Source organism: Narcine bancroftii, chromosome 10 (assembly GCF_036971445.1).
Source record: "Narcine bancroftii isolate sNarBan1 chromosome 10, sNarBan1.hap1, whole genome shotgun sequence".
In the NCBI taxonomy this organism is placed as follows: domain Eukaryota; kingdom Metazoa; phylum Chordata; class Chondrichthyes; order Torpediniformes; family Narcinidae; genus Narcine; species Narcine bancroftii.
Window position 1 is genome coordinate 63489351 of NC_091478.1, and position 576716 is coordinate 64066066.

At 40.2% G+C, this 576716-nt stretch overlaps 7 protein-coding genes and 3 long non-coding RNA genes across 38 annotated transcripts in view; 6 read left to right on the top strand and 4 right to left on the bottom strand.

Moving 5' to 3' along the window:
• amfra (autocrine motility factor receptor a) overlaps window positions 1-23632 on the top strand; it is a 92253-nt gene extending 68621 nt beyond the window's left edge. For 2 of the 3 annotated variants that reach the window (XM_069901053.1, XM_069901054.1), the window contains 4 exons: window positions 3063-3197; window positions 5076-5159; window positions 9162-9349; window positions 21470-23632. In XM_069901053.1, coding sequence (XP_069757154.1) covers window positions 3063-3197; window positions 5076-5159; window positions 9162-9349; window positions 21470-21674 — 612 coding nt within the window. In that variant the 3' untranslated portion in view covers window positions 21675-23632. Of the gene's footprint in view, window positions 1-3062; window positions 3198-5075; window positions 5160-8225; window positions 8481-9161; window positions 9350-21469 lie in introns of those variants that run through there. The other variant, XM_069901055.1, reaches the window with a different exon arrangement.
• A 5010-nt stretch (window positions 23633-28642) lies between these two features.
• bbs2 (Bardet-Biedl syndrome 2) lies at window positions 28643-153011 on the top strand. 4 transcript variants are annotated; one of them, XR_011345660.1, is made up of 22 exons: window positions 28643-28751; window positions 31562-31687; window positions 32675-32902; window positions 35827-35952; window positions 51263-51325; window positions 51643-51720; window positions 52716-52820; window positions 55770-55856; window positions 67372-67507; window positions 72601-72740; window positions 73505-73649; window positions 85682-85853; window positions 87709-87838; window positions 99341-99472; window positions 109405-109542; window positions 112655-112767; window positions 113223-113371; window positions 114575-114692; window positions 142659-142763; window positions 148311-148378; window positions 152509-152689; window positions 152765-153011. XR_011345660.1 is itself a non-coding variant. In XM_069901057.1 (19 exons), the coding sequence occupies exons 2-18, from the start codon at window positions 31571-31573 to the stop codon at window positions 114679-114681; spliced, it is 2166 nt and encodes a 721-aa protein (XP_069757158.1). In that variant the 5' UTR covers window positions 28643-28751; window positions 31562-31570; the 3' UTR covers window positions 114682-114692; window positions 142659-142962. The 4 variants fall into 4 exon arrangements, 3 of the variants coding, with proteins under 3 accessions (XP_069757158.1, XP_069757159.1, XP_069757157.1); XM_069901057.1 differs by lacking the exons at window positions 148311-148378; window positions 152509-152689; window positions 152765-153011 and having other exon boundaries at window positions 142659-142962; XM_069901058.1 differs by lacking the exons at window positions 142659-142763; window positions 148311-148378; window positions 152509-152689; window positions 152765-153011 and adding an exon at window positions 128710-129003.
• Window positions 118942-302689, bottom strand: ndrg4 (NDRG family member 4). Of its 11 annotated transcripts, none has more exons than XM_069901066.1 (18): window positions 302388-302689; window positions 278004-278215; window positions 277204-277277; window positions 273480-273568; window positions 234981-235025; window positions 190121-190226; window positions 165835-165955; window positions 165308-165370; window positions 156521-156581; window positions 152583-152669; window positions 150417-150473; window positions 147226-147329; window positions 145110-145166; window positions 143982-144033; window positions 142855-142902; window positions 136859-136894; window positions 136400-136451; window positions 118942-119857 (listed from the first exon to the last, which is right to left on the bottom strand). In XM_069901066.1, exons 4-18 carry the CDS (start codon window positions 273543-273545, stop codon window positions 119691-119693), a joined length of 1122 nt encoding a protein of 373 aa, XP_069757167.1. In that variant the 5' UTR covers window positions 273546-273568; window positions 277204-277277; window positions 278004-278215; window positions 302388-302689; the 3' UTR covers window positions 118942-119690. The 11 variants fall into 11 exon arrangements, with proteins under 11 accessions (XP_069757167.1, XP_069757164.1, XP_069757168.1 ...); XM_069901063.1 differs by having other exon boundaries at window positions 302365-302689; XM_069901067.1 differs by lacking the exon at window positions 277204-277277 and having other exon boundaries at window positions 302365-302689.
• On the top strand, window positions 176109-282790 carry LOC138744629 (uncharacterized). The gene is made up of 4 exons (XR_011345664.1): window positions 176109-176170; window positions 188086-188195; window positions 276586-276683; window positions 282724-282790. It is a non-coding gene; the product is annotated as an uncharacterized lncRNA (long non-coding RNA).
• Window positions 302363-309384, top strand: LOC138744628 (uncharacterized). The gene is made up of 3 exons (XR_011345663.1): window positions 302363-302717; window positions 306911-306981; window positions 309271-309384. It is a non-coding gene; the product is annotated as an uncharacterized lncRNA (long non-coding RNA).
• A 30832-nt stretch (window positions 309385-340216) lies between these two features.
• On the bottom strand, window positions 340217-352798 carry gins3 (GINS complex subunit 3). Its single transcript, XM_069901084.1, has 3 exons — window positions 352506-352798; window positions 346519-346752; window positions 340217-343098 (listed from the first exon to the last, which is right to left on the bottom strand). Exons 1-3 carry the CDS (start codon window positions 352674-352676, stop codon window positions 342868-342870), a joined length of 636 nt encoding a protein of 211 aa, XP_069757185.1. The 5' UTR covers window positions 352677-352798; the 3' UTR covers window positions 340217-342867.
• A 199-nt stretch (window positions 352799-352997) lies between these two features.
• Window positions 352998-485676, top strand: LOC138744630 (diacylglycerol O-acyltransferase 1-like). 5 transcript variants are annotated; one of them, XM_069901078.1, is made up of 17 exons: window positions 352998-353296; window positions 382340-382427; window positions 384361-384401; window positions 386425-386510; window positions 389746-389798; window positions 391823-391928; window positions 417802-417930; window positions 418022-418117; window positions 422180-422283; window positions 440503-440541; window positions 448842-448883; window positions 448969-449013; window positions 467116-467228; window positions 470925-470990; window positions 472872-472959; window positions 478331-478393; window positions 485503-485676. In XM_069901078.1, exons 1-17 carry the CDS (start codon window positions 353139-353141, stop codon window positions 485650-485652), a joined length of 1467 nt encoding a protein of 488 aa, XP_069757179.1. In that variant the 5' UTR covers window positions 352998-353138; the 3' UTR covers window positions 485653-485676. The 5 variants fall into 5 exon arrangements, with proteins under 5 accessions (XP_069757179.1, XP_069757180.1, XP_069757181.1 ...); XM_069901083.1 differs by lacking the exon at window positions 352998-353296 and adding an exon at window positions 383922-383950 and having other exon boundaries at window positions 382374-382427; XM_069901081.1 differs by lacking the exon at window positions 352998-353296 and adding an exon at window positions 383555-383583 and having other exon boundaries at window positions 382381-382427.
• LOC138744632 (uncharacterized) lies at window positions 472835-488748 on the bottom strand. 2 transcript variants are annotated; one of them, XR_011345665.1, is made up of 4 exons: window positions 488278-488748; window positions 476015-476066; window positions 473933-474047; window positions 472835-473138 (listed from the first exon to the last, which is right to left on the bottom strand). It is a non-coding gene; the product is annotated as an uncharacterized lncRNA (long non-coding RNA). The 2 variants fall into 2 exon arrangements; XR_011345666.1 differs by lacking the exon at window positions 476015-476066 and having other exon boundaries at window positions 488278-488746.
• Window positions 488749-491232: 2484 nt separating this feature from the next.
• csnk2a2b (casein kinase 2, alpha prime polypeptide b) overlaps window positions 491233-576716 on the bottom strand; it is a 97111-nt gene continuing 11627 nt past the window's right edge. The window contains exons 2-14 of one of the 9 annotated variants that reach the window (XR_011345667.1): window positions 533276-533354; window positions 509581-509692; window positions 501281-501382; window positions 499451-499501; window positions 499234-499293; window positions 499011-499139; window positions 498371-498454; window positions 497889-497999; window positions 496708-496809; window positions 495490-495590; window positions 494708-494856; window positions 493045-493245; window positions 491233-491673 (exon numbers count right to left, since the gene is read on the bottom strand). Coding sequence is in view for 8 of the 9 variants with exons in the window: in XM_069901089.1 (XP_069757190.1) it covers window positions 493172-493245; window positions 494708-494856; window positions 495490-495590; window positions 496708-496809; window positions 497889-497999; window positions 498371-498454; window positions 499011-499139; window positions 499234-499293; window positions 499451-499501; window positions 501281-501382; window positions 509581-509692; window positions 524375-524478 (1179 nt within the window). In the remaining variant the exon portion in view is untranslated. Of the gene's footprint in view, window positions 493246-494707; window positions 494857-495489; window positions 495591-496707; window positions 496810-497888; window positions 498000-498370; window positions 498455-499010; window positions 499140-499233; window positions 499294-499450; window positions 499502-501280; window positions 501383-509580; window positions 509693-524374; window positions 524981-533275; window positions 533355-576716 lie in introns of those variants that run through there. The other 8 variants (XM_069901088.1, XM_069901087.1, XM_069901089.1 and 5 more) reach the window with 8 other exon arrangements.
• The window catches only part of cfap263 (cilia and flagella associated protein 263), a 42531-nt gene continuing 6431 nt past the window's right edge, over window positions 540617-576716 (top strand). The window contains exons 1-8 of the mRNA XM_069901086.1: window positions 540617-540837; window positions 547642-547765; window positions 549197-549361; window positions 550208-550360; window positions 554873-554953; window positions 557217-557372; window positions 569873-569980; window positions 572955-573110. Coding sequence (XP_069757187.1) covers window positions 540632-540837; window positions 547642-547765; window positions 549197-549361; window positions 550208-550360; window positions 554873-554953; window positions 557217-557372; window positions 569873-569980; window positions 572955-573110 — 1149 coding nt within the window. The 5' untranslated portion in view covers window positions 540617-540631. The remainder of the gene's footprint in view (window positions 540838-547641; window positions 547766-549196; window positions 549362-550207; window positions 550361-554872; window positions 554954-557216; window positions 557373-569872; window positions 569981-572954; window positions 573111-576716) is intronic.

Sequence of the window (576716 nt, forward strand, 5' to 3'; positions counted from 1 at the left end):
AAAACGTGCTGATCCATTTTACCACATTATCATCCAGATCATTAACATATATGACAAACAACAATGGTCCGAGTTTGAGAAGCAATCATCCATCACTTGTCTCTGGCTTCTCCCATATAGCCAATGCGAATTCAGTTTTCTTCCTGACCATGAATACTGAGTGTCTGAACCTTCCTAACTAACCTCCCATGTGGGATCTTGTGGTTAAAAACAACCAAACATGCACAAAGCCATTGTTGACTATCTAATCAGCCCCTGGCTATCCACATTATTGTATATCCAATCTCTTAGAATACCTTCCAATACTATTGGCAGGCGCACTGGTCTATAATTTCCAGGGTTACTTTTGGAGGCTTTTTTAAAACAATAGAACTATTCTTTAATTCTTTAATCCTCCCAACACCATACCTGTGGCTAAGGGCACTTTAAATATTTCTGTCAGAACTCCTGCAATTTCTACACTAACCTCCCTCAAGGTCCAAATGAGTATCTTGTCAGGCCCTGGGGATTTATTTCCCCCCCCCACCCTTATTTGCTTCAAGACAGCAAGCACCCCCTCCTCTTTAATATGTATAGGTTCCATGAACGCATTGCTTGCTTTCCTTATTTCCATAGACTCTGCCAGTTTTCAGAGTAAATACTGATGCAAAAACCCATTTAAGATCTCCGATCTCTTTTGGCTCTATACATAGCTGAGCACTCTGATCTTCAAGGGGACCAATTGTATCCCTTACTATCATTTTTGTCTTTATATTGTTTTCAGTGGGGGGGGCATTATCTACCTGGGAAATGTCACAGCAGACAGGTATCTGGAATGGAAGTAGTAGTGTGACAGAGCATTTAGAGGTGGTTTGGAAGGAATTGTTAGAGCAGCTTGCACAAACACATTTTAAAACACAGAATAGTTGCAGGACATTTGCAGAATGCTTTTTGCAGGAGGCAACAAAGTATCAACAGCAGCTTGCCTGGGAGAGCATGTGATCTTTCCAGGCAGAAGAGAACAGTTTTGCTCTCCGAGAGGGAGGGTGTGAAACAGAGAGAAGACAGAAAGACAAGCTGGCAAACTTTGGAAGGCTGCCTGGTTAAAGGAGGAGATTGGCGGCCTGAAATGTGACCTGAAAGAAAGAGGATCATCTGGAGAACCCTTAAGGGGGCAAGTTTCGTCAGCAAGACTGATTGAGAAGGAATCAGTTGTGGATGTCCTGGAAAAGGAATCTATCACTGAAAACCAGCAAAAATCCTCCTGAGTGGTAACCATTTGCCTGTTAAGCACCAAAGACTGGTGAACTTTGTTAATTCTAACTTCTGTGCACAGAACAAGAATTGCCTGCAAACAGTGGGATTGGACTGTGATCCAAAGAACTTTTCTAATCTTAAATATACATTACACACACCTGCACTTAGTATTAGAGAGGGGATTAAGTAGTTAGGTAGGTTAAGTAATAAGTTGAAGTTTAATTCTCTTTTCTTGTTCAAATACAATTAAAAATTACTTTTGTTTAAGTAACCCTGTGTTGTGGTGCATATCGCTTCTGGTTTTTGGGATGCTCTGGACTCCGTAACGGTCGTAATAAGGGAAGGATAGAGAAGAGTACAATAGGGGGATTCATTAGTTAGTGGAACAGACAGGAGATTCTGTAGAAGGTATTAAAACTTTCAGATGGTATGTTGTCTCCCAGGTGCCAGGGGACAGAGATGTCTCTGATTCTTGAGAGGTAGGGTAAGCAGCAGCCAGATCTCATAGTACATGTTTGTACCAATAACCTAGATAGGAAAAGGTATGAAGTCCTGAAGGGTGAATATAGGGAGTTAAGGAACTGGAAGAGCAGGACCTCCAGGGTCACCATCTTTGGATTGCTTCCTGTGCCAGCGAGGGCAGAATAAGAAATTATGGTAGATGAATGCATGGTTCAGAAGTTGGTGCAGGGATCATTGGGATCTTTTCTAAGGAAGGTATGACTGGTACGTTAGGGACAGGTTGCCCTTAAGCTTGAAGGGAACCAATATCCTTGAGGGCAGGTTTGATAGAACTGTTGGGGAGGGTTTTAATTTGCTAGGCGGGGGTTGGGAACCAGAGTGTTAGTCAAGAGATGTGTAGTAGGTGAAAAAGTATGTAATGTGTAGTAAAACTATGATGGAAATGACCTTAATGTAGATTGTTGGATGGGTTGAAATACGTATACTTAAAATGCAAGAGGTAGTAAAGGAGATGAATTTAGTAATTCTGCGTACTGATCCATGCTCTATGTTGAGGCCATTATAAGGACAGGATTGGCTAGTGCAAGTTCCAATATTTTGATCAGGGGTGGCCAAACAACGGCCCGTGGGCCAACTGCATCCTGTTGACCATTTTTAAGTGGACTGTTAGAACATAGAGTGCAAATTATTGTTAGAGACTACGTATGTTGCCTTTCAGAAAGCCAGCTAGCAGATGACCAGTCTTTGACTGCCCTCCATGTTAGTTGAAATTTTTTTTTCATTTGCTGTCCCTTCAACTTCTGCATTGTACTACATAAACTGTTGGATTTTGAATTATTTTATGATATTGAAGACACATTGAATTGGCCTGTTATTTTAAATATGCAAGTACCTTGACACATAAATGTGCTTTTCAGTTTTTTTCTGTATTAAGGTTTAGTTCTATCTGCAACTTGAACATAGAAAATGTGTAATGTGTGTAGATCATCAAATCAAAATTCTTAAATATTTAACTTTCAACTGGTTGTCTGTTTGCTATGGTTATGTTGTTACTGAATTGCAGGATGAGCTTTTGCCAGCACAATCTTGAATCAATTTATAGTGATGGATATGGATGAATCAACACAGATTATCCTATTTAGACTTGAACAGTTACATGAAAACCTACTTGGTTTTGTCTTTATAAACTGGTTTTGCATTTTTCTTGTTGACACTCCGAATTGAAAATTCAAGCTACAATTTTGTACTGTTCAACTTTAAATTACAGGTGGATTTATTTGGAGCAGTAAATGTTGAGAGGTTTACACAAACAAGTTCATCAAGTTCAACATCTTTATATAATTTGGCTTTATTACTACTTGTAGGCTCATCAAATCCAAGAGATGTTTCCCCAAGTTCCATATCATCTCGTCCTCCAGGACCTACAATTAACACGTTCGATGGAAATCACCACTGATAACATATTGGAAGGAAGAATTCAGGTTCCCTTTCCCCAGCAGGTTAGTGTTCTTTTCCAAAGGTTGGGTAAGTTGTGTTGTGGAAGATGGTGAGGAAAGTTGTCTAAAGCCACAGCTGGATTATAAATCAGAGAACATTTGGATATGGCATACAAGTGTGAGGCAAGGTATTTTGGGAAGTTAAATAGGGGTAGGACATTTAAAAAAAATAGTGGGGCATTAAGGAATGTTCCTCTGTTGATGAACAGAGGAGCTTTGAGGTTCAAATTCATAGTTCTCTGGAAGTGGCAGTACCAGCGTACTGATGAAGGCATGTAGTAAGCTTAGAGTATAAAAATTCAAATGTTGATTGTAGTTTTACAAAACACTGATTAGACCACGCTTGTAATATTGTGCGCTGTTCTGGATGGATGTGGTGTAGAGGAGATTGCAAGCTTGTAGCCTGAATTAGAGGACTTCAGTTATGGGAAGAGCTTGGAGAAGTTTTGTTTTCCCTTGAGCCGAGGGAGTGACTATAATGGTACATAACATTATGGGAGGCATCGAGGGGGTAAATAGTAAGAATCTTCTTCCATGATGAGGGCATCTTTAAAAGCGAGTGCCTGCAGCGGTAGCTACGGAGAGGGAGTGAAAGAATGAGACCAGACACTGAGTCAGTTTCACTTCCAACCGTTTAATTTGTAAATCCCCGCGTTGCACCTTAAGGCGGCCAGCAAGTCCTGCCTCTGCGTTGATGCTGACGTAACGATGCAGCTGAGGGAAGCAAAACCCGGCAGCGCCATCTTAATGTGGCTGCTCTGCTGCTGCGGCTGTGACAAAAATGGAGCCAGTTTGCTTGCATCGTGATGTGCTCCACCACAGTGCATTGATTTATGGTGTTAGGAAAGAATTTTAAATGGAATTTAAGGAGAATTCTTTTTTGTAGATAATCTGGCACTCACAGATTAAAATTGGTGGTAGAGTCCAACTCAATGACTACATTTCAGAAGTGTTTAGACAGTCCTTGAATAGGTAAAATCTTGAAGGACATGTACTTAACTATACTAATCATATTTGATGAATTGGGTAAAATGGTTGGTACAAATATGTGGGTCAAATAACCCATTTTTCAGATTTCAGATAATTGTCAGAGTGTATACATGACATCACATGCAACCCTGAGATTCTTTTTCCTGAAGACAAGGCAGAATTATCACTTATTAGCAGTGCAAAAAAAACTGAACACAAGTAAACAAATAAAGAAATGCAAACAAACTGTGCAATACAGAGAGGAAAAAAAGTCAAAGTGCAAATGTAAAAATCCTTAAATGAATTCCTGATTGTTAATTGTTGAGGAGTCTGAAGGTGGAGGGGTGGCAGCTGTTCCTGAACCTGGTGGTGCGAGTCTTGTGGCACCTTGACCTCTTTCCTCATGGTAGCAGTGAGAACAGAGGGTGTGCTGTGTGGCGTGGATCCTTGATGATTCCTGCTGCTCTCTGACAGCAGTGTTCCCTGTAGATGTGGGTGCTGTACATCTGACTTTGACTCTATACAAAGGCAGGAGGAGTCTGAATTATGTAGATATTGAAGACTGTCACTTTGGCAGAAGGGGCTGAGGACAAGAGGTCACAGGTATAAGATAGAAGGGGAAGTGAATTAAGAATGAAGAAAATGTTTTATGCAGCACATGTTAGGATATGGAAAGTTCTGTCTGCAGATGTGGTCAAGCCAAGTTCTATTGTGGCCTTAAAGCAAAAACTTCTATAAATATACAGAGAATTTGTAGTCTTTGAGGTGTTAGGATTGAAACCAGAGTCGATCTGTGAAAGGACTGGCGTGGGAGTAATGAAATGAGCGGCTTTCTCTGCTGTAACCATTCTGTTTCTAAGATTAATTAAAACTCCTCTAGCTTGTTATTCATCCCTTTGCTTCCTTCTACAGCGACAAGATAGTAGACCGGCATTAAATGGTGCAGTTATGGAAGAGGGCAATGGTAATCCAGATGAATCTAGCAGTGAACAACAGGTAATTCACGTTCCACAATCGAATGCAACTATCCAAATTGTGCCATATTGCTCTAATACAGATTGAATCTACACTTGATTAGCAACATTGGTAGCATCCTATTCAGTTATTTTAAAAAGCTGTCATTTTTATAAGTGAGAACTTGTTCATTGCCTTTGATAGATTCTCTATTGACATTTCAAATGTGTCACTCTGCACTCTTTTCATCCTCGCCATGCATAAAATTCTTAGTTCAATGTTACAAACTTCCAATACTGTTTAAATAGCCTTTCCACCCCAGAGAGAGTTATTATTGTGGAGCTGGTCTTTCATCTTCGTGTTCCAAATAATCTTTGTAATTGGACGATTCCAGCTGACTGTAACTCAAGTTTAAGTTTTGACTGAATCCATTGAGTTATTTAAAAATGTCAGATTATCTGGTCATTATCCTACTTTTTTGGGGTAATTGACATTCACAAAATTCGCCAGCTTTACTTGGAGTAGGATCTGTCATCCATGTATTCTGTTGGAGATATTTATACCTGCCAGGAAAAACAAGTTTACTTTTCCAACTTTAATTTTAAAATTTACCACCAACTAAATTCATATTGACAATATAAATCTTTTTAAAAATAGTTCTGAATGTCGGATGTACAGACCTCCCCCACAACTTTATCTGACAAAGTTGTCAACATTTTCGCTTACTGTCCAATCTTGGGCAGCAAGATAACTTTTCTCGATACAGACCAGGTATGTGTGTCATGTCAATGTCATGGGTCTCACTCAGCAAATAACAACTTAATGACCATTCTCAAATTATTTTCTGTTACCTCTGAATATTCAAAGTAGATTCCAAATAGAAGGCTGCTTTTCATCAATCTCTATCCTTCGCTCCACAGAGAAAAATCAACCTTGCTTCATAATATGTTCTCTAATCCAGGCAACATCCTGAAAAATCTCCTCTGAATCCTCGCTGAAGCTTCCCCATCCATCCTGTAATGAGGAGACCAGAAATGAAAACAGCACTCTGAATAAGTGTGGTCAACCAAAGTTTTGTAGAGCAGCAACATTACCTCATGGCTCTTGAATTCAATCCCCCAACTCATGAAGGCCAGCAAACCATACACCTTCTTCACCACTTGATCAACTTGTGCAGCAACCTTGAGGGATCTGTAGACTTATTAAGAATCCTGCCATTAACCACATTCTCTGCCTTCCAAAATGCATCACTTCATGCTTCTCCAGATTGAACTCCATCTGTCATGATTTTGGAAAAAAATAGTGATTAAAAGGGTTGAAGAATATTTGAGGTTTGGACACAGCCACACTTTAAACATAGCAATAAATTTCAAGGCTTTTAAAAGTAGGAAAACTTAACAGTGGGCTAGATTTTGGCTGGATGGTTATGTATTGTGTGAAAGTTTCTCTGCGTGATTTAAGAGTTGTGAAAACTGGCACAGTCTGAAATTCTTAGTGTTCCTTTACAAATGCAGAAGACTTGGGTGGTCTATTGAAGATCTTTTCAAGAGTTTGACAAGCTAAATGCTGAAATACTTCTTGCAAGCCAGATTATAAATGTTACAATGATGAGTTTGTCACACTCATACATAAAATTTTCACTAGTTGCAGCCAAACGAGTCCTTTTATAAATAAAACCAATTATAATGGTATATAGTAAATTATCCCAGTACTGAGAGTATGAAAGATGAATTATATTCACAATTATGTTTAGTGAAGGGAAAAATTCACTGAATAAAATAGTGAAATAAAATTATCAATAGTAGATTCAATTTGTATACGATTGCTACGATTAGGAATTGTTGAAATGAATAAGGTGCTTTTAGGAAAAGTTAATTAAGTACAAGCAACTAAGGTTGGTTAGACCAGCCATTCTCAACAGGAGCCATATGCACCCACGCTGGTCTGGTGGCCACAGCACATTTAAGAGGACCAGGATGAGGTGTCCAAGAGGAGGAAGAAGACTTAAAGTGGAAGAAGTGGTCATCAATCGGGGGGAGGGGGTGGGTGGAGAATCATGGTGGAAGAAGTGCACAAAACCTTTGAGGCGGGAATGAAGGCAAGTCCTCTACTTAAAACAGAGCTTTTAGTCTCGGAGAGGAAGGTCGGAGGGAATGAAAGACACAACTTCCTCTCCACCTTCTGCAGGAACCACTCCCTTGTTCACTCATCTCTTGCACAGATAGTGCTACATTTATGCCCACACCTCCTCCCACACAACCACTTGGGGCTCCAAATAGTCCTTCCAAATGAAGCAACATTTCACTTGCGAATCTGCAGGGATAATCTACTGTATCAGGTCCTCCCGTTGTGGCCTTTACATCGGAGAGACTGTACACTCTCTGGGAGATGGTTTTGTGAGTACCCTCGCTCTATCCATGGCAATGATGGGGATCTCAAGTGGCCTATTATTTCAATTCCGCTCCTCAACTACTGCACCAATTTGTCTGTCCATGGCCTCCTGCATTGCCAAACTGCGGCCACCCGTAAATTGTAGGAGCAACTCCTAATATTTCGTTTGTTAATGCCACCTGGTTGGAGAATGCACATCAATTTCTTTGGTTTCCATTAGGTCCCTGTCTTTCCTTCCCCAATCAATCTGTCTCCTTTCCTCCAACTCTCCACCCTCCTTCCCCTTCCATGCAGAGAGTTATCCCCTTCCACCAACCCCCCCCCCCACACCCATCACTTCACAATGTTTTTCTCATGCTCTCCCACCCATATCCACCTATGAGCTCTTGCATGTGATCCTTTGCCCCTCTCCACATTTTATTCAGGTGCCTGCCTGCTTTTTGCTCACACCTTGATGAAGGACTCGAGCCTGAAATGCTGGTTATATATCTTTACATTTGCAATATAGGGAACGCTGCATGACTTGCAGAGTTGTCCAGCATTTTTGTTTCAAATGCAGCATGGGCCTGCCTGGATAGAAGAGGTTTCTGTACTGTTGCTGCTTTGTATTTCATTGTGACCTGATGTGTATAACGTCAGATCTTTTAAATAGTTAGTTTAACTGAAAATAAGTTATCATTCCAATGAACAATTGATTATTTTGACTTCTTCCCACAGGCAGTGAGAATGCTGAACGACCAAAGGAACTGCTCGCACTAATCATCTGAGACTCTCATATTCACGAAACAGTGTCTATATTTATTTATGTGTATATATAAATACTTGCCCTGCATATGTATTGTTTGTCTGTATGTGTGTTATGTCTAGTTGTGTGTACATGTTTGCAGAGGACTGGAGAACGATGTTTTGTCATGTTGTAATTGTGCAATCAGATGACAATAAACTTGACTTGATTTGTTTTATAATTATAAATGTTGCTTATTTCTTGTATTTAATTTTTTAATTAAAAAATGTTTATTTACAGCACAGTAGAAGCTGATTCCAGCCATTTATACCTGTGCTGCCTAAGTACCCCGAAATTAACCTACAACCCTGTGTGTTTTGGAGGGTGGGAGGAAACTGGTGCACCTGGGGAAAACCCACACACACTGGCAGAATGTGCTAGGTACTACTCTAACCATGTCGCCCAAATTGGAAAGAACAAGTCATGATATACAAGTTGTTAACCTAAACCTGGATATACAAGCGCTCTGTCTGAAAAATAATTTGATATTTTTCTATTGCAGGGGTAACTACTGAATTTCATTCCCTAGTTTTAATTGTTTTCTTTTTGTGGTTGCTTTTTGTGAAATTCTCTAAATTGATGCACTCCAGATCATTCATGTTTTTTTTCATTTTTTCCTTCATTGCTTAATGGAAGTACCTTCAGTTTTGCATTTTACACAAACATTTCAAATTTGGGAGATGATGCAAGAAAGATTGATACTTGTTATGGTGATTGAAGTTGGAATGAATAAATTAAAACTTGTAGCTTTTGGATATTGATGAATATTGAGCTTCCGAGAAGGCAATGTTCATTAACTTGCCTCTGTGTGACTCATTGTTCTACTGAGTCTGGATAAATATTAATGGAATATAACTTTGTGTCATTAGACTGAGCATCCAGCCCTTGAACCTGGTCAAAACATTGAAGAAACATTTGGAACTAGAACTGAGCTTTCACAAGCTGATGTTCCAGTTGAGGACTTTGAGGCAAGGGGAAGTCGCTTCTCAAAGTCGACAGATGAGAGACAACAAATGTTAGTGCAGCGCAAAGAGGAACTACTGCTTCAAGCACGGAGGTACGGAGAGGGTTGGAAAGGATTTGGGGAAAATTTTCATTAACCAATAGGAGATGAAGTGACTGGACTGGAGATTCTGATGAAAGACCAACTCAAAATGTTAATTCTGTTTCCCTCCATGTAGGTGTGGCCTGTGCTAGTGAATATTTGCAGGCATTTGATATTTTGTTTCAGATTTCCAGAATCTATTATTTATTTTTGAATGCTTATATTTGCCTAGAGCTTTGAAATTGATTGTCAAGTAATTTAAAAGATCTTATTAAGAAATGTTAATTTTGGTTATTATTTAGCAGAATTATTTGCATATATTTCAGTAAAAGTTAGCTATAGAAAAGAATATCAGCATTTCAAAATCAACATTTCCATTGTCTGGGGGTGGGGGGGGGAAATTAAAGTGTAAAGTCAGGTTCATTGAAAGTATCAGAAAATGAAAGAGGAAATGGCAGACATATTGAATAATTTCCCAGGTTTCAAAAAGTTGCAAGCCTGACATCTGAAGGGAATACTGAACTAGGAAGGTGCTTAAATTATTATGAGCAAAATAACAGCAAAGGAGAAAATAAACTCTAAAAAGTAATGACAAATCTCTAGAACATGGGATAATTTAAAAAAAAATTAAATTGAAATTTAAAAAAAAATATCAGTCCAAACTTGAAGTAACTGAGAATATTGAGCAAAATTCACATCAGGAAGTTGGGCCAACAATTAATATTGTAATTGAAGGCTTTGACATTTTTCAGGTATTCGGAGGAAAGTAAGAGGAGCAAGGATGTAGATGGTTGCTCCAACTTCTCTCATTAAATCTCTTAGAGTAGCACTCTTGTGGCGGCGCACATCCTCATGACGAACAGGCCCCGCTTGTATCGCCACGTGGCGGGGCAGCCATGGGGAAATGGCATTGTCAGAGATTTCTCTCGGACTCCAACATCCCTTCCAGCGCATGCCCTGGGCAGCAATTGAGGTCACAATGTACCAGGTGACTGAGCTCATGCTGCCCTTAAAGGGGCATGCTGAATTTGAGTAAAAACAATCGTTAATGACCCTCAACGTGGTGGTTATGTCTCTCTCACTGCTCACACCACCACCGTGGTGACCCTGATGAGCCCAGATGAATTTCTGGACTTCTGAGCACCATGGATTCGGCAGAGCTTAATGCTGTCTCCATCAAGCTTCCCTCCTTTTGAACCCACCGACGAGAATGTGGTTCGGGCAGGCGGAAGCACAATTTCAACTCTGCAGACACCACGATGTTTTACCACGTCGAGCACTCTGGACCAAGATACAGCGGCGAGGGTGGATGACACTATCCACCACCCCCCAGCTGTGGGCAAGTACACCGCCCTTAAAAATTGCTGCTGGGAACTTTTGGGCTCACCCCATTCCCAGCAACAGGCTTCCAGGCTCCTACACCTGGATGGACTTGGAGACCATAGTCTTTCGGCGCTGCTGGACAAGAAGCTGGCCCTGGTAGAAGACCACAAGCCACGTTTTCTTATCCGCCAAATAGTCCTGGAGTAAATTCTGGAGGACATTCGGCTGCATCTTACGGACGAGGATGTCTCAGACCTCAGAAAGGCAGCGGCCCATGTGGATGCCCTCTGGCTCACGAAGAGGAAGAACGAGGCAGCCCTCAACTGGGTGGCACGACCGGGAACTAGCAGCCCGCCGCCCGCCCCCAAGACCAAACTAGAGGAGGGCCAGTCACCCTGGTACTTCTACCACTAGTGCTGGGGAGTGCAAGCCCGTAAGTGATGCCAAACCTGTGGGTTTCAGGGAAACGACCAGGCCAGCCGCCGTTAATGGCTGCAACGGCTGGCCGCAGACAGTCTCCATGTGATGGACAGGTTCACTGGCCGCCAATTCCTGGTGGACACTGGCCGAGCTGAGCGCCCCCCACCCCCCCCCCCCCCTGCATTAGAGAGTCTCACCCGATCTCATGGTCCAACCCTCTGGGCAGCCAACGGCTCCACCATCAAGACCTACGGCACCCACAGGGCACAGATCCAGATAGGAAGGGAGAAGTTCCACCGGCCCCGATTGTATCGCCATGTGGCGAGGCAGCCATGGGGAAATGACGTCGTCAAAGCGCACCCTGGGCAGCGATTATGATGTTACAATGCACCAGGTGACTGAACTCCTGCTGCCCTTAAAGGGTCGTGCTGAATTTGAATAAAAGTAGTCGTTAACGACCCTCAACATGGTGGTTTTGTCTCTCTCACTGCTCACAGCGCTACATTAATATAATTACAAGTGCTGCTTTTTAAATCTGAGATAAATAGAAATCTATTGCAGATGCTGGTGAATCTCTACCTGAAAGGTTGTACAGATACTTAAAGTGGAGATGAATGTTTAAAAGATCAAAGAATTAAGGTTTCTGGGCAACTTGCACAGGAGAGATAAGGCCTAGAGCAGATTGCCATGATTGTATCTAACATTTTCTTCTTGTACTTTTCTTCTTGTGATGTGCATTGTTTGCGTTTATGGCATTGTTCTTGTATGTCTCCAATTACTTTTTTAATTGGCCTTCCAGCATTGTGCATTTAAATGTAGGTTAGCATAATATTCCACTTTTTCTTATCCTTTCCCTTTGTATATAAACCCTGTCAATTGTTTTTTGTTGTGGCTTGTACAACTTTGTGTATTATGTGTTTTATACACAGATACTTTTGTTTCATTCCACCTGGACCTCTCCCAACTTTTCCCTTCAAAACCTACCTCCTCTAACTTATAATTTGCTAATTGAAAAGTAGATGTTGTATATTTGAAAAGAGAACAGAAACTATTGAAGGTGCTCAAGAGGTCAGGCAGTATCTGTGGGGAGAGAAAGTTAAAATTTTTCATTTGTGATCCTTTTGAAATGCTGAGAGTTTTTTCAATTTTTAAAATTCCATTTGCAAATTTGGCATTCAGTTTTTGTAGTTCCTTGTAATTTGTTGCAATATTTGTTTCCACATCCTCCACTGATAACTTTTATAAAATTTGCAGACATTACCATTGTTAAAGTTTTATTCTTAAAAGGTAGGTTGTAAGCAACAATGGTCCCAGACCTAAACCTTATAAAATACAACTATCCATCTTCACGCTAACTTTTAATCCCCTTCCTGATTTCTGCCTTGAAGGCAACTTGCAATTCATTCTGATACTTGGTTCCTAACTTCGTTCTCTAATCTTGTCAGTCATTTGGGTTAGATTATCAAATACTTCTGAAATATCTTTCTAAATTACATCTACTCTATTACTGTTACCTCAGGAATTCAGTTTAGTCAAGCATGTTTTCCCTCTTTGAAATCCTTGCTGACTTATTCATTTCATTTACTTTTTGTTTCTAAATGTTCTTCTCACATTTTGTAGGGATTCTTTTTGTCCTCTAACAATTATTGTTAAGATGACTGGCCTATAATACTGTATACCATTAAGAGTATTTAAAATTATGTGACCCAGCCTTGGATAGATCATCATCTGTAGTACTGTGACCCCATCGAGTCAAAAGATCTTGCCAAAGATGTATGGAGCAAAGCAAGGGAATCCATTGTGCCTTAAATATAATTAAAACTGAACCAATTAAATTGCCAAGTGTAGAAAGCAGGGATTCAGTCCTTACTTTAAAACTCAAGTTGGATTGGAGAATAGTCCTGGTTGGGCTATTCAGAACTTGATTTTGGATATGATTGGCTAATAGAGACTGTAATGAGAAATTTATTTTCTGGGTTGTGAATCTTTGGAATTCTCTGCTGTAGACGTAGTCATTAAATACAGACTGAGGAAGACATTTCATGGACTATGACAGAAGTGAGAGGATGGGCAGAAAGGTAGAGTTGAGGTCATAATCTTGATTAACAGCAGGGCTGAAGGGCAAATGTTGTTCTTTATGTTTTTGAACATTAGCCACCTTGTTTCCTTAATATTTGTAATGCTGATTAAGGAGTTCGGGAAGAGGCGAGTAGCCTTAAAATCGGCATCAGGGCTTGTAAAAGTGGAATAACAATTTATTGGAGGTACTCAAGTAGCATGAATGGGATAAAAAGAATAGTCAGTTTTTGGGAAAGAACCCGTCATCAGGCTGTTTGCTGTATATTTTAACACTTGGGTGAAATTGCTTTAAATTCATTATTATAATTTTCGTAAACTTGCTAGAAAATAAAAACATTTAAATTTTGCTTAGAGTGCAACTGTATTTGATATGCCATTATCACTATCTTTAAAGAGAATCTATTCCTTATTTTCTTGCACCAGATATTAACAAATGGTAATCAATTAATTTCAACCTTTTGCATTGGTTCTGAAGCTCAATAACCCACTCACTGAGCTTAGCAGAACTGTTAAAGCTCTATACTCCATTATTATGATCAATCAGATTTCCTGCATGTACTTCTTATGTTGAAAATCAGCTGAGTGCATGGTGTTGTTAGGAGAGCTGTGTCGCCTGCTGAAGAGGTAATAATGAAAGTTTAACCTCTGGGCGGTTAATGACTAGGCATGTTCTTTGGTTTCTGTACCCACATCCCTTCATTCCCTTTTGATTCTAGAACACTGGCAAACTCTTGAATATTCAAAAGTCTTGTAATCTAAAGGAAAACAGAAAATGCTGAAATTGTAGAGCAGCATCTGCAGCAAGAAGAATAGAGTTTTCGGTTACTGACCTTTCTGATCAGGAAATGTTGCAGGTAAAAAAAGGTTTAAAAATTTGCAATATTAAAGAAGGAATGGGCCAAAGAACAAAATGGTGATAGAGCATAAACTACTGGAGGAACTCAGCAGGTTGGACAGCATCTGTGGAAGGAAAGGGATGGTTGTCATTTTGCATCAAGACTGTATCAAGAATGAGGGGAGTCACGTGATGGAGTAGTGGCCGGTAGGGGAACTCCAGCCCTCTCCAGAAAAGTTTAAAAAAAAAAGATAGAGAAAAAACAAAGGCACAAACATAAAAACCATAACCAAGTGAAAGTAAAAGTGTGGAGAAGATGGCAGTGAAGAAAGAAAAACCAAAAACAACAGGAAGAAAAGAAGAAGGAAAGACGTCGGAAGAAGAAGGCGAAGGCCTTACCTGTACGAGGAGGCCCACCATGGAGAGAGATCCCGCTCCCTGAGGTCAGTCGAAGCCCCGAACTCGGGACTACAAAAATGGTTCACAGAGCCAAACAAAAGTGCGCAACCGCACATGCGCGAATCCTCGCGCGTGCGCAACCGCACATGCGCAAGACAAAAATAACACTGACGGGAGGGGGGACCAGCTGAGGAGTAGATCTCCACAGCTGAAACAGGCAACTACAGCACAACAGCAAGAGGAAAACAGAAAATAATGAGAACAAGAAGGAAGAGAATAAAAATAAGAAATCAAAGAAACAACAGATGACCAACCCAGAGGAAGAAGACCAACACCAAGACACTTCTAATAAAAATAGGAAGACCAAAAATACCCAACAAAATAAAACAAACAACCAAACAAGAAAATCAGGTAAAGGACACAGATCCTGGAGTGGACTCAGAAGAAGAGGAGGAAGAACACACAGAAATGGAAGATGAAGGGAAGGGCAAGTACATGGATATATTTTTTAAAGAATATATGGAAACAGTAAAAGAATGGTAGTCACAAGAATTTAGTGAAATAAAAAAAGAATAAAAAGTACAGAAGAAAAAGTGAATAGATTAGAGATGATCATGACAGACATAGGAAAAAGAGTAGACAAGGTGGAAGAACGAGAAACAGCCATAGAAATGGAAGTAGATGACTTAAAAAAGAAATTAGAAGAATCTGATTAAAAAAGTTAAAGAAGCACAGGAGCTGTTAGCTCAGAAGATAGATATAATGGACAATTATAATGGAAGAAACAATATAAAGATAGTGGGCCTTAAGGAAGATGAAGAAGGCAAAAATATGAAAGAATTTTTAAAAGAATGGGTCCCCAGGGTCCTAGGAAGACCAGAATTACAGGAAGAAATGGAAATAGGAAGAGCACACAGAACATTAGCCCCTAAACTACAACCACAACAAAAACCAAGATCCATTCTAGTAAAATTCCTAAGATATACAACAAGAGAAAATATATTGTAGAAGGCAATGAAAAAAATAAGAGAAGACAAAAAACCACTGGAATACAAGGGTCAAAAAATTTTTTTCTATCCAGATATAAGTTTTGAACTCCTGAAGAAGAGGAAGGAGTTCAATGCAGCAAAAATGATCCGATGGAAAAAAAGGTTATAAATTTATGTTAAAATACCCAGCGGTACTTAAAATAGTTATTCCGGGGCAGAAAAACAAACTATTCTTGGATCCGGAAGAAGCACGAAAATTTGCAGAACAACTACAAAACAGACAGAGATGAAGAGATGTAACAAGAACAAAAATGACAACAAACTATATGTATGTGTGTATGTAGATATATGTGTAGATATAAAAAATAGAGTATAGGTAAGAACTAAGAAGGGAAAGAAAGGGAAGAAAGGAAGTAAGGAGGGAATTAAGAGATTGACCTTTGTTATATATGAAGATTAAAATCTTTCTGGGGGGGCTGGGTGGGGAAGAATTACAGTCACTGCGAAATCAGTTGACGCTTGCGAGTGGATTCGCAAATCCAAATGGAGAGGGGAGATGTGGTTGCCCGACAAGGGATAAAGGGCAACTCAGAAAGGGGAGGGACTATTGGGGTTAAAGGAATTTTAGATATGAGAACAGTGGAAATATTTTATGTTTTAGAAATGTCGTCTTATAATGTGTTCAAAAAAAGAAAGCAGAAATGGATAAGAAGGGAAGGTGGTGATGAGGAAACGAAAAGGAAAGATAAACAAGTATGAAATGGCTATGTTGAACTATATGACTTTAAATATTAATGGAATACATAACCAAATCAAAAGGAAGAAACTTAAATTTACTGAAAAAAGAAAAAAATTGATATAGCATTCGTGCAAGAAACACATCTAACTGAAGTGAAACACAAGAAATTAAAGAGAGTTTGGATAGGACATGTAAGAGCAGCATCATATAATTCAAAAGCCAAAGGAGTAGCTATATTAATCAATAAAAATGTACCAATCAAAATAGAAGAGGAAATAATAGATCCAGCAGGGAGATATGTAATGATAAAATGTCAGATATATTCAGAATTTTGGAATTTACTCAATGTATATTCACCTAATGAAGAAGATCAAAAATTTATGCAAGATATCTTTTTGAAGATAGCAGATACGCAAGGGAACATACTAATAGGAGGGGATTTTAACCTTAATTTGGATTCAAACATGGATAAAACTGGAAAAAAAACTAATAGAAAGAACAAAGTAACCAAATTTATAATTAAATCGATGCAAGAAATGCAACTTTTGGATATATGGAGAAACAACACCCAAAGGAAAAGGAATATTCATACTATTCGAGTAGACATAAAACATACTCAAGGATAGATCTATTCCTGTTATCAGCCCACATTCAAGGGAGAGTTAGGAAAACGGAATATAAAGTTAGACTATTATCGGACCATTCACCCCTGTAATTGGCAATAGAGCTAGAGGACATCCCACCAAGAATGTATAGATGGAGATTAAACTCCATGCTACTTAAAAGAAAGGATTTTCGAGAATTAATTGAACGACAAATTAAAATGTACTTTGAAATAAATACGGAATCAGTGAAAGATAAGTTTATACTATGGGACGCAATGAAAGCGTTCATCAGAGGGCAAATAATAAGTTATGTAACTAAGATGAAGAAGAACTACAATTGGGAAACAGAACAGTTGGAAAGGGAAGTAACAAATATAGAAAAATAATTAACAATAAAGGAAGATACAACTAAAAGAAGAGAATTGGCAGACAAAAAAATAAAATATGAAACACTACAAACATGTAAGGTGGAGAAGAACATAATGAAGACAAAACAGAAATATTATGAGCTAGGAGAAAAAAATGCACAAAATTCTAGCATGGCAGCTTAAGACAGAACAAACTAAAAGAATGGTATTGGCATTAAGGAAAAAGGACAAAAAAAATACATATAATCCAACGGATATCAATGAAAACTTCAGGGAATTCTACGATCAATTATATCAAACTGAAAACGAAGGAAAAGAAGACAAAATCGATGAATTTCTAACTAAAATTGAACTACCGAAATTACAAACAGAGGAGCAAAATAAATTAATAAAACCATTTGAAATAGAAGAATTACAGGAGATATTAAAAAACTCTTTGCTTGGCTTCGCGGACGAAGATTTATGGAGGGGGTAAAAAGTCCACGTCAGCTGCAGGCTCGTTTGTGGCTGACAAGTCCGATGCGGGACAGGCAGACACGATTGCAGCGGTTGCAAGGGAAAATTGGTTGGTTGGGGTTGGGTGTTGGGTTTTTCCTCCTTTGCCTTTTGTCAGTGAGGTGGGCTCTGCGGTCTTCTTCAAAGGAGGTTGCTGCCCGCCAAACTGTGAGGCGCCAAGATGCACGGTTTGAGGCGTTATCAGCCCACTGGCGGTGGTCAATGTGGCAGGCACCAAGAGATTTCTTTAGGCAGTCCTTGTACCTTTTCTTTGGTGCACCTCTGTCACGGTGGCCAGTGGAGAGCTCGCCATATAACACGATCTTGGGAAGGCGATGGTCCTCCATTCTGGAGACGTGACCCATCCAGTGCAGCTGGATCTTCAGCAGCGTGGACTCGATGCCTTCGACCTCTGCCATCTCGAGTACTTCGACGTTAGGGGTGTAAGCGCTCCAATGGATGTTGAGGATGGAGCGGAGACAACGCTGGTGGAAGCGTTCTAGGAGCCGTAGGTGGTGCCGGTAGAGGACCCATGATTCGGAGCCGAACAGGAGTGTGGGTATGACAACGGCTCTATATACGCTTATCTTTGTGAGGTTTTTCAGTTGGTTGTTTTTCCAGACTCTTTTGTGTAGTCTTCCAAAGGCGCTATTTGCCTTGGCGAGTCTGTTGTCTATCTCATTGTCGATCCTTGCATCTGATGAAATGGTGCCGAACTACCGAACAATAAAACACCAGAAGAGGATGGATTCCCAATAGAATTCTATAAAACATTTAAAGACTTATTAATTCCTCCCCTCCTGGAAGTAATCAACCAGATTGATAAAACACAAAACATACCAGATTCATGCAATACTGCAATAATTACAGTAATACCAAAGACAGGGAAAGATCCACTTGCACCAGCGTCATATAGACCAATATCTTTACTTAACACAGATTATAAGATAATAGCTAAACTATTAGCAAACAGATTGGCCGACTATGTACCAAAAATAGTAAATCTAGACCAAACTGGATTTATTAAAAAAAGACGAACAACAGACAATATCTGTAAATTTATTAACGTAATTCATGCAGTAGAAGAAAATAAAACTCCAACAGTAGCAGTTGCTTTAGACGCAGAGAAGGCCTTTGACAGTAGAATGGAATTATTTATTCAAAGTACTACAAAAATTCAGCCTACCAGAGAAATATATTAATTGGATTAAATCATTATATAAGGGGCCATTGGCGAAAGTGACAGTAAATGGATATATATCAAAACAATTTAACTTGTGCAGATCAACAAGGTAGGGATGTCCACTATCTCCCTCACTGTTCGCGTTAGCTATAGAACCACTAGCAGAACTGATAAGAACAGAAAATAAAATAAGAGGGATAAAAATAAAAGAGAAGGAATATAAAATCAGTCTATTTGCAGATGGCGCTATAATATACTTAACAGAATCAGAAATATCAATAAAAGAATTACATAGGAAATTGAAGGAATATGGAGAAGTATCGGGGTACAAGATCAACGCAAATAAAAGTGAAGGAATGCCAATGAATAATGCGGATTTCACAAAGTTTAAGAAAGAATCGCCATTTAGATGGCAAACACAAGCAATGCGATACCTAGGTGTACAACAAAATAAAAACCTCGGCCATCTATATAAACTCAATTACTATCCATTAATGAAAAAATTACAAGGCGACTTAGAGCATTGGAAAGACTTACCACTAACACTGATAGGAAGGATAAACTGTATTAAAATGAATATTTTCCCAAGGATACAACACCTATTTCAGTCATTACCAATACACCTAACAGAGAAATTCTTCAAGGAGTTAAAGAAAATAATAAGGAAATTCTTATGGAAAGGGCGGAAACCAAGGATAGCACTAGATAAATTAACAGAAAGGTAGAAACGAGGCTTACAACTACCAAACTTTAAGAATTATTATAGAGCCGCACAATTAAGATAGCTATCAGATTTTTATCAAACAAGGGAAAAACCAGATTGGACCAGATTAGAACTAGATAAAATAGGGGAGAAGATACCTGAACATATACTATATAAATGGGATGAAAAATTGGTGCAACGTAGGAATTCACCGGTATTGCATCATCTGCTCAACATTTGGAAGAAGATTCACGTAGAAAGGAATAAAACAAATTACCAACTACCAAAACTAATATTGACGCAAAATCAGTTGATCCCTTTCACGATAGATAACTTTTCCTTCAGAGAATGGAAGAGAAAAGGGATCAAAAGAATAGAAAATTGTTGTTCGGGAAATAAATTATTATCCTTTGAACAAATGAAGGATAAATATAACTCACGATACAATGTTTGCATACTACCAACTGAAAACCTACTTGAAGGACAAATTGGGAAACAGTCTGAGGTTACCAGAAGGAAGCAATTTTGAATATGTGATTACAGACACAATGATAATTAAAAAGTTTGTAACAAATATGTACATCAAACTGCAAGAAAAGGAGAACGAGGAAACAAACGGTAAACCTAAACAAAAATGGGAACAAGATCTAAACATAAAGATAAAGAATCAAACATGGGAAAAGCTATGCTCCGGAATTATGAGAAATACAATAAACACGAGGTTAAGCATGATACAATATAACTGCATACACAGGCTATACATCACACCTCAAAAGTTAAATAAATGGGACCCAACAGTATCAGACATATGTTTTCGCTGTAAAAAGGAAATGGGAACAACAATTCATGCAATTTGGACATGTGAAAAAGTGGAAAAATTTTGGGAAGATCTAAACCAGATATTAAATAAAATCACAAAAAGCAATATACCAAAAAACCCAGAGATCTTCCTCCTAAGTAATATAAGAAACAAAGAATTTGGACTTGATTTGGATGGGGAACAAAAAAGATTTGTTATGATAGCCCTAGCTGTAGCAAAAAAATGTATTATGTCAACCTGGAAATTAGAAGACAACTTTGGAATACAACAATGGTATATAGAAATGGTATATAGCATTCCATTAGAAAAAATAACATATAATTTAAGAAATAACATTACAATATTCGAACAAATATGGGACCCATACATGAAACACAATAGAGAAATCCTACCTTGGACTTCCACCATCTAAAATGACAGAAGGAGAAGATAACGAAAAGAACTGACTCAGTAAAATTTCTTGTTTATTTTTATTAAGTGACAACATTGTTTAACGGGTTTAATGTATCTTATAGATTGAACTTTAAATAAATGGGGAAAGGAGGGGGGAAAAGGGGGAGAAAATGACACTATATATTTAAGAAGAAAAATGTCTGTATGTATCTTGTTCAATATGGTTTATAGTGTGAAAAATAAAAAATTTTAAAAAAAGACTGTATCAAGAATGAAAGCGTACATGGGAAATGGCAAGCATAAACAGGTGATGGGGAAGGATGAAGCAGAAGCTGATAGGTGGATATAGGAGGTGAAGTGTTAAAGGGCCGATGGAGGACCAGAGGGAAAGGTAAAGGTTGGTTCTGTGGAGGACATTGGTTTCACCTTTCTACCCAGAACAAGGTTTTCCAGAAATGTAAGAAATGGAATACATATAGCTGAGTGTCCTATCAATTTAACCCAAGAAAGATCACTTCAAGTAAACTGGCAGCAGGATTTTCATCTCTCTGTAAATTCAAGCCATTTATCCCCTCTCCCTGGCTAAATAATTGGGAAAAGCCAAATTTTCTGATACTATTTTGAAATATAATTGCACAATTTAACTATATTTTAGAGCCTAGAGTTTAGAAATCTGGACAAATGTAGGAAAGAATGTGACTTTTTAAAATGACTTACATGCAGAAGGGTGAGGAGAAAACATAAAACATCCTTTAACAATGAATATTTTACTTCCCAACAGACGGTACGCAAATAGAAGACCGAATGAAGCAGGGCGTTTATCTAATGCTGACACATCCTCTGGATCATCATCAGACAGTATCTCTCTCTCTTTACGGCGTCATGCCTTGGCAGTTGCAGCTGAAAGAAGACGTCTCCAGCAGCAGCAGCAGGACTCTACTTTTGACGATGCAAGACTGAGACCCCAAAATCTTGACACTTCCTGAATTGTATGTTTAGCTCTGCTTTTGCTTGCAGCAGTAAGGAAGAGAGGAGGAGCAGAATCCCAAACCACTCTGCAAAGTCATGCCTTTGAGCTGGGACATTGTACTGCAGCTGCACTAATGGAGCCAGAGCTAACAGTATTTGGGGTGGGAAGTGGCATGAATTTTTTTTATATATATACAGCTTTTGTGGAAACAGTAAACGGCTTTATACCTGCAAAAGAAATACTGTACTTAATAGCTGCAAATTGTCTGGAAGCTACTTTTAAACTCAAAGGAATATATGCAGTATGGAAGTTTGCTGTTTTGGACTGTGAAAGGCTGCCTAGTTCTGTGAACTTGTTGGGCAGTGCAACATAATTTCTTGGGGCCTAATCAGCAAAGCTGTTGTGTCGTGGTGTTTGACTTTAATGTTGATCATCTCTTTTTCATCATGCGAAAAACACAACAATTTTATGCATATGTTTCACAACCCCCCCCCCCCCAATTCCTCTACTTCTCTACACATATTAATGCCTTTACTACTGCAAAGGCTTCCCTGTCTATAAGAGTTTTAATATGTTTGGTTTTGTTTGAATTCTTGACTGTCTTGTTTTAAATTGCCCCATGTAACCTGAACTGCAATGCCATTATTTGTTGAGTCCAAACAGTTCATGTTGGGTGTACTTGCTGTAAAATCTGGTAGTTTCATCTGGCATTGGATTAGTTTGATGTTTGGTTGCTACTTTTTTTGGGGGGAAATTTTGTGTGGAGATTTGAAACGGGAGTGATGGAAAGTTACAATGTGATATTCCATATTCCCATAAAACTTGAGCCAAAATTGTTTAATAAGCTTGAACAAATGATCATGTTTTTGTTGAACTTGTTATCTTAAAAACTTGCACCACACTTCCCTCTGTAAACACAGTTTCTCATCTGTTATATCAATTAAGAGAATCTAATATAAGTAACATAGAAAAACTGAAAGCCTGTGTTCAGCCCTTTCAGGATGCATCTGGTGTTCAAAAGGTTCAGATACCTATTCATCAGAAATTTCCTTCAGAATTTATGGTCAGATAATGCTGGGTATTATACATGATTTATATTCCTGATCATAAAATAACTTGAACATTAACATGTTGCATGTTCACTATTGCATCTCTAATTGGCCATGTGTAAATTGCAGATTTGATTAATTTTTCCCCACTTTTGTTTTGAACGTGTTGATTTTCACACTTGTACGCAACATTACTAGTAATTGGCACTGACCTAAATTTTACCGAGTGCTTCTCTGTAGGCAGTTGCATTACGTGGTAGGTTCTGTACACTGAAAAATATGAAAGAATACTTGGTTCCTGCTTTGACTAATGTTTGGATTTTTGCCACAATCACAGCTGCAACTAAAAATGAGTTTTGCAACAGTACTTTGTTTCCACGGTAATTTTTTTGGGAAGGGAAAATAAATCCTAGTGTTCTGTTTCTCTTGTTTGTAATTGAAAAAACTTTCTAGAAAATTAGTCTGGAAATCAAAATACATAGAATTTGCAATTGATGATTTTTTTTCTCCATGAACATTCAAAGAAACAGTTCTGATTTTCAGATTTTGCACATAACAGTGGTTGGGCATGAGCACTGGTGATTATGGTTTCGCACGAGGTTTGTATGTAAGTTTTGGGAGAAATGAGATCTTGAAATAACAGTACAACATGAGCACATTGTCAGGTGAATTATGTAAATACCAAATTAACAAATTGTGGTAGAAACACTTGAATGTGCATTTCTAAAGGGAGAGTCTCTTAGAACCTTATTGTGCCAACCTCTGAGGAATGGGTGAATGTGTAGGACTTTGCAAAATGCCTTGTTGTGATGCTTTCCTTTGCAAGGACTTCAACTATAGTTTGTTTTGCATATATTAAGCACTGTTATCACATTTTCATTTCGTAAAGTTGAATAAAATGCATTTTTTGTTTGTTTGTCTAAAAGGAATTTACGGTATTTCTTTTTGCCTTTAGTATGGTTCTCAGGCTATCACAGACAAACTTGCAGCAGGTTTTTATTGATTTTATACAATCTCTCAAAATCTATTCAGCTATAATGCAATTCAACACCAATTGTAGATTTTTGATTGGAAAGTTCACATTTCCAGATTTCCTCATCAGAATTTGTTCTGAACCCTGCAAAGGCTTGCCATGATCTTAGTCCTGAAGTGGAGGGTATTAGTCATAAGGAATGTCAAAAAGGAGGAATCTGTTTAAACCAATATGTTCAAGATTCTTTTATAAGGCTGACAAAGATTCGCCATCAGCAGAAATTGCCCGGTGCCCCCTTATAGTCAGAGAAAGAGAAGCAAAAGAGAGTCCCCCACCCCTGGCAGAGTCACTGAGTGTCCATGGATCTGCCTCCAGCACTCCCACAGCCACACCGTCTTCAGTCCAAACTATTAGCAAACAACTCCAGATCCAATCCTCCAACATGGTCAGGAAGTCTTCAGCACCCTCTTGCATCTCAGTTCCGATACTTTCTACTCCTTCAGCTAGTCTTGAACTGGTCTCCAACAGCCCACAGCCTGGTGTAAGCCCCTTGACCACAGACGTGAGTATCCCACACCTGTATGGGTTCCTCACCTTGACTCACCAAAAGCCCGCTGTCGGCATGTTCTTCAGCCACAGAACTGGTCCACCCTGTGGTCACCATCCTGTAGGGTCATCTCTGCTTTTCCTTCTCAACAAAGGGAGGTGGTTTCTCCCCATTACTGACGTCCTGTCCCAGTCCTCTGCTTCCCTGGAGTTTGCAACCCTTTGAGCTGCTGCCGAACATGGGCACTGCCATCTTGGGCCCTGTGGTCGCAGGATTTTAAAATAAACCAGCACTTCCATTGCAGCAACTCTGGCAGCACCGCCAATTGTGAGCACTGTAGCAGCACTGAATTGTGTGCTACAGCTGGATTTTGAGAGCCTCTGTTACAAGTCGTCATTGAATTCCTTTAGGAAGTTATGTTGGAAATGCATTGATAAACTGAATGTTAAATTGGACTTGGCTGCGTTGACAGTTTCCTAGTTTCCTAGGAATCATTACTGGTGTCATTGAAGAATGTTGAAATGCTCTTTTCGTATACTTTGTAGAGAGAAATATCCAACATTGGCCATCAACATACTTTTATGCTTGAAAACCTGCAAATTAGAAGATATTGATAAGCTTTTAAAGTGGCATAAATGAATATTGGAGGAAATTTGCAAATTAAATTAGTAGAGATAAAAAGCAACCTCACCCATGCTGAGCAAACTAACTTTTCCACACACTAATGAAATGAAATGGTCAATGAATGTTGAATTGGGGAATGAAAAGTCTCTATAACTTGGCTTTCTGAACATTAAAAAACTTATTCTAGCCATGACTCTATAATCGCAACCCAACTACCATTCTACTATCATTCCCATTTAGTTTCTCCCTTCCTCAATTTGAACTTGCTCTCTTGCCTTCCTAATTTATAAATTCAATTCAAAAGAGCTTTATTCATGCATTTTGTCATTGTTTTCTTATATAGCTATGAGATTAATTGTAAGATTGTGATATTTCAGTTCATCATATTATGCAACCTGAAGCACTCTCTAATCCAAAATGTGCTTTTGGATTGTATGAGGAGTTTCTTCATAGCAGTGCCATGTATTTTCTCTTTCTCCATACTATTTTGTTTGCAGAAAATTGCCAGGATGAAAAGAGCTTCAGTAAACAAACAGCTGGAGAGACTTAGTGGGTCAGCCAGCATTCACAAATACAAATGATCAGTCAACATTTTGGATTCACTGAGAGATGATCTTTCAAATTGTAAGCTAGTATACTTTAAATTAATGATAAGAATCTTGGGGATAAGGTTCACTGACATTTGCAAAAGCATTGGTTTATTAGGAATAATGTCTGTGTGGGGTAGGTGTCTTGAACTTGGAGCTTTACGAGGAAATGTTGATGATTGATGAGTGAATGGATGTTGTCTACATGAACTCTAGTAAAACACATTTGTTATGGCCTCTCGTGGAGGGCTGATCCTGAAGATTAAGGTACGTGCAATCCATGGAGACATGGTTGATTGCATTCAAAGTTGGCTTGACTAACAAAGGCAGGTTTGTGGTGGAGGGGTATATCTCTTACCAGTGTGACCAGTAATGTTTTATGATTATTCAGAAAAGATCTGGAGAAAACTATTGGAGGGTTGATTAGTAAGTCTGCAGATGACAAAAGTTTGTGGATTGTGAAGAAGGTTGTTGAAGGATGCAGCAGATTAGAGATCATTTGGTGATGTGGGCAGAGAAATGGCAGATAGATTTTAATGTAGACAACGTATAAAGTGTTACACATTGGGGGAGGGTCAAATGTAAGAAATTGTACAGAAAATGGCAAGTTCTTGGAAACATTGTTCAGAGGGATTTTGCAGTGCAAATGCATATGTCTCTGAAAGTGACAACAATAAATAAGATGGGGGAATAAGGTTTGTTTTGTTTAACTTCATTGATCACAGAATTGAGTGTAAAAGTCAAGATGTCAGCTGTACAGAAATTTGGTTAGATGACATTTGGAGTTTTGTGTTCAGTTCTGGTTGCCTTATTACAAGAAACTGGAGGCTTTTGGAGAAATTGCAGAAGAGGTTCACCAGGATGTTGCCTGGATTAGAGAATATCATCTATGATGAGTGTTTGGACAAATTTTGGCCTTTTCCTAGGAGTGTTGGATGCTGAAGGGGAAAACTTGATCGAAGTTTCTATATAAAAAAAAATTAAAATTTGGGAGACAAAAATGGGGTAAATAGCCTTATTCTCAGTGACAATGTAAAATATTAGAGCGTAGCTTTAAGGTTAAAAGATATGCAAGGCTAAATTTTGATGTGTCAGGTGCCTGGTATGCTCTGCTGGGTGTTGATGGAAGCAAAATATTGGCATTCAAGAGGCATTTAGATAAGGACATGAACATGGAGGGATATGGATCATGTCCAGGCAGATGAGATTAATCATGATTGATGTAGACATTCTGGGCTGAAGGAATTGTTCCTGAGCTGTTTACTCCTATTTAACAATCTGTGCTGATGGTCATTATTGAGGGTATGTTATGAGCCCAGAGGACCCCAAAACCCAGCAGCAAAAGATATTCACCAAGACAAATGGTTACTTAAACAAAAATTACTTTTAATTATCTTCAAACATAAAAAACTGAATCACACTTCAACTTATCACTATTACCCCCTTCTAATGTGTATACAAGTTCAGAAAGGTTCTTTGATTCACAGTCCAATCTCCTTTCTCATTCCTCAAAGTTTACTGGGTTGCAGGCAATTCTTATACTGTGCACAGAATTTAACATTTATTAATTTCATCAGGCTTTGGTATTTGAAAGGTACATGATTACCACTCAGGAAGGTTCTCGTCGGTTTTCAAAGAGATTTGTTGTTTATTGGACACCCACAACTGATTCCTTGTAACCAGCCACTTCAGTGCCTTGCTGAAGAAACTTGCCCCATCAGGGTTTTCCAGATGATAATCTTTCTTTCAGGTTACCACAGAGGTCCTTTTTGTTTCTCTTATTTCAAGTGAAACATTTGGCAGCCAGTCCTCTCCTCTTGCGTGAAACACAAGTGCTTTGACCAGGCTGAACTAAGCACTCACAACCTATCTTTCAAATGGAGGGTTTTCCACATGCTTATCAGCTTGTCCTGGTCCAGTCCCAGCTTATTTTTTTCTTTATTGTAAACCACAATCCATTAGTGACATCTCTTGTATGTGACCTACGCTAAAAAAAACATGCCTCAATTTATCTCCCCAAAACATGTCTATATACAATACAAACACAGCATAGTCTGTCATAGGGACTGCATTGACCCTCATTGATGTGATCTACTGGGATTTTTGTCTGAAGAGGGTGCACAAAATTATTGAGGTCCTCATCCACGCTGCACACGACATCTTTCGCCTGCTCCTGTTGGAAAGAGATGAAGGAGTACCAGGGCCAACACCACCAGGCTGAGGATCAGCTTCCCATGGGCAGTGAGAATGCTGAATAACCAAAGCATCTGCTCATACTAACCATCTGAAACTCTCATATACAAAAAAACATTTATTTGCTTGTCCTGCATATGTATTGTTTGTACGTATGTAATGTTATACTTGTTCAATCAGGTGATGATAAACTTGTAGCTAAGTTTGAATGGAAAAATAGATTTGATAGGAGCAGAAGCCAAGATATGGTTAACCATGATCTATGAGGTTGTGTATGCCCCACTGCTATTTAGTTTATTTGTAACTAGATTTTAAAATCACAAATTCCAGAAATTGAGATCTGCTTTTAATTGCAGAACATTTATCAGCATTCACTTGAAAAGTTACGTCCAACAAGAACGATTGTGTGTGTGTGTGTGTGTGAAACTGAAGGGCAAAATAAGGATAATTGCTCTTGGAAGACTGGGAATAAAATTTGACACTTATTAAATATGACCAGTTTAGGTGCTCTGTGATTAGTGAGGGATGACGTAAAATGGTATGTGAGTGGGGTGGGGGGTGGGGGGTGGGGGGGAGAGGGAAGTTTGAAAACCATTGGGCTAAACTATGCTCCAGTTAAACCATTTAATTCTTGTTCATCTATTGAAGGGCAAATTCTAAAAAGTAACTTTTCTAGCACATTTGTGTATTGCACTCAACCCCAGCAGCTGCGGCTTTTCTTCTTTAATCCCTGTTTAATAAAGTAACGAGGATTTGTTTTGTTCAATTATTTTCATAACGATGAAAACTTTATCCCTGTTCAAGATTGCTGAGTTTATAGTTTTCAAAGATCTGGCTTTTCCCCTCTCAGTGCCACAAAGTAATCAGCCAGATGTCAGCTCTCAAGGTTTTGATGAAACGAAAAGAGCGGGGGAGAAGCACAGGGAAAAGAGGAGACCCATCCAACGCAACGGGGATGACGTCTCGCCTTCGTCACCACGCATGGCGTCCGGTGCATGTCATCGGCTAGCAACGGATAGACGTTGCGAAGGGGCGGCGCGAAGGCCGGGCACGGGGGAGGGGGGCGGCCCGCCGGACGAGCCGAGGCAGCGGTCACCGACGAGAAGGCCGTGAGGCCGAGGTGAGCAGGCTGTGATGAAGGTCGGACCCGCGAAGCAACGCGTAGCCACTGGTGTATTCCGTGGGCGTGTCCGCTCCGGGCAGGGACGTGGGGGGAATGTGGGAGGAGATGAAATGGGACACGGTCGCCACCATCCACCCACCTGGGGGTTTGGGCTTAAGCAATAATAGGATTTCAAGACGAGTTTCAAGCTTGAAAGCTGCGTGCTGGACGTCTATTTCCATGAGTCTTGTTGACTGTGGATCTTTTCCCTTTCCATGACCATTCTTCAGCACAGATCTCTGTTCCTAAATCTGCTGAGGGTTTTATGTAAATTATACAGTGGTTCATTAAATGAATGTAATTTCGTCCCAGAGTGGAGATTTTCATCTTAATTTGCTGCCCAGATTCATTATTACCCTAATTTAACCGGATTGAACCTACCAACCCTCATTTATCTGGATTGAATCTACAAAACCCCAATTTATTGCCTAAGTGTCCTCAGTGCGGTGCAATCAAATCAGATTTTGTGGGCAACTACTGCCCAGAAAAGTTGGAAAATTATTTTGACGCTGTCAATCCATACCTACAGCTTTGTGGTCTGTCCAAGATCTCCTGTGTTCGGAATGTGTAATGTCTTTGATAGTTAAAATATAATGATTCTAAGGAAAGGTCAGTTCTGTTTTTCTCTCTCTGCAGATTTTAGCACAGAAAGAGGCCACTTTGGCCCCTCAAGGCTATGCCAATCCATTCTATCTTGCTTAGTCCCACTGACCTGCACTCAGTCAGTGCACTGCACCCAGAGAGCCCTCCATTACCTCTCCCATCCATATACCTGTCAAAATTTCCCTTGCATGTTAATGCCGAATTTCATGATTTGTTCATGACAATAAATTCCAATTCTGAGTCGAGCCTGCATCTACCACTTCTGCTGAAAGCTCGTTCCACACTCTGAGTGAAAATGTTCCCCCTAAACTTTTCCCCTTTCACCCTTAATCTATGTCCTCTTGTTTGAATCTCACCCACCTTTAATGGAAAAATCTTATCTACATTTACTCTGTCTATCCCCCTCATAATTTTAAATACCTCTATCAAATCATCCCTCATTCTTCTATCCTCCAGGGAATAAAGTTCTAATCTGTTTAACCTTTCCCTGTAACTCAGTCCATGAAGTCCAAGCAACATCCTAGTAAATCTCTGCACTCTTTATCATATTGATAGGTGACCAAAACTGCACACAATACTCCAAAAATTGGCCTCACCAATGCCTTATACAACTTTAACATAACATCCCAACTTCTCTACTCAATACTTTGAGCCAAAAGCTCTCTTTACAACCCTATCCACATTTTATGCTACTTTCAGGGAATTATGTATCTGTTTTTTTAAAATCTCTTTCTTATGGGCCCAGAGGACCCCAAAATCCAGCAGCAATAAAAATTCACCAAGTCAACTGGTTACTTAAACAAAAGTTGCTTTTGATTACCTTAAATATGAAAACAGGATCAAACTTTCTCTCATCACTCTTAACGTATCTTAACCTAACTTAACCCCCTTCTAATTCTAAGCACATGTGTATGTAATATGTGTGTAAGTTCAGAAAAGCTCTTTGATTCACAGTCCAAGATCACCTCTCACTCCTCCAAGTTCACTGGTATCAGGCATTTCTTATACTGTGCACAGAGTTGAACATTTATGAAGTTCACCAGACTTTTGTGCTTGAAAGGAAGGTTCTTGTCACTTTTCAGAGAGAGATTTGTTGCTCATTGGACACCCACAACTGATTCCTTCTGATTCACTACTTCAGTGTTTTGCAGAAGAAACTGCCCCATCAGGGTTTTCCAGATGATAACTTTTTTTTCAGGTCACCATAGAGTTCCTTTTTTTTGCTTCCCTTATTTCGAGGGCAACATTATGCAGGCAGTTCTCTCCTGTATGGACCACAAGGGGTTTGACCAGGCTGAACTAAGAACTCACAACCCATCTTCAAAATAGGGTTTTTCCACAAGCTTGCCAGCTTGTCATGGTCCAGTCCCAGCTGTTGCTGTTGAACATGATCCTTAGAACAGCCAAATGCACTCCGACTGACTGTGGCTTTGGACCTTATCTTCTGAGTTCCTCATCTGTTGCTTTCCAATTCAATAATCCATTGCTCCACAGCATGTCCAATTAACATCTACTTGTGAAGTCTTTATCGGCATTTATTCAAAGTTTGTGCAAAGGCACTCGGAGCCTGAACTGTCTGGCTTGAGCAGAGCTCCAGCATTTTAAATTAGATCTGTTTTAAAGTGTTTGTATCTGTATGTGACCTAAAAAAAACCTGTACAATTTATCTCCTTTAAAACATACAATATAAAATAACATAATCTGTCACACTTTGTTATGCAATACCTTTACCTTCAAATTCACTTTATAATGTTTCTGTGTTCTGTTTTAAGATGAAACAGTTGTTATTTTGTTTTTTATATAACTGATGTCAGTATACACACAACATATATCAAGAGTCTATTGATATACTTGTTCAGTGTATACATCCAGTCTAATAAGTTCCATTTTGTTGCCAATGAAACTCTTGTAGCATATGATCGTTAAAACCCCTGAAAATAGATGATTGTATTTTAAATGCCATTAGTTTCAAAACTATCATGATTATGCTTCTATCTGGTCTGGATACATTATTATTTGAATACAATTCTTATTTTTCATTCATAACTTGTGGTTTACACTTTCTGAAGATATCCCTTGCCTCTCTCCATGAATTTTTATTTCCCCTCATGTCTTTTGAGTAGGTTCTTTGGAATTATCATTTTTTCCACCTTTGGTACCTCTAGGTGAGAACCATGCTTGTTCCAGTGTTCAGCCTCAAACTGAACCACAGGATTAACCCTCGAATGGTGACTGTGGGAAAATATGATGGGATACACCCCTGTCTGACTGCGGCAACACAGGCTGGAAAGGTTCTGCTTCTTAAACTATTGTTGCTCAATGAGGGAGTATAATAATCCAATGGGGTACTGAATTAAGGGTCTGTGTTTACATTCTGAACTAGGGCCGTAACTATTTTAAGAGATGAAGTAAGGAGGCAATAGTGCAGGACAAAATCCTAGGAAGAGGGTTGGAATCCTACCAATGCAGATGGTGATAAAAATGTTTTGGCTTTAAAATGTTTAAGGATGACCATGAAAACTATAGTCATTTTTTGTAAAAATCCACATGGTTCACAAATAACCTGTAGGGGAGGGATTGCAAGAAAAATGCTGTTATATAATAAAAATATGATCAACCAGTGGAAAATAAAGGTCCAATTAGAGACCAAAATAGTGGCGTGAGTATGGAGTAGAATGGAGGTGTATAGTCCTATCAAAATACTTTGCCAATGTTTTCCCAGATTGGTGAGATGATATGATCAGTTATGTTAAGAAATCTGAGGGTTCGGATCCATAGCTTAATGAAATTGGCCATACAAGTAGATAGGGTGATAAAGAACCTTGGCCTTATTAGGGAAGTAAGAACATCATGTTGCAGCTATACAAAACTTTGGCTAAGCTGCATTTGAAATATTAAATTGGGTCACACTTTTACAGGAATGAGGTGGAGGCTTTGGATACAGAAGAAGTTTACCAGGATGTTTCCTGGTTTAGTGAGTATGAGTAATGGGAAGAGATTGGACAAACTTGAATTGTTTCCTTTGGAGTGTAGGAAGTGGAGGGAAAATCTGATAGAAGTGCTTAACATGTGAGAGGTGTTGATAGGGTGGACAGTCAGAACTTTTGGCCCAGGGCATGTGTTTAAGGCGATTTGGTGGGGGGTGAATAGGTGAGAATATAAGGATTATGGGCAGGGAAGGAGATGCTAATAGTCCTGTATTTCATGAGAGGATTAATTTCTTTTGCCTTAAGTATTTGATTCGCTGTAATTAATAACTGTTGTTCTGTTTTCTTCAGGTCTTTATTCACAACCCTCATATTCGTAGCCAACCTGTTGTTGCCAACCATTCATTGCAAGGTGGCCTGGATTCTGACACTTACCTCTTGAATATAAACCAGAAAGTCAGCTGTCTAACTGCAGGAATACTTAATCCCACACTTGGCTATGACACATTGCTTGTAGGCACACAGACGAACCTACTGGCCTATGATGTACATAACAACTCTGATGTTTTCTATAAGGAGGTGAGACTTCACTTGAATTTTGAGGGCGCTAGATGATAAGAGCTTTGAATCTTCCCAAAATATTCTGCAGCCAGTTGTTTTTGATGCTGTAATGTATGGGATACCACAGCCATTTTCTATACAGCAAGTTCCATGCGTACCAACCTGATAATGACTACTGTATATGCAGTTGTATAGGACGACTCTGTATAGAACGACTCCTTGAATTTCCAACTGAAATGTTGGTTTTGAGCGATACCCTTTGTATAAGATGACCCCCAAAAATCTGGCATTTACTGTTGACCAGTGGGTGCTGTTAAAAGCAAATCACAATATTTTAATAACAAATTACCATGTAAAAGTTTAAATTTTATTTGTATATTTTAAAATAAACCAATGTTGGCTCCTGTAACTGGCCGTTTAAAGCCTGTACAGAGCTGACGGTAGTTGGACTCGGTGGATGGATCCTGCAGCAATCGCTGAGACTTTACTTTGGGATAACTAACAGGGCATGCACAAGATTGCATTAGAACTGGCGGGAAGATGATAGCCTGATTTTAAGATGAACATTTTGTTTTGGATCATCCTATATGGCAGCATATATGGTCTATAATTTGTTTACATTAGCAATTTTGATGGCTAAATTTGTGTATTTATAAAAAAATTTCTGTTGTATCATAGCATTGGCTGAATAGAAGCAGTGTTCCTTATTGAAAATCCATGCATTTTTGGCACAAATTATTTGAAAAATTTTGTGTTTCTCAATGACAGTGTTGCACAGTGAGAAGGTACATCAACGCTACTACTTTCTAACATGTCGAAAGAAATTTGGCAAGTCGTCGAATTCTCTCAAACTTCCACAGGTATGCTGTGGAAAGTATACACTCTGGTGGTAATTTGAGGATTTAGGAACTCAGAAGGCTGCAAGCAAACATTGCCAAATCCATCATGGGTTCTGTCCTCCCATCCATTAAAGTCCTCTATTGTATGTGAAGTACTGCCTCAGGAAGGCAGCCAGTATCATAAAGGAATCCCATCACTGTGGTCACAACTTTTTCTTGTTGCTATCTTCTTCTAGAAGAAGGTGCAGAAGTCTGAAGTCCAGCTCCTCTAGGTTCAAGAACTGTTTTGATCAAATGCTATTAAGTCCTTAAATCTCCTCTTACTATCCTAACAATAAACTACTTCAGGACCACCAGAAGACTGCCTGCACTGTTGAAAACACTTTATTTTTTACTTGAAATGAATGAACTGTGAATATTTATTGAATACACAAAAGTGCTAGAAAAACTCAGCAGTACCCCCAGTCTCCATAGAAGGCAAAGATATACAGTACTCTGGTATCTGAAGTTCAAGCAAAAAAGAACAAAATAAATTTTAATAAATAAGAATAAAATAATAGATTAAAATATGTAAGTTTAAAATTGTAATAGTAAATGTTCTCTGAATTAACAGACTTTTGGTGAAGATGGGAGCAAATATTCAGCCAGTCGAGTGCCTTAGTTGTGTTTTACTCATAGCAACTGTTTGAACAAAGTTTAAACAACGTTGAGTTTGAATAAAATGGCATTGCCCAGGATGAAGAGCTGGTTGATGCCACCCCCTATTGGGGTAACTCTCTTAAAGTGTCACTTTATCTCTGCTTAGTAAGGATTTTACTGTATAACAATGTTATATAGATATGAACAAAAAGCAGGCAAGAGCCTGAATGAAAAGGTACTGGAGGGAAGAAGTGCAGGGGGAGGAGCATAACCCAACAGCCTATAAATGGATGGATAGGAGGGCAGAAGAAAAAAGCTAAGAATTGATATAGGGGTGGTAGAGAGGAGTCAGGGATGTGGAAAGAGACAGACAAGGGGAGGGAGCTGAAGGAAAGGGGACATGGGAATTTACTACAGACATAGCTTCTGGAGACTTTCTTGTTTCACTGCGAATATTTATTTTTCTGTCTATTCTTCATATTTATTATCTCTGTACTGGGAAATTTAATGTAAACAATTGTAATTAGTGTCCTTTTTGCATCTATGAATTTTGGTGCATGAGTACACTGTACTTGTGTCTGACAATAAACTTGCCATCGCTATCAAAGTGAACAGGATAGAAACTGTTGCTACCTGATCTGCCATTCCAAGTTTCTTATTTTTACCATTGTGAATTTTGTGTTTATTTCTTTTCATATATTATGATTAAATGTCCTTTTCATTTTGCTCCAAATATTTGCAATCTCTTTTTCAAAGATGAGGTCAGGATTTCCATCTTACTTTGAAATTAAGATCTGTCTTTTAAAAGTGTTCCTTTCTCCTCAAATCTGACCTCTTTCAAAATTCAAGCTTATCACCATACACACAGTATTCATTTACCTTTTCTTCTTTTCAAACTGAACTAAACTACCACTTGGGACTTAAATATATTGGGTTATGGCTGCTGGTAGATGCGCCAACCAAAGGGAAGAGGATTTCATACCTTCTACATTAGATTGGAATCCATTGTATATTGATGAAACAAGAAAACACTTAAATCTTCTGCAATAAAAATCTTTCTCCATTGTTGCGTATACACCAGATTCATGTAAGATGACTTCCACTTTCTATGCATAATGATCCACATGTAGAAAATTCTGTAGAGGCAAAATTATTAGTACTTTTACGTTAAAACTTCAGGTATTCTAATTTTGGAACTTTTGGTGAATAAATAAAGAAGTTAATTTGATTGACTTTTGAATTGACAGCATTCACCTCTCAATGCTTGGGAAGGTGTATCTGCAAGCTGCTCATTATTTTTGTCTCATCTGGAAACTGCTAATATGTGGAGATGTGCTTTGAAAAATTGATTTTTTTTCCCCCTGATGCGAGATTGTGAAGCCTGATCTGGCGATAATAGGTATCAGGAATTGTTGAAATTAATTTCTTGAAAGAAATTCTGATTTGCTGTTTCTGCTTTTGTAGGTGTCAGATGGAGCCAATGCAGTAGTGCTGGGACAGCTGGGTGACATCCCCTCTCCATTGGCAATAATTGGAGGGAACTGCACCCTCCAAGGCTTCGATCAAGAAGGAAATGATGTTTTCTGGACGGTATGGAAATACAAAAGTGTGCCAGGTTTTGTTTGGATGTTACTATGTGGTGTAAAACGTGGAACCTATACTAAATTGAACAAATATTTAATATTTCTTTTCCATCTATAATGAGTGGGAAGCACTTGTAAAGCAAGTTCCTCTTTGTAATTGGTAGAGAAACAGGATAAATAAAAGTATTTTGGCCCTTATTTTGCATATTACTCTGTGGTATGTTGGGAAAGAGGCAAAATTAAACAGGAAATTACCTGGGTATGTCAAGCATAAGTTATGGAAAAACTTTTGTAGAAGTCTGACAACCTCCACAAAGATAGAAAAGTATCTCTAGATGTTTTTTTTTTAAATTTTTTATTTTTCACACTATAAACCATATTGACCAAGATACATACAGACATTTTTTTTCTTGAATATATAGTGTCATTTTCTCCCCCTTTTTCCCCCCTCCCTTCCCTCCCTCCCTCACCCCCTTTCCCATTTATTTGAAGTTCAATCTATAAGATACATTAAACCCGTTAAACAATGTTGTCACTTAATAAAAATAAACAAGAAATTTTACTGAGTCAGTTCTTTTCGTTATCTTCTCCTTCTGTCATTTTAGATGGTGGAAGTCCAAGGTAGGATTTCTCTATTGTGTTTCATGTATGGGTCCCATATTTGTTTGAATATTGTAATGTTATTTCTTAAATTATATGTTATTTTTTCTAATGGAATACATTTATTCATTTCTATGTACCATTGTTGTATTCTCAAGTTGTCTTCTAATTTCCAGGTTGACATAATACATTTTTTTGCTACAGCTAGGACTATCATAACAAATCTTTTTTGTGCTCCATCCAAATCGAGTCCAAATTTTTTATTTCTTATATTACCTAGGAGGAAGATCTCTGGGTTTTTTGGTATATTGCTTTTTGTGATTTTATTTAATATCTGGTTTAGATCTTCCCAAAATTTTTTCACTTTCTCACATGTCCAAATTGCAAGAATTGTTGTTCCCGTTTCCTTTTTACAGCGAAAACATCTGTCTGATACTGTTGGGTCCCATTTATTTAACTTTTGAGGTGTGATGTATAGCCTGTGTATCCAGTTATATTGTATCATGCGTAACCTCGTGTTTATTGTATTTCTCATAGTTCCGGAGCATAGCTTTTCCCATGTTTGATTCTTTATCTTTATGTTTAGATCTTGTTCCCATTTTTGTTTAGGTTTACCGTTTGTTTCCTCGTTCTCCTTTTCTTGCATTTTGATGTACATGTTTGTTACAAATTTTTAAATTATCATTGTATCTGTAATCACATATTCAAAATTGCTTCCTTCTGGTAACCTCAGACTGTTTCCCAATTTGTCCTTCAAGTAGGTTTTAAGTTGGTGGTATGCAAACATTGTATTGTGAGTTATATTATATTTATCCTTCATTTGTTCAAAGGATAATAATTTATTTCCCGAAAAACAATTTTCTATTCTTTTGATCCCTTTTCTCTCCTATTCTCTGAAGGAAAGGTTATCTATTGTGAAAGGGATTAGTTGATTTTGCGTCAATATTAGTTTTGGTAGTTGGTAATTTGTCTTATTCCTTTTTACGTGAATCTTCTTCCAAATGTTGAGCAGATGATGCAATACCGGTGAATTCCTACGTTGCACCAATTTTTCATCCCATTTATATAGTATATGTTCAGGTATCTTCTCCCCTATTTTATCTAGTTCTAATCTGGTCCAATCTGGTTTTTCCCTTGTTTGATAAAAATCTGATAGGTGCGGCTCTATAATAATTCTTAAAGTTTGGTAGTTGTAAGCCTCCTTATTTGTATCATTCTGTTAATTTATCCTCTTTCTGTTGTGCTGTAGTTGCCTGTTTCAGCTGTGGAGATCTACTCCTCATCTGGTCCCCCCTCCTGTCAGCGTTATTTTTGTCTTGCGCATCGCGCATGCGCGAGGATTCGCGCTTGTGCGGATGCGCACTTTTGTTTGGCTCCATGAGCCATTTTTGTAGTCCCAAGTTTGGGGCTTCGACTGACCTCAGGGAGCGGTCTTCTCTCTCCATGGCGGGCCTCCTCGTACAGGTAAGGCCTTCACCTTCTTCTTCCGACGTCTTTCCTTCTTCTTTTCTTCCCGTTGCTTTTGGTTTTTCTTTCTTCACTGCCATTTTCTCCACACTTTTATTTTCACTTTGTTATGGGTTTTATGTTTGTGCCTTTGTTTTTTCTCTATCTTTTTTTAACTTTTCTGGAGAGGGCTGGAGTTCCCCTACCGGCCACTACTCCATCACGTGAATCCCCTTGCATAAACTTTTGATCCTCTTCATTAGGTGCATATATATTGAGAAATTTTCAAAATTCTGAGTATATCTGACACTTTATCATTACATACCTCCCTGCTGGATCTGTTATTTCCTCCTCTATCCTGATTGGTACATTTTTGTTAACTAATATGGCTACACCTCTAGCTTTTGAATTATATGATGCTACCGCTACGTGTTCTACCTAGTCTCTCTTCAATTTGTTATGTTCCTCTTCGGTTAGGCGCGTTTCCTGCACAAATGCTATATCTATTTTTTCTTTTTTCAGTAAATTTAGTAGCCTCTTCCTTTTAATTTGGTTATGTATTCCATTAATGTTTATAGTCATATAGTTCAACGTGGCCATCTTATATCTTGTTTACACCTCTTTTCCGCCTCCTCGCCACCTCCATCCCCTTTTTTTTCCCATTGTTGTCTTTAAAGTTTCCCTTTCTAAACTCAATGTATGACAACACATTTAAAACAAAATACTCCAACAATCCCCAATAACACCTTAACCCCAAATGAACCCCCTTCCCTGAGTTGCCCCTTATCCCTTGCTGAGCAACCACAACTCCCCTTTCCATTTGGTTTGTGATCTTGCTCGCAAGCATCAACTAATTTCACAGTGATGGTTATTGTCTCCCCCCCCACCCCCCCAGAAAACATTTTTTTATATAGATAACAAAGCTCTCTCTTTTTTCCCCCTTTCTTCCTTCCTTCCCTTTTCCATCTTTAGTTCTTTACATTTTCATTATTTTTACTTTATATTATTACATCTTAACATATACTTTATTGCCAGTGTTCTTTCTTGTTACATCTCTTCATCTCTTCTTCTATCCTGCAAATGCTCTGCGAATTCTTGTGCTTTCTCCGGATCCAAGAACAGCCTGTTTTGTTCCCCAGGTATAAATATTTTAAGTACGGCTGGATGTCTTAACATGAATTTATAACCATTTTTCCATAAAATTGTTTTCATCGTATTAAATTCCTTCCTCTTCTTTAAGAGTTCAAAACTTAAGTCCAGGTAAAAAAAATATTTTTTGTCCCTTATATTCCAACAGCTTTTTTATCTTCTCTAACTTTATTCCTTGCCCGCTCCAGTATATTTTCTCTTGTATATCTTAAAAATTTTACTAAGATGGATTTCGGTTTTTGATGTTACTGCGGTTTCGGTGCCCTTTCTATTTCCATTTCTTCATGCAATTCTGTTGTTCCCCAAATCTTCGGGATCCATCCTTTTATAAATTCCTTCATATCTGAGCCTTCTTCATCCTCCTTCAGGCCCACTATTTTTATATTGTTTCGCCACTATAGTTTTCCAACGTATCAATTTTCTGAGATAACAACTCTTGTGTCCCTTTAATTTTTTTGTCACTTTCTTCCAATTCCACAGCCGTTTCCCGCTCCTCCACATTTTCTACTCTTTTCCCTATTTCTGTCATGACCAGTTCTAAACTTTGCATTTTATCTTCTGCTCTTTTCATTTTTCTTTTAATTGCACTAAATTCTAATGATAGCCATTTTTTAAATGTTCTCATTTGTTCTTCAAAAAAGGCTTTATCTATATTCTGTCCATCTGTTTTATCTTCTATTTCCCTGTGAAGATCTTGGTCTTCTTCTTCCTCTTCTCTGTGTCTGTACCTGTGTTTGTGTCTTCTTCTTTGTATCTGTGTCTCTTCTGCTTTTTCTGATTTGTCGGGCCTCCTTTTGCTGGGCCTCTTGCTGTTGGGCTTCCAGTCACAGTCTGTCTGTCTGTCTGTCTGTCGGGCCTCCTGCTGTTGATCATCTTGTCATTGGTCACCCTGCTGCCATTCTCCCTCTTCCATCCAGCTCCACGATCCTTTCCTCACTGTTATTTTGTTCCTCCAGCTGAGCACCCCGATGCTGGGCGTCCCTCAGCTGGTCATGTTGTAGCTGCCCGCTCCTTGGCTGAGCCCGCCTCCCATCGGTGTTCACTTTATCCTTTGATTCCGCACTGCGCATGCACAACTCCTCACGCATGCGTAGTTGCGCACTTTTGCGCCAGACAAAAAAAAAACACCGATGGGAGGGGGGACCAGCTGAGGAGTAAATCTCCACAGCTGAAACAGACAAGTACAACACAACAGCAAGACTCTCAACAGGAAAACATAGAAAATAACGAGAACAAGAAGAGAATAAAAATAAGAAATCAAAGAAACAACAGATGACCAACCCAGAGGAAGAAGACCAGCACCAAGACACTTCTAATAAAAATAAGAAGACCAAAAATACCCAACAAAATAAAACAAACAACCCAAGAAGAAAACCAGAAGAGACAGAGGTAAAGGACACAGATCCTGGAGTGGACTCAGAAGAAGAGGAGGAAGAACACAGAGAAATGGAAGATGAAGGGAAGGGCAAGTACATGGATATATTTTTTTTTAAAGAATATATGGAAACAGTAAAAGAATGGCAGTCACAAGAATTCAGTGAAATAAAAAGAAGAATAAAAAGTACAGAAGAAAAAGTGAATAGATTAGAGAAGATCATGACAGATATAGGAAAAAGAGTAGACAAGGTGGAAGAACAAGAAACAGCCATAAAAATGGAAGTAGATGACTTAAAAAAGAAATTAAAAGAATCTGATAAAAAAGTTAAAGAGGCACAGGAGCTGTTAGCTCAGAAGATAGATATAATGGAAAATTATAATAGAAGAAACAATATAAAGATAGTGGGCTTTAAGGAAGATGAAGAAGGCAAAAATATTAAAGAATTTATAAAAGAATGGATCCCCAGGGTCCTAGGAAGACCAGAATTACAGGAAGAAATGGAAATAGAAAGGGCACACAGAACATTAGCCCCTAAACCACAACCACAACAAAAACCAAGATCCATTCTAGTAAAATTCCTAAGATATACAACAAGAGAAAATATATTGGAGAAGGCAATGAATAAAATAAGAGAAGACAAAAAACCACTGGAATACAAGGGTCAAAAAATTTTTTTCTATCCAGATATAAGTTTTGAACTCCTGAAGAAGAGGAAGGAGTTCAATGGAGCAAGAACGACCCTATGGAAAAAAGGTTATAAATTTACGTTAAAATACTCAGCGGTACTTAAAATAGTTATTCCAGGGCAGCAAAACAAACTATTCTCGGATCCGGAAGAAGCACGAAAATTTGCAGAACAACTACAAAACAGACAGAGAGATGAAGAGATGTAACAAGAACAAAAATGACAACAAACTATAAGTATGTGTGTATGTATATATATATGTGTATATATAAAAAATAGAACACAGCCTTGCTTCACGCCATTGTTAATGGAGAAGGGTACAGAGAGCTCATTGCTGTATCTGACCCGAACCCTTCTCCATTAACAATGGCGTGAAGCAAGGGTGTGTTCTCGCACCAACCCTCTTTTCAATCTTCCTCAGCATGATGCTGAACCAAGCCATGAAAGACCCCAACAATGAAGACGCTGTTTACATCCGGTACCGCACGGATGGCAGTCTCTTCAATCTGAGGCGCCTGCACGCTCACACTAAGACACAAGAGAAACTTGTCTGTGAACTACTCTTTGCAGACGATGCCGCTTTAGTTGCCCATTCAGAGCCAGCTCTTCAGCGCTTGACGTCCTGCTTTGCGGAAACTGCCAAAATGTTTGGCCTGGAAGTCAGCCTGAAGAAAACTGAGGTCCTCCATCAGCCAGCTCCCCACCATGACTACCAGCCCCCCCACATCTCCATCGCGCACACAAAACTCAAAACGGTCAACCAGTTTACCTATCTCGGCTGCACCATTTCATCAGATGCAAGGATCGACAATGAGATAGACAACAGACTCGCCAAGGCAAATAGCGCCTTTGGAAGACTACACAAAAGAGTCTGGAAAAACAACCAACTGAAAAACCTCACAAAGATAAGCGTATACAGAGCCGTTGTCATACCCACACTCCTGTTCGGCTCCGAATCATGGGTCCTCTACCGGCATCACCTACGGCTCCTAGAACGCTTCCACCAGCGTTGTCTCCGCTCCATCCTCAACATCCATTGGAGCACTTTCATCCCTAACGTCGAAGTACTCGAGATGGCAGAGGTCGACAGCATCGAGTCCACGCTGCTGAAGATCCAGCTGCGCTGGGTGGGTCACGTCTCCAGAATGGAGGACCATCGCCTTCCCAAGATCGTGTTATATGGCGAGCTCTCCACTGGCCACCGTGACAGAGGTGCACCGAAGAAGAGGTACAAGGACTGCCTAAAGAAATCTCTTGGTGCCTGCCACATTGACCACCGCCAGTGGGCTGATATCGCCTCAAACCGTGCATCTGGGCGCCTCACAGTTTGGCGGGCAGCAAACTCCTTTGAAGAAGACCGCAGAGCCCACCTCACTGACAAAAGGCAAAGGAGGAAAAACCCAACACCCAACCCCAACCAACCAATTTTCCCCTGCAGCCGCTGCAACCGTGTCTGCCTGTCCCGCATCGGACTTGTCAGCCACAAACGAGCCTGCAGCTGACGTGGACTTTTACCCCCTCCATAAATCTTCGTCCGCGAAGCCAAGCCAAAGATAAAGAATAAAAAATAGAGTATAGGTAAGAACTAAGAAGGGGAAGAAAGGAAGTAAGGAGGGAATTAAGAGAGTGACCTTTGTTATATATCAAGATTAAAATCTTTTCTGGGGGGACTGGGTGGGGAAGAATAACAGTCACTGCGAAATCAGTTGACACTTGCGAGCGGATTCGCAAATCCAAATGGAGAGGGGAGATGTGGTTGCCCGACAAGGGACAAAGGGCAACTCAGAAAGAGGAGGGACTATTGGGGTTAAATAAATTTTAGATATGAGAATAGTGGAAATATTTTATGTTTTAGAAATGTTGTCTTGTAATGTGTTCAAAAAAAGAAAGCAGAAATGGATACGAAGGGAAGGTGGTGATGAGGAAACAGAAAGGAAAGATAAACAAGTATGAAATGGCTATGTTGAACTATATGACTTTAAATATTAATGGAATACATAACCAAATCAAAAGGAAGAAACTGTTAAATTTACTGAAAAAAGAAAAAAAATTGATATAGTATTCGTGCAAGAAACACATCTAACTGAAGTGGAACACCAGAAATTAAAGAGAGATTGGATAGGACATGTAACAGCAGCATCATATAATTCAAAAGCCAAAGGAGTAGCTATATTAATCAATAAAAATGTACCAATCAAAATAGAAGAGGAAATAATAGATCCAGCAGGGAGATATGTAATGATAAAATGTCAGATATATTCAGAATTTTGGAATTTACTCAATGTATATTCACCTAATGAAGAAGATCAAAAATTTATGCAAGATATCTTTTTGAAGATAGCAGATACGCAAGGGAACATACTAATAGGAGGGCATTTTAACCTTAATTTGGACTCAAACATGGATAAAACTGGAAAAAAAACTAATAGAAAGAACAAAGTAACCAAATTTATAATTAAATCGATGCAAGAAATGCAACTTTTGGATATATGGAGGAAACAACAATCAAAGGAAAAGGAATATTCATACTATTCGGGTAGACATAAAACATACTCAAGGATAGACCTATTCCTGTTATCAGCTCACATTCAAGGGAGAGTTAGGAAAACGGAATATAAAGCTAGACTATTATTGGACCACTCACCCCTGTTATTGGCAATAGAGCTAGAGGACATCCCACCAAGAATGTATAGATGGAGATTAAACTCCATGCTACTTAAAAGACAGGATTTTAGAAAATTAATTGAACGACAAATTAAAATGTACTTTGAAATAAATACGGAATCAGTGAAAGATAAGTTTATACTATGGGACACAATGAAAGCGTTCATCAGAGGGCAAATAATAAGTTATGTAACTAAGATGAAGAAGGACTACAATCAGGAAAGAGAACAGTTGGAAAGGGAAATAACAAATATAGAAAAAGAATTAGCAATAAAGGAAGATACAACTAAAAGAAGAGAATTGGCAGACAAAAAAATAAAATATGAAACACTACAAACATATAAGGTGGAGAAGAACATAATGAAGACAAAACAGAAATATTATGAGCTAGGGGAAAAAACGCACAAAATTCTAGCGTGGCAGCTTAAGACAGAACAAACTAAAAGAATGGTATTGGCATTAAGGAAAAAGGACAAACAAATTACATATAATCCAACGGAGATCAATGAAAACTTCAGGGAATTCTACGATCAATTATATCAAACTGAAAACGAAGGGAAAGAAGATAAAATAGATGAATTTCTAACTAAAATTGAACTATCGAAATTACAAACAGAGGAGTAAAATAAATTAATAAAACCATTTGAAATAGAAGGAGATATTAAAAAAACTACTGAACAATAAAACACCAGGAGAGGATGGATTCCCAATAGAATTCTATAAAACATTTAAAGACTTATTAATTCCCCCCCTTCTGGAAAATCAACCAGATTGATAAAACACAAAACATACCAGATTCATGCAAGACAGCAATAATTACAGTAATACCAAAAACAGGGAAAGATCCACTTGCACCAGCGTCATATAGACCAATATCTTTACTTAACACAGATTATAAGATAATAGCTAAACTATTAGCAAACAGATTGGCCGACTATGTGCCAAAAATAGTAAATCTAGACCAAACTGGATTTATTAAAAAAAGACGAACAACAGACAATATCTGTAAACTTATTAACTTAATTCATGCAGTAGAAGGAAATAAAACTCCAACAGTAGCGGTTGCCTTAGACGCAGAGAAGGCCTTTGACAGAGTAGAATGGAATTATTTATCCAAAGTACTACAAAAATTCAGCCTACCAGAGAAATATATTAATTGGATTAAAGCATTATATAAGGGGCCATTGGCGAAAGTGACAGTAAATGGATATATATCAAAACAATTCAACTTAAGCAGATCAACAAGGCAGGGATGTCCACTATCTCCCTCACTGTTTGTGTTAGCTATAGAACCACTAGCAGAATTGATAAGAACAGAAAATAAAATAAGAGGGATAAAAATAAAAGAGAAGGAATATAAAATCAGTTTATTTGCAGATGGCGCTATAATATACTTAACAGAACCAGAAATATCAATAAAAGAATTACATAGGAAATTGAAGGAATATGGAGAAGTATCGAGGTACAAGATCAACGCAAATAAAAGTGAAGGAATGCCAATGAATAATGCGGATTTCACAAAGTTTAAGAAAGAATCGCCATTTAGATGGCAAACACAAGCAATGCGATACCAAGGTATACAACTAAATAAAAACCTCGGTCATCTATATAAACTCAATTACCAGCCATTAATGAAAAAATTACAAGACGATTTAGAGCATTGGAAAGACTTACCACTAACACTGATAGGAAGGATAAACTATTAAAATGAATATTTTCCCAAGGATACAATACCTATTTCAGTCATTACCAATATACCTAACAGAGAAATTCTTCAAGGAGTTAAAGAAAATAATAAGGAAATTCTTATGGAAAGGGGGAAAACCGAGGATAACACTAGATAAATTAACAGAATGGTACACACAAGGAGGCTTACAACTACCAAACTTTAAGAATTATTATAGAGCCGCACAATTAAGATACCTATCAGATTTTTATCAAACAAGGGAAAAACCAGATTGGACCAGATTAGAACTAGATAAAATAGGGGAGAAGATACCTGAACATGTACTATATAAATGGGATGAAAAATTGGTGCAACGTAGGAATTCACCAGTATTGCATCATCTGCTCAACATTTGGAAAAAGATTCATGTAGAAAGGAATAAAACAAATTAGCAACTACCAAAACTAATATTTATGTAAAATCAGTTAATCCCTTTCACAATAGATAACCTTTCCTTTAGAGAATGGGAGAGAAATGGGATCAAAAGAATAGAAAATTGTTTTTTGGGAAATAAATTATTATCCTTTGAACAAATGAAGGATAAATATAATATAACTCACGATACAATGTTTGCATATTACCAACTGAAAACCTACTTGAAGGACAAATTGGGAAACAGTCTGAGGTTACCAGAAGGAATCAATTTTGAATATGTGATTACAGACACAATGATAATTAAAAAGTTTGTAACAAACATGTACATCAAACTGCAAGAAAAGGAGAACGAGGAAACAAACGGTAAACCTAAACAAAAATGGGAACAAGATCTAAACATAAAGAATGAAACGTGGGAGAAGCTATGCTCCGGAACTATGAGAAATACAATAAACACGAGATTTGTTATGATAGCCCTAGCTGTAGCAAAAAAATGTATTATGTCAACCTGGAAATTAGAAGACAACTTGAGAATACAACAATGGTATATAGAAATGAATAAATGTATTCCATTAGAAAAAATAACATATAATTTACGAAATAACATTACAATTTTCGAACAAATATGGGAGCCAAACATGAAACACAATAGAGAAATCCTACCGTGGACTTCCACCACCTAAAATGACAGAAGGAGAATATAACGTAAAGAACTGATTCAGTAAAATTTCTTGTTTATTTTTATCAAGTGACAACATTGTTTAACGGGTTTAATGTATCTTATAGATTGAACTATAAATAAATAGGGAAGGGAGGGGGAAAAAGGGGGAGAAAACGACACTATATATTTAAGAAGAAAAATGTCTGTATGTATCTTGTTCAATATGGTTTATAGTGTGAAAAATTAAAAAAATTTAAAAAAAAGTTTATGCAAGATATATTTTTGAAGATTGCAGATACAGAAGGAAATATATTGATAGGAGGGGATTTTAACCTTAATTTGTATCCTTAATTTGGATAAAACTGGACAAAAGACAAGCAAAACGAATAAAGTAGCCACATTTATGGCTAAATCAATGCAGGAAATGAAACATATGGATATATGGAGGAGACAGCACCCAAGAGAGAAGGAATATTCATGTTATTCAAGTAGGCATAAAACTCAAGGATTGATATGTTTTTGTTGTCGGCTCATATTCAAGGGAGAGTCAGGAAAACTAAGTATAAAGCTAGATTACTATTTGATCATTCACCCCCGTTATTGGCAATAGAACTGGAGGACATCCCACCAAGAACATATAGATGGAGGTTAAACCTCATGCTACTTAAAAGGCAAGAATTTAGAGAGATTATTGAACACCAAATTAAAACATATTTTGAAATAAACAGAATCGGTTAAAGATAAATTTATACTATGGGATGAAATTAAAGCTTTCATTAGTTGTCAGATAATAAATTATGTAACTAAGATGAAAAACTAACACAGTCGGGAAATAGAGCAGCTGGAAAGGGAGATAGCAAGTACAGAAAAGGAATTAGTGAAAAGGGACGATATAAATAAAAAGAGAGAATAAAATAAAATCTGAAACATTACAAATGTACAAGGTGGAGAAGAACATAATAATATTACAAATTGGGAGAAAAAAAAACACATAAAATATTGGCCTGGCAACTTAAAACAGAACAAGCTAAAAGAACTGTATTGGCATCAAGGAAAAGGGACAAACAAATCACATATAACGCAACAGAGATTAATGAAAACTTTAAGGAATTTTATGAACAATTATGCCAAACTGAGAATGAGGGGAAATATGATAAAATAGAAGAGTTTTTAGCTAAAATTGAACTGCCAAAATTGCAAGAAGAGGATCAAAACAAACTGATAAAACCATTTGAAATAGAGAAAGTACTGGATATATTAAAAAAAGCTGCCGAAAAATAAAACACTGGGAGAGGATGGATTTCTAATAGAATTTTATAAAACATTTAAAGAGTTATTAATTCCTCCTCTCCTGGAAGTAATGAATCAGGTAGAAGAAACACAAAACTTACCAGACTCATCTAAGACAGCAATAATTACAGTAATACCAAATTAATCCATTAACACCAGCATCGTATAGACCAATATCCCTACTTAACTCAGATTATAAGATAATAGCAAAATTATTAGCAAACAGATTGGTCGACTGTGTACCAAAAATAGTAAAACAAGATCAAACTGGAATTGTCATGAAAAAATGAACAGCGGACCATGTCTGTAAATTTATTAGTTTAATTCATGCAGCTCAAGGAAGTAAAAAAAAACTAACGGTGGCAGTTGCCTTAGACGCAGAAAATGCCTTTGACAGGGTAGAGTGGAACTACTTATTTAAAATATTACAGAAGTTCAATCTGCCAGAAAAATATATTAACTGGATTAAAGCATTATATAATGGACTGTTGGCAAAGGTAGTAGTAAATGGATATGTATCGAACCAATTCAAATTAAGTAGATCAACTAGGCAGGGATGCCCATTGTCCCCCTCATTGTTCACCTTAGCAATAGAACCATTGGCAGAGCTGATAATAAAATAAAATAAAATAAAAGGGATAAAAATAAAGGAGAAGGAGTATAAAATCAGTTTATTTACAGATGACATCATAGTATACCTAACAGAACCAGAGATATCAATAAAAGAACTACATAAGAAATTGAAGGAATATGGATAAATATCGGGACATAAGGTCAACGCAAATAAAAGTGAAGTGATGCAAATGAGTAATGCAGATTATACAGAACTTAAAAAAGAATCACCATTTAAATGGCAACCACAAGCAATCCAATACCTAAGTATCAGGTTAGACAATAACTTAAGCCACTTGTACAAACTAAATTATCAGCCATTAATAAAGAAATTACAGGAAGACTTACAACATTGGAAAGAATTACCGCTAACATTGATAGGGTGAACTGCATTAAAACTAATGCGTTCCCAAGGATACAATACTTATTTCAAATGTTACCAATTCCCTTACAGAGAAATTCTTTGTTGAACTAAAGACAATAATAAGGAAATTCTTGTGGAAAGGGGGGAAACCGAGGGTTGTGCTAGATAAATTAACAGAGAGGTATAACCAAGGTGGTTTGCAGTTATCAAACTTCAGAAATTATTAGAGCCGCACAATTAAGGTATTTATCAGATTTTTACCAGACGAGAGAAAAACCAGACTGGACTAAGATAGAAATAGATAAAATAAGAGAGAAGGTACCGGAACATAAATGGGATGAAAAGTTGGTGCAATATAACAGCTCACCAGGATTGCATCATTTACTTAATATATGGAAGAAGATGCATGTAGAAAGGAAAAAAATGAATTACCAAATACCAATAATGTTATTGACGCAAAATCCACTAATCCCTTTTACAATAGATAACCTCTCCTTTAGAGAATGGAAGAGAAAAGGAATCAAGAGAATAGAAAATAGTTTTTTGGGAAATAATTTATTAACATTTGAACAATTGAAGGAAAATATGGAATAACTCACGGTATACCATCAATTGAAAGCTTATTTAAAGAATAAATTGGGAAACACATTGAGATTACCAGAAGGAAGCAGCTTTGAATATGTGATTACAGATACAATGATAATTAAAAGATTTATAACAAATATGTACATTAAGCTGCAAGGTAAGCAAAATGATGAAATAAGCTATAAACCCAAACAAAAGTGGGAAAAAGATTTAAACATAAAGATAAAAAATGAAACATGGGAAAAGTTATGTTCTGGAACTATGAAGAATACAATAAACACAAGCTTACGCTTGATACAGAATAATTGGTTACACAGGTTATATATCACTCCACAAAAACTAAAAGAATGGTATCCAACAATATCAGATAGGTGTTTTTGCTGTAGAAATGAAATGGGAATAACAATACATGCAATTTGGACATGTACAAAAGTGAATATGTTTTGGGAAGAACTAAATAAGATATTAAATAAAATAAACAACATACCAAAAAATCCAGAGATCTTTCTTTTAAGTAACATAAAAAGTAAAGAATTAGACCTCAAAGCGCAAAAAAGATTAATTATGATAGCCTTAACAGTAGCAAAAAAATGTATAATGTCAACTTGGAAAATGGAAGAGAGCCTAAGAATACTACAGCAATGGTACATGGAAATGAATAAATGTATTCCATTGGAAAAAATAACATAATTTAAAAAATAAAGTTACATTGTTTGAACAAATTTGGGAACCATACATGGAACATAACAGAGAGAGCTTGCCTCGGACCTCCATCCCCTAAGTGATAAGAAGACAAAACGATTAGATTTAGTATGTAAAAGTAGATAACACATTTTTCTTGTTTGTTTTTTCCTTGTGTGAAGATGTTGTTTTATGGTTTTATTGTATATGTTTAATATTTATTGGTTTTGGAGGAGGATGGGAAGGGGGAGGGAGGAAAAGGGGAAAAAAGGGAGAAAATGTCACTGTGTATATTAAATGAGAAACATTTGTACATATTTAGGTTGATATGGTTCATAGTGTGAGAAATTTAAAAAAAATTTAAAAAAGAATATAGCTGAGGCCCAGTTGTTTCAGTGGTTTTGTAGGGATGGAAATGTAAATTGTAGATTTGAAAGAATGATGCAATTTTCAGGTTTTTTAAAGGTCAGGCACTTAACCTACATTGTGGGGATCAACTGAAATGGAAAAGCACTAGGAAAAGGAAGTGTTTGTCTAAATTTCTCCATTGGTTAACTAGGCGTAAAAGGGGTGCTTAGGTGGGGTGGCCAGTGTAAGAGTGGGGCTTTGAGGCTTTGTTCGAGAGATTTCCACAAGCAGAGGCTGGAGAGGTGGTTCAGGATAATGCTATCGAGGAACAATGTGCCATGTGGTTGGAGGATTTATTTTTTTCACACACAAAAGGTAGAAGGCCTCTACTAATATTAACTCACTATTCTGACAGATGACTCAATGGAGTCTATGCAGGCATGGTCACCACATCACACGTTGTCCATGAAATTTGTCTAAGATATAATTTTTCCATTTGAAGTATATTCAAGTTTTACCTACATTGCTGTTAAAATTGTAGATACTTGTCCCTGTTAATTGTTCCTGTGCCTTAGAGCACAATATGCACATCAACTTATGTCCATGCAACCCTTGCCAAAATCACAGAAGTTATCCTTCAAAGAAATGGCCTCATGACTTGATGTATGGCTGCATACCTCTAGTACTAGTTAAATTGAACACTGGCATATATGCTTGAGGCAGCGCAGGCTAAAGTGCTTATATTTTACACAGGTCACTGGGGATAATGTACGATCACTGGCTGTCTGTGATTTTGATGGAGATGGAAAGAAGGAGGTGAGTCCACATCATCATTCAAAAATTAATTCTCAACTGAGCAGTAAGTGGAAAATTTTAAAATATTCCAAATCTTAATGATTGTTTGCTGAGTTAAAGGATGAAGAAGATGTGTGGATATTATCCACTTTATTTGTATTTGTACCTTTCATTTCCTAATGGTCATGAACTTCCCCACTTAAAACAATGTCTTAGATAAAGAACACCAGGGCCGCGAAAACTTGAGTTATTACAAGTGATTTACTTTCAAGCTCAATGAGAAATTGATTGAGAAACTTGATGCATTTCTAACAGTGTGCTTAATGTTTTCTTTGCAGCTTCTGGCTGGTTCAGAGGACTTTGACATTAGAGTTTTTAAAGATGATGAAATTATTGCAGAAATGTCAGAGACAGAGGTAAGAAGCAACTTCTCTAAAGTAGTTTAAAAAAGTTCTGAATCAATTAGTCATGAAATCTAAAAGAGTTCAGTGAATTCTGCAGCTGTGTTGATTTTTCTTCAATTAGAAGAGCATGGGTATCCCAATATTATTTTTGTACCTATTCATATCTTGACGTTATCCATCATTAGAATAAAAATGTCCAGTTGATATTGAAGGAAGATGCTTGTGGTGTGGGAGATCAATCATCCCATAATTGCTTGAGTATTTCAGGGCTGTGGGATTAGTTTAGACAAGTATGCCCTGATGAGAATATACATGGTTGGTCAAACTGACTCCATTGACTCTCATCTGAACGTAATGACTTCAATAAAATAATTGCAGAAGAAAACCAGGTTATGTTTTAAATGGTTCTTACAACAGCCAGACTGATAACCAGATCGACCTGGGGTTCATCTCAAAGGTTCCAATGTAATGGGAAAGCGGTACTCCTTGCGACCAAATAAAGCTGAGTTCAAAAACTCACTATGAAGGTGTAGACTCTGATGCATTTGATTGGCAAAACAAATAGATTTTTAAAATGTTTAAACAGTAACAATTGCACTAAAATTTCCTGTTATGTGCTATTTATGCAACTTGTTAATTTGACTATCTCTGTGAACCTTGTTCAAAATTTTGTTGCATCAGTCGAAAAGGTGGACACAGTATTAGTCAAACTAGTGCCTGACCAATGTAAATAGTTTGGTTATTTGTTGCATATAAAAACAATTTTCATGTGTTCCACAGCAGGACAGTACGTAAATTAAACCCAGTGAACAATAGTATTCTGTTGTGTCAAAAGACCTGTCACTTTATTTTAAAAGAGTGCTTCTGTTTTGGATTTCATCTATAGAGATCCTTGCCTTGATTAACTGTACAATGTGTATTTTTACCCTTCCCACGATATTGTTTTTTCTATGTGTAATAATTCATATATAGACCTGTAGTTTCAGCAAGATATTTTCCCTTTACAGGTCATCACAGCACTGTGCCATATGCATGGAAGCAGGTTTGGATATGCCCTGGCCAATGGTACTGTAGGAATGTATGACCGGGCTACACGGTACTGGAGAATTAAGGTGCATAATAAAATGAAATGGCCAAGATTGTACTGTCTGACTTTTTAAAAAAAATGCAAAATGTATTGAGGTGTCAAAGAAACTGATGTGCGGAATTATTGTACAGACATACTGAGAGACTTCATACTTTTCCAAATGTGGTCTGATCACTGATTTAGTGGATTAGATTCCCTGGGAACTAAACTGATAGACTGACTTTACCATCTCCAATCAGTCTTTAAGCAGTTATTGCCTCGATCTACATCCTGACTGCCAATTTATAACCAATTGTGCCTTGTTAATCATATTGTTCAGGAATTTAAGAATATCTGGAATGATACTAGAGAAGGCATCATATTTGTTCAGTAGTTGCTAAATCTTAAGACTTTAGGACATATTAGGGGTGATGTATTTTGCATCTGTTGATTTTGGAATGCTTATCAATTCAATACTTCATCATTAATGAGTATAACATTTGCTATAAGCAATTTATTATCTGTGTTTAAGCTGTATCTTTATGTGAATGCCAATATTTTTCAAATTTAGTACATCCCCCCATTTACCCCCCCCACCCCCCCCCCCCAACCATGGCAGACTTGAACCTTACAACACAGTAAGGTTCCATGTGATAGCCTGCTCTGTAAGGTAAGATTAGATAGTTAAAATTAAAAGATTTATTAGATAGAGAATTGACTTCATGGAAGAAAGTAGAGGGTGATGGTCGAATTTTGGACTGGTGACTTGTGAGGTGGAGTACCTGAAGAACAAGATAAAATAGACTAAAGTCAGTATGGTTTCCTTCATGAGAAATCTTGCCTGACAAACATTTTGGAATTCTTTGAGAAAGTAACGAGCAAGATTGACAAAGGAAAATGAGTGGACGTTATTTATTTGGCTTTTCAGAAGGTCTTTGGCAAGGTACTATACTAGACAAGGTAGGCGCCATGATAATACAGGAAAGGTAGTAGCATGGGCAGAAGATTGGCTGACTGGCAGAAGCCAAAGAGTGGGAATAAAGAGGGCTTTTTCTGACTGGCTGCCAGAGATCTGTGGTGTTCCTCAGGGGTTGGTGTTGGGTCCGTTACTTTTCATGAGGTACGTAAATAATTTGGGTGACAGAATTGATGGGTTTCTGGCCAAGTTTGCAGTTGATGCAAAGGTAGATGGTAGGATGGGTAGTGTTGAGGAAGCAGGGAGTCTTCAGAGGAACTTGGACAGGTTGGGAAAATAGGCAATGAAGTGGCAGATGGAATGTAGTGTAGGGAAGTATATTGTGTTGAACTTTGATGGAAGGAATAAAGAAGCATACTAGTTTCTAAATGGAGATAAATACAGAATGCGGAGGTCCAAAGGGACTTGGGATTCCTAGTGCAGGATTCCCTAAAGTGTAACTTGTGGGTTGAGTCAGTAAATGCAATATTAACATTTATTTTGAGAGGACTAGAATACAAAAGCAAAGATGTGATTCTGAGGCTTTATAGGCATTGGTCAGACCACATTTGGAGTACTGTGAGCAGTTTTGGGCCCATATCTCAGGAAGGATGTGCTGGGATTGGAGAGGGTCTAGAGCACACATGTCAAACTCTGGCCCGGATATAATTATATTTGGCCCGCAAGATCATTTCAAAAATGTATTAGAGGTGGCCCGCCCTGCAGCGAGAGCCGATACTGTTTTTTGGTAATGTCACCCCACCATCCTCCCCCTTCATTGCACATCCTTCCCCATTGTAACACGAGAAATTGTAACACGAGAAGTCTGTCGATGTCATCAGCCGGCAAGCTGGTTGGAAGGCTCCCCGCACAACCAGTCACTTCTCCCACCTGTTGAGCAGTGCGGCGGATGGGTGAGCGCCTGTGATTTCCTGTCGGCGCGACGGGCATGGCAGGCTGCGCACGGCCCCTGGGCAGCGCGAGTCCCGCGTGACTGGCACCGGACAGCCCTTCCACAGCGCGAGTGCACTTCTCCTGGTCGCCACGGCCTTCAGCGCTTGCACCCGTGTGGACCCCAGGGATGGCTGGTTTGGCCATGCACGTGAAGAGAGAGATGGTGGCTGTCCGCAAAGGCTGATCGACAGCGCGCTGGGCCTGAGTGGGTGGGTAAGCAGGGGTGGGCAGAGGGTGTAGGTGAGGAGTAATGGGCAGGGGAAGTTATGGTGGTGTGAGGGGCAGTTAGAGGGAGGGATGAGTAGAAGGAAGGGTGGATAGGGAAGAGGTAAAAGGGGAGGGGCAGGGCAAGTAGGGGAGGGGTGATTAGAGGGTGAGAGACGGGTAGAGGGAGGAACAGGTTGAGGGGAGAGGCAGTAGAGGGGCGTGTATAGGATGGGGTGGGTAGAGGCAGAGCGAGTGGAGTGAGGGGTGAGTAGAGGTTGGGTAAAGGACTGGTCAGGTAGAGGGATGGTGGGTCGAGGGTGAATAGAGGCCTAGAGCCTGAGGAGTGAGCAGGAAATGCTGAGTCCTGATGCAGGCCAAAATGGACACAGCCTGTGAATGCTGACTACATCTCCACAGGGACCAAATATGTTTCCCTCAGGTCAAGCAAAGGGTGAACTTGAGCTACCTACTCCTGACCTGTAACATTATCCTCCTAAAGCTATGTCCTAAAGTTTAACATTACATATGTTGAAAGAAGAGAAAACATGCAGATGTTGTTGAAAATTTTCAATAAATATTTAGTTCGGCCCTCGACTTAGTCCAAGTTTTTAATTTTGGCCCTCCGTGAATTTGAGTTTGACACCCCTGGTCTAGAGGTTTACAAGAGTGATTCTGAGGGTGAAAGGATTAATGTATGAGGACTGTTTGACAGGGCTGGGCCTTATTTGCTCGAGTTTAGAAGGTTAAGGGGGGAGTTTCATTGAATCATGCCAAATATTGAAAGGGCTAGATAGAGTGGATGTGAAGATGATGTTTCCAGTGGGGGAAGGTATTGGAACAGTCTTTAACGACTATTCTGTGCTTTTCATTTTTTTTCAGTCTAAGAATCACGCCATGAGTATTCATGCTTTTGACTTGAACTCGGATGGTGTGTGTGAGTTGATCACAGGCTGGTCAAACGGGAAGGTGAGTCAACAGGCAGAATGGAAAATGTCCTTGTCAGGCAGCTGTTTTTAAGATGGAATTCATGATTTTTTTTTTTGCATGTTAAATCTCTCCCCTGTCTCCTTAAACCAATGTCTTCTCGTTACATATTTCCTTGCTCTGGGAAAAGACTGTGCATTCACTTTTCATGATTTTATATACCTATAGATTTGTAGATGGTGTTTTTTCCTACCTATGAAATCACCCCTCATTTTCTCTCCTTGCTCTCCAGCTTCACAACAGTTTTCCTGCAGCACCATGACCAAAATTGAACACAATACATAAACTGGGGCCTCACCAATGTCTTAAACAATTACAACATGACTTTCCAACATCTATACTGATAACGTGCATTTTTGATCATCCTATCCACCATGACACCTCTTTCAAGGGACCTGTACTTCTAGATCCTTGTGTTCCACAGCACTCCCCAGATCCCCACCATTCACTTTGTAGGTCCTACTGCTGTTTGACCTCCCTAAATTTAACACCTCACAATACAACTAATCCTTTGCCCACCTGTCCAACTGATCAAAATCTTGCGTTAATCTTTGGCAACCATCTTCATTAAAATACTGGGCACTTTCAGTGACCTCTGCAAACTTAATAATTATGCCATATACATCTTCATCTCAAAGTTCAGTTATTGTCAGAGTGCCTACATGACAACACAAATAACTCAGAGATTCTTATCCTGTGGGCCAGGCAGAATTTCTACTTATTGGTAGAGCAAAAAAAAAACTACTCAAGAAAAGATACGTATACAAAAGAGAGAAATGTAAACAAAGGAAGAAATGTAAACTCTACAATACAGAAAACAAATATTCAGTAATAAATAATGTGCAAAGTAAGAATCTTTAAATTGTTGATTAGGAGACTGATGGTGCAGGGATAGCTACTGTTCTTGGTGTATGAGTCTTGTGAACCTACACCTCTTTCCTGATGACAGCAGCAAGAACAGAGTCATACATTGATCCTGGGTAGTTTGGATCCTTGATGATTGCTGCTGCTCCCTGATGGCAGTGTTCCGTGCAGATTTTCACGATGGTGGGGAGTGCCATGATGCAGCCAGTCAGCACACTTTCCACCACACATTTGTAAGTTTGCCAAGGTTTGCAACGTCGTACCAAACTTCCTTAAGCTCCTGAGAAGATAGAGGTGCTGATGTGCTTTATATTCATGATTATATTCGAGTGTTGAGTGCAAGGAAGATCTTCCAAGATAGTTACTCGGCAGAATTTAAATTTGTTCACCTTTTCCACTTCTGATTTCCTTCAGTGATCACTGGATCGTATACCTCTGGATTTCCCCTCCTAAAGTCCACAATCAGCTCCTTCGTTTTGTTGATATTGAATGTGAGGTTGTTGTTGGAACACCATTCAGTTAAGTTTTTAATTCCCCTCCTGTATACTCATTCATCACCCCCTTTTATGCAACCCACTACCATGGTATCTCCAGCAAATTTGTAGATGTTGTTATTGTCACACCGAGCCACACAGTCATAGGTGTAAAGTGAGTAGAACAGGAGGCGAAGAACACAGCCCTGTGGTGGACCGGTACAGATGGAGATTGTGGAGGTGTTCTTGCCAATCCTCACTGATTGTGGTCTGGAGGTGAGGAACTCCAGGATCCAATGACACAGTGGGATATTGAGGCCCAGGTCTTGGAGTTTGCTAATTAGTTTTGAGGTCATGATGGTGTTGAAAACTGAACTGAAGTCGAGAAAGAGTATTCTGATGTCTGCATCTAAATCGTTGATATTGAATATGCAGTTTTTAAAATCTGGGTGTTTATTTTTCTCATCATTGATTGTTTGCACATGATGGGGATTGTGATATTTGGCAAAACAGAGCAGTGTTTTGGAGTGCTTTGAAAGTTCTGGGCAATGATTTCAGGGCTTGGATAAAACAGGGGGCTTTGTGATAAATTGCTGCATTAATTTAGTGCCATGTAAATGTGCTATTGCAATGACGATTAGAAAATTATAAGCAATAGTTTAACATCTGTAGATTTGACGCAGGACTTGTTGCATTAATGTCTAAGCAATGTAAGTGAGTTTATCAAACTGATAAATATGATTATGATATGAAATAATTTGGGCTATCATAAGGTATTTATGAAGGTACAGTAAAACCCCCAGTGTCTGGCACCTATGGGGATTGGTTATATGCTGGATAAGTGAATTTGCCAGTTCCTTGAAATTGCTAACTGATCGCTAGGGGCATCCATTTTAAACTTTCATATTTTTTTCCTATTTATTTTCGGTGATATATTTTGCTGGTTGCTTGAATACCAGATAATGGGGATTTTACTGTGTGTATGATTGTATGAACACTGTGTGTGTGTGTGTGTGTGTGTGTGTGTGTGTGTGTGTGTGTGTGTGTGTGTGTGTGTGTGTGTGTGTGTGTGTGTGGTATATATTAACTCTTACCTCAGAATCTGATAGAAGTTTGATACATGGTGGAATCTTGTGCAAAGATAAGCAGGCCAGACAGCATCATGTGTAGAAATGGTTGATCACCGTTTCTATGAAAACACAGAACTGTTGGAGGAATTCAGCAAGTCTCACAGCGTCCAAAGGAGATAAAGGTATACTTTAACTCCTATGGGTGCTGTGAGACCTGCTGAATTCCTCCAGCAGTTCGGTGTTTATACTACAACCACAGACAGTGCCTGCAGAATTTGTGATCATCATTTGTGGTCTGGAGTGATATAACCCCTTTCCCTTTCGTCTTGATACAAATGCTAGACTCAAAACATTGACCATTTCTACCCATGGTTGCTCTCTGACCTCTTAAGTTTCTCCAGCAATTCTTAGAGTGATTTAAAAAAAACAAAGCTTTTTTTTAAAGATATCGCTATCACGCCTGTTCCTATATTCATTTAGTATGACCACTATATAAAAATCTGTGATTGATGCTGAAATTTCAAAAGATTTCTTACAAATATTCAAGAACATGTTAAAAGTGCATGGAAAGCCATAATGGATAGCTTAGATAGAATGTTATGTGATGATATTTGGAAACAAAGTGTTAGGGAAGTAATTGTTGCTCAGGTTGGCAGTGATTTAGCACAGAGGTCAGCTTATATATTCTCTAATTACCCACCTTTTTTCTGAATGTGTTGTCCATGGCAAGTGAACAGTCTAACATTGGGTTCTGCCAGACCTATAATTGCAATGCAATAGAACCATAGAACACTTCAGCACAGAAAATAGGCACTCAGCCCCTCTAGTTCGTGCCAAAATATCATTCCGCTAGTCCCATCTACCTGCATCCAGTCCATAACCTTTCAGAACTCTCCCAAACAGCACCTAATAGCCTGAATATGCCTGAGATTGACTGATTTTGGAGGCTAAGCAGGCTCAGGGCTGGTCAATACTTGAAAGGGAGACTGCCTAGGAACACCAGGTGCAGTAGGTTTCTGAGGGGCTCTGGCCAAAGTGGTGACTCTGTCTGCCTTACAGTAAACAAAAGTTAAAGAATTTCATGCATTTTACATTCTAAAAGTAGTATTATGTGATAATAATGAAACCTTTACCTATATCAATGTATCTATCCAATTTATTCTTAAAACTTGAGTGAGCCCACATTTACCACTTCAGATGGCAGCTTGTTCCACATTCCCACCACTCTCTAGCTCCTTTTCCATTGGTACCCTGTCCCAGGAATTAACTGGAAATTTACTGGGACAGGGTCCAGTGGAAAAGGAACATCATCCAAAAGCTAGCGTCAAATGACATAATTTCATGCTAGGTATTAACCACCTCTACCCCTACTCATATCCCCAGCATTTGCTGACACCGGCATGCTGTTAAAACCAATGGAAAAGCGACAGCAGAAATTCACCCATTTTCGGTTAAAGGTAGAACACTCTGATGAGTGTGTGTTCAGTGGAAGAAGGCCCAGTGGAAACGGCACAAAGGGCTTCCTATCCGGGGACACTGCACAGTCAATTAACTGAGATGCCAGTAGAGAAGGGGCTTCTGAGTGAAGAAATTCCCCTTAAACCTTTCACCCTAAAGCCACGCCCTCTCATATTTATCTGTCCTAATCTAAGTGAAAAGAGCCTACTCAGATTTACTGTGTCTATATCCCTCATAATTTTGTAAACTCTATCAAATCTCTCCTCATTCTTCTACTCTCCAAGGAATAAAGTCCAAACCTATTTAATCTTTCCCTGTAACTCATCTCGTAAAGACCCAGCAACATCCTAGTAAATTTTCTCTGCTCTCTTTCAATCTTACTGATATTCTTCCTGTAGTTAGGTGACCAAAACTGCACACAATACTCCAAATTTGGCCTCACCAATATCTTGTACAACCTCACCATAATATCCCAATTCCTGTACTCAATACTTTAATTTATGAAGGCCAAGATGCCAAAAGCTTTCTTTACAACCCTGTCTGCCTGTGACACCACTTTTAGGGAATTATGTATCTGTTTTTCCAGATCCCTTTGTTTCTCCGCACTCCTCAGTGCCCTATCATTTACTATGTATGTCCTCGCTTAGTTTGTCCTTCCAAAATGCAACACCTCACACTTATCTGCATTAAATTCCATCTGCCATGTTCTGGCCCATTTTTCTAGTTGGTCCAGATCCCTCTGCAAGCTTTGAAAGGCTTCCTCACTGTCAACAACACCTGCAATCTTAGAGACATCAGCAAACTTGCTGATTTAATTTCCCACATTATTATCCAGATCATGGATATAGACAACAAACAGCATAGATTCCTGAGGCACACTACAGGCCTCCAGTCTGAGAAGCAATCATCCACTGCCACTCTCTGACTTCTCCCATACAACCAATTTTGAATCCAATTTACAACCTCTCCATGGATATTTTAGTGTCTGAACCTTCTGAACTAACCTCCCATGTGGGACCTTGTCAAAGGCTTTACTAAAGTCCATGTGGACAACATCCACAGCCTTTCCTTCATCTACTTTCTTGGGTTGAAAGATGGCCGGTGGAGTTTAATACTGAGAAGTGTGAGGTGCTACATTTTGGTAGGAATAATCTGCAAAGATCATACACGTTAAATGGTAGACAATTGAGGAGTGCAGTAGAATAAAGTGATTTAAGAATTCTGGTACATAATTCCTTGAAAGTGGAAGTCACATGTAGTTAGGGTGGTAAAGAAACCTTTTGGTGTGTTGGCCTTAATAAATTAGAGTATTGAGTACAGGAGTTGGGATGTCATGTTGAAGTTGTATAGGGCATTGGTAAGGCCAAATTTGGAATATTGTGTGCAGTTTGGTCGCCGAATTATAGGAAGGATATCAACAAAATAGAAAGAGTGCAGAGAAGATTTACAAGTATGTTGCCTGGGTTTCAGGGTTCGAGCTACAAGAAAATGTTAAACACTAGAAAAGGTTAAACAGGCGAGGAATTTATTCCCTGGAACATGGAAGATTAAGGGGTGATTTGATAGAGGTATTTAAAATTATGAGGGGGACAGATAGAGTAAATGTGGATAGGCTTTTTCCATTGAGAGTGGGGGAGGGGGCTGGCAAGATGACATAAAGGCAAGACGTGTATTGCACCTTCTCCCAGCTGGAACATTAAACACTCGACTTTAAGTTGTTTAAAATTAGTTAAAAATAATATTTTTAATTTTTTAAACAATAGTAAATTACTATGGCAACTAATGTAAAAAAAATCTAAGGCTCAACTCCAAAAGTAATTGCTATTTAAAAGTACGGAAGAATTGATGCCTACCTGTACAGTGGAAACCTCGGAGTTGATTTCGGCAATCCAAGGCCCAGAGGACCCCAGCTTGGCTGATCTTAGCACCAGCATCGACCTTGTTCCCACAAGATGGTGCCGGCACCCTGGTGAGTTTGGCCGCTGCCGATCCGTGCACACGTGAAGTTGTGCGCGGACGACATGGTCGACTGAGGGACCCGCTGCCCCGTGATCTTGCCAGGTGGCCCGTGGACGCAAGCTCCTTGACAAGGTGTGGGCTGCGGGGAACCTCGAGCACTGGCGCCCCGAAGAGGTCGGGGTGCCAGCGTCGTGGACCAGACCCGCAGCCGCACTGTCAAGGCATCTACACCGATAGAAGAAGAGGAATTACTTACCTTTGTAGAATATGTCCATTTGGGGGAGCCAGCAACCTATGAAGGTAAATCTCAAAAAGTGGAACCAGAATTTGGAATGGATCCAGTGTTTACAGTTCTGGAAGGGATTGCCTATCAGATGGGTAATATGTCAAAACAAATATCAGATCAAATGAATCAGGGATTTATGGAGGTGAAAATGAAGATGCATACTTTATGTAAAGAAATGTCAAATATGAAGCAAGATATGAATGTAGTCAGTCAAAAGTGACATTAATGGATGTATAAAATCTGTTGATACAGTACAAGAAAATTTTAAGAAAATTGATACAGCTTTTTCTGAGTGTCAAAGTCAAGTGGAGCATAATAGAGAAAAAAATAGAAAAAGTGGAAGGATCTTAGATTGGGGAATTTAAAAAAGAGACTTATTGAAGAAGATTGATTCTTTGGAAATTCAGAGTCGGAGAAATAACGTGAAGGTAGTTGGTCTTCCAGAAGATGTTGAAGTCTCTGATCCTTTAAAATTCTTTAAATGCTGGATCACAGATGTTTTTGGTAAAGAGTTCTTTCCTGAAGGTTTGGACAACTGCCGAGAGCAGTTTTGATTCGTTGTTTAAAATATCAGGATAGAGAAATGATTTTGCGTATGGGAGTACAAAAAGCATGACAAAATCAATCTCCATTAATGGTTCAAAACACCAGAGTGTTCTTTTCTGCTGATATGAGTCAGGAAGTTATTCATAGACGGCGAGAATTTAATACAGCTAAAGATGTTCTGTGGCGAAAAGGTTAAAAATTTGCTTTTCATTACCCTGCAATTTTGAAGGTTATTAAAGAAACTTTCAATCTCAATTTTTTGAAAATGATCACAATGCCTTCGTTTTTGCGAACTCTCTGCCGGAATTGAGAAGAAATGGTCGTTCTCTGCCTTTGTCTCCTAAAAAGAGGTTAAATGGAAATGGAAATGGAAAGAATGGAAAAAATGGGAAGAAAGAAAAAAAATACAGAATCCTCTTGATATCGAAGATCCGGAGCAATCGTTGGGTGTGGAGTTATTGGGTTGAAGATATGGACTATATTTTAATGCAGCTGACATGGACATTTACCCCCTCCATAAATCTAAGTCCGCGAAGCCAAGCCAAAGAAATATGTATCCGGTGGGGGGGTGGATGACACTGAAAACTGTTAGTCATCTGCAACCATTAAGTTGTATTGCCATCTTTGACTTCCTTATACTCTTTGGATTTCTATCTAATAAAGGATCCAAAATACAATTAAAATCACCACCCACTAAAATATTCTCATTAGCCTGATTTAAAAAGAAAAAAGCTTCTGACATAATCCGCTCATCATCTATATTGGGTGCATATAATTAAACAGTGTCCAAAATTCTCCAAAAATTTTACAATTAACTCTTAAAACTCTACCAGCATTCCCTTCAGTAGATTCCAATTTAAATGGTAAGTTCTTATGAATTAAAATCGCTACTCCTTTTGCTTTAGAATTAAAAGAAGAATAAAAAAACTTGATCAGTAGATTCCAATTTAAATGGTAAGTTCTTATGAATTAAAATCGCTACTCCTTTTGCTTTAGAATTAAAAGAAGAATAAAAAAACTTGATCAACCCAATCTCCTTTCAATTTCAAATGTTCTTTCTCAGTCAAATGTTTCTTATAAGTTTTTTAGGGTAATACTACCTTTGGGTGGTTTTTTTTTCTACGTGTTTTTAAAAAAATTTTGTTTAGATTTTTTGTAAGAGGGTTTTTTTCTTTTTTTTTTAATCTTTGAAGGATTATGAAGGGGAGCATTATTTTATAGAGTTTAATTTTTTAGTGTGTGTATTTACTAATAGTTAAAATTATGTCTGGATTGAATTTCGCAACTTTTAATGTTCAGGGGTTAAATAACCCAATAAAGAGAAAGAGGGTATTGGCATATATAAAAAAGATGAAAATTGATAATGCTTTTTTATAAGAAACATTTGACTGAGAAAGAACATTTGAAATTGAAAGGAGATTGGGTTGATCAAGTTTTTTTATTCTTCTTTTAATTCTAAAGCAAAAGGAGTAGCGATTTTAATTCATAAGAACTTACCATTTAAATTGGAATCTACTGAAGGGAATGCTGGTAGAGTTTTAAGAGTTAATTGTAAAATTTTTGGAGAATTTTGGACACTGTTTAATTATATGCACCCAATATAGATGATGAGCGGATTATGTCAGAAGCTTTTTGCTTTTTAAATCAAGCTAATGAGAATATTTTAGTGGGTGGTGATTTTAATTGTATTTTGGATCCTTTATTAGATAGAAATCCAAAGAGTATAAGGAAGTCAAAGATGGCAATACAACTTAAAGCGTTAATGAAAGATTTAAATTTGGTAGATATTTGGAGAAAAGTTAATCCACCAGGGAAAGAATTTTCTTTTTATTCTTCAAGGCATGATTTGTTTTCCAGAATTGATTTATTTTTGGTATCAGCACATCTTCAGAATAGGGTACTGCAAACTGAATATAAAAGTAGAGTCATATCAGATCATTCATTATTAATCTTCTCTTGTGAAAGTTCGGAGATAGTACTTTCGACATATAGATGGAGGTTTAATGCAATATTATTGAAAAAACGAGTTTGTTACTTTTGCAAAAGAGCATATTTCTTTATTTTTGACTGAAAATGTTAATTCTGTAAAGTCATTTTATAGTATGGGGTGCTTTAAAAGCTTATTTGAGGAGACAGATCATTAGCTATTCTATGAAAGTTAAGAAACAATATACGGCAAAAAGTTTACAGTTGGAAAATCAGATTGCTGAACTAGAGAAGGACTTTCAGAAAGATATAACAGAAGATTTAAAAAAAGCCCTATCAACAAAGCTAAAATTACATTATAATACTTTACAAACTTACCAGTTTGAGTGCTTAATTAATAGATCTAAACAATGTTATTACGAGTAGGGGGAAATGGCTCACAAGGTACTTGCCTGGCAATTGAAAACTGAACAGGCATCTCGGACTATTAACGCTGTTAAGAAGAATTCAATAATAACATAAGCCTCAGGAAATTAATGACCAGTTTTATTCATTTTATCAAAAAAAATATACTTCTGAGGGGAAACAGGATAATGGTTCTATTGATTCTTATTTATCTAAATTAACATTACCGGTATTAGATGAGAAAGATATTCAGGAGTTGGAATCTCCATTTATGGATTTTGAAATCAAGGAAGCTATTCAGTTAATGCCTAATGGTAAGTCCCCAGGAAATGATGGGTTTCCTGTGGAATTTTATAAACTTTTTTATGATGAATTTTCTAATATATTTGGGGAAGTGATAATTCAAGTTACTGAAGATCAGAAGTTACCGGAAACGTGTTCGAGTGCTTTAATAACTGTTATCCCAAAGGAAAACAGAGATCCTTTACAGGTATCTTCATATAGACCTATTTCTTTATTGAATGTGGAGTATAAAATTATGGCAAAAGTATTAGCTAACAGACTTGTTAAATATTTACCTAAATTAGTACATATTGATCAAAAAAAAAGAAATGCCTCAGATAATATACTTCGATTGCTTACTTTGATCAATGTTTATCGGCGGCAACCTAATCAACCTATGGTAGTTGTATTAGATGCTGAAAAACCTTTTGATAGGGTTGAATGGGACTTTTTATTTAAGCTATTAGAGAAGTTTAAATTTGGCCCATTCTTTATTGGCTGGGTTAAGGCTTTATATATAACAATTACAACACAGAAACAGGCTAATTCAGCCCTTCTAGTCCATGCTGAACTCCTTCTCCCTCCTAGACCCATTGACCCACACCCAGCTTGTAACCTTCCATACCCCTCTCATCCATATACTTATCCAACTTTTCCTTAAATATTAAAATTGAGCCCGCATCTACCACTTTGGCCAGAAGCACATTCCACACTCCCACCAGCCTGAGTGAAGAAACTTTCCCTCATGTTTCCCCTATACTTTTTCCCCTTCAATCTCAATCCATGTTCTCATGTTTGAATCTCCCCCACTCTCTATTTTTTAAACTTTATTTAAAAGATAAGTAAAAAGTATAAGTCTAAATATTCAAACAAAATAATTTTACAAAGATTTATATGAAAAAAAACACAAGAAACATATAAATAAAAAAAACAAACAAAAAGGAACAATAAAAAAACCCTCCCACCCCCCCACCCACCCCTTCAGCTAGCCCCCTTAAGGGGAGCCAAAAATATAAATCATATATATATAAAAAATATATAAATGTTAGTAACAGTTCAAAATACATCTAATTGCATATATTTCAAAAACGTTGACCACTTATCAGCAAAAAAATAATTATCGTGTAAATTATAAGTAATTTTTTCCACAACGATACAAGCTTTCAATTCATTATGCCAGCGTATTATATTAATTTCTACATCATCTTTCCAAGTAATAGCAACATATTTACACGCTACCGATAACACCAAACGTACAAAAGCAATTTGAACTTTATCCAAACCCTTTCCCTTTAATGAATACGAATCTCCTAACAAAAAAAAACATTGGATCCAAAGGTAATTTAAAATTATACAATTTTTCCAAAACTATTTTAATTTCTTGCCAAAATGGTTGGACTTTCACACAGGTCCAAACAGCATGTAAAGGAGTACCAATATATAAACCACATCTAAAACAAGAATCTGAATTAGTAAACCCTTTTTTTAAAAACTTTTCCAGGGTCAAATACAATTGATGTAAAAAATTATAATTGACCATACCATATCTTACATTAGTCAATTTAATTACATTGTCCTGACACATGTTCGGCCTATCATCTTCAGGAAAAGTAAACAATAAATGAGTCTCCCATTTAAGTTTAGATTTTTCCCAATCTGACTTATCCATATTGTCGTCTAATAAATTATACATAACTGAAACATAACCCTTCTTTGGTATAGTAGAAGTCAAAGATTCAAATTTTGACAAAGTAGGTAAATACACCTCTCTGCCATAAGTGTGGAATTAGCCTGTTTCTGTGTTGTAATTGTTATATGGTAACCTCCTCGAAAAACTTTATAAGATTGGTTAAACACGACCTACCATGCAGCGACCATGTTTTGTCAGAAGATCTTTAAAAGTGACAGAGGTGAGTGACCTTGCAGGTTTTACTCCCTCTGCTGCCTTGACTCATTTCTGGTCTCATTTAATTTTGATCATTAACTCTATGCCATATTCTTCTTTGTAGCAGTGCTTCCCACTACTCATTGATAATTGTTTTTTTCATAACTACTTGGTTTTGCATTTTATTTATTGCAGCCCATTTACTGTTCATTTGAGTGCTTATTTCAGGGAGAAATAAATTAATCCATTGTGATACACTAAGAGTAAATGAATTAAAGTTTAAAACTTGTTATTACATTAATTCAGTGAGCTGATAATCATTACTAGAATGTATATTTAATAGATTGATGCACGAAGTGACCGCACCGGTGAAGTAATCTTTAAAGATAACTTTAGCTCCTCCGTTGCTGGAATTGTGGAGGAGGATTACAGGATGGATGGACAAATGCAGCTCATCTGCTGCTCAACAGAAGGAGAAGGTAAGTATTTATTTCTTTTTATCTCTTGTGTAAATTTGGATCAGTGACTTGTCATCATCCAAATGATACCATTGATTCTTGTAAGGGTGTAACTAACATTTTACTAATTGTTTAAAAGCCTAAGGCTGGATCTCGCTGAGATAGACAGATCATTGGGAATGCATTTAAATTCCTGTTCTGCCCTGAGTTTCTTGATTTCAAAACCCTGTTGGTTCCAAGACAACAGTGAATCAGAATCATGAATTGCATTGTAGAGATGGAGTTCCTTTCATGTAAAAGAGCAGCTGGGAATAAATTTATTTTCCAGCTCTTGGTCAAAAGTGCTGAAGGTCAAGACACATCAAATAATCATTTTGAAAGTCTTTCCAGGAAGACTTGGAATGCAGTCCTTTCATACGATGAATTTCAAATTCTTGCCATTACATGGGTGAAAACGGTTTTGAATTTCTGTCAAACCATTCTGTCAATTCTTCACCTTTAATCTTATCCCCTCTTCTGAGGGGAAAAAGGTCCTTCCTTGTTGCTCCAAATCTTTTCTATAATGTGATGATCAAACCTGCATGCAATAATCTAGATGTGGCCTCATCAAAGTTTTATACAGTTCAAATAATGCCCCTATATCTAAGGTGACAGAATGCATCTTGTAAGCCTTCTTATTCTAAGAATACATGGCATGAACTCCAAGATTCTTTGGCTTTGCACTTTTTTTAAACTTTATTTATTTGTTCAAAATACAGATAATAAGTAACATATATAATAATAAACAAAGCACGAATGTTATATTTTATATATATTAAAAAAAAGAAAGAAAAAAAAGGAAAGAAAAACCCCCCCACCCTCTTTCAGCCAACTCTCCTAAGGAGAGCCATAAAGAAAAAAGAAAAAAAATAAAGAAAAATAAAGCGTACATATTAAAATCTAGTCAATATAAATCAAAATTCTGAATATAACAACCACCTATTAATAAAAAAAACTATAGTTATCCGCGAAACGTATGTAATTTTTTCCATTATTAAACAATATTTCATCTCATTATGCCAAAAGTCTCAAATTTAATCATTTCAGGTAAAATCATATCTCTACCGAACACGTTTTACCAAAGATCGAACTTGATAAAAATACGCTTCCGCTTAATCGTACTGTTTAAACCCTGAACATTAAAAGTAGCAAACTTTAACTTTGACATATCCACTAATATTACTAAAAACTAATAATATTAATAAATAAAGACTCAGATCAACATAAATAGGCCCTTCAATAGGAGAAAAAGAAACCACAAATTAAAGTCTAAATAAAATGAAAATTAAAAAAAAGATTTAAAAAAAACCCCCAAAAAACTACCAAAAAGTGGTAATCCCTAAACAAAAGTTGGGTGTGGATCACCCAGCAGTGGCTGATGACTAGTAGAACATAGAGCAAATTTCTCCTTCCCCAGCCAAACAAAGAATAACAACAAAATATCATAATGACATAAAAAGAAAATAAAAATAAAAAAGTTCTATTCATCAAAAATTCCAGACTCGACGACCCCATTTCAAGGAAACGGACTCTTTCCATTCCCATTTCTCCCATTTCTGCCATTTCTTCCATTTCCAGAACAACCAGATTTTTCTTTAGGAGACAATGGTGGACTACGTCTTTGTCCTCTTACATCTGGCAACAAGTCAGCAAAACTCATTGCTTCACACTCATTCTCAAAAAACCGAGATTGAAAGTCTCCACAAAACACCTTCAACACTGCCGGATAGCGAAAAGTAGACTTATAACCTTTACGCCACAAAACTTCTTTAACTGGATTAAATCGACGCCGACGCTGAATAACCTCTTGACTCAAATCAGGATAGAAAAAAACTCTACTATTCTGAATCATTAATGGAGCTTGTCGTTGTCTCGCATTTTGCACTGCTAGACGAAGTATCGTTTCTCTGTCCAAATAATTCAAACATAGAATTATCACGGGTCTCGGTGGTTGACCAGGCAGAGGTCTTCTTCTTAAGGCTCTATGAGCTCTTTCCAATACCAGACCTCCAGAGAAAAATTCCTGCCCCAGTATTTGTGGAATCCATTCGGTAAAAAAACGAAGAGGATCTTGCTCTTCCATACCTACTGGCAAACCAACAATCTTCACATTATTCCTTCTACCTTGATTCTCCAAATAATCTACTTTCCTCTCTAACTCCCTCTCACGTTCTCGCAATTCTTTAACGGATTCTTCCACCTCCAACCCTTTTTCTGTATTAGAAGCCACTTGTTGACATTTCAAAAAAGCAGCCTGAAATTGTTTAAAATCCTCACAAGATGCTTCCACACATATTTTATCTGTATCCAGTTCCAAACTGAGCCTCTGAGACATTTCATTCATCATAAGCTGAATGATAAAGCTTAGCTGTTTACATTGTAATTCAGAAAAGCTCAGCCCTGCTTTCTCTTGCGTAGTGGCAGAACCAGGTAACTGCAGCTCCTGCTGCATCTCTACAACAGGCAGTTTAACAGTTTTACTGCGGGTCTGGACTCCCAGCGACGGCACCCTGACTTCTTCAGGGGGCCGACGCTGTTCTTCCCCTGCAACCCGTTGTTGCTTCAAAAACTCACAAAAAAAGACCAAAATATTCAGATTGGAGTATATCCTGGGGTATTTCAAGCAATGGAGTCGTCTTCTTGCATGCCCCCTCTGTTAAAGTCGGCAGGCTGCCAGAATCAGGATCCACATCGGGGGCACACACACCTTCCTCCCGAGAACGGGTAATTCCAGCGATGTCCTTCTGGTGAGTAGTAGTCATTTTTTGAGCTACCACAGGCAATCTCTGTGGTTTAGGCTTGAAAGAAAGCAAACCTGAAGTTGTAGCAGACTGTTTAAGCTCTAAATCTTCAACACTCCGAAAATGTAGTTTCTTCTGTACTTGAGGTTTAATCTTTTTACCATTAATAGCCATAACAATTCCTTGATACTTTAAACTAAGTTTTAAAAAATTTAAACCTGAAAACAAAGAGTTAAAAACGGGTTCTTAAAAGTCTGGCCAGAGAGGTCGAGATTACACGTCTAGACTCTACGCCATCTTTCCACGCCCCCCCCTTGCTTTGCACTTAAGTGCATCACTTGTGGGTAAACTTGCCAGCTTTCCCTTCCAAATGCATTCCTTCACGTCTCTTCAAATTGAATTCTATTGTCACATTTTTGCTGACATTACACTCCAGTAATTTTTTTCCTGCAAGCTGCATCTTTTTCCCTTGTTATCAGTAGCCTATTTCTGTATTATTAAAAAAAAATCATAACCCTACATATACACTTAAATTGATGATGAATCAAAGGAAAGAAACCAAGGAGTCCTGTACAGAATAGTGCAGAATTCAGTCGCAAAGTTCTGAACAACGGTTGATAATTCCAGTTTGCTTCCTGCCGGTGTACCAATTTTGGATTGAATATGCTATTTTCTGTTGTGTACCCAGATGCTGAGTTTCCTGTTCACTCTATGAAAAGCTTTGTCAAATGCATGTAGTTACATCAAAAATATTATCCTTGTGGATTTTCCTGCAATCTCTTTTTTATATAAAAAAAGATCAAAGTAGTTTGACATGATGCTCCCCTAACAAATCTATGGTTATTGGTCTATCTAAATGTATGGTGTCTTCAAAAATGTTTTCTACTAACTTGCCCAATGTTAGACACAATCAGCTGAGATTTTCTAGATTGTACTTTTCACCGTTTGAATCATCAGAACCATATTAATAGTGTTTTTTTTCCCATTGGCATCATTGAACTGCAAATGATGTTTTCTTCCCTTCTCTTAACCACATTTTAACCAAACGATGATTTATATACTTTTAAAGATAAGATGTAATCCAGTGACATCAGTGCTAGAGAGATGATGAACTTGCCCTAGAATAGAAGAATCAACCATAACATAAAGAAACTTAACCAACCTAATTTGAACCAACCAAACTTGGAGCAAGCTTGCTGTAGCCTAAATAATCCTCAACCTCAGATTAACTTGATTTATAAGATCCCTTAATGTTTCCTCTTTTCCCTATATCCAAGATGACAGGATGTGTATTGAATCCAAAGCTTCACTTTCACCCTTCTTGCCTGTACTGCCCAATTCTTTAATGAAAGTGTTCTCTTAGAACCATGTCGGCCTCAGCCAGAAGTTACCTGATGGGTATCTAATAAAACTCTCAAAATCTTTTTGCTGACCTATTCTTTTTGTATGTGCAAAGTATTTTTTTTAATGTTTTGTCCTGATGTTATTATCAATAATGTTCTCAACCCATGTACTTTGATTTTAAATTTGCTCCTGCATTTACTATATTCATGTAGACTTCCTGCAGTGAATCAATCTTTACTTCCTTGCTGTAATTAATCATGAGTTATAACCCTTTAGAATTTGTTCTGACTGTGCTATGTAATGATGTCTGGTAGTATCACAGTATGAATGTCAGGTGGTGTTGAAATAAATCTTACACCAGGACATGGGTCATGTCATCCCCATGGTTGATTGAGATCTGCATTTCTTTCTTCAGTGCCTTTTTTGAATATTTTATTTTTCGTTTTCCATCAATAAACAAGGAAGCAACATCACAAACTGCTTCAAAGTGTACAGATATCCCCCAACAATCTGCATACATGTTATGTTTCCTCTCCCACTCCCCTTTTAAAAGAGAAAAAACATACTAGGTGTAATGTTGGCGCTTCCAATGAACATCTGGGGAGGCTATGGAACCACCCCCTTATATGATTTCTTTTATTAATCCACCTATTGTTGATTTTTTGTCAGGATGTGGCAACAGCTGCGCTCCTTTATACGTCAGATATAGCTGCCATAGTTTAACAAAGGTGCATGTTCGTTTCTAAGATTGTATGTGATTTTTTTTCCATGGGAATACAGCTGTGCATCTCTGTAGTCCATCTACTGATAAGAAGAGGGGTGACAGACTTCCAGGTCATCATTTTTTTGCTATGGACAAAGCAATTAATACAAATTGAATTTGAAATTTGGTTAATTTATAGCTTATATCCAGAAGGCCTTTCTCAGTGCCTTGAGATGAAATGAAAGACTGGAATTGCTGATTTAAATGACTTGTCTCATGTTCTTTAGTTCGAGGCTATCTGCCTGCCAGTTGGGAGATGAAAGGAAATTTGATGGACACAAATGCAGAACAAGACCTGATCCGGGAACTGAGCCAGAGGAAACAGAACCTATTGCTTGAACTGCGTAACTATGAGGAGAATTCAAAGGTTGGTTCTCCAGAGAGCGTGATTACAAACTGAGTTACCAATCATCAATTACTTGGAAAAATATTGAATGTGGTAATTCATGAGAATCAGTCGATTGATCATGTAATTCCTCACAATGTGCAAGGAGGACAGACAGCTCATTGAGTCCTAGCTGGCTATCAATACATTCTCATACTCCACCTATTTCCCTGTAATCTCTCTCACATACCCATCAACTCCCCTCCACTCAACCACCTCCCCCTAACAGGATTCCCTGTTTTACCCCTACCATCCATCTGATCCATGTGCTCCAGGGATAATTTAGACTAATGAATTAACCTACCAACCTACATGTCTTTAAGACATGGGAGGAAACAACAGCACTTTGACCAACATATGTGGAAAGAACATACAAACTTCACATTCACAGCTCACGAGGTCAGGATTGAACTTGGGTCACTGAGAGCTGTGTGGCAACAGAGCTAACTGCCACTAAAGTGCTACTTCTTCATTTGCATTTATAATATGATTGTGGTAGAAAATTACTCTGATTTTTACTCTGTATATTTCTGATTTGCAATGCATAAAGTATTATCCAATGTTATATCTGCCAATGCTGTACAAGGTAATATTTACCTGCTCTAAACCTGTGTGTGTGCGATGGGGATTTTTAAAATCCAGATTTAGTCTGTAAATGCAAGGGCAAAAAGAGAGAAGTATGACCAGATAACTGATGAATCAAGGAATGTGGTTAAACCATGAATTAAATATTGCATTTGTATCAGGTTGCCTTAGGTGCCCTTGGAGGGGAAGGGGGTGGAAAAATGGGCATTATTCCAGTCAACACACAACTGCAGACATGCTTGTCTGTCAATATGGGAACTAACAGCCAAAAACCACATGTGGAGTTGAGCATTTCTACATTTAATGGTAAGTTTATCTTAAGATATATCAAATTACAAGAAATATATCAAAAATTTTTTTGTCAAGGCTTCTGTTTGCATTACTAATACTCCATTACTATTTTTAAAAAAATCCAATTATTACAATCCTGTTTTTAAAGTATTTTTATTTTTAAAGCTCTTGTCTTGGTTGATCAGTTAGTTCTGAACATTCATTTTTTTCATTATTTAATCCATCTATAGTTAACCTAATACTGGGGACAAAAGCAGCTATTTTATGAAAGTGACAATTAATTATGGGACTATTTTGGGGAGAAAACATGGAAGTTCTTCCAGATGACCAAATCAATGTGTAGCACTTAACCAACTTTGCTAAAACTAGATTATAGTAAAATCCCGATTATCTGACACCTACGGGGATCGCGGATGTCGGAAATGTGAATTTTCTGGTTGACTGAGATTCGCTCTTCCACTGCTTAAATATTACACCTACATTAAGAATATAAGAGTCACCCCAGTAGTGAGTGGCATCAGCTGGATCTTCATCTGAGGTACCACCGTTTTATTCAAATGCAACTTTATTGAAACTTTATTCAAATGGGGGAGGGGAGGGCTCTGCTAGCTGATTATTTGCTCCCAAGGGGTTGTGTGTTGCTTCAAAGGACATTTACAATTTTAACTTTTATTAAAACTTTATTTATTCTTTTTATTTAAAATGTATTTATTTCCTTGGAGTTTTTTTTGCCAGTAATTTGAATTTCTGGTTGATTGAGTGCTGGATAATAGAGATTTTCCTGTATTTGGTTATTATCACATCGCTTGATTGAAAGACTTTGTTACATGCACATTGGCTTCCCATTTTCTTGCCTATTGTTAGTTCTTATTTGGCTGCAGAGCACTTTGGGATATTCTGAGAAAATGAAAGGAATTATATAATTGCATTTCCTTTTTTTTTCATAAATTTCTTGTGATAGTCCCAAAATTACAACTTTGTTTTCAGTCGCACATTCAGTTTTAGACTTGCCAACCATTTTTTTAAAATAAAAACAATGATTCGAAGTCATGAATGATCTTTAATATTTGCTTTACGGGCAACTTGTATGCTACAAAGGGCATCAATAGATTCAGCTGCAACAGCATCTGTGACAGTCATTGAACCTAGCAAGCTCAAGAAGTACATCACCCTTAGCTGCAGGTGACATGTCTGTAAGTTCACTATACCCACTGGTTGTCTACTCAGTACAACGGCTTTCTGATTTGCTTCTTTTGAGTACAGAAATTGAAAGATAGGGGGGCGTGGCAAGATGGCGTAGAGGACAGACATGCGGTCCCACCCTCCCTCAGCTAGTTTTTTAAGCACCTGTTTTTAAAGTTTATATAGTTTATAAAGTTTATAAAGTTTGTGTTGATGTGAATAATGTATTTCTGGCTGGGGGGTGGGGATGGATAGCACTGAAATCTTTTATAATCATCCACCACTAGTGAGGTTTACCACACCCAGTTTTTTTAGGGTGTTACTACCTATGGGTAGTTTTATTTTGGAATAATTAATATTTCCTTTTTCTTACATTTTCTTTAAGTATCTAGGGGAGGGATAGTGATTTAAGTTATTAAAAGGGGAGTGACATTGTGTAGTGAGAGATTATATTGTTAATTTGTAAGGATGTCTAATTTGAAATTTGCAACTTTTAATGTTCAGGGGTTAAATAATCCAATTAAGCGAAAGCGAATTTTGGCTTGTATTAAGAAAATGAAAATTGACATTGCCTTTTTACAAGAAACTCATTTGACTGAAAAATAACATTTGAAATTGAAGAGAAATTGGGTTGGACATGTGTTTTCTTCATTTAATTCTAAGGCAAGAGGTGTAGCAATTTTAATTCATAAGAATTTGCCTTTTGAATTACAAAATGTGGAAGGAAATGTTGGACGGGTCTTAAAGGTGAATTGTAAAGTTTTTGCTGAACCTTGGACTTTGTTCAATGTTTACACACCTAATGTGGATGATGAGCATTTTATTTCTGATGCTTTTTTGTTGTTAAATCAAGGTAATGAAAATATCATAGTTGGGGGAGATTTTAATTGTGTTTTGGATCCTTTACTGGATAGATCTCCAAAAAGTATAAAGAAATCAAAGATGGCAACACAAATTGGGGCCCTGATGAAGGACTTAAATTTGGTGGCTATTTGGAGAAGGGTCAATCCTACGGAGAAGGATTTCTCCTTTTATTCGTTCCGACATGATTCATTTTCTAGAATAGATTTTTTTTTAGTATCGTCACATTTACAAGGAAGAGTTATTACAGGCGGAATATAAAAGTAGGGTTATATCAGATCATTCTTTATTATTTTTCTCTTGTGTAAGTTCAGAAGTGGTACATTCATCTTATAGATGGAGATTTAATACAATGTTGTTGAAAAAAACCCAGAATTTATTACTTTTGTTAAGGAACAGATTACTTTATTTTTGACTGAGAATGCTAATTCTGTAGATAGTTGCTTTGTATTATGGGATGCATTAAAAGCTTATTTAAGAGGGGAGATTATTAGTTATACTACTAAAGTTAAGAAACAGTATATGGCAGAGAGTTTGGAACTGGAGAAGCAAATTGCTGAATTGGAGAAGGAATTTCAGAAAGATGTAACAGAAGATTAAAAAAAAGTGGCTTTGGCTAATTTGAAATTACATTATAATACATTGCAAACTTATCAATTTGAGCATTTAATTAATCGATCTAAGCAACGTTATTATGAGTTGGGTGAGAGGGCACATAAGGTACTAGCGTGGCAGTTAAAGACGGAACAGGTTTCACGGACTATTAATGCTGTTAAAAAAGAATTCAACAGTTACTTATAAACCTCAGGAAATCAATGACCAGTTTTATTCATTTTACAAAAAATTGTATACTTCTGAGGGGAAACAGGATAGTGGTTCTATTGAATCTTACTTATCTAAATTAACGTTACCAGCATTGGAAGAGGAGGATGTTATGGAATTGGAAACTCCGTTTACAGAATTTGAGATTAAGGAAGCTATTTTGGAGATGCCAAATGGGAAGTCACCAGGAGACGACGATTTTCTGTGGAATTTTATAAAAATTTTTATGAAGATTTATCCTCTGTGTTTGAGGAGGTGTTACAAGTAACTGAAGAGCATGAGTTGCCGGAATCTTGTTCGAGTGCTTTAATTACTGTGATTCCGAAAAAAGATAGAGACTTGTTAAAGTGTTTTTGTATAGACCTATTACTTTACTGAATGTAGATTATAAAATCATAGCAAAAGTGTTAGCAAATCGACTTGCCAAGTATTTACCTAAATTAATACATATTGATCAAACAGGTTTTATTAAGAATAGAAATGCTTCAGATAATATTCTTCGATTAATTACTTTGGTCAATGCATATTGACAGCAGCCCAACCATCCAATGGTGGTTGTGCTTGATGCTCAAAAAGCTTTTGACAGGGTTGAATGGGATTTTTTTATTTAAGGTGTTTGAAAAGTTTAAATTTGGGCCTTTTTTAAATTGGTTGGGTTAAAGCATTATATACGAATCCGATTGCCAGAGTTTCATTACCATTTAAATTGACATGTTCGACCCGACAAGGGTGTCCATTGTCACCAGCCCTGTTTGCATTGGCTATTGAACCGTTATCTATTCATTGTCTTATTGTTTGAGCTAAGAAGGATGAGAGTTATGGAATAAGAGTATAAGATTAATCTATTTGCAGATGATGTTTTGATATATTTGACAAATCCAGAACAATCTTTGCCGCATTTGCGGGAATGTTTATTACAATATGGAACATTATCTGGATACAAGGTTAATTGGGATAAGAGTGAAATTTTGCCAGTTGGAGAAGGAGATTATTCAGAATATAAAAATATTATTAAATTGAAATGGTCCTGAAAAATTAAATATTTAGGAATAATGGTCAATGTTGATTATCAATCTTTATATCAGTTAATTTATGTTCCTTTATTAAAAAAGATTAAAGCAAATTTAATTAAGTGGAAAGATCTCCTGTTAACTTTAATTGGCCATTAATTGCATTAAGATGAATATTTTTTCCTCGAATTCATTATTTATTTCAATCAATACCGTATTCTCTTTCAAAGGAATTTTTCAGGATTTAAATAAAGCTATGAGAGAATTTTTATGGAAAGGCAAATTACCACGGGCAGCATTATATAAACTTGCTTGGAAGTATGCATTAGGTGGGCTTCAATTACCCCATTTTCAAAATTATTATGAAGCTGCCCAGTTGAAATTTATTAGTAGACTGATGGATTTAGACCAACCCCTGAGTTGGGCTAAAGTTGAGAGGGCTTGTATTTCTGAAGTTGAGGTGCATCAATTTATATTTCGATGGAATGTAAATTTGTTGTGAGAATATAATATGCCGATATTAAAAATCTATTAAAGGTATGGACTAAAAAAAATAAGATTTTAGGATCAAAATGTAAATTGTCAATTTTAACTCCACTATATAACAATCAGCTTATTCCTTTTTCAATGTTTAATAATTATTTAAAGAGTTGGGACTCTAAGGGTATAAAGATGTTATAGAATTGTTTTGTAGAAAGACACTTTCTTTCTTTTAATCAATTGAAAGAGTGTTTTGATATTGCTGAAAATTCTTTGTTTGTTTATTATCAACTTGGAGCTTTGGTGAAAGATATGTATGGCAGAGAGATGATTTTACCTGTATTGATGGAATTTGAGTCTTTGATTTCTTCTATACCAAAAAAGGGTTATATTTCTGTTATGTACCAAGTATTACAAGACACTATGGATAAACAAGAATGGGAGAAGTCTAAGCTTAAATGGGAAAATGATTTAGCCTTGCAGATACGTGTCATGATAGTGTTACTAAATTGACGAATGTGTGGTATGGAATGGTTAATTATAATTTTTACACGAGTTGCATTTAACCCCAGAGAAATTGAAAAAATATGGTTTTAGTAATTCAGACTCTTGTTTTAGATGTGGTGTATGTACTGGTACTTTTTTGTTACATGCTGTTTGGTCTTGTGTTTATGTACAACCATTTTGGAAAGAAATTAGGTTAACTTTGGAAAAACTATTTGACATTGTTATCACTAGATCCATCTATTTTTTAAATGGGTTATATGATTCCTTTAAAGGGATTAGGGTTGGATAAATTTCAAATTGCATTTGTACATTTAGCATTGTCTGTAGCTCGAAAATGTGTAGCAAGTACATGGAAAGATTACATAGTGATTAATATAATGCAATAGCAAAATGAATTGAAAGCTTGTATTGTTATGGAAAAAAATACATATAATCTGCACGATAATTATTAGTTTTTGTTAATAAGTGGTTACCATATTTGGAATATATGCATTTAGATGTATTTTGATTCAAAGATCCCCACAGGAGGTTAGGAAAAAAGGTGGAGGCATGAGGAATAAATAAGGAGGTAGTGAAATGGATTCAGCAATGGTTGGATGGGAGGTGTCAGAGAGTAGTGGTAGAAAATTGTTTGTCCAATTGGAGGCCGGTGCCTAGTGGAGTTCCTCAGGGATTGGTCCTGGGTCCACTATTGCTTGTTATATATATGTATTTTTTTAAATTTTTTTATTTTTCACACTATAAACCACATTGATCAAGATACATACATTTTTCTTTTCAAATATATACAGTGTCGTTTTCTCCCCCCTCCCTCTTCCCATCCCACCCTCCCTACCTCCCCTCCCATTCATTTAAAGTACAGAATCTAAGATACATTAAACCTGTCAAACAATGTTGTCACTCAATAAAAATAAACAAGAAATTCCACTGAGTCAATTCTTTTCATTTCCTTCTCCTTCTGTCATTTTAGGTGGTAGATGTCCCCGGTAGGTTTTCTCTATTATGTTTCATGTATGGCTCCCATATTTGTTCAAATATTGTAATATTATTTCTTAAATTATGTTATTTCATTTCTATATACCATTGTTGTATTCTTAAGTTATCTTCTAATTTCCAGGCTGACATAATACATTTTTTTGCTACGGCTAGGGCTATCTTAACAAATCTTTTTTGTGCACCATCCAAATAACGATCTGGAAGTAGGGGTGGAGAATTGGATAAGCAAGTTTGCGGATGATACAAAGATTGGTGGTGTTGTGGACAGTGAGGAAGATTACCGTAGATTAAAAGGTGATTTAGGAAGGCTGGAGGTGTGGGCTGAGAAATGGCTGATGAAATTTAATACAGTTAAGTGTGAGGTGTTATATTTTGGAAAGGCAAATATAAATAGATCATATGCATTAAATGGTAGGCTATTGAGATGTGCAGAGCAACAAAGGGATTTAGGAGTTATGGTAAATAGTACCCTCAAGGCTGATACTCAGGTAGACGGTGTGGTGAAGAAGGCATTTGGAATGTTGGCCTTCATAAATCGGAGTATTGAATTCAAGAGTAGGGAGGTTATGATGAAATTGTACAAGGCATTGGTGAGGCCAAATTTGGAGTACTGTGTACAGTTTTGGTCACCAAATTATAGGAAAGATATAAACAAAATAGAGAGAGTGCAGAGAAGGTTCACGAGAATGATTTCAAGGTTTGAGTTACAGGGAAAGGTTGTGCAGACTGGGGCTTTTTTCTCTGGAGCGTAGAAGATTGAGGGGGGACTTGATAGAGGAGTTTAAGATTTTAAAAGGGACAGACAGAGTAAATGTGGATAGGCTTTTTCAATTAAGAGTAGGGGAGATTCAAACTAGAGGGCATGGTTTACGATCGAAGGGAGAAAATTATAAGGAGAACATGAGGGGAAATTTCTTTACGCAAAGAGTGGTAGGGATGTGGAATGAGCTTCCGGCAGATGTGGTTGAGGTGAGATCATTGGTTACATTTAAGGAAAGACTGGATAGTTACATGGAGAGGAGAGGACTGGAGGGGTATGGACCGGGTGCTGGTCAGTGGGACTAGGAGGTTGGGGATTTGTTACAGCATGGACTAGTAGGGCCGAACTGTTTTGTGCTGTAAGTGGTTATATGGTTAGTTTTTGTTTATATATTTTTGGCTCTCCTTAAGAGAGCTGGCTGATGGAGTGGGAGGGTGGGTGGTGACTTTTTTCTGCTTTTTTAATTGTTTATATATACATATAAAATTGTCTTTATGGAATATATGCTGTAATATTTCAAATAAATAAAGTTTAAAGAAAAGAAATTGAAAGATATGGAAATGGAACAGGGTGTAGCTCCATCTACTAGATCAAAAACCAACAAGGTCGGGTCAGATACAGCAATGAACTCTCTGAACCTTTCTCCATTAACAACGGCGTGAAGCAAGGCTGCATTCTCGCACCAACCCTCTTTTCAATCTTCTTCAGCATGATGCTGAAACAAGCCATGAAAGACCTCAACAATGAAGACGCTGTTTACATCCGGTACCGCACGGATGGCAGTTCTTCAATCTGAGGCACCTGCAAGCTCACATCAAGACACAAGAGCAACTTGTCCGTGAACTACTCTTTGCAGACGATGCCGCTTTAGTTGCCCATTCAGAGCCAGCTCTTCAGCGCTTGACGTCCTGTTATGCGGAAGTCAGCCTGAAGAAAACTGAGGTCCTCCATCAGCCAGCTCCCCACCATGACTACCAGCCCCCCAAATCTCCATCGGGCACACAAAACTCAAAACGGTCAACCAGTTTACCTGTCTCGGCTGCACCATTTCATCGGATGCAAGGATCGACAACGAGATAGACAACAGACTCGCCAAGGCAAATAGCGCCTTTGGAAGTCTACACAAAAGAGTCTGGAAAAACAACCAACTGAAAAACCTCACAAAGATGAGCATATACAGAGCCGTTGTCATGCCCACACTCCTGTTCGGCTCCGAATCGTGGGTCCTCTACCAGCATCACCTACGGCTCCTAGAACGCTTCCACCAGCGTTGTCTCCGCTCCATCCTCAACATTCATTGGAGTGACTTCATCTCCAACATTGAAGTACTCGAGATGGCAGAGGCTGACAGCATCGAATCCACGCTGTTGAAGATCCAACTGCGCTGGGTAGGTCACGTCTCCAGAATGGAGGACCATCGCCTTCCCAAGATCGTGTTATATGGCGAGCTCTCCACTGGCCACCCAGACAGAGGTGCACCAAAGAAGAGGTACAAGGACTGCCTAAAGAAATCTCTTGGTGCCTGCCACATTGACCACCGCCAGTGGGCTGATATCACCTCAAACCGTGCATCTTGGCACCTCACAGTTCGGCAGACAGCAACCTCCTTTGAAGAAGACCGCAGAGCCCACCTCATTGACAAAAGACAAAGGAGGAAAAACCCAACACCCAACCTCAACCAACCAATTTTCCCCTGCAACCGTGTCTGCCTGTCCCGCATCGGACTTGTCAGCCACAAACGAGCCTGCAGCTGACGTGGACATTACCCCTCCATAAATTTTCGTCCGTGAAGCCAAGCCAAAGAAAGAAAACTTGGATATTGAATTGAATGGGTGGGGTGAGAAAAGTTGCCCATAAAGGTTTCCTGTGGCATTGAATCATCTGTACAGTATTATTCTTTTCTACTTTTTTTTTAACTTACTGAGAGAGTAAATTAAAATATTAATTATGGATTCATTATTTGCCAGGATTTCTTGAGAAAGGACAATTTCATTTGTTTTAAAAATGTAATATTTAAGCATAATATTTGATACATTTATTGAAATATTGAACACATTTCTACATCTCCATAGTATTATTCTGAAAGCATTGTTTTACATTTATTTCAATGCTTTAAAGATCATCAGTACTAATCATAAACTAGTGTTCCAAGGAAGGAATCTTTTGTATCAATGGATGAGCTGTTTAAAGTATAAGTATTGTAAACACTTAGATCTAAAGATGAATTTGAACACAGAATTCTTCTCTAAATAATTAATGAATATGTGTTGAAGATATTAACTGTTTGGGATTAGGATTTTTGCACCAATGGCTTGTCATACGTACACTGTAATGAGATGCAGCATACCATTGTTGACCTCAGGGGTCACGATATGATAATAAAGGCTTGTCAGGGTTACACCACACGAAACATAATGTCAGAAATGAAAGCTGAGCAAAAGAGTGGATTTTTTCCATGTTTTGAAAATGTTATCACGACTTTAAGACAGCCAGTGCTTGAGATAAGGACGAGGAACAATTTCTCAGTGGAAGGAGAGTTTTGTAAGTTTGAAATTGTGCATTTTGATGACAAAAGTGACCTGGATGTGAAGTACAAACAAGGAAAGCTCATGTACATAGCAGACTTGTTAATGAGGTCAGCTCTATCACTGAAGAAAGCAGAAGATGGCACAGATGATGAGATCTTAGCCATGAGTCAGCACAGCAAACCGATGAGAGAAATCGAGGAAATAAACCCAGCTTTGATGCTCAAGCTGACAAGGGACTTCAGCAAATGAAAGAAATGACTGAAAGAGATGAAACACTACAAGTACTCAAAGATGTGGTGATGAGAGGTTGGCCAGATACAGTCAACAACACATCAGTTGCCATATGTGTGTTTTAGGCATACAGGGATGAGATAACAACCCATGATGGCACAGCAGGGTTAGCGTATGATAGTCCCTAAACAGACGAGGAGAGAGATGGTGCAACATGTCCATGCAAGCCACCATGCAATCGAGTCAAGTCTGAGGAAGGGTAGAGATGTTGTATTCTGGTCCAAATTAATCATGAGATAAAATAAATATCAGGCAGTGTAGTACTTGTAACGAGTGTCAAGCCCAGCAAGCAAAGGAGCCCCTCCAGACTCATGAAATCCCAGCCAGACCTTGGATGAAAGTAGGAGCAGACCTATTCATACTGTATGGAAAAGACCATTTCATCACAGTTGATTACTCAGACTTCTGGGAAGTAGATGAGATGGAATCAACTACAAATACAGATGTGATTGCATGTCTCAAATCACATTTCAGCCACTGTGGTATCCTGTGGTGAGTTTCAGTGCTTCATGAATGAGTGTAAAATACAACACACAACATCATCTTCTCATCATCTGCAATCCGAAAACAAGGCAGAGACATCTGTGAAGATTGCCAAAACAATGATGAAGAAATGTGGTCAGTCAGGAACATATGAGCACAAGGCAATCCTCAAATGGAGAAATACTACTCCAGAAGGAATACACAGCAATCCAGTGCAGAGATTAATGTTATGCTGTTCATGGACAAGATTAATAACAGCAAAACAACTCCTGAAGCCAAAAGATGTGAAGGGAGTGCAGCGGAAGAAGGGAAAGGAAAAGTAGAAAGACAAAATCGCAGTACAACAGTCAACAAAGCAATTCCAAGGACTGAAAGTGGGAGAAGCTGTCAGAGAGCAGGTCTTCAAAGCTCATGGGAAAGGACAACGTACGTGGCAGCTTGGGGTATGTATGAAAAAGTGTCATCTCAGTTGTATTTGGAAAGGTTTTGGGCAAGTATATAGCTGAAATTGAAAGCACATCAGATCAACATATGAAGCAGCCCCAAAGGGCCTAGACAGAACAGATAGCCATGTTGATGGAGATGTGCATGCACAGGCAACCCCAACAACATCAGGTGCAACATCAACAATGATGCTTACAATATGCTCATTGTCATCGTAACTCAACGTGATCAGCAACCACAGCAGCAACGTGTTCAACAGCAACTACAGGATGCAACAAGGGACCAGCAAGCATCACACCACCATGACCAGTTGCAACACCCACGAGAATCATCAAATCACTAGTGTGATACAGGTACACAATCCTTTATCTGGACATCTAAAATCCAGAAAGCTCAAAAAAATGGCATTTTTTTTCCTGGTACAGCAGAGAGAGAGAGAGAGACAGCAGCACAACTAGGTTGGGCTGAGGGCTGGGGGGGAGAGAGACGGCAGCGCCACTTGGGCGGGTGGGGGAGAGAGAAAGACAGCAGCACAACTTGGGCGGGTGAGGGGGAAGAGAGAGAGCAGCGCGACTAGGGCGGGCGGGGGGAGGAGAGACGGCAGTGTGACTCGGGCGGGTGGGGAGAGAGATGGTAGCGTGACTCGGGCGGGTGGTGGGGAGAGAGACAGCAGCGTGACTCGAGCGGGTGGGCTGAGGAGAGAGAAACGGAAGTGTGACTCGGGTGGGTGAGGGGGAGAGAGGTGCCAGCGCTACTGGAAGGGGGTGGATACAGCAGCACAATTTGGGTGGGCTTAAGTCTGGGGTAGCTGGCTTTTGATCTGAAATCTGGAAAAATCCGAAATTCAGAACATATTGTCCCCCAAGAGTTCCGGATAAAAGATTGTGTACCTGTACAATGATTTTGTAAAATACTGAGAATTGACATTTTTTTCAACAAAAATTCAATGTAAGACATTCAACTCAAAAGAGGAATAACAACTAAACTGAAATTATTAGTTTTTTTGTGGAATCTGGAGATTTAATGACTTGAAAAAATAATTATAACATGTTGATATTCATATCTCTATGTATAACTGGAAAAATGCAAGGCAATTAGCAAATTGCTTTTGGTTTTGTAAAGAAATGAAAGGGGGAATGTTTGGGATTAGGCTTTTTGCACCATACACTGTAATGAGATGCAGCATACCAATGTTGACCTCAGGGGTCATGATATGATAATAAAGGCTTGTCATGGTTACACCACACAAAACATTAACAACCAGTTTATCCGTATGATAGAGACTTCAGTATACCATTGGTTGAGGGCATTAATGCCTCTGGCACTAAAAACATAAACATGAATATGGACCTTTTGTCTATTAATTTATGGTTAGGACTTGTAGCTCCATGGTTGATATTTACAAGTTGTATAATTTGTGTTATACTTCATTACCTCTATATCTGAAGGACATTCTCATGAAACTGTTCAGTCCCCATATTCAAAGAGGAATATGGGTGAGATTGATTAATTGCATCATAATGAGGCTGATCAAAGATACTTGGACTCAATTTGATGGATGTAATCAATTGTTTATATGAACTAATTTGTATGCTTTGCAAACTTTGTTTAAGTATAGAAAAAGTATTTCATTTTATGTACAGTTCTGTCATATTTCTGTCATGAGTGTATGTTTTCATATAGACACCATCATTCGGGCTGTGCTCATCTTTGCTGAGGGTATTTTTAATGGAGAGTCTCATGTAGTTCATCCCAGTGCACACAAGCTCTCTGGACAGATTAGAGTTCCCATCATTCCACCCAAAGATGTTCCAGTGGATTTGCACATCAAGGCTTTTGTGGGCTATAGAAACAGGTGAGCAATGGGAGACAAGCCCTGTGAGACTGATCAAAATATAACTCATAAATGTTCTTCTTTTTAATTATTGCTTAAAGACATTTGAACCAGAGTCAAGTTACAATGAAAGGCATGAACTTGAAATGTCAACTTTGCATCTATCTCCACAGATGCTGCCTAACCTACATCACATTTCTACCATTCTCTGTTTAATTCTAAAATGGTCTAAGGAGCATCTCTGATTCGTGCAGCTGAACTTAAGATATGAAATGTATTCTACATCAGAGTGGCACATTCAGTCGATGCAGTGGTTTGAGCACAGATCCCTGTTCTCGTGTATTCAGCTTTTGTGACAAATATTTTGTATTTAGTCTGTAAGGTCACAAGATGATCTAGTCTACTTACATCTGATATTTGAAGCATAGCAGTCCATGCTCAAGGGGGAAGGTTGCACTCATTCTATATTGTCAGGAGGCCAAGGTTTTTCTTGCTGTGGTAAGAAGGCTGCCTTCCTTGTAAATTGTGAGCAAAAAGTAAATAGATGTTCACTGAGGACATGAGAATGTCCTACTTGTACTGAGCCAGGAAGCTATTGTTTGAAGCTCCAGCTGGAGGGTTTGAACATGTATTCCACAATTATTTTCCAGTGCACAGACAGAAATTTCTCTAAAGGAGATTCCACCTTTTGAACAAAACATGAAACAGTCCTCATATTTTGGTGCATATTCAAGAATATATAATGAGGCTGAAGGTATCAATTTACTATATCAAAAATAAATTCCTATTAGAAAAAGAACATTTGAGTGTGAAGGTCTTAAAGAACACATGGCAAGGATGATGATTTGGGATTAAAAGATGGAGATGCTATAGTTCACAAAATAGTAGATAATGAGTTTGAATGTTTTATGCATTCCTATGTTCACATTAAACATACTTTTTATGGGACCAAATGTTCAAAATTTGCTGTAGTACTTGCTCACAGAGCAGTTGGGGCCTTCAGTGTTCTCTGTTTAAATGTGCTTGTATAGTGTATGTTACATTAAAGAATTACTTGCTTTTTTCTGTTTGAAATAACATGCAACTAGCAGTCCAAGCAAAACTATGGGCACTGTAAATTGGAGGAGCAACATCTAATATTTCAGCTTCTCCGGTTTCTGCGAGACCACTCTCTGTTCACACTCTCTTCCCTGTCCCTCTATATTCTTTCCTCCAACTCTCCACCCCTTTCCCTCTCTATTCATAGAGCTATTCCTCCCCCCCCCACCCACCCCTGCTTGCTGTTATGCCTCCCCCCCTTTACCCACATGACCTCGCCTGTGGGGCTGTGCTCCTCCCCCACCACTCTCTCCCCACCACGTTTTTTCAGGTCCCTGCTAATATTTTGTTCATACCTTGATGAAGGCCTCAGGCCCAAAGCATTGGTTATGTAGCTTTGCTATATAAAGTGTGCTATTTGACTTGCTGAGTTTCTTCAGCATTGTGTTTTTATTTCAATCAGGGCATCTGCAAACTTTCATGTTTTTGTCCATGCATCTAACACTGTTATAAAGTCAATTATCTCATCCAATATGTGACAGTTGATTCTATGCAAATGCAAAATTGCTCCATCCCTATGAAAAAGTACAAAGCTTAAGATACATCAATGCACCGAAAATCCCCCAAAAGTGCATCAAGAAAATCACCTTGAGAGATCTCAATTAAATATAAAAATGGAATTGTGAGAGAGTCCAAATAAATAAAAGATAAATAAAGTGTTGAAAAACTCCACTTGTGTATTAGTAGCTCCATAACATCTCAAATTGTAGAAATAATTCATATGGTAGACAGTGTTGTTCAATGAAAGTGTGAAATAACTCTCTGATACTTTCCTCAGCATCCAATTCCACGTGTTTGAATTGACAAGACAGCTGCCACGATTCTCAATGTATGCTCTCTGCACTCCAGGAATTGTTTCTGATCCTCCAAGTTATGTCACCTTCACGATCAGTGATCGCGTGCAAAGAGTAAGTTGGACCACTGCTGGATTGTGACATGGTAATATTGAATGATAAAATAGTAAGTCATGTCTGTGATTCTGAATGATAGAGAAGGAAAGACTGAATCAGATAAGGTATCAAAGTTTTCAGGTCTTTACAAAGAATGAACTTAAAACATTAGTATTATGAGAACAATGAAGTAAAAGGCAATGTTGTAAGATACAGTCGTAAGTTGGAATTTGTAGACAGCGCAAACCATCAGCAGGATTATAATTGATTCAAGGAAATTTATCAGGTTGGCTGATTGGCAAATGAAATGCTATGTTACATTTTGGTAAAAAGAATGAGAAAAGGCGAGAGGACATTCTAAAAGTACAAAGACCGAGAACTCTGGGGGTTTATCTGTTTCAATTATTGTGAATGTCACGGCAGATGAAGAAAGTACATAGTGTAGTGAGTGGCACAGTGAATAAAGCAACAGAAGTTGTGAGCTGAACCAACAGAACTGTTTAATGGAATCTTCGCAGAAGTTTAAATAATTACAGTTGGTGCGCTATCACAATCACCCGACCTCTGAAGTCATGAACTTCACAGAATTTTTTGTGCCTCCTGGCTGCCGGGAACTCCTGATCTTGCGGGGGCCCACAACTACGGACAACAGATTTGATAATGGAGTGGTGCAGTTCGCCACATAACCCCCTCCCCACCACCGCCCAAAAGAACTGGAGTTTGTAAGTGACACCGCAGTCTCACTATACGCCTGGAACAGGCTGGTGGTCGCCCTCTGCGCCGGGGCATGACACCTGTACCAGCTGATCTAGATCCACGTGTGCCGGCCTAAGGCAATCTATCAAAACCATTTCTTATCTGCCACCAATGTCTAACAAACGTGGAGCCATCATTCCGAACCACCTTGAAAGGACCTTCATATGGCCATTGCAACGGCTTCTTGTGTACATCCCTGGGCAGGAATACATAAAGGAAATCCTTAAGTTCAGGCGGAATGTATGAAGTCATAGACCCATGCTGGGTGGCCACAATAGATGCCAGTGTACCAACCTTCTCCCTTAAGTGTGTGAGTATTGAAGTGGGAGATTCCTGCTGCCCTCATGCTGCTAGAATGAAATCCTCTGGGACCATTAGGGGGTCTCTGTAAACCAATTCTCCAGATGACGTATCTAGATTTTCCTTTGGTGCGGTACAGATACCTAAAAGTTCCAAAGGCAGTTCATCTATCCAATCTGGTCCCTTAAGACATGCCATGAGAACCATTTTCATATGATGGTGAAAACGTTCCACTAAGCCATTGGACTGGGAATGATAGGCCATCAACCAATGTAGTTGCGTGCCCAGCAATTGTGTGATTGTGGACCATAACACGGACGTAAACTGAGGTCCTCTGTCAGAGGAGGTATGCATGGGTAGTCCGAAACACGCTATTCAATTGGCGATGAGGGCCCTCACGCAAATTGAGGCGGAGGTGTCTCCTATTGTGAAGAAGTAAGTAGCATCCTTGGACAGTGGCAACTGGTCGATGATATCCATGAGGACATAGTCAAACCTGCACTTAGTGTGTGAAAAAACCTGCATTGGGGTTTTGGTGTAGTGCTAAACTATTGAGGTCTGACACTGGATGCATGTCCATGCGCCGACTTGCTTGCGCAGGCTGTGACACATGAATTTGCCCACCAGGAGCCTTGTTGATGTCCTAATTGAAGGGTGAGCCAAACTGTGTATGATGTCAAACACCTGACATTGCCACACAACAGGTACAATGGGCCTTTGTTGGCCAGGGGATATATCACGAAGTAGGGAGGCATTTTCTGGACCAAAACATGTCCTCCAATTTCAGTCCCGATATGGCAGTGCGATATGGGGCCATCTCTTCATCTTCTTGATGAGCTGCTGCCAAAGCTGTGTAGACTATACCAGGAGCAGGCGAATGGAGGGAAGCGAGGGTGGTGCAGGATAGCATGTCAGCGACTAGATTGTTTTTTCAGGCAATGTGTTTTATCCTATTCGTAAACTCTGAAATGTAGGAGAATTGTCATTGTCTTGCTGATCACAGATCTGACATCTTGGCAAAGGCAAAAGTTAATGGCTTGTGATCCGTGTAGACCATGAACCCTCTGTCCTCCAGGAAATAGGGAAAATGGCGTATGGCCAAGTAGAGGGCAAGAAGCTCTCTGTCAATAGCACTGATGACTAAAGAAAGCTAGGGGTTTCCAGATGCTGTTGATGAGCTGCTCCAGGACCCTGTCTACTGCAGTGCCTGATGCATCCACCATCAATCAGAGCTGTCAACACTCAGGTGCACGAGCATAATGGCTATCACTAGCACTCCTTTGGCAGTCTCCAATGTGGCCATGGCCTTGTCATTGCATTTCAGTTTCTTGGGATGTCCAGACAAGAGTTTGAAAAGTGGCTGCATAACTTTGGCTGCATCTGGCACAAAATGATGGTAAAAGTTAATCATGCCCACAAACTTCTGGAGGCCTTTAATGGTAGAGCAGTGGTTCTCAACCTTTTTCTTTCCACTCACATTACCACTTTAAGTATTCCCTATGCCATAGGTGCTCTGAGATTAGTAAGGGATTGCTTAAGGTGGTATGTGAGTGGAAAGAAAAAGGATGAAAACCACTGTTTTAATTGTACCTAACTGACTCGTTATGTGCATGGTTTCATAACTCCCAAGGAAATGGGCCAATGACAATTTTTCTCAAGCAAAATATTTCAATAACAATTGGGTCAAGAGTAGTGGTTCTCAACCTTCCCTTCCCACTCACATACCACCTTAAGCAATCCCTTACTAATCATAGAGTACTGATGGCACAGGGATTACTTAAAGTGGTATGTGAGTGGAATCATGGGTCCTCTACGGCTCCTAGAACGCTTCCACCAGCATTGTCTCCGCTCCATCCTCAACATTCATTGGAGCGACTTCATCTCCAACGTCGAAGTACTCAAGATGGCAGAGGCCGACAGCATCGAATCCACGCTGCTGAAGATCCAACTGCGCTGGGTAGGTCATGTCTCCAGAATGGAGGACCATCGCCTTCCCAAGATCGTGTTATATGGCGAGCTCTCCACTGGCCACCCAGACAGAGGTGCACCAAAGAAGTGGTACAAGGACAGCCTAAAGAAATCTCTTGGTGCCTGTCACATTGCCCACCGCCAGTGGGCTGATATCGCCTCAAACTGTGCATCTTGGCGCCTCACAGTTCGGCAGGCAGCAATCTCCTTTGAAGATGACCGCAGAGCCCACCTCACTGACAAAAGACAACCAACCAATTTTCCCTTGCAACCGCTGCAACCGTGTCTGCCTGTCCCGCATCGGACTTGTCAGCCACAAACGAGCCTGCAGCTGACGTGGTCATTACCCCTCCATAAATCTTCGTCTGCGAAGCCAAGCCAAAGAAGAAGAAGAATGAGAGTGGAAAGAAAAAGGTTGATAACCACTGTGGTAGAGGGTCATGGAAATTTGCAAATGGCCTCAACCTTGGAAGGTAGTGGAACCACTTCACACTGACTGATGTGGTGGCTGAGAAAATCGATTGATGGGAGGCCAAACTGGCTTTTGGCGAGGTTGACCGGTAACCCGTGGTCATCTAGCTGCGGACATAATTGACAGAGATGTGCCAGGTGCTGCTGCACCGAATGGCTGTCAAAAAGGATGTTGTCCAAATAAATGAATACAAAATTCGGACCCTGGATCACTGTGTCCATTAGGTGTTGAAATGTGTGGGCTGCACTTTTTAAGTTGAAGGCATACAGAGGAATTCAAATAGCCCAAACAGGGTAATCAAGGCAGTCTTAGGAATGTCAACCAGGTGAACTGGGATCTGTTGGTACGTGCACACCAGGTCGATTTTGGAGGAAATCTTAGCCCTGTGAAGGATTGCAGAGAAATCCTGTATATGAGGAACCAGGTAGTAATCTGCCACAGTGACGTCATTCAGACACCGATAGTCCCCACAAGATCTCCACTTTCCAGATGCTTTAGGTACCATATGCAGCGGTGATGCCCAAGAGCTGTCAGAGCAGCGATCAATCCCCATTTCCTCCGTGTGTCAGAATTTGTCTTTAGCCAATCGCAATTTATCCAGAGGTAGCATGTGCACTCGAGCATGAAGGGGACATCCATGAGTCGGAGTATGGTGCTGTACTCCATGTTTCAGTTGGGCCATCGAGAACTGCGGAGTAATAACGCTGGGAATTCTGCTAGGACTCTGGTGTATTCATTGTCCGAGAGTGATGTTGAGGCGAGGTGAAGCGTGTAAGGTGAGGACTCAAAAGTCTTCTAATTAATTAGGCGACCATTTTGAGATCTACTTGAAGGGAGTGTACTCGCAAAAAATCCACTCCCAGGAGTGTCTGTGATCCATCAGCAATGGTGAAGGACCACTGAACCACGATGAGCTAAAATTGAGTGGAATTATCCATAACCCATATGTCCAGATGCTGCTGTTGTTGGCGGCCATGAGAGGAGGTCCCTTCTTTCCTGAATGTGTCTGGGCCAGAGGAGGGAAACTTGCTAACCTCCACTTCAGTGTTGACCAAGAACCCACTGCCTGAGTATCGATCCCAGAGGAAAATGAGGTTGTTCTTGTGACCGGCCATCGTGGTCACTACCCACGGCTAGCCTTGGCGTTTCCTGGATGCGTGTGGGTGGATGGCAATGGCAGTCTGTAGCTCCCCATCACCTGTAATAGCACCTGTGGTCTGCACTGAGTCGGTCGAGTCTGACACCACACCGCTCTCCGGAGTGGGCAGGGTTTATGCCCTTTGTCGAGGCACTGCTATGCGCCCAACCAAAAGTCTAGCATGCTGCTTAGTGTGCCACAACTCATCAGGATGGGCTGCTAAGCGACGGGGGTTGTTAAAGTCTTCAACTGCAAGCAGCAAACGAATGTTTTCTGGCATTTGCTCAAGAAAAAGTTGCTCAAAAAGTAGACAGGGCTTATGTCCATCCAAGAGTGACAGCATCTCATTCATTAGTTCGGAAGGAGTTGGGCCGCCCAGGCTGTCCACATGGAGAAGACATGCTGCCCTGTTGCATAGGGAAAGGCTGAAAATACGTATGAGCAGGACTTTGATGGGTTCATACCTTTTGTTGGCTGGAGGCTAGCATTAGAAATCGACAATATGCTTGCAATATCTTGGTCCAGCGATGGAACGACATAGTAGTACTTCATTGCATCAGTGGTAATCTGGTGTAGATGCAATTGGGCCTCGGCCTGCTTGAACCAGACTTATGGCTGCGAGGTTCAAAATATTGGAAGTTTGAGCACAATGGCATTCTGCACATCCATAGTGAGGTCCAATATGTCGTTTGGACCGTCAGGGTCACCAATGTAGTGAGTATGCAGTGAACAAAGCACAACAGTAGTTGTCTTGAACTGAACCAACAGAATTGTTAAATGGAAGTATCGCAGGAGTTTAAATAATTACAGTTGAAACACTATCACAATCACCCGACCTCTGAAGTCATGCGCCTCCCAGAGTTCTTTGTGCCCCCAACCGCCAGGAACTCCTGATCCTGTGGGGGCCTGCAACTAGAGAGGCCGGTTTGATAATGGAGTGGCGCAGTTCACCACAATAGAAAGTAAATAGGACGGCACAGTTGGTGTAGTGATTAGTGCCACGCCTTTACAGCAGCAGTGATTGGGACCGGGGTTCGAATCACTCACTGTTTGTAACGAGTTTGTATGTTCTCCCCATGTCTGCATGGGTTTTCCCCAGGGGAAACCTACTGGGATTGTAGGTTAATTGGGTGTAATTGGGCGGCACAGGCTCATGGGCTGAAAGGGCCTGTTACTGTGCTGTATGTCTAAATTAAATAGAATTCTGGTCTTCATACATAAAGACAAAGCATTCATAAGCACGGAAGTTGAAATGGATCATAATATAATATTGGTTGGTCCACCAGTGGAGCATTGCTGAACCTCGGGCTTTCAGGAATGAAGGATTTTAATTATGTTGATTGGAGAAGCTGGTATTATTGCACCTGGAAATGGGGGAGGATGTGAGAGAATCTCAAGTCAAGTTAACTTTATTTGTCATTCAAATCATTATCATGCATTGCACCATAAAGAATCGATAGCATTTCTCCAGGATTTACATAAAATATTAAGTCATGAACAATAAAAGTCCACTATCCACATATGTTCTGGGAATTCAGGAGCCTGATGGCTTGGGGGAGAAAACTGTTGCCCAATCTGGATGTAAGGGCCTGAGTGCATATTGTCCAGATGGCAGAAGGGAGAAACTTTTACATGAAGAGTGTGTGAAGTCCTTCACAATGTTTATTGCTTTCCGCATGCATCATGTGTTGTAGGTATCCGTCATGGTAAGAAGAGAGTCCCCAGTGATCTTTTCCACTGACTCCACTATCCTCTGCAACGCCTTACGGTTTGAGGTGGTGCAACTTCCAAACCAGGTGGTGCTGCAGTTGCTCAGAATGCTCTCAAAACATCCCCTGTAGAATGTAGTGAGGGTGGAGGGTGGGAGATGAACTTTCCTCAGCCTTAGCAGGAAGTAGAGCTGGGCTTTCTTGGCTATGGACCTGGTGTTAAGGGACCAGGTGAGATTCTCTACCAAGTGCACTCCAAGGAACTTGATACTCTTGATGACCTCAACAGTCGAGCCATCAATGGTCAGTGGAGAGTTGACAACCATCTCTTTTGTTTTATTAATGTTCAGATTCTGATAGAGGTATTGAAAAACATTAAGAACAGTAAAACCCCTGGTATCTGGCACCTATTGGGATTGACATATGTCAGATAAGTGAATTTTACAGTTGCTTGAGATTGCGCGCTGCACGATTGGTGAACTAACGCTGAGGTGCGCCAATTTTAAACCCATATTATTTATTTATTTCTGCACTTTTTTTTTGCTGGTTGCTTGAGGCTGCCGGTAGCTTGAAATCTGAATAACAGCAGTTTTACTGTATATCAATAATGTCTCACAGTTCCATTCACCTATTATCCTTTTCATTCTAGATAGAGTGTGCAGATTTGAAAAGTAATGCCAAAGAAGCCTTGGGAGGTGCTGCCGACCATTCTGGGCTGATGTGCACGGCAGTCATGTGAGCCAATGTTTTCGGCTCGATAGAGTCATTTCTTGTGTTGTTGGAGCTTCAATTATGTAGGCAAGAAGGAAGAATTCCATTGTACAAATAAGTGTGCTTCATTGATGGAAAGATATCCAACAAAGGAAATTAGTGTATTTCACACAGCTTCTGACAATATTTACATGGCTGGTTAATTAAGATTTTGATCAACAATGACATTCAAGGTTTTGATGGGGACTTGATAACATTAATGCCATTGAGTATCAAAGAGAAGTGATTTGGCCCTTGTGACAGATTATAGATATGTTTTTGGGAGATAAATTGGGGCAGGTTTTTTAGTGTAGGTCACATACAAACATTTCAAAACAGATCTCATGTAAAATACTGGTGCTCTGCTCTAGCTAGACAGGTAAGCTCCAAGAGCCTTTGCAAAAGCTTTAGAGAATGGATTGTTGTTTTGAAAAGCAACATCAAAGAACTCAGAAGAGTATGTTTGGAGCTGCTGTCTGGGAGGGCAGTTTGTTCTAAGAGGGTCAAGAGAGAGTGAGAGAGAGAGAGAGATATAGATCAGTTCTGCAGTTTTACAGTCAGCAGCAGCAGCTGGGACTGGAACGGGACAATCTGACAAGCTTGTGGTAAAACCCCATTTTGAAGACTGTGAGTGCTTAGTTCAGCCTGGTCAAGTCCTTGTGGTTCATGCAAGAGGAGAGGACTGGCTGCCTAATGCTTCACTTGAAATAAGAGAAACAAAAAGGAACTCTGTAGTGACCTGAAAGAAAAAGGTTATCATCTGGAAAACCCTGATGGGGCAAGTTTCTTCAAGATACTGAAGTGGCTGATTAAAAGGAATCAGTTGTGGGTGTCCAGCGAATCTCTCTGAAAACCAACAAGAACCTTCCTGAGCGGTAATCATTTACCTTTCAAGCATCAAAGCCTGGTGAACTTCATAAATGTTAAATTCTGTGCACAGTATAAGAATGACCTGCAATCAGTTATCCTGGAGGAATGCGAAGTGAGATTGGACAGTGAATCAAAGAACTTTTCTCAACTTACATACACATTACAAACATCTGCGTTTAAAATCAGAAGTTAAGTTAGGTTAGTTAATAGTGATAAGTTAAAGTTTGATTCTATTTTCATGTTTAAAGATAATTAAAAGCATTTGTCTTGGTGAATATCTTTTGCTGCTGGGTTTTGGAGTCCTCTGGGCTCATAACACCCTCTCATTGGAGATGCCTACTTCCTATCATTTTTTATGTAGTGAATTTTATACCATTTGCATTCCTACAACTCATTTGTCACACTAATACCCTGTTCATAACATTGTTATCAAGGATATTTTCTCTGTAGCATAACTTCCTGTAATACTCCCCCTATAACAGGTGGCACAGTTGGCTTAGAGGTTAGCGCAATGTCTTTACAGCACCAGCAATTGGGACCAGACCAGGTTTTGAATCCTGCGCTGTCTATAAGGAGTTTGTACATTCTCCTTACATTCTGCATGGGCTTTCTCCAGGGACTCCGGTTTCCTCCCACCCTTCCTTCAGGGGAGTAGGTTAATTGGTTGTAAATTGGGCAGCATGGACATGTGGGCCAAAATGACCTTAACTTGCTGCATGTCAAAGTTTTAAAAAAATAACACATTGGTCTCCAAGAATTAAATGATTATCATAGCAATGTCCATCCTTTTACTGGACCACTCTTCATGCTTCATTTTCCCTCACTAATTCCGACTTGCTGTAATATAAAGTTAATACTTATGCATTGTTATGTACTGTCATGAAACATAGCAAGTTTTTCTGAAAATTAATCCACTTTAGTTACAGCCGGTTTCTTTACATTCCAATAACAACTTGCTGCCATGGTTTCAGCACTGGTACTGAAATATAGCACCGTCGCACAGTATTAGCACTCGTTGTTAATCACTTCTTTGAAAAGAATGAAGAACATCTAATACCACTTTAAGTATTCCCTATGCCATAGGTGCTCTGTGATTAGTAAGGGATTGCTTAAGGTGGGATGTAGGTGGAAAGAAAAAGTTGGAAAACCACTGTTTGAATTAGTGGAATTAATTGACTTGTTATGTGCACGGTTTCCGAATTCCAAAGGAAATGGGCCAATGACAATTTTTCTCAAGTAAAATATTTCAGTAACAACAGTGGCTAGAAGATAGGCGCCAGAGAATCATGGTGGATAACTGTCTGTCAGGATAGAGGCCATTGACGAACAGTGTGCCTCACGGATCGGTGTTGGGTCCCTTGTTGTTCCTCATTTACATTAATGATTTGGATGATGGAGTGGTAAATTGGGTTAATAAATATGTGGACAATACAAAAATAGGGGGATTTGTGGATAGTGAAGATGGTTTTCAGGGACTGCAGAAGGATTTGGACTGCTTGGAAGAGTGGGCTGAAAGGTGGCAGATGGAGTTTAATGTAGATAAGTGTGAAGTGCTTCATTTTGGGAAGAATAATCAAAATAGGACATATGCAATGAAGGGGAGGGCATTGAGGAATGCAGAAGAGCAGAGAGATCTAGGAATAATGGTTCATCGTTCTTTGAAAGTGGATTCTCATGTAGATAGTGGTGAAGAAGGCTTTTGGTATTCTGGCTTTTATAAATCATAACATAGAATATAGGAACTGGGAGGTGATGTTGAGACCATTCAAGGCATTGGTGACGCCAAGTTTGGAATATTGTGTGCAGTTCTGGTCCCCAAATTATAGGAAGGATATCAATAGGGTAGAGAGGGTGCAGAGAAGATTTACTAAAATGTTGCCTGGATTGCAGTATCTAGGATACAAAGGAAGATTGAATAGACTAGGTCTTTATTCATTGGAGTGTAGAAGGTTGAGGGGGGATTTGATAGAGGGATATAAAATTATGAGGGAGATAGAAAGAGTAGATGTGAATAGGTTCTTCCCCTTGAGGGTAGGTGAGATTGGAACAAGGGGTCATAAGTTAAAGGTTAGGGGGCAAAACTTTAGAAGTAACATAAGAGGAAGCTTCTTTACATAGAGAGTGGTGGCTGAGTAGAATGACCTTCCGGAAGAGGTGGTTGCAACAGGGTCAAATTTGTCATTTAAGAGAAGGTTGGATGGTGGATGGATGTGAGGGGATTGGAGGTTTATGGACAGGGAGCAGGTGGAGTTCATTTAAATCCTTGTGGACTAGAGGGGCCGAGATGGCTTGTTTCCGTACTGTAATTATTATTTGGTTATAACAATTGGGTCTAGAGCAGTGGTTTTCAACCTTCCCTTCCCACTCATGTACTACTTTAAGCAATTTCTTACTAATCACAGAGGACTGATGACAAAGGGGTTAGTTAAAGTGGTATGTGAATGGAAAAAGGTTGAGAACCGCTAGGTTTCCCTTTGAACAAAGATGAAGATAGAGCAGATTGCTTCTGATAGGAAATAGATTTTCTTATCTAGCACAGGTACAGAATCTTTTATCTGGGACCAGACACTTTTCAGAATTGTTCCAATGATAGTAATAGTGGTACATTACATAATTGCGCTGAATTCAGATTTGTGCAAAACAAAGACAATCCAACTCGAAGAGTTTCTGGACAGGGTTGGGGGGGGTGGCGGGTGGTGGTGGCAGTGCTAGACTTAAGGGAGTTAGTGGCAGCTTTTGCGGCAGCGCTGGACTTGAGGGAGGGGGGGGGGAGTGCCAGCCCTTGTGGTGGCTCTGGATGAGGGTTGTGGCAGTGCTGTATAGAGGATGTTTGCAGCAGCCATCCAAGCTCCTGATGCCCTGACAGCAGAGCTTCCCAGCAGTCCGCCAACTGTAGCTCCTGATGCCCCGGCCACCCACCTACTGCTCCCGGCATCCTTTCAGAGGACTCTTGCCCCACCAGAACTCCCAACATACCTCCTTTATGAGCTCCTGATTCGGATGCTGGAAGAGGGGTATTTGCAGTGGTACCGGACAGGGGTGGGGGGGGAGTGGTTTGCGATGGCGCTGGATGTGGCATCTGGGTGTCTGATGAATCAGGCTTCCGTATACAGCAAATGTGAAACGCTGTACTCTGTTTTTCCACTGGCACCCATAGAGTAAGGATTCCCTAGGGTTCCACATGGACTGACACGAGATATTCAAACATGAGTTGGGCGTGGGTCATGTTTGGCATCAAATGCGAGCTTTGGTGTGCAGATGACATCCATGGAAAAGTCTGGTTTTCACATTTTCGGATAAAAGATTATGTACTTGTACTGGAATTATCCGATAATAACTGGGTTCATATATCCTTAATGAGGTGTTGAGAACTGTCCAATTGAAATTACTATGCTCTGCTGTGCAGTAGTCAAATTACAGTTGCTAAGTTCACAGTTCCCTATTTTGGCTATAAACCCATTGTGACATTGAGTTGTATTTAACATAAGATGTGTCTGGAACTCTTTGATTTTTGGTTTCTATGCTGATTTCCCTGTTATTTGTGGTTTCCTTCACAGGTTGTAATGTGGGTGAATCAGAATTTCCTTTTACCTAAATATATCGAGTGTCCAAATACGCCATTGGAAGTCTGTTTCATGTCCCTGAGAGATGATGGGCAGCTGAATATGAAAATGAATATTAATGGAGAGGTAATGTCGCATTAAACTGACTTTAAACATTGATTTGACAAGCAATATAAACAGAAATTTACATAGAGGGCAAATGTCTACCTTATTTGTACTCGCTGATTGCTAGAATAATCCAAATTAATTTAATACTTTTCTTTCTAACCTTGTGTTTTTCTCCACTCCAAACGTTCCTTCAGACGTTGCTCGGTTTTGAAAGTGGATTGGTCTGTAATATTCTTCCATCTGAAATTGGAAAAATGACGCACAGTTTTTAAAAATTTTTTTTATTTTTCACACTATAAACCATATTGACCAAGATCTATACAGACATTTTTTCTCTTGAATATATACAGTGTCATTTTCTCCCCCTTTTCCCCCCTCCCTTCCCTCCCTCCCTCACCCCCTTTCCCATTTATTTGAAGTTCAATCTGTAAGATACATTTAACCCGTTAAACAATGTTGTCACTTAATAAAAATAAACAAGAAATTTTACTGAGTCAGTTCTTTTCGTTATCTTCTCCTTCTGTCATTTTAGGTGGTGGAAGTCCACGGTAGGATTTCTCTATTGTATTTCATGTATGGCTCCCATATTTGTTCGAATATTGTGATGTTATTTCTTAAATTATATGTTATTTTTTCTAATGGAATACATTTATTCATTTCTATATACCATTGTTGTATTCTCAAGTTGTCTTCCAATTTCCAGGTTGACATAATACATTTTTTTACTACAGCTAGGGCTATCATAACAAATCTTTTTTGTGTTCCATCCAAATCGAGTCCAAATTCTTTATTTCTTATATTACTTAGGAGGAAGATCTCTGGGTTTTTTGGTATATTGCTTTTTGTGATTTTATTTAATATCTGGTTTAGATCTTCCCAACATTTTTTCACTTTCTCACATGTCCAAATTGCAAGAATTGTTGTTCCCGTTTCCTCTTTACAGCGAAAACATCTGTCTGATACTGTTGGGTCCCATTTATTTAACTTTTGAGGTGTGATGTATAGCCTATGTATCGAGTTATATTGTATCATGCGTAACCTCGTGTTTATTGTATTTCTCATAGTTCTGGAGCATAGCTTTTCCCATGTTTCATTCTTTATCTTTATGTTTAGATCTTGTTCCCATTTTTGTTTAGGTTTACCGTTTGTTTCCTCGTTCTCCTTTTCTTGCAGTTTGATGTACATGTTTGTTACAAATTTTTAAATTATCATTGTGTCTGTAATCACATAATCAAAATTGCTTCCCTCTGGTAACCTCAGACTGTTTCCCAATTTGTCCTTCAAGTAGGTTTTCAGTTGGTGGTATGCAAACATTGTATCGTGAGTTATATTTATACATCATTTGTTCAAAGGATAATAATTTATTTCCTGAAAAACAATTTTCTATTCTTTTGATCCCTTTTCTCTCCCATTCTCTGAAGGAAAGGTTATCTATTGTGAAAGAGATTAGTTGATTTTGCGTCAATATTAGTTTTGGTAGTTGGTAATTTGTTTTATTCCTTTCTACGTGAATCTTCTTCCAAATGTTGAGCAGATGATGCAATACCGGTGAATTCCTACGTTGCGCCAATTTTTCATCCCATTTATATAGTATGTGTTCAGGTATCTTCTCCCCTATTTTATCTAGTTCTAATCTGGTCCAATCTGGTTTTTCCCTTGTTTGGTAAAAATCTGATAGGTATCTTAATTGTGCGGCTCTATAATAATTCTTAAAGTTTGGTAGTTGTAAGCCTCCTTGTTTGTACCATTCTGTTAATTTATCTAGTGCTATCCTCGGTTTCCCCCCTTTCCATAAAAATTTCTTTATTATTTTCTTTAGCTCCTTGAAGAATTTCTCTGTTAGGTGAATTGTTAATGACTGAAATAGGTATTGTATGCTTGGGAAAATGTTCATTTTAATACAGTTTATCCTTCCTATCAGTGTTTGTGGTAAGTCTTTCCAATGCTCTAAGTTGTCTTGTAATTTTTTCATTAATGGATGATAATTTAGTTTATATGGATGGCCGAGATGCTCTCCATTGCAGGCAAAATCTTCGCTAGGATTCTCCTAAATAGAATAATACCTAGTGTCGCCGAGAATGTTCTCCCAGAATCACAGTGCGGCTTTCGCGCAAACAGAGGAACTACTGACATGGTCTTAGCCCACAGACAGCTCCAAGAAAAGTGCAGAGAAAAAAACAAAGGACTCTACATTACCTTTGTTGACCTCACCAAAGCCTTCGACACCGTGAGCACGAAAGGGCTTTGGCAAATACTAGAGCGCCTCGGATGCCCCCCAAAGTTCCTCAACGTGGTTATCCAACTGCACGAAAAACAACAAGGTCGGGTCAGATACAGCAATGAGCTCTCTGAACCCTTCTCAATTAACAATGGCGTGAAGCAAGGCTGCGTTCTCTCACCAATCCTCTTTTAAATCTTCTTCAGCATGATGCTGAAACAAGCCATGAAAGACCTCAACAATGAAGACGCTGTTTACATCCGGTACCGCACGGATGGCAGTCTCTTCAATCTGAGGTGCCTGCAAGCTAACACCAAGACACAAGAGCAACTTGTCCGTGAACTACTCTTTGCAGACGATGCCGCTTTAGTTGCCCATTCAGAGCCAGCTCTTCAGCGCTTGACGTCCTGTTTTGCGGAAGTCAGCCTGAAGAATACTGAGGTCCTCCATCAGCCAGCTCCCCACCATGACTACCAGCCCCCTCACATCTCCATCGGGCACACAAAACTCAAAACGGTCAACCAGTTTACCTATCTCGGCTGCACCATTTTATTGGATGCAAGGATCGACAATGAGATAGACAACAGACTCGCCAAGGCAAATAGCGCCTTTGGAAGACTACACAAAAGAGTCTGGAAAAACAACCAACTGAAAAACCTCACAAAGATTAGCGTATACAGAGCCGTTGTCATACCCACACTCCTGTTCGGCTCCGAATCATGGGTCCTCTACCGGCATCACCTACGGCTCCTAGAACGCTTCCACCAGCGTTGTCTCCGCTCCATCCTCAACATTCATTGGAGCGACTTCATCCCTAACATCGAAGTACTCGAGATGGCTGAGGCCGACAGCATCGAATCCACACTGCTGAAGATCCAACTGCGCTGGGTAGGTCACGTCTCCAGAATGGAGGACCATCGCCTTCCCAAGATCGTGTTATATGGCGAGCTCACCACTGGCCACCGTGACAGAGGTGCACCAAAGAAGAGGTACAAGGACTGCCCAAAGAAATCTCTTGGTGTCTGCCACATTGACCACCGCCAGTGGGCTGATATCGCCTCAAACCGTGCATCTTGGCGCCTCACAGTTCGGCGGGCAGCAACCTCCTTTGAAGAAGACCGTAGAGCCCACCTCACTGACAAAAGACAAAGGAGGAAAAACCCAACACCCATCCCCAACCAACCAATTCTCCCTTGAAAGCGCTGCATCCGTGTCTGCCTGTCCCGCATCGGACTTGTCAGCCACAAACGAGCCTGTAGCTGACGTGGACATTACCCCTCCATAAATCTTCGTCCACGAAGCCAAGCCAAAGATAGATGGCCGAGATTTTTATTTAGTTGTATACCTAGGTATCGCATTGCTTGTGTTTGCCATCTAAATGGTGATTCTTTCTTAAACTTTGTGAAATCCGCATTATTCATTGGCATTGCTTCACTTTTATTTGCGTTGATCTTGTACCCCGAAACTTCTCCATATTCCTTCAATTTCCTATGTAATTCTTTTTTTGATATTTCTGGTTCTGTTAAGTATATTATAACGTCATCTGAAAATGGACTGATTTTATATTCCTCCTCTTTTATTTTTATCCCTTTTATTTTCTTTTCTGTTCTTATCAGTTCTGCTAGTGGTTCTATAGCTAACGCGAACAGTGAGGGAGATTGTGGACATCCCTGCCTTGTTGATCTGCTTAAGTTAAATTGTTTTGATATACATTCATTTACTGTCACTTTTGCCAATGGCCCCTTATATAATGCTTTAATCCAATTAATATATTTCTCTGGTAGGCTGAATTTTTGTAGTACTTTGAAAAAATAATTCCATTCTATTCTGTCAAAGGCCTTCTCTGCATCTAAAGCAACAGCTACTGTTGGAGTTTTATTTCCTTTTACTGCATGAATTAAATTAATAAATTTACAGATATTGTCCGTTGTTCGTCTTTTTTTAATAAATCCAGTTTGGTTTAGATTTACTATTTTTGGTACATAGTCGGCCAATCTGTTTGCTAATAGTTTAGCTATTATCTTATAATCTGTGTTAAGTAGAGATATTAGTCTATATGATGCTGGTGCTAGTGGATCTTTCCCTGTCTTTGGTATTACTGTAATTAGTGCATGAATCTGGTATGTTTTGTGTTTTATCAATCTGGTTGATTACTTCCAGGAGGGGAGGAATTAATAAGTCTTTAAATGTTTTATAGAATTCTATTGGGAATCCATCCTCTCCTGGTGTTTTATTGTTCGGTAGTTTTTTTAATATCTCCTGTAATTCTTCTATTTCAAAAGGTTTTATTAATTTATTTTGCTCCTCTGTTTGTAATTTCGGTAGTTCAATTTTAGTTAGAAATTCATCTATTTTGTCTTCTTTCCCTTCGTTTTCAGTTTGATATAGTTGTTCGTAGAATTCCCTGAAGTTTTCATTGATCTCCGTTGGATTATATGTAATTTGTTTGTCCTCTTTCCTTAATGCCAATACCATTCTTTTAGTTTGTTCTGTCTTAAGCTGCCACGCTAGAATTTTGTGCATTTTTTCTCCTAGCTCATAATATTTCTGTTTTGTCTTCATTATGTTCTTCTCCACCTTATATGTTTGTAGTGTTTCATATTTTATTTTTTTGTCTGCCAATTCTCTTCTTTTAGTTGTATCTTCCTTTATTGTTAATTCTTTTTCTGTATTTGTTATTTCCCTTTCCAACTGTTCTGTTTCCCGATTGTAGTCCTTCTTCATCTGAGTTACATAACTTATTATTCGCCCTCTGATGAACGCTTTCATTGCGTCCCATAGTATAAACTTATCTTTCACTGATTCCGTATTTATTTCAAAGTACATATTAATTTGTCGTTCAATGAATTCTCTAAGATCCTGTCTTTTAAGTAGCATGGAGTTTAATCTCCATCTATACATTCTTGGTGGGATGTCCTCCAGTTCTATTGCTATTAACAGGGGTGAGTGATCAGATAACAATCTAGCTTTAAATTCCGTTTTCCTAACTCTCCCTTGGATATGGACTGACAACAGGAACAGGTCAATCCTTGAGTATGTTTTATGTCTACTCAAATAGTATGAGTATTCCTTCTCCTTTGGGTGTTGTCTCCTCCATATATCCAAAAGTTGAATTCCTGCTTTGATTTAACCATAAATTTGACTACTTGGTTCTTACTGCTAGTCTTTTGTCCAGTTTTATCCATCTTTGAATCCAAATTAAGGTTAAAGTCCCTCCTATCAATATATTCCCCTGTGTATCTACAATCTTCAAAAAAATATCTTGCATAAACTTTTGATCCTCTTCATTAGGTGCATATATATTGACCAAATTCCAGAGTTCTGAATATATCTGACATTTTATCATTACATATCTCCCTCCTGGATCTATTATTTCCTCCTCTATTTTGATTGGTACATTTTTATTGATTAATATAGCTACACTTCTGGCTTTTGAATTATATGATGTTGCCGTTACGTGCCCTACCCAGTCTCTCCTTAATTTATTGTGTTCCATTTAGTTAGATGTGTTTCCTGTATGAATGCTTTTTCTATTCTTTCTTTTTTCAGTAAATTTAATAGCCTCTTCCTTTTAATTTGGTTATGTATTCCGTTAATATTTATATGGCCTTCCCATACTCTGTTTGCATCTCATTTCCACTTCCTCACCACCACCTTTCCCCTTTTCCCCATTTTAATTTCTCAGTTTTCTTTTTTTGAATGTACTGTATGACAACACTTCTAAAACATAAAATATTTCAACCATTCCCACATCTAAAATTACCTTAACCCCAAGTGTCCCCCCTCTCTCTCTGAGTCGCCCCTTGTCTCTTGCTGGGTAACCACAACTCCCCTCTCCATTCGGACTGCAACCCCGTTCGCAAGTGTCAACTGATTTCGCAGTGACTGTTGTTCTCTCCCATCCAACTCCCTCCAGAAAAGACTTTTATCTTCACTCAACAACAAAGCTCCCATCTTTTCTTTTCATTCTATTTATTTATTTATTTTTTTAAATTTTTACCCCCCTTCTCTTTTTCCCCCACCTTCTCCCTTACTTCCCTTTTCTTCCCTCCTTTAGTTCTTACTTATACATTATTTTTACATCTTTATATGTAGTTTGTCATCGTTCTTTGTTCTTGTTACATATCTTCATCTCTCTTTCTGTCTTGCAGGCGTTCTGCAAATTCTCGTGCTTTCTCCGGATCCGAGAAGAGTCTGTTTTGCTGCCCTGCGATAACTATTTTATGCACCGTTGGATATCTTAACATAAATTTATAGCCTTTTTTCCATTGGATCGATTTTGCTGCGTTAAACTCCTTCCTCTTCTTTAGAAGCTCAAAACTTATGTCTGGGTAGAAAAACATTTTTGACCTTTGTATTCCAGTGATTTTTTTGTCTTCTCTAATTTTATTCATTGCCTTCTCCAATATATTTTCTCTTGTCGTGTATCTCAGAAATTTTACTAAAACGAATCTTGGTTTTTGTTGTGACTGTGGTTTCGGGGCTAATGTTCTGTGTGCCCTTTCTATTTCCATTCCTTCCTGGATTTTGGGCATTTCCAGGACTTTTGGGATCCATTCTTTTATAAATTCTTTCATATCTTTGCCTTCTTCATCTTCCTTTAAGGCCCATTATCTTTATATTGTTTCGCCTACTATAGTTTTCCATTATATTCATCTTCTGAGCTAACAACTCCTGTGTTTCTTTAACTTTTTTGTCACTTTCTTCCAATTTTCTTTTTAAGTCGTTCACTTCCATTTCTACCGCCATTACATGTTCTTCCACATTTTCTAATTCTTTCCCTACATCTGTTATTCTACTCACTTTTTCTTCTGTACTTTTCAATTTTCTTTTAAATTCACTAAATTCTAGTGTCAACCATTCTTTTAATGCTTTCATTTGTTCTTGAAATTTTTTGTTATCTATGTACTGTCCATTCATTTTACCTCCTATTCCTCTGTGCAGAACTTGGTGTTCTTCTTCTTCTGTGACTGCTCTTGGGTTTGTGTCTTCTATTTCTCTTCCTTTAATCTGTGTCTCTTCTGACTTTCTTGTTGAGCTGCTTGTCTCAGTTTGTTGGGTTTTTTTTAGTCCATGGTGTCTTGATGTTGGTCCTTTTCTTCTGGGCTGGTTATCTGTTGTGTCTCTTGCTTCCTTTTTTCTTTCTCACCCCTCCTGTTTCCATTGTTTTCTTTATCTTCCAGCTGGGAGCCCTGCTGTCGGGCATCTCTCAGCTGGTTCCCCCTCCCGTCGGTGTTCTCCTTGTTGTGCGCATCGCGCATGCTTGATTCCTCGCGCATGCACAGTCGCACACCTCTGTTTGGCTCAGTGAGCCATTTTTGAAGTCCTGCGGTAGGTGGGTCATGACTCTGCAGGGTTTCCACTAACCTCAGGGAGCGGGCTCCTCTTTCCATGGTCTGTCCTTACTTTTTTGTGCAGGTAAGGCCTTCACCTTTCTCTTCCAGCGTCTTTCTTTCCTCTTTTCTTCCCATTGTTTTTGGTTTTTCTTTCTTGGGGCGTTGCTTTTTCTTCACTTTTTTTCTTCTTTTCTGGAGAGGGCTGGTATTCTCCCTCCGGCCACTACTCCATCACATGACTCCTCAATGAAGAGTGGATTTTGTTTGAAGAATAGCCTTGTGAGCCAATTTGTCATTTTTCATGCACTGTCTTGCTGTTGGTTTACAACAATTTTCAAGAAGAGATTACACAGAAAATATAAATAGGAGTGGGCCACCAGACCTGCCATTCAGTGTAATCATGGCTGATCTATCTTGGTCTCTCCTCCACTTTCTGTGTCAATTCGCTATTGCCTTCAAATCTTTGATCCTTCAATTAATGATCCATCTCAGCTTTGAATATATCTAGTGATCTGGCCTCCAAATTCCAGAGACCCTCAAACTTCAGAGAAGGAATTTCCATGCACCTTAGTTTTATCCGACAAGGCCCATATTTCCTTGATCATTGACACAATTAGTCAAAACATCTCACTATCTACTTTTAAGCCATTGTTGCCAGATTCCCTCTAAACTCCATGGAATACAAGCAGACCCAGTTTGTCTTGCTTCTCTTGACAGGACAACTGTCTCAGCCCAGGAATTAGCCTGATGAGTCTGTTTTGGATTACTACCAGTGCTACTGTATCTTTTTTTTAAAGCCAGGGGATCAAATTTGTGCTATAACAAAACCACCTTTTTTAACTCTTAACCCTTCACAATAAAGGCCAATGTGCCTTTGACCTCTTAACTATTTGATGGATCTGCTTGCAAACATTTTGCAATTTCCCCTTGAACTTCACTCATCAGAACCCATATCCCTTGTTTTCTATAAAGAGAACCCCCATCAGCCTTGAACATATGAAACAACTTGTTTAAAGACCTCTGGGGAAGGGGAAATATTCACAATCCTATGACATAAATAGAACATCACGTCAGTCCCAAATTGTCAATTTCTTGATCCTGTAATGTTCTGTCTGTAGTTGAGAACCTGGAGTCAAGCAACAGTTCTGCATATATCCAGTAAATTAATCTTAGAGCATGTATATCACATTAGATGTATTTTTGCCGGCCTTCCCTTTGAGGCTGGCTCTATCCAGGGAGAAAAATCTGAACATACCTTTTTATGGAGCAGCCCTGCATTACTTTTATGAAGAGCGGTGCCTTTTAACGTCTTCTGGAGCATATGGAGGCAGGGCAAGTGGTGCAGTAGCACTGACTGTCGCCGTGAGGTCGAACATATGCACTGAGCAATGGCAGTCTTCATTATCCATAATCCCCCACGCAGCTGGAACCACTCTGGGAAATGCAGACGGGCATTGATCCTTCTTATAGTGAGATGCTGCATCAACTTTTACGTCTTCTGTTTTTCTTCATCTGCCCCCATCCCCAACATTTACCTCCATGTTTCATAAAAGGTGTCTCGGGACTATGCCAAGCGACATTTCCATGCTTCCGTAATAACAAATGGCTCCATGACATTTACACATACACGTTAATGTGATAATCACTCTTTGCGCCACCTGTTAGTAAACCCCTGTCCCCCATTTACTTAAGCATTGTTCACACTTATTTTCTTGCTGGGGAGTGTCACTGCTGCTAGTCACCACTGGGGACTCGAGCAGTTTCCTGCCCACCTCATTGACACTCTTGTTGGCCTGCTGAAGGTTCATCTCCCCCACTTCTTCCAGATCCAGCAGGTGACTCACCATGAAATTCTTTTTAGATTGTAAATTGTCCTTACTGGCTGTAATAGTGTTCTCCCTGCTACATTGACTGAGTCCTGGGTTGTGGTTGACGGCATCATTACGACGCCTTCAGCCTGTCCCTAGCCAGCTGCTTGCAGCGGCAGTACATTTTTTGATGCAAGGTGGAGTGCTCCACTCCACCACTGACACAAGCCTGAAGAGAGATTGGAGTCAGAGGATTTATGAAGGCAAGGTCTGCGACGTAAGGGCAGAGAATCTCCACCTTTATGGTCACATTTTTACTCTATAAAACGGCGTAATGCAATCATGTATTAGTTCGAAACATGTATTCAAGCTTTCCTCCTAGAAAAACCACTCAAACCAGAACCCAAGGTGTGAATCTCTACTGTACCTGCTAAGTGCATTCTGCCTTGGGTACAAAACACCACACAATACTCAAGGTATTTTTTTAAGTTCAGCTGGACTTTGCTATCGTAACACAAAACTTGTCAAAAAAGCCTCTTCCCTGGTGTTATGATTTGATCACTTGCGGGGCAATTTTTTTCCCAACAGGTCACTATTCAAACAGAAGATATTGACCTTGCTGGTGAAATCATCCAGTCTTTGGCATCATTTCTAGCAGTAGAAGACCTCCAGGTAGAAGCAGACTTTCCTGGTTACTTTGAAAAGCTGCGGCAAATACTCGTTCAGGTATGTCGTGACTTACCCATTAAGCCTCCCGTATATATGTTGTAATTATCATTGTTTGAACCATAAACCAGTTTGTTGTGCATGAAAGATTTCTATTCAAATTGGAAATTCTTGGAATGAATCAAAGAGGCAGCTTAAATCAAAGGTGTGTTGAAATCAATAAAACTTTATCTTGCTGTTGGTGGCAAAAACCTGAGCTCTAAAAATCACAACCATAGAGTGTTTGTTTATCTGAAGAGCAAGAATATAATATAAAAGAAACTTTCCACTTTTGGGATGAAAACAGACTCATGAGGTTACACTGACGTTACATCTCTTTATTCTCGACACCAACTCAAGCCTTTCTCCTTGCTGTTAAAACATTATTGTTTAAGGTTGTTGATCCAGAGGGTACGGAACAACTAGTTCTCCTATGCAGCAGAGACCAGATTAATGATGTTCTGGAGCTCAGCTTCCACCATGGAAATCCACACTGCAGCTTCACAGTTGGAATGAGTTTGGATTTGGAATGTAATCAAAGGTTCAGTAGATTACCACTAGTTCTGAATATCAGCTTCATTCCTATGAGATGTTTGTGGAAGTGAGTAGCATCATTGCAGGGCAACACCATGGCATCAGTATTCATTAAGATTGAGTCTATTACTGATCCATTAGTTGGCAATCAAGATGGAGATGACTAGCTGTTGGAAGTTGAATTTGTATCTTTCAATTATTCAACGGAACAATTTTAGATACCTAACCTTGAATTTCTGTTTCAGAACTGGCCAGTTTTGATGAAATGTCATCATTTTATTAACTCTGTTTCTTTGTTCCCACAAATGATGCCTAACCTGCTGAGTATTTTCTGAGATATTGTCCAGATATTTATTGTCTGCAGTGTTTTGTATTCATGGTTCCTGTATTGATTCATTTTTCTCTACAGTTTTAATTCATCTCCTATTTCTATCTAGTGAGATTTACAAAACGTCTTCATTATTTCTGAATGGGCACCACCTCCACATTTGCTCTCTCTTGATCTTTACCTTATTGATGACATTCCCATTGTACTTTCAACCCTTCCCCTTCTCAGCAATTTTAACACATTTCTTACTTTTCCTATCTTTAATGAAAGATCATTTTTGAAATGTTAACTCAGAATCAGAATTTATTGTCACGAACAAGTCACAAAATATGTTGTTTTGCAGCATCACAGTGCAAACCTTGATATAAACCACCATACAAAATAAATAAAAAATAGTGCACGAAAAGTCAAAGTAAAGCAGTGTCTTTGATTCATTGATTATTCAGGAATCTGATGGCAGTGGGGAAGCAGCTGACTTTGTGCTGTTGAGTGCTCGTCTTTAGGCTCCTGTACCTTTTCCCAATGGTAGCAGAGTAAAGAGGGCACAGCCTGGATGTTGGATGGCCTTGAGAGTAAAGGCTGCTTTTTTAAGACACTGCCTCTTGTGGGTATCCTCGATGGAGTGAAGTCTGGTGCCCATGATGTCACAGAGGGTAACAACCCTCTGGAGTTTTTTCTTGTCCTGATTGTTGGCACCTCCGTACCAGACAGTGATGCAACCAGCCAGGATGCTCTCTACGGTACACCTGTAGAAGTTTTCAAGAGTCTTCTGTGACTTTTGCTCCCTTCAAGGATGCTGCCTGAACTGCTGTTATATTTCCAGCATTTTTAAAAAAAGATCTCCAGCGTCTGTAATTTTTTTAAACTTTGGGTATTTGTTATTCAGTTATCTCCTATGAAAATATATATTCTTCAACAATATTTGCAGCATTATTTTAACTTAGAACAATGGTCCATATCCAATAGATTGATTGAATTCACCAACACAGAAAAAGCTTGAAATAGAGTGAGGTTACTCAAAAGAAAATCACTAACACTTCTATTTATCACTTTTTACTATATGATTTGTTTCTATTTCTAGTGAGCCACAAATGACCAAATTAGAAAGTAGTATTGGAAAGCTAATAATTGCCTGAACACTGTCTGGGCTACGTGTGTTTCAGCATAGAGTCAAAGATTGGTGTGGGAGAATAGGATCTCACTTCAAAGGGGACTGGCAAAAAAAGAAAAAAAGAAGCTGCTCCATTGCAATAGCCTTCTCTTGAATTAAGCTGTGTTATTAGTCTTCAAATGACAACAGCTTCCATTCAGGCTATAAACTAAATAAATGAGGGGTGTGCTCACATTACGGGAGATTAAGAAAGTTAATAGGAAGATTAAGATGTAGGATAGTAAAATGAGTAATGATATCGAGAGGGTGTCTAGAAGGGACGGAGTATGTAAAAGAAACAGTATGTCTCCAATTAGTCTCAGGGTAAAATCTCAAATGGGAACATATGGGGAAAATTGAAGGATCTTTAGCTTAAGGGCTGAGGCGTTTGTAATGAGATGACACAAATAAATGCCATTATGGAAATTGTTTGTTGTATTACATAGTTTTACTACAAACATACACTCTGAGTATAAAATATAAGTGGTCTGACCATGGCAAACAAGAGATTATAGATTTTATAAGATCACTCTAACCTGAAATAGTAACAATTTCTCACTCCACGAATGCTGCCTAACTTGCCGCATATTTACCAACATTTTCTGTTTTATTTTTGCATACCACTCTTTGGTAATGAATTGTTTTGTTTTCAACTGTTTGTAGTTTATATTTCTCTGTTTTAATTTAAAAAAAATCCCTCCCCCACACAATCCTGCCCATTATTCCTCAAAGGCACTGGCCTCCTCTCAGACCTGTGAGAGCATACTGATCACTTTTTAAAAACGTTTCTGTTTGTTGATTAAACAGCTTCTTCATTGCTGACTATATAATGTTTAGTCGAATAACACAGCATTTTCATTTTTTGTTCCATTTAATGCAAAGTATGATATTTTTCTAAAAACTTCAATATAAGACAGTACTAAAACATTGTAATAGCCATGCAGGCAAATATTATGGGTCATTTGAGATAGAGTGACAATATTTTTGTCAGTTTTAATTTCATTTTGATGTATTGTATGAATGTTTAAATTGGAGTCAATAAATCTCAGAATAGTGGCAAACTATTTGAATATTTGTTTGCACAAATTATGCTGATTTAAAACTTGTTTCTAACCAAACAGGTAGATAGTTATCATTCCATGCATCAAATGCTCACAGCAGCAATGGCCGACCACTCCAACCAGGTGCGCAACTTGTTGATTCGGGCAGAAGATGCGCGTCTAATGGGGGACATGTGAGTAGTAGATGCTACAATGACAGGTAAAAGGTAATCAATTCAATGATGATCAACCTAAAGCATTAACTGTGTCTTTCTCCTTCAATACCCATCCCCCCTCCCCCCCCCACCAAAAAAAAATGTTGCCTGACCTATTGAATATCTGATAAGCTGAATGAACTCAGTTGGTTAGGCAGCATCTATGGTCAGTCAACTTTTCAGGTTGGAATTCTTTAATGAGACCCAAGTAGGAAGGGGTGATATAAATTGGTATAAAATAGAGGAAAAAGCTGGGGAGTGGTGAAGAGGTGGAAAGACCATTAGCAGGGAGGGAAGATTAGAGAGAAAAGGAAGCACTGATAAAACTTAATAAAGACCTAAATTGCTGCAATGTTCAGTGCATGGCATTAATTTGAAGAGCAGGATTTCTCATCTTCTCTTTGAGTAGTGAAACTTGTGTTTTCCCCTTTTAGGACAAATATGAAGAAGGAATATATGGAGCTTTATGACTTAAATAGAGATTTAATAAATGGTTACAAGATTCGTTGTAACAACTACACGGAGCTTCTGAACTGTTTGCAAGCAGTAAATCGGGCAATCCAGAGGGCAGGCCGTCTTCGAGGTAGGTTAAAGCGACTTCTGTAGTAACTACACATGGTTATAAAGATAAATCATAAATGAACAACTTTTACTTGGATATGTGCTGGAAAAACTCAGCAGGTCATGCAGCACCCAAAGGAAGTAAAAAGGAGTCAACATTTTGGGCCTGAGCCCTTCATGTGAGAGGAGTAGATGCTAACGGGTAAGTGGATGCAGGTGGGAGGGAAAATGAGAAAGAAGCTGAGAAGTGATTGGAGAAGAGGGCAGAGGAAAGGAGGTGAGCTAGAGGAAGGGAGACAGAGTAATGAGGGAAAATGAGATTTTGGATCATCCACCAGACTATTTGGCCCCAAACAGTCCTTCCAAATGAAGCAATGCTTCACATAAATCTGTAGGGGTCACTTACTGCATCCAGTGCTCTCGATGCTGCGTCTTCTGTATCAGAGACTGGACGCAGACTGGGAGATCATTTTGATGAGCACCTTCACTGTCTGCTGCAACAGCATTGCCATACAAATATGACTTTCCATGGCCTCATGTACTGGTAATTTGAGACCCCCCACAAATTGGAGGAACAACCCCTTATGTTCCATCTCACCAGCCTCCAACTAGATGGGATAAAGATTAACCTCATCCTCCAATCTCTCTTTCTCCTCATCACTCTGACTCTCTTCCTTTAACTCCCTACCCCCCTCTCCTTCCTTCTCCTATTAAAGGGTAAAAGGTGGCCTTCAGTAAAGAAGACAGCTGTTATTTTCGTATTTAAGATGACCATCTTTCAAGATACCTCAATAGCACCCCTCAAATTCATCATCTATGCTGCCTCAAATTTTCCCCTTCACACCTCCTTTATTTGGAAAAACAATGCTGTTCTTTCAGTGTTGTTGGGTCCAATTCCTGGAACTTTCTGCCTAACAATAGTGTGTACACCTTCACCAGAACAGATCAAAAATTGGGTAACCAACACCTCAAACCAGAACAGTTCAAAAGTTGGGTATCTAGCATGTCAAGGGTAACTAAGATTAGACAAAAAATTCTAGCCTTTCCATTGTTGTCAATGTGTCATAAGTTAATAAAAAGTTTCAGACTCGCTTTTAATTAACTGAAAGCTGCCCAACCACTATCATGTGTGAAAGGATTAAACTGTCCACAATCAAATGAAAGATATCTTTTGCACATTGATGATATTTCATGTCTAACTTTTCTCTGCCCTATTTCTTTTCAGTCGGGAAGCCTAAGACTCAAGTGATCTCTGCCTGTCGCGATGCCATAAAAAATAACAACATCAATGCACTATTCAAGATCATGCGTGCTGGCAGTGCTTCGTCCTGAAAATGACAGAGGTCAGTGACCAAGTAGACAGAAGAGCTAAACTTGGTTCATAAAGAGCAGTGACACAGAGAGGTCATGCTCGTGCTATATTGAGTGTGCGTCATCTCCAAGCCATTGTGGGTGGATCCAGCTGGATGATCAGGATTGTCCTGACTCTAACCATCTATTTTTGATATTACTGGATTAATATGTGTGCAGGTTAACAGTGTTTCAAAAGAGCTCAAGGATTTAAAATTACCACTGAATGTAGATGAATGCATGTGATTTACTTTGTATATCTATCTACCCTCTCAATCACTTAGCTAACACAATCAAAAACTAATATGGGCAGTATCAGAATTTGAAAACATGCCAATATGATCTTTGCATAATAAGCTTCTGGAACAGTAGATGGCAATACCACATCATAGAGATCTCTTGAACTACGATTCTTAGCAGTACAAAATTACTCAGTTATTATTCTGGATAGAGCTGATGTTTATCTAACAGAAAATATTATTTTGTTCTTAAGCCAGCCACATATTTTATACAAACTTTAAGAGTTTTAAATTTAAGTAATTAATTGGACATGTATTTAGTATTGGCCCTCAAAATCCCCAGGTAATGTGTTTAAAAAATATATATGAAATAAATTCTCATAATATAAAACTATTTGTGTTTGTTTCTTCATGTTCACTTGCAGTTCCTAAATTCCTGCCTGTCAGATAAAACTGCCTCTAGGCCATGAATTCCATAATGCTTTTTTATTTTTCCCAGGCTGTTTTAATTTAACCTGTTGTATTATAGAACCTGCCCACCCATATTCTCCTATCCTTGTTTATATCTATCAAATTCATGAATGCCGGCATCCCCACTTAATCCTGTCCATATTCCTTTTCCTTCTCCAATAGTCCTTGCAACTGACATGACAATTCCAGTCTGCTTTATTTTTGGCCACTTTTACTATATGCGACCCACTTAACAATTTTTGGAATCCCATTATCACCATGTTACCAACTCTTTCTGCATTTACTGGCTCCTAGCTATACCAATCTGTCAGTGGTCCAGCAGCTGACTGTCCTCTGATCTGCAGATGCTGTTTGTAGTGAAAACATAGAAATACTGGAGGAACTCAGCTGGACTCACAGCGTCCCCTGGTGCCCACTCTCTATCTACTTCAACTGTTCAAGCTCCATCATCCTTTGGTCACATTGCACAGTCATTTCTAAGCTACATGTTTGGGACATCCTAAAACTACAAGTACCCATCATACAAATGCATCACTTTTGTTTTACTCTTGAAGAACAATGACTCTGTAGTTCTGATCCTTACAAAAAGGAAGGATTCACTTCCTTTAAGATGACTCATCAGGATGAAAGATAAGACAAAGTAGAATGGGCGTAACTTGTATCTGTCATTTTTTTCCAGCTTCCATATTCTAAGAGGGTTTGATGAGATGCTGAGCAGTTGAATATCCAAATACAGTAGAACCCCTGGTATCCAGAAAATTGAGGGAAATAAATTTTATAAAAACATAATAAATAGGAATGAGAATAGGGTATCCAGCCCGTCAATGGCTGATATGATGAAAGTTTCATCTCCACCTACCTGCCTTCCCCCCCCACCCCACCATATCCCTTAATTCCCATACTTTGTAAAACTTTACCCAACCTTGTCTTAAATATATTGAGGGAGCCTCCACTGCTTCAATGGGCAATGAATAACATAGATTCACCACTCACTGTAAAGCAGTTTCTCCTCATCTCTGTCCTAAATCTGCTACCCTGATATCGGGTCTATGTCCCCTCGATCTAGTTTCCCCCATCAATGGGAACAACTTGCCCACCTCTAAGATTTCCTCTCATTCTTCTAAAATAATGGGTAAAAAATACTCTGAATTAACTCATAAATCCTTGATGAAGATGACAGCAAATATTAAGCTAGCAGTGATTTTTCTCATAGCAGCTGTTTTGTATGAAAGGGCAATGGTGTTGCTTAGGATGAAGAGTTGATTGATGCCACTCACCTTTTTTTTAACTGTTCAATTTAATCAGATACACAGGGAGAGGTTTAATATTTAGTCTAATGGTGGAATAACTGGTGCCTAGAAGTGTCCCAGGCCAATGTCAAATCACTCCCAGGTCAGTAATCTGACAGGGAGCCGATTCCAGTCCTTTTGCAAAGCCATATTCTTCTCATCTCCGCTGACCTCTTGATGATCTCCATTACTGGGGTGTTGGGGTGACTCTCTTTCAATGTCTCCTTATCCTAGTAAGAGTCACCCTGGTCAGAGGCTTTGTCTGTAACTTAGGGGTGGTTATTATCTAGAATGTTGTTGTTCGTCTTTCTGGTGGCTCTGCGGATGGAGAGGAACTTGCAGATGCAGTGATGGTTAAATGTTTTCGGTTTATATTTTCATGCAAGTGAAGTTTGTTCAGTCTAAGTACAGTATATTATTTTTGACTTTATGGCGAGCTCTCCACTGGCCACCGAGACAGAGGTGCACCAAAGAAGAGGTACAAGGACTGCCTAAAGAAAGCTCTTGGTGCCTGCCACATTGACCATCGCCAGTGGGCTGATATCGCCTCAAACCGTGCATCTTGGCGCCTCACAGTTCGGCGGGCAGCAACCTCCTTTGAAGACCGCAGAGCCCACCTCACTGTCAAAAGACAAAGGAGGAAACACCCAACACCAACCAACCAATTTTCCCTTGCAACCGCTGCAACCGTGTCTGCCTGTCCCGCATCGGACTTGTCAGCCACAAACGAGCCTGCAGCTGACGTGGACATTACCCCTCCATAAATCTTCGTCTGCGAAGCCAAGCCAAAGAAAGATTAGTTAGGCATTGCAAGAGTAAGTCTTAAGCCACCGGAAAATACCCTTATCTGACATCTACCAGTTTTAATTGTACCTAATTGACTTGTTATGTGCACGGTTTCAGAACTCCAAAGAAATTGGAATTTTATCAAGCAAAATATTTCAGTATCAATTGGGTCTACAGCAGTGAGTCTTTCCACTCACATACCACCTTAAGCAATCCCTTACTAATCACAGAGCACTGATGGCATGGGGATTACTTAAAGTGGGATGTGAGTGGAAAGAAAAAGACTGAGAACCACTGATATATGAGAACTGGGCAGGAAAGTGCAATTAAGATCAAGGATTATCCAAGATCTTATAGAGGAACAGGTTAGATGGTTCTTAAAAGGACAATTTAATATGCACCTCTTTGCTGTTGTATTGTAGTTTGTACATACCAATCTCTATTAAATTCTAATTAAAAAAAGGACTTTGATGGAATGTTATGTTAGTTGAATTCAAATTTAAATGACTTTTTATCTTGGGCTGTTGATTAAATAAATTATTGTTCCTTCCATTATTTAATAATATTCTTGCAATGGAGCAAATTTATTTCTTGCTCAACTTTAAACTGATATTGAAAAGGAATTGGAGATACTGTGGCTTGTTCCCATACTGTATGCCTATTCTACAGTGCAGATAAGTCCTTGCCTGTTGTGATACTGCCACGAGTTAAATATTCTGAGCAAAAAACTCTTTAAAAATGGTACATTGCATGTAAACTTTAAATTCCAAAGTTTGGTGAGGAAGATCAAATGTATTGGTAATGGGATGGAGGATAAAGGAAACTAATTTTCGAGTTGAGGGTAGAATCAAGAAAGCCAAAGTTAGAAGATCAAGAATTTAAGGAGATGGAGGTTTCAATATGCACAGACTTATCATGCAACAGGAATTGGGAGCCAGTGTTAGATTAATAGGCAGATATCGGGAATGGAATTTTAGGCATTTGTGGAGAGTCAACTTGGAAGGCATCTGATAAAATCTGGAGTACACAAAAGTGCTGGAAGATCTCAGCAAATCATGCAGTGTCCATGGATGATTTGGTGAGATTTTCCATCACTGTTGGGAGAAAACAAAGCATCCAGAGAAAATTTACGTGGTCAAGGAAAGAATATAGAAACTCCACACAAAGAACATTGGAGGGAAGTTGAACTTGGGGTCGCTGTGTCAGTGATCATACAAGGCAAAATAATTCCTGCTGAAATATAGTTCAATGGTTAAATTGGAAATGAGCAAATGGACTAGTAGAGGATTAGTCCACATTAACTAAACCATACAAAGGTCAAAGATGAGTACATCAGTCTAAAGAAAGGAACAATGCAGCAACACAACAATGCTAACAAGAGAAAATCATGGCAGATGCAATGAAATAACAAGCTCATGACATGATCCCACTGCCATCAAAGCAACAGCCAAAGCTGGTTTTAATTCCACACAACTTTATTTTCAAACAGTTATTAGTTACATTAAGTGAATTAATTGTGGTATCCATAGCTGTGGTCAGGTATCAGATCAACAACAGGCACAACAAAGAATCAGTTATACAAAAAAAAATTCACTAACACTACATTTTTTCCACAAGGTTTTAATGAAATTCCCAGCAACTTTTCACTTCTTTTTAACCATTGCCCAAACTGCAGTTGAGGGTGGGGACAGGGAAATAAAATTATCTACAAAACAATGTTGGAACCAGATTCACTATATCTACAGTAATCAATGGCTCTTTTGAATCCTGGGTTACAGAAAGCATAAAGAACAGGCCATCTAAGATATTTAGTTATCACATTAATGCTTGGAAATGACCCCACATTTGAAACAGCGTAAAATGTTATGCTTTCCCTTTGCATAAGGTAAAATAATTGAATACAAGATTACTACTACATATATACCGTGGTACAGAATGACTGGCAAAAATAAAACAGATCTTGTGAAAGCTTGCTAACAAGTAGCTATATTTATCAAATTAAGATTCACATTGATTACAACTCATGCAAGAAAAAAAAGGCAGTAGGCAGCCTTTATTCAAGTTAGGCTAGAAAACTGCAGACTGCTACAGTGAACGAATGGAGCAATCTTTTTTTTTAAAGCAGCCCCGTACCAAAACTAGTAAGAAACAGACTTTGTTCAGAGTCGGTAGGGGTCAGCCAAGCTTATCTATCTCCCAACACCTTTTAACACGACACCTCCATGGTGTGCGGCATATTCTGAGCAACCTGGCCCACACTGTCACTGCTGTTGGTTTGTGTGCAAATGCGCGGACGTTGCCCATCTACTGAGCTGGCACTGGTCAGTGAGGCTGTGCGTGAACGAGCCAGTCGTGTCATACTAGCAGATGCCACTGTGTGAGAGAGAGAGAAAAAAGAGATACATTCACAATGTTACATCATAAACCTTTGATTTCAACCAAAATCAGCCAAAGCTATTCCAGCTGCAAGATTAGACTGAATTAGCACTCAGGATATATTTACTAATTTTCAGGTAGAGGGCAGCCACAGGGGGTTTATCAGTGGTTTATAGAAAAATAGACAATGTATCCCTTATGAGCACCATATCACATTTTACATAATCTGCCTGTAGGAAAGCATTTATGACATGCCATTGCAATGGTATTCAAAAGTCATGCACTTCTAATGGAGCTTTGCAGATCCATCATGCAGATGATTCTTTTTCACAGCTTTCACATGCAACTTCTGGCCTAGACTTTGGTCCAGGTCCAGAGCAGCACCTACATTCTGAGCAGGGTGAGGTCACAGTGTCAACATTCACGTATTAGCAAGCAAGCAGTGATACATACCTTTGGCCACAGTTACTACTGCAGCTCTCTAATTCTTTCAATTTCCCACAATGGCAGAAAAGAAACTTGACTGTTAACTGCCCTATCCCCTGTTTGTTCCTAACTCTCATCTCGACATTCAACAGGTGACATGTGATCAATTATCCTGCATCAAGTCCTCCCCTCCAGGGCCATGCTGAACCTCTAATATCTCAGACTTTCCATCTGCAGTTGGGTTTTGGATAGCAGAACATCTAATTCTTGATGGATCATGCTCAAGTTCAGATCATCTTTATTTCAGTGCTATGCCACCAGATTTGGAGGACTGTACAATTTAATAAGAATGATATCCCAATTATGTCAGATAATAAGAAATTGAAACCAAGTTCTTTCTATGGTTCCAAACTTAACATAAAAGGCAGTTTGGAAAATAGCTCTATTTTGCACTGTCTGTTCTCCAATATTTGATTTGCAAGGCCAAGATCCCACAAGTGACATTTGATTTAAGTTTGTATCTTCTGTTACTTCCAGTTAACATCTTGGTTTCATTAAATACCAGTTATTAGTTCATTAATCCTGCCATGCCTGTACCTCTTCATGGTTCAAAAGTGTAAAATGAGGTTTCCCAATATCTTCTCGTGGCTGAACTTCACTCAACCAAGTTTGCCAAAGAAATAATTCAAACTAAAATAAAAGCAAAATGCTGTAAATCTAATTTCTAATAAATATTTTAGAAAGTATGTTCTCATTCCATATAAATTAGCACATATTGTTCATAACATGCTCACAAGTAATAAAGCAGCTGGGGAGCACCTGTGCTGATTGACTGAACCACAACCATCTACTATGTACTAGGATCACTTAGGCAATTCAGATATTGCACAAGCATTTGCTTCTCAACCTTCCCAAAGAGCAGAGTCCATTGGGTTGTTTCCCTTTTGCTTATTTCTGAAGATCACAAGAAAAAGGAACAGAAGCAGACCATTTGGCCCATTGAGTCTGTTCCGTGAAACCTCTCTGAGCTAAACTGTTCTCGCATCTAGTTCCAAGTTCCAGCCTTGTCTCCATATCCTTAATTTTCCCCAAAGATCCTGCCTCCACAGCTGCATGTGGCAACAAACTCCACAAATCCACTACCCTCTGGCTAAAAATTCTCCTCATCTCTGTTGTAAATTGGTACTTTTTAATTCTAAGACTGTGCCCTCTTGCCCTGGAATCACCCAACAGGGGACACATCTTTTTTACATCGACTCTGTCCAATCCATTCATAATTTGAAATGTTTCTATGCGATCCCCCTCATTCTCCTATATTCTAATGAATAGAGTCTAAGAACTGCTCGTTTCTCATACATTATCCTTCTCATTCCTAGAATCATTCTGGTAAATCTCCTCTGTACCCTCTCCAACCTTGCTATTTGCTTTCTAAGATATGGGGCCCAAAACTGCAGTTCTTCAAATGAGGTCTCACCAGTGCCCCATAGTCTCAACACCTCTTTATTCTTGTACACTATCCCCTTTGAAACGAATGCCAACATAGCATTTGCCTTTTTTTAACAACTGATCCAACCTGGTGGTCAATTTTCAGGTTATCCTGCTTGAGGACCCCAAAGTCCCTTTGGACTTCTGAGGTTTGAATCTTCTCCCAATCCAGATAATAATCTGACTGTTTATTTCCTCAACCAAAATGTACAACTGTACATTTCTCAACATTATATTGCATCTGCCATTTCTTTGCCCATTCTCCTAAGCTGTCCAAGTTTCTCTGTAAGCTTTCAATTTCTTCTACACTTCATACTCTAACACCGATCTTTGCGAACTTTGCCACAAAACCATTTAATCCACAATCTCAATCATCAATATACATTGTAAAAAGAAGCGGCCCCAACACGGACCCTTGCAGAACATGACGAGTACAGGCAACCAACCAGAATAGAATCCCTTTATTCCCACCCTTTGCTTTCTGCCCATCAGCCATTGCTCTACCCAATATTTTTCTGGTAATTCCATGTGCTCTCATTAAGCAGCCTTTTATCTAAGGCCTTTTGAAAATCTATATACACTATATCCACAGCCTCTCCCTTGTCCACCCTACTTGAGATTTCCTCAAAAAATTTCATTAGGTTGGTCAGGCAGGATATTCCCTTCATGAACCCATGTTGGCTTGGACCTATCATGCCATGCACCTCATCCTTCAGGATCAATTTCAATATCTTTCCAACTACTGAAGTCAGACTAATTTCCTTTTTTCTGCCTCCCTCCTTTCTTAAACAGCGTAATTATATTTGCGACCTTCCAATCCTTGGGAACCATGCCTGAGTCAATTGATTTTCTGGAAAATCAATTCCAATGCCTCTACAATCTCCAAGGCCACCTCCTTCAGAACCCGTGGGTGTACCTCATCTGGTACCGGAGATGACCATTCATCTTACCATCTCTCTTGTAATCCTGACTGTACTTAATTCTATTTCTGGAGACCTCTGAATATCAGGTATATTGCCAATGTCCTCCATCGAGTAGACTGACACAAAATATCCATTTAGTTCCTCTGTCATCTCTGTCACCCATTACAATTTCGCCAGCTTCATCTTTAATCGGCCCTATATCTACCCTTGTCTCTTTTACTTTTTATATATTTGAAGAAACTCTTAGTATCCTTTTGTATGTTATTTTCCAATTTCCTTTCATAATTCATCTTTTCTTTCCTAATGACTTTCTTTGTCTAAGTTTAAAATTTTTTCCCATCCTCTGCTTTTCCAGTAATTTTTACTACCCTGTATGCCCCCCACCTTTGCTTTTTAGCTTTAACCTCTCTTGTTAGCCACATCTGTGTCATTTTACCATTCATAATTTTCCTTGGAAAAGCTTTCTGTATTTCTTGTAGAAACATCAACCAATTCTGTTCTGCTGTCCCCCCATCTAGCTTACTTTTCTAGTCAACTTAGGCCAGTTCCACTCTCATGCCACTGTAATTCCCTTTGTTCCAGTGAAATATTGTCACACATGATATAATTTTTCCCCTTTCAAATTGGAAGCTGAACTCTATCATGTTGTGATCACTACTTCCTAAGGGCTCCACGACCCCAATCACCTCAGGTTCATTGCACATCACCCAATCCAAAACCGCTGATCCTCTGGTGGGCTGATCAACTACCTGTTTCAAAATCCCATCCTTTAGGCATTCTATAAACTCTTTCTCCTGAGATCCTGTACCATCCTGACATTCCCAATCCCCTTTCCTATTAAAATCTTCTCCTTCGGACATGCTTTTTCTAATTCCAGCTGAATCTCGCAGTCCACCTCCCGGCTGGTGTTTGGGGGGGGGGCCTGTACATTACAGCGAGCAAGGTCTTTTTACCCTTGCCATTTCTTATTTCAACCCATAATGGTTCCACAATTTCTGTCCCTATGTCCATTCTTAACAGCATTGTTTACCATCAGGGCCAGGCCACCCCCTCCACCTACCTGCCTATCTTTCCTATTACAAGATGTAACCCTGTACATTCAGTTCCCAATCACATCCCTCATTCAGCCATGTTTCATTGATGGCCACAATGTCAGACCTTTCCATTTTCAATTGCACAACTACGTCATCTACCTCATTCCTAATATCTTATTCCTAATACCGGGATCTGATTTCTCTGTAGTTCCATTGTTCACCAAATTGTCTTGTCTTGACGTCCTTTTTTTGCCTATTTTGCTGCAATTTTGACATTTCCAATTTTAACTTTATCTACCATTACACCCTGGTTTCTTTCTACCATAATCACAGCACTAAGATTCAAATTACCCCCCCCCCCCAACCTGCCAAACTAGTTTAAACCCTCCCCAACAGCTCTAGCAAACCTGCCTGCTAGGATATTAGTCCCCCTCCAGTTCAGGTGCAGCCCATCTTGTTTGTAGAGGTCAGACCTTCCCCAGAAGAGATTCCAAAGATCCCAAATCTGAACCCCGAACTCTTGAGCCACACATTCATCTACCACATCCTCCTATTTCTACCCTCTCCAGCATGTGGCAGCAATACTGAGATCACCACCTTTGAGGTCTTATTTTTTAACTTACTACCTAACTCCCTGTATTCTCTTTTTAAGACCTCATCACTACTCCTCTCTGTGTCATTAGTCCCCACATGGACCACGACGTCTGTCTGCTCCCCCTCCCTGCCAGAATGATGTGAACTCGATTAGAGACGTCCTTGACTCTGGCACCCGGGAAGCAATACACCAGTCCGGAGCCTTGATCTCGTCCACAGAAACCCCTATCCACACGCCTAATCAAAGAGTTCCCAATCACTATTGCTCTTCTCTTTTTCCCTTCCGAGCCAGTGGACCAACCTCTGTTCTGGAGACATCAACATCCTGACTTGTTCATGGACACTCATCTCTGTCAACAGTATACAAAAGGGTATACCTGTGGTTGACTTGAATGGCCACAGGGGAATCCTGCATTGTCTGAGTCTTTTACTTCCCTCTCCTGACAGTCACCTATCTTCCTGCCTCCTGAAATTTAGAGGGGACTGCCTCCCCGACACTCCTGTCTGCAACTACCTCTGCCTTCCCCAAGATCTGCAGTTCGTCTTACTCCAGCTCCAGTTCCCTAACTCGGGCTGTGAGGAGCTGTAGCTGAATGCACCGCCTGTAGGTGTAATCAGGGACGTGTTATGTCCCAGATTTCCCACAAGCAGACCTCACCATTGCCCTGGCAGGCTCCATTACCTAGATGTAATTAAAGCACTTAAATCACTCTCGCCTGAGCCACTCCTTTAGCAAGCCCTCCTTTTTATTAGTCCCTGCTATTTTCTTAATTACCCAATTAATCCCTCCCACAATAATCACGAGACTCACCCGGCTGAAGGCTCCTCACCAAGTGTAAGCTGTCCTTCCCTTTTCAAATTCTACCATCCAACCAACGTCACACGCCTGCACACTAGGCCCCCACCCGACTTTCAAAACCCATCCGGAAAATTAAATAAATAGATATCAGTAAATAAATAAATAGATACTAATAAATAAATAAATATTATTATATTATCAATAACTAGTATCGAGAGTGATTTAAAATGATAGATTCCTAAAATAAATAGAGAATGTGGGCAATTGAAGTCTGAGAAGCCAGTCATCCTCTGTCTCAGCAACACTGATCATACCCTGCAAATATCCCCTGCTCCCGTGAGTGACTTTCATCAATGTATCTGAGCAAGAACAAATCAAACTGTTTTGGGTAGAAAGGATCAGTAATTACCCCAAAAAGTTAGCCTACTATTTTTTCCAAGTTGCTATGCTTTTTGTTTAATAAATGTGTTCACAATGTCCTCCATCTGACTTTACTATATTGTACCCATTGTAATGAGTATAACTTTACACATTCATTTGGTTAATTGCCCTTACTTCCAACACTGGACATAGTAAACGTCGAACATGGTATTGGATCCAGATATTTAAAGGAATGTCAGATGCATTAAGACCTTATTACAACTTGAGTATTCATGTCTCTCAGAGCTTAAGTGCATGTGAACTTCAATTACAGGTCAACATATAGTTCTCGCCAAATATTGCAAAAAATATGGATTGGCTGTGAGAACCTGTAGCAAGAAGGAGAACAGTTGTAAATGGAAAATAGAGCACAGATGGATGGATGCATGCAGTTGCAAGGGAATAGGGATTTAACGTGTAGCACAAGCAGTAGAATAGTTAATGACTTAACAGGAAATGGGTACCTGCTCCAACACTCAGTCGTCTATCCACTAAATATGCAACTGAGCGTGAAATAAGGAGGTAGGAAACGCAGCATTACAGTCTATATCGAGAGAAAAGCAGACTCACATCCAACTCATACAGGAATGGTCTCAACCATCTAGGTATAACTTTGACATGCATGGTCTTGCATCTGATGTACTGAACCAGAGATTAAAACCCCATTTAGTAATAAGGGCAATGTCATCCAAGCAGCAGGAAGTGTGATGTTTTATTCTTTACGTTTTGTCAGAGAGGAGTATTTGCCTTTCCATCAAGTATATTTCAGGCACCAAACCAGAGATTTCTGGGCCATTACTATGCTACAACACTCATTCCATTCTACAATACTGAATATAGTCCCAGATAACATATTAATGCTTGCACAGAAACTTACTTGCTGAATTACTTTACTACATTGACTCGACAATATGGATAATTTACCTTCTCTTTCTATCTGATCCAAAATGAAGGTGGATTATTATGGCTTGTTTTGTGTGTCCAAATGGCCCAGCACTTGTACCCCCATACCACATTCCTCAGGTGCCTGTCTCTCATCTCCTGAGCATCCTCAACTCATTTGCTTTAACCCCATTCCTTGTGTAAACTTTGCTCAATTTTAGATCAGGTCCATTCTTATGAAGTACTAAGGGGATATATTTTATATTAAAGGCAGCATAAATTATTGGCTTCAATCTTCCACTGAAAAAAATAGTCACATCAGCCAGTATTTACTATGCAATTGGGCCCAGGCCTGTCACTCAATTAAGGGCTCTACACTGAACTTGGAAGAGTAGGGAATTTTGAGCTCACTGGTCCCTTGGCCTTGGAGCATGCTTGGCCTTGGAGCATGCTCCTCCTTGTTGTGTGCAGACAAGCATGAACGTCTGCTGGAAAGATGCTTCCCAGTTGATCAAGGTGGCCAGGCTCAACACAAAGACTTTCTGGGCAATTGTGCCAGGTTTCATCCTCACGACAATATCCCCGTATCACAGGCTCTCTAAATGTGCCTCAATTAAATGCTTCTGGCAGATCACAACATTCAAACTCATGTAAGTGTTATTAATATAAATATCATAGTGCAATTGTACGCAAGCAATTAAATAATTTAGATTAACTGAATTAAATCGAATGAAAATTAAGTTAACTTCTGTAAATAACCTTTTCTTCCCATTCTGGAAAACCTGCCCCAATGAGCCAGGGCCAGGTTAAACAATGCAAGTGTAATAAGCTAATTAAAATCCATGAGAAGAAATAGTAGCTCAAGATCAGTGAGAACCTGTTAATTTCCTTTCAATTAATTGAACTAAACATTTTTAATTGTTGAGTGTATGTGCAGTATTTTGATTTCTCCATCTCATTTAATTTTTTTTTTTAAAAACCACTTTCATTTGGGCAGAGTGCAAGTGTTTGTTAATGGTTTTAAAACAAATTTCAGCTTTGACATTCAGGGTGAGGTCTCAGTAGATCACTCTGACTTGGTTGAGTGTCAAGCCTCCCAGAGGAAGATCGCACCTGGTGCATACCGTAGGAAAGAATATGTTCGGAGGGTGACCAGCAAAAGAACCAGCCCATCTCATAATTACAGGGAACACCATCTGGATTTAATGTCAACATTTCTGGAACTTGAGGTTACTCAGAAATAGTCAACCCAGTGAAATGTAAACCTACACCACACAGAGATCCAATTTAAGACCCCACTCAAGATTACATTGCACGATTTCACAGTGAACATATATCAAGGCACACAAAGTATTGAACATTTTAACAGCAATGCAAGGATCTATGTCAAGATCAGAAATAATAAGATCCAAATAACACTATGCAGTAAAGTACTCCTGTTACTGCAAATAGGTTCAAAAATCAAGCTTGAAACGTTCAGGCATCGTTTAAAAATTCATATCAGTTGAAGAGGAGGCAAAAGGAAGCATAAACCATAATTATTAATCAAGCTATTGTGGATTGAAAGGGCCTATTATTGTGTGCTGCATGTCTAACTTTAAAAAAGATTTCAAATTCAGGCTGGTAAACAAGCGCTGACACTGTTAGCTGATGCACATGATTCTAGAAAGCTTGAGACACATAACACAAATTCAATATTCGTTTAAGAATGCAGACATATTTTGGCTGCTTGTTATTATCATTTCTATTTCTGTAAGACTGAAAATATTAACAAACACCTGGACAAGGTTCATCCAGATTACTTGGAATTAATCATCCTGAAGCTTGATGAGACAAGTTGCTGTTAAACTTCTTGAAACATTAGAAAATGACTGTGTCAAGAAGATGTCCATAACCTTTCAGAAAGGCCAGTAACTTGTATAAATTAAAAAAAATTAGAAAAGTAATTGTGAACAAAGACCCCTAAATTAGTCTTGGATCGTAGATTCATTCAGCACGAATCAAGTCCCATAACATGATCAAACGAGTAATAATTTCACCAGTAGTGTCAATTAGAGGACCTTGCTGGTTCAGTAATAGTTGTCTCCAAGTAGTTGTAGTTGTCTCCAAGTAGTTGTAGTTGTCTCCAACTACAAAGTAGTTGTCTCCAACTACAAAGTGTAAGCACAAAGGAAGATGGGAACGTATTTCTCCCCTTCAAAAAGTATAAAATGGCCTCCTGTTGATTTGCGAAGTACAATTGTTATTCTTGATTTGAAAATATTTCATATTGATTTCTCTTGTTAGTTTGAAACCACAAAGCAATCTTCAGAAGATTCAAAGCTGAATGGATCATCAGACGTTCATGAGTATTGCATACCTGAAAGTTTGTTTCAATACTCCTTCTGGATAGAGGCATATAAATATTACTACAAATTGAAGTTCACATTTAGACAGCAAACCAGGCAGATGTAGAGATGGAAAATACATTCCACACACACGAAGGATGCAGATATCTGCTCTCAACTATTAGCAATGCAATCACTTCTGAAATATTACACTGCGAGACTGAACTATTCATTAAAGTCACAACTATTCCAATTATCATTCTATGTTTCTCGTTGCTTCCATGAAACACAACCTCAGCTGTATGTACAAGACACACTCAGCTTCACACAAAGATCACACTTTCACCCAGAATATTATTAACAGCTGATTTGAGCAGAAAACCATGTATTTGGATTGAGCTGCCAGAGGAAGCTAGAGCAGCAGAAACAAATACTATGTTCAAAATGTTGGGTGGCATTGACTTGTGGGCCAAAATGGCCTGTTACCATGCTGTATGTCTAAATTAAAAATTAAAAGGTTGGCGACCCTTAGTTTAGAGGAACATGGTCCAAATGCAGGCAAATGAGACTAGCCCAGAATGCCAACTTGTTGGTTTGGACAAGAACCATATAACTTGGGGTGGCACAGCTGGAGTAGCGGTTAGTGCAATGCCTTTATAGTACTGGTGATCGGGACTTGGGTTTGAATCCTGCGCTGGTTACACAGGTACATAAGATTAAATAGAATATTAACAAATCTTATAGAATAATTCAGTTATCCATTTATAAGAGAGATTAGAATAGAATTTAGCCAAATTAACTTTGGAATAGTGGGCCTGGGGGCTTGGCATTACTTAACTATAGATTTTATGATTGGGCAGCTAATATTAGATACATTAATTTTTGGATTCATCACAAGGAAAATTTAGGAACATTAAGTTGGATTAATTTAGAAATGAAATTCAATTTAAAAAAAATTCTCTTATTTCGATACTTGGAGCACCTTTATCTTTTTTTGGCATCCAAATTAACTGATAATTTTTTTCATTAGACATACATTGAGAATTTGATTTCAATTTAGGAAACATTTTGGGTCCCATAGATTTTTATTAATTAGTCCTATTTTAAGTAATTTGTTTATTTTAACCTTCAGTTCAAGATAGCGATGATCATGATTGGTTAAATTTAGGTATCCAATCTTTTTAAAATATTTTTACTGACCAAAATCTTGCTTCTTTTGATCAATTATCCACCAAATTTAAAATACCTAGACCTCTTTTTTTTCCTGCCATTTACTAGTTAGGAGCTTTTTAAATTCTTTAATTTTGAAGCTCCCTGAAGACCTAGAACCTAATGTTAGGGTTAATTTATAATTTCCAACCTAATTATAAAGGGGTGACATTTGCCAGAATTTACTTTTAAATTCTAGGGATAGTTCCCTGGACAGAATTTAAAAAACTATGGGAACAAAGTATTCAACAACCACTTGCTGAAATTACATGGAACTCTATTCTGAAACGAGTATATTCATCTTCTCTTTGTGCAAGACATTCATTATTACAATTTAAGGTAGTACAATTACAGCACAGAAACAGGCCCTTTGGCCCTTCTAGTATGCACCAAACTATTATTTTGCCTAGTCCCACTGGCCTGCACCCAGTCCATAGGCCTCTATACCCATCCTATCCATTTACCTATCCAAATTCTTCTTAAATGTTAAAATTGAGCCTGCATTCACCACTTCAGCTGGCATCTAGTTCCACACTCACACCACTCTCTGTGTGAAGAAGTTCCCTCTAATGTTTCCCTAAACTTTTCTCCTTTCACTCTTAACCCATGTCCTCTGGTTTGTATCTCACCTACCCTCAGTGGGACAAAGCCGACCTACATTCACTCTGACTAAACTCCTCATTTTAAATAGCTCTATCAAATAAAAAAATACTAAAACATTACAGCACTGTACAGGCCCTTCGGCCCTCTATGTTGAGCCGAACCGTATAAAAGTGCTAAACCCTCCCTACCCTATAACCCACTCCTTTCGTCCATGTGCCTATCTAATAGTCTTTTAAAGGCCCCTAATGGTTCAGCCTCGACCACCACTCCAGGCAGGCATTCCAGGCCTCAACAACTCTGTAAAAAAAACTTCCCCCTGATGTTTCCCCTATACTTCCTTCCCTTAATCTTATACATGTGTACTCTAGTGGTTGTTATTCCCACCCTAGGAAACAGATATCTATGCCTCTCAATTTTGTAGATCTCTATCAAGTCCCCTCTCATCCTTCTACATTCCAAAGAGAAAAGTCCCAGCTTTTCCATCCTTGCCTCATAAGACATGCCCTCCAATCCAGCCAACATCCTGTTAAATTTCCTATGCCCCCTTATCCTTCCTATAATGAAGCCACCAGAACTGGACACAATACTCCAAATACCAGAGACTTATAAAGCTGCAACATGACTTCTCTACTCTTATACACAATCCCCTATTAATGAAGCCCAGAATGCCATAGGCTTTTTTCATTATCCTATCAACCTGAGCAATTACCTTGAGGGATGTAAGGACATGAACCCCAAGATCCCTCTGTTCATCCACGCTCTTAATTAACTGCCCGTTAACCTTGTACTCAGCTTTTTGATTTGTCCAGCCAAAATGCATCACCTCACACTTGTCCGGATTGAACTCCATTTGCCATTTTTCTGCCCAACACTGCATCCTGTCTATGTTCTCTTTCAACCTCTGACAACCTTCAGTTTCATCTACAATTCCTCTAATCTTCGTGTCATCCGCAAACTTACTCACCCACCCTTCTGTATCATCAACCAAATCATTTATAAAAATCACGAAGAGCGAGGGACCGAGAACTGATTCCTGTGGTCCCTCCATTAGTCACTGCCCTTCAAGCAGAGAACCTCCCTTCTATCACTACTCTCTGTCTTCTTCCTGCAAGCCTATTAAATCCTTTGATTTATGAAGTCCAGAATGCTAAAGCTCTCTTTACAACCCAATCTACCTGTGATGTTACTTTCAGGGAATTATGTATCTCTATTCCCGATCCCTCTGTTCTACTGCACTCCTCAGTGCCCTACCATTTACCGTGTATGTCCTTTCAAAATGCAACACCTCACACTTGTCTGTATTAAATTCCATGTCATTTTTCCAACTGGTCTAGATTGCTCTGCAAGTTTTGAAAGCCTTCCCCTCTATCCACAGCACCTCCAATCTTTGTGACATCTGCCAACTTGCTGATCCAATTTACCTCATTATCATCCAAATCATTGATATAGATCACAAACAACAATGGTCCCAACCCTGATCCCTGAGGCACACCACTAATAACAGGCCTCTAAACAGAAAAGCAGTTATCCACTACCACTCTCTGGCTTCTCCCATAGAGCCAATATCGAATCTAGTTTACTATTTCACCATGAATACCGTGTCGGAACCTTCCTGACTAACCTCCCATGTAGCACCTTGTCAAAGGCCTTGATAAAGTCCATGTTAACAACATCTACACCCTTTCCTTCATCAACTTTCCTGTAACCTCCTCAAAAACCGAAGATTGTTTCAGAATGACCTATCATGCACAAAGCCATGTTGACTATCCCCTAATCAGTCCCTGGCTATCCAAATATCCGTTATCTTCGAACACCTTCCATTAATTTGCCCACTACTGACATCAGGCTCACTGGTCTATAATTTCCTGGGTTACTTATGGAGCCTTTTTTAAGCAACATAACAACATGGGCTTCCCTCGAATCCTCCAGCACCACATCCGTGGCAAAGGAAATTTAAAATATTTCTGCCAGAGCCCCTGCAATTTCTACACTAGCCTCTTCCAAGGCTCTGGGAAATTATCCACCCTTATTTTATGACATCAAGCACCTCCTCCTCTAATCTGTATAGATCCATGACTTCACTGCTTGATTTTCTTACTTCCCTGACTCTGTATCTGAGTAAATACTGATGCAAAAAACGTATTTATGATCATCTCTTCCAGCTCCATGCCTAGCCGACCACTCTGATCTTTAATGCCAGCTCCATGCCTAGACGACCACTCTGATCTTCAATGGCAGCTCCATGCCTAGACAACCACTCTGATCTTCAATGCCAGCTCCATGCCTAGCCGACCACTCTGATCTTCAATGCCAGCTCCATGCCGAGACGACCACTCTGATCTTCAAGGATACAAATTTTGATCCTTACTATCCTTTTTCTTAATATACCCGCAAGAAATGCTTTCGATTTTCCTTCACATTGTTTGCCAAAGCAACCTCATGTCTTCTTTAAGCCTTTCTGATTTCTTTCTTGCAATTTTTTAATACTCCTCAAGTATCTCTTTTGCTCTGTGTTGCCTATACCTGCTATACACCTCTCTCTTCCTCTGAACCAGATCCCCAATATCCCTAGAAAACCAAGTGTCTTCTGCCTGTTAATTTTGTCTTTAAACCTGACAGGAACATACAAACTCTACTCTCAAAATTCCACCTTTGAAAGTCTTCCACTTACCTCACACATCCTTGCCAGAAAACAACTTTCTAGATCCACAATTTCTAAATCCTTGGCCTTTCTCCAATTTAGAATCTCAACCCAAGGGTCAGACCTATCCTTCTCAATAATTAACTTGGCATTATTATCACTGGACCCAAAATGTTCCCCTACTTCTGTCACCTGTCCTGTCCTGTCCCCTAATAAGATATCCAGTATTGCACTCTCTCTCATTGTATCTCTATATCTTTCTTTGGCTTGGCTTCGCGGACGAAGATTTATGGAGGGGTATGTCCACGTCTGCTGCAGGCTCGTTGGTGACTGACAAGTCCGATGCGGGACAGGCAGGCACGGTTGCAGCGGTTGCAAGGGGAAAATTGGTGGGTTAGTGTTGGGTGTTGAGTTTTTCCTCCTTTGTCGTTTGTCAGTGAGGTGGGCTCTGCTGTCTTCTTCAAAGGAGGTTGATGCCCGCCGAACTGTGAGGCGTCAAAATGCATGGTTGGAGGCGATATCAGCCCACTGGCGGTGGTCAATGTGACAGGCACCAAGAGATTTCTTAGCAGTCCTTGTACCTCTTCTTTGGTGCACCTCTGTCACGGTGGCCAGTGGAGAGCTCGCCATAGAACATGATCTTGGGAAGGCGATGGTCCTCCATTCTGGAGAAGTGACCCACCCAGCACAGTTGGGTCTTCAGCAGCATGGATTCGATGCTTGCGGACTCTGCCAGCTCGAGTACTTCGATGTTGGTGACGAAGTCATTCCAATGAATGTTGAGGATGGAGCGGAGACAGCGCTGATGGAAGCTTTCTAGGAGCCGTAGGTGATGTCGGTAGAGGACCTATGATTCGGAGCCGAACAGGAGTGTGGGTATGACAATGGCTCTGTACACGCTGATTTTTGTGTGTTTCTTCAGGTGGTTGTTTTTCCAGACTCTTTTGTGTAGTCTTCCAAAGGCTCAATTTGCCTTGCCGAGTCTGTTGTCTATCTCTCTGTCGATCCTTGCATCAGATGAAATGGTGCAGCCGAGGTAGGTAAACTGGTTGACCGTTTTGAGTTCTGTGTGCCCAATGGAGATGTGGGGGGGCTGGTAGTCATGGTGGGGAGCTGGCTGATGGAGGACCTCAGTTTTCTGTTTTGCAGAAACTGCCAAAATTTATCTCTATATATTGATTTAGAAAACTTTCCTGAACACATTTGACAAACTCCAACCCATCAGGCCTTTTACAGTATGGGAGTCGCAGTCAATATGTAGAAAGTTAAAATCCCCGACTATCATAACTTTGTTTCCTGCAGCTCTCTGTCTCTCTATAGATTTGCTCCTCCAATTGTCACTGTCTATTGGGCGGTTGTAATATAACCTCATGAGTGTGGTCATACCTTTCCTGTTCCTCAGTCCACCCATAAAGTCTCAGTAGACGAGACTGCTGGTCTGTCCTGCCTGAACACCGCTGTGATATTTTCCCCGACGAGCAATGCCACTCCTTCCCCCTTTCATCCTCCCTGCTCTTATCATGTCCAAAGCAACAGAAGCTCGGAACATTGAGCTGCCAGTCCTCTCCCTCCTGCAACCAAGTTTCACTAATGGTCACAATGACATAATTCCATGTGCCAATCAACACCCTAAGCTTGTCTGCCTTTCCTACAATATTGAAATAAATGCACTCAAGGAAATTTCCACCACATGCAATCTTCACTTCATCTTTTTGTCTTCCACTCCCCTAACTGCTCTGCCACTCTGGTTCCCATCACTCTGCAAATCTAGTTTAAACCCTCTGAGCAGCACTAGCAAACCTACATGCAAGGATGTTAGTCCCCCACCAGTTCAGATGCAAATCATCCCATCGGAACAGGTCCTACCTTCCCTGGAAGAGAGCCCAATGATCCAGAAACCCGAAGCCCTCCCTCCTGCACCATCTCTTCAGCCACGTTAAGTTGCATTAGCCTCCTATTTCTAAACTCACTAGCACATGGCGTGGGTGGCAATCCTGAGATTACAACCCAGGAGGTCCTGTCCCTCAACTTAGCACCTAATCCCCTGAACTCTCTTTGCAGGACATCATCTTCCTTCCTACCCATGTTATTGGTCCCTATATGGACCAAGACATCTGGCCTCTCACCTTCTCTCCTGAGAATGCCAAGAACTCAATCTGAGATATCGGATCATGGTACCAGGGAAGCAACATACCATCTTGGATATTCAATCTCTTCCACAGAACATCTTATCTGTTCCCTAATTATGGAATCCCTTATCACTGCAGCTCACCTCTTCTCTCTTCCCTTCTTAGCCACCAGATCAGACTCCATGCCAGAGATCTGATTGGCATGGCTTGTCCCTGGTAGGTTGTTACCCCCTCAACGGTATTCAAAATGATATACTTGTTACTGAGGGGAAAGGCCACAGGGATGCCCTGCACTGAATGCCTGTTCCCTTTCCCTCTCCTGTCACCCAGCTATCCCCCTCATGCCTCCTAGTGGTGTCCCTATAACTCCTGTCTATCACCCTCCCAAATGATCCGGAGTTCATCCAACTCCAGCTCCAATTCCTTAACTTGGTTTGTAAGGAGCTGCAAATGGATGCACTTCTTCCAGTCAAAAGCCATCAGGGATACTGCTTGTTTCCCTGACAACCCACATTCTGCAAGAGGAGTATTCCCTGCTAGTTGGTCCAAAGGGCCTTATCCATGTTATTTGACTTGATGATAGTGTATCACAGTAGAAAAGTATTGCTGCATTTCTCCCAGTGAACAATTTCACTGTGACACTGCTCCCACAGCATTGCTTTAACCAAAAGTCTCTCACTCTCGAAAATAACTCGATTAAATGTCTTTCCTTGGTTACAAATCATGCCGAAGCAGTCACTGGAGAACTGTTTCACAGAGAAACAGCCACTGCCAACAGTTGATTTCACAGTGAGAACAAGTTACGGCCAACAGTCTCTGTGGGTACAGTTCATGCTGGACAGATTCAGCATGAGAATAACCCACAGCAAGCAGTCTCACAGTGAGCAAACGCTCCCACAGTCAGGATACCTCCAAGCCAGCAATCTCAACATGAGACCTCCCCTATGCAAACAGTCACCATTACGGGACAAAGCCCTCATAACAGTGTGTAGATTCTTCCTGTGAATAAAACTGAAATGAAAACAACACACATTCACAACTAGATATGCAGCTCTTCTCATACTTACTGTAGCCCATGCCCTGCAGAAAGTATTTGAAGGCCTCTGTCAGCTTTCCAGGCTGTTAGAAGAAAACGTACAAACTAAAAATATGGTATCAGCCTGAGGACATACAGCATAAAAAGAGAACAAACAGAATAAACCTGATTTTCAATGGTGGAATATCCAATACAGGCCAGGTCACTGGGAGAAATCTGCATCTGTGAAACCTTAAACACCCACCTTAACCATTAGAACTGGAACTGATAAGGTGTTCTATCCCAAATGTGGCACACCATGAACCCTCATGAAGTTCCTCAGGCACCTTCTGCCAGGCCACCCTAACTTCAAAGCAAATTCCTTGTGTTATCACTGCCAACAGTTTGAAACTTGGGTCTGCTGTTTCAAGAGGAAAGGTGCGAGCCTGAAAGAAGCTTAGGAACATAGATGTGTAAACGAGAATCAGGACACCGGGTATGAAAGACCCACCTGAGTGATCTGGGGCAAGCCACCACAGTCAGCCATCTACAAAATAAACACAGGTGAATATTACAGCTGAGGACGAGCAGGTAACAGGCATTTCCCACATGATCAATTAATTTGTAATTCACAAAGATGTTCATGTTTGACAATGTTTGGGATTGCAGAATCTCTAAAATTTAACATTCAGCCATTCCAATCCATATACTATCAAATTAATTTGCATCAGTATGAGCTAGAACTAAGCTTCAGCTGTACAACATACATTCTGTTGGGCAAATGTTCTAATATTTAGAGTCTAGTTGAATAGATGTTCCTTGAATGCGTAGGCTGTTTAGATGTGCCCCATTGTAGCCTAACCCCAACTGGTCAACATCCCATTCATTACAAAACTGACCCATAGTAGCCTGAACTTCTCTGAATATGCAAGAAATAAAAGGCTTAGTCTCTGATTGCAATTTAGATGACCGAGTAATTGTCCAATAGCAATTTGTTTTATGAGTGCCCACAAAAGGCTCACTTTGTCAGTTGGCAGACCTGTGACTTTCCTGGATGAATGCTCTATTTCAGTGTGAAAGTGTTAAGCTGTGCTCGATGAATAATTTCCAGAATTCTGCTGGACAAATTGAGCCTATCATTGTGCTGTCTGGACTGAATGAAGCCTGCGATTGTCTGCTTCTGGTGGATCAATGGATGAGGAGATCATTTTCCGGTTCTATCAGATAAATCTGATTCATACATGTCTGATTATGTCAGATTAATGCGGCCGCTGATTGCTTTGCTCTCCTTGATGAATGAGGACCAGTTCTGTCAGTCAAGTTAAACAGAAAGACTGACAATGAGCAGATAAACTCAGTTCATGGAATCAATATAAAATACTGGTATTTTTAAACGTGACAGAACTATTCTACCGAAAACATCGGGTGAACTCTGACGTGAAAAGCTTAAAAATTAGCAAAAGCTTAAAGCAAGATAATTTGGCGAAAGTTAATTTTGAGAAATTATTCCAAGCAAACGCAGGCACTCAAAATAGACAGCGTTATGAGTAAATTAATTAGCTGTTGTAATATATCTTCAGTAAAATATCTTCTATGCCTTGAAAGAGCATCCCATATACCTTCTTAATGATTTTATTTATCTGTAATTTTACCTCTGTTCCTTCACACCACTCAATATCCTGCAACTTCTTTGTTGCATTTCCCATATTTCTCCAGATTAAGTTCCATTTGTCATTTAGCCACACAAGGGACCAAACCTTGTGTACATTGCAGCCGTTAAATCCTTTAGCCACACAAGGGACCAAACCTTGTGTACATTGCAGCCATTAAATCCTTTCCCGCTTACTGCCAATCACTATCAATTTTTGTATAATCTGCAAACTGTTTTATCATGTGCCTGCCCCGCCCCCTCATTTAAATCTAAATTAGAAATATATCCATAAAAGCAAAGGAGTAAATATTGATCCCCATAAAATACCAGGTGTCAATGGTCACAAAACCATTGCATTTTGCTTCCTGCCACTGAGAAAATTTTGGATCCCTTTTGCACCTCCAGGCATGTTCTTCAACTGACCAGCCTACCTTGTGGGACATCACCAGAACCCTTGTTAAAATTCATCCAACACACAAGAACTTAAAAAAAAATTATCAGCAATAGGCCAAATGGCCCCTCACCTTCCCTGCTTCAATAGGACTGTGATTGACCTACCCCAGCTCCCAAATGCTTCTCTGTTCTCAATCCTCAGTTGTTCAAAAATGTATCTGCGTCCACTTTAAATATTTCTAATGATCCAGCCTCCACAATTCTCCAGAGATTCAGCTCCTTCCATGAGAAGAACTTTCATATACCTATACCTAAATAGGAAGTTAATGCAGCTAAATACTTGTCTAATGATATGGTGCAGGAGTGATGGCTACTTGATTCTGGATAATTGGGCTCTGTTCCAGGGAAGGTGGGACCTGTTCTGACACGATGGTTTACACCTGAACTGGAAGGTAGGTTTGCTAGTGCTGCTCTGCAAGGTTTAAAGCAGATTGGGAGGGGGGTGGGAACCAGGGTGTTAGAGCACATAGTGAGGTCGAGGATGATAAAGGTCATGTAAGGACTGCATGTATAGACAGAAATCAAAGGCTTGCACATGATATAAATATTCTCAGGTGTATTTCTTTCAATGCAAGGTGTACTGTTGGAAAGGCAGACAAGCTTAGGGTGTAGATTGGCATGTGGGATGATGACATTATTGCTATTAGTGAGACTTGATTGCAGGAGGGGCAGGACTGGCAGGCCAATATTCTAGTGTTCCATTGTTTTAGACCTGATAGAGGGGGAGGGATAAAAGGAAGAGGAGTGGCATTGCTAGTCAGGGAAAATATCACAGCGCGCTTAGACAGGACAGCTCAGAGGGCTCTAATACAGAGGCCATATGGGTTGAGCTGAGGAATGGGAAAGATGTGATCACCTTTCTGATAGGGTTGTATAAAGACTGGCCAAAAGTCAGAGAGAATTAGAGGAGCAAATCTGTAGAGAGATAGCAGACCAATGTAAGAAACAGAAAGTTGTGATAGGAGGAGATTTTTAACTTCCCACATATTGACTGGGACTCCCATACTATAAAGGGGCTGGATGGTTTGGAGTTTGTCAATGTGTTCAGGGAAGTTTTCTAAATCAGTATATGGAGGTACCAATGAGAGGGGATGCAATACTTGATCTATTAGGGAACCAGACAGGTCAGGCGACAGAAGTATGTGGAGGCAAACATTGTGGTCCAGTGACCTTAATGTCATTAGTTACAAGTTAATTTATGGATAAGGATAGGTCTGATCCTCAAGTTGAGATTCTAAACTGGAGAACGGCCAATTTTGTGGAAATGACAAAAGATCTAGGAAGAGTAAACTGGGATAAGTTATTTTATGGCAAGGATGTTTTCGATAAGTGAAAGGCCTTCAAAGGCAAAATTTTGAGAGTGGAGAGTTTGCAAGTTCCTGTTAGGATTAAAGGCAAAGTTAACAGGCAAATGGAATCTTGGTTTTCAAGGGATACTGGCAATCTGGTTAGGAAAAAGAAAGAGGTGTATCTCAGGTATAAGCAACAAGGAGCAAATGAGGCACTAGAAGAGTATAGAAAATCTAAGAAAATACTTCAGAAGGAAATCAGGAAGGCAAAAGGAAAACATGAGGTTGCTTTAGCAGATAATGTGAAGATAAACCCGAAGGGTTTCTACAAGTATGTTAAGAGTAAAAGGATAGTAAGGGACAAAATTGGTCCCCTAGAAGATCAGATGTCTATGTGTAGAGCCTCACGAGATGGGCAAGAACTTAAAACAGTTTTTTTTGCATCAATATTTACTCGGGAAACTGGCATAAGGAAGGGAAATAAGCAGTAGTGCCATGAAACAAATAGAGATTAAAGAGGAGGAGGTGCTTGCTGCCTTACACTGAATAAAGGTAGATAAATTCCCTGGACCTGACATGATATTCTCTCGGTCCTTGAGGGAGACAAATGTAGAAATTTCAGGGGTCCTGGCAGATATATTTAAAATGGCCTGAGCCACAGGTGAGATGCTGGAGGATTGGAGGGTAGCTCACGTTGTTCTGTTGTTTAAAAAAGGCTCCAAAAATAAACCAGGAAATTAGAGGCCAATGAGCCTGATGTCAGTAGTGGGTAAATTATTGGAGGGTAGTCTGAGAGATCGGATAATATGAGTATTTGGACAGCCAAGGACTAATTAAGGATAGTCAATATGGCTTTGTGTGTGGTAGCTCATGTTTAACGAATCTTAAGAGTTTTTCAAGGAGGTTACCAAGAAAGTAGATGAAGTAAAGTCTAATGATGTTGTCTACATGGACTTTAATAAGGCCTTTGACAAAGTTAGTTTAGAAGATTTAGACACTAGGTATCCATGAAGAGATTGTAAACTGGATTCAAAATTGGCTGAATGGGAGAAAACAGAGGGTTCTAGTGGATGGTTGCTTCTCAGATTGGAGGCCTGTAATTAGTGGTGTGTCTCAGGGATTGGTACTGAGACCATTGTTGTTTGTTGTCCATATCAATGATCTGGGTGATGATGTGGTAAATTAAATCAGCATGTTTGCTGATGACTAACATTGGAGGTGCTGTGGACAGCGAGGAAGACTTTCAAAGCTTACAGGAGGATCTGGACCAACTGGAAAAATCAGCCAAAAAATGGCAAATGGAATTTAAGAAAGAAAAGTGTGAGGTGTTGAATTTTGGAAGAACAAACCAAGGTAGGACATGCACAGTAAATGGTAGGGCACTGATTAGGGCACTGAGGAGTGCAGTAGAACAGAGGGATCTGGGAATACAGATGTATAATTCCCTGCAAATGTATCACAGGTAGACAAGGATGTAAAGAAAGGTTTTGGTATCTTGATCAAAGTTTTGAGTGCAGGAGTTGGGATGTTATAGTGAGGTTGTATAAGACATTGGTGAGGCCAAATTTAGAGTACTTTGTATGCAATTCTGATCAACTACAAAAAGGATATCATTAAGAAGGAAAGAGTGCAGATTTACTAGGATGTTGCCAGGTCTTCAGGAGTTTAGTTAAAGGGAAAGATTAAACAGGTTAGGACTTCATTCCTTGGAGCATAGAAATATGAGGGGAAATTTAATAGAGGCTTACAAATTTATGAGGGGTTTAGACAGAGTAAATGTGAGTAGGCTCTATCCACTTAGATTAGGAGAGATACAAAAGGACATGGCTTTAGGGTGAAAGGGGAAAGGTTTAGGGGGAACTTCTTCACTCAGAGAGTGTGGGAGTGTGGTACAAGCTGCCATCTGACATGGGCTCACTCTTAAGTTTTAAGAATAAATTGGATAGATGAATAGATGGGAGAGGTTTGGTATGGAATTGGTGCAGGTCAGTGGGACTAGTGGAATGATATTTTGGCACGGACTAGAAGGGCCAAATGGCCTGTTTTCTGTGATGTCATGTTCTATGGTTCTCCCTTGGCTTTAAATGACTGACCTCTTATCTTGAAAACATATCCCCTTATTCAAAATTGTTTAAATGGAGATGAACCACGGAACACAGCTGTGCAAGGAATCCACAAGTCTGTGTGCATAGAATGCAGGAAGTTAGTGGGCAGGTAGATCATAATGAAAACAGCACATGAAAGAATGGCTTTTTATTGCAAAGGAGATGGAGTAACAAGGTCCCCCTGCTACATATGAGCACCAGTGAGACTACATCTGAAGTATTGCTGAATGTTTTGGCCTTCTTATTAAAGACAGATCTTTGCAATGGAGGCACTTCAGAGAAAGTTCACTGGGTTATACAGATTGGGTCTGTACTCATTTGAATTTAGAAGATTGAGAGGTTAACATATTTAAATGCAAATAACGCAGAAGGTGCTTGACAGGGAAGAAGCTGAGGATCTCTTCCTTTGAATATGGTGTTGCTCAGCTACAAAAGAGAGTGGAGGTATTTCTTCTCAAAGTTTTGTGAATCTTTGGTATTCTCCCTTCTCAGAAAGCTATGGAGGTTGAATCATTGCATGTACCAGAGGCCAAGACAAAATTCGGCACTGTAGAAGAGGTGACAGTTATAGGGAATAAGTAAAACATAGAACTGTATGAGATCAGTAGATCAGATCAGCTATGTTTTTATACAAGCAGAGAAGATGCCAAGAACCATATGGCACACTGCTTCAGTAAAAATTTGGGCAAGCAAGGTGTCAATCTAAAAAAAAATCAGTAAATTCTTTAACATTCATTTGGAGACGGAATGTGTTGACCTTTCTCAGCCCACAGGTTTTGACTCTGAATATCATCATTAAAAATTTCCTTGCAGATGCACAAACAAGAAAAATCATCACTGAACCTTCCAGTGTCATTATGAAGTTCGATATCTTGGGCCTCTACATCAGGAAGTAATTCCATCCACTTCACAAGATAGGTATGAGTTGCCTAATTTAAATCAACTCTGAAGAGATTATCTGCTCCCTATAAATGACCCTCCTCTCTCGTCAGGCTAGGAGTTTTCATACCTTTAGGAAAGTTGTTTGAGTTGGGTCCAGCTTGGAATTGCATTCCACCTAGAATGACAAGTCAGTAATAGTTAAGCAAAAGAACAGTGAACAATAAATTCAACTGATGCTTATGGAGAGAATATTGTTTTGTATTTCCTTACATGAGGCACAAGTTTCATAGGACAATACATGCAGCAAATTGTCCAGGTATTGATGAAGGGTCCTTTCCATCAATATTTCCAACATTGCTACAAACGCTAGTCAAAGGAAACTGTACTCTGCTCCTATTTATGCCAACTATCAGTTGTCTTTCATTATTGTCTCCTTATTGTCAATTAGCAGCCATGCATAAATATTAATAAAATTTTGCAAGCGTCTGAGTGTCAAACTGAGATTTCTGACACTTGCCCATCGCGCTTTGTTGATAACACTTTGACTGTTAATAAACATCGCCTCCATCTCACAGTGAGAGACAGAGACATGTGCAATTACATAACAAGAATAGCACTTAACCGAGCTTCTTGAATGCCACATATTTGCCCAAACAGACTGAGGATAACTCGACTGCTACTTTGCAGCTTCAAAGTAACTTGACATTGCTGGCAAGCTCTCAGCACTATTTTAATAACAGATTTTTCTTGTTTAATAACAAATTGAATAACGTAGTTACATGCAATTCAGCGTTCAAACAAGGTGAGTGAAAGGGATTTGTAGATCGGATTGAGGAAGGGAGGGGATTAAAAACTGATGTCAGGAAAAGATGGGTGACCCCCCCTCTCCCACTGAAAGTTGCACCATTGGATCATTTCTGTACAGTTCACTTATTAACCCAGTGTTCTCAGTTCTGCTTATTTTTTTCTTGACATTAGCCTAAAACTCAAAAGTCTACAGGTACTGTGGTTGAAGTAAAAACACAATGCTGCCGAAACTCAGCAGGTCAAACAGTGTACTTTATATATCTCTTCATTGAGTTATGTAAAAATGTCAGCAGGTGCCTGAACAAAATGGTGGGGGTGGGAAACAAGGTCACAAAGCCAAGAAGTAATTAGCACAAACTTTTCTTTCTCTAAGAAGAGCAATGGAGAGATAAAGCCTCCTATTTGATCAGAACCACAGAAGGGTGCAGCATTGCAAGTCATACTCACCACTCCATCTTCTGCTGGGGAATTGTCCCCCACAACTAGCATCACTGGACACCTGAAATACACCAGACTCTCAGTTCACTTTCTCACATATGTGGGCAGCTCCCAAACAACTTGGCATTAATTCCTCCCTCCTCACTGTAAAACCATACCTCATAATGGAAAACAAAGCAAGAGTTTCAAGTAATGTATGTGGGATCCTACCCATATTTAAAACCTGCGTTGAAGATGCAATGATAAAGGGATCACGCTCACTCCAAGGACTAATCAGAACAGCTTATTTGGACACCATTAGTACACCTCTACTGAAACAGTTAGATATTTAAGGATTAGGGAGAATCTCATTCTAGCAGACAATTGCTCAAGGATTGCATGGAGCTTGAGAAAATTGAAACCATTAAAATGGAAGTCTTGCTCTCTCAAAGCTAATATCCTTCAGGAACTCTGCTAATTCAGGGCTGAGATACTTGCCCATTTGCAACTACTCCTTATCTAAGGCCCCACTGTGGCTGTTCAGTGTTCATAGGAATTTTCTCAGCTGATACAATCTTGTGCTTCCTCAAACATTCCCAGTGATGTTATACTTGATTCCAGCAATGGCTCTCTCATAAATGGGATTCAGGAAAAGAGATTTTTATCTCCGATCATTGGAGTCGGGATGGAGCCATTTGCACTGGGGCTGTGGATGGGGTCAGAGCTGCTTGCGGTGGGGTCAGAGTCTCAGGCACCAGGGATGGAGCCAGAGATGAAGCCCCTTGCTCCGGGGGCTGCAGCCAAAGCCACTTGTGCAAGGGACAGAGTCCCTCATGCTAGGGTTGGAGCTGGAGACTGAGCCACTTATGATGGGGATGGAGCCCCTCACACCAGGGACGGAGCTCCTCACAGCAGGGTCAGGGATATAACTCTGATAAATTCCTTACACTGTGACTAGTAAGGAGTATTTTCCTTCCCAAACAGGGTTCAGTGACCCGAACATTCTCCCTCAGTTAGTGTTCAGTCAGGAGGATATAGAAGCTAGACGTAAATAGAAAAGAATGCAACGTGGTAATTTCATAACAGTAAAACAGGGTACAAGAACAAGGGAGAACAGTCAGGTTGTGGTATTGTTCCAAGATGATGGTGAGGACTTACTGCAGAGTCTTGGCATTAGCTACACTTCCAGGTCTGTTCATTTCCAAATCCCTGCGACTGTGGAGAAGAAGTTGATCAGACAATTATATTTAAATAATCCTACTTTGGTCCCATTACATGTGGGCCCACCTCAATCGCATCATTTGATCATGGCTGTATGGATCGATCTGCAGCTGTAGGAGCTTTTAAATGATCTGCACTGAGGCATAAGCTTCACTGGGAAGGTCAATACTTATTACCCTCCCTAATACCAGCAAGTGATGGTGACTAGCTGATCTCTTGACCAGCTCCGTTTGCAGAGGAAAATATTCCTTGAGTTTAATTAAGTTGAGACATTCTAGTAAAGGCCATTCTTGTATTGTGCTGCTAGCCTGATGATATGCCTGGCGTAAAGACACCTTCATTGGTGTGCATCTGCAGCAGTTTTATCTGTTTGGGCTACAGTTACGATGTTGCAATCTGCACTGAGGCACACATAACAGCAATGACCACTTTCAGACATGTTCCCTTGATCCAAGGGACACTTCTCTCCCAATCTGTTTATAGGATATGGATATAACTGGCTTTCATACTCACCTCACTGACCTGAGAGAAGTGGTGATGAGCCACCATTATCTTGTCTTTTTGATGAAGGTACTTGCACGTTACTATTGTATAAGGAGTCCCAGGATTTAAACCAGCAATGATGAGGGGAAAAATAGGTATTTCCAGGTCATTGTGTTCTTCTTCTTTGGCTTGGCTTCACGGACGAAGATTTATGGAGGGGTTACGTCCACGTCAGTGGCTGACAAGTCCAATGCGGGACAGGCAAACACGGTTGCAGCGGTTGCAAGGGAAAATTGGTTGGTTGGGGTTGGGTGTTGGGTTTTTCCTCCTATGTCTTTTGACAGTGAGGTGGGTTCTGCAGTCTTCTTCAAAGGAGGTTGCTGCCCGCCGAACTGTGAGGCGCCAAGATGCACGGTTTGAGGCGATATCAGCCCACTGGCGGTGGTCAATGTGGCAGGCACCAAGAGATTTCTTTAGGCAGTCCTTGTACCTCTTCTTTGGTGCACCTCTGTCTTGGTGGCCAGTGGAGAGCTCGCCATATAACACAATCTTGGGAAGGCGATGGTCCTCCTTTCTGGAGACGTGACCTACCCAGCGCAGTTTGATCTTCAGCAGCGTGGATTCGATGCTGTCGGCCTCTGCCATCTCGAGTACTTCGATGTTGGAGATGAAGTCGCTCCAATGAATGTTGAGGATGGAGCGGAGACAACGCTGGTGGAAGCGTTCTAGGAGCTGTAGGTGATGCCGGTCATTGTGTAATTTAGAGGGAAACCTGTTGGTAATGGTCCCCCCCGTAATTACAGCTTTCCTCTTCCCGAGTGATAGGGGCTGCAGTTTGAGAAGTGCCAGCAAAGAATCTTTGGTAACTTGCTGCAGAGAATTTTGTAACTGCTTAGCACTAACAATTGGGGTGTCTTGGAAGTGGATGGGTGACAGTTCTTTGTCCTGGTCAATGTCCACCTTTTGATTTTGATCGAGCTCCACTAATCTGTGTGGCAGAGTATTTCTCTGCAAACCTGAGTTCTACATTTTGGAGATAGGAAAGGATTTGGGGAGCCAGGAGTCGAGCCATGCCTCTGGAATACTTGGCTCCTGATCGACTCATTCACCATCGTTCTTATACTGCTGCTTTAGTTAACTTCCTGGTCAAGGGGGATTTTCAAGATATGGGTGGTGGAGGTTTAATGATTGGCTAGATACTCTCTCATTGCCGACAGTCATTGATCCGTAGTATGAATATTGCTCAACCTTTATCAACCCCTGTCTTTGAGTTACTCGAGTCACTTCCATGCATACATCAACTCGTTTATCAGCTGAGAAGCTGTGAATGATAATGTATATTGTGCACTTTTTTCATTTATGACCTTAGTGAGGAGGAATGCAGGGGAACAGATTGTTCATGAAAAAATTAATGGTGGTTGAACCATGATGACCTTGTGTGACAGTGCACTGAAGCAGAGGTGGTTTGCAATGCTACAACCCAGACAGAGGTGCTTCTGTAACACTACTATCTCTTCTGAGAAGTCCATGTGATACTATGGTGAAACTAGATATCACCTGTGACATTTACCTGTTGTACATGTTCCAGAAGAGCTGAAGATTGTTCTGATTGATGTTAGCTCCGATCTGCTGTCGCAGGCTCTGCACCAGCTCCATATTGTTCATTAATTCCTCCTGGGAGGTGGATAGAAAAACATTATTAAGCATAATCCACTGGTTAAAGACTCCACCTACTGCTTTTTTTTTCCAGGGAAAGGAAATCCAATTTTCTGCACTCTTCTTAGAAGACACTGAGCTACTGTTGGGTATTAATACCTGTGAAAGCTCACCCTTGGAAGCACACTTAAGAGCTTTATCATTAGCTTTCAATGACAAACTATTTGCTCTGGGAGAGGAGTAAGAAAGGCCAGAGTTTTCATAGACAACTGTCATTCTTACTTGATCCTTCTGACTGTTACCAGTCAATTCAACAAAGAAAGCACATAAATTTAACCAGTAGTTTATCCAATCCCTCATGCACATCTCAAAATACTTCACATACCATAGATGCCTCTGCTATCTCAAGTTTGCAGAGATGTGATCTGGCATTAATCATTCTGTAGTGATGTCAGCCAATATGCACCGCTCTAAAACTCAACAAAATCAGAAGGCCCTTCAGCCCCTCAAGCCTGCACCATTCAATATGATCACGGGTGATTTATCTCAGGCCTCAAATCCTCTTCTGCACTCATTTCAGTCACTTCCGATTTTAACTCCTGTAGTGCAACATAACTGTATGTTAACATTTTTACTACCACACATATTCTAGCCACTTCACATCCTAACAAATCACACTCTAACACTTGGCACCCAGTGTGATAGGTTGCAGCGCATGCTAAACACCAAGCATACAAAACATGTTTAACCAAAGTCATTACACCGTACTTTATTGTTCACAACTCACCAGATTATGGCATTTTATCCAATTACCCAGTATGGTACTCAACCAAAATATATCCCAATTCTTACATTGCACCTGAATGATCACATTCAACTCTAAATTATAATGCTGGACCCAGTTCCCTGTCAGACAATTTCTCACGTTGAGTTTTGAAATTAATTTTAGCCTATTTTCAACCTTAACTTTTTCACACTTGGTGTTTCCTATTTTATCAGTATCCCAAGTTTAAAACAAGGTGGACTGACAGACAAAGATCTCAGGAGCAGGAATGATGTAGAAAAAGGTACATGCTGAGAATTTTACATATGTATTCATACATCAGTTTTGACTCTCAAGAAATGGACATTCCATTGCAACCAAAGCATGGTGCTTTGCAGCCACTGGCCACTTGACCTGCGAGATCTAAACACCTGAATACCCCCCACATACATTTTTAAAAATAATTTTATTTATAGATTTTTCCACATTGAATATACATACATTCTTAAACTTAAAATTGATTAATTACATTGCTCAATATGGTTATAAAAAAGAAAAGAAAAAGAAAGAAGTACCCAAAGAGAACTAAAAACAAAACAAAATAAAATGAATTAAAAGTGAGTGCTATTCAACAAGCATAATCATTCATATATATATATATATATATATATATATATATAATATATCTTGCTGTTGTTGGGGGAAGGTTGTCAAGACTGAGGCTTCAAAAGAAATATTAAAAATATAAAGATTAGGAACATAGGAAGTAGGAACAGGAGTAGGCCAAAAATGGCCCATCGAGCCTGCTCCGCAATTCAATACGATCAAGGCTGATCTAATTTATGACCTAACTTTTGCATTTATGGGCTCCATATTTTCCAAAATAAATGAAATTTATTCTTCAAACTATATGTTATCTTCTCAAGTGGTTTACAACTACGAATTTCAGCATTCCACCTTTTCATATTCAAATCATTTCCATGTTATTGCAAGACATTTTCTAGATATTGCTAAAGCAATTTTCACAAATTCCAATTGATACATAGTTAACTTCAACTTTGGTCTAATTCGTATAATATTTCCTAACAAAAACAACATTAAATCTTGAGGAAATTTTATTCCTCTAATTTGTTCTAAACAATTCCCAATACCTATCCAAAATACTCATCCCTTATATATTTAAACAAATTATTACAGTACAATTATCCGAAAACAACTTTATCAAAATTCTAAGCTATCTGAAAAAATTTGCGGTGGCAACATGACATCACAAGTTGAAATTTTTAATTTACCCACCATGGTCAAGTGGGACTCTGACACGCTGTTAGTGTCATTTTGAATCCAATGGAGCTCTAGTGTACTCAAGGTAAGAATTAAACTTCATTTAATTCTTGAAAAACCTTCCCTTGTTTGTTGTTGTTTTATGATGTTGCTACTAGGCTGGGATTGGAGCTGGAACATTGGGGTCCCGGGCAGGGTTGGCAATGGCGATGGGCAGGAGTAAGGGATCAGCGATGGAGGCAGAAGCAGGGACCTCAGGCTCCTGGGCAGGATCGTCGATGGCAGAGGGGAGGTGTCAGGGATCAGTGACAGGAGCAGGGACCTCAGACTCCTGGGCAGGATTGGCAAGGGTGGTGGGGAGGTCTCTGGGATCAGAGCGGGGATCTCAGGCTCCCAGGCAGATTCAGCGACAGCAATGGGGAGGTGTCGTGGATCGATGATGGCTTCTGGGCTGCTTAAAGCCATTTCTCAATTATCCAAAAAGCACAGTTAACCGATACACGTCCAGTTCCGAGCGTTTCGGATTATCAGAAAAGCACTGTATTCTCTTTTGCCAATGGGATCCTGTACATTATCAGTTCAGGAGAGTGAAATGCCAAAGGGAGCCTGGCTGGTTACCTCTGGAAAAGGTACAGAGATTATTCCCATCAAAACACGTTGACGACAAAGAAGAGATCCACCAGGTTCCACATGAGAAGCTGGATTTCCCATTGTTGGGAACCTCTCTTTGTCACCAACCTCCCCAGCCTCCTCTCCACTCTTCCAGCCCTGGCCAGCTGCCAGTTCCACTAGTTCAGGGCAGTAGATGAGGTCGAGAATTAAGAGTCACCCAAGGACCTTTTACCCGAAACTGAGTGCAGTTTCTACCTGCCTTCCCAGTTCAAAAATCAAAATGGATTATGTCAACATTTTTTGTTAAACTAAAATCAGCAAATCTCACTCCAGTGAACAAGAGCTGACCATTCTGAGAATAGGCTTGTTGCTTCTGGATGGTGAATGGTTTCCCATGAGTTGATGTGTAGGAAGCCAAGCCCATGGTGTTTGTGTTAATATTAGCTTACCTGGCTGCAGAGGTGTGACAGGACAGTGTCAGGGAGTGAGCTGGTCAGACCAGAGAGCTGTCAACAAACAGAAGAGCAATGAGCTTCCCTCTCCGCATTCTCCATTCTCCTCTAGGTCAACATTTCTCTACATCAATCCATTATCTAAGCTAAACCTGTAGAGGAACCATGAATATGGATTCATACAACTCTAAGCACTGAAAAAAACACCGCTTTATTTAAATTGTCAAGATAACTTTCCAAATTTACTAAAGGCATAATTAAGGCTTGAACATTTTTTTAGTTTTTACTTTTATATTTTGCATTTTTATTTCTGTTCAGCAAAATTAGATATTTCGGTAATTAACCAATACTCATGAATATCTATAAAGGGCAACTAAAATAGAACTTGTTCATTATTTCTTTGACAAAATCTTCACATTCTTCCATGTCATTATAAACACCTTGTATACTTTTGACCTCTTTGCACTCAACTTTTATTCCATTGATCATATTCACAAGATTCAATTCCCTACTTGTCATGTAATAAAACAGAACATATATTACATGAAATTAGTGTTGACTGGTACCCCTTACAGAATGAGAAAAAATGAGCAAAGAGAGTCCCTTCACAGAAACTGTATGTCTGTGGATTCGCCTCCAGCTCGCACAGCCTCTGTAGCCATAAAGACTACTGTTTGATGCATCAGGAACCCGAGCTCCAGATCCAAACCTCTGACACAATCAGGAAGCCTTCAGGCCCCTAGGCCCTTCAGGAGCCTTTCTTGTCCTCAAATCCCAGCTCCAATACCTGGTTCTCATGAGCCAGGTCCCCCAACCACAAATCACCCAAAGCCTGTGTGGGTCCTTCTGCCACTGAGCCCCTTGCTAGTCCGGTGCCGTGGTTACTGTCTGTAGGGTCATCTTGTCCTTTTCAATGTTTCTGGTACCCTGTTGCTCCCCAGAGTCTACAACCCCTCACGGCCGCTGCCGAGCACAGACACTGCCATCTTGGACACAGACCTGTAGTTGCAGGATTTTAGTTTAAGATCACCATTGGCTCCTTTAACAGGTCTTTTAATGCCTGCATGGGGCCACCAGCATTAGGACAATGGCATTTGAATCCTTCATATCAGCCCTGTGTCTGCGCTCTCGGCTCTCTTGGGTCCACACCAGTGGAAGCACTGCTATTATAACAGCGCCACCGTTTTTATTTCTCTGTGAAGTCCCTGTGCACAATGACTGCCCGCTGACACTCAACATCATAATACTGACTCGCACGTTCCACAAACAAGCAAGATTTCCTTTGTGACATAAAGGTGACTATTCAGCTAAGTCTATGCCAGTTTTAAAAACAATTCCATCATTCTCATTGTCCTGCTTATCCCCTGTAACCTATTCTCTCTCACATGCTTCTGATTGTTCTACCACAGCACTAGGGGTAGTTTATAGTGGTAGTTAATCTACTGTCTTGTTGCATCATTTGAACGCATGATGAAGTTCCTGACCATAAACCATCCCCAGGTAATAATTATTCTGCTCATCCAGCGTTTTAAAACATTTGAGAATTAAAGGGCCATTTTCAGGACAGAGTGGAAACCTACTTTAGTTGGAACACTACTGGAGAATCCGAGGTATTCACATTCATTCATGCAGCTGCTGGTGGTAACTTTACGTTGTTAATGAATGGCCCTCACCACTCTCAGAGGTCCCCTCATATTCAATCTGTTCAACATCTATCAACACTAACACTGCTTCCCTCCCACCCCACATCATTCTCTGCCTCTATACTCTCACAAACACTTCCAACCCAACCCAAGAAATCCCATCCCCAACTCACGACTTGCCTTCATGATCTTCACTCTAATCAACAGTGGGTGGCAAATCCATTTGCAGAGCCTCATGCAAATAGTTGAATATTAAAATTTCTTTTTTTTATGATCCAAGTTAAGACATGAATGGGGCCAAATTTAGGACATAGTTTGGGCATCCCATCTATAATATAAACCAATTCAGTCCCCATTTAAGTTCCAGTCCTTGACTCAGACATGTTATGACAAACATTTATATTAGTTTGAAAATATGTTCTTAACACCTCATTTCTGTTTTCTAGCCTTTCAAGTAGTCAAAGTGCAAGATGATGCTTTGTTCCATTATTTGTTGGAGTAGATAGTTGCATACACTGACCTTAGTTGCTGCCCAGTCAATCCAACCCTTTCCACAGGGATCAATGTTGACAAGGACCATACCCTCTACCAGATCTGGAAAAATCAACTGAAAGAACACATAGCCAAGTAAGTCTAGTATGTCCAGAATAAGAAAGATGAGTGCACAATACAAATGCATAAACTTGATGTTTTATTTATTAGGCTGATGCAACAGCTGAGTCGATTTAAGCTCAAGAAACAGAATATAAGTGGTCATGTCATCAACATCATGTTTACACAAGAGACTACAGATGGAGGAATCTGGAGCAACAAACAAAATGCTTGGGAAACGCAGCGGGTCGGCAGTATCCGTGGAAGGAAATGGATAGTTTTATTTTTGGGTTGAGAATCTGCATCTGGACTGAAAGAACGGAGATGGCCAGTAAAAAAAGGATTTATAGGGAAGGATCAGACAAGATCTGGCAGGTGAATCCTGAATCAGGTAGGGGAGGGAAGGGTGGAGAAAACGACAGGGGTGGTGATAAATGGAGACAACAAAAGGTTACAGATTATGACTTGCAGGTCATTTTTCGATCAGAGCAGAAACACTACTTGGTTGGGCCATGATTGGAGGAACCTTCCTCCAGACAGCTATGTGAATCTTTACGCATTTGTCTGAAATTCCTTCGTCTACAACTCAATCCATTTTAAAAAATGAAGAAATTCTAAACAAAATCATCTATTACCGATATCCCAGGTGTACAGAAAAGTAGGCAATACTCTCAAGGTACAATTCAGTAAGACGATTGCTGGGAAGCGTCAGCTGGGCTGTTAGTATCCAAGAGGTTCAGATAAGGAAGATAAAACTTCATCAGAACACTAGTCCATAACTTGGATAAACTGATTTTTCCTGCTTCATAAACTCAAAAGCTTGGATTTTCTTGGCAGTGGTGAAGGGGACACGCTTGCTACTGAGCGCAGAGTACAATGCTGAAAAGGGTTAGTGGGAAGCGAGGGTGGATCTGCCCTTTCGTTATCAGACACCAACTATATAGACCTTCAATGAACAGCAAAATCACTGAAAGGAAAATCAGTAGAAAGGATGACCAGTCAAAAAGACTGAATCATACAAAAATTAATGAACAAAAAGCTCTAGATTTTAGTAACATTTTAAATATTTTACCAAAAGTGAATTATGATTGGGATTTATTTGCTCCTTCCCCACTCTCTCCCTAACTGCCCTGTAATCCTTCACACCCATTCCCAAAACCAAGTCCCTCTGCAAGCCCCAAATGGTGGGAGCGCATGGACCACAATATGAAAGTCTTAAACTGGTGTTACTGTTGTCAGTTAAAGTGCTGAGAGTTGTTTTGGGGGGAAAAATCGAGGGTAAGAATGAGGGTTCAGGGTGAGGAACTGACATTCGCACCATAGAACACTACAGCATAGAAGCAGGCCCCTTCAGCCCTTCTCATCTGTGTCAAACCATTTTTTTTGTCTACTCCACTGACCTGCACCCAGTCCATAGCCCTCCATACTGCTCCCATCCATGTACCTGTCCAAATTATTCTTAAATGTTAAAATTGAGCCCAGATTCACCACTTCAGCTGGAAGCACATTCCAGACCCCCACCACACTCTGCGTGAAGAAGTTCCTCCAAAACTTTCCACTTTCACCCATGTCCTCTGGTTTGTCTCTCACCTACCTTCAGTGGAAAAAGCCTATTTACATTTGCTCTGACTATATTCTTCATAATTTGAAATACTTCTATTAAATCTCCCATCATTCTTCTACACCCCAGGAAATAAAAGTCCTCATCTGTTTAACCTTTCCTGGTAACTCAGTTCCTGAAGTCCGGACATCCTAGTAAATCATGTTGGAATCTTTCTAAATTTCCTGTAGTTAGATGATCAAAAATGCACATAATACTCCAATGTCTTATCCAATTTTAACATAACATCCCAACTCCTGTACTCAAAACTTTGATTTATGAAAGCTAATATGCCAAAAGCTCTCTTTATAATCCTATCCACCTGTGATGCCACTTTCAGGGAATTATGTATCTATACTCCCAGATCCCTCTGTTCTACCACACTCCTCACTTCCCTACCATTTACTGTGTATGTCCTTTCTTGGTTTGTCCTTCCAATATGCAACACCTCATATGTGTCTGCATTAAATTCCATCTGCTATTTTTCAGCCCATTTTTACAACTGGTCCAGATCCCTTTTTGAATACCTTCTTTACAGACCACAACACTTCCAATCTTAGTGTTATCTGCAAACTTGTTGATTTAATTTACTACATTATCATCCAAATCATTGATATAGATGTCAAACCACAATGGTCCCAGCGCTGAGGTCACAAGCACTAGTCACAAGCCTCCAGTCTGAGAAGCAATTATCCCCCACTACTCTCTGGCTTCTCCTGTCCAGGCATTGTCAAATCCAGTTCATACTTCACTTTCAATACTGAGTGTCTGAACCTTCCTGACCAAGCTCTAATGTGGGACCTCGTTAAAGGTCTTACTAAAGTCCACGTAAACAACATCCACAGCCTTTCTTTCGTCAACTTTCCTGGTAACCTCTTTGAAAATTTTTATAAGATTGGTTTAACATGACCAACCACACACAAAGCCATGTTGACTTTCCCTAATCAGTCCATGGTTATCCAAATAATTGTATATCCGATCTCTTTCAACATTTTCCAATACTACTACTGACATCAAGCTCACAAACCTATTATTTCCAGGGTTACCTTTGGAGCCTTTTTAAACAATGGAACAAAGTGAGCTACCCTCCAATACTCTGGCACCATATCTGTGGCTAAGGGCATTTTAAATATTTCTGCCAGAGCCCCTGCAATTTCTAAACTAGTCTCCCTCAAGTCCTAAAGGAATATCTTGTCAGGCCCTGGGGATTTATCCACCCTTATTTGCTTTTAGACAGCAAGTACTTCCTCCTCTTTAATCTGTATGGATTCCATTACTTCACTGCTTGTTTTCCTTACTTCACATGACTCTGTGCCCTTTTCTTGAATAAATACTGTTGAAATAAAAACATTTAAGACCTCTCCCATCTCCTTGGCTCCATACAAAGCTGACCACTTTGATTATCAAGTGGTCCAATTTATGTCCCTTACCATCCTTTTGCTCTTAATAATCCTAAACCCTTCACATTGTCTGCCAAAAAAACCTCATGTCTTTTAGCCTTCTGATTTTGTTTTGGTTTTTCTAGCATTTTTAAATATTCAAGTACCTCATTTGCTCCATGTTGCCTATAGCTGTTATACACCTCTATCTTCTTCTGAACCTGATCTCAAATATCCCTTGAAAACCAACATTCCCTATGTCTTCTAATCTTGCCTTTGATCCTGACAGGAACATACAAAGTCTGTATTCTCAAAATTTCACCTTTGAAGATCCCCCACTTACCTCCCACATCCTTGCAAGAAAACAGTTTATCCCAATCCATGCATTCTAGATCTTTTCTCATTTCCTAAAAATTGGCCTTTCTCCAATGTACAATCTCAAGACCCAGACCTATCCTTCTCCATAATTAACTTGCAAATAATAGTATTATGATCACTGGACCCAAAATGTTCCCCTACGCATACTTCTGTTACCTGTCCTGTCTCGTTCCCTAATAGGAGATCTAGCATTGCACACTCTCGAGTTGGTACCTCCATATATTGATTTAGAAAACTTTCCTGAACACATTTGACAAATTCCAACCCATCCAGCCCTTTTACACTATGGGAAAACCAGTCAATACGTGCAAAGTTAAAATCTCCCACTATCACAACCTTATGTTTTCTTCATCTGTCTGCTATCTTGCCTCAGATTTGCTCCTCCAATTCTCACTGACTATTGGGCGATCTATAATACAACCCATGAGACATAACATAAATTTAAGTAATTTTTTTCAAGTATACTGTTGGAGCATTGGTTGAGCTAGAAAACAATGTACAGAAACTCACAGCAAACTTGGCAAGGACGTAGGCTCCAGCCCCCACTCCAATTCCAACAATACTCTTAAACCTGGAGGAAAATACAACATATTAACATTTGAAAATAAACCACATAAAACAATTGGCCAACATAATCTGCCCTGTCTGCAAATGGCCAGGTCTGTACAATGGCTTGACAATCATGGAGATTCAACTTAGTGCACACCACAAAGACTTGCATCTTACCAGCTCTTGTTTTGTATCCAACTCTGTTCGACACATGCCTCAACATAAGTTTCAGTCTGACCAGTGCAGAAAAGTGGACTAAATATAGTATCACATAAGCCTGCAGCTACAGCTGTTCTTCCTAAGATGTATATAGACTACAGGATCTATTATCCACAAGTTCTCTCTCCAACCAAATACAAACAGCTCACTGCCCTGTCAACTAAGGGGTCAACAATATGGCTTCAAATTGCTGTCCTTCAGAGCATGTATTTAATGCTTATTGGTGATGTGGAGCATGTTGGTAAATATGACAAAGGATTTTCTTCAGACATAAGCGATCAGTTTTTAGGGGCCACATCATGACATAGAACGTAAAGCAGTGCAGCACAGGTCGTTCAACTAAATCACTCCTGTGTCTACATGATACATGTCTCCCTATTCCCTACATAGTGCCTATGACCCAGATTCAAATCCGGCACTGTATGTAAGGAGTTTGCATCTGCAATAGGCTTCCTCCTGGTACAACAGTTTCCTACCATGTTCCAAAGATATATGAGATTAGTAGGTTAATTGGTAACATGGGTGCATTTGGGCAGCATGGGCTGGAAGTGCCTGTTACCATGCTGTATCTCTAAAGTAAAAAAAATTCATGTGTCTATGTAGAATGTACAAGGAACTGAAATACTACTATTGTGTCTGCTTTCACCACTACCTCTTGCAGCCCATTCTACACATTTCCTTTCAACTTTCTTTTCTTTTTAAAATATTTTTATTGAGTTTAACATATAAACTTATTTACAAAATTTTAAGGAAAACACATGACATCATCTCATATACTTGCAGGTACCAAAAAAATGGATGGAACTACATTAATCAGTTCCTTAATCCATGAGAAACAAGTTATTGAATTAAACCATGATAACCATGTTGAAATCCATATTTGCCAAATGAAGCCAAGTAAAAGTTGATAAAAAGAAAAAAAAACAAAACAAACAAAAAAAAAAACCTAAAAACATCTAATCGACCCCCTCCATCTAGTCAAGGTAACCTTTGGAAGAGAAAATGGAAATTATGGATCAGATAGCAACCTCCAGACATAGATTCTCCAGAATATTCAAAATTCATAAATCTTCCAATCATTATAGTATTCTATGAATTGGCCCCACATCTTTACAAATTTAAACTTTCTATCTTTAATGTTGTATCTAATTCTTCTCCAAGTTTAAATAGGACATTACATCATGTAACCCCCGTGTATGGGTAGGTGAAGTCATCTTCATTTCAATAAAATTCCTCGTCTGGCTATCAGTGTGGTTAAAACTTTCTCCTGAGTTGCAGACAGAGTATATCTGGCTCACTTGAAAAACCAAAACAAAGCAATTAACAGACATGGTTCTATTTTGACCTTAAAAATCATTGATAAAGTTTGGAAAATGTCTATCCAAAATCTCTCTAAATTTGGGTTCTCCCAAAACATGGATCGGTGAAGCTTCGATTTTACACTTCTCACATAGTGGATTAATATCTACATAAAACCAATATAATTCAAATTTGGACATGTATGTTATGTACCAACTTAAATTGTAATAAGCAATGCCTTGCACAGAAGGAAGAATCATGAATCAAGAGGAGAGTACCAATCTTCATCTGAAAATGCTATGTTCAAATCTCATTCCCAATCATTCTTAATCCCAGCTACCCTCTCACCTTAAATGCATGTCCTCCAACATTTGATACATTTACCCTGAGAAAAAGATTCTGACCACTACCCTATCTATGCCTCTCATAATGTTATAAACTTCAATCAAGCCTCCCCCAACCTCTGAAGCTCCAAAGAAAACAATACAAGTTTTTCTACCGTCTCTAATCCAGGTAACAACCTGGTGAATCTCATATATACTTTGACAAGCTAGAAAAATTAGAGGGTTGACAAACAATTTCAGAAAATCTGCCAACTCAGAAATAATTTTGACAACTAAAAGCAGTTGATCTTACTCCCTCGGGTGACAATTTAACAAAAAAAGATAATCAAAAAAAAATGCTATTAAACTTCAGCAGGTCAGACAGCATCTGTGGAAAAGAAACCAATTAATATTTCAGTTCAAAGACCCTGCATTCAGAATTGAAAAAGGGAGAATGCCTGAGAAGATGGGAAGGGCAATGATGGAACAAAGGGAAAGTTCCTAATGGGGTGAAATTATGTCACCATTGAATGGACAGTAAGATTTGTTGTCTGTGTAATTTGTTGTAAACATGGGGATTCTGGACAATCTTGCACAGTTTGTCTTTCTGGGATGCGCTGAGCAGGCTAGAATATATAAATGACAAAGGAAAAAGAGGGAGAGAGGAACAGCAAACAAACACACTTACAGCAGAATGTTCTTCAAGCTTACATTGGGCTTTGTTATAATAGTGCAGGAGGACAAGAGGTCAGAGTACGAGCTGGAGAATTACCTATAATGACAGGCAACCAGAAGCTCAGGGTCATCCTTCCAGTTTGAGCATAGATGCTCTGCAAAATGATGACCTAAATTTGTGTTTGGTTTTCCCATGCAGAACAATGGATGTGATATACCAGATTGAAAAAAAGGCATGAATTGCTGTCTTACCTGGAAGGACTCTTTGGGTTCCTGGATGACAGAAGGGAAGAGTGGAAAGACATGCATCTCCTGTAGTTGTGTGGGAAAAGGGTCAGACAATGGGGAGTAGAAGGTGGGGACAGCAGAGCAGATCAGTGTCACAAATGGTACGTTCCCTTTAAAATGCTGATAAGAGAGGGGACTATGCCGACTGGAAGTGGAATCTTAGTGGAGCTGGGAAAATTAATGAAAGTTGACCCATTGAATGTGAAGACTGTTGGAAAGTGAGGTTCCAGCAGCCTCCAAAATCAATGAAGAATGGGTGAAATCAGGAAACAGATGAGAATCAATTGAGGGTTTTGCCCTCCACAGGAGAGGGGAAGTCTATTTCTTCCTCCTTCACTCTCCCAATTGCTCTCCATTCCTTTTCTCTCTCATCCCACCCAAGTGCTGATGCCTTTGGCCGAAGTATGCTTTATATGGAAGTTGTCATTCTGGAATGATTCTCAAAATGGGATAAACATGCTTCATTTACCACAGGATTACAATAGAAAGGGCACTGAATAGAGGAAGGTGTGGTCCATGCTAGATGTCCAGACTCTATGATACGCTAGATTTACTTTGGAGGTTAGGAAAAGAGATATTATAGGAAAGCATTCATTAGAAGGGTGATGGGAATGTGAATGGATATACTTGGCTCCTATGCCACATCATCTGTGAAAGATATCATGGACCTAGTGGGCATCCTACTCCAAGGACCAGCAGTGAGAGTGATATGCAGCTCCATGCCAGCAGGCAGTGACAACCAGTGATCTTGTCATTATCGGAGCTGGTTTTAGTTTCTAAGGCAACAAAGGCAGAACCTACCCAAAGTCTGTGTGAAGAAAAATCATCAGGGAGCTGGCAGTAATGGTAATAGAGCAGTTTGCATTTCATCAGAGAACAAGGCCATTGAATGCCTCATCACGACAGAATGCTAATGGCTTTGTGCACCAAAACCTGCTCTCCATGGTGCCCTCATCTGCGGTCCACAGCCAGTTAGTCTAACTTGCTGCCATTCCTTCCAAGACAATGTAAGTTCCAGTTGAGCAGTCAGGATTGAGAGCTGACTACCGACCACCTTCATGGCAAACTGCTGCCTCACCAAACCAAGACCGTAGACTTATACCAGATTCTTTGCAGCAAGAAGTAAGTAATGTGTAGACGTAGTTAACATGGGAATACTGCATTGGATATACGTATCACAGAGCCTAAGAATGACAAGAACTGCTGCAATATTTGGCAAAAAGACACTTAAAGGTTTAGCTTTAAAGCAAAGTTTCTGATAATGGAATTTATCAGTTTTGGTCCAGGAAGACAAATTCTGATTTTAGGGGATTTCAGGATGAAAGGGATGCAAGGACGAAAGCCTGCATTGTGGAGAGTATACAAATCCCAGGTACCAACAAGAAACATTGACCATCCATTTCTCTCCATGGATGCGTCTGACCTGTCTCTCCAGCTCCTTTTTGTTAGACTTCTCAGTTTATGGCAATGTTCTCAACCTTTTTCTTTCCACTCACATACCACTTTAAATATTCCCTATGCCATTGGTGCTCTGTGATTAGTAAGGGATTCCTTAAGGTGGTATGTGGGTGGAAAGAAAAAGTTTGAAAACCACTGTTTTAATTGTACCTAATTGACTCATTAGTTTCATAACTCCAAAGTTACTCCAAAGTAGTTTCATAACTCCAAAGGAAATGGGCCAATACCACCTTAAGCAATTCCTTACTAATCACAGAGCACAGATGGCATAGGGATTACCTAAAGTGGTAAGTGGAAAGAAAAAGGTTGAGAACCACTAGTTTATGGATTGATGCTCCAATGTTTTCCAATTCAGCTCTGCATATCATAGTGGTACCTCAGCATACTAATCCCAAGGTCATGTATGATCAAGGCAGACTGACCATACCGTGGTATTGTCTCCCGACTTGGGCATGGAGCTGGTAGGATGGGGTTAATAGTAGGTTTTCCAAGCTACAAGGTATGCAGTGGCAGCACATTTGGAGAGGTGTTTCTCTTTGCTGTAGTGTGGTGACATTCTTCTCCCTGATATGATACTCAGCCTGCTCCTCATCTTCATATAATTCAAATGGACCTCAGGTAAATGTTAAGCTCTCAAACTGACCAATGATAAAGTATAAGATCTTCTCTGGAGAATGTTAAAGGGCATTATTGATTAATGCAGATCTTAACATCACAACTGAGGGTTATGAATGACAATCATCACCAGACATCTAGCAGTCCAGAATGGGAAGTGCCAAGGAAGGATACAGGAGTACTGTATCAAGTTGTACCTGCTTGGGATTAAGGGCATGCTCCCTATAAAATTGCACTAGCAGTTACACATTCGGGGAGTGACAGGTTTTGCAATTTATCTACAGTTCACATAAAGAGCATGAAGCATCACTTTGATCATTCAGAAATCATGCAATCCTTACAAATGCAAATCCACATACCAATGAACTTTAAAGGAGGAGATGATGGGCTTTTCCTTGAGTAGGGAGCATTAATGATGACCATAATACATCAATGGGCAGCATTTAATGATGAATGCCTAGAATAATTATGAAGCTTACAGGAGGGAGATAGAACAGCTAGTTGAGTGGTGTCTCAACAACAACCTTTCATTCAAAACTAAGGAGATGATTGTGGACTTCAGGAGGACATGAGGAGAACACAAACCAGTCCTCTTTGAGGAGTCAGCAGTGGAGAGGATCAAGAAGTTAAAATTCCTGGGTGTCACTATCTCTGAGGATCTTTTCTGAAGCCTCTAAGTCAATGCAATCACGAAGAAGGCTCTTCAGCGGTTATACTTCATGAGGAGTTTGTGAAGATTTGGTACGTTACCAAAGACTCTCGAAAACTTCTGCAGGTATACCATGGAGACCATTCTGGCTGGTTGAATCTCTGTCTGGTTTAGATGTGCCAATGCTCAAGCCAGGAAAAAACTACAGACGGCTATTAACTCGGCCTGCGACATCATGGGCACCAGTCTTCACTCCATTGAATACAAGAGGCGGTGAATGAAGAAAGCAGCCTCTATCCTCAAGGTCCCCCACCACCCAGGCCATGCCCTCTTCACTCTGCTACTACTGGGAAAAAGGTACAGGAGCCTGTAGACGAGCACTCAGCAGCAGAAGGACAGCTTCCTTCCCCAATGCCATCAGATTTATGAATGAACCATAGACACTACCTCACTTCGTTCTTGCACTATTTTCTATATTTTGAACTGTGGTTTATGGAAATGTTTGCAATGTGATGCTACTGCAAAACAATGAATTTCCTGACATGTTCATGACAATAAATTCTGATTCTGATCATGCAGAAGGCAAATAGTTCAGGGTGATAGTGAGCACCGCCTCAATGACAGTCCATGTGCGGAGGCACAGTCCATGTGCGGAGCCACAGCTGGACCTGTCTGCAGACAATTTAAAAAATCTATAATCCCCCCCACCCTTCCTCCAAAAACATTAGTCTCCAGAAATGCAGCTGCTCAGACAATGATAGAGAGGAATGTGGTTCCCCACAGATACGTGGGGAACGGGTTCCACAAATCCTGCAAATCCTACTCCAATCATTTCCCAGGATTCTCCTACCTACAGTTCCTTTTCTCCCTACAGATCCATCACAGAAACACACGGGAAAGTAAGACATGTTCATACAGCTTACCAGAGGCAGGCCTTCTGTAGCTTAGTCTCCATGCCTGTGATACCTGGCAACCTCAAGGCTCATGTGTCACAGCTAATGCAATAGTGACTGAGTAACTTTAAATTAATGCAGCCGGTTCTCTGGAAGTAGTCCACAGCCCTTATCAACCAAATGCAATAAAGATCAATGGGAAAGGTTTTAAAAAAAAGATGCTGCACCAAGTCATACATGCTCATGCGGTGGTTTTTGCATGAGGGCATGAGAAACAAAGAAGTGTCCTGAAATTGTGTGTGTTGTGCAAAGTGCAGTTTTACCACTTTGGCACAATTCATGTACAACAGCATGCAGATTCACCCACATTACACACAAAAAAAAGTTTTACCACATGATAGAACTTCTACTTACAGTGTTCATTAGAGATCCTGGAAGCTTAGCAATGCATAAGAGTGACATTAAATACATGACACACTAAAGTATGCATGATAGATGTATATAAGACTATGAGGGGCTTACATAAGGTGGACAGCCTGGGGCGACAGTAGCAAATACAAGAGGAGATGTATTTATAGTGAGTGGAGGAAAGTTTAAGAGAGGTGTCAGAGGTTCGTTTTTTACTCAGTGGTGAATGCCTGGAATGCATTGTCAAGGGTGATGGAGGAGGCTGGTACAATGGTGACATCCAAAAGACTCTTAAGACACATAGATGTACAAAAACTAAGGAGTTGTGGATGTGAGGTAGGGAAAAATTAGATTGTTGTGGGGTGGGTTTACATAGGTTGGCACAGTTCTATGCTGTATGTTATATGATATAGTCAGTTTCCAAAATCTGGGCCTAGAAGCATAATTTCTGATGTGATGTTCAAAGCACACATGCAAAAATATTGTGCCATTAGTGTTCAAAACCAAGGATAAATGTCTATATCATCCATTTAGAGTCAAATTTATAAAGCGCAAAAATGTTGTAAATTGCACCTGTCTCTACCACATCCCCTGGCAGCTCTTTTCATATACCGATCACTCTCTCCATAGCAACTTCGATCCAATAAATAGTCGCTTGAAGGCTAAGTGATACACTTAATAGTTTTCAATTAATTTCAATACAAATTCAGATGTATTTAAATCCTTTATTCCAACACATAAATTTGAAATTATCTTCTTTAACATTGAAATGAAATATTCATAAATAACATCTGTATAAACTTCCAGTAATATTTATGATCACAGTCAACTAAATTTATGGCGATCTCACTCACCCTTATGTCACCGCCATGTTTAATAACATTATATCTAAAACTCCACATTTGTGCGCTGCCCCACTGCGCGTGCTCCAACTAGCACTACAACACCCGAACACACCACGCATGCTTCGGTGACACTCCAACCTAGAACGCACTGTGTGTGCTCCTGGAACCGCGCATATGCATAACAAAGATGGCCGCGAAAAGTAAAAACCAACTTGGGATGCCTCTGATGACCATGCTGGGACCAACGGGATGCTGACCTAACATGGTAAGACAATTCTTTACACATTTTTGGCTTTTTTGGCCCCTACACTCTCTATGGAAAAACCTGACCCTTTAAATCTTTCTCCACTCGTCTTAAACGTATACTCTCTAGTTTTAGACCAGTGGTTCTCAACCTTTTCCTTTCTACTCACATACCACTTTATAAGTATTCCCTATGCCATAGATGCTCTGTGATTAGTAAAGGATTGCTTAAGGTGGGATGTGGGTGGAAAGAAAAAGTTTAAAAAGCACTGTTTTAATCGTACTTAATTGACTCATTATGTGCACGGTTTCATAACTCCAAAGGAAATGGGGCAATGACAATTTTTTTCAAGCAAAATATTTCAGTAACAATTGGGTCTAGAGCCGTGATTCTCAACCTTCTCTTCCCACTCATATACCACCTTAAGGAATCCCTTACTAATCACAGAGCACAGATGGCATAGCAATTCCTTAAAGTGGTAAGTGAGTGGAAAGAAAACGGTTGAGAGCCCCTGTCTTAGACTGTCCTATCCTGGGAAAAGGTCTGTGACCATCCACATAATCTGTGACCTTCATGATTTTAGAAATCCGTATAAGGTAACTGCTCCACTCCACAGAAAACATTCCAGGTCTTTTCAGTCTCTCCTTGTAATCCATTTATTAGATTTTATGGAATGCTCAATGGATGTTGGTCATTAGGCGCTAAGCAACAAATAACATTCATTGAATGCAATACACAAAAGTGCTGGGGAAACACAGCAGGTTTCTTGTTTAACAATGAATTGAGAGACTAGATTCATTGGTTAATTTGAGCTACATACAAAGAGACTCACCCAAAATGCTGAACTACACTTGGCAGCATGGCAGCCAGCTGGTCCATGGTTGGGAATTGGTACCTGAAAGAATAACATGGCTGATAACAACAGTCAGTGTGCGCAAGACCCCTCGTTATATTAGGTACCTCCGGAAACAACATAGGACTGATATATCATAAAAAATTTAAGTGCTTGGAACACCAAATCATGATAAAATGGGGAAGGAAGGAGTAGAAATTCTTCAATATCAATGCATCTCAATCGCTAACTCTGCATCAGACGAGTCGCAGGTTGAAATTCAACTTCAGTGACCATAAAACTCTTAGCTGTCATTCTAGTGCTGAACTGAGATTTAAGTCACCATTAGAGGGGATGAAAACTGATACCTTACTTCATTGAGGTTGATGTACAAAAAAAACCTTATGATCCTATTTTGAAGAACAGGTGAGTTATCGCTTGTATCCTGGTCAATATTAATCTCTCAATTAATATCGCTTACTGTTGTAAGCTGTTCTCAGATGATGCAAAATGTCAGTGAGACTTACCCTGCAGGGAATTGAGAAGCATTTGTCTGCTGGCCAGGGGCATCCACATGGCACACAACAAAGTGCTTGGTGATTTCCTGCATGTCCTCAAAGTTGAAAAACGTATTGAAGCAGAGTTTATCTAGAATAAAAAAAGATGGGTCCTCCATTAAACCCTGCTGCAGCCTCAATATTGGCAGTTTCAGAGAGTATCAAAGATCAACACCAGCAACAGGTTGTAGCTGGGTCGATATACCAAGGTAATAATGGACCACAAGGAACCAGATACCAGTACACCCAGCAACTTGTCCTTGCTACACAACGGCAGATCTCCCTGTAATTCAATGTGTGGGTAAACTGCACAAATTCACCCTTCCCAACAACTGCACTTAATCCCAGTCAATTGGTAAGTATCTCTAGGTTCATCTTACTGTATCTCTCAATTTCCTTGTCCACCAAGCTTGATTTCAAGGATAAGGTGGTTTTCCTATGTACCTCCTGCCCTTTCTGACTCAATAACTGGAGGTGCAGTTGAAGAAACCTTTGTGAGATGCTACGTTGTATTCTGAGCCCAGTGAAAAATGTAAACACATAAAGCCAATTATTGTAATGGATGACTGTTGCTGGGGGACAATTAAAGAGACTGCATGGTACTGGATTTTTTTTTAATTATTAGTTTTTTTTAGGAATTGAGCTAACAAAACCAACACTTATTTCTCATCCCTAAATACTCTTGAGAAGCTGGTGGTGAGCATCAAGCTTCTTGAATGTTGTCAGAGCTGCATACAACCAGAAATGTTGCTGACTTGAGTTGAGTAGATGGAAGAAAAAACTTCACAAAATCACCCAGTTTCTCACCTAGATTTGTTGCCATATTGCCTATGGGACCAGTTAAAAATCTTTTGATCCTCAAGTGGGTTAATTAGAAATGAGACTGTAATTGATCATCAAGGCAAAGCGTTTAAGCTCTCTCAATGGAAGACATCCCTGCATCACAGTTGGATGGTGTGAATATTACTTACATTATCAGGCGAGGTTTCTTGTTGCTTGTTTTTTACTGCATCATCATCCGACAACCCTGCTTGTTTATCTTCATTAATGAAGATTCTCAATCTCCATCAGTTATGTATTCAAATGGCAATTATTTTAGCCATTGCTGTAAATTTCTCACTACAGGTGGTACAGCACACCCCAAAGGAGCTGAATTTAAATTCTGACTGCATATCCACCATCATCAGCTAATTCTACCTCCATACTGGAAGTGAGAGGGGTCTCTTTGATACTATGTGGAGAGTTGGGTAATCTACAGAGATTCTACTAAAGAGTACAGAGTGGAATTATGTACAATACTTATATGAAAAAAAAAGTATATAGGGGTAGACACCTTTGTGATCTGGGCCGAGAAGCAAGTAATGAGATTGATTTGCGTGGGTGACCGTAGAGAAGGCTAGCCTGATGAGTCAGACAAAACCCTAAATTCTTTCTAAATTCCTTTTCATCAAAGATTGATTCATTACAAAGCACAAGGACATTGGAGAATCAGAATGCATCACAGTTTGATACAAAGAGTATGGGAGAGAAATTTGATTAAGATCACTGGTGCACGGAAGGACATCAACCATTGGTTGTAGTTCATCTGAAGTCAATGGAGCTGAAATTGTGGAGGCAAATACAATCACCAGCCAGTTTGCTCAAAAGTTCTTAGTTCTGGAATCCATGAACAAATTACACTTGAATGAACAAATTTTTTCAATGAGTTTGCTTTCTGAAAAGAAACTGGGGATGATGATAATCAATTTCAAGCTGAACACAAAGATAATTTCAGATTTACTGTATCCCATAGGAAGTTGGAGAAACATTACATTAACTTTGATCGAATTTAGCAGGTTTAATCACATAATGATGCTGACTCAATGTGTTAGTTCAACTGACCTAAAAAGGTTTAGCTGCTGATTTTCGTTTGTACTCAGCCAGTGACATCACAGACACCAGCCTTCACTCCATCGAGGACATCTACATAAGGCGGTGTCTTAAAAAAGCAGCCGATACCCTCAAAGACACCCACCACCAAGGCCATGCTCTCTTCATTCTGCTACCATTGGGAAAAAGGTACAGGAGCACTCAATAGCACAAGGACAGCTTCTTCCCTGCTACCATCAGATTCCTGAATAATCAGTGAACCAAAGTCACTGACTTACTTTTCGTGCCCTGTTACTTTTATTTTTTGTAGTAATGTTGTAAGACGGTCGTAATATGAATGTTTACACAATGAAGCTGCTGCAAAACAACGAATTTCATGACTTGTTCATGACAATAAATTCTGATTCTGCTGCCTCTCGTGTCAGTGTCCGGCACCGATGGATTCCAGTTTCCCTGATACCGCTCTTCCATGGTCGCAATGTCCTGATGAAACCTTTCACCTTGTCCGTCACTGACTCCACCCAGATCAGCGGGGAAGACGTCCAAGGGCGAATGCAGAAAATGAATTTTTAATGAACATGCTGCCCTTTGTGGTTTTGTCAGCTTGAAGTAGACTTAAAATATGATAGGAAATCTCAAAAACAGGCTATATCTAAAAATGGTACGTGATAAGAAAATTTTAAGGTGATTTTAAAGTGTTCAGGAAGCAAAACCTTTGTTGTCCAGTGTTACTTGCTCCTGAAGTTTTACTATCCTGACATCCCCTTTCTAAGTGATTGAAGCTGGAGGATGCCCTGATAACAAAGATGGAATAGAGTTCCAATGCTGTCCATGTTCACCCCTCACATTAAAAGCCCTTTTATTTTCACTGAGTTGCTTCTCAGATGTTGGACGTCAGAGAACAAAGTAAGGAAAAAAGAACAAAGCTCATGGTGCTGGTAAGTAGTTTAAGAGTTTTATCAGAATATGTTCAGATTACCCTTATGACAAAGCTGATTAAAGTTGCAGTCAGTAGAGTAAATGGAATCATCAGTCACCCTCACAATTGCTTTGATCAGGACTATAATCTGTCCTTGGATACTGCAATGTGACAAAGCAGTCTGTCAGTCACTTCCCACACTGAGTGGGGATGCTCACCTGTATGGGTGTGCAAGCTGTGCCTAACTGTAAGCACCCTGTCCCCGTACAATACAAAATCTGTACTTGTTCCAATGTGTACAACCTCACTCTGTATCTATGCTGTTAAACAAACTAGTCTATTTGCCATCTGCACAGGGTCCTTAACAAGTATGAAGAATGCTCTTTGTCAGCATTTTGTTTGCCAGGCTGCCCACACCAAAAATGTACAGACCCAAGAGTGGCCCCCTATTTTTATATAAAATTGCACCCAATATACATTGGAGTGCTGGATTTTAATGAGTTGCATCCGCACTCGAGTTTTGTATTCACGGCTGCGACTGAGCACGCACTCAAGAGATTCATCTGCAGTTCTCAAGGTGACCTACATTGCACCACAAATAACATTTCAGCCACATTAAAAATTAAACACAAAGCCCATTATCTGTAGAAATGATCAATTACAGACATCTTCAAATGAGTGACTGCAACTCCCCTCAGCCCTACATCTCCATTTTCATAATCTTTCAATGTTACATTCCTTATGGTAGCAGCCAGTCAGAAGTAGCAGCAGCTGTTGGTGTTCTGCATCTTAATAACCTTCTGCACCAAAGCAGCTTCAAGCAATGTTTTCTGGCTGAATAGAAACACACGTGGCCACAAGTGTTCAGATCCGTACATATTCCAGTAGTGGGACAAATCTTGCTGGCCAACAACAGTTGATTTCCCCTCTCCTTTGGCCAAGTCAGCAGCTAATTTAGCACAAAGTACAGTACATGAGGCAACACCTCCCTTTGGCTGAAATATATTTATCTGTAACTAGTCCCACACTAACAAAATGCCCAAGCTGTCCATCCAATTGCAATTCCAATCTCACCTGCTTGCACATATCTAATTCACCTGCCATTCTTCAAACCCCCCCCCTGGATTAATTGGTCCCCAGCCCAGATAAACAACGCCAATATCCTATTAACACTTCATACTGCTGCCAGCAGAACCTCGTTCCCATTGATCACAATTAGTCCACAACCCAAAAGAGGTTCTCTGGTGTTCATCACGTCAAGGTCATAATTTCAGCATTTTCTGACTGAGAGATGACAAATTCCAATTTTTTATAAAGGACACAAAATCCTCTGTTCTGATGTCACAGGGATTTGAGGTAATTGCTTACAATACAAACACATTATATACTTATACTTCTCTCTATCCCTTCACATTTACATCCCACCTCGCAAACTGCAAAATATCCCAGGACTCAAAGGAAATATATTAAACAAAATTTGATAATTAACAACATGATATTCTGGAGTACAAGAACAGCTTGGTCAAAGGTGTAGGCCTAAAAGAAGGCAGGACACAGAGAGACAAGAAGCTCAGTAGCTCAACAGCTGAAGGCACAGCTTTAATATGCTATGGGTTGCAGGGATAGATATGACAGACAAGACAGTTCAAAACTATGCAGGATTTATAAGGAAAGACGGTAAATTAAAACTTCACTATTTGAGATCAACGTAGATCAACAAACACATGTTAACAGACGTATGGGACATTTCAGATTTATTGTTAAGAGTAAATTACATCACATACAACTCTGAGATTCTTTTACTGTGGGCGAGGCAGAATTACCACTTATTGATAGTGCAAAAAAAACTGTACACGGTGTGTACATGTAAACAAATAAAGAACTGTGAACAGATGACTAATGTAAACAAACTGACTGTGCAATGCAGAGAGAATAAAAATAATCAATAAAGTGCACAAGAGTCCTTGAGTGAGACCCTGATTGAGTTTGTTGTTGAGGAGTGTGATGGTGGAGGGGTAGCAGCTGTTCCAGAACTTGGTAGTTCGAGTCTTGTGGCACCTATACCTCTTTTCTGATGGCAGAAGCGAGAGCTGGGTGATGAACAGAGCATGTGCTAGGTGGTGTAAATCCTTGATGATTGCTGCTGTTCTCCGACGGCAGAATTTCCTGTAGTTGTTCTCGATGGAGGTGAAGGCTTTGCCTGTGATGCCCTGGGTTGTCCACTATCTTTTGGAGGGCTTTATGCTCAGGTGTCCCCATACCAGACCATGATGCAGCCAATCAGCACACTTTCCACCGCATGTGTAGAAATTTGCCAGGGTTTCTGGTGTCATACCAAACCTCCACAACATCCTGAGGAAGTGGAGGCACTATGTGGTTTCTTCACAATGTTTTTAGGAAAGATCCTCTGAGATAGTGACTCCCAAGAACTTAAATTTGCTCACCCTCTCCACCTCTGATCCTCAATGATCACTGGATTGTATACCTCTGGCTTTCCTTCCTGAAGCCAACAATCAGCTCCTTAGTTTTGGTGACATTGAGTGCAAAGTTATTATTGGTACACCACTCAGCCAAGTTTTCAATCTCCCTTCTGTATGCTGACTCATCAGCTTTCTTTATACAACCCACTGCCATGGTATCGTTGGCAAATTTGTAGATGGTATTATTGTTGTATCAAGCCACATAACCTTAGGTGTAAAGTGAGTAGATCAGGGTACTAAGAACACAGCCCTGTGATGCTCCGGTACTGATGGTGATTGTGGAGGAGATGTTCTTGCCAATCCTCACTGATTGTGACCTGGAGATGAGGAAATCCATGATCGATTTACAAAGTGGGGTGTTGAGTCCCAGGTCTTAGAGTTTGCTGATCAGTTTTGAGGGGAATGATGGTGTTAAATGCTGAACTGTAGTCAATAAAGAGCAACTAGATAAATGTATCTTTACTGTTGAGGTGTTCCAGGGCTTTGTGTGGAGCCGATCAGATGGCATCCGCCATAGACCTGTTTCTACGAAAGGTGAACTGGAATGTACTCATGTCACCTCTCAGACAGGAGCCTCAACACCAGCCTTTCAAAACACTTCATTTAATGTGTTACTGGTCAATAGTCATTAAGGCAGGTTATAGCACTCTTCTTGGGATCAGTATGATTGATGCCTGCTTGAAACAGATGGGTACTATGCCCTGCTGGAGTGAGATATTGAAGATATCTGTAAATATATTGTTAAGTTGGTCGGAAAGATTTTTAATACTTGGCCAGGTACTCTGTCTGGGCGGGATGCTTTCCTCGGATTCACTCTCCTGAAGATGTCATCCGCAGATTCGGACAGGATGGGATCATCAGGGGATATGGGGGTGCAAAGGGGTGGTTCTTTACTGTTACTGTTGTCAAATCAGGGGTAGAAGGCACTGTGTTCCTCTGGGAGCGAAGCTTTGCCACCTGCTACATCACCAGATTTGGTTTTGTAGCAGGGTATGGGATTTAGGCCCTGCCAAAAATGTTGGGTGTCCCTCGTTGTTTCCATCTCCACTTCGCCCAGGAGATAGCTTTTTTCAGGTCATTACCTGCTCCTTCTATATTGATCTGGATATCCGGACTTAAATGCCTGTGATCTGGTCTCAGAAAGTTCTGGATTTCATTGTTCATCCAAGGCTTCTGGCTGGGGAAAAGCCTGAATGATTTGGTGGGGACATACTCATCCACAGCTGTTTTGATAGCCCTGGTGTAATCATTCAGTTCCTCAGCTGAGTGCTTGAACACTGCCCAGTTCACTGACTCGAGGAAGTCCTGTAACCGTTCTTCAGCCTTCTGTGACCAAACCTTCTAGGTGTCCTGATCTTTGGAGCCTCTCTTTTCAGTCTGTCTTTATGAAGGCAGAAGGAGCACAGGTAGGTGATCGGACTTGCCAAAATGCTGTCTCAGGAAAGAACAATAGGCCTTCCTTACCTTGGTGTAGCAATGATCAAGTGTGCTGGGACCTCTGGGTCAGCATGTTATAAGGTTGTAGTAGTTGGGAGGGTATTCTTGACACAGGCCTGATTAAAGTTCCCCACAAAGATTTGTAATATATTGGGCTTGGCTGTCTCTTGTTTACTGACCACATCACATAGCTCCGCAAGTTCCCGTTTGTAATCAGAGTCGGGAGGCACATAACCTGAGAGTATTCAAAGCTGAGTTTTAGAAGAGGAAAAGTTCACAGATGCTAGAAGCAGGCAGACTTGTCAGGGATGTGATATGCCATAGACATGGACCAGTTAAGTATTATACCAATACTGGGCTTTTATTAACAGACTAAAACCACCTCTAACTGGCCAGTGGGAAAAGCATCTCCATCTGTTATACCAGTAGGGTGGAGTATCTCTACAGACAAAGCCAATAGCAAGCAGTCAGTATAATAGCTCCCCCCACTCCCACCCTCATTACATCATCACAGGATGCTTCAGAGATGAGATGTGAAAATAACAAAACAACCAAGTTGGGGCAGAGGAGGTTGAGCAATCCAAGTTTGTGGATGTGCCTCAGTGACAAAGTAGATATGCAGTTCAAAATTCAATACTGGTCACATATGATGTTAGTTGAGGAAAAAAATGGCTAAACTTGGAATAGTTGCTACAAAAATGGAACTAGTGCAGAACAAAGATAAAAGGCTTTACTCTTCCTGATTTTTGGTTGGAAGAAATCTCTGTTCACCCAGGAAATCATCAGCTGGACAATAATGAGACAATGGATGGGCAGAGTTGTGTTGGTAATATGGAAAACAGCATTAAACATAATGAGGAAGAGTACAGTAAAGCCCCTGGTATCCTGAATTCAAACACCGGCAGCCTCAAGCAACTGGCAAAAAAAATAATTTAAATTTTTTTAAATAATAAAATAATAGGTAAAATATGCAGGTTTAAAAGTGTAAATGTTCTCCGAAGTAATGCATAAACCTTTGGTGATGATGGGAAGAAATATTCGGCAAGTGGAGTGCCTTGGTCATACTTTGCTCGCAGCAGCTGTTTGAATAAAGTGTTTTTTGAATAAAATAGTGTCACCCAGGATGAAGAGCTGGTTGATGTTGCTTGTCATTGGGGGGGGCGGGGCTCTCTTAAAGTGTCTCTATCTCCCTGCGTTTTAAGTCGCTCCGTCAGAGGCTTCATCTGTAAACTTGGGGGAGGGATGGTTATTTATCTATAATGTCATTGTTGCGTCTTTTGGGCGGCTCCATGGAGGGGAGGAATCTGCAGATGCAGCGACAGTTATGTTTTCAAACAATGTGACTGAAAATAAAGTAAAATGCTTTAAAGTTTATATATTCATGAAAGTGAAGTTTGTCAGTGCAAGTACAGCATAGTAATTTTGTCTTTAAACCATTTATTCTTAATGCAGGTGTATTAGATAGCCATTATAAGAATAAGTCTCAGGCAACCAGAAAATACATCTATCCAGTATCCACCTATCCCCACCCCCCCCCCCCCCCCCCCCCGGTGGGTTTTAGAGTATTTTTATTTAAAGAGGTACAGCACGATAACATGCCCTTCTGGCCCATAAGCCCAAGCACCCAGAGAAAACCCACTCAAGTCATGGTGAGAACGTACTAAAGTTGCTGGCGCTGTAATAGTGTTGTGTTAACCACTAACTGTGCTGCACTTCTCTCATATTCTACACTGATCAGCATGTGCACTTGTCTGGATAATTGTTCATAATCACTGGCGAACTTGCTCATCAACTGACCAGAGTCAACATCAAGACACACACACACACATATATATATATATATCTCTCTACCTTAAAGAAGCTACAAGAGCCAGCTCAATTATCAGCATTATGGCTCCCTTAGATTCTCATTTCCCTATTCAAGGCTTAAACAGTACAAAATGAATTTTATATTTTCCTATCATGTGGGGGTCATGGTTATTTGCAAGTTTTCTCTTCTGTTGTCACAATCATTTGGACCTGATGGAGCCTCATAGGAGCTGGGTGAGAACTGTAATTCACAGTGTATACCCACTTCACTCACAGATCCTGGCACTTGCAGTTTTAGCAACGGGAGCTCACAGTCCTGCACATATTCTCATTCTGCCTTGCTTTGGTATATAATGCTCCACAAAAACAGGATGGAAACTGCAATTTTATTGCTGCAGATCCTTTACTCAAAAGCACAATCCATGCACCAGGTTCCTGATTGCGGGACAAACATCTTGCAAGAATTTTTCAGATTAAATAATTTTAATATTTCATGATTTTATATTATTTGAATTTGCAATTTTATTTTATAAAACCATGTTTGTTGCCCTGATTTCAAGAAATTACCTGACTGAAGAAAAATGCCAATCCACAACAAAGCAAAGAAATTAATAGAGCAATTTCACAAGATGGTTTTGTTGTACTTCTTCAGGAATGGCAACTTTGGGACGAAAGAAATTGATAGGTCATTGATTAGCTGTTGGCTGGTTACTATTTCTTTCTGCTACTTTGGTTCCTTTACATTTAAATCAGTCGGATAAATGGATATTTGAAAGCAGTATGATATTTTCCAAGTGGGCAAGTGATCCTTTGAAGGGTGCACCCTGAGGGGTATCTTTTGAAGTAAGAACCCTTAAAAGCTTTATTCTCCGTGGTGATGTAGTTGAACCTTTTAAGGTTTTAAGTGTATAAATGGCAAAGGTCATTCTGTTAATTTAATTTTAGATATACAGCATGGTAACAGGTCATTTCAGCCCATGAGTCCATGCCGCATTGACCTACACCCCTGGTACATTTTGAATGGTGGGAGGAAACCAGAGCTTTCAGGGAGAACCATGCAGACATGGGGAGAATGTACAAACTCCTTAACAGACAGTGCGGGATTTGAACCCCGGTCCAGATTGCTGGCTCTGTAAAGGTGTTTCGCTAACCGCTACGCCAACTGTGCGTTAAAGTGACATAATTAATGGAATCTGTAAATGACATGTTATGTCAGCTTTATGGATATTATGTCAATGTTATTCCAATGTAAATTCCTTCCTCAATATACAAAATAATTTCCACCTGAAATCCTGGAGCACATTATGACTTTGTGCTTGTCTGGGCAAATGTCTGGTTTAGAGGGTTGGAGCAGAGGAGTACAAAAGTTAGCAGTTAGGTTGCTGGCTTGTTATCTGTATACCATATGTCCGTGCAGTTCCTGTGCCTGCTTAACAATGGAACTGCAGATTTCACCATCATAATTTTTTTTTTAATCATCAAAAATAGACTTTATTCACAATAAATTATTTACAAAGAAAAAAACATTTCCATCCCCATACATTGTTACATTCATTTCTATTTACATCATTGCCACAGCTCTGGCCCCTTATCATTACTTCCCCCTTTGTTCATCATTTATTTTTACCAAAAATAGACTTTATTCACTATAAATTGTTTACAAAATTGGTATAATAAAGGTCTGTCTCCAAGGTAACACCTGCATATACACAATTGCAAAATGATCAAGAGCACACAGGCAAAGTGACCATTAAACTCACTCTTTGTCAACTAACTGACCTTTCCTGATAAGGTAAATACTTTCATGATTGGCTCAATAGTAACTATGTAACCTGTAACTATGGTAACAGGAACCTTCCACTTCTCAAACCACAAAAAAATAAACTTGCTCCAAAGCAGTTTCAGTTTATAAATTTCACTGCTGATGGTTCTTTAGGGTTACAACCCTTCAGGAATTAGTTATCCTGAGGACACTTATGGAGCAAACATAAGGACAGTAAATGAAAATAAAAGAACAATTTTAAAGATACAGTAGAAGTCCATAAAACTCAATGCCAGAAATCTGGACCACCCGAAAACATGGACTTTTCGAAAATGCTCAAACTTTTAAAATTTATTGGGCTTTTGTGTGCATGCATGCATGCGTTAGGACCACAGATGCACAATGGCAGCAAGCAACCATGCTTGTTGACTTTATTTTTCTTTAAAACTGCTCGTTTTGGAAAATGAAGCATTTGTATTTGCAAATAAACTATTAAAATTTACCTGTTCATCTCATCTTTGTTCCTCCTTAAATTTAAATTTTAAAAGAAACTCTAAACCTAATGTGCTCAAGAATCCAGAAAATCTAAAAATCTGGACCAACCCAATGCCCAAGCAGACCAGATTTTCAAATTTCTACTGTACCAGAATCCAAAATAAGCTGTGTCACAGAGAGCAAAAAATCAGGAGATCAGGGAATGAAGAGTATTTATTTTCCATCTGGCTGGAGAAGTGGTATTCCACGGGATTTTGAGATGAAAAGGGTGACCTAGTTAAACTGTATGGGGGTGGTTAAAACTGCCAGGAATACAATTCAACCAGTGGAGGAAAATTTAGGGGAGATGCCAGATGCAAGCTTTTTTTATACATAGAGCATGGTAGGTTCCTGATGGTGATGGAGGCTGGTATAATAGGGCCATTTAAAAGACTCTTAGATAGACACAAGGATGAAAGAAAAAAGAGATGGTATGGGTATGATGTAGGGAAGGATTAGATTACTGTGAAGGTGGCACAACATTGTGGCCTGAAGGGCCTGCACTGAACTATGTTCTAAAATTAGCAACCCTAGAAATCATACAACAAATCATTGGGAAAAATACATTGTGCAATAACATGAATTGTCTTGGTGGCAAAACTTTCATGATAAAAGGAATTTCATTGCAAGACTTCTCGATTTTAAAATGGGTCATGAAAGGTCAATCTTGCTGCAGTTCAGGCATGCTGGCACACTTTGAAATCATGATCAATGCAAAGTAGATTGTTCTGCTTAACTTATTGTCCCAAGTCAACAGACACTATGGCAGGAAAAAATTGCTCATTTGCAATGCACAAAGAAAAAGCTGGAGGAATTCAGCAGGTTAAGCAGTATCTATAGAAAGCAATAGGGGCAGGTGACGTTTTGGGATTAATTTTCAATGTGGAATTCAATCCGACATAATATTGGATCTATAGCGCATTATTGATGTACTGATCTTCCACCTCTGCAAAGCGAGGATAACTGGAGTCTCAGCTCAATATTGTGAATGTTCTGACAGGCAGTGTTCCGTGTGGATTTCAGCAATGGAGGGGGATACATTCTGGACCAGTAAGAGGTCCACACAAGTCTCAGACTTTATTCCAATTGGCTAAAGACTGGAGGTTCTCCTTGGAATTGCTATCTTCTACCAGGAAGATTTGACCCATTGTGCACTTTATGCCAGTAACATAACAAGGATTTGTATGTCTCATGTGACAGAGATACTGTGTCAAACCTAGCCAAGAGACAGAATACAAGAGTAAGAAGGTTTTGCTAGAACATTGCAATGACATTGTTAGGTCACTAAAATAAAAATGCTGGAAGAGCTCAGCTCGTTGAGCAATATTTGTGGAAAGAGAATACTGTCTGTTACATCTCAGCTGGGACTCTTCCTCAGAACAAGAAATTTAGTAAGTCTGTAAAAGAATAAATAGCCAAGCCAGGATGAACTATATTCCAAGCTGTTCAATGACTGCAATTTTCCTTTTTTTTTGAAACGGGAGTGGTGTCAAAGGATTGGAGAATTGAAAACATTGTTCTGTTGTTTAAAATGGGAGGCAGGTCAACTGATTAATTAATTACAAGGTAGTTAGCTTAACTTTAGTGCAGCTGGTGGGGAGGGGGGAAAATTATTAGAATCTGTTCTAATGAACAATACATTTTAATTTGGAAGAGCACAGAATAAATCAGGGATAGTCAGCATGGATTGTTAAGAAAAATTATATCTGATTAGGTAAAGTGTCAAGAAGTTTTAGCAAGGCATTCTACAAAATGCCAGTGGTAGAATGGTCAATAAAGTAAAAACCCACTTTTTTTTTTGAAAATTTTATTTATCATTTGTATCAATACAGACAAAAAATTCATTGAATACAATATTAATCATTTGATCATACGTAGTGATACAAAAGAAGAACTTAAAATTTTCTCCCCAACCCCCTCTCAAAGGTAAGAAAAAGAGAGAAAAGAGACACCTACTTCTTCTTTGGCTTGGCTTCGCGGACGAAGATTTATGGAGGGCTAAATGTCCACGTCAGCTGCAGGCTCGTTTGTGGCTGACAAGTCCGATGCGGGACAGGCAGACACTGTTGCAATGGTTGCAGGGGAAAATTGGTTGGTTGGGGTTGGGTGTTGGGTTTTTCCTCCTTTGCCTTTTGTCAGTGAGGTGGGCTCTGCAGTCTTCTTCAAAGGAGGTTGCTGCCCGCCGAACTGTGAGGCGCCAAGATGCACGGTTTGAGGCGATATCAGCCCACTGGCGGTGGGCAATGTGGCAGGCACCAAGAGATTTCTTTAGGCAGTCCTTGTACCTTTTCTTTGGTGCACCTCTGTCATGGTGGCCAGTGGAGAGCTCGCCATATAACACGATCTTGGGAAGGCGATGGTCCTCCATTCTGGAGACGTGACCCACCCAGCGCAGCTGGATCTTCAGCAGCGTGGACTTGACTACATATACATAGAGCATTATCACATATATAAATGTATATATATATATATATATATATATATATATGATTCGGAGCCGAACAGGAGTGTGGGTATGACAACGGCTCTGTATACGCTTATCTTTGTGAGGTTTTTCAGTTGGTTGTTTTTCCAGACTCTTTTGTGTAGTCTTCCAAAGGCGCTATTTGCCTTGGCGAGTCTGTTGTCTATCTCATTATCGATCCTTGCATCTGATGAAATGGTGCAGCCGAGATAGGTAAACTGGTTGACCGTTTTGAGTTTTGTGTGCCCGATGGAGATGTGGGGGGGCTGGTAGTCATGGTGGGGAGCTGGCTGAATGAGGACCTCAGTTTTCTTCAGGCTGACTTCCAGGCCAAACATTTTGGCAGTTTCCGCAAAGCAGGACGTCAAGCGCTGAAGAGCTGGCTCTGAATGGGCAACTAAAGCGGCATCGTCTGCAAAGAGTAGTTCACGGACAAGTTTCTCTTGTGTCTTGGTGTGAGCTTGCAGGCACCTCAGATTGAAGAGGTCCTCTACCGGCACCACCTACGGCTCCTAGAACGCTTCCACCAGCATTGTCTCCGCTCCATCCTCAACATCCATTGGAGCGTTTACATCCCTAACGTCGAAGTACTCGAGATGGCAGAGGTCGACAGCATCGAGTCCACGCTGCTGAAGATCCAGCTGCGCTGGATGGGTCACGTCTCCAGAATGGAGGACCATCGCCTTCCCAAGATCGTGTTATATGGCGAGCTCTCCACTGGCCACCGTGACAGAGGTGCACCAAAGAAAAGGTACAAGGACTGCCTAAAGAAATCTCTTGGTGCCTGTCACATTGACCACCGCCAGTGGGCTGATAACGCCTCAAACCGTGCATCTTGGCGCCTCACAGTTTGGCGGGCAGCAACCTCCTTTGAAGAAGACCGCAAAGCCCACCTCACTGACAAAAGGCAAAGGAGGAAAAACCCAACACCCAACCCCAACCAACCAATTTTCCCCTGCAACCGCTGCAATCGTGTCTGCCTGTCCCGCATCGGACTTGTCAGCCACAAACGAGCCTGCAGCTGACGTGGACTTTTTACCCCCTCCATAAATCTTCGTCCGCGAAGCCAAGCCAAAGAAGAAGAAAAAGAAAAGAAGATATATATATATATATATATATATATATATATAAATTACTATTATTAATTTCTAATTGAGAGGGGTGGATAAGCTGGAAGAGGTGGATGGAAACTTTGTCATAAAATCCAAATATGGCTTCCAAGTACTATAAAAATTTTCAACTCGATTTCTTAAACTATATGGGATTTTTTTCTAATGGTGTACAATTTTGCATATCTCTGTGCCACTTAATAATACTTCATTATTAACTTTCCATGTTATCACTATACATTTCTTTGCAACTGCAAAAATAAAGAATAATTTAAAGTAAAAGGAAAAAGTTGCTTTTGTTTTAACAACATTTTTGTAATTGATAATTTTTAATTCCTCTCTCAATATGGTTCCATTCCACATTTTGAATAAATATTTTAAAACTAATGTCTCCTTCATTCCTTTGAACAACGCACTATTCTATTTATACAGAATTTGCTCTGGGATAAATTCACCAATTTTATTAATTTCAATCTGAATCCAATCTACTTTTTCACCCCTTTGATAACAGGAGGACAAAAATCTCAATTGAGCTGCTCAATCTCAATAATCCTTAAAATTTGGTAATCTTAGTCCTCCCCGATCAAATTTTCACGTTAATTTTTCCAAACCCATTTTTAACATCTCGCCTTTCCAAATAAACTCTCGTATTATTTTATTCAAAATTTGAAAGAATAATTCGGGTACATGAATAGGTAATGATTGAAATAAATATTGTAATCTTCAAAAAATATTCATGTTAATACAATTCACTCATCCTATTAATGTTATTGGTAAATCTTTCCATCTTCTCAGATCCTCTTCCAATTTTTAAAATAATGACAAAGAATTTAACTTAAACAAATTATTAATATTTATATTAATTTTTATTCCCAAATATTTAATTGCATCATTTTGCCATTTAAATTTTGTCAATCTTTTACACTGAGAATAATCCATATCCACCATAGGCATCACCTCACTTTTGTCAACATTAACTTTATAACGCGATACTTGTCCGTATTGTTCAACTTATTTAACAATATTTCTAGTCTTGTTAAATATACTACAATGTTTTCTGTAAATAAACTAATTTTATGATTTTTATTACCTACTTCAAAACCTTTAATATCTTTATCAGTTCTAATTATTTCTGCTAATGGCACAATTGCTAATGCAAATAAAAAGGCTGATAATGGGCAACCTTGTCTAGAAGACCTTTCTAACATAAGGGGTTTTGACATTTGTTTATTTGTAATCACCTTTGCTTTTGGGTGATCATATAATACCTTTATCCAATTTAAAGTATTTGGAATCCCAAAAGCATTAAGTGTTTCAAATAGAGTCCCATTCCAATCTATCAAAGGCTTTCTCTGCATCTAATGCTACTGCCACCGCTGGGATTTTTCTATTTTGTGCTATATTTATCAAACTTAAACATTTAACAATACTGTCTGCCGCTCTTCTATTCTTAATAAAACCAGTTTGATCCATATTTATTAATTTTGGCAAAAATTCAGCTAACCTGTTAGCTAATAATTTTGATACAATTTTGTAATCTGTATTCAATAATGATATAGGTCTATATGAAGAAGGTTGTAAACAATCTTTCCCTTTCTTCAGAATCACTGTTATTAACGCTGTCTTGAATGATTCTAGTAAATCATGTACTTTTTAAATTTAGTCTCATACCTCCATTAATACAGGTATTAATGTAATACAGGTTCACGTCCTCCCCCTCCACGTCCTCCCCCTCCACGTCCTCCCCCTCAAAAGATGCTCACAAACTCAAGCTAGCATGCTGGAACATCAGAACCATGCTAGACAAGGCACACAGCCACCGACCTGAACGTCAGTCTGCCCTCATTGCACATGAACTCCTCAGACTTGACATCGACATAGCCGCTCTCAGTGAAGTCCGCCTAGCAGATGTAGGCAGCCTCCAAGAACGCAGCGTGGGCTACACACTCTACTGGTCTGGCAAGCCTTCGGATGAACGACGCCTATCTGGTGTAGGCTTCATGGTCAAGAACTTAATTGCCTCCGAACTCGAAAACCTTCCGACAGGCCACTTGGACCGAATCATGTCCATGCGACTCCCCCTTCAAAACAAGCGTTGCATCACCCTCATCAGTGTCTATGCTCCAACCCTCCAGGCGGAACCAGCAGAAAAGGACAAGTTCTACACTGACCTGCGCAACCTCATCCAACGCACCCCTACAGCCGACAAAGTTGTCATCCTTGGCGACTTCAACGCTCGCGTCGGCAAAGACTCAGAAACCTGGCCAGGAATTCTGGGCAAGCATGGCGTCGGCAAGTGCAACGACAATGGGCGCCTCCTGTTGGAGCTCTGCGCAGAACAGCGGCTTGTCATTACAAACACCCTCTTTCAGCAGAGGGACAGCCTTAAGACTACCTGGATGCATCCCCGATCCAAACACTGGCACCTCCTGGACTACATCCTGGTGCGAGAAAGTGACAAACGAGATGTGCTCCACACCAGGGTCATGCCCAGCGCGGAATGCCACACTGACCACCGGCTGGTTCGCTGCAAGCTCAACCTTCACTTCAAGCCAAAGCCCAGGAACAGTAAAGCCCCCAGAAAGAGGTTCAATGTTGGAAACCTGCAGTCAGACGAAGCGAGAGGAAACTTCCAGGCAAACCTCAAAGCAAAGCTCGACGATGCAACCCACCTCACGGACCCGTCCCCTGAAACCCTCTGGGATCAGCTGAACACTACCATACTGCAATCCACTGAAGAGGTACTGGGCTTCTCCTCCAGGAAAAACAAGGACTGGTTCGACGAAAACAGCCAGGAAATCCAGGAGCTGCTGGCAAAGAAGCGAGCTGCCCACCAGGCTCACCTTACAAAGCCGTCCTGTCCAGAGAAGAAACAAGCCTTCCGTCGCGCATGCAGCCATCTTCAGCGCAAACTCCAGGATATCCAAAATGAGTGGTGGACTAGCCTCGCCAAACGAACCCAGCTCAGCGCGGACATTGGCGACTTCAGGGGTTTCTACGAAGCTCTAAAGGCTGTGTACGGCCCCTCACCCCAAGTCCAAAGCCCGCTGCGCTGCTCAGACGGCAAAGTCCTCCTCAGCGACAAGATCTCCATCCTCAACCGATGGTCAGAACACTTCCAATCTCTTTTCAGTGCCAACCGCTCAGTCCAAGATTCCGCCCTGCTCCAGCTCCCTCAACAGCCCCTAAAGCTAGAGCTGGATGAGGTCCTCACCCAGGATGAGACATATAAGGCCATCGAACAACTGAAAAGTGGCAAAGCAGCAGGTATGGATGGGATCCCCCCAGAGGTCTGGAAGGCTGGCGGCAAAACTCTGCATGCCAAACTGCATGAGTTTTTCAAGCTTTGTTGGGACCAAGGAAAACTGCCTCAGGACCTTCGTGATGCCACCATCATCACCCTGTACAAAAACAAAGGCGAGAAATCAGACTGCTCAAACTACAGGGGAATCACGCTGCTCTCCATTGCAGGCAAAATCTTCGCTAGGATTCTACTAAATAGAATAATACCTAGTGTCGCCGAGAATATTCTCCCAGAATCACAGTGCGGCTTTCGCGCAAACAGAGGAACTACTGACATGGTCTTTGCCCTCAGGCAGCTCCAAGAAAAGTGCAGAGAACAAAACAAAGGACTCTACATCACCTTTGTTGACCTCACCAAAGCCTTCGACACCGTGAGCAGGAAAGGGCTTTGGCAAATACTAGAGCGCATCGGATGTCCCCCAAAGTTCCTCAACATGATTATCCAACTGCACGAAAACCAACAAGGTCGGGTCAGATACAGCAATGAGCTCTCTAAACCCTTCTCCATTAACAATGGCGTGAAGCAAGGCTGTGTTCTCGCACCAACCCTCTTTTCAATCTTCTTCAGCATGATGCTGAACCAAGCCATGAAAGACCTCAACAATGAAGACGCTGTTTACATCCGGTACCACACGGATGGCAGTCTCTTCAATCTGAGGCGCCTGCAAGCTCACACCAAGACACAAGAGAAACTTGTCCGTGAACTACTCTTTGCAGACGATGCCACTTTAGTTGCCCATTCAGAGCCAGCTCTTCAGCGCTTGACGTCCTGCTTTGCGGAAACTGCCAAAATGTTTGGCCTGGAAGTCAGCCTGAAGAAAACTGAGGTCCTCCATCAGCCAGCTCCCCACCATGACTACCAGCCCCCCCACATCTCCATTGGGCACACAAAACTCAAAACGGTCAACCAGTTTACCTATCTCGGCTGCACAATTTCATCAGATGCAAGGATCGACAATGAGATAGACAACAGACTCGCCAAGGCAAATAGCGCCTTTGGAAGACTACACAAAAGAGTCTGGAAAAACAACCAACTGAAAAACCTCACAAAGATAAGCGTATACAGAGCCGTTGTCATACCCTCACTCCTGTTCGGCTCCAAATCATGGGTCCTCTACCGGCATCACCTACGGCTCCTAGAACGCTTCCACCAGCATTGTCTCCGCTCCATCCTCAACATCCATTGGAGCGCTTTCATCCCTAACGTCGAAGTACTCGAGATGGCAGAGGTCGACAGCATCGAGTCCACGCTGCTGAAGATCCAGCTGCGCTGGGTGGGTCACGTCTCCAGAATGGAGGACCATCGCCTTCCCAAGATCGTGTTATATGGCGAGCTCTCCACTGGCCACCGTGACAGAGGTGCACCAAAGAAAAGGTACAAGGACTGCCTAAAGAAATCTCTTGGTGCCTGCCACATTGACCACTGCCAGTGGGCTGATATCGCCTCAAACCGTGCATCTTGGCGCTTCACAGTTTGGCGGGCAGCAACCTCCTTTGAAGAAGACCGCAGAGCCCACCTCACTGACAAAAGACAAAGGAGGAAAAACCCAACACCCAACCCCAACCAACCAATTTTCCCCTGCAGCCGCTGCAACTGTGTCTGCCTGTCCCGCATCGGACTTGTCAGCCACAAACGAGCCTGCAGCTGACGTGGACTTTTTACCCCCTCCATAAATCTTCGTCCGCGAAGCCAAGCCAAAGAAGAAGAAAGAAGAATAACTCCTTAAACTCTTTATAAAATTCTGGTGGAAAACCATCTTCACTCAGTGCCTTATTATTTTATAAAGAAATTAGGGTCTCATAAACTTCTATTTCATAAAAATCTTCAGACTACCTTAACTTTTCATTTTCTTTAATTAAAGGAAGTTCAAATAGTCTCAAATAATCTTTTATTTTTTTATTATCTTTCATAGATTCTGAATATAAAATTCCTTAGTTATCATTTATTTCCTGTGTTTTATAAGTAATCTGACCTGTAGATTTCTTAGTTGCAGTTATTGTTCTAGAAATTTATTCCATGCTAAAACTTTATGACCCCTTTCACCCAACTCATAATATTATTGTCTCTATCTCATTATATCCCTCTCCATTCTATGTCTGTATTGAATTAAATTTTAATTTTTTTGACTCTAGCAATTTTCACTTCTAATCTTTTTGCCCTTGAATTTCCTTCTCCAATTTCATTATTTCTTTATCTAACTGATCTACTTCTTTCATATAATCTTTTTACTTTAGAAGTGTAACTTATAATTTGACATCTTAAATATACCTTCATAGAGTCCCATAGTGTAAACTTACTCGAAACTGAATCTTTATTGGTTTCAAGAAATTTTTTTATCTCTTGCCTCATATAATCACAAAATTCTTTTTTCTTCAATAAAGTTGTATTTAACCTCCATCTATAACCTATCTTTTTCTCTTCTTCCAACAAAATTGCCAAAATTAAAGGTGAATGATCCGATAAAACTCGTGCTTGATATTCCACCTTTTGTACTCTATGTTGAAATTATGTAGAAATTAGAAACATATCTATTCATGAATATGTTTTATATCGAAAAGAGAAAAAGGAATAATCCCTTACATTTGTATAAAATTTTCTCCAAACATCCACTAGGTCCATATCTTTCATTAAATCTCTTACCATTTTTGCTACTTTATTTTTCATCACTTTATCTCCCGACCTATCTAATTTAGGGTCTAAAGCAAGATTAAAATCTCCCCATAATATAACTTTCCCCTTAGCATTAGATAAATGCATCAAAACATCTTGCATAAATTCACGATCATCTACATTTGGTGCATATACATTGATTAGGTCCATTGTTCTGAATTGATCTGACAATTTACCATAACATATCTTCCAGCTACATCTATACTGGTATCCATATTTTAACAGGTAGTTTTTTATTTATCAATATTGCTGTACCTCTAGCCTTAGAGTTAAATGATGATGCTTCTACAGTCCCTACCCAGTTTCTTTTTAATTTTTCATGTTCCTATACTGTCAAATATGTTTCTTGTAAAAAAGCTATGTCCATTTTAATTTTTTTTCATATAGACTAATAATTTTTCTGCTTTATTTGATTTTGTATCCCATTAATATTAATACCAATAAAATAAAATTTATCAGTCAGGTAGTCTTCCACATAATCTACTAACTATCCATCTTTCCACCTCTTCTCCTCTCATTCAAAATGCTAACAATATAATTCATAATAAAATTATTATATTTATGTGTATTAATAAAGAAAAAGAAAAGAAATACAGGAAAAATTAGAATCCCTCCCCCCCACCAAAGGCGTAGAATTATTAGTAATATGTCCTTACTTCCCTGATCTATAGGAGTTGTGATCAAAACCACACCCGCTCACATGACTCCACAGAAGCCAGGCTCATGCTCCCAACTAACTCCCCCAAAATATTATACTGTCTTTTATTGCCTCCGATCTATTCAATCTCTACCAATTACCAATTTCAGTTTTTCATAGATCTACTGGGTAAGAACTTTCCTCCCTAATACTCTCTCTCTCTCTCTCTCTCTCTCTCTCTCTCAAAACATATCTTTTCCACTTTATATTCTCAGCTGAAATCTTTCTGCATCTTCTCTCATTTCAAGCATCACCTAGTTCTCGTCTCTCTTTCCCAGGCAATGAGTCTGCAAACATTTTTGCTTCATTGGGTTCCAAAAAAAATCTATTTTTTTCCTTCAGGAACAAAAATCTTCAATACTGCCAAATACCTTAAAATAAAAGCATAACCACTTTTCCATAACACATTTTTAACAGCATTGAATTCTTTTCTTTTTTTCAACAATTCAAAACTTCTATCAGGGTAAAATAAGATCTTATTTCCATTGTAAATTAATGGTGATTGCCTCTCTTTCGCTTGTTTCGCCTCGAGTTCCAGGATCTTTTCCCCCACTTTGTAATGAAGTAACTTGACCAGTATCGAACGCGGTTTTTGATCTGGCTACAGTTTTGGTCGTAATGCTCCATGGGCTCTTTCAATCTCGATATCTTCCTGAAATTCAGATACCCCCAAAGATTGTGGGATCCAAACATTGCAAAAATCTCTTTTTGTCTTGTCCTTCATCGACTTCTTTAAGTCCAACAACTTTTATATTATTTCCTCTACTAACATTTTCTAACATATCAATTTTTTGAGTTAGTTGATCTTTTGTTGCAGCCGCTTCTGCTTGAACTTTTTAAACTTGTTCTTTAACATTTTGAATTTCAAATTGATTCCCTTTTATTTTTTCTTCTACCACTTCAAATTTTTTATCCATTTGCGACAATTTTTTTCACCTTTTTTGTATAAGCCTTATTTTCAACTATACTATCATTACATTTTTAAACTTCCATTGTCAATTGCACCAGATTGCTGAAAAGTATCCATATATTTCTTCATTTCTGTTGTAGATATGTCTTTTTTATTTTCTCTTCTTTTTTAGTCTTTGTTCTACATAGATTTACTCGGCTTCTTGAGCCTTTTTTAAAATTGCCTCCATTATTTTCTGTGCTCTTCTCCCATGGCAGGTGGCCATTGTCGGGGGAGACCTTGCACAGTGATGCCCAAGGTCTCCCCAGCTCCAGACTTATCCCCACAGGCTCCTACCTTCTGGGCAGCTCCAGGAGCCTTCTTAAAGGTAGGCCTCTTCTTTATCTGCTTCCTTTTGTTGTTCAAGTTCTTGAAAGATAGTAATTGTCTTTATCCTTCTCAGGTGGCATTCTGAGTTGTTCTGTAGGCCTTCCAACAGCTTTTCTTTCAATTTTATTTTAATCACTTTAGCCTTTTTAACTCTTTTTTTGAAACTTTTACGGAGAGAGAAGGGATTCCAAGTCTAGCCCCACATCATCACCCAAACTTTGAGTGTTATGTTCACTCAGTACAAGAAAGCAAAGAAGAAAGATTGGTGGCTGATGATTGGTAGAGTTTTAAAAATTTGTAAAATTTTAAAAAAATCTAATTTTACAAATAGTTTTACTTTTCCGTAAGCTCAATATATGGTTAACTGTTTGGTTAATTACTGGTTGCTTTAAAATTTCAGACAACTCAAAAATAGTGGTACTAAGGAAAGTTAAGTCTGTGCATTCGCTCTGTATCCTCTGAGTGGAGCATCCACAGAATATAGAGCTTAGTGGTAAGCTTGCAATGACAGAATTAAGTATATTGATTAAATCAAATAAAAGAATTGTTTTAAGACAGGCTTTCAGACAATAATGTTGCAGATGTAGTAAGTATTTGGGAGTTGTGAAAATATTAGGATCTGTGGCAACCACATCTTCAATCTGTAGCTGCAGCTTGAGAGACTGACTCAGAGTTGATGAGCTGAAGTCTGTGATTCTGACACTGGTTCACATCAAGGAATTTTTCTGGATAGTTTATTCCAGAAGGTACTAACACCGCTCAGAAGGGAGTTACTATAAGCACCATGGTTAGCGTAGCGGTTAGCACAACATTGTTACAGCACCAGTGATCAAGACTGGGGTTTGAATCCTTGCTGTCTCTAAGGAGTTTGTACATCCCCCCTGTATCTGCTGGGTTTCCTCCGGTGCTCTAATTTCCTCCCACTGTTCAAAATGCACCAGGGGTTGTAAGTCAATTGGGTGTAATTGGAAGGCTTGGGCTCGTGGGCCGAAAGGGGCTGTTACCCCCTGCTGGATGTCAAAAAAAAGCAAACGAGGTACTGGAGGAGTTTCAGATCTTGTATTTGTTGAACATGGACAAGGTTCTTTCATCCTCAATTGTACTTGTCAACACAAATAATGTAAAAAGGTCCTTGACCTGAAAATATTCTCATTCCACAGCTGATGCTTGACAGACTGAGTTGTTGCAGCATTTCCATTTTGTTTTGGATTCCAGCATCTGCAGTTTTCTTTTGTTTTCCCAGTTAGTTCAAAACTCCAATACTAAATGAAATTCCTATTACCACTTTACAGGATTTACCAGAAAATGCAAAGGAGATTTACCAAGATTATATATCAGCAGCTAGTGGCTGGGGTTAACAATTACGGGCAGTAGTAGGGTTCTGTGAGGATTCATTTCCCCCCCTCCAAAAAAAAATCTGGTCCAATTTCTCCATAAGTTAGAAACCCCCATTTCCTACAGCTACCCATATCATATTGCACACATGCACATGCCATGATTTTTCATTTCATTGGCTAATCCCTCTAACAGTACCTGTAAATAAACCAATGGAATTTGTGTTCAGTCATTAATGAATAGCATGAAATATTATTATTAGCTTGAAAAATGTTTGAAAATTTGCCTTAAGTCAGATTTCCACACATCAGGTAATTCGTAATCCTGGGAGTCTCCATACATTAAAAAACCAATCAAATAACAAATTATTTTTTCTCTTCCATCTCTAATTTTTAGTTTGAAAAGTCAATGTTACCTTGACAACTTGTCTACACCTTGTCACAGACATTCCCTCATTATGAGGAATTTAAATGTTATTAGCTCCTGATGTACATAATAATTCAGTTTATCAAATCCTTGCATCTTTAGTTCAAGATTTCAATTTCACTTTAAATGTGTTTCTTCTATGATAAACAACGTGGTACTTACGGTTCATTCCGACATCATGGTAGGTCAGGATAGCTGGGCGGCTTCCTTTTGGCGCACCACGGATAACAACATGCAACATCCCATAGGGAGTCTCAATGTCATGTTCCTGGAGAGACCAATGTTATTTATAATCAGTGACTGGAACTCTTATTTTTATTTGCCAAAACTTACAATTGTACAGACTCATACAATCTCAATAAATTAGTGATTGTCTGACCTTCTAATGTATTCCTTGTTTATTAAAAGGCAAACTCAGACATTACTTACGGATACCTATTGTATACATGAGTTTAGTCCTCTTTTCCATAATGGATCCCTTGTTTAATCAATTTGCAATCGATTCCTGAAATGTATCTCATTAAAATAGTGATTGTATAACCTTTCAACATACTGCTTTAATAAATTAATGACTATGTTGACTATACAGCCCAACCAGTTATGCCTATTAAATTATTAATGACTAGCAGGATAGCCAGTATTGCCCAGGAAATAAAACAGTCATTAAATGGTTGAAACGAAATACCCAAAAAAAAACTCATGGTAATTCTGCATAAATATATTATTTCTGTTTCTTGCTGCCTGTTCCTTGTTTGTCTGCAGGCCTGAGTACTGAGATGGGCATATCACTGCTGTTCTGTTTCCTGCTGCCTGCTCCTTGTTTGTCTGGAAGCATCAACAGTGAGGGGCAAGACTGATGTTCCTCTGCTGTCTCTTGCCTTCTCCTTTGTCTAACTCTATGGACTTATGAAGAGCTTCTGCCAATGTTGCTTCATTTTTTTGGGCCCATATTGAACTGGGTTTGGTTTCTGAATGGACTGTAACTAATTGAGGTGTTCATTTTTTTTGAATTTTTGAACTTCATATGACCTTAAAGATTAAATTCAATGTGGTCATGACATTCAGCATCAAATGTTACCATAATTATAGTAAACAGCAATGCAAGCCAGTGCTAGTAAATACTTGTATAATAAACAGTGATATAAGTCAGTGCAAGCTGGTCAAAAAACACTTGAACTTCATATGACCTTAAAGGTTAAATTCAATGTGGTCATGACATTCATGTTATCCCTACTGAACCTCCTTGGACATTTCTAGAGTGCTCCATATTGATTTGCAAGAAAAACAGACATACATGCACAAATATTTATTAGATTTTACAGCTTCATCTCAATATCTCTAATAGATTAATCAATTAGAGACCTACCACCCCTAGCCCCATGTAATACACAAGCACTGAGTAATTCCTAATTTCTAATTATGAAAACCAGTAATCATAACATCCCAAATTTTTGATGGTCAAAAGAAAAAAATCATTTTGTAATTGCACAGTAAACATTATACACATCTATGCACTAAAAATCTATGTCCCCCATTGTAAACATATGCATGCACTCACTATTTGGCAAACATGATAAAATACATACTTAAGCTATCAACAAAATTTTAAAAAAAACAGTAGAAATCCAAGTGTATCACTTGCCACACAGTGTTAACCACATTCACGCTTCATCAAGTACATCCTAATTATTATAAGTAAACATGCTTAAGCTCATTCAATCATGAACATTATAAATCAACACACTCATTTTGTGTTAAAGCATTGGTAATCATTGAGTAATCATATCATGGACAATTAGAAATTACCTCACCATAAATATACTTATTGTTGCAAACTAAATTTACTCTTTGTCTTCAACAATAATATTTACACTCTGATTTTAATAATCACACTACCCTGAATCCCAATAGCCACACTGTGATAAACAAGTATTAGCTATCATTTTGCAGGCTCAGATAAGTAACCAGCACTAATCGTTAAAACATTCGCAATGCGATAAACAGTCATATATGAACCACTTATCGAAATTCAAGAAATACATAATCCCGATCCACAGGTCTGTTCCAGTGTTAAAGTTCCATACAATTCTTTAAACTTTTCCCACAGAATGACAAGCATTCACAATGTGATGTGTGTGGCAGCTCACCCATGCAACAAGCGAACCGACTCACGGAGTTGTAGGGCAGTCCACAGCAGATTTGACTATGAGAGCTCCGGGTGTAGGGCAAGCCCACGGCTGAGCGGCTGATGTCAAAAAGGTCTCAGGAGTTGCAAGCATCATCGGGTTCCAAGGAATTTAAACGCATGCGAGAGTTCTATTAAAGTCAGTTGGTTCAACTCACTTTCGACCCTGTCGTTCTTTCTCTCGCTGTGTGCATTTGGACCCAACGATGACCAACCCAAGCAAGGAAGCAGAATACAGTTTCACTCAAACTGCTGACTTTCTGGACCTCGCAGCCAAAACAGGCTAAATTCTGGGTCAGGCAAATCGTCCTGGATGCCACAAAGTACTACTATGTGGTCAGTTCACCGAAAAACAGCCGGCTGCATCATCGACTTCCAACACCAGCCATCGGTTGTGGACAGGTATGAAACAATCAAGGCATTCCTGATCCGTACTTTTGGCCTCTATCGCCGTGAGTACGCATCATGGTTGTTCCACATGGACAACCTTGATGACTGCACACAGACGGCCTTAATGAACAAAATGCTGGCACTAGCAGATGGCCATAAGCTATGTTTACTGTTCGAACAAGTCTTTCTCGATCAGATGCCAGAAGATATCTGCCTCCTCATCACTGACAACGATTTCAGTGACCCATGCAACGTAGCGGCACGTGCAGATATTCTGTGACTCACCAAGCAGCATGGCAGGACTTCCATCGACCAAGTTGCTATGTCATGTACCTAAGGCCTGAGCCTTCCCCACGCCACCAAGAAAGTGGGTGGTACCCGCGGGGGGGAGCAACCCCAGTTCAGACCATTGGTCTTCTTACCACCAAAAGTGAGATTCAGGAGCCCACCATTACTGCCCACCCTGTCCTTTTCAGGGAAAATCCAGGGCCAGCCTTCGCTAATAGCTATGGCGGCTGGCCACTGAGATAGCCTCCTTTACCTATGGGAACCACACTTTGGGTGAAAGTTCCTCATAGAAACAATGACAGAGGTTAGCATCTTGCCCCCTCGAGCCATGGCACCCTCTCCAGAAAGTCAGGATCGGTTCTCACCACTGCCAACAATAGCAGTATTTGCACATATGGCCTATGAACCATCCACTACTGTTCGGTTCCATCCGTTTCACCTGGTCATTTACACTGGCAGCAGCGTCACAGTCTTTAATGGGTGCAGATTTCCTCTGGGTGCACTGCCTCCTAGTGGACCTCAAGGGATGGCACCTAGTGACCGCCAAGACCTTCCAGACCTTATCACTCGGCAAAGCCAAGTTACTGGCCCCACACCTGGACTCTGTGCCTTTGTAATGCAACAGATTTGCCAGAACACTAGCTCCTGTTGCATCCTTGTGCCACAGTCTGACACCTTCCTTTGTCCCCAAGGACCTCCGGGTCTGTGACTATGTCTTTGTCTGCACAGGCATGCGCCAGACTCCACTCCAGCAGCCGTACGAGACCCTGTACAAGGTGGTGCGTTAAAATGGAACCACGTGCGTCCTCACCGTGAGCGATCATGAGGAGTCCTTCACTATTGACTGCCACAAGCCGGCACACCTCGACCTGCAACACCCTGTGACTGTGCCCACTACACACCGACGAGGTCAGCGACCCAAATGGACGGTGTTGGCCATGATCTCCAAACCTCCTAACACAGTTCTTGGGAGTGGGGGGGTGGGTCATGTGGCGGCTTGCCCATGCAACCGGCAAACTGGCTCACGAAGTCGCAGGCAAGTCACAGCAGATCTGACTCTGACAACTCCGGGCAAGCCCACAGCCTAGCGGCTGATGTCATAAAGGTTCTGAGAATTGCAAGCATCATCAGGTTCCAAGTGATTTAAACGTATGTGAGAGTTCTATTCAAGTCAGTTGGTTCAACTCTTCAACTGTGTGGTTCTTTCACTCACTGCGTGTCTAGTGTGGCTGCAAATAAACACTGTGAAACACTTTCCTAGCTGGGAGTGGTGAAGACTCCTACACAATAACAAACACAATGGCTCAGAAGCGACTTTCCACAGCAAATGAATAGCATTCATCTTTATTACACTTTAAGTTGTAGGTCTTTGCATGGTAACTTACCACAAAAAGGATAATCAACAAAGCAATAGAGCAACTTGGACCTGTGTGTAACTCACTAACCAATCAGAATGAAGAATACTCCCTGAAACACAGAGAACCCGAACCTATCAATACAAGTTGAATAATGAATTCAATTCTCATGAAGGAGCACAACTAAAAGAGGGACAAAAGGAGGGGATGCCCTACTATTTACCGTGTATGTCCTTTCTTGGACCACAAAAAAAGTAAAACTTGCTCTTCAAAATATCTCTAACAATAATTAAAATCTGAAGAATCCAAATTTCACATTTCTAACAGTAAATTTTCAGATCCAAAGTTAAGGCTTAGCAATACTTAAGATTTATCATAATGTTAACAGTTGAATGTTGAGCTCTATTCTTCAGCATTTTAGGAAATAATTAATAACATTCTATAAACGTCAAGTAAAATTAGATTAAGAGTCCAGGAGAACAGCAACTCATTCATCAGATTTCTGATTTCCCCATGTAAGTGGCCATCACTACTCCTCAATAAATAACTTCAACATTATTTCTATTACAAAACCCAGCCAAAGAGATAATAGATTAAACACTGATTACACTCACAATGGGAAGAGGAGATACCAAGCATAAAAGCAAGAGCAGGAGAAGGTCCAAGAGGTAATAGGATAGAGGAAAGTGGGAGAGATGGAGACAGGAAGGGTAGGAAACCACTGGGGTCCAGTATCCTATTACCCCTTGTCCCCTATCCAGCACACCATTCTTTTACGCTTGCTCTCTCCATATCCCATTTAGATCTTGAAAAAGGGTCCCAACCCAAATGTTAGAACCTTAGAACATTACAGCACAGAAACAGGCCCCTTCAGCCCTTCTAGTCTGTCCAAAACCTTTTTTTTGCCACATCCTACTGAGCTGCACTCCATACCGCTCCCATTCATGTACCTGTCCAAATTCCTCTTAAAAATTAAAATTGAGACCGCATTCACCACTTCAGCTGGCAGCTCATTCCAAGCTCCCACCACTCTCTGTGTGAAGAAATTCTCCCTCATGTTCTCTCTAAACTTTCCCCTTTCACTCTTAATCCATGTCCTCCGGTTTGTATCTCACCTACCCTCAGTGGAAAAAGCCTGTCTACATTTACTTTGTCTATTCCCCTCATAATTTTAAATAACCAGTACCTGTATCAAATCTCCTCTCATTATTCTATGATCCAGGGAATAAAGTCCTAATCTGTTTAACCTTCCCCTGTAACTCAGTTCCTGAAGTCCAGGCAACATCCTAGTAAATCTTTTCTGCACTCTTTCTATCTTATTGATATCTTTCCTGTAGTTAGGTGACCAAAACTGCACACAATACTCCAAATTTGGACTCACCAATGTCTAGTACAATTTTACCATAACATTCCAATTCGCATACTATTCCTCTGTTCTACCACACTCCTCAGTGCCCTACTATTTACCGTGTATGTCCTTTCTTGGTTTGTCCTTTCAAAATGCAACATCTCACACTTGTCTAAATTAAATTCCATCTGCCATTTTTCCAGCTGGTCCAGATACCTCTGCAAAACCTTCTTCGCTGTCCACCAAGCTTCCAATCTTAGTGTCATCTGCAACCTTGCTGATCTAATTTACCATATTCTCATCCAGATTATTTATATAGATGACAAAAAAAACAGTGATCCCAGCACTGATCACTGAGGCACGCCACTTGTCACAGGCCTCTGGTCTGAGAGGCAATCATCCACCACCACTCTCTGGCTTCTCCTGTCCAGACATTGTCAAATCCAGTTCCTTACTTCATCATGAATAACTAGCATCTGAACCTTCCTTGTGGAACCTTGTCAAAGGCTTTACAAAAGTCCATGTAGACAACATCCACAGCCTTCCTTCATCAACTTTCCTGGTAACCTCCTTGAAAAACTGTATGAGTGGTTAAACACGACCTATCACACACAAAACTTGTTCCTAATCAGTTCCTGGCTATCCAAATAATTGTATATCCAATCTCTTAGAAGATCTTCCAACAATTTACCTACCGGCTCACCGGCCACAATTTCCAGGGATACTTTTGGAGCCTTTTTTAATCAATAGAACAATGTGAGCTACCCTCAATCCTCCAGCACCTCACCCATAGCTAACGACATTTTAAATATTTCAGCCAGAGACCCTCTAATTTCTACTCTAGCCTCTATAAAGGTCCAAGGGAATATCTTGTCAGGCCCTGGGAATTTATCCACCGTTGCTTGGTTAAGACAGCAAGAAACACCTCCTCTTTAATTTGTATAGGTTCCATAACCTTATTGCTTGTTTTCCTTACTTCCCACACCTCTGTGCACATTTCCCAAGTCAAAATGGATGAAAAAATAAATTTAAGATCTCCCCCATCTTTTTGGTTCCATGCAAAGCCAACCACTCTGATCTTCAAGAGGATTAATTTTGTCCATTACTATCCTTTTGCTCTTAATATACTTGTAGAAACCCTTAGGATTTTCCTTCACATTGTCTGCCAAAGCAACCTCATGTCTTCTATTAGCCTTCCTGATTTCTTTGAGCTTTTTCTTACATTTTTTATACCCCTCAAGTACCTCATTTGCTCCAAGGTGCCTACACCTGCTGTACACCCATCTCTTTCTCCGAATCAGATTCCCAAATATCCCTAGAAAACCCTACACTTTTATTCCTGACATGAACATACAAAGTCTGTACTCTAAAAAATTTCACCTTTGAAGGTCCTCCACTTAGCTCGCACATCCTTGCCCAAAAACAATATCCCAATCCATGCATTCTAGATCCTTTCTCATTTCCTAAAAATTGGCCTTGCTCCAATTTATAATCTCAACTCGAGGCCCAGACTTATTCTTCTCAATAATCAACTTGAAACCAATGGCATTATGATCACTGGACCTAAAATGTTCCCCTACACATACTTCCGTCACCTGTCCTGTCTCATTCTCTAATAGGAGATCCAGTATTTCATTCTGACTGTCTATATATTAATTTGGAAAACTTTCCTGAACACATTTGACAAACTCCAAGCCATCCAGCCCTTTTACAGTATGGAAGTCCCAGTCAATATGTGAAGAGTTAAAATCCCCGACTATCACAACCTTATGTTTTCTGCAGCTGTTTGCTCTCTCTCTCTCTCTCTCTCCAGATTTGCTCCTCCAATTCTCGTTGACTATTGGGTGATCTATAATACAACCCCATGAGTGTTGACCTCCTTTCTCTTAATGGATGGTGTTTGACCCACTGAGCCCATCCAGCTTACCACTGTTTGCTCAAGATTCCATTTGCATTTCTTGTGTTCTCTACCTCTATGAAAAAAAAATGCAGTTGAAATTAGCATACAACAAAATCAACAATTCCAAACCTTTAGTAGTTAACTTGAATGGTAAATTTGGAGATCACACCAAAATTGGTGGTGCAGTGGAGAGTGAAGACAGCTATCTAACAGGACCTTGGTTAGGTGGGGCAAGAAGTGACAAATGGAATGCAACTCTGTCTGACAAGTGTGAAGTTTTGATTCAGGTGATTTAGGCAGGACCTAAAGAGGCCTATTTTTTGCTCAGAGGGCAATCCATAGCTAGAAGAAACTGCAGAAGCAGGCACAGTAACAATATTCAAAGGATGTTTAGACAGATTAAGAGGGGCTTGGATGGATATAAATCATTTGCATGCATCAAAGTTCAACCAACCACAATAAAATACATGAGCAGTTATGTTAACTTGCTTTAAAGGATGTTGGTTGTGGGATCAATATTGGTCAGGACATAGGACACAGTAAGCTGTTCATCACTGAAGAAAAAGAATGCACCTTTTCCATTCATCTAAAATGGTAGCTGGAGCCTGGGTTTAAATTTCAGCCGAAAAAACAAACCTCCATACAACGTTAATCTTCTCGAGCTGCATGAGGCTGCCAGCCTGGCTAATTTTAAATTTTAAAAAATCACGAATGGAATTTGATACCATGACTTTTTGTTTCAGAGAAAAGTGTGTTACACACTCACTGATATCTGATGAATGGAGATATCTACATAAACAGCATACACATGCTTGGCTATTAACACATTGAAATATAAATGCATACATATAATGGAAATCACCCACACACATCCAAATATTGTACATACAAAGTCATTGCAACAACATAGCTTAATACTCTCTTCTGAGAGAGTCATGAGAGTTTGTCTTGCTACTAATGTTTTCCACAGTCAAGAGTGATTCAAAATATTCATTCATTTCCTCTGCTATCTCCTTTTAAAACCATTACAATTTTTCAACTGTCATTTTCTATTGGTCACTCTTTTCTTTTCTTTGGCTTGGCTTCGCGGACGAAGATTTATGGAGGGGGTAAAAAGTCCACGTCAGCTGCAGGCTCGTTTGTGGCTGACAAGTCCGATGCGGGACAGGCAGACACGATTGCAGCGGTTTTACTCTTCATATATTTTAAAAAGCTTTTGGTGTCCTCTTTGATATTATTTGTCAACCTCCTTTTATAATTCATCTTTTCTTTCTTTATCACCTTCTCAGTTGTCTTCTCCAAGTCTTTAAAAGTTTCCCAGTCCTCCATCTTCCCACTTATTTTTGCTTCATTGTCTACTCTCTCTTTAGCTTTTACCTTAGCTTTAACTTCCCTCGTCAGCCACAATTGTCTCATTTTCCCATTCACAATTTTCTTTCTTTTTGGTGTGTGCCTGTCCTGGACGTCCCTCATTTCTCACAGAAACTCCAGCCATTGCTGAGCTGCTGACCTTCCCCATTAATGTATTTTGCCCAATCGACTTTGCCTAGTTTCTCTCTCATGCGACTCTAATTTCCTTTACTTCGCTGAAATACTGACACATCGGACTCTAGCCTTTCTTTTTCAAATTTTGAAGTGAACTCAATCATATTGTGATGACTGTCTCCTAAGGGTTCCTTTACCTTAAGCTCTTCAATCACTTCTGGTTAATAACACAGCACCCAGTCCAGAACAGCCGATGATCTCCTGGTGGGCTCATCAACAAGCTGTTCCAAAAAGCCATTCCACAAACACTCTTCTGAGATCCCATACTGACCTGACTTGCCCAATCTACTTTCATGTTAAAATTCCTCATGATTATCATAATGCTGTCTTTCTGACATACCCTCTCTATTTCCAGATGTATTTTGTAATCCATATCCTGGCTGCTGTTTGGGGACCTGTAAATAACTGCCATTAGTGTCCTTTACCTTTCCTTAACTCAACCCATAGCAATTCTACCTCTTATGATCCTATATCACTTCTTTCCAATGATTTAAGCCACCCCCTCTACCTACCTGCCTATTATTGTGATACACTGTGTACCCTTGGACATTGAGCTCCCAATAATATTAATCTTTTGGCCATGACTCAGTAATAGCCACATCGTGCTCTCCAATCTGTAGCTGTACAGCAAGATCATCCACCTGGTTTCTAATGCTGCATGCATTTAAGTATATAACTTTCAGACCAGTTATTGAATGAACTGTATCTCTGTCATCCCTCTAGCTATTATTTTGTTTCATCACCTACCTGTCATTCTTACTGCACACATCTTCACTTTACTGTTATTTCACCCTTCTTCAGCCCTGGCACTCTGGTTCCCATCCCCCCCGCCAAATTATTTTAAACCATCCCTAACAGTTATATTAAACCTACCTGCCAGGATATTGTCCACTTTGGGTTCAGGTGTAACCCATCCTTTTTGCATAGGTCGGATCTTCCCCAAAAGAGATCCCAATGATCCAAGAATCTGAAGCCCTGCCCCAGCACCAGTTTCTCAACCATGCATTTATCTGCCTGATCTTGCTATTTTTTTCCCTCACTAGCATATGACACGGGCAGTAATCCTGAGATTACCACCCTGGAAGTCCTGCTTCTCAGCTTCCTCCTCAATTCCCTGTATTCTCTTTCAGGACCTCCTCACGTATCTTAACTCTGTCATTGGTACCAACATGTACCAAGACTTCTGGCTGTTCACCCTCTCCCCTCTGAATGTTCTGGACCTGATTGGAGACATCCCATACCCTGGCACCAGGGAGGCAACACACCATCCAGGTGTCTTTATTGGAATCTCCTATTGCATGTCTCTTTTCCGTCAGCTACAGAGCCATGCTCAGTGCCAGAGACCCAGTCCCTACGGTCATCCTCTGTCAGGTCATACTCCCCAATTCTATCCAGAATATTGTATTGGTTGCTGAGGGAGATGGCCACCAAGATGTTCTCAATGTACTCCCTGTGGTTCCAATCCCTCACTTCCTCACTCTCCCTAAAGAGCAGTGGGTCATCAAGCTGCAGATCCATTTCCCTAACAAGGTCTCTTAAGAGCTGCAACTCAGTGCATCTGGCACAGATGTGGGCATCGGGGAGACTTGGAGACTCCCAGGGATCTCACATCTGACACTCTACGCAGAGCACTAACCCTACAGTCTTAATGCAGAATCTATTAACATTATTAAACCATATACTCACCCACACTCTAATTTTCGCCTTTTATCTGTTTTTGACGAAGCCTGTTGAGCCACTCAGATAACAACCGCTCCTCTACACAGTTTCTCACTTTTATGGTGATGCTCCACTTGAACTCCAGGTCACCTTCAATTCCTCCACCTCATCTGCTCAAAGGATGATCCAAAATGTTCTCCTTCTTCACTAAACTCGGCTTCCCCTCTACTGCTATCAACTCAACTTCTGCTTTCCACATATCTGCCCTGGCTCCCTCCACCCTGAGACACAACAAAGATATCCTTAAAGACAGGCAAAGATGATGTCCTCACCTTTTATCCCACTAGCCTCCACATTCAATATATTATTCCCCGTAATTTCTATCGTCTACAATGTGATCCCATCACTACTCACATCTTCCCCTTCTCCTCCCCTCTCTGCAGGGATTGGTCCTTCTGGAACTGTCACGCCCACTCACTCCTTCGCACTAATCACCCCCTCGGTACCTACCCTTGGGGCCGCAAGAAATGTTACTTACGCCCACACCTTCTCTATTTGGAGCTCCAAATTGTCCTACAAAATGAAGCAACACTCCACTTGTGAATCTGCAGGGAATCATCTACTGCGTCCAGGGTACCTGTTGTGGCTTCCTCTCCATCAGAAAATCTGGTCGCACACTGGGAAATTGTTTGGATGAGAATCTTTGCTCTGTCCAATACAATAACAGGGACCTCTCAGTGGCCAACCATTTTAATTCCATGCATCATTGCCACACGATCACAACTATCCATGGCCTCATGCAATACTTAACCAAGGCTACCCACAAATTGGGTACAATTCCTAAAACTCCATTTGGGCACTCTCTACCAGATGGTATTATCATTGATTTCTCCAGTTTCCATTCAACTTCTCTCCTAAATCTTCACTTTTCCTATTCCTCTGTCTCCTTTCCTCCAGCTCCCCACCCTTTTCCCTTCCCCTCTCTGTTCAGAGAGCTACCCCTCCCCCATCATTTCTCTGCTTTTTTTCTCTTCTACCTTTCATGTCTTAACTGTTAGCCTATACGCCTAGTACTACCCATTTCTCCCCCACCTTTTTATTCAGGAGCCTGCCTGGTTTTAGCTCATTCCTTGATGAAGGGCTCAAGTCCAAAATGTTGGTGACTGTTTACTTCCTATTGCTGTTTCATGACCTGCTGAGTTACTTTTGTGTACTGAACCACAATCACAGCACCCGCAGAATTCCTTTTAATTTCATATAAACATGCACTTGCAAGCTATTCCAGAACTTCCACAAGCTCTATTTTCTAACACAGACCCATCAGATTTATATGCAATGGAGTAGGTTGATGCAAGTGGAGATTCAGTTTTGTGGACCTGCCTCATGCTGGAGATATTCTGCCACGCACATTTCCATGGAAATTGCAAGGATGAAATGCTGGTTTGCCCAGTTCTAGTCGCTATGCATTAAGAAAGATGTGAAGGCCTTGAATTTAGTTGAGTAAGAAACTGACTGAGTGCACAAAAAAACGACACAAAGTCTGTTGCAGTCAGCATTTTATTCAATGAAATTGTGACCTGGCTCTGTATTCCAGTCAAGAAATGTAACTGAGCAGTTTCTACGTGGACGTGATACATTCCAAACAAAGGTTGAAAGGACAAAAACTCTGCAGTCCTGGAGCACGCATGAATCTCTACCACATATTCATCACTCAGAGAATGATATTCCAATGCCTTGGATATATTGTATTTAACACTTGAACAGAGTGGCATGACCTAAAACATTTGTTTTGAATAGCTCGTGTTAGTTCACACCACTGTTACTCATCTTGGCTTTTGCAGCTTTCCATTCTCCATTATTGCTACAACTTTAGGTAATTTGCTTTCTATATATGATTGTATCTGAAGTGGTCATTTGTATTATCGGCTCAGATTTCCTCTCTCCACTTGCGTGATGTGATTTGCAGAGCGTTTTCTCCAACTCTGTATTTCACAGCTTTTATGTTCTTTTGTTTGTTTACTCGCTTTATCAGCCAACAGAGCCCTCAATTCAGTTTTTGTTTCCTAGAACCATAGAACATTACAGCATAGAAACAGGCCCCTTCGACCATTTTAGTCTGTGCCGAACCTTTTTTTTTGCCTAGTCTGATTGACTTTCACCCAGTCCATCGTCTCTCCCATCCATGTACCTGTCCAAATTTATCTTCAATGTTAAAATTGAGGCCGCATTCACCATTTCAGTTGGCAGCTTGTTCTACACTCCTACCACTCTCTATGTGAAGAAGTTCCCTCTCATGTTCCCCTAAACTTTTCCCCTTTCACACTTTACCCATGTCCTCTGGTTTGTATCTCATATACCCTCAGTGGAAAAAGCCTGCCTACATTTACTCTGTCTATCTCAATCATAATTTTAAATACCTCTATCAACTCTTCCCTCATTCTTTTATGCTCCAGGGAATAAGTCCTAACCTGTTTAACTTTTCCCTGTATTCAGTTCCTTAACTCCAGGCAACATCCTAGTTATTCTAGTCTGAACTCTTTCTATCTTATTGATATCTTTCCTGTAGTTAGGTGACCAAATCTGCACACAATACTCCAAATTTGGCCTCACCAATGTCTTAATATAACTTTATCATAATATCTCAGCTCCTATACTCAATACTTTGATTTATGAAGGCCAATAAGTCAAAAGCTATCTTTGCAATCCTATCTACCTGATACCACTTTCAGGTAATTATGTATCTGTATTCCCAGATCCCTCAGTTCTACCACACCCATCGGTGCCCTACCATTTACCATGCATGTCCTTTCTTGGTTTTTCCTTCCAAAATGCAACACTTCACACGTGTCTGCATTAAATTCTATCTGCCATTTTCCAGCCATTTTTCTAATCTTACTGTCATCTGCAAACTTGCTGATCCAATTTACCACTTTATCATCCAGATCACTGATATTGATGACAAACATTCTGAACTTTCCTGACTAACCTTCAACGCAGGACCTTGTCAAAGGCCTTACTAATATCCATGTAGACAACATCCAAAGCCTTCATCAACTTTCCTGGTAATCTCCATGAAAAACTCTAAGATTAGTGAAACATGACCTAGCACGCACAAAGCCATGTTGACTATTCCTCATCAGTCCATGGCTATCCAAATACTTGTTAATCCGATCTCTTAGAATATTTTCCTGCCACTTACATCAGGCTCACTGGCCTATAATTTCCAGGGTTACTTTTAGAGCCTTTTTAAACAACAAAACCTGCCAATCCTCCGGCACGACATCTGTGGCCAAGGACATTTGAAATATTTCTGCCAGAATCCCTGAAATTTCTAAACTAGCCTTCCTCAAAGTCTAAGGGAATATCTTGTCAGGCCCTGGGGAATTATCCACCATTATTTGCTTTTAGACAGCAAGAACCTCCTCCTCTTTGCTCTGTATAGATTCCATTACCTCATTGCTTGTTTTCCTTACTCTGTGCCAGTTTCCTTAGTGAATCCTTGTGCAACAAACCCATTTAAGATCTCCCCCATCTCTTTGTTACCAATACATAACCAACTACTCTGATCTTCAAGAGGACCAATTTTGTCCCTTACTATCCTTTTGCTCTTAATATACCTATAGAAACCCTTGGGATTTTCCTTCACATTATTTGCCAGAGCAACCTCATGTCTTCTTTTAACCTTCCTGATTTCTTTCTTGAGGGTTTTCTTGCATTTTTATACTCCTCATACCTCATTTGCTCCATGTTGCCTATACCTGCAATACACCTCTCTTCTTCTGAACAAGATCCCCAATATCGCTCGAAAACTAAGGTTCCCTATGCTTGCTAATGCATGTTTTTTTCCCCTAATATTCATCAACCTCTCAACTGGATAATTTAATTCACAGCTTATTAACATAGCAATGCTAGCCTCATCCTATCAAGGACATTCATTCCACCTTCTACTTCTCTGTACATTAGAATTAATTAGGTTTCTACATTTCCAGTTCTGCTGAAGGGTCTTCCATCTAAAATGTTAACTCCACCTCTTATCACAGATAGTAACAGGCCTGTATAGTATTTCCAGCATTTTCTGTTTAATTTCACATGGCTTGGCTTCTAGCATCTGCAAGTTTACTTTTGATTTCAATAAATGTTAACCTTTTAAATAATGCCCAAATCCTTAAAATGCATGAAACAAAAAGTGAGAGGTTGAGGTGGTGGGTCTTATATCCAGCCAATAAGGACTCAGCTGGCCAAATTAATCAGTTTACTACTCACAATGATATCCCTGGCTCAGTCTTTGCCCAAGTACATTCCTTTGCAGAACAAAAGCTTACAGTAGTTATTTTTCTGGGACACAGGCTCTAGCAGGAAAGCCAGCATTTATTGTCCATTCCTAACTAGTCTCAAGATGGTGGTGGTGAGCCATCTTGAACCTCTGAAGTTTTTCTGGTGAAGATGATCCCACAAAGGTGTTGGAATAGGATAAGGGTTTTGTATTGAGTGATAGAGAGGGGCTTGGGATCAACTTCCTGGTCAGGGTGGTGTGTACCTTGGAGACGAATCTATAAACACATGCACTTCCACATGCATGAAACTCTTAGTTTGTGATGGGAGAGATCAAGGACTTGGCAGTATAGCCTGGATGAGTAATGGCACTGGATTTTTATACTGTGGCCATGGTTCACTGGTGCCTTTGTCCCAAATGATAATGAGCTTCAGTTTTACTCATCCCTATAATTAGAAGAGTATTCAATCAAGCTCTTCACTTACCTTGCAAAAAATACAAAGAATCTGGGTGATATGAAACATGTCACTCATCACAGGATACCCAATTTCTGACCTGCTCTTGCAACCACTCTTTTTTTTTAGATGTATTTGGTTATAGAACCCAGGCATAATATCAAAATGATGGACAAACTTAATGGAGTCTGAAGATAACTGTGCATAGAGCCTCCAAAGTCAATTAAAAATTTCAAAACTGATTTTTGTTAGGTAAGGTTAAGAAGAATTACAGACATAAGAGATCAAATAAACTATTTCCTGCACCTATGCCCTTAATTAGGTTATAATTCTTTTCTGCCTCCACTAGAAGACAATCAGAAATTCCTCAAAAATAGAGAGACCCATGTCTGAAGGGTTTGACAGTCCAGTGCTTAATCAGCTTCCAGACATTGTTATTTATTGTACCACCATGTAAATAGACATGTACATATATGGACACAAACATATATGCGTAAAGCTCAACATAGAATATGTATATTTTTCCATGCTTCCACACTACTACATACTACGTACGCATCATACTTAGTGAAACAAGAAAGTCTGCAGATGCTGAGGTTGAGTGCAATATACAAAAGTCAATGAGTCATGTAGCATCTCAAGGAAGTTAAGGGTAACCAATGTTCAAGGTACTGAAGGGCTTAGGCCCAAAACGCTTGTTACCTTTTACTTCCTAGAGATACTGCTGATCTACTGAGTTACTTTAGCACATTTATGTCATGTGCTTGTCATATTGAAATGCATTCCTAACTCCTATTTTACACATATTGAATGCACATAACAATTTTAAGGGATAAATACACAAATACAGTAAAATCCCTGGTATCCGGCGGATGCCAGATATGTGAATTATATGGTTGCCTGAGACACACTCTTACAATGCCTAACTAATACACCAGCATTAAGAATAAATGGTTTAAAAGACAAAAGACAGTGAAAATTGTAAAGTTATTTGAAAAAAAAAACAATATTGTAGTCCTTAATTATGTAAAGTCCACTTTAATCAGGTAATTCCTGTAACTTACAAAATTTAAATTCAAACCGTGGTTGCTGGCGCTGTAACATATATTACTAATAAAGACTCTTACTAGGCAGTGAGAGTCGCCCCAGCAGTGAGTGGTATTAGTCGGCTCTTCTTCACTGCCATTTTATTCAAACACAACTTTATTCAAACAGCTACCGTGAGTGGGGCATGACCGGAGTGGGGTGGGGGGGGGGCTACGCTGGCTGAATGTTTGTTCCCATCTTCACCAAGGGGTTGCTTCAGAGAACATTCACTTTAACAATTTTAAAGTTTTATTTACAGTTTTATTGACTCTCTAACATTTATTTATTTATTTCTCCCCCCAAAAAAAATTGCCTGTTGTTGAATTCTGAATACTAGGGATTTTACTGAATATATGCTCATGAATGCTGCTGCACAACAATGCATATTCTAATATATCCACACATATACAGATCTGTTCATATGTAAACATTTATAACCAATAACCACACATAAGCACATGGTTAAGTACTGGTTATAATAACCATGTCTTCTTAGGACGCCACATGGATCAAAGATGACTAACTTCCACTCTAGCTTTTGTAGGTTGCAAGAGGCCAATATGGGAGCCCAAAGCTTTTGCCACACGAGGCTGGTGGTGCACAACAGGATGAGCGGGTGGGTCATTTGTGGGGTGATGCATTCCTTCCACCACATAAACAGAGTCTGCTTTGTTCCAATGCATGGTCGAGGTTGCCAAATGCTTTCTACTCACTTTGAACAGTTGTGACCTAGAGGTCCCTAGGAGTCAGTAGGGATGCTGCAATTATTTCAAGGAGACTTTGAGAACATCCTTGATTATTTTCCTCTGTCAGCATGCAGTCCCTTTCTGCGACAGAGCTGCTAAGCGCAAACGTGCAAGATAATTTTCTATTTTATGACACCATTAACAGGGTAATAGATTTCATGTATTTCATCAGAACAATATCAAACAAAATTTTACATTGACTCATGACAGAAAAAAATAATTAAAGAAGCAAGTTTTAAAGAGCAATTTCAAACCTGTGCTATGAGAACATATATTTTCAGATTCCTATCCAGACATATGCATATAATTATGCACCCACATTTATGCATTCAACCTTTGCAGAATTGCATATAAACACACTCAGCCATAAACATTCACATCACATGAAAAAGAACATCTGCATGAAAACATAAATCTATAGAGTTCCCCACATCAATCAGTAAATAAAGAACATATATTCTGAAACACCAATACTCATGTGACAAACCATTCACTCTCATTGGATCATACACTGCTGCAAAACACTCTCACCGCCTCAACAGACGAATGGCAAAGTCATTTATAGAATGTCCTTGCACGGTGATTGGGGCTCTGAAAGAGTGTGCAAACCTTACAGCAAACTAGCTTTCCTGAAATGGTCAAAAACCTATTCTCTCACACCCCAGTCAGCCACAAACATTGCAAATTAAACCAGTTTAGCTTTTCTCTCGCCCCTCCCATAAAGGTTAAAGGACACCTGCACATTCTGTTCTCTTTTCCATACATAATGATATGCAGCCTGCTCCAGATTTTTTCTTATTAATTCATGTAAATTGACAACATAGCAGGCTCATGGATTCAATGCAGATAACAATACCTAATTCTAACTTTGCATCTCACCCCCTTTCCCACTCACTGGCCCACCATCTATGGGAGTATACAAAGCAAGTAACAAAGGCAGCGTGCCTGCACAGCTTGACCAGTTCGCACATGCAGTTTATTTTAATAAGGATTGAAAGCATAGAGGATGAACAGAATGAGGAGAAATGGATGGATGGATAGATGGACACACACTGTGTACCCTTCTGCGCTCGCATCCTCTCCCATCTCCCTGCAACCTCTTCTCTACTTACCCCATCCCAGCACTCCGGCATCTTGAGATCGAATTAAGGGCACAGTTCCAGTTCAATAGACACAAAATCCCAAATACAATGTATGAGAAGCTCAGCCGCAGCAATCTCTATCACAGCTCTCTGCAGCCTGTCACTCAGAAGCCATACCTTTTATAGAAGCCCAGGATTCTGCAGTCAATGGGCAGTGTGCAAAGCTCATCCATTGGTGGTCATGGAAAGGATGAGAGCTCCGATTGGTTCCAAGACTGCTCATCTTGCAGTGTGTGTGTACTGTGCACTTCATCTCTCATGTTTGCCTCACAAATCCAGTCCTTTTCATTTGCAGCTTCTGCAGCTGATGTGAATTTCTATTACTTGCAGTAAAACACACATCACTGCGTTACTCGTGATTTCTTTCTGTGCAGAGGTTCTTGCTGAATTTAGCATTGCCCACATTTACTCCAAATCCTCCAGCATAGAAAACAAATATAATCAACCCCCTGATAATTTGCTCCTGCAAAATATCTAGTAATTATGAATGATGACTGTTTGCTTTTTTAATGGAAAGGATGGAATGAGTAATTGTTTCTCGCATTAAGGTATGATCTGCTATTATTGGAACTAATTCGATGCTGGATTTCCTTGATCTCACTGCAAATTTGCCCAATTTCATATGACAAAGTTCATATGAAGCATTCACAAATCCACCAGATAGAAGATTGCCAGTGGGAAATCATGGAGGCCATAGAGTTGATCGTTCCTGTGCAAGCTACAAATTGTGAACTTGGGTTTTACAAACAGGGACAGTTGGCAACAAGGTGCTTTTGGATGCCCAGCCACAATCCCCTCCACAGGCATTTCATTGCAGCGATTGGTAACAGTGATAGTGGGTCCAAAACGGAGCTGGAGAGAGGAATTCCAATCAAAGTTGCGGTCAATTAAATTTGCTTACCATCCCTGGGCACATACTCACTAACATGCCCTCACATGTATTACAAGCTCCTATTTCATTTGTTGAGAGTATCACTTTAAGGACTATTACAGGCTGCAACCATTCACAGCTGTGGAGAGGATGGATGGCAACAACTAGTTAAGGATGTACCAAATTCACTATTTTGGAGAGGACACAGGTGGTGAGAGAGTCATGTGGGTGGAACACTGAAGAAGCAATGCTTTACGATCAGCAGTCATCTCATGAACACTGGGGTGGAATTACTCTGTGTGCTGATTCTCCCTGTCAGGGAAATTATTGGACCCCACCGTGACTAATGGAAAGGCCACTTTGATTGACCAATACCTAGGTTTTGAATGTAGGAAAATTGCTGCATTGGATTGTGACCACTGTAATGGTCATTTTGATTGAACCATACCTGGGTTTTGGAAGTATCGAGGAAGTCACCAGTTTCATTTCCCCTACCCAAAGGAAAAGGGGAGTTGTAACAACCATTTGTACAAAAGGATATTTCTCTGGAAGAAACTTGACAAGGATTCGTGAGTTTTCGGCAGTCTGGTCACTCAGTCTCTCCCACCTCCTTCAAGATTACTTCTGTGCATCAGTTTAAAGGTCTGCGTTTCGACAATGGATTTCTAAGACTGAACTTTGGAATGACTTTCCAGAATTGTACCTAAGCAGTAATGGTTTGGGAATCACACATGCACATTCGCGTATAATCGGGTTTGACTAATGTGTTATATTACTAGTAGTTATCAGTAAATATAGTATTTTAAAAATAACACTATCTTGGTGAACTTTCATTATTGCAGATCTGCGATGTAACACGTGATTAAGGGGCTGATAAAGAACAACAAAATCAAAGTGCCTTCATGATCTCAGAAACCCAAAGAATTTCAAGAAATTTAGTTTTAGAAGTTTAATATAATGACTGTTGCAATGTAGAAAACACAATAAACAATTTGTGGAGATTAAACTACAAATAGCAGTATAACATAGGCCAGATTATGTTTCAATTATACTAGAAGAGGGTAAAGATTGCTTAGGGCACCCGGGAGAACTCTCTAATTCTTAAAAACAGAGCAATTAAATCTTGTACCTCTCCCAAGGAAGGAAGGAAGGTTGAATTTAATTTTATACACAGCCACTGTGTACCGGGAAATTTTCGCAAAATTCCCGCAATGCAGCCTGTGTAAAAAGTCTGGAACGGAAATGAGTGTCTCATTCCTGTTCTGAAATTTTTCCTGTGGCAGCTCTAGACAGTTTTGCGGACCACCTGCAGTTTAAACTGAACTGTAGGTGGTCCGCAAAAATGGTCTAATGAATACGATGTACGTGATGATGTGCAATGAGGTGTTCAGCTCGCGACATTGCAACGTGGGTGATTTAAATGTGAAGCAAGGTGAGATTTACTTACCAGCAGCAGTCAGCCACTATGTGGAATCACTGGAGTGATGTTGGCATTAACAGGATCTGTGAATCTAGAGCCATTTTGCTCTTCTGCCTTGGGGATTTTTTTGATGCAGGTGAATGACGTCACTGACAACATCAGCGCAGTGATGACGTTCATCACACATATGTCATACGTCACAGGCAACGTCGTCTCACGTTCAACCTACACAAGTACCGCACCTACGGTACTTTGTCTAAAAGCACAGCGATATCCGTACGCAGGTTGTTCTGTGTGAACAGCCACTCCGGAAGGTAAGTGTGAAAATTGACTACACAAAAATTATGTTCTTTATGTGTCAAGTTGCAGGGTCTCAGTAGGTCAATCAGCATCCATGGGGAGAAATAGACAGTCAATGGTTTAGATCTGCATCGTCTTGAAAAGGGTCCCAATCTGAAGTGCTGACTGTCCATTTCTCTCCATGGATGCTGCTTAACCTGCTGAGTCCCTCTACCTTTTCAATGTTTGGTCAAGGTTCCACATCAGCAGTTCTTGTATTTCTTTATTTGAATATCTCATTTGGGAAAAATGCATCACCTACTGATCCCTTCTGATCTGGGTGAATGGAGCACAGTGATTAAATTATTGGACAAGAATTTCTGAAACCTGGACCAGCAATCCCGAGATTAGAGTTCAAATACCATTCTGGCAGTTGTGGAATTTAATTCAGCTAATAAATTGGCATTTGGTAAAAGTACATCTTTGCCTTACAAGAGCAATGAAAATTATTAGTTTATTGTAAAAATTCACCTGGTTCAATAATGACCTTCAAGGAAAGTAATTTACCAGCCTGATCCAGTCTGGCCTTTATGCCCCAAGATCTACCTCAGGTGGTTGAAATGTGCTGCTAAATGATTTGTCAAGCCACTCAATGTAGGCAGCTCCCATCACTTTCTCAAGGGTTGTTCAGGATATACAATAAATATTGGCTCTGCCAATGATGCACAGATCCTAAAAACATATGAAGAAATCATCAAAAACTATTCGGTCACAGCATGCTAAAGCGAGTTCACCCATGTTCTTATGAAAATCAATTAAGCTTCCTTTTTCACTCTGCATTTCACTCAGTGCTCCAGATGGTGAGATGGAGATCTGGAAAACTACAATTCTGAATATAATTTGTTTTTACTCAACATCTGCAGTTGTTAAAAAAAATATATATATGTTCAACGTTCATTCCTGTTAAAACACAGGACTGAAACTATTTAGAAAGCCAGCATTATGTACCAAACTACTTGAGGGGAAAAAAATAATTTACTGTTATGGAATAAGTTCATAAAATTATGATAAAATATATTAAAAGGGTAAAATTGTAAAGTTTAGTTATCAAGTCACATTTCACAAACAAACATCTTATTTGCCATGCAAGAGCTATGCAAGGGTAGACTTTGTGTCTGTAGTTGGCATTGCAGAGACAATGGGAAGTGCTTGTGAGAGTTTAACAAGTAGGTGTTAATGGATAAGTATGTTTGACAGTGTCAAGGCTGAAGAACTGAGAAATCTTTTGCTGTTAGTCTGGTTGAAGTTTGTTATCCTAAGAAGGGCCACATGATTTTGCAAACAGAGAGAAAACATCCATTGTTTGGGAGAGTATTCTACAGCAGTTTGTGGTGAAGTTGCAAGTTGGCCGACATGCTGCAAGACCCCATTTCAAGACGGGTTTTGAGTTCTGAGTCCAGTCTTTTCTAAATCTCTGTAGTCAAATGCAGAGCTTGTGGCTCGTTATTATGTTTCTCCTGAAATAGGGGTAAAAGAACTCCTTGTGGTAACCTGGAAAAAGAGGTTATCTTTTGGAAAAACCCAAGAGGTGGCCTGTTTCTTCAGTAAGACACTTCAGTTGCTGATTGAAGAGAATAATTTTGGGTATCCAACAAAAAACTAATATCTTACTAAAACCAGCAACAAAGACCTTCCTGAGTGGTAACAACTTAAGTTAAAGCATCAGAGCCTGTTGAATATAATAACTATTCAATTCTGTGCACAGTATGTAAGATTGTCTGATGCCAGTGAACTTGGAGAAGTGAAAAGTGAATGACTTGACATACAGCAAGGTAAGGCCATTTTGGCCCTCGAGAAGCTGTCCCAGTGCCATTGAGTGCTCATTTTTAGGCTCCCGTACCTCCTTCCCAATGGTAGCAGAGTGAAGAAGGCACGGCCTGGGTAATGAGAGTCCTTGAGGATAGAGGCACCGCCTCATGTAGATGTCCTCAATGGAGTGAAGACTGGTGCCGAGTTAACAATCCTCTGGAGTTTATTCTTGTCCTGAGACTTGGAGCCTCCATACCAGACAGTGATGCAACCAGTCAGAATGCTCTCCACAGTACACCTGTAGAAGTTTACGAGAGTCTTTGGTGAAATACCGAACCTCCTCAGACACCTCACAAAGTATAGCTGCTGGCGGGCATACTTCTTGATTGCATCAACATGGGGGCTCCAGGACAGATCCTCATAGATGTTGACACCCAGGAATTTGATAATCAGTGAGAAGGAGACGTTGCTTCCAATTCATACTGACTGTGGCCTCCGTCTGTGTTGATAATCAGTGAGAAGGAGACGTTGCTTCCAATTCATACCGACTGTGGTCTCTGCCTGTGTTGATCATCAGTGAGAAGGAGACGTTGCTTCCAATTCATACTGACTGTGGCCTCCGTCTGTGTTGATAATCAGTGAGAAGGAGACGTTGCTTCCAATTCATACTGACTGTGGTCTCCGCCTGTGTTGATAATCTGTGAGAAGGAGATGTTGCTTCCAATTCATACCGACTGTGGTCTCTGCCTGTGTTGATAATCTGTGAGAAGGAGACGTTGCTTCCAATTCATACCGACTGTGGTCTCTGCCTGTGTTGATCATCAGTGAGAAGGAGACGTTGCTTCCAATTCATACTGACTGTGGCCTCCGTCTGTGTTGATAATCAGTGAGAAGGAGACGTTGCTTCCAATTCATACTGACTGTGGTCTCCGCCTGTGTTGATAATCTGTGAGAAGGAGATGTTGCTTCCAATTCATACCGACTGTGGTCTCTGCCTGTGTTGATCATCAGTGAGAAGGAGACATTGCTTCCAATTCATACTGACTGGTCTTCCGATTAGAAAGTCAAGGATCCAGTTGCAGAGGCCTATTATTTGTAACTTCTTCACCAGCACTGAGGGAATAATAGTATTGAAGATATCATGCTCCATCAAATATAGTTAAGTATTTGAATGGAAGAAGGAAAATCCAGTGCTTAAATTAAAAAGAGCAACAAAAGACCAAACAAGAACGTCTAATCTTTACCACATCTTCTTACTCCCCGATATCAAAAGCAATGGATTTGTCTGGTCCTGATTCAAGCTGCCAGAATCCATCTGGTTCTGAGAAATCTTATTGCTCACTGCTGTGATGAACAGTTATGCTTTTGGGTATCTAACCAATTGGAAATTTTTGCATTGATTTAGCGAGATCATTGACAGAATAACCATAGTAATTAACAGAAAGAGTCACCACATTTCATGCCTTCAGCCTGCCCCCTCCAGCCACACACAAATTAAGGGAGCTGAGAGCTGATATGTCTGATGTGAATTGCATTGAACAAATCACCCATGTTATTGCCCCCTCTTGGACTTCATTCAAACTAACTTGAGTCCTGCTAAATGATTAGCTAATCTGTTTTAATGGCCAGGTGGCACCCAAGCAACTACAGATTGAGGGAATAATGAAGTTGAGTGCTCGGCAACTCCATGTAAAAATGGTAAATTTGTTCAATGGGCTCTAATTACATTGCAATGCTAAATCAATGCCTATACTTCTAACCAAATCAAGCATACAACACTATTTGTAAAATTGCTTACATTTGAAAGCCATCTCTTCTCTGTCTACTCACCAACAACACAAACATGCTTATGGTAACCGCAATATCACGGTCATGGAGAAAATGTTTTAAACTCTATTCCTCAAACTAAAACTGGTGTTGCTGATGAACTCTGACTCTGGGAACTGCTTGATTTTCACTTCTACTGAAATCTGCAGAAAAATAACAAGGTCAGTCTGACAAAATGCTACAGTTTGGTTATTGGTTTTAAAAACAGATATCCAATCTACAGCTCCTTTTCAGACTGATGTAAATGTACTGTTGGTCTTGATCCATGATTGCATTTCAGTATGGGAGTGAAGAGAGTGCCCAGATATTTGTATTCTCATCAATATTTATCTTATTTGTCAGTTGATCTCACATAATTATGTGAGATGTACTGCGCAGAAATAGGTCACTTGGCCCACCTGGTCTGTACTGGTATTTAAATCCTTTGGTCTCCTCACATTCTGTTGACCTTGTCACAACCTTCTAAAATGCCTTGAGATTTCCTGTTCTCTTATGCATTCAACTGGTTTTCTTTTGAAGCCACCCAAATCATTTTATTCTACCTCTTCCAGTGGAATTAAGTTCTTTTTGCTACTCCTCTCTGAATCAAGAAAGATCTCCATATTTCCCTCAAAGAACTGTCTTAGTTATGCAATTGGATTTGTTATGTACACGACAGCAGCAATAAAGATTAGCCCAGACTGTGTTAGATTTTAAATAATATTTTTAATTATTAATCAACAATTATATAACACCTAATCTAATTTAACTAACTTATCTAAACTTAACTAAATTCATATACAATTATCTAACTTAATCTTTAACTATGCGTGAATATATCGGCATGTGGGTTTGAAATTGTTTCATTATGCAGGCTTTAGAATGGTTGAGACACCCTGGCCTTAGAATGGTGAGACATGCACTTAGATGGAATGAACAGTTCATGAAGTGGGTGAAAGAGACCAGAGGTAACAGAAGGTTGATTAATTCACAAAAACCATTTCTTTAGTACTTTAGACAAAAATTCTTTTTAGACGAGGGCCTTCTTCAGCAATTAGAACCCCATTTATGGGTCCATCGAAGTGGAGTGCATTATTTCTTCTGCCAATAGAGAACCCTTTTCGCAGGTCAGTTAAATAAGTAGATTGCAATCTTCTGCTAACAGAGAGACCCTGTGGGTCAGTCGAGTAGAGTGCAGCATTTTTTCTGCAACTTTAAAACCCTTTTCGGGGGTCAGTCGAAGTGGTTTCTCATCTCTCTCTATTGTAACAGGAGGAACTCTGACAGTCTGTCAATATCCACACAATGAGGCCAAATGGATTTCTCACTCCCACAAAGGAGGTCAAAGAGATGTTTCTCTTGTGCAGCCTTCTTAAAATGGCTTCTCCATGCTGTCTTCGAAGCCTGCTGCTAGTTCAGTCACTTTACAAAACCTGCAGACTTTAGCTAAATCTGTTCTCTTCAAGGGACAATCCTTCACAAATAAAATAGACTGAAAAATGGGAGAAGGTCACAGATTTAATTCAGTTTTCCTTCTGATTTAATCCAGAAATTTGATATTAAATTTACTTTTAAAATGTTTTGATATCACATCATCCAACAGTGACCTTACTAAAGTGGGTCCTATCTATCCTTGTAAAGATGCTCCCTCTTCAAACTGTATCAGCTCCCCAACATTGCCAAGTTACCAAGAGCCAGATCTGATCAAACTAACCGAGAACCCCACACCTCCAGTTTCCCTGACATCATTTCAACCTAAATTTGCCAACCTATTGCACCAACTCATTAGCCCTTTTTCCACTGGCATCCCAGTTAATTGGCCATGTAGCGTCTCAGGATAGGAAGCTATTTGTGCTGTTTCCACTGGGCCACCTTTAACTGGGACACTGACTGCTTTTCCATTGAACACAACTCATCCCCAGGGACCGGAGAATGGATGGATGTTGTCCTTTTTCCACTGGTTTAATTAGCACCCTGGCATCAGGGTTATGAGTAGGGGTAGAGACCATCAATTCCCAGCGTGATTTGATGACATTTGCGCCGGCATGCTGGTTGTTTTCCTTTTCCACTGGACCCTTAAATCCCTATTAATTCCTGGGTCCTTTTTCCCCAGGATGGAGGAATCTAAAACAAGATGAGAGGGGTAAGATTTAACAGGGACCAGAGAGGAATCTTTTTTCACACAGAGGGTAGTATGAGTAATGAGCTGCCAGAAGAGTCAGTAGATTCAGGTACAACTGCAATGTTTAACAAACATCAGGACAGGTTCATGGTTTTGAAGAATATAGAGGGATATGGGTTGAATCCAAGCACATGTGATTAGCTTGAATATGTTGGACTGCAAGTTCTGTTCCCACAGTGTAGAACTCAATGACTCCATGCTTCCAAGACCTTAAGCTTCTGGAAAAATACCACCTATGCTATTTCCTGCCTGTGCAAGGATCTACATTCATCACATGGGCCTCATCAGCAACCTCAGAACCCACAAAACCCAATCATTAAGCAAATCAACCTTGATCTAATATGGAATGTCCATGAAGAAGATAATCCTGACTCCATATGCTTATCTTTTGTCAATACTATTTACTGATATGTGCAATAGTCGAGTTTTTTGGACCAATGTTTTAGGTCAAATTTTGGGGGGGGGGGGTTTGACTTTTACACTGGTTCTGGGCATCAGGAGTTTGGATAGCTGGGAATGTGTGGTAAGTCCGTTTTCTGGGTGCCTGGAGCTCGGATGGGCAGGTGGCCAGGTCCTAGGAGAAAGTCTGTGGCCATGGCATCAGGACTCTGTTAGGCGGGCATCTGGTTAAGGATCTGTGGTCAGGTTGTTATGAGCTCCGGTGGGAGGGCAGCTGGGGTGTCAGGAGCTCAAATGGGCAGGCAGCTGAGGTGAGGGTTCGTGGTTGGAGTGTCAGGAGCTTGGATTGGCAGGTGTTCAAGGCCAAACAAAGGGGGGGCAACTTTAACACAGGTCATATGGAAAACATGCGATATTTGGGCTAAAAAAGAGTGTTAGTCGACTATTACACGTATATACGGGGTATGTTGATGCATCTCCAAAAGTGTTCAGGTGCACATTTTTCGGTTAACAGAGTAGGGAAAGTCATGTGCTTATTTGTCAATGCTTGTCTATATGTGAATGTAATTGTGGTTATCCATCCTGTGTTTTGCAACATGCCTGTGGATAAACATGTATAAATACTTGTTTCGCTATTGCCTATGATAATGGCAGAATGCATATGCATTCTGGTCATGAATGTAATTTTGCATGTTATAGCTCCTGCAGATGGGTGCACTTTGTCAGCGTACATCACAGTGTCAATAGTAACAATCAGATGTACCTTCCTAAGATGAACGTGCTGGCCATAAGAAACGCTCACCTATCAAGGAACTGAAGCAAATTAATTTTGGCAGTCTGTATATATTAAGGCACGAATTCAATTCTTCCAGTATTCCAACCAATAGAGTGCCCATAACCAACATAATGAAAATCAGATCAATTAATCATTTATCTCATAGCCATTGGTGGAAGTTGTTTGCTTCATGTGTTTACATTAAACTAAATAAATGCTTGTGAAGTGCTTCTGGATGTCCAAAAGATAAATGGCCAAAGTTCTTTATCATCACAAGGGACCAGCAGAAAAAAAAGCAAAATAAACTTAAATACTTACTGTATGCCAGCTGCCAGAAATAATTTCAGATCCTTACTTCCAGAATGGCAAGAATTTTTAATTGTTAATACAGATATACTTTTGTTAGCTGTCCCATTTTTACAGAAGCCCAACAAAGCACCGAAACAGTAAAAATGTGCTTTATGATTTTGATTAGACAAAATAGAGTTTTAAAAATATCTTAAAAGTATTTCAACTTAAACCCCAAGTAACAAAAGACACAAGACTTCAGGTACTATCCACAATTTGTATTTAAAAATAAACCTTCTATGTCCAAGGAAATTAGGATACATTTATTTAGTTCAAAGGGAGGAAAGAAATCCTAGTATTATTTATCCTTTGAAGGATCAACAGCATCTTATTTGTATATTCCAGCCTTGTATCTTTGGACCCTGAAGACCCTCTCTGCCATTCAGAAATTAGAAAAACAAAGTCCAACTATAGAGGGTTTTTTCCCCCAATATTCTAAATATATAATTTAATCTTGTGCTGGAAATTTAATTTTGTATAGAGTAAATCAAGTAACAATATGAAGAGAAAAAATCTCAGGGTAACTGCTCTGATCTTAGCCCAGACCAACAGTAAGTCTCAACATCGCACAAGTGAGTAAATGAACAACAAATAAGCACCTAAATCATTGATTGTTATCCAGGCTTTGTGCTGGGAACTTGCACAGGATGATGGGGTACACCAAAATGGAAGTCTGCTGTAAAAGTACCCAATGTTTAAATACCCATCCCACTTTCAAAAGTTTGAGTAAGCTACCAGACTATCAGTGGTTGTTAAAATATCACCACCTGCACCACATCAGTTCAGAAGTGAGGGTATTCAACCCATTATTTAAAAGGTGCATCAAAGGACAAATCTGGTTAATTTAACTTCACTGGACTTCTATTTCCCCCGATTCTTGCTTTTTTTTCCTCCTTCAACCATTTGCCTGAAGAAACCAACCATTAATCTGCATCCAGCCTATCGGGCAGAACATTTACAAATCTTAACTAATTCAAATATAAAAAAAGAGGTTTTTCTTCATTTCACCTCTGGTTTTTACCAAATAACCTTAACGTTTAGTCTTCTCATTATTGACAACCCCAGCCACAATTAACAGATTTCCTTCATTTACTGACTAATTTTCAAGTTTTTAAATGGGTATCAAATGTTCTGCTACCCTTCAATGTTGGAAGGAGAACAATGACTCCACTCTAAACCTAATTCCTGGAACCATTCCATTTACTCTCTTATGTAACCTTACCAAAGCCTTCACATCCTTTCTCAATTGTGTTGCCCAGAATTGGATACAATACTCCCGCAACAGGAAAGGGAAAAAAGCATTCAATGATGCCAAAAGGCAAAACAAAAAGTCTCAGCGCACAATTTACTGCATGAAGCTCTGTTCACATAAAATTGGCAGCTTAATCAATTTTGGTAGAGTCTGACTGCTGCAATACTTATTCATACTCCTAGTACCCCAAAGTTCATCTTTCTTTGCTAGCCAGTAACACTTCCCTTCAATTGTTTCCTTTCCTTTAATTTGACACTTGTCATTGGCACCATCCATAAATCAGAATTTTGCATTATTTTACAAATGAGCACACTGACAATAAAACAGTAAGTACACAAAAGTGCAGGAGAAACTCAGCATCCATTGAAGGCAAAGATATATAACCAACGTTTCAGGCCTGAGCCCATCAAAGAATGAGCAAAATGCAGACTGGAATGCTGGAAGAAAGAGACAGAAGGATGATGAAAGAGAGGGAGACAGACAGACAAGGGGAGAGGCGTTGGAGTAAAGGAGACGAGGAATAGGGAACAAAAGAGACTTTGCGGTACTAGGAGTATGAATAAGTGTTGCAGGAGTCAGAAACATCTCTACCAAAATTGACTTCTGCTTCCATTCTATGTGTGTACTAAGGCATTTGGTACCCAAATACTCCTCTTGGCTTCCTAAAGCATTGCATCTCTAGGTTTCATAGCATTGCCTGGTCACTAACACTTTGCTTGTAGGGGCTAATTATGCCCCAACAACTACTGCTTTTACTCCAATACCTGGACTATATATTCAAAAAGCTCCATTGGCTATAAAATGCTTCACCGTAGTTTTGTAAGTATTAGACCAACGCAAGCCATTTTGTTCTCCAAAGAACCCACTTGTTATTTTTTAAAATATTTTTTAAACCAGTGAGTCATGCAAAATAAAAGGATCTAATTAACACCTAGAAACTAGGACCAAATTAATATTGGCACCCAAGGCGGGTGTTAATTTACAAAGTGACATTCAAATGGAATTGAAATTCGAAACATGTGCTTGCTTTCCTTATTAGAAACAAGACTTTTTCTAATTCAGGGACAAACTATAAAATTACTCTCAAAGTGTCAGACTGAATTTTCATCTTATTCCTGCAAAGTCTAATAAGGTTTGGTTTGGAATGAGGTGAAAATGGATCAGTATTACTTTATTATGTAATTTATTGTGATACCCAGCAGTGACTAAAATATCAAATGCCTTAATGGATAATAATCTTCCAAAAATTTGCATACAAAAAGTCACACATGCTGAAAGAAGTTGCAAATTCTGCATGGCAAGACTTCCAAATGAGCTAACATGCACACTTGCAGTCCTAAGATCTTAAAGAACAAGGTTGCAAGAATGGAGGAAGAGGGGAAAAAAACATTACTTTCAGGAACTTATTCAGGAATTTCTCTGACCATTTTCAAAAGACAAATGTCAAGCTGAAAATGAATAGCATTAAGTCACAAAGTGAAAGGGGTTGCAGATAGCTGATGGTCATGGAAGGGTTGGGATTGAGTTATGTTGGTAAAAAATATAACTTAGAGAGCGAGTAAAACAGCTATTTCTGGACTGCAAAAAATAAGATCAATCAAATCCTAAGAGATAGGAGATGAATATCAGGGACCTACTTTTGATATTCTTGCCAAGACAATGAATACATGAAAACAACTGGAAGTTAAGAGAAAACAAATTTAAACAATATTGAAATGGTCATATGCTCTGCCTTTCCTTTAAGTGTGGCAGCAGTGACAATTAGTTATTGTTCCACAAAAGTGGAAATCTCCTTAGCACTTGATTTCTGGTATCATATTGGCAAAACTAACCTTTAAAATATATCAAAGTTCACTTAACATATATCAACGTCAGTGGAAGCCAAACAGATTCCCAAGACATTACATAGAAACATAGAAGATAGGAGCAGGAGTAGGTCATTCAACCCTTCGAGCCTGCTCCGCCATTCAACGAGATCATGGCTGATCTTAAAGTTCAGTACCCCGTCCCCGCCTTCTCTCCGTAACCTTTAATACCCTTATACTGAAGAAATATATCTAATTCCCTCTTAAATATATTTAATGAACCTGCCTCTACTGCCCTCTGTGGCAATGAATTCCACAGATTCACCACCCTCTGGGTAAAGAAATTCCTCCTCATCTCGGTCCTAAATGGTTTGCCTATTATCCTCAAACCATGGCCCCGGGTTCTGGATTTTCCCATCATTGGAAACATCCCATCTGCATCCATTCTGTCCAGTCCTGCCAGAATTTTATATGTCTCTATGAGATCCCCTCTCAATCTTCTAAACTCCAGGGAGTACAATCCCAATTTGCGCAATCTTTCCTCATAAGTCATTCCTGCCATTCCAGGTATCAGCCTGGTGAATCGCCTCTGCACTCCCTCCATTGCAAGAACATCCTTCCTTAGATAAGATGACCAAAACTGCACACAATACTCCAGGTGTGGTCTCATCAAGGCCCTGTACAGCTGCAATAAGGTATCCTTGTTCCTATACTCAAACCCTCTTGATATGAAGGCCAACATACCATTTGCCTTTTTAACCGCCTGCTGTACCTGCATGCTCGCCTTACATATGTTAGCAGCAATATAGAAACAAAGGAACAGTAGTGGCTCACTTTGTTCCTTTCTCCATTCATCCCTCTCAATGAAATCATGGCTGACCTAACCATATCCTTTAACACAATTGATTAATAAAATAATCTTGCATTTAAAATGGACAAATTATTGAGAATCAATGATTGCCATTTGCAGAAGTTTTTAAATGTCTGCCATTCTTTGTATACATAAGCTTTCTTTCCTCAAAAATTAATTTTACTCTTAATGTTTTCTTTTTATAACTAAGTGACCATGGCAAATCATATTAAGTTCCTGAGATGGAATGTGGAAGGCCTAAATCATTCAGTAAAATGAAGGAAAGTGGCTTCACATTTAAAAACAACTTAAAGCTGCGATCATATTTTTACAGAAGACGCATATGCACAGTAATGTTTCGTGACTGATGTTGTGGTGGAAAGGGCAGCAATATTATTCTTCCTTTCAAGCTAAATCTAGAGGGGTATTGATCCTTATTAATCAGAATATTCCTTTCAATATACATATTACTGTTTTGGATTCTAACGGTCATTTTGTTATTGTGTCAAGGAAATTACACAATAAAATGGTGTTTTTCACAAATGTTTATGCTCTAAATGTTAATGATGCAGGGTTTTAATTTTTTTTAACTTCTTTGCCAGATTTAAGTTTACATTCACTTATTCTAGGCAGGGATTTCAACTGCTGGCTGAACCTTATCTTCGATTGTTTATTTTCTTACCGGCTGCATTAAACAAATCTGCCTCATTAATACATTCTTTTCCATTGAATTATGGCATTTCAGATGTCTGCCCTATTTTTATTCTATTAATAGAGTACTCTTTCTTTTCCCAAGATCATCATACCTACTCATGTACTGATCTTTTTTATTGATAATCATTTAATTCCATTAACTCATTCTTATGAATACAGTATTGTAATATTTTTTCATCCCTCTATTACAATATAATTGACTCTTCGTAATTTTCCTCAAGCTAAAACACACTGGCGCTTTAATTCAGTATTATTATCAAATAAGGACTTTGTTAAATTTATGGAACAACAGATATATGTTGTATTTGACAATGTGCTTTAATAATACTGCTGTAATTAACAAGAGAAAACCTTTAATAAGAGAACATTAAAACAAGTAACTATCATAAAAAAAAACAATAAAACATCCATGCTCTGTAATAAAGACTATAATTGTCTTCACTGCCTGAACATTCATCAGCATTATTACTGTTAATGCCCAAAAACTCAGCAACAGTACTGCTGGTATCTCTGTCTTCAAATAATGCATTGTCCTCAGTGCCATCAAGGGTATTTATCCGGAACCCTTGGTGGACAGCGTGTTCTGAATTTCGAATAATTTCTGGATTTCGGAAAGCCAGATTTAAGCGCACCCAAATTGTGCTACTGTATCCACCCTCACCCCCTTCCAGTCACCCTGCCGTCTCCCCCCACCCTCCTTGCTCGCCTGACTCGCACTGCCAGTCCCTCGCCTGCCCAACTCGCACTGCCAGTCTCCCCCCCCCCCACCTCGGCTGCCCGACTCGTGCTGCTGGTCTCCCGGCTGCCCGACTCGCTCTACCAGTCTCTCGCTCGCCTGACTCGCGCTGCTGGTCTCCCCCCTCACCCGCCTGACTTGCGCTCCCGGTCTCCCCCCCTCACCCGCCCAGCTCATTCCAATGTTCCTTCATGCTATATTTAAAAGACTTGTTTATACACACATCTAAAGGCTGCAATTGGCTCTTCAGACCACCAGGAATAACAGCCATCTGGGTTTTCAATTCACATACCTTTTTTAAAAAAAACTACTTCAGTTCTGTGTGCCCTGAACTGATTCCAGATCAGAAGCACAGGGTTTTTTCTAAAAAGAGTCCACCGGGACACCTTCACCATATTTTTTGCAACCATAATTTGATTCCAGCTTTGTCCATCCAACCTTTTGGATGAACATGAACAAACACACCGCGTGGAATTTTTCTTTGGGGTGTCTTTCTTTTAAATATTACAAATGGAGGCAGTTTTGTGCCATCAGCTCTACTCTAAATTATACTCTTCTGAATATACGAATGATGGTAATTTGATGAAGAATTTTCTTAGACATTTTGAATATCCACAATATTTCTTCAGATAGTCAAATAGTCAAAGATGAATCTATCACTCAAGAGGAAATGACAGTTGTTATTTCCTCATTTCAATGTGGAAAGGCCCCGGAACCCAATGGGTTTCCTGTGGAATTTTTAAAATTATTTTCTCAATTGCTCATATCTCACTTGAATATGGTGTTTGCAGATTCATTTAAACAGGGTAAACTTCCAGACTTGCATATCTTTAATTAAGAAGAAAGGTAAAGACACAACCAAATGTTCCTCCTATAGACAGATTTCCTTAATGAATATTGATACTAAAATTTTGGCTAAAATTTTAGCCAATAAAATGGAAAGCATTTTATCTTCAGTTATTTATGAAGATCAGATGGGGTTTATTAAAAACAATATTCCTATTTTAATATACACTGCTTAATGAATATTATGTATTTTCTCTCTGAGGATACAGAAAAAGCTTTTGATTGAATAGAATGGTCATATCTGTTTACAATTCTTGAAAAATTTAACTTTGGTTCTGATTTTATAACATGGGTTAAATTATTGTACTCACAGCCATTCGCCATAATTCTTATTAATTTACAACAATCTCAGCCTTTCAATATGCACCACGGCACTCATCAAGGATAATTATAGTTAGAATGTCAAGGTTCCCTTTAACCCTACATAGTGGAATAGAAACCATTTAATGCTGTTACAGATGTTTACATTACTTTGGCAAGTCACAGTCATTGATATGTGCAACACACAAAAATGCTGGAGAAACTCAACAGGTCATGCAGCATCAACAGGATAACCAAAGTTTGGGCCTGAGCCCTTCATTAAGGCACAAGCAAAGAGAAGACTGGTGTCTATATAAAAAGGTGGGGAGAGGAGAGGAGGGAAGAAGGGGCAAGGGAGGGGCAGAGGCCAACAGGCGTGGTCATAGGTTGATATGGGAGGGAGGGCAGAAGAGAAATATAAACTAATTGGGGGGGTGTGTGATAGGTCTCAGAATGAAGAGGGAAGAGGGTGGGGAGCTTGAGAGCTTGTCAACTTTATCCACTTTACTGCTAACTTTTACTCAATCTCAAATTTTCTTGGTCTATCTCTGACCAATGGCCCCTTATATAATGCTTTAATCCAATTAATATACTTCTCTGGTAGATTGAATTTTTGCAATACTTTGAATAAATAATTCCATTCTACTCTGTCAAAGGCCTTCTCTGCGTCTAAAGCAACTGCTACTGTTGGAGCTTTACTCCCTTCTACTGCATGAATTAAGTTAATAAATTTACAAACATTGTCTGTTGTGCGTATTTTTTTAATAAATCCAGTTTGGTCTAGATTTACCATTTTAGGTACATACTCTGCTAATCTGTTTGCTAATAGTTTAGCTATTATCTTATAATCTGTGTTAAGTAATGATATTGGTCTATATGACGCTGGTGCGAGTGGATCTTTTCCTTGCTTTAGTATTACTGTAATTATTGCTGTTTTACATGAATCTGGCAAGCTTTGTGTTTTGTCAATCTGGTTGATTACTTCCAGGAGGGGAGGAATTAATAAATCTTTAAATATTTTATAGAATTCTATTGGGAATCCATCCTCTCCTGGTGTTTTATTATTCGGTAGTTTTTTTATTATCTCTTGTATTTCTACTATTTCAAATGGTTCTGTTAATTTATTTTGTTCCTCTATTTGTAAATTCGGTAGTTCAATTTTAGTTAAAAATTCATCTATTTTGTCTTCTTTCCCTTCGTTTTCAGTTTGGTATAATTGTTCATAGAATTTTCTACAGTTTTCATTAATCTCCGTTGGATTATATGTGATTTGTTTGTCTTTTTTCCTTGATGCCAATACCATTTTCTTAGCTTGTTCTGTCTTAAGCTGCCATGCTAGAATTTTGTGCGTTTTTTTCCCCTAGTTCATAATATTTCTGTTTTGTCTTCATTATGTTCTTCTCCACCTTGTATGTTTGTAGTGTTTCATATTTTATTTTTTTTATCTGCCAATTCTCTTCTTTTAGTTGTGTCTTCCTTCATTGCTAATTCTTTTTCTATATTTACTATTTCCCTTTCCAACTGCTCTGTTTCCTGATTGTAGTCCTTCTTCATCTTGGTTACATAACTTATTATTTGCCCTCTGATGAACGCTTTCATTGCGTCCCATAGTATAAAATTATCTTTCACTGATTCCGTATTTATTTCAAAGTACATTTTAATTTGTCTTTCAATTAATTCTCTAAAATCCTGCCTTTTAAGTAGCATGGAGTTTAATCTCCATCGATACATTCTTGGAGGGATGTCCTCTAACTCTATTGTCAATATCAAGGGTGAATGGTCCGATAATATTCTAGCTTTATATTCTGTTTTTCTTACTCTATCTTGCATACGAGCTGATAACAGAAATAGGTCTATTCTTGAGTATGTTTTATGTCTACCCGAATAATATGAATATTCCTTTTCCTTTGGGTGTTGTTTCCTCCATATATCCAAAAGTTGCATTTCTTGCATCGATTTAATTATAAATTTGGTTACTTTGTTCTTTCTGTTAATTTTTTTCCCAGTTTTGTCCATATTTGAATCCAAATTAAGGTTGAAATCCCCTCCTATTAATATGTTCCCTTGCGTGTCTGCTATCTTTAAAAAAATATCTTTCATAAACTTTTGACCTTCTTCGTTAGGTGAATATACATTGAGTAGATTCCAAAACTCTGAATATATCTGACATTTTATCATTACATATCTCCCTGCTGGATCTATTATTTCCTCTTCTATTTTAATTGGTACATTTTTACTGATTAATATAGCTACTCCTCTTGCTTTTGAATTATATGACACTGCTGTTACATGTCCTACCCAATCTCTTTTTAATTTCTTGTGCTCCATTTCAGTTAAATGTGTTTCTTGCACAAATGCTATATCAATTTTTTCTTTTTTCAGTAAATTTAGCAGTTTCTTCCTTTTGATTTGGTTATGTATTCCGTTAATACTTAAAGTCATATAGTTCAACGTAGCCATTTCATACTTTGTTTATCTTCCCTTTCCGTCTCCTCATCATCACCTTTCCTTCTTATCCATTTCTGCTTTCTTGTTTTGAACACTTTATAAGACAACATTTCTAAAACATCAAACATTTTCCTTATTCTCCTATTTAAAACTTCTTTAACCCCATTCTCCCCTCCCCATCCTGAGTTGCCCTTTATCCCTTGTCGGGCAACCACATCTCCCCTCTCCATTTGGATTTGCGAATTCACTCGCAAGTGTCAACTGATTTTGCAATGACCGTAACTCCTCCCCACCCTGCCCCCCCCGGAAAAGATTTCAATTTTCATATATAACAAAGGTCACTCTTTTAATTCCCTCCATATTTCCTCTTTCCCTTTCATTCCCTTATTAATTCTTATCTATACTCTATATATTTTCCTCTAAATACGGATACACTCATGTATACACATATATACATACACATCTATATATATAGATATATATATAGATATATATATATCTATATATATATATACACACACACACATACATATAGTTCGTGGTCATTTTTACTCTCATTACATGTCTTCATTTCTCTGCTTGTTTTGTAGTTGTTCTGCAAATTTTCGTGCTTCCTCTGGATCTGAGAATAGTCTGTTTTGTTGCCCTGGAATAACTATTTTAAGTACCGCTGGGTACTTTAACATAAATTTATATCCTTTTTTCCATAGGGTCGTTTTTGCTGTATTGAACTCTTTCCTCTTCTTCTGGAGTTCAAAACTTATGTCTGGATAGAAAAAATATTTTTGACCTTTGTATTCCAGTGGCTTTTTGTCTTCTCTTATTTTCTTCATTGCTTTCTCCAATATATTTTCTCTTGTTGTATATCTTAAGAATTTTACTAAAATGGATCTTGGTTTTTGCTGCGGTTGTGGTTTCGGGGCTAGTGTTCTATGTGCCCTCTCTATTTCCATTTCTTCCTGTAATTCTGGTCTTCCTAGGACCCTGGGGATCCAATCTTTTATAAATTCTCTCATATTCTTGCCTTCTTCATCTTCCTTAAGGCCCACTATCTTTATATTATTTCTTCTATTATAGTTTTCCATTATATCTATCTTCTGAGCTAACAGCTCATGTGCCTCTTTAACTTTTTTATTAGATTCTTCTAATTTCTCTTTTAAATCCTCTACTTCCATTTCTACGATTATTTCTCATTCTTCCACTTACCCACTCTTTTTCCTATCTCTGATATGACCATTTCTATTTTATTAATTTTTTCTTCTGCACTCTTAATTCTTCTTTTTATCTCATTAAATTCTTGTAATTGCCATTCTTTCACTGATTCCATATATTCTTTAAAAAAAAATATCCATTGTCCTGCCTTTCCCTTCTTCTTCCATTTCTCTATGTTCTTCTTCTTCTTCTTTTTCCTCTGGGTTGGCCATCTGTTGTTTCCTTGTTTTCTTTTTTCTCTCTTCTTTCTTGTTCTCGTTATTTACTATGTTCTCTTCCTGTTGCTGTGTTGCAGCTGTCACTCTCAGTTGTGGAGATCGACTCCTCAGCTGTTCCCCCCTCCCGTCAGTGTTTTTTTTCATGCGCATTGCGCACTTTTACTCGGCTCCGCGAGCCATTTTTGTAGTCCCGAACTCGGGACTTCCACCGACCTTAGGCAGCGGGCTTCTCTCTCCGCGGCGGGCCTCCTCGGACAGGAAAGGCCTTCACCTTCTTCCGACGTTTTCATCTTCTCTTCTTCCCGTTGCTTTCGACTTTTCTCTCTTCGCTGCCATTTTCTTCTCACCTTTACTTTTAGTTTGTTTTAATTTTTACTCTTGTACCTTCGTGTTTTGTGCATTTTTTTTTCAACTTTTCCGGAGAGGGCTGGAATTCCCTGACCGGCCACTACTCCATCACGTGACTCCCCTGAGCCACATTAATGATCTTCAGATCTCCTGAACAATGGCTGAGTCAGGAACAGGCCACCTGAAATGCAGAGGTGTTAAAGGGCTAGGCCACCACACAGGTCAAGGATGGAAATGTGGTGCGAGGACCAGAATCTGAAGCGCAGAAGACCTCCCCCTACTACTGGTAAATTTTCAGTTATTATAAAATAAAATTGTCAACCTCAGGGCAAGCCTCCTTTAGCAGAGACAGAGGAAACAAAACTCAGTTGTTTGCTGCACCGAGATCTGGCTAATAGAGAACACACTGGATGCGGTGATCCAATCAGAGGGTTTCACAATTCACAAACTGGATCAGAACTTGGATTCTACCAAACAGCACAGACGCTGGGGTTCTGTCCACCTCCTGCCTTAGAGCAAATATTGATTAACTGCAGACCCTGTCATCTACTCCAATTTCTCATCAGTGATTCTCACTAGAGCGCATGTCCCTCCTGAAGCCGATTACAAATAGGCACTCACAGAGCTGCATGATATGATTGAAAACAAGAAACTGACCATCCAGATGCACCACAAATCATAGTCAGTGAATTTAACTAGGCTTATCTTAAGAAAACCCAGCCCAATTATCACCAGCACGTAACCTACTGTACCAGAGGTCCCACCTCTCTTGATTACTGACAAAGATAAGGAAAGACTATCGATCTTTTCTGAGACTCCATTTTGGAAAGTCAGTTCACCTGATGGTGCTCCTTCTATCAGCGTACATTCAGAGCCTAAAAAGAAAGGGTCCAGAGATCAAGACAGCCAGAAGTGGTCACAGGAGGCTGGTTACAGGATTGCCTCGAGTCAATGCATTGGGTGGTGTTGAAGAACTCAGCTGAGGACCTGAATTATTACACCAGGGCCATTACAGACTTTATCAAAACAGCAGTGGATGAATGTGACCCCACCAAATGGTTCAGGGTTTTCCCCAACCAGAAGTCCAGGATGAACAATGAAATCTGGAACCTGTCAAGAACCAGATCACAGGCATTTAAGTCCAGAGATCCAGAACACTACACAGGCACATCTTTCTTCTTTCTTTGGCTTGGCTTCGCGGACAAAGATTTATGGAGGGGTAATGTCCACGTCAGCTGCAGGCTCGTTTGTGGCTGACAAGTCTGATGCGGGACAGGCAGACACGGTTGCAGCGGTTGCAAGGGAAAATTGGTTGGTTGGGGTTGGGTTTTTCCTCCTTTGTCTTTTGTCAGTGAGGTGGGCTCTGCGGTCTTCTTCAAAGGAGGTTGCTGCCTGCCGAACTGTGAGGCGCCAAGATGCACGGTTTGAGGCGATATCAGCCCACTGGCGGTGGTCAATGTGGCAGGCACGAAGAGATTTCTTTAGGCAGTCCTTGTACCTCTTCTTTGGTACACCTCTGTCTCAGTGGCCAGTGGAGAGCTCGCCATATAACACGTTCTTGGGAAGGTGATGGTCCTCCATTCTGGAGACGTGACCTACCCAGCGCAGTTGGATCTTCAGCAGCATGGATTCAATGCTGTCGGCCTCTGCCATCTCGAGTACTTCGATGTTGGTGATGAAGTCGCTCCAATGAATGTTGAGGATGGAGCGGAGACAATGCTGGTGGAAGTGTTCTAGGAGCCGTAGGTGATGCCGGTAGAGGACCCATGAGTCGGAGCCGAACAGGAGTGTGAGTATGACAACGGCTCTGTATACGCTAATCTTTGTGAAGTTTTTCAGTTGGTTGTTTTTCCAGACTCTTTTGTGTAGTCTTCCAAAGGCGCTATTTGCCTTGGCGAGTCTGTTGTCTATCTCGTTGTTGATCCTTGCATCTGATGAAATGGTGCAGCCGAGAGAGGTAAACTGGTTGACCGTTTTGAGTTTTGTGTGCCCGATGGAGATGTGGGGGGGCTGGTAGTCATGGTGGGGAGCTGGCTGATGGAGGACCTCAGTTTTCTTCAGGCTAACTTCCAGGCCAAACATTTTGGCAGTTTCCGCAAAACAGGACGTGAAGCGCTGAAGAGCTGGCTCTGAATGGGCAACTAAAGCGGCATCGTCTGCAAAGAGTAGTTCACGGACAAGTTTCTCTTGTGTCTTGGTGTGAGCTTGCAGGCGCCTCAGAATGAAGAGACTGCCATCTGTGCAGTACTGGATGTAAACAGCGTCTTCATTTTTGAGGTCTTTCATGGCTTGTTTCAGCATCATGTTGAAGAAGATTGAAACGCGGGTTGGTGCGAGAACGCAGCCTTGCTTCACGCCATTGTTAATGGAGAATGGTTCAGAGGGCTCATTGCTGTATCTGACCCGACCTTGTTGGTTTTCGTGCAGTTGGATAACAGGCACATCTATGACCCATGGAAACACATCTCCTGGGCAAAGTGGAGATTCTGGACAAGAATGGAAACAATGAAGGATACCTGACAGCTGTGGCAGGGCCTAAATGAACAAAACCTGCTACAAAACCAAATCCGGTGCAATAGAAGACAGCAAAGCTTCACTCCAAGATAAGCTCAATGTGTTCCACCCCCATTTTGAATGGAGAACAAGGAAGAACCACTGCTCACCTCAATTTGACCACCAGAACAAGGAAAAACTACTGTGCACCCCCATGTTCCCTGATGTACCTCCACTGCCAGATAACACATGGGCTGCCTTCAGGAGAGTGAATCCATGTAAAGTATCTGGTTCAGATGTAATATCTAGCTGAGTATTGAAAACCTGTGCTGACCAATTGGCCAATGTATTCATGGATATCTTTAGCATCTTACTCCAACAGGGTATGGTACCCACCTGATTCAAACAGGGTGTGGTACCCACCTGATTCCCTTAATTGTACCAGTGTCCAGGAAAAGTGTGCTAATGTGCCCAAATGACCACAAGCCAGTGCAACTCACATCCACAGTGATTAAATGTTTCGAAAGGCTAGTGCTGAAACCTATCAGCTCCTGTCTGAGCAGCGACTTGGATCATTCCAATTTGCCTACTGCAACAACAGCCATTTCACTGGCTCTACACAAAACCCTGGGAACACCTGGACAGAAAAGATGTGTACATCAGGATTCTCTTTAGTGACTACATTTTGGCCTTCAAAACCAACATGCTCTCAAAATTAATCATCGAACTACAAGGCCTGGGGTCCACTGTACAATTCAATCCTGAATTTCCTCACCTCCAGACCTCAATCAACGCGGATTGGCAAGAACATCTCCACAATCTCCATCACAACCAGAGCACCACAGGACTACATACTCAGCCCCCTGCTCTGCTTGGTTTTTGCCTATGATTGTGTGGGTCAGTACAACAGAACCATTTATAAATTTACTGACAATATCACCATAGTGTGCTGTTTAAAGAGAGGTGATGAATCGGCATACAGGAGGCAAATCAAAAACTTGGTGAAATGGTATACTAACAACAACCTCACACTCAATGTCACCAAGACAAAGGAGCTAATTGTAGACTTTAGGAAAGGACAGCCAGAGGTGTACGATCCATTGATCATTGGGAAATCAGTGGTGGAGAGGGTGAGCAAATTTAAATTTGTGGGAGTCACAATAGTGGATGACCTTTCCTGAACCCATTATTATCAGAAACCTCGGCAAACTTCTACAAAAGTATAGTGGAAAGTATGCCAAACAGCTGCGCCACACCCTGCAAAGGGGTAGTGGTCTCAGTCCAGTACATCACAGGCAAAACTCTCCCCACCATCAAAAGCATCAACATGGAACGCTACTGTTAGTGTACAGCAGCATTCATCAAGGATCCATACCATCCAGGACATGCTCTGTTCTCACTGCTGCCATCAGGAAAGAGGTATAGGGTGCCATAGGACTCGCACCCCCAGGTTCAGGAACAGCTGCTATCCCTCAACTATCAGACTCCTAAACAATAGAATCAATCAGAAACTCATTTAAATACTCTTACTTTGCTCATTATTTATGACTGATTATCTTTTCTGTCACATTTCTCTCTTTTGTATACCTATGCTTTATTCTAGAATATCGTATACAGTTACCAATAAGAATAAATTCTGACTGGCCACAGGAAATATCTTAGGGTTGTGTGAGATGTCATGTATGTACTCGGACAATAAATATGAACTTTGATGCCTCTTCCCTCACCACCATTCAAGACCCCAAATAGTGCTTTCAAGTGAATTTGCAGGGGTTATTTACTCCATATGTTGCTTGTGCTGTGGCCTCCTCTTCATTGAGGAGACAAGACGCAGACTTGGACATCGTTTTGCTGAGCACCTTCACTCTGTCTGCTGCAATGACGGGGACCTCCCGTGACCAACTATTTTAACACCCCATTCCCACAATGACATGTCCATGGCCTCGTGCACTGCCAAACCGAGGTTACCCACAAAATGGAAGAACAACATCAAATATTCCCTCTGAGTACTCTCTAACAGATTCGCTGATGACACAACCGTGTGGACCTGATCAGTAAGAATGATGAGTCAGCATATGGAGATGAAGTGCTGTCGCCAACAGCCAACAACCTGTATCTGAACGTTAAAAAATTAAGAGCGACTTCAAGAGGGCCCTGGGGGACTGTGCTCCATTGATGGATCTACTGTTGAGAACTGTCAAGAGTATCATGTTCCTTGGAGTGCACTTGGCGGAGAACCTCACATTGTCCCTTAACACAAGCTCCATAGCCAAGAAAGCCCAGCAGCGTCTCAACTTCCTGCGAAGGCTGAAGAAAGTTCATCTCCCACCCTCCATCCTCACTACATTCTACAGAGGATGTATCAAGACCATCCTGTGTAACTGTATCACCGCCTGGTTTGGAAGCTGTACCATCTCGGACTGTAAGACCCAGTATGGGGATAGTGAAATCAGCGGAAAAGATCACTGGGGGCTCTCTTCCTACCATGAAGGACATTTACAACACTCAATGCAGGCAAAAGGCAATAAACATTGTGAAAGACTCCATATGACCCTCAACTAAACTGTTCTCCCTTCTACCATCTGATAGCTCTCAGGTGCTTACTTCCAGATTGGGCAAGAGCTTTTTCCTCCATGCCATCAGACTCCTGAACTCCCAGAACATTTGGGGATAGGGTACTGTGGAATATTAATGTATAAGTCTTAATATTTTAAATGTGTTCAACTTCTATTCTAATTTATATTTATGTAAACATGCTTTGTGGTCCTGGAGAAACACTATCTTATCTCTACCGTGCAATCATGGTATGAACGATAAATAAAGGTGTCTTGACTTGAAATGTATTTAACATCTATATCAAGTTTCCATTAGAACCCCCATTTTTCTTTCTGTATCCCTCCAGATCCCCATTCCTTTCCCTCTCCCTTCAAAGAGCTATCCCTCCCCCATCACCTCAGGTTTTTTCTCTACTGACCTCCCACCCATATCCACCTCTGACCTCTTGCCTGTGGTCCTCCCCCTATCCCATCTTCCTTCCTCCCACCACCTTTTTATTCAGGTGCTTGCCTGCTTTTTGCTCATAACGATGAAGGCCTCAGGCCTGAATTGTCGGCTACCCATTGCTTCTAATAGGTGCTGTGTGACCTGCTACATTTCTCCAGCAATTTTGTGATTTGGACTACAATCAGAACGTCTGCTGATTTCCTGTTTAACTCCAGTCCCTGATATATTAGTTTCCAATACTAATGAGGATTTGGATCTTGTTCTACATATAACTTTCATTGTAAATAATCATTCAATGTGTTAGTTATTTCCTTTTTGTCATTTACAGTATTACTGTTTTGATTTGGATGCACTTGGTTCCTCACCTTTTTTTCCAATATACAGTATTAGTAAATAATAGTGTTCATGCTCACTGAAGACCACTGCAAGTTTCTTTTCATGATTGCTTTTGCTCTTTCTGCAACTTCTAGGAACATTAAATCTAGTAGCACAGAAAACACCTGGATGGAATACAATATTAAAAAAGGGTACTGTACCTGCCAGTTTGAGTCCATGGGAGGCAGAAAGACATCACAATTATCCTGTAAGGAGAGGGGAAAAAAATCACTGTGATATTATGATTTTTACAAAGGAAAAAAGTTTTTTTTTAAATCACAGCCAGAACAGAACTGTAATAAAATCAAGATGCTTTCCTTTTATTCAATGGAGATCTCCTGCAGTTGATCAACCAATCTATGTTTGGTTCCTCCAATGTAAAGAAAACTGCACTGTGAACATCAAAGGCACTGGACCCCTACAGATTCACAAGTGTGGTGAGCAAGGAAGTGTAGGCACAGGTGTAGCATTTATTGTGGTCACAGGAGTAGGTACTGAGGGAGCAATTTGTGGTCAAGGATGAGTGGATGAAGGAATCCTGGAGGGAGCGATCCCTACAGAAAGCTGTGAGGGGAAGATGACTGGTAGCGGGATCCTATGGTGAGCAACGGAAATTGTAGAGGATAATATGTTGGATGTGGAGGCTGGTGGGGACAAGGGCAATCTTGTTCTTGTTGCATCTCAGGGCCAGGGAAGATGTGCAGGAAATAGATGGCATCAGCATTAACATCGACACACCTCCCCTGTTTCTTTCCCTTTCCCTCTGTCTCCTTTCCTCCAGCTCCCCCAACTTCTCTGTCTTCTATCAAAGATCTACCCTCTCCACATCACCTTTTTTCTCTCCTATCATCTTTTTTCTATTCTACCTTCCAACTATGATATTCTACCCTCCTCGCCTTTCCCCTTCCACCCTCTTCTCCTCCTCTCACCCCATTCTGCTTTTTTATTCAGCTGCCTGCTTAATTTTTCTTGTACATGGTGAAGGGCCCAGGGCCAAAATGTTGGTTACCATCTACTTCCTATGGATGCCGTGTAACCTGCTGAGATTCTCCAGCACGTTTGTGCATCGAATCAAATGTCATGCTCACATTTTATGTTCAAAATGCTACCAATGTAAAATTAATTGCTAATGTTAGAAGGTTAAAATTGTTCCATTTCTCAGCATTTGATTTAATTATAATTCAACAATATCTGGCTTGTAGCGAGTCAGAAGTTCTTATTAGGAGGTTATACTAAAAAATTTATTTCTGCAATGTATCTTTTATTACAAGCAGGTACTATTAAAAAGGGAGTTCATAAATCTAGACAGAAATGGGAGGCAGATTTAAACATTAAAATTGACAAGAAAAGATGGGCAGATCTTTGTCAAAATTGTATGACAAATATAAATGTCAGGTATAATTTCATGTGTCATTTGAAAAACAATTTAAAATTTTCAGCTTTAAGTTTCTACATTTTCTTGCCACTGATCATCTGAAACCAGTGACTGATCTTAGCCATACCTCCAACCATCAAATGGAGAACTGTATTCTAATTGAATGCTTTAAAAAGAATCTGAGCCTTTTAAACCAAAAGCAGTCAGTCAGCGCAAAGAACATTAAACCACTGCTGATTTGTTTTCCACTTGTTTCTAGAAACACATTTAATGTAGCAACCATTCCAAACAGGTGCAAAAATTGAATAAAATGAAATTGGAATTATCAGATAAATGTTTTATATGTGATGAAGGAATAGGAACTTTTTTTTTTACATTCTAGTTGGTCATGTACTTTTAGAACCTTCTGGGTTGATTTAGAAAAGTTTTTAGAACAGATCATCAACATCCAGCTTTTTTTTTTAAGGGAACAAAGAAGGAACAAGACCAAAATTAAAATTATAATTTTATCAAGTGAAATTTATTAAAATAGCATTAGCGGTGACAAGGAAGTGAATTGCAGTGACTTGAAAATCAGAAGCACATTTAGGTATGGAAAGATGGAACACAGAAATTCAAAGTTGTTCACCTTTGGAGAAAATTACGCACAATTTAAGAAATAAATATTCTATTTTCTTACAAATTTGGAGCCTGCATATGCAAAGTTTAGGGATAAATATGTAAAAACATATTTCTGGCCTCTTTTGGCCAGTAATAACCTTCTTCTCTAAAACAGCTATATAAAATGCTCTAAGATCCCAATGTGTGAGCTGATCCTTTCCACAATCCAGAATATTATTATCTTTTTCTTTCTTTTTTTTCCTTTTTTTTCATATAACTATTATTTTGTTTTTAGTGGTGAGATGTAAGAGGGAGGGAGGGGAGAGGAAAGGGGGGGGGGGTATTAAACCATCATGTAATCATTGTAATTTTAAATTTAATCAAATTTTGCTTTTGTAAAAGTATATAATTACATGGATGGAAAATTTTTAAATAACATTTTTTTTTAAAAAGCAATATCTGAATTTACAATATTTAAAGCTAAAAATGCAGTTCTTCAGCAAATGAAACAGCCCAACTTATCCATGCTGAGTGAACTAGTTCCATTTGGCCCATACACTGCTAAACTTTCCTATCCATATTCTTGTCAAAATGGCTTTTAAACAGTACAATTATACCCACCTATACAACTTGCTCTGGCAGCTCTTTCCTCATACCTATGTGAAAAAGGTGCTGCTCAGGTCCCTTTTAAACCTTTCTCCCTCTCACCTCAAGACTCTGCCCCCTAGTTTTAAATTCCCTTTCCTAGGCTCCACACAAATTTGTAAGCTCCTTATCCACCTTATAAAAGTCCCAGCCTATCCAGCCTCTTCTATTCAAGGCTACCGTCCTGGAAACATTTTTGAGAATATTTCCTGTACCCTTTCCAGCTTAATGACATCTTTCCCATGGTGGGTGGCAAGGAAGGGAAAACCAGAAGTGTATGATCCAGTAATCATTGGAGAATCAGAGGTGGAGAAGGTGTGCAAATTTGAAGTTCTTGGGAGTCACTATCTCAGAGGATCTTTCCTGGACCTACCACACCAATGGCATCATGAAGAAAGCACTTCAGCGCCTCTACTTCTTCAAGAGATGGCAGAAGTTTGGCATGACATCAGAAACCCTGGCAAATTTCTACAGATGCATGGTAGAAAATGTGCTGACTGGCTGCATCATGGTCTGGTATGGGGACACCAATTCTTCTGAGTGTAAAGCCCTCCAAAAGGTAGTGGACACAGCCCAGGACATCTTCAGGCAAAACCTTCCCCACTAATGAGAACATCTATGGGGAACGCTGCCGTGAGAGAGCAGCAGCAATCGTCGAAGATCTGCACCACCCAGCACATTCTCTGTTTTTGCTCCTACCATCAGAAAAGAGGTAAAGGTGCCACAAGACTTGCACCATCAGATTCAGGAACAGCTGCTACCCCTCCATCATCAGACTCCTCAACAAAAAACTCAGGAACTTATTTAAGGACTCTTACTTTTACACTTGAATGATTTTTTTCCTCTCTGTATTGCAGTCAGTTTGTTTACATTTCTTTATTTCTTTACATGTGTACGCTGGATACAGTTTTTTTTCCTCGCACTACCAATAAGTGGTAATTCAATCTTGCCCACATATAAAGAATCTCAGGGTTCTATGTAATGTCATGTATGTACCCTGACAATAAATCTGAAATCTGATTCACCAAGAAAGTCCTGCCCTGGCATAACCTTCCAAAGTGCAACACCTCACACTTGTTGAAGTTAAAATTCCATCTGACATTCTTTTTGAACCATTTTCCCAGTTCATCTACACTTTATAATCTTTGATAATTCCTTCACTGCCCAATATACCAACAATTTTGGTGTCATCCACAAACTTCCTTGATTCATGTTAAACATTTGAGATTTTTTCCCTATTTTAAGAAGATCCCTTGGGATATGCCAAGAAGTCAAGGATTTGATACATTCCAGGCAGAGGAGCTGGAAGAGTTTGTGACTGACTGTAAGAACAGAGCCAACTATTAAAATTGAATCATTCTCAGCTACCACTTTAGGAAAATATTTCAATTCTAGTTGATGATTTCATACCAGATGAGAGTTTGTCCTGATTTTACTTCACAAAGAGCCATTATGAGGTTGCAGGTTCTAGCTTGGTGAATGTCTTGTCACACATTGGATGTGGAGATTTATACTTCTGGTGGGAAAAAGTGATAGAACAATGCCCAAAATCTCCAGATTCCTGCACAAGGTTTTGAAATACTTTGTGCCATTATATGGTTATATGGTTATCATACCCACTAACACCAACCCACCATTAATCCTGCTGCACTATTAGGGATGGGTATCACAAAATGGTTAGTTTTAAGGAGAACATTGCTTGTCTGGACAATGGTACCTTATTCAGGCATTGCCTTAGAAAATGGGATATCTGATTAGACAAATCCACACTTTAAATGTGACTGTTTTAGACTTGTTGGCCTATTAAACATAATATGGGACAATGCAATTCCTAAAAAAAATCCATAAAACAAATGTTCTCTCAGTTCCCCACTCAGGGTTGCCAGCTCAAGAAATAAAGAAGAAAATATTGATTCAATTGATTGATCCTTGAAATTTGGAATAGCATGTTAGACTACATTATTGCCCTATATGGGATACCCTGCACTTAACCTGGGAGTTCCTGATGCAGACAAGATTCTTCAAAAACAGAAAGCATCTCTTCATCTAGTCAGTCCAATTCAATGCAACCCATCTCATTACCACACTCACTACTTATCCAAGGCCCAAACTATTCTCCTCAAAGCTGGCAATGTAGCTCTTAAAAATTATTGCAACATGGGATTGAGACGTAGTTTAATTTCAAATCAATTACCTTCATTGATACAAAAAGAGCAATTAAAGGATTAGGTATACGATTTGCATTAAGAACTAAAGATAAGGTTTGAAAGATATCTTCCCAAAATTTGGAAAGAAAGGAACAAAACCAAAACATATGTAATAAAGAATCCTCTTCAGTCTTACGTCGAAGAAATATTGGGTTAAAATTTAGCCAATTGAACTTTAGAAAAGTAGGCTCGATGTACTACTTAAAATGTAGAAGCAAATGATGGGCACATAAAAAGGAGGAAATTACTGTGTATCAATTCCATGTGGTTTATTTTGCTTCCCTTATTGCTAGATGATCAATATTGGTGAGATGGAAAGATGCTGTCCCTCCTACTCAAACTCAATGGTATATGACATGATGGCATGTCTAACCGGAAAAAATCAAATGTTCCTCTAAACTTTTAAAGTTTATTGGATCCTCTTATTAATTTTTTTCATAATCTATAAGATCATGAATTTGTGTGTTTTTTTTTAATTGTACGTATTTACCAAATAACTTCAGAAGGGAAGGGGGTAGTAATAGTATCAATTTTTTAAAATCTTTTTCAATTAGCCATGTTATAACTGATTAAATGATGACTTGATTATTTCCTTTTTTTGTTGGATTGTTATATCTAGTTAATATCTAACAGCTTTTCTTACGTCTTTCTTTTGTATATTTCCTTTTTCATATTACCTCTTTATATTTGAATAAATATGGCTTCTACTTTTGGTATTATTATTGAAAAATTTAATAAAAAATATTGAAACGAAAAAATTACATTGCTGAGGTGCAGCAACACATTCACATTAATACTGGCTCTCTGGTTTCTAGCCATATTCCAAGAATGACAATTAACATAACCACATAACAGTTTACAGCACCGAATCAGGCCATATCAGCCCTTTGAGTCCACGCTGGTTCACTTGAACAACTCCACTAGCTCCCCCACCACCACTCTCCACCCATAACCCTCCAACCCCCTCATATCCATGTACACATCCAACCTTCTCTTAAATGACAGAAAACACCCAGCTGCAACTATCTCCTCTGGAAGATGTTCCATTCTGCCACCATTCTCTGAGTGAAGAAGCATCATCTAGCATTTCTCTTAAAGTTTTGCCCCCTGGAGGAGTCACGTGATGGAGTAGCGGCTGGTCGGGGAACTCCAGCCCTCTCCGGAAAAGTTTTTAAAAAACACAGAAAACACAAAGGCACCAACACAAAAATTAAAATAAAGTGAAAGCAAAGGTGGGAAGAAAATGGCAGCGAAGAAAGAAAAGTCGAAAGCAACGGGAAAAAGAGAAGAAGAAAAGACATCGGAAAAGAAGGTGAAGGCCTTACCTGTCCGAGGAGGCCCGCTGTGGAGAGAGAAGACCGCTCCCTCAGGTCAGTCGAAGTCCCGAGCTCGGGACTACAAAAATGGCTCGCGGAGCCAAGCAAAAGTGCACGACCGCGCAAGACAAAAAAAACACTGATGGGAGGGGGGACCAGCTGAGGACTTGATCTCCACAGCTGAGAATGACAGCCACAGCACAGCAGCAAGAAGAGAACATAGAAAACAACGAGAACAAGAAAGAAGAGAGTAAAAAGAAATCAAGGAAACAACAGATGACCAACCCAGAGGAAGAAGAAGAACACAGAGAAATGGAAGAAGAAGGGAAAGGCAAGACAATGGATGTATATTTTTTTGAAGAATATATGGAATCAGTAAAAGAATGGCAATCACAAGAATTTAGTGAAATAAAGAGAAGAATTAAAAGTTCAGAAGAAAAAATGAATAGATTAGAGATGGTCATGTCAGATATAGAAAAAGAGTGCACAAGGTGAAAGAACGAGAAACAGCCGTAAAAATGGAAGTAGAGGACTTAAAAGAAAAATTAGAAGAATCTAATAAAAAAGTTAAAGAGACACAAGAGCTGTTAGCTCAGAAGATAGATATAATGGAAAATTATAATAGAAGAAATAATATAAAGATAGTGGGCCTTAAGGAAGATGAAGAAGGCAAGAATATGAGAGAATTTATAAAAGATTGGATCCCCAGGGTCCTAGGAAGACCAGAATTACAGGAAGAAATGGAAATAGAAAGGGCACATAGAACATTAGCCCCTAAACCACAGCCACAACAAAAACCAAGATCCATTTTAGTAAAATTCCTAAGATATACAACGAGAGAAAATATATTGGAGAAAGCAATGAAGAAAATAAGAGAAGACAAAAAGCCACTGGAATACAAAGGTCTAAAAAATTTTTTTCTATCCAGACATAAGTTTTGAACTCCTGAAGAAGAGAAATGAGTTTAATACAGCAAAAGCGATCCTATGGAAAAATTGATATAAATTTATGCTCAAGTACCCAGCGGTAATTAAAATAGTTATTCCAGGGCAGCAAAACAGACTATTCTCGGATCCGAGGAGGCACGAAAATTTGAAGAACAACTACAAGACAGACAGAGAGATGAAGACATGTAACGAGAGCAAAAATGAGTACGAACTATATGTGTATGTGTGTACATGAGTGTATGCGTATTTAAAGGAAAATATATAGAGTATAGATAAGAATTAATAAGGGAAAGAAAGGGAAGAGAGGAAGTAATGAGGGAATTAAGAGAGTGACCTTTGTTGTATATGAAAATTGGAATCTTTTCTGGGGGGGGCTGGGTGGGGAGGAGTTACAGTCACTGCAAAATCAGTTGACACTTGCGAGTGAATTCGCAAATCCAAATGGAGAGGGGAGATGTGGTTGCCCGACAAGGGATAAAGGGCAACTCAAGAAGGGGAGGGGATAGTGGGGTTAAAGAAATTTTAGATAGGAGAATAAGGGAAATGTTTGATGTTTTAGAAATGTTGTCTTATAAAGTGTTCAAAACAAGAAAGCAGAAATGGATAAGAAGGAAAGGTGATGATGAGGAAACGGAAAGGAAAGATAAACAAAGTATGAAATGGCTATGTTGAACTATATGACTTTAAATATTAATGGAATACATAACCAAATCAAAAGGAAGAAACTGCTAAATTTACTGAAAAAAGAAAAAATTGATATAGCATTCGTGCAAGAAACACACTTAACTGAAATGGAGCACAAGAAATTAAAGAGAGATTGGATAGGACATGTAACAGCAACGTCATATAATTCAAAAGCAAGAGGAGTAGCTATATTAATCAGTAAAAATGTACCAATTAAAATAGAAGAGGAAATAATAGATCCAGCAGGGAGATATGTAATGATAAAATGTCAGATATATTCAGAGTTTTGGAATCTACTCAATGTATATTCACCTAACGAAGAAGATCAAAGATATATGCAAGATATTTTTTTTAAAGATAGCAGACACGCAAGGGAACATATTAATAGGAGGGGATTTCAACCTTAATTTGGATTCAAATATGAAAAAAATTAACAGAAAGAACAAAGTAACCAAATTTATAATTAAATCGATGCAAGAAATGCAATTTTTGGATATATGGAGGAAACAACACCCAAAGGAAAAGGAATATTCATATTATTCGGGTAGACATAAAACATACTCAAGAATAGACCTATTCCTGTTATCAGCTCGCATGCAAGACAGAGTTAGAAAAACAGAATATAAAGCTAGAATATTATCGGACCACTCACCCTGATATTGACAATAGAGTTAGAGGACATCCCTCCAAGAACATATATAGATGGAGATTAAACTCCATGCTACTTAAAAAGCAGGATTTTAGAGAATTCATTGAAAGACAAATTAAAATGTACTTTGAAATAAATACGGAATCAGTGAAAGATAAATTTATACTATGCAACGCAATGAAAGCGTTCATCAGAGGGCAAATAAAAAGTTATGTAACCAAGATGAAGAAGGACTACAATCAGGAAACAGAGCAGTTGGAAAGGGAAATAGCAAATATAGAAAAATAATTAGCAATGAAGGAAGACACAACTAAAAAAAAGAATTGGCAGATAAAAAAATAAAATATGAAACATTACAAACATATAAGGTGGAGAAGAACGTAATGAAGACAAAACAGAAATATTATGAACTAGGAGAAAAAACGCACAAAATTCTAGCACGGCAGCTTAAGACAGAACAAACTAAGAGAATGGTATTGGCATCAAGGAAAAAAGACAAACAAATCACATATAATCCAACGGAGATTAATGAAAACTTCAGAGAATTCTACGAACAATTATACCAAACTGAAAACGAAGGGAAAGAAGACAAAATAGATGAATTTTTAACTAAAATTGAACTACCGAAATTACAAATAGAGGAACAAAATAAATTAACAGAACCATTTGAAATAGTAGAAATACAAGAGATAATAAAAAAACTACCGAATAATAAAACACCAGGAGAGGATGGATTCCCAATAGAATTCTATAAAACATTTAAAGATTTATTAATTCCTCCCCTCCTGGAAATAATCAACCAGATTGATAAAACACAAAGCTTACCAGATTCATGCAAAACAGCAATAATTACAGTAATACCAAAGACAGGGTAATATCCACTCGCACCAGCGTCATATAGACCAATATCTTTACTTAACACAGATTATAGGATTATAGCTAAACTATTAGCAAACAGATTAGCCGACTATGTACCAAAAATAGTAAATCTAGACCAAACTGGATTTAATAAAAAAAGATGAACAACAGACAATATTTGTAAATTTATTAACTTAATTCATGCAGTAGAAGGAAATAAAACTCCAACAGTAGCGGTGGCTTAAGACGCAGAGAAGGCCTTTGACAGAGTAGAATGGAATTATTTATTCAAAGTACTACAAAAATTCAGTTTACCAGAGAAATATATTAATCGGATTAAAGCATTATATAAGGGGCCATTGGCGAAAGTGACAGTAAATGGATATATATCAAAACAATTTAAATTAAGCAGATCAACAAGGCAGGGATGCCCACTATCGCCCTTATTGTTCGCGTTAGCCATAGAACCACTAGCAGAACTGATAAGAACAGAAAATAAAATAAAAGGGATAAAAATAAAAGACAAGGAATATAAAATCAGTTTATTTGCAGATGACGTTATAGTATACTTAACAGAACCAGAAATATCAATAAAAGAATTATATAAGAAATTGAAGGAATATGGAGAAGTGTCGGGTTATAAGATTAACGCAAATAAAAGTGAAGCAATGCCAATGAATAATGCGGATTTCTCAAGATTTAAGAAAGAATCACCATTCAGATGGCAAATGCAAGCAATACGATACCTAGGTATACAAATAAATAAAAACTTCGGCCATCTATGTAAACTCAATTATTATCCACTAATGAAAAAATTACAGGACGACTTAGAGCATTGGAAAGACTTACCACTAACACTAATAGGAAGGATAAACTGTATTAAAATGAACATTTTCCCAAGGATACAATACCTATTTCAGGCATTGCCAATACACTTGACGGAGAAATTCATCAAGGAGTTAAAGAAAATAATAAGGAAATTTTTATGGAAAGGGGGGAAACCGAGGATAGCACTAGATAAATTAACAGAATGGTATAAACAAGGAGGCTTACAACTGCCAAACTTTAAAAATTATTATAGAGCCGCACAATTAAGATACCTATCAGATTTTTATCAAACAAGGAAAAAGCCAGATTGGACTAGATTAGAACTAGATAAAATAGGGGAGAAGATACCTGAACATATATTATATAAATGGGATGAAAAATTGGTACAATGTAGGAATTCTCCAGTATTACATCATCTGCTCAATATTTGGAAGAAGATTCATGTAGAAAGGAATAAAACAAATTACCAACTACCAAAACTAATACTGACGCAAAATCAACTAATCCCTTTTACAATAGATAACCTTTCCTTGAGAAAAAAGGGATCAAAAGAATAGAAAATTGCTTTTCAGGAAATAAATGATTATCCTTTGAACAAATGAAGGATAAATATAATATAACTCACGATACAGTGTTGGCACACTACCAACTGAAATCCTACTTGAAGGACAAATTGGGAAGCAGTCTGAGGTTACCAGAGGGAAGTAATTTTGAATATGTGATTACAGACACAATGACAATCAAGAAATTTATAGCAAACATGTATATTAAACTACAAGAAAAGGAGAACGAGGAAACAAATAGTAAAACTAAACAAAAATGGGAACAAGATCTAAACATAAAGATAAAGAATGAAACATGGGAGAAGTTATGCTCAGGAACTATGAGAAATACAATAAATACGAGGTTACGTATGATACAATATAACTGGATACACAGGCTATATATTACACCTCAAAAGTTAAATAAATGGCACCCAACAGTATCTGACAGATGTTTTCACTGTAAAAAGGAAATGGGAACAACAATTCATGCAATCTGGACATGTGAGAAAGTGAAAATATTTTGGGAAGATCTAAACCAGATATTAAATAAAATCACAAAAAGTAATATACCAAAAAACCCAGAGATCTTCCTCCTATGTAACATAAAAAACAAAGAATTTGGACTTGATTTGGATGGTGCACAAAAAAGATTTGTTAGGATAGCCTTAGCTGTAGCAAAAAAATGTATTATGTCAGCCTGGAAATTATTAGATAACTTGAGAATACAACAATTGTATATAGAAATGAATAAATGTATTCCATTAGAAAAAATAACATATAATTTAAGAAATAATATTACAATATTTGAACAAATATGGGAGCCATACATGAAACACAATAGAGAAAACATCTACCACCTAAAATGACAGACGGAGAAGGGAATGAAAAGAATTGACTCAGTGGAAATTCTTGTTTGTTTTTATTGAGTGACAACATTGTTTGACGGGTTTAATGCATCTTAGATTCTGAACTTTAAATGAATGGGAGGGGAGGTAGGGAGGGTGGGATGGGAAGGGGTGGGGGAGAAAACGACACTGTATATATTTGAAAAGGAAAATGTATGTATCTTGATCAATGTGGTTTATAGTGTGAAAAATAAAAAATTTTTAAAAAAAGTTTTTCCCCCTTACCCTTAACTAATGCCCTCTTGTTCCAACCTCCCCTGCCCTCAGGGGAAAGAGTCTACTCACGTCTAGTCTATTCCCTTCATAATTTTAAATACCTCTATCAAATCCCCTCTCTACCGTAAACATTCCAATAAATAACGTCCAAGTCTCCTTAATCTTTCTCTGTACTCTAGATGCTGTAAGCCAGGAAACATTTTTGTAAATTTTCTCTGCACCCTCTCCACCTTATCTATATTCATCCCATAATTTGGAGACCAGAACTGAACACAATACTCCAAACCTGGCCTCACCAATGCCTTAAACAGTCGCAGCATCACTTCCCAGCCCCTATACTCTATGCTATGATTTATGAAGGCCAGCATACCAAATGCCTTCTACATGGGAATCCACCTTCAAGGAACTCTGTACCATAATTCCAAGATCCCTCTGTTCCTCTGCATTCCTCAATGCCCTTCCCTTAACTGCATATATCCTATTTTGGTTATTTTTTTCTGAAATGCAGCACCTCGCACTTGTCTGCATTAAATTCCATCTGCCATCCTTCAGCCCACTTTTCCAAACAAACCAAATCCTTCTGTATTCCAAGAAAACCTTCCTCACTATCCACCACTCCCCCTATTTTCGTATCATCTGCATATTTGCTTACCCAGTTAATCACCCCCTCATCTAAATCATTAATATCAATGATAAACAGCAGGGGACCCAGCACCGATCCCTGAGGCACACCGCTCATCACAGGCTTCCATCCTGAAAGACAGATGTCAAGCATGACTTTCTGCTGTCTATCTTCCAGCCACCTCTGAACACATCTCACTATCTCTCTATTAATCCCTAGTAACTGAACCTTCCTTACAAACCTAACATGTGGAACCTTATCAAAAGCCTGAATAAAATCCAAACAGATCACATCAACCGCCCTACCTTCATCTACTTTTCTTGTTACCTCTTCAAAAAACTCAACAAGATTCGTCAAACATGACTTTCCCTTCACAAACCCATGCTGGGTGCCCCTGATCAATCCTTGCCTATACAGATATTTGTACATACTATCTCTAAGAATACCCTCCATAACTTTACCCACCACCAAAGTCAAACTTACTGGCTGATAATTACTTGGCCTGAAGCTTGTGCCTTTTTTAAACAACGGAACTACATTTGCAACCCTCCAATCTCTCAGAACCACACCCTCCTCCAGTGATCGTTGAAAAATCACTGTCAGAGCCCCCGCTATTTGCTCCCATCAGGAAAATCCCATCAGGACCAGGAGACTTATCCACCCTTATTGACCCTAGAAGCTCCAAAACCTCTCTTTACTCATCCCTATCCTTTCCATAACTAATCCATTCGCCTCACTTATCTCACAGAGTGCAATGTCCCTTTCTCTCATGAATACAGATGAGAAAAAAATCATTCAATATCTCCCCCATCTCATACGGTTCCTCACATAGTCCACCGTTCCTATTTTCCAGTGGACCTACTCTCTCCTTAACCCTCCTTTTATTATTCACGTATCTGTAAAAACTCTTAGGATTCACTTTCACCTCATACCTTCTTTTTGCCTTTCTAATTTCCATCTTAAGGTTCTTTCTGCAATCTAAGTAATGATCATACATCTCATCAATCTTTTGTTTCTTATATTTAGCATAGGCATCCCTCTTATCCCGAACAACTTTCTAATTTTTCTTGAACTTTTGGTCTTGCCTTTCAGCTGGACTGGAACATAAAGATCCTGTACTCTCAAAATCTCATCTTTAAATACCCCCCAATTTTCCTCGACATCCTTTCTGGAAAAAAGATCAGCTCACACAAATCTCTGCAAATCCCTTCTATTTCTTCAAATCTGGCCTTCCCCCACTGGAAGACCTTCGACTTCAGACCCAACCTATCCCTTTCCATAATTAAGCTAAAGTTAATGGACCCATGATCACTGGATTCAAAGTTTTCCCCAACGCTCACCTCCGTTACCTGCCCTATTACATTCCCTAACAACAGATCTAACACTGCTCCCCCTCTAGTGGGCATTTCCACACACTGCTGCAAAAAGCAGTCCTGAACACATTGTATAAACTCTAAGCCATCCTGCCCTATAACTGACTGTGTTTCCCAATCTATGTAGGAAAATTGAAATCTCCAACCAACACTACCCTATTCATACTGCACATCTCAGCTATTTCCTTGCACATTTGCTTTTCTAGTTCCCTCTCCCCATTTGGCAGCCTATAATATACCCCTATAATAGTAATTTCACCCTTCTCATTTTTTAGTTCTACCCACAATGCCTCCCTTGATGAGCCCTCCAGTCTACCTTGCTTCAACGACGCTGTAATATCTTCCCTGACAAGAAATGCCACACCTCCCCCTCTGACTCCTACAATTCTGTCACATCTAAAGCAGCGAAATCCTGGAATATTTAACTGTCACAACCCTCCTTCAACCACATCTCACTAATAGCCACAACGTCATAACGCCACGTGTCAATCCACACCTTTAGTTCATCCACCTTCCTTACAACACTCCTGAAATAAATGCATCTCAGAGATCTTCCGCATCCTACCTTCTGCATTGCCCAATCAATTTCCTTCCAATTAATATTTTAATATTTAAGGCTGGTGTGAACAAACTGATCCATAACAGGCAACCAGTCTGTACATACAGTAAAGTTATGCATTTTATTAGGTTATTGTTTGAATATCTTTTCACACGTTCAAGTTTATTGTCATCTGATTGTACATATACACCCCAATGAAACATTGAATGTTTGGAATTCTCTAACCAGGGAAGTAGTTGAGGCTGCCTCATTAAACATATTTAAAATTCGGTTAGATAAATTTTTACATGATAGAGGAATTAGGGGATATGGGGAGAAGGCAGGTAGGTGGAGTTAGGTCATAAATTAGATCAGCCATGATCTTACTGAATGGTGGAGCAGGCTCGATGGGCCATTTTTGGCCTACTCCTGTTCCTACTTCCTATGTTCCATCCATTGTGCCCACACACTGGCACACAGTACACCTTATACACAAATGATATATATATTCGTAATGATCCAAAATAAATATAAAAATAATTTAAGGGTTTCCAGGATCGAACAACAGTATCATCACTGGTTTACTCGCCTGACAGTCTGGTTTTTAATGCTCCTGTATCTCTTCCTTGAAGATAGCGTCTCAAAGATACTGAAGGCTGGATGGCAAGGGCCATCAATAATTCTCTGTGCCCTCTTTAAGCACTCCATGTAGATGTCATCAATAGAGGGAAGGGAGACCCCAGTGATCTTCTCAGCAGTTTTAATCTGCCTCCATACTGACTTCCGACCTGATGCTTTGCAGCCACCATACCACACTATGGTGCAGCCAGCCAGGACACTCTGTAGTGCTCCTGTAGAACATTGTTAGGATTGTTAGCCTGGACTTCTTCAACCTCCTTAAAAAGTGTAGGTGCTGCTGCGCCTTCCTGACGAATGGTTATGGGTTCATGATTGGTCGTCCTTTAAATAGATGCCAGGGAACTTTGTGTCCCAGACTCTCTATACGACAGAACTATTAATAACATTGTGAGGACTGGTCGTTCATCCTTCAATCATATCCTTTGATTTGTCCACATTGGGACTCAGGTTATTTCTCTTGTACCACTGTACAAGCCTTTCAATCTCCTCTCTGTAAGCTGACTCATCGTTGTTGGTAACGAGGCCTACTACCATTGTATCATCCGCAAACTTGATTTTGTTGGAGGTGAACCTTGCAGTAGTCATGAGTTAGCAGCGTGTACAGTAGCAGGCTGAGCACACAGCCCTGACGTGTGCCAATGTGTGATGGGGCTTGAGGATTTCCTGCCAATCTGGACAGGTTGTGGTCTTTCAGTCAAGAAGTTCAGGATTCAGTTGCAGAGAGGGGTACTGGGACCCACCAGTCTCTGAACATTGAGTTGAAGTTAAAGAACAGCCTGGTGTATGAGGCATTGTTCTCTAGGTGGGTAAAGACAGAGTGAAGGATCAGGGCTTTGATACCCACAGGTAATAGGGCCTAGTCTTTGCCACCACACCTCATCACTCATAATCACCTGATATATTTCAATAACAGATATATTGGCAGAGAGCAGTCAGTCTAGCACTGGATTGTGCTAATGGATTTGAATCTTGTTTAATACTCCATTTTCAGCATTCATCTGTAATAGAATCAAACTTACTTACATTGTCATGGAATTCTGGCACATCCCAGCAAGATTCTGTCCACTGGAATACATACATAAGCGTCGCTTACATACACAAGGAATCATCAATCCCACCATGACCTTTACTGCATTTATTCAATGGTTCAAGTGAAAATGGTTCACAAATCAATTACATTTAATTGTTCCATAAAAATTTAGCTTTGACCAAAAAATTGAATACACTGTGTTCTTTGGAAGAAATGTGGCTGAAAGAAAACATAGAACTCAACTTGGAAGCACAAATATCCCTTATCTGAGAGATCAGTAATGAAGCAGCAAAGATTTAAAACAGTTGGTGGATAGAAATGAGACAAGAGGAATTTGAGATCCAACATTTTCTGACTAATTATGGTGGTGGCGGATAGCTCACTGCATTTAAATAAGAAACTCCATAAGAAATATTTAAAGAGCTGTAAAGTGACATCTTTACATCTGGAAAGTAGGATGGAAAAAGGCAGCACATTTCAATTTGGCATGGACACAAATGGCAATACGATGTGCAATAAATGTCCATTAATCCTTGGTCCCATTTTCTGGAGATGACTTGCCTGTGCACAGGGACAACTAATTATTTTAGTTTATGGTAATTACTGGCTGTGTGTTTGTCAAGCTCCTTTTTGGTTTAGTTGAATTAAATTTATTTTGCTGCAGGTCTGTAATGCACATTGGTTGTTTTATTACAGTCATGCTTGGAGATTCTATTTAATGCTTTGTTTCTCAGTATCTGCTAGCTGCAAATCTAACCAGACTTACGAAAACTTGAGTTGACAGGAAGTTAGAGCTCCATCTCAGAATGCAAGCACCATCTGCACACAACTATTGGGTGATGTTTCTATTTGCCCCATGCAATAGCACACAACCAGTAGGAGGCTTATTGAAGATGCAGTGCAGCATGCAATTCTCCAAGTTTCTAGATGGAGGAAAAAATTGGTGGAGTAATGATACAAGCTTGCTGTCACTAATGTACATGGAGATAGGGCCTGTTGACTTTGTTAGGAAGATATTGGCTATCATGGCATCATAGAGCAGACGCAATACAAAAACAAATTTCTGCAGGCCCTACACATGTCCTCGAGTACAAGGTGAAAGGGTTTTGCAAGTTCAGCAAAGGCCACATACACTGATTGATATGACTCCTTGCATTTCACTTGGAGTTATCACAGTGAAAATAAGGCCCACCTTGCCACTAGTGTTACATCACAGACCAGCAGCAATAGAAATTTGCCAAGACAGTGTTATTTTTTAAATAATATTTTTATTATTAATTACTAATATTATAACACATTATCTAACCTTATCTAAATTTAATCCCCAACTAGGTGTGAATAGACTTATATGTGTATATGTCATACCTAAAACCATTACAGCTGAGACATAATACTGGAGTCACTCCAAAGTCAGCCTTAGATATCCAATGTTGACATGAAGACTCTTAAACTGATGCAAAGAAGTAATTATGAATGAGGCGGAAAAAACTGAGGGATCAGACTGCAGAAAACTCATTAATCCTGATTAAGTTGCTTCCAGAGCAAATGTCCTTTTAAATGAGTGGTTGCCACAACTCCCCTTTTCCTTTCGTGGGGGAATGGAACTGTGTGACTTCAATGAAGCTTCTAAAAACCCTGGCAAGGGTCAGTCAAAATGACCAGCACAATGGTCACGATCCAAAGAAGCAAGTCTTCTGCATCCTTTACCTAGATATGGGTCAAACAAAGTGTTATGGTGGTTCAACAAGTCCCCTTTAAAATGACCTTTCCTCTGATCACAGTGGGGTTCAATAATTCCCCTTCAAAATGACCTTTCCTTTAGTCATGGTGTGGTACACTAATTCCCCTTCAAAAATAACCTTTTGTTTGGCCACAGGGGGGGATCAAAAATCTCCTGACAGAGAGTAACAAACAAATTGTCCATTACCACACACAGCCACTCCAGCATAGTGTTCCTTTAGATGGCTGCTGCTCAAAATGCTGTTCATTTAAAATGGCTGCTGCTCACACAGTGTCTGTTCCTTTAAAATGGCTGCTGATCACACAGTGTCTGTTCCTTTAAGTGTGTCTCTCACTTGATTCTTTTCCACCTGGAAAAGCAACATATTACCCATCTTCTCTTCAAAAGTAGTGAAGTTGGTACATGTTTACAAGTTGTGGCCACCTCAGTTCTCACCACAGTTGTGAATGGTCACAGCTTATACTAACCCTTAGAGTGACAGTCCACTAAAATTAAATGCTTCATAATACTAGAAAGACAGAACCTCAGATTCAGATTTATTGATAAAGTACATACATGACATCACATACAACTTTGATATTCTTTTTTCTGCAGGTGAGGCAGAATTGCCACTTATTGGTAGTGCAAAAAAGAATCAGTACAGTTTACATGTAAACAAATAAAGAACTGTGAACGGATAAAGAATGTAAACAAACTGACTGTGCAATACAGATAGAACAAAAAAAAATCAATAGTCCACAAGTAAGAGGCCTCAAATGAGTCCATAATTGAGTTTGTGACCAGCATTGTGACCTGGGAAAATCTTATCAACAACTGGGAAGATAGTAAGAAGAATCCTAAAAGATGAATCACCTTCATGGGTTGTAAAATCCCATGCCAATGCTTACAAGCCTGCCCACAAGGCACCAAGAGTCTATGATCTTCGATAAGCAATTGATGGGGAGTGGATATGGTCTATGTTGGGATGCAGGTTAACAGTTGTAAAGTTAGTAGGCCAGCCATAAAGCAGTTCACGCCTACAGGTAGTAAGTTCGAGATAATAGTCAGATTGGTAAAAAATATTTACGACGCCAGATTTGACAGTAACAATGAAGAACCACCCCTCCGCAAACCCACATTCATCTGATCATCTCCAACAAAGAAAATAGGCCTACCTCTCCTTGACATTGCCATCATTCCCCCTCACCATTAACATTATGGATAGAGAGACAGGTTACCATGATCAAAAACTTAATTAGACCATTCAGATAAATGCAGTGGCTGTAACAGGAAGACAGAGAGTGGAAATCTTGCAGGAAGTGATGTCTCTCCTGACACCCAAGGCCTTTCCAGCGATGTAGGCCACAAGTCAGGAGAATGAAAGAATATGCTGATTTGCCTGAGCAAGAACTGTTCCATCAATAACTTGGATCAGAAGGTAGAGGGATACAATCAAAGAGGATTAGTGTAGGCATGGATGAGTTAGACTGAATGAGCTATTTCTGTGCTGTACAATAGTTCCAGAATTCCATACCACCCATTACAAAGCAGCCCTTGTCACTTGCACCCCTCCCATCGCTCTAACCATCATCCCCTTCACCATTGGTGTATTGGCAGCCACATGTATCACCTACAAATCGTCCTGCATTACTTGCCTTCACCGGGCAAGCTTCCAATAAGTAGAATTTTAATTTGTAATGAGTGCACAGTTCTAGATACATTTTGTTTTCCCAAAAACGAGGCAGCAGGAATACAAATGACACTGGACAACATTTTTTTTTCCAAAAGGTTTGCTTCCTGGAAAGAAATTGAAGATTATGATAGACAATTTCAAGCTGAACACAAAGATAACTTCAGAGTTGCTGTATCATGTAGGAAGTTGGAGAAACAATAACTTTAATTGAATTTAACATGTTTTATCACATAATGCTGACACAATGCGTGAGTTCAACTGACCTAAAAATATTTTGTTGTTGATTTTCCTTTGTACTCAGCATCTGATACCTCTCGTGTCAGTGTCCAACAATAGTCGGCCAGCATTGATGGATTCCAGTTGCCCTGATACCGCTTTTCCAGTTGCAATATCCTGGTGAAACCTTTCACCATGTCCGTTACTGACTGCACCAAGATCAGCAGGGAAGATGTCCAAGTGCCAATGCAGAAAATTAATTTTCAAAGACATGCTGCATTTCATGGTTTTGTATGCTTCAAGTAGACTTAAAATATCAGGAAATCATAAAAATAGGTTCACAAGATCACAAGATAAAGGAACAGAATTAGGCCACACTGTTTTCACATCTAGTTTCAAATTCCGGCCTTTTCTCCATATCCTTTGATACCCTGACTAAAAGATACCTATCAATCTCCTCCTTAAACTCCCCCAATAATCAGGCCTCCATAGCTGCATGTGGCAATGAATTCCACAAATCCATAACCCTCTGACTAAAGAAATTTCTCCTCATCTCTGTTTTAAATGGGTACCTTCTAATTTTAAGACTGTGCCCTCTTGTCCTGGATTCGCCCACCAAGGGAAACATCTTATTCACATTTACTCTGTCCAATTCTTTCAGCATTTGAAATGTTTCTATGAGATCCCATCTCATTCTTCAATGAGAAATTATACTCCAATGAATGCAATCCAAAAGCCAATAAACATTCCTCATATGTTAGCCCTTGCATTCCAGGAATCATCCTGGTAAATCTTCTCTGTACTCTCTCCAAAATCATTACATCCCTTCTAAGATAAGGGGCCCAAAACTGTACACAGTACTCCAAATGAGGTCTCACCAGTGTCCCATAGAGCCTCATCAACACCTCTTTACTCTTATACACTATTCCTCATGAAATGAATGCCAACATAGCATTTGTTTTCTTTATTGCCAATCTAATCTGGTGGTTAACCTTTAGGTTATCTTGCATGAGGACCAGGGGTGCAGTGGTCCAGAGCTCACTGGAGTGCCACTCCAGCACCTCCTTGTCACCATTTTTGGTGAGCTCCGCCACCTAAAAAAATTAGCACTGCACCCTGATGATTACCCCCGAAGTCTATTTGCACTTCCAAATTTTGACTTTTCTCCCCACCCAAATAATAATCTGCCTGTTTATTTCCTCTTCCAAAATGTACAACCATACATTTTTCTTTTTTTTTAAACTTTATTTATTCGTTCAAAAAACAAATATGACATATGCAGCAATTAAACATGAACATGAACTTTTTTTTTTTAAAAGAACCCCCCCCCCCCACTTCAGCCAACTCTCCTAAGGAGAGCCATAAAAAAGAAAAAAGAAAGATTAAAAAGTTAAATATAGACATTAATATTAAATCAATATAAATTGAAATGTAAATATTCTGTATAACAGCCACTTATTAATAAAAAAATTATAATTATCATGCAAAACATACATAATTTTTCCATTATTAAACAATATTTCATCTAATTATGCCATCTATTAATATCAATCATATTTGTATCTTTACACGTACTAGCAATACATTTTTTCACTACGGATAAAGCTAAATATACAAAAGCAAGCTGGAATTTATCTAATCCCAAACCTTTCAAAGGTTGCAAACTACCCAATAAAAATACTGTTGGATCTAAAACTATTTTAATCTTAGACAGGTATTCTGAAAACGATTTAATTTTCTTCCAAAAAGATGTCCTTTTCACTTCTTTAAAAAGATTGTAAATGTATACATAACCAAACAGCATGAAAAAAAGTTCCAACCATATCACCACATCTAAAACACAAATCTGATTAATTAAAACCATATTTTTAAAAATTTTCAGGTGCCAAATATAATTGATGTAAAAAATTGTAATTAATCATTGCATAATGTGCATTTATCAATCTAGTTACACTATCATACCAGATATCTAACCAATCATCTTCAGAAAAAATAAAACCAATATCCGCTTCCCATTTAATTTTAGATCTATCCCAACACTTTTTATTCATACCATCCTGTAATACTAGATACATAGATGAAATATAACCCTTCTCTGGTACCTTCATAAGAAAAGTCTGAAATTTAGTCATTTTAGGTAAAATTATATCTCTACCAAACACATTTTACCAAAGATCGAATTTGATAATAAAAAAATAAAGAATTCTTATCAATACCAAAATCTTCCCTCATCTGATTAAAAGATAAAAACTTACCCTCTTTAAAACAATCTCCCAAATTTTTCACACCTTTAAATCTCCAATGCAATAAACTTTGATTACGTATTGAAAAAGAAATAAGTTGATTATTATACAATGGTGTCAAAGCCAATAATTTACCCCTGGAGCCTATCATTTTTTTTACCCATAACTTCATTAAATGTTTTAGTATAGGCACATTATATTGTTGTAACAAATTTATATTCCATCTAAACAAAAAATGATGTATTTCAAATTCAGAAATACTTGCCATCAATGAACTAATAAATTTAAGTTGGGCTGCCTCATAATAATTTTGAAAATGTGGTAAACATAGTCCCCCTAACTCATATTTCCAAGTTAATTTATTCAAAGCTACTCTCAAAAATTTACCCCTCCATAAAAATTCCCTAACCATTTTATTTAAACCTCGAAAAAAAATTTTATCAAGTAAATACGGAATAGATTGAAATAGATATTGTATACGCGGAAAGATATTAATCTTAATTGTATTTATCCTACCCATTAAATTAATAGGTGAATCTTTCCATTTCATCAAATCAGTTTTAATTTTTTTCATTAATGGAGCATAATTTAATTTATATAAAGATTGATAATTAACATTCAAAATTATACCCAGATATTTAATTCAATCAGTCCACTTCAAATTAATAATATTTTAATAAACTGAATAATCTCCTTCACTTACTGGTAATATTTCACTTTTTTCCCCATTTAACTTTATATCCAGAAAGACATCCATATTGTATTAAACATTCCTTCAAATGCAAAAGTGACTGAGCTGGGTTTATTAAATACACCAATACATCATCAGCAAATAAATTAATTTTATACTCTTCATCTAAAACTGTCATACCTTGTATCTGTGTATTTTGTCTTATCAACTGTGCTAAAGGTTCAATCACTAACGCAAACAAAGCTGGTGATAAATGACAACCTTGATGAGTTGATCAATTTAACTTAAAAGATTCCAAAATCAAACCATTCGTCAATACTCTAGCTACCGGTTTACTATATAGAGCCCTAATCCAACCAATAAAAGAAGGACCAAACTTAAATTTCTCCAAAACTTTACACAAAAAATTCCATTCAACTCTATCAAATGCTTTTTCTGTATCTAAGGATATCACCATCGGGTGATCTAAAGACTGTCGAAATCTATTAATCAAACTAATCATGCGCAAAAATGTTATCTGAAGCATATCTATTCTTTATAAAACCTGTTTGATCAATATGAATCAACTTTGGTAAAAATTTAGCCAATCTATTTGTTAATATTTTAGCTAATATTTTATCTTCTCTTCTTTGGCTTGGCTTCGCGGACGAAGATTTATGGAGGGGGTAAAAAGTCCACATCAGCTGCAGGCTCGTTTGTGGCTGACAAGTCCGATGCGGGACAGGCAGACACGATTGCAGCGGTTGCAAGGGAAAATTGATTGGTTGGGGTTGGGTTTTTCCTCCTTTGCCTTTTGTCAGTGAGGTGGGCTCTGCGGTCTTCTTCAAAGGAGGTTGCTGCCCGCCAAACTGTGAGGCGCCAAGATGCACGGTTTGAGGCGTTATCAGCCCACTGGCGGTGGTCAATGTGGCAGGCACCAAGAGATTTCTTTAGGCAGTCCTTGTACCTTTTCTTTGGTGCACCTCTGTCACGGTGGCCAGTGGAGAGCTCGCCATATAACAGGATCTTGGGAAGGCGATGGTCCTCCATTCTGGAGACGTGACCCATCCAGCGCAGCTGGATCTTCAGCAGCGTGGACTCGATGCTGTCGACCTCTGCCATCTCGAGTACTTCGACGTTAGGGGTGTAAGCGCTCCAATGGATGTTGAGGATGGAGCGGAGACAACGCTGGTGGAAGCGTTCTAGGAGCCGTAGGTGGTGCCGGTAGAGGACCCATGATTCGGAGCCGAACAGGAGTGTGGGTATGACAACGGCTCTGTATACGCTAATCTTTGTGAGGTTTTTCAGTTGGTTGTTTTTCCAGACTCTTTTGTGTAGTCTTCCAAAGGCGCTATTTGCCTTGACGAGTCTGTTGTCTATCTCATTGTCGATCCTTGCATCTGATGAAATGGTGCAGCCGAGATAGGTAAACTGGTTGACCGTTTTGAGTTTTGTGTGCCCGATGGAGATGTGGGGGGGCTGGTAGTCATGGTGGGGAGCTGGCTGATGGAGGACCTCAGTTTTCTTCAGGCTGACTTCCAGGCCAAACATTTTGGCAGTTTCCGCAAAGCAGGACGTCAAGCGCTGAAGAGCTGGCTCTGAATGGGCAACTAAAGCGGCATCATCTGCAAAGAGTAGTTCACGGACAAGTTTCTCTTGTGTCTTGGTGTGAGCTTGCAGGCGCCTCAGATTGAAGAGACTGCCATCCGTGCGGTACCGGATGTAAACAGCGTGTTCATTGTTGGGGTCTTTCATGGCTTGGTTCAGCATCATGCTGAAGAAGATTGAAGAGAGGAGGTTAATATTTTAGCTAACATTTTATAATCTACATTTAACAACAAAATTGGTCTATATTAAGATACTTTCAAAGGGTCTCTATCTTTTTTAGAAATTACTGTAATTAAAGCACTAGAACAAGACTCAGGTAATTCATAATGTTCTCCAACTTGACGTAATACATCCCCAAACACTGTAGATAAATCATAAAAAATTTTATAAAATTCAACCGAAAATCCATCATCACCAGGCGATTTACCGTTCGGCATTCCAGCATAGCCATTTTAATTTCCAAATAGTTAAATGGTTCTTCTAACTCCTGTCTCTCTCCATCCTCTTCTTTGGCTTGGCTTCGCCGACGAAGATTTATGGAGGGGTAATGTCCACGTCAGCTGCAGGCTCGTTTGTGGCTGACAAGTCCGATGCGGGACAGGCAGACACGGTTGCAGGGGAAAATTGGTTGGTTGGGGTTGGGTGTTGGGTTTTTCCTCCTTTGTCTTTTGTCAGTGAGGTGGGCTCTGCGGTCTTCTTCAAAGGAGGTTGCGGCCCGCCGAACTGTGAGGCGCCAAGATGCACGGTTTGAGGCAATATCAGCCCACTGGCGGTGGTCAATGTGGCAGGCACCAAGAGATTTCTTGAGGCAGTCCTTGTACCTCTTCTTTGGTGCACCTCTGTCACGGTGGCCAGTGGAGAGCTCGCCATATAACACGATCTTGGGAAGGCGATGGTCCTCCATTCTGGAGACGTGACCTACCCAGCGCAGTTGGATCTTCAGCAGCGTGGATTCGATGCTGTCAGCCTCTGCCATCTCGAGTACTTCAATGTAAGGGATGAAGTCGCTCCAATGAATGTTGAGGATGGAGCGGAGACAATGCTGGTGGAAGTGTTCTAGGAGCCATAGGTGATGCCGGTAGAGGACCCATGATTCGGAGCCGAACAGGAGTGTGGGTATGACAACGGCTCTGTATACGCTAATCTTTGTGAGGTTTTTCAGTTGGTTGTTTTTCCAGACTCTTTTGTGTAGTCTTCCAAAGGCGCTATTTGCCTTGGCGAGTCTGTTGTCTATCTCGCTGTCGATCCTTGCATCCGATGAAATGGTGCAGCCGAGATAGGTAAACTGGTTGACCGTTTTGAGTTTTGTGTGCCCGATGGAGATGTGGGGGGTCTGGTAGTCATGGTGGGGGGCTGGTAGTCATGGTGGGGAGCTGGCTGATGGAAGACCTCAGTTTTCTTCAGGCTGACTTCCAGGCCAAACATTTTGGCAGTTTCCGCAAAACAGGACGTGAAGCGCTGAAGAGCTGGCTCTGAATGGGCAACTAAAGCGGCATCGTCTACAAAGAGTAGTTCACGGACAAGTTGCTCTTGTGTCTTGGTGTGAGCTTGCAGACGCCTCAGATTGAAGAGACTGCCATCCATGCAGTACCGGATGTAAACAGTGTCTTCATTGTTGAGGTCTCCATCCTCTAATATCAGTAAATTCAACTGTGATTAAAAAAAATCAATTGATCCAGTTTCCTGTTTTCCTTCAGATGTATATAACTTTTTATAAAATGAATAAAATTCATCATTAATCTCATGAGGTTTATGTAATAAGAGAATTCCATCTCACAGCATTAATAGTCCTCAATATCTGTTCTTTCTTTAATTGCCACGCCAATAACTTATGTGGTTTCTCTCCCCATTCGTAATACCGTTGTTTAGTCCTATTAATCACACATTCAAATTGATAAGATTGCAAAGTATATTTCAATTTCAGCCTAGATAATTCTATTTTCTGATCTTCTGTAGCATCTTTCTGAAATTACTTTTCTAACATTGATTTATTTCTCTAATTCAAGACTCTGATTTAATCTATTCATTTTTATTTTAGAAGTATAACTAATTATTTGTACTCTCAAATAGGCTTTCATAACATCGCATAATACAAACTTACTTTGAACAGAATTAGATTTTTCTTTCAAAAAAAATTAATTTGCTTTTTCAAAAAATCAATAAATTCCATATTTTTTAACAACATTGTATTAAATCTCCCACGATAAGCTATTTGAATGTTCTCAGAAGTTTCATATGTAAAATATAACAGAGAATGATCTGAAATCACCCTACTTTTATATTCCGCTTGTTGTATTTTCCCCTGTAAATGTCTCGATACTAAAAAGAAGTCAATCCTTGAAAACGATTCATGTCCTGATGAATGAAAGGAAAAATCTTTCTCTGTCGGATTAAGACGTCTCCAAATATCTTCTAAATTAAAATCTTTCATCAACGCTTGGACCTGAATTGCCATCTTGGATTTTTTTACTTTCTTTGGAGATTTATCTAATAAAGGTTCCAAACACAATTATAATCACCACCAACTAAAATATTATCATTAGCCTGACCCAAGCATAAAAATGCATCATCTGCATTTGGGGCATAAATAGTAAGTAAAGTCCAAAATTCACTAAAAATCTTACAATTCAATTTAAGAATACATCCTGCCTTTTCCTCCATTGATTGTAATTCAAAAGATAAATTTTTATGTATCAAAATTGCTACACCTTTAGCTCTAGAATGAAATGAAGAAGAATATACATGCCCAACCCAGTCCCTTTTTAATTTCATGCTTTCCTTCACCTTCAAATGTGTTTCTTGTAAAAAGGCAATATCAATTTTCATTTTCTTAATATACGCCAAGACTCGCTTAAGTTTAATCAGACTATTTAATCCTCGAACATTAAAAGTGGCAAACCTCAACTTTGACATATCTACTATTATTACTAAATACTAATAATATCTTTATATAAAAACTTAAATCAACATATATAGGCCCTCCAATAGAAAAAAATCAAATTAAAAACTAAAAACAAATTTAAAAATAAAAAAAAATTTAAAAAAAATCTCCACCCCCCCCAAAAAAAAAACTACCAAAAGGTAGTAATCCCCTAAACAAAAATTGGGTGTGGGTCACCCACCAGTGGCTGATGACTAGTAAAGAATTTAGTGCAAATCTCTCCCTCTCCAGCCAAACAGTCAATAATATCAAAATATCATAATAACAAAAGAAAAAATAGAAAAAGAAAATTCTTCTTTTCATCCAGAAGATTTCAATCTCGAAGATCCCATTTCAGAAGGAGGTAGACTCTCCATTCCCATTTTTCCAATTTCTGCCATTTCTTCCGTTTCCAGAACAACCAGATTTTTCTTTAGGAGATAATGGTGGACTACGTCTTTGTCCTCTTATATCTGGCAATGAATCAGCAAAAATCATTGCTTCACGATCAGTTCCAAATAACCGAAATTGATAGTCTCCATAAAACACCTTCAACACTGCAGGGTAACAAAAAGGAGACTTATAACCTTTACGCCACAAAACTTCTTTAACTGGATTGAATCGACATCAACGTTGAATAACCTCTTGACTCAGATCAGGATTAAAAAAAAGACTCTGCTATTCTGAATCAATAATGGGGTTTGTCGTTGTCTCGCATTTTGTACTGCAAGTCGAAGTATTGCTTCTCTATCCAAATAACTCAAACATCGAATTATTACCAGTCTCGGTGGTTGACCAGCTGAGGGTCTTCTTCTTAAAGCTCTATGGGTTCTTTCCAGTTCCAATCACTCAGAGAAAAATTCTTGCCCTAATATTTGCGGAATCCAGTCTTTAAAGAAATGAAGAGGATCTTGTCCTTCTATACCTTCTGGCAAACCAACAATTTTCACATTATTCCTTCTGCTTTGTTTCTCCAAATAATCTATTTTTCTTTCCTTCTCACGTTCTCCTAATTTTTCCACCTTCAACACTTTTTCTGTGTTAGAAGTCACTTGTTGTTTACAGTCCAAAAAAGCAGTCTAAATTTTTTTAAATTCTTCATAAGATGTGTCTTAACCATATTTAATTCTGAATTTATACCAGCATTCATTTGAGCCATTTCATTCATTTGAGATATCAACAAAGGTTTTATAACAGCTTGAATAACTTCATTTAATTGCATACACTGCGATTTAGTAAAGCTCAGCTCTGCTCTCTCTGACATAGTGGCAGAACAAGGTAACTGCAGCTCCTGCTGCAACTCAACAGAAGGCATTTTAAAAGTTTTACTGCGGGTCTGGACTCCCAGTGACGGCACTCCGACTTCTTCAGGGGGTCGCCGCTGGTCTCCCCCCGTATCTCGTTTTTTCATCAAAAAACGATTTCTTGGAAAGGAGTCACGTGATGGAGTAGTGGCCGGACGGTGAACTCCAGCCCTCTCCAGAAAAGTCGGTAAAAACAAGAGAAAACACAAAGGCACAGAAATAAAAGTTACAGAAAAGTGAGTATAAAGGTGGAAAGAAGATGGCGACAAAAAAATAAAAATCGAAAGCAACGGTAAGAAGAGAGGAAGAGAAGACAAAGGAGGAAAAAGGTGAAGGCCTTACCTGTCCGAAGAGGCCCGCTGCGGAGAGAGAAACCCGCTCCCTCAGGTCGGTAAATAATGGACTACAAAAATGGCTCGCAGAGCCGAGTAAAAGTGCGCAACCGCGCATGCGCGATACTTCGCGCATGCGCGATGCGAATGAAAAAAAACACACCGACGGGAGGGGGGACCAGCTGGGGAGTCGATCTCCACAGCCGGCAACGACAGCTGCAGAACACCTGCAGCAAGAAGAGACCACAGAACACAATAGAAACAAGAAAGAAGAGGAGGAAAGGGCAACAAAGAAACAACAGATGGTCAACCCAGAGGAAGAAGAAGAGGAAGAGTATGGTGAAATAGAAGAAGAAAAGAAAGGCAAGGTAAAGGATATACTTGCTCTTATTAAAGGTTACATGGAGTCATTTAAAGAATGGCAAACACAGGAATTTAAGGATTTAAGAAAAAGAATAAACAACACAGAAGAGAAAATAAATAAAATGGAGATGACCTTAACAGAAATGGGAAAAAAAATGGACAAGATGGAAGAGCGGGCAGTAGCAGCAGAAATGGAGGTAGAAGACTTAAAAAAGAAATTGGAGAAATCTAATAAAAAAACTAAAGAGACACAAGAACTACTAGCTCAAAAAATAGATACAATGGAAAATCATAACAGAAGAAATAACATAAAGATAGTGGGCCTTAAGGAAGATGAAGAAGGCAAGAATATGAGGGAGTTTATAAAAGAGTGGATCCCTAAGACCCTAGGATGTCCAGAACTACAGCAAGAATTGGAAATAGAAAGGGCACATAGAGTATTGGCCTCACCACAACCACAACAAAAACCAAGATCTATTGTAGTAAAATTCCTAAGATATACTACAAGAGAAAAGGTACTGGAGAAGACAATGGAAAAAGTAAGAGAGGGCAACAAACCACTGGAGTATAAAGGGCAAAAAATTTATCCAGATATAAGTTTTGAGCTCCTAAAGAAGAGAAAGGAGTTCAATACAGCAAAGGCGATTTTATGGAAGAAAGGGTATAAATTTATACTAAAGCATCCAGCGGTATTGAAAATATTTATTCCAGGACAACAAAACAGACTATTCTCGGATCCAGAAGAAGCACGAAAATTTGCAGAACAATTACAAAAATAGACTGAGGGATGAAGACGGGTAATGAGAGTAAAAATGATCACGATTGATATGTATGCGGGTAAAGAGGTATAAGAGTGAATAGAGACAATGAGCATACATGAATGTATCTGTACTTAGAGGAAAATATAGATAGTATAGACAAGAATTAATAAGGGAAGGTAATGGAATAGAGAGAATAAGGAGGGAATTAAAAGAGTGACCTTTGTGACATATGAAAAGTGAAATCTTTTCTGGGGGAGGCGGGGTGGGGGGAAATAGCGGTCACTGCAAAATCAGTTGACGCTTGCGAGTGGATTCGCAAATCCAAATGGAGAGGGGAGATGTGGTTGTCCGACAAGGGATAAAGGACAACTCAGGACGTGAAGGGGAGATTGGGGATAAATAAGATAGAAATAGGAGAATAAGGAAAATGTTGGACGTTGTAGGAATGTTGTCTTATAAAGAGTTGAAAATAAGAAAACAGAAATGGAAAAGGAGGAAAGGTAATGATGGAAAAACGGAAAGAGAAGATAAACAAAATATAAAAGGGCTACGCTGAACTATATGTCTTTAAATATTAATGGAATACATAACCAAATTAAAAAAAACGATTTCTTCAGATTGAAATGCTATCTGATGCATTTCCAATAATGGAGTCGTCTTCCTGTGTGCTCCCTCCATTGAATTCGAAAGGCTTTCCAAATTGGGGTCCACTTCTTGGAAACACGCACCTTCTTCCGGAGAACGGGTAATTCCAGCGTCATCCTTCATTTGGTGAGTAATAGGTTTTTTTTTCATCCCCCACAGGCAATCTTTGGGGTTTAGACAATGAAGAGATTAAGAGATCAAGTCGTCTAGGCCCAAATCTTCAGCACTTTGAAAATGTAACTTCTTATGAACTTGAGGTTTAGTATTTTTACCATTAATGGCCATAATAATTCCTTAATACTTTAAACTAAAATTTAAAAAACTTAAACTTGAAAACAAAGGGTTAAAAAACAGGTATTTAAAAGTCTGGCCAGAGAGGTTGAGATTGCACGTCTAGACTCTACGCCATCTTACCATGCTCTCCACAACCGTACATTTTTCAACATTGTTTCGCACCTGCCATTTCTTTGCCCACTCTTCTAAAAGTGTGTGATACAAAATACACACAAACGTGTTCAGGAAGCAAAATCTTCATTGTCCAGTGTTACTGAGTTTAAAATTAAGGAACTGAATTATGGTAGTTCGATGAAACATAAACACATCACTCTCAAATCATGGCAAATATTGGAAAATATAGCCAGGCAATGGAATCCAAAGGCACATGTCATACTATAATGTTATATGACATTTATAGTATTAAAACAAGCCCTGATGTTTATGCTCCGTGGGCACTCTCCAATCAATTTTGTTTCCATTGTAAACAAAAAAGACTGAAAATGCTGGAAAACTGGAGAAACATGCAAAATGATGGAGGAACTCAGCAGGTAAGGCAATATTCTTGGAAGGCAATAGATGTTCAACATTTCCAGAAGAGTTTTGGTCCAAATCATTGACATGTGTTGCCTTCCACGATGCTGCCTGACCCACTGATTTTTCCAACCATTTGTGCTGCTCTTTCCTTTTGTTGTTCCATTTGAATGTATTCAGCTTCCTCTTGAGCACAACACTGACACTCACCCATTCCACATTCTCCACATTTTCTGGCTTAAAAGCTTGCTCCTGACTTTATTATTTATGCTTCTCCTTGAGAAGCTACAGTTAACATCAATAAGCCACTTTTTAGGTTGTAAACATCTCAAATGGATGTTACTATATGAATGTGACCTAGCCACTGAAGTCTTTGGAACATATGATCAAAGGCTCAGTGAAGTAGAGGTTTAGTTTATAAACAAGGCCTAGGAACAGAAGGAATTAGGAAGAAAATTCAGTTGCCATGGTTCTAAATTCTTGAAAGTGTAGTTACAATGACACAATGATTATATCCAGAATATTCAGGCCAGAATTGAAGAAAAAAAAACAGGCGCAATGGAGCTTAAGAAACTAGGAGAAAGGAATGAAGTCCCCTTTAGAGTGGAAAGAGATGCAGTCAAAAACAATCATTCAATGTTGCATGAAGAACCTCAAGTCTATGGGAAGATATGGAAGCCCATTGTAAACAGCTGGATTGCACCGTCTCACAAACAAGTCACCAACCCATCCCTAGAGACCGTTCTTTAGCTGTAGTAGAGTCTGCATGTACGAGGTTGGTTTCACAGTCACCTGAACTAACAAGAGTGGAAGCACATTTAAGCAAGGCAATTTTTTTTAAAAGCTGAAATAACTGCAGGAGATAAGACTCAGATAGAGCAGCAATGGTCAAAATATGAAGAAATAATCATGCAGGAAACATCATCAATATAATCAGAAAATGAAACCAGGAGGGAGCCAGTTGGTCTGTAGTTATAACCTGGACCAATGTAAGTTCACATAGCTATAGCTTTGATTTGCAGAAAGCGAGTGAGTTTTTTTTTATATAAACTGTTCAATATGAAAACAAGTTCAGCCAAGTGAAGATGGATGATGGTAGAGAGTGACCACTCTGTTCATTGAAGCAGCAGAGATCCTTCAGGTCATTTTGATATGGGATGGAGTGAAACACAAAAGTCTGCAGCTGAATGTAGTCAAAATGTAGAAAGACTAGAGGTACTCAGCTGGTCTCGCAGCGTCCATAGGATGTTTCAGTCTGAGTGGGAAAAGACAAGTGTCTGAATTAACGGGTGGGGAAAGAAGGGGGAAAAAAGAACAGACCAACAGACAAAAGGTGAAAATTGGATATGTTAAGAGGACAGGTGAGAATTGATTTTGGCTCTGTGAAAGGAGACAAAGGGAAAAGAGAGAGAGAGAGAGAGTCAAAGCCGTCTAGGAAACCGAAAACCGGAAAAGTAGTGGAAGGCATCAGAGCGCAGGTGTAAGTGCATTCTTCTTACAATCAACTTTTTTTTAAAAAAATCACATGGTCAGACACATTTTGATCTGTGACTGCAGCAAAACAAAAACTTGTAGCAAGTGGTGTAGTGAATAAAGCACAATAGATGTTTTCTGTGAGCTGAACCAATCAAACTGTTAAATGGAATCTTCGAAGGAGTTTAAATAATTACAGTTGGCGCGCTATCACAATCACCCAACAACCCCTGAAGTCATGCACCTCCCAGAGTTCTTTATGCCCCCTGGCCAAAGGAAATTCCTGATCCTGCTGGGGTCCGCAACTATGGACACCAGGTTTGATAATGAAGTGGCATGGTTCACCACATAACCACCCCCACCCCGACCAGAACCGGCGTTTGGAAGTGACACCACAATCTCACCTATACTGTTAGAATGGGCCAGCGGACACCCCTTGTGCCAGGGGCATACCACCCATACCAGCTGATCTAGGTCCACATGTGCCAGCTTAAGGCTATCTACCAAAATTGTTTCTTGCCTGCCGCCAATATGTATAACAACATAGAGCCATCATTCTGTATCACCTTGAAAGGACCCTCATGTGGCCATTGCAATGGAGTTCAGATAGAATGTATGAAATTGTAGTCCCAAGCCAGATGGCCATGATAGGTGCCAGTATATCCATCTTCTCCCTTAAGTGTTAGTACCGAAGTGAAAGATTTCTGCTGCCCACATGCTGATGGAATGAAATCCCTTGGGACTGTTATGAATAAAGCACAACAGAAGTTGTCTGTGAGCTGAACCAAAAGAACTGTTTAATGGAATCTTTGCTGGAGTTTAAATAATTACAGTTGGCGCGCTATCACAATTACCCGACCTCTGAAGTCATGCATCTCCTAGAGTTCTTTGTGCCTCCCGGCCACCAGGAACTCCTGATCCTGTGGGGGCCTGCAACCACAAATGCCAGTTTGATAATGGAATGGCGTGGTTTGCCACAACTACAATATATGATCATCTGTCAGCTCCATGGACAAGCATGGTCACTTCAAGCTTTGCTCCTTGCTGAGAAGAATGTAAAAAATCTGATCCTGGAAAACTTTACCTCCTTCTATTCAGTAATTCAACAAACTGCCCTCTTCTTCCTCTTATGCTATTGACTGACAGGGATGGTCAAAGTTCCCATATTTGAGAGCAAGTGTTAGCCTGAAGCCTAAAATTGAATGCAATTCTTATTCCTTCCATATCTCATTATAAGCGAAATTAGGTGTTAGCCCTTTGAGCCTGAACTACAATTCAATACGATTATGGCTGATCATGCAATTTCAGTACCCTATTCAAATCATGTTGTCTCTAAAACCAGTGCTCCGTAATATTAATGACCAACAAACATCCAAATAATTAATGAATTTGTCCAATCACGAGGAAGTCTTCCTGCTGTTAAATGCCAGGTTTTCCATCGGAGTTAAAATGCAGCAGCAACTGCCATGATGAGGTTCAATTTGGCAATGTGACATCAATCTAGCATTTGGACAACCCGCATACTTACAGACGGCACAGGCATTGCATAATGCTGTACAACGCAAGATACATTTGTGCATCTCACTCAATCAACAACAAAAAATTCAGTACATATAGCACTAAAACAACAAAAGCAAGCGGTGAATTCCATACACAAGATATCCATCGTGTTGCTGCAAAGAAATCCAGTGTATGGACCAGGAGAGAAATAGAGCAGATATAGTTTTGTGGAAAATAAGCACGAGGGAAAGGAGAACAATGTTTGGACAGTGAAAGAAGTGAAAAGGACATCAAATAGAATCCAAACCAGGAATAGGAAAATATACAAGACTTAAACTAAACACAGACATTTCTAGAACTGTAGGCGGGTGAAAGCACATTAGCAGTTGGATGGGAATAAGGCAAGCTTTGAGATAGACCACAATATATAGGCCAGGTTGGGTGAGAATGTATCATTTATGGAACTGAACCCAGTATAGAAAACAACAGGTTTTGTTTTGTACATCTTCGCTGTACTTTCTGAAGTCTTTGTTAATCTTACCATCATAGTTATTTCAGATGTAATTTTATGGTTCATTTCACCTTTCTCCAGTCAATAAAAACCCAAGAATGACTTTGGGTATTGGCACCTCCACGCTGCCTTTATTATCACATGACAGAAGCCTTCACATTGCACAGTGCATGTTAGATTGCATTGGAAATCAGCTTTTTTTTAAAAAAATGGTCAGAAAATTGGCAAAGATATTTGTAGACTTAAGTTGAAGATAGACAAGAAAGTCTCATCTTGCCCCAAGATACAGTAGAAACCCTGTTATGAGGAGTTCAAGCAACAAGCAGCCTCAAGAAACTTCAAGCAAATAAAATCACAGAAAATAAATAGGTAAAGAATATGGAGTTTAAAATTAGTTTGTCAATCTTGCAACACGCAATCTCAAGAAACCGGAAAATTCACTTGTCCGGCTTCTACCAATCCCCAGACATCATCTGAATAAATAACGAGTATTTTCACAGACAAGGCTAACTGCTCACTGTTCAAACCTCTCCATCCCTCCCCCGCAATGGTCTCCCATACCCCTCTCCATCATTCCTACCTTTATTTTTCAGATTTATTGTCAGAGTACATACATGACATCACATACAACCCTGAGATTCTTTTTTCCTGCGGGTGTGCAAGAATTACAACTAATTGGTATGACAAAAATTGTACACAGCACAAGCATGTTAACAAAGAACTCTAAACAGATAACAAATGTAAACAAACTGACTGTCCAGTATCATCATTCAGGTGCCTTGCCGTTCAGCGTGGGCGATCATGTCACTCCATCTCTCACCTGTAAGCTGACCATCCAAATTGTAGTTGTTGTCTCCCCTTTTCTCCTTTGGTGAAGGCTCCATCTTTGAGCTGACACCGTAGTCGATGTTGAGTTCATGATTATACAAGGGAAAATAAATGAAGTAGTTTCCCGTTGCCTTCTTCAGTTGCAGCGTCCATACTGGACGGGTAACCCTGGTCACTGATCAGCAGATTCACCTGCCCAACATTTTTAGTTCCAATTTGTAGAATCTACTTGTAAATATCATCCACCATCTGCAATCTATGACTTCCCATGACCCTGATTGGGAGGCTAAACAGGTATTATACTTTGCCCAAGGGTGACTTGTGAGCTATCACACAGGAGTGCCTTACACCTCCTTTTGGTGAGCAATTGTACAACAATGACACCGACAGATGTCCAATATAGCATTACCTACTGACCCCTACTCACACTCTACCCCTCCCTTTTACCTGACCCATTGAGCCTTCCAGTAGTGTTTCCTTCTTATTGTTCTAATGCTTTTAAGCAAAATAGCAAAGTGAAGCAATCCCACCCCATCTAAAATAATCTTCAAATACAAAACGCACAAGAAGAATAAACTACTTTTGAAGAGGAAAATCAAAATAAACGTTGTTTGCCAAAACATTTCTCTTCAAATTTCACATACACATTTTGAGCTGACACTGTTGAACAAAGAACCTATTTTGTTGACTGCATATGACAGAATGTACTGCACTTTCATGCATCTTTGTTGATTAGTTGGGAAGCACATAGAGCTGGTGACGGGGGAGTTCAGGGGAAGTGAGAATGCAAGCATATCTTGCAAACTCCCCCACCCCGTCCTTCAGAAACTGCAATGCTTCAAAGAAACCAGCAGGAGTTAGCACAACAACTTCCTCACCCATTGGACAAGTTCCTACTGCATTCCTGGCAGAGAACACAAGAAACTCTGAGCTACGATTCTTACATAGCCAGAGAAGTAATATAGCCTTTCTGAACTTATTTTACAATGATCATATCGCAAACTTTAAACTTTAAATGTAACATCCTGGCCTCTGACTTCAGTATTCACAGCTTCCAAAGAAAATATTCTTTGCAAATGACAAGGAGCAACATTAATTGCTGTGATTAAAAAAGAACATGATATTTATATTTTAGAAAGGAATGTGTGGGAGAGGATAATGAAGATCTTAGGACCAAAGCACAAAGAACAGCTTGAGCTTGGCTGTTAAATGCTCACTGCTTCATCTGAGCCTCTCAGTAAGATTATCTGATTGGATTCAATCACATATTCTTAGTAAAATTATGACTGTTCCAGTTGAAGACTTTTGTAATTTTGTGTACCTTACTGAGAAAATGTTAAAAAGTTACCACCTAAAGCTAAATGCTTGGAAAATCTCATTAAAAGCATTTATTTCCACATTCCCTGATTAATTTTTAATTTGTTTTCACTGGACATGTTCTGTCACCCACTTTTCTCTACCAGAAAGGCGAATTTGCTATTCAATGTATTTAAATTTAATTTTTTTAATTTAGACATGCAGCGGGGTAACAGGTCATTTTGGCCACAAGTTCATGCCACCCAATTTACACCCAATTAACCTATACCCCCAGTACGTTTTGAACAGTGGGAGGAAACCAGGAAAAACTCACGCAGACACGGGGAGAGCGTACAAACTCCTTCTAGACTGCGTGAGATTTGGGGCATTGCGCCAACAGTGCCGCCCTGCTCCATAAAAAAAATCCTTTGCTATCCATCATAACCAGCCAAAAATAATCACAGCAATTTTAAAAGCAACTATTTAATCCATTGTGTCTGTGAGGGGTGCTAATTATTTTTTTTATTGTAAATATTCATAGTAATTTTCCTCCTCCTGGCTTTAATCCAGACATTTTTGAAAAGGAAAGAATTGTTGTATTTGCCATCAAGGCAGCATTGGGCTGAACAGGACACAAAGGGGGAAAGGCAAAATTAAAAAGAGAAATTGATGCAATAATTGGAGTCAAATTAGATACAAGGGAGAAAAGTGAACATGGTTCTGGAAAAGAAGTGATCAGAAGTTGGAGACATTATTGTAGTAATCCTCTATAGGATTAATGTCAACTTCTCCAGTTTCTGCTAACCTGCTCTCTGTTCTCCCTCTCTTCCCTTTCCCTTCTTTCCTTCAGCTCTCCACCTCCTTTCCTCCATTCAAAGTGCTCCTCCCCCTGTTTACTGGTGTGTCCTTCCTCCCTTATCCTCCTACTACCTCCTGCCTTTGGGACCGGGCTCCTCCCCCTACCATTTTGTTTGAGTGCCTGTCCACATTTTTCCATACGTTGATAAAGGGCTCAAGCCCGAAATGTTGGTTATGTGTCTTTATCTTTGAAATTTAAGGTACACTGTTTGACCAGCTGAGTTTCTCCAGCGTTATGTTTTTACTCCACACGTCTTTGGCCTAATCACCTTCAGCCACATCATTAATGGCTTTCCCCTGTGGTTCAGTCAAATGGCGTATTCACTGGCAAATCCAGAGAATTGGCTCCAGCCAATCTTGTCTCATAATAAAGCCGTCAGTGCCAGCACAGAAAGCGAACTAACTGGCTTGCAGATGTGTTGACAAGTGGCAGGTAATAGTTTCATGTCAGGATAGCAAGGCCAAAATTACTTCAACATTGCCCTGTAAAGTAGCAATGCTATTGAATGTTTGATAGGCAATGCCAGGGAGCAATTAAGATTCAACTATCATATAAAATGGGATTGGAGAATAGGCAGCATGGGTGAAAATATTTTAGTAAACGTTCAATTTTCACAATATCTTTACTTTCCTTTAACAAACAGAATTTACATTCTCAAGTTCACCAGTATAACAGACTGGAGCTGCATTGATGGAAACTAGGGCAAGAATAAGACATGTATTCTTAAAACAACTGGTCAGACAGATGTGGACATGCATTAATTAAATTGGATCAGGATTATAATTACAGAGCAGACAAGCTCTGTAATCCTCTGGGGAAAGGCTTTCAATATCATAATCAGTAACTGGAGATGAAAGCACTGGCAATTGTCAGAAAAACAGCTCATCTTGGGGTTATCAGCTTTTTAAAAAAATCATATCCGACAATGACTCACCATGGACATCTGCTCCCGCAGCAGAGGTTTTTCCTCTGTCATTCGGATCTCTTGTAGGCCAGCCATTTCCAATCGGTGCCAGTCAAATCCTGTAAAAAAATAAAACACTGCAACATTATCAGACAACAATTGGGATACCTACTAATTATTTAGCAAGGCATCTTTCTTTTTGAAAACCATCATAAAATTTGGATCTCTGCAAGACTAACCCTTTAAAATGTGGTGCTTGCCCATCTTCCAACTTGTATTAGGATGACAGAATCCTGAAGGGAGAAACAGGAAGCTGGGGAACAGTTCCTCCACAGCTCCAACTCCAGAGTGCCTGCCCAGTTAACCAGTAGGTGGAACCTGCAGTGTGTTACTCTGACAGGGCAGCTAGACTGATACACTGTCCATGCCTTAAAGGGGAACATCATCCCGAGTTGCAGCAAATGACATTTAAACGGATGTTCAGTCCATTTCATTTAAAAAAGAAAATCTTAAAATGATAAGTAAACCTGATATATAGTGTGCCTCCTTTACATGGCAAATTAATTCAATTTTCCAGTTTGATTTTAAGGGGAAAAAAAAATCTCCCGATTCTCCATTCCACAAATAGAAATGGATTCCTAGACTGGATTGTGCCTCAGGAAGGTCTGCACACAGAACACTGAATGTGGATTTCTGCCTTCTCGCCAACATGATTGTGTAATACCAAAGACATTTGTTTTTGAAGAGATGAAACCAGAGCCAGATGGACATTGTCTTCAGAGATTTTAGGTCAAGTCTCAACAGGGAGAGCATGTATATTTACAGGGGTTTATGGCCTTCCAGCAATGAAACAAGATTTCTGTGTAAAGTTTTTTTTTAATACTTGGTGAATGAAGGAATATTTATCTCAGTTCATAGATAAGAAGTGATACTCAGATAATGAATTCAATGTTAACAAATACCAAGCAGTTCTATTGTCAATTTATCACACTAGTCTGTGGTGGAATCAACCACAGCTGAAGTGCAATAACTAATAGACCATATCAATTAACTCCACCACCATAAGCGGTACTTTGTATGTCACTGAAATTATACGGTAACAAATTAAAGAGTTTTTTTTAAACACCTTAGCAATTACATCAATGTGCTGCTGACGAACTGAATAATGTTCAGAACTGTCACCATAGCAACAGCCAACTTTCTCTGCCCTGAAAGTAGTCTTGGAAATTGATTTGTGTTTTTACTTATTTTGTGAATATGTGTCTCAGAACTCTGGTCAATTTGACCTCACAGTTTGGAGTGTTAAAATTTTTCGGTTACCCCAACTACATCTTAGATGGACAAACACTGGAGTTTCCCACGTTTCAGAAACATTGCAGTTTGGCAAAACATTAAACCCAAACCCCATTTCCTCCCTCATGGACACCTCTTGCAGCATTAGATTGATTATGAGCATCAAAATAAACTCCACTGCTGTGGCAAATATTCGTTCCTTGCTAACACCCAAAGTGGATTACCTATATATTATTCCAATGGTATTTGTGGAACTCTACACTAAATAAATCAATTCCTACAACACTGATGGACTTCCAAACTGCATGCCCCTCCCTCAGTGTGTAATGTTCCCAGCCAGGGCTTCAGTACAAGGATTAAAACATGTTTCAAATCAAGGAGAAGAATCACCAAAAGGCTCTCCTCCATTTCCCTTTGGTTTTAGGATCCTAGCAGCAGTGCGGTCAGAAGACCAATGAACTCTGCTGTACTCTATGGTGATCTCCCTTGACCTGCTACTTCAATGAGAGGCCTTTTATCAGCTAATTAGGTAAATGTTTTGAAACAGGCATTCTACATTTCAAAATCAAATATAATTAAGGCCTACATCAGTGGTTCCCCTTTAAGTTAAGTATTCCCTATGCCATAGGTGCTCTGTGATTAGTGAGAGATTGCTTAAGGTGGGATGTGGGTGGAAAGAAAAAGGTTGAAAACCACTATTTTAATTGAACCTCATTGACTCGTTATCTGCACAGTTTCACAACTCCAAAGGAAATGGGCCAATGACAATTTGTCTTAAGCAAAATATTTTGGTAACAATTGGGTCTAGAGCAGTGCTTCTCAACCTTCCCTTCCCACTCACATCCCACCTTAAGCAATCCCTTACTAATCACAGAGCACCAATAGCATTGGGAATGAAAAGGTTGGGAACCACTCCTCTACATCTTTACAAAGCAGTTAAAATAACCAACCTTTAACCAAGTTTAACTTCCCAATATGCATTGTTATGAAGAAACAGACCAGACTGATTTTAGAGAAGAAACATCTTTGAAATTGAACAAATTACACCTATCATTATGGGCCTTTCCATTTAAACAATTTTTGCCTCTCCTCCACCACCTCATCAAATCTCGGATCTAACTGTTATATGAACTCTCTGAATTTGAAGGGTATCAATACATAGCAAAATGTCAGCTAACGCCTTTGATTCTGCAAATGGACACTTCCTCAGTGAAAGTTCTAAATGTATCCCAGAACATTTCTGCAGAAATATTATCGTTATACTCCATCCCTGCTGAAAGGACGGAGGCTGACAGAGAAAAATGGCAAGTGAACCTCATTGAATAAACTGTAAAAGTATAAAGACTTAAAGCCAAAGTTAACATATTGCACAATACTCCACGTAACAAATTACTGTTAAGATGCTAAACAAATTGTACCAAAGTGAACAACCCTTTGACTTTAACATCGCCGATCAATGTCAGTGAATATTTTTCACTGGTTGTAGAGCAACCATCCATCACTTAATATCACAAAATTCTGGCCCTTTTTTCACAATGGGCAAGTCCTACAGCACAATAACAGGCCCTTCAAACCAAATTGCATACCTGGGCTGGTCCCATTTGCCTCTAGCCAATATCCCTCCAATTACATATAAACTCCATACAGTTAAACAACATCCATGGCTCTCTCACAGCAGTATCTCTGACTTTTCAAACATCACCAAGACTGTCAAAGAAGAGGAAGAATGGGATAGTTCTGCTGGGAACCAACATGGCTGCAATGGGGTAAAATGACTGTGTTCTAGCACGAAAGTTCTGTGAAATACATTGCTTAATTTTTCTACAATTTCCTCTGCATTTAGGGTCATTTCTGGATACTTCACATCCAACGAAGTGGATATTCTTTCAGCTCAAAAGGTGTGATTTTCATAATCCAACAGCACAAGTTAAACTCTTAACAGTAAGTTTTATTTGGAGGTGAAAGATAATATGTCTCATTTCTTCCAGTTTGAATACCATATAGGTTCTCTGATCGGTAAAAGGGACAGATAAATTCTGACCCAATAAAACTTTTTGATATTACTAAAGATTTCTTTAATATTACTATAACTGAGAAATAAAGAATTATAGGGGGTTGTAATCCAAAACCAGGAGACAAAAAGATTAGACAGTCACTATGAAGTCCAATAATGGTATCTATTTAACAAAATAGGAATAAGGAACAATAATTCTTTAATCTTCTCATTTAGAAATATCAGCTTCACAGGCAAAACCAGTACTTATTGCCCATATGAAACTGCTCTTAAGGTGGTGATAATGAAAGTTCTTAAAGAGCTGCAATCTATGAAGTACTCCTATCATTGTGTATTGAAAACTGAAGTTTGACAAGAGTCCAAAATTTCAGCTGTGTGAGCTCAGTGTGGGTATACATTTTTAAAAAAGCATCTGGTCCAAGGTCGGGTTAATTTTCTTTGTGTTACCATTTGTCCACTCCTTTTGTCCAATAGCAATGCATGTGCAGCATTGCAAGTCTTTTCTGCTTTCCTACAAATTCCTGCAGATTGGTTAAGGAAAAAAAAAACACAAGTCAGACATGGGTTCACTTAGATTTTAATTCTGCATCTGTGCAAACCTCAATGTCAAATTCAGTTCCTTGCAACCAAGTCCAGCAAACCTTTAGTCATCTTCATTGCTTGCTGAAGATATATTCCCTATTCCATGATCATTTTCTATCATTTAAAAATCTTTTCTAAAAACTAAACTACAGTAAAACCCCCGGCATCCAGCACCTCTAGCGATTAGTAGATTCCGGATAAGTACATTTTCCAGTGGTTGAGATTAGGGGGCACCAATTTTAAACTTTTGTGTTTTTTACCTATTTATTTTCCATGATTTTTTTTGGCTGATTGCTTGAGGCTGACGCTTGCTTGAAATCCAGATAACGGGGGTTTTACTGTAATAAAATTAATTAAGTTTGTCACATTATACCCGGTACAGTGAGAAGGGTTGTTCTGCAAGCAGTCGGACTCTAACATCCATACAGTCATATAAAGTGGAAGAACAAGAGCACAATTTTAGTGTCTGAAGTTACCATGAATTTTTAAAAATCAATTGGTACAAAGCAAGGGCAGCATAGTGGCACCCGGCCCTTTCAAACTGCTGTGCAAAATGTGGTTAACCAGGCAATTTGTCAGTTAGTTCCCCAGTTACATGGCAGTTAGAAAGGGTCTGACCTGGTCAATCTACTGCAGAGGTAGTTAGGGAACCCAGTTAAACTTACCTAGGTCGCATCCACAGGTGATTTGAAAACAAAAATGGCCGACCCGCTCATTCCTGTAACATCAGCGCTTGCCGGGTTGGAGATTTAATGGGTAGATCCCCCTGCAATTTAAAAGGTGCTTCCAGTATCTTTGCCCCACTAATCGCACCCGAGTCCCAGGAGGGCTACTCAGATCCTGCAGTTGAAAACAGGTTCATCCAAGAGCTCAACAGCTGGAGAGGAAAAAACAATTGTTAAGCCTGGTGATGCAAATTTCACATTCTTGAGCCTTCTCCCTGATGGGTGGAGAGAGAAGAGAGGCTGCTGTGACAAAGTATTTAGAGGTGTTTTGTGAAGGATTATTAGAGCAGGTTGTACACAAACATTTTAAAACACAGAATATTTGCAGGACTTTTGCAGAGTACTTTTTGCAAAAAGAGCAACAAAGTTGCAGAATACAGCTTGCCTGGGAGAGCATATGATTTTTGCAGGCAGACAGAACAGTTTTGCTCTCAGAGAGAGAGGGTGAGAAACAGAGAGAAAGGAGAAAGAAATCAGTTCCAGAAGGACAAAGCTGGCAAACCTTTGGAAGATTGCCTGGTCAAAGGAGAAGACTGGCTGTCTGAAAGGTGACCTGAAAGAAAGAGGATTATCTGGAGAACCCTGAAGGAGGCAAGTTTCGTCAGCAAGACTGATTGGAAAGGACTTAGGTGTGGATGTCCTGGAACAAAAAGGAATCTCTCTGAAGACCAACAAGAACCCTTTCAAGTCTGAGTAGTAACCATTTGCCTGTTAAGCACCAAAGCCTAGTGAACTTTATTAATGCTAATTTCTGTGCACAGTACAAGAATTGTCTTCATCCAGTGAGAATTGACTATGATCCAAAGAACTTTTCTAAGCCGATATACACATTACACACACCTGCGCTTAGTATGGGGGGGGGGTGGTTAAGCGCAGGTGTGTGTAATGTGTATATACGCTTAGAAAAGTTCTTTGGATTATAGTCCAATTAAGTAGGTTAAGTAAGTTTATAGTAATGAGTTAAAGTCTAATTCAGTTTTCTTGCTCAAATATAATTAAAAAACACTTTTGTTTAAGTAACTCTGTGTTTTATATCTATTGCTGCTAGTTTTTAGGGTCCTCTGGACTCTGTAACAGTGCCTAAGCTGGGATGGGTCCTTCAGCATTTTGTCTGCCTTTCCTAGGCAGCAGGAGAAAAGTATGATCACACACTATGCTACCTTCTTGCCGACTTGTTTAACCTGTTTCTATCTCTTTGCAATCTGCACTCTCTCAGAAGTAAGTTCCCTAGTCATCTTTATTATCAGCATACTCAGACAGGTTACTCTCCTTCCAAGTCTGCACAAATTGGAAAACTGAGGACTGATCCACTCATCGCCCCACGAGTGATGTACGTTAACTTTAATATCACATTTATTCCTACAATTTTCTCTTCTATACCCAATTCTCTAATTATTCCGATGTTACTCTTAATTCCACAAACCCACTTGAGAATGAGAACATATGAGCATGAGGGTTTACTGATGTATATACAAGCACAATGTACCCAAGAACCAAATTCCTTACCTACTGCAGACACATGGGCACACAAGATACATCAAGAACAGCATATATTAAATTACTACCATATTCCATGAGGTAGCAAAAGAGATAATACATACAAAGGAGAGACAAGTAAATATGGCATTCCATGACAGGGTGGCCAAACCATGACTCACTAGCCACATATAATGTGCGGCTTGTGGAAACATGTTGGCTGAGACAGTGGTGTCACAATGGTGGTTTTAGTGGGCATGGCTTGCAATTGAAAATATTTGCTACGTTTAATGTATATGTGCATGTAATAGTCCATCTCATGTACAGGCCCTTTGGGTAGGAGCGATCACAATATGATCGAATTCTCACTCGACATGGAGAGTGATGAAATTAAAACCGAGACTAAGGTCCTGAATTTAAATAAAGGGAATTATGATGGTATGAGACGGGAGTTGAGTAAGATTGATTGGGTGTTGTTTATGGGGGAGTTGACTGTGGATAGACAATAGAAAGCATTCACAGATCTAATGGAGAAATTGCAAAAATAATTTATACCGGTTTGGCATAAAAATAAACCAAAAAAGATGACTCAACCGAGGATAATTAGAGACAGCATTGGGTCCAAAGAGAGCATATCAATTGGCCAAAAAAAGTACCGCAACCGAAGACTGGGAGCAGTTCAAGATGCACCAAAGGAGGACAAAGGGATTAATCAAGAGAGCAAAAATAAATTACGAAAGTAAGCTTGCGGCAAATATAAAAACCGACTGCAAAAGCTTTTATAAATATGTCAAGAGGAAAAGATTGGTGAAATCCAGAGTAGGTCCTTTGCAGTCGGAATCATGGGAATATATAATGGGGAATAAGGAAATGGCAGACCTATTAAATTCTTACTTTAGTTCTGTTTTTACAAGAGAGGATACAAATAACCTCCCAAGGATGTTGGGAAACATAGAGACTAATGCAAGGGAGGAACTGAAAGAAATCAGTATCTCTAAGGACATGGTCTTGGGGAAATTGATGGGATTGAAGGAGATAAATCCCAAAGGCCTGATAATCTACATCCTAGGGTACTCAAGGAAGTGGCCATTCAGATAGCAGATGCTTTAAGAATTATTTTCCAGAACTCGATAGACTCAAGATCAGTACCCATGGATTGGAGGGTAGCTAATGTTACCCCACTATTTAAAAAGGGGGGTAGAGAAAAAGCAGGGAATTATCAGCCTGTGAGCCTTACATCAGTAGTGGGCAAAATGATGGAATCCATTATTAGGGATGTAATAGCGGAGCATATGACTAGCAGAAAAGGGATCGGACGGAGACAACGACTGGCTTCCAAAATCAAGGCTCATGGGATTGGGGGCAAAGTATTGATGTGGATTGAGAACTGGCTGGCAGGTAGAAGACAGAGAGTTGGGATAAATGGCTCGTTTTCTGAGTGGCAGGCGGTGACCAGTGGGGAACCACAGGGATCTGTACTGGGACCCCAGCTGTTCACAATTTACATTAATGATCTGGATGAGGGGATTGGATGTAATATCTCCAAATTTGCAGATGACACTAAGCTAGGAGGGGTTGTGTGCATGGAAGAGGGGGTCAGGAAGCTCCAGTGTGATTTGGATAAATTGAGGGACTGGGCAGATACATGCCAAATGCACTACAATGTGGATAAATGTGAGGTTATCCACTTTGGTAATACAAACCGGAGGGCAGATTACTATTTGAATGGCAATAGATTAAGAGATGGGGAAATGCAGAGAGACCTAGGGGTACTTGTACATCAGTCTCTGAAGGCGAGCATGCAGGTACAGCAGGCGGTTAAAAAGGTAAATGGTATGTTGGCCTTCATATCAAGAGGGTTTGAGTATAGAAACAAGGATACCTTACTGCAGCTGTACAGGGCCTTGGTGAGACCCCACCTGGAGTATTGTGTGCAGTTTTAGTCACTTTATCTAAGGAAGGATGTTCTTGCAATGGAGGGAGTGCAGAGGCGATTCACCAGGCTGATACCTGGAATGGCAGGAATGACTTATGAGGAAAGATTGCGCAAATTGGGATTGTTCTCGCTGGAGTATAGAAGACTGAGAGGGGATCTCATAGAGACATATAAAATTCTGGCAGGACTGGACAGAATGGATGCAGATGGGATGTTTCCAATGATGGGAAAATCCAGAACCCGGGGCCATGGTTTGAGGATAATAGGCAAACCATTTAGGACCGAGATGAGGAGGATTTCTTGACCCAGAGGGTGGTGAATCTGTGGAATTCATTGCCACAGAGGGCAGTAGAGGCAGGTTCATTAAATATATTTAAGAGGGAATTAGATATATTTCTTCAGTATAAGGGTATTAAAGGTTACGGAGAGAAGGCGGGGACGGGGTACTGAACTTTAAGATCAGCCATGATCTCGTTGAATGGCGGAGCAGGCTCGAAGGGTCGAATGACCTACTCCTGCTCCTATCTTCTATGTTTCTACAACTTGACCTCCCTTAATTTTGGCCCCTGCTACCCACCCCATCCAAGATCCCAACATCCTGATCATGGACTCTTGCCTGGGCCCTGGTCACCTGTCCATACAACACCACGAATGCAGACTTACCATCTGGTCGCAGCAGCCTCCTTCCCATCAGAGCTCCTGACATCCTGAACAAGGACTTGCCACCTGGTCCTGGCCACATGCCCACCCATCCAAGTTCCCGATATCCCAAACGACACTGGTACTTAGTGTGGTCAAAAGTAGTATGCGTAAACTATTCCCTAAAATTGGTGCAAAATATTCAACTACTACACTTGTATCTGTACTTTTTGATTATTGAAATACAAATTAGCAGTTTAAAAACTATATATGTTAATAAATATTATTACATACATGTATTTATTTAACATTTTTGTAACAAAATGTGCATGTAAGAGTAAAACCATGTATGTAATTTTTTTTGCAGCTCTCAAGCATCTGACGTTTATCATATGTGGCTCTTACATTAAGCAAGGTTGGGCTACCCCTAGTTTATGAGATTCTTCAAAAGGTTCCATTAGATATATGTAATTTTGACTACTGTTATAATTATGTCAACTCTGCCTAAACATGGCAATAATTCATGTAGAATGTCATAACTACTTATTCTTGCATTTTGCTTCCAACTAATATCAGTGTTTTTTGCTCTTCTACCTTTGCTGAATACAGGTGCAAGCATATCCAATCTCCAGGGATTATACCAAAGTTCATGGAAGTTGGAGATCACCACTTAAGTTTTTTTTACACAGAAATAAAGGAAAAATTCTGCTAAAAATTTGCATACTTACCTCTGGGGTGGTCGTTTACACAGGAAACACTTTTACACTGCCTTCCTATGTTGCGGAGTTTGTTGGCGGGTGAGTGTGGGTAGACATGGTATTCATTAGCCCAGTTTCTTACGGAGTGCCTGCAGTCAATTTAGACTGCAGCCACACCATAAAAATGTGTAGAGGTCTTGGTGGAAAATTTACAGGATGGAATTTAGCAAATAAATTCCGTCACAACATTTTTACTCTGCCAGCGGAGCAGAAAATTTTGTGCAAATTTTCTGCTTCTCAGCAGCTGTGTAAATATGCCTATTCAAATAACTAATCCTATTAACAGCATGAATAGTGACTCCAGAGATGGCTGCAATATCCTTTGCCACATTTGTGCCCATGGGACAAATCTGTTGGTATTTTCCTGCAGCATGGGATTTGTTCCTTAACCAAATAGTATTTCCAGAAAAACCCTGATTAATGGCCATTATTTTTCTTAATGCTTATTGGTTCACTAATATGAGATCCCATCTGCACATGTGCAGCCAATTCATCTGTTTGACTTGCAGCACGCAGCTTGGGCACCATTTTGAGCGCCGATAAAAGTTCGAAAAAAGTCGGTAAATTGTGTTTAAGACGATCCAACCAACATATGGAGGCCGAGTGCTAACCCCAGGAAGGCTCTGCCTCAAAGGAGGCGAGCAAAAAGCGATCCAGGGGAGTCTGTGGGAGGTTTCCAGGCCCTGAGGTGAGGGAGGAGCGTAGCAAAAAGGCCCCGAGCTCACAGAGCTCCTACAGCATGATCGAAGCACCGAAGAACCAGCGGGCCTACTAGGGAGCAGTCAACCCACTGAGAAGCAGCAATGCTGACCTACCTTCGTTTGGGGTTGGGTCAGGGCAAGCTAATCTACCTCTGTTGGGGGTGGGATCAAGCGATAGCAGCCTACCCTTGTTGAGGGTGGGGCCCAAGTCTGGCTGCACTGACCTAGCTTCGCTGAAGTTGAGGTCTCACGTGTCTGGCAGTGATACAGAGATATTGCCACAAGAGGCAAGTTCAATGAGAGCATGCCTCCTCAGTTCTAGCAGCAGTGAAGAGGAGGTGCCTTCACTTAGTAAGAAAAGGCCCAGCCGCTCTACGACCCGATCTTCGGGTGTAGTTAATCCGCCCGCTCGACGGGTGAGGATGACCACCAGCCACCCTAAAAGCCTGAGAAAAGGCAGCATGTGTCTCTGATCCATGGCACCCGCTCGAACAGGGTCCCTCACAAAAGCCTGCTGGAGTGCAGAGCCTACGACCAATGAGGAGATCTTCCCAAGACTAGACAAGTTGGAAGGCATGATATCAGCAATCGTGAGTAAACCACAATCGCCTTCTGAGCAGGGGGAGGAATCTTATTTCCAATATGAATGGGACGAGGGAGAACCCGAGAAGACGTGGAAATCAAGTCCCTTAACCCCCAATGCACTACTCCCTTTGGTCGGGATGAGAGAAAAATTCCATCAATCGCAGCAAAACTTGCAGTACCAAGGGGCATTGGGCAACCCCTTGATGAAGAAATTGAGGGTCAATATCCTATCTGGTATCTAATGTCTTCGAAGAGACGGTGCTAGAGGACTTTATTAAAAAATACCCCTGCCCTGCCAATTGCCCTCTGCTGGATGTACCAAAAGTAAACCCCGCAATATGGGACAATTTGAATATCCCAATGAGAGCCAAGGCCATGAAGATGCAAAGATTACAGGGCTCTCTGGTTAAAGATATCACTGCATTTGCCCAGACACTATTGTCAGATATAACAGAGACACAACAAGATGCACTGGCATTGCTCTCCCACGCCAATTACAAACTTAATGCTTTCCGGAAGGAGCTGATAAAGCCTGATCTAAATCATTTATGTAAACCTGCTAATCCTGTCACTGAATTTCTCTTTGGTGATGATCTGAGTAAACAAGTGAAGGACCTGAATGAGCAGCAGAAGGCAGTGGCTGGAGTGGTTAGAGGCTCGAGAGCTGTAACAGGCAAGAGCAATTGCTGTGTTTCATCCCTATCGCAGGTACGCAGGGAATTTAACAGAGGATATACCTCTTAGGTGGCACCACCACGCAGACATTTTTTAGGGCAATGCCCTCTGTGGAGACAGCGGCAGCAGAATTTCCCACCCAAACCTCTTCGCAGAGGTTGAGGCAGATTACACAGCCACTCGAGTCGATAAAATGAACACTACCTATAGTCAGCTGGCTTTTGTGATGGACCCTGTTCGATTATATTGCTACTGATGCTAATGTACGGCATATAGTGTCTGGGTACCAAATTGCATTTGACCCACAGAAATTCCCTCCAATTAGGAGAAAGGGTTTATACAATTATATACGCAGTCCCCAACTCATGGAAGCTACACATAAAGAGATTATAGCTTTAGAACGCTAAAACGTTATAGAATGCTGCTGCCAGGAAGAGAATGAGTTTGTCAAACGAGGCCTAAGAGAAGCGGGGTCACGAGAGTGATCTTAGATTTATCTGACCTAAATGAGTATGTCTTATACCAACATTTTAAAATGGACGTGATTCATTCCGTTATGCCATTATTACACAAGGACTACTTTATGTCATCCGTCGATTTACAAGAAGTTTATTATTCAGTATCTATATACCCATTCTCTAAAGTACCTGAAGTTTATTTCGAAGGGCGAATTGTGGCAACATAAGGCACTACCTTATGGACTTAGATCTCTGCCCAGAATATTTACTAAATTGCTAAAACCATCTTTCTCCTGGCTCAGAAAGGAGGGACTTATGGTGATGGGTTACTTGGATGACACCATCGTGATTGGAAGGTCCATGGATAAAACACAGGGAACAATAAACACCACTACGGCGCTGCTGCAGGAACTGGGATTTATTATACACCCAGAAAAATCAGTCCTCAGCCCAACCAGAGAAATTAAATTCCTTGGGTTCTTCCTAAATATAGAATCTATGAAAATAATCCTGCCAGAAGGTGGAAATTCTACAGGTTTGTAGTGTTTTGATTGCAGAATCACGTCCCTCTATACAGAAAGTTAGCAAAAGTAATTGGGAAATTGATGGCTGCTTTCCCAGCTGTTCAGTACGGTCCGCTAAAATATAAATTCCTGGAAAGAGATAAAGTACAAGCCTTAAATGCCTCCAGGGTTCATTTTGATAGACCTATGAGCTTATCGCAAGAGGATAGAGCAGAACTTGTGTGGTGGACGACAAGTGTATCTCAGGCTTATGCCATGATAGAGATTAGAAAGTTTGATATGGAAATCTGATCAGATGCTAGTGGTGAAGAATGGGGCACCACAGACTTAACTACCTTTGCCAGTGGGAGATGGACTATTCAAGAAATTAGACTGGCATCAGCATTTGGCATTAACTTTCTAGAAATGTTGGCAGCTCAGTTGGCACTGGTCTTTCTGTGCAGAGAAAAGGGGTATACACGTGTTGATAAGGTTAGACAATACATAGCACAGCTGAATAAATTGGGAGGTTTGAAGTTCCCATCACGTAAATGGCTCGCAATAAAGACTTGGAGTTGGTACATCAAAAGGAATATTTGGATTACAGCCGCGTACTTGCCAGGGCGTTGGAACTATCAGGTGGATTTGATGTTTAGAAAGTTCAATGATAGAATGGAATGGATGTTGTGGGAGAAGAGTTTTAATATCAGAGTACAGAATTTTGGGTTGCCAGAGATTGATCTGTTTGCATCTCGTTTAAATGCCCAAGTACTCGCGATATCAGAGGAGAAGAGAGATTCTTGTTTGTATGTTAAAGGAAACTGCTTCAGCAGGCATTCTCTCGGACCCTGGCCAGATGGCTAAAGAGGGACATAAGGTTGGCTGAAGTGGATACCACTTGATTTGGAGCTCACTCAACCAGAGTAGCAGCTACGTTTACTGCTAGTAGAAAGGAAGTCCCCATTTGGGATATCATCCGTCAGGCGGGATGGTCAAATTAAAGAACATTTAACAGGTTTTACAATAAAACCTCTGTGGATGGAGGGGCAAAATTTCACTGCAGCAATCTTGCAGGCTTCCGATTGAATTGTGCCATATACGGGAGGTCTATTGATCTACCCTATGGTCTTTCAGACCATGCGAAAAAGAGACCAAGGAGCTTTGAAATCTCATATTAGCGAGCCAACGAGCATTATGAGAAATAATGGAGCATTAAACAAGAACTTACCGGTTTGAAGATTGATGATTATTATTTGAGTAATGGGAGTGGTGAGATAATATGCCCTCCTTGCCCTCCCGTAATTACTTTGAACATTCTTAATGTAGTTTCTACTGTTGCATGTATGCCTCACAATTAAATGCTCTTTAAACAGAATTGTACCAGTGGTCGTCTTTTAGGAGATTCAAAGATTGGCTGCACATGCGCAAATGAGATCTCATATTATCTCACCACACCCATTACTCAAATAATAATCACTAAACTTCAAACCTGTAAGCTTTCCTTTAATGCTCCATTAAATCAAATCCGTCATATCGGTCCACCACAAAACAAAGGTCATGGAACTGGCACTGAATTCCATCCAGTTCCATCGCAGAAACCTCTCTACTCCTATTCAGCAGTTCCTTATATTGTCACAAACTAATTGATTTAGTTTGCTGCTATTTCTTAGACAACCAAACAAATGGATTTCCAGTGGAGCATAATGTGAAGAAATGTCTAATTGTTTTTGGCAGAATGAGAAAGATTAAACTGTTTGTGACTAATAAATTAAATGCAGAGGATTTGTACCAACTCCTAGATCCCTCTGATCTACAAATCCATATTATCCACTGTGCATATCCTACCCACATTACATCTGTCAAAATTGAACTCCTCACATTTCTCTCTACCAAATTCCATCAACCATTCTTCTGCCCGAGGTTACGCATGATACAATATAATTGGTTACACAGGCTATACACCACGCTCCAAAAGTTAAATAAATGGGACCCAACAGTATCAGATAGATGTTTTCGCTGTAAGAAGGAAACAGGAACAACAGTACATGCAATTTGGTCATGTGAGAAAGTGGAAAAGTTTTGGGAAGATCTAAATCAGGAATTAAATAAAATCACAAAAAGGAACATACCAAAAAATCCAGAGATCTTTCTTCTAAGTAATATAAGAAGTAACGAACTTGGACTCGATTTGGATGGAGCACAAAAAAGATTTATTATGATAGCCTTAGTTGTAGCAAAAAAATGTATTATGTCAACCTGGAAATCAGAAGATAGCCTGAGAATACAGCAATGGTACATAGAAATGAATAAATGTATTCCATTGGAAAAAATAACATATAATTTAAGAAATAACATCACAGTATTCGAACAAATTTGGGAACCGTACGTGGAACACAACAGAGAAGTCCTACCGTGGACCTCCACCACCTAAAATGACAGAAAGAGAAGAAGACGAAACAAACTGACCCAGTATGTGAGGGTAGATGACACAATTTTCTTGTTTATTTTCATTGTGTGAGACATTGTTTAATGTATCATATATGTTGAACGTTGAATGGGTGGGGAGGGGGGGTGAAGGAGGGAGGGAAGGGAGGGGGAGGAAAGGGGAGAAAATGACACTTTGTATATTTAAGAGGGAAATGTTTGTGTGTATTTTGGTCAGTATGGTTCAAGGTGTGAAAAATAAAAAATTTTAAAAAAACATTCTTCTGCCCCACTGATCAAGATCCTGCTGCAATCCTGTCACAATCTTAGGGAACCGTCCTCACTATCTACAATACCAGGCACTTCAGTATAATCAATGAACAATTTGAAGCTTTAGTTGGCAACAAAATTAACTGTTCAGAGACTACGAGTTTTCAAATCCCATTTTAATTGGGATCCTGCTGACTACACCAATTCTGTCAACAAATGAAATTGGCTTCCACTTTTTTGGGGGAATCCTATTTTAATAGGAATCCTGTCAACTGCACCACATCTGACAATAAAACTAACTGATCAGAGACCCCAGGTATTGTCTCACTGACTTTACTATCTGTATATATTAAAGAATTTGTATTTATTTTGCTTCTCTTTTTGCAAAGCTGTCAATTTTTGACTGTTATATTTTATGTTAATTTACTTTCATAGGTATGTTCTGCTGTTGTCGATAGTGAATTCATTGTCCAATTATCAGGTTTGTTGTTCTTAATTTCAAGTTTATCTTTCAAACTAATATTTTTCTTTCCCACCCACACCCTCCCAACCCTGCTCCAAATTTCTCATCTGAAGACAAGTTTGTTAGAATTACAAAATAATCCTTAAACTATGTACTGACAACTCTAATTCTCGATCATCTTAGACAATTTGACCCTCAAAATCTGTGTACAGTAATAGCTTTATTCAATTTCAGGATTCCTCCTTTGCAAAGTTCATACAAAATACTGGACTATATTCTCAGAGATCCCCTTTGAATTAAATAATTAACTAAGACACATCAGCTATTAAATAGTTTTCCCAAGGAACTGTCCCAAACGCACCTTTCAAACTATTTTTGTCATTTTGTTTGCCTGGTTTACACAAATATTACAGTTCTTCACGACTATTATATTACCTCTACTACAGGTTCTTTTGATTTCTTAATTACTTGTCCCTCCAATGACATTGGCTGTTTTCCTGGGGGCCAGTAAATCATTACTGCTGATGCTTTATGTTCCTGGTTATTACAACCCCACCCATAGTAATTCTACTTCTTGTCTAAGTGATTAATATCATTCACCACCACATCATGGCTGCTCAATCAGTCACTCTGCACAAAGTGAAGTTCAACATATTATTGATACTGTGGTAATCAGGAACATGACATGTAACACATGGAAGAGTGAATATGAGGAAGAGGATTAGCCATGATCTTATTGAACAGTGGATCTGGTTCAAGGAGGTTCACATTCAACTGTCACTTCTATTTCTTATCTTGTATTCTTAAATTGCAAATCCACTTGTCATACATTTTCTTTTTGCCTTTTGTCAACATGCCTTTGGCTAGTATAGAAGGCAAGTGTAGAGTATTCCATCGGATTGCTTGTGGATTCTGGAAAGGCTTTGGGGAATCTTTTGCAACAAAAAACCCAGCCTTTGACCTCCTCTTACAGCTACATTTTCACAATGCTAGTTCAGTTATTATTCTGGACAATGGTGACCCAGGATGTTGATCACGAAGAAAAGTTGATTAGAGTGGCCATTGTGCGGCAGAACCATGACTTGCCTCTGATATGCCCAAGAGCTGAGAATGGAACTGAGTAATTAGTGAACTATTCCACCTCTGGACTTCGATAGAAGGAAAGCTATTGCAAGACAGCCATAAAAAAAATCTTTTGCCCAGCAATGTTGTGGACCTTGGATTATTGGCAACCCACTATCATTCTTTAGGCTAAGCATGGCATCTTTCAGTGGAGAATATCCCTCCTGAATTCCACCAACTTCAATTTTATTGGTCTATTTCATACAAAACTGGGTCCAATACTGTTTCGCTGTGAAGAGCTATTATTCTCACCTCACCTCATGAATTTACTTCATTTGCAGACGTTTGTACTATCTATAAGGCATGGACCCATTAGCTGTGGTGAAACCCAAGCTGAACGATTGGGGTGAATACCAAAGCTGCATTTAAAATGACTTTGCATAAGTATATGACAGAGATTATTTTTTTATATATACATGGCAAACTAAAGGTGTCAAATGTCTTCAAGATCTTTATGCAGAAGGAGTGTTTAGCAGCTTCACCTCTCTGTCAAATGACTTACCTGCATCACACTTACTTCGTTACTTTCAGATTCAACATTTTATTTTGAAGTCTTTCCTAAACTTCCCTCAGTTAACTGCCAAACAACCCTGGGAATATCTAATATCAGCTAACCCAGGAGTGAGAGGGACAATTTTGAAGATTTATAGTTCTATTCTGTCAATTAAAAGCCATTCACTTTCCAAAATAAAGACAGAATGGGAGCATGGAAATTGAGGAGAAACTGTGGGAAGAGACTTTTTCCTTTAAGACATACAGCACTGTTACAGGTCAACTTGGCATTACGATTTTGTGCTGCCCAATTTACACCCCATTAATTTACAGCCCAGTATGTTTATGAAGAGTGGGAGGAACCTGGAGCCCCTGGAGAAAATCCACAACGAGAATGTACAAACTCCTTACAGACAGCACGGGATTCGAACCCCGGCCCTGATTGCTGGTGCTGTAAAAGCTATGCCAACTGCGCTGCCCGCATTGAGGATAATGAGAGAATCTGTTCTACCACTTCCTATGCTCACTTGGGACTCATTCAGTTCAAGGTGCTGCACAGGATTCACTTTTCTAAATCCAAACTGATAGCCATTTATCCTGAAATAGAGGACAATTATAATAGGTGTAATGGCTCCCCTTGCCACCCAAGTCATGTGTTTTATCAGTACCCCAAATACAAGGGTTCTGGAACAGAGTCTTCAGCCACACTATCCAAAATGTTTAATAAAGTCAATTTTCAACCCTGCCCATGGCTGCAATATTTGAAATCTCCGACAACTCCTTAAATTCCCTACAGAAAGACACGTTAACATTTACATCCTTATTAACCAAGTGTCTAATTGTTTTACTCTAGAATTCTGATAGGGGTCCTTCTATTACACAATGGATTAAGGATATTAGCTTATTTATTAAAAAGGAGAAAATTGAATAGACATTAAGAGGGTCCAACGGAAAATTTGTCCACAAATGGCAACCCTTTATGTGTTTTTTTTTTCTCCAAATTACAAGTGCTTTTGGAGTAAATGACTAGCTGTGAGACTATTGTACCAGTACAATTGGTAATATTTCAATGATACTCAGCAAATGTACCAAGGTGGTCCAGGTTTTTTTTGGAGGGGGGGGGAGGAGTCTGAGGGTGGATGTGAACATTTGTGTATATGCATGTCGGTTTTTCTGTTAAAAAAAATGAAAATAGGAGCATTATGTAAATTTGTATAATATGTACAAAGTTGTTTTTGATGCTCAATAAATACATTTTGAAAAAAATATACGACAGAGAAAAGAAGTTTATGCTAATGGATGAGGAAAGGCAATGAAGGATATTTACACTTTGACCAGGTAGACGAAATCTAGAAAGTTCCATGAAATAAGGATGCCTCTATAGCCAAAATAGTATTTTCTTGGTTTATTTGCTCAAGGTCAGAAAAGGCAGCAGCCAGTTTTCCATAGCTAGATTCCACTTACAGTCATCTATCATCAACTAGATCAGCCATTCTCAAGCCAATTTCAGCTATGGACACCCCCCCCCCACCGACCCCCAGGTCTCTGCTCAAAGTTTATGAGCCCTTTTGGCTGTGAAGAAGTCAAGTTTTGGTTTCTTCTGTATGCCTCTCCTACCAAATACATTAAAAAAATTTTAAATACTCATGTTATGCGAGGTGAAAAGAAAACAAGGCTTTTACTTAAATGTGCTGTGGTTCCCCCGGAGGGGGGTCGGGGGGGGGGTTTGGCAGGGGTCCTATCATAGGGTCCTCGTTGAGAATGGGTGATCTACATAAAGGTATAGGTTACTTATTGGTTGAGGAATAAATACTGGCCATGAATAGCTACATTTTTCTTCCTGATAATTCTATGGGATCCTTTGCTTCCACCTTAGAAAGAAAATGGAACCATTATTAACGTCTCGCCTCCACAGCTTGGCACACCTTCAATACAACAGCACAAACCAAGGTTTTTCAACTCAATTCTGAAATGGGACATGAACCCACAAACTTTTGACTCATAACCAAGAGCAACAGCTAGAGATTCTATAACCACTCCATTATGCTGTTCCGAGTACGTATAAGATAAAATCACTGTGATATTGCCTTTTTTCGATTCCAGGTCAGCACAGATTTACAGTGTGCTATTCTCTACAATACATTTTCCCTCTGCATTTATGGAATGCAGTAGATACTAAGCAGAAATCCCTCTGCATGGTCAAAACTCAGAACTAGATTGAAACTTTCAATCCCACACAAATGATTCTGATGATCTCCCAGACAAATACTAACACCAGGGTTAGAAATAAAGCAATATAGTACCAGAGCAGGCCCTTTTGCACAATGAGCTCATGTCAACCATTAAACACCCACCTGTACAATAATCTTACTAATTTACTTAATTAACCCCGTATTCCCATACTCAGCTCAACTTTACCAAAGTTGTTCAGTTCAAACTCTATTTCTATCGGTTACAGCAGCCAATTAGAAGATAAACCAGACACTATTACTGCTTTGAATGTTTAGTCCCAACTTTTTAGAACCATGATAAGTTTTTGTACTGTGGATTTGTGCCCACAGTTACCAGTTTCTACCCTTTAAACCGTCATTTCTGGCATCATCCTTGCAGCCGAGAGTGAAAAGACAAACTTACTTCTCTACTTGCACTCTAGACCAAAAAGCAAATCATTACAGAATTCACGTATGAAATGGCAATACAAAAAAGCTTATTATTTTGCACCACCAAATGGGCTTAATTTGAATCCTTGATCCCACATGAAAAGGCAGCAAGTCTCAATCTATTCCCCTCAAATAATTAATGGAAAACAAATAGCAGTTCAAATTGCATTGTAGATTCCATCACAGCTACCAGTTTAACAGCAATTTTAGAGGAAGTATTCATCTTGTACCAGGGAGAAGCACAATGATAAGGCTCATCCTTTTAGTCCCAGCTGCAGTATCCCATGTATGGTCCAAAGAGTTTTTCCATCCAAGGTAGGAAAGAAAAATTACACCTGAAGTTTTCCCCTCACATGACTTTCAACTTTCAAACTGCTTAAATTGAAGGTTAATTTGTGATAAACCTGTTACACGCCTGCGTGCATGACAATGTCACTCCATTATATACTGTACTGGCGGGAAACTATCTTTAACTTGAATTAAACTATAAAAGAAGCTTCACGTCTCTGTCTACTTATGTATTGCTAAAACCATGAATGTGGTGACAAGGATGGGATCGAAACACCACTTTTCCAGACACTAGAGGGAAAATTAAAAAAGGGAAACGCCAGATTTTAAATACAGTAGACCCCACAACTTCAACCACAAAGAACATAGGACAAAAGTCTCAAATGGTGGGAAATGCAGAGGTAAAGTTTGGGGAATTCCTGGAGTCAGAAGAAAACTGGTTTAACTATGTAGAAAGATTCGACCACTACAGTCTAGCCCATAATATTGATGAAACACTACCTATAAACCGAAAGCATTCACTAATGGACAGTTAAACATTTGATCTACTCAAATCCTTGATAGCACCTGAAAATCTGGGAACAAAATTATACGCACAATTGCGTACAACAACAGCAGCACATCTGGGTCCCAAAAACACTGGTTTTGGCTGAAAGATAGAAATTTTATGAGAGAAAACAAAAGAACAGGTGAAACTATGAGTGAATACTTGGCTGTATTATGCAAACTTGCAAAACACTGTGGTTTTGATCAATTCTTACCCCAAGCGTTACGATACCGGTTAGTAATGGGTTTAGCTGACTGCAATACTAAGCATGGAAGATGTAACATTGGATGTAGCATTTAAGACAGCCTCTACTTCAGAAATGGCCAATAAAATCTACTAGTTAGGAGATGTTACCGCCAAGAAAGCTTCCTCTGCGGGAAATTCAACCACAGTCCTAATGATCTGGTACAAGAAAAACAGATGTCTTCTCTGTGATAAAGAAGGACATATCAGGGCCAAATGTCTGAGGGAAAAAAGAGTGGATAAAAGAAAAAACATAGAAATGTCCACCCCAGGTGAAAAGAGTGGAAGAAAAGGATGAAAGCCCCCAGCACTGGCAAAGAAACAAACGACTCAGAGGACGACCAAGCATCAGAGATCATGTATGTTCGCGGTTTAAATGATAAAAACTCAGCAATCTATATCCAGTTAAAAATCAACAATGAACCTCTCCAAATGGAGCTGGACATGGAGGCAGCAGTGACACTAATGCCAATGTATTTAAAACAACAACTGGTACCCCAGCTTCCCATTAATAAAACCAGTACAATTTTCAAAGACAGTCATAGGGGATAAGTTCATGGTGTTTGGAACATGGAATGTGAACGTATAATACAAAGAACGTCCATCAAGAAGACTACACCTCTATATCGTGGACATAAAAGGCACTTTCAGGTGGCCAAAATCCCCCGACATAAAGCCACATATTATGCCCATATGCGGCTATTGGGAGGCCACTTGAATGGGGAGGAGACACATGTGAGGAGAACTTTGTAACCCTCCTCTGGGAGGGATAATCGCTGGACCACTGAGGATCCCCCCCCCCCGCCCCGGCACATGAATGCAGCTGCCTGAAAGTGGCTGTCAGATCTGGCGTGGGCTGTCAGCGTGGGGACATCCCCACACTGATCCCGCTGCCCTGCTCTCTCCCCACAGCCCTCTATCAGTCCCCACACTGTGGGGCAGCCGGCACGGGTTGTCAGTGTGGGGATGTCCCGCCCACAGCCCCATATCAGTCCCCACACTGTGGGGTGGCCGGAGTGGGCTGTCCCCACACTGACAGCCTGCGCCAGCTGCCCCACAGTGTGGGGACTGATAGAGGCCTGTGGGGAGAGAGCGGGGCAGCGGGATCAGTGTGGGGACGTGCCCACGCCAGCTCTGACAGCCAGCCATCTCAACCCTGATAGCCCGAAGGGAGAGGAGCTGGAGTGAGCTCCGAGGCACCTCCCATGAAGCTGCCCCTTTCAGATGGTCAGCGCTGTGCTTTCAGCACTGCCACCTGAATGACCATTCCACAGGTCTGAATCCACTTCTGCAGGCGCATTCTTGGCAGAGAATGAACCTGAAGAAGCCTAAAGGGGCCAACACTATTTGGAAGAAACTGACTAGTACACATTCAGTTAATCTTGGTCGAGATTGTATCAATAATGAACTTAAGCCAGGAGGAGCTGGCCCCGCCAGAAATAAATAAACTCCTCATGAAGTAAAAAAAATGGTTTTCAAAAAAAGCCTAGGTAAAATCCAAGGAGTCCAGGCAAAATTGCAACTGAAATCAGGTGTGCCACCGACATTCCTCAAGCCCAGACTGGTCCCTTCACAATAAATGGAAAGAATGAATCAGAACTCAATAGATTAGAAAACGAGAGAATTCTGGAACAAATTCAATACAGTGATTAGGCAGCTCCCATCGTACCAGTGTGAAAGGCCAACAGAGAATTCAAATTTGTGGTGATTACTATTGACCAGGCTCTGCAGATACCTGAACACCATATACCCAAAGCAGAAGAATTATTACAGGTCCTGAATGGGGGAAAGAAATTCACAAAACTGGATTTATCACAGGCATACCAACAAATAGAGTTGGATGATGCCTCAAAGAAATATGTGACAATCAATACCCACTTAGGATTATTCACCTATACTCAAATGCTGTACGGAATATCAGCAGTCCTGGCAATATTTCATGGACAAATTATTACATGGCATCAAAGTAGGATGTTACCTCGATTACATCATAATTACAAGTCGGACGACTCTGAACACCTATCCAACTTAGAAAGGATCGTAACCCGTCTGCAGCAAGCACACATCCGTCTGTGACCAAAGCTGTCTGCAGACTACCATACCCAACAAACCAAGCAGATTTACAGTCATTCTTGGGTTTGGTTAACCATTACCAGAAGCATATTCCAAATATGTCAACCCACTAAATCAATTGTTAAGACCAAAAATGGTACTGGAATGGGGAGACTAATAATGCAGTGGACTGCTTGAAAAAAATATTAACCTCCAGCAACAATGTTCTAATCCACTATGACCCAGGGAAAGAAGTAACCCTTGCGGTGGATGCTTCACCTGTCAGATTAGGACCGGTTCTATCACAGGTAATTGAAAGAGGGGAACAGCCTCCCAGTCCTTGACACTTTGTGAACGTAATTATGCCCAGCTGGAAAAAGGGATCGCCATAATACTTGGTGTCAAATGGTTCCACCAATACTTATGGTAGGAAGTTTGCACAGGTGAGACAGACAACAAGACAATGAGTTTAATCCTCAGCCCTAAAAAAGGGAATACCAGTGCTAACCGCAACAAGGATTCAAAGGTAGGCCATGCTGCTAGCCACATAGGACTATGATTTGAAACATTAACCAGCAACCCAAAACAACAATGTGGACACTCTATCTCGTTTACCTCTACCAGAAACTGAGCAGGAAGTCAAGATCATTAAATGGACAACAGAGGGTAAAGCTATCAATCAAGAACAGCTTCATCGTTTACCAATTACAGCAAAGATAATCAGCAAAGCAGTACAAAAAGAAGCGATATTCTCCAGGCTCCTTTATTTCACATCAAATGGATGGCCCGAGGCTGAAATGACATCAGGAGAACTGAAATCTTATTATACAAAAGCACCATGAAATATCAATTGAGGAATGATGTTTGTTGTGGGGAACCAGAACGATCATCCCTACTAAATGGCAAACAGCCATATTATGAGAGCTCCACAACAATCACCCAGGAATGGTTCAAATGAAGGCATTGGCACATATGCATGCCTGGTGGCCCTCAATAGATATTAATATTGAACAGATGTAGCATTTGTGAAGATATGCAACCCAAAGTTCCTCAAGCTGAGGCTAACCCATGGAGATGACCATCAAAACTCTGGAATAGGATCCATGTTGATTTTGCTGGTCCTTTTATGGGAGAAAATTTCCTTATTGTTGTAGATGTGCATTCAAAATGGCCAGTAATGTTACACGTGAGAAATACAACAGACCAGACAATAACAAATGAATTGCCTATTGAACTAGTTTCTGATAATGGTCCACAGTTTGTGTTGGAGGCTGTTAAAGAATTCCTGCACAATAACAATATACGACATCTCGTCGGCACCCTACCACCAACACACAAACGGGGAAGCAGAAAGCATCACTGAAGACTAAGTTACAGAAACACACCTCACTCGACTCGCAAGAGAAAACCAGCTGAATTGACATTTGGACATAACCTGAGAACAAGACTTTCTACAGTGCAACCAAACATTGGCTGTCGAATGGAACAATCAACATCTCCCAGTAAATCTACCAGATCTCTAGAAGTGAGAGAACTGGTACTGGTACAAGACTACTGGGATAACAGAAGGTCATGGGTGAGGAGAGTTATTCTTAAGAAAATGAGTCCTTATTCTTACTCCATACTGGTGGAAACTAAAATATGGAAATGGCACATCGACCAATTGAGAGCAGTGATTCTATGACCACGGCCACCGCCCACGACCCCGATGAGATTCCAGAAGCTACCGGACAGCGAGTCTCCTTCCACGTTGACTGCTCAGCCGAGCAGTTCTCAACCAAGCAGGCCGATGGCTCCTCAGAGCAGTCTGACGCTATCTCCCACCCAACAGCACTGTCCTATTCAAAGTCCCAAAGAGGTTCGCCAAAGATCAAGCCCACAGTCCTTACCACCAACGGAGGCGTCACCCCTGTAGGCAAAGAACGCATAAAAGTCGGAAAGTACCCCAGTGGCTTCTATCTCTCTTAAGACGATCCAAGAGAGATCCTGAGCACCTGAAGGACTATATGCTGGTGACCAGCCGCGTGGTCCACTCATTCTTACATTATTCTATAATTCTCAATTTAATTAATGTAATCCTCACCATTTTTCTAGCGGCACCACATGGTTATTGTAGTTTAGTTTTAGTGTTACCCATCTGTTATCTTCACAAAGCATTTATTTTGTGTATAAAAAAAACTTAACGTCTCTGTGTACTCTCACTTGTACATGGTTAAAGGGCAAGTCAAATGATGAAGTCCTACTTTTTTCCTTCTCCTACAAAGTAAAATCTAATCCCTTTCATAAACTAATAATTCAGACCACTCCATAAAGACCAAAATAAAAATAGTGTGAGTACTAAATTAACCAGAAACTGCAAACACAACTCAGACAAATTACATATTTAAACAGCAGATACGTACTAAGAAGATTTTTCAAGCCAATGGTCAGAATTTAAATGGAAATTACACGTAATAGACCTTTACATTAAGGTTTACCACATTACCAAATGTCCTTGATCAGTCTCCAGCCAAATTTCTCCATGTCTACTGTTGATGTGTTTATAATCTTGATTCATTGATGGATTGCAGCTTTACCTAACTGACTAGTTTATATCATAGTACGGTGGAAAACTAAGTTTGACATTGACGAACTGCAATTCATTCGTTCATTAAAACATCATTCCTATTCTTCTGAACGTTGTTGTACTCTAAATTTTGGGGTATTTTTAAAAAATCTGATGAAAAACCACCCCATAACTACAGAATGTTCTTAGAAATTGCAACTTGCAAAAGGCCTATTCTCCTCAATCAGTCTTTGCTTTTATCCTCCTCATAAACAAATAACTGGAAACACATTTACTTATTCTACTCATTTTTCTTCCTTTTGCTTTTCACTCGCCTACCCAATCTAGTCTTGAATGGTGCCTAGTTTCTGTCTCAATCTCTACTGTTACAAGTAATTTTTTTTAAATTAATTTCTCTCATCCCAGGTCTCTCAATTTCTCTGGCTATTGCCACAATGCTGCTTGTGGGAAGTTGCTGTGCACAAAATAGCTAGGATGTTGTTCACAGTCTAGCACAGGGATCGGCAAACTTTTAAACCATCGACCTCTTCATGAAATCCTTGATCTCTCATCGACCCCCAAGCATGTAAAATAAATAATAAATATTATCAGTAATAAATGTATCTATAGCCTAGACATTTATCAACCCCTTGGATAGTTCCACTGACTCCCAGGGGTCAATATAGACCACTTTGCTGACCCCTCGTCCAGCAGGAGCATGCCATGCACAAATTAGCTTCCATGTTACTCACCGTATGACAATAAATCACTATTCAAAAATTACTTCAATGGCTGTAAAGCATACGGAGTTGTTCTGAACTGGAACATACAGAGCCAAGTACTGTATTTCTTTTTAAATTTTGGGTAAAAGTTATCACCAAATCCTTCTCTATTTCACCTTCCTTTCTTGTGTTCCCTGGTCAGGTTTGTTCTCGTTTCACAGCTATTCTTGCTGAACCATTTTCATTTGGTGGTTTGTTTTCTCAAGGCTGTACTTTCGACCTTCCTCTCACTGCTTTTCTCCCTTCAGCACTTGCTATCAATCTCTAAAGGAATCCCATTCTGTGCAAACTCTGTTTTGCATCTGTCAACATTGCACTCCTTCCTCTCTCCAAACTGTCATTCTTCCAACTAAAGCCTCCTCAGGCTCTACTTGACATTATGCAATTGCCTGAAGAATGTGCATCACCATGCATTCAATCTATATCAATGTAATACACCACATCTGTACATGTATATGTGAGATGCTTTTATAGCCTGTCTGCTTCTATCCTGACTTGCCCAGGCCTAACACAGTATTTGCATAGGACCTGTACTGTGCATGCCCAGCCATGCTTGGACTATCCAAACGGCTTGCTTTATGGACAATATACCAGTACACAAAATATGACAGGAGATCACAAAAATACATAATAAAACAGTTTGTGATAGGAAAATGTTAAAATTATTTTTGTGATCAGCTGCCCAAAATCCATAAAATACATTCAAAAGTGATCAGGAAGTAAAATCTTCATTGTCCAGGGATTCAGAGCACTCGTTTCTCACATTTGCGGTCATTAATGACTACACAAGGAGTTGATAACTCACAGGTATATAGGATAATGAAGGGTATGGATAGGATAGATGTAGGAAGGTTTTTTGAGCTGGCTGGGGAAACTAAAATGAGAGGACACAGTCTCAAGATTCGGGGGAGTAGATTTAGGACAGAGATGAGGAAAAATAGTTTTTCCCAGAGAGTAGTGAATGTTTGGAATTCTCTAACCAGGGAAGAGAAGAGCAGAAACCAGAAAAGTCAATGTTAATGCCATCTGGCTGGAGAGTGCCAAGACGGAACATCAGATGTTGTTCCTCCAATTTGCAGGTGGTCTTAGTGGGATAGTACATAAGGCTATGGACAGACATGTGAGTGTGGGAGTGTGACACTGAACTGAAATGGTTGGCTACTGGGAGGTCTCCGTCACTGGTCCAGATGGAGCAGAGGTTTTCAGTGAAGTAATCTCCCAATCTTCGCCCAATCTCTCCAATGTAGACAAGACCACAAAAACAGCACCAGATGCAGTAAATCAGTCCTGCAGATATACGTGAAGTGTTGCTTCACTTGAAATGCCTATTTGGAGAGAGGAGGTATGGGCGTGTGTGGCACATCCTGTGGCCACAGGGGAAGGTGCTGTGGGTGGGGGGGGATATGCGATTGGTAGGGAGGAATGAGTGCATGAGAGAGTCACGGAGAGAGGAGTCCCTACGGAAGGCAGAGGGGGAAAGATGTTTCTGGTAGTGGGATCCTGTTGTAAGTGCCAGAAATTCCAGAGTTGAATGTGCAGGATGGTGGGGTGGTAGGTGACGATAAGGGGGATTCTATGTTTGTTGTGTCTGGGGGTAGAGAGGGTCAGGGCAGATGAGTGGGAAATGGAGGAGATGTGGGTGAGGGCTTAGTTGATGGCGGTGGAGGAGAAGCCACGTTTGTGGAAGACAACAGACATTTCAGAAGATCTGGACTGGAGGAGGAAAAGCCACGTTTGTGGAAGGCAATAGACATTTCAGAAGATCTGGTCTGGAAGACCTCATCTTGGGTACAAGTGCGGTGGAGACGGAGAAATTGAGAAAAGGGGATAGAAATCCTTGCAGGGGACAGGGTGTGAGAAAGTGTAATCCAGGTAGTTGTCAGAGTTAGTGGGTTTGTAATATATAATGGGTGAAAAGCTTGTTTCCCTTTATCACTGAGAAGATGCGTGAAACCGTACAGTTCCCCCTATCTTGTTTACAGGCCTGGATTAACCATTAAACAAAATAAGCACGTGCTTAGGGGGATCCAGGGAAGTGGGACACCAGTTTTTTTTCCCCCAGTGCTTGATTTGCCATGGTGCAGCTGAGCTGGGGCCCACAATAAATGAAAACAAAACAGACCCAAGTTATATTTAATATAGTTGAATTTGGGGTCTGGCCTGGAAGAAAACTGAATTTTTAATCTATTTATTTCACATTCAGCACTTATTGAGTCTCTGATGTCTTGGCAGTGAAACAATGGAAGGGTCGAGGGGGAATCATTGCTGGGCTGTGTTTAGGGCATCAGTTGGCCTTAATCCTAATCCGGCCCTGTCCACAGGGGCAAATGTCCAACAACCTCGCACGGTGGGCCAGGCCGCAGGCATCCTCAGCTCCCATTGGACTGCAGTTATACCCCCTCCCCCGTTTACACCTGAGCAAAGCCCTTTACAATGGCATAGGCGCCGCCTTTGTCTTGATGAATTCGATGAGCTCCCAGGGAAACGGATTCAAAGAGCCATGAGCGACATTCGGTTTTCGGACCCTAACCGCCCCCCGCCCCCCGCCTCCCCAAGCTGAAGGTGGGCACCGAGTTATGGAAACGCCGCGATTTCCCGGCCTCTCGGCTCCGCGGCACCGACGGAGCAAGTGGCCGATCCCCCCGCCAACCCGTCCCCCCAACAGGACGCCCCCCAACTTACCCGCGCCGGCAACTTCTACTCACTTCGGTCCGGACTTGTCCCGGTGAACGGGTCGGGATCACGCGCCTGCGGGCGGAGGCTGTGCGCGGGAACGCGCGACTTACACTGCTCCGCGCTCCCGGGAGGGGGGAACAGGGGGCGCGCGGGTCGGTTCTCCACCCCCCGAAATGGCTGGTCACTCGCCCGAGAGGTCGACCCGCGGTGGTTGCGGACGAGCAAGGCGGCCACTCAGCCTCGCAGCATCACTGGCCGGCGATGCTGCCTTTGCCAGGCTCGGGGAGCGAGCAGAAACGCCGGCGGCCGCCACTCACTCGTTCCGAGGGAGCCAAGGTCCGACGTGGGTGGACCCATTGGTGTGTTTACAAACAACTGCCATGCTCAGAAACGAGGGGCACCGCTGCAGATCAATCAGATCCGCCTGTAAAGTAAAATCACTGATGATCCGGAGTAAGCCTAGTGTAGCATTCACTGAGGGAGAAGGCTTGATCTGGTCGGGGAATATTCATTCGCTTGGCCAAGCCACCATTTACTGCCCACCTTCAATAAGATCATGGTGGCTCGGGCTGTGGACTAAGGGCCACCTTCCCGTCTTTTCCCCATAACTTTTAGTTTCTCAATTCATCAAAATAAACTGACTCTCTTTAATACATTCAATGAGGCACCTTCTACTGCAGCTACCTTGGGTAGAGAATTCCACAGATTCAATACTCTCTGGGAGAAGCACATTCTCCTTCCCGTCTGCCTTAAATCTACTGGATCTGGGGGCTATACCTCAGATTTCAGACTTATTCCGATTTATTGTCCAAGTACCACTATGCCATCGCATGCAATCCTTTTTCCTGCGGGTGCGGTAGAATCACCCCTAATGGGCAGAGCCAAAAGTAAACTTTCCAGATGCCATGTTCAGTTTGTGACCATCACCTTGTCAGTAGCCAGGAAGAGTACAGCGGTCACGTGGAAGTCTGACTCCCAACTAAACATGACATGATAGAATACGGAAAGTCAGAGTTGTATTCCCCTGGAGAAAATCATGTACAATTTAAGGAGAAAACATGACACATTCGTTGGGGTACGGCAGCCTTATCTGCAACATATAGGTACACAGATATAGAAGGGGTGTAAATATTAGGAAGGGTTTTGCCTGTGATGTCCAGGGCTGTATCCACTAGCTTTTCGAGGGCTTTATACTCAGGGTATTGGTGTTCCTATATCAGACTGTGATGCAATCGGACAGTACACTTTCCACCATACCTATGTAGAAATTTGCCAGGGTTTCTGCCAAACCTCTGCAATCTCCAGAGGAAGTAGAGGCACTGACATGCTTTCTTCATGATGCCATTGATTTGCTGGGTCCAGGAAAGATCCTCTGAGATAATGACTCCCAGTAACTTATATTTGCTCACCCTCTCCACCTCTGATCCCCCAATGATCATTGGCTTTCCTTTTTTAAATTTTTTAAAAATTTAATATGTCTCAATATAACCAATTTCTAACAATATTTTACACAAACTTTGTATGTATATATACATAGTGATTTTTTCCATTTTCTCCCCAACCCCACTCCCTTCTAGCCCCCCTCAATAAATATAGAGAAGAAAAAACAGACCCAAAAGAGAAAAGAAATTTTTAAAAAACAAGAAAAGGGAACATATCTTTGAAATATTGTGTGATTTACCTTTTTCCTTACTATTTCTGTTAAGAGTTAAGAGCTGGAGGCCGGAGGTTGTGGTTTCAAATAAAGTTTATATATGGGTCCCAAATTTGTTCATATTGTGCATAAATTGTCTCTTAAGTTAGAAGTAATTTTCTCTAATGGAATACATTTGCTCATTTCTGTGAGCCACTGCTGTATTTTTAAGGATGTTTCCATTTTCCAAGTTATCATTATGCAATTTTTAGCTGCTGCTAATGCAATCTTGATGAATCGTTTTTGGAGTTTGTTTAAATTTAATCTTAACTCTTTGTCTTTTATATTGCTTAACAGAAAAATTTCTGAGTATTTTGGTATCTTGTTTATTGTAATTTGATATGGTATTGAATTTAAATCCTCCCAAAAGTGTTTCACTTTTGTACATATCCAAACTGAATGTACCATTGTACCAATTTCTTGTTTACAGAGAAAGCATTTATCAGATAATGTTGGGTTCCATTCTTTTAATTTTTGAGCTGCAACATATAGTCTGTGAAGCCAATTGTATTGTATCATTCGATACCGAGCATTTATTGTATTTGTCATGGTGCCCGCACATAAATCCTTCCATGTTTCATAATTTAAATCATGTTTAAATCATTTTCCCAACAACGTTTGAGTTAAAAGATATTGCCTCATCTTTTCCTTTGTCTTTAAATTTAATATACATATAAACTTTTTATTTATCAGAGTGTTCGTGATTATATATTAAAAGCTAGTGCCCTCCGTCAACCTTAGATCATTTCCCAACTTTTATTTTAAGTATGTTTTCAATTGATAGTATGAAAATATTGGACCATGCGATATTCCATATTTATCTTTTAGCTGTTCAAATGTCAGTAGGTTATTGCCCAGAAAACAATTTTTTATTCTTGTAATTCCTTTTCTTGACCATTCCTTAAAATATATGTTATTCATTGTAAAAGGTATTAATTGGGGTTTTTTGTAGCAACATATTTGGTATTTGATAGTTTATTAACTTTTGCTTTATCTGTATCTTACTCCATATTTTTAATATATGGTTTAGTATTGGTAGACTGTAAGGTTGCACTAACTTCTCATTCCACTTATAAAGTACACATTCTGAAACACTTTCCCCGAGTTTATATAGTTCCATCCTAAGTCAGGCTGGCTTTTCTCTTCTATAAAAATCTGACAAGAATCTTAATAGGGCAGCGCTATAATAGATTTTTAAATTTGGCATCTGCGATCCCCCTTGTTTTTATGTCCCTATCAGCTTTTCCAAGGATTATATTCTGTGGAAATATGTTTTTGTTGATACAGTTTACTCTCCCTATTAGAGTTATTGGCAAGTCTTTCTATTCTCTAAGTGTTCTTGTATTTTTTTCATTAACAGCTGGTAATTTAATTTAAACAAATGTTTTAAATTATTTATTCTGATGCCTAAATAACATATTGCCTGTACCTGCCATTTAAAAGGAGATTATTTTTTACATTGTGTATAGTTTGCCGTGCTCATTGGCATTACTTCACTTTCATAAGTGTTAACTTTATACCCTGAAATCACCCCATATTCTTTCAATTTGGTATGTAACTTCTTTATTGTTTCTTCGGGATGGGTTAGATATCTGCGAATAAATGAATCTTAAATTCTTCCTCTTTAATCCTTATTCCCTGTTCTTATCATTTCTGTCAATGGTTCTATTGCCAAGGCAAAAAGGGAAGTTGATAGTGGGCATCCCTGTCTTGTTGACCTACTCAATTTGAAATAATCTGAGATATAACCATTGGTTAGTACTCTTGCCTTAGGATTATTACATAGGGCTTTGATCCAATTAAAGAGAAAGCTCCATTCCAGTCTATCAAAGGCCTTCTCTGCATCTAGAGCTATGCCACTGTTGGTTCTTTATTTTCTTTTGCCTTAGATATCTGATTGATAAATTTACATACATTATCTGCTGCCCTTCTCTTAATAAATCCTGATTGATCTGATTTCACCAACTGCGATCAACAATTTGCTAATCTATTTGCTAGTAATTTATAATCAGTATTTAATAAGGAAATTGGTCTGTATGAAGATGGTGACAACAGGTCTTTATCTGTTTTTGGAATTACTGTGATTATTGCCATCTCACAAGATTCAGGTAAATTCTGAGTTTCTTCCACCTGTTTTATTACATCTAAAAAAGGGTGGAATTAATAAGTTTTTTAAATTTTGTAAAATTCTGTAGGGAATCTGTCTACACCTGTGCTTTATTATTTGGTAGATTCATTAATATGTCATAAACTTCCGTAACCATCAGGGGATTTGCTAATTTATCTTGTTCTTCCTTATGTAACTGGGGTAACTCGATATTTGTCAAAAACTTATCTATTTCTTTATTCTTCTCTAGGACCTCTGATTCGTATAATTGCTTATAAAATCTCTTGAAAAGTTCATTAATCTCTTGTGGTTTATATGAAATCTGATTATTTCCTTTCCCTGTTGCTATAATAGTTCTTTTACTTGCTATGTCTTTAATTGCCAAGCCAAGATTTTGTGAGGTTTCTCACCTAATTCGTAGTATCTTTGTTTTGTTTTCATTATGTTTTTTTTCCACTTCATATGTTTGTAACGTATCATATTACAATTTTTTTCTTTGTCAATTGTCTTTTTTCTCTTTATCTTCTCCTTTCATTAAATCTTTCTCTAAACTTACTATATCTTTTTCTAATTTTTCTATTTCTTGGTAATATTCTTTTATGATTTTAGTTGTATAATTTATTATTTGCCCTGTAATAAAGGCTTTCATTGCATCCCATAATATAAATTTATCTAGCACTGAATTTGTATTCATTGTCAAAATATATTTTAAATTGTTTTTCTAAAAATTACCTAAAATCTTGTATGTTTAGGAAGATGGGATTAAGTCTCCATCTACATCCTTTAATTGGATTATCCTCCAGAGCAATTATTAGCCGTGAGGGTGAGTGATCTGATAACAACTTGTTTTATACTTAACATCTTGGACTCTCCCTCGTATTTGGGCAGAAAGTAAAAACATATCAATCCTGGAGTAAGTCTATGTCTGTTAGAATGATATGAGTGATCTCTATCTTTCGGGTGTTGTTTTCTCCATATGTCTTTTATCTTCACACCTTGCATGGATCTTACTGTAAATTTAGCTTCTTAACTCTTTTTTGTATTTTTCCAGATTTTATCTAATAATGGATCCAAGGTAAAATTAAAATCTTCACCCAATAAAATATGTCCTTGTGTATCTGCTAATTATTTTTAAAATATCCTGCATAAATTTATGATCATCCTCATTAGGTGCATATACATTGAATAAATTCCAGCATTCCAAGTAGATCTGGCATATTATCATAACATACCTTCCACTGAGTGCCATGGATTTGCCTCCTGCACTCACATAACCTCTGTAGCTGCTCGGCCTCCTATCTGTTCCAGCGATGAACCGGAGCTCCTAGTTCCAAGCTGCTAACACCTGAGACCCTTCAGGAGCACTGCTCGTCATTGACACCCTCATGAATCCCGGTGCCAAGAACTGAGCCAGTCACCAGCAGCCTGCAGACTAGTGTGTGTCCTTCAGGCCCTGAATTCCCATTGCTCCACTACCATGGGCACCTTGCCTCTAAGGTCCTCCCCCAGGCCTCTCCCTCTTGGACCACTGAATCCCAGGGCCTCCTGGTCTGCTGTCAATCGTGCTCGCCATCTTGGGCACAGACCTCTATGGTTTTCCGATGTTAAAACAAAACACTCCTGGCCCCTTTTGCAGGCCGTTTAAACCTATACAGGGTCATTGGCATAATGTCTTGGCAATGGGACTCTTCAGAGCAGCGTGTGTTTCCAATCTCCGCTCTCCCAGGGCAATAACAGCAGCTACACCAACTCTGCCATATTTTTCTATTTTTAAGTGAGAGGTCACTACAGAGTAGGGGCAGTGTGGATTAGTCTGTTTTTAATTTGTTGACTTGGATAAGATGGACTGATTCCTGGATAGATGAAAGTTTCCATGGAAGCCAAAGATTAACAATACTTTAACAATTAACAATAACAAAGATTAACAGACTCTGGTCATTGTCATTGAGAACTAAATATTTTCATTCCTCTTTGATCTATATAGTTTCTTGATATTAAAATAGGAATAACAAACAGGTTCCTTTAAAATCAATTGCTAGGAACTGGTAACTGTATTTAACAAGACTGAGATGAGCATATTCTTGCCATTCAGTGTAAGATACTTTAGAATATGCAGATGTACTGAATATCTGACATAGATATTCCTGTAGTCTAGGCAAGATGCAGATGCAGTTTCCCAAGAGTTATACAGAGGAACATGAAGAGATCAAGCTAGTTTTGCCAATCAATTATATCATAGTTGATCTGTTATTTTTTTTCTCCTGTCTAAACTTGTCTGACCCACTCCTGTTACTTGGGTCCATGGCTGTCACCTCTGTCAACTCCAGAGCCTCTGATCTTCCTCTTGGCCACTCAGAGGGCTTGTCTCAGTCCAATATCAGACCATATATACCATGAACGTACAATGTTCATCCTCATGCGGGATTTCCCTACAGAGTTTGTGCCTGGTACATATATTAATCTAGAAATTATAACTCCTTAGATCCTGTTCTTTAGTTCCAAGATTCTGTATACTCTTGCCTTTTCTTTCCTTTTTAAAAAAAAAATTCATTTGCATCAATACATGTACAGTATTTATCCATATCATAAGATAATAAAAACTACAATGTAAGAATATATTTTTTCACATTTTCTCCCTCCCCAAAAAAAAGGATAAAAGAAAAAGAAAGAAAAAGTAAAGCCTGTCTAACGAACATATATCTTTTAATTGATTAATTGCAAATTTACATAATAATCTTAAACCATTAACTAATTAAGATGGATTGGTTTTGCAAATTGTACGTTCTTTTCTCTAATTATATATAATTTAATAATTCCATTTGCCATCTATTCAACCCACAATATCATCTGATTTCCACATTACAGCTCTACATTTTTTTTGCTATTGCTATACTTAAAAACTTATTCTGATAAATATTATTTTTTTTCCTACATTGTTCTTCCCAATTTGGAGCACAATGACAAGACTCTCCCCTTCTTCCTCTATATCTTTTCAAGCTATGTTGAAGGGGGATATAGACAGGTTCCAGACCACAATGCTGCTTGCTCCAAAGAACAATTCATACATGCAGTAGATTATTAGGAAGTAATTCTGAACTCTTGACACATGCAGATGCTGGGCAGGAATGCACAAATATGCTAGAATGTGATGTGAAGAATTCTGGAAGATGATTACAAGAGTACAACAGGTTCTACAACAATAATCAGCAGTTTCGGAGTTAATAAAGATTTGGTTCCTTCTTACATGTAAGAAATCAAACCACAAAGTGTGAATTTGTTCTTCAGATATCCCCAAGTGTAATTTTGATTTTAAAAAAAATGAAGATAGACCTCACCATGAAGTGGAATAAAAAGAATACAAGGGGATTTGCACATATTAGGAAATAATTTTAACGATGAGATAATTATAATCCCCTTTAACTGAAAGTAGCTTAAACACAACTAAAATCTGTTGGTATCAATTACAGGGATTGAATTTTTATAATTTTTTTTTCATGAAGACATAATGTGCTTCCCAGAGTTTTAGCACATAACTCAACACATACTTCTGCATCTTAGAGAATGCCAACACCAGCATTCGCTTGCAAACATCTTACACTGGAAGTTTCAAGCAGATAAAATTGCAGCTTTCAACGATTTGATGAGTTTCCAGCAGGAGTTGATGTTTGTCTCATCTACAGAATGTGTCCCTGGTAACAGCCCATGGATCAGCTGCCAGGGACAAAGCTCAACAGGGGCCAACACATTCCTTTCCAGACCTTCCTGTCAAACATACAATCCACAGTGGGGAGGGGGGGGGGTCAGGGGAGGGGTGGGTGGATGATACTCTTCTGAACTGAAGGAAGTCTACAGTGGAATTGAGACCCTTAAAGTGCATGAAGGATCTGAAAAGTAGGATCCATCTCACTGCCAGACATCTTGATGCTCTTTTGAGTCCTGGCATGAGTTATTTTGCCAGTTTGTTTTGACAGTTTGCTGGAAGAATCATCTCACAGGTTCAACCATCTCCTTATGTCCCAGGGCATCCAGGATGTTCTGCGCTAACCACTGTCTGAAAGGTGTGGTCAAAAGCATTCTTTTTGCAGAAGCTTTTCTCTGACGGACTGGATCTGGATCCAGGCCTTCATTGGAATATTGCGTGGGTGTTTTTTTAACAATACCACGTTGTATGTAGTGACATTTTGATTTTGCGTACTGACGCTCTACACTTAGCTCGATACAGCCACACACAAAGGTAGCCATCAGAAGTTTTTCTCCTTCAATATTTTTATTAGTTTAATCGAATAAATGTAACAGAGGTACAAGAGAATAAAATAGAATAGTAACCAATCTTATAGAATAATACAGATAGTATTATATCCTATATTACATTAAAAAGAAGTGGAAAAAAAACACTAAACTACCATTTTAGTTACCTAACCTCACCCTACACCCTATTTCGCTTAATACAGACAGACCACTTCTGATAACTTTTTTAAAAAGGTAATCAATGGGGTCATAAATCAGAAAATAGTTAACCTTACAAATTTTGAAAGTAATTACGAAAAGAACCCCATAAAGAAAAAAAATTAAGATTCATTTCAGTAGTGGAACATCTAATTTTTTTTCCAAAGTAGACATCCCATCATATCGGTCAACCATTATGAGGGGGAGAAACAGCATCTTTCCATCTCATCAATATAGCCCTTCTACCGATGAGAGCAACTACATGGGATTGTGATGCATTTAATATCACCACCAGGATTTTTTTAAATTTAAAATTAGAGATACAACACGGTAACAGCCCCTTGCGCCCACGAGCCTGTGCCACCCAAATACGCCAATTAAACTACATGCCATTTTCTGGAGGGTAGGAGGAAACCAGAGCACCCAGAGGAAACCTGCGCAGACACGGGAAGAATGTACAAACTCCTTACAAAGCGCACTGGGTTTGAACCTGGATCACTGGCAATGTAATAGCATTGTGCAGACTAACCATGCTACCCTTAAGGATGAGGGTGATACTGGATTTAATCATCTCCTTCCTCTGAGACTGTTACATCACAACCCAATGGAAGCAATCTATTCTGTATCTCCAGGTAAAACTGAAGATGGGTTAGGTGACTGCAGTAGTGCAGGAAAAGGGTATGGATCAGATATTTTCTATCTACCTGATGACCAGGTTCACACCAGTCTTTGAGAGGGAATTGCTGCCCCACATTCTCAACTACACTTTTTACCTGAGCTACCAGACCAGCCAATTTTGTCACATACTCTGGCTTCTTCAAAACAGATATCCAACATCTTGAGATGGTCAGGCATGATAGTGAAGCATAGTATGAACAGACCATCTTCCAAAAAAAAACATGGCTTCACTCTTGTTGCCTCTGCCCCTTTCCCTGTCCCAGAGGTTAGTTCCAACTGGTTGCAGATGGTCATTAATCTGCAAAGTGATAATGGGTTTGAGCAGAAAGCTGCAACATTGTTCAAGTGCAGAGAGGCTGTTTGGCACCAGTTGCCTCATTTTGCCTATGAGCTTTCAGATAAATTTGGCAAAAGGCTTGAAACACAACAGAGGAGACTAGGCTGTCTTGTCTGACTACAGATTTAATGAGAAAGCTTTTCATTTCCCACCTCTTAATTTGGACTATGTAATGCAGTTACATATAAGCTATTTTCTGTTTGAAACTGACCTCCTGCAAGGGGACGATTGATGGGGAGGAACACATCTTGCATACATGGTAGACCAGGAACCCTGCCCCCACCCCCACTTCTTTCCCCTGTCGCCTTTCCCCCAGCTCTATATTTCTCTCTCTCTCTTTTCCCTCTGTCTCCTTTCACAGAGCCAAAATCAATTCTCACCTCTTTATTCTGACATCTTCCTGCTCTTTGCTTAATCCTTAAAGAAGACCTTGGCAATATATCTTTACCTCCTATGGACGCTGCAAGACTGACAGAATTCCTCCAGCATTTCTATGTTTTTAATATTATTTCTAATTTCTAGTTATCCTTAAACTGAGTATCTTGCTAAGCCATTACTGAGTCACATATGGGTCAGGTCAGAAAAAAAGACATCAGATTTCATTCCCTACAAGGATTGACAATATGATCATTATTATTCCTGATTTATATTTAATGTTCCCCTATTTTCAGAATGAGACTGAAACACATCTCTGGCTCATTAGTTCCCCTGTACATCAGCCACTGTGCTACCATATCTTTGATGTAATAATATGTGATTGTTGTAGTGAACATTAGGTGAAGCAAAGCAAAAAGCATTATAACTTTCAAAAAATTTAATATTTTGAAATAATTCATCAAATATCAAGAAGCCTTTACCAGGAAAAATAAATCTGTTCTTCAAACCACTGAAGAGCAAGAAAAATTGGTTGATGACACTACAAAAGATCAATAAATTTGTTCACGGTTACAGTCTTAAGAAGCACACAATTTTCAATAATAAATCAATGACTTCATTGCAAGAAGTGACAGAATTAAAACATGATGGATATACAAAGTTTAACCTTCATGCCCAGATTCACTGGTCAAAGTCTCATTCCAGAGGTTTTAGCAAAGATCTCTGCTAACAGTCCAATTTGGTAACTGAGGGAATGATGTTCTGTTATAGGAACACCAATTCCCCCAATTCCTTACACCAGAACTCAATATCTATTCTCTCATTTGGACATAATATTTGGAAGGAAGAACAAGGAATTTATCTTATTTTCTTTTGATATTTATCTCCCATTGTTCAACCAGCAATTGAGTGGTAAGGTACATAAGATGGGGAGACATGCCCCTAACTGCCTGCATCAGATGCATGGGGGCTTGGGACGTTCAGATTGCTAATGTCCTCAGGAACTCTATACACATATGAAGCTTCCTTAGTGTCATCTGCACCTCAACGCTGAATGATAGATCGAATGGAATTCAAAGATGGGTTAATCCTGGCCTCTATTTAGCACACAAATAAGCTTCTCCAGGAAAGAATTACATGGTTACCATTCTGATGTGCGGAGGTGGAAGTGTATGCTTTTCTGCATTACAACAACTACACTACAAAGTGAGTTGCTCATTTTCACTTTGAGCAGATCCAGCTTCTTCTAGCAAATGTTACATGCTATGGGGGTGACAAAAACAAGAGAAAACAAAGTATCTCTTCATGTAATGAGATCAATTTCCACCCATGGGCAGAGGAAGTTTAAATTGAATCTATTATTTAACTAATTGGGATATATTAATGACATAAAAGGAGCTATACAAATGCAAATTTAATTTGACTTAATTTCTGTAAAACCTTCCATCCTTGATGTCTTTGCACAGGCTGATAAGCAAACGGTTCACAAATTCAAATATGGATGAAAATTTTAGACAAAGATAGCAAGCTCATTTTGAACGTAAACCTAACCAAGAATTTCAATAGGGCCTCTCATTCTTGGTCTTGGCACAAGTTTGCATGTGAACGCTATTTGATATTGGCAAACTCAATAGTTAGCATGCATTAAGAATGTAAATCAAGTCAAAAGGGTTTCTGTGTTTGGAAAAAACAATGGCAAGAAATTAATAATGGTGGAACATGAAATGTAACCTTTAAAGATGATCAGATGCAACAACTATACCACAGGAGATAACTGAGTCTGCCAATCAAACCTTGCAAGAAAGCACCACAATAGTGGTCTTGAGAATGAATGTTGTCAAGATTAGCAAAAACTAGTCCTGAATGTGAATCTGTCTCCACTGGAATATGAATACAGCAAGGGCAGAGGGCTGTGCCATTATGAATAATATTAACCAGCCAAATCTATTTAACTGAATAAATCTGAGGTCTAGTTTGCTATCAACAGGAAATCTATTTTGCCAGGCTGGTGTCCAAATGCACAATAAGCCCTGTATATGTAGCATTAGCACTAACAACACTGGAAATATCTTTTATGATCCTTTGTATTCTGACAGCAATCACATTACGATGGCTTCCCTGAGGCATATTCACCTCTGTTACAGTTAGGGCTGTTAATGACAGTGTACCAGTACATAAAACTCCAATCCATAAAAAAGGAACAGCACTGGCACAAAATAGCTAATAATTTCTTTCAACAATTCCTTTCTCCAAAAAAGTCTGTCATGAGTTTGTATGTTCTCCCTGTGTTTGCGTGGGTTCCCCTAGGGGGTTCTAGTTCCCTCCCACCATTCGAAATGTACCGGGGGTGCAGGTTAATTGGGTGTAAATTGGGTGGCCAGGACTTGTGGGCCAAAATGGCCTGTTACCATGCTGTATGTCTAAAAAACACTGTGCATTGGTGAAGATCACAGTCAAATTGAAAACTATGGGTTCCATTAACAATGAATGATCAGTTTATCAGATGGGGTTGTGTTAATTGAAGATGTTGTGCCTTTCTTTGATCAGCATGCTGGATCTTTCACAGGAGTAGATTGGGTTTTTAGATTTAAATTAGACATATTCATGGAGGCTTCATTATAATCTCCTCCCTTGAACTCATCACTCTCACTCATCTGATACCAGTCCATCCTCAAGGAGTAACCATACTCTCAAATGAAGATTGACTATTCATAATCCAAATGAATTAATTCAGATAGTGAGTTGATCTGATTTTTTTTACTCAATTTCCCATTTTTTTAATAACTAATGAATTGAAGTGTTCAAAGAGAATATCTTTCTTAGTTTTCTCCTAGTTTACTTTCAGCAGTGTCCTGGAGATTAAATCTGTAAGGTTGATAACTACATATGTCATTCTCATGTATGTGCTCAGAACATGAGACAGCTCTTAAATAGGCAGAAATGCTACCACCAGGCCGAGAGTGACTCAGCACAGCAGATACAAGTAGAGCACCCCTCATCCAAATGCAGTCGACCAGAAGTGTTTCAGATTTTGGATTTTTTTTGGATTTTGGAATAATGTGTCTAGGGTAACTAAGCAGCACAGTAACATCAGCAGAATCCCTGTATCGCTGTTAAGCATCAACAAACAACGGCAGGCTTTCAGTCTCCACCTACCATGCTGTGTTTTGATCAAAAGGTTACAGTACCCTGCATTTTATTTTTTTCAACACAATAATGTTGCTGATTTATGTTACCTTCAAACATGGCATTTTAGGTGGAGATGAATTTCAGATTTCACATGAAAATAATGTTTTGTACTTACTTCGATTCAGAACCATTTCAGCTATTTCACCATTGGCCATTTTCAACAAATACCTTTGTACCACAGAGCAGAGAATAAGCAAAAAACCCAGTAACGCACATAGGTCTGGCGGGGATGATGGTTGGTAACAAACTGGCTCCAACAGAGCATCAGAGCCCCACACGGGCAAAGTGAGGTCATGTGTGGAATTTGTGGTGCTCAAAACTTTTCGCATTTTGGAGCATTTCGGATTTCAAATAAGGGGTACTCAACCTGTAGCACAATGCTATTAGAGCACCTGGGACCCAGGTTAGAATCCGGCTCTACAATTTGTGCAATCTCGCTATGTCTGCATGAGTTTCCTCCCACCCTCCAAAAATTATGGGTTTGTAGGTTAATTTGGGCGTAATTGTGCTGCACGGCTTTAAATGGCCAGAATCGGCTTCTGCCGTGTTGTTTAAAAAAATTTAAAATTTACCTGTACTAACTTAGTGGCACAGAAGGTAGTGCTGCCAACTCAGCAACTCATTTTCAGTCCTGGCCTCTCGTGATGTCCTTGTGGACTTTTCATGTTCTCACAGCGACTTAAGTGCTTTCCCTAGTGTACTCAAATTTTCAGCTACACCCTAAAGGTATTCTGTTTGGTGAGTTAACTAAGTATCTACAATGCCAGTAGATGGTAAGAGAATCAGGGGCGTTGACTTGGTAGTGTGAGAGAGAGAATGATGTTAAGGGTAGTAGGTGAAAGAATGGAAATTAATGGGATTACTCTGAGTGCTGCCATAGCCTCTATGCTTGAGTGGCCTCTTTTTATGTCATAAACTAACGAGATATATTCAATATATTTCCTTTTGAAATTAGAAATATATAGAAAAAGGCTAAGTAACTAAGATAAAGAAAATAACTTATGCAGTTGCTAAAGCAACAATTTTTTAGCAGCCTATATTTTATCGCTATCTTGGAGAACCTTTCCCTGGACCCCTCATATTAATGACATCATGAAGAAAACACATCAGTGCCTCTTCTTCCCTAGATGTTTGCAGAGGGTTGGTGTGACATTGGAAACCTTAGCAAAATTCTATAGGTGTGTTGTGGGAAGTTGGCTGACTGGCTGCATCATGGCCTGGTATGGAGTTAACAATACGTCTGACCCACAGAAATGACACCAATATAAACCTGAATTATCAGAGATGTGTTTTAGGTGTGGTGTCAAGGCTGGTTCCTTTTTACATTCTACTTGGCTTTGCATAAAGGTGAGGCCCTTCTGGTATGACCTCTGTCGTGGAAGTCTGACTCCCATCTACTCATGGATAGGTGGTCTTCGGAGATGAATAGCTGCATTCCACTTGAAAAGGTCACATCCAATCTCAAGAGGGGATATAACACCTTCCTAAAAATCTGGCATCTAGGTACCTCACTGGCGCCAGTACAGGGTTAGGATCACTACTGGCTAGCCAGTAGAGCTCTGTAAAGATTTTAACACTGTGGTATTATCTTGAACATAATGACGATGGGATGATTTTTTTTTTTGTTTCTTTTTCTTCTTCTTTCTCTATTTAATAGGACTTATATAGAGGGGAGGGGTTCTCTTGATGTTTTATATTTGGTATGATTATTGATTGTTAAATATATTTAAAATAATAAATAAAATATTGCAAAAAACAAATACCTGAATAGAAGGGCCTGCAAAAGTTAAAGGACACAGCCCTGTACATCATTGGAAAAACTCTTCCCATCGTCAAGAAAAATCTATGTGGAACACTGCTGTCGGAGAGCAGCAGCAATTATCAAGAATCCACACCATCCAGCACATGTTCTGTTCTCACTAATGCCAAGGCTCGTACCACTTGGTTTAGGAATAGTTGTACCCCTCCACCATCAGACTCCTAAACAACACTAAATCAGAGACTTATTTAATGACTCTTACTTTGCAAATTATTTAATACTGCATTTTTCTAATGTATTTGCACAATTTCTTTATTTTATATTTTTCTTGAGTAGATTAGCCATTCTCAATCGTTTTTTGGCTGTGGCACCTCTGAACTCTGTTCAATGTTTATGGGCTTGCTTCCTTGTAGTGTGGTCAAATTTAGCTGGTTTCCTCCACGCTTCTCTGCTATTGACAACATAAAAACATTAAGCATTTCAGTCCATGGCCTTTAATTGTGCTGTTGCCCCCAGAGAGGCATTTGGGCCCCATGGTTTACACTACTTATAAAGTAGAAATTCTGCCTGATCCACAGGAAAAAGTGTCTCAGGGTTGTATGTGATGTCATTTATTTACTCTGACAATAAATTTGAACTTTGGGATTATTTCTCTTCGACTATTAGGACAAAAACAAATACAAAATCACGTTGTAAATTTGGAAGTATTTTTGGATATCTTTCACAAATAATTTATCAATGTAAAGAGAACAGTGTGGTCTTGGAATGCTTTGAGCATTGGTGCTCAAGCACAATGAACGTTGGGTGCATGGTATAACAGGGACATATTGTTGGTGTTTTCTATCCATTCTTACTGTCCAGTTTTTTTCTCACCACACTACTTTCCTATCTGAAGTCCTTCTTTGATCCCTTGGTCTCTTTGCTCCCTGATTCCCTTTCCATTCTGGTCCGGTCCCTTTTCCTTCAGTCAAGTCTTCAGCCTTCAATCAAAGAACATGACACAGGCAATGACAATCAGAGTGTATTGGGAAGCAGCAGACTGTACAAGGTTAGGAGTCCAGCAGCAAATAAATGGAAAATGAAATAACAACTACAGTTTGTTTACAATGCATGTATGTGATTGTGCAGAATGTGCCATAAATAAACTTGAACTACAGCCAGAGATAATCATGAGGAAAGATAAGGTGGTGGCAAGCACAGAAACCTGGCTCAAAAACAAATAGGACTGAGCATTAAAGTAAGGAAAGAAAGGAGGAGAGAAAGAAGCATATTGATGAAAGAATGCTGCTGAGGAGAGGATGTTGCTGAGGGGTTAAAATAACAGTCAAATCAGATTTAGGGAGAACATTACACTGCTGAGTGCCTTATGTAGATCATTAATGAGTGGGAGGTAATTGCAGAAGTGCAAAAACTAAACAGTAGTTATAATGGTGGACTTTAATGATCAGTTATCCCAATTTCAAATGACTTAATTATGTTAAGAGCTGGGAGGATGAAGCATTTCTAATAATGTGCCCAGGGTAATTTTACATAGAAACATGTTTCTAATCCAATCAGGAAGGGAGTCAAGTTCCAGTTGGGGAACATGAAGATCCCCAACGTAGTGATCATATTTTAAGGTGTAGGTAGGTTAGCTATAGAAAAGGAGAAGTAATCCAACATGATTCATTAGAGAAAGGTAAAATCAGTGAGCCACAAGTGGATCTAGTCTAGGTAAATTGGAAACAAATTTTGACAGGCATAACTGTTGCAGAACAGCCTTTAAGGAAGAGATGGATTTGGGTATAGTTGAGGTAACTTCCTGTGAGGGATGAAGGAAAGAACAAACAAACCTAGAGCTCCCTCAGTAAAAAAACAGACACAGAGGAAGATAAAGCAAACAAAGGTTGCTAACGACATGCATCTGGCTGTAGGTAACTACCGAGAACTTTACAGATTCCAAAAGAAAGGTGAGAATGAAAATAAAAAGAGGCCAAGAGATTGTACGAAAAAAGATTAATTGACAGTATAAATGAGACAGTGGAATGGGGTGCAGCTTATTAAAGATAAAAATGGAGACTTGCACTTGGATAATGAAGATGCTGTTAAGGTGCTGAATGAGTACATTGCTTCGGTCTTCAGGCCTCTCCATCAAATACCTTTCCTCTTCCTCACTTCATTACCCTGCACTTTCTTTGGTCACTGTAACAAGTCTCTGTTCTTTCACCCTCCTAGCCATCCTATCCCACTCTACTCTCCAACTACAGATCCTCTAACCTCTCTGCTCTGATACCCCCTCTGAATGCCTGTCTTCTTCATGCTCCAATTCTCTTCCTGCATTCTCCTGGATGGTTCTTATGTCATAATGGATCCTTTCAACTCTCCTTTATCCCAATTTCATTTCCATCCACTCTGCATCCCTTCTTTTTCTCCTCCAGTTCTGATTTTGCTTCCCTCTGAGCTGTTCTTCTTTCCCCTAATTTTTTTTTAGATCATGGGCCTTCCTGATTTAATCTCCTGAAAGCTACCATCTCATTAAAAATAACTGGCAACAGGGAAGAAACATTTATCAGGCAAAATAGCTCTGATTAGGCACATGTACAGCCACGAGAGTCTATCTCTGCTATTGCAAACAGGACTATATTCAGTCTCCACGTGTACTTGCACATGAGCAGAGAAGGAATCATACTTTATTTGAACAAGAAATTCTTCCAAGTAAAATTGCTTGTGGATTTACTTAACAGCAACCTTGCAAGACTAAAATTAATTCCAACCCAACCAAAAAGTAATTTTCCTGGGAAATTTAAAAAAAATCAGGGACAGAAAATCTGCAGAAGGATGATACAAAAGTACTGGCAGTAAAAAAGACATTCACTGGTGAAGCTCAGGAATTTGTTTATTCACGAATGTAATTACTTTTTTTAAAATTTTTTATTTTTCACACCATAAATCACATTAGCCATGATATACACTTTTTCTTTTTCACACATATACAGTGACTTTTTCTCCCCCCCCCTCCCTCCTCCCAAGCCACCCCCCCACCCCCCCCTCATCCATTTTAGGTATACAATCTAGGTTGCATTAAACCAGTCAGACAATGTTGTCATTCAACAAAAATACACCAGAAATTCTACAGAGTCCATTCTTTTCTTTCCTTCTCCTTCCATCAACTTAGGTAATGTTTGTCCCTGGTAGGTTTTCGCTATTGTATTTAATGTAAGGCTCCCATACTTGTTCGAATATTTCAATATTATTTCTTAAACTATATGTTATTTTTTCTAATGGAATACATTTATTCGTTTCTATATACCATTGTTGTATTTTCAAATTATCTTCCAATTTCCAGGTTGACATAATACATTTTTTTACTTGAAGCCTTTAATGTTTTTGTAATTATTTTAATTCTGTTACAAACAGTGACAATTAAAATCAATTGAAATGTATTTCAGTATATGACTGACTGCTGCAGAAATGCACTGATTTAGTTTGTCAAAATGAACAGGAAACCTGCAAGGAAATTCCAGTTAGACCAGTCTTTCTCTCAGTTCAGCACTGATTCAACGCATGTCAAAGAGAAGATCGGCATAACTGCTGGATGTCCTTCTCTAATTGATTCACCTGATCATCTAAATGCTCATCGTGGCTCTTAGTGAATAGCATCCCTTTTGTTTATCTAAGTCTGACAGAACTGAACTGGCCTCACAAATGACTGAGGAAGACAAAGATTTCAAGGGCAAGCTGGACAAATTATCATGATTGTTGTAGGAATTTACACTCAACCACATGTATGCAAATAACTGATAAGAAAGTATTTCTCTTAACTCATTCGCTCATGATATTAGGACACGTGCAATAAAAATGTCACTGCGTTGGAGAGGTCATTACATGTGTTCCCATTAGAGTATCACTTCACACAAGGTCATTGAGACACAATTGTACATGATACATTATAGGATATCACCCTAAAATATCATGGATTTGATTGTGGATTGACACGCTTTTCTGATCCACTGGTTAGATGTATGGCACCATTAGGCACAGCACCAGGAGAGGATAAAAAAATCAGATTAGAGAAGTGCAGACTCATACTGGAGCCCACACAATTTTTGAAGATGGTGATATGCTTACAGCTCCTTGTAGTGACAATGCTGCCTCTGGTGCAGACCTGGGAGGTGTGGGGGAGTTGAGATGCATTTTCCAGAGCTCCTCTGTGGGGGTCCTAAAGCCAGGTGACCTAGCTGACAGCCCTTACAGGTTAAAATGGTCTATAGAACAGGGCCACGTAAGGCTCATGGAAATCTGTATCTAAGATGGCAGCACCCATGTGTGATGTGGGCTCCAGGGGTGTAGCAGACCAGTGCAGGGCACTAGAGAGGAAGAACAACTCTCTTTCCTGCTGAGAAGGTTGTCTGGGAGAAGGTCCTACAGGGTAAGAAAACACAGCAGCGGACCAGCTTAGATCTCGGTGACCAAAGGCCTCACAGCAGGCAGCGGTTGCTGAAGATTGACATATGCAAACCAGGTATTGGGACCAGATTTATGGGGGTGCTGCTGATGAGCAAGAGGAGTGGTTCCAAAGGCCCTTAGGTGTTGAAAGCTTCTTAATCACATTTGGATTTGAACCAGAGTCTGTAGAGGGTTATTTGGATACTAACCTCTGGAACTGACAGGGGGATGTGCAGGTATGGAGGCAATAGGAGAGCAGAAGATGGCAGGATCCATGGACATTCAATGTCTTTTGGGACTCTTTTGCTTCTCTTTCTCAATTGGATTAGTGGTGTCTCTTTATGTGCCCTTTACAGGCCCAACAAAGCTGTGTATTTTATTTAAGGAATGTAAAATCAGAATTTCCAGTGATTTTGCCTGCAGAAGGTACAATATAGGAGCTACAGTATTGTTGTTGCGCTCAGTAGCAACATCAGTCGACTTTGTAATTTTCCCATTTCCTTTTGAGCCATTTTCATGGCTTCCCTGAATGAGAAGAACACAAAGCTATGTGGAAGCTTTGGTGCCATCTACTTAAAGGAATGTAACATACATGAAATTCTTTTGACTACCATGAAGCAGACAGAGAGTCGCCACTTTGTCCAGCGCCCTTCACAGAAACCTACAGCACCTGGTGTTCCTAGGCGGTCTCCCCTACAAGTACTGACCAGTCCTGAGCCTGCTTAGCTTTCGAGATCAGACAATCTCAGACTTATTCAGGCTATTATGTGCTGTATCTATCACTCCCAAATTTACTGCTAATGGTGCCTCCTACTGCCATTTGAGAGAAGAGCCTCTCATCTTGCTTCGATAAAAATTTGGATTCAAAGTGAAAGGACAGTTTTCTTTTCCAATGCATTAAATCAGGTTCTTCCTTTATTCACGTCATGCTCGTTCAAAATGCCTCAATATTGTATTACAGTGTATTTACTTAACAACTAGTATATGTCAACATCACAAGCATCAATCGTAGCTGGTCCCCATCAACTTGCTACACACAAACAAAATGCTTGAAACACCCAGCAAGTTAGACAGCATTAATTTTGTTTCTCTTTCCACAGATGCTGCCTGACCTGCTGTGTGTTCCCAACATTCTCTGATTTTGTTTTAGATTTCCACCATCTGCAGTTTTTTTGCTATGCTGTAGATATTAACTGTAAGAAGTTAGGCGATTGAGCAGAAAATAATAATTAAATTGAGCAACATATCTAATAATATTATACACTATTGAAACTAGAACAATGATATAGAATTGGGAGTTTGAAAGGGAAACTCATAATGGTCCAAATTTTGCAGTTAATTAAACAAAAATGATGCTTATCATTCAACACATATACACCAGCAATAACACCGGACAATAAAGATTTTGCTCCCTGAACATTTTGCAGTGTGTTTTATGGATTTTGAACTATTTATCAGGAAAATAACTGTAGCATTTTCCTATTTGTAGCTTTTTTTTAGATATAACCTATTTTTGTGAATTTCTGTCATATTTTAAGTCTGCTTCAAGCATACAAAACTATGAAGAGCAACATGTCATTGAAAATTCATTTTCTGCATTCGCACTTGGACTTCTTCCCCGCTGATATTGGTGCAGTCAGTGATGAACATGGTAAAAGGTTTTACCAGGACAATGTGACCATGGAAAAGCAGTATCAGGGCAACAGGATTCCATCAATACTGCCCGACTTGTTGGACATCAACACAAGAGGCATCAGATGCTGAGTACAAACGAAAATCAGTGGCAGAACTTTTTAGGCCAGTTGAACTAACGCATTGTGACAGCATCATTATGTGATTAAACATGCTAAATTCAATAAAGGTTAATTTAATTTTTCTCCAATTTCTTATGTGATACAGCAAATCTGAAATCACCTTTGTATTCATCATGAAGTTGTCTATCATAATCCTCCATTTTTTTCCAGGAAGAAAACCTGAAAAAAAATAACTGTCCAGTGTAATTATAGATGAAATAGGACAGGGAATTCGAGACCCTTAAAGATGAAAGAATCCTCCTTGAGCCATGCCAAAAACTGAATTAGGAACATTTAATTCAAAATCACAGTACACACAGAAAGAGAATAAAGGGAGAAAGATATTATTAAGTGAAAGAAATAATAAAAAGACATTTTTATTTGTTTTCATTTGCAATAATTAAAAAAAAAACAATGTGATTTTACACTTAATAATTTGGAATTATTTCAGGTTAAACAATTATTTACACATAAACTCAACAATTTCTGGTGTTTAAGAGAATCCAGTGGATATAATGCCCTTCAGGCAAGATCTGTGGAAGGAAATAGTTATTTCTGGTCTCAGTCCTTCCTTTCATATCAGATTCCATAACTTGCTGCTCACTGTTGCCTCTACTTATCACCTCCCAGCCTTTGTTAGCTCCCCATCTAACCATCTCCCTGTCAATCACACCTCACGTGGACCCATCCAGCCCCTGCCTCACGCCTCTCCCTTTCCTCTTTATACTGGTCTCATCTCCTCTGGATTTTGATTCTAGATAACGGGTCTTGACCAGAAATATCAACAGTTTATTTCCCACCACAGATGTTGCCTGACTTGTTGAGTTCCTTCAGTGATTTTTTTTAAATATCCAGATTCCAACATACATAGTCTAGTGGGCAATTTTATGCCCTTCATTTGTTTGAATGCTGTGAACCATGCTGCAATCCCAGCACAGTGTAGCTTTCAGAGATTCGGTATACGTGAGTTGCATTTTTTTGATTTGGCATTTAGTCGGACGTGTGTGGATGAGAGAAATTGTTGAAACATTTATTGTGTAATAATTACTGGGCTTAGAATACTTAGAATCATTGTTCTTCTTGCTTCAAAGTCCATTGTTAATTGATTAGTTGTATGTTGGGGCAGATTGTGACGTCGAGTTATCAGAATGCAGAGCACTGTTGTGTATCAAAAATCTTAATGGCAGGTGCTAATAAGCAGAAAGTCGGCCTTTCACCTTTTTTCTCTATATTCTTTACAACAGGAAGTCATTCCATCCGACTCTTAGAGAATTTCCATTTGTTTCACTGCAACATATTCTCTCTCAGATACCATGAACCCTGTTCTCATTCTCCTGTCACTCGACAACATTGGAGCAATTTACAGCAGCCAATTAACCTACCAAACAGCATGTCTGTAGGGTGTGGGGAAATAAAAAAAATGAGGAAACACACGCCATCAAAGGGCGAATGTGTAAACTCCACAAAGACAACAGCAGAAGTCAGGATTGAACACAACTACTAGCTGTTAAGAACATTGGCCACTTCCATTCACAGGAGGAGTCTGTTTTTTGGACTTTCTGGTGTAGAAAATGGGTGCCATTTTCCCCAAAATTATACCAGTGGCTGCAAACAAAAAGCATCCAGATTTTACTGATGACCCACCACTCGTAATGAATTCTCACATTCATCTCTCTCCTGAATTTACCTTTGTCTAATTTGGAAGACTGATCTTGCTTCCGCAGTCAAGAGGCAAAGTAATGAGTAGCAGTAGAACTTGAATCAATAAACACTAATTGATAACAACCTCCTTTAGAAGCCTCTGTCAGCCAGTAAGGTCACAGGCTTGGGTCCTAAGGAATCCAAACTTTTTCAATGATTTGAATAGTCCAAAAATTCAGAAATATTTGGAATATTATTAACAATTACATAAATCATTTAAATTATCCATTTCAAATAAAATCCAAATATATTTAAGTAATTAAAACATTAAAGAAATACATAACTAGATGTTTTAATTTATTTTCCCATTCTTATCTATGGCTCTACAATCGTGGAATCGCAGCAAAATTCTATCTAATAAATAGACTCCAAGCAACATGCAAAGTGGTGAGGAGAAAAGAGGGAATGAATCAGCACTAGTTTCCAACTGGGAAATGTTCATGGAGATTGCATAGTAATTTTGGAACTTCAACATTTGCATCAGAATATTAAGAAACGACAGCAAAATTCAGGTTGTAAAATACTTTGGGACAAACTATGACCTTGAAATATATATAAATCTTTCAGTTGCCCAGAATAGTTCCTTGTTTGCTTTATAGCCTTTTTCCATTATGGAAACCATCACCTGGTGCCTTCTCCTGAAAAATTGTTTTGTAATTCATAGCTCTTACTGCTTGACACTGAGACTAATTTGAAGCCAACCTAGAGAATTTCATCCCTCAAGATGGCAGGAACTGTTTGATTTTGCTTTAATGTTTAAAATCTAATGGAGTGTGATCAAATTTTCACATTAACGTTGAAAACTGTTACTTACTTCCCTTGGTTTAAATTGGATGAGACCAATTTATCAGACTTGTTTTCAGTCTAATGAGTCACTGTCAAAAAAGTAATCAACTGGTTTTTGAGCTTCATTATCAAAACTGAAGAAAATGAGAGAAATCAGAAGTCTGTCACTTGTCCGCAGTTGGTAATATTCCCAAGCCTGCAAAGCAACAGGATTATAATTATGTGACCTGGGAGTTCTTCCAGCTCACCTTTTGTTCTGGATCTGACTGATTCACATAATTGCACAGTTTTATGCAATGTTGATGCATGCCAATCCAAACAACTAGCATTGATTAATTATTGAAGAACAGACTGGAACCTAGATTTTTTTTCTACCCATGCAGCAAATCAGTCTTTAAAAACAGTGGAAAACATCTCATAAATTTATAAACTGCCTCTTAACTCTATTTAGAGGATAACAATCCTAACTTTACCAAATTTAGCTCATAAGTGTTTGGTAACATAAGATTAACTTTCACATGAACAAAACATCTGTCCTGAACTGTTCTCAAGAGTTCACCCAAATTCCAACCAGTTTATAAAATTCAGATATGATATTTAGTGTGCATTTCTTCTTTCATAAATTCTGGTAATTTATATATTTATTTGTCCCACTTGTTGAGTCACATTTAGGGTCTTTTGCTTGGACAATGAATGCTAATCCACACTGTGCCATTTATGGAGGGGTCTTTCCAAAGGTCTTGATGTATTCACCTTGATGAAGGGCTCAAACCAAAACATTGGTTATATATCTGTATCTTTACTATATAAAGGACGTTATTTGTCCCATTGAGTTTCTCCATCATTGTTTTTACTTTATTCACTGCATCTGAAGATTTGTTTTACTCCTCTTTACTTTTTTAAATATTTTATTTATAGATTTTCAAACTCAAACAATTTCCAGTAATCAAATAATGTATATATCCATTATATACAAAATTCGCTGTCGAGTCCAAGCCATTTTTCCCTCTGCTTCCCTTCCCCTCTTCCCTCTCCCAACACTCAACAGCCCACAATTACACACAACATTCAAGACACCCACAACAAAGGTAGGGAACACATCAAGGATTTGTCACGGCTCGACAGCCTGCACCCTAGGCTGTTACATTTTTTTTGACTATACTTGATTGAAATGGAATGGAGTCCATGCCGCTCCCTCAGTAGAAGGGAAGACGGGGAAGGCAGGGCGGTGAGATATGCAGATCCACACTATGACTGTGGTCTGATGAAATTTAAATATGGTTGCCAATTTTTAAAAAAAAAACATTTTCTCCTTAAGTTATAGATAATTTTCTCCAGGGGAACACAGCATTGTATTCCTGTATTTCAGAACACAATGCCCAAGTGAGAGTCAGGTTTCCCGGTAACCACTATGCACTTCCTGGCTGCTGCCAATGAGATCATTACAAATTGGATTTGGAATTTGGACAGCTTTGTCTTAAGCCTTATGTCCATCATATTTCCCAATAGGAACAGTTCTGGATCCTGTGGGAATTCTTCACCTATGATTTTTTTTTCCAGGGCTTGGCCAAGTTCCACTCAGAAGGGTCTCATCTTGGTACATATCCAGGTTGCATGCACAAAGGTTCCTGTCACAATGCCACATCTGAAGCTTTGGTCTGAAATTTCTGGTTTGGCCTTATTCCATTTTTGCAGTGTCAAATGCACTGGTGGAGAAAGTTATACTGCACCAGCCTACACCATGAATTAATAATCGCGGGAATGCTGCTCTGACACAAGCCTGACCAGCACCGCTCATCAATCGTTGTTCCTAAGGCCCCTTTTTTGGGCCTTCCGCTTGGAGTAAGAAATACATTGCTGAGCTGAACTTCCCTGTGTTCCCCTTTCAAATCACTGCACATTAGTAAGGTCACAGGTGGACCTAATTTGTCCCTCAAGAAAGATCTTATCTGAAGGTAGCAGAGGAACGTCTTATTTGACAAGTCATATTTATTTAGGAGTTTCTCAAATGATATTAGTTGCCCCCGCTCATAACAGTCCTCTACTTCTTTCCAAAGGTCATTACTTCACACTCTCCTTACTGAACTCTACTTTCCTTACTACTGTACCCTCATGTTAATGTCTATATCAGCCTGAGATCCTCAACCATGCATTCATTCAGTATTGGATTATATGTCGTCTTAAATCACCACTGTTCTTTTCAAAGGATTGAAAGCTTTGATGAACATTTCTGTAATCACCAAACATGTTGATCACCATTCTACCACACAACAGATTGTATCCAAGTTGCCACAAAAAAAAAGGTAGCATTGCGGTAATGACAGCACTCAGTCCTGGGAGAATGGAGACACAGCGATGCCCTAAAGGGTTCAACTGCCTGGTCCTAATGCTGGCGGCTTTATACAGGCTTTAAATGGTCAGATAAAGGAGCAAATGGTGTTTAAATGTTTTTTTTAAATTAGACAATACAGCCTGGTAACAGGCCCTTTTGACCCACAAGTCAATATAGCCCAATTGACCTACATTCTCCCAAAGCCTGTGGGAAAAACCCACACAGACATGGGGAGAACATATAAACTCCTTACAGACTGCACCGGATTCAAACCCTAGTCCCAATTGCTGTAACAGTGTTGCTCTAACTACTAGGCTAACCATGCTGCTTTGTAAGTAAAACACTTCAATTGTGAGGTCCATGGCCAAGGTGGCACTGTCTGTGCTCAACAATGGTCACATGGGATTGTAGACTCCGGGTAGCAGTGGACCATCTCAGGACACCTAAAATGGGAAGAACAATCCTCTCCTCACTGAGAAGGAAAACCAGAGTAGGTGACCCTGCAGGGAAGGTGACCATGGCAGCAAATCAGTGATGAGTTCATCGGCTGAGGGACCCAAAGGCTATGGGCAATTTCCGGTTGGGGACCTTCATGGGCTTCTGGAGACTAGCTAAAGGGAAGGAAATATTGGTGCCAGATCCGGAAGTTGGGTTCCTCATGAAGCAAACAGGAGTCTGAGCAGTTGCACAGTGACTTTGAACAAATTCTCTTTTGCTTCTTATTCTTTTACTGTAAGGGGATGCTGCACAGTAAATAACTCGAGAGGCTGAGACTTGTCAATGGACAAGGACCACAATCCTGAGCCATGACCTGGGCTTTCTGGGGAAGTGTCAAGGTTTTAGAAGCTTTATACAAGGTCAAAGGAGGGAGGGGCCATAGGTACAGTCAGAGGATGAGGCAGAGCCAGGTAATCAGGAATACAGCAGTTCACCACACGGGAGATGGACAACAACCATGGGGAATCTTTGTTGTATTATGGCATGCAGTGTGCGGGGTGGGGGGGGGCAGAAGAGAGAGGGGGGAACAGAGAGAGAGAGAGAAGGGGAAAGAGAGAGAAGGGGGACAGAGAGAGAGGGGGACAGAGAGAGAGGGAGGACAGAGAGAGAGGACAGAGAGAGAGGGAGGGAGGACAGAAAGAGAGAGGGAGGGAGGACTGAGAGAGGGGGGACAGAGAGAGAGAGGGGGGACAGAGAGAGAGAGGGGGGACAGAGAGGGAGAGAGAGAGGGAGAACAGAGAGGGAGAGAGAGAGGGAGGGAGAGAGGGACAGACAGAGAGCGGGGCCAGGGAGAGAGGGGGGGGAAGAGAGAGAGAGAGAGAGAGAGAGAGAGAGAGAGAGAGAAGGGGACAGAGAGAGGGGGGGGACAGAGGGAGAGAGAGGGAACAGAGGGAGAGAGGGGGAACAGAGGGAGAGAGGGGGAACAGGGAGAGAGGGGGAACAGAGGGAGAGAGGGGGAACAGAGGGAGAGAGGGGGGAGCAGAGGGGAAGAGAAAGTGGGGGGACAGAGACAGGGAAAAAGAGGGAGATGGAGAGATGGCAGAGAGAGACAGGGAGGGAGAGGGTGATTGAGACATAAGGTGAGAGAAAGAGACAGACAACTGATCATCACAGGATGGCATAAAAGTCCTGCTGGCCAAATTATCACAATAGTTACCTCCCGAGAATGAGAATATCTGTAAAATAAGCAAAGCTCATGATGTCACAAGCTTAGTCAAAACTATATCCAGTTCAAAAGAAATATTGATTTCATTCTGACACATACATCTACACTGCAATCATGATTACCCATGGGCATTCTGATCATGGGTGAAATCAAACTGTGTAGGATATCAGGCAACTTAATGGCACAGTCAAAGTGACCTTCCATCACTTTTGCTGATTACCAAAAATGGACTGATGGGGTGAGGTGAAAATTGGCTGGTTGGATTTGTCTTGCTTTTTTTGGACTAAACATAGGCTAGAAATTTTCCACTTCATTGGACAAATGCCATTGTTGTTGTTGTGAAGCAGTTTGGATGGAGGCACTGTTATGTCCAAAGCTCTATATGCACAATGTTTGAGGTTATTACATTTGCTATATCAAGTACATATAGATATTTCTCAATTATCTTATCGGGTGAAGTCTCGCCTCTTAATTGACAGGGACCAGAGCAAATAACCAAGATGGATAGTCTATTCACCCTTTCTGTGCAAAGATGGATGTAACTGTTCAGACTTGTCTTTGGCACTCATGTTAGATTTCATAATCAGCCTTGATGGGAAATTAATGGAGACTCTTTCACGAGCAGCTCTTGATTTTCCCATCACTATTCACAATTTAATATAGTAGGCCTGCAGAACTTTTATCCAATTCTTGTTATGAATTACTTGGTTCTGAATTACTTTGTTCCATCCATTGCAGGTATGTTGAATTATATTGTAGTTTTAACAGATTTACATCTTATTTTTAAACTACATTTGGTGTTGTCTCTGATATTTTCTTTGGCACTCCTCATTGAGCAAGGAAGAATCCTCCAACTCAATGGTAATGCCATTTAGGAATATGGAAGGTCAGAAAGTTAGATTCTATAAAATACAATCCATGTCCATTAATGACGACAATTTTCCACTCCAAAAATCACTGATCATTTCTACCTGAAGCTTGAGGCAAACACTTCTCCAAGTAATGAGTGGGGGGGAAAAATTGAGAACCACTGCTCTAGACCCTATTGTTACAGAAATATTTTGCTTGAGAAAAATTCTCATTGGCCCATTTCGTTTGGAGTTCTGAAACCGTGAACATAATGAGTCAATTAGGTATGATTAAAAGAGTGGTTTTCAAAACTTTTCTCTCTATTCACATACCACCTTAAGTAATCCCTTACTAATCTGGTCTGATCCATTGAATTAGTTGTCTCTAATCTATAATGTTATTACCACTGGGATAATAAACACTAACAGACCCATCTCCATTTTCCTTCTCTGCCATGCCCAACAACTGTTAATAAGCAACAGTAAATCATTAAAGCAACCTCATTAGAGGTAACAGATTGAAGTCAAGGCCTAAATTGGTAAGTTTTATTTACATATTAACAATGCTTTCTTTATCATTATTCATCAATTTGTTTCCCACTACAGTAACACCCCAAGTTCCTCAACATGGTTATCCAACTGCACGAAAACCAACAAGGTCGGGTCAGATACAGCAATGAGCTCTCCGAACCCTTCTCCATTGACAACGGCGTGAAGCAAGCCAACGATCTCGCACCAACCCTCTTTACTATCTTCTTCAGCATGATGCTGAAACAAGCCACCTCAACAATGAAGACGCTGTTTACATCCGGTACTGTATGGATGGCAGTCTCTTCAATCTGAGGCGCCTGCAAGCTCACACCAAGACACAAGAGCAACTTGTCCGTGAACTACTCTTTGCAGACGATGCCGCTTTAGTTGCCCATTCAGAGCCAGCTCTCCAGCACATGACGTCCTGTTTTGCAGAAACTGCCAAAATGTTTGGCCTAGAACTCAGCCTGAAGAAAACTGAGGTCCTCCATCAGCCAGCTCCCCACCATGACCACCAGCCCCCCCACATCTCCATCGGGCACACAGAACTCAAAACGGTCAACCAGTTTACCTACCTCGGCTGCACCATTTCATCTGATGCAAAGATCGACAGAGACAGACAACAGACTCGCCAAGGCAAATAGCGCCTTTGGAAGTCTGGAAAAACAACCACCTGAAGAAACACACAAAGATCAGCGTGTACAGAGCCGTTGTCATACCCACGCTCCTGTTCGGCTCTGAATCATGGGTCCTCTACCGGCATCACCTACGGCTCCTAGAATGCTTCCATCAGTGCTGTCTCCGCTCCATCCACAACATTCATTGGAATGACTTCATCACCAACATCGAAGTACTCGAGCTGGCAGAGTCCGTAAGCATCGAATCCATGCTGCTGAAGACCCAACTGCGCTGGGTGGGTCATGTCTCCAGAATGGAGGACCATCGCCTTCCCAAGATCGTGTTCTATGGCAAGCTCTCCACTGGCCACCGAGACAGAGGTGCACCAAAGAAGAGGTACAAGGACTGCTAAAAGAAATCTCTTGGTGCCTGCCCCATTGACCACCGCCAGTGGGCTGATCTTGCCTCCAACCGTGCATCTTGGCGCCTCACAGTTCGGCGGGCAGCAACCTCCTTTGAAGAAGACCGCAGAGCCCACCTCATTGACAAAAGACAAAGGAGGAAAAACCCAACACCCAACCCCAACCAACCAATTTTCCCTTGCAACCGCTGCAACTGTGCCTGCCTGTCCCGCATCGGACTTGTCAGTCACCAACGAGCCTGCAGCAGATGTGGACATACCCCTCCATAAATCTTCATCCGCGAAGCCAAGCCAAAGAAGAAGACAGTAACACCCTATTATCCTGAATTCAAGCCACCAGCAGCCTCAAGCAACATGCAAAAAATTTGCTGATACTAAATAGGGAAAAATACTAAAGTTTAAAATTGGTGTGCCTTGCCATTTCATTAATTTGCCAATCCATGCAACACACAATCTCAAGTAGCTAGAAAATTCACATTAGGACGGCACGGTGGGTGTAGTGGTTAGTGCAACACCTTTATAGCCCCGGGATCGGAATTTGAATTCTGCGCTGTCTGTAAGGAGTTTGTACATTCTCTCAGTGACTGCATGGTTTTGGGGGGGGGGGGGGGGGGGGGCTCCAGTTTCCTCTCATTGTTCAAAAACATATTGGGGATGTAGGTTAATGGGGTATAAATTGGATGGCATGGACTTGTGGGCTGAAATGGCCTGCTATTGTGCTGTATGTCTCAATTTTAAAAAAAAATCCAGCATTTACCAAATCTCATAGGTGCTGGATACCAGGGATTTTACTGTATTAGAGAAGATTCTAATTTTACTGTCTTTGGCACCTCTTCATTTCTATTATTTTCCAATTTTCCTAAATTATTTCAAACCCCTCAAAAATACTAGTTAAACTCACAGCAAAAACTCCATAGCATTGACCGGGGGTGGGGGGGGGGGGGGTTCCCCCACTCCTCAACATCAATCCTGTCTTACCATCTTGCGTGGTTTTAGAAGAAATTTTGCTTGTTATGTAATTTAAAAATGAGAAATTCCATAAAACATCATGTGATGTTTTACCCCATGCAAATGAAGTCTTTGATGTATATTCAATGCTCTCTCTGAGAACTCTGCCAAAGGGTTTTATCTGACCCAATTCAGCCTCAATTTTGCCCCAAATTGAAAAACAATTTTGTTGTTGACAGGATATCATTGAGGAATTGAAAATTAAGCTCGTCAGAAAATCAAGAATGTTGAGTATTTACATAGTCCTTGAAACAAAGTGACCTGAATTGGGAAACCAATCATGTGATTAAGGTCAATTTTCTACATTAAACCAAAGGAACATGTCAAAGCAAATTAATTTACTTTGCGTTGAAGTAAATGTTCCTGTTTCATCCATTCAAACAAAATGCATTGACTGGGATCCCTCAGGCACTTTCTGGAACATGTAAATCCCAAGCCAGAGAAAATTGTTCACAATGTCAATGTCATAGATGCAAATGAAAGTGAAATAGAGACACTGGGGGGAACTGGTACAAGAAAAATAAGGTGGGGGCAGGGTAAAAGTAACACAGTAGGACAATAGAAATAGCAGAAAGCAAACGTTGCAGAGAAGACACTGCAGAAAAAGCTCCATGAATGAGAATATATATTGAATCAAAAATGGGAAGAATGGACAGAAAGGAGAAGAGAAAAATATTAAGACAGAAGTACAGGCAAAAGTATTCCAGCGGTATTGAATAGAGCTTGTTCGTTTGCTTCATGGATGATGGAATGGTGCTCCATCAGCACAAGTTGCAGAATCCTACTCTGCCAATATTGATCATTTGGTCTCAAGTGGAAGGGGCCTATCAGTCCCCCTTCTCCAAACCAGGACCAGGACAGAGACCCCGTTCAATCCTCATAAGACTCCGGGGATAGCAAGATAGAGAACAAATCCTGTGTGTGGTGGCAATGGGTGCAAAACAAAGAGGTGGCCTGTTAGAAGTTAAGGGGGGGAGGAACAGTTATTTTTTTCTTGGATATGTGTAGAATTGGTAAAACGACAAAAGGAATTCAATGTGGCAAAAAAAAATAAAGGTACTGGGTTCACATTACTATATCCAGCGACTTTAAAAGTGTTCCTGTCTGGGTCCGGGGGGGGAAGAAAATACATTTTTCCCAGAAGCTAAATAGGCTGCGAAATTTGCTAAGAGCCTAGTCACAGCCCAGGACGATTCCCAAGGAAGATAATAGGAAGGGATCTGGCTATACATAATGTATATATAATTATACTGTTAAAAAATGTGGGAGGGGGGGAATGGTTACACTTGTTTATCACAAAGGTTGTAAGTTTAAAAAGGAAAGGTATGTAGGGAGCTTTGAGGTGATGGAGAGGTTTGATGGGTGACACGGGCATGCTCCATTGGAGGGCGAGTTGGTCCTTGTGTAGGGGATAGGAAGGGTAGGAGTGGAGTGGGGAAAAGAGGGGAAGAAGAAGGGACCATGTAGGGTTTATGTATTCTTTTGAATTATTGGTTTTGGTTTTGTCAATTCGTTTAGGTTTTGATTTGCACATGAACATTTGCGCCAGGAGTTGACACAAGAAAAATGGGATGGAAGGTAAGTATTGGAGGACAGGAAGGGAGGGAGAGAGGAAGATGGAGAGGCATTGGGGTGATGGATAAAACAATTAAGTTTATGTTTTTAAGTAAATGGGATAAATGGGGAAATTAAGAGAAAGAGTCTTAAACACTTTAAGAAGCTGCAGACAGCTGTAGTGTTCCTACAGGAAACATATCTTATGAACCAGGAACATTCCAAATTAAAAAGGGGATGGGTAGGTCAGGTGGCAATGTCTTCCTTCAATTCCAGAGCCAAGGGAGTGGCAATCTTAAAAGGAAAGAATGTTCCAGTAACGGTCCGGGAGTGGTTGCTGACTGGCAGGGAGGATGCATTGTCAAATATACTCAGAATCCTGGACACCTATGAATATATATGCCCTGAATTTCAATTATGAAAAATTTATACAAAATATATTCGGAGGGGGGGGGAGGGGGAGGGTGAAAATATACTGATTGGAGGGGATTTCAATTTCTGTCTGATTCCGGTCATGGATAAGTCAGCCAAGAAGATGATGAAGGCCAAGACAGCTAAGTCCACCCTGGCCTTCATGAAAGATTTGAATCTCATAGATACTTGGAGAAGGTGGAATCAGAAATAAAGGGATTATTCCTTTTATTCAGGGCAATACGATTCCTACACTAGAATTGATTTTTTTTTACTGCCATCAGCCCAATTGGAAAATAGGATAGTGGAGACCTAGTACATGGCTCAGCTGCTGTCAGACCATTCACCCCTGTATTTGTCCATTATAATGCCAGTTAAACAGTGCCAGCTACAGTGTATAGATGGCACCTAAATCCATTGTCGTTGGAAAGCCAGAATTTTTTAGCTTTGTCAGAACTCAGAATTGTTCTGTGAGATGAACTGTCCCTCTACTGACAACAATTTTTTTTTAAAATTTGGGACATGATGAAGGCTTAAAAGGAGCCAGATAATTGGATACATTAAAGGAATAAAAAGGGGGAATTAATAATTTGGAACAAGACATAGCTCAATTGGAAAAAGATTACAAAAGGTCAGGGTCTGAGGAAAAATATACGGATTTAGTGAATTAAAAAAAACTCAAATACAATACATTGCAGACATAGAAAACAGAGAAGCTGATCTTAAGATCGAGGCAACAGTATTATAGGGGAAATGACCCATAAAGTCCTGTCCTGGTAGGTGAGGGCAGAAGAGGCCTCAAGAACAATTAATGCGATTCAAACAGAGGAAGGCAAAAGAAATAAATGATAAATTTAGTAAGTTATACAAAGAACTATATAAATTAGAATCGGGGGGGGGGGGGGGAGACACGAGGGGAACAACAATCCTGCCAAAATAGATGATTTCTTGCTTTCATTGGATCTACCCAAATTTGGATCAGGAGGATCGAGAGGAGTTACACACTCTCTTCTCTTGAGATCAAATATATTCTGAGAATTCTGCGGCAGGTAAATAGCGGGAGAGGATGGTTTTCCTGTTGAATTTATAGAAAATTCAAAGTCCTTTTAATGCCCCTCCTTATAAAGGTGGTGGATCAAGCAGTGGAGACACATACCCTCCCAGTCTTTTTCAACAGCAATCATTACGCTGATCCTGAAAAAAAAACAGGTACCCATAACAGGTACCCATTGAAACTCTCCTCCTATAGGCCTATATCATTATTGAATGTAGATTATAAAATTATTGCAAAATCATTCGTCAATAGGTTGGCAAAACATCTGCTGAAATTAACAAACCCAGATCAAGCTGGAATTGTTCAAAAGAGGCAATCAGCAGATAACACATTATAATACACCTTGCACAGTCGGGGAGGACTTGGGAATAGCTGTATTCTTGGATGCGGAGAAGGCCTTTGATAGATTGAAGTGGGTTTTCTGTTTAAGACACTGGAGAAATTTGGACTGGGTCAAACAATTATCAATTGGGTAAGGACATTGTATTATAAACCCCAGGCTAAAATAATCTCAAATACAAAGATGTATCCAGCGTTCCCGCTGTGTAGATCTTGTAGGCAGGGCTGCCCACTGTCCCAGCTCTGTTCATACTAGCTATTGAGACACTGGCAGAAACCATTCGGTGAGATCCAGACAGAAAGGAGTTCAAGGTGGGCCAGGTGGAACACAAAAATCAACCTGTTTGCTGATGATGTGTTAGTGTATTTGTTGGAACCTGGGTGGGGTGGGGGTCGTCGTTGGCCAGACGGAGGACCATACTGGAGGATTACAGGACAGTCTCTGGGTATAAGATTAATCTGGATAAAAATGAAATCATGCCTTTGTCGAAAGATTATACACCCCATCAACAGAAAGCCAATTCATGTGGCCACAGAAAGGCATTAAATAACTTTTTATATTTTTTCTTTAACTTTAAGGTGAAAGGAGTGGTAATTCTGGTGTATATTATTTTGCTATTTTAGTTATAGAACGAAGGGAATAATGGTGAAAGTTATAAATTGAATTGTACAATTCTTAATGAGGCTTGAATTTTGTTTGTGGTTTATGCTCCATTTGTTGAAGATATAGATTTCGTTGTAGATGTGTTTTTATTATTTGGATATCTGAATTTTAACGTAATGATTGGGGATATTTAAATGTGGTATTGGAGCTTTTATTGGATAACTATTCAAGAGTAAAAGGGAAAAATGGTGGAAGTGTACTAAAATTGAATTGTACAATGCTTAATGAGGTTTGAATTTTATTTTAAGATGGTGGTTTATGTGACTAATATGATGATAGATGTGAAGTTAGTTGATATTTGGTGAAGGTTTATCTCTATAGAGAAAGTTTTTTTTTTCATCTTTTTTTTCATGCTACAATTTTTTTAAGAATTGATTATTGTTTATGAATTTTTGATGTTACTAACTTTACTAATTTTTTATATTAAGTTTGAGTTAAATATGTTTCATCTTAACTCCGTTTGTTAAATATATGCATTTAAGTTTGATTTAAATATGTTTTTTAAGTCTGATATCTTAGTATAAATTACTTTTTTTTGTTAGTATTTTAATCGGTTATGTTTTTGTTTTTTTTGTAAGTGGGTTTTTTTTCTTACATATATTATTAACTTTATTAATTCTTCACTCTTTATTTTGGGGGGAAAGGGGGGGTTGGACTAATTTGAGTTGGGTTATTAAAGTGTAATAATTATTGGGGAGGGTATAGTTTATTTAGATTACTGATATTGTATTGTAATTTTATTATTTTATTCTTAATTTTTTTAAAATGTAATCCTATTTGTTATTCATGTTATAAAATCTTAAATAAAGTTTAAAAATAAAGAAAGGCATTAAATAACTAGGGATAAGAGTGGATAAAGACCTACTCAATATATACAAATTAAATTATCTCCCTTTGCTCCAGAAGATCGAGGAGGGTCTGGCTAGATGGAAAACTCTGCCCATTACGTTGGTGGGCAGAGTTAAGTGTAAAAATGAAGGTGATGCCAAGACTACAATATCTTTTGCAAACACTGCCCATTCCATTGCCCCAATGCTTCTTTAAAATGCTCATTGGATGTGTCAGAAACTTTTTGTGGAATCGTTAGGTGTTTAGGGTCTTCATGGAAAAGTTGACATGGGAATGTAAATGGGGGGGGGGGCTTAAAAATGTCAGACTTTTAAAAATGCTACTGGGCACCCCAGGTTAGATTTATTGCCTCATTTTTTGAGGGAGGGGTGTCCCTCTTCTTGGGCACAAATTGGGTTACATTTGGTAGGAGAAAAGATAGCAGGAGAATTTAAATACAAATTGGATGCCAAATTTGTTTCGGAAAAAAAACAGATAACCCCATAGTGTGTGCCAGACATGGCAAAGAATAAACTGATGTATTGGATTGAAGGTGGGGTTATCTCTAAAAACACCCTTGACTCAGAACAATACGACTCTGGGCAATAAGATCCTGGACACTTGGTGCTGGAAGGGGATCAGGTGTATCGAGGATTATTACTATCAAGGGCAGCTCATTTCATTTGAGTAGTTGAGGACTAAATATGAGTTATTGGAATAGAACGTTTTTTTGCTTTCTGCAATTAAGAACTTTCCTAAGGGACAAACTGGACCAACAATGCCTCTACCTGACTAGAGGCATGGAGACTCTAATTCAAAAGGGGATTGTGTGTAAATTTATCTCTAGGACGTATTGCATAATTCAAAGTGAAGGCCTGAAGCCGGGTCAAGGGAAAGATGGGAGTCAGACTTGGACATAAAAATTGATGAATGATGGTGAGATGATTTGTTTGAATAGCCTGACGGGAATTGCTAATGCCAGACATATACTGGTGTAATATAATTTCTTGCATCAGCTATACCTCATACTGATAAAATTATACAAGTCAAGGCCAGAAATTTTGGAAATGTGATTTAGGTGTGGTGTGGAGGTAGAAACCTTTGTCCACTCTACCTGGCTGTATACAAGGGTGAGATCATTCTGGGAAGACCTGGGGGACACTGAAAAAAATGACAAAGGTGGATTTTCCACAGGATCCAGAGTTGTACCTTCTAAGGGACATTGGGGAAGTACAGTTTAGACTGTCCAAACACCAAATTCTGTTTGTGAAGGTCCCCTTGTCAGTATCCAGGAAATATATAGCGGTTATGTGGAAGTCCAACGCAGTTAAATATCACACAATGGAATATGGAAATACAGTGTTGCCTTCCCCTGGAGAAAATCACCAACAATTTACAGAAGAGATATGACACATTTGTTGAAGTGTGGCAACCATATCTGAGGCACAAAGGTGTAGATATAATTCACACTCTCCCCCACCTCCCCGAATAAGAGAAAATAAACAATCCAGCAAGTAAAGGATTAAGAGTATTAAATAGGGAGTGCGGCGCAGATGTGTGGTTTTGCCCCTACTTGTTTTTATTTAACATCCGAGGTCCTCCAAGCGAGTATTTAGGAGGTTTTTATATGTTTATATTTTGGTATTTGTATAATATAAGGGATAGGGAGGGGAGGGTGTAAGGAGGGGCAAATAAGGACTCTGTAAATCATATTACGCAGAAAGAGAATGTAATGTTTTCTTTATTGGATTTGCAAGGGTCTTTGGAAAATCAAAAATAAAAGAGTAAAAAAAAATTGAGCACTTGATCAGCTACAAAAAGAAATATGGAGCAGCAACTCTTCTATTGCAAGATTGGGAATGATTTGGAAATAGGAATGAAGATTAGTCCTTTGCTAGATGAAGGAGAGTGTATCTTAATTACTGCTATTACAAGAGAAAGGATAATCCAGAGGAAGAAAATAGACAAACCAAAAGCTATAAGCATGTGATTGGTACCATAGCAACATCAAGTACTTTATGTACTTGCAGCTAATTTTATAAAGTGCAGCACGTATTATAAAACAGGCTCCATACTTCTGCCTTTAATAATGTTCCGTTAACATTAAGTAACCTTTGGCTTGGTGTCTCAATGGCTTTTTAAACAAGCAGCTTTTCACACTGATCTATGCTCAAAAATGAAGTTAAAAGGGAAGGTTGAGAGAAGTATAAATAGGATACAAAAAAACCCCAATACTGTCGTGCAGCATCACATTTCTCGTCAACAAAACTCTCAGTTCAACAGATGTGACCACTTCAGTTAATACTGATCATTTAATTTGCATGAATTCCAGCCATTGCCCTATTTTTTAAAACATGAGAGACAGACAGGAAAATGATCACCTCATTTTTTAACCTGATATTATCATAAAGTAGCACTTTTAGGGAAACTTTTTTGTTTGTCAAAATTGACGAAAATATATTAGGAAATGGAGCAATTCCATTTCAAATGAGGTGGCCCAGTTTTCTGCTCCAGTTGCACTAGCATTATACAAGTAACATTATAGGTTTGAAAATACCTTTATCAAAAGTTCTGGATGACAAACAAAATTAAAAGTGGTTTCTTGACATTCAGCATTGGTACAGCAAGACAAGAGGATATTCAAAATCAGGCTCAAATTCTATGCAATCTTAAATGAAAATCACTGCAAGACCACATTAAAACTTCCACTTGCTGGGAAATATAACCTCTATAGAATGTCATGATACCCAGAAATCTAGAAGAACTTCCACAATAATCAAGACGTGTTTGGAAAAGCAGAAGATTCTGAGCATGTCTATGTAAACAATGCCAATTTGTACAATAAGTACAATTAATATTTTCTGTTCTTCTTCAATCATAGGCTTTGATCTGGTCTCCAATGAATATCATTCTGAACTATTGCAATATTCCCCTGTTCAAGATACCAGTTTTGCTGTGGCCTTTAGGCCAGATTGAAAATTAGAGGCATTTTGTTCCAAGAACATGAAATTATTAAGATGTAGCCTAAAATTGGCCAAATGCACATCTCTTTCAGCTTATGAAAGGAGAAGATTCAAGTTTTGAATCTTTTGGTAATGTCTAATGTCTAATTCCAGCAATTTGTCTCAGAGTACTTTAGTCAAAGATTAATGGTTTCAACTTGCCAAAATTCGATATGTGCAAATATGGAGAAAATGACGAGTTAAGAGAAATAGAATGTTTTAAAGAAAACCTCAATTATTATTATAATTGGGAATATACCATCCAAAGTAATAGGAATAATATTAAATTATATATTTCAAAAAAGGAAAAGAGAAAAAAACCTATTTTAGAGCCAGGAGATGGGCAAAAGCAGATGAGTGAAATTATTTGGTCCTTTGATAAAGAGCATGCATGTCTGTGAAATGTCTGGTCTCTTTTTTTTTCTTTTGCATGGTTCTATTCAGAAAAAGAAGCAATGACTGCATTAAAATCATTGTGACAATTTATATCAAACTTTCCAGATCCAACGTTAAAAGAAAAACACAGAAATAGTTTTAAAAAGGTACAAAGTCAAAGCAGAATTTCAAAAATTCGATTAAAAGATTAACAGATGGTATACTTACAGTTCTCTGGCACAACAGCCAATAAATATATTAAAACCTTGATGCATTTAGATGGTGAAGATTGCATAATCAAAGTTTTGACACCATTTTTTTTGGCAAAAGCCTACATTTACCCTTTCTAATGTCATCAGAAGCCCATGATGCCACTGGAACTCATACCCACCCTTCAACGTGAAGTTATAGTAATAAAGGACTTAAGACAGTTCATTCTAGTTTCCATTTGTGAGCAACACAAACCCAAAGGACATATATAATTAGACATCAAAATAAAAATATCTGGAAGAACAAATGATGATCTAGAATTTAAATACAATTGAGAGGTATTGGCAATATTTATCCACATTACTAGCTGCATCTCTCATGCTCTCTCTGGTAGCAGGAGAGGTACTACAAATTCTAAAGGAATATGCATCTATTTGACAAGTATCCATCCAGTAAGTTGTTTGGAATTTAAAGGCAAGTTATGGTATAGCACATCAATAGTTAAGTAGCAAGCGGTAACTGAACTACATCAACAACCAAATAAAGGCAGAAGGAAACAGAGTAACAGTGGAACCATTCCAATCACCCATCTATTCATTAAATGAAAAATTTACAAACAAGAACAATGCAAGGCACAAGAGGTGAGCATTGGTCCAATTCAAATAGTTTGTAATTTGAACATTTTTTTTTTACAGTATTTAGAAGTCAAGGCACTACTATTTTGCCCATTGGTGGAAAAAAAATGTCCCTGTAAAAGGTTGTTGTTTCAGAAAACAGTGAAACAATGATTAAAAACATTAGCAAAGCCTTCACTAAAGATCAAAACAAAAAAAAAAACATGCATTGCTCTTGTGTAATAAGTACCTCTCGGCACAGAACCCTTGTTTCTTTGGCTTCAAATAATAAACTGTAGAAAGAAAATCAAGCACTGAAAGTATTAGGAATTTTGTTTTCACCTTATACCCTTCCCTGGACAGCTCAATCAGCTGGAGGTCTCAATTCTACTTTATTACTGATAGTTTGGGGCTTTAATCTTGGATGGCAGCAAGGAGATAATAGCATAGTATCCATTAAAATGAAGACAGGCATGACAAAAGCATTCAAAACTCCAGAGTCAAAAATAATTAGTTATTGCATTGCTAGTTGGCTTCACAGGTTGCTTGTGTGTGGAAGGTGCTTTATGAATAGGTACCAGTAGAAATCATCTCATCAACAACATTCAGTCTCATTTCATTTTAGTCTCTGTGAAAATTTCAGTCATACTTTATTCAGAAGTATTTTCAGCTTAAGGAAATCCACATATATTGGAAGTATTCTTATACCATTTCCTTTATCATGTCTATGACCAGTTGAATTGAGATTTTAGGCTTCCATATCTGCAAATTTCCGTTTACCGTAGCTCTGAACTAAGTTGGAGGTGGTGATCTGGATAGCTTGCCCCTTTTCCCACTTTTGGAAGTCATTCAATCCTTTTTGACCAGCTCGGAAGAGTTCCCGTTCCAATTCATCCAGATGAGCAACCAGTTCTGAAGTGTCCTCATTGTATGAATTTTGTGAGGAATCCATGATCCGACGAAACCGATTGACAAATGTCTGCCAAGAATAGTCATAAAGAATTACAGAAAAGCTGCTTATATTAATATCAGAAACTCCATCCAGAATGGAAGTACTGAGATCATTCACACATCAATCACATCAGGAAACTGAATATTAAATGAATACATCGATTTTCATTACAACATGATCCTGCACCCAGTATATATTTTAAAACAAATGAATCTACTATAATGATGCTCTATTATAAACTTAGATCACAAGTTAAATTTTTTGTCATTTTTAAAAGCCCTAATTAGAAATTTTTGCCTGTTTGTTTGTGACATTTGTCACATAGTCAGTTGCATCTTTCCTACTCAATGTTATTCATACTTACTCCAAGTTACAAAAACAATTGAAAATAGTGATCACAAGATAAAGTAACTACTCACATATATAAATTAGTTCTATGTACACTACTATTCTAGAACTGGAGACTATAGTCCTTTCAACACGTATACTTTACTCAAGCAACAAAATGATGACATTTATATATAACATCAAAGAAAAATTGGTACAAGATAAAAACAGTTTTTGTGTGAGAAGAAAGAAAAGCTAATGCTAATTGCTTCATTATCAAAGAGGGAAGAAGAGAGAATTGAGCAGAATGGTGTGTGCATTGTGCTTTCACAAACATGATTCTTGACAAATAATATCAGGCCACTACAGGCAAAGATCCAAGCATATGTGGACACCCCTATAATGGTGCACTATCATTTTATTATTCCTATTTGTCTTTTAATAGACAATAGACAATAGGAGCTGGAGTAGGCCCTTTGGCCCGTCGAGCCAGCACCGCCATTTTACAGATCATGGCTGATCACTACCATCAGTACCCCTTTCCAGCCTTATCCCCATAACCCTTAACTCCTTTGCCCATTAGAGTCTTATCTAACTCTCTTTTGAACATAATCAGCGAATCTGCCTCTACCACCCTCTGTGGCAGAGCATTCCACAGATTCACACTTCTCTGGGTAAAAAAATGTTTTCTCATCTCCGTCCTAAAGGGCCTACCCTGTATTCTTAAACTATGCCCTCTAGTCCTCGTCTCCCCCATCATTGGGAACAAGTAATCCGACTTCACCCTGATAATTTTGTATACCTCAATCATGTCCCCCCTCATCCTTCTAAACTCCATCGGATACAAATCCAGTTTTTCTAGCCTTTCAGCATATGTCAACGCCGCCATCCCTGGAACTAACCTTGTAAATCTGCGCTGCACACCCTCTATAGCTAGAATGTCCTTCCTCAAAATTGGAGACCAGAACTGGACGCAATACTCCAGGTGGGGTCTCACCAGGGCCCTGTACAACTGCAGAAGGGCGTCTCTGTTCCTATACTCCAATCCCCTCTTTATGAAAGCCAACATGCTATTAGCCTTCTTCACAGCTTTGTTAATAGTTGTGATTTTGATAGAGTGCATAATTAAACAAGATGCAGTGAGGAAGGTCAAATATCAAGGAAGATTTGAACACAGTGTCTATTGACATTGTTCTCGTTAATAAGCTGAAAGATTGTTGTTCAAGATACATCCTAACCTCCCACAGGTTTAAAGGACAAAAACTAGGGCACGACTAGGGTAGCTCATGCTGTTCCGTTGTTTAAAAAATGCTCCAGAAAATATAAGTAAACCAGAAAATTACAGGTTGGTGAGCCTGACATCAGTGGATAAATTATTGGAGGATGTTCTAAGAGATAGGATAGGCAAGTATTTGGACACCCAAGGGCTGATTAAGGATAGTGTGGCTTTGTAGGTAGGCCACATTTAATAAACCTTATAGAGTTTTTTGAGATTACCAAGAAAGTAGATGAAGGAAAGGTTATGGATGTTGACTACATGGACTTTAGTAAGGCCTTTGACAAAGTCCCACAAGGGAGGTTAGTTCAGAAGGTTCAAACACTAGGTATCCATGGAGAGGTTTAAATAGATTTGAAATTGGCTGAATGGGAGAAGACAGAGAGTCGTAATGGTTGATTGCTTCTCAGACTGAAGACCTGTGATTAGTGGTGTGCCTCAGGGATCAGAGTTGGGACCATTGTTGTTTGTTGTCTATATCAATGACCTGGATGATAATGTTGGAAATTAGATCAGCAAGTTTGTTGATGACACTAAGTTTAGAGGCACTGTGGACAGTGAGGAAGGCTGCAGAGGGATCGGGATCAACTAGAAAAATGGGCCAGAATATGGCAGATGGAATTTAATGCAGACAAGTGTGAGATGTTGCATTTTGGAAGGACAAACTAAGGTAGGACATACACAGTAAATGGTAGGGCACTGAGGAGAGCAGTGGAACAAAGGGATCTGGGAATACAGATACGCAATTCCCTGAAAGAAGCGTCACATGTAGACAGCGTTGTAAAGGAAGCTTTTGGCATCTTGGCCTTCATAAATCAATGTATTGAATAGAGGAGTTGGGATGTTATGGTGAGGTTGTACAAGACATTAGTGAGGCCAAATTCGAAGTATTGTGTGCAGTTCTGGTCGCCAATCTACCGGAAGGATATCAGTAAGAATGAAACAGAATGTTGCCGGGTCTTCAGGAGTTGAGTTGCAGGGAAAGATTAAACAGGTTGGGACTTTATTTCCTAGAGCACAGCAGAATGATGGGAGATTTGATATAGGTTTACAAAATTATGATGGGAATAGAGAGAGTAAATGCAAGATTGGGAGAGATAAATATGAGGGGACATAGCTTTTGGGTGAAAGATTTAGGGGGAACATTAGAGGGAACTTCTTAGAGAGTGGTGGGAGTTTGGAACAAGCTGCCGTCTGACATGGTAAATGTGGGCTCACTTTTAAGCTTTAAAAATAATTGGATATATTCATGGATGGGAGTGGTCTGGAGGGTTATGAAATGGGTGTAAGTCAGAAGGACTAGCGGAATGATGTTTTGGCACAGACTAGAATGACCTGATTTCTATGGTTTCTAATTTAGCAGAGACACAGACATGGAGTTGGAGATGGGAAAGAGTAGAAATATCAAGAGGATAGGTCAAAAGGGAATGACAAAAGGGGTGGTAATGAGCCCAGTAATATTTCATCATAACCACCAGTCTTTTTATTTTGAATGGCAGATGTTGATGATTGAGTTGTTTTCATTTCGAGCTCTTCCAGCTCCATCTTTTCTTTCTATTCTTTTCCATCAGTACTCAATTTCCTTTGCACCAACAACCCTTTTTTTAAATTTAATCACTACCATCCTCCTAATAGTCAGACATTCCACTTCCTTTTCCTTCCCCCAATTCTTGCTTAATCTATGTTGCACCTCAAACGTGTCAGTGTTGAAAACAAGCATACTGAATATTTAACCCTGCTTCTCATTAAAGATGCTGAATTTTCCAGTTTTATTTACGATCAAGGAATTTTACTATTGTTTCAAATAAATAACACCCTGAAAGGCATCGAAATGGAATACGCACCTGTAGGATAGTCTGAGCAATCTCTGTATTCTCTGGATTGCTGAAATGTAGTAGCTGTGTTCCAAACCCATAATAATATGGTCCCATTTTGTGCAAGTCCACGACCTTTGCAGCAGCACTGAAAATAGTTCGCCAACCACCTTTATATACCTTTGGAGTACTGGCAGTCACAATGCGACGTCTTGGGTCGCACAAGCCTTTGGCCATCCAAAGGGGCAATTCCATCTTTGTACCCTATTAAAACAAAAAGAAATTTACCTTATAATAAGATCATTTCAAGTCAATCTAAAACCACGTGCAGCTGGTAATGCTCAGCAAAATAAAAATTTAGGGCACCCATCATTCACTAGAACAAGAAGAAAGGATGGATGCATGAAATAATTTTAATATGTTGTGGGTATTCTAAAGCACTTTACTACCAAGAAAAACTAAAAAGATTGTTAATGTTTTAACTTGGGTGAACATGGTACCAATTTGTTCCCCCAAGAAGGAAGAACATGATTATTTGATAACCCTCGTTAATGGCATTGGAATTATTGACAAATCTCACATGCTCCTATTCAATAAATGTTTAAATCCATTGTCAGGACATCATTTAATATTTAAACCAAAATATAATGCCATTGACAGCCTGCACAAAACATCAATTTTTCAATGCAAGAGGTGAGTGTTAATCAATATTTTCCATGGATTCAAGTTATATTTGTATCAAGGCAGAAAATGTAATGTATTTAATTCCAACTGTTTATTATAGAGGCATCCAGCAAGGTAGAGTCTTTTAAGCAGGGAAAACACCCGTCTGTAAAGGCGGAAGTTCTTCGCCCTTACGCCTAAAGGCGTACTTTCTGAATGCGCTGTGGCCAACTCTGAGGTGTTGATTCCAACCCTTCTCGGGAAGGATGATTGGTAGAGCGCTGCACTCTGCCGCCTGACCTGAATGTCCAGTGGGTTAATGATGCTGTCAGCCCACAGCCCGTCTCCCCACTCACCTCTCTCCCTTTATGACCCCCTTAAGGCAAGGATGGTGGGTGGGAGCTGTCAGGGCAGTAGGGGCTGGCGGAACAGTGGGAGCCAACAGCGGGGGCCAGTGGGGCAGCGGGAGCCGTCAGCGTGGGCCATAAGCGGGGGCCTTTGGGGCAGTGGGAGCTGTCAGTGGGGACTGTCAAGGCAGTGGGAGCTGTCAGGGAGTGACCGATGTGGGCTGTGACAGCCTCACCAGTACGCTTTGGTCTTTGGGGCCTTTCTCTGCTGCTCAAAACGCAAAACAGTTCAAAATGACTGTCTTCCCTACCCATAATACCCATGCAGCTGGAACCACTCTGTGATTCCCAGAACAATTCCAGCTGTGTGGGGGATTATGGGTAGAGAAGACGGCCATTGCTCTGCCACATATTTATGACGGGTGGTGCCACAGCACCAGTCACCCTGCCTCCATCGGCTCCAGAGTGCGCTACGAGATGCCCCTTGATATGATTGGGATGCAGAAGCAGCCTTTTAGGGTTGCTGTCTGAAAGGTAAGTTTTAAGTTTTAGATCCATTCTTGTAGCCGGCCTCCAAGCGGAGGCCTGACATGAAAAGGCCGATAGATTACCAAAAAAAATCAGCTTAAAAATTGAATAATACATTATCTTACTGCAAAAGGTGTTAAACGCAGCTCAGAACATCACACTAATTTCCCTCCCTTCCATGGACTCCATCTACATTTCCTGTGGCTTTTAAAAAGTAGCCAACATTCAAGTCCCCTCACTCCAGACACCCTCTCTTCTCCCTCCTCTCATTGAGAAGGCTTGAAATTGTGAAACTGAGAGCCAACAGTTAAAGATAGTTTCTTCCTTGTAGCCATCAAGCTCCCAAACCCCAACAACACTCTCATACTGCCCTTGCTTTGTACTAATTGATCTTTTCTTCCATTGTAATTCTATACTTTGTAATTGTGCTGTCATTTTCCCACCTTAAAAGGCTGTATAAGTGTTAAGATTTGGCCTACAATGTTTGTGGAAAGAGACATCAGGAATCAGGTATGATGAGATAAATAACTCAAAACCTATCTTGGGGTGCAGTCCATAGGTTTCTGACAGCAAGGATGTCACTTTTCAGCTGAATTAACTTTATTTGGGCTACATTTAGAGTATTGTGTGGAATTCTGGTTGTCACACAAGGATGTGGAAATTTGAGAGATTATAAAAGAGGTTCACCAGGATGTTGCCTGAATCTTATTGCATAGCTATAAGGAGATTGGATAAACTGGAATTATTTTTGCTGCAACTGGAGTTTTCAGAGGCTGAGCATGTGGCCTGATAGAAGTAGACAAAGTATGAAAGGCAAAGAGTAGATAGTCAGTCTTTTTCAGAGGATGAAAAAGACAAATACTAGAGGGAATTGGTTTAAGATGAGAGGGGCAAGGTTTACAGGAGAGGTGCAAGGTAAGTTTAAAAAAAATAATTTGTAGGCACCTGGAATGCACTGATAGTGGTAGAAGCAAATAGGGACATTTAAGAAGAATTTAGACAGAGACTTGAACAGACTGGAAATAGGGTGATGCAGACCACACAATGGGATTAGTTTAATTTGGCATCATGGTCAGCGGGGCTGACGGGTCTGTTCCTGTGCTGTTCTATGTTTAAAAGTTTAGGAGGTAGTATGTTTCCAGATGATAATAAAAAATTGTGATCCATACGGCAATGCTATTAACAGCATCACTGCTACTGGTGCTGCTTCCAATATCTTCCAATGCTCCCCTGCTGTGTGCTTCTGCCCAGTAATGCTGCCTGATAGCTTCGTACAGATTTAAAAAAGACTGATGGCATTTTTTCTCCTATAATAAAGTACACAGATGGCTGTGCTCAAGATGGCATCGCCCATATGTAGCAGTCCAGTTCTCAAGAATTGTGGGCTCTTGTGATGCAGCAGACTGGCTCAGGGCACCAAGGAGAAATCTGTGAGAGGATCATACAAGGTAGAGGACCACAGCAACACAGTAGCTTGGGATGGGTGCCTGAAGAATTCTCGTAAGGCTACAAGTAACAGGCTTCTGAGAACTAAGTATCATGACCAGGATTTGAGAGGGTGTTGATGATGAGCTCGGCTCCTGAAAGGCCTCGGGTGCTGACACTTTTTAATTTAATTGGGGGCTCAGAGTTAGGGCTGAGGAGAGTGACTTGGATGCCTTGAACTTGGGTTCACCATTGGAACAGATCGGAGGCCGTGAGACTGCAGAGCTTACAGGAGCACAAGAGGCAGCATGTTTATAGAGGTGGGACATTTAATGTCTATGAAGCTCTCTCTTTTGTGTCTCTATCTCATCCTGATAAGGATGCAGGACCCGGGGAACCTCTTGCGTGTTTTTATAGGGCAAGCAAAAAAAAATTATGTATTGGCAATAAAGGAATCTTGATTCTTGTTGTTGCTGTTGATAGAGGTGTAGCTTCGCAGCCATTCATAATGGGGACCATGGACTGAAATCATAAAGTTTTTGGTTTTTTTTGGTAGCTGGGAGGATGGAAGTACAGAAGAAACCAACTAGATGGTTTCACAAGGGGACCCATAAAGTTTGAGCATTAGGGTTATGACTCTAAGGAGGCCACAGTCATTAAAAGGTTGAAAATGGTTGGCTTACAGAGCACTAGTGATTAGTTGATAAATTTGGTGGAGTCATGGCAGATGTCACTTTTGCCCTAAAAACAAAGGAGACGACAGATGCTGGAATCTGAAGCCACAATCTGTTGGGGGGGGGGGGGGGGGACTCAGCAGGTCAAGCAGCATCAGCAAGGGACCATTTTGGACTGAGAATGCAGAGGGGATAATGGCCAGTGTCATATGGATAGAGTGATGATGGAGTTTTGCTATACAGGAACCAGTGGGGATTGGTTAACTAGGGTGGGTTAAAAGATGACAGGCAGTGGAAGTTGATAGGTTGGTATAATGTACAAAGAGAGAAAGGCAAAAGAAAAAAGGGTCAGGTGCAGTAAGATGAATCATATACGATGGGACAGAGAGTGGAGAAAAAGGTTTCTTGTGCAGGAATCTGAAAAAAAGGTGACAATGATGGTATAATGAGTGGCTAGGAAAGAGGTGAGGGACAGATGGGACCAGATGAATCCAAAAAGGAAGAAGGGGTAAGCATCCTGTAGGGGAAACATGGGTAGAAGAGGATGGAATGAGAGGAGAGAGCTGAGAATGGGTCAGTAGGAAAGGGGACAAGTGGGGTGGAGAATGGGGAAGAATGGAAGTAGCTCAGTAGAAGAGGGGACTTGTAAGATGAAATTTCAAAATTCAATGTTAATCCTATTGGATTGTAAGTTGGCCAGGAGGAATACAAGATGGTGTTCCTCTAATTATGCTGGACAATGAAGAAGGCCAAGGATGGACATGTTGGTGTGGGATTTGATTTGAAACTACATGCAACTAGGAGCTTGGGGTGGCTATTGCAGACAGAGAGCAGATGCTCTGTAAAAATGTCCCCAAGTCTGCGTTTGGTCTCACTGATGTCAATGAGTTCACTGAGGGAGCAATGAATGCAGTAATGAGGTTGGAGGATGTGCACATGAATCTTTGCCTCACCTGTAGCACTGTTTAGGCTCGAGACCGAGGAAGAAGATGGCACAAAAATCCACAACTGTTTAGGGAGGAGTGTTAGAGAAAGTTATGCACCTCCTGCTGTTGTAATGGAAAGTAGCAGGGGTCATACAGAGGCAGGTACAGGGATGAGTGAAGGGAGGTGTCCTGGAGGAAGAATCTCTGCAGAAAGCAGAAAGGGTGGACAGAAGGAAAGGTGTCTGGTGATAGGGTCTATTTGCAATTGGTGGAAATGACGAAGGATAGTGGGCTGAATGCAGTGGCTGGCGAGGTGAAAGGTGAAGACAATGGAAACCCCCAAGCCTGTTTTGTTTGGAGGAGGGAGAACGTGAGGAGACCAGAGCTCCAGGAAACAGAGGAAATGTGGGAGATGGCTCTATTTACCTCATGGGAGGTGAAGTCATGATCTCTGGGAAAAAAAATGGACATTTCAGGTGTCCCGAAATGAAAGGCCTAATCTTGAGTGTAGGTGCGGTGGTATTTTCACCCTCTTGTATCTCCTGCTCTTTACCAAACCATATAGTTTTGATTGTTGTTCAGTAACCGGTTTCAATTTAGTGATGGATATCACTGTTCTGATCAAGAGTCTTTGATCTGAATTGTTAGTTCTGACCTACTGCATTTTCCTGTTTTATTTCAGTTTTCCTGCATTAACATGCAGCCTTTCTCTATATCGGAGACTGGGTACAGATTAGGAGATCGCTTCGCTGAGCACTTTCACTCTGTCCGCACCAGTGACTGAGCAATCCCAGTAGTCAACCACTTCAATTCTGCGTCACACTCCCATTCTCCAATGTCCGTCCATGGCTTTATGTACTGTCCCACCAAGACCACCCACAAATTGGACAAACAACATCTGATTTTCCATCTGGGCTCTCCAGCCAGATGGCACCAACATTTGCTTTTCTGCTAACCTGCTCTCCTCTTCCTTTTCCCATTTCCAGTTCTCCTCCTTCCCTTCCCCAGCCATCCCTCCTCCCCTTGATCGCTGCTGTCCCCTTCCTTCTCCACCTATCACCTCCTGCCTTTGCGACCACCCCACTATTTTGTTTGAACGCCTGCCGACATTTTTCCATACCTTGTTGAAGCCGGAAACGTCGGTTATGTATTTTTTACACTGCTTGACCTGCTGAGTTCCTCCAACTTTGTGTTTTTTACTTCAACCACCGTGTCTGCAGATTTTCGTGTTTTTACATTAATACATTTTTATGGATATATTTACGAAAGTGTCAATGGGTAAAATAAATCAACAGGTGCCCCCTGGCGAATAGATGCAAGGATAATCCAAATATGAAGTCTAACCTGAGCAAAAGTAAAAAAGCTATTAATTCCCATTCTTTCACGCAAGAACCAGGCCTTCCCTGACCGGCCTGCGAACACAGACCTTTCAGCGGCAGGCTCCCTACTCTTACCTCGGGGATGAGATCGGCCTCATCACCCTTATCCAGGAAGCCCAGACGAGGTAGCACGATCTCAGTCCGGCAAGGGACCTTCTCTTGGGTCATTAGGATATCGTCCAGGCTGAGAAAGTTTTCCTCCAACCCTCCCGGAGGCACTACCGTGTACGATTCGCACCGCGGCATTGCGAGGCGATGCTCCCACTACCAGCTGCTCAAACGGCGCGCCCTTGGCTGTCAGGGGAAAGCAGCCGAGAACCGATACCGCGAGTGACAACAACACGCACACAGAACAATCGATTCACCTTCATTTCCTTCCCCCCCCCACATTTCCTTCAACCCCCCCCCCCCCCCCCAATTATATTCGCAAATATCTCGGGGAAAAAAAACACAACCTTCCAAATTGGCACTTTGCCACGTTGACCGTGAGGCCAAAATCAGACTATTTTTAATCTTCCCCGCACGCATTCTCACAAGGGCGGGTCTGACGTGAGCATGACGCGAGAGATGGATGACATCATGGGCCAGGGTCGAAACGTCACGAACGCACGTGCCTCCAGCTCGAGGCGCGCGGCCGGTGGGTCCGTTGAATTTTGAACGAGGAGCCCAGAGGGCTGGAGGTGCGAGGGGCAACAAGAAGGCCTGGAAATGGATGACGCGGATAGGAGATCGCCGACTCCCGGCGCATCGTCGAGACCGAGGAAGAAGATGGCACAAAAATCCACAACCGTGAAGGGCACGCCTCAAATTAAGGAGCGATCAAAGTTCTATGAGGACCTGGTGGAGGAGATGCGCAGGAAGATGTGGTAAGTGCAGGCGTAGTCAATAGCTCCAAAGACTAGAAGTTCCTTGACTGATAGGCTTCTATTACCATCAACAGAAGGCAAGCTTCATGTTGCTGACCTGAGCTTGCTCTGGGGGAGGGGTTAGGGTGTTGCCGCCTTTATTAGGGGGTTGAAGGGGGGAGGCACACGTACAATCACCAAGGGGCAGGCCAACTATACACATATACAGTAATACAGTGGTTCCACCACCTGTTTAAAAAAAAGATTGGTGGAGTGAAATGGGTTCCATGTCCATCACAAACTCAGTCTGTCCAGTGATCTTGTTTGCTGTTGTGCACACCTTAACTCTGGCTGTGGCTCAGCTGTTGACTCCTGGATGGTTTGGTTGTTGTTGGTGGGTGGGGTGTCTGGGTGGGAGCTGGGGTAGGGTGACGTGGTATGTTGTGGGGTGGTGGATGTACTGGTCAGAGATGCGAGGTCTCCCTCACGTGCGCCAGGACCCAGACGGATATGGTGTCCTTGTGCCCATATGGGTATGCCACATAGATTTATTGGGGGTTGGCATGGAGGAGGTGGACACTCCCAACCAGTGGGTCAGACTTGTGGCTTCTCACATGCTTCTGGAGCAGGACTGGCCTGGGGGACGTCAACCAGGGTGGTGGCTTGGTCCCTGACTTAGACTTTCTAGGAAAGAGAAATGGCCTTTCAAGTAAGGTGGCATTGGTGGTAGTGCACAGGAGGTGTCTGATTGCATGGAGTGCTTTGGGGAGGACCTCTTGCAAGTGGGAGACAGGCAGGCCTTTTGACCTTCTAGACAGTGGCATTCTCCGTTTCTGCCTGGCCATTTCCCTTAGGGGTTGTAGCTGATGGGCCTGCTCATGATGATACCTCTGGCCAGCAGATATTGGTGCAGGTCATCACTCATGAAGGAGGACCCCCGGTTGCTATGATATAGCAAGGGTATCAGAACAGGGTGAAGAGGTTGTGCAAGGCTTTAATGATGGTGGCAGCAGTTGTGTCCGGGCAGGGAATGGCAAAGGGGAAATGTGAGTACTCATCAATGATGTTGAAGAAGTACACGTTGCAATTCAAAGAGGGCAAGGTCCCCTTGAAATCCATGTTCAGGTGCTCAAAAGGATGGGTGTCCTTAATCAGGTGTGATGTGTCTGGCTGGTCGAAGTTTGGTTTGCATTCCACACAGACTTCGCAGTTTCTGGTCATTGTCCTGATGTTCTCAACCGAATAGGGGAGGTTGCAGGCTTTGACGAAATGGAATAACCTGATGATCCCAGGGTGGCAGAGGTTGTTGTGGAGGGCTTGTAAATGGTCTATATGTGAACTAGCACAAGTCCCTCAAGATAGGGCGTTCAAAGGCTAGTTGAGCTTTCCAGGCCAGTACAAGATATCATAGGTGTAGGTGGAGAGTTTAATTCTCCACTTCAGAAACTTATCGTTCTTGATTTTATCTCGCTGCTTGTTATTGAATATGAAAGCAACTGCATGTTGTTTAGTCAGCAGGATAAATCGTTTGCTGGCAAGATACTGTCTCTAGTGCCATAGCACTTCATCGATGGCCTGAGCTTCCTTCTCAATGGAGTAGTGCCAGATCTCAGGGCCTTGGACGGTGTGGGAGAAAAATGCTATGGGTCTGCCCGCTTGGTTAAGAGTGGCAGCAAGGCAAAATTTGCATGCATTGCTCTCCACCTGGAATCAAATGGATTCGTCCATAGCGTGTATCATGGCCTTGGCAATGTCACTTTTGATGTGGGTGAAGTCCTCACGGACTTCTACTGACAGAGGAAAGGAGGTGGATTTTACAAGGGGGTGGGTCCTATCTGCATAGTTGGGGACCCACTGGGCATAATAGGAGAAAATCCTCTGGACCATTAACAGGTTTACGTAACAGGATGCGTACCCCTCCCCGCATAACCGACATAGTAAACCAAATCACCCAATATTGAGTATTTTCCACGTTGACTACCACCAGCTCGCTATCCACCCAGAGGACCACCGCGTTCGAGGCAGATTGCCGCCTCTACCATTTTCTGAGGGTCCCCTTCAGGGTCACCAATGGAGTCTCCGTTTTCCAGTGGGAGATGGACCAAATTGCGGATGAATACAGACTGTTGGCACATGCCCCACCTCAACAATGTCACTATCTGCGGCTACGACATGCAGGACCATGACGCCAACCTCCAGAAATTCCTCCGGAGGTTAAAACAGTTGGTTGTAGACCGTGGGCGGTGGCGGTGGCGGTGGGGGGGGGGGGGGGGTGGGACCCGTCATATTCCATGGTGATGTTCTTAAATGTCACTGAAAGTCCAACTCCAGTAGTATGGGTGCGCAGAGCTGTGGCATCACAAGCAGTTTAAAATTTTTGTACTCTGCGCCACATGCTGTCAGTGTCACTATACAGTTGCCGCAGATCTCTGCTGTGTGGGACTGAGAAGCCATGAAGACTAACTCACTGGTCTCACTGCGAGGGAGTAATGCTGCATCTTGTTGGGAGTGGGTAAAGCTCTCTGCTCCCCGAACAGGCAGCTTGTCTTGCGCCTCTTTAACTCTGTGTCCATCATTGACCTGGCAAACTGGTGAGGGCTGCTTTGGTAGAGCGTGACTAAAGCCAGAGTAGCATGGCTGTCTTTTCTGTTCTGGCTCATGGTCTGGTAAGATGGCAGCATCCAAGATGGCATGGAGCGCATGTAGTGCTGTTGTTTGTCGGAAGTGACGTCATCCAAGATGGCAGCCCCCACAGGGCGCACGCGGTGCTGTTGCTGTTTGTTGATAGTGGCAGCGATTGGCTCCCACTGCCCGCATGCGATGCTCCTTGGGCTAGAAGGTTGCTTGGATTTGCATACCTTTGTGTAGTATCCTTTCTTCCTGCAGCCGGAACAGACCATGTCCTTCACTGAGCAACGTTTCCTAGGGTGCTTCTTCTGGCCACAGAAGTAGCACTTCAGATGCTCACTGGTGGCAGCAGCTGTAATCAGGTCAGAACGTGGGGTGACCTGCGATCCCGTGTCCCAAGATGACGGCAGCTGCATTCCCCACAGGGCGACCATGTTATTGGTTGAGAGAGTCCACGTTGTGGAGAGCTACATCAAGGGTTTAGCTAGTTTGATGGCTTTCTGCAGCTTCAGCTCACCTTGTTCTAGCAGTCACTGCTGAATGTAATCCGAACTGATGCCTACTACACAGGCATCTTGTTTCATCTACATGTACACTTCTGCTGATACAGCCGCAGGACCGTCCAAAATCTCACAGGACCTGAAGGTAATCATTGTTCGACTCCCCGGGTTGCTGCTTATGCGTGGCTAGGACATGTCTGGCGTAGACTCCATTCACCTGGGCCAAGTACTAGCCTTTCAGAATGTTCATTGCTTTGGTGAATGTCTTGCAGTCTTTGACCATCGGGTAAACGCGGTGCCCAACTCATGAGAACAGTAAGTGCAGCTTGTCTGCATTGGATTGGATGATTTCGGTGGAGGCCTGCAGAAACAAGTTAAAGCAGCTTAGCCATAGTTCGAACGTCGGATTGTTCTGGTGATATCGGGTCGATTTCCAGCCTCTCTGGTCTCAGCAACTTGTCCATTCCAAAATAAATTATGGTAATAAAATTGATGCGCTATCAATAACTCCAAAGCCTAGAGTTTAACTGACTGATAGGTCTTTATTACCATAAACAGAAGGCACGTCTCATGTGGCTGACCCGAAACCCAAGCTTGCTCTGGGGCAGAAGTTATGGCGATGTTGTAGCAGCAGCTACACGGAGTTAAAAGAATTCAGTTGGTATGTCTGCACTCTAGTTGCTTATTATAACTTCTTGTGCTGTGACTTATAAGGCCGCATGCGTGCCGGAAGTGATGTTGTGACAGAATATGTTATGTTTTATATTGTATATAGATATGATTTTGAGAGATAAAATGTGGTAGGCTTTTTAGTGTAGGTCACATACTAACACTTCAAAACAGTTCTCATTTAAAATACTTGAGCTCTGCTCAAGTTAGACAGGCTGGCTCCAAAGGCCTTTGCAAAAGCTTTGGGGAATGCCGAAGGGACATCACTAATGGACTGTTGTTTTGAAAAGCAACAGATGAAAGAACTCAGGATTAGATTCGGAGCCGCAATCTGTCTGAGTGGAGGTTGCTGTTCTAGGAGGATCATGTGGTTTTGCAAGCAGAGAGGGGAAATAAACAGGCTTTTCTCGGGGAGAGGAGGAGAGAGAGAAGAATTCAGTTCTGCAGTTCCAGAGTCAGCAGCAGCTGGGACTTGAGCTGGAAAGCTTGTGGAAACCCAGCCCCCCCCCCCCATTTTGAAGACGGGTTGTGAGTGCTAAGTTCAGCCTGGTCAAAGCCCTTGTGGTCCATCCAAGAGGAGAAGACTGGCTGTCTAAAGTTTCACTTGAAATAAGAGAAACAAAAAGGAGCTCTGGTGACCTGAAAGAAAGAGGTTATCATCTGGAAAACCCTAATGGAGCAAGTTTCTTTGGCAGGACACTGACATGGCTGATTAAAAGGGATCAGTTTGTGTCTGGAAATAACAAATCTCTCTTTGAAAACCGATGAAAACCTTCCTGAACGTAACCATTTACCTTTCAAACACCAAAGCCTTGTGACATTAATAAATTTTAAATTCTGTTTTCAGTATAAAAATTCCCTGTAACCAGTGCACTTGGAAGAATGAGAAATGAGATTGGACTGAGGTCGGACCTGTACAAAAGGGACAGACTCCACTTGAACTGGAGGCGGACCAATGTGCTGGCAAGCAGATTTGCTAGAGCTGTGGGGTAAGGTTTAAACTAGTTTGGCAGGGGGGTGGGGAACAGAGTGTGAGAGCAGTGTCAAGGGAGCATGACCACCTAGATAGGAATAATAACGATAATAAAGGTAGGATGGATGGAGATTAGGGTAGAAGGTAGAAAAGAGAATATATGAGGGTCATTCTCTGAAATGCATATATTTTAATGCAAGAAGCATAGTGAACAAGGTAGATGAGCTTAGAGCATGGACAGATACTTGGGGTCATGATATTGTGGCAATTAGTGAGACCTGGCTACAGGAGGGGCAGGACTGGCAACTTAATATTCCAGGATACATTTGTTTTAGATGTGATAGATCAGGGGGTAAAAAAGGGGGAGGAGTTGCTCTGCTTGTTAAGGAGGACATTACTGCCGTGAGGTGGCAGGATGGTCTGGAGGGGTCGTCCAGTGAGGCTGTTTGGGTGGAATTGAGGGGTGAAGGAGGCATGAGGGTGCTAATAGGGATGTATTACAGACCACCAAATGGGCCAAGAAAATTAGAGGAACAATTAGGGAGATAACGTATATGTGTGAGAATCATAAGGTAGTGATCATGGGAGATTTTAACTTCCCTCACATTGTTTGGGATACCCATACAGTTAGAGGGCTGAATGGGCTAGAGTTCGTTAAATGTGTTCAAGATTGTTTTCTAAATCAATTAGTAGAAGGACCGACTCGGGACGGTGTAATACTGGATCTCCTGTTAGGGAACAAGCTAGGTCAGGTATCGGACATTAATGTTGGAGAACAAATTGGGTCTAGTGATTATAACTCTGTTAGTTTTAGGGTAGTTTTAGGGAAGAGCAAGGAGGGGCCTAAAGTTGAGGTTCTGGATTGGAGAAGAGCAAATTTCGAAGGGGTTTGGGGAGTGTTGAGTGGGACAGGATATTTTCAGGTAAGGATGTAAATGAAAAAATGGAGGATATTTAAAAAAGAAATTTTGAGGGTACAGAGTAGATATGTCCCAGTGAGGATCAAAGGAAAGGCTGGTAGTCAGGGAGGCTTGGTTTTCGAGGAATATTGGAAATTTGGTTAGGAGAAAAAGGGAGGTGTACAAGAGGTATAAAGAGCAGGGAGCTGAGAATTTGAAGGAGGACTACAAGGAGTGTAGAAGGAATCTTAAGAAAGAAATTAGAAAGGCCAAAAAAAGGCACGAAGAGGCTTTGGCAGACAGAGTAAAAATAAATCCAAAGGGTTTCTATAGGTACATTAAAAATAAAAGATTAGTGAGGGATAAAATTGGACCCTTTGTAGATAGCGAGGGTAGGCTGAATGAGAAATCAGAGGAAATGGGGGAAATTTTGAATGATTTCTTTGCCTCGGTATTCACTAGAGAAAAAAATATTGAACCAGTTGAAGTAAAGATAAATAGTGGGGAGGTCATGAAGCATATAAGGATAACCGAGGAGGTAGTGATGGCTGTGTTGAAAAAGATAAAGGTGGATAAATCTCCAGGACCGGACAAAATATTCCCAAGGACACTCAGGGAGGCTTGTGGACAGATAGTGGGGCCATTAACAGAGATATTTAGGATGTCACTGGCCATGGGGGTAGTGCCAAAGGATTGGAGGGTGGCGCATGTGGTTCCGCTGTTTAAGAAGGGGTCCAAATGTAAACCTGGGAATTATAGGCCCGTGAGTCTGACGTCTGTGGTGGGCAAGTTGATGGAAAGTGTTCTGAGGGATGGTATTTACAAATATTTGGAGGTACAGGGATTGCTAGGGAGTAATCAGCATGGTTTTGTCAGGGGTAGATCATGCTTGACAAACCTGATTGAGTTTTTTGAGGGGGTTACAAAAAAAGGTTGATGAAGGGAAAGCTGTGGATGTTGTCTATTTAGACTTTAGTAAAGCTTTTGACAAAGTTCCCCACAGGAGGTTAGGAAAAAAGGTGGAGGCATTAGGTATAAATGAGGAGGTAGTGAAATGGATTCAGCAATGGTTGGATGGGAGGTGTCAGAGAGTAGTGGTAGAAAATTGTTTGTCCAATTGGAGGCCGGTGACAAGTGGAGTTCCTCAGGGATCGGTCCTGGGTCCACTATTGTTTGTTATATATATTAACGATCTGGAAGTAGGGGTGGAGAATTGGATAAGCAAGTTTGTGGATGATACAAAGATTGGTGGTGTTGTGGACAGTGAGGAAGATTACCGTAGATTAAAAGGTGATTTAGGAAGGCTGGAGGTGTGGGCTGAGAAATGGCTGATGGAATTTAATACAGATAAGTGTGAGGTGTAACATTTTGGAAAGGCAAATCTAAATAGGTCATATGCATTAAATGGTAGGCTATTGAGATGTGCAGAGTAACAAAGGGATTTAGGAGTTATGGTAAATAGTACCCTCAAGGCTGATACTCAGGTAGATGGTGTGGTGAAGAAGGCATTTGGAATGTTGGCCTTCATAAATCGGAGTATTGAATTCAAGAGTAGGGAGGTTATGATGAAATTGTACAAGGCATTGGTGAGGCCAAATTTGGAGTACTGTGTACAGTTTTGGTCACTGAATTATTCTTTCTTTGGCTTGGCTTCGCGGACGAAGATTTATGGAGGGGGTAAAAAGTCCACGTCAGCTGCAGGCTCGTTTGTGGCTGACAAGTCCGATGCGGGACAGGCAGACACGATTGCAGCGGTTGCAGGGGAAAATTGGTTGGTGGGGTTGGGTGTTGGGTTTTTCCTCCTTTGCCTTTTGTCAGTGAGGTGGGCTCTGCGGTCTTCTTCAAAGGAGGTTGCTGCCCGCCAAACTGTGAGGCGCCAAGATGCACGGTTTGAGGCGTTATCAGCCCACTGGCGGTGGTCAATGTGGCAGGCACCAAGAGATTTCTTTAGGCAATCCTTGTACCTTTTCTTTGGTGCACCTCTGTCACGGTGGCCACTGGAGAGCTCGCCATATAATACGATCTTGGGAAGGCGATGGTCCTCCATTCTGGAGACGTGACCCATCCAGCGCAGCTGGATCTTCAGCAGCGTGGACTCGATGCTGTCGACCTCTGCCATCTCGAGTACTTCGACGTTAGGGATGTAAGCGCTCCAATGGATGTTGAGGATGGAGCGGAGACAACGCTGGTGGAAGCGTTCTAGGAGCCGTAGGTGGTGCCAGTAGAGGACCCATGATTCGGAGCCGAACAGGAGTGGTAGGAAGGATATAAACAAAATAGAGAGAGTGCAGAGAAGGTTCACGAGAATGTTGACAGGATTTCAAGGTTTGAGTTACAGGGAAAGGTTGTGCAGACTGGGGCTTTTTTCTCTGGAGCGTAGAAGATTGTGGGGGGACTTGATAGAGGTGTTTAAGATTTTAAAGGGGACAGAAAGTAAATGTGGATAGGCTTTTTCAATTAAGAGTGGGGGAGATTCAAACTAGAGGGCATGGTTTAAGATTGAAGGGGGAAAATTATAAGGGGAACATGAGGGGAAATTTCTTTACGCAAAGGGTGGTAGGGATGTGGAATGAGCTTCCGGCAGACGTGGTTGAGGCGGATCATTGGTTATATTTAAGGAATGACTGGATAATTACATGGAGAGGAGGGGACTGGAGGGGTATGGACCAGGTGCTGGTCAGTGGGACTAGGAGGGTGGGGATTTGTTACGGCATGGACTAGTAGGGCCAAACTGGCCTGTTCTGTGCTGTAAGTGGTTATATGGTTATAACTTTTCTGAACTTACATACATGTGTGCTTAGAATTAGAAGGGGGGCAAGTTAGGTTAAGTAAGTTAATAGTGATAAGTTAAAGTTGATCCTGTTTTCATGTTTAAAGATAATTAAAAGCAACTTTTGTTTAAGTAACCATTTGTCTTGGTGACTATCTATTGCTAGTGGGTTTTGAAGTCCTCTGGGCTCGTAACAACGTTATGCCACAGCTCCATGCACATGCAGACCTAACCCTACTGGTGGAAAAAACGCACCCAGTGGCACCATTTTGATGCGGTAACTCTGCTGCCGTGACTGTAAAATGCAGAGCCAGTTTGCCTGCCATCATTGATGTGCATCACCACCCAACCCTGCTCCCCCCAAACCAGTGCTAGCATGGTGACCCCCGAGTCCACTGTTGGTTTGGCTTTGGAGGGACTTCCCTGGCGTTTGGCTGACTGCAGAACGACCAGACTTCAGGTGGTCATCCACCAATGTCCAGTGTAAAAGTCTTATCATTTCTGTTGAGGACTTTGAAGGGGCCCTCGTATGGCCTTTGAAGGGGGAGCAGGGTGGGCTCCATGGCAGACTAACACAAAATCAGCTTTCAGCAAGTCCAGGGGCATGGAAGTGTGTTGGAGCCTGTGGTGCCAGGGAGACCAATCTGTCTCTGGTTTTGCAGTGCCCACCCTCCTTCCATGTCTGAGCCCTTGGTGGTGTGGAGGAATTCACCCAGTAGGGTCAAAGGGATGCCATACACCGACTCTACTGAGGAGGCCTGTAGATCCTTGGATGCACTGAGGAAGCTCGTCCACCCAGTTGTGTCCATTCAGGTGGGCTATGAGTGCTGGTGGAACCGTTCAACCAAGCCATTGGACTGAGGATGGTAGGTGGTGGTGGTAGAGAGTTTCGTGCCAAGGAGTGACTCAAGTTGCATCCATAAGGCTGAGGTGAACTGAAGCCCCCCCCCCACCCCACCCCGTCCGTGGTGATATGGCCCAGTGTTCTGAAACGGGATATCCAATGAGTGAGCAGTGCCCTGGCATAGGAGTCTGTGGACGTATCCTTGAGGGGAATGGGCTCTGGCCATCTCAGTCTACCACAGTGAAGATACCGGACCTCGTGGGAGATGGGCAGTGGGCTGACGATGTCTACAGTAAGTGGCCAAATCATCAGCCCGGCAGCTCAAAGTGTTGGGTGAGGGCCTTCGCATACCTGTGGATCTTGGAGGCCTGACAATGTGTGCAAGTGCAGGCCCATTAGGTGATCTCTTTCCTCAAGCCATGCCAGGCATACTATGCTGCAACCACGCGAGCTGTAGTCTTAATGGACGGTTGAGCGAGGTTGTGAATGGCATGGAACACTCAATACCTCTAGTGTTCTGGGATGACTGGGCATGGTGAGCTGGTGGACACGTCACGCAGTAGGGTGTTGTCACAGTCTGGCAGTCTGATGCCCTGGAAACGGAAGCCTGTGATGGCTGTTCTGAAAGCCTAGGTCTCATTGTCATCCTTCTGCACTTGCACCAGCTCGGAGTAGTCCAAACCTGGAACAACGCCTGAATAGTGAGCCTGGAGAGGGCATCTGTGCCAATGTTATCCTTGCTGGAGAGGTGGTGGTGGTGAATATTCCAAGATGTATGCCAAGTGGTGCTGTTGGCGTGCTGACCAGGGATTGGAGACCTTGGAGAAGGCATAGGTGAGGGGGTTGTGGTTTGTAAATACCATGAAGAGCCTGCCCTCCAGGAAATACCAAAAATGTCTGACAGTGAGGTAGAGGGCTAGGAGCTCTCGGTCGAATGCACTATATTTAAGCTCGGGATGTGCAAATGGTGGCTGAAAAAGGCTAGCGATTTCCAGAAACCATTGAGTAACTGTTCAAGTACTTCCCCATCACTGTGGCTGATGCGTCGACTGTAAGGGCAGTGGGTACATCCATTCTGGGATGAACCAGAAGGGCATCGCAGTGAAAGCTATGTCCGCCACCTCAGTCCAAGTTAAGTCTTTTTGTTTGGCTGACATCATGGCGCATGATCTGTGCCACAGCTGGTATAAAGTGGTTGTAAAAGTTGACCATGCCAATGAACTCCTGGAGGCCCTTGATATTGGGTCTGGCAAACTGCTGTATTGTTGTGACCTTCTCCGGTAATGGCGTCGCACCATCTTCGGTTATTCTGTGGGCAAGGAATTGGATCTCTTCCTGGTCAAACTGGCACTTTGCCACGTTGACCGTGAGACCAAAATCAGACTTTGTGTGTTCCTGGTGGTTCCTGCTGGCGATGAGGATGTCTTTCAAGTATATGAACACAAAATCCAAGTTCCTGCCCACTGCAACCATTAAGCGTCGTAAGGTTTGCGCTGAATATTTAGTCTAAAAGGCATGCATAGGAATTTGAAAAGTCCGAAGGAAGTGATGATGGTTGTTTTGCTGATGTTGTCTGGGTGGACTGATGATATCTGATGATAGCTCTGCACCAAATGGTTGCACCATGTAGGTTTGCTGTGATGTTCTATATGTGTGGGACCGGGTAGCTGTTGAGCATAGTGGAGTCATTGTAGTCTCCATAGGGTCGCCAGCTGCCTGAGGCCTTGGGCACCATGTTTAATGGGGAGGCTCATGGGCTGTCTGACTTTTGGACTATTCCCAGCTCTTCCATCCATTTGAATTCCTCTTTGGTTAGCTGCAGCTTGTCTGGGGAAGCCTCCTGGCCTCAGCGTGGAGGAGTCGCCCCTGCATCAGTATGTGGTGCTGCACCCTGTGCCACGGCATGGTGGACAAGCATTAGGGCCTGAGGGTGGATAGGAAATCGGCCAAGATGCGGCTGTACCTGTCTGTGGGGGTGATGACAGCTGCCACGGTTTGGGTCTACGGATTGGCTGCTGTGAGCTGGACAGTTTGGAATGTTTGAGCGTGCACCAGGCATTTTGCTTTCAGGTCTACTAGCAGGCTGTGAGCTCGGATGAAATCTGCACGAGTGGTTTCTCCACTTTGGCGAGTGTGAAGTTCCATCGAAAGGTCTCTTCGCCAAGGTATAACTGTACGCACCGCGTGCCCAAGGCAATGTTGTTGGCCACTCAGTTGGTCCACATGGGCGTGGTCAGGTCTCCAAAGACATTGGCAGGATGATGCTGAGTTTGGCTCCTGTGTTGAGAAGGAACCGTCTGCCTGTCATTTTGTCCATGACATGCAATAGGCTGTTTGTGTGACCAGTCGCTGTAGCCATTAGCAGCCAGGACTGTTTGCATTTATGTGCTTCTGTCTCCCAGCATTGTTGGGTGCCTCAGTTGGTCTGCGGGGATGTGGCTGCTCCCTGTTCGTTTGGCCTGCTGCTCTATCTGGGGATGTGTCAGCTGATGCATGGCAGATTTATTTTCTGGTTTAGTGCACCATAGAATGTCCATTCTTGCTGCAACCTTATGAGAGTCACTGAAATCTGTGTCCGCTAACAGAAGCTGGCTGTCATCTGACCGCCTGCTCAAACATATTACAGTTTACAGTGCGGAAACAGGCTATATCGGCCCTATGAGTCTGCGCCGGTTCACTTGAACAACTTCACTAGCTCTCCCCTCCCACTCTCTGCCCATAACCCTCCAACCCCCTCATATCCATGTACACATCCAACCTTATCTTAAATGACAGAAAGGACCCTGCCGCAACTATCTCCTCTGGAAGATCATTCCATTCTGCCACTACTCTCTGAGTGAAGAAGCATCCTCTAACATTTTTTCTAAATTTTTGTCCCCTTACCCTTATGCCCTTGTTCCATCCTCCCCTGCCCTCAGGGGAAAGAGTGTACTCATGTCTAATCTATCTATTTCCTTCAAAATTTTAAATACCTTCATCAAATCCTCTCTCAACTGCCTAAGTTTCAATGAATGAAGTCCCAGTCTCCTTAATCTTTCTCGGTACTCTAGATGTTGTAAGCCAGACAGCATCCTTGTAAATCTGGTCTGCACTCTCTCAACCTTATCTATATCCTTCCTATAACTTGGAGACCAGAACTGAACACAATACATCAAACCTGGCCTCACCAATGGTTTGTGGTCTTTGGCCAGCGTGAGCATTTCATCCAAAAGGGCGGATGGTGTTCTGTCCCCCAAGCCATCCAGGTGCATAAGCCTGGCTGCTCTCTGGCATCTGGAGAGGCATAGGTGCTGATGACCAACGCCTTTAATACAGTGTATTTACCTTCCTCCAGTGCATTTTGCATGAGGTTGTCCACTCTGGCTGAGGTTTCCTGGTTCAGGGAGCTGATAACATGGTAGTACTTGGTGGAGTCTGAGGTAATTTGTTTTATCTGGAGCTGTGCTTCAGCTTGCTTGAACCAAGTGCGTGGGTGAAATGTCCAGAAAGTTGGAAGTTTGAGGGTAACTGCACTTACTGCTGCAGTGTCCTTGCTGTTGAATCATCTGGATTTGTCGAGGTCACCAAATTAGCGGCAGCTACATGGAGTTGAAAGAATGGGACCAACACTCGGTTCATCTGCACTCCAGTTGCTTATTCTAACTTCCTGCGCTGGGGCTTATAAGGCTGCCCATAAGTCCCGTCCGCGTGCCGGAGGTGACGTCATGACGCTCCTGCATGTGCATACGGACCTGACCCAACCGACGGAAAAGACATTCCTCGTGGCGCCATGTTGATGCGGCTGCTCTGCTGCTGCAGCCGTAACATGGCAGAGCCAGTTCACCTGCCGTCATCGATGTGCACTGCCACAATGTCGCCTTTATTAGGGGAATCAAGGGTGAGGAACCATGGGTACAATCAGCAAGGGGTGGGCCAGCCATACACATACAAACAGTATTAACAGTGGTTCTTTTTCTTCTTTGGCTTGGCTTCGCAGACGAAGATTTATGGAGGGGTAATGTCCACGTCAGCTGCAGGCTCGTTTGTGGCTGACAAGTTCGATGCGGGACAGGCAGACACAGTAGCAGCGGTTGCAAGGGAAAATTGGTTGGTTGGGGTTGGGTGTTGGGTTTTTCCTCCTTTGTCTTTTGTCAGTGAGGTGGGCTCTGCGGTCTTCTTCAAAGGAGGTTGCTGCCCGCCGAACTGTGAGGTGCCAAGATGTACGGTTTGAGGTGATATCAGCCCACTGGCGGTGGTCAATGTGGCAGGCACCAAGAGATTTCTTTAAGCAGTCCTTGTATCTCTTCTTTGGTGCACCTCTGTCACGGTGGCCAGTGGAGAGCTCGCCATATAACATGATCTTGGGAAGGCGATGGTCCTCCATTCTGGAGACGTGACCTACCCAGCGCAGTTGGATCTTCAGTAGCGTGGATTTGATGCTGTCGGCCTCTGCCATCTCGAGTACTTCGATGTTGGAGATGAAGTCGCTCCAATGAATGTTGAGGATGGAGCGGAGACAACGCTGGTGGAAGTGTTCTAGGAGCTGTAGGTGATGCCGGTAGAGGACCCATGATTCAGAGCCAAACAGGAGTGTGGGTATGACAACGGCTCTGTATACGCTAATCTTTGTGAGGTTTTTCAGTTGGTTGTTTTTCCAGACTCTTTTGTGTAGTCTTCCAAAGGCGCTATTTGCCTTGGCGAGTCTGTTGTCTATCTCGTTGTCGATCCTTGCATCCGATGAAATGGTGCAGCCGAGATAGTTAAACTGGTTGACCGTTTTGAGTTTTGTGTGCCCGATGGAGATGTGGGGGGGCTGGTAGTCATGGTGGGGAGCTGCTGGTGGAGGACCTTAGTTTTCTTCAGGCTGACTTCCAGGCCAAACATTTTGGCAGTTTCCGCAAAACAGGACGTCAAGCGTTGAAGAGCTGGCTCTGAATGGGCAACTAAAGCGGCATCGTCTGCAAAGAAAGACCTCAACAATGAAGACACTGTTTACATCCAGTACCGCACGGATGGCAGTCTCTTCAATCTGAGGCGCCTGCAAGCTTACACCAAGACACAAGAGCAACTTGTCCGTGAACTACTCTTTGCAGACGATGCTGCTTTAGTTGCCCATTCAACTGTGGTTCTACCACACAGTTAAAACCCTGAACGTTGCTTGTAAATTAGCTGCATCAACGCCAATCATGCTCGCAATGCTTTGGTCTTAGAGCAAGCATTCAAACAGAGAATTCGCCTTTTCAACATGAACTAGTATCAAAGTTGAAATTTATTGTCAGAGTATGTACATGACATCTGGTGGCTATTCCAAAGGAGGACATGGTGATATGTATGGTAATATATGATAACCATGTCCTCCTTTGGAACAACGCTGAGATTCTTTTTTTCCCAGGCAGAATTTCTAATTAGCACTAATTGTAAATTGTACTCAAGGTAAAAAGACAACTATACAAAATAAAGAAATGTAAACAAAGAAAGAAATGTAAATGAACTGTGCTATACAGAAAAAAAATATTCAGCTGTAAATAATATGCAAAGTAAGGTTCATATTGCAAAGTAAGATTCAATATTGCTAGTTTAGAAGTCTGATGGTGCATGATCCTGGGGGTACGAGTCTTGTGGCATCCATACCTCTTTTCTGATGATAGCAGCAAGATGGTGTGCAGATCCTTGATGATTGCTGCTGCTCTGACAGTAACATTCCATGATATTTTTCATGAGTTTGCTTGTGATGAACTCTGCGGTGTCCAGTACTTTTTGCAGGGCTTTCTGCTCAGAGGGATTGCTGCGCCATACAAGACCATCATTGAGCTAGTCAGCATATTTTCTACAACACATCTGTAGCTTTTATAATGATCCTCTGTATAGACTTCTGGTCAGATACCATTATCATACAATGAGGCAGCCAGACAAGCCACTCTCAATTGTGTTCCTGTAAAAGGATGTCAAGATTGGGGCTGGTAGCCTTGCCTTTCTCAGCCTCTGTAGAAAGTGTAGGCACTGCTCTGCCTTCTTGACTAATGATGAGGAGTTGTGAGTCCAGGAAAGATCGTCCTTTATATGCACGCCGTGGAACTTTATGCTCTCCACGACATTGTGCATTGAAGAATGGCTGACCTTCATCTTCCTAAATTCAACAGTCATATCTTTTGTCTTGTCCACACTGAGACTTGAGTTGTTGTTGCACCATTTTACGTGCATTTCACCCTTCTCTCTGAAATGTGTTTAATGATCCTGTTAGAATTGGCAGTGAAGTCGTGAGTCAGCAGTGTGAATGGTAGTGGGCTGAGAACACAGCCTTGAGGTGCGGCAGTGATTGAGCTTGAGGTTTTGCTGCCACCCTGTGGTCTTTCAGTCAGGAAGACCAGAATCTAATTTCAGAGAGGGGTATTGAGACCCGGTGAAGACAGTTTATCCACCAACTTCTGAGGTATGTTTGTGTTGAATGCTGAGTTGGTCAATGAACCAATAAACAATGAGTAACATCCTGCCTGCCAGATAAGGCAGGATTTCATGGAGGATCAAGACTATTGCATCATCTGTGGACCAGTTTAGACGGTAGGCAAACTGGAACAGGTTCAATATTGCTGGAAGGTATGATTTGATGCATTCTAGCACCAGCAGCTCAAAGCTCTTCATGATCATGACATCAGTACCATTGGATGGTTGTCATTTAGTCTGGTTACTTGGGCACTGGGATGATGGTGGCTGCCTTGAATCCTACAGGGACAGTGGACTATTGAAATGAAATTATGTGAATGACCATTACGACCTCTGTTAACTGGGTCAAATAGACCTTCAACTCCCAACCAGGTACATTATTGGACCTGCTGTTTTGTGTGGGTTCACCTGAGATAGGAAGTTTCTCACCTCAGCTGCCTCTATGCAGGGTGCTTGACCTTCAGGGAGAGGCGAGGCTTTCTTTGATGTCACCTTGTTTATTCTCATCAAATCGTGAGTAGATGATATTCAACCTGTCAGGAAATGACCCACAAGGTTGACTTGTAATCAGTTATGGTTTGAATACCTTGCCACGTGTGCTTTGTGTTTCTGGTGTCACACAGGTGTCTGTAGATTCTCCGTGCATACCCACACTTTACGTTCCTGATTGCATGAGAGAGTTAAGCCTTTGCTGATGTGAATGCTATTTTGTCTCCCTATCTAAAAGCAATGTCACAAGCTCTGAGTAATGCATAAATCTCCATGTTGAGCCATGGCTTTTGATGTGCCCTGAATGTGTAGTGTTTGCTCACTGTGACATCTTCATTGCACTTGCCTTTGAAGCTAGTCACTGTGCTTGTGTATGCATTGTTGTTGATGTGGTCATTGTAGGTGGCCACCTTCCTGAATCTACAGTTTCAAAGTAGTCCTGCAGCACTGATGTGGCTGGCTTCCTTTGGGCAGGTCCTGATCTCCTGTGGACCTAAGCAGCTATTAACAGGATGGATATGTCCTGAGTGGTGGGGGGAGGTAGGGAACAACCTTGTATGCTGCAGGAATATTTGTGCAGACCAGATCCAAGATATTCCGTCACCTCCACTGGTTGTAAAGTTGACATGTTAGAACTTTGGCATGACTGTTTTTAAGTTGATGTGATTGAAGACACCAGCAACAATTATACCTCCATCAGAGTGAGTTGGCTGGAGTTCAGAGATGGCCCCATAAAGCTCTTTCAATGTTTTCCCATCATTTGCAGAAAGAGGAGAATAAACTGCTGTGATTAGAGTGGCTGTGAATTCTCTGGGTAAGTTGAAGGGTCTGCACTTCACAATAAAGAGCTATATCTCAAGAACTAGTACTAGTTCTGTTTAAAATTATGTATGACTAATTTCCACCAGATTTTCTTTCATAACAGTTCTCTCTGCAGGAAAAGAAAATCCTACTAAATCGTTATCATGTGATCTCAAGTCAAAGATCCCTTGTTATTGGCCCAACAGTCACTGGGAATGATTTTCACATTTGTAACTTCTTAGTGTCTTGAAAATTTCCATTGTCACCTTTTCTGATCCTTTTTCAATATTTTTATTGATTTTATCAAACAAAAGTTCCATCGGTATATAAAAGTATTAACAAACCTTGTATAGCAATACAAATAGTACTGAGTCCTATGTTACATTAAAAGGAAAGATAAAAAGAAAAACACTATACTAAATATCTAATTCAATCCCCTCCCATCAAAAAGCTACTGACTAACACAATCTATTACTAATAAAAAAGGAAGGTAAACATTGAGTTCAAAAACCAAAAACTAATGAATCTTGCACATTTTGAAAGTAATTAAGAAATGACCCCATAAATTAAAAAAATTAAGATTCATTTCAGTAGTGGAATATTTAATTTTTTCCAAAGTCAGACATCCCATCATATCAGATAACCAATGATTATGAGTGGGAAGGACAGCATCTTTCCATCTCATTAAAATGGCCCTTATGATAAAGGAGACAAAGGCAATGACATAGGATTGTGAAACAGTCAGAATTAAACCAGATGGCCCACTTACTCCAAAGAGAGCAATAAAAGGATTTGGAGTTAAATTAATATTAAGAACTAAAGACATGGTACTATATACCCCTTCATAATAACTGGAAAGAGAAGAACATAACCAGAATATATGATACAGTGTACCTTCTTCAGTTATCCATTTATCACATTTATAAGAGAGATTAGAATAGAATTTAGCCAATTGAACTTTGGAATAGTGGGCCCAGTGTACTACCTTAAATTGTATTAATGAATGTCTAGCACAAAGAAAGGATGAAACCTTTTCTGATCCAAAGGAAAAATCCAATCTTTAACAAGCTCATTAAATTGAAGTTTAACATCCTTAGTTAAAGCTTGATATCAATTATACTTTTAAATGTTATTTTATCCCATAATCTGGAGTCTCGGGTGTTTTAGTACCAGGAACTTTGACGTGAACTGCGGAGCGTAAAATCCATCATACACTCTTCAACACCTATTCCCTCAGCACCCTTCTGCAACCTACATCTTTTGGCAATGTAGCAATGTAGTTCTGGTGCGAGGAAGGGACAGATGAGACGTGCTCCACATCAGGGTCATGCCCAGCGCGGAATGCCACACTGACCACCGGCTTGTTCGCTGCAAGCTCACCTTCACTTCAAGCCAAAGTTCAAGAACAGTGGACCCCCTAGAAAGAGGTTCAATGTTGGAAACTTGCAGTCAGACGAAGTGAGAGGAAACTTTCAGGCTAACCTCCAAGCAAAGCTCGAGGATGCAAACTGCCTCACGGACACATCTCCTGAAACCCTCTGGGATCAGCTGAAAACGGCCATACTGCAATCCACTGAAGAGATACTGGGCTTCTCCTCCAGGAAAAACAAGGACTGGTTTGACGAAAACAACCAGGAAATCCAGGAGCTGCAGGCAAAGAAGCGATCTGCCCACCAGGCTCACCTTGCAAAGCCTTCCTGGCCAGAGAAAAAATAAGCCTTCCATCTCGCATGCAGCCATCTTCAGCGCAAACTCCGGGAGATCCAAAATGAGTGGTGGACTAGCCTTGCCAAATGAACCCAGCTTAGTGCCGACATTGGCGACTTCAGGGATTTCTATGAGACACTAAGGGCGGTGTACAGCCCCTCACCCCAAGTCCAAAGCCCTCTGCGCAGCTCAGATGGCAAAGTCCTCCTCAGCAACAAGATCTCCATCCTCAATCGATAGTCATAACACTTCCAATCTCTTTTCAGTGCCAACCGCTCAGTCCAAGAATCTGCCCTGCTCCAGCTCCCTCAACAGCCCTTGAGTCTAGAGCTGGATGAGGTCCTTACCCGGGAAGAGACATAAAAGGCAAATGAACAACTGAAAAGTGGCAAAGCAGCAGGTATGGATGGAATCCCCCCAGAGGTCTGGAAGGCAGGTGTGGCTTTTGCGCAAACAGAGGAAATACTGACATGGTCTTTGCCCTCAGAAAGCTCCAAGAAAAGTGCAGAGAACAAAACAAAGGACTCTACATCACCTTTGTTGACCTCACCAAAGCCTTCGACACTGTGAGCAGGAAAGGGCTTTGGCAAATACTAGAACGCCTCGGATGCTCCCCCAAGTTCCTCAACTTGGTTATCCAACTGTCTTCTTCAGCATGATGCTGAAACAAGCCATGAAAGACCTCAACAATGAAGACGCTGTTTACATCCGGTACCGCAAGGATGGCAGTCTCTTCAATCTGAGGCGCCTGAAAGGTCACACCAAGACACAAGAGCAACTTGTCCGTGAACTACTCTTTGCAGATGATGCTGCTTTATTTGCCCATTCAGAGTCAGCTCTCCAGCGCTTGACGTCCTGTTTTGTGGAAACTGCCAAAATATTTGGCCTGGAAGTCAGCCTGAAGAAAACTGAGGTCCTCCATCAGCCAGCTCCTCACCATGACCACCAGACCCCCCACATCTCCATCGGGCACACAGAACTCAAAACGGTCAACCAGTTTACCTACCTCAGCTGCACCATTTCATCTGATGCAAGGATCGACAACGAAATAGACAACAGACTCGCCAAGGCGAATAGCACCTTTGGGAAGACTACACAAAAGAGTCTGGAAAAACAACCAACTGAAGAAACACGCAAAGATCAGCGTGTACAGAGCCATTGTCATACCCACGCTCCTGTTCGGCTTCGAATCATGGGTCCTCTACCGGCATCACCTATGGCTCCTAGAATGCTTCCACCAGCGTTGTCTCTGCTCCATCCTCGACATTCATTGGATCGACTTCATCTCCAACATCGAAGTACTCGAGATGGCAGAGGCCGACAGCATCGAATCCATGCTGCTGAAGATCCAACTGCGCTGGGTGGGTCATGTCTCCAGAATGGAGGACCATCGCCTTCCCAAGATCGTGTTCTATGGCAAGCTCTCCACTGGCCACCAAGACAGAGGTGCACCAAAGAAGAGGTACAAGGACTGCCTAAAGAAATCTCTTGGTGCCTGCCACATTGACCACTGGCAGTGGGATGATATCACCTCCAACCATGCATCTTGGCGCCTCACAGTTCGGTGGGCAGCAACCTCCTTTGAAGAAGACCGCAGAGCCCACCTCACTGACAAAAGACAAAGGAGGAAAAACTCAACACCCAACCCCAACCAACCAATTTTTCCTTGCAACCACTGCAACCATGCCTGCCTGTCCCGCATCGGACTTGTCAGTCACCAACGAGCCTGCAGCAGACGTGGACATACCCTCCATAAATCTTCGTCCGCGAAGCCAAGCCAAAGAAAGAGAAGAATATAAATAGATTTGAGACAGCAGAAGCATTAAACTTTATGGTAGTATTCAGGAAGTTGAGGCTAAGATCAGATCTGGTATGGTGTTCAATGGAATAATGGGGAGGGATGGTTAATTATCTATAATGTATTGTTAGTCTTTCGGGCAGTTCTGTGGAGGAGGAGTAGTAACCTGCAGATGCAGTGGTGGTTAAATGTTTTCAAAGAATATGACTGAAAATAAAGTTAAATGCTTTAAGGTTTATATATTCATCCAAGTGATGTTTGTTCAGTGTAAGGTCTGTAATGCATAAATATTGGGAGAATTTGGTATGATTAGTGGGTTACATACATCCACTGATCTTATTTGAAAGACTGAAAAATTCATATTCAGTAACATTGCAGGATCTTTGGAGACTTTTATGCACATGTCACAAGTAGGTGCTAATTGAAATGACGTCACGAAATGAATAGCCATTGTTTTGGAGGAGACAAACTGGCTGCGAGTACCTGCAAAGTGGTTACAGAAAGGTTACTCCTGGGTTTTGTTTATCTAAGACAATAGCTTGACTAAGGGGGAGAACTCCTGTCATTTGCTGAAGAAGGTGGGGTTTTTTTTGCAAGTGAGAGAGTCACATGGCCTTTTTGGCAGTTGGAGAGAGAGAGAAGACTAGTTCACAAGTTCTCTCAGCTTGTGGGTCTGACACTGAATGGAGCTGAACAGTGCAAGCCAGGAAGAGCTGATTGGAAACAAAGTTCCAGAGCAGTGGATGGCTGGAAGTGCTATCTGTCTTATATTTCTATTGGAATAAGAGGAACAGAAAGGAACTCTATGGTGGTAGCCTGAAGAAAGAGGTTACCATCTGGAAAACCCTGATGGGGCAAGTTTCATCAGCAAGACAGTGAGGTGACGAATGGTGGTACCTCAGTTGTGGACATCCTGGAACAATAAATATCTCTCTGCAAACCCAACAAAAACCTTCCTGAGCGGTAAACATTTACCTTTCGAGCTCCAAAGCCTGGTGAGCTTAATACATGTTAAATTCTGTGCACAATATAAGAATTCTCTGCATCCAGAGAACTTGGAAGAAGGAGAAGTGAGATTGAACTATGAACCAAAGAACTTTTCTTAAATTTACACACACATTACATACACGTGCACTTAGAATTAGAAGGGGGTTTGGATTAGTTAAGTATAGAGATAAGTTAAAGTTTGATTCTGTTTTCATGTTTAAAGATAATTAAAAACAACTTTTGATTAAGTAAATACTTGTCTTGGTGAATGTCTATTGCTGCTGGGTTTTGGGGTCCTTTGGGCTTGAAACATTTTAGTATAGTATTTTTGTCTTTTAAACTATTTATTCTTAATGCAGGTATATTAGGCATTGTAAGAATGAGTCTCAAGCAACCAAAAAGCTTATCTGGCATCTACCAGTCTTCATAGTTGGCAGATACCAGGGGTTTTACTATATAAATAATGAGCAAAATACAAGTCTTTAAATGAGTCTCTGAATGAATCTATTGTTCAGGAATCTGATAATTGAAGTGTAGGAATTATTCCTGAACTTGATGATATGGGTTCTCTCCGATGCCAACATTCCTTGTTAATATTGTCAATGATAGGGAGAGTTTTGCCTGTAATGTACTGAGCTGAGACCACTACCTTTTGCAGGATTTTTCACTTGGAGGTATTGGAATGTGATGCAGCCATTGTTTTGCCAAGGTATCCAATGACATAGCAAACCCTAAGCAAACTCCTAAGGAAGTAGAGGCACTGATGTGGTTTATTCTCTTTTTTTTAAATAATTTTTTATTTTTCACACTGAACCATATCAACCAAAATATGTACAAACATTTCTCATTAAATGTACACAGTGGCATTTTCTCCCTTTTCCCCCCTTTCCCTCCCCCCTCCAAAACCCATAAATATTCAACATAATCAATACAGTAAAACCATAAAACAATATCTTCACACATAGGAAAATTAACAAGAAAAATGCGTCATCTATTTGTTACACACTGAATCTAGTCATTTTGTCTTCTTTTCATTTTAGGTGATGGAAGTCCTTGGCAAGCTCTCTCTGTTATGTTCCATGTATGGTTTCCAAATTTGTTCAAACAATGTGACTTTATTTTTTAAATTATGTTATTTTTTCCAATGGAATACATTTATTCATTTCCATGTACATTGCTGTATACTCATGCTCTCTTCCATTTTCCAAGTTGACATTATACATTTTTTTGCTGCTGCTAGAGCTATCATAATGAATTTTGTTTTGCACTTTATCCAATTTGAGGCCTAATTTACTTCTTATGTTACTTAAAAGAAAGATCTCTGGATTTTTTGGTATGTTATTTTTTGTAATTTTATTTAATATCTGATTTAGTTCTTCTCAAAACTTATTCACTTTCATACATGCCCAAATTCCATGTACTGTTGTTCCCATTTCCTTCTTACAGTGAAAACATCTATCCAATAATGTTGAATCCCATTCTTTTAATTCTTGAGGAGTAATATATACCCTGTGTAACCAATTATACTGTATCATGCGTAACCTTGTGTTTATTGTATTCTTCATAGTTCCAGAACATAACTTTTCCCATACTTCATTTTTTATCTTTGTTTAAATCCTTTTCCCACTTCTATTTAGGTTTATAGTTTATTTCATAATTTTCCTTATCTTGCATCTTAATATACATATTCGTTATAAATCTTTTAATTAACATCGTGTCTGTCATCACATATTCAAAGCTGCTTCCTTCTGGTAATCTCAATCTGTTTCCCAATTTATCCTTTAAATAAGCTTTCAATTGATGATATGCAAACATTGTACCATGAGTTATTCCATATTTGTACTTCAGTTGTTCAAATGTTGATAAATTATTTCCCAAAAAACAATTTTCTATTCTTTTGATTCCTTTTCTCTCCCATTCTCTAAAGGAAAGGGTATCTATTATAAAAGGGATTAGTGGATTTTGTGTCAATAATAATTTTGGTATTTGGTCATTCATTTTTTTTCCTTTCTACATGTATCTTCTTCCATATATTAAGTAAATGATGCAATACTGGTGAGCTGTTATATTGCACCAACTTTTCGTCCCATTTATAAAGTATATGTTCCAGTACCTTCTCCCCTATTTTATCTAGTTCTATCTTAGTCCAGTCTGGTTTTTCCATTGTCTGGTAAAAATCTGATAAATACCTTAATTGTGTGGCTCTGTAATAATTTCTAAAGTTTGGTAACTGCAAACCACCTTGGTTATACCTCTCTGTTAATTTATCTAAAGCTACCCTTCATTTCTTCCCTTTCCACAAGAATTTCCTTATTATTCTCTTTAGTTCATTAAAAAAAATTCTGTTAAGGAAATTGGTAACGTTTGAAATAAGAATTGTATTCTTGGGAACATGTTCATTTTAATGCAGTTTACCCTCCCTATCAACGTTCTTTCTAATGTTCTAAGTCTTCCTGCAATTTCTTTATTAGTTGCTGATAATTTAGTTTGTACAAGTGGCGTAAGTTATTATCTAACTGATGTGCTTTCTTCTCAATGGCATTAATATGATGGTCCAGAACAGGTCCCACGAGATAGTGACACTCCCAGGAATTTAAAGTTGCTGGCCCACTCCACTTCTGATCTCCCCCACTGATGACTGGATTGTATACTTCTAGTTTATCTTTCTTAAAGCCAATAATCAGCTCCTTGATCTTGGTGACATTGAGTGCGAGGTTGTTGTTAGTACACCATTCAGCCAATTTTTCAATCTCCCTCTTGTATGCTGACTCATTGTCCTCTTTTATACAGCCCAATTGCGAAACTTGTGGTGTTGTTGTTGTACCTAACCACTCAGTTATATGTATTTGAATTGGGTTGTGTGGACACACGTTTGAAATGGTAAAATACTATTAAAATACCAGACTAGTAAACTGAAAACCTGGACAAATAATCCAAATCACAAATTCATATCCAGTATAGCATTTGGGGGATTAGGATAATTTGGAATTTTGGTGACCATGAAAATACTGAATTGTTAAAAAATTCATACTGTTCAGGAAAGGAAATTGGCTTCCCTTATTGAGTCTTGCATATATGAGTGTACGGGATGCTTTGTGTTTAACTTTGGGCTAATACTAAGTTGGCAGAATGAATACAATATATAAATGGGCCATTTGGCCTATTAAGTCCTTTCCATTTTATTTGAAAGCAGTCCACTCGCCAAACCCTGAAGTTTCTTATTTTCAGGTAATTTTCCCAACTTCTTTTTAAATCCCATTTCTACTTTGGGAAGTTTATTTTTGATCATAACTACTTCTATTAAAGTATGTTTATCTTTGTCATTTTTTAATTCTTTTGCCAATCACTTCCATTCTAATTTGTGATCCCTCTGCCATTTCAAACATTCTCTCTCCACCCACTCATCCTTGGGATTATTTTAGTAAAAATGTCCTGCACATTTTTAAAGCTTTTGTATCTTTCTTAGTGTAGCAGCAATAACTGGATATAATGCCTCAATTGTACCTAAACTAGTGTTCTCCAAAGGTTCACTGAGTTCTTTGCTCTTGGATTTTTGCCTCTGTTTATAAAATGAGCAAACCCTATGCCAGTAACCTATCATATCACTTTCAATAAAGTTTCATATTTAATTCCAGTCCTCACTTGAAGCCCATTTTGAATCGTGCCCTCTAATTTACATTATTTCTTCTTATTCTTCTGATTAAAATGAACCACTTATCATTTTAGCTACTATAAGTATAGATCGCCCTTGTACCTTTTTTAAACTTTTATTCCATCCAGAATTTTGATGACCTCTTCCTTTGCTGAGTCTGTAACAATACCTTTCCCTTTGGTGAAGACTGGTGAAGTATTGTAAAACTCCTTTAATCTGGCATGCTTCGGTGTTTTGTTGGTGCACATCCATCAGATACTCTGAACTGTTAGATATTATTTAATTAATGTTTTATCTAACTTTGGATTAGCAGTATTCTATTAATATTTTAACTTTTTTCTTTAAAAATTGCATAGCAGAATAATAAATTTTAACGCAACCTTAATTTAAAGAGGGGACAGGGAACAAAGCTGTCTTAAGTTTCAAGGGACATGGAGAACAGAACCAAGCAAGTTTAAAGGAAGCACGGAGAACAAAACCAGGTGAATATTAAGAGAATGCAGGAACTGAGCCTTAGCAGGTGGAAGAAAGCAGGAGAACAGGGACTCTAATGAGTGCAAAATTTGTGACCACCAGGATCCCAGTAAATGAAAGAGGATTGTCAAGCTGAGGTGACAGCAAGTCAGAGGGTAGTGGTTGAACCAAGTTCCTGGAGAATGAAAGAAGAGTGCTGGAACTGGAGCCTAAGTAAGGGGACACGTAGTTTAGATACGTGACCTCAGAGAGTGAAAATGGAGCTCAAGATCTGCTGCCCTGGTAAATAAAAAGGGAGCACTTGATCCAAGGCTCCACTGAGTGGTATGGGAGTGCAGCAGTGATTACCCGAGGCACCAGAGGTAATCAGTTGATGTCTTTTGAAAAACCATTACTTGCCAAACTGTTTTCTTTTGCAGAAGCCAATGGTTGAGCCTTTGGGATTTCGGAATCATCAGCAGTTTATCAGAATTTTATTATATTCAATCTATAATTTAGCTATGTCTGTTTCCTTGAATAGATTTCCTTTGATCTCTGATTGGACCCACCTCCTCTTACAACCCTTTACCTATTCATGTGTCAATACAATATTTTTGGTGTCTTTGATATTTGATATCAGTCACTTTTTTTCATTTTCTCCCTTTTTAAATTCCACACTCCAAAGCTTTCTATAATCAGTTTGGTTCTCATGTATGATAGCAATCATCATTCTGTCATGATGCTTTTTTTACTTCTCTGTTTTGTCCCCAATCACTTCCCCATCCATTACCATTTCCTCTTTCAGGAGAACCAGTTCTCACTTTGATCAGCTTTATTAACACCATTCTCTTCCCCCAAATAAAGAATGTGGCATGGGAATCCATTTAGGCCAAATCTATTCTTTCTGGGATATGAATATTTTTTGATTTGGTCCTGCTTAGATCCCCTTGGGTGTCCTCCAGGTTCCATTATGCTCCAGGACTATCATGTATACAAGATGCATTCCTCCACACCAGTTGTCCCCTTGGTATCTACTCCTGTCTCCACAGGAGATACACCACGTGCCCACAGCTTCTCCCTCGCCACCATTCTGGGCCCCAATCAGTCCATCCAAGTGAAATAATGGGTCATCTATTGTATTTGGTATTCCTGCTGTGGTCTCCTGTTCATTGGAGAGCTTGGGCACCCTCTGGGAGATTGCTTTGTTGAACACCGGTTCTCCCCACCAGAATAGCGTGGATCTCCCAGTGGCCACCCATTTCAATTCCCCACCCCATTCCCTTGCTGACATGTCTGTCCATGGTCTCATGCACTGCCAGACTGAGACCACCTGCAAATTCAAGGAACAACACCTCATCTCCATCTGGACACCCTCCAACTAGATGGCATGAGGATAGACTTCTCTGGCTTTTGTTTAAACCCCCCCCCCTTCCCCGATCACCTTTCCCCAGATCTGTCTCTCTCCCTTTTTCCTTTGTCTCATTTCACAGAGCCAAAATCAATTCTCATTTCTCCTCTTATCACATCCAATTATAACATCTTTTGTTAGTCTGGACTCCTCCCCCAGCAAGCACTGTCTTTGTTCTGAGCATTCCTGTTCTTTGCTTATTCCTTGAAAAAGGGCTCAGGCCCAAAATGTCAGCAATGTATCTTTATTTCTTATGGACACTGAAAGATTGACTGAGTTCCTTCAGCATTTCTGTGTTTTTAATGCAAGATGTATTGTCTACTGAAAGAGCTCATGCAGAGAGGACTGGATGACTGCCTCATAGACCAAGAAATTAGGCAGATATTGCAAGAGGTTTCAGAACACATCATGCTATATAACTTCTATTTCAATGGAATACTGGAGAGGGAATACACAGAGTCAATTCGGCGGGTTTGTAAATGACTCGACTGTATTAAGTGGGTGTAGAAAGGATGAGGGCTAAACTAAAAGGGATTTAAGGTTTAATTTTATTTGTTAGAAAATACCTAGTACAGTGAGTTGGGCTATTCTGGAAGCAGACTATCTCTAACATAGTAAAGAGGACAATTATAGAGATTAGAATTGTAATGAAAGATCAATTTAGCACAAAGCAAGGGCAGCATGAGACCTCTGTTATTGGGTTCATTTAGGAGCCTGATGGCTGTTGGGAAGAAACTGTATTCAAGTCTGATGCATACTTTCATACCCTTGGGTATGAAAGAAGAGTGTGTGTCTGCATGTGATGGGCCATTCAATATGTTGGCTGCCTTTTCTGGGCAATGGGAGATGAGGTGGAGATCTTGCGCCTGGCAGTTCCCATACCATGCGGTGATGTGTCCATCAAGTGTGCTTTCAATAGTGTACCTTTTGAAATTATTGAGAGACATACCAAACTTAATCTTCTAAGAAAGTAGAAGTATTGGTGCCCTTTATATTCATATCGGATGTAGGTAGATAGAAACAGAAGATCCTGCAGGTACATTATCAGGAACTAGAGAGGAAATTAAAGAGTTGAATCACAGAAGTTAGTGATTCTGGATTATTATCAATGCAACGTGCTATTGAGTATGGAAGTAGGAGAATGTTGAGAAAGAATATATGGCTGAAGAAATGGTGCAAGAGGAGAAGGTTTAGATACTTGGACATTGTGACTAAATCTTGAGGAAATGGACCTGTATCAGTGAGACAGATTACATTTCAACAGAACTGGAACCAATATTTTTCAGGAAAGTTTGTCCTCGGGTGATTTAAACTAGTTTGACAGAGTGGCTCACCATTTCTGAAGTGAGAGGGGAAAAATTGGATGGAGAAAGCAAAAAATAGATTTTTGGTGGTGCTTAATTTTTCATATTTTAACTAGGGACGATGATGAACTTTATCTAGTTCTGATGAAGGGTCATTGAACTGAAAGTTACGATAATTCTGCAGCTTTGTCTTTTGAAGATTGTAGATCCTATTGGAAATAGGAAAACAATTATGAAGGCAAATAACAAATTTAACAAGGCTGTGATAATTAGGCATTATTAATATTGGGCAATTCTACCCAAATCTGCTTCCACTGTTTCCCTCTTTTTACCTACTCTTGTATTTAATTCTCTCTCTCTCTTTCTCTCTCACACACATCCACCCACCCACACCTTTTGTCCTATATATTTAACAGCCAACCTTCATCATTAACTGTGTTCTAAAATTACCACTTCTTTCTCCATGTCACTTCTGTTTGTTAATTTCCTGAGTAAAATTGTAAATTGCTGTCAAAAGTTTTCCCCTGTAAATTTCTTTACTGTAATGTACAATTATGGCATCTGATTTACCTGATACATGATTTATTGCTATTTTTAATGTATTATGGATTGATGAAAACACCTAAAGAAATAATTATGACTATTGTTTGTTGTTCACTGATTGATGATAATAATAATTAAATACCAGTAAGTTACAGTGTACATAGTAGATTTAATAAGATAATCTGAATTAGCTTGGATTTTTCTTTTTTTTTTACACAGTTGCCACAAAATACGAGAATCTCTGTTAAGTTCCTCCAGTGGATTTCTTAACTATCGTGGGGTTTTGAATTGGGCTGTGGTTGTGCTGGTAGGTCATATTCCTAGATCTAAGAAAACAATAACAAGAACTATATTGCATGCATTTGCAATGTTTTATTTTAATGTAAATGACTGAATGTACTTGCAAATGTCATATTTGTACAAAAATGTCTTTTTGTACTTCTTTGAATTACTGACATTACTTTCATATCAACTTTTGTTTTCTTAAGACTAAAATTAAAAATTCCCTTGTTGAGTTGTTAGTGCAAATTTATTGTTTCTGAATTTTTGTAACACTTTGGAAAATATGAAAAAGAAGCATAAGTAAGCATCTAGGCTCCTCATGCCTATTTTGCCATTCAAAAAGATTACATCTCCACTTCCACCTTGGGCCCATATCCATGGATTTCCGTAATGCCTATATGAGTATGTAGTTGGCACATTTGCAAATTGGAATTATAATGCAGCCATTCTTAACAAGGGCCATATGGCTCCCTTGGGGGTGCAGGGGGTGGGGTGGCTGCAGCACATTTAAGGGGGACTATGGACTGAAATAATAAAATATTTTTGATTTTATATACTTAGGAGAGAAGTAGGGAAGAATCCAACTAAACTTGACTGCTTCACAGGGAAGGGGGCCCATAAAATTTGAGCAGAGTCCTAAGAGGGCCATAGCCAAAAAAAAAAGTTGAGAATGGCTGGTATAGTGGAAAGTGAAGAAGATTATTTTCATTTGGTTAACCTCCAGGAACATTACATTCCTAATCTTGGTCACTTGACAACCAAATCTCTATAATGGGATCTTGGATCATGCCCATTAATTTCTATTTGTGTTACTCATTCATCTATCTTATAATGAATGGTGCATGTATTCAGAAAAAAAACAGCCCTTCGTTTTATCTCTTTGCCACTTAACATCAGAAATAATCATATTTTTTCATTGATGCTTATTAAAACATGGAGGAATAAAATGCTAGATTATTGCATTTTCTGAACATAACTATCTTTAAAGCATTAACTAAGAAATTCCATTTGATCTATCATGAAAAAATATTTTAAAGTAACATAAGTGCATTTTTCTACAATTGAAATAACTATTCATATAAATTATCCAACAATTGATTTTTATATTTCATGGAAAATCTGGATATTGAATCCTTACCATTATCATTGGAGACAAGGAATATGAAGGCTTGGAAGTTATGGTAATCTTTAATAAATTAATGTGTATCTGTGAGCTTGAATATTGTGTCCAAATCTGGTTACCTTGCTGTAAGATCTAACTTAATTTAAAAATAATACTAACATTAATTTTGTTGAATAGTAATTACAATAAAATAACACCCCAAACTAAGAATAAAATAAAAACTGAAAAATTCAAGCAATAAATTGATTCCAAGATGTATATTCATAATTTACCTCTACATTTTCTCCAGCTATCTATTTTAGTGATGTCTGTTGTCATGGAACTTATCTTGTATTCATAATTCAGCAAGTTCATTTGCTAATGGGTTGCATTTAACTGATGTACAATGACTTTTAGGGAGCAAAGGCAAGAGTGACAGACATTGGGTAAGGGATAATTCATTAGATTACATTTAATATTGAAGACTGAGATTTTTTAGGGCAAATTTTCTTTTAATGCAATGGAGAAGTAATTTAACTGATCAAAGTATTTATTAATTAACTTGTAGCATTTAAGTGATTTATTCATCCAAATGAATTTACTTGTATACAAATATATCAGCTATCACACTGATTACTGGGGAAATTAAGGAGAACATATCACAATTTAAAATTATATATAAATTATAGATAGTTAACATTGAAAGAATGCAAGAATGATGTATTTCATATTTATTGGTACAAACCTTCCTATGTGCCTATGGCTAGCTTAGGGCTTTGCTCCTTGTAGTATTAGATAGATGCAGGAGATTTGCTATGAAGTGCAGCTTTCATTTTAATTATCTTATTTTTCTCAGATTTTGACTCATACACATATGGTTTTTGAAAATTTGATCACGTATGTATAATACCTACAATTATTAATATTTGTTTGATGAACAGTAAGGTGTTTGTAACTCTAGTAAGCTTACCATTTGTAAATTGATTTTCTGCAAATCTTATTACATTTCATGCCACTATGGAAGCCTTTGATTGATTTTTTTTGAGTCATTGTTTTGTACCTTGAGAGTTTCCAAATTATAGTAAACCCCTGGTATCCAGTAGCTATGGAGATTGGTAGATGCCAGGTAAGTGTATTTTTCTGGTTGCTTGAGTCTTACCTTGCAATGCCTAACTAGTACACCTGCATTAAGAATAAACAGTTTAAAAGACAAAAATACTATTTTGTACTTACACTGAACAAACTTCACTGGCATGAATATATAAACCTTAAAACATTTTACTTTATTTTCAATCACATTCATTGAAAACATTGAACCACCGTTGTATCAGCAAGTTCCTCCCCCTCCATGGAGCTGCCTAAAAGACAAATTGTAACATTACAGATAATTAATCCCCACTCCCCCAAGTTTACAGATAAAGCCCCTGACTAGGGCGACTCTTAATAGGCAGGGATAAGGAGACACTTTAAGAGAGACATCCCAATGGCGAGTGGCGTCAATCAACTCTTCATCCTGGGCGATGCCATTGCTGTTTCACACTACTTTAATCAAACAGCTACTACAAACAAAGCATGACCAAGGCATTCTTCTGGCTGAATATTTGCTCCCGTTTTCACCAAATGTGTATGTGTTACTTCAGAGAACATTTACTTTTACAATTTAAAATGTGTATTTTTTTTTTTAACTTCTTGTTTTATTCTTATTTATTAAAATGTTTACATTTATTTTCCTCAAATTTTTTTTGCCGGTAACTTGAGGCTGCCAGTTGCTTGAATTCTGGATACCATGAGTTTTACTGCAATTCATTCCTTTACAAAGACTTCAAAATAACATATTAATTTGACTATGGTTGTTTCTTTTCTATCTTAGTAAAGAGTTTCAATAACATCAGAGTCTGGGTTATCTTAACTCAGAGGTTCTCAACCTTTTTCTTTCCACTCACATCCCACTTTAAGTATTCCCTATTTTAGTGATGTCTGTGATTAGTAAAGGATTGTGTAAGGAGGTATGTGGGTGGGAAGAAAAAGTTTGAAAACCACTGTTTTAATCGTATCTATGTGGTGAAAGCACTGTTGCATGTAAATAGAATGACCTTTTATGTTTGACTCTGCTCTCACTGGCCAGCTCATGACTCCTCCCCTTTATTCCCCATAAAGGATGTCATGCCACAACCCTGCTCCCAATGAGCCCAGGTCATTGTGAGCCAGCATAACACAAGGGATGCTGTCTATCTCTAGCTAATAAAAACCATCAGTTACTGTACTTCAGTCTTTGATGAATTGATAGTGTATCAACCTAATTGACTCGTTATGTGCATGGTTTCATAACTCCAAAGGAAATGTACCAATGACAATTTTTCTCAAGCAAAATATTTCAGTAATAATTGGGTCTAGAGCAGTGATTCTCAACCTTCCCTTTCCACTCACATACCACCTTAAGCAATCCCTTACTAATCACAGAGCACTTATGGCATAGGGATTACTTAAAGTGATATGTGAGTGGAAAGAAAAAGGTTGAGAACCACTGTCTTAACTACATAAGTTTGAGAGTCATATGTTAGATAGGTGCAAACCAAACCAATCAAGCAGTATTGTTTAATTTTAAAAGATTCTAGCCTGAGCCTGGTGACATTAACAAGATTGTGTTTGGAAAAATAGGAATTGCATCTTATTTTTTAACCAAAACTGAAATATGCCTAGATTTAATAGAACAAACAGAACCAAAAATACAAATCAAAGAACCTCTCATTGTTACAGTTGGTAAAGAACCTAGGGATACTAATATTTTTCAAAGTAGAATGGATATTATCACCAAATTATATTGTATGAAATTATATTGACAGCATTTTTTTCCAACTTTATCAATATTTAGTTTGTAGGTTTGGTTGTGATATCAATGACAACTAAAGTATCTGTACAGGTATGGAATCCTTGTGGATCCAGTTCAGATTATTGCATTTGCTTTGAGTGACCCCAACACTTGGCCAAGTTCATATCTAATTATTGGTAAGTGGGCACCACTTTGATTAAAATGGAAGGTGTGATTTTTAAAAAAATATATGACAATAAGAAACTTGGGTTCGTTTTAAAACATCTAGATTTATTAACAAAGCAAACAGCACAAAGGACAGAACATACACTTGCCAGAACTCGTGAAGGCATCCCTATTGAATCTACCCAAGATGCAATATTCCCTAGATGCTACACACTCTGTCTCTGACTCCTCCTGGAGGTAGCACTCTATCACTACATCCCCTTTCCTTGAGTTGTTTAATCAAACATAACACATTAATATAATATTCTTTCAATTTAAAGTTCAACACAAACATAACATGAACATCAGCAGCACAAACTTTTAAGTGTGCATTTATTTTATTTTATAAATTCAGTCTGTCAGGTGCTTTGACAACGCGTGTGGATCTTCTTATCACAGGTGCTTGTGTCGGCTCTGCAGGTCCATTACTGTCTAGCACAGGTGGTGTTTCCTCTGTTTCTGTGCAAGCTGAATCCTCTGCATTTATCTTTTCCTGCAGTATCTCTGGTGTTTTCAGCAGGCTCCTTCGATTCCTCCTCAGTAATTAACCCTCCTCTGTTCCAACAGTGTAGGATCTTGGATTTACTTCTCCTAGAACAGTAGCCTTTTTGTCCTAAGTGTTTGAATCTCTGAGTCTCACTGTGTCATGTTGTGCCAGTGGCCCTAAGCTTCTTGCTGACTTGTCATAGTTTGCTTTTTGTCTCCCTTGCAGACGCTTTTGTTTCCGTTTGACATCTTGGTTTTTGTTTGGGTCCGCAGAGTAGGGAAGTGTGGTGCGTAGTCTACATCCCAACAGAAACTTAGCAGGTGACATGCTGTGCTCAAGCAGCGAAGCTTTGTAAATAAATAGAGTTAGATACAGATCTGAGCCACTGTCTCGTGCTTTCTTGAGCAACTGTTTAACTATGTGAACTCCTTTCTCTCCTATTTGACTGAAGTCACATGTCAGAAATCATACTCGGCTGCAATTTCTGGAATTCTCTACAACTATAGCATGGTCCATTGTCACTGTAGACAATTTGAGAATTCAGAGATCAATTTCATATATTGGATCACACAGGCAGTAGTCATGCTAGGAAGCAGCACAATCTCCAGATAGTTTGATAGATAATCAATACCAAGCAAGTAATTCTTTCCATCCATGTGGAACAGAGCAGTCCAACTTTCTGCCGTGATTCTGCTAGTACATCTTTTATTATCATGGATTCTTTTGTCTGCTTTGCATGATGTTTCAAACAGATCTCATAGCTTGAAACCATCTTGTCAATGTCAGCATTTATCCCTGGCTAATAAACAACAGTGTTCAATTCCAATGTGCCCCTCATGCATCATTTTCAGGATCTCTTGTCGCAGTGATTGAGAAATGACAATTTTGCACTGTTTGAGTAGAAGCCCATTGACAACATTTAACTCAGTTTGATGTTGTAGTATGGCTGACATTCATCTCTAGGCCATTCTTCATTCAGATTCATGCCATCTGCTTGGATTTCATGTCAGATATGAGAAGAAATTCAGTGATCAAATTTACATGGAGATTCACATCTGTCTCAATAGAACTCTCATTGTTTGCTTCACTCTGTCATTACCCTGGATAACGCATCAGCTAACACAACGTTTCCCTGGTGTGTACACCACTTCAAAGTCATAACATTGTAACTTCATCATCAGTCTTTGGATTCTTTGCTACATTTCACTGAGCTTTTTCCTGATTATTGCTATTAATAGCATGTGGTCTGTCTCTGCCATGAATGTCAGTAGACCAAACATATAACTGTGGAATGTTGGTAGACCAGACCTAGACGCTCTTTCTCGATCTGTGCACATTGAGATTCAGATGTTGTCATCATTCTTGATGCATATGCTACTGGCCTCCAATCTATAGCCTGAAGCACCTATTCTACCTTTTGAAGCATCTCTGGATATTTTCATCTTTCTGGATGCAACAAATAACATCAAAAGTATTGGTTCTGTAGTTAGAATGGTCTTCATTCATCCCCATCCTTCTCCGTGGTCTGTCCACTTGAATTCACATTTGACCTGTAACACCTTCCTTAGGTACATTGTTTTAGAAGTCAGGTTTGGTTTGAATTTACCAATGAAATTGATTATTCCCAGGACTCTCAATATGACATTGTTCTCTGTTTAACTTTAATCTGTACTTCTGGATGTGTTGTGTGTTGTAGCAATTTGATGAGCCTTTCATTGAATTGTTTTTATGTGGATCTCCTTAGGACACATGTACCCCACTTATGCCTTCTTTATTTATTAACTAAGCAAACAGCATGAAGGCTAGAACATACACATGCCAGACCTCGTGGAGTCAACCATTTTGAATCTATCCAAGATGCCACAGCATTCCCAAGATGCGACACACTCTGTCTCTACTCCTCCTAGTGGTAGCACTTTATCACAGATAGTAAATGAGATGTTATTTTAATTGGATTATTTAAAAAAAATGTTAATGATATATTAAAACTACTGATTTTTCACCAAAAGATAAGCAAAGTTTAAATCTTATTCAATTATTCTGCAAAGCTATATCTTTAATCCTTCCATTTTTGAATAGATTCTACAAATATAAATCAATTTAACCAGGAATAAAGGATTCCTGATAAAGGGTTCAGGCCTGAAATATTGATTGCTTTAACTTTTATTTCCTATGGATGCTGCATGACCAGCTATATTTCTCCAGCACTTCTGTGTGTTGACCTTGATCCCAGCATCTGCAGAGTTTCTTGTTTATTTCTGTTGTGTGTATTATTTTGTGCATGCCATAAATACTAGAGACAAATCTGCAAGATAGGAATAGGGATAAAAGAATGCAGCAATGAAAAACTTCTTCTGCAGTTTGAAGCAAGACCTGAATTATGGGAAACCTAAAGGACATTCAAAATTGTGAAATTGTTCAGAGAATAAGTATTAAAAAAATGATTTCTATTGATCACTGAAATGATTAGGTCTTTCTTGAATTGTATGTTCAAACATGTCACTGTAAAACAAGGGAACTAATAGCATTACAAGATAAAATAAAATGAAGAAGAGATTGAAAAAAATATTTTTAGTAAAAATATTTAAGATTAAATAAGTAATTTGAGTTTATCAACATCCTTAAATGTTAGTGTGAGGCACTCATTTCAATTAATTAAGTTTCATTAATATAAATATAGTATCAAATCAGAAGTGTGACCATTTTCTTTTCTTTTTCAGTGTCAAATATATTTATCATTATTGCTCTTCACATAGAAAGATCTCTGTCAGCAGTAAGTGCATCTCCACCACTAAATTTCAACTTTGTTTCATAAATATGTTTTTGGTTAGGAACATGAAACCAAATAATTTTTAGATGAAAAGCCAAATAATTTGTGATGAAGACATAAAATGGCAGGCAACTGGAAGCTCAGGATCACTCCTGCAGACTGAACATGGCTGCTCTAAGTGATCAACCAACGCATTTAGTTTCTCCAATGTAGAGGAAACCGCATTGGGAGCAACAAATGCAGTCTGCTTGAATGGAAAAAGTGATTGCTGCATCATCTGGAGAGTTTGTTCCACTCTCTGATTATAGAAGGAAGGACATGAAGGGACTGGTGCTAAATTTCCTGTTGTTGCATGGGTAAGTGCCATAAGATTGGAGGGATTGGAGGGACGAAAGAATTGACCGAGGTGCTGCAAAATGAATAATCCCTATGAAATGATAAAATGGTGAATGTTGTTGAAGCTAGCAGAAATTGATGTGGATAATCATTGAATGTGGAGGCAGGTGGGATTGAAGATGGTCTCAGGGAACTCTTGTTATTACTCTGTTTGCATAGGTTTGGCTTGACATCAGAAACCTTGGCAAATTTTGACAGATGTGTGATGGAAAGTGTGCTGACCCGATGCATCACGGTCGAGTATGGGGACACCAATACCCTGCAAATGGTAGTGGTCACGGCCCAGACATAACTCTCCCCATTATTGAGAACGTCCATAAGGAATGCTGTCAGAGAGCAGTGGCAATCATCAAGATCCACACCACCCATCACATGCTCTGTTCTCACTGCTACCATTAGGAAATAGGTATAGGTGCCACAAGACTCATACCACTAAGTCCAGAAATAGCTGCTTCCTCTCCACCATTGGATTCCTCAACAACAAACTCAATCAAGGACTCATTTAAGGACTGTTACTTTTGCACTCTATTGATTTTTTTTTCCCCTCTGTATTGCACAGATTGTTTACATTTCTTTACTTCTTTACATGTTTATGTTGTGGTTTTTTTTCCATACCAATAAGTGGTAATTCTCCCTTGTTTGTGACGTCATGTATGTACTCTGACAATAAAGCTGAAATCTGAATCCTGAAGAATGGTGAGAATGACTGAAATAGTAAAGATGTTAGTAAAGGTTGATATAATTATATTTGTTAATTTATGGCTATACATGAGAAAACCTTACATTAATATCACCAAAATGCATATGCCTCCCTTGCCCTTACCCTTACCCATAATGATTATCTTTCTTGTCAAAGATTAAGATCCATAGAATTTGTATTTTCCCCGTATGCTTGCTTCAATCTAATCATTAAGAAATCCATAGTTAAAAGTAAAATAACCTTCTTAATAAACTCATTATTCAACTACATTATAAATGTTTTGTACTTAAAAAAAAAAAAAATTAGTTGTAAATGAATGATTGTCATTTACTCGAAGAAAAATGGTTCAGCTGCAATTTTCTTAAGTAGCTGCTGTTCTTTAATTTGATGATATGGGCTTTATGCTGGTGTACAATAATAATCCAACAAATAACTTTGCAATGAGAATATAATTGAAGTTCCCAGCTAGTCAGCGATTACACAGTTTTCAAAATAACTAATTTATTTTTCCTCATAGCATTACCCTGTAAATTCAGGGTTTATAATTACTCCTTGGAAAGGGACATAGCTGTTGCATGACTTTTCTATTAGAACGTATATTGCATTGTTTTATCCATTTAGTTTTTTAAATTTATTTTTTAAAATTATAATTTAGACAGGTAGCACGAGCCCATGTCCCCAAAATACCCCAATTAACCTACCCCCCCCCCATACGTTTAGAATGGTGGGAAGAAACTGGAGCGCCCAGAGGAAACCCACACAGACTTGGGGAGAATGTGGAAATTCTTTCCAGACAGTGCTGAATTCAAACCAGAGTCTCTGGCACTGTAATAGCAATGGAGAATTTTTAAAAAAATCATTTACTTGGAAAGAAACTACAGTTATCAGTATGGAAAAGTTGAACTTAACAGGTCTTCTTTATGTATTGCAGCTTGCAATGAGTGAAAAAATGGGATATACGATCCAGATGATCAACCTTGGAGCAATTCTACTTATTCCACTGATTGTGCTTAAAGTATTGACAACATCTACTGCAGGTTAGAAATTATTTTAAAAATTTTTTTAGCCGTTCATTCTTTACACCTTAGCTTCTAAAATTTAAAATTTTTCACTATTTGCTCCATCACTCTGTGTTCTCTCTCTCTCTCTCTCTCTCTCTCTCTCTCTCTCCTCTCTCCTCTCTACTCAGTCTCTCTCCTCTCTCTCTCTCTCTATCTCTCTGTCTCTCTCTCTGTTTCTGTGTGTCCCTCTATCTCTGATTCTCTCTTTCTGACTCTCTCTCTGTTTCTGTGTGTCCCTCTATCTCTGATTCTCTCTTTCTGTCTCTCTGGCTCTCCCGCTGGCCCGCTCGCCTCTCCTGCTGGCCCGCTGGCCTCTCCCGCTGGCCCGCTGGCCTCTCCCGCTGGCCCGCTGGCCTCTCCGCTGGCCCGCTGGCCTCTCCCGCTGGCCCGCTGGCCTCTCCCGCTGGCCCGCTGGCCTCTCCCGCTGGCCCGCTGGCCTCTCCCGCTGGCCCGCTGGCCTCTCCCGCTGGCCCGCTGGCCTCTCCCGCTGGCCCGCTGGCCTCTCCCGCTGGCCCGCTGGCCTCTCCCGCTGGCCCGCTCGCCTCTCCCGCTGGCCCGCTCGCCTCTCCCGCTGGCCGCTCGCCTCTCCCGCTGGCCCGCTCGCCTCTCCGCTGGCCCGCTCGCCTCTCCCGCTGGCCCGCTCGCCTCTCCCGCTGGCCCGCTCGCCTCTCCCGCTGGCCCGCTCGCCTCTCCCGCTGGCCCGCTCGCCTCTCCCGCTGGCCCGCTCGCACTCTCCCGCTGGCCCGCTCGCCTCTCCCGCTGGCCCGCTCAGCCTCTCCCGCTGGCCCGCTCGCCTCTCCCGCTGGCCCGCTCGCCCTCTCCCGCTGGCCCGCTCGCCTCTCCCGCTGGCCCGCTCGCCTCTCCCGCTGGCCCGCTCGCCTCTCCCGCTGGCCCGCTCGCCTCTCCCGCTGGCCCGCTCGCCCTCACCCGCTGGCCCGCTCGCCCCCCCCACCCGCTGGCCCGCTCGCCCCCACCCGCTGGCCCCTCGCCCCCACCCGCTGGCCCGCTCGGCCCCCCCAGCCGCTGGCCCCTCGCCCCCCAGCCGCTGGGCCCCTCGCCCCCCAGCCGCTGGGCCCCTCGGCCCCCCAGCCGCTGGGCCCCTCGCCCCCCCAGCCGCTGGGCCCCTCGCCCCCCCAGCCGCTGGGCCCCTCGCCCCCCCAGCCGCTGGGCCCCTCGCCCCCCCAGCCGCTGGGCCCCTCGCACCCCCCAGCCGCTGGGCCCCTCGCCCCCCCAGCCGCTGGGCCCCTCGCCCCCCCAGCCGCTGGGCCCCTCGCCCCCCCAGCCGCTGGGCCCCTCGCCCCCCCAGCCGCTGGGCCCCTCGCCCCCCCAGCCGCTGGGCCCCTCGCCCCCCCAGCCGCTGGGCCCCTCGCCCCCCCAGCCGCTGGGCCCCTCGCCCCCCCAGCCGCTGGGCCCCTCGCCCCCCCAGCCGCTGGGCCCCTCGCCCCCCCCAGCCGCTGGGCCCCTCGCCCCCCCAGCCGCTGGGCCCCTCGCCCCCCCCAGCCGCTGGGCCCCTCGCCCCCCCAGCCGCTGGGCCCCTCGCCCCCCCAGCCGCTGGGCCCCTCGCCCCCCCAGCCGCTGGGCCCCTCGCCCCCCCAGCCGCTGGGCCCCTCGCCCCCCCCAGCCGCTGGGCCCCTCGCCCCCCCAGCCGCTGGGCCCCTCGCCCCCCCAGCCGCTGGGCCCCTCGCCCCCCCAGCCGCTGGGCCCCTCGCCCCCCCAGCCGCTGGGCCCCTCGCCCCCCAGCCGCTGGGCCCCTCGCCCCCCCAGCCGCTGGGCCCCTCGCCCCCCCAGCCGCTGGGCCCCTCGCCCCCCCAGCCGCTGGGCCCCTCGCCCCCCCAGCCGCTGGGCCCCTCGCCCCCCCAGCCGCTGGGCCCCTCGCCCCCCCAGCCGCTGGGCCCCTCGCCCCCCCAGCCGCTGGGCCCCTCGCCCCCCCAGCCGCTGGGCCCCTCGCCCCCCCAGCCGCTGGGGCCCCTCGCCCCCCCAGCCGCTGGGCCCCTCGCCCCCCCAGCCGCTGGGCCCCTCGCCCCCCCAGCCGCTGGGCCCCTCGCCCCCCCAGCCGCTGGGCCCCTCCGCCCCCCCAGCCGCTGGGCCCCTCGCCCCCCCAGCCGCTGGGCCCCTCGCCCCCCCAGCCGCTGGGCCCCTCGCCCCCACCAGCCGCTGGGCCCCTCGCCCCCCAGCCGCTGGGCCCCTCGCCCCCCCAGCCGCTGGGCCCCTCGCCCCCCCAGCCGCTGGGCCCCTCGCCCCCCCAGCCGCTGGGCCCCTCGCCCCCCCAGCCGCTGGGGCCCCTCGCCCCCCCAGCCGCTGGGCCCCTCGCCCCCCCAGCCGCTGGGCCCCTCGCCCCCCCAGCCGCTGGGCCCCTCGCCCCCAGCCGCTGGGCCCTCGCCCCCCAGCCGCTGGGCCCCTCGCCCCCCAGCGCCTGGCCCCTCCCCCTCGCCGGCCCCTCCCCCTCGCCCCCTCCCCCTCCCCCCTCTCGCCCCCCTCCCCCTCGCCCCCTCCCCCTCGCCCCCTCCCCCTCGCCCCCTCCCCCTCGCCCCTCCCCTCGCCCCCTCCCCCTCGCCCCCTCCCCCTCGCCCCCTCCCCCTCGCCCCCTCACTGCCCCCTCCCCTCGCCCCCTGCCCCCCTCCCCCTCGCCCCCCTCCCCCTCGCCCCCTCCCCCTCGCCCCCCCTCCCCCTCCCCCTCGCCCCCCTCCCCCTCGCCCCCCTCCCCCTCGCCCCCCTCCCCCTCGCCCCCCTCCCCCTCGCCCCCCTCGTCCCCCCTCGTCCCCCTCGCCCCCTCGCCCCCCTCGCCCCCCTCCCCCCCCTCGCCCCCTCCCCTCGCCCCCCTCCCCCTCGCCCCCTCCCCCTCGCCCCCCCTCCCCCTCGCCCCCCTCCCCCTCGCCCCCCTCCCCCTCGCCCCCCTCCCCCTCGCCCCCCTCCCCCTCGCCCCCTCGCCCTCGCCCCCTCGCCCCCCTCCCCCTCGCCCCCCTCCCCCTCGCCCCCCTCCCCCTCGCCCCCCTCCCCCTCGCCCCCCTCCCCCTCGCCCCCCCTCCCCCTCGCCCCCCTCCCCCCGCCCCCTCGCCCCCCTCCCCCTCGCCCCCCCTCCCCCTCGCCCCCCTCCCCCTCGCCCCCCTCCCCCTCGCCCCCCTCCCCCTCGCCCCCTCCCCCTCGCCCCCCTCCCCCTCGCCCCCCTCGCCCCCCTCCCCCTCGCCCCCCTCCCCCTCGCCCCCCTCCCCCCTCGCCCCCCTCCCCTCGCCCCCCTCCCCCTCGCCCCCCTCCCCTCGCCCCCCGCCCCCTCGCCCCCCCGCCCCCTCGCCCCCCTCGCCCCCGCCCCCCGCCCCCTCGTCCCTCGCCCCCCCTCCCCCTCGCCCCCTCTTTCTTTCTCTCTCTCTCTCTCTCATCTCTCTCTCTCTCTCTCTCTCTCTCTCTCATCTCTCTCTCTCAATCGATTGCGTTCTCTCTTGCTCACTCATTCTTTCTCTGTCAGATTTCAGATTTATTGTCCAAGCACATAAATAACATCACATGCCACCCTGGGATTTTTTTTTTTCCTCTCTCTTTTTTTCTTTCTCTCATTTCCTTTTTTCAGTTTAACTTTTTCTTTAATACATTTTTTAACCATTGGCTTCACTTCTGAAACTCTTGTCAAAAGGAAATGAGTATTATTAAATGTTAAATATGTACTGTCTCCAGCAAGGCAAAGGAATGGTATACTCAATCATTAAAGCAATACTAATTGATGGCAATAGAAAGTAATCCACCTCCATAAAATGTCCTAGCCCAAAATTGGATAGTCAGTGCATAATGCAGTCCTGAACCAGTTTAACTTGAGACTTCTCAGCGGTGAAGTTTTATTATGCATGATATTCAAGAAATATTATGTAGAAGTGCAGGCATTGCACATTTTGTGTGCCAAAACATCTTTCCTCTGCTAGGTTCAATGTTGTAGAGTAATCTGAGGAAATAATTCAACCTAGGATTTATGATTGGTTTCAGTCAGATTTAACATTAGAAATTCTTGATAAATCAGAGGTTGAAGATTGGTGGTTGTTTCATAGATTGGTCAGATTGCAGATTGGAGGATGGTGGCTGATCTGACAAGTTTTGGAGTTTGGTTGTCAATTGAAAAAGCTGTTGGCTCATCATAAATTACAGTACAACTGATTATTTAAAATCAGGTTCTCAGAAATCCTCATTTATCCAAAATATTTTCGGAACCGAACTGACATCACAGGTTGAAAAAAAATTCAGTCGATATGAAATTAGAATGATTGTTCTCGCTTCAGGTAACTCTCTCCCCTCTCTATTTCCATTTCTTCTTGACTTTTCTCTCCAACTCTCTCTCTCAAATTGCGTGTCACTGTCCCAGCCGCAAGTGGCCACAAGAACCCCTTGTCAAGCATCATCAAGGTGAGCAGCCTCCTGGGCAGGAGCGGGATCTCTGGCTCAGTGACGTCCCCTACCTTCCCTCCCACCTCAGTACACCTGTGGTCCCTACTACTGCACCCGCACATTGGAGTCCCTGGTGTGTGGTAGGCCTAGGGGAGGATTCGAAGTTGGGACTCTGGCATTGGAAGCTCCAGTGACCAGGGAGACAGTAGCCTGCCAACTCTCCAGTGAGTGTTCCACCAGCCTGGGAAACCTACCCAGGGATCAGTGGCAGCGGTGGGACACTTTGGGGATCAGCGGCGGTGGTTGGGAAGTCTCGATCATTTTTTTGTTGAGAATTAAACATTAAAAGCCTTCCCTTGTTTGTTGTTGTTTAAACATTGATACAAATGATTTGCTGTTGCTATTGGGCTGTTTTTAATAATGACATAGGCCTGGTCCTGAACATTTTGGATAATTGGAAATGTACTATAATTATCTTTTTGCCAATAAGGATCAGGGCTGGTGGTTGAACTAATAATCAAGAGGTCAGAAGTGATGCAGGTGTTTGAAAGTGAGGGCGAGAGAGCGCGAGCCAAACAGGCTAACTGGGATGGTAGTGTACTTGGATGGTGCATGTTGCATAGACAGGCAATGGGAAACCATTATGATCCCAGAGGACTTGCTTCGGGTGCGAGAGGTCCCGGGTTCAAATCCTGGATGAGCCCCCATAAAATTTTACAAGCCCAGAGGACCCCAAAACCCAACAGCAATAAATATTCACCAAGACAAATGGTTACTTAAACAAAGTTGATTTTAATTATCTTTCAACATGAAAACAGAATCACACTAAGTTTTTACTATTGACTTAACTAATCTATCTTAACCCCCTTCTAATTCTAAATGTATGTGTATGTAATGTGTGTGTAAGTTCAGAAAAGTTATTTGATTCACTGTCCAATCTCACTTCTCGTTCCCCCCAAGTTCACTGGTTGCAGGCAATTATACTGTTCACAGATTTAACATTTATAAAGTTTACCAGGCTTTGGTGCTTGAAAGGTAAATGATTACTGCTCAGGAAGGTTCTTGTCAATTTTCAGAGAGAGATTTGTTGTACAATGGACACTCAGCCACTTCAGTGTCTTGCTGAAGAAACTTCCCCCTCATGGTCTCCAGATGATAACCTCTTTCTTTAGGTCACCATGAGTTCCTTCATGTTTCTCTTATTTCAAGTGAAACATTAGACAGCCAGTCCACTCCTCTTCCATGAACCACAAGGGTTTTGACCAGGCTGAACTAAGAACTCACAAGCCCCAAATGGGGCTTTCCAGAAGCTTGCCAGCTTATCCTGTTCCAGTCCCAGTTGTTGCTGCTGACTGCATCACTGTAGAACTTCTCTCTCTCTCTCTCTCTCTCTCTCTCTCTCTCTCTCTCTCTCTTTTCTCTCTCTCTCTTTTCTCTCTCTCTCTTTTCTCTCTCTCTTTTCTCTCTCTCTCTTTTCTCTCTCTCTCTTTTCTCTCTCTCTCTTTTCTCTCTCTCTCTTCTCTCTCTCTCTCTCTCTTCTCTCTCTCTCTCTTTTCTCTCTCTATCTCTCTTTTTCTTCTCTCTCTCTCTCTCTCTCCCCCCCTCTCCCCCCTCTCTCTCTCTCTCACACACACACAGACACACACAGACACACACAGACACACACAGACACACACAGACACACACAGACACACACAGACACACACAGACACACACAGAGACACACACAGAGACACACACAGAGACACACACAGAGACACACACAGAGACACACACAGACACACACACACACACACACACACACAGAAAGCCTGTTTTACTCACTCTGTTTGCAAAACCATATGACCCTCTTAGAACAGCAAGTTCCACTGCAGGCAGAATGCAGCTCCGACAAGCTCTTTCATCTGTTGCCTTTTTGTAAACAACAATCCATTAGTGAAGTCTCTTGGCACTCCCCAAAGCTTTTGTAAAGGCTCTGAGGCCCCAACATGTCTAGCATTAGCAGAGCTCCAGTATTTTGAATAAGATTTGTTTAAAGTGTTTTTATGTGTCCTACACTAACAAACCCTGCTCCAATTTATATCCCTAAAACATATCTATATTCTGTCACATTTGAACAGTGATATTAAGACATGGGAGCAAAATTGGAGCATAAGAGCACACAGCCAGAAACTGATTCTTCAGACAGTGGGTCAGATAAGCCCAATTTTACATGTGTGTCATCTGCACCTTGAATAGGCTGCATAATTGAATTTTGAGATCTCAAAAACTAAATAACTACATGATCTTTGATGGCCAATTTTCTTCATTTGTCCTCTGGTGAATGTCCACCTTAAATCTATTCAGCAACTTGGCTTTTGCAGCTCTCTGTGTCAATGAATTCCACATGTTCATCACCTCTGAGTGAAGACATTTCTTCTGAGCTTCGTCTTAAATCCAGCGCTGCTGGGTCTGCTGTAACGGCAGGTGCTGGTGGTACAGTCCCAGAGGGTCCTTCTCAGCTGTGATGTTGACAGCCCCATACATTCTTTAAATGGTCCAACAGGTTTTTTTTTAACATATTTGAAACCACAGAGGTGTCCAAGATGGCAGTGTGCATACTTGACAGTGGAATGAGAGCTCCAGGATATCAGTGACCAGCGCAGGGCACGAGAACAAAAGAATACCACCCGTCTCCCCATCCCACTAAGAAAGAGAAGCCGAGGAGACACCCTGTAGAGAACTGGGATTCACTGGTAGTGTGTTGTGCTGATGGCTGGCTCCACCCCCATCTGTTCGCATACAACCCTGGTTTCCCGCTAAACCCAGAACCCTTCCGAAGACTACTGTGGAACCCTACCCATACTAATGTTAGTAAAAGCGATTGTTCTCCCTCCAGTCGTGAGAACTTTTATTCACGCTACAATTTATTCTCTTATTCCTTAAATGATGGAACCACTACTCAACCCTGATATATTGCTGTTAGACCCCTGTCACCTGACGCAGCTGAGGAGTTCACATACTGGCTAGACTGCTTCTAGGCCTATGTGAACGAGACCAGAGACATCTTCCACACTGAACTCAGGAAGTCCGCACTCATTTCGAGGGTAGGAACAAAAGGTATGCAGTCATAGGGCCATCAAGGCATTGAAAGCTAGGTACATGAAGTCGCAAAATGAGGTCCTAGCGAGGCACCGACTCTCTCTACGTCACCAACAGCTAGGAGAGACTATCGATGACTGCATATTGAATTGCTTGCCAAGAAGTGCAGGTACGAAGCGATTACGGGCCATGTTCGTGAGGAAGAACAGATCCGGGACACTCTAGTCCCAGGGGTCCGCTCAGGCTACATGAGGCAGCGACTACTCAAGTTGGATAAGAAGGACCTGGCTAGCCAAGTTGAACTGCCAAATTGTTGGAACTGGCCAAGCTTGAGAACAACGACCTTGAACTCAGTGAGCTCACTCAACCCAGGAGATCCCTTCAAGGACTGACTGCTCCCACTACCCCAATCCTAATGGCTGCTGCTTCCCATGCGAGGGAGGTCTTTTTTCTGCGGTAAGAGCCAGCATCCCCGATCTCACTTTCCTGGCAAAAGACTCTGTGTTCCAGCTGTGGCAAGAAAGGGCATTGGCAAGAGTTTGCTGCATGAGGCGAAGCCTGGGGAAATCTGTAGCCTGCACCACTCCTGGATCCGATTCCAGCCCCATCCATCTGCCCTGAATTCACCTGAGCTGAATTGCTATGCTACACACTGACGGAGGGTGGCAGTGGCAGTGAGGAAATGGTGCAAAAAGGATCGGTGGCCATTTTGCTGCGACCAAAATTCAAACTCAGCTGCCATCATCATCAGAGGAGAAGGAGGGTGGCCATCTTGCTGCAACACGAGATTAATGCCATCTTACCCATGCAGGGCAACCCAGTATGGTGGGGGGCACTCGAGTCAGGAGTATGGAGTCTCCAGGGTCCTAGCCTTGATGGTCCTTGACCAGGACAGACCTCACCAGCTCAGCAACTCCATAGTGCCTGTGAAGGTAAACATGCATTTCACTAAATGCCTAATTGACACAGGCTCTACTGAAAGCTTGATAGATGCCTGGACTGTGCAAGAGTACAACCTAAAGAACGCAGCCTTGCTTCATGGCATTGTTAATGGAGAAGGTTCAAAGAGCTCATTGCTGTATCTGACCCGACTTTGTTGGTTTTCGTGCAGTTGGATAACCATGTTGAGGAACTTTGGGGGCCATCCGAGGCGCTCTAGTATTTGCCAAAGCCCTTTCCTACTCACGGTGTCGAAGGCTTTGGTGAGGTCAACAAAGGTGATGTAGAGTCCTTTGTTTTGTTCTCTGCACTTTTCTTGGAGCTGTCTGAGGGCAAAGACCATGTCAGTAGTTCCTCTGTTTGCACGAAAGCCGCACTGTGATTCTGGGAGAACATTTTCGGCGAGACTAGGTATTATTCTATTTAGGAGAATCCTAGCGAAGATTTTGCTTGCAATGGAGAGCAACGTGATTCCCCTGTAGTTTGAGCAGTCTGATTTCTCGCCTTTGTTTTTGTACAGGGTAATGATGATGGCATCACGAAGGTCCTGAGGCAGCTTTCCTTGGTCCCAGCAGAGCTTGAAAAACTCATGCAGTTTGGCATGCAGAGTTTTGCCGCCAGCCTTCCAGACCTCTGGGGGGGATTCCATCCATACCTGCTGCTTTGCCACTTTTCAGTTGTTCAATTGCCTTATATGTCTCTTCCCGGGTGAGGACCTCATCCAGCTCTAGCCTTAAGGGCTGTTGAGGGAGCTGGAGCAGGGCGGATTCTTGGACTGAGCGGTTGGCACTGAAAAGAGATTGGAAGTGTTCTGACCATCGGTTGAGGATGGAGATCTTGTCGCTGAGGAGGATTTTGCCGTCTGAGCTGCGCAGTGGGCTTTGGACTTGGGGTGAGGGGCCGTACACAGCCTTTAGAGCCTCGTAAAAACCCCTGAAGTCGCCAATGTCCGCGCTGAGCTGGGTTCGTTTGGCAAGGCTAGTCTACCACTCAAGGTGAGCCTGGTGGGCAGCTCGCTTCTTTGCCAGCAGCTCCTGGATTTCCTGGTTGTTTTCGTTGAACCAGTCCTTGTTTTTCCTGGAGGAGAAGCCCAGTACCTCTTCAATGGATTGCAGTATGGCAGTCTTCAGCTGATCCCAGAGGGTTTCAGGGGACGAGTCCGTGAGGTGGATTGCATCCTCGAGCTTTGCTTTGAGGTTTGCCTGGAAGTTTCCTCTCACTTCGTCTGACTGCAAGTTTTCAACATTGAACCTCTTTCTAGGGGCTTTTACTGTTCCTAGACTTTGGCTTGAAGTGAAGGTTGAGCTTGCAGTGAACCAGCCGGTGGTCAGTGTGGCATTCCGTGCTGGGCATGACCCTGGTGTGGAGCACATCTCATTTATCTCTTTCTCGCACCAGGACGTAGTCCAGGAGGTGCCAGTGTTTGGATTGGGGATGCATCCATGTAATCTTCAGGCTGTCCCTCTGCTGAAAAAGGGTGTTTGTAATAACAAGCCGCTGTTCTGCGCAGAGCTCCAACAGGAGGCACCCGTTGTCGTTGCACTTGTCGACACCATGCTTGCCCAGGATTCCTGGCCAGGTTTCTGAGTCTTTGCTGACGCAAGCGTTGAAGTCGCCAAGGATGACAACCTTGTCGGATGTAGGGGTGCATTGAATGAGGTTGCGCAGGTCAAGGTCAGTGTAGAACTTGTCCTTTTCTGCTGGTTCCGCCTGGAGGGTTGGAGCATAGACGATGATGAGGATGATGCGACGCTTGTTTTGAAGGGGGAGTCGCATGGACATGATCCGGTCCGAGTGGCCTGTCGGGAGGTTTTCAAGTTTGGAGGCAATGGAGTTCTTGACCATGAAGCCTACACCAGATAGGCGTCATTCATCCATAGGCTTGCCAGACCAGTAGAGTGTGTAGCCCGCGCCGCATTCTTGGAGGCTGCCTACATCTGCAAGGCGGACTTCACTGAGAGCGGCTATGTTGATGTCAAGTGTGAGGAGTTCATGTGCGATGAGGGCAGACCGACGTTCAGGTCGGTGGCTGTCAGCCTTGTCTAGCATGGTTCTGATGTTCCAGCATGCTAGCTTGAGTTTGTGAGCATCTTTGGAGGGGGAGGACGTAGAGGGGGAGGATGTGGACATGTCCTCAGGCCTGCGCAAAGGAACTTTTAGGTGGAGTGCAGTGTGCGCAGTACTGGACCCACCCTTTACACCCATGGTTCGTGTGCCGTGACCAAGCAAGCTGGGACGTGGCAGTGAGGTCCTTGGGTCGTAGGTTTTATATCGGAGTGGCCTTCTCCTATGCAGGTTTCTTACCCGGGCTGGAGGGGCCTGCCTCCCCTCCTAGGTCTTTTTAATGTAATCAAAACAGAAATTGATAAATTTCTTGTTATAAAGTAAATCAAGAGATGTGTGATTAGCACAGGAAAGGGATGCTGAAATAAACCATTCTTCTTTCTTCTTTGGCTTGGCTTCGCGGACAAAGATTTATGGAGGGGTAATGTCCTCGTCAGCTGCAGGCTCGTTTGTGGCTGACAAGTCTGATGCAGGACAGGCAGACACAGTAGCAGCGGTTGCAAGGGAAAATTGGTGGGTTGGGGTTGGGTGTTGGGTTTATCCTCCTTTGACTTTTGTCAGTGAGCTGGGCTCTGCGGTCTTCTTCAAAGAGGTTGCTGCCCACCGAACTGTGAGGCACCAAGATGCACGGTTTGAGGCGATATCAGCCCACTGGCGGAGGTCAATGTGGCAGGCACCAAGAGATTTCTTTAAGCAGTCCTTGTACCTCTTCTTCGGTGCACCTCTGACTTGGTGGCCAGTGGAGAGCTCGCCATATAACATGATCTTAGGAAGGCGATGGTCCTCCATTCTGGAGATGTGACCTACCCAGCGCAGTTGGATCTTCAGCAGCGTGGATTCAATGCTGTCGGCCTCTGCCATCTCGAGTACTTCGATGCTGGTGGTGAAGTCGCTCCAATGAATGTTGAGGATGGAGCGGAAACAACGCTGGTGGAAGCGTTCTCGGAGCCGAAGGTGATGCCAGTAGAGGACCCATGATTCGGAGCCGAACAGGAGTGTGGGTATGACAACGGCTCTGTAAATGCTAATCTTTGTGAGGTTTTTCAGTTGGTTGTTTTTTCCAGACTCTTTTATGTAGTCTTCCAAAGGCGCTATTTGCCTTGGCGAGTCTGTTGTCTATCTCTTTGTCGATCCTTGCATCTGATGAAATGGTGCAGCCGAAATAGGTAAACTGGTTGACCGTTTTGAGTTTTGTGTGCCTGAAGGAGATGTGGGAGGGCTGGTAGTCATGGTGGGGAGCTGGCTGATGGAGGACCTCAGTTTTCTTCAGGCTGACTTCCAGACCAAACATTTTGGCAGTTTCCGCAAAACAGGACGTCAAGCGCTGAAGAGCTGGCTCTGAATGGATAAACCATTAGTCATGACAAAATAGGCAAGTCCTGCTTCTATTGCTTATGTTCTTAATCTTAAGCTGGTTCAGGAATATACTTTCTATTCCAGGTCAGACTTTAAAAAAAAAATGTATTGTTGGTTGCACAAATTACTTTTGGCCTACATTTTGGCATCACATTTGAATTAAATGTGTTAATTTAAGATGGAAAAGCATGAAATTTACTTGAACAATAGTCACTCTGGCCATTTTTGGGGGCCTTTAACATTTGAACAGATTGTGCCAGCTGCACTTTATAATGAGCATGTGCTTCCTGCCTGTTGCATTCAAGGTGGAGATTGTCCCAAAAAACAGGTGTGGTTATCCAAACCTGCAGCAAAGGCAGGATTAATTTGCACTGCAGAATTAGTGGATACAAAATTTGGATCCAGATAACTTTTGAAGGACAATGAATTCCATTTAAATTCCAAAACTACATCTGATGCATAAAAATACTTGGATGATGCATGTCTTTCCAGATGCAATATAGGTACAGTTGTTATTATCTGCACAGCTCAAGGTCACCTGAAGTACACGTTAGACGGCTGAGGACCAGTGGCTCTCACATCCATCATCACGAAGTGCTCCAAGAAACTGGTTAGACTCACATCAGCTCAAAACTCCCAGACAACCTCAAAAGGTTCACACCGTCTCCATTGCTCTTTGCCCTGGAACATCTGGATAACAAGGACACCAAGGATAAAGTACTATTCACTGCACCGACTTTAATATTACAGAGCCAAATAAGCCATCCTCTAACTACAAGATGTTGGCTTCAGCACTCCCCTCTGCAACTGCATCCACAATTTCCTGTCTTGTCATCCATGATCAGTGAGGATAGTGGTTGTGGTTCCTCCACAACCAGTCTTAACAATGATGCCCTGCAAGGCTGCATTCTTAGCCTCATACCTGTGTGGCCAAACACTTCTCCGTTTCCAACAATAAATTTGCAGATAATACCATTTTTGTAGGTTAAATCTCAAACAACTACAAGTTAGAATATAGAAGGAATAGAAAAGAAATGGAGAGACTAGAGGCTTGCTGCCAGGACAATACAGTCAGCAAGACGAAGAAGCAGTCATAGATTTCCAGAAGAAGGGTGTAGCTCACTCCCCCGTCTGTATCAATGCACTCAGGTGGAATAGAAGACAGCTTTAGTTAAACTTCTCTAATGACCTGACCTGGCTCATCCACACTAATGCAGTAAACAAAGAAAAACTCTAGCGCCTCTACTTCTTCAGAAGCCTCAGGAAATCTCATCTGTCACTAGCATCTCAGAACAATTCCTACTGATGCACCGTGGAAAGTATCTCTAGTCAAGATGCACCAATGTATGCTATGGGAACTGCTCTGTCCAAAATACCAAGTATTTGCAGAGGGTTGTGAATGAGCTCAGATCATACAACAGTCTTCCATTGATTCCATCTACATTTCCTGCTGCCTTGGAAAAGTCAATCCTACCTGGCTACACTTGTTCTCTCTCTCACCTTTTTTTAAGACACAGCATGGTAACATGCCATTTCAACCTACAAGCCCATATCACCCAATTAATCTACCCCCCCCCCCCTTACGTTGCAAACAGTGGGAGGAAACCGGAGCCCCCAGGGGAAAACTCATACAGACACAGAAGAGAATGTACGAACTTCTTACAGCCTGCTTGGGATTCAAACCCCCTGTCCCGATCACTGGCGCTGTTAAGGCATTGCACTTACCACTACACCAACTGTGCCGCCACAAAGGGCAAAGCTACGATTCTGTTGGAAGAAGGTTCAGGAGTATGAGATCATGCATCTCCAGAGTTAAATATAGCTTTTTTACTGCTGTTATTAGACTCCTGAATGAGCTTCCTACTAGTAAAATAATATTGCCTTTGCTACTAACTGATCTCTCTCTAACTCTGCACTGGAATTTTCATACAATTGTGTGGATGGGTTGACTAGCTGGATTGCATGCAAAACAAATTTTCTTACTGCACCTCAGTACACATGACAATGAATTTGTAGTGTTGCCCTTTGGAAATGAACACCTGCTAATTTTCTTTCTTAATCATGCATAGATGAATGTATGCTTAGCAGCCAAGATGACACCATTCACCCTCCTGATCCCTATCCAACTACTGAAAATAAAGGAATGAATAATTTTTAGATTGGTATATTTTGTTTTCTGCTGGTTATACATATTTGATGCTTATGGAGTTTTTGAAAGTCTGCAAACTTCAAATTCTTTAAATAATTCACTAATGTGGATCATTAAAAACAGATGATTCCTGTTCTATTCTTGTTTTTAATCTTTCCACACACACAATTATTTATTCCTATGAGTTGCAATGAATGGTGATGAATCTCCAATGAGTGAACTAGAAGTGGCTGTGGAAAATTACTTCAAGAACCTTAGACTTGAGAGAAAATGATAATTTACAGGAGGTTGAAGCCATATGATGATAAACAAGAAAGTCTGCAGATGCCATTTGGTGTTCTGGAAATCAGAAGATACATAGGTGTGAGTGATGAGGGGTACTGTCATCCTACTAGAGACAGCATACACTTCTCCAGTTGCAACATTGCCACTTGCATGAGGATGTGTATCCGTAATAGAAGAGAGCATCAATAAAGCAAATTTATGCGGGAAGGGAAGTAATAGAAAGGAAGATAGGATGCAATGTCAGCACTGAAATCCAATTTGAGGAGATTAAAGTAATGATGATGTTTTTTGGACCTTATACCTAGGCAAGTTAGAAATGATAAGGTGGTGAGGTACTGTTCATGCATTTCTGACCTCCCTTGATTTCCTTTTGAATCAGGGATCCTCTAGAGCATACATGTCAAACTCTGGCCCGTGGGCCAAATTTGGCCCGCGATATAATTATATTTGGCCCGCAAGATCATTTCAAAAATGTATTAGAGGTGGCCCGCTGGCCGCCGCGCCAGTATAGCGCATGCACAGCTAATACTATAAATCCCAGAATGCATTGGCGTCAGCCCGCTAATCGCCCCCACCTCCTCTGTTTACGTTGCAGGGTCTCACCGTGAACTCTGGTTTTGGGGCCTGGCCAGTGTCAGGGGAAGCCAAGGCCGCTTCCCAGTGCCCGGAACCGGAGGCCTCGGGCCTGACCTCGCCAGGACCGTTGCCCACTCCCCCCTCCCTGCCGCAGGCCGACCCGCGACTCACGGTGACGGGGCCGCTGATCTGCCGAGATGCCGCCCTGCAGCGAGAGCCGATGCCCCCGCACTGTCGTTGTCCAACCCGATCGCCCGCAAACCCCGCCCTCCCGCACACAGGCCTGAGTAAGTATTATGAACTTTAATCTCAGGATAAAACGATCTTCCAATAGTTTCATGTGACAATGATAAATATATTCCTGGTTAAAAATGGTCCTGCACCTGGATACAAGCTCATTAGGCATAAAACTTGAAAAGTGTGTAAATCAAAGGATATCTGTACCAATGGAAAAAGGGCATGGCAAATAACCCTGTGCCAGGAATCATGTTATTCTCCCACATTCTCAATACCCCTCAGATTTTACTATTCAACAGCACACTAGCAACATTTGACAAATCCTCTATAGAGAAATATTATTTATTGAATATTTTATTTCTCATTTGTTAATGCTTCTGGAAAGAGTTTATCCAAAACTATTATTAAACATTTATTTTAATAAGAAAAAGTTTAACATTACATATGTTGAAAGAAGAGAAAACATGCAGATGTTGTTGAAAATTTTCAATAAATATTTAGTTCGGCCCTCGACTTAGTCCAAGTTTTTAAGTTTGGCCCTCCGTGAATTTGAGTTTGACACCCCTGCTCTAGAGGACCCATTCTCAACTTTCTTTTGGGCTATGGCCCCCTTAGGACTCTGCTATAAATTTATAGGTCCCTTCCCTGTGAAGCAGTCATTTAATTGGTTTCTTCAATATTTCTCTCCAACTGACCACATAAAAAAAACATTAAACATATTTTATGATTTCAGTCTGTGGCACCCCTTAAATGTGCTCTGGCCCCCTGTTAAGAATGGTTGCTCGAGACTGTTCCTTAAGCTACTTAGTCATAAAGTTTGATACACCTCAGGTATACACTAACTATTTCACTCACATTCGGCAAAGTCCATTCATTTGTTTTTCTTTATTTCTATCCATTAATGTTTTCAATTAGTGGAGGTCTCGTGATCAGAGGTATTTGGAAACTCCATGAGATGTCAGTAGACAATCAGGAAGTCTGTGGGCAGGGACTACCTCCTGCAACCCAGTTTTTGCTTTCAGTAATCATTTTGTGGAAGGGTTGCTAAAGCAACACCAATTGGATCTTAGGAGAAATGCAGCTGAAAATGCGTAATTTGGCTGTAGAGCCAGCATGGGCAGTAATTACAAGATGCAGGGAATGGGACTCCGCATGTTCATCCAGCCCATTATCACATTCCTTACTGTTAATCTGCTTCCATTTAGAAATCCCATCTCCAAATTAACAGTTAATTAATTACACCTAATTATAATTTTGTGCCATATAACAATGTATTAAGTGTTTTTATTTTCATTTACTCTATCATGTACATTAAATATTTCTATATTCCTTTTGACCACACATAATATTTGCAATGTTCTTATTCTATTTCCTTTTATAACTTGTACTATCTATTTTCTCATAGAATATTTATGTAACTAAAGTTGGCTATTTGTCCCTTCATGTTCATGCTGGTTTTGGTGTTCTTTGTATTTTCACCATCACATGATCTATGCCATTTTTTTCTTTTCTACAATCAATATACAAGTGTCATGTTGACTGTTATTTCTTCAATATGCATAACTTGCATATAATCTTTCCCCATTAGTATTAAAACCTACAGCTCTTTATTGGGGTGGCACGGTTAGCAAAGCAGTTAATGCAATGCTATTACAGCGCCAGCAACCCAGATTTGAATCTGGCACTTTCTGTAAGGAGTTTGTACATTCTCCTTGTGTCTGTGTGGGTTTTGACTGGATGCTCCTGTTTCCTCCTTCCCTTCAAAACATACAGGGTTTGTAGGTCAATTGGCATATTTGGCCGGCACAGGCTCATGAGGCGGAAGGGCCTGTTACCATGCTGATTGTCCATAGTTAAAAATTTAATTCTTTCTTGAATACCTCCCATTAATTTAAGTGTTTAGCTATTTTACTGGAGACTATCTCCCTATATTGCACAGGAGTCAAGGATCTTCACTGAAAGCTGATATTTTATAGTCTACCACTTGTTCATACAGTATTGTTTATATCACATTTCAATACTGATCTCTCTTGGAAGGTGATGTTGGGATGACAGTATTGTGATCTACAATGATGGTAGATATTAGATCATACTTGACAAACCGGATTGAGTTTTTCGAGGGGGTTACAAAAAAGATTGATGAAGGGAAGGCTGTGGATGTTGTCTATTTAGACTTTAGTAAAGCTTTTGACAAAGTTCCCCACAGGAGGTTAGGAAAAAAGGTGGAGGCATTAGGTATAAGTAAGGAGGTAGTGAAATGGATTCAGCAATGGTTGGATGGGAGGTGTCAGAGAGTACTGGTAGAAAATTGTTTGTCAAATTTGAGGCCGGTGACTAGTGGAGTTCCTCAGGGATCGGTCCTGGGTCCACTATTGTTTGTTATATATATTAACGATCTGGAAGAAGGGGTGGTAAATTGGATAAGTAAGTTTGCAGATGATACAAAGATTGGTGGTGTTGTGGACAGTGAGGAAGATTACCGTAGCTTAAAAAGAGATATAGGAAAGCTAGAGGAGTGGGCTGAGAAATGGATGATGGAATTTAATACAGATAAGTATTAAGTGTTGCATTTTGGAAAGGCAAATCTAAATAGATCATATACATTGAATGGTAGACAATTGAGGAGTGCAGAGCAACAAAGGGATTTAGGAGTTATGGTAAATAGTACCCTCAAAGCTGAAACTCAGGTAGATAGAGTGGTGAAGAAGGCATTTGGAATGTTGGCCTTCATAAATCGGAGTATTGAATTCAAGAGTAGGGATGTTATGATGAGATTGTACAAAGCATTGGTGAGGCCAAGTTTGGAATACTGTGTGCAGTTTTGGTCACCGAATTATAGGAAGGATATAAACAAAATAGAGAGAGTGCAGAGAAGGTTCACAAGAATGTTGACAGGATGTCAGGGTTTGAGTTACAGAGAAAGGTTGAGCAGCCTGGGGCTTTTTTCTCTGGATCGTAGAAGATTGAACGAGGATTTGATGGAGGTGTTCAAGATTTTAAAAGGGACAGAGAGTGTCACCGTGGATAGCCTTTTTCAATTAAGAGTGGGAGATATTCAAACCAGAGGCCATGGTTTGAGATTGCAGGAGGAAAATATATAAGCGGAATAAGCTTCTGGCAGAGGTGGTTGAAGCAAGGACGTTATTTACATTTTTTTAATTTTTTTTATTTTTTTATTTTTCACACCATAAACCACATTGACCATGATACATACATTTTCCTTTTCAAATTTATACAGTGTCATTTTCTCCCCCCCCTCCTCCCATCCCACCCTCCCTACCTCCCTCCCCATCCATTTAAAGTACAAAATCTAAGATACACTAAACCAGTCAAACAATGTTGTCATTCAATAAAAATAAACAAGAAATTCTACTGAGTCAATTCTTTTCATTTCCTTCTCCTTTCGTTAATTTAGGTAGTGTTAGGTAAAAACATCATGAGCTGGGAATGTAGAAGGAGTCACCCAGTGCTGGGCCGTAACAAGATGCAGTTGTGACCTTGTACTCTCAAGATAAGAGTGGGGATGACAAATTGATGTGCAGGAAACTAGCAGAGAAGGATAGCAACAGTTTATTCATTGGACAATGTCATGGTATGATAATTTACTAAGTACGTATCCTAAGGTATATAAAAAACACCACTTGCTGATAACGGCAGAATGCACCTTCTCCAACTAACACTGTTAGTTGCAAGTGTTACAATCCGGCAATAAAGAACAAAGAACCTTGATTTCGACTCAGTCTGGTGTTTGACTCACTCATTCATGAACAAAGCAGACCTAACAGTAGTCAATGTCCCCGGTAGGTTTTCTCTATTGTGTTTCATGTAAGGCTCCCATATTTGTTCAAATATTTCAATATTATTTCTTAAACTATATGTTATTTTTTCTAATGAAATACATTTATTCATTTCTATATACCATTGTTGTATTTTCAAATTATCTTCCAATTTCCAGGTTGACATAATACATTTTTTTGCTATGGCTAGAGCTATCTTAACAAATCTTTTTTGTGCACCATCCAAATCAATTCCAAATTCTTTGTTTTTTATGTTAATTAGGAGGAAGATCTCTGGATTTTTTGGTATATTGTTTTCTGTAATTTTATTTAATATCTGGTTTAGATCTTCCCAAAAGTTTTCTACTTTCTCACATGTCCAGATTGCATGAATTGTTGTTCCCATTTCTTTTTTACATCGAAAACATCTGTTAGATACTGTTGGGTCCCATTTATTTAACTTTTGAGGTGTAATGTATAGCCTGTGTATCCAGTTATATTGTATCATACGTAACCTCGTATTTATTGTATTTCTCATTGTTCCAGAACATAACTTCTCCCATGTTTCCTTTTTTATCTTTATATTTAAATCTTGTTCCCATTTTTGTTTAGTTTTACCATTTGTTTCCTCATTCTCCTTTTCTTGCAGTTTAATATACATATTTGTTATAAATCTTTTGATTATCATTGTATCTGTAATCACATATTCAAAGTTACTTCCCTCTGGTAACCTCAGACTGTTTTCTAATTTGTCCTTCAAGTAGGATCTCAATTGGTAATATGCCAGCACTGTCTCTTGGGTTATATTGTATTTATCTTTCATTTGTTCAAAGGATAATAATCTATTTCCTGAAAAACAATTTTCTATTCTTTTGATCCCTTTTTTCTCCCATTCTCTAAAGGAAAGGTTATCTATTGTAAAAGGGAGTAACTGATTTTGCGTCAATATTAGTTTTGGTAATTGGTAATTAGTTTTGTTCCTTTCTACATGAATCTTCTTCCAAATATTAAATAGATGATGTAATACTGGAGAACTCCTACGTTGTACCAATTTTTCATCCCACTTATATAATATGTGTTCAGGTATCTTTTCCCCTATTTTATCTAGTTCTAATCTAGTCCAATCTGGCTTTTCCCTTGTTTGGTAAAAATCTGATAGGTATCTTAATTGTGCGGCTCTATAATAATTTTTAAAGTTTGGCAGTTGTAAGCCTCCTTGTTTATAACATTCTGTTAATTTATCTTGTGCTATCCTTGGTTTCCCCCTTTCCATAAAAATTTCCTTATTATTTTCTTTAACTCCTTGAAGAATTTCTCTGTCAAGTGTATTGGCAATGCCTGAAATAGGTATAATATCCTTGGGAAAATGTTCATTTTAATAAAGTTTATCCTTCCTATTAGTGTTAATGGTAAATCTTTCCAATGCTCTAAATCGTCCTGTAATTTTTTCATTAGTGGATAATAATTGAGTTTATATAGATGGCCGAGATTTTTATTTATTTGTATACCTAGGTATCTTATTGCCTGCATTTGCCATCTGAATGGTGATTCCTTCTTAAATTTTGAGAAATCCGCATTATTCATTGGCATTGCTTCACTTTTATTTACTTTAATCTTGTAACCCGACACTTCTCCATATTCCTTCAATTTCTTATATAATTCTTTTATTGATAGTTCTGGTTCTGTTAAGTATACTATAACATCATCCGCAAATAAACTGATTTTATATTCCTTGTCTTTTATTTTTATCCCTTTTATATTATTTTCTGTTCTTATCAATTCTGCTAGTGGTTCTATAGCTAACGCGAACAATAAGGGTGATAGTGGGCATCCCTGCTGTGTTGACCTGCTTAAGTTAAATTGCTTTGATATATATCTATTTTCTGTCACTTTCGCCAATGGCCCCTTATATAATGCTTTAATCCAATTAATATACTTCTCTGGTAAACTGAATTTTTGCAATACTTTGAATAAATAATTCCATTCTACTCTGTCAAAGGCCTTCTCTGCGTCTAAAGCAACTGCTACTGTTGGCGCTTTACTCCCTTCTACTGCATGAATTAAGTTAATAAATTTACAAATATTGTCTGTTGTGCGTCTTTTTTTAATAAATCCAGTTTGGTCTAGATTTACCATTTTAGGTACATACTCTGCTAATCTGTTTGCTAATAGTTTAGCTATTATCTTATAATCTGTGTTAAGTAATGATATTGGTCTATATGACGCTGGTGCGAGTGGATCTTTTCCTTGCTTTAGTATTACTGTAATTATTGCTGTTTTACATGAATCTGGCAAGCTTTGTGTTTTATCAATCTGGTTGATTACTTCCAGGAGGGGAGGAATTAATAAATCTTTAAATGTTTTATAGAATTCTATTGGGAATCCATCCTCTCCTGGTGTTTTATTATTTGGTAATTTTTTAATTATCTCTTGTATTTCTACTATTTCAAATGGTTCTATTAATTTATTTTGTTCCTCTATTTGTAATTTCGGTAGTTCAATTTTAGTTAAAAATTCATCTATTTTGCCTTCTTTCCCTTCGTTTTCAGTTTGGTATAATTGTTCATAGAATTCTCTAAAGTTTTCCTTGATCTCCGTTGGATTATATGTGATTTGTTTGTCTTTTTTCCTTGATGCCAATACCATTTTCTTAGCTTGTTCTGTCTTAAGCTGCCATGCTAGAATTTTATAGTTATAGTTCATAATATTTCTGTTTAGTCTTCATTATGTTCTTCTCCACCTTATATGTTTGTAGTGCTTCATATTTTATTTTTTTATCTGCCAATTCTCTTCTTTTAGTTGTATCTTCCTTCATTGCTAATTCTTTTTCTATATTTACTATTTCTCTTTCCAACTGCTCTGTTTCCTGATTATAGTCCTTCTTTAACTTGGTTACATAACTTATTCTTCTTTGGCTTGGCTTCGCGGTCGAAGATTTATGGAGGGGGTAAATGTCCACGTCAGCTGCAGCCTCGTTTGTGGCTGACAAGTCCGATGCGGGACAGGCAGACACGGTTGCAGTGGTTGCAGGGGAAAATTGGTTGGTTGGGGTTGGGTGTTGGGTTTTTCCTACTTTGTCTTTTGTCAGTGAGGTGGGCTCTGCGGTCTTCTTCAAAGGAGGTTGCTGCCCGCCGAACTGTGAGGCGCCAAGATGTACGGTTTGAGGCGATATCAACCCACTGGCGGTGGTCAATGTGGCAGGCACCAAGAGATTTCTTTAGGCAGTCCTTGTACCTCTTCTTTGGTGCACCTCTGTCACGGTGGCCAGTGGAGAGCTCGCCATATAACACGATCTTGGGAAGGCGATGGTCCTCCATTCTGGAGACGTGACCCACCCAGCGCAGCTGGATCTTCAGCAGCGTGGACTCGATGCTGTCGGCCTCTGCCAGCTCGAGAACTTCAATGTTAGGGATGAAGGCGCTCCAGTGAATGTTGAGGATGAAGCGGAGACAACGCTGGTGGAAGCGTTCTATGGAGCCGTAGGTGATGCTGGTAGAGGACCCATGATTCGAAGCCGAACAGGACTGTGGGTATGACAACGGCTCTGTATACGCTTATCTTTGTGAGGTTTTTCAGTTGGTTGTTTTTCCAGACTCTTTTGCGTAGTCTTCCAAAGGCGCTATTTGCCTTGGTGAGTCTGTTGTCTATCTCGTTGTCGATCCTTGCAGCCGAGATAGGTAAACTGGTTGACCGTTTTGAGTTTTGTGTGCCCGATGGAGATGTGGGGGGGGTCTGGTAATCATGGTGGGGAGCTGGCTGATGGAGGACCTCCGTTTTCTTCAGGCTGACTTCCAGGCCAAACATTTTGGCAGTTTCCGCAAAACAGGACGTCAAGCGCTGAATGGGCAACTAAAGCGGCATCGTCTGCAAAGAGTAGTTCATTATTTGCCCTCTAATGAACTCTTTCATTGCATCCCATAGTATAAACTTATCTTTCACTGATTCCGTATTTATTTCAAAATACATTTTAATTTGTCTTTCAATGAATTCTTTAAAATCCTGCCTTTTAAGTAGCATGGAGATTAATCTCCATCTGTACATTCTTGGAGGGATGTCCTCTAACTCTATTGTCTATATCAAGGGTGAATGGTCCGATAATATTCTAGCTTTATATTCTGTTTTTCTTACTCTATCTTGCATACGAGCTGATAACAAAAATAGGTATATTCTTGAGTATGTTTTATGTCTACCCGAATAATATGAATATTCCTTTTCCTTTGGGTGTTGTTTCCTCCATACATCCAAAAGTTGCATTTCTTCCATCAATTTAATTATAAATTTGGTTACTTTGTTCTTTCTGTTAATTTTTTTCCCAGTTTTGTCCATATTTGAATCCAAATACAGGTTGAAATCCCCTCCTATTAATATGTTCCCTTGCGTATCTGCTATCTTCAAAAAAATATCTTGCATAAACTTTTGATCTTCTTCGTTAGGTGAATATACATTGAGTAGATTCCAAAACTCCGAATATATCTGACATTTTATCATTACATTTCTCCCTGCTGGATCTATTATTTCTTCTTCTATTTTAATTGGCACATTTTTACTAATTAATATAGCTACTCCTCTTGCTGTTGAATTATACGACGCTGCTGTTACATGTCCTACCCAATCTCTCTTTAATTTCTTGTGCTCCAATTCAGTTAAATGTGTTTCTTGCACAAATGCTATATCAATTTTTTCTTTTTTCAGTAAATTTAGCAGTTTCTTCCTTTTGATTTGGTTATGTATTCCGTTAATATTTAAAGTCATATAGTTCAACGTAGCCATTTCATACTTTGTTTATCTTCCCTTTCCGTTTCTCCATCATCACCTTTCCTTCTTATCCATTTCTGCTTTCTTGTTTTGAACACTTTATAAGACAACATTTCTAAAATATCAAACATTTTCCTTATTCTCCTATTTAAAACTTCTTTAACCCCATTCTCCCCTCCCCCTCCTGAGTTGCCCTTTATCCCTTGTCAGGCAACCACATCTCCCCTCTCCATTTGGATTTGCGAATTCACTCGCAAACGTCAACTGATTTTGCAGTGACTGTAACTCCTCCCCACCCAGCCCCCCCGGAAAAGATTTCAGTTTTCATATGTAACAAAGGTCACTCTTTTAATTCCCTCCTTATTCCCTCTATTCCCTTTCCCTCCTTTATTAATTCTTATCTATACTCTATATATTTTCCTCTAAATACGGATACATTCATGTATACACACTATAAAACTATATATATATATATATATATATACATACATACACACACATATACTCCTATACACACATACATATAGTTCGTGGCCATTTTTGCTCTCGTTACGTCTTCATCTCTCTGTCTGTTTTGTAGTTGTTCTGCAAATTTTCGTGCTTCCTCCGGATACGAGAATCGTCTGTTTTGTTGCCCTGGAATAACTATTTTAAGTACCGCTGGGTACTTAAATTTATAAATTTATATCCTTTTTTCCATAAGATCGTTTTTGCTGTATTGAACTCCTTCCTCTTCTTCGGGAGTTCAAAACTTATGTCTGGATAGAAAAAAATTTTTTGACCTTTATATTCCAGTGGCTTTTTGTCTTCTCTTATTTTCTTCATTCCTTTCTCCAATATATTTTCTCTTGTTCTATATCTTAAGAATTTTACTAAAATAGATCTTGGTTTTTGCTGCGGTTGAGGTTTCGGGGCTAAAGTTCTATGTGCCCTCTCTATTTCCATTTCTTCCTGTAATTCTGGTCTTCCTCGGACCCTGGGGATCCAATCTTTTATAAATTCTCTCATATTCTTGCCTTCTTCATCTTCCTTAAGGCCCACTATCGTTATATTAATTCTTCTATTATAGTTTTCTATTATATCTATCTTCTGAGCTAACAGCTAATGTGCCTCTTTAACTTTTTTATTAGATTCTTCTAATTTCTCTTTTAAGTCTTCTACTTCCATTTCTACAATTATTTCTCGTTCTTCCATATTTTCCACTCTTTTTCCTATCTCTGACATGACCATTTCTATTTTATTCATTTTTTCTTCTGCATTCTTAATTCTTCTTTTTATCTCATTAAATTCTTGTAATTGCCATTCTTTCACTGATTCCATTTATTCTTTTTAAAAAGATACATCCATTGTCTTGCCTTTCTCTTCTTCTTCCATTTCTTTCTGTTCTTCTTCTTTTTCCTCTGGGTTGACCATCTGTTGTGTCCTTGTTTTCTTTTTACCCTCTTCTTTCTTGTTGTCGTTATTGTCTGTGTTCTGCACCTGTTGCTGTGCTGCAGGTGTCTCTCTCAGCTGTGGAGATCGACTCCGCAGCTGTTCCCCCCTCCCGTCAGTGTGTTTTTTTTCATGCGCGGTTGCGCACTTTTACTCGGCTCTGTGAGCCATTTTTGTAGACCCGAGCCCGGGACTTCCACTGACCTGAGGGAGCGGGCTTCTCTCTCCACGGCGGGCCTCTTCAGACAGGTAAGGCCTTCACCTTCTTCTTCCGACGTTCTTTCTTCCTCTTTTCTTCCTGTTGTTTTCGACTTTTCTCTCTTCGCTGCCATTTTCTTCTCACCTTTATTTTTACTTTATTGTAAATTTTAATCTTGTACCTTTGTGCTTTGTGTGTTTTTTTTTTAACTTTTCGGGAGAGGGCTGGAATTCCCTGACCGGCCACTACTCCATCACGTGACTCCTCCCGACGTTATTTACATTTAAGGAAAGACTGGATAATTACATGGAGGGGAGAGGATTGGAGGGGTATGGACCAGGTGCTGGTCAGTGGGACTAGGAGGGTGGGGATTTGTTCCGGCATGGAGTAATAGGGTCAAACTGGCCTGTTCTGTGCTGTATATGGTTATAAAGTACCTTGTACCTTTTTGAAGCTTGAGCATGATAGAAAAAAATGTTGTTAATCAGTTACTGACTCTGTCTTGGAAACTGGAATCAAACAAGGTCTCTGCTTTCTGGTATCACATTCTAGGCACAGAATAGTAAAATAACTAAACAAAATGATTTATCATATCCCTGTTTTCCTTCTCCCTTTTTGGATTATTTATGCATGCAGTTGGGTCAGCAATGGTATTAACAGTGCACAGCATCATTTTCATGAAGTTGTACTCATACCATGAGGTGAATAGGTGGCTTCGTGAAGAATGGGCGCCTTTGGGTCTCAAGTCAGCCATGAAACAACCAGGTAAATTTATATTAAATATTTTCAAGTAGTTTTACAGATTTTTCTCAGATTTTGACATCTTGTGACATTTATATACCAAATATTTTTACAGGCATTACATCATGTGTATTTGGGAATGATGAAAGCAACAGTTATTGGAACAACATTGATCAAGTTATTACTTATCCAGACAACTTGACAATAAGAGGTATAGAATTTACTTGTGTTTATTTTTTATAGATAATGGGATGTAATTATTTATTTTGTTATTATGGAAAATAGGAGGGTTGTTTTAATTCATTCATCATACCCTTATTCAATTCTTATATTTTTATTGATTGGGTTTTCTTTTCAGCTGTAAGAGTTTTAGGATAAAAGTAAAACAATCTTCCACCACTATAAAAAGAACATGGTGAAGATAGGTGCAAGAATTACCTCTTTACCTTATAACTTGAACTAGATGATAATATAGTTAAAATAGTGAGTAAAATTGTGGATGGCGCTAAATTTGATAGTGCGGTGGACAGTGCTTGAGTTACCACGAGAGGCTGGGTAACCAAGATATTTAAACGAGTCAAATGGACTCATGATGAAGGCTTTAGAGGATTACAACTGAGGAAGTCAACCAAGGAATGGCATATAAAATTTAATTCAGTCAAGTGTAAGGAGCTGCATTTGGTAAGTCAAACCAGGAGGACTTGCACAGTAAATGGCAGGGATCTGGGGAGTACTGTGGAATGGAGAGTCTTAGAAATACAGGATGGTGAAGAAAGGGGTTTTGCATGCTTGACTTCCTCAGTCAAGGCATTGAGTACAGGAGCTGGGATATCATGTTCCCACTTTACTAGATGTTCGTAAGGCCACATTCGGAGTATTGTGTGCAGTTCTGGTCCTTCAGCTATAGGAAGGATACAATTAAGATGGAAAGGTTGCAGAAAAGATTCACAATGATGGGCTTAAGTTATAAGGAGAGACTGGAAAAGCTAAGACTTCTTTCTCTGGAGTATAGGAAGCTGAGAGATAACTTTTTTGAGGTATATAAAATTCTGAGGGTCATAAATAAGATGAATACTTCTAGTCTTTTCCCTAGGGAAGGGGTCTGCAAAACTGGGTTTAAAGTGAGAGGGGAAGGTTTGAGGAACATGGAAGGGGTGGGGGGGGGGGCAACCTTTTCCATACAGAGAATGGTGGGTATATGAAATAAACTGTCAGAATTAAATACAATTGTGATTATTAAACATACTTGGATTGGAAAGTTTGCAGGGATATGGGCCAAATGCAGGCAAATGGGACTATCATAGATAAATTACTTGTTGATGTAAACAAATTGGGCTAAAGGGCATGTTTCCGTGATTCTATGGTATTAAAAAATAGCATGGACAAGAATAAGGAGAGAAAATTATCTCTTCATCCTGAGGCCTAAGCTGCACTGAATTTTCTTCTAGTACTCTTGTTAAGTTCAGCATACTGTTTATTGTGGGATCAGCTTGTCATATTTTCAAATTTTGGATAAGTAATTTTTTTTCAACTCTATTTGTGTTAAAGTTATGAAACAGTGGCTTTGGTTATTATTTTATGTTAGGATGTTGCTTTCCCTCAAAGAAGCTTGAAACGTTTCCTCTGTCCACCTAGTAATCTTTTCCTAAACTCATATTTGAGTGTTTGTATTAGAAATCTGGTCATGGGCATGTGAACCATGTAGCCTTCTATCTAGTAGAGTTAAATAAAGCGTGGCTAGGAAGAGGATTGGTCTCATTAAAGATTAACATGGCTATCCTTGTGTAGAACCACAGGAGATGGGAGAAATTTGAAAATAATATTTCTCATCATTCTTTACTGTGCGAATATTATAGAATTGAAGGAAATGATTTGTGATTTCCTGGGCCATATAAGAAATAAAATAAGTAGGAATTGGCAGCCATGGGGTGTATTAAGGTGGACAAATTCTCAGTCCCGCATAAACGACTGGCTTCCAAAATCAAGGCTCATGGGATTGGGGGCAAAGTATTGATGTGGATTGAGAACTGGCTGGCAGGTAGAAGACAGAGAGTTGGGATAAATGTCTCGTTTTCTGAGTGGCAGGCAGTGACCAGTGGGGTACCACAGGGATCTGTACTGGGACCCCAGCTGTTCACAATTTACATTAATGATCTGTATGAAGGGATTAGATGTAATATCTCCAAATTTGCAGATGACACTAAGCTAGGAGGGGTTGTGTGCACGGAAGAGGGGGTCAGGAAGCTCCAGTGTGATTTGGATAAATTGAGGGACTGGGGAGATACATGGCAAATGCACTACAATGTGGATAAATGTGAGGTTATCCACTTTGGTAATACAAACCGGAGGGCAGATTACTATTTGAATGGCAATAGATTAAGAGATAGGGAAGTGCAGAGAGACCTAGGGGTACTTGTACATCAGTTTCAGAAGGCGAGCATGCAGGTACAACAGGCGGTTAAAAAGGCAAATGGTATGTTGGCCTTCATATCAAGAGGGTTTGAGTATGGGAACAAGGATACCTTACTGCAGCTGTACAGGGCCTTGGTGAGACCCCACCTAGAGTATTGTGTGCAGTTTTGGTCACCTTATCTAAGGAAGGATGTTCTTGCAATGGAGAGAGTGCAGAGGTGATTCACCAGGCTGATACCTGGAATGGCAGGAATGACTTATGAGGAAAGATTGCGCAAATTGGGATTATACTCGCTGGAGTTTAGAAGATTGAGAGGGGATCTCATAGAGACCTATAAAATTCTGGCAGGACTGGACAGAATGGATGCAGATGGGATGTTTCCAATGATGGGAAAATCCAGAACCCGGGGCCATGGTTTGAGGATAATAGGCAAACCATTTAGGACTGAGATGAGGAGGAATTTCTTGACCCAGAGGGTGGTGAATCTGTGGAATTCATTGCCACAGAGGGCAGTAGAGGCAGGTTCATTAAATATATTTAAGAGGAAATTAGATATATTTCTTCAGTATAAGGGTATTAAAGGTTACGGAGAGAAGGCGGGGACGGGGTACTGAACTTTAAGATCAGCCATGATCTCGTTGAATGGCGGAGCAGGCTCGAAGGGTCGAATGACCTACTCCTGCTCCTCTCTTCTATGTTTCTAAGTGCATCTTTGCATGTGTGGTAAGGTTGGGATGAAAATACAAAGTTATATGGACCTGGAAATGGGAGTAGCCCAGAATGCCAATTTGGTCAGCACAAACAAGTTGGGGTGAAGGGCCAGTTCCATGCTGTTTGGCTCTAAAATTCTGTGACTATAATGTTTTCAGTGCTGGAGAAAATGGCTCGGTTTACATTGGGAACAAAATTTTGCAGGCTCATTATGAAATGCAACTCTCTACAAGGGAATCCTTGGTATTTTGAATGTTCAGGGCTTGAGGCTATGGATGCTGAGTTAGGGGAGTTTCAGGCACCTTTGCTTCCCTTATCCTGTTATTCTTTGAATTCCTCACAAACCTCAGGCTATGGGACTCCTTGCTCTTTCTGGAGCACCAAATGTTTTCTTGAAGTAAAACAAGAAAGTCTGCAGACACCATGGTTGAAGTAAAAAGACAATACTGTAGAAACTCAGCAGGTCATACAGTGTACTTTATATAACAAAGATAAAGATACATAACCAACATTTTGCCCTTGATGAAGGGCTCAAGCCCGAAATGTTGGTTATGTATCTATCTTTGCTATATAAAGTACATTGTTTGATCTGAGTTTCTCCAGCATTGTGTTTTTTAAATGTTATCTTGAATCAGCTGTGTTTTTCATGATGCAGCAATGACACTATAATCTCAATATGTACTTTTAGTTGTGGCTGAAAGTACAAAAATACTGTGATTACCTTCTTCCATTAGAAGACTGATGCCAACTTTACCCATCTGAAGAAGCTGTAAGTTTTAAGTTCATCATTCTCTTCTTCCTTGTAGAAACTTAAGATTCTTAAGATCAAAACTCATGGCATAAATTGCAGAACAATTAATATTTTTCTAGCAGGGTTGACACATTTTTTGCTCTTTTAGCTTGCACAAACATTTATTGTTTTTTGTTAATGTTAGGGTTTGAAATGAACACCTTCATAAAAACTTCAAAAAAAAACTTCTTATCACATTATTGTTCAATTCATCACAGTGGAAATGTATTCTGTAAATTTAATGTTTATTTATTTTTCATTTTGTGCCGAAGTATTCAAAGGGGAACTATGAAGGAAAATTACATCTATAATTATCACTAGTCAATGAAATGTAATTTTTTTGTGAATCTTCTTTTTAGATATTTACTATTTTTTACTTGCACCAACACTCTGTTACCAGATGAATTTCCCAAAATCTTCAAAAGTACGCATCCGTTTCCTTCTGAGACGTCTATTTGAAATGGTGAGAGACTGAATTCACTGCTCTGGAGTAACAAATGTCAACATTTTTTTCAAATTTCCGTTCATTGTGTTCCATATGTTATGAGGATGGGTGGATGACCAACGTACATGTTTTTGTATCTGATGTGCTGTAATCAGATGCAAGTTGATACAAACATAAACAATCTGTGATGGATCTACCTTTATTTCTACCTTCCCTACCACAAAGGCATATCTGACCTCACAGACAACTTTATTGCATGCCACAAAAATAAAAGCCTATTTTTCCCAAGGAACCAACCATTCTTAGTCACTTTAACAGAAATAAGGTACCTTTTACCTTGCATCATGATCTAAGCCTAGGTCTTGGTGTTTACATATATCAATGCTATTTACACTAATTTGTTGGACATTATGGGCATGTTATATAGATGATTCGCAGGAATATTTAGCATAAGTAAGTGAAAGGTGAACTTTTTTGTGTTTTATTGTTTTAGTCAATAAGTACAATAACTGCTTGAGTTATTACACCCCATGGTGTAATAATTTTATAATTCCAATTCTATAATCTTATGATTAGCATTAAAATAATGTTAACAGAAATGTGACCTGATTTTTAAAAGAAAGGAAAATAATCTCCTTGGCAAAGCGTAAGCAATTTGGTCCAGCTTTCCTCTCAACCACCTATTCCAGATTACTACAATACATGTGACAGAATTTGTCTCGAGAATAAATTCATTTACATAAGACCTGTATGGGAAATTTATTATCTCTCATTGCCAAGCATTTCATAGTTCTTTACTATACTTTCAGTACATGTCTGTGTAGTCAAACACAGCAACAATTCCATCATCATAGGCAGAATCTCTATCAACAATGAAGCAGAGTGCAGAAGAAAGATAGAGGGATTTGTGGTTTGGTGCCAGGTCAACAACTTTGCTCCCAATGTCAGCAAGACAGAGGAGTCGGTCATAGATTTCTGGAGGGGGATGCAGTCCACTCCCTAGTCCATATCAGTAGTGGTGCGGTGAAGATAGTAGACAACTTTAAGTTTCTGGGGGTTAAGCATATCCATTGACTTGACCTGGTCCACCCATGTTGATGCAGTGATACCAACCGCTCTACTTTCTCAGAAGCCTGAGGGAAAAGAAAATCACTATTTTGACTCATCCCACCCTCGCCATTGTTTTTTCACCCCTTCCTTCCCATCAGGATTCTCAAGTACAAAATCACACGCCTTCATATTTGAGGAGATTTTCTTTCTCATTCATTCACCTGACTGAACCATAAAATAGTAAAATTATGTTGCCTTTGTTCCACACCAACTGATCTCTCTCTGTAACTGTGCTTTTGTTCTATCTTGTTGTTCTATGAGATACCTGCAGTCTGCTGCTCGCGAAACAACCTCTATCACTATTTTTGATACATGTGACTTTAAACTTGGATTTGAACTTGAATGTTCAACCTGATAAACTATTATCCAATGGACAAAAGTCACCCTGAAGAAACCTATGAACCATTTCTTAGAAACTGGAGAAAGATGCCTCTGGCATACCATCTATGAAATTAACTACTTAACAGCAGTTCACTTCTGTGGATTCATTACACCCCACATGATAATTCCTTGAAATTCCATTTCCACCCCTCACCCATTGAAATAACTGCCTTGTTCTTTGATATTCATTATCTTTTGAAGCTTCTGGTTTGAACTAAATTGTAGGAAAAAAAATCCAGCAATGTCCAGTCAAAAGGTTTGTGTTAATTAAGATTTTACTTATGATCACTCCCAGTTTAAAGTGATTCCTGACTGTATGAGAACACAAGAAAGTAGTAAGGCTTGGCCACCTTGTCCCTGAAACCTGTCTTGGCGTTCAATGTGATCATGGCTGATCTATTACCCAGATCTCAACTACTATTCTGTTGCAATTCTCAATGTACCTGAATTTCTCTGATGTACGAAATCTTATCTACCTCTTCTTCCAAGCCTCAAATTATTTTGCCTCCAGAACTCTTTGGTTCAGAGAGTTCCCAGAGGTCTATTCAGTACATCTAGCACTCAATATTTCTTTGCTACCTGATAAAATGGCAACAAGAATTATTTTGACATTTTTGGATACTAGTCTAAACAGTAAAATCAGGCTCCTGCTTGCTATTTTCAACGCCTATAATTTCTCCCAACACTTTTCTCAGTCTTTCTTGTCACAATGTTTCATGTCCCTATTAAGATACTTTCTGCAGGAGAACAACTCATCTTCAGAACAAATTAAAAATTGTTCAACCCACACTATGCTTAATCTGGACACAGAACTCTTGGTCTGGCACCTGGGCTATCTATAGCAATCATTTCAAGCCACTGAAAAGAATAGCAATGGCATATTTACAGATCGTCCATACTCTACTAGATGATTAAGAACATTCACAACACTTTCACAGTCAGCACTTCTTAAACCTAACTGGTTCTGGTGAGTAGATGGTGTTATTCACATGCCCAACCCCTGACTCCTGGGCACTGTCACTAAGAGATCACCAGTTGGACAGAAGAAAAGATTCAAGGATATGCTCAAAACCTCCTTCATAAATTGGAGTATCTCCATTGACCTCAGAATCTAGGCTCGTGACTGTTGAAAGTGGTAAATCAGCTTTGGAATGATATTCAAACCTTTAGTGTATGCATTGGCATCAAAAGGAAGTCTTCTATAAACAGCTGATGGAATACACTATGTAACAAAATACCCAATTCTGATGCTAACCTCTTCATCTGCTTTGAAATCCACAAAACTGGAGTGGAAATAAGTCATCCAGGATTTCAAGGATTGACTAAAAATGTAAGAGAAAAACAAAATGGCAATGCCTTTGGAAAGAAAAGAATCAGTGAAGGTGTGTCTGTTGATTGAATCAGCATTTAGTTGCTCCTTTGGGACTGTTCTTACTCTACTGTCTTGTCAGGTGACTGAGTCTTGCAAGAGGCACTTGTTAAAGTTAACCTAATAATAAAATAAACCAAACAGCAGAACCAAAGAGCGCACAATCACTTTTTATTGTACTATGCTAGTTGGAGTGAGAAGTACAAAGAATGAGTAAACAATGAAACTCGTTCTCTGCACCTAACCTCACTCAACTCATACAACCTTTTGGTACATCTTATATAGTACTTTTGTCGGGAGTTTCACAAATTAATTGTACAGATTTATTGCAGCTGATTGTTCCAGCTTTTCATAAACATCCATCTGTGTGGATATGCAGCTTAATTAATGTTAGGTTAATTGTTGGTCATTCGATATTAATTGAGCCCTGTCTTGTAGTTTTGTTATGAAACATATCTGGCAACCTTGTTCCAATCTGTTGCCTAATTGAGATTCTTTATCTGTAAGGCTAGCAAATTTTTTTTGAATATTTTATTTATGATTTTCCAATCTTGAACTCAAAAAGTTAACAATATTATCACTGTCAACGTTAACATAATCAGCATTGACTACAATTTACAATTATCCATTTTATACAATTTCTGCAGAGTTCAAGCTCTTTTTATCTCTCTTCCTCCCAACCCCCATAATTAACACTAGATGTTTAACTAACCACATTTACACAGGACACTAAGGACATTCACAACAAAGGGATGAAACATATATCGGGATTTTGTGGGTTTGTCATGGCAAAGCGGTCAGAGTACAGACTGCTTTCTTTTCTTGACTTTACCTGGTTGGAATGAGATGGACCGCTCCACCCTCCCCCCCCAACCATTGTTGAGTAGACAGGGAAGGCAGGGTGGTGAAACATGACAGTCCACCTATAGTCGTGCTCCTATGAAATTTAAGTATGGTTGCCAAATTTTTTTGAAGGCATCTTATTTTTTTCTTAAGTTGTAAGTGATCTTCTCCAGGGGAACACAACTTTGCATTTCCCTGATCCAGCGCACAATACTCAGACAGGAGTCAGAATTCCAGGTAACTGCTATGCATTTTATGGCCATTGCCAATGCAATCATTACGAATTGAATTTGGAATTTGGACAGCTTCACTGTAGGTCTTGTGTCCATTATGTTTCCTATCAGGAATAACTCAGAGTCCTGTGGGAATTATTTGCCTATGATTTTCCCTAGGACTTGACTTAGCTCCATCCAAAAGGGCCTCACTTTGGTAGATGTCCAGGTTGTGGGCACAAAGGTTCCTGTCTCAGTGCTACATCTAAAACATTGAACTATTGATTCTGATTTAGATCTATTCAATTTTTGCGGCATCTGATACAGCTCGTGCAGAAATTTGGACTGCACCAGCCTGTACCATGCGTTGATGGTTGTAGTTGTGCTGGTCTGACCTATGTCGGACCAGCATCACTCATCAATTACTATTCCTAAGTCCAACTCCCACCTCGTCCTTGATTTGTAAAGGCCTGGTTTGGGTCCTTCTGCTTGGAGCAGGAAATACATTGTCAAGATGAATTTCCGTGTACCCCCTTTGAATCATGGTCTCTATGTCACTGCATTCTGGCAGGGCCATGGTTGGACCTAATTTGTCCTGTAGAAAAGATCTTGTCTGAAAGCAGCATTGGAATGTCTTGTTTGAGAAGCCATACTTGTGTCTGAGTTGTTCAAATGACATAAGATGCCCCTGCTTGTAACAGTCCTCGATGCACCTGACACTGTTATATCGCCAGGTGTCCAGGATCTTGTTATCTACCATTAATGGTTTTAATCTATTCGAAGGCAGGAGTGTTTTTGGGGACAGTCCCAGTTTGATGCCTAAATATTGGTAAATTTTGTTCCGGATATTGATGATTTATTTTAGTATAGGGCTACCTGCTTTTCCAGATAACAATTTGGCATCCCATTTATAAATAAAGTCCTCTACTACCTTCTCGCCCATCGTGTGCAGATCAATTTGTGCTTAGGATGGTACGTTTCCCCCTTCAAAGAGTGAGGTGATGCATCTCGAATGGGCTCCCCAATAGTATTTCTTGAAGTCTGGTATTTGGAATCTGCCCAGACTGTAATCCCAGGCTACCTTTCTGTTGCATAGAAATGTTCTTACTCGTGAGAGCAAATTTTGGAAGAATCCCCAGGGCAATGCCATGGGCAATGTCTGAAAGAGGTACTGAAGCCTCGGCAATACATTCATTTTAATATAGTTGATCTTGCCCACCAAGGTTATTGGCAGGGTCATCCATCTATTTAAGTCCTCCTTGATTCTTTCAAGCAAGGGGGTATAATTCAGTTTATATAAATTATTCAAGTTGTTCTCTCTTCTAACTCCTAGATATTTGATCCCATTTTGTGGCCACTTTAAGTAGCTGTTCTGCTGACATTGACTGTAGTCCCCCTTAGTGAGTGGCATAATTTCACTCTTGCTCCAATTAACTTTGTAGCCAGAGATCTCTTCATAGTCTTCCAGAGTAGAGCGCAGACCGGACAATGAATTTGCTAGGTCTGTCAGATATAACAGTATGCCATCTGCAAATAAGTTGATTTTATGTTCTTCATGGCCTGCCCCAAAACCTATAATGTCTGGATCCTGGCAAATGGCTTCGGCTAATGTTTCTATGACCCATATGAATAGGGCTGGAAACAGCACGCACCCTTGTCTACTTGATCTTGTCAGTGGGAAAGATGGAGAAATTTGTCCGTTGGTCTCAACTTTAGCCTTGGGCACATGATACAGCACCTTTAACCAATTTTTAAAAGTTGGTGCTAACCCAAAATTTTCCAGCACCTAGAATAGAAAATCCCATTACACCCTGTCAAATGATTTTCTGCATCCAGGGCCACAGCTAGACTTCTCTCATTTCTGGTTTATGCCAGATGTGTTATACTCAACAGTCTGTTAATGTTGTCCGTTGCCTATCTCTTTTGGACAAAGCCTGCTTTGTCTTTGTTTGTTAGTTTTGTCAAATATCACATCACCTATCCTACGTGAAAATATCTTATAATCTTTGTTTAACAGTAAGAAAGAAGGCAATAGTAGATTTTTTTTTGTATCGTCATAATGATTGCTGTCGAAAAAGATTCTGGGAGGGTATGGGTCTCCATTGCCTGGTCCACCACCTCCAAATAAAGGGCTATCAGTAAATCTTTAAATTTATTGCAAAATTCCGGTGGAAATCCATCCTCCCTGGAGACTTGTTAATCTGCAGTGAGGTCAATGCTTTCCCTATCTCTTCCTCTTTGAAGGGAAGATCTAGGCTCTCCTGTTCTTCTGGGTCTAAATTTGGAAACTCTCATTTAGGCAGGAACCTGTTGACTTTATCAGACCCCACTTTTAGCTCTAATTTGTATAGACCCTCTTAAAATTCCCTGAAGGACTCATTGATCTTCTATATGTGATCCTGCCATTCCCAGCTTGTATCGCATTGATCGTCCTTGAGGCCTGTTCTGTCCTCAACTGCCAAGAGAGGACTTTATGGGCTCTCTCCCCAGTTCATAGTATTTTTGTTTTGACCGTATTATTTTTTTTTAAACTTTATTTATTTGTTCAACAAACAAATATATACGACATATGCAGCAATTAAACATGAACATGAATTTTTTTTATATATATATAAAAAAAGAAAAGAACCCCCCCCCCCCTTTTAGCCAACTCTCTTAAGGAGAGCCATAAAAAAAAGAAAAAAGAAAGAATAGTAAAGAAAAAGTTAAATATATATTAAAATCTAATCAATATAAATTGAAATGTAAATATTCTGAGAAAACAGCCACTGATTAATAAAAAATATTATAATTATCATGTGAAACATATGTAATTTTTCCATTATTAAACAATATTTCATCTCATTATGCCATCTATTAATATCAATCATATTTGTATCTTTACACATACTAGCAATACATTTTTTCGCTACGGATAAAGCTAAATATACAAAAGCAAGCTGGAATTTATCTAATCCCAAACCTTTCAGAGGTTGCAAACTACCCAATAAAAATACTGTTGGATCTAAAACTATTTTAATTTTATACAGGTATTCTAAAAATGATTGAATTTTCTTCCAAAAAGATTGTATATGTATACATAACCAAACAGCATGAAAAAAAGTTCCAACCATATCATCACATCTAAAACACAAATCTGATTCATGAAAACCATATTTTTAAAAATTTTCAGGTGTCAAATAAAATTGATGTAAAAAATTGTAATTAATCATTGCATAATGTGCATTTATCAATCGAGTTACACTATCATAACAAATATTTAACCAATCATCTTCGGAAAAATAAAACCAGTATCCGCTTCCCATTTAATTTTAGATCTATCCCAACCCTTTTTATCCATACCATCCTGTAATATTTGATACATAGATGAAATATAACCCTTCTCTGGTACCTTCATAAGAAAAATCTCAAATTTAGTCTTTTCAGATATAATCATATGTCTACCAAATGTACATTTTTACCAAAGATCGAATTTGATAATAAAGAAATAAAGAGTTCTTATCAATACCAAAATCTTCCCTCATCTGATTAAAAGATAAAAACTTACCCTCTTTAAAACAATCTCCCAAATTTTTCACACCTTCAAATCTCCAATGCAATAAACTTTGATTATGTATTGAAAAAGAAATAAGTTGATTATTATACAACAGAGTCAAAGCCAATAATTTACCCCTAGAGCCTATCGTTTTATTTTTCTTGATCCATAATTTCATTAAATGTTTTAGTATAGGCGCATTATATTGTTGTGACAAATTTATATTCCATCTAAACAAGAATTGACGTATTTCAAATTCAGAAATACTTGCCATCTCAATTTTAGCCCAACGAGGAGGCTGTACCAAATCCATCAATGAACTAATAAATTTAAGTTGGGCTGCCTCATAATAATTTTGAAAATGTGGTAAACGTAGTCCCCCTAACTCATATTTCCAAGTTAATTTATTCAAAGCTACTCTCAAAAATTTAACCCTCCATAAAAACTCCTTAACCATTTTATTCAAATCTCAAAAAAATTTTTATCAAGCAAATATGGAATAGATTGAAACAAATATTGTATACACAGAAAGATATTCATCTTAATTGTATTTATCCTTCCCATTAAATTAATAGGTAAATCTTTCCATTTGATCAAATCAGTTTTAATTTTTTTCATTAACAGAGCATAATTTAATTTATATAAAGATTGATAGTTAACATTCAAAATTATACCCAGATATTTAATTTGATCAGTCCACTTCAAATTAATAATATTCTTATAAACGGAATAATCTCCTTCACTTACTGGTAATATTTCACTTTTTTCCCAATTAACTTTATATCCAGAAAGACATCCATATTGTATTAAACATTCCTTCAAATGCAAAAGTGACTGAGCTGGGTTTATTAAATACACAAATACATCATCAGCAAATTTTATACTCCTCATCTAAAACTTTCATACCTTGTATCTGTGTATTTTGTCTTATCAACTGTGCTAAAGGTTCAATCACTAACGCAAACAAAGCTGGTGATAAAGGACAACCTTGACGAGTTGATCGTTAACTTAAAAGATTCCGAAATCAAACCATTTGTCAATACTCTAGCTACCAGTTTACTATATAGAGCCCTAATTCAACCCATAAAAGAAGGACCAAACTTAAATTTCTCCAAAACTTTGAACAAAAAATTCCATTCAACTCTCTCAAATGCCTTTTCTGCATCTTAGGATATCACCATCGGATGATCTAAAGATTGTCGAAATCTATTAATCAAACTAATCACACGCAAAATGTTATCTGAAGTATATCTATTCTTTATAAAACCTGTTTGATCAATATTAATCAACTTTGGTAAAAATTTAGCCAATCTATTCGCTAATATTTTAGCTATTACTTTATAATCTACATTTAACAACAAAATTGGTCTATATGAAGATACTTTCAAAGGATCTCTATTTTTTTGGGGATTACTGTAATTAAAGCACTAGAACAAGACTCAGGTAATTCATAATGTTCTCCAATTTGACATAATACATCCCCAAACACTGTAGATAAAATCATCATTAAAAAAATTTATAAAATTCAACCGAAAATCCATCATCACCATGTGATTTACTCTTTGGCATTTCCAGCATAGCCATTTTAATTTCCGAATCAGTAAATGGTTCTTCTAACTTCTGCATATCTCCATCCTCTAATATCGGTAAATTCAACTGTGATTTTAAAAAAATATCAATCAATCTAGTTTCCTGTTTTCCTTCAGATGTATTTAAATTTTTATAAAATGAATAAAATTCATCATTAATCTCACCGAGGTTTATAAGTAATAAGAGAATTCCGTCTAACAGCATTAATAGTCCTCGATATCTCTTCTTTCTTTAATTGCCATGCCAATACCTTGTGTGCTTTCTCTCCCCATTCGTAATACCGTTGTTTAGTCCTATTAATCCTATTAAATTGATAAGATTGCAAAGTATTATATTTCAATTTCAGCCTAGATAATTCTATTTTCTGATCTTCTGTAGCATCTTTCTGAAATTCCTTTTCTAACTCATCGATCTGTTTCTCTAATGCAAGACTCTGATTTAATCGATTCTTTTTTATTTTTGAAGTATAACTAATTATTTTTCCTCTCAAATAGGCTTAAATAGCATCCCATAATACAAACTTACTTTGAACGGAATTAGAATTTTCTTTCATAAAAAATTAATTTGTTTTTTCAAAAAATCAATAAATTCCATATTTTTAACAACATTGTATTAAATCTACAACGATAAGCTATTTGAATTTTCTCATAAGTTTCATATGTGAAATATAACAGAGAATGATCTGAAATCACCCTACTTTTATATTCCACTTGTTGTATTTTCCCATGTAAATGTGCTGATACTAAAAAGAAGTCAATCCTTGAAAATGATTCATGTCTAGATGTATAAAAGGAAAATTCTTTCTCTGTCGGATTAAGACCTCTCCAAATATCTACTAAATTAAGATCTTTCATCAATGCTTGGACCTGAATTGCCATCTTGGATTTTTTAACTTTCTTTGGAGATTTATCTAATAAAGGTTCCAAAACACAATTAAAATCACCACCAACTAAAATATTATCATTAGCCTGACCCAAACATAAAAATGCATCTGAAATAAATATTTCATCATCTGCATTTGGGGCATAAATATTAAGTAAAGTCCAAAATTCACTAAAAATCTTACAATTCAATTTAAGAATACATCCTGCCTTTTCCTCCATTGATTATAATTCAAAAGATAAATTTGTATGTATCAAAATTGCTACATCTTTAGCTCTAGAATTAAATGAAGAAGAATATACATGCCCAACCCAGTCCCTTTTTAATTTCACGCTTTCCTTCACATTCAAATGTGTTTCTTGTAAAAAGGCAATATCAATTTTCATTTTCTTAATATACACCAAGACTCGCTTATGCTTAATTTAATCCTCGAACATTAAAAGTAGCAAACCTCAACTTTAACATATCTACTATTATTACTAAATACCAATAATATCTTTATATAAAAACTTAAATCAACGTATATAGGCCCTCCAATAGAAAAAAATCACAAATTAAAAACTTTAAAAAAAAAAAAGAAACTACCAAAAGGTAGTAATCCCCTAAACAAAAATTGGGTGTGGGTCACCCACCAGTGGCTGATGACTAGTAAAGAACTTAGTGCAAATCTCTCCCTCCCCAGCCAAACAGTCAATAACATCAAAATATCATAATAACAAAAGAAAAAAATAGAAGAAAATTCTTCTTTTCATTCAGAAGATTACAATCTCGAAGATCCCATTTCAGAAGGAGGTAGACTCTTTCCATTCCCATTTTTTCCATTTCTGCCATTTCTTCCATTTCCAGAATAACCAGATTTTACTTTAGGAGATAATGGTGGACTACGTCTTTGTCCTCTTGTATCTGGCAATGAATCAGCAAAAATCATTGGTTCACGATCAGTTTCAAAAAACCGAAAAAACATAAAACACCTTCAACACTGCAGGGTAGCGAAAAGTAGACTTATAACCTTTACGCCACAAAACTTCTTTAACTGAATTTAATCGATTTCGACGTTGAATGACCTCTTGACTCAAATCAGGATTTAAAAAAAGACTCTGCTATTCTGAATCAATAATGGGGTTTGTCGTTGTCTCGCATTTTGTAGTGTAAGTCGAAGTATTGCTTCTCTGTCCAAATAACTAAAACGTCAAATTATTACCGGTCTCAGTGGTTGACCAGCTGAGGGTGTTCTTCTTAAAGCTCTATGGGTTCTTTCCAGTTCCAATCCCCCAGAGAAAAATTCTTGCCCTAATATTTGCGGAATCCAGTCTTTAAAGAAACAAAAAGGATCTTGTCCTTCTATACCTTCTGGCAAACCAACAATTTTCACATTATTCCTTCTGCTTTGATTCTCCAAGTAATCTATTTTTCTTTCTAGCTCCTTCTCATGTTCTCCTAATTCTATGATTGATTTTTCCACCTTCAACACTTTTTCTGTGTTAGAAGTCACTTGTTGTTTACAGTCCAAAAAAGCAGTCTGAAATTTTTTTAATCCTTCATAAGATGCATCCACATGTGTCTTAACCATATTTAATTCTGAACTTATACCAGCATTCAGTTGAGCCATTTCATTCATTTGAGATGTCAACAAAGGTTTTATAACAGCTTGAATAACTTCATTTAATTGCATACAGTACGATTCAGTAAAGCTCAGCTCTGCTCTCTCTGACATAGTGGCAGAACAAGGTAACTGCAACTCCTGCTGCAACTCAACAGAAGGCATTTTAAAAGTTTCACTGCGGGTCTGGACTCCCAGTGACGGCACTCCGACTTCCTCAGGAATTCGCCGCTGGTCTCCCCCCTTAGCTCGTTTTTTCATCAATTCACAAAGAAAAATGATTTCTTCAGATTGAAATGCTACCTGATGCATTTCCAACAATGGAGTTGTCTTCCTGTGTGCTCCCTCCATTGAAATCAAAAGACTTTCCAAATCGGGGTCCACTTCTTGGGAACAGGCACCTTCTTCCGGAGAACGGGTAATTCCAGCGCCATCCTTCATTTGGTGAGTAATAGGTTTTTTTTCCAGCCCCCACAGGCAATCTTTGGGGTTTAGACAATGAAGAGATTGAGCCTAGGGCTGTATCAAGTCGTCTCGACCCCAAATCTTCAGCACTTCGAAAATGTAACTTCTTCTGAACTTGAAGTTTAATCTTTTTACCATTCATGGCCATAATTCCTTAATACTTTAAACTAAAATTTAAAAAATTTAAACTTGAAAACAAAGGGTTTAAAAACAGGTATTTAAAAGTCTGGCCAGAGAGGTCGAGATTGCACGTCTGGACTCTACGCCATCTTGCCACGCCCCCGTTTTGACCGTATTATGACATTTGAAGCATATTTTATTTCATTTTCTTATTTGCTGAGCCCTGTAGCGTCCTCTGAGTCTGATATTTGGAAATCCTTTTCTAAGTGAGTAATTTCTTGTTTCAATTCATCCACCTCATATATTCTTTCTTCACTGTCTTGGTGTATCCAATTATCTGACCTCTCAAATATGCTTTGAAGATATCCCATAGGAGGAATTTATCTGGAGTAGAGGTACAGTTGGCCTCTCAGAATATGTCTGTCTCTGTTCTTATAAAACTACAAAACTCTGGCCTCTTTAACTGCAACATATTAAGATGCCATTTGTATGCCATGTCCTGCTTATCTGGCATTTCTGTTGTTAATGTCAGAGGTGAATGATCTGAGAGAAGTCTCACCATAAATTTAGCTTCCATTATCCTATCCTCTATGTGGGCTAAAGCCAGGAAAAAAAATCAATTCTAGAATAAGAGTCATATTGTTTTGAGTAGAAGGAATAATCCCTCTTTCTCAGATGTTTCCACCTCCACACATCTATCAATTCAGCTCCTTCATATAGCCAATAGTAGCCCTCACTGCCTTTGTTTTAATTATTTTCTTTGTTGACTTATCTAAGACAGGATCCAAACAAAAATTAAAATCTCCCCCAATCAGGATGTTCTTTCCTTCTGTCAATCTTAATAAAGTGCTCTGTATGAACTTTTCATCATCAAAAAGTTGGGGCGTACACACTAGGGTCCAGGATTCTGAATATATCTGACAGTGCACCGTTACAAATCTTTCTGTTCTGTCTGTAGTCACATTCTGCACTCTCACCAGAACACACTTTCCTATCAAAATTGCCACCCCACCCCTAGTATGTGAGCTGAATGAGGATGATTTTTTTTGCTTAAGGAGGGCCACACTTATGTCTGGGTAGAAGATAATCTTTTTTCCCTCCAGTTCCATCAGTCTCCCCCTTGCTTTTGCCGTGTCTGTCACTGCCCTTAAAACTTTCTTCTCGTCCTGGTGATGCAGGAGCTTCACCAGCACCAAGTGTGGCTTTTGTCTTGGGCCTGGGCACACGAAGGAGGTCAGATGAGGCCTCTCTACTTCCACCAGTTCCCCAAATGTCTCCCTTCCCAAGACCTCTGGGAGTCTATGATGAAAAGAAGCTATGGGATCCTCCAGGAACCCCACAATCTTTATGGTGTTCCCCCGGCTATGATTCTCAAAGGAGTCGATCCTCTGCCAGAGGCATCCCATTTCCACTTCCCATGCAGCAATCTCCCTCTCTAATTTGTTTATTCTGTCCTCTTTATCTCCAGTTCTTTCTTGTAGTTCAGATACCCTTCTGGATAATCCAGCTGTGGGACTTTTCCATCTATCCATTTTGTTGTACAACTCTCTTGTTTTTTCCTTTAAGTCCCTGGGCACTCACTATTCTTTCCATGGCCTACAGGATATCTTGTAATGAGGGCTCTGTGCACCCTCCCCCTTGCCAATGCCAGCTTGCTGCCTCCATGGGTCTCAGGTCATTCCCGCGGTTCTCCCTTGATGCTGCCTCCAGTCTCCTCTTCACTGTCAGCCTCGCTAGGGTCGCTGCTGGACCCATCTCCCAATGCAGGGCCGAGGTCTACTGCGTCCCCAGGTGAGTCGCTTCCATTGCTCTTTGCACTGAACTCCTAGGCGCTCTTTGCTCATTGTCCTCGGGGTGGGGGGTGAGGGATGCCATGTCCACTACCCTATGAAGCTCAGATCCCTCTGCAGGCTCCTTGTCTCCCAATGCTTGCCAGGAGATCGTGCTGCCTCTCCTCCCCAGGTTAGTCTCACCTTCCTCTGTTGTCTTGGGCGAGCCTCGCTTGTCCTTGTGGCCGGACCTCCATCGACAGGGGCTCCAGGGCTTCAGGCCTTTACTTGACGTCACCATCTTGGCCTTTATGACGCGGGCTTGATCAGGTGCCGACTGTTCCCCCCACCTTGCTGGTTGCCTAAGAACTTTTATTTATTTGTTTTTGTCATTTTTTTTAATACTTGTTTCTGACTTTTTAAACTGTTTTTAATTCTTCTGGTCCAGGAGCTCTGGGGGTCGACGTCCTGCTACTCGCTCCTCATCATGTGACCTCCACTAGTGAATATTTATTAATCAACACACAGAGGAGGCACCTTTCCTATAATGTTTGGCATCCTCGTTTAACATAACATGTATTTCTTTGGACTGATCCTTATGTGCAGTTTCACTAATTGGCATTCTAATGTTTTGCTACTCCTGTCCTTCGCAGTTTCTGTGATCTATCATTTTTTGTCTTCCCCGGAGACATTCTGGTATTCCATTATCTTGCACTTCATATTCCCAACATGTCCAAGGCTGCGAAGTCTCTGCAACTGTGACTGCTTAGCTGCATACTATACTAAAGCATTAACTCTTTGTTAGCTTACTTACTACAGCAGAAGCCCCAAAATTCTTTACACACTTCCTTGAGAAGTGTATTACAACTTAAATAATGAATCACATCTTAGAAAGTGATGGAACTGTTTGTAATTTAGCTGCATTGTACTTTTTTAAAATTAAGCTTATACAAAGTTACTCACAGGATGTCCCAACATACTTGCATCATGAAGTTCACTGCTGGAATCAATAAGTTATAAGATTTACATTGGAAAGGCAGTTGTAGTAGAATCTGTCTACTTGCAAAAATTGGAATTCTACAAATGAGACTTTTGTAAATTGTTGCAGTGCACTAAAATGTAGTGCATGGATGGAGTGTATATTGAAGTTAGACAAAATTGCTGGAGCAACTCACCAGGTCAATTACAAATAAACATCATTTTTGGTCTGAACTCTTTACCGCCCAGTAGCACTAACTTCTACTGTGATGAAATGCTTTGAGAGGCTAGTCATGGCCAGAATTAAAACATAACTAAGAAAAGATCTCGACCCTTGCAATTCGCCTATTGTCACAATGAATCTACAGCAGATACAATATCGCTGGCTCTCCTCTCAGCTCTAGGAACACCTTGAAAACATCAACTTGTATAAGCGGCTGCTCTCTATCGACTACACCTCAGCCTTCAATACCATCATTCCCCTCAGTGCTGGTTAAGAAACTACAAACTCTGGGCCTCTGTACTGCCCCCCCCACCCCACCCCACCCCCCCCCTACAAATGGATCCTTGACTTGCTCATCAGAACATCATAGTCAGTTTTTTCCCCGCTGCCGTAATATTCCTGAATAATCAATGAACCAAAAACAGTGCCTTACTTTTGTGCCTTATTATTATTTTACTTTTTTTATAGTAATGTTGCAAGATGGTTATAATATGTATGTTTTCACGATGCTTCTGCTGCAAAACACTGTATTTCGTGACTTGTTCATGACAATAAATCGTGATTCTAATTCGCCAAGAATGTGTGGAGTAGGATGCAAGGGTTCTCCATGGTTCATCCGCAACAGCAACGTGTTAAAGGACTCTCTGATTTACGGGCTGTTCCTGGACTCACACACAGAGTCAGACATCCTGAACTGCTGGAAGACCATCAAATTGGTCAAAGATGCACTCTGGTCTACTTGAAACCTGTTGGGATCTTTCACCACATGAAGATATTGGTGCCGGAATGCTGCCGACTGCCGCATTCTTGGCTGTAGAAGTATATGCTGAGGAACGCATTGAGGCTTGGTGTAGCCAATGCAAGGACACTTTTTACAAGATCACAGTCTAGAGTCATTATGTTATGGGGCATTGATGAGCTGAAATTGAGGATAAATCCCTGAAACAATTTGGGGGGGGGGGGGTGCTGTAATGACAAGGTGCCATAGTTGTGCAATGCTGCTAAATAGAAATGAATGTAACAATGTACTATGATGGAAATTTTCAGATACAAAACTAAGGATGCGAAGAGACATTGAACAATGTTCTTTATGTAATAGTTTATTGTGAATAAAGTCTATTTTTGGTTTTAAAAAAAAAACCCTTTGACCTGTTCTTGGAGCACTAAATCGGATTGTCCAATAAATACTAAGATTAGTGGAGAACCATAGATTGTTGGAGTTCTTGAAAAAATGGACATTAACTGGCACACATGTGGAACAAGTATTATCACTTTTCATTAGAAGCCTGAACTAGACTACAGACTGCATTATTAGCTAAGGATTTAGGAATAGAATTGAATCCACTATCATCAGTGAACAATGAATTTCTGACTTTGTGGTGGAATGAAGTATTTTGATAAAGATGAAGATGCCTAGGCTTAGGACCATCAGGTGGCTGAGGCTGAGATAATTAGTCTATTCAGCTCATAGCTATCTTGCTTTGGGCTGCTATGGTTTAAGCTGCTGAAGAGTTTTCCCTTGATTATCACTGCCTTCAGTTTTACTAGGGCTGCATGATGCCAAATGCTGTAACTTTCACCTCATATCTGGAATTGCTGTTCTGTCCATGTTTTAACCAATTCTGTTGAAAAGTCTGGAATTGAACTATCTTAATGCAATACAAACTGAGCAATGATTAACAACTTTGGTGAATTAGTTTCTATTAATATCAAAACACCTTTTGTCAGTTTGCTGATAAATCAGAAAAGAACAATGGACTAAATAAGCTTGATCTTTCCTTTTTGTGGATGACACAGAAGCTGGCAATTTTCCATATTGTCAGGATGACACCAGAAGTCAGTCAGAACTCCAGATCTTGACATCAAGTGTTATCAGTGTGAAATTATTACTAACTTCCAGCGACTGCCCTGGGTTTTTCTATTTCCTTCCACATCCCAAAGTAAGTTATGGCTGGTAGAAATTACTCAACATAGGCAGATATCAAAATTAATCAAAGGAGAGTTAATGGTCATGTCACAGAGAAATAAGAATTAGGCAAATGGAACTGATGGCAGTTTGCATGGATTTGATGGGCTGAATAGTCTACTATGTTAGTAGCAGTTGTACTGGAATACTTGGCTAGAGGCACTAGTAGTTCTGGAGCATAATTCCTAAGCACTCCACCCAAGACATTGTCAAGATTTAAAGTCTTTAAGGTATCTAATGCACTTGGCCATTTCTTAATTTCATGTGGGAGTAATCAAATTGGCTGGGTTGTCTTCAATAGAAGATTGAGGTAGATCAAACAATTGACTCAACTGGCTGAAGATTAATGCAGATGTTTAATATTGATCTTCTAAATTCAAGTTCTTGGCTCTGCTATCATGGATTTTCATTGAATATCATCCTATTAACTATTTTTATTTTTAACGATGCAGCAGGGTAGAAAGCCCTTCCAACTCATGAAACCTGTGCTGCCCAACTAACTCTGTACCTTGGAAGATGGGAGGAAACCAGACTACCTGGAGAAAACCTACACAATGTACAAACTCCATACAGACAGCACAAGATGTGAACCCGAGTTGCTCATATGCTCAAATTGTTCACAATTGATGTAACATCCTTTGAAAGCTGCTGGTGCTACATAATATTCTGTTGACTCAACTCTTCTTTCAGCATATGGTGCACTGGGGATTAGGTGTTTATTATAATGAGGACTTCATAGTAAGATCTGCCACTAGCTATGAAAACCCTAAGCTTTTGAATATTCTCCCTGCCTCTCTCCTTGAAACCAATCATCACTCCATAAAACATCATTTTGAAATCATGATTGCCTGCCTTATTTTTATGCCATCTCTTAGTATCAAGATTTGTTTGATAACTCTCCTGCCATGTGTCAGAGAAAGTCCTGGCCCTCTAACAATTCTGTGAGTTGTTCTTATTGGTGGTATGGAAATAGCTAAGTCCCCTGTAGTCGTACAAGCATTACTTTTCTGAACTCAAAGTAATTGTTTCTTTGTTTTAGACAAGCAGTGATTCAGATGGCAGTATGTTTATGAAAAGCAATGTGGTGAGGTGAATGGGCATAATAGTACCAGTATCTTCAAACTGTATTTACTTTTTCCTTAAAAGTTATTGCAGTAATTTGAAAATCTTTCAAAACTTTCTCCTGTGTTCCAGATTTTTTTGATTCATCTTTTTGTTGGACTGATCCAGCAGGTAAGATAGAAATTACAAGTAGTGTACATTATATGAAGACATCTAAGCCAAAAGCATAACAATTCTCATATTTCATTTTTATTTTTCTGAATAGACAGACTCTTACACTGGTGTAATGGGGTAGACTTTCATCCTGCAACCTTGGAGCTAAACTGTCAATGCTCACTTCAGTTTTTGTGCCCAAATACTAAGTGTAAAATCTGTCCACTTGTTCTTGATGAAGTTATTTTATGTTTATCAGTAAGTTATTTTTCAGTACAAAAGAGTCTGGAACAACAAGCTTCTGAAGAAAGTGTGTACAGGGCTGTTGTTCACCCTCCTGTTCAGCTCTGAGTCATAGGGTCACCTATCATCACCACCTACAACTCCTTGAGCGCTTCCACCATTACTGTCTCCGCACAACCCTCACATCCACTGGAGTGACTTAGTCACCAACTTTGAAGTCCTCAAATGGGTGGAGGTTACCAGCATTGAGTCCATGCTGATGAAGATGCAGCTATGCTGGGCACGGTACATCTCTAGGAAGATCATTGCCTGCCCAACTTTCCATTGGCCGCTGTGACAGAGGGGGTCCGAAAAAGAGGTACAAGGCCCCTCTGAAGTAATCCTTTGGTGCCTGTCACATTGACCATTGCCAGTGGTCTGCTCTAGCCTCCGCTCGTGTGGCCTGGCGACATATCATTCATCAGTCTGTCTCCTCCTTCAAGAACACATGCAGGGTTGGCCTTGAGGTCAAAAGGAGATGGAGAAAGAACTGTGATACAGCAGCACCAAACCCAGAACAGAATTTCCCTTCCATCCGCTGCGCCTGGGCATGTGTGTCCCGCATTGACATCATCAGCCATCAGTGAGCCTGCAGCAAACGTGAACAGCCCCCTTCCTAAATCTTTGTTCATGAACTCAAGCCATGATGATGATTTTTCAAGAAAACAGTGCTTTGAGAAGTTATTTATGTTACTATATGTGCAATCATTTAGTGCTTGAACATAATGTTTAATTCTTATAATAAATGTCAGTGTAAAATTAGCTAGTAAAGAGGATGGTATAACTGACAGAATTTTGAACCACTTTATAAGCATATACATGATATCTGTCCATGGTCACCTTGTAGTGGCTCATCTGAGACTTGATCAAACTGCCTCAGGAGTTGTCATTTGGAACGTGTGGGGTTTTCCAAAGCTGCGTGTGACTGAGTAAATTACTTTTACTGAACTTCAACTTGACTACGTCTGATCATTTTCTTGTTCTTCATTTCACACTGTGACACAGTTGCTATATTAGTGACCCCAAAGGGCCCAAATGGATTTTGGGCCCAACATGGACAATGCAGTGGTTTCACTCAAACTGCCTGACTTTTGGACCACTCAACTTGAAGTTTGGTTCGGGAAGGCTGAGGCACAGTTCCACATTCGCAAGATAGAAGTGGACGCCACTAGGTACTATCATGTAATAAGTGCCTTCGACCAGAACACGGCTGGTTGAGTAGTGGATTTCCTTTGGGACCTACCAGCTCTCAGCAAGTACGAAGCCCTAAATGCCCTCCTTCTTTGGATTTACAGTCTCTCATGGTGTGAATGAGCTGCATGGCTCCTCTCTATTAATGGCCTGGGGGATTTGTGACCCTTTGGAGTTAATGAGCAACATGTTGGCACTGGTAGACGGCCATAGGCCTTGCTTGCTCTTCGAGTAGTTTTTTTTAGAGCATATGCCAGAAGACATCTGCCTCATGCTGGCTGATGAGGATTTAGATGACCCTCGAACAGTGGCCACCAGTGCAGACCTTCTATGGTGTGCAAAAAAGCAAGGTGCACAGAAGTTAGTGCTGCGTCACACCCAAAGGCCCAGGTTCCACAGGTACCGGAGATGAAGGTGCACATTCCCCTGGACAAGCATGACTCTGACCTGGTGTTTTTCCATCAACGTTGGGGTTCTGGAGCTTGCCGCTGCTGACCCCCTTGCACTTTTCTGGGAAAACACCATGACCAATTGTCACTAATGGCTACGGCGGCTGGCCACCATAACAGCCTTCTCTACGTCTGGGACAAACTCTCCCAGCACAAATTTCTAGTTGACACAGGTGTGGAGGTTAGTGTCCTTCCTCTTTCAGGCTTTGACTGCCATACCAGGAGTGTGGGTCCAGCGCTCACTGTGGTGAATAGCAGTTTGATTCGTACCCCTGAAATTCGGTGACAATCAGTTCACATGGAAGTTCATTCTTGCTGCTGTCCCGGCCGTTGCTGGATGCCAACTTCCTCAGAGCCCAGATGATGGACTTAAAAGGGTGTTGGTTGGTGAACTGAGACTCTCCGCTTTGGAAAAGCCAAACTACCTGCCCCACACCTAGATGCTGTGGAGTACTTGAACAATGAATTTGCCAAATTTCTTGTGGAGTTTCCGGATATTGTCACTCCCCTGATCTCCACTGCCACCCCCAAACATGGCGTTGTACACCACATCCTCACCCAAGGATGTCCTCTACACACCCAAGCCCGACGCCTGCCACCCGACAAGTTACGCCTTGCAAAACAAGAGTTCTGCAAAATGGAGGAACTTGGAATCATAACCTGTGGGCTTCCCCACGACATATGGTGTCCAAAGCCACAGAAGGCTGGAGACCTTGTGGGGATGGTCAATTTCTATCGCCACTTTCTACCTTCTGCAGCTCGTATTTTGAAACCCCTCTTCGACCTCATGTCCAGTGGTGACAAAGAACTCGAGTGAACAAAGGAGACAATGGTAGCAATCCAGCAGATCAAAGATGCCGTAGCGAAGGCAACATTAATGGTCCATCCACAAGTGGATGCACCAACTGCCTTGTCGATAGACATGTCTGATGAAGTAGTATGCGGGGTCTTGGAACAGTACGCCACCAATGGACAATGGAAGCCTCTTGCGTTATTTAATAGGTATCTCCACCCTCCAGAAATGAAATACAGCACATTTGAAAGAGAACTGCTAGCTCTGTACCTAGCGGTCAGACACTTACACTATTTTTTGGAAGGCAAGGACTTCACGGTTTTTACTGACCACAAACCACTTATGTTCATCTTTGCAAAGGCAGCAGATCCCTGGTCTGCGTGCCACCTATTTTACATAGCAAAGTTTTCAACAAGGATTAAACATATCTCCAGTAAGAGTAATGTGGTGGCTGATGCCCTGTCCCATTCCTCCGTTCGAGAGTATGTGCTCTCTCCCCAGGTGTAGACTACATGGCGCTCGCCAAAGCTGAGCGCCAAGATGAAAAACTCCCAGCTTATAGAACTGCTGTCACGAGCCTGCAATTCGAGGTTATAGCCTTTGAGCCACAAGGTACCACTCTCTTGTGTGATGTTTCCACAGGTCAGCCTCGCCCTATCGTTCCTGCTGCATGGAAAAATTGCATTTTCTAAGCCATGCATGGACTGCCAATCTGCAAAATGCAAAGACATGTGAAGGTGCTACTTCACCCTTTCCAGCCACTGCAGCGCAGATTCAACCACGTGCATGTTGACATTGTTGGCCCACTTCCGGTGTCACAAGGGTCCAAGTACTTGTTAACTGTTATCAACAGATTCATTAGGTGGCTTGAGGTGGTTCCTATGATGGTCTCATTGACCGATTCATGTGCCACAGCTTTTATTTCTGCCTGGGTATCTTGGTTCAGCCTACCCGCAAGCATCACCTCCAACAGAGGCCCACCGTATACCTCCTCACGCTGGATCATTTTGTCGCAACTGCTGGGAATGCAGCTCCACCATATGACAGCCTACCACCCACAGTCAAATGGCCTGGTGGAATGGTTCCATCGGCATATGAAGGCTGCACTGATGGCCCACCTGTAGGGACCTGATAAGCTGCCCTGGATCTTCCTGGGAATAGAACGACACCCAAGGAGAATCTCAATTCCTCATTGGCTGAGTTGGTTTATGGACCCCCACTCATTGTACCTGGGGAGTTTGTGGCCACAGCATGCGGACAGGAGGTGCCATAACTGAAGTCTTAGGCAGACTGAAGGAGTGGCTTGGAAAATTGGCCCTAGTTCCCATGTCAAGGCATGTAACAATAACACCCTTCACCCCAAAGAGACTCTGGGTCTGTGAGTTTGTGTTTGTGCATTGAGTTGCACAAGGGTCACCTTTTCAGAGGCCATATGAGGGCCCTTCAGAGTGCTATGAAACAATCGTACAACTTGCATACTGGACATTGGGGGACATCCAGAGACGTTTACAATTGACCGACTAAAGCCCGCTCATCTCGACCTTGATCGACCCTTGCCACGACTGCCAATGCGAAGGTGCGGATGATCGCCCAAGAACGATGGACAGTAATAGCACCAGATGCTATCTCACGTACACAGTTTGTCCAGTATTTTCTGTTTTTATTGCCCTCGAGAGTAATCTGTGGAAAACTGCTATTTATTGTATTTGACAGCATATAAGAAACACCCTCCCATCATTTCAGCAGGGAATATTAAGAAATTCTTTAGTGCATTTACACGTAAGTGTCTCTCAATTCCTCGACTCATCTGCACATGCCACTGTACAACACTTCAAAATAAAATAGTTTAATTTCACGCAACAGATCAGAATCATAATTTTCACTTTAATATCACAAGGAGCTTCTCCCAGCAGCAAACTCCGTGCTCACTCTGCACCCTTGCAGCGACCATGCTCCTTTGGTCACCCATAGCTCCTTACCTCTCTGCCGAAGTAACAGCACTTACCACCTAGTGCAGCAACTGGCTCATATGCCACCAGGCCTGGGTCAGGCTGCCTCTTCTCCCCGCCAATGTTCAATGCTCAGTGCCCACCACGCACACGGCCCGCCGGGAAATTGCGACCGGCGAACAGGAGGCTGGTTCTTCATGTAATAGCTCACCATCCTCCAGTGTGAGCAGCAGAAGCTGAATGCCCCCAAGACCCCAAATCTTTGCTAGAAGAACCTAATCAATTTCACCTGCACATTGACGCCAATATCATTCATGATATCAATTATGCTAATATCAACTTCACCTGGTGAATATTTTTGAGCCAATTTTTGAGAGAAAAAGTAGGTCTTATGTGCCATAAAATTCGGTAGTTAGCTGGAAAATGCTTCTAGTCCAATAGCTTTGTGCTTTCCACTATGCAGAATCCAGGGTGGGGGTGGTGTGTGGGTAAGAGGGAGAGAGAGAGAGAGATGTGGTCACATTTTAAAAAAAAATTTGCCGGGTCCTTTATCTCAGACCTCAGGTAAATTAATTATGACATTTGGATGTAATATATTGATATCACACACACTTCAACAGTCTGAGGTCCCTTTTACAGTTTAATACTTCGCTATGCGTATTTATGAATTGTATTTTCTCTTTGGCTTCTGGATAATAATGAATCAGATAGCATTTTACAACACTTCAGAACTTTCACGGTTATTGTTATTGATACTACTTTTAATTCCAAATTTACTTACTTGCTTGAAGGGTGGGATTGCGATTAACGTGTGTTAATTCTCTGTCAACCAAATGACAAGATTTAAGAGTTACAGCTCATTTGACAGCTTGGAGTGACACTGAAATGGACAACTTGTAAGCTGTGACTAAAATTGTATCATTCAGCTGACAGCATAATCAATATACCTATTTTCCCAATTTGACTTCATCTCTTGTTTGAAAGAAGTGACCAACATCGTGCTTATTTATGGCTAATGTTACGAGCCCAGAGGACCCCAAAACCCAGCAGCAATAGATATTCACCAAGACAAATGGTTACTTAAACAAAAGTTGATTTTAATTATATTTAAACATAAAAATAGAATCACACTTTAACTTATCAATATTAACTTACTTTACCTAACTTAACCCCCTTCTAATTCTAAGTGCACATGTGTGTAAGTTCAGAAAAGTTCTTTGGTTCACACAATCCAATCTGACTTCTCATTCCTCCAAGTTCACTGGTTGCAGGCAATTCTTATACTGCGCACAGAATTTAACATGTATAAAGTTCACTAGGTTTTGGTACTTGTAAGGTAAATGGTTACTGCTCAGGAAGGTTCTTGTTGGTTTTCAGAGAGAGAGATGTGTTGTTCCAGGACATCCACAACTGATATACTTCCACCAGTCACCTCAGTGTCTTGCTGATGAAACATAAGGGTTCTCCAGATGATAACCTCTTTCTTTCAGGTCATCACAGAGTTCCTTTTTGTTTCCCTTATTCCAAGTGAAACATTAGACAGCCAGTCCTCTCCTCTTGCATGAACCACAAGGGCTTTGACCAAGCTGTCTTCCAAAAGCATGCCAGCTTGTCCTGTTTCAGTCCCAGCAACCTCTGCTGGCTGGCATTGTCAAGTGATCTCTGCTTCTCTTCACCGTCAAGTGATCTCTGCTTCTCTCTTTCTCTCTCTCTCATGCACTGAGACTGAGAGAAAGCCTGTTTGACTCTCTCTGCTTGCAAAACCACATGACACTCTTACAACAGCAAAACTCTCCTGCAGACAATAGTGGCTCCAGCCTGCTCTTTCATCTGTTGCCTTGATCAACAACAATCCATTAGTGACATCTTTTGAGCACTCTTCAGAGCTCTTGCAAAAAGGTATGAGAAGCCACTATGTCTCCAGTATTTCAAATAAGATCTGTTTTAAAGTGTTTACATGTGACCTACTCTAACAAACCTTTCCCAATTTATCTCCCCAAATAATTTCTATATACTCTGTCACACTAACCAATGTCTTATTTAAAATAATGAAAATTCTTTAAGCTGGAAAATGAACTATTCTGTAATGTTAGATCAATTACTGTTGTACAAATGCATCAAATTTAGTATCAATATTTTAATATCCTGAATAATATGTAAAATAGCATCAGAGGCATATTAGCCTTGTTCTTTCTAAGCACCTATAAGCTTCAAAAGAAAGCAGCCAACTGGAGAGAATGACAGCCAGAAACATTTTTACTTGGAAGAGCATTTTAGGTTTCAGTTACCACTGCTGAAAAGTGTATTTGCCTTGAAATTGTTTGAAGACAGCACTGAGTTTAACATTAATATTTCTACATTACTGATGATCTGTGATTGTGCACTGTCAACATGCACAATTATAGAATGGGCATCTGCTGAACCAAGGTTTCAGAGCAATCACCGGAATGGAAGAAATTGGAGGGAGAAATTGTAATTCTAACACTCTAAACTTTTTTATTGGAATACTGTCCCTAAATGTATTTAATATATGACAATGTTGGTGCAAATTTAGTTAGACTTGGAAAAATTAGCCCCTTTCACATTGGCAAACCACTAAATTGGTGACTCAACTAACCATTTTAAAATACCGGTGAAGTCGTTTACACCAGTTCTCTGCGCTCTTTCACGTTCACCACCTGGCATCGCAGAGCAAAGGGGCACTTATCCTCCAGCAGAGACGTCCTGCATACCTCTGTCCCGTTCACACTGGGTGAAACAGTACCATCACTGATTCAAAATGAATCGGCGATGATACTACCTCCCTAGGTGGTTCATCCCTGGGGTAATTTGACCCCTGCGTGCTGGTTTACGAGCACTCGCACTGGCATGTTAACTGATAGATTGGTGGTTAATTTCTGGGTTAAAGTGTCAGTGTGAAAGGGGCTATTGATTGTACAAACTTTTTTTTTAAGCATTGATGCCTCCAGAATGATAGCCAGAAGCATTTTTACTTGGAAGAGCATTTTATCTACAATGCCCTCAATAATGTTTGGGACAAAGACACTATTTTCCTTTATTTGCCCCTGTGCTTGTGTTCCACAGTTTTAAATTTCTAATCAAACAATTCACATGTAATTAAAATGCACAATCCAGTTTTTATTCAAGCTATTTGTATACATTTCGTTTTGATCATGTAGAAATTATAGCACATATAAAACATTGTCACTCATTTCAGGGCACATAATGTTGGGACAGTTGGCTTCATAGGTGTTTGTGATTACACGGGTATGTTTAATTGCTTCATTAGTGCAGGTATAAGAGAACTAGGGTTGGTTCTAAGTTTTTGATCATCTTTGGAGTATATTTGTCATTTTTCAGCAGAGGGTTTGAATTTGTGATTAATTAGCAAATTGATAAAGCAATTAACCAATTTATTAGCAGTTTTTGATTTCTAAAGATAATATAAGGTAAGGTCATCAATGACATTATATATCAAGTAAAAGTAGAATTTTATTTGACAGATTCTGATATCATTAGGTCATTTTATGCTTAACAAAAGAAAACTATTCGGTACATGTTATATTTGTAAATTTTACATATATATTAATAATGCAGTGCTTCCTTTAGCTTTTCTAACAACAGAATAATAAAATTTCACCTCTTTTCATCTAGTGGGTTTTACCAGTGACTCGAAAATCAATGATGCCTTTTGTTGTGAGTAAGCTTTTCAAAATTAGTTTGTAGTTCTGAAATATTGATTAACTATTGATAAACTTTGTTTTATTTTAAATAATTTTAGGAAATGAAGCTGACTATAATAATTCACCAGTTGTTGCTGCTGGCAGTGAGTAACGTCATCCTTAATTGTGCTTTAATTCTGGAAAAAAAGGCAATTCTAAAGACTGGAATGTAAATAAGAAAAAATATGCTAATCAGTATAACTTTTGACACTTTAGAGTGGGCAGCTAAATATCAATAATTTTAATAATTATGCTAATCAGTTAACTTTGACATTTTATAGTGTGGCTAAATAATAATGATTTTAATTACTTCATCAACTCTGTGTGGAGCTGCAGGAGATGGGCAAGGTCCTCAACTGGTACTTCTTTGTTTTACTGTGGAGAAGGACGAGGACTGAGGAACTTGGAGCAATCAATGATGCTGTCTTGAAAACTGTCAGTATTACAGTTGAGGAAGTGTTGAAATCTTGAGACACAAGCAAGGATAGGCATATCTCCTTGTGCCTGATCGGCTGGTGAAGAAATTTCAGGTGCTCTAACTGAGATGCTTGAGTCATCATTAAATGCAGCTGAGGTGCTGGAAGGCTGGAGGAAAGGAAATGTTGTGCCTCTATTCAAGAGGGCTCGAGAGAAAAGCCTTGAATGACAGGCCAGTGAGACTAACATCTGTGATTGGAAAGTTACTAGAAAGTATTCTGAGGGAGAAGATTTACATACATTAAAATGTACTGCAGTGAACTGGAATTCACTGTCTATGTGTTGTTCAGATGGCTGGCTCCACTCAAACCTACCCCAATATAAACCTGGTTTTCCTGCCTTACCTCAGATTCACCTGAGGACTATTGTGCCTACTAGCCATTGATTGTAAGATATTAAAAGCATGTTTGTCTCATTCGTCTTTGAGTGCATTCAGTCGCGTAACAAATTTAATAGCTTTAAAATGGGATGGAAGCCCTGTTGAAGCCAGGCATGCTCCAGATTGACCCCCTGTCCCATGAGGCCCCAGAGGAATTCGCCTACTGGCTGGAGTGCTTCCAGTCCTACCTGACGGCCACTCAGATGTCTTCAACTTGGATGGACTACGGAGATCAGCACTTCTCTCTCAAGTCGGCCTCAAAGGGTGCGCTGTCATCAGAGACTGTGCCACCTATGAGTCAGCCTTAGAAGGCTTGAAGGCCCACTACATGAGGCCCCAGAATTATGTACTAGCGAGACACCGACTCTCTCAACGTTGGCAACATCCGGGTGAGTCACTGGACAACTATATTCTTGAACTGTGGGCTCTGACCAGAAAATGTCTCTACAAAGTGGCCACGGCATGGGTGAGAGAAGAGGAACAAATCTGGGACACCTTCATGGCAGGAGTGAGGTCAAGGTACGCGAGGCAGTGACTGCTGGAGTTGGGGAAGTAAGACTTGGCTAGCACCCTGGAACTGTTGAAAGCGCTCAAGCAGAACTAACTAGGAGCTGACAACCTCATGGGTGAAAGCAGCACCCTTTCACAGGACCAGGTCGTTGCAGCACCTGTGACCCCTGCATCCCCAATGCTGACCACTGCGGCCATCCGCAACCGGGGATGTTACTACTATGGACAGGCACAGCACTCCCGTGCCTGATGCCCCACGCAGGATGCAGTAAGTGAGGGCACTGGGTGAAGGTCTGCCAGGCTAAAGAGAGTGACTGCGTGTGCAACCCCGAGTCATCGCTCGACCTGTGCCTGAATCCTGAAGGATTGGCCTCTGCTTCTCCATACTGTTCACCACTATCATCTTGCTGCGCCTCGTGACAGGACCTGCAACCGGAAGTGAAGCATCACAGGAAGCCACGATGGCCATCTTGCTGCGTCTTGAGGTCAGTGTCGTCTTGTTTGCCCATGGGCCAAGAGGAGAGACTTGACATCAGTGTGGGGAGCAATGGAATTTCTGGTCATCCTGGATCAGGCAATACCTCACTAACTGAATAACTCAACAATGGAAGTGAGAGTAAATGGAAATTTGACTGATTGCTTAGTAGACCCTGGCTCCACGGAGAGCTTTATAAACTCTGATGGTTCAGCGGTACAATTTAAGAGTGTACCCGACGGATTGTCATATTTTTCTAGCTTCATACTCTCACTCTGCAACAATCCAGGAGTTTGTATAGTACATCCAACTGTAAAGGTGGGGTGGGAGGGGAATTTTGTAAGTTCCGACTGTATGTACTGAAGGATTTGTGCGCTCCTGTGTATACTTAAAAGCATGACCATGGAGTACTCTGGCCCACTCCCTCCAATCATGGTGTGGAACAGAAGGTTCCAAAAGCAGGACACCACATGTGGTCTCTCCACCCTAAATATTGATCCCCCCCCCCCCCCCCCCACTGTTTCAGAACCTGACTCCTGATTGCAAACCAATTGCTGCAAAGAGTAGGTGATATAAGGGAAGGTGGCCTTCAACCCGTATGGGAGCTCGGGAATTTATCAGAACTGAGACACCGCGGCTACTCAAAGAAAACATTATTGAACCTAGCAACAGCCCATGGTGAGCCCAGGTGGTAGTTGTGAAAGGGGAAGAAAAGTCCAGGCTAGTGACTGACTACAGCCAAACAATTAATTGTTTCACACTCCTGGACGCATACCCCCTTCCTCAAATTTTAGACATGGTAAATGAAATTGTGCAGTACCAGGTCTATTTGATCATCAACCTGAAAGCTGCATACCATCAGTTACCGATCCATTCCAACGACTGCCCCTACACAGCATTAGAGGCAGACAGACGGCTCTATTAGTTTCGGAGGGTCCCTTTTGGTATCACAAATGGGGCGTCTGTCTACCAGAGAAAGATGGAGAAAATGGTCGATGATTATGGGTCGAAGGCAACCTTCCCTTATCTCAACAACGTCACCATTTGTGGACTCTCTCAGGAAGACCATGACGCCAACCTCCAGAAGTTTCTCCACACAGCCAAGACCCTGAACCTGATGTATAACTCCAGTAAGTACATGTTCCAGACAAAATGTCTGGCAATCCTGGGCTATGTGGTGGAGAATGGCATCATTGGTCCTGACCCCGATCGAATGCGCCCCCTGTTAGACCTCCTAATCCCGAGGACCATGAAAGCCGTAAGGAGGTGCCTGGGCTTCTTCTCTTACTACACCCAGTGGGTCCCTCACTATGCAGATAAGGTCTGCCCCCTCTTAAAGTCCACCTCTTTCCCATTGTCGGCTGAAGCCCAGGTAGCTTTTAGCTATGTTTGGAGCTACATTGCAAAGACCACCATGCATGAAGCTCTGGCCGCTACCCTTAACCAAGTGGGCAGGCCGGTGGCTTTTTTCTCCCGCACCCTACAAGGCCATGAGCTTTGGAACCCATCTGTGGAGAAAGAGGCTCAAGCCATTGTAGAGGCCATCAGGCACTGGAGGCATTACCTGGCCGCCAGAAAATTTACACTACTCACTGACCAGCGATCAGGGGCATTTATGTTTAATAATGCAAAAAGGGGCAAAAGCAAAATAAACAATGATAAGATTGCTAGGTGGAGGATCAAACTCTCCACCTATAATTACGACATAGCATACAGGCCAGGTACTCTCAATGGACTCCAGATGTCCAGTCAAGAGGAAGCTGTACCTCTGCCCACACTGGCCAGTTGCAGTCACCACTTTGTCACTCAGGCATCACCTGCATGGCTCATTTCTTCAAGGCATCCAACCTGCCTACTCCATTGAGGACATCAAGGAAATGACCAGGTCCTGCTAGGTCTGCGTGAAGTACAAGTCACACTTCTACCACCAAGTCAAAGCACACCTGATAAAGGCATCCCGCCCCTTCGAATAACTAAGTGTCGATTTCAAGGGTCCCTCCCTTCCACCAGTGGAAATGTATATTTTCTCAACATTATTGACGAGTATTCACGTTTTCTGTTCACCATCCCCCGCCCAGACATGACCACCATCACGGTCATCAGGGCCTTGCACTCTATTTTCGCCCTGTTCGGTGGGGTGGGGGAAAGGGGGTTCATAGGGAGATATTTATTCAGAATCTGAGGGATAACTTTTTTTTATACAGAGGGTGGTGTATGGTACAAGCTGCCAGAGGAGGTAGTTGAACCAGGTACTATTGCAATGTTAAAGAAACATTTGGATGAATCCATGGATAGAATAGGTTTAAAGGGACAAGGTAAAAACACAAAAATACTGAAGGGACTCAGAGGTCATGTAGCATCGATGGGAGGCAAAGATATAGAATCAGGGTTTTGGACCTGGGCCTTTCTTCAAGGAATGAGCAAAGAGCAAACAAATGCCTGAATAAAAAGACTGGGAGAGGAGGGGAGGAGGACAGACCAACAGGCAAAAAGCCATAATTGGACAAGGGTAGATGGCTTATAAGCAGGCAGGTGGGACTCGTGTGGGTGGGATATTTTCAATTGGCATGGACAAATTGGGCTGAAGGGCCTGTTTCCCCATAGTATGACTGTTTGTAATATTATTGTTTCTATAATAATTTTAGCTCAATTAACTCTTTGATTATACATAATGACAATGGTCAAATATGGAAAAGCCTGAGCACTTTTAATTTTGGCTCAGATGGCCAACATTTCTCCAAAATTATGAAGGCATTTCTATTGATATGATTACCAGCAAATGAATCCTGGTATAAAAGTGAATCATAGAAGGAGAAAAAAATAATTTGGGCACAACTAGTGTATAACAACTATTTAAATTTTGATTTTTGACCTTGATCTAAACAGAAAAGTACAGGTGGCCAGCAAGAAGCTATCAAGGACAGGTAGTGTGATGCCAAAACCAAAACTTTGTCATGAGCTAGGTTAGGTAATTCGAATATGTTCCCATTTTTTCCCATTTTCCCATTATAAGCATAATCACACTCACCTTCAAATTCAAAGTAGGATTTTTTGCTGATCAGTTCAGTTGCATTCATCATTTATGCCCATGCCCAGCAGCATTTGGCCTCAGATTGTTGAATGGAAAATAATATTTGTATATGTGAGTGAATGTTTGTCATCATCAATGAGTCTGAACATAACTTGACATATTTTCATGGTATTTGCTAGAATCAATATGCTGGGGATCAACATTGACCATAATTGAACATAAGAATTGTGATTCTACAGCAAGTGACTTGATTCTTGACTCCCAATTGCCCTTCCATTTACAAGTCACTTGTAATTCATATACAATTCAGTTGTCTAATGGAGTGTAGATCCAAAAACATTCAAGCATTATACATCCATAATAATGGTTGCAATAGAGTCATCAAACCAACTGGGATAACCACCCATAGGTATTATTTAGCGCTAATCTACTTTTTCTTCTCTGTTAAGAGGCTACGAAACACATATCCCAGACCAGCAAACTCCATTTCTTGCATAAACCGCCTGGCTGCCTGTTCCTCATAGTCTATCTATGGATTTACACCATTTTCATCCATTCATCCATCCTTATTCATGAAAATGTACAAAAATACTTGCTGGGAATTTATTTTAGGTTTTATTTTACACTTGAAGATAACCATGGGTCTTAACTTCATCTCGTTGGCCATGCACGATAACACCACTGTAAACCTGGTCCTTTTGTGGCTTGTACTTCTGGTTTGCACAGTTTTCACACCTTTCTATTCCACTGTTCTATTGCCTATCATATCAAAATTCATGGGGGTTTCATCCATGTTTCCAATATTTGCCAATGCAAACTGGTGTTTCTGCCAGTTAGTATAATAAACTGGTGAAATTTTAAAACTTTATGATCAAGTTCTTTTGGTAGTTTTTTGAGCAAATTTTGTTTTTTGTTGTAATACCAGATTTTTCCTGTTCATGAAACAGTTGCACCAGTCTTCTATAACTTCAAAATCTTTACTGTGTTCTGGGTGTGACTTTGCCCACTGCATTGCTCTTATTTTATTTTGCATGACTATGTCACAATCTTACCTCTGTTCACATACCCATGCTGTGAAGTGATTTTCCAACTCTGGGCAACGAGTGATTCTTCTCATCAAACATTTCCTTTTTTGGTATTTTTCTTAAAAAGTCATTAATCTCTTACCAACTTCTCATATATTGTATATTTTGGCATATAAGTTGAATCATGAAACCCGAAAAACTCTCAAAAATGGAGAGTTGACTTGTATGCCAGATAAGCTTTTGAGACCTTAAATTCAGTTCAAAAACCACTCCATAAAGATTCAGTGTATAGGTCGACCCTTGAAAACCAATTCAGCGTATAAGTCAACCCTGGAAGCACCTCCCCACCACTGGTGCTGCCATAACTCACCCAGACATACTACAGTCATAGAGCCTAAAGTTTCCGCTCCTACTGGGAGGCTGAAGTCGCCACTCCTGCCCAGTAAACTGAGATTGCCACTCCTGATGCTCCCATTCCTGCCAGGAGAACGAGGTTGGCGCTCCTGCTTGAGAGGACGAGGTCGCTGCTTCTGCCACGTAGGCCGAGGTTCCTGCTCCTGCTGGGAGAACAAGGTCACTGCTCCTGCTCAAGAGAATGAGGTCACCACTTCTGCCACGTGGGCAGAGGCTCTCACTCTTGCTGGGAGAACAAGGTCGCCGTTTCTACCACGTAGGCTGAGGTTCCCGCTCTTGCCAGGAGAACGAGGTCGCTGCTCCTGCCTGGGAACTGACACGTAGCCATGATTCCTGGGCACACCTGGGCAGCAAGGCAACTTCTTCAATGTGGATGCCACCACACCCAATATGGAGATTGAAGTCTCCGACTCTGGCTGAAGTCTTGGATCCAGCTCCATTTGCATCTTTTCAGCCAGAAACAGGTTTTTTTAACGTTTTTTTATTTGCTTGATTAATTTACAGCTTTGTTACTTGATGATTGGGGTGTTGTAACAAAGTTTGGGTTGTTGCTCGGATCCCCAGACAGCCCTAAAATGGGGGATCGACTTGTATGCAAGATATATCATAAAAACATTAAAATGAGGCTGAAAAATGTGGGGTGGGGGGGGGGGGGGTGGCTCATCTTATCTGCCAGTTGACTTTTATGCCAAAATATAAGGTATATCAAATTTTCTTGCAGCAACATTGTTGCTGGATTTCTTGGCTATTTCTATTACTTTTAACTTAAAATTCACTTCATACCTTGTCGTTTTCCTGGAGCCTTCATAACAACCATCCTCAGTCAACGCCCAACAGCTCAGTCATCGTGATTTTTGGGGGTTGACTTATACACCATTAAAATGAGACTGAAAATGGGGTCCAAACTTATCTGCCAGTTGAAGCCGAAATATACAGTAGTTTAAATTCCCATCTTGTTGCAAAAAAAAGGTAAATGTGTCATTTGTCCTCTAAACATCAATTTTTTTGTGATTCCTACACAAGAAAGCAAAGAACCCCTTTTTCTTTCCTTATTTATATTTGAAGAATAATCTCCCTATTGATACCTCTCTCCAAAGTACACCTTTCACTTTTCAACATCAACTACATTTAACAGATTTTTCCCCACTAGCTAAATCCATCTATAACATAAGAAATAGGAGCAGCCCATCCGATCCGTTGAGCTTTCTCTTCTATCTAATGATAGACTCATCTCCACCTTCCTGACTTTTCCCCATATCCCTTAATTCCCCCATTTGTAAAACATCTATCAACCTTGTCTTAAAAATGTTTACTGAGGTAGCTTCCACTGCTTCAGTGGGCACTTAATTCCATAGATTCACCACCTTCTGGGAAAAGCAGTTCCTCCTTATCTCTGTCCTAAATCTAATACCCTGAATCTTGAGGGTACATTGCCTAGTTTTTGTCTCCCCCATCAATGGGAACAACTTGCCTTCCTCTACCTTATCTATGCCTTTCATAATTTTATACAATTCTATAAGATTCCCTCTCATTCTTCTAAATTCCAGCAAGTACAGTTCAAAGCAACTCGATCTCACCTCACAGACTAAATCCCTCATTTCTGGAATCAACCTGGTGAACCTCTTTTATCAACAAAACCTCTACTATAACTTCTCCATTTCTTTCAGTACCCTGGGGTGCATTCTATCAGGGCCAGGGAACTTGCCTATCTTTAGACACTCAGGTTTTCTCAGTGCCAGCTCTTTGGTGATAACTATTATTTCCAGATCCTCACCTCCCATCACATCCTTAACATTGGTCTTTGGCATTGTAGTCATGTCCTCCACCATGAAGACCAACACAACATAGTATTCAAAGCCTCAGTCATTTCCTCATTACTAAATTACCCCTTCTCATCCTCCAAAGGACCAACCTTCACTTTAGCCACTCTTTTCCGGTTTGTATAATTGTAATAACTTCTGCTTTTTAAAATATTTTTTATTTTTTACATATAAATCCTACATACAAATGGTTCTAATTAAACAAATAACAGGTCATATTATATGCATATCCCAAATTAATATAAATGTAAATTGAAAATTTATCTAAATTTGTTTATTTAATAATATTCCTCCCTCATCCCCTTGTAGTTTGTAGGCCTAACACACTGCTTTTAGACCAAACTATTATAACTTCCAACAGTATGATAAACTGAATCATACTGTAATCACTCTTCCTAAGACAATCCCTAACTACAAGATCACCAGTTTTACCTGTCTCATGGCACAGGACCAGATCCAAGATAACATGTTTCCTCGTAGGTTCAGTAACATGTTGTTCAACAAATCCATCACGTGTGCATTCTATGAAGTTCTCTTCAACGTTGCCTCGACCAACCTGATTTTCCTAGTTGATGTGCATTTTAAAATACTCCATGATAACTGTTGTTCCATCCTTGCATGCTTCCAATATTGCTTGTGCCACTGTGGCCTATAGACAACTCCCACCAGAGATTATTTTTTCCCTTTACTGTTCCTAATCTCTATCCAGATGGATTCAACATGTTGCTCCTTGGATCTTGTATAATTTCTCACTATTGCCCTGATCTCATCCTTAACTAAGAGCTCTATCTCACCTCCCTTGCATTCTTGCCTGTCCTATATTATCTGATATCCTTGGATATTTAATTCACAGTCCTCTCCACCCTGCAACCATGTTTCTGTAATGGCCACTAAATCATACCCCTTCGTACTGATTTGTGCCACAAGTTCACTGACCTTGTTTTGAATACTACAGACATTCAGATAAAGTGCCCTTTATACTCATTGTGCTTTTAAAATCTGGATATCTATACTATTTCAATGTTTTCATCACAGTTTTCCCATTTGTATCCTCTGCAAACCTGGAAACCTTACACTTAGCTCCCTTCTCCAGGTCATGAAGAAAATACTATATTTATCTGTGTAAAAGTCACATTTTCTACACCATTTTTAATGCTAAATTTATGGGGTTGAATATTACAATTATACTACTTTTGAGGGGCTGAAATTCACACTAGAATCCAAAATACCATACCAGTAGCAGAAGCATTTAAAAATTTTAGCACTAAATTCTTCTATAGGTGCCTAATCTTTTATCCAGGATTGTTGGGACCAGACACCTCCGGTTGTTCAAAATCTTCCAGATTTTGGAATCTTTTAAAATAGCAGTCCCTTTAACAAATGTGATGTTCAAAATTGCACAAAACAGGAGGTGCGGGGTGTTAAATGAATTTAGATAAATAAAGACCATAAAAGACTGTAATATCACTAGCATTTTTTAATTTTAAAATAAAACTGGCTCAGACCCCCATCCCCGTCCCTGCTGCCCCCGCCGTCCCTGTCCCTGTCTTCTCTTAGCTTCAGTGAAAAGGTGACTTTCGGCCCCAAGCACCCAGTGAGAGAGAAGCAGGCGGTGGCTGGAGGCTGGCTTAATGTGAGAGCAATAGCCATCTTCCTTATCCATAATCTTTGCCTGGCTTGCATGGGGCATCCCAGGTCCGAGAATTACTGGACAAGGTATGGCCTGTGGGGGAGCCCGAACATAGAGATCCCGATAAGGTCAGGGTGCTGGCGTCGGGTGTCCAGACCCGCAACCATTCATCTAAAGGATCTACAATGACTGAGGAAGAAGAGGAACTTTCCTTATTGGAATTTGTCCAGGAGGAGGAGCCTGTAGTTAAAGGAGGTAGACCTCAAAAAGTGGAGGTGGAATCTGGAATGGATTCAGTGTTTGCTGTTTTGGAAGGGATTGCTTGTCAAATACACAATAAGTTCAAAACAAATGTCAACTCTGGTGAATCAAGGATTTATGGAGATGAAAATAAAAATGAATACCCTGTATGATGAAATGTCAACTATGAAACAGGAAATGACTGTAGTTAAGAGTGACATTAATAGATGTATAAAATCAATTGATACTGTGCAAGATAATTTTAAGAAAATTGAAACAGCCTTTTCTGAGTGTCAAAATCAGGTGGAACGTTATAGAGAAAAAATGGAAAAAGTGGAAGGTTCTTTTGTAGATTGGGGGATTCAAAAAAGAGATTTATTGAAGAAGATTGATTTGTTGGAAAATCAAAGCTGAAAGAATAATGTGAAAATAGTTGGTCTTATAGAGGACATTGAAGGTTCTGATCCTATAAAAATTTTTAAGCATTGGTTCCCAGAGGTGCTGGGTAAAGAGTTTTTTCCTAAGGCTTGGAATTGGATCAGGCTCATAGAGCTCTGAGAAGAAAACCACTTCCAGGACAAACACCGAGAGCAGTCATGGTTCATTGTTTAAAATACCAAGATAGAGAAATGATTCTACGTATGGTGGTACAGAAAGCATGGCAGAATCAGTCTCCATTAATGGTTCAAAATAACAGTGTGCTTTTTTTAATGCCGATTTGAGCCAAGAGTTTATTAGAAGACAACGAGAATTTAATACGACCAAAGATGTTTTGTGGCGAAAAGGCTATAAGTTTGCTTTTCATTATCCTGCAATTTTGAAGGTTTTTTTTTTGGAAACTTTCAATCTCAATTCTTTGAAAATGATCATGATGTTTTGGTTTTTGCTAATTCTTTGCCGGAACTCCTCGATTCTCCTCTGTTTTCTCCTAAGAGGAGTGGAAATGGAAATGGACATGAGTATGGAAAGAATGGAAAGAAATAGGAGTTGACACAAAATCTTCTTGATGTTGAAGATCTGGAGTAGTCGTTGGGTTTGGAATCATTGGGTTGAATATATGGAGTATATTTGATTGTGTTTAATTAAATAATAAATATGCATATGGCTGGGGTGGGTGGATGACACTTAAAATTTTGATAGTCATCTGCCGCTAGTGGATTTACCACACCCAGATTTTTAGGGTATTACTACCTTTGGGTGGTTTTTTTTGTCTTTCTGGTTTTTTTGGAGGGGGGGGGTTTCTTTCCCTTTTTTCTTGAAGAATTATAGAGGGGAGCATTATTTTATAGTGTGTAAATATATTAGTAGTTAAAAAGATGTCTAAATTGAATTTTGCAACTTTTAATGTTCAGGGATTAAATAATCCAATTAAGAGAAGAGAATATTGGCTTATATTTTTTAAAAAAGAAAATTGACATTGCTTTTTTACAAGAAATATATCTGACTGAAAAAAAAATTGAAATTGAAAAGAGATTGGGTTGGTCATGTTTTTTCTTCTTTTAATTCTAAGGCAAGAGGAATAGCGATTTTGATTCATAAAAATTTACCATTTGAATTGGAATCTTCAGAAGGGTATACTGGCAGAGTATTAAGAGAGAACTGAAAAGTTTTTGCTGAATCTTGGACTTTGGTGAATCTTTATGACCCTAATATAGATGATGAGTGGTTTATTTCAGAAGCTTTTTTTACTGTTAACTCAAGCTAATGAAAATGTCTTAGTGGTGATTTTAATTGTGTTCTGGACTCTTTATTGGACAGAAATCCAAAAAGTATAAGGAAATCAAAGATGGTAACACAAATTAATGAAAGATTTAAATTTGGTGGATATTTGGAGAAAAGTTAATCCTACAGAGAAAGATTTCTCTTTTTATTCTTCACAACATGATTTGTTTTCTAGAATTGATTTATTTTTGGTATCAGCACATTTACAAGGTAGAGTATTACGAACTGAATATAAAAGTAGAGTTGTATCAAATCATTCATTATTACTTTTTTCTTGTGAAAGTTTGGAGGTAGTATGTCCATCGTTTTGATGGAGGTTTCATGCAATGTTATTGAAAAAAAACAGAGTTTGTTACTTTTGTTAAAGAGCATATTTCTTTATTTTTGACCAAGAATGTTAATTCCGTGGATAGTGATTTTGTAATATGGGATGCTTTAAAATCTTATTTGAGGGGCCAGATTATTAGTAATTCTACAAAAGTTAAGAAACAATATATGGCAGAAAGTTTAGAGTTAGAAAATAAAATTGCTGAGTTAGAGAAAGATTTTCAGAAAGGTGTAACAGAAGATAAAAAAGTTGCATTAGCGAGGTTGAAATTACGTTATAATACTTTACAAACTTATCAGTTTGAGCACTTAATTAATCGATCTAAACAATGTTATTATGAGTTGGGAGAAAGAACTCATAAGGTACTTGCTTGGTGATTGAAAGCTGAACAGACATCTCAGACTATTAATGCTGTTAAGAAGAATTCAAAAGTTACTTACAAACCCCAGGAAATTAATGACCAGTTTTATTCATTTTATTTGAAATTATATACTTCTGAGGGGAAACAGGATAATGGTTCTATTGATTCTTACTTATCTAAATTAAAGTTACCGGTATTAGATGGAAATAATGTTCAGGAATTGGAATCTCCATTTACGGATTTTGAAATTAAGGAAGCTATTCAGGAAATGCCCAATGGAAAGTCTCCAGGGGACGATGGATTCCCTGTGGAATTTTATGAACTTTTTTATGATGATTTTTCTAATGTATTTGGAGACGTGTTGCAACAAGTTACTGAAGATCAGAAGTTACCAGAATCATGTTCAAGTGCTTTAATAACTATCATTCCAAAAAAAGATCTTTGGCTTGGCTTCGCAGACAAAGATTAATGGAGGGGTAATGTCCACATCAGCTGCAGGCTCGTTTGTGGTTGACAAGTCCGATGCGGGACAGGCAGACATGGTTGCAGCGGTTGCCAGGGAAAATTGGTTGGTTGGGGTTGGGTGTTGGGTTTTTCCTCCTTTGTCTTTTGTCAGTGAGGTGGGCTCTGCGGTCTTCTTCAAAGGAGGTTGTTGCCCGCCGAACTGTGAGGTGCCAAGATGCACGGTTTGAGGTGAAATCAGCCCATTGGCGGTGGTCAATGTGGCAGGCACCAAGAGATTTCTTTAGGCAGTCCTTGTACCTCTTCTTTGGTGCACCTCTGTCACGGTGGCCAGTGGAGAGCTCGCCATATAACACGATCTTGGGAAGGCAATGGTCCTCCATTCTGGAGATGTGACCTACCCAGCGCAGTTGGATCTTCAGTAGCGTGGATTCGATGCTGTCAGCCTCTGCCATCTCGAGTACTTCGATGTTGGAGATGAAGTCGCTCCAATGAATGTTGAGGATGGAGCGGAGACAACGCTGGTGGAAGCGTTCTAGGAGCCATAGGTGATGCCGGTAGAGGACCCATGAGTTGGAGCTGAACAGGAGTGTGGGTATGACAACGTCTCTGTAAATGCTAATCTTTGTGAGGTTTTTCAGTTGGTTGTTTTTCCAGACTCTTTTGTGTAGTCTTCCAAAGGCGCTATTTGCCTTGGCGAGTCTGTTGTCTATCTCGTTGTCGATCCTTGCATCCGATGAAATGGTGCAGCCGAGATAGGTAAACTGGTTGACTGTTTTGAGTTTTGTGTGCCCGATGGAGATGTGGGGGGGCTGGTAGTCATGGAGGGGAGCTGGCTGATGGAGGACCTCAGTTTTCTTCAGGCTGACTTCCAGGCCAAACATTTTGGCGGTTTCCACAAAACAGGATGTCAAGCGCTGAAGAGCTGACTCTGAATGGGCAACTAAAGCGGCATCGTCTGCAAAGAGTAGTTCACGGACAAGTTGCTCTTGTGTCTTGGTGTGAGCTTGCAGGTGCCAAAAAAAGAGATCCATTAAAAGTGTCTCAATATAGATCTATTTCTTTATTAAATGTAGATTATAAAATTATAGCAAAAGTAGTAGCTAATAGACTTGCTAAATATTTACCCAAATTGGTACATATTGATCAAACAGGTTTTATTAAGAATAGAAATTCATCAGACAATATATTTCGATTTATTACTTTGGTCAACGCATATCGAAAACAACCTAACCTTGCATTTTACCTTGCATTAGATGCATAAAAAGCTTTTGATAGGATTGAGTGGGATTTTTTATTCAGAGAAATTTAAATTCTGCCCTTTTTTTATTGGTTGGGTTAAGGCTTTATATACGAACCCAATTGCTAGTGTGGTGACAAATGGACAGATTTCTTCACCATTTAAATTGACTCAATCAACTCGACAGGGCTGCCCACTGTCACCAGCCTTATTTGCATTGGTTATTGAACCATTAGCTCAGGCTATTGGACAAAATGAAGAAATTAGAGGGATGAGGGTTAAGAATGAAGAATATAAAATTAATTTATTTGCGGACAATCTGTTGGTATACTTGACGGAACCGGAATGGTCGTTGAAACAATTGCAAGAGTGTTTGTTGAAATTTGGAGAATTATTGGGATATAAAGTTAATTGGCATAAAAGTGAAATTTTACCAGTTGGATTGGGAGATTATTCTGAATTTAAAACTATTAAAAAATTAAGGTGGACAAGTAAAATTAAATATTTAGGTGTGTTTATGGATACTAATTATCAATCATTACATCAATTAAATTATGTACCTATATTAAGATGGATTAAAGCAGTTTTGATTAAGTGGAAAGATCTTTCATTAACTTTGATTGGTCAGGTTAATTGTATTAAAATGAATATTTTTCCTCAAATTCAATATTTATTTCAGTCAATAGCTTCTTTCTAAGGGCTTTTTTTCAAAATTTGAATAAAACAGTGCGAGATTTTTTATGGAAAGGTAAATTAGCTCGAGTGGCATTGCATAGACTTACATGGAAGTATGCATTGGGTGGACTACACTTACCACATTTTCAAAACTATTATTAAGCGACGCAGTTGAAGCTTGTTAGTAGATTGATGGATTTAGACCAGCCTCCTAGCTGGGCTAAAGTGGAGATGGTGTGTATTTCTAGGGTTGAGATACATTAATTTATATTTCGTTGGAATTTGATTTTGTTACAGCAATATGATATGCCAATATTAAAAGATTTGGATTAAAAAAACTGGGTGTTAGGGTCGAAAGATAAATTATCAATTTTAACTCAATTGTATAATAATCAGCTTATTCCTTTTTCAATGTTTAATAATCATTTAAAGATTTGGGATTCTAAAGGTATAAAGACAATACAAGATTGTTTTGTAGAGGTGCAATTTCTTTTAATCAATTGAGAGAAAGATTTGGTATACTTGTAAATTCTTTGTTTGTGTATTATCAACTTAGAGCTTTGATAAAAAGATAATTATGGTAGAGAGATGATTTTACCTACTTCGTCGAGATTTGAATCTTTGATTTCCTCCATACCAAAAAAAGGTTATGTTTCAGTTATGTACAATTTGTTACAAGATAGTATGGATAAGTCAGATTGGGAGAAATCGAAACTTAAATGGGAGAGTGATTTAGTATATATTTTTCCCCAAAGATGATTAGGCAAATATGTGTCAGGACAATGTAATTAAATTGACTAATGTAAGATATGGAATGGTTAATTATAATTTTTTACATCAATTATAATTGACCCCGGAAAAACTAAAAAAAAATATGGGTTTAGTAATTCGGATACTTGTTTTAGATGTGGCTCATGTATTGGAATTTTTCTACATGCTGTTTGGACTTGTGTTAAAGTTCAATCATTTTGGCAAGGAATTAAAGTAGTTATGGAAAAATTATATAATTTTATATTACCGTTAGATCCAACGGTTGGGAAATTTGTATTCGTTAAGGGGTATGGGATTGAACAAAATTCAAATTGCTTTTCTACATTTGGTGTTATCAGTAGCATGTAAATGTGTTGCCAGTACTTGGAAAGATGATACTGAGATTAATATATCACATTGGTACAATGAATTGAAAGTATGTGTTGTCATGGAAAAAAATTACTTATAATTTACATGATAATTCTTCTTTTGGTAGTAAGTGGTCTCAGTATTTGAAATATATGCATTTAATATACTTTGAAATATTATTAACATTCATAATATTTTCTTTTTTATATATAATCTATTTTTTTGTTGCTCCTCTTAAGGGAGTTGGCTGTAGGGGTGGGAGGGGTGTTAATGTAAAATCTTTTCTTGATTATTTCTATACTGTATGTTATGTTTTTTAATTATCTTTTAAATAAAGTTTGAAAAGGAAAAAATCCACATAACACAGAAAATAATTCATTTCCTCATCGAAATCTTTGTTTTAATACTTGCAACTGTTGATTTGTTATGTGAAGAATTAGGGTCAACTTTTACATGAGATGTATGGAAAATTCCAGCCTTTTTGGCCAAAATTAGTGGGTTGACTTTATTATGAGATCAACTTTTACACAAGTATCTATGGTAATTATTTATTAAGAACCAAGAACTGATTTTTGAGATACTCAACCTGAAAAAGGGCAATTTACTCCAATTTCATAAACTAGTAGACAAGTAAAAGTCTTCTCTTATCTTGATTACTGTTTGCCTCCTCACCAAAGGCGTTCACCCTTCATGCATCCTAGAAACCAACTAAAGTTCCAAAAATGAATGCGAATTAACAGAATTAGAGTTAGTTCTATTCGCTTTAGTCTGCAAGTGTTGTATCCAGGCTATTGATTCGACAGGATGGATATACCTAGATGCACAAGATATTCATCTTACTTGCAAGAGTGACTTTTATTCAGAACAAAGTTGATTAGTTAATTCTTTGTCAAAATTTTTCTTTTTATTTTATTAATTTTAATATGGCAATCCTTTCAATTATAATGCAATATAATTCTATATTTACCTACACAAAATAGAATGAACAGTTGTACTTGCAGAACAAGTGAAACATCAGTTTGTAATTTTTCACTTGATCGTGTTAAATTTTACATTGAGTTCGTTTTTTTTTAACTAAGATCTCTTCCTTAGAATGATGGTTCTGAAATCTGTATTTTCAGTTGGACACTATTTTGACTATAGGTTGCCACATTTCAGTCATTGATATCAAACAGGCGGTAGGAACCCCTGCCATAACTTATGGTACCCACAGTAAATTTCAAAGGACAACTGGTTGAGAATCATGAATTAGGACTTGAGTATGAGCATGCAGTTTTTGAGTTTCTGTTGTTTAAAACCCAATTTCTTTATTTTGAACAGGTACACCTTCCTTTAATAGGCCTTATAATAAAGGTCCTGGAGTACTGGACATAGCCAGAGATCTTGGCCCTTCCACATGTTTCACTCATTCATAGGAATACTTTACCTCACATCCCACCCGCCCCCACCCATTCAGCGGTCCAAGAATAGGAAAAAGCAGTTGTACAGGGCCCTGATGAGACCTCACCTGGAGAATTACGTCCATTTCTGGTTCCTATATTTAAGAAAGGACATTCTTGCTTTTGAGGGAATGCAGCGCAAGTTTACAAGGTTGGCATATGCGGATAGGTTAGAAAGACTTGGATTATATGTGATGGAGTTTAGAAGGATGAGCGGAGACATGATTGAGGTATTTAGGATTATCAAAGAGCTTGATGGTGAAATCAGAGCACATGTTCCTAATGATGGGTGAGACTAGGACTAGAGGGCATAGTTTAAGAATACAGGGAAGGCCATTTAACACAGAAATGAGGAGAATTTTTTTACCTAGAGAGTTGTGGGTCTGTGGAATACATTGCCACAGAGGGTAGTGGGGGAGGATTCATTGGATAGATTTAAGAAAGAGTTGAATAAGGCTCTTGTGGGCAGGGGAGTTAAGGGTTATGGGGATAAGGCTGGGATTGGTTATTGAAAGGGAAAGATCAGCCATGATCCAATAAATGGCGGAGCTGGCTCGAAGGGCCAATTGGCCTACTCCAGCATCTATTGTCTAATCAAGATCACTGTTAGCAGAGGTCACCTGCTGCTCAATGAATAGTAAATTCCTCATTTCTAATACCACAGCAAGGGAATTCTAAGCAGGTGGTTAAAAGGATGCCTTCTTAGAAGATATTCAGTCATTGAGCTCATGCGATGGCAGTTAAAACTCTGCCTACTGGTTGGTGGATCAGATATTCTGGTCTAAAATTGTCTCTACAGATTGAAAGTAACACAACTGACAGCTCAGGGTTATTAAATCATATTTTACTCCTCCTACAGATACCAAATCACTTCATGTGGCTGATATTTTTCCATGGGTTCTTTCATTCAACATTGAACTTCATTGCTGAGTTGATGCGGTTTGGAGATCGGAGGTTTTATCGAGATTGGTGGTAGGTGTCTTGATTCACAATTTGGATTTATCAACTATTGTTTGAATTGGAAATAAACAATAGCAAACTTATGGTGTTTCAGAAAATGATTAAATTCTTTTTAGATAATTTCTGAAAACATTTATTTACTTGTGATCTGATTTGGGTCTTTGCCTCAGATTGCATTTCAAGAAACAGTCCTTCAAATCTACTGTCAAATTGACTTAAAGTGAAGCTTAAAAATCATGAACTGATGCTCGTAATGGTTTAATTGTTTAAGCCATATGGATAATATCTGATCCATGGTTTGGTGTACTGCAGCTTGAAGTATTAGTAGCAATGCACTATTGGCATTGCACATCTCAGCTTTGGAAATTAATCTACATTGGATGTTCTGTTACTGACCTCTATTCTTCAATCATCTGTTCTTAAAATATGATGGTCACAAGGCGCGTTAGGTAACAATTAACCTGCCATTTGACCCATCCATTGAAACTTCTCTTGCATCTGACGAGAAGAAATGTCCATCATGAAGAGGTGCAAAACACAAAGGAACTGTATTACCATTGGAGCTCATTTTGACTTTGCAATAACGTAAAATACTTCTATTGAATTAACAACTAATTTTACATTCATTGCAGTTAAATAAATTAAACCCCAGAAATATAAAAATGGGCTGCCAGTTCATTGTCACCCATTTTCACTGTTGCATGAAGTTAAAATCTTCTTCTAAAGGGGAGAGAGAAAATGACAGGAGTAAATTATGGAAATAAATGAATGAAATATAACCACTGATGAAGAGTCAAAACTTGATTTTTAACCTTCTTACTTTTCACTTGATGAGAACTGTTGATGATCTCAACTTTGAAATATAATACAATGTACCAGAAAGCAGTTTGTCAACTAGGTAATGTTACAACTGGACAGGAGAGAGAGATACAACAAAAGTTGAAGAAGCCTGAATTGAATAAGTGGATAATTTCCTGTAAATGAGTATGTGGAATGCTGATTAACCCGTGTCCATTCATTGTGTTTCATGTAATGTGTTTCATTGGTGGTGCCTGATTGTTGCTCCTGGCAGTCAAACCTGGTTTGCTTGCTTCAGTGAGCACTACAAGAGTAGCATGAATTTCCCAAGGGGAGCTGCAATGGGGTTACACATACGATTTGCAAAATGAATTGGTAACTTTGATGATTTTAAGAATGGTCACATGAGACACCATGCACTATGAATGTTTTAAACAATTAGCTGGAGGTCTTGGTCCAAGACATGGTGAGTGGAGCCCCAGAAGGGCAGAAAAGCCTTCAGGCATGTGCCCAGGAGGCTGAGCATAAGGAGGCACAGATGTGAATGCCAGAGGTGAGAAGCAGTTGGAGAAAAAGGCTACCAGGTGATAGATGGATACAGGCATGAAGAAGGGAGAGGAAAGAAGGGAAACAAACTGAGAGTTGATAGGGGAGGAACAGGAGGCTGATAGGGATGATCTCTGATAGGAGAAAGAGAGGGAAGGGGATGGGAAGTTGAAGGAAGTGAGTAAAAGTGATGAGGGAAAGCAAGAGAAACAAGTGGTTACCAGAAATTGGAGGTCAGATTTCTTTTTTTATCAGAAAGCATCCTTCTCCATCCTCTGCCCTCTTTTCTCTTCTTTCCCCCCTCCCCCCACCTCTATCCACCTATCGCCTGCTTGCCTGTACCCTTGCCCATACCCCTCCCATCTTCTTATTAAGGTGTTTGATTTTTGGCATACTTAACGAAGGGTTCAGGCCTTCTACTGGCTTCTTGTTTACGTGTTTAATGTATTATATGTAGGACACTCACTCGCACATTTTTCCACGTTGAGGAGATAATGCTAACTGTGATGGGAATTGGCAACACTGAGGCAGCTGTTGTGGTTGTGGGGATGAATGTGGATCTTCTGCATCCGCACTTTTCCCCGTTTCTTTTGATACAAACGTTCTTCTTTTCATCATACAGTATCCGATCTTAGTCTAATTTATTTTTTTCCAACCCAACTGGAGCCTTCCCAGCTGATGGATGAAGGTAAAAAAGCATTATATCTTGATCTTATTTTAAACCAGCACAGAGATTGACATTTTATAATGCAGAACCTATTAAACACAAAGGGATGTCTTTTTTTTATCCTTTGCACTTAGTTGTTTTAGAGGTTGAGATTGTACATTAGATCTGCTGCAAAGAAGGTAAGTTGTGGGCCAAATGACAGAGAGACCTACAAGAAATCCTCCACACACAGTCAAGGATCACAGTGGAGTCTAGTGCCAACATTGGTACAGGAGTTTGAACACAAATTTGGCCCACATCCTTTAAAAGAATAGAATGTGAGGTGATTCTCAATTGCACAGCTGTGGTAAATAGCTTGGGCAAGATCTGGTAATCACTACAAAAGCTTTCATTGCAGCACAAACATCAAAGAACCAATTGGTTCAGCGGGATCTCAGATAGCTGTCATTGGGATTCTGAATAAATTTCAAAGAAAATTCCAGGCCTTCACAGCAGGCTGCCTGTGTGAACTCCAAAGAATCAGTGGAATTGCTGAAGCACTAACCATATAAATGACAATAGTGTGATGGAACGTGAAGCTTGCATCCATCCACACATTCCTGTCATTCACTAGTATCCCAGCTGTTGCCTGCCAGCCAACCAACCTGACCACTGTAGCTCAATCAATTTGAGGCTCAGGCCTTGCTGACTCCTGCAGAGTCTATTCTCCACCCCCTCACTGTTTCATCTCATCTCCCTCCAGATACTATCATCTAGCACTGCTTCCCTCATCTTCCATGTACCCAGCCACCCAACACCCCAGTCTTCCATGGTTCAATCCAATTATTTCTTACCCCTGGGACTGGAGGCCTAAGTATCTCAAACTAAGTTGCTTACCCTGATACAAAATATACTGATCAAATCCTGCTGATTGATAGTACTTAATGGAATCCCATTGTAACTAACTGGGGTAACACAGTTGATGTAGCAGTTGGCTCAATGCTGTTACAGCGCCAGAGATCAGGATCTTGGTTCAAATCCCGCACTGTCTGTCAGGAGTTTGTACGTTCTCCCTGTGTCTGTGTGGGTTTTCCTGAGGGGCTCCAGTTTCTTCCCCTATTCAAAACATACCAGGGGTGTAGGTTAATTGGATGACACAGACTCGTGGGCCAAAATGGCCTGTTACCATGGTATTTTTCAAAATTTAAAGTTTCTTTATTATCTCAAAAATATTGGGCCAATTATCCAGAAACAGATAATATGGAAAAGCAGGAGGGGTAAAAATAAGAATATCAAGCAAATGAAAATTTCATAATTTGGGTAAAAGTGTTACATTTTGTTCTTTTTTTCTGTCTTGTTCACATTTTGTTGTCCTATGTTTTGCTCCTTCTGGCCTTCTACTCAACTGTTGTTTGTAAATCATAATGAAATCCTCAGAAATGTACATGTTTTATTTGTAAAGCAGCATTGATCTTTGGAAAGTCACTTCCTGATGATTAATCTCAAATATAGTACAGTATGATGCACTTTATTGCTATAGTTAATTCATGAGTAAATAGTTATTTTATCTTGCATGTGCTGCAGTTAACCAGTTAAATAAATGATTTTCTGAAATACCATTACCTCATTGTATAACCTCTATTTCTTCCTTTATGCATAGTAACATAAACAATTCTCAAGTTTCAATAAAAATTATCAACACTTTTTATTCTGTGCAGGAACTCAGAAACTCTCACTTACTTCTGGTCAAATTCAAATATTATCTTTCACAAGTGGTGCATGAGGTAAGATTTAAAACTGAATATTTCCAGCTACAGTTATAACTCACCTGGAGGTGACTATAAGTAGGAGCTCTAATGTGTGAAATTTTGAAAGGCTGCTGAGCATTCATTTTGATTGTAAAGGATAAACTTTCATCTTATTGTCAGGTTTGTACCAAAGTTTTTACATGGCAACAAATTGCTTTTAAAGGTCAGTCACAGTACTTAATAGACAATGAAATGAACCAATTTCCATCTAGCAGGTTCCCTTCGCAGAAAATGAGTTAAACAACACATTTAGATGGAGTATTCAAAAATGAACTTGACCCAGTTTTTTAATACTAATAAATCCATCTATCCTTAAAAAAAAAAGTGGCTCTGGGGCTTGGAACAACCCTGGCAGCTATCCCTATTTCACATCTGGACTTGGAAGGACTGTTTAGGGCCCTGAATGGTGTGGGAGGAAGTGCAGGCACAAGTGTAGCACTTCTTGCAATCACAGGAGTAGGTACCAAGGGGTAAATTGGTGGGAAGGGACTTCTCCGATTTCTGTTAGCCTTTCTTTCCACCCCCCCATAAATTCTCCCTTGTCTCTTCCCATCCCCGATCCCTATGTCACAGAGTCAACCCTTTCCCGCCCAACCCCACACCCTCCCATCAATTCTCATCTTTCCTCTCCTGTCCTATTCAAGTACAATTAAGGTCTTTTATCTATTTATCCATGATCCTCCCCCTGCCATTTCTTCCTTCCTCCCCACCCTTTTTATTTAGGTACCTGACAGCCTGAAATGTTGGTTATAGATCTTTATCTCCTGTGACGCTGCATGATCTGCTGAAATCCTCCAGCATTTTTGTGTTTTTTAACTACAATCACTGGTCTGCAGACTTGCATGTTTCATTCCAAAGTATCATCAGTTTTGACTTGGTAGGCTGAAGGGCCTGTTTCCATGCTTTATATGTCTTTTATATTATAGGAAGGATCGAGAAAAGATTTTTGAGAATGACTTCTGTGATGAAAGACTACTCAATGTAGCAACAGGATAGATTACAAAGGCAGGGAATATTTTCTTTGGTGAGAGGGCGGAGGAAAGCTTTGACAGCAGTATTTAAAAATTATTCAGTGGATAATGGAAGAAGGACTGGAGGCCATTCTGAAAATTAAAAGGAACAAAAGCAAGGAGAACATTACATAGCTTGTGGTTGAAACCTGCATGGCCTCTAGATGTGGTGAAGGCAACTTTCATTGTGGGCTTAAGAATGTAACTGGATAAATATATATATATATATATATATTGAAAAGAATTTTCACCCTGCAGAAAAGGGGGGCTCTGGGTGGAACCAATAAATTAAGTAAACATGTTGGGCTGAATGATCTGCACTGTAACATTCTATGATTCTTTGATCTTCAGTGTGGATATATGGCTTTATCTTTACAGAATGCTTATTTCCTTCATGAAACCAAGGATGGAATTCCCTGAGATTTCTTTCCTATGTATCTCTTTATTTTACTCAGTTCTTCTGCTACCATTCATTTCATTCCTTTTGAGGTTAACTCATAAACAGATATCATCCAATTTTTAAGCAGTAGTTTCTGTTTGTGACTGGCACACTATGTTAAAGAATGAGGAAGATTATACTATGGAGAGGCAATAAATATTTTGAACCCCTCCTTCAGAATGTTGGAGTTTGTTGATCTTTATCCTCTAACTGCCAATTACAATTTTCAGTGTTGCTAAAGAATAAGCTTGCAATCTTACCTTTTATGGATGTAAAGGTTTATTTACAGTCTACATGAAATATGTGTTGACTACAATGTAATTATTGTAACTTTTGGGATAAGGTAGTTGGGTAGATAGCGAAATAAGACATTTACTACAACAATAAATATTCTTTATTGTTCAACAGACATGTTTATAGACCACTGGTTGAGATGGGCTATTCAAAATGGGAAGGACAAACCTTCGTATTCGTATTATCTGCATTATATCATGAGGTAAGTGAGAACAAATGCAGAGGATAGTGAAGGCCATAATGCTTGGGTCTTCTTACTTTTGATCCACTCTTGGCTTCTAACCAACTTCTCTTCTAATTTCCCATCAGTTCTGAACTTAATTTCCTCTGTGCCAACATCAGCAGTCCTGGAGAAACTTACTGACACTGTCCAAACAGCACCTAGAAAAAAGGGAAGAGTTGCATTTAGAGAGCACTTTTCATGAACTCAGCAGACATTAAGGCCTTTCAGTAATTAAGTACTTTTGAATACTCAGTTCAATATAGGAAATTTGGTAACCAGTTTATGTAAAGGAAACTCCCATAAATTACAGGGTGATGATGACCAGGCAAAGTCACCTTTATTTGTTGTTCATAGCATAACTACAATGCATGGTAAAGACAAGATAGCATTTCTCCAGGACCATGGAGCAGATTTACATAAATAGGAATAAAAATCATGATAAACTAGTCCACATATGTTCTAGGAATTGATGAGCCTGTTGGCTTGGGGGGTGAAAAAACTTCCACAATTTGGGCATGTGGGCTCGAATGCTACAGTACCTCCTTCCAGATAGCAAAAGGGAGAAAAGTTTTGTTACAAGAGAGGTGTGTGAAGTCCTTCACAGTGTTATTTGCCTTCCGCATGCATCATGAATTGTAAATGTCCATCATGGTAGGAAAAGAGACCCAATGATCTTCTCCACTAGGCCTTTTCACACCAGTGTAAAATGAAGATTCTCAGAAAATTTTCCCGGGAACCCTCCCGTGAACCTGTGGTGTGAAGAGGTCGGCCCAGGAATTTTAAATAGGTCCGCGGCCCTACTTCGCAGGTAGGGTCACGTGGCCCTGGGAAATTTTCCCAGGCCACCCTCTCCCTGCAATGTGAAGAGCCAAATGGCCAAGCAGGAGAAGCCTCATGATGTCAAACTTTGTGTGCTGCATCACAAAAGGTATTAAAATTAAAATATACCTACCTCCTGAAACAGTGGGCCGCTTCGAAATGTTACGACAGGAGCACAATATGGGATGAATGGCCATTCTCGTTAACCATAATCCCTCATGTGGCTGAATTTCCCAGAGCGGTTCCACCTGTGTGAAGAATTATGAGAAACTAAAACGGTCATTCATCCCACATTGTGCTGCTGCAACATACTGAAGAGCCTTGGCGATGGGGGGCCGGGGTGGTGGTGGGGTGGAGAGTAAGAGGGAGCTAGTGAGTAACCAGACGGGGTTGAACTCACTCCTATGAGTGTGTAATGCATCATCAGTTGCCCCCCTCCCCCCTAAATTGCTGAGGAGGGCAAATTCCCAGGAGTTTGGACCACAGTGTGAAAGGCCTGGGATGTCCTGAATTCCCAGGAATTTCATTGGGACAAAGTACCAGCCTGTGGTGTGAAAACAGCTGACTCCACTGTCCTCTTGAGCGTCTTACAGTCTAAGGTGGTACAGTTTCCAAATCAGATGGTGATGCAATTGCTCAGAATGCTCTCAATACATCCTCTGTAGAATACAGTGAGGATGGAGGGTGGGAGATGAACCACACAGGAAGGTTGGGCTTTCTTGGCTATGGAGCTGGTTTTGAGGGATCAGGTGAGATTCTCCGCCAGATAAACTTCTTTAATGAAGTTAAATAAAAACCTAGTTTTTATTTAAAGGTCTTTAATATTGACCTTGGAGCAGAACATTAACTTCTAACTCAGCTACATTGTGCCATATGAACCCCAATCCTATCTCTTCATGAAACCCAAACCACTTCTTAACAAGAAATGACACAGTTGCTATTATTCCTCAGTATGTAGTAATCAGAATTTCAGAGGACCCTTATTAAAAGTTTAGAATTTGCTTTAGATATACCCGAAGATATAGAGTTGTTTATATTTCCTGTAAATAACCTGAACATCTTGGAAGCTTACAGCTTCCACTGGCAATTTGAGATTGAGGAACCCGTGGAAGCTGTAAGCTGCTGGAGTCTGCTGTTGGGAGACTCGCGCCAGGCTGCGGACTGCTGGAAACTGGCTCAAACTGACTGGAGTCGTATCAGATATCGGAACTGGGATGCGAGGAGGTGCTGAGGGCGCTGGTGGGATCCTGACCGTGTTGGAGGTTTGAATCTTGAGCACAGATTGTCAATGATTTGGACTGGACTCTGTGTGGCTGCGGAGGCTGCAGAAGCACTGGAGGCAAATCTACGGACACTCGGTGACTGGGCGGGTCTCTCTTGCTTCACTCTCTCTCTGACTGTAAGAGATGCTTAGGCGCCAGTGGTGAATCTGTCTGCCTTGCAGCAGGCAAAACGAAATTTCATGTAATATGACACCTTTTTATTACTATGACAATAAATTGTATCTTGAAATAAAGAGAAGTAAACAAACCAGTGAATGCATTTATCTTTTCAGCCAAGATTGGTGACCTCTTCAAATAAATGGAGTCATTTATTTGAATGACAGCCATGAATGGTATAAAGCTGATAGTTGATTATGAAATACATCCAGCCCCTCAGTTTATAATGGTTATGTTTTGCTGCTGGACTCTGTCTGTCAGTGAGGAAGCAGGAAGTAAAACTTATCTGCATCTGACCTCCAGTTCTTCTCTAATTTCCATTGGATGGAATTATATTTTAGCTGTTAAGTGATGGCTCTTCATTGATATTTCATGTTACACCCACATGAATAAAAATACCCTCATTGGAATGTGTTCAAATATTTGTTGGCTCTTGATCATTAGGGAGTTAATTTTGTGACAGGGTCTGCAGATCAGTGAATACAAATTTGCCCAACAAAGACCAGACACTCCATGAAAAACTAGTGATGAAGATTCAGTAGAATAGTTTTAGTGATTGCAAAATGTCATAAATAGTACTACTTATAAGAGCAATGAGAGTGCACAAAAGTATACTCTCTGTTTATACAAATAGAGAACAAGCATCTGGTAGAAAATAATGAGCATGGTGGCTCATTTGTTCTTCACCAGCAGTTGAACATGGTTCATAACTAACAAACATAACTCTATTTTTTCTTCCCAGAAAAGATTTTGTAATTTAGAGACTCAAAACATACCAGGCAATGTGTATTTTCTGTTAAATTCAAGAAGCCAGGAGACCTTTATTTTCTAAAAAAAAAACTTGACTTCAATGTTTCAGAATGATATTTAAAGGAGCAGTAATAATAATGTGAATCATTAAAGATTTTATTCAAATTAATTACTATTATGAATAAAATAAACTATTATTATGGAATGAAACAAGAAAGTCTGTAGATGCTGTGATTGTAGTAAAAATACAAATGCTGGAGAATGTCAGCAGGTCTAACAGCATCCATAGGAGGTAAAAATATACAGTAAAACCCTCAGTATCCGGCACTTATAGGGATTGATAGATGCTACATTAGTGAATTTTCTGGTTGCTTGAGATTGCATAATGCATGATTGGTGAACTGACTGTTAGGGGGTGCAATTTTTAAACATTCAATTTTTTTAACCTATTTATTTTCCACTTTTTTTGCTGGTTGCTTGAATTCTGGATAATGGGGATTTAACTATATCGATGTTTCAGGCCTAAGTCCTTCCTCAAAGTATGAGTAAAAAACAGTAAGATGCATATATTAAAAGGCTGGTGAAAAGGGAAGAATGGGAGGGAGAGGAGAACAGACCCACAAACAAAAGGTGTTAATTGAATATGAAAAGAGGAAAGGTGAGAATTGATTGGCGGGTGCGGGATTGCGGGAGAGTTTTAGGCTCTGTGAAAGGATTCAGAGGGGAAAAAAGGAAAAGAGAGAGGGAGCAAGGACTAGAGGAAAGGAAACAGGGAATAACGGTGGAGGGTTGCTAATGGAAAATGAAGAAGTCAGTGTTAATGCCATCCAGTTGGAGGGTGCCCAGTCGGAATACGAGGTGTTGTTCCTCCAATTTGCAGGTGGTCTCATTCTGGCAGTGCTTGAGACCTTGGACAGTCGTGGCAGCAAGGGAATGGGATGGGGAATTGAAAGGGGTGGCCAAGATATTGGAGCAAACAGAGCTGAGTTGCTCAACAAAGTTTTCTCCCAGTCAGCAAACCACAACAGTAGATGGCTCATGCAGATTCACAATTGAAGTATTGCATCACTTGAAGGGACTGCTTGGAGCCCGAAAAAAACATACCAGGGTTGTAGGTTAAGGGTGTAAATTGGGCAACATAGACATGGGCTGAAATTGCCTGTACCATGATGTATGTCTAAATTTAAATGTAAATTCAATTGCCCCCTTGGCACCTACCCTATGATTGAAAGAGGTGCTCCACCTGTGCCCACGCCTCCTCCCTCACCACCATTCAGGGCCCCAAATAGTCCTTCCAAGCAACACTTCACTTGTGAATCTACAGGGGTCATCTACTGTATCCAGTACTCCCGTTGTAGTCTCCTTTACATTGGAGAGACTGGACAAAGACTGGGAGATCGCTTTGTTGAGCACCTCATCTCTGTCCGCTGGAATAGCGTGGATCTCTCAGTGGCCACCCATTTCAATATCGCATCCCATTTCCTTGAACACGTCTGTCCACGGTTTTGTGCACTGCCAGACTGAGACTACCTGCAAAGTGGAGGAACAGCACCTCATCTCTGTCCGCTGGAATAGCGTGGATCTCTCAGTGGCCACCCATTTCAATATCGCATCCCATTTCCTTGAACACGCCTGTCCACGGTTTTGTGCACTGCCAGACTGAGACTACCTGCAAAGTGGAGGAACACCACCTCATATTCCATCTGTCACTGTCACCTTCCAACCAGATGGCATTAATATCATCTTCTCCAGTTTCTGTTTCCTCCCCCCCCCCCCCCATCTTTCCCTATATGTCCTTTCCCTTGGCTCTTTGTCTCCACCATTCAATGAAATCATAGCTGATCTGATGATAGGCTCATCTCCCCTTACCTGCCTTTTTCCACATATCCCATCATTCTCCTATTATGTAATCCAGTCTTGTCTTAAATATATTTACTGAGGCCTCTTTCTCCTTTGTCTCCTTTCACAGAGCCAAAATCAACCCCCCTCCCCCAATCAAATCTCACCATTCTTGTTCTCTTATCCATTATCACCCTTAGTGTGTTGGTCTCTATTCTTCCTCCTCCCATTCTTCCCTTTTCACAAGCATTTTAATATAGGAGCCTGTCTGATCCCTTCCTCAAGGTATTAGTAAAAAACAGACTCAACGTCAGTAACACTGTATATCTCTACGTCCTATGGACACTGTGAGACCTGCTGAGTTCTTCAGCATTTCTGTGTTTTTACTACATTATTATTCTGACTAGCAAGGCCTTGGTTTAGTAACAAGCTGATTCTAAATAAATTTATTTTTCTACCTTATGCAGTAAACTAACATAACATTTACACTTTTTTTAATGTAGTATCTGCTTGCAGCACCACTTAACATGTTCCGTCTCTGGGTGTTTCTGGAGATGATGTTACAGGTAAGTGACTTTATCGCTTTTTAAATTTTTTTTTCTTTTAAAAATATTTTTATAGATAAAGAACTTATACAAACAAAAAGGGAACAATTCTATAAGATATGGACAAACTAAATAAGGCATTATGTATAAAATTATATAAATTTTAAATCATATCCATAATTCATATTCTAAAGAGTATATACCTCTTTTACAAAAAAACTCTAATAATGCAAAAAAAGAGAATGGATGAGAAAAACTCAACCCCTTACCTAACTGCTTTGCCAGATTCTATATGTAATTAGTATTAAAAGAAAAATGAAGGTTAAAAAAAATTAATATAAGGAATGTGAAAAAGATGAGTCAAACAATTCAAATACATTAGAGCAAAATTATGAAGTAAGAAAGTGACCTTCATAGTATCTGAAATCTTGTATCGGAATTATTAACTGAATAATGGATCTTTTCCATATTCAAACAAGTCATGTCATGCAACCACTGATCATGAATAGGTAGGGCAGCATCCTTCCATTTGAGTAAAATCGCTTGCCTCACCTAAAGAGAGGCAAAAGAAATAACACGACTCTGAACCAAAGATAAAGAAGATTCATTCCCTCCTGTTGTACCGAAGAAGGTCATCACAGGATTCTGTGTTAAATCTATATTAAAAATTTTTGATAGAGAATAGAAAACCACTCTCCAGTATTTTTCTAGACTAGAACAAGTTCAGAACATATGAATTAATGATGCTTCTCCGCTCTTACACCTGTCACACCAGGGAGTCATATCGGAATAAAAGTGAGACCATTTAGCCTTAGATAGATGTATGTTTTGTCATTATTTTAGTAAAATCTGTAACTTCCAGTTGTAAAATGCCCCAAATTGGATTAACACCAGGACAAGTCTACAAAACGTATTACAATCCAAACATTAAAAAGGATTTATACTGTGTTTTCATGACCTCAGTAAATCTAAAGCAATTACAGCTAATGATGTTGAAATTAAGTAATTTTGTAAATTTAGAAATGCAGTGGGCAGCATGTGTGCTGCAAATATTACACACAACATCTTAATAACCACAAATATGGTGAAGCTAAATATTGGCTAGTGCACCAAGAAAAGCTCCCTTCCTTCAAGGTAGTGTCAGGTGATCTTTTAGCCGAGGGAAAAAATGGCACTTTAGGTTAACATTTTACCAAAGAAAATGCTCTCTCTAAAGTGCAGCACTTTTTCAGTTCTCCACTGGTGCTGACATTTCTCTGCAATGGTGCTTGAATCTATTCTCTCTCTCTCATGAACTTTGCTAATTACCTGAAATACCTACCTGCTATCTGATTGGCTAGATCATATAAGGCAAAGATTTAGCATTCCTAATCATTCGTAAACTGAAAATTTGTAAATCCAAGACCTATTGGCTAATATTGGAGGGAATTTCATAAAAGTGAAAACCCATTATAAACCAATCATAATTTCTTTGAAAAAACAAATGTTCTTTAAGCGAATATTCATAAAGCAGTGTTTATGTGTAAAATGCACATCTTACAACAAACCCTGGCTGTGAATACCTCTGACGCAGGTATTTAATAACTGATAACATTTAATTATGCTTATAAAATTTTAAATATATTAAAATTTTTCATTAAAAGCAGAAAATACTCAAAACTTGTAAATACATTTTGAATTCGTAAATTAAATACAACATTAAAAAAATCTATATGACTGAAAAATCAAGTTTTTTTTTCATGTAATAATACATAAAAAAAATGTAACATACATGTGTTACTTTTTTTGCACTATCATTAAGTGGTAATTCTGCCTTACTCACAGAAATAAATAATCTCTAAGTTGTAAATGATGTCATGTATGTACTCAGGCAAAATTTAAAGTAGATTTCAGATATATTGTCAGTCATAAGGTAGACAAAGAATCACTATTAGTATTGCCTGGCACCCATAGAACAATTGCAGCACAGAAAAAGGCCACCTTGGCTGCTTTTATCTGTGCCGAATCATTTTTTTGTTGCCTAGTCCCACTGATCTGCACCCAGCCCATAGCCCTCCATACCTCTCCCATCCATGTATCTGTCCAAATTCTTCTTAAATGTTAAAATAGAACCCACATTTACCACTCCCATCACCCTCTGCATGAAGAAGTTCCTCCTCATGTTCCCCTAAACTTTTTCCCTTTTACCCTTAACCCATGTCCTCTGGTTTGTATCTCAATGGGAAAAAGCCCATCTACATTTACTCTGTCTATCCCCCACATAATTTTAAATACCTCTATCAAATCTCCCTTCATTCTTCTACACCCTAGGGAAAATGATTTAACCTTTCCCTGTAATTCGGTTCCTGAAGTCTGAGCAACATCCTAGTAAATCTTCTCTGCACTCTTTCTATCTTATTGATATATTTTCTGTAGTTAGGTGACCAAACCTGCACACAGTACTCCAAATTTAGTCTCACCAATGTCTTATACAACTTTGATAATAACATCCCAACTCTTATACTCAATACTTTGATTTATGAAGACAATATGTCAAAAGTTTTCTTTACAACCGTATCCACCTGTGATGCCATTTTGAAAGAATTATGTATCTGTATTCCCAGATCCCTTTGTTCTAATGAACTCCTTAGTGTCCCACCATTTACAGTGTACGTCCTTTCTTGGTTTATCCTTCCAAAATCCAACACCTCACACTTGTCTGGATTAAATTCTATATGCAATTTTTCAGCCCATTTTTCCAGCTGGTCCAGATCCCTTTGAAAACTTTCTTCGCTGTCTAAAACACCTCCAATCTTTGTTTCATCAGCAAACGTGCTGATCCATTTTACCACACTATCATCCAGATGATTAACATAGATGACAAACAACAATTGTCCGAGTACCGATCCCTGAGGCTTCCAGTCTGAGAAGCTACCATCCACCACTTCTCTCTGGCTTCTCCTATCCAGCCATTGTCGAATACAATTCACTACTTCACCATGAATATCTAGCATCTGAACCTTCCTGACTAACCTGTATAAGATTGGTTAAATATGACCTACCACACACAAAGCCACGTTGATATTCCATAATCAGTCCCTTGGCTATCCAAATAATTGTGTATCCAATCTCTTTGAATACCCTTAAATTTACCTACTACTGACATCAGGCTCACTGGCCTATAATTTCCAGAGTTACTTTTGGAGCTTTTTTTAAAACAATGGAACAGCACGAGCTACCCTCCATCCTCTGGCACCACATCCATGGCAAATGTCATTTTAAATATATCTGCCAGAGCCCTGCAATTTCTACACGTCTTCCTCAAGATCCAAGGGAATATATTATCAGGTCCTGGGGATTTATCCACCTTTATTTGCTTTAAGACAAAAAGCACCTACTCCTCTTTAATCAGTATAGGTTTCATGACCTCACTGCTTGTTTTCCTTACTTCTGTTAGGTCTGCTTTGTTCATGAATGAGTGAGACAAACACCAGGCTGAGTCGAAATCAGGGTTCTTTGTTCTTTATTACCGGATTGTAACACTTGCGACTAAACATGTTAGTCGGAGAATGCATTCTGCCGTTATCAGCAAAATGGTGATTTTTTATACCCTTGGATACATGCTTAGAACATCATCATATCATTACTTGTCCAATGACTAAAACTGTTGCTATCCTTTCCCTGCTAGCTTCCTGCCTCTCAATCCATCAATGTCTCTCTTATCTTGTAAGTACAAGGATGCATTTACATCTTGTTACAGCCCTGTACAGGGCAGGGTAACTCCTTACACATTCCCATCTCATGATGTTTTACCTTACACTTCCCACGACTCTTATCCTGAGTGAATATTGATGGAAAAAAAAAGATTTAAGATCTTTTTTGGCTCCATACAAAGCCATCCATGCTGATCTTCAAGGGGACTAATTTTGTCCATTATAATCCCTTTTTGCTCTTAATATAGCTATAGAAACCCTTAGGATTTTCCTTCACATTGTCTGCCAAAGCAACCTTGTGTCTTCTTTTAGCCTTCCTGATTTATTTCTTGAGGTTTATCTTGCATTTGTTATACACCTCAAATACCTCATTTTCTCCATGTTGTCTATACCTGTTATATACCTCTCTTCTTCTGAACCTGATCCCCAATATCCCTCAAAAACCAAGGTTTCCTATACCTTGCATTTGATCCTGATTGGAACATGCAAACTCTATATTCTCAAAATTGTGTGCAGTTTTGGTTGCCTTATCTGAGGAAGGATGTTCTTGCAACGGAGGGAGTGAAAAGGCGATTCACCAGGAATGGTGAATACCTGGAATGGCAGGAATAACTTACGAGGAAAGATTGCGCAATTTGGGATTGTACTCGCTGGAGTTTAGAAGATTGAGAGGGGATCTCATAGAGACATATAAAATTCTGGCAGGACTGGACAGAATGGATGTGGAAGGGATGTTTCCGATGGTGGGGGAGTCCAGAACCCGGGGCCATAGTTCGAGGATAATAGGCAAACCATTTAGAACTGAGATGAGGAGGAATTTCTTTACCCAGAGGGTGGTGAATCTGTGGAATTCATTGCCACAGAGAGCAGTAGAGGCAGGTTTATTGAATATATTTAAGAGGGAATTAGATCTATTTCTTCAATATAAGGGAATTAGGGGTTACGGAGAGAGGGCGGGGACAGGGTACTGAACTTTAAGATCAGCCATGATCTCATTGAATGGCAGAGCAGGCTCGAAGGGCCGAATGACCTACTCCTGCTCCTATCTACTATGTTTCTATGTTACCTTTGTAGGAGCTTCACTTAACTCCCACATCCTTGCCAGAAAACAACTTAACCCAATCTACACATTCTAGATCCTTTCTCATTTCCTCAAAATTGTCCTTTCTCCAATTTAGAATCTCAGCCTGAGGCCCAGACCTATCCTTCTCCATAATTAACTTGAAACTAATGGCATTATGATCACTAAACTCAAAATGTTCCCCTATACATACTTCTGTCAAGTGTCCTGTCAAATAGGAGATCCAGTATTGCACCCTCTCTAGTTGGTACCTTTATATATTGATTTAGAAAACTTTCCTGAACTCATTTGACAAACTCCAAGCCATCCAGCCCTTTTACAGTATGGGAATCCCAGTCAATATATAGAATGTTAAAATTTCCCACTATCACAACCTGATGTTTTCTGCAGCTTTCTGCTGCCTCTCTACAGATTTGTTCCTCCAATTCTTGCTGTCTATAATACAACCCCATGAGTGTTCATACCTTTCCTGTTCCTCATCTCCACCCATGTAGACGAGCCCTCTGGTCTGTCCTCCCTGAGCACAACTGTGATATTTTTCCTGATGAGCAATGCCACTCCTCTCCCTTTCATCCCCGTTCTATCGCATCTAAAGCAACGCAAGCACGGAACATTGAGCTGCCAGTCCTGTCCCCTCCTGCAACCAAGTTTAACTAATGGCCACAAGGTCATAATTCCAAGTGCCAATCCACGCTCTAAGCTCGACTGCCTTTCCTCCAAGACTCCTTGCATTGAAATAGATGCACCTGGGAACATTTCCACCACATACAACCCATTGACTTCTAATGCTGCATTTTAACATCACCTTTTCCTTCCTCCACTCCTCTCTGCTCTGGCACTTTGGTTCCCCTCCCCCTTTAAATCTAGTTTAAACCCACTGGGGCATCACTAGCAAACTTTCCCGTAAGGATATTAGTCCCCTTTCAGATCAGATGCAAACCGACCCATCGGGACAGGTCCCTCCTTCGCTGGAAGAGAGCCCAATAATTTAGAAACCTGAAGCCCTCCCTCCTACACCATGTCTTTAACCACATGTTCAGCTGCTTTATCCTCCTATTTCTAACCTCACTGGTAAGAGTAGCAATCCTGAGATCACTACCCTGAAGGTCCTGTCCTTCAGCCTACCGCCTAACTCTTTGAAATTTCCTTGCAGGACCTCCTCACCCTTCCTACCCCTTACAGTATGAGAGAAAGAGAAGCAAAAGAGCGTCTCTTCAATCTCTAGATTCATCTCCTGCGCCCTTGAAATCTCTCCAGTCACACAGTAACCCTTCAGATCCAAACCTTTGACATGAAAAGAAGCCTTTAGCACCTGAGGCCATTCGGGAACTCTTCTTACCCTCAGAATCCTGATACCTATGAGGCAGTATCCCCCACTGTATGTTGCCCACAGCCCATGGGGTCCTTCAGCAATTGAGCCCCTCATTGGTCTGCTGTCGTGGTCACCATCCTGTATGGTCCTTTAACTGCTGAACCTCTCACTAGTCTGCTGCAGCGATCACCAACCAGTAGGGTTGTCTCCCCTGCTTCTCCTTCTCAACAGGTGGTGTTTTTCCTGTTTCTGGTGGTATGCACCAGTCTGCTGTTTCCCTGGAGTCTACAATCCCTCGTGGCTGCTGCCAAGCAGATGCTGCCATCTTGGGCATAGACCTTGCAGTTGCAGGATTTTACTCACAAACACTTTTGGCTTTTTTTAAACAGGCATTTAAAGCTTGTACAGAGCCAGCTGCATTAGGACTGGGCAGTTAAACCTGCAGAGCAGCAGTGTCTCCATTCTCCGGGGTCTGCACCGGCGGCAATGCTGCCATTTCATCAGCTCCGGCAGCACTGCTGATTTTGTTATGACAAATCATTTCAGAGGATTTCTCAAAAAAATTGAGAGTGTAAAAAAAGTTTGGATGAGTGGCCAGTCTAGATCTCCCTCCAAACGTTATGCATCACTGGTGTGCATTATCTCAAATTAGGTGAATGTCATCTATTCTAGGGCCAGGTTGAAGAGAAATTATGTTTCTTTACACAGCTAGGACATCTTTGGAGCCCTCTACTGTCAACATCCCATCACTTTGTACATTCATGACTGATATAGATGGATATTTGAACACCAATGGAATCAGTGGATATGGGGATGTACTGAGATGACCTAGCCAGCAGTTATTGAATGAAAGAGGAAGCCTGTGGAGTTATTTGTTCATGTAACACTAAACTGTCAAAAACAATGATTTTTGGCTAGTGATTCTCTAGTTGTTATACTGGCTACGTTTAGTGCATTTTTTTCTATATTAATATTCTATATTATATTTCTGGCTATATTTTAATTGTCTTTCTTCCCCCACCCTCCCTCTCCCCCCCACCCCCAGGTTCCCATGGCATGGATTCTAAGCAAATACGTGCGAGGACTTTATGGAAATGCAGTTGTGTGGATTTGCATTATCTTAGGCCCTGCTTTGGTAATGCACATGTATATTCACGATTACTATGTATTTCAAGAACGCAAAGTAAATGCATAAAATGAATTATTTTTAAAAACTTAATTTTACATTTTGGAATACTTTTCTGGACAGGTTTTAGTGCATCAAAGGTGGATGCAGTTATATTTCCTGGAAAATTTTCAGTGTGATGGTTACCAAAAACACCACTTAAATGATGTGGAGATCAATCCAAACTATATAGAGAGTGTAAAATAATATAATTAACGCTGATATTTTCTAAAAGATAAAACAGTGAACCATCCAGATATGAGTGATGTATTTGAAATAAACATTTGTACAAAAGCATGTTCAGCAGAAATTGAGAAAGCAGCTTTTAATGGAAGAACTAGGGGAATCTGATAAAAGTAGCGAATGAAGCAGTCAAGGACCAAGTGCTCAGGAGCTGTTGAAAAGTTGTCATTAAAGCTGTGTTGCATATCAACAAAGCATTCATTCAATCTCTGATTAAGCAGTAAAGTGTTGATGAAATTTTTTCAATAAGAAAAAATAATGAATAATGATAATTAAGCAATCGTACTAATTTCATTGTTGAAGGTTATAATTAAAAGTTTACTTTAAATTAAAATAAGCAACACGTTGCAAAAAAAAGTACATTTACAAACTGAACTTCACAACTATCTTTTCTACAATCTCAGTTTATTTCAAATTTAATCAACTGATTGGGCAGGTTCAGTGAAAAAAAAAAATCACATTTTTGAGCATAAACATTAACAGTTCAAAATGTACCCAAGACCAGTTTCAGTGGGAACTTTGGCTTTCCAAGGCAACATTTATTCAGAAAATTTACAGTTTACAAACATTCAAAATCAATTTTTACTGTGGCGCTTGGACATTTAGATCAATTAACTGGAGATCAGGTTTATAGCAAGAATGGAAGGAGGAAGGTATGAAAATATTACAGTGGGGTATTCTGCAAGATATACCATACATTCAGTTAGTTTATAAACTTTCTGCTCACGTGGCTATTTCACACCATTTGTGGAATCATTACTTTCACTAATATGTTGCCAGGGATGGAAATGTAAATACAGGTTATTTTTTCACCTCGGTTATCCATCACTGAAAATGGCAGGTGTCAAAATATTTTTAGATGGATAATTAGATGCAATATTAGCTTAAATATAATTTTACTTTTGGAGTCAAGTGAGTCCAACCCAGATGGTGATATGAAATAAAAACAAAATACTGGTAATAGTTCAGACAGAAGCAGTGTTAATATTTAAAGTTTAATCAGATATTTTAAATCAGAACTTAAAGGTAATCAGAAATTAAATACATTTGGAGTTATAGAGAGGGGGAATGGTGGAGAAAAAGAGAGTCTGATAGATTGGCAATCAGGTTGCTGCAGGCTGGAAGAGCACAAAATGGGAAGAATTTAATTACATCTGAACAAAAACAATGCTGGAAATGAGCAAAAAGGATGGAACTGCTGATTGTCATAAATTTAGCATCAAGTCGTCAAGGCTATAATTTGTCAAGTCAGAGAATGAAATATTGCTCCCCAGGTTCAACCCTCATATTCCAGGAAGATTAGACTAAAATTTCTCATCCAGTTTAGAGCAACTTTAACATTAATTAATTAAGTATTGAAGATCATTTGGTTCAATGCTAAATGTAAGTGAAGCATGAAAGTCTGCAGAAGGGAAGGGCAGGTGGAGGAGCACAGGCCAATACACAAACGTGATAATTGGACATGGATAGGACAGGAGAGGAAAGGTGAGAATTGATTGGGGGAGGGGGTGGCTGTGTGAATGCAGAGCAGAAGGAAAAGAGACAGCGTGGAAGGGAAAAGAGAGAGATTGAGGTAGAACAAAGGAGAAATAGGGATGGGGGTTGGTGAAATTGATGTTCATGTCATCTGGTTGGACGGTGCCCAAATGGAATAAAGGTCTTGTTCCTTCAATTTGCAGATGGTCTTAGTCTGTCAGTCTGACAAATGGACAGACATGTCAGCATGGGAATGGAGCAGGGATTTAAATCGGTGGCCACTAGGAGATCCTTGCTATTGCAGTATTGAGCCAAGGTGCTGAATGAAGCCATTCCCCAGTCTGCATCCAGTCTCTCTGATGTAGAGGAGACCACAACGGGAGTGCAGGATCCAGCAAATGACCCCTACAGATTCACAAGAGTTGCTTCACTTGGAAGGACTGTTTAGGGCCACAAATGGTGGTGAGAGAAAGTGTGGTTACAGGGTAGGTACCAAGGAGGTGATTGGTAGGAAGGGAGGAATGGATGAGGAAGCAGTCCATGAAGGTGGAGAGGGAAGATGAGTCTGGTGGTAGGATCACACAGTAGGTGGCAGAAATAGTAGAAGTTGACATGTTGGATGGTTGGGTGGTAGGTGAGGATGGGTGGGAGGGAATCCCGTCGTTGTGCAGAGGCAGTTGGGGGCCAGGGCAGATGTGCGGGTAATGGAGGATATGCGGGAGAGCACAGAGTTGATGGTAATAGAGAGGAAGCTACGTTTTTTGCAGAGGGGCATCTAGGATTATCTCGCATGAAAACCCCATCCTGGGAGCAGATGTGGCAGAGACCTTGTCGGGGAGAAGGTGCAACGGAGACAGAGGAGTTGCGAGGCAGGAATCTTTACTGGGGTAGTAAATTTAAACTTAATTATCCTTAGGTAAAAAAAATTTGCATCACCTGAAGAATGGATTTCAAAGAATCGCACAAGGTGGACTAGAGCTGATGTATCAAATCATTAGACATTTTAATGCCTCTTCAGAACATAAACCAACTCAAAGATGATCCAGATCAACTTGGGTTCAGCAGTTATCAAGAGGTTGCTGATCCTTTCTGTCCGTGTTTGTACTGGAGTTACTGCCACCAGGGCAGCCGGGGATCTCCGCTGACCTCGGGATTTAAATCCAGCGATATCAGCCCCGAGCTCCGCAGTGTTGGGGAAGTGACTCGGTTAATCAGATCATTTCCCACCTCGCCCCACGACTTCAACGGAACTCGGCCAAAGACGGAGGGAAGGCAGCCTGACGTCTGCGTGCAGCCATGGAAACCGAGTATCCACCATTAGTGTCTGCCATGTGATCGCAGTTGCCAATCACAGCCATTGAGGAGTTTCCAACGTCCGGGAGTCCATCCGGGACACCCGTTACCCTGGGAGACGGACTTCTCCATGGCAACGCTATTGGCCGTTCGGAGAGAAAGCTCCGCGACCACAACGGTTTGAACATTAAAACGAGTCACAGGCAGCGAATTCGACCTATTAAAGGGGAAGCGCTGTCGGCCTGTTCTCGCGGAGCCCGTGGCAGCTCAATGCACCATGTGCTGGAGAATGCAGCTGCAGATTTTGTTCAAGGTTTCCTGTGGAAGTTTGTAAAGTCTGTAAATATGCAGAGGAAGGCGTTTGCCCCGATTTTCATAGAAATAAAATCATTGCATATTGCCAGTTTGACCACCGACTTGGTTGCTCGCTTAACAATACAAATATACTACACCCACGGATATCTTTCCTGATCCCTGGTCAGGCCCCTCGGCTGCACTCGGCTACATCAACCGGATATCAAAAAATCCAGTTCACGCACGTCTTCCACATTTCCCTCCAATCAGGCAAATACAAACCCATCCATTCTCTGCTGTTCCCACTGCACGAGTTCAAAAGACTTGGTTTTCTCCAGACCTTCTCCCTGCACGACATCTCCCGTCTTCCTTTCCATCGATCCTGAGAATTCTAATCCCATCGTTACTCATCTTCCCACTGTCATTTAAGGGAATGCATACCTGCATTAATGTGTAGAATCTCTGCAAACGTTTAGAAAAATCACTTCCACTATTAGTATTGTAGCATTTGCATTGAGGGACTGTGAGCCCATATTTCCCCAATTTTCTTGAGAAGTAAGTGCCCGTCATGACTGAAATAAATCACTGAAGTCTACAGCCACCATGGTTGAAGTAAAAACAATGCTGGGGAAACTCAGCCGGTCAAACAGAGAAAAGATAAAAATACACACAACCCATGTTTCAGGCTTGAACCCTTCATCAAGAACACTGACTGGCTCAGTTTCTCCACCATTGTTTTACCTGACACGACTGAATTGGTTTCAGAGTGATTCAATTAATTACATTTTCTTAAAAATAATTCTTACAGAAAAGGACTAGCATCGCACTCCCTATGAGGTACACGTTAGGTATGCACTACTGACATGAAATTCCAAATAGCTGAGCTATTTAACTATAATGGGCATTTAAAATATTTCAGCTCAGACTATCTGACTTTGTACAGCAAGCATCTCCAAGGCAACCAAATGAAAACCTCACAGCTAATGGAAAACTAAATAAAAATGCATTAGTGATAAAACTTTCCAACCAGAATGGGAATTAGATAACTCCATTTGCAAGCCTAAGCAACATTGATATTCATACACTTTCTCCACCTCCAGTTTCCCAAATAACTTATGGGTTTTTTTTTTAAGTCATTTTTTTTGCACAACAAGCAACACTGAAGGAAATTGCTTCTTGACCAACTATTCTCTGCGCAATCCCCATTTCATTAGCTGATGTAGGGTTTTCTCTTATGCCAGGACAGCCTCTCATGACACAGCTAGTTAAGTAAAAGGTAGACATTCTCAACCTTCTTTCATGCTGCATATAATACTGTTTCTCATCATCTGGACGTAGTCAATTCAACAGGTTTCCCCCATTTACTGCTAGATATTTGCACTTCAGAAGCCAGCAACATAACTGACCCACTGAACACACTATCAAAGCAGATGAGCTTGGAATCATGTGACCTCTCAAACCCTATATAGTAAATAATGTCAATGAAATACTGGAATTCCCACAGTACTTAAAAGCTAAATGAAACATTCATTACTACCATAAGAAATTCACGTTTTCAGAATCAAACCTTGTTCCAAAGACAAGAATGAAGACAATGTTTTAAAAGTTAAAGATTAAGGAACAGGAACTTGAAGATAACAACAGCCAACACTGCTGCTTGTAAGAGTATGGTATTAGATACAAGACTGGATTTACAGGAGGAAAGTAGGCTTTCAAAGGTATACCCTTAACTATTCTTTAAGAGACATGCGATTAACAGATTAATTGTGGATAAGTAGCACGTCTCCTTGGCTTCAGAGAAAGTGAAATGGAATACATTGATTCAGTTAATTTGCAAGTTACAAAATAAAATGGGAGTGCATAAAGGTGAATAGCAGGAATTGTTTTACTGCATGCAACATGCAAGAAAATAAAAAAAAATTAAAAGAATTAAAGATGAAACCAGGTTAATTTCAAGCATTGATCACAAAAAGGAATAGAAGACCATTCAGCCCCTCGTGCCTGTTATATTATTAACTGTGTCTTCACATGTGCTGAGTATTTTCAGTATTTTATAATTTGGAATTAAAAACTAAAAAACATTGCTATACCTGAGTTTCCTTCTTATGTTTATAAAGAATGATTTACAATGTATGAAATATGATTTATTACTGCATTATTACTTTATATATTGATGCTTCCAAAATGTTTAAACTCCAGTTTCACCAAAATTCTTAATCTTTAGAAGGTATTCTCAAACTTGGGAGGTAAAATGCAAAATTCACATGTTAAGTAGCAATTTGTGACAAAAGGAACTGTAGAATATTTATATTTGCTCATTATTTTTTTATTCTGAATTAAAAAAGGTTACAGTACTTGTATAATCCAAACACTTGTGTATAAATGTTAATGCCTCCCATGTCTTATTGATTTTGTTAGCTTTAATTTTGAGATGGCAGTTGCCATAAATTGGAACATCACATCATTGCACCAACCTCACAAACATCTCAGTCAACTAGTACACAGTTAATATGAAGCACACTTCTGCTCTACTTCCATGCACTACATTGTAGCAAATGGGATCAGATGAAAAAAAATCATTTGCTCAGACAATTTGGAAAAAACCCAAAATACTTCTGAGGGCACCACCTTTAGAGTGACAGCACGAGATTTGCAAGCAGTCAAGTTCCGTTACTGTTGAGTGATTTCCTGCAGCCTCTGTTAAAAGCAGCAAATCTATTCCAACTGGGATTGTTGTTAAATAATCTGTTAAACAAAATTTGGAAAAGTCACACACCATGCAGTTTAAGAAAATTAATTCAACGTGCAAGGGAAGGATTTTGCTTAACAGAAATCTTCCCATTCTTTGTAAATGTTAAAATTTTGTCTGCCAGGTTTAAATATGTACAGTATTGTAACTTGATTGATTGGGCTGTACATAAGCATAGACAGTGCTTTGCATTAGGTCATAGAAAATTCTCAGAACAATTTACCATGCTACTATAATCAACTGTACATTTTGCAAACATTCTCATGCTCTCATTTGGACTTCACACACATTTTCTCTATACATCTTTTCTTGCACCCGTAAACTTTAAAGTTACATTATTCCCATCCCCAGAACATACAGACCCATATTCTACAAACATTTTTATAACCACTTCTTCCTTCCACCCCAAATCTTATGTTCCTTTGCTCCACTGCGGCACATTGCATTCAATGGCTGCTTATGTTATTTCTCTATGGCATCTAACAGATTGTCTCCACAAAGTCTTTTGGAACAGGACCCTAAACTGATCTGTTTTTGTGAATTTTGTGCCTCCACGACCAGTATTTTCTCTTGGATCCCATATATTTAAAAACGTGCACTTTAATGAATGTGATACTTTTGAATCCAACAGGGAAAAATTGAATAAAAGCATTGGTCAGCGTTATTCCAGGTCACAGAGCAGCAGCAGAAACACCCTATGAGGCTAATGATTCCATTCCAATCAACCCAATCTGTGACACGGTGGTATATTTATTCACATGCTGCTGCAGCCTGCAAAGGATTTACTATGGCAGTCAACATTCCTTTGGATAACATTCTCCTTCTGTCCAAGTCTGCTTTGATTATCTGCTGATTACTCTGGCACAAGGGAAGAGTGTGGAAGGACAACTTCAAGATCAGACAGGAGCCCAAATGAGACTTCAGGGCCTTTGCTGACTAGTTTACTGCTCAAAGACACTTTCACTCTTCCAATTTTGCAGGAGATCCCAGATTGAAAAGGATCTGTTGAAAATACTTTACTTTTCGTTTCAAATCCAAAAGTCACTAAAGTCTCCAACTGCTGTGATTAGATTAGAATCTTGTGGAACTTGTTCTAGCTTTCCCTTACATATATTAACTGCATTTGGCAAATTGGATTTTATTTTGCAGAAAGATGGGAAAAAGGACAACACAAGAACATTTGGTAACAGAACACATTCTAGGTATTTTATTACAATACAAAAAATAATATATAAATATACAAAAACATTGTAATTTCAGAACCAAAAAATCTAGTAAGTTGTAATTCTGCCTGAAACATAAATGGAAATCTAAAATAAATGGATGTAGTACAGTGTTGCCACTGGGTTTAGGTAAGCCATGGTCACCTTTGTTGCTGCAGTCACAAGTTCACATTTCCAGACTGTGATAGCTCCTCTTTTGCTCAATTGTCTCTCCTGTAAATCCTGTAATTCCATAATCTTGCAGAACAAACTATGCAGACAGCAGCAGGATTCACCGCACAGCTGCAGAAACACTAGGCACGTGAGAGTTGTTGCTCCTGTCTGAATGCTCTTTCAGTATTGGATCTGTAGTAGAGGGGAAAACAACCAAGTCAAGTAACTAGTAGCTATCAACACAAGTTCCAAACTGACTACTGCATTCCTGAACTCAGCAACAAACCCAAAGATCTTGTCACCAAGATTGCAAGAGGCACAAGCATTGAATCAAAGCAATTAAAATCTGGCACATAAAAGCGATCACAATAGTAAGTCTTTGTTTCCTCCAAGTTTGACAAAATTCAAAATCTGCTGCTGCATCCTAACTTTGGAGACACCAAGTCTCTTCACCTATGACCCCATGTTCGTTGGTCAAACTGGCTTAGGTTTACGTCGTCTCTATTTTATAATTTCCAGTTTTCAAATTCTCCACATTTGCATTTAATCTCCTCCACCCCAAAATATTTGTATTAGTGGCTCTCCAATTCTGGTCTTTTCCTCTTAAAAATTTATTCACTCCATTTAGAGTTGTGCAAACACCTGGGAAAGCACTAAAGATAGAGCTTTTGTTTTGCCTTTGGTTCCTGCCCCCACAATGTGCCCAGCTTATTTTTGTTTGATAATGCTAAAGAGCTGTGGAACATTTTTGCACCATGTTTGTTGGTAAACCTATTGATATAGTTTGCAATTTAGAATTAACTTTAAATATACAAAAATAGGGCCAGATGAGTCCAAATATGATGGATGGATCTGGTCTCCAGCAGGAATAGAATAGAACCACAGCAAAGGGCCATCAGTCCAATTCTGGGGATGAGGGTTTTGTCTGAGATTAAACTAGGCTCAAATTGACTTAACTTTGGTAGATCAAGAGGGTATTCTACTGAATCATACAAAATCAAGTGGCTTAACAGGATAAATCATAAATGATATTTCACCTTGCTGGGTGGTGCATGGTCATAAAATGTCCATCCTACTAAGGACTGGGATGAAAATAATTCCCTTTCCCTCAAAAGGTGGCGATTTTTAAAAAAAATCTTTGTCCAAGAGTGTAGTGAAGGCTCAGATGTGATGTACGCTCAAGATAATTCATCCATCTTTAAATATTGGGGAAATCAAGGGACAAGGTCAATGTAGGGGTGTGGCAGAGGTCAAAGATCTAAATGAATGGGGAATGAGAATGAGGGAGCTATTAGCCCGATCTGGCAGATAGTTATATTTCCAATTCCCATTTGTACATTTCTCAGGAAGGACATTGTGTGAATTTTAATTATCCGTCCACCTGGAAAAATGAGAATCAAGGTATCTCTTAGAGACACCAGAAATCAAAGCTTTATTCACCAGGGGTGTAGAATGAGTGCCAATACTGTATTTCACACACACACACACTCTTCCCCCCCCCCCCCAATTTAGTTAAACCCTGAACTAAATGATCTATAGAAACATTACTTCCAGCAATAGCTGTGGCATACTAAGCCACAGAATAAAGTGGTTAAAGCTACGACAGTTCCCAACTTGGGGAATTTCAGTAAAGCTGGCTCTTCCTCACACGTACAGAAGTACGGATGTTCCATTCCTTCTTTAGCTGTAAGTCTCTGCTGATGATCGTAACGAAGTAGTTTATCCAACAAATCCAAGGCCTCCGGGCTAACCAGGTGCCGATTCTCACTGTGAATGAATTGCTCCCATCGTTTCCGAGAATGTCTAAGGAAGAGCAAGTGGTCGTTTAAATTTTTTTCTTTTAATTTAGACGTACAGTTCGGTAACAGGCCATTTCAGCCCACGAATCCGTGCTGCCCAACTTGTACCGTTTTCAACAGTGGGAGGAAACCAGAACCCCTAGGGAAAACCCACGCAGACACAGGGAGAAGGTACAAACTTCTCAGACGGCACAGGATTCAAACCCCAGTCCCAATCGCCAGCGCTGAAAAGGTGATGCACTAACCACTAAGCTAATCGTGCCGGCCGTTTAGAAAACCAAACATTGCACTGACTGTAATCTAACACTAGAAAGGGCTTGGAAATGGTCAAATAAGGAACTTAACGTCATAAAATTTGTGCAAAAAAGTTAATCACAAATTAAATCCATGCATATTCTATCCCCCATTGGAATGTATTAAATTTCTAATGAGAATTACTTGGAGGAAGCATATTTTTCCCCACCATCATCCATCCACTTGCTTTACCCCCTCACTTTTTTTTTCTACCCCCCCCGTCATAATCATGTTTGAAATCAACCTTGTGTTATTTCCCCCCATTCTTTGCGAGAATTATATATACACCAAGTATCTCAGATTAGATTTATTCATCTTACTCAACTCATATTATTCAACTTACTGTCCAAGAGTATCATTAAACCGAGGATCTAGTTCAATGTGGTATTTCTTGAGGTAGTCAAACAATTCATCAGTTCCCAAAACCTTGGCAATGCGAACAAGCTGGAAAAGAAAAAAGGCAAAAGCTTCTTAATGAGGACTCTGCCACAAAAAGACAAATGTGATGCATTGATTTTTCTTTACATTAAAAAAAAATCACGAAAGTACAATATGATAGCTGCCTATATTCATTGCTAGAGACTGGCTCATGGGAACCAAGTATCAGAACTGAGATTCAAGAGGGCTCTGAGGGCAAGGGCTCCTGAAGGCTTTTTGATCGTATCAAGGCTTGAATCTGGAGCTTGAGTTTGAACTGGAAATATATGCAACTGCAGAGGCTGTAGAAGTGGTTGAGGTGAATCCACTGACACACTCTCTCTGACAGGACTCTTTCTCTTGTTGTTAGGGATGCCTCTCAATACTCATGGCAACTCTGTTTGCCTTGTGGCAGACAAAAGTTGAGGTACAACCTAACCCACTGACTGCTCTTTTTGGAATTATATTTCCAGAAGTGGGACGAGTTCCCACTCCCACACATCATGTTTTATTTAAATGGAAAGATTCTAATCCATCAACTTTGACTCAATCGTTCTCTCAAATTATGTAATGTTTAAGCTTAGAGAAAGGAGTCGTACATTCGATACTTCTGTTAAGTTTGAATAATCCACATGACTGAGATGGTATTATTTTCCCTTCTGGACTATATTTAAGTTTATTTCTTTTCTCTTTGTTGGTGAAGACCAGACGATTATATTTTTTTTATTAATAAAGTTTTAGGATAGGGCTGCCCAGTCTTTTTTGTCTTAGATTTTGAAGATTTCAGTTTGAGGAGATTAGAACATATTCATTAATTGTGGTGCAAAGCAATATGTTCGATCATATGATATTTTTCCCTTTTTGATTATATACTCCTATTCTCTTCATGCATTGTTTACCTCTATGATTAATAAAAAGATTGAAAAGAAAGAAAATTTGAAGTATATTATGCACATTACATGACAATAAAAGGAACCTTTGAATATATTGACTTTTAATATCTGGATAATCTGACTTGCCTACAAACACCATTTCTCTTTGAACAGACACTATGCGATCGACCATCTCTGCGAACTACGCGATACCAACTATGCGATCGACCAAGCAGTTCCAGCATTTTCAGCTTTCATCACCAAAACCCTACCTGGTCATAGTTATCATGTCCATGGAAGAAAGGTTCCTTACGGAATACCATGCTGGCCAACATACACCCCAGACTCCACATGTCCAGGCTGTAATCATACATCTAGAAAAATATCAATCAGGAGGGTACTGGTCAGTCAGAAAAGATTTCAACAACATTTGGGATGGACCTTACACTGCAGGTGGTTGAGGAGACTTTTTAAAAATTTTACTCACAGCATGGTAGAAGCCAATTCTGGCTAGTTAAACCCAAACACCCAATTATGCCCAAATTAACCAACAACCCCCTACATGGGAGGAAATCAGAGTACCTGTAAAAAAACCCATGCGCTATTATAACACTGCACTAACTGCTACACTAACTTTCGACACTGGTAATATCCAATGATGGGCAGACTTCATATGCCAGTTTCAACCAAACTGAAATCAAGTTTAAAAAAAACGTTTTAATATCCCAATCAACATTTCCCCCTAAATCACCCACTTTACCCATAGCACAGAAAGAGAACTTTTACAACCAAGTTCTCTCTTTTCATTCCTTCATTGTCAGAAGTTTCAAGTTGAAAATTCACATCCACACATTACTAATCAGGCAATAACTCAACTTCTACCAAATACAAAATGTGATTCATTTGCATGAAAGGTGTGCATGAGAATGAAACTGTAAAATAGTTTGCATCCGAAATAACTATGTATGGCAAGTTAGGATTGGAAAGAAGCCACGGTCAAGAAAACCAAAAGGCAGGTAGGTCACTGGGACTGCCTCAAAATAATTCAGTCTTAGACAAAATTAGAGGATCTCAGTACTTGCATGGAGGGCAACAATGATTATAGACTGGGGACTAGATCAGCCATTCTCCACAGGGGCATATGGTCCCCCTGGGGTGGGGGTCACAGGATATTTAAGGGGACCAAGGACTGAAATCAATTTATTTTTATCTAGACTGTAGGAGAGAAATAGAGAAGAAACCAACTAAGCTTGACTGCTTCACAGGGAAGGGGGCCCATAAACTTTGAGCAGAGTCCCAAGGGGGCCATAGCCCAACAAAAAGTTGAGAGTGGCTGGTCCAGAAGATGAACACAAAAGCAGCCCAGGGCAGAAAGTCAGACATTGACCCCTCACTCTTCCATTTTCAGCAGAACATTTTATTGACCCATCATTCGTTCCATCTTTGCTTGTACCTGGTAATCAACTAGAAGTTCAGGACCTTTGAAATATCTGGAGGCCACCCTAACATTGTACTCCTGCTCAGGATGGTAGAACTCAGCCAGTCCCCAGTCAATTAATCGAAGCTGTAAAATAACCAAAGAGCAGTCACCCCCAAATTAGTTGATGCAGAAAATTTTTTAAAAATTGAAGCGCTTTTATCAAACTTACAAGTGACCACATGTGATGTGACCTCTGAAGTCTGCATATTTCAGTGTTCCAAGGTGCTCATTTAAAAGTTTCCTTCACTTTAATATTTTACTCTAAATTTATAAACTTTCTGACAACAGCTTAGTGTGACACATCAACTTAACACAATTTAATCAATACAAGACGTTCAGACATTCCCCAATCAATCAACGCTTCATTTAAAACTAACACCTCACAAGATTGATTTATATTCCTGCAGATTGCCCACTAACTGTTAAAATAGTCCAACCTGCAGTCACTCTCGTACCTTCCTCTGGGCATGGTCAATCATCACGTTATGCGGTTTCACGTCTCTGTGCATAATACCCATACTGTGGCAGTAATCCAAAGCCTAGGTGTACAAAAGTATTAAGCCATGAGCATATTTTTATGCTTTATTCAGTAGCATTTCTCTCCACCTATTCTGCTAAAAGGCAAGTGCTCCATTGTCCTGAGCTAGTCACCAACTGCTTTAAACACAGCAACCAACCTTCAGAATGGACTAATTGCCTCCAATTATCACAGATACATTAATGGGAAAGCAGCATTTTCTGGGACTGCTGTGACCTGTATCCCTCTTCATTATAAAATCAAATTTCCTCAAAGCTCACTTTGATTAAATCTAACCGTATTAGAGGGACCTATTACAGCTTGTTATTGGACATGTGTTGGTGTTAAATGGGAAAGGGGTCTATTCTTTTTACTATTATCAATCATATTGGCCCTAAACTTTTGCCCAGTGCATTTGCTTTCACAGCGAGAGGAAAGCACCACATTCCTGCATTGACAGAGGGCAGGGAAGAAAAGTATCTGCTCTCAGCCAGACCACCAGATGAAGCACATATTGCTTTATCCAGAAGTGAGGGGCCTGCCACCACTTGAATGTCAATCACTAGCTGGACACCCACCAAGTGATGCAAACATTGGCGTGGGAGAAGCCTGGGGCCCACACCAATCTCTGCAGAATTATTTCCTGTCAAAGAACCATCTGTGAATGGTGGTGGTGAAGGGAAGGGCACTGACACAGCAGGGATGACCTAAAAGGGAACAAAAGCAGAAAGAAGCTAAAAGACAAAATCAATATACAATATTCAATTGATTAGCTGGCAGAACTAATAGCTTCTGACTCACCTTGAGAATTTCATACATGTAGAACCGGATATCATAATCCACCAAGATCTGATACAGTTGCTAGACAAAGAGAGAAAAAAAGGGTGGCAGGAAGGGCAGTAGGGTCAGGTTGAAGGAAAATTCAGCACGAGTGAGTAAAAGGCTGTACAGAAACACTCACCAATCAGTAATGTCAGCAAATGCATTAACTGCACTAACTGCAAACCTGCAAGCTCACCTTGAAATCAGTATTATCAATATGCTCAAAAACAAGAGCGGGAGTCCTCGACTGCAGAAAGAACAAGATCACAGTGTAAGATACAGCACAAAGCCGATGCATCATAAACTGCCCAAAATCTTAAATCCATTATCTACCAAAAATAGGAAATGCTACAACCAACAAAATTTATAGTATCAGAAGCCACTGTTAACTACTGAAATGGAGAATAAAAATTTTAATGTCACATCAAGGTTATTCCCTTGCTAAGCCAATGGTCCCAACTTTAAAAAATAGATTGCACAATGAATTCTCAACGGAAGTGCTTCTGTTCTGAAACCAGCTAACACCAAAGTACAACTTTAGACTTTTTTTTGCTGTGCACAAAGCCTGTGCTCCATCTTTAGCACCGATTTCCATTACCAGTTTTCAGCCAGGGATAAAGCAGAGTTGAATGCCCTTCAGCATTGTACTTGCATTGCATACATAAAAAAGTCACATCAGCTTCTTCCAGAACATTAACTTAACAAGATATGGCAGAAATCAAATCTTAGAAGTGGGAAGATAAATTCAAGACAATATTTTGATCCTCAAGATTAACCAAGTTCTGCAAAACAATCAGGTTTGGCTGCAACAACACATATGGAAGAGTTGGATTGCTAAGATTCTTTGATCAGGGTCACAGAAGTCTTTATTGCTTCTCATTTGGACAGATTGGTCAAGGGCAGAATATGGGGGTATTGGAGGGGGTGCCTGCAGTGGAAAGGCATACCAGTGGGATTTGATTATTGATGGTTCTGGTATATTACATTTCCCCATATCTGAGGTTCTGAAAACCAAAAAGATCCCAAAACTGAACTTTTTTTGCAGCACCATCATGACATCACAAGTTGAAAAAGATCACCCGATTTGTCCATTGTTAATGAGGCAGACGGCACTGGAGGAAACATCTGAAAAAGCCATCAGGAGAATTTCTAGTGTTTGGTGCTGCATTTATCTTATTTTGTAAGCAGAGATGAAGTTTTTTTTGGTCCATATTAAACGTTACTTCATGCTCGAAAAACCTGCTGCTGTTTTTTTCGTTGTTGTTTAACTGCTGATACAAATATTCCTGCTGATGCCAGAGCTGCTTAGAGCCATTGTTCCAATAACCAAAAAACATCCAGTCCCAAGCGTTTAGGATGTGGGAAAGCGAACTGACTGTTCTATTCAGGCAAGCAGAATATTTGGGTCTGCCTTCTTTGAAAGGGCTCAGATCATGCAGAATCAAATGCAACCTGTTTCTCTGGTGATATGTTACTTGCCAGCCAATGGGGCAGGTGTATTTTGACCTATTTATTGAGGCTAGAATAGGAAGAGGTGACACACAGGGGTTTGCCAAAGATGAGCACTCATTCCATAATGTTGAAGTCAACACAATGAAGCACAAAAGACAATGGAGTCTGGGAGACTCAACAAGTTTAAATAACAATTCTGAAACCAAGGAAAAGACAAAGTAATAACATCTCATCTCCTCAAATCATTTCACTCAGGGAATTGACAGGCTTGGCAAACATCCACTTTTTAGACATAACAGCACGGCAACAGACCATTTCAGCCCACAAGTCTGTGCTGCCCAATTTACACCCAATTAACCTACACCCCTGGTAAGTATCTAACACTGGGGGGAAACCAGAGCCCCCGTGGAAAACCCACGAAGACACAGGGAGAATGGACAAATTTCTTATAGACAGGGCAGGATTTGAACCCCGGTCTTGATCGCTGGCACTGTAAAAGCATTGCGCTAACCGCTATGCCAAATGTGCTGCCCTCAGTTTACTTTTAATGTGGAGAAAAAGTCAAGTTACTCACCACAGGGTCCTTTACCACATCTAGCAGCTTGATGATATTGGGACCCCCACGGAGGTTTTCCAGTATCTTGATTTCTCGCTTTATTTTCTTCTTTTTTACAGGCTGCAAAGTTACAAGATATTTTTGAATACTACCCAATTAGAGAATAACATGCAGACTGGGTTATCACTCTGAAGGAAGCTAGTGACATTTTCTATAGAGCTTGGAACAGCTCAAACCAGGCCCTTAAGTCTTACCTCAACCAGTAATGAAGCAACAATCACAGTATTACACAAATAATGAAAACCATTTAATTTATTCTGAAAGATGCAAACTACAAAACCATGAGGCCCAAATTGGCAGCTGTAGATTGAAAATGAATTAAAAATAACAATAAATAAGCAATGACTAATACTTCAAGAATAAGATTACAAGTCATACATTCAAAAACAATTTCCTACTATATTTTTTAAACCATCACATTAAAGATTGCACAATAATATAAGGAAAACACTTGCGAGGTTACTAAAGACAGGAGTAAGCACAAAGATTGAAAGATTTCAAAATTCAGAAGATCACCAAGAAATTAATAAGGAGAAAACAGAACACAAGGGGCAGAAGCTGACAGGAAACTAAGCTTCTAAAGATACATGATCCTTAGCAGATGTTAATGCAAGTGTGGAACAAGAAAACAAGATATGTGGGTGTGCAGAAGGTCCTGGTTGTCCTTTATAAAATGTATCTGGAAAGTTAACATGTAGGTAACAACAGCAATTGGCTTTTGTTGCAAAAGGAATTAAGTAAAAGAGTAGAAACATACAGTTTTAGTGAGATCAAATCTGGAATATTGTGGGCACATCTGTTCCCTGAAGAAAAGATTGACTTGCAATAGGACTCTAGCGATAGATCAACAGATTGATTCTTGGGAGGTTTGTCCTACAGGGAGAGATTAAGGTGGCCAAGCCAACACTTAAGGGTTTAAAAATTACAAATGATCTCAATGAGATGAACAAAATTCTTACAAGAGTTGAAAGTCAGATGCAGTTAATGCTTCCCTTGGCTGAGGTGTTTTGACCAAAAAATACTCAAAATGCTAGCCAGTGAAGGCAAATGAAAAAAGGTTTGCCATACCCATAGTAATCTACCATCATTAGGGAGAAACTATTAGTTTAATTTACAGCACAGTAGCAGTCTTTCTGACTCAGGAGCTCCTGCTGCGCAAATTCACTCATGTGACCAATTAACCTACTAATGCCACAAGTCTTTAGAATAGAACCAGAATATCCAGAGGAAAACCACGCAACACACAGGGCGAATGTACAAACCCAGGTTGCTGGCACTGCAATAGTGTTATGCTAATCAAGACACTAACTGTCCTGCCATGTTAGCTGTTACTGACAGCCCCAGACTGTTATTCCTGGAATCAGATGCACAGCATATCCATTAACCAACTTCACACAGCTGTACCATTTCTTTGTGAACCAGGACTAATTCAGCTGCTTTGCATATCCCTGGAAGGCTCATATAATTAAAATTACAATATTTCAAGGAGTAATTAATAATTTTGGTTTATAGAACATACTGAGATTAGATGGCTGAAGTGGTGAATTCTTTGTGATGTTCTGGTGAAAGAATGGCACCAGCATCTCAGTACACTTTCTAAAAAGGTGCTATGGTGACAGCATTTATAAACAATCAGCTGAAGGCAAAAAGCCAGTCCCTAACATGTACAAAGTACATAGTAATTATAAAGCTGAAAACAGTCTTTATAGGGATGCCAAATCTGACTGATGCAAGCAAACCAGCTCCTTGCAGCTGTAACAATTTTATTCTATTTGTCAAACATGGCATACCTGACAAATTAACCATTTCCACACAATTAATGCCAGTAAACAGCACTCTTCCAGGTGCAAAGAGAATAGTTTAGATGGAAAACAGTGGGAGAATGAGACTGATGGGAATGCTCCAAGAAACAATAGTTGTGATCGGCCAATAGGCTTCCTTATAGATTGGAAAAAAACATGAAAAACTAAACCTTTCTACTTCAATGTGAAATGATTGGTTCAAGAACCATTCTGCCTAAAATGGTATCTGATCCTTTTAATTAAGGCAACGGTCCAGATAAACCATGTATGTCTATTTAATGTTCCAGAAGATGAACTTTTGTTTTTAAACTTAACTAACTATTCTGATCTATACCTCAACCACCTTCAGGGTGAAACATTCACATATTGATCCTACATTTTTTTTCATGTTTTGAAGTTCACATTTCAAAATATGTCCCCTTTTTCAAAGAAAACACCAAATTCTGAATTTTGCAATAGTTGGAAAATCTCCCCACAAAGATCAAGCCAATCACTTTAGAGCTGATTTCAATTTTTCCAACACTGCCTAAAATCAGGTATCAAACAAATATCCAGTCTGAAGAAATGCCAAACATTAGTGAAATTGAAAAGTTGTAACTAATACTTTAAATATTTCAGTGTTAATCAAAGATGGGCTCATATACGGTAAAGGACAAATTGAAATACCAGGTAAACAAAATCCCTTCCACTTTGGGCTGTTTACTTCCACTTTGGAAGTTGCAATCAAAGTTATTCTGTTTCAGGGCAGAAACTTGTACATCATTAAACAAATGGGCATGTGTCTGAATAACTTTCAAATACTTGAAGTGCTGGTCAATGATTTTGGTAGAAAACACTGCAAAACATCACAGCCACTTGCACACATGAAGAATAGGAGAGTTAGGAAAGGAGACCTCCCATTATCAGGATGATAACCTTATTATTGTCAGAAGTTTCTCTACAATGACCCTCGTGGTTACTACTGGGTACCAGAAATGAAGGAAGGGAGGATTCCCCCATTTGAGAAAGGCTCAGCCGCAGGTGGCTGGTTCATGGTTACCAGCTATCAGGTGCTAAGGGCAAGTATGGCTCCTGAAGGGCCTTGGGTGCTGAAAGCCTCCAGATGAAATCTGGATCTAGACCTTGGGTTACCAATGAATTGAGGCTGCAGAGACTGCGAGAGTGCTAGGGGTGAATCCACAGACACTCAGTGTCTCAGAAAGTGTCTCTCTTTTGCTTCTCTTTCTCCTATTATTATTGGAAATGCCAATGGAGACTCTTTGGCTTTTACAGCAAAGCTGAAGTATATCTGTAATGGAGAGATCATGGTCACCACATGGTGGCACTGCCAGGCTCCTATTTGGAGGACACCGCATGCCAATCGAGGACTGACCAGCCCCAAGCCATCAAGGTGACCCGTTCAAATTACCAGTACTGGGCTCCAGGCAGCCTGCCTGGACTTAGCCTTGATGTTCACCTAATTGGCCCAGGTGAATCACCTGGTCTGAGCCTGCCAAGCCCCTGCACTTGGTCATAGCAGCCAAAGGGGCCCAGCCTGCCCCCGAGTGATTGGCCTCCCAATACCTGCTGCAGGATTATAAAGGATCATGCTTTCCTTTGCTCTCTTTTGACTCCTCATGGCCCATGAGTATCACCTTCTGTATTGGATTGGGGTGAGTCCAGAAGCCAGTTAGCTAGAGCAGTGTCCGAACAGGGCAAGGGTAGGGGCACGTAACCGTGATCTGATTGTTTACTGTTTGTGCTATTCCTAGGTTTTGCCGGCTTTCCCTCATTACCCGCAGTGCACATTCATCCCCTTGTGAACGGTGTTTAAATTAATTTAGGGTTTATAGTCAGTGTTTCCTCTGCATCTCTTCAGAATAAACTTGTGCTTTGTACCTCTATCTCGGTTTGGTTCTTAACATGTGGGACCGACACGAACTTTCACTTATAACAATATCGTTTATATTACACACTTTGTATTATTACATGACAACAAAAGGAACTGTGGTCCTTGTGTTAGCTTGGTTGAAATTACACTTATTTTTGTGACTCACTTGCATTTTGTTCAAAGAGCGATGTACATTAGCAGTATTGCTTACAGCCTTGCAATTAGAAGCTGTCTAGTTATCTTAGATTTAGACGGTAGTTATTTAGAACAATTGTACTGAATCCAACCTTGCTCACTTCACACTATTTTCTAGATTTCCTAGCACTGCATTAAGGACACAACATAGCAAGCTTGACAAACTGCCAAAGGACAAAATGGTGTCAAAATGCTTCACTTTTCCTCTGCATTTTAACTAAGGTATTTCAAGAATTGATTTAGTTGGGAAAATAAACCAAATATCTCATGATACAAACTCCATTTTCCTCGCATTTCTTTGCTTACATTAGCCATCATGTTACTGATCTTTAGACCTGCTTCAATTAAATTTGGCACATGCAAGAAGTCTCAATTTTATCTCACACAGAAAAAAAACAAAATGCTTTGTAAATATAGATGAAACAAATACAACAACAGTGGATGATTTAAAATATGAATTGGTAACCTGAAACAAACAGCATTACTTTATTCTTGTATCTGTCATTAAACTGTCGACTACAATCTTTAAACGGTTTACTGCTTTCCAATTTAAAGGATTTCCTACCGAGATCTCAATTAACCTGCCACAGTGCATGCCGCGTTACCCAATGCCAGTCCACATTTGTTCTGCATCCCAGAATCATTTGAAAGAAACATTCTTCTGATGGAGTCAACTGTTCACTGTAGGAAGGCTCCATGGGTGATCAATGCTCTCTACTATTAACACCACTCAATCATGTGAACCTTCACGGTGAATGTCAACAGGCTAAACATTCCGATAAAGGATCAAACCAGAGCTTAATCCTGCACTCATTCACACTACACACAATGTAACTAAAATAATTCCATCCCTTGGCCTCTGTACTAGCTGATATCTTTGGCTTGGCTTCGCGGACGAAGATTTATGGAGGGGGTAAAAAGTCCACGTCAGCTGCAGGCTCGTTTGTGGCTGACAAGTCCGATGTGGGACAGGCAGACACGATTGCAGCGGTTGCAGGGGAAAATTGGTTGGTTGGGGTTGGGTGTTGGGTTTTTCCTCCTTTGCCTTTTGTCAGTGAGGTGGGCTCTGCGGTCTTCTTCAAAGGAGGTTGCTGCCCGCCAAAATGTGAGGCGCCAAGATGCACGGTTTGAGGCGTTATCAGCCCACTGGCGGTGGTCAATGTGGCAGGCACCAAGAGACTTCTTTAGGCAGTCCTTGTACCTTTTCTTTGGTGCACCTCTGTCACGGTGGCCAGTGGAGAGCTCGCCATATAACACGATCTTGGGAAGGCGATGGTCCTCCATTCTGGGTAGAGGACCGAATCATGGGTCCTCTACCGGCACCACCTACGGCTCCTAGAACGCTTCCACCAGCGTTGTCTCCGCTCCATCCTCAACATCCATTGGAGCGCTTACATCCCTAACGTCGAAGTACTCGAGATGGCAGAGGTCGACAGCATCGAGTCCACGCTGCTGAAGATCCAGCTGCGCTAGATGGGTCACGTCTCCAGAATGGAGGACCATCGCCTAGCTGATATACATCATGATTAAACAATACAAATTTTTTTCTTTTCCTAGCTGATATGCTAATAAAGATTTATTTTTTATGAATTTAATTTTATTCTTAAAGAAAACAAATGTAATATTTTCCAATGGAACGAGTCATTGACATCTATTCCCAAGTCCTATACAGAGCAAAATAGGTCTTCACTAAGTAATATACATGCCAAAACTGGAGATTTTGTTGGCTTCAATTATCAGTCACTCTGAGGTTTAGATGAAAATTACAACATACCCAAATTTTTGATGATACGAGAGTAGAGGTAAAGTTGACTACAAGAAGGATGAAGATTTAAACAATTTAAGCAAGTGGAAAAGTGGAAAGCAACGTGGAAAATTGAGGTTATTCCTTTTGGTTAGAATGAAGAAACTATGCTGGAAACCCAATGGAACTTTGTCTGTTAGTCCATTATTCCAGCATCCAAGATGACAAGTCGACATGCCTCAACAACTATTGGTTGGTGGCATTGAGAACTGCCATGATGAAATGCTGAGAGGTTGGTTATGTAGCAGATCAACTCTCAGAAAGGATATAGATCAATTTCAATTTGCTTTTCATCACAACAGGGCAATGATCTCACGAAGTTAGATCACCTAAACCAGCCATTTTTTGGCTACGACCAACGCGGGTACACCAAGACTGCTTGCTCAATTTACTATTCCCTGCACACGCATGACTGCATAGCCAAGTTCACCTCCAACGCAATCTACAAATTCACTGACTACATCACAATTGCTTGCTGAATAACTGGAAATAATGAGTTAGAGTGCAGAATTTGCTTGGGTGGTGCCAGGACAATCTTGCTCTCAAAGGACCAAAGAATATTGCTGGCTTTACGAAGGAGAAACCATGCACCCATCTGCTTTGATGGGATAGAGGTGGAGAGCATTAGAACTTTCAACTCACTGGGAGTACATATCTCAGAATACATATCCTCGAACTAACACAGAAGCAAGAGTGAAGACAGATTCTGAAGAGATGTGGAAAACTTGATCAAGCTTCCAAAGGTATGTGGTGGAAAGTATACCAATTGATTGCATCAATTCAAATGCACAGGAACACAGAAGGCAGCAAATCGAGCCAGGTCTATCACAGACTGACTGCCCATAAATTGCAGACATCCATGATCACAAACTTTTCTCACTGCTGCTTTCAAGCAGAAGGTACAGAAGCCTGAAGAACAGCACTTCTAGGTTCAAGAATAGTCTCCTTCCAACAGCTCCCAGGCTTCAACCTCTCGTGACGCTAATCGTGGCCTGCTCCAATGCTACAAAAATGACTGTCTGCACTTTTGCAGTGTTTTTTTTTCCCCACTAGGATAACTGATTTCACTGAACATTAATTTTTTTTCAATGTTTGCTTCCCTGAAAAAACAGGGATGATAGACAAATTCAAGATGAATACAAACATTTTCAGATTTGCTGTATCGCATAGGAAGTTGGAGAAACATTAAATTAACTTTTATTGAATTCGGCATGTTTAATTGCATAATGTACCCCTGAGCCAAGCTTAGGGTGAAAAGCCCAGGGTTTGTCTTGGTCATCAATGACACAACCGAAATAGAGTTCAGAGGCTTTCTTAATAAGTGCAGTCATGCTGCGTCTTTGAGCCTGAAGCGTATACTCGCCACAAATGTAACAGAATGTATCGCAGTTGTTGCAACATTGATGAGACATTTCTGCTGTAATGAATCTTCCTGAAGATCATAAAAGCTATTGTTAGGTACACTCACTTATGTTATTGCCTGAAGAACATGTGCATCAACACGTGTTCAATGTAATGGACAGCATCTGTAAATGTGAGCTGCTTTTATAGCCTGTCTGCATCTATCTTGACTGAGCATGCCCAGACCTAAGAATTTGCATAGCACCTGCTGTGAGTGCATGCCCAGGAATACTTTGACTGACCAAAACAGCTTGCATTGTGGGCAAAATACTGGTAGACTTAAAATTCGTCAGGAAATCACAAACTAGGTTTTATCTAAAAAAAAAGCAGTAGGCAATAGGAAAATTTTAAGGTAATTTTCATGATCAGCTGCCCAAAATCTCTAAAATGCACCCAAATGTGCTCAGGAAGCAAAATCCTCATTGTCCAATGTTACTTGTCTTTTTAATTCAAAGGGGTGTGTGTGTGTGTGTGTGTGTGCGTGTATGTAAAAAAATTAAGAATGTAATGTATTCAGCCGCAGCAAGAATTTGTGAATGTCTAATCTCAAGCTAGGTAACATTCAGTCAGAAAGACAAATGGCATCAGAACATGCAGTGTTCTCATCAAAATACCCAAAATTCTGACAATGGATACAATAGCCCATTTTCTCACTCTGTAGCATTTACAACTTGGAGATCATTACAGGAAAAGAGTCTGCCTTTTAGTCTCTTTATCTAGAGGAATACAAATCTTTGAATTGTCTGCCTTAGTGGAATCCAGCTGGTTCATTGTTGGACTTGTTCAAAATCAAGATGACTCCAGGAGAGAATCAAGGAATAGTGGATAATGTACAATATTAGTCACAATCTTATTGAACAGTAGTGTATGTGCAATGGGTTATACACCAATTTCTGGTTTTATTTCCTTTGTGACAGATTTAGGGCAAGGATATTTATCTCATTCATCCTCTCATGATTGGGTTGCAAAATTCAGTTTAAAAAAAATCACCACTACCTAGCCTCATAATCCCCAAGTTATAAATCTGTGCATTTATTACATTAGGGTAAATGCGAAGATTTAAAGAGCGACAAGTAAAAACCCAACAGAGTCAAAAAGGCCCTACCAGTGTCCAAGCACACACTCACCCAAAAATACTGGAGTGCAAAGACAGCAAAGAGAAACCAAACAATAATCTGATACTTGCCTTCAATATTTTGACAACAGTTTTCTCATTGTTTGTTATGTTAATCGCCTCAAATACTTCACTGTATTTCCCACGGCCAAGTTTTCGCACCAACTGGTAATCATCCTGGTTACTGTTGAAAAATAAAAAGATAAACAGGATTTATTCTTTGTATGCCTGCAACCTGCTGTTACTTATGCTTGATAAGTCAAATGTAACAAGGGACAGTGCTTTTTGTCTATAATTCAATACTCCTCTGCCCCACTGACCACCATTTCACCCTGCCCATCCCATTCATGCAGCAACACTTCTTACCATTCCAAATTTTTCCAACATTCTGGGCAGTCACTGGTCAGGGATTCTGACAAGTAGATACAAAATGTGTTTTTACAACTAGATAGAAATTATTCTTTGAGCTTTATGAAACTGCTTTGCAGCAAAAGATTACGAGGATTCTTCAAGTATTTTGGATTTGCATGCAAATCATGTAGTCTGCGAATCTAAATAGGCCAAGTAAAATTAAAGCTTCGAAGTTGGGGCTTCAAAGTTTGAAGAATCAATAACTCCAGTGACCTGACCTGGAACAAGCACATTGTTGTGATGTTTGACACGTCCCTCTTGCCTTCAATTTTTATGGCTGCACAATTGAAAACATACTGTTGGATGCTTCATAGCATAGTATGGGAACTGCTTGGTTCAAGATCAGAATGATACAAACTTCTCTCCCATGTATGAATGCCACCTCATCTCCCACTGCCTGGGAAAGGCAGCCGTGAATGACCCGTTACACTCTTCTCCCTCCTCCCCTTGTAAAGAAAACTTATGAGTGTGAAAACATACAACAGACTTAAAGACAGTTTCTTCCAGCAGTCATCAGGCTCCAAAATGAACACCACAACAGAGCTCTCATGCTGCCCTTATTTGGTGCTAATTAATTTTTTTTAAAATACAATCTATAACTCCAATTGTGCTGTTTACATGACTGGATGAATGCTAGAGATAACCTGTTAGCATGCTTACAGAAGAACCCTTTTCACTGTACTACATATTTATGATAAACAAGCTTGAGTATGATAAGGTGATGAAGGAACCTTTATTCGTCTGCTTAACATGCAAGCAGATTTTGAGGATTTTGCGGAGAAAGTGTTTTTTTTTAAATTTTTTATTTTTCACACCATAAATCACAATAGCCATGATATACACTTTTTCTTTTTCACACATTTACAGTGACTTTTTCTCCCTCCCCCCCCCCCCTCCTCCCAAGCCACCCCCCCACCCCTCATCCATTTTAGGTATACAATCTAGGTTGCATTAATTCAGTCAGACAATGTTGTCATTCAACAAAAATACACCAGAAATTCTACAGAGTCCATTCTTTTCTTTCCTTCTCCTTCCATCAACTTAGGTAATGTTTGTCCCCGGTAGGTTTTCGCTGTTGTATTTAATGTAAGGCTCCAATACTTGTTCGAATATTTCAATATTATTTCTTAAACTATATGTTATTTTTTCTAATGGAATACATTTATTCATTTCTATATACCATTGTTGTATTTTCAAATTATCTTCCAATTTCCAGGTTGACATAATACATTTTTTTGCTACGGCTAGGGCTATCTTAACAAATCTTTTTTGTGCATCCTCCAAATCAATTCCAAATTCTTTGTTTTTTATGTTACTTAGGAGAAAGATCTCTGGATTCTTTGGTATATTGTTTTCTGTTATTTTATTTAATATCTGATTGAGATCATCCCAAAATTTTTCTACTCTCTCACATGTCCAGATTGCATGAATTGTTGTTCCCATTTCTTTTTTTACATCGAAAACATCTATCAGATACTGTTGGGTCCCATTTATTTAACTTTTGCAGTGTAATGTATAGTCTGTGTAACCAATTATATTGTATCATACGTAGCCTCGTATTTATTGTATTTCTCATCGTTCCAGAACATAATTTCTCCCATGTTTCCTTTTTTATCTTTATATTTAAATCTTGTTCCCATTTTTGTTTAGTTTTACCATTTGTTTCCTCATTCTCCTTTTCTTGCAGTTTAATATACATATTTGTTATAAATCTTTTGATTAACATTGTATCTGTAATCACATATTCAAGGTTACTTCCCTCTGGTAAACTCAGATTGCTTCCTAATTTATCCTTCAAGTAGGATCTCAGTTGGTAATATGCCAGCGCTGTATCTCCAGTTATCTTGTACTTATCTCTCATTTGTTCAAAGGATAAGAATCTACTTCCTGAAAAACAATTTTCTATTCTTTTAATCCATTTTTTTCCCCATTCTCTAAAGGAAAGGTTGTCTATTGTAAAAGGGAGTATCTTATTTTGCGTCAATATTAGTTTTGGTAATTGATAATTTGTTTTATTTCTTTCTACATGGATCTTCTTCCAAATATTGAGGAGATGATGTAATACTGGAGAAGTTCTATGTTGTACCAATTTTTCGTCCCATTTATATAATATGTGTTCAGGTATCTTTTCCCCTATTTTATCTAATTCTAATCTCGTCCAGTCTGGTTTTTCCCTTGTTTGATAAAAATCTGATAGGTATCTTAATTGTGCGGCTCTATAATAATTTTTAAAGTTTGGCAATTGTAAGCCTCCTTGTTTATACCATTCTGTCAATTTATCTAGTGCTATCCTCGGTTTCCCCCCCTCCATAAAAATTTCCTTATTATTTTCTTTAACTCTTGGAAGAATTTTTCTGTCAGTTGTATTGGCAGTGCCTGAAATAAGTATAATATCCTTGGAAAAATGTTCATTTTAATACAGTTTATCCTTCCTATCAGTGTTAGTGGTAGATCTTTCCAATGCTCTAAATCGTCCTGTAATTTTTTCATTAGTGGATTATAATTGAGTTTATATAATTGGCCTAGATTTTTGTTTATTTGTACACCTAGGTATCTTATTGCCTGCATTTGCCATCTGAATGGAGATTCCTTCTTAAATTTTGAGAAATCCGCATTATTCATAGGCATTGCTTCACTTTTATTTACGTTGATCTTGTAACCCGACACTTCTCCATATTCCTTCAATTTCTTATGTAATTCTTTTATTGATAGTTCTGGTTCTGTTAAGTACACAATAACATCATCCGCAAATAGACTGATTTTATATTCCCTGTCTTTTATTTTTATTCCTTTTATATTATTATCTATTCTTATCAATTCTGCTAGTGGTTCTATAGCTAGGGCAAACAATAAAGGTGATAGTGGGCATCCCTGCCGCGTTGACCTGCTTATTTAAATTGCTTTGATACATGTCCATTTACTGTCACTTTCGCTAACGGTCCCTTATATAATGCTTTAATCCAATTAATATACTTCTCCGGTAAACTGAATTTTTGCAATACTTTGAACAAATAATTCCATTCTACTCTGTCGAAGGCCTTCTCTGCGTCTAAAGCAACTGCTACTGCAGGTGCTTTATTTCCTTCTACTGCATGAATTAAGTTAATAAATTTACAAATATTGTCTGTTGTACGTCTTTTTTTGATAAATGCAGTTTGGTCTAAATTTACCATTTTCGGTACCTGTTCTGCTAATCTGTTTGCTAATAGTTTAGCTATTATCTTATAGTCTGTGTTTAGCAAAGATATTGGTCTATATGATGCTGGTAAGAGTGGATCTTTCCCTTGTTTTAGTATTACTGTAATTATTGCTGTTTTACATGAATCTGGTAAGCTTTGTGTTTCATCAATCTGGTTGATTACATCCAGGAGGGGCGGTATTAATAAGTCTTTAAATGTTTTGTAGAATTCTATTGGAAATCCATCCTCTCCTGGTGTCTTATTATTTGGTAATTTTTTTATTATCTCTTGTATTTCTACTATTCCAAATGGTTCTGTTAATTTATTTTGTTCCTCTATTTGTAGTTTTGGTAGTTCAATTTTAGTCAAAAACTCCTCTATTTTCCCTTCTTTCCCTTCGTTTTCAGTTTGGTATAATTGTTCATAGAATTCTCTAAAGTTTTCCTTGATCTCCGTTGGATTATATGTGATTTGTTTGTCTTTTTTCCTTGTTGCCAATACCATTTTCTTAGCTTGTTCTGTCTTAAGCTGCCATGCTAAGATTTTGTGTGTTTTTTCACCTAGTTCATAATATTTCTGTTTTGTCTTCATTATATTCTTCTCCACCTTATATGTTTGTAATGTTTCATATTTTATTTTTTTATCCGCCAATTCTCTTCTTTTAGTTGTATCTTCCTTCATTGCTAATTTTTTTTCTATGTTTACTATTTCCCTTTCCAACTGCTCTGTTTCCTGATTGTAGTCCTTCTTCATCTTGGTTACATAACTTATTATTTGCCCTCTGATGAATGCTTTCATTGCGTCCCATAGTATAAACTTATCTTCCACTGATTCCGTATTTACTTCAAAATACATTTTTAATTGTTTTTCAATAAATTGCGGAGAAGGTGTTGATGACCTATTGTGAATGTATCTGAGGTATTTGCTGCAGTTTGTGCATGAAACATGGGCAGATGTCAATTTACCAGGTTTGATGTCTTCACCGGTCAAACATTTTCCCCATTCAAAAGTTATGCAGAGCAATTTCACAACATTTGCTGGGAGATGGGTCCACAGTATTTAGAAAGGACCACAGTTAGCATAGATGAAGCAGGTGGGTAGAGGAACTTTCTTCAGCACTTTGATAAACGTGTCAATGAATTGGAGTTCAGCTCCAAACATGCAAGCATCATCTATGTCAAACAATCTGAGCATCCTTTGTTCTGGAGTGGAGATACCATCCTGTGTTGATAAAGTGATTGAAAAGGCCTTCAAAGCACTTGATATGCAAGGAACTTGTAAGAAATTAAGAACTTCAAGCAACAAATTCATTTTTATAAGAGGACCATGATCAGAAGCCATGATCACAATCTTTTTCAAGTGGATTATTTGCTGTGACTAACAGCCACACCCTGAATAACAATGTGGATATTTTCAAAGGAGGAATGGACAGAAGAACTTTATGAAATCCAACATCTGTCAGCTGAGACAGTCTGGAGAATCCTTAAATTTGACTACTTGCACAGCATCAAATACATCTGCTACTCAAAGTCATGCAAGACATGAATCTAACTAAAAGAGTTACCAAAGATCCAAGCCTAGTGAAAAGGGGCATCAAAGAAAGCAGTCATTTTTCCAATTCTTTTCCCAATCTTTCTCAACACAATATTACCCCTCACCTTCCACTTGCTTCCTACCATTGGAGAGCTCTACCAGATAAAAGGGAAACTACTTAACACTTCCAATCCAGTAGACTAAAACGAGACAAAATCTCCTATACATTGGCTATAAAATATCTGCACTATCTTTCAGTGCAAATTCCTGAAAGTGGAGTCAAGAGATTGCAGATTCCTGAATGCATTTTTATTTTGGCTCGTGCAGAAAGTTACATTTTAAAAGTCCAAAAGACTTAAGATTTCCAAAAATTTGAAGGCAGATTCTGGCCATTTTGACTCCAGACAATTCTGACATTTTTTTTTAAAAATACACATGATTGATCTTGAAAAGCTATTTGTATTTCTAAAAGTTATTTATATACCCCCTTGCAAAATCTCAAGGCACTTCACTACCAATAATTACATTTGAAGTCCTATGGCAATATAGAAAGTATAGCAAACAATGTACACGCAGCAATGTGACAATTAACAGATAACTTGCTTTATTATATTGGTGGAAAGATATGTATTGTACATGGACCAGAGCACCTGGAAGAACATCGAAACCTTTTTTTAAATTTTGCTATATAACCTTAGACCCAAGGAAAGAGAAAAACTTTGCACTTGCACCTCAATTCTGGTTTCCTTTCCATACATTTGCTTCACTAGAATACAGTACTGATTCATGGAAATGCAAGGTTTGTCATGAGATTAATTTGGCTAGTATTCTTTTTTTCAGCTCAAAGAGTGACTTCATTGAAACATACAAAGTTCCAAAAAGTTCAACAAGATAGATAGATGGAGGTGCTTCTGCTGTCTGAAGAATCTAAAACTAGATTGGAAGGGGAAGGGGTACAATATCAAAAGAGGCAAACCATTTTGTAATGAGATAAACAGAAATCTATTCACTTATTGGTAAACTTCAGTCATTAATTTAACAGAACAGAATGAAAGATTTATGGATAATGTTGGAATAGAGGGATTATGTATATAGGCAAGAAAAATGGTGGAGGTAGATTAGCCATAATCTATCTGAAGGGCAGAACTGGCTCGAGTTTGCTGATTTAGCCAAACCACTTCCATTTCTTGTAATCTTCAGAATAATGGCAGCTCTCAGTATCAGCCAAGATTTTGAGTCAAGGAATTAAACCCTAACCTAAGGCAAGAATTTTATAAAACATGCAAATTACATCTATGAAATGTATTTTTTTTTAAATCAATTTATTGGGCAATCAAATATACATGTCACCAAGGAATTTGTTCCAACAATCGCACTGACTAACAACATTGAGAATTACATTGGCAGATTATTTTCCAGCTCAATGTCTGGCCTGCATATTCAGGCTTCCCTACATATTAGCCAATGGCTATTATCTCTCATTTGGTTTCAAATGACATTTACTGTATTGGTCATTAGTATCTGATGAGCAGACAGAGTTAGCTGTGGACTTGTAGCAGTAAAAAGAAACCAAGGGGAAAGGATTGTCTGGGTTTTAATTTATAAAAAATGTAAATCTCCTTGGAAAACATTATTAATGCTCAAATTGACAGGTTTGTGATGACAATTATGTGGCAAAGTTGTTAATTGTTATTCATTTCTGGTTTATTTTCACTACTCTCCTGTCTGTCTCACCTGAATAAAGATACATTATTTATAGTGGGTATTCTAGAGAATTTCAGAAATGTAAAATGACATGGAACTGATACAGATGATCATTTTACTCTTTAAAGCCTGGATATTTCAAGAAACTATGTATCCCTCAACTATTTTCACCATGACAACATAAACAGGAGGGACTAGTCCAACATGATCTATTCCAACCATTCATAGAGAATCCGAAGAATCACCAATGTCAGAAAACGTTGCCTTTCCTAGTGCAATGACACATTTTTGATAAGATCTCGGACAGCTGAATGAACTCCATAATTAGCATTGTGCTAAGGATGTCAAAGAGGAAAATTTCAAGACTCAAATTTGTGAATGCTACTCTGACCACTGCCCATAGATACAAGCAAACTGGAGATTATAATTTCTTCTATCAAATGATCACAAACGCCATCTATAACAAAGATAAATGATTCTTGGAATTGATACTCTGGAATTGCTAATTCCAATAACCACAACTAAATTAGGCAGGGCCTTCAGGAGAAAGCAAAAAAGTGAGAGAAAAAAATGTGGCTGTAAATGCATTGATGGTAGTGTATTAGTTTTGGTAGTAGGAAAGAGAAAGGAGAATGTCTGCATTGTTTACAGAAGATATTAAAAATAAAACACTTTTAAAAAGCTCCTTACAGATGAAATTGAAAAAAAAGTATTACAGTCACAGACATGACACTGGAAAGTACTTGTGATTGCCAGATCCTCAAAGCACACAGCCATCATAAAGCAAAGGCCAACTAATAAATTCACTCACTGCTTTGTGAATAAGTGACTGCAGACACTACTTTGCAAGCACAAAACTACACAAAGCAATGCTGCATTAATTTCAAGTCAATTAATGGAATGGCCCCCACATGATTGAAGTAACTATCCTCAATAGTCTCAATACTCCAAATTGGTTTGGTAGAACAATGCTTTTAAATTAACCATTTCATCTCAATCTCAAGACTACAAGATCTTGATCCAATATGATCAAAATTAATTCTTAGTTACTTAATTTTAACATTTAATGAGTGAAGGCAAATTTGCTTTTGTAAAGAAACCTAAACTCTGCAAATAATTCCAGGATCTTTCAAAGATTTAAAAAAAATACAAAAATTGTCATCATTCTAATATTAGGACAAATGACTGAAAACTTTGACATAGGCATGTTTTAAATAGGACCCTGAAAGTGGAAATGCTTAGGAATGAAAGTCTACAGTGCTAGGCAAAGATGCAGAGTTCTCCAATGGATGAAAGGCAAGATAAGATCATATAAAAAGAGGATATGAAGAGGCAAATGAGAATTCTAATATCATGCTGCTGGTTAATCACGAATCAAAGTTCAAATCTATTGTCACAGTACATACATGACATCACTTATAATCCTGAGGGTAGTGCAAAAAATCTGTGCTCAAGAAAGATTCATTTACAAAAGAGAGAAATGTAAATAAAGAGTAAAATGTAAAAAAGACTGCAATTCAGAAAATAAATATTTAATGATAAATAATGTGCAAAGAGTTCTTAAATAAGTCTGAGTTTGTTTTTTTTTAAAAATAGCTTATTTAAAATTTTTGACCATACATGCAGTCAATTACAAAATTAAAAAATACAAGTACAAAAGTAAATCCAATATTTACTCCATGATGATTGGACCCCATCCCCCCAGAGTTTGTTTAGGATCTGATGGTGTAGCCATAGCAACTGTTCTTGAACCTGGTGGTACGAGTCTCGTGGCACCTATACCTCTTTCCTGATAGCAGAACATGGGTGGTGTGGATCCTTGATGATCGCTGCTGTTCTCAGACAACAGTGTTTCATGTAGATTTTTCTAGATAGTGGGGAGAATTTTGGCTGCCCACTAACTTTTACAGGGCTCTCCGCTCGGAGGTATTGATGCTCTCATACCAGGCCATGATGCAGCCGGCCAGCATACTCTCCCCTACACTTTCCTGAGGTTTGCCAAGGTTTACAAAGTCATTGCAAGCATTTGCAAACTCCTGAGAAAGTAGAGGTGCTGATGTGCTTTCTTCAGGATGATATTTCTGTTGAATCCAGGAAAGGTGCTCAGAGATGGCAACTACCAGGAATTTAAATTTTCTCACCCTCCCCACCTCTCCAATGATGGCTAGATCGTACACCTTTGATTTTTCCCTCCTATCATCCACAATTGGCTCCTTGCCTTTGCAGATATTGAGTGCAAGCTTGTTGTTAGTGCACCATTCGACCTCCTGTATGTTGACTCATCGCCCTTTTCTCAACCCACCACTATGGTATCGCCACCCAATTAACCTACAACCACCTGATTATTTTTAACTGTGGGAGAAACCAGAGCCAGAAACCAGGGAAAACCCATGCAGACATGGAGAGAACGTACCAACTCCTTAAAGACAGCACGGGATTCAAACCCCAGTCCCAATTGCTAGAACAGCATTGCGCTAACCACTACATTAACCGTGCCATCCAAGTTTGTAGATGGTGTTATTGTCGAACCAAGCCACAATAGGCGTAAAGAGAGTAAAGCAGGGGGCTAAGAATGCAGCCCTGTGGTGTTCCAGTACTGATGGAGATTGTGGAGATGTTCTTACCAATCCTCAATGATTGTGGTGTGTAGGTGAGGAAATCCAGGATCCAATTACAGTCAGGGATGGAGTTTGCTGATCAGTTTTGAAGTGATAATGGTGATGAATGCCGAACTGTAATTGATAAAGAGCATCACATTGTATGTATCTTTGCTGTCCGGGTGTTCCTGGGCTTTGTGTAGTCAGTGATATGGCATCTGCCATAGACCTATTGTTGCAGGAGGCTATGGAATAGCTGTATATCGCCACTCAGACAGGAGCAGATCTGCTTCAACACCAGTTCCTCAAAAGAAAAAAACATCCCCAGTGGTTGTGAGTGCCACTGGTTAGTAGTCATTTAGGCAGGTTACCACATTTTTCTTAGGCACAGGAACGACTGGGACCTATTTGAAATAGGTAGAGAGCCCACACTGCCAGAGGGAAATGTTGAAGATATCTGTTAAATCACTGGCAAGCTGGTCAGCACAGGTTTACTAGTCTTGGCCAGGTACTCTATCCGGACTGGATGCTTTGTTTTCCTGAAGGCAGCCTGCATGTTATCCTCTAGTACTGACAGTAGAGGATCATCAATGTGGTGCAGTGGCTCTTCCTTATTCCGGTCAAATCAGGCATAGAGTTTATCTGGGAGTGAAGATTTGCTGTTTCACATTGCACCAGATTTGATTTTGTAGCAGGTTATGTCATTTAGGCCCTGCCATGCTGTCAGATATCCTTTGTCGTTTCCATTCTCATCTGGAATCTCCATTTCACCCTGGAGGTCATACCTGCTCCCTGCAAAGTGTTCTGGATCTCTGGATTTAAATGCCTGTGATCTAGCTCTCAGGAGATTTCTGGATTTCATTGTTCATCCATTTGGGAAAAACCTTGAAAGATTTGATGGAGACACAGTCATCCACAGTTGTTTTGATAAAGTCTGCAACGACCCTAGAGTACTTCAGGTCAACAAGCATCGAATGACAGGAAAGTTAGATGGTAAATGTTAAGGTAAAGATTTTGATATGCTCAAGTTTATGAGGAGCAGAAGAATCCAGTCAAAACAACCTAATACACAACCTAATTCATAACAGATTTGGATGACATACCAGAAGAACAGGAGCAAACAGCCTGCACTGGCACAGGAAAAACTGGACAAAATAGAGTTTTCAACTTATTTGACCTGAGGAATGGCAAATGAAAACGGATGAGAGGCATTACAGTTTTGACATTAACGTGTGCATCATGTTTCTTTCATCAACTTCAATATTCCAGATTTTAGGTATCCCAATAACAGGATTTTAAAATATATTATGTGGTCTCGTTTGTGTCTGCAATTGCACAACAGCAGTTTTTTTTAAAACAGCAAATAACCCACAAATAAAACCTGCATCCCCCTTCCTCCTTAGAACAGGGAAGATCAACCTTTCACTTTACACAGGAGGATATAGGACATTGGTATTGCCTAGAAATACCTCTATTATTTTGTTAAATTTACTAAACATGATATTGCTTCCAAATGTAAACTAGGGTGCCCAGTTTATCCAACAATCCAGCTGATACAAGTAATCAAGTAAAAGATAGGAAATAAATGTTACAAAAAAGTTTTTAAAATAAAGTTGCGTGGAGCCTAAATTGGCCTTTTGTCCAATAATTCATTGGTTGGCAGTAGGGTTTAAAATTTTGTCCATAGGACCTGGATAATTCTGCAATCCACAGATGTTTCTGTACTATTGAGTTTATTAATATGTTACTTCAGCATGTTTGTGTATTTATTAAAAATTTATTGTAACCTTGTTTTTCTGCAATTATTTACCATAATCATATTGCCTGTGCCAGTATTTGCTGTTCATCTACCATGAAATATCTCAATTCATTATTCCTGTTCCAGCTAGTGTCCACACCCAAGGCTTTCAATTTTAATAAATAACATTAACAATAACATCTGATTTATGGACATTCTGCCTCTAATGTCCAATTCATTTTGTTTGTATTTATTACAGACACTGTGACAATAAATGTTACTGGAGCATGAGATTGCATCACACCCTCCCTAGCTACAGCTGTTCAGCAGTTGTGGTTTTAGAAAGTAGGAACTCTATAGGGGAATTACTCTGAATACATTTTATAAATTCCCTCATGAGTGCTTTCTGTTGTTCAGGGTGCCATCTTGAGGCTTCCTTACAAACTATAGTGCCATGAGGCCACATCAAGAGTCTATGCACACCATTTAGATACACAAGAAACAAAAAAATTTAATATGTGCTACAAGGATCACTCAATTAATGTTGAGCTTGCTCTGTCATCAAGGTCATGACTGATCTTCCATCAGCGCAGCATTTTCCAGCACCGTCCCATATCCCTTGTCTTCCTTCATGACCAAAATCTACTTTGAACAAACACTTTTTAAATGATAGCAAACCATGAACCCAATTTTTTTAAAATTTCTTGCTCCACAAATGCCACTGAACTGCTGGAGATTTCCATTTAATTTCAGACTTCCCAACATTTAACATTCTTTTCAGCGTTCTGCTTTTACTGCTTTTAAGCAGAATTGGTACAAAAGACCATTTTTAAACCATATTATCAAACTTAATCCGACAAGACTGTACCCAAGTAAATAATTGAATTAGAAGAGCATTTAGTTCAATTTAGCATTAAAGTGGAACATCAGCTAATATTTTAGTATCTGTCAGTAGGAGCTCACAAACATTCAGGTACAAAGGAAATGACATGGTGAGGAATATAAACAAAGAAATGTAGATGCTGGAAATGTAAAATTGAAACGTTGCTGGAAATACTCTGGTTAAGGCTGCACTTGTGGCAAGAGAAAGAGAATTAACGTTTCAAGTTAAAGTCTGGAAAAGGGTCTTCAATCTTAAATGTTAACTCTGTTGCTCTTCCACAGCTGCAGCCTGACATGCGAGTACTCCTGTTTTATACCGAATTTCATCTTAAACCAAGATAGTTCTCATTGATAAAGATTCCCAAGCTTCTCTATTGCGGAACAACAGTTCTGGATATTTCTTGCTTGTTTTCACCTTATTCATCTTTTGGTTCCTTATGGTATATTGGAAAGCTTGGAGTTTCGCTTTGTAATTTTGAAAATACAGGAATATTGCAACAAAATGTAACCAGAAATTACGACAAACATCATCAAGTGGTGTTGATATGCAAAATTTAAAATTTACCTCTTTTCTCCAAAATTTCCCAGGATACTATGAAATCTCTCATCAGCATTTATATTTCTTGATCAGGAACCTTCCCTAAAAATTTAAAAATCTATATTTTTCCTTTCTTCATTTCTCCAACAAGTCAGAATTGTCAAAGTCAGCACAAAATGGGGTGTCTTTTGGCCCAGCTAGATCCACTAAATCTTTGACACCAGTCTAAAGTGTATTTTACAGGCTTTTAATCATGTCCCCTTATCCTATGATTACATCTTTATTTGTACTCTAGTTTAAAGTTTCTATTCCAGGGAACTCCTCAGCCACATTTTTAAAAACTGCTTCCAGCACATATTTTCCCACTATTTTCCTTGAAATTGTCTAATTATAGTCAGATTGGACATTATGCTCTGTTCCAAATTTCAGAAGGGTGATTCAGACTTTTGACATTCAATAGCCAGTGTTGAATAATACCAATGTTATCTCCAATAATAGTGTGGTTTTCAATTGATATTTTAATGCTAAAGAAGGTACCATAGAATTCTGCCAATTTCATGCTTGCTTCTCTGCATTAAATACCATGCTGGGCTAAGTCTACTATTATGACTAGATCTCCTGGCTTCTCCATTTGCTTTCATTCAATAGGCGCAGCACAACCCCAGAATAAACTATGATGCATGTTAGGCAAATTTGCATTCAGCCATTTGAGTATAGAGTGGCAAAGCAGGTAACATACCTCTCCACCGATTAGTAAATTGGCTACTGGTCACAAGAGGAGAAACGGACTTTAATTTGGTCCTCCTATCCTAAGTAGCAGGAAGCAAATCAAAGTGCAGTATAATGTGATCATACATGCTCTATGCCAAAAAGATAATTATTTTGTCTGACAGAAGTGAAGAAGCAGAGGAATTTAGGAATGTAATTTTACAACGTAATGCAGATTGCTAAAAGCATGTGAACAATGGGATGAAAGGAGATGAAATAGAGATCCTGAGTTGCAAAGAGGGAGCAAAAATAGTGGAGCAGGAAAAGGTCACGAGGGAAACACCATCAAAATTTAACTACAAGAATTAATAAGCTAAGCTTTAGAAGAATGAGGCAAAATAAGTTAACACTGGACAGATGAGGAGGACTTGGAATGTGATAACATCTAACATTTGTTCACATTCCTTGCAAATATTTTACTGATTTATGCTTTCCCATATTGTTCTTCATTAAAAAAGTGCACCTTAGAAGTTTCCCACCCTTTATATGCAGTCAGTTTGAAGAGAGATGTGTTTTCATTGGATGCAGTGACTGAAAGCAAGGTGCTCAGGCAAGTATGCCCGAGATGCAAAGATAATACAAGTGTCATTTCTACTGATGATGCAGGGAGCACCAATTTTCATTTTACTTCCACAAAAAATCTTAAATTCATAAAATGAAAGGAATAAAAATAAATAAATGTTTAACTCCTCACCTTGTACAACTCAGGAATGCCTTTACACTTTTAGATTATGCAGCCATGACTCTTCAGCTTTGCTGGAATTTCCATCTTAGTCCAAGTTTTTTTAAAAAAATCCAACAACAAGACTTGGGAAGTATTTTTAAATAAATTGACAAGATCAATTAAAATGTTAATCCTGAAGCAGATGCTCTATTGCACTTTACTTAGTCTTACATGCTACATGAAACCCCATAGAAAGAAGCCTCATCCTGGGGTTAAATCTATTTTCCCAACCCTCAGTGAGCCAACATCAAGAATACTGGTTTCAATTTCACACATTTGACACTACCACTCATCTACCTTTGTCAATATTTAGGTAAATAATAACCCAAATACTAAAAGGCAATAGGTTAACACAAATAGAGCAATCTTCTTTTTCAAGTATGAAGTTTATAAAAAGGGTGTGGTTCAAACGGCTTTAATAGCAACATAATACATGGATGTTAAAAACAAGTGCTGACATTAACAAACCTAAAGGCATTCATGATGTAGAACAATTCATAAAAGGATTAAAATCATAAGTTATGATTAAGACATAAAAAATAATCCAATTTCACCACTCAAGAGGTTTTAATAATTAAGTATTTCTATCCTAACAGTTCATTCATTCATTCAAAGTCTACACTACTTTTTTTTAAGAAAAACGAACATTTCTACCTGTTCTAAAAGTTCTACCCTGCAAGTTCTTGTTAAGTTAGTATGCAGAGCAGCTTACATCCATCCTATAGACTGCCCACTCTATAAATAGACATCGATGTGTTAAATTATATCAACTTTATACATAATTTCTCTTACCCCCACTCAGGAACGTGCAACTCGTAGTCCCAGTACTCGCGGGGCTTCAGGCTGTTTACCTCGGCATACACGCGGGCCCTGCTCCCGGTAGCCGGTCCCGGCATGGCAGAGCCAGGGCTCAGCTCAGGGATAAAGGGGTGAAATCCCCAGCGGGATACCGCGGGGGTGAGAAATAGGCCGCACCGCCACTGGACACACCGACTATCGGGAGCCAGGCCAGACCACCACACACGCACCACCTCTTGGGATAACTTCAGCAAAGGGGCCCGGGGAGCCAGCGAAAGCTTCCCCGGGGCGGGGTAGGTAGTAAAGGACAGGCAATGAGAGCGGGCCCCAGTTGGAGAAGGTAGGCAATGCGAAGTAACAGTGCGGGGTGAGCCGGACCGGAAGCCAAGGTTAAAGATGCCGAGGCACGACTCTCAGAGAAAGGCCCGCAGCGGAAGGAACTGTTCGACCGGGTACAGAAGCAGCTGCAAGAAACCGGTCACAAGCCCGGTGTGTCAGCGAGATGAGACTGTGCGCCGGGGGGCGGAGGGGGGAGGAGTGACACGCGCCGACTGCAGCGCCTCCCAGCGACGCCCAACTAAGCTGATGAAAGCTCTCCAGACACAGTACTGCCTCACACAGTCCAATGAAACGCCGACGCCAGCGGCCCCTAATGGCGTCACATTGAACCCGACATAAACCGCTGCAAACTCCGATAGGTTATCTGGGATACCTTAGGGGGTAACAGCGACGGGTGCTCAGGCTGAAGGATGGATTGGCCCCAGAATACACACCAAATCCAGCAACCCCCCCCCCCTCCTCTGGATTTACATTGAATTTGTAAATATGGATACACACATCTACTTTGGCCATTAAAGACTGATTGGAGATGGTATTGCATTTGGCAGTGTAAAGTGGAGGGCACAATTCTGACCAGGGTGTAGTAACCATGAACTGAGAACCAGCGCAGACTCAATAGATGGAATGGCCTCATTTCCTGTCATAAGGAAAATATAAAAAATGTGCGATAGTTTGTCAAAAGTGGTGGGGGGGGGGGGGGGGGGGGGAGAGTTAGGAAGGACCGGGCTTTTATAAATAAGGACAAAAGTACAGAGTAGCATTAAAAATATTACACAGGAATGAATATCTTATGCATCTCATGTCCCTTTTCATTTTTTGTGTCAAGAAATGTATTTTTCAATAACTTGATGTCCACAGACCCGACAGCCATCAGTAATTGCAAGTTCCATAGGTTTACTTCCATGCAAGTAAAAATGTTTGTCCACACCTCAATCTTAATTCTCTTGCCCTGAAATCTGAGACTGTGGTCGCATGTTCTAGAACCCCTTTATAGTGGCCTGGGCATGAAGACAGGGACCAGCCCGCAAAATGGCTGACAAATGCAGTGACCGCATAGACCAGGGGAGCGGGAGACACCGGTCATCGTCCAAGGTGACCTCTGCACGCAAAAAGATGGGGAACTCTGGTGGCCAACGCTTCGATGATGTGCTTGGGGCCCATATAAGCAAAGGTGTGAGTGCAATAAATCTGTCTTCAACTTCGACCCCTCATGTGTGTGCCTTCTTTCCACACTTCCGCATGTTACATTGGTGACCGCTACAGGTCCAACTGGTCCCAAAGATGACAGATCAAGTGGAGCCAGTGACCATCCTCGCAGTCTCTCTCAGGTTTCTGAAGTTCTGGGTGTTGCAGCCACAAGTGTGGTTCAAGCAGGCCAAGATTCAGTTCCAGCTTCACAACATCACTGCAAACAACACCTGCTACTTCTACGTCGTGAGCACCCTCAATCAGGACACAGCAACAAGGGTTGTAGATTTTCTACGGCAGCAAGGCAAATACACAGCCCTCAAATAGCTACTAACCTTAACTTTCGGGCCACCCGATTGCTGCATATCGACGGATTGAGGGACAGGGCCTTGTCTGCCCTAATGAGTGAGATACTCATGTTAACCGAGGGCCACAAGCCTTGCGTGCTCTTTGAGCAAGTCTTTCTGGAGCAGCTGTCTGAGGATATTCAGCTCTTGCATCAGACTTCAACAACCCTCAGAGGTTCGCTGCCTGGGTGGGCATGCTCTGGAGAGCAAAGAACGACACCAGCAATGTGTAGACCACATTAGCAAGCCCCACAAACGACCCCCTGCGAGATCAAGGCCAGCAGAGAGGCAAAGTGAACACCCAGAATAGCTATGCTACTACCATCACCAATGGGGTGCAGAGGCTGGTTGTGGTAGTGGCGCAACTGCTCCTGGGGGCAGACTTCCTTCAGACCCACTGCTTGCTGGTTGACCTCAAGGGATGGCATTTGGTGTATGGCAAAACCTTTCAGACTCTTCCTCTGGAGGAAGCCAAGCTACCCGCCCCCCACCTCGATAGTGGTGCCACCATTCTCCGCAGCCAAGCCAAAGCACAGGGTAAGGCACCACCTACTGTACAAGGGCCCCCTGCTCCATACCAGGGTATGCTGACCCCCTCCTGAAAAGCTCAGCCTGGGGAAGTTTAAAAAGATGGAGGAGCTGGAGATTGTGCGGTGCTCTGACAGTCCCTGAGCCTCTCCCCTCCACGTGATGCCCAAGTCAGCAAAAGGTTGGAGACCATTAAATGAGGCTACCACACCCAACAGATGCCCGTGCCCCACATCTAAGACTTTCCAGCCAACCTGCACAGAGCACAGGTGCTCTCCAAGGTGGACCTCCTCCTGGGGTAGCAACAAATCCCAGTTCACCACCAGGACATCCCCAAGACTACAATCATAATCCCCTTTGGTTTGTTTGAATTTCTCTGCATGGCATAAATTTTTCAGCGGCTAATGGACATAATGGACTGGGACCTCCCATTTGCATTAATCTATTTGGACACTATCATCTCCAGCCACAGCCGCAAAGACCACGCCACTCACCTGAGACAACTGTGCACCTGTCTGAGTGAGTTTAGGCTGACCATCAACCCCGCTAAGTGCCAGTTCACTCTGGACATTATCGATTTCCTGGGGCACAGAATTAACAGGCACAGGGCCACACCCTTCCCTGAGAAGGATGAGGTGGTCCAGCACTTTGCTAAGCCACACATGGTGAAAGGACTGCAGGAATTCGCCAGTATGATAAGCTTTTACCACAGGTTCATATCTGCTGTGGCATGCATCATACACCTCCCCTCCACTTTGTGCTGATGACCAGCAAGGCAAAAGACATTGCTTGGGATGAGGAATCCTCCAGGGCATTCCAGAATGCCAAAGATGCGCTGGCCAAAGACACTCTCCTGGTCCACCCCAATCTGGAGGTACCTACTTCTCTAACTGCCAACACCTCCAGAACAACAGTAGGGACTGTGCTAGAACAACTCATCGAGGGCCAATGGCAACTCCTGGCCTTTTTCAGCAGGCACCTCTGCGCCCCCCACCACCCTGAGCTCAAATACAGCACTTTTGACCAGGAGTTGTTATTGCTGTACTTGGCAGTAAGACATCTCCATTACTTTTTGGAAGGCCTGCAATTCAGGGTGTTCACTGATCACAAGCCTCTTGACTTTTGCCTTCCATAAGGTATTAGACCATGGTCAGCCCAACAACAGAGGCACTTGTCCTACATGTCCAAGTTTACCACAGATATTCAACATATCACAGAAAAAACAATGTGGTGGCCAATGCTCAGTCACACTCTGCAATTAGTCAATACAGACCCTGTACCAAGGGTTCTCGCCAAAGCACAGCAGCAGGACCCTGAGATCCCCACTTACAGGACAGCCGTCTCCGGCTCAGGGTGGAGGACGTCCCAGTTTACCTGACACTGCTGTGCAATATTTCTACTAGCAGTCCTCGCCCCATCATCCCGGCTACATGGAGGTGCTAGGTTTTCGAAGCCATCCACAACCTGGCGCACCCTGAAATCTGAGCCATGGTCATGATGGTGGCCAACAGGGTTGTCTAGCGTGGCTTTCGTAAATAGGTCAGCCAGTGGGCCAAGACCTGCACAAACTCTCAATCCTTCAAAGTTCAGGTTCACACAAGAGCACCCATATGAACTTTTGAGATGATGCAGCGCAGGTTCAGCCACGTACACATTGACTTAGTGGGGCTGTTACTGGTTTTCCGTGGGGTGAGATACCTCTTGACCACGGTGGACTGCTCCACAAGGTGGCCGGAGGCAGTCCCACTGGCCAATACCACCACAGAAACCTGCGCCAGGGCACTTGTTGACACATGGGTTTCCCGATTCGGGGTTCTGGAGCACCTCACCTTGGATTGGGGGGGGGGGCACAATTCACCTCCAGACTCTGGGTGGTGCTGGCTAACTTTCTGGGGATGCAGCTCCACTACACCACAGCATATCAACCTTAGGTCAATGGGTTGGTGGAGCACTTCCACAAGCAGCTCAAGGCAGCCTTGATGGCCCAACTCAAGGGTCCCAACTGAGTGGACAAACTGCCTTAGGTCCTGTTGGGAATTCATACTGCATCGAAGGAGGACTTCAAAGCCTCAGTGGCAGAGATGGTCTATGGCATGCCGTTAGTCATCCTGGGGAGTTCTTAGCCCCCAATAAATGCCAAGAAGATCCTGTGGCAACCCTTGAGAGCCTGCGGCAAAAGCTAGGATCTTTGGTTCCACGGCAACCCCCACTGTACGGCCAGCCTAAGGATAGTGTCCTGAAAGACCTAAAAACTTGCCAGTACGTGTTCATGAGGAGGAGCGCATACAGACCACCCTTACAATGACCCTACGAGGAGCCCTACAAAGTCATTAGAAACAATGGTTCCATTTTTGCCCTCGACATTTACCATCATCTGCCTGAAACTGGCATATCTGGTCTGTAATGAGCCGGTCTCCACTCCACCCCCGCAACACAGGCAGGCCACCAAAGACTATGGACAATGGCTCAGTTGCCAGTTCTTTGGGGGAGGGGGTTCATGTCGCGGCCCGCGCACAGAGACATGGACCGGCCCGCAAAATGGCTGACGAACACGCCAACTGTCCAAACCTGGGGTGTGACACCAGCTGTCGTCCCAGGTGACCTCCACACACTGGGAAGACAGGGAACTCTAGCAGGAATGCCGGCCAATCCAAGGCCAGTGTTCAGATGAGCAGAGCTCCCAGTGCAATAAATCAGTCTTTGACTCCTCATGTGTGTGTCTTCTTTCCACACTTGCTGTAGTGCATATGCTACACCCGATCTAAGGGAAACATCCTCCTCCCTGCAATCCCTTTCTAACCCTGTTAGAATTTTGTAGGAACAACACACAAAGTGCAGGATGAATTTTGTGGGTCAGACCAAAAAAAGCAATTTTTTCAGGTAGACACCCTCATCTGTAATATCAGGAACCAGGTTGACATTCAAATAAGAGGGTGGGGAAGGGGATAGATGAATCCAAGTGGGAAGGGGATGAAAATAAAGGAGCTAGGAAATGATGGGGGGTGGGGGTAGAAGGAGCAGAAACCCGAGAAAGACACTTTGGAAAAAAAAGGAAGGAAATGGGATGAGGGGATGTGTTGGTGATAGGCAGGAAAGGAATGTGGGGAGGGGAAGGAGGAGAAATAGGGCCGGAGAAATACAGGGAAGTGGGGCAGGAGGGAGGGGATGACCGAAAATTGGAGGTTAATGTTGATCCCATCTGGTAGGGGACTGGTGCTTTTCCCCCAGCTTACTGCTAGCCAGTGTTCGATCCCCTTCACACCCCACCCCCTCAAATTTTATAGGTTTCAATTAAAATCCCTCTCACTCTTTTATTATACAGGTACAAACCAATTTGAGCCAATCTCTCCTCCTGTGACAGTCACGCCAGTTCAGAAATCAGTTTGGTGAGCCTTAACAAGAATATCCTTCCTCAGATAAGGAGATTAAACTGAAACAATGATCCCGGTGTACATTCACCAAGGCTCTAGATAATTATATTGTGACATCATTAATGCCACATTAAAACACTCCTCCTTAATTACTTGCTGTTCCTTTTGATTAATAGAATTAAGGGGAAAACATCAATGATTGAAGACAAACTTTGCACAAAGGAAGATAATAGTGGGTGAGAGAAGTCAATCATCCCAGTCCCAAGACATCGCTGCAGGAGCTCCTCAATGTAGCTTTCTAAATGCAATGTCCTAGACACAACTAACTTCAGCTCTTTCATCAATAACGTTTTTTATAAATCACAAGGTCATAAGTGAGTATGCTGACTGATGATTACACAATTGTAAAATGCTATTTGCAACACCTCAATCTTTGGCTTGGCTTCGCGGACAAAGATTTATGGAGGGGGTAAAAGTCCACGTCAGCTGCAGGCTCGTTTGTGGCTGACAAGTCCGATGCGGGACAGGCAGACACGGTTGCAGCGGCTGCAGGGGAAAAATGGTTGGTTGGGGTTGGGTGTTGGGTTTTTCCTCCTTTGCCTTTTGTCAGTGAGGTGGGCTCTGCGGTCTTCTTCAAAGGAGGTTGCTGCCCGCCAAAACTGTGAGGCGCCAAGATGCACGGTTTGAGGCGATATCAGCCCACTGGTGGTGGTCAATGTGGCAGGCACCAAGAGATTTCTTTAGGCAGTCCTTGTACCTTTTCTTTGGTACACCTCTGTCACGGTGGCCAGTGGAGAGCTCGCCACATAACACGATCTTGGGAAGGCGATGGTCCTCCATTCTGGAGACGTGACCCACCCAGCGCAGCTGGATCTTCAGCAGCATGGATTCGTTGCTGTCGACCTCTGCCATCTCGAGTACTTCGACGTTAGGGATGAAAGCGCTCCAATGGATGTTGAGGATGGAGCGGAGACAACGCTGGTGGAAGCGTTCTAGGAGCCGTAGGTGATGCCGGTAGAGGACCCATGATTCGGAGCCAAACAGGAGTGTGGGTATGACAACGGCTCTGTATACGCTTATCTTTGTGAGGTTTTTCAGTTGGTTGTTTTTCCAGACTCTTTTGTGCAGTCTTCCAAAGGCGCTATTTGCCTTGGCGAGTCTGTTGTCTATCTCATTGTCGATCCTTGCATCTGATGAAATGGTGCAGCCAAGATAGGTAAACTGGTTGACCGTTTTGAGTTTTGTGTGCCCGATGGAGATGTGGGGGGGCTGGTAGTCATGGTGGGGAGCTGGCTGATGGAGGACCTCAGTTTTCTTCAGGCTGACTTCCAGGCCAAACACTTTGGCAGTTTCCGCAAAGCAGGACGTCAAGCGCTGAAGAGCTGGCTCTGAATGGGCAACTAAAGCGGCATCGTCTGCAAAGAGTAGTTCACGGACAAGTTTCTCTTGTGTCTTGGTGTGAGCTTGCAGGCGCCTCAGATTGAAGAGACTGCCATCCGTGCGGTACCGGATGTAAACAGCATCTTCATTGTTGGGGTCTTTCATGGCTTGGTTCAGCATCATGCTGAAGAAGATTGAAAAGAGGGTTGGTGCGAGAACACAGCCTTGCTTCACGCCATTGTTAATGGAGAAGGGTTCAGAGAGCTCATTGCTGTATCTGACCCGACCTTGTTGATTTTCGTGCTCTCCATTGCAGGCAAAATCTTCGCTAGGATTCTACTTACCTAGTGTCGCCGAGAATATTCTCCCAGAATCACAGTGCGGCTTTCGCGCAAACAGAGGAACTACTGACATGGTCTTTGCCCTCAGACAGCTCCAAGAAAAGTGCAGAGAACAAAATAAAGGACTCTACATCACCTTTGTTGACCTCACCAAAGCCTTCGACACCGTGAGCAGGAAAGGGCTTTGGCAAATACTAGAGCGCATCGGATGTCCCCCAAAGATCCTCAACACCTCAATAAATGAAGCAGTCTATGCCCTCATGTAACAAGACCTTGACAACATTCAGACATGGACTCTTAAATGGAGTGCAATGATCACCTTCAGCAAGGCAGAGTTTAATTATCTACCTTAGACATTAGCACAGGAGAGTTCTTTCATCATCAATGGTCAGCAACTGGGTGTTCTACAGTGAGTGATTTACACCTAACACAAAGTCTTTCCAACATCTACAAGAGAATATGACTTGTCCATTGCCTAGATGAGTGCAATTCTAACAATGTCAAGCAGCTCAACAACATTTAGTTTAAGACAGCCTACTCGATCACTCCCCATATATCACCCCACTTTCTCCTCCAGTAGAACATTGTGTTTGCTATTTAGGACATCAATGAGATACCAACATATCCCAAACCCACATAGTCCACTACCAGGAACAAGGACAGCAGGTACTTGGGAGCATTGACAACTTCAGGTTCTCCTCAAAGTTATGCACCATCCAGCTTTAAAAATAAATTGTCATCCCTTCATTGTCTTTGGTTCTAACTCTAGGAACTCCCAAGGCAAAATTATTTTGAGATTACTTTCATCAGAAAGGACTGGAGTGGTTAAATAGAAAAATAAGAATATACATATATTTTAACTCACTATTAAAGTCTTGATAAGTTATCTCTACTAGTCATAGCTTCCTTTCTTTTTTATAAAAATGTTAGATTCAGGCCCTAGTCCATATTTGAGAGTACAATCTAGGTGACATTTCAATAGACCACAAAGACAGTCTTGTATTGGTGGAGATTTTATATCGAAGATATTAAATGGAGGTGTCATTTGTCCTTCTTGATGATTTGGTTGTTATTTAATTCCTATTTCTGAAACAATAAAAGGTCTTGTATAAGTCTCTTTTAATTTACTTCCCATTTACTTTATTTGTATTAAAACAATCACTCTTATGTATATTACCATTTGTTACATTTTTATAGTAATATTTCAAATTCCAAGATCTAAAGTAGCAATAAAATATTCTCAATTTCATGATATTGTATTATCTAATATTTTGCTTATATTAATGCACATAATTTTGGAAATTTTCATCAATGCTTGCAATAACACACAATTTAACATTCAACTACCACAAACCAACAAATCTTGTATTATTTGTCTGACAAGACTTTTCAATGACTTACCCTAAACAACGCCACAACTGATTGTCAATCACATATAAGAGTCTTGCATTTAGGATACATCCACTGCTTGCCAGGTGTTCTATTTTAAAGTATTAATTTGTAACAAAAAAGGAAAGAAAAGGTGATTTTGTGCTTGCTTTTGTGACATTTACACATTTTGTAAAATATAATCCTGCAGAGAATAAATTAACTCTCTAATGACTGTAGCTATAAACTAAATTCATAATGTATCAATTGACACCAATTAAACACTACATCCTAAATGATAGGCCAGTCTATTCACAGATTCAATTTAGTGGGAAAATAATATATTTTACATTGTTTGATATAATGCATCTATCTTTACAAAATTAATCTTCCCTCAATTTAATATGTCATTACCAGATGAGTGGCAGCTCCTCTCCCAAAATCCCCTGCCAGCTGGGATTATGTTTTATCATTCATTCTATAAGTTTTCTCCATACAACTTCAAGTCTCTTTCCTCACAATTCCACAAAACTCACTTCCTGTTCCCCCAGTTCTTTCTCTAACTCTATTATACAACTACTTTTTAAAAAAATTATTGAAGTTTAAACATCTCCATAAGATGAATCTCAGATATTATACGTATATATTCATATTTGCCATGATTTTCCACATAATATTTATCTGAAGTATACACTTATAGAAAGAAGAAAGACCAAACAAGAAAAATAAGAAAACTATATACAAGTAGGGAGTGTATTTTTTACAACATAATCATTGATTTGTAGGAATAAGGTCAGGCCTATGAAGTATGAAGTTAAACCATTTTTCCCAGTGTGAATCAAATTGTTCCAATTTATGATTAACAGATGCTGTTATCTTCTCCATTTTATAAATGTCCATTATAATTTTCCTCCATGCTTTTAAAGTTGGGCTCTCCTGTGATAACCAGTTCTTGGTAAGAGTCTTTTTACCACCCACCAGCAGTATATTCATTAAATATTTATCTCTTTTCCACCATTCTTGAGGTATATACCCAAAATATACAGTCTTACTTTCTAAGGGTATTTCACATTTAAAAATGCCTTGTAGGGCACTGTGTATCCCACTTCAATCATCTTTGATAACAAGGCAGTCCCAAAAAATATGGTAATCGTTTACATTTTGATTTCCACAATTTATCCAGCCAATAGGGAGGTTACTACCATAATGGGATTTCTGAGAGAGTGTAATAAAGTATCTTATCGAGTTTTTCCACCCAACTTCTCTCTATATCTGTCAACTGGTATATTTCCTTTGATTCCTCCATATTATCCCTCCTTCCTTTTCCCATTTTGTTTTAATGTATGAAGTTGAGTGTGTTTTAAGATTTGACAGACTATTAAATACATTTGAAATGATTTTACTGCAGTCATATGAATTGCTTTTCTAAACAGTTCTATCAAACATGTACTTGCCTTGGATACATTTTTAACTCATTTATTAACATAATGTCACATTTGCAAATACCAATAAAAGTCTGGTTTTTCTAATGTGTTTATCTTTAAGCATTTCAAAACTGAATAGTCTTCCTTCTTTCATGATGTTACAAAGAATTTATTTCTTTAGCTATCCAGTCCTGAAATCTAGCATCCAATTTATTTGCCAAGAAATCGAGTCATTCACACACCATTTAAGAATTGCTCTATCTCCCTCTAGTTTATAAACTTTCATAGTAGTTTTCAAAATTTTAATAGTCCATTTTACCATGGGGTATCAATACTACTTGTATATCTTTGGAGGTTGTTATCAGCCAGAATTTCCTGTATGGGCATGGAAAGAATATTTTTCTATTGAGCACCATATGATGGGCGACACCAGCATCTCTCAATAGTCCTGCAAAATAATAATCTTTAAGAGAAAGTAGGCCCTATCCTCCATTTTCCTTGGCTAATCGCAATGTTTTGAGACAAACCCTTGAACTTTTACCTTGCCATATATATCTTGATAACATTGTAACTCATACATTGAATCAATTTTGGTTAATCTCGATTGGTAGGGTCTGAAAAAAGATATAATAGCCTGGAAAATATATTCATTTTAATGGATTCAATCCTTGAACCAAGATTTAAAAAAAAAGGAATTAAGTTTCATCTTAATATATCTTCCTTAATTTTTTTAAATATATGGGCAAATAATTGCATTCCAATAATTTAGCCAAACCCAATACCCGAAGACTTAATCGACTCTGTTTTTAGTCAACTACTTTTAATTGTTTCTATTCACACTGATATCGTAAAAATAATCTTCAAACACCTCTTTCATCTCTGGTAGCCAGCTTCAAACCTTTCTCCTTCACTCCACCAAATTAACATTTCTTTGAAAGATCCTTGATTGTGTTGTTATTCTCCACTGTTTAATGTGAATATTTCTTTTCCCTTTAAAAAGTTATTAGACTTGCTTGGTTAAATCCACTATTGTACATTTTGTCCCCTCTCCAACGTTGACACATGATATTTTTCTTGAGCATGAACCCTACATTCCAACATTAAAGGTATTGGTAGTGTTTTTGAACTAAAGATGATATCACGTTAAGAATTAAAATCACTAGAGGAGTCACATGCTGGAGTAGTGGCTGGTCAAGTAGAACCAGCTCTCTCCAGAGAAAAAAGTTTGAAAAAACAGAGCTCATTAAACATAAAATACAGGAAGAGAAAGATAAAGTTACAGAGAAGAGACAGCAGATGGCACCCAAAAGAGAGAGAGTAAGAATAACAGAGAAAAGGGAAGAAGGAAAATCACTGGAGAAGAAAGAAGGCCTTACCTGCACGTCGGAGCAGGGAGTCACCATGGAGAGGAGCGGCCAACCTCCAACGTTCGTAAATACCTGGAGGAGCGGTGTCCTCTCGACCGGTGGACTTCAAAAATGGCTCTCAGAGCCAAGAAAAGGTGCGCAACTGCGCAAGTAAAAGAAAAGGTTAATGCCGGCGGGAGCGGTCTTAGCTGCGGAGCAAACAGCTGAGAGACACCCAGCATCGAGGCGTTCAGCCAGGGGAAGTAAGCAAGAAAGAAGAGAAGAGTGGTGAGAAAGAGAATGAAGGGCTGGAAGAGGGTGACTGGCAACGGGGCGATCGGCAAGGGGTCGACCTGCGGCGGGGGGCCCAGCGACGGGTCGACCTGCGGCGGGGGGCCCAGCAAGGATACAGAAGCAGCTCAGAGAAGGATGAAGATACACAGATACAGAGAAGAGATGAAGAAGACACAGACATAGATACAGACACAGAAGAGTAGGAGGAAGAAGTCAAAGAATTTCAAAGGAAAAAAGAAGGTAAAATAGAAGGTCAAAATTTAGATAAGGCTTTTTTTGAAGAACAAATGAGGTCATTAAAAGAATGGCTATCATTAGAATTTAGTTCAATCAAAAGAAAAATGAAAAGAGCTGAAGACAGAATGTAAAGCTTAGAGTTAATTATGACTGAAATAGGGAAAAGAGTAGAAAATGTGGAGGAACGAGAAGCAGCTGTAGAAATGGAGATAAATGATTTAAGAGGGAAGTTGGAAGAGAGTGGAAAAAAATGAGAGACACAAGATTTATTGTCACAAAAAATTGACAATTTGGAAAACTACAGTAGGCGAAACAACATAAAAATAGTGGGCCTGAAAGAAGGCAAAGAAGGGTCAGATATGAAGGAATTTATAAAAGGATGGATCCCGAAGGTGTTGGGAACGACAGATTCACATGAAGAAATAGAAATCAAAAGGGCACATAGAGCACTAGTACCGAAACCGCCACCACATCAAAAACCGAGATCCATATTGGTAAAACTTCTAAGATATAGCACAAGAGAGAACATACTGGAGCAGGCAAGAAAGAAGGTTAGAGAAGACAACAAGCCATTGGAATATAAGGGACAAAAAATATTTTTTTTACCCAGACATAAGTTTCGAACTTTTAAAGAGGAAGGAATTCAACAAGGCAAAAACAATCTTATGGAAGAAAGGTTATAACTTTATACTAAGACATCCAGCAGTACTCAAAGTATTTGTCCCTGGGGAACAGAATAGACTGTTCTCGGACCCAAAGAAAGCCAAGAATTTGCTGAATGTTTGCAGGACAGGAGAAGAGAGGAGGAGGAGTGACAAGAAGGAAGTCTGGCAAGAAAATATACAAAAATATGTAACAATTTAAAGTAAAGATAATGTATATATAAAGATTTAAAGACGAATAAGAGAAGGGGAAGAAGGGGGAAAAAGAGAGCTTTGTTATATGTATAGGAAAATAGTGTTCTCTGGAGGAGCCTGGGGGTGGGAGGATAATGGTTGCTGCGAAATCGGTTGATACTTGCGAGTAAGTTCGCAAACCGAATGGAAAGGGGAGTTGTGGTAGCCGTCAAGGGACAAGGGGCAATCCAAGGAGGGTGGGTTCATTTGGGGTTAAAGGTTATTGCTTGTGGGGATTGTTGGGGTATTTCATGTCTTAAGTGCGTTGTCATATATTGAGATTAAAAAGAAAAACTTAAAGAACATTAATGGGAAAAAAATGGGATGGAGGTGGTGAAGAGGCAGAAAATAAAGATTATAAGATGGCCACGTTGAACTATATGACTATAAACATTAATGGAATACATAACCAAATTTAAGTGTATCCCATTGGGAAAAAAAATCACATATAATTTAAAAGACAAAGTTACAATGTTTGAAAAAACCTGGGAACCATATATGGAACATAACAGAAAGAGCAGGCCTTGGACCACCACCACCTAAAATGATAAGAAGATAAACACGATCAGATTTAATGTGAATAAGTAGATGATACGTCTTTTTTGTTTGTATTCCTTTTGTATAAAGATGTTGTATTATTGTATTTTATATGTTCAATATTTACTGTTTTTGGAGGGAGGTGGGAAGGGGGGAGAGGGAGGGATGGGGAAAAAAAGAGAAAATATATTTAAAGAGAAGCATCTGTAAATATTTTGGTTGATATGATTCATAGTGTGATAAATAAAGAATTACAAAAAAAAAACAAAAAAAAGTGTTGCAAAATAAGAGAGCATCTCAAAAGAAAAGAATTATAATCACTTCTTATCTCCAAGAATTTTGACATCTCAGTTTCTACTTTCAATTAATTCAAAATATTAAATACCACAAAGCCTATTTTGGAGGATTATTCACTTGCTCATCCTCCGACACTTACTAAACTATATTGGTTCCCTCATACCGATATAATTTCGTATCATAGAACACAAAACACTACAATGCAGTACAGGCCCTTCAGTGCACAACGTTGTACTAACCTATATATTCCTACCAAAAGGAAAAAAACCCCTCCCTACCTCATAACCCTCTATTTTTCTTTCATCCATGTGCCTGCCTAGGAGTCTCTTAATGCCACTAATGTTCCAACCACCAACACCACCCCTGGCAAGGCATTCCAGGCACCCACAACTCTCTGTGTAAAAAAAAAATACCACTTACATCTCCCCTAAACTTTCTTCCCTTCACTTCGTATAGATGTCCTCTGGAGTTTGCACCCTAGTAAAACATCTCTGCACCCTCTCATAGCTTTCATATCCTTCCTATAATGAGGTGACAAGAATTGAACACAATATTCTAAGTGAGGTCTCATCAGAGATTTGTTCAGCTGCAACATGACCTCGCGACTCTTGAACTCAAACCCCTAATGAAGCCCAGCATTCCATCCAGCCTTCTTAACTATCCTATCCACTTGCATGACAACCTTGAGAGATGTATGAATTTGGACCCACAGCCCTTCTGTTCTTCCACTGTTAAGTATCCAACCATTTACCCTGTACTCAGCCTTCAGGTTTGACCTTCCAAAAATGCATCGCCTCACACATCCTGATTGAACTCCATCTGCTACTTTTCTGCCCAACTCTGCATCCTGTCTCTTTTGTAATCTACAACAGCTTTCTATGCTATCCACAACTCCTCCAACCTTCATATCATCCACAAATTTACTGACATATCTTTCTACTTCTTCATCTCTGTTATTTATAAAAATCACAAAGAGCAGGGTCCCAGAATAGATCCTTGTGATATCCTCATTTTCAAATTAATCTGTATCTCACCAAAATTCCATTGGATATTGTTATACCTCTTTCTGAATGAATTCTCTCATTCTGGCTTTTTTTTTGCATCTTTAACTATTTCCACAGCATTCCTCTTGCATATTTGTAGTTAAAATTCAACCAGTACATTTCAAGAAAAGGGTTCTTCTATCATAACACAATCATTTCTGTTCTAGCCCAAAATATCCCCACCCGGTTCTCTTCCATTCCCACATTTCTAGATTGCTCAATGCTAACATTACCTCCCTTCACATGATAATGGAATAAAGCTTGAATGCCCTTTCTATATTGTCAATCTACATTTCTTTGTACATTACAATTTCAGTATTTGATATATCATCAATAATTTACAAAAAGCTGAGTAGTGAAACAATCAGGCTTTTAATAGCTAAAGTCTGGAACACTCAAACAACTATCCACCTCCTTGACTGATCAGACAAAAAGGAAAGGGGTAGCCTGCAAGGGGCTATGGGAAGATCGATCTTGGGAAGAGTGTCCAGTAACAGTGGTTTACCACAATATGATAATGGTGAGGTGACTATCTGATATCACTTAGAACAGAGGGGAATTTCTTTAGCCAGAGGGTGGTCACATGTCATGCAGTATATGCTCCAATTCGACAGAAGTGTTTTACAGTACAGTTCAATGTCTCCATACAAAACAATCACTGGTTTAACTTGACATTAAATCAACATAAAACTTGAGGATGTAAAAAACAAAGTGTCAAACCATTTGCAGATTTAATCTATCACCCAAGAACACTTGAATTAAAAAAAACGACCGCACTCTCAAGATTTCATATGCCTATTCCGAAGAACAGGCATAAGCATTGAGGGGCCCTACAAACTACCAAATCTCCATGGACCATCAAAGCACCCATAAACGTACATTCACCTCAATTCATTCTCATTTCCCTCAATGTTAATGCCCTTAAACAACATCACTTAAACTATTATTCGACTATTATGGTCAGATTGTGGTTGATAGGGCCTTCCTGCACGCTTGATGACAACATTTCCAAAGTTATTTCATGGTCTTTTTAGCACTTTAGAGCAACCTGAGTTCATAAAATATGACTGTTACCCTATATATGCGCAGCATTCTTTCCAGTCTTTTGGTAATTTTAGAAATCATCGAGATGTTCGATATTACTTCACGAAACTAGAAATTTGTTTTCTTGAATAAAAAGAGACGTAACCTGAGCTAAGTGGAACTTCGTTGGTCAAGTGACAGCAGCCCAGTCTAACATTGAAAACTCCGCGATCTTGACACCTGACGGCTAATTGGCGGGTGGACGCCTGCGCAGTCAGTGCCGGATGGACGCATGCGCAGTCAGTGCCGGATGGACGCCTGCGCAGTCAGTGCCGGATGGTTTCCCGGGCAACGGGCGAAAACATCTGCATGCCAAGTGAATATGGCTGAAGTGGTGGTCGAGGTTGACCCCACTGTGGTGACTGTAGATCACCACCAGGTCCAGGCAGTTCAGGAGATGACCGACGAAGAACTCCTGACGTTAATCGATGAAATCAGGTAGGTACGCACCGGCTTGAACCTGAATATTAAACGATTAATGCTGGTCAATCACACCGAGGCCTGCTGGCGCCTCTCTCTCAATGCAGTTAACACAGAAACGCCGGAGGAACTCCGTCGGTCTCGCAGCATTGTAGGTAAAGAGAAATTACCGACGTTTCGCGCCTAAGCCCTTCTTCAAGGTATACCAGCCGAGAGACCTGCTGAGTTCTTCCAGCTTTTCTGTGTTTTTTTTTTAACTAAATCACTGTGTCGGAAGACTTTAGTGTTTCACTTCTCTCAAAACAGGCCCATCTCAGTTACATCGTTAAATACTGTGCTGCAGATGTTTGAAATCTGAAGATGTTGGTAATGCTTGCCAGATCGGGCAGCAAGGCTTTGGGGATTCTACAGCTGTTGCCTGACATCACCCACCCAATCCCAATACTGCAAGATACCATCCAAAAATGTACTGGGAAAACTCAGTACTGCATCTAGAGCAGTGGTTTTCAACCTTTTAATTTCCACTCACAGACCACTGTGATTAATAAGGGATTACCTAAAGTGGTCTGTGAATGGGGGAAAAAATAGGTTGAAAACCACTGGTCTAGTCTAGATCCAATTATTTTACTTGAGAAAAATTGTCATTGGCCCATTTACTTTGGAATTATGAAACAGTGCCCATAACAAGTCAATTAGGTACGATTAAAACAGTGGCTTTCAAACTTTTTCTTTCCACTCACATACCACCTTACTAATCACAGAGCACCTATGGCAGGGGTGTCAAACTCAAATTCACAGAGGGCCAAAATTAAAAACTTGGACTAAGTCGTGGGCCAAACTAAATATTTATTGAAAATTTTCAACAACATCTGCATGTTTTCTCTTCTTTCAACATATGTAATTTTAAACTTTTTCTTATTAAAATAAATGTTTAATAATAGTTTTGGTTAAACTCTTTCCAGAAGAAGCATTAACAAATGAGAAATAAAATATTCAATAAATAATATTTGTCTATAGCCTTTCTTTTTTTTCTTTGGCTTGGCTTCGCGGACGAAGATTTATGGAGGGGGTAAAAAGTCCACGTCAGCTGCAGGCTCGTTTGTGGCTGACAAGTCCGATGCGGGACAGGCAGACACGGTTGCAGCGGTTGCAGGGGAAAATTGGTTGGTTGGGGTTGGGTGTTGGGTTTTTCCTCCTTTGCCTTTTGTCAGTGAGGTGGGCTCTGCGCTCTTCTTCAAAGGAGGTTGCTGCCCGCCAAACTGTGAGGCGCCAAGATGCACGGTTTGAGGCGTTATCAGCCCACTGGCGGTGGTCAATGTGGCAGGCACCAAGAGATTTCTTTAGGCAGTCCTTGTACCTTTTCTTTGGTGCACCTCTGTCACGGTGGCCAGTGGAGAGCTCGCCATATAACACGATCTTGGGAAGGCGATGGTCCTCCATTCCGGAGACGTGACCCATCCAGCGCAGCTGGATCTTCAGCAGCGTGGACTCGATGCTGTCGACCTCTGCCATCTCGAGTACTTCGACGTTAGGGATGAAAGCGCTCCAATGGATGTTGAGGATGGAGCGGAGACAGCGCTGGTCGAAGCGTTCTAGGAGCCGTAGGTGGTGCCGGTAGAGGACCCATGATTCGGAGCCGAACAGGAGTGTGGGTATGACAACGGCTCTGTATACGCTTATCTTTGTGAGGTTTTTCAGTTGGTTGTTTTTCCAGACTCTTTTGTGTAGTCTTCCAAAGGCGCTATTTGCCTTGGCGAGTCTGTTGTCTATCTCATTGTCGATCCTTGCATCTGATGAAATGGTGCAGCCGAGATAGGTAAACTGGTTGACCGTTTTGAGTTTTGTGTGCCCGATGGAGATGTGGGGGGGCTGGTAGTCATGGTGGGGAGCTGGCTGATGGAGGACCTCAGTTTTCTTCAGGCTGACTTCCAGGCCAAACATTTTGGCAGTTTCCGCAAAGCAGGACGTCAAGCGCTGAAGAGCTGGCTCTGAATGGGCAACTAAAGCGGCATCGTCTGCAAAGAGTAGTTCACGGACAAGTTTCTCTTGTGTCTTGGTGTGAGCTTGCAGGCGCCTCAGATTGAAGAGACTGCCATCCATGCGGTACCGGATGTAAACAGCGTCTTCATTGTTGGGGTCTTTCATGGCTTTAAGCTCCTTTTAAATGTATTTTTTTTTCACAAGCCAACAAGTCAAAAAAATAACAACTTGCTTCAATGAAAATCCAATCTTTCAACTATGAACAGTCCAAAGTTAACCAAAGAAAATATTAATCCAAGCTTACACTGTGATTTACTATAATGCACCTGGGTCTAAACCAGATACTTGGCATCTCTTCTTAGATGCAAGTTCATCAAACTCTGGGTTCAGACTCTGAGCTGAGGAAATCTTCAGGACTGAATGAAGGTGTAAGACGACTCCTGTGTGGTGTTTTGTTTATCTTCATCAAAGAGAAGAGTTGTTCGCAGAGATACATGCTGCCGAACATTGACAGCATTTGAGCAGCTTGTGCACGGAGTTGGGGTAATGTGTCGGGAAGGAACTGTGGGAACTGCGCAGCACCGACAGAGTCATACTTTGACTTGAGTGTGTCATTACACTGGAGCTCAATCAACTCCATTTGGAGGTTGGTTGGAGCACTTGTCACATCAACTGCAAACAGATTGCTGAGTAGTTCAAATCTGCATTTCTGGGCTTCAAAGTCAGCAAATCATCGGGAAAACTCCGCACGAAGTACGCTTAGTTTTTCAGCAAACTCTGCACTGGGCAACACGGCAGGTGAGATCTGTTCTTTCATAATCTGGCAGCACAGAAAATGAGCCATGTTTCCCTGCAGCATCTGAGTCTCCCACAAGCACAACTTGGTTCTAAAAGCCCTCACTGCATTGTACATGTCTGTAATGACGTGCCCTCGTCCCTGCAGCTGCAGGTTTAGCGCATCGAGATGGCTCACGATGTCACACAGGAATGCCAGCTCACATTGAAACTTTTTATCCATGAGCTCTGTTGTGTCTTTGCTTTTGCTCTCCATAAACAGACATATTTCTTCACGCAGCTTAAAGCATCTCTTCAGTACTTTTACTCGGCTAAGCCATCGCACCTCTGTGTGATGGGGCACGTCTCCGTATTCTGACCCTAACTCCTCCAGAAAGGACTTGAACTTTGGCTCTTATGAAGTTAACTACTCAAGTTACAGTGTTCATAATATGCTCCATTTTCAAGGCTTTGCCACACAAGGCTTCCTCGTGGATTATGCAATGGTAAACTGTAAGCTCACCTGCATGATTCTCCTGCATCTTTTCCCGAATCCTGCCCACCAGTCCACTTTTCTGACCACGCATCGCAGGCGCACAATCTGTTGTTAATCCCACAAGTTTATCCCAAGGCAGCATCATTTCATTGAGACATTTGGACACCTCCTTGAAGATTTCTTTTCCTGTGGTTGTGCCATGCATGGATTTTAATCCTAAAAGTTCCTCTGTAATGGAAAGTTTCGTGGCCACTCCACAGAAGAATATTGATAGCTGGGCAGTATCTGATGTGTCGCTGCTCTCGTCTACAGCAAGTGAGTATGCCATAAAATCTTTCCCCTTCTCCTTCAGTTATTCTTCTAGATTAGTAGCAAGCTCACAAGCACGCGTAGCCACGGTGTTTCTGCTCAGGCTCACATTTAAAAACGCTTGCTTTTTATCTGGGCAAATGACATCGGAAACTTTGAGCAGGCACTTTTTAACAAACTCTCCCTCTGTAAAGGGCCTGGCTGATTTGGCGATCTCTGCGGCCACAATAAAACTAACCTTTACAGCAGGCTCACTTTGGGATTCTGCTTTGGTGAACATAGTTTGCTGTAAAACCAGACTTCTTTTCATCTCCTCCACCTTCTGGAGCTTTTGCTTCTCGTTCAGAAAGGTCCTGTTTTCTGTCTTTAGTTTGGCCATTTTTCGTAAGGGGTTTATTACAAGTGAGTTGGGCGACAGGTCACAGATGCTAATGAAAGTAAAGAGAGGAGGTGGGGGCGATTAGCGGGCTGACGCCAATGTATTTGCAAAGCATTCTGGGATTTGTAGTATTAGTTATGCATGCGCTATACTGGCGCGGCAGCCAGCGGGCCAGCTCTAATACATATTTGATATGATCTTACGGGCCAAATATAATTATATCACGGGCCAAATTTGGCCCGCGGGCCTAAGTTTGACATGTGTGACCTATGGCATAGGAATTACTTAAGGTGGTATGTGAGTGGAAAGAAAAAGTTTGAAAACCACTGATCTAGAGGAAGCAAAGCTCAACCAACATTTCAGACCCGAGTACTTCGTCAAGGTATAAGCAATAAAAAAAAGGTGGAGGAAGGGGGCAGGGAAGGGGCACAGATTAATTGATGAATACAGGTGGAAGGGTAGAAGAGAAAAAAGATGAGAAGTGATGGGGGAGTAAGACAAAGGTGCTAATCATAGTCCAGAAGAGGGCCAGTGTCCATCAATGGTGCTGAAATGGAATCAGTCCATAGATACCTACTAATCCATCTGTGCAGTCCAACCAAAACTGCATTCTTCAATTTCTGTTAAAACACTTCCTCCATCTTTCTCTTTCCTTCTCTTCACGCTCTCCACTCCTTCACTTCTAAGCTGAGAGGTGATCGGGAGACAGGGTAGCTCTCTGAATGAAGAATGAAGGGGGTGGGAAGCTGGAGGAAAGGAGAGGGAGGGATAGGGAAAGAGAGATGGGGAGGGACCTAACAGAAACTGGAGAAGGCAATGTTAATGCCATCTGGTTCGAGAGTGCCCAGATGGTGTTCCTTCAATTTTCAGATAGCCTTGGTTTGTACTGCATGAGGACATGGACAGACATGTCAATGTGAGAATGGGGTGTGGAATTAAAATGGTCCTCGTTATTGTAGCAGACACAGCTAAGGTGCTCACTACATGATCTCCCAATCTGTATCCAATGTAGAGAATGTCACAATGAGAGTACTGGATGCAGTAGATGAGCCCTGCAGATTCACCAGTGATGCTCTCCTACCTGATCCACCTATGACCCCTTGCTGTTGGTATGTGCTCCTCTCCCTCCCCTACCTTTTTTACAGGCATCTGCCTATTTTGTGTTCACACCTTGATGAAGAGCCTAGGCCTGAAATGTTGGTTACCCTTTGTTTCCTTTAGATGCTGGCTGACCAGCTGAATTTCTCCAGCACTTTAGATTATGATACAAAATTAGGTGGAAAAATGAAACTTGGATATATTACGTGCTATTAAATAGGAAATTCTGCAGATGCTATGATCATAGTGCTACACATAAAAGTGCTGGAGAAATTCAGCAGGTCAGGTAGCATCTAAAGGAAGCAAAGGGTAACCAACATTTCAGGCCTAGGCTCTTCGTCAAGGTGTGATAGCCCCATTTCCCATTTACAGGAAGCATGTGGAGGCTTTGGAAAGGATACAGAAGAGATTTGCCACAATCTTGCCAGGATTAGAGGACATGAGCTATGGGAAAAGGTTGGGGAAACTTGGGTTGTTTTCTCTGGTGGGATACCTATGTTTATAAAAAATATGAGAGGTATTGATTGGTAGGTGGTCATTTTTTTCCCCCAGGGTAAAGTTGTGAAATACAGGGGGAAATGTGTTTACAGTAAGGGAGCAGGGAGTCATTTAAAGGAAATGTGTGGAGCAAATATTTTGCACAGAAACTGCTTGGTGGCTGCATCAGGCAGCTAGGAGCAGTGATGTTGGCAGATATGATAGTAGTTTAAGAGGCTTCTAGATAAATACATGAATATACAGAGAATAGAGAAAGGGCCTATTCCTGTACTGTATTGTTCTATGCTCTATATTTAATGATAATTTAATATTTAAAATTGAGCAGCATGGATTTGTGTGCCAAAATGGCCAGTTACTGTGCTGTATGTTTAAATTTAAACATTTTGACAATTTAATGGATGTTGGCACTGTATTTCAGTTATTAAGATATTAAGATATTCTCCTGACATTAACACTTCTAAAGTTAAATTCTTATTCTGTCAGGGAGCTAAAACAACTCATTGATAAATTAATTTCTTTGTATAACTTCAGAACAATGGCAGATCATTTTTGCCCTTGTTAATGCATGTGATTTGCCAATAAAATTAAGATGAAGAGGTGAGGTACTTTGCAGTGCGCATGTGCCAAAGGGAGTTTTACTGGTTTTGTGTGGTCTTTTATTTAGAAGAGAAATGCCACCTAGTGCTGGGCAGGTTTTGCAATTAATTTAAAATTCATGGTGTGCAACAAAAAAATGGAAATGACATGTTGAAATGATGTACAATAGGAGGAATATGATTGTGGTCATAAAGAAGGGAATAATGCAAAAATAATTACATCAATCCATGTTGCTCAGTATAGGAGCAAATGGTGTTTTTATTTCTGAAATTTCATTTGGCCCAACAAGCTCTTTTTTTTTTAAAATATCTTACTTATAGTTTTTCTACTCATACTCCAACAAATGTCAATATCATTAGGAGGGTAGGGTAGGGCGGCGAGGCACGGTGGTCCACATTACAATTGTGCCCCCATGTAGTTGGCCTAACAAGCTCTTAATATTTCAAAGTTCTAAAAGACCTAATTCCTCTAGCTCATCTGAACAACATTATCACTATTTAGGTAAAAAAAATCTTGCACCTTTGCATTTATTCTGTCAACACTATCAATTTGAAATGCATTTTTAAAATTTTCATGTTATCAACCAATTAAGTGTTCCTTTTGTACTTGTACTCCTAAAATAAGCAATTTAATAATTTTAAGAAGTTCCCCATATGTATATAACAGTGCTTTTTTTCTCCTTTTAACTCAGTGTTTCCAATGCCACCACACAGAGAGAGTCTGATATGCTTGACAAGTACTATGATCGTTTAGTTCCCAAGGAAGAAATCCAACAACTTCAAATTATGCCACAAGAACATGCACAAATGGCAAAGGTTGTACTCAAAGCTACACCATTAATACTTACTCGATTGTTCCTAGTGCTAAGATCATGAGTGATAAAGATCTTAATTATCTTTCAAGATTATGATATATGAAAATTCCATATAGAATTCCTGCATGGGATCATCATGGTACCTCCACATTGTAACCCTAGAATTGATTTCCTTTCCAACCCTAAAATTGATTTCCTTTCCTTCAACACCAGAAAGAATGACATTTCTAACAAAATAAAGGCAATGTGCAGGTTCCATGTTGGAACAGGACCAAGCAGCCAATTGGTCCAACAGAAGTCCAAAATGATATGAAGTGTGAAGAGGATTCTGAAGCTGGATTCCACTTAGATAACTTGTATTTCACTTTTTTTTTTAATTAGTGGTGGGCAGGTTTTACAAATAATTTAAAATTCATGGTGTGCAACAAAAAATGGAAATGGCATGTTGAAATGATGTACAATAGAAGGAATATGATTGTGGTCATAAAGAAGGGGATAGTGCAAAAATAATTACATCAATCTATGTTGCTCAGTGTAGGAGCTAATGGTGTTTTTATTTAATACTTAAGCAGGGTTTGAAGACTATCACTGTGCCTGAAGAGCAGATGGAGTAGTGGTAATTATTGGAAAAAATGTTGGCAGCAAGGAACCTAACTTACTATTTACAGCTAGTGGGAAGTCTGGTCTACCTGCTAGCTCTTGATAATAGGTGTCTCCTCCTGGTATGCTTTCTACCTCATGACGTTTGCAGTAATGGACGTATAACTAATACATAAAATTAGTGATTGTCACAGAAAAATCAATTTTTGAATTGACGTTTGAGTTGCCAACATTCATTGATGTGCTTGCACTATTGTTTCTGAGGCCTTGTGTCCACAATTTCATTCTAATTATGATGATTTTGCAGTGGGCAATAACAAATTAACACTAAGTATGAGTTTTTACAGTGAGAAGCAGGACACTTCAAAGTGAGCTTTATCGTGAGGCATCTAGCATCTCATTTACTGGTTTTTGAAACGCGGGGGAAGTTTTCTTAGCTGGAGGGATTCAGCAGAGGCATCTGTAGATTTTCATTCCCTCTGCCCCCTTCCACCCCCTTCCTTCTCCCATTCACAGAGCCATCCTCCACTCCCCCTGGTGTGCTCTCCCTTCTTTATTCACCTATAACTTCCTGCCTGTGGCATTGTGAACCTCCCACACCATTTTGTTTGGGCTCCTGCCTACCTTTTGTCATACCTTGATGAAGGGCTCAAGCCCAAAATGTTGGTTTTGTATCTTTATTTTGTTATATGACGTACATAGGTTGATCTGCTGAGTTTCTCCAGCATTGTGTTTTGACTTGAGGCAATTGCAGAAAAGGGATGAGAGAAATCCGTGAACACGTGTTTTATTCAGAACTCAAATTAATTTTTTTTAATGGTCAATTTTATAGGGCCGTTCAAGGCATCGATCTAAGTCTCGCAATGCAACAGTTGAGCGGCTTTTGAACTTAACAGCAGAGCAAAAGTGCACCATTGCTTATAGGGAACTGGAGGAAACAAAAGAGGCATTAGCTAAGCTGAGGCATGATTCAGCCCACACAATTTGGAATTTACAGGTAAGAAGTATCAAAAGCAGTCATTTAGTCTGTTGAAAATAGTCACTTAACTCCAACTAGATTTTGAAGGCAGTTAGTACTAATTTCATGTTTTCACATTTTTTGAATGGAAAGTAGGCTGTTGGTTTATGATTGCAACAAAAATAGATGGAATCACGGAAAGTAATTGCAAAATACTTGTAACATTTCTAGAATTCCGTATAATAGAAATTAGAATGTCCATAATCCAATGAATTTGACTGTTTGAAAGAAGGAGAAACATTCTGATTGCTGTGTCAATTATTATCATCATGCAATGACTGTGAATAATTATAGGTTAAAAGAAGGCCAAATGTCCCATTAAATCCATAGTCTTTGATATGTAGCTGTTTGTTAAGTAGCTCTTTGAAGAGCAATTCAAATTGGTACATGTGTAGGTGAGGGAGGTGCAGTGTACCGTATGTAGCAAGATTTGTCCAAAGTCTCGCTAATCCTATTGTAAATACATTACCACAATACATAGCCTCCAACACCTGTGTATTGTCTACCATCTAAAAAAACTCATTGCTTCACCCACCCAATATTTCTAAAATAACACTATCTAAAGCTGCACTGAGGCTGTCTTTTAATTACGAGTCGCCACCATCTTCTCAAGAGTAATTAGGGATAGGTAATAAATGCTGACCTTGCCAATGAAAATGAAAGAAATTTCCTTTGAACTGGCTCCACTCCTTCTCAATATCCAAATTTTTATGCCACCTTTGTTGTAAGCATAACAAGATTGAGAAAATACTTACATTAAATTTCTAGTAAAACACTATGTGACATCTCAAAAATAGAGAAATCTGTGTGTTTATTTTCCATTAGGCCACCCTTGAGGGATCTGAAAATGCACTAACTGAAGTGAAGAAAGCAGACTATGAATTTGAACGAGATATTGTAACTTTCTCACAAGGCAAGGAGAGCTCAATTGTAACTGAAACATTATTCAAATACTTTGAGGACAAGATCCATGCAAAAGTAAGTGATATTTCAAGCTAGTTTTCTCTTATGGAAAGCAAAATCAACAAATACAATCAGAAGCTGCACTTACTGGGGAGCGTAGTCGCGCTATGCAGAGTCGAAAGTGAGTTAAACCAACTGCTTTAATGATTCCAAAACTGCGGTTAAGAACTCTCTCTCAGCAGCCCCTGCAGGGCAGAAATGACGCCAGCTGCCAGGTTATGGGCTTGCTTTGCACCTGGTCCTCTCACAGTCAGATCTGCCGCGGACTTGCCCCCAAATCCATGAGCCGGTTTGTCTGCTGCATGGATGAATGTCCACATGAACCGCACTTCTTCCCCCCAAGAACTGGCATTAGAAGGTGTGGAGTCCACAACCAACACCTCTTGCCATTTGAGTAGCTGACCTCGTCGGCATGGAGGTGGCACAGTCACAGGTTGTTCCAAGTCGAGGTGCCCTCGATGGTCAATGGTGAAGATCTCCTCATGGCTGCTCACATCAAGGAAGCACGTGGTTCCATTCTGATGGACCACCTTGTAAGGCCGCTGCAGTGGAGTCCAGTGCATGCCCCTGTGGACAAAGACATAGTTGGAGTCCCGGAGGTCCTTGGGGACAAAGGAAGGTGTCAGGCCGTGGAGCAAGGTTGGGAGAGGAGCTAGTGTTCCTACCTTCTCTCTGAGTCTTGTCAGCACTGCCGCAGGTGATTCCTCTGTACCATGTGCTGCTGGCACAAACTCGCCTGGAATGGTCAGTGAGGTTCCGTATACCAACTCTGCCGAAAACGTCACTACGTCTTCTTTAGGAGCCATCAAATGCCAAGAAACACCCATGGGAGCTCATTCACCCAATCCAGGGCTCAGAAGAGCCACCTGGTAAACCTGTCAACCATGGTGAACAGGTACCTTGCTCCCCAGGAGACCGACAACAGACATGTCCACATGGACGTGCTCAAACCTCCTGTGCATCAGCTGGAGGGGTTTAAGGAGGGCCTTCACATGCCTTTGGACTTTGGAGGTCAGACAGTGGATGCATGTTCTGGCCCAGTGCCCGAACTGCTTGTGTAGGCCGTGTTAAGCAAATCTGTCTGCCACCAATTGGATAGTTGCCTGAATGGATGAGTGGGCCAAACTATGTAGTGTGTCAAAAACACGAAACCTCCAAGCAGCTGAAACATTGGGCCGGGGTTGGGCGGTGGACACGTCGCAGAGGAACTTGCTGCCTGTTGGGCCAATGGGAATGTCCTCAAATTACAGGTGGGATGGGGCTCTGCGGAGTGGTAGGCCGGCATTTCTTTGTCCAGCTGCTGTGCCTCAGTGAGCACCGCATAGTCCAACCCTGAGTATAGGGTATGCACAAAGTCGATGGAGGTGTGAGACAGTGAGTCGGCTATGATGTTGTTTTTCCAGAGATGTGATTGACGGTGGTGGTATACTCTGCAATGTATAAAAGGTGGCATTGCTGCTGTGTCGATCATGGATCCAACACTTCAGCATATGCGAAGGTTAGGTATTTGAGGTCTGTGAAAACTGAACTCCCGCTCCTCCAAGAAATACCAAAATTGCTGGATGGCAAGCTAGAGGGCTAGCAGCTTCCTGTCGAAGGTGCTATATTTTAGCTCCGGAGTTCGTAGGTGCCTGTTGAAGAACGCAAGTGGTTTCCACTTTGCGTCGGTCACTGAAATCATCATTAGTGATGAGGAGACGGATATCTTCTGTCATCTGCTCGAGAAAGACTTGTTCAAATAATAAACATGGCTTATGGCCATCTGCTAGAGCTAGCACCTCGTTCGTTAAGGTCAATGGCATGCAGTCGGCTAGGCTGTCCATGTAGAGCAACCGCGCTGCGCACTCACAGAGGCCAATATTACAGATCAGGAGCACCTTTATTGTTTCACACCTGTCCAAAACTGGTGGCTGGTGTAGGAAGTCGATGATCGGCCTTCTGTTTCCTGATCGAGTGAATCAACCACATAGTAGAAATTTGTGGCGTACATACGAGATGATTTGACTGACCTGGAATTGGGCTTTAGCCTGTTCAAACCAGACCAGTGCTGCGAGGTCCAGAAAGTCGGCAGTTTCAGTGAAACTGCATTCTGTGTGCTTGGGTTGGTCATTGTTGGGTCCAAATGCCATTTGGACTGTCAGGGTCACCAATGTAGTCATGCAGCAAGTGAAAAACCATGCAGAGTCGAAAGTGAGTTGAACCAACTGCTTTACTGATTCCAAAACTGCGCCGTTAAGAACCCTCTCCCAGCAGCCCCTGCGACCTATGGGACGGAAATGACAACAGACACCAGGCTGTGAACTTGCCCCGCACCTGGAGCTCTTGCAGTCAGATCTGCAGTGGACTTACCCTCAACTCCATGAGCCAGTTGCTTGTGTGGGCGAGCTGCCACAGGAGGCACAAAATTGGAAGAGTTCATGAATGGAGACAGTGGACTAGCTTTCTGAATGTATGGCATAAATTGGGTGACTCTCCACTCATTGGATGTGTCTGGAAATTGTAGATCAGCTGAATTTTTAAAATTCATTTAGAGAGTGCAGTCTTCATTTTTTTATATCAATAGTGAGATGTTAGTAGCAAACTTCTGGAGGACACCAATCTGAGAAGTGTGCAAACATTAAAGGTGAACTTGAGTATGAAGTGTAGAGTGATGAATTCCACAAGGAAAAACTGTTATATTGTCAATTTAAGATTAACAAAGCTGACTATGATTATATATGGAATTAAAGCAATATAACCTAAGCTTGGAGAATGGCACTCAATATCTTGGATTGATGAGTTAATAAGTATTGGGAACCATCTTCGATTCCTTCATTATTGATGTTTCCTAGAGATGTTCTTTGAAACTGTTCTTTGAAATACAGGTTCTCCCCAACGTACGTATGTGCTCCGTTCTGAATGACCAGTTGTATCTTGGAATGAACATATGTCGGAATTGTCTTACCTGTGATACTGAAGAGTAAAACGATTGATTTCCTTCCATTCTCTATCTCCAAATCCTTCTCATTCTCTCTGTTGCTATGAGCAACCTGCAGATTCTACTGGCCTCTAAAATCTGACTGACCATCAGAATATTGAGCAACAGAATCAGAAAAAATGGGACACAAGGAGTTAAAATGCAGTAAAGCATCTCAAAATGGTGGCCATCAAGGCTTTCTCTCATGAGGCTATCTCTGCCAACCTCGTGAGAGCCTGGCCACCTCTGTCAACCTCTAGTGAGAGGCATTATTTTTTAGGCCTGATTTTTTTTCATTGTAATTGCACAAGTTTTATATTTTTCTTTATTTAAAAAAAAATTCAGTCGTTTGTGTGGATGGACATTAGTAGGTCACAAGTTGGGGAGTACCTGTAATTGATTCTGGGTATTGCGCTTTCATAGATATAGATGTACATCAAAAAAGGGACAAATTAAAGTCTACCTCGTTATTTTTTCATTCAATCCATTTTAATGGCGCAGAGTTAAAGAATGATTTCCCCATATCATGAGTTTGTTTACAGTTGTTTCTGGTAATTACACGGACCATCGAAGTTATATGTAGTATTGACACCAATTAGTCCACAATTATCTCCTTTGTCATTGGCAACGTTGGTACTTAGGTTGTTGCTCTTGCATCACTGTACAAGCCTTTCAACCTCCTATCTGTTGTTGATGAGGCTATCTACCATGCTGGCATCTGCAAACTTGATGATTCTGTTGGAGCTGAACCTGGCAATATAATTGTGAGTTAGCAGCTTGAACAGCAGCAGGCGGAGCATGTAGACTCGAGGTGCGCTAGTGATCAGTGTGATGGGATGGGGCTTGAGGTTTTGCTGCCATGTTGGACAGACTGTGATTTTTCAGTCAAAAAGTGTAGGATCCAGTTGCAATGAGGGATACTGAGTCCCAATGTGGACAATTTACTAACCACATGATTGTGTTGAAAGCAATGGGATTTTTTAACATGTCAAGCAAGTTTATGGTTTATGATTAAAAAAATTGGCCTCTCTCTGGAGAAATTTGCTTTTTATGTTAATCACCTTCTGCATCTTCACTCTTCCTAATTCACCATGATTTTTACAATTTCTATCAAATCACTTCTCAACCCTCTTAATTTCAAAAATGGGTGTTTGTCCATTTTAGAGAGAGAGGAAGAGAAACACTCTCAGAGAGTTTTTGGAACTTCCTCTAAAAGGGGAATGGAAGCAGAGACTGAGTATTTTGAAGGCAGTGGGTTATAGATTCTTGATGAACAAGAAGGTGAAAGGTGACTGGGGTGGGAAAGCAGTTAGATGACCAACTCCTTCTCTAATTCATGAGTCTGCTGAGATGTATATAAAGATATTATTATATTTGTCATTTTTAATGGACTTAGAATATATTTCAGCTCCTTGTTTCTTAAATTTGGGATCACTTTTGTTACTCGGGGCATATCTTCACAAATCATCTTGTAATTAATATTCCCAGTGGGCACTTTATAAGCTTTGAATAGTGACCAGTGTTTGTTGTACATTCATCTGCGAGTAACTTGATTGGCTTTCTTTTGTCAGGAGATGCTGATCGATAAATTGGAGCTCAAGAACCATGCATGGAAAATGCTGAAAGCAAAAATGCACCAACAGCTCCGGCAGGTAGGTTGTATGTGTGTCTGGTGCATGTGTGCTCATGCCCGGGGGGGGAGTGGGGGGGAGCTGCATGGTGCTTAGCCAATCAATCCTGAAAAGATATCTTTTGGTTTACAAAATCTAGTGAATTGTTGTTTTGGAAAAGATGAAACATAGCAATGAAAAGTTAAACATCTCATTGCATCCTTCAAAGCAGTGAGTTGCTCCAATAAGCAATGACCCTTGTGCAAGGAACTGAGAAAGTTATATTATAAAAAGCATTATCCTTAACACCAACTCAGATACAAGAATCTGTAATGAAATTATTTCATATAAAATGACAGCAATTTTTGCAGCAACTTTAACGTATAAGATATCTGAATACAGGAATGTTATCAGAGCTAAGAAAACAAGGTTTTATTTATACATTCCTTTTCAAGAGCTTGGGGCATCCCATGTTATTTTATAGACTATGCCGTACTTTTTAAGGTATAATCAATATTGTATTTTAAGAAATGGGGCCAGCCAATCTGAACTCATCTGCAAACAACAATGTGATAAAGATAAGATGAGCTAATTTTAAAGATGCTGATTTTGGGCACAATATTGTGGATAACTCCTTTCTGTATTGTTTTAAACAAATCCCGTAAGATCTTTAGCATTCACTTGATACAGCTGACAGGACCATGGCTTGACATCTGATTGAAATTATGTCCCTTCTGCTACTGCAGAATTCCTTTGATAGACAACTGGAATGTCCCATTAAATTTGGTATTTTCCCCAGAGTTGGACTTGAATGCACAGAGAAAAAAAAATGAACACCAGATCACATTAAAAAAAAGATACTGAGAAGCATGTCAAAAAAGATAAGGCATCATTAAGGAGAAAGTGATGAGTGGTTTGGAGGTGAATTGCCAAAGGTACAACTCCAAAGAATATGTGGCAGAAATAAGCAAACTGGAGAGATTCAAGGATTTTAGAGGGGGGAAGGTGTCTAGGATTACAGGGAAAGGGTGGGGTGAGGCCAAGTAGGGATCTAAATACTGGAATGATCACTTTAAATGTTTTGGGTTGCAGGACTAGAAGAAGAGAGGTTATTGATGACTACTGGAATATCATAGTCTGTAAATGAAAGAAGCATGAAGGCAGATTTCAGCTAAAGATGAAGTAAGGGAAGGCTAATGTGAGATACAAGGCTGAAAGCAAACACATTTTATGGTAAACCGGACGGTGAAAATTAATTGGCAAGTTATGGATAGTATTTCTAAGGATTGTTTATTGGGACATACAACTATTAATTCAAAATGATGGATTATATGTGGCAGAAACCATGATAAGGCAGTCAGAGAGAACATAAGAGCAAAGAAAAGAAATGGAGGGAGAGATCGATGCAGAAAGAAATGATCAAGTTAAGTGAAATTGAATGGTTCAGGCATCAATCTTATATTGGAATTGAGAAGCAATTGTGTACTTGGGTAGCAAAGGAGAATAGATTTCTATTCCAATATTGCAGAGTTCATCATATTTTATTTAAGTTTCCCAATCTGCATTCAGATTGCTTGGTGGATGGGTAAATTTCAGTGCCACCGCACATCTGGGGAACTTGGTAGGATTTGCGTGGCGGGGCAGGGGGTGGAGTAGAGAGTGGTCAGAGAAGGTGGAGGTGATGGGGAGTTTGTCAGTCTGAGTTTGAAGAGTATGGGGTACAGCAAAGTCTCCAGTTGGGTAAGTTTAGAATCTCGGAAAGATAACAACATCATTGAAGGAGGAGCTCTGAAAGGTGAGTTGTCCAATATTGAGAGGGCAAGCAGGTAAACTAGATTTAATAGATAAGTAAAAATGCTGAATTCAATCATATCGGATTGCTTCAGTCTCAGGGTATATTTAAAATTATGGTTGAATCTGAGATATATTATCCCATTCAATAACAAACTAATACGTTTCTTTGTGCTATTTGATATATTTAATGGTTACTGAAATGCATTTTTACATTCCTATGGATCAACAGCATATCTCAGACAACGTTTGATTTTTCACAACTCACCTGTTGATTTGCATGTAAATCATGATGGATTGTTGCCCTGTATTTGTGGGAAGATTCAGCCAAAAAGACCAATATAAATTTCAAATCCTTTTTTTATTCAGCTCATGTTTCTTTTTTACAAATTAATTTCAAAGTAGAATTGGATAAAGATTGTGAACTGTGAAATGACATATGGTGCAAGGAATGGGAGAAAGTAACAGTACTGATCAAGATGAATTTATTTTTGGTATTTGCATCTACTTTTAGAAAGAAGAGGCAGGAGAGATGTTGCATGAGGTTGACTTTCATCATTTGAAGATTGAAAACACACAATTTTTAAGGCAAATTGAGCAATACAATCTGGACCTCCTCCAGCTCAAAGTCATGACAGGGCAATCACAAATTGTTCTCAACTCCTACAAAGTAAGTTTTTAAAAATTAATTATCAGTTTTAGTTATAGCTGACAAGCTGAGCATTTATTCCTCATCCCTGATTGCTTTGAGTATGTGTTGTCTTCTTGAATCATTGAAATCCTACTGATGAAGATACTTCATTGCTATTGACTAGAGAACGCCACACTTTAGGTCAAGCAGTAATGAAGGAATATTTCCAAGTCAGAATAGTCCTTGAGTTAGAAAGGAATCAACAGGTGGGATATTTATGTTCCTGCTATCCTTATTTTTCTGAGTCTTAAGAGTTTGTTGCTTTGGAAGGATTTGTTAGAAAAGCTTTGAATAATGGTGTATATTTTATGAACCCAAAGTATGCTGGTGGTATTGGTCTCCAAAGAAAGGCCAATCAAATAGACCATAAGTGGGCCTTCTTGCAGGAAGAGAGGAACTATACAGAGCCCCAGGACATGTCCGCTTGTGCCTGCACAGACCAACTGGCAGCTGTATTCACAGATATATTCAACCTTCAGATTACATATTTCAGATTTATTGTCAGAGTACATACATGGCATCACATTATAATCCTGAAATTTTTTCCTAGGGGTGAGGCAGAATTACTACCTATTAGTAGTGCAAAAAAAAACTACTCAATGTATACATGTAAACAAATAAAGATGTAAATAAATTAACTGTTTGTTAATTTAACTGTTTAAAAAAATTAACAGAGAAAAAAAAATTCAAAGTGCAAAAGAGTCCTTAAATGAGTCCCTGATTGAATTTGTTGTTGAAGAGTTTGATGGTGGAAAGATAGCAGTTGTTCCTGTACCTGGTGATGAGAGTCCTGTGGCACCTATACCTTTTACTTGATGATAACAGCGAGAACAGAGTGTACTGGGTGATGTCGACCTTGGATGATTGCTTCTGCTCTCTGACAGTGGCGTTCCCTGTAGACATTCTCGATGGTAGGGAGGGTTTTGCCTGTGATGTTTTGGGCTGTGTCCACTACCTTTTGGAGGACTTTATGCTCAGGGATATAGGTGTCCCCAGACCAGACCATGATGCAGCTGGTCAGCATACTTTCCACCACACACCTGTAGAAATTTGGCTGGGTTTCTGTTGTCACACCCAACCTCAGTAAACTCTTGAGGAAGTAGAGGCACTGATGTGTTTTCTTTACAATGCCATTAGTATGTTGGGACCAGGAAAGATCCTCCAAGATATTGACTCCCAAGAACTTAAATTTGCTCACTCTCTTGACTTCTGATTTCCCCCAATGATCACTGGATTGTACATCTCTGGTTTTCCCTTCCTGATGTCAACAATCAGCTCCTTGGTTTTGGTGACATTGAGTAAGAGGTTGTTGTAGGTGCATCAATCAGCTGAGTTTTAAAACTCCCTCCTGTATGCTGACTCATCACCCTTTTTATACAACCCTCTACTGTGGTAACATCAGTGAATTTGTAGATGGTGGTGGTGTTGTTGTACCGAGCCACACAGTCATAGGTGTACAATGAGTAGAGCATGGGGCTAAGAATGCAGCCCTGTGGTGCTTTCGTACTGATGGAAACTGTGGAGAAAATGATCTTACCAATCCTCATTGATTGTGGTCTGGAAATGAGGAAATCCAGGATCCAATTACACAGTCCCAGGTTTTGGAGGTTGCTGATCAATTTTGAGAGGATGATGGTATTAAATGCCGAACTGTAGTTGATAAAGAGCATCTTAATGTATGCATCTTTACTGTCCAGGTGTTCTACGGCTTTGTGTAGAATCAGTGAGATGGCATCCACTGTAGACCTGTAGCTACGGTAGACAAATTGGAACAGATTGATGTCGCTATTTAGACAGGAGCTGGTTGAATTGGGCATAGAAGGCATTGAGTTCATCTGAGAGTGAAACATTAGGATTAGGGTCTCCTACTGCACTGGATTTGGTTTTGTAGCAGGTTATGTCGTTTTGGCCCTGCACAGATGTTGGGTATCCTTCATCCAGAATGTCGTACCTGCTCCTTCTGTATCTGAATCTCCAGATTTAAATACCTGTGATCTGGCTCTCAGTATATATATATAACATAACATAACAATTACAGCACGGAAACAGGCCATTAGGCCCTTCTAGTCCGCACCGAACCAAACACCCCTCTCTAGTCCCACCTCCCACCCCTCTCTAGTCCCACCTCCCTGCACAATGCCCATAACCCTTGTAAGGTAAAAACATCATGAGATAGGACCGGAGAAGGAGTCACCCAGTACTAGGTTCCAGATTTCGTTGTTCATCCAGGGCTTCTAGTTGGGGAAAACCCTGAACGATCTGGAAGGGTCACACTCTCTCTCTCCCAACAGGTTGAAGCTTCCACCTGCTTCAAGATGGCCTCTCTTACCCAGTGCCAAAAAAGAGATTGGTCTAAATGACTATCAGCTGGTGGCTCTGACATGCACTGCCATGAAGTGTCATGAAATACTTTGAGATGTTGGTCTTGGCTCACATTAACTCCAGCCAAACAGCTACTCTTGACCCACTCCAGTTTGTATACTTCTGAAATAAGTCTACAGCAAATGTCATCTCTGTGGCTCTACAGTCAGCCATGGAACTCCAGGACAATAAGGACAACTCTGTAAGACTACTTTTTATCAACTTCAGTTCCACTTTTAACTCAATATTTCCAAATAAATTAATCCCCAAGCTATGTGATCTTGGTGTCAGCACCCCTTTCTGCAATTGGATCCACGACTTTCTACCTCATAGGTGAGGATGGTGACAGTATCTCCTTCACAATCTTCCTCAATACCAGGCCACCACAAGGCTGTGTACTCAGTCCTCTGCTATATTCCCTGTGTGTCCACAACTGCGCAGCCAAAAAAACTCCAATTCCATGTATAAACTCGTGGATGACACCACTGTCATTGGCAGGATCTCCAACAACAATGAAATGGAATACAGAAGAGAAATGCAAGGTGTGGCTTGGTGCCAGGACCACAACCTACCCCTCTATGTCAGCAAGACCAAAAAAAAATGATTGTAGACTTCTAGAGAAGGGGCAAAGCTCACTATCCAATCCATATCAATGATGCAGATGTGGAGATAGTCGACAGCTTAAGTTCCTTTGGGTAAGCATCTCCAGTGACTTGTCTGGTTCACCAGAAAGCACACCAGGTTCCAGAAGCCTGAGTAAATGTGGCATGTCACCAGTATCTCTTAACAACTTCTACAGATTCTACATTGAATGCATCCTATCAAGGTGCATCACTGTATAGTATGGGAACTGCACAAAAAAAACTACACTAGCTCAGTCCATCATACACACTCCAATGACTCCATCTGTAGCGTCTGCCTACCTTGGAGAAGCAGCCAGCATTTTAGAGGTCTCATCCCATCCTAACCACATTCTCACTGACCCCCTCCTATTAGGAAGAAGATTCACAAGTCTGAGATCACACACCATCATATTCAAGGGCGGTGTCTTTCACATGGTTATCAGATTCTTGAATGAACCCAAAGTAGTAAAATTATACTGCCTTTACACTGATCCCCCTTTATAACTTTTATGTTTTTTGTACTGTCTTATTTGTTGAACTATGTATGAGATGTCTACTAGTTTGCTTGCAAAACAACCTCTCTAACTGTGTTTTCATTACGTGACAACATTTTAATTTGACAAACTTGCATTGTACTGGAGATTATCAACATTTTAAGAGGTGTTTGAACTGTACTCATTCAGTCAAGTGGGAGTGTTGTATCACCCTCCTAATTTGTGCCTTGTGGATGGTGGAAAATCAGGAGGCGAACCACTCATTGATCACAGTATTTATGCAGCTGCCTCATTTAAATTTCCAATCAAACATGACCCTCTAGGACAGGGGTCTCAACTGCGGCCCTCGGGACAATAGTTTGTGGCCCCGCCTTAATATGAAGTTTAATGTTAGTGCGGCCCGCGAGTTTGATATGATTGGCACTTTTCAGTGTTGTGTGCGGAGTTGAAAGAACCTACCAATCACGGTGGGGTGTATTGCTCTCGGGGACGGGACATCGGCTGGACTTATTGCGAATATAAGCATATTTGTGTGCATTTTCTATTTGCCATTATATGCACGCGGCACATGCGCAATTTCCGCAGCCGCTCCCACTTCACGCACTTCGCCGTCCAGTCTGAACCCGGAAGTTGTTGCTCAGCGGGACAGAAAAAGAAGCGGAAAAGACGCATCGGCTAAACACTGAAACTTCAACGCAACTGTGACAACAAGTGGAATTATATATATTATACAGCCCCAAACATGTCTTTTTCAAAGCCTGCAGTGAAGAGAAAGGTTGGTGATGAGCACAGACAATTTCAGGAAAAGTGGGAAGTGCAATATTTCTTTGTTAAGCACAGGGGTATCCTGACGTGTCTTATTTGCACAGAGAAAGTTGCAGTGCACAAAGAATACAATTTGAAATGTCATTACACAGCTAGACATGCTGAGGAGTATGCAAAATACCAAGGAGATGAGAGAGCCAACCGGGTTGCTAATCTTAAAACATGTCTAGTGAGGCAACAAGATTTCTTTAAGAAAGCAACCAAAGGGAATGATGCAGCAGTCAAAGCTAGCTACGTGGTTAGTGAAATGATTGTTAAAGCAGGAAAGCCATTCACAGAAGGTGAATTTGTCAAAAAGTGCATATTACAGGCTGCAAGTATTGTCTGTCCAGAAAAGAAAGGTCAGTTTAGCAACATCAGCCTTTCTGCCAACACCATGGCAGAGCGCATTTCTGACCTGTCAAGTGACGTTTATGATCACCTGTGTGAGAAAGCAAAATGTTTCAGTGTATACTCAATCGCTCTTGATGAGACCACAGACATCACCGACTCTGCCCAGCTTGCAATCTATGTTCATGGTGTTGATGACAATTTTGAAGTCACAGAGGAGTTGCTCACAGTAATTCCAATGCATGGCCAGACCACCGCTCAGGAGATATTTTACCAGCTGTATGATGCCATTGAGAATGCCGGTTTGCCATGGAAGAGGTTTGTTGGAATAACAACCGATGGAGTGCCATCAATGACAGGGAGGAAAAATGGACTGGTGGCACTTGTTAAAAAAAACTGGAAGAGGAGAGTGTGGAGGAGGCCATTGCTCTGCACTGCATTATCCATCAGCAGGCTCTTTGCAGCAAATGCCTGAAGTTTGACAATGTGATGTCTGTCGTTGTGAAATGCATCAACCAAATCAGACCCAGGAGCTTAAAGCACAGACGTTTCCGTGCTTTTTTAGAGGAAATGGAGTCAGATTATGGGGATGTGCTCTACTTCACCGAGGTACATTGGCTCAGCAGGGGAAACATATCAAAGAGGTTTTTTGAGTTGAGAGTGGAAGTGAAAGCCTTCATGGAGAAAGATGGGGTTGCTGTTCCCGTGCTAAGTGATCCCAAATGGCTCATGGACTTAGCTTTTCTTGTTGATATTGCACATGAGCTTAATGTACTGAACAAGAAGTTACAAGGCCAGGGGCAACTTGACAGTGCTGCCTATGACAACGTGAGAGCATTCTCTGTGAAACTTATGTTATGGAAAGCCCAGCTTTCTCAGACAAACCTTTGCCATTTCCCAGCATGCAAGGCACTCTTGGATTCAGGCACACCATTTAGTGGTGAGAAGTATGTGGATGTCATTTTGAAGCTACAGGAGGAATTTGATCACAGATTTGCAGACTTCAAGATGCACAGAGCCACCTTTCAAATTTTTGTGGACCCCTTCTCCTTTGATGTGCAAGATGCCCCTCCTGTGCTTCAAATGGAGCTCATTGACCTGCAGTGCAACTCTGAACTCAAAACCAAGTTCAGGGAGGTGAGTGGAAAAGCAGACAAGCTTGGGCAATTTTTGAGAGAATTGCCCCCCAGCTTCCCTGAGCTTTCCCGAATGTTCAAGCGGACCCTGTGTCTTTTTGGGAGCACATACTTGTGCGAAAAGCTCTTCTCTACCTTGAACTTCAATAAGTCCAAGTACAGGTCCAGACTTACTGACGAGCATCTTCAAGCCCTACTGAGGGTCTCAACTGCCTCCTCCCTTAAGCCAAATGTGGCTCAGCTATGCGAGAGGAAGCGCTGCCAGATCTCTAGCAGTAAGAAGTAGGCAGAAGAAGACATGTTCATAACAGTTTATGTTCAATGTTCCATTCATGTTCAGAAAGTTAAAGGTTAAAGAACTGTTAATACAGACATTTGAATCTGAATAATAATAATTACATTTCTCCAGTCAGCAACTATGTGGTTTCTTCAGTCTTCTATATCTGCTGCATTTTTATTATTTTCATTATTATTATTTTCATTTTATTTATTTATTACTGATTGATTTTATTTTTTTTCTTATGAATTGTTAATTTATTTATTTTTTCATCTTATTTTGTGTTAAAAAATAAAAATAAAGACATTTGATAACATTGGAATGTTTTTGTAATAGCTTTTCTTGTGGAAAACCTGATGCGGCCCAGCCTCACCCAGACTCTACCTCCAGCGGCCCCCGGGTAAATTGAGTTTGAGACCCCTGCTCTAGGATGATGAAAGTGGAGAACTTGGTGACTTTGAATCCTGGATGGGTGGTTAGACAATCTTGTTGCAGGTAGCCTTTGCGTGTCATTTGTATCTCATGAATTTTATTTGTCACTTATCTGCACTAGGTGTGTCGGGCTGCAGATTGTCAGGGACCGTGTTAGGGAACTAGAGCTGCAGCTTGATGACCTCAGCTGGTTAGGGAAACAGAGGTAGTCATAGACAGGAGTTACAGCCAGGTGGTCACGCCAGGGCCACGGGAGGATGAAAGGTGGGTAACTGTTAGGAGAGGGACAAAAGAACGTAAGGTGCCAGAGACGAGCCCTGTGAATATAACCCTCAGCAATAAGTACGCCTCTTTGAGAACTGTTGAGGGGGACATCAAGGTTGGGGGGAGTGACAGTGGCTGTGCCTCCGGCACGAGGTCGGCCCCTGTAGCTCAGAAAGAGAGGGAAAGGAAGAAGAGGGCAATTGTGGTAGGAGACTCCATAGTTAAGAGGACGGATAGGGGATTCTGCGGACGCAGCAAGGAGAACCGGATGGTGGTTTGCCTCCCTGGTGCCAGGGTCCGAGATGTTGCTGCTCGTGTCCCAGATATCCTAAAGTGGGAGGGACAGGAGCCAGAGGTCGTGGTACATGTAGGTACCAATGACATAGGGAGAATTAGAGAAGAGGTCCTAAAAAGTGAGTACAGGCAGTTAGGTAGGGAGTTAAAAAGAAGGACCGCAAAGGGGGTAATCTCTGGATTACTCCCTGTGCCACGTGACAGTGTGAATAGAAATAGAATGAGGTGGAGGATTAACACGTGGCTGAAGGGGTGGAGTAAGGGGCAGGGTTTTAAGTTTCTGGATAACTGGGACCTTTTTTGGGGGAGATGTGACCTGTACAGTAAGGACGGGTTACACTTAAATCCCAGGGGGACCAGAATCCTGGCAGAGGTATTTGCTAGGGCTACTCAGGATCCTTTAAACTAGAATGGTTGGGGGGAGGGAACAAAATAGTACAGAGCAGTAAGGAGAAGGTTAGAATGCAAACAATGAAAGTTTGTAGTAAGTATTTGAATATGGATGGGCAGGTGATAGAGAAGGGAAATGCTCTGGAAGAAGATGAAGGGCAATTGGCAGGAAAAGTAAATAATGTTGTTCTTAAAGATGAGGGAAAACAGGGATTAAAAAATGGGAAATCCCTGAAATTCATATATTTTAATGCCAGGAGTATTGTAAAAAAGGTGGATGAGCTGAAGGTGTGGATTGATACTTGGAAGTATGATGTGGTAGCGATTAGTGAGACATGGTTGCAGGAGGGATGTGATTGGCAACTGAATATCCCTGGGTTTCGTTGTTTTAGGTGTGATAGAGTCGGAGGGGCAAGAGGAGGTGGGGTTGCATTGCTTGTCAGGGAAAATATTACAGCGGTGCCTAGGAAGGATAGATTAGAGGGCACATCCACGGAGGCTATTTGGGTGGAACTGAGGAGTAGGAAAGGAGAGGTTACACTTGTAGGGGTGTATTATAGACCACCCGGAGGGGACCGAGACCTAGAGGAGCAAATCTGTAGGGAGATAGTAGATATTTGTGATAAGCACAGGGTTGTAATTATGGGAGATTTTAATTTTCCACATATAGATTGGGAAACACATTCTGTGAAAGGAATGGATGGGTTAGAGTTTGTGAAATGTGTGCAAGATAGTTTTTTACAACAATATGTAGAGGTGCCGACCAGAGAAGGAGCAGTGTTAGATCTACTGTTGGCAAATGGGATGGGTCAAGTGACGGAGGTTAGTGTTGGCGAGCACTTCGGGTCCAGTGATCATAATGCCATCAGCTTCAATGTCATTATGGAAAGAGAGAAATCAGGGCCAAGGATTGAGGTTTTTGATTGGGGAAAAGCTAGATTTGAGGAGATGCGAAAGGACTTGCAGGGTGTGCATTGGGACAATTTGTTTTATGGGCAGGATGTAGTAGAGAGATGGAAGTCTTTTAAAGATCAGATTTTGAGAGTGCAAAAGCTTTATGTTCCTGTTAGGTTAAAAGGAGGGGCAAGAGGTTTGAGAGAGCCGTGGTTTTCAAGGAATATTGGAAACTTGGTTCGAAGAAAAAGGGAGGCGTACATTAGATATAAGAAGCATGGAGTTAAGGAGATGTTTGAAAGATACATTGAATGTAAGAGGAATCTTAAGAGAGGAATTAGGAAAGCTAAAAGAAGGTACGAGAAAACTATGGCAAGCAGGGTGAAAACTAATCCAAAAGAGTTCTACAAATATGTTAATGGTAAGAGGAAAGCTAGAGACAAAATTGGTCCCTTAGAAAATCAGAGTGGAAAACTGTGTGTGGAACCTAGAGAAATGGGGGAGATATTGAACAGTTTTTTTTTTTCTTCGGTATTCACTAAGGAGAAGGATATTGGGAGATGTGGGATTAAAAAAAAGCAAATTGGGTAAATATGGGGAATATAGAGATTACAAAAGGTGTAGTTTTAAGGCTTTTGAAGAATATAAAGGTGGATAAGTCTCCGGGACCAGACGGGATCTTCCCCAGGACATTGAGAGAAGTGAAGGAGGAAATAGCAGAGGCTCTGGCGGTAATTTTTCAAATGTCATTAGATATGGGGATAGTGCCGGAGGATTGGCGCATTGCGCATGTGGTTCCGTTATTTAAAAAGGGTTCAAGGAGGAAGCCTGGCAACTATCGGCCTGTAAGTTTTACATCTGTGGTAGGTAAATTAATGGAGAAAATTCTTAGAGATAGTACTTATAAACATCTGGATAGACAGGGTCTGATCAGGAGCACTCAACATGGATTTGTGGGAGGAAGGTCATGTTTGACCAATCTGATTGAATTTTTTGAAGAGGTGACTAGGAATGTAGATGAGGGTAGCGCAGTGGATGTTGTCTATATGGACTTCAGTAAGGCCTTTGATAAGGTACCACATGGAAGGTTAGTTAGGAAGGTGCAGTCTTTAGGTATAAATTTTGAGATAGTCAAATGGATTGAACATTGGCTGAAAGGGAGAGGCCAGAGAGTGGTAGTGGATAATTGTCTGTCAGGTTGGAGGCCGGTGACCAGTGGTGTGCCTCAAGGATCTGTATTGGGCCCATTGTTGTTCGTTATATACATTAATGATCTAGATGATGGGGTGGTGAATTGGATTAGTAAATATGCAGACGATACTAAGATAGGTGGAATAGTGGATAATGAAGAAGGTTTTCAAGGATTGCAGAGGGATTTGGGCTGCTTAGAAAAGTGGGCTGAAAAATGGCAGATGGAATTTAATGCTGATAAGTGTGAGGTGCTTCATTTTGGTAAGAAGAATCAGAATAGGACATATGTGGTAAATGGGAGAGCATTGAGGAATACAGAAGAGCAGAAAGATTTAGGAGTGACGGTACATCGTTCCCTGAAGGTAGAAACTCACGTGAATAGGGTGGTGAAGAAGGCTTTTAGTATGCTGGCCTTTATCAATCATTGCATGGAATATAGGAGTTGGGAGGTGATGTTGAGATTGTATAAGATGTTGGTGCGGCCTAATTTGGAGTTCTGTGTGCAGTTCTGGTCGCCTAATTATAGGAAGGATATAAACAGAGTGGAGAGAGTGCAGAGAAGGTTTACCAGAATGTTGCCTGGGTTTAAGCATCTGGAGTATGGGGAGAGATTGGACAGATTGGGTCTTTATTCTTTGGAGCGTAGAAGGTTGAGAGGGGATTTGATAGAAGTATTTAAGATTATGAAAGGGATAGACAGAATGGATGTGGATAGACTATTTCCGTTAAGAGGAGGAAAGTTTAAAACAAGAGGACATGAGTTAAGAATTAAGGGGCAGAGGTTTAGAGGTAACATGAGGGGGAACTTCTTTACTCAGAGAGTGGTAGCTGTGTGGAATGATCTTCCGGGAGAAATAGTGGCGGCGGAGTCAATTGTATTATTTAAGAAAAGGTTGGACAGGTATATGGATGAGAAGAAGATGGAGGGTTATGGGCATTGTGCAGGGAGGTGGGATTAGAAAGGGGTGTTTGGTTCGGTGCGGACTAGAAGGGCCTAATGGCCTGTTTCCGGGCTGTAATTGTTATGTTTTATTTTTATGTTATCAGCTCATGCCTTCTGTCCCGGTCATGCTGCTTGCAAATATTGACTGCTTTAATTTCTGAGGAGCCATGATTGCTCTTGAATATCACAGAATTATGAGGGATCATATCTATCCCTGAACTTATGATGGATGGTTATTGATGAGTCAACTGAATGAAGATAACTGATCTTAGGACATCTTTCTGATTCTGCAGCAATATCCTGAGTCTGGGATTACTGACCTCAGCATCCACAACAACTTCCTTAGTGTGAGGTTGATGTCAACCTATGGAGTTTTCACCTTGATCCTAAATCTGTAAAATGGCAATTGCTTATATCTCATCTCTGAATTTCAGCTTTTTTTTCCAAAGATCAAACAAAGGCCGCAATGGATTTGGGGTTAGTTGGATTGATGAAACCAAACAGAACACAAGAAAGCATCCTAGGTGTAAGTGCCATTTGCAGCACTGTTGCTGACACCATTCATCACTTTGATGGAGATTAATACACAGTAATTAGCTGAATTTGATTAGCCCTTTCTATAACATGGCTGCATTCCACATTGTGGATACCAGCATTGTTACTGTATTGAAAGAACTGTGAGTTAAACATGTCTTCAAGGCCCCATAATATTTCCTATATCCAATACACTCAGCCATTTTTTTTGTAAATAGGTATGAAATGTCTAGTTTCTATGCCTCCAAAATATATGGAGAAACTAAGGTGGATCACCCTTTTGTCATGTGGCTCTAGATGGATAAAAATGATTCAGGTTTATCTTTGGCACACAGATGGGCTCCTTCATCTTTGAGATTAAGTGTTTTCATCCATTCACTTCCTTTCATTAGCTGATTAAATGTCATCAACATTTATGACAGTACCAGGCTGCAGGTAATGGTTAAAGGCCCCATAAGAAGATGGCAGTGCAAGATAGCATGGTGATTTGGCCTTGGACTTCCAGAGGAGGCGTTTTGATGGTCATGGAAATGGTGCAGTGTGGCGGAGATGGAGGTGGTGTCCCAAGATGACCAGAACAGTGGAGCAGTATCTGACCCAAGTAATTCCAAAGGATGTGTTGGTTGGGATCGACCTGAGGCCTTGTGGTGGTCAGATCTTCCTGAGTTGGGGGGGGGGGGGGGGGGGGGGCTTCGAGGTGGGCTGTTGCTGAAGCTCTGGCGCCCGGAGAAACTGTGACTTGGCTGGTAGTTTCCCCTCTAAAGCTGGCAGACTGTAACATCTAAATCTTGTGGATGTCAGTAAACCAGGCCTTAGATGGCTGCATGGTTGGAGCTGCAGTGGCCTCTTCAGATCCAGCAAACTGTTATCTATACTGAGCCAGTGGACTTTTTGTAACATCTAAAATAGAATTTGTTTACACTGCTTATTCTTTGAAAACTGATGCTTGTAGTGATGCTATTTATTTATTTTCATGGGGTCAGGAGGAACGTCATCTCATTTTTACTGTGGACTAGGTTTTAAAAAATGTCCTAATTAGAAATGTCTTTGTAGAAAGATGGCCGCACTGATGTATTTGGCTGTCCATTGTTATTTAGGTAGTGATCAATTAGTTCCTAGTTGTAATCTATACAGCACTTTTGGTCAACATGAGTGGTTTTAAATAAAGGGGGAGGGTACACCTGATTTTTTTTCAGACACTTGATCCTGTCATTGAAGATTCAAAATCAGAAGATATTCAGGGTCAAATAGGAGTCAATTAATAAAGGAGACATATTTTTGAAATATTACATAGCCGTTGGATAGTTGACAGAAGGGAAAGCTAACATTCATTCGGAGATGGAATGACTGAGTGGCAGATTCGTATAGGATTATGAATGAGTATTGTAATAACATCTGAAGTGCTGGCAAATTGAAGGTATAGGGTCCAATTATAGTATTATTACAATGTCAGCCATACTTTCTAATCCTGTGATCATTTCTCCCTTTTAGAGGAAATTACAGAAAATGCTGGCAGAGACTAAGGAACTTGCCAGTGAAATTAAATCAAGGCAAGAAATGCTGCATAAGATTGAACTGGAGACCACAGAAGTGGAAGAAGTAGGTAGTATAGAGGTTTTTTTTTAAATAGAGAAACTACTAACTTTGCTTTTATGAAAATTTACCCTCTATTCTGCATGGACTGGAAGCATCTATTTCCACAGGTAAGTTATTTAACTTTCCATGTTAAAGTTCACCACCACGGTGCAGTTAGCATTTTCAGTTCTTTGGCCCATTATGTGTTCATCCTACCGATTATCTCCCCACCAATTTTCTGATTGGCCTTAACCTTCTAATCAAGTTTCTCCCTCCTATTCTCCCACTCATGTCACCTACTTAACTGACCCTCACTGCCATCATCCAGTTTTGCCGAAGCCCATTTCCAGTCCTCATTCTGTCATATCAATCAATAATCTGACCTTCTGCCTCACTGACTTAAGGTTAATACTCCCACAATTCTTTCCCCAATATTATCATGGCAAAAAAAAACTCTTGTGTTACTATGCATGGGTGCTTTTAGTTTGTACATTAGACCAGAATATTTGAACCCCTCCCTCCACCTCCAGAAATGGTCATGTTGTGTTGTTGAGAGATGCCATGTGCCAAGCATTGCTTGAGCCTCCATATTCTAGAAAGTTCAGAACACAGGTTTGGGAGTTGTAGTATGTCTTCTTTGATCCAAGCATTCATCATTTCTATTTCTGACAGCACAGACTGTGCATAAGTTGTAGCAGGCTCCAGCTTCACATATTAGTGAGAAATTGGATCTGTATTTGAAATGGCTTTGAAGCATATTTTTTCAAATTCAGGCACTGTCCACAGGCCATAGTCTTATTTATTCAGAAGACTAATAATAGATAATTTACCCACTCACATCATAAGCATATATTTTGCTTAGGGCTTCACTTCACTGAAAATATACCCATGTCTCAAAACACTAGCCCTCACCATTTAGTCATTTTGTATCTTTTATACATCCTAGGAGGTAAACGAGGTTTGAAGCTTAAGGAAAAAAATCTATAAATTAATTCCCTCAATTTGCAAATTTTCAAAGGTACATCATACTCATTTCTCAGATTATAAGTAATCTCCAAAGTAACACAGCTATGCATCTCTGCATTCCATCGCTCCATACCCAGGTGGGTATCTGATTTCCATGTTACTGCTATACATTTTCTTGCTACTGATAAGGCAATCTTTTGAAATTCTTTTTGGGCCTTATTCCTTCAATATTACATAATAAAAATAACATTGGATTTTGTGGAAATTTAATTCCTATAACTCATTCTAAATAAATCAAGTTTGACCATGTGGTGAGGGGCAACCAGGCCTCTATTCTTGTTTTCCTACTTTTCTTTATTTTTTCTATACTTTTTCTTATTTCATTTATTTTTCTTTCTTCTTGGAGTTTGTTTAGGGGAAGGGGGGGTTAAGGTTTATATCATCATGTAATGGATTTGATACTAATATTTGATAATTATCATGCCACTTTTTAAGAAAGGATGTAGGCAGAAGACTGGAAATTATCAGCCAATTAGCTTGACGTCTGTAGTTGGAAAAATGCTTGAAGCCGTCATTAAATATGAAATGGTGAAACTTTTGGAACGTAAGGGTTAGATCAGGCAGACGCAGCATGGTTTTAGAAAGGGAAGATCTTGTTTGACAAACTTGTTAGGATTCTTTGAGGATATAATGGGTGTGGTGGATAGAGGGGAACAGGTTGATGTTGTGTATTTGGATTTCCAGAAAGCGTTTGATAAGGTGCCACACAAGAGACTTATCATTAAGTTACAGGAAAGTGGAGTCCAGGGGAGTATATCGAAAATTGATTGTCTGACAGGAGGCAGAGAGTCAGGATAAGTGGGAGTTTTTCAGGTTGGCAGAGAGTGGTAAGTGGGGTGCCACAGGGGTTGGTGCTAGGCCCACAACTGTTCATCATTTACATTGATGACTTGGAGGAGGGGACAAAATGTGGTGTAGCCAAGTTTGCGGATGACACCAAATTGAGTGGAAGAGCAAATTGTAATGAGGATGTGGAGAGTCTGCAGAGGGATATAGTTAAGCTGGGTGATTGGGCAAAGATCTGGCAGATGGAGTACAATGTTAGTAAGTGTGAGGTTATCCAATTTGGCAAGAAAAATAAAAGAGCTGAATATTATTTAAAGGGTGAAAAAGTACAGCATGCTGTTGTGAAGAGGGACTTGAGAGTGCTTGTGCATGAATCATAAAAAGTTAGGTTGCAGGTGCAGCAGGTTATTAAGAAGGCAAATGGAATGTTGGCCTTCATCGCTAGAGGAATTGAGTTCAGGAGTAGGGAAGTAATGTTGCAACTGTATAAGGTACTGGTGAGACCGCACCTGGAGTACTGTGTCCAGTTCTGGTCTCCATATTTGAGGAAGGATATACTGCCTTTGGAGACGGTCCAGAGGAGGTTTACTAGGTTCATCCCTGGGATGAAGGGGTTGACTTGTGATGAAAGATTAAATCGTCTAGGATTGTATTCGCTCGAGTTCAGAAGAATGAGAGGAAATCTTATAGAAACATATAGGATTATGAAGGGTATGGATAGGATAGATGTAGGAAGGTTTTTTGAGCTGGCCGTGGAAACTAAAATGAGAGGACACAGTCTCAAGATTCGGGGAGTAGATTTAGGACAGAGATGAGGAAAAATAGTTTTTCCCAGAGAGTAGTGAATGTTTGGAATTCTCTGTCCAGGGAAGTGGTTGAGGCTGTTTCATTAGACATATTTAAAATTTGGTTAGATAAATTTTTACAATGATAGAGGAATTAGGGGATATGGGGAGAAGTCAGGGAGGTGGAGTTAGGTCATAAATTAGATCAGCCATGATCTTATTGAATGGCGGAGCAGGCTCGATGGGCCATTTTTGGCCTATTCCTGTTCCTAATTCCTATGTTCCTATGTATCTGGCTATGATTTCATGTATGGAAACAATTTTAAAAAAATACACTAGCCTTTAAAATTGGTCTGTAAGAATCAAAATTCCATGCAATATATTTCACTTTTTTTCTGCAGGACAAAGTCAAAGCAGAGGAACTAAACAAGAAGTTTCGAAATGAGATTTCCAATTACAAAGTGCCATGCATTCTTGAATATGTACAGGAAACCTGGAATCACTTTGAATTACAGAAAAAAGTAAAAACCTGGGAACGCAAAGTAGACGTTGCTGAAGTGAGCATCACTGTGTGAAGTAAATATGAATGCAAATAGTCAGCAGTGTTATTGTCTGACCCTGAGTAACAGTTGTTTGGAGTTGCAACTATTTCACAAAAGTAATTCTTCATGAGGGACGGTGCTATGTAATTGTATCTTCAATGCAGAATTATTTCTTAATTGATGGAATTTTAGGGATGCCGGTATGGCCGAATGGTTTATGGCTCCAGACGCAATGAGTAAACCCTTCCATAGGAGCATGGGGTGTTTTGATCTCCATTTGGGGTGTGGGTTGGAATCCCATCCCTGACATATTTTAGGAGTGGTAGGATAAGCGAAGCTTGGCTGATGAGAGAGTTTGTGAGGTTAGTCAAAAATAAAAAGGGAGCAGTTAAGTTCAGGAAACAAAAGGATAACTCGGGAGAGGATAGGACCACTCCAGGACAAAGGAGGGAATTTATGCTTCAAGTCAGAAGAAGTGGGTGAGGTTCTAAATGAGTTATTTGCATTGTTATTCATCAAGAAGGACTTGAAGGGAGGAAGTCACGTGATGGAGTAGTGGCCGGACGGTGAACTCCAGCCCTCACCAGAAAAGTTGAAAAGAATAAAGGAAAGCAAAGGCACAAAAACAAAAATTAAAGTAAAGTGAATATAAAGGTGGAAAGAAGATAGCGACGAAAAAAGAAAAGTCGAAACCAACGGTAAGAAGAGTGGAAGAGAAGACAACGGAAGAAGAAGGAGAAGGCCTTACCTGTTCGAAGAGGCCCGCGGTGGAGAGAGAAGCCCGCTCCCTCAGGTTGGTAGAAAGTGTACTACAAAAATGGCTCGCTGAGCCGAGTAAAAGTGCGCAACCACGCATGCACGAGGAGTCGCGCATGCAAAAAAACACCGACGGGAGGGACGACCAGCTGGGGAGTCGATCTCCACAGCCGGCAATGACAGCTACAGAACAGCAGCAGCAAGAGGAGAACATAGAAGACAACGAAAACAAGAAAGAAGAGAAGAAAAAGAAAACAAAGAAACAACAGATGGTCAACCCAGAGGAAGAAGAAGAGGAAGAGGAAGAGTACAGTGAAATGGAAGAAGAAGGGTAAGGCAAGACAATGGATATATTTTCATTTATTAAAGAATACATGGATTCATTTAAAGAATGGCAAGCACAAGAATTTAGTGATTTAAGAAGAAGAATAAACAGTACAGAAGAGAAAGTGAATAAAATAGATATGTCCATATCAGAAATAGGAAAAAGAATGGACAAGGTGGAGGAACGAGAAGCAGCAGTAGAAATGGAGGTAGAGGACTTAAAAAAGAAATTAGAAGAATCTAATAAAAAAGTTAAGGAGACACAAGAGCTGTTAGCTCAGAAAATAGATATAATGGAAAATTATAACAGAAGAAATAATATAAAGATAGTGGGCCTTAAGGAAGATGAAGAAGGCAAGAATATGAGAGAGTTTATAAAAGATTGGATCCCCAGGATCTTAGGATGTCCAGAACTACAGCAAGAAATGGAAATAGAAAGGGAACATAGAGCATTAGCCTTTAAACCACAACCACAACAAAAGCTAAGATCCATTTTAGTAAAATTCCTAAGATATACTACAAGAGAAAAGGTACTGGAGAAAACAATGGAGAAAGTAAGAGAGGACAACAAGCCACTGGAGTACAAAGGGCAAAAAATTTTTATTTATCCAGATATAAGTTTTGAACTCCTGAAGAAGAGAAAGGAGTTCAATACAGCAAAGGCGATTTTATGGAAGAAAGGGTATAAATTTATACTAAAGCATCCAGCGGTATTGAAAATATTTATTCCAGGACAGCAAAACAGACTATTCTCGGATCCAGAGGAAGCACGAAAATTTGCAGAACAATTACAAAATAGACTGAGAGATGAAGACGTGTAACGAGAGTACAAAAGACTGCGAACTAAAAAGACGTGTGTATAGGACTATATACATATATAATACATATATTACATAAGTGTATGTGCATTTAAAAGAAAATATATAGTGTATAGAGAAGAATTAATGAGGGAAAAAAAGGGGAAGAGAGGAGTAAAGAGGGAATTTAGAGAGTGACCTTTGTTGTATATAAAAATTGAAATCTTTTCTGGGGGGGCTGGGTAGGGAAAAATTACGATCACTGCAAAATCAGTTGACGCTTGCGAGTGAATTCGCAAATCCAAATGGAGAGGGGAGATGTGGTTGCCCGACAAGGGATAATGGGCAACTCAGGAAGGGGAGGGGACAATGGGGTTAAAGAAATATTAGGTATGAGAATAAGGGGAATGTTTGATGTGTTAAAATTGTTGTCTTATAAACTGTTCAAAGAAAGAAAGCAGAAATGGATGAGAAGGAAAGGTGATGATGAGGAAACAGAAGGGAAAGATAAACAAAGTATAAAATGGCTACATTAAACTATATGACCTTAAATATTAATGGAATACATAACCAAATCAAAAGGAAGAAACTGCTAAATTTACTGAAAAAAGAAAAAATTGATATTGCATTTGTGCAAGAAACACACTTAACTGAAGTGGAGCACAAGAAATTAAAGAGAGATTGGATAGGACAAGTAATGGCAGCGTCATATAACTCAAAAGCTAGAGGAGTGGCTATATTAATCAGTAAAAATGTACCAATTAAAATAGAAGAGGAAATAACAGATCCAGCAGGAAGATATGCAATGATAAAATGTCAGATATATTCGGAGTTTTGGAATTTACTTAATATATATTCGCCTAATGAAGAAGATCAAAAATTTATGCAGGATATTTTTCTGAAGATAGCAGATACGCAAGGGAATATATTAATAGGAGGGGATTTCAATCTCAATTTAGATTCAAACATAGATAAAACCGGGAAAAAAATTAACAGAAAGAATAAAGTAACCAAATTTATAATTAAATCGATGCAAGAAATGCAACTTTTGGATATATGGAGGAAACAACACCCAAAGGAAAAGGAATATTCATATTATTCGGATAGACATAAAACATATTCAAGAATAGATTTATTCCTGTTATCAGCTCGTATACAAGATAGAGTTAGGAAAACAGAATATAAAGCTAGAATATTATCGGACCATTCACCCTTGATATTGACAATAGAGTTAGAGGATATCCCTCCAAAAATGTATAGATGGAGATTAAACCCCATGCTACTTAAAAGACAGGATTTTAGAGAATTCATAGAAAGACAAATTAAAATGTATTTTGAAATAAATACGGAATCAGTGAAGGATAAGTTTATATTATGGGACGCAATGAAAGCGTTCATCAGAGGGCAAATAATAAGTTACGTAACTAAGATGAAGAAGGATTACAATCAGGAAACAGAACAGTTGGAAAAGGAAATAGCAGATATAGAGAAAGAATTAGCAAGGAAGGAAGACACTACCAAAAGAAGGGAATTGGTAGATAAAAAAATAAAATATGAAACATTTCAAACATATAAGGTGGAGAAAAATATAATGAAGACAAAGCAGAAATATTACGAACTAGGAGAAAAAACGCACAAAATTCTAGCGTGGCAGCTTAAGACAGAACAAACTAAAAGAATGGTATTGGCATCAAGGAAAAAAGACAAACAGATCACATATAATCCAACGGAAATTAATAAAAAT

Bases quoted from the DNA above. Each gene is read 5' to 3' on its own strand.
- bbs2 (XM_069901057.1), top strand. From the start codon at position 31,571: ATGCTTGTTCCAGTGTTCAGCCTCAAACTGAACCACAGGATTAACCCT. The intron at 99,473-109,404 runs GTAATGTCGCAT...TTTTCCCAACAG, and splicing joins AAATGAATATTAATGGAGAG to GTCACTATTCAAACAGAAGA. The intron at 109,543-112,654 runs GTATGTCGTGAC...CTAACCAAACAG, and splicing joins TGCGGCAAATACTCGTTCAG to GTAGATAGTTATCATTCCAT.
- ndrg4 (XM_069901059.1), bottom strand. From the start codon at position 268,218: ATGGATATACTGGCACCTATCATGGCCATCTGGCTTGGGACTACAATT. The intron at 165,956-190,120 runs GTAAGTACCACG...TTTTTATTCTAG, and splicing joins CCATGATGTCGGAATGAACC to ATAAACTCTGCTTCAATACG. The intron at 136,452-136,858 runs GTGGGTCTTTCA...TTCTTCTAACAG, and splicing joins GCTTGCCCCAGATCACTCAG to CCTGGAAAGCTGACAGAGGC.
- gins3 (XM_069901084.1), bottom strand. From the start codon at position 352,676: ATGCCGCGGTGCGAATCGTACACGGTAGTGCCTCCGGGAGGGTTGGAG. The intron at 346,753-352,505 runs GTAAGAGTAGGG...TTGTTTTAATAG, and splicing joins AGGCCGATCTCATCCCCGAG to GGTACAAAGATGGAATTGCC. The intron at 343,099-346,518 runs GTGCGTATTCCA...TATTCTTGGCAG, and splicing joins TTGCTCAGACTATCCTACAG to ACATTTGTCAATCGGTTTCG.
- LOC138744630 (XM_069901078.1), top strand. From the start codon at position 353,139: ATGGATGACGCGGATAGGAGATCGCCGACTCCCGGCGCATCGTCGAGA. The intron at 418,118-422,179 runs GTATAGAATTTA...TCTTCTTTTTAG, and splicing joins AGACAACTTGACAATAAGAG to ATATTTACTATTTTTTACTT. The intron at 449,014-467,115 runs GTGAGTAACGTC...CTCCTCCTACAG, and splicing joins ACCAGTTGTTGCTGCTGGCA to ATACCAAATCACTTCATGTG.